General features: G+C 47.0%; 5 protein-coding genes across 13 annotated transcripts in view; 3 read left to right on the forward strand and 2 right to left on the reverse strand.

Annotated features, from left to right (window-relative positions):
- Nucleotides 1-178,955: 178,955 nt before the first annotated feature.
- On the forward strand, nucleotides 178,956-430,597 carry LOC147111064 (protein FAM107B-like). 3 transcript variants are annotated; one of them, XM_086001544.1, is made up of 5 exons: nucleotides 178,956-179,389; nucleotides 335,776-335,839; nucleotides 397,867-398,041; nucleotides 424,764-424,920; nucleotides 428,394-430,597. In XM_086001544.1, exons 1-5 carry the CDS (start codon nucleotides 179,366-179,368, stop codon nucleotides 428,505-428,507), a joined length of 534 nt encoding a protein of 177 aa, XP_085857670.1. In that variant the 5' UTR covers nucleotides 178,956-179,365; the 3' UTR covers nucleotides 428,508-430,597. The 3 variants fall into 3 exon arrangements, with proteins under 3 accessions (XP_085857670.1, XP_085857671.1, XP_085857672.1); XM_086001545.1 differs by lacking the exons at nucleotides 178,956-179,389; nucleotides 335,776-335,839 and adding an exon at nucleotides 361,640-362,084; XM_086001546.1 differs by lacking the exons at nucleotides 178,956-179,389; nucleotides 335,776-335,839 and adding an exon at nucleotides 382,281-382,381.
- A 16,392-nt stretch (nucleotides 430,598-446,989) lies between these two features.
- On the forward strand, nucleotides 446,990-528,175 carry LOC147111065 (peroxisomal acyl-coenzyme A oxidase 2-like). The gene is made up of 14 exons (XM_086001547.1): nucleotides 446,990-447,218; nucleotides 456,681-456,843; nucleotides 466,938-467,092; nucleotides 468,439-468,546; nucleotides 469,910-470,029; nucleotides 488,700-488,815; nucleotides 493,157-493,329; nucleotides 496,402-496,567; nucleotides 509,816-510,006; nucleotides 513,935-514,096; nucleotides 521,131-521,236; nucleotides 522,278-522,495; nucleotides 523,452-523,584; nucleotides 527,684-528,175. The coding sequence occupies exons 1-14, from the start codon at nucleotides 447,047-447,049 to the stop codon at nucleotides 527,744-527,746; spliced, it is 2,046 nt and encodes a 681-aa protein (XP_085857673.1). The 5' UTR covers nucleotides 446,990-447,046; the 3' UTR covers nucleotides 527,747-528,175.
- Nucleotides 528,176-528,746: 571 nt separating this feature from the next.
- On the reverse strand, nucleotides 528,747-531,018 carry LOC147111066 (BTB/POZ domain-containing protein KCTD6). 5 transcript variants are annotated; one of them, XM_086001548.1, is made up of 2 exons: nucleotides 530,847-531,018; nucleotides 528,747-529,786 (listed from the first exon to the last, which is right to left on the reverse strand). In XM_086001548.1, exons 1-2 carry the CDS (start codon nucleotides 530,871-530,873, stop codon nucleotides 529,100-529,102), a joined length of 714 nt encoding a protein of 237 aa, XP_085857674.1. In that variant the 5' UTR covers nucleotides 530,874-531,018; the 3' UTR covers nucleotides 528,747-529,099. The 5 variants fall into 5 exon arrangements, with proteins under 5 accessions (XP_085857674.1, XP_085857677.1, XP_085857678.1 ...); XM_086001551.1 differs by lacking the exon at nucleotides 530,847-531,018 and adding an exon at nucleotides 530,770-530,791; XM_086001552.1 differs by lacking the exon at nucleotides 530,847-531,018 and adding an exon at nucleotides 530,498-530,550 and having other exon boundaries at nucleotides 528,747-529,796.
- A 15,130-nt stretch (nucleotides 531,019-546,148) lies between these two features.
- Nucleotides 546,149-559,959, forward strand: pdhb (pyruvate dehydrogenase E1 subunit beta). Its single transcript, XM_086001555.1, has 10 exons — nucleotides 546,149-546,272; nucleotides 546,370-546,429; nucleotides 552,162-552,269; nucleotides 552,353-552,415; nucleotides 552,497-552,532; nucleotides 552,892-553,177; nucleotides 553,853-553,963; nucleotides 557,328-557,419; nucleotides 558,569-558,710; nucleotides 558,918-559,959. Exons 1-10 carry the CDS (start codon nucleotides 546,237-546,239, stop codon nucleotides 559,061-559,063), a joined length of 1,080 nt encoding a protein of 359 aa, XP_085857681.1. The 5' UTR covers nucleotides 546,149-546,236; the 3' UTR covers nucleotides 559,064-559,959.
- Nucleotides 559,960-561,067: 1,108 nt separating this feature from the next.
- pxk (PX domain containing serine/threonine kinase) overlaps nucleotides 561,068-576,716 on the reverse strand; it is a 71,403-nt gene continuing 55,754 nt past the window's right edge. For 2 of the 3 annotated variants that reach the window (XM_086001554.1, XM_086001553.1), the window contains exon 15: nucleotides 561,068-561,796. In XM_086001554.1, the coding sequence (XP_085857680.1) occupies nucleotides 561,627-561,796 (170 nt within the window). In that variant the 3' untranslated portion in view covers nucleotides 561,068-561,626. Of the gene's footprint in view, nucleotides 561,797-566,403; nucleotides 566,490-576,716 lie in introns of all 3 variants that reach the window. The other variant, XR_015080036.1, reaches the window with a different exon arrangement.

Below are 576,716 nucleotides of genomic sequence, written 5' to 3' on the forward strand. Positions count from 1 at the left end.
TATACCTCGCCCAACTTCCCCTTCCATTAACTTGAATGGAAAGGAACATAGGAACAGGAGTAGGCCATTCAGCCCCTTGAGCCTGTTCCGCCAGTCAATGAAATCATGGCTGATCTGCGACCTAACTCCATATTTTTTTAAATTTGTTTATGAGATGTGGGCGTCGCTGGCAAGGCCAGCATTTATTGCTCATTCCTAATTGCTCTTGAGAAGGTGGTGGTGAGCCACCTTCTTGAACTGCTGCAGTCCGTGTGGTGAAGGTACTCCCACAGTGCTGTGAGGGAGGGTGTTCCAGGATTTTGACCCAGCAATGATGAAGGATCGGCGATATACTTCTAAGTCAGGATGGTGTGTAACTTGGAGGTGGTGGTGTTCCCATGTGCCCGCTGCCCTTGTCCTTCTAGGTGGTAGAGGTCGCGGGTTTGGGAGGTGCTGCCGAAGAAGCCTTGGCGAGTTGCTGCAGTGCATCTTATAGATGGTACACACTGCAGCCACGGTACGCCGGTGGTGGAGGGAGTGAATGCTTAAGGTGGTGGATGGGGTGCCAATCAAGCGGGCTGCTTTGTCCTAGATGGTGTCGAGCTTCTTGAGTGTTGTTGGAGCTGCACTCATCCAGGCAAGTGGAGAATATTCCATCACACTCCTGACTTGTGCCTTGTAGATGGTGGAAAGGCTTTGGGGAGTCAGGAGGTGAGACACTCGCCACAGAATACCCAGCCTCTGACCTGTGCTTGTTGCCACAGTATTTATGTGGCTGGTCCAGTTAAGTTTCTGGTCAATGGTGACCCCCAGGATGTTGATGGTGGGGGATTCGGTGATGGTAATACCGTTGAATGTCAAGGGGAGGTGGTTAGACTCTCGCTTGTTGGAGATAGTCATTGCCTGGCACTTCTGTGACGCAAATGTTACCTGCCACTTATCAGCCCAAGCTTGAACGTCGTCCTGGTCTTGTTGCACGTGGGCATGGACTGCTTCATTATCTGAGGAGTTGTGAATGGTGCTGAACACTGTGCAGTCATCAGCAAACATCCCCATTTCTGACCTTATGTTGGAGGGAAGGTCATTGATGAAGGAGCTGAAGATGGTTGGGCCTAGGACACTGCCCTGAGGAACTGCTGCAGCGCTGTCCTGGGGCTGTGATGATTGACCTTCAACCACCACAATCATCTTCCTTTGTGCTAGGTATGACTCCAGCCAGTGGAGAGTTTTCCCCTTGATTCCCATTGACTTCAGTTTTACTAGGGCTCCTTGATGCCACACTCAGCCAAATGCTGCCTTGATATATAACTGCCTTTGGCCCATATCCCTTAATACCTTTGGTTAGCAAAAAGCTAACAATCTCCAATTTATAAAATTAGCAATTGATCCAGCATCAATTGCCATTTGTGGAAGAGAGTTCCAAACTTCTACCACCCTTTGTGTGTAGATGTTCGCAACCGTGGTGTCATATTTGACCCTGAAATGAACTTCTGACCACATATCCGCAGCATAACTAAGAATGCCTATTTCCACCACTGTAACATCGCCCGTCTCCGCCCTTGTCTCAGCTCATCCGCTGCTGAAACCCTCATCCATGCCTTTGTTACCTCTGGACGTGACTATTCCAACGCACTCCTGGCCGGCCTCCCACATTCTACCCTACGTAAACTTGAGGTAATCCAAACCTCTGCTGCCCGTGTCCTAACTCGCACCAAGTCCCATTCACCCATCACCCCTCTGCTCGCTGACCTACATTGGCTCCCAGTTAAGCAACACCTCGATTTCAAAATTCTCATTGGCCTAGAAATTCCGTTCCCTATGGGTGTGTACGCGCTGTGTACTCACCCGTAGGGCCAACGGAGGTGCCGGTTTCACGCATGCACAGCGCATGCACTGGAAACCAGAACTTCCGTTCTTTGAAGAAAGGGCTTCACAGGCCAAACGCCTGCGTCGGATAGGTAGCGCGTACGGCTGAAACTTCCGTTTTTTTCCACAGTTGCTTCAGTCCAGGTAAGTCTGGAAAAGCAGGCGCAAGGCAGGCAGCTCCTCGGCACAAGGCCTGCTTTTACCAGGCTAAGAGGTAAAGAAAGTAAAAAATAAAAAAAAATTCCACTGATTTATCATTTTAAAATACTTTAAAGAAAGGTAAGTTTATTTTTAGCCCCGTTAAAAACTTTAATTATTTTTTTCAAAAATTTAAAATTTTGTTTAAAATAGTTAATTTATGTAAGTTATAGTCATTTTAAAAATGTGATGGTTTTTTAAAAAATTTATTTGAAGTTTTACTTATGTTTTTGGGGCTGATCTCTATTTATAGATTTGACAGGTCTTCCTGTCGAATCTATGAATGGAGATTCCCTGCTCTGATTGGCTCCCCATGGCCCACGTGATCCCAGGGACGCGGCGAACCGCCTGCGCCCCTGGGATATGCATGCCTTGCACACCGGCAGTTTGAAGAGGCACAGCAACGGAATTCTGCGCCTCCCGGGATCCCTCCGGTCCAGGCGCAGATTTTTCAGGATCGCAGCCCTCCGCCCGCGGGAGGGCTGTGAACGGAATTTCTAGGCCATTATGTTTACAAATCCCTCTATGGCCTCGCCCCTCCCTATCTCCTTCAGCCACACAACCCCCCCCCCCCCACTCAAGATATCTGTGCTCCTCTAATTCTGCCCTCTTGAGCATCCCTGATTATAATCACTCAACCATTGGTGGCCGTGCCTTCTGTTGCCTAGGCCCTAAGCTCTGGAATTCCCTGCCTAAAACTCTCCGCCCCTCTACCTCTCTTTCCTCCTTTAAGACGCTCCTTAAAACCTTTCTCTTTGACCAAGCTTTTGGTCACCTGCCCTAAATTCTCCTTATGTGGCTCAGTGTCAAATTTGTTGTCTTGTAATACCCCTGTAAAGCACCTTGGGACATTTTACTACATTAAAGGCGCTATATAAATACAAGTTGTTGTTGTTGTTGAAGTGTTTCCTAATTTCACTCCTGAAAGGTGTTTTTGAACGATGCCCCCGAGTCCCAGAGTCCTCAACCAGCGGAAATAGTTTCACTCCATAAGAACATAAGACGTAGGAGCAGCCCCTCGAGCCTGCTCCACCATTCAATGAGATCATGGTTGATCTGATCTTGGCCTCAACTCCACTTCCCTGCCTGCTCCCCATAACCCTTCACTCCCTTACTATTCAAAAATCTGTCTATCTCCACCTTAAATATATTCAATGACCCAGCCTCCACAGCTCTCTGGGGAAGAGAATTCCGAAGATTCACGACCCTCTGAGAGAAGAAATTCCTCCTCATTTCCGTTTTAAATGGGCGACCCCTTACTCTGAAACTGTGCCCCCTAGATCTAGATTCCCCCACGAGGGGAAACATCCTCTCTGCATCGATCCTGTCAAGCCCCTTCAGAATCTTATATGTTTCAATAAACTCTTCTAAACTCCAATGAGTATAGGCCCAACCTGCTCAACCTTTCTTCATAAGACAACCCCTTCATCACTGGAATCAACCTCCTGAACCTTCTCTGAACTGCCTTCAATGCAAGTATATCCTTCCTTAAATAAGGAGATCAAAACTGTACGCAGTACTCCAGGTGTGGTCTCACCAACGCCCTGTGCAGTTGTAACAGCACTTTCCTACTTCTATACTCCATTCCCTTCACAATAATGGCCAACACTCCATTTGCCTTCCTAATTACTTGCTGTACCTGCATGCTAACTTTTTGTGATTTATGTACAAGGACCCCCAGATCCCTCTGTACCTCGGCATTTTGTAATCTCTCCCCATTTAAATAATTTTCTTTTTTCTTTTTTCTACCAAAGTGGATAACCTCGCATTTTCCCACATTATACTCCATCTGCCAGATTTTTGCCCACTCATTTAGCCTATCTATATCCCATTGGAGATTCTTTGCATCCTCCACACAATTTGCTTTCCCACCTATCTTTGTATCATCAGCAAATTTGGCTACATTACACTCGGTCCCTTCATCCAAGACATTAATATAGATTGTAAATATTTGAGGCCCCAGCACTGATCCCTGCGGAGTCCCACTAGTTCGTTTGCCAACCTGAAAATGACCCATTTATCCCGACTCTCTGTTTTCTGTTAGTTAGCCAATCCTCTATCCATGAAAATATATTACCCCCAACCCTGTGAGCTCTTATTTTGTGCAGTCACCTTTTATGTGGCACCTTATTGAATGCCTTCTGGAAATCCAAATACATGACATCTACTGGTTCCCCTTTATCCACCCTACTCGTTACATCCTCAAAGAACTCTAGTAAATTTGTCAAACATGATTTCCCTTTCATAACACCATGCTGACTCTGCATGACTATATTATGATTTTCTAAATGTCCTGCTACCACTTCCTTTATGATGGACTCCAGCATTTTCCCAATGACAGATGTTAGGCTAACTGATCTATAGTTGCCTGCTTTCTGTCTCCCTCCTTTCTTAAATAGGGGCGTTACATTTGCGGTTTTCCAGTTCCCTGGAACCTCTCCAGAATCCAGGGAATTTTGGTAGATTACAACCAATGCATATATTATCTCTGCAGCCACCTCTTTTAAGACCCTAGGATGCAGGCCATCGGGTCCAGGGGACTTGTCCACCTTTAGTCCCATTAGTTTTCCTAGTACTTTTTCTCTAGTGATAGTGATTGTTTTAAACCCCCCCCCCTGACCTCACTAGCCCCTTGATTATCCATTATTGGGATGCTTTTAATGTCTTCTACCGTGAAAACCGATACAAAATATTTATTCAAAGTCTCAGCCATTTCCCTGTTTCCCATTATTAATTCCCCAGACTCATCCTCTAGGGGAGCAACATTTACTTTAGCTACTCTCTTCCTTTTTGTATACCTGTAGAAGCTCTTACTATCTGTTTTTATATTTCTTGCTAGCTTACTCTCATAAGCTATCTTCTCACTCTTAATCATTTTATTAGTTGTCCTTTGCTGGTTTATAAAAATTTCATAATCCTCTGGCCTTTCACTATTCTTCGCAACATTGTATGCCTTTGTTTTCAATTTGATACCATCCTTTACTTCCTTAGTTAGCCACGAATGGTTCATCCTTCTCTTAGAGCCTTTCTTTCTCACTGGAATATATCTTTGCTGAGAGTTATGAAATATCTCCTTAAATGTTTGCCACTACTTTTCTACAGTATAGCCTGCCTTCATACCTTTGTAATTACCTTTATTTAAGTTCAGGACACTAGTTTGAGACCTAGCTTTCTCACCCTCAAACTGAATTTGAAATTCTACCATGCTATGATCACTCTTCCCAAGAGGAACCTTCACTTTGAGAGCATTAATTAATCCAGCCTCGTTACACATTACCAGATCTAAAATAGTCTGCTCCCTGGTTGGTTCCACAATATATTGTTCCAAGAAACCATCCCGCATACACTCTAAGAACTCTTCCTCAAGTCTACCTTTGCCAATTTGCTTTGTCCAATCAATATGAAGATTAAAATCTCCCATGATTATAGCATACCTTTCTTACAAGCCTCTATTATTTCTTGATTTATACTCTGTCCTACAGTGTGGCTACTGTTTGGGGGCCTGTAGACCACTCCCACCAGTGAATTCTTACCCTTATTATTTCTTATCTCCACCCAAACTGATTATACGTCTTGATCTTCTGAGCCAATATCATTTCTCACTACTGCACTGATTAACAGAGCTACACCACCTCCTTTTCCTTTCTGACTATCCTGACAAAATGGCAAATACCCCTGAATATTCGGTTCCCAGCTTTGGTCACCTTGCAACCATGTCTCTGTAATGGCTATCAGATCATACCCATTTATTTCTATTTGTGCTGTCAACTCATCTATCTTGTTACGAATGCTGCATGCAATCAGATATAGAACTTTTAATTTTGTCTTTTTACCATTTCTCCCTACTCTGACCCCTCTTTCTGATGCATTCTTATGTGTATATGCTCTGTCCCTTCTGTCACACTCTGGTTATCATTACCCCATTGCTAACCCTGCACTTTTGCCTTCTCATTTTTCTTTGACTTTTAAAATTTCCGCTCAGCGTTGTAAGTTTTGCAAAATTCAGGCAGTCCCCCCAACCCCCGAAGATTATTTAATTAAAAGAGACCCTGGTTGGACTGATTTTAAAAATCCAGGGGCACACAAAATGGCTGTGGTCAACCTCGTGACCAAAAGCCTGTAAGTCCCAATTGTGGACTCTGTGACAAGCTAACAGCTTGGGTATTTTTGATGTCTGTGAGATCACGAAAACAGACAGAACTTTTTTCATTTATGTATTGGGAGCAAACTCAGTTACATTCAGGCCCCCGTTTACAGGCCATCAAGCTTGTTTACTCAAATGATCCAAATGATCAGCGGAGCCATCCAGGTTAGGCTGGCCCCATCGAGGAATCTGTTGAACAAAGAAGAGCAGTTATGGGACCGTTAGAAGCTATTACCGGCCATCTAAGTCGATGGGCCAAGATCAACATCTTTTGTTCAATTCCAACCCGCTCAAATCAGACAAAGGATGAGCTGATTTAGCGCGTGAGATAAAGGCTACCGAGAGGAGTATAACTATAGCCCCTCAGGAAGCCATGCTCTCTCTCTCCTCACCTCCCACGCCCTGCCTGCCCCCACCCCAGGAAGAGGACCTACGAAGAAGAGCCCGTCCCGAGAGGTGAAATACCCTGCCAGAGACTATTTTATTACTGGGGTATTTTCACCTGGACGGTACCCTGTGCAGCATTGAAACCACGTGGCATCGAAAGGCAGCAGGGCAAAGAAGCAAGATTCTCATCTGTTTAAACGACTCGGACTGGTGAGCATGGAATTCTGACCCCTCATAAGATAGCCCAGCGAGGTTTAGAGGGTGGGAGTTAAGGGGATTGCTAAAATTGTCATTTTAGTCATTTTCCCTCGATGTGCCGTTTATTTCCCATCCCTGTTAAGTGTTAGTGTACTGCATCCATATTATCCTTTGTATAGAATCGTTCTCTGGAAATAAAATCTTGGTTTTTCTTTGCACCAAACCACTGGTCTGCTCATTTTCTATATCGCTACCTGCAAATAAGTCCGGTGGTCAGAACTCAAAAAGGGGCGAGCGATTCGAGCCACTCAAAGGGGGTAGTCAGAGACATAACTGACGAACCCAAGACGCCCACACAGTAAAACCCCTTACAGCGTATCCCTCTCCCCCAGTATTTAGTTTAAAGCCCTATCTACAGCCCCTAGTTATTCAATTTGCCAGGACACTGGTCCCAGCCTGGTTCAAATGAAGCCCGTCCCGACGGAACAACTCCCTCTTACCCCAGTACTGGTGCCAGTGCCCCAAGAATCAAAACCCATTTCTCCCACACCAATCTTTGAGGCACGCATTCATCTCTCTGATCTTATTTACCCAATGCCAATTTGCACATGACTCAGGTACTAATCCAGAGATTATTACCTTTGTGGTTCTGCTTTTTAATTTAGCCCTTAGCTGCTCATACTCCCTCAGCAGAACTTCTTTCTTTGTCCTACCTATGTCGTTGGTACCCACATGGACCACGACAATTGGATCTTTCCCCTCCCACTCTAAGTTCCTCTCCAGCCTGGAGGAGATGTCCTTTACCCTGGCACTGGGCAGGCAACACAGCCTTCGGGACTCACGCTCTTGGCTGCAGAGAACAGTGTCTATCCCGCTAAGTATACTGTCCCCTACCACTACCACATTTCTTTTTGCTCCCCCCACTTGAATGGCCCCCTGTACCACGGTGCTGTGGTCAGTTTGCTCATCCTCACTGCAGTCCCTGCTCTCGCCCACACAGAGAGTAAGAACCTTGTAACTGTTGGACATGAGCAAGGGCTGAGGCTCCTCCACCACTACCTCCTGGGTCCCCATACCTGCCTCGCTTGTAGTCACACCCAGCTGTCCCTGACCACGGACCAAATTTGAATTAATTAATCTAAGTGGTGTGACTGCCTCCTGGAACACAGCGTCCAGGTAACTCACCCCCTCCCTCATGTGTCGCAGTGTTTGAAGCTCAGACTCCAGCTCATCAACACGGAGCCGAAGTTCCTCACGCAGCCAAAACTAACTGCAAATGTGGTCGCCGTGGACCTCAATGGTGTCCACCAGCTCCCATATGTTGCAGCAGTGATACATCGCCTGCTCTGCCATCTCTAATGTAGTGAATTAATAAAGTGTTTAACTTTTGAATGTTTAGTTTTTAATCCCGGCTATTAATTCAAACCAACGCCCAAGAAAAACAGAGAAATACTGACCAACCATTGGCTTCCCTGCTTTCCTGTGACGTCACACTTTGAACCTTTCTACTTCTTACCCTCCCAGGTCGGTTGGTGCTGCTCCAGGCTCGCTCTCTAGCCATCCCGCTGGTCGGCTCAGTGGAGCTCTTTTATCTCCGGCCCGATCTCTTGCTCTCACGCTCCCTTGTTTACTCAGCAAATCTCCCGCTCTGTTTACTCACAGAATCTCCCGCTCCGTTAACTCAGCGAATCTCCTGCTCTGTTTACTCACAGAATCTCCTGCTCTGTTTACTCACAGAATCTCCCGCTCTGTTTACCACAGAGTCTCCCGCTCCGTTTACTCATAGAATCTCCCGCTCATTATACTCCCAGAATCTCCCACTCTGTTTACTCACAGAATCTCCTGCTCTGTTTACTCATAGAATCTCCCGCTCTGTTTACTCACAGAATCTCCCACTCTGTTTACTCACAGAATCTCCCGCTCTGTTTACTCCCAGAATCTCCCGCTCTGTTTACTCATAGAATCTCCCGCTCTGTTTACTCCCAGAATCTCCCGCTCTGTTTTCTCACAGAATCTCCCGCTCTGTTTACTCACAGAATTTCCTGCTCTGTTTCCTCACAGAATCTCCCGCTCTGTTTACTCACAGAATCTCCCGCTCTGTTTACTCACAGAATCTCCCGCCCTGTTTACTCACAGAATCTCCCGCTCTGTTTACTCACAGAATCTCCCGCTCTGTTTACTCACAGAATTTCCTGCTCTGTTTCCTCACAGAATCTCCCGCTCTGTTTACTCACAGAATCTCCCGCTCTGTTTACTCACAGAATCTCCCGCCCTGTTTACTCACAGAATCTCCCGCTCTGTTTACTCACAGAATCTCCCGCTCTGTTTACTCACAGAATCTCCCGCTCTGTTTACTCACAGAATCTCCCGCTCTGTTTACTCACAGAATCTCCCGCTCTGTTTACTCACAGAATCTCCTGCTCTGTTTACTCACAGAATCTCCCGCTCTGTTTACTCAGAGAATCTCCGGCTCTGTTTACTCACAGAATCCCCCGCTCTGTTTACTCACAGAATCTCCCGCTCTGTTTACTCACAGAATCTCCCGCTCTGTTTACTCACAGAATCTCCCGCTCTGTTTACTCACAGAATCTCCCGCTCTGTTTACTCACAGAATCTCCCGCTCTGTTTACTCACAGAATCTCCAGCTCTGTTTACTCACAGAATCTCCCGCTCTGTTTACTCACAGAATCTCCCGCTCTGTTTACTCACAGAATCTCCCGTTCTGTTTACTCACAGAGTCTCCCGCTCTGTTTACTCACAGAATCTCCCGCTCTGTTTACTCACAGAATCTCCCGCTCTGTTTACTCACAGAATCTCCCGCTCTGTTTACTCACAGAATCTCCCGCTCTGTTTACTCACAGAATCTCCCGCTCTGTTTACTCACAGAATCTCCCGCTCTGTTTACTCACAGAATCTCCAGCTCTGTTTACTCACAGAATCTCCCGCTCTGTTTACTCACAGAATCTCCCGCTCTGTTACTCCCAGAATCTCCCGCTCTGTTTACTCACAGAATCTCCGGCTCTGTTTACTCACAGAATCTCCCGCTCTGTTTACTCACAGAATCTCCCGCTCTGTTTACTCCCAGAATCTCCCGCTCTGTTTACGCACAGAATCTCCGGCTCTGTTTACTCACAGAATCTCCCGCTCTGTTTACTCGCTGAATCTCCGGCTCTGTTTACTCACAGAATCTCCCGCTCTTTATACACACAGAATCTCCTGCTCTGTTTACTCACAGAACCTCCCGCTCTGTTTACTCACAGAATCTCCGGCTCTGTTTACTCACAGAATCTCCCGCTCTGTTTACTCACAGAATCTCCAGCTCTGTTTACTCACAGAATCTCCCGCTCTGTTTACTCACAGAAGCTCCCGCTCTGTTTACTCACAGAATCTCCCGCTCTGTTTACTCACAGAATCTCCCGCTCTGTTTACTCACAGAATCTCCCGCTCTGTTTACTCACAGAATCTCCCGCTCTGTTTACTCACAGAATCTCCCGCTCTGTTGACTCACAGAATCTCCCGCTCTGTTTACTCACAGAATCTCCCGCTCTGTTTACTCACAGAATCTCCCGCTCTGTTTACTCACAGAATCTCCAGCTCTGTTTACTCACAGAATCTCCCGCTCTGTTTACTCACAGAATCTCCCGCTCTGTTACTCCCAGAATCTCCCGCTCTGTTTACTCACAGAATCTCCGGCTCTGTTTACTCACAGAATCTCCCGCTCTGTTTACTCACAGAATCTCCCGCTCTGTTTACTCCCAGAATCTCCCGCTCTGTTTACGCACAGAATCTCCGGCTCTGTTTACTCACAGAATCTCCCGCTCTGTTTACTCACAGAATCTCCCGCTCTGTTTACTCGCTGAATCTCCGGCTCTGTTTACTCACAGAATCTCCCGCTCTTTATACACACAGAATCTCCTGCTCTGTTTACTCACAGAACCTCCCGCTCTGTTTACTCACAGAATCTCCAGCTCTGTTTACTCACAGAATCTCCCGCTCTGTTTACTCACAGAATCCCCCGCTCTGTTTACTCACTGAATCTCCGGCTCTGTTTACTCACAGAATCTCCCGCTCTGTTTACTCAGTGAATCTCTCGCTCTGTTTTCTCACAGAACCTCCCGCTCTGTTTACTCACAGAATCTCCCGCTCTGTTTACTCACAGAATCTCCCGCTCTGTTTACTCACAGAATCTCCCGCACTGTTTACTCACAGAATCTCCCTGTGATGAAATATGCCATTCATCAGGCACTGTATTCCCTGTGTTTAGTTTAGTTTCAGTTTCATTTCCTTACCTGTATTGTATTGTGTGTAGGGCTCCGCCCATACCTGGCCCCTACTTAAGCAAGCCCCAGCGTGTCTCACAGTAGTACAGCAGATCTCTGGATGAGAGACACTTCTCCAATGTGTATTACTTTCCGAGTTAATAAAAGCCTTGCTTTGCTCCGTTAACGTCGAGTCTCGGATTCATTGAGGCACATCAATTTTATTAACTCATTTTCAACGCAATGGACCAACTCTTGAAACCCGAATGTTTGGATTTGGACCCGCATGCTTCGGACGCATCGGCACAGAGCTGGAGATTCAGTGAGTAAACAGAGCGGGAGATTCTGTGAGTAAACAGGGCGGGAGATTCTGTGAGTAAACAGAGCCAGAGATTCAGTGAGTAAACAGAGCCGGAGATTCTGTGAGTAAACAGAGTGGGAGATTCTGGGAGTATAAAGAGCGGGAGATTCTGTGAGTAAACAGAGCGGGAGTGATGTGCCTCAATGAAGCCGAGACTCGACGTTAACGGAGCAAAGCAAGGCTTTTATTAACTCAGAAAGTAATACACATTGGAGAAGTGTCTCTCATCCAGAGATCTGCTGTACTGCTGTGAGACACGCTGGGGCTTGCTTAAGTAGGGGCCAGGTATGGGCGGAGCCCTACACACAATACAATACAGGTAAGGAAATGAAACTGAAACTAAACTAAACACAGGGAATACAGTGCCTGATGAATGGCATATTTCATCACATTCACCCCTTCTACAGATTTAGTCTGTTCAGGGGTTTGATAGTCCTCTGTGACCGACGTAGCTGTTGTGGTGCCGCGGGTGTCGGCTGGGTGTCCCCGGTGGCCTCCTGGGTCTCTGCCGGGGGCGCCGCCGGGGTTGTTGAAGGGGTAGTTGGTGGGAGCACCATTGGTCGATGTTCTTCCGGGGGTGGTGAAAGGATAGTGGGTGGGTAAGAATTGCTGTGATCGTTGTTGCTGTTGTTGTCGTGGTTGTTGTCGTTACCGGCTGGGGCGACGTCTTTTATGGACACGGTGTCCTCCCTTCCATCGGCGTGCCGGACATACGCGTATTGGGGGTTGGCGTGGAGTAGGTGCACTGACTCCACGAGGGGGTCCGTCTTGTGGCCCCTCACATGCCTTCGTACAAATACCGGACCTGGGGTGGAGAGCCATGACGGCATGGATATGCCTGAGGTGCATTTCCGGGGAAAGACAAACGTTCGTTCATGAGGCGTGGCATTAGTGGCAGTACACAATAGTGACCGTATCGAATGGAGCACATCTGGGAGGACTTCCTGCCAGCGGGAGATAGGGAGGCCCTTGGTCCTTAGAGCTAGAGTGACTGCTTTCCATACTGTCCCGTTCTCTCGCTCCACCTGGCCGTTACCCTGGGGGTTGTAGCTGGTGGTACGGCTCGTGGCGATCCCCCTGGACAGCATGTACTGGCGTAGCTCTTCACTCATGAAGGATGCCCCCCTATCTGTATGGGTGTAGCTCGGCATACCGAACAGGCAGAACAGGCTGTTGAGGCATTTAATGATCGTGGCGCTGGTCATGTCTGGGCAGGGGAAGGCGAATGAGAAACGGGAGTATTCGTCCACAATGTTCAGGAAGTAAACATTGCGGTCGACGGACGGGAGGGGGCCCTTGAAATCTAAGCTAAGCCGCTCAAAGAGCCGTGTAGCTTTGATTAGGTGGGCTCTATCAGGGCGGTAGAACCGAGGCTTGCACTCAGCGCAAGTGCGGCAGTTCCTGGTCAGAGACCGAACTTCCTCAATCGAGTAGGGTAAGTTGCGGGACTTTATGAAGTGGAACAGCCGTGTGACCCCTGGGTGGCAGAGGTCGTTGTGGAGGGTCTGTAGCCGATCCCCGGTGGCGTTGGCACACATCCCTCGTGAGAGGGCGTCGGGGGATTCGTTAAGGGCCCCCGGCCGGTATATGATGTCGTACTCGAAGGTGGAGAGCTCGATCCGCCACCTAAGAATCTTATCATTTTTAATCTTCCCCCTCTGTTTATTATTGAACATAAACGCTACCGACCGCTGGTCGGTAAGTAGGGTGAAGCGTTTGCCGGCTAGGTAGTGCCGCCAGTGGCGCACTGCCTCCACGATGGCTTGGTCCTCCTTTTCCACGGAGGAGTGTCTGATCTCGGGCCCCTGGAGGGTCCTCGAGAAGAAAGCTACGGGCCGCCCCGCCTGGTTGAGGGTGGCTGCCAAGGCAAAGTCAGACGCATCACTTTCCACTTGAAAGGGAGTGTTCTCGTCCACTGCCTGTAGCGTGGCCCGCTCAATATCCTGCTTAATGCTTTTGAAGGCAGCATGGGCCTCAGCAGAGAGCGGGAAAGAGGATGCTTTCAAGAAGGGGGGGGCTTTATTGGAGTAGTTAGGGACCCATTGGGCATAATACGAGAATAACCCCAGGCACCTTTTCAGGGCTTTGGGAGTGTTGGGCAGGGGCAGCTCCCGTAGGGGGCGCAATCGGTCGGGGTCTGGTCCGATTTCCCCATTCTCCACCACGCTGCCTAGTATGCAGAGGCGCGTGGTGTTGAAAATGCACTTGTCCTCGTTGTAAGTGAGGTTGAGTTTTTGTGCGGTTTTCAGAAACCTCGCGAGGTTTGAGTCGTGGTCCAGTTGGTTGTGGCCGCAGATGGTGACGTTGTCGAGATAGGGGAAGGTTGCCTGCAAGTGGTGGTCATCGACCATGCGGTCCATCTCCCTCTGAAAGACCGAGACCCCATTCGTCACCCCAAAGGGGACTCTGAGGAACTGGTAGAGGCGTCCGTTTGCCTCGAAGGCGGTGTACGAACGGTCCTCTGGTCTGATAGGGAGCTGCTGGTACGCTGACTTGAGGTCGATAGTGGAGAACACCCGGTATTGGGCAATTTGGTTCACCATCTCGGATATGCGGGGTAGCGGGTAGGCGTCTAGTTGGGTATAGATGTTGACTGTTTGACTACAGTCAATCACCATCCGCTTCTTCTCGCTACCCCTCACCACCACCACTTGGGCGCGCCACGGGCTGTTGCTGCGTTCAATGATGCGCTCCCTCAGGAGCCTGTCTACCTCGGTCGCGATAAACCGCCTGTCCTCCCAGCTGTACCTCCTGCTTTTGGTCGCTATTGGCCGGCAGTTAGGGGTAAGGTTTGCGAATAGCGAAGGCGGCTTTACCTTCAGGGTAGCCAGACCGCACACTGTGAGGGGCGGCTGGGTCCCACTGAAATTGAGCGTGATGCTTTGGTGGTGGCACTGAAAATCCAGGCCCAAGATCACGCTCACACATAAATCCTTCATAATTAACAGTTTAAAATTATTATATACTATGGCCTAGAATTTCGCTATCGCCGCACCAGGTCTTTAGCGCCCGAAATTTAGCGCTCGCCCGGATTCCCGTAGTGCCCACCTGAAATTCAGTTGCAGCGCCCCAAGGCGGAGGCGGGCGCTATTGTAGGGTTTGGCCGCCTCGCTTGGGGCGCTGAAAGTCAATTTCAGGCGTCCAGCTGCCGCTGCGCCACCCGATGCGGTGCGGCAGGCTGGGGTACTGCAGGCCTCCTCCTTCTCTTAAGGAGGAGCTGCCTGCAGCCGTGAGATCGCCGCTGGATTCCCCCGGCAAATGAGCCCGGCACCACGGAGAAGTGCCGGGCTCGCGGGGGTCAGAGACCAATGCCGCGGGGGGGTGGTGTGGGAGTCCGGGGAGGAAGGAGCGGCCAAGCGGCCGCCGGGAAAGCGGCCGGCCGCTCCTCCACCTTTACGTCCCGGCCTCTCGGAGCTGCAAGGCCCCGTTTTACAAACGCTCCTTGTGCCCGCTACGGGTGAGGCGGCGGCAAGTGAATTTGGGCGTTGGGCCGGCATCGCGTTGGAACCGGGGCGCTGCGCACACCGATGACGTCATCGGTGCCAGCGCAGCGCTACCGGCTAACGCCACCATTTGCGCTACACTGAATTCCAGGCTACCAACAGCGCCGGCGCTAAAGACCTCTTTAGGCGCTAAGTGGGCGCTAACACCACTGAATTTCTAGGCCAGTGCCTTTAGTGGACAATCGTACCGCGCAGTAACCCGCAATAGTCGATATCTGGGTTTTGTCGGCCATAGAGATCGTGCCCTGAGTAGGGACTATAGTTAGAGAGAGTCGTTGTACCAGACCAGGGTGAATGAAGCTCTCCGTGCTCCCGCTGTCAATTAAACATTTAACCTTGCACCCGTTTACCTCGATGTCCACCATCGATTTGGATAGTGGGTGCGGTCTGGACTGGTCCACTGTGATCGACGCCACTGTAGGGCCCTGATCGGGACAAGATGGTGGGCCACACGAGGCCGGGTAAGATGGCATCCACGATGTCTGCTCGCGAGATGGCGGACCCCACGAGGTCGGACAAGATGGCGTCCAAGATGGCCGCTCCCACGGCGTGCACGCGGCGGTGGCGGGTTTGCCTGCGGGGTTCCCTCTGCACACCTTCCCAAAGTGCCCCTTCTTACCGCACTTACAGCAGGTGGTGCCTTTCGCCGGGCACAGGTTCCTGGTGTGCTTCGGCTGCCCGCAGAAGTAGCATTTGGGGCCCCGATGTGTCGCGGCGGTCGTAGGGCTTCTGGGGGGAGAGCAGGGCCCTGACGGTGTTGGGCTACCGGGCGGGGAAGATGTCTTCCAACATGGCGGCGCCCTTGGTGCGTACGAGGCGGCGTGGGCCGCGCGGCCTGAAGAGTAGGAGTCAGAGTTCTTCTGAGCCACATCCAGCGATCGCGCTGTGTCCATAGCCTGTGTCAGATCTAGGCCCGTTTTCTCTAGCAGTCTCTGCCGGATGTAATTAGAACTAAGGCCTGCGATAAAGGCATCCCGAATAAGCTCGTCTGTGTATACCGTGGCTTTCACGTCTTTGCATTTGCAGTCTTTGTCAAGCACTTTTAGGGTGACTAGAAAGTCCTCTAGCGACTCTCCGGGTCGCTGTGTGCAGGTAGCAAGCTGATGCCTGGCGTACACCTCGTTGGTAGGCCGCTGATAGTAGGCCTTTAGAATGTTGCAGGCATCCAGGTAGGTGGCGGCATCTTGGATGAGTGGAGAAACCCGGTGGCTTACCCGATTCTGCAGGATCCCGAGTTTCACATCTCCAGTGGCTCTAGAGGCTGTGACGGCTTTGGAGTTGGCCATAAAAAATTCCAAGCACTGGAACCAGTGTCCAAACTGTGCCGATGCATCCGAAGCATGTGGGTCCAAATCCAAGCGTTCCGGCTTCAAAAGTTGATCCATCGTTGAAAGTTTGCTAATAAAATTGACGCGCCTCAATAACTTCAAGGCTCAAAGTTAACTGGATAAAACTAGGCTTTTATTAGCAAAGAAAGATGCCTGTGTCTTCACCTAGCATTCTGCTGTTCTGCTGCAAGACAAGCCTGGGCTTGTCTTAAGTAGGGCCAGGTATGGGCGGAGCTGACACACCCAATGAGGAGAAAGGGGGCGGTGCACTATATACAATACAAGGTAAAAACACAGGAGCAGGCAATACAATATATGTAGTTAAATACAGAGTCTGATGAATGACATATTTCATGACAGTTTACTCACAGAATCTCCCGCTCTGTTTACTCACAGAATCTCCCGCTCTGTTTACTCACAGAATCTCCCGCTCTGTTTACTCACAGAATCTCCCGCTCTGTTTACTCAGTGAATCTCCTGCTCTGTTTACTCACAGAATCTCCCGCTCTGTTTACTCACAGAATCTCCCGCTCTGTTTACTCACAGAATCTCCCGCTCTGTTTACTCACAGAATCTCCAGCTCTTTATTCTCGTAGAATCTCCCGCTCTGTTTACTCACAGAATCTCTCGCTCTGTTTACTCACAGAATCTCCCGCTCTGTTTACTCAGTGAATCTCCTGCTCTGTTTACTCACAGAATCTCCGGCTCGGTTTACTCACAGAATCTCCCGCTCTGTTTACTCACAGAATCTCCCGCTGTGTTTACTCAGTGAATCTCCCGCTCTGTTTACTCACAGAATCTCCCGCTCTTTTTACTCACAGAATCTCCCGCTCTGTTTACTCACAGAATCTCCCGCTCTGTTTACTCACAGAATCTCCCGCTCTGTTTACTCACAGAATCTCCCGCTCTGTTTACTCACAGAATCTCCCGCTCTGTTTACTCACAGAATCTCCCGTTCTGTTTACTCACAGAATCTCCTGCTCTGTTTACTCACAGAATCTCCCGCTCTGTTTAATCACCGAATCTCCCGCTCTTTATACTCACAGAATCTCCCGCTCTTTATACTCACAGAATCTCCCGCTCTGTTTACTCACAGAATCTCCCGCTCTGTTTACTCACAGAATCTCCCTGTGATGAAATATTCCATTCATCACTGCCTGTGACTGTGGTCGGTTTCAGTTTAATTTCCCTTCCCCCAGTTCCGTTTCCTCACCATTGTATTGTATATTGGAATGTGTTGTGTGTAGGGCTCCGCCCATACCTGGCCCCTATGTAAGCAAGCTCAGTCTGGCCTCATATCCAGTACAGCAGCCCTCCGGATGGAAGATACCTCTCTCCACTACGTGTTACCTTCTAAGTTAATAAAAGCCTTGTTTTGTTTGGCTAACACCGAGTCTCGGAATTATTGAGGCACATCAATCCCGCTCTGTTTACTCACAGAATCTCCCGCTCTGTTTACTCACAGAATCTCCCGCTCTGTTTACTCACAGAATCTTTCGCTCTGTTTACTCACAGAATCTCCCTGTGATGAAATATTCCATTCATCACTGCCTGTGACTGTGGTCGGTTTCAGTTTAATTTCCCTTCCCCCAGTTCCGTTTCCTCACCATTGTATTGTATATTGGAATGTGTTGTGTGTAGGGCTCCGCCCATACCTGGCCCCTATGTAAGCAAGCTCAGTCTGGCCTCATATCCAGTACAGCAGCCCTCCGGATGGAAGATACCTCTCTCCACTACGTGTTACCTTCTAAGTTAATAAAAGCCTTGTTTTGTTTCGCTAACACCGAGTCTCGGAATTATTGAGGCACATCAATTTTATTAACTTATTTTTCAACACAATGGATCAACTCCTGAAACCCGAACGTTTGGATTTGGATCAGCATGCTCCGGACGCATCAGCACGCTTCGGACACTGGTTTATGTGTATGGAATTCTTCCTGGACAATTCCGCAGCCGTCAAAGACGCTACGGACGCTGCGAGTATGAAACTCGGAATTCTGCGGAATTGGGTAAGCCACCGGGTTAACCCCCTCATCCAAGACGCCGACACGTACCTGGCCGCCTGCGACATCTTAAAGGCGCATCACCAGCAGCCTACGAATGAGGTGTATGCTAGGCATCTGCTCGCTACTCGCGCACAGCGACCTGGGGAATCGGTGGAGGAGTTCCTAGGCACCCTGAAAATGCTTGGCAAAGACTGCAAGTGCCGAGATGTAAAAGCCGCAGTGTACACTGACGAGCTTGTTCGCGATGCCTTTATCACAGGCCTCAGCTCCACTTACATCCGGCAAAGACTGCTGGAAAAAACGGGATTGGACCTGAAACAGGCTGCGGACACCGCACAATCCCTGGATGTGGCCCAGAGAAACTCGGACGCCTAGCCCACGCCGTCCACGCCGCCACGTGTGCACCAAGGGCGCCGCCATCTTGGAAGGCATCTTCCCCGCCCGGCAGCCCGACACCGTCGGGGCCCCGCTCTCCCCCCAGAAGCCCTACGACAGCCGCGACTCGTCGGGGACCCAACTGCTACCTCTGCGGGCAGCCAAAGCACACCAGAAACCTGTGCCCGGCGAAAGGCACCACCTGCCTTAAGTGCGGTAAGAAGGGGCACTTCGGGAAGGTGTGCAGAGGGAACCCCGCCGGAAAACCAACCGCCGGAAAACCCCCCACCGCCGCGTGCGCGCCGTGGGAGCAGCCATCTTGGACGCCATCTTGCCCGACCTCGTGGGGTCCGCCATCTTATGAGCAGACAGCGTGGGCGCCATCTTGTCTCGATCAGGGCCCTACAGTGGCATCGGTCACAGTGGACCAGACCAGGCCGCACCCGCTATCCAAATCAATGGTGGACATCGAGGTAAACGGGTGCAGGGTTAAATGTTTAATTGACAGTGGAAGCACGGAGAGTTTTATCCACCCTGAACTGGCACAACAACTCTCCCTAAAGGTGGTCCCTACTCAGGGTACCATCTCTATGGCTGATAAAACCCAGACATTGACCATTCTGGGTCACTGCACGGTACAATTGTCCGTTAACGGAACTGTATATGATAATTTTAAAGTATTAATCATGAAGAATCTATGTGCAAGCGTGATCTTGGGCCTGGATTTCCAGTGCAACCACCAAAGCATCACGCTCAAGTACGGTGGGTCCCAGCCGCCCCTCACAGTGTGCGGTCTGGCTACCCTGAAGGTAAAGCCGCCTTCGCTATTCGCGAACCTTACCCCTAACTGCCGGCCAATAGCGACCAAAAGCAGGAGGTACAGCTGGGAGGACAGGCGGTTTATCGCGACCGAGGTAGACAGGCTCCTGAAAGAGAGCATTATTGAACGCAGCAACAGCCCGTGGTGCGCCCAAGTGGTAGTGGTAAGGGGTAGCGAGAAGAAACGGATGGTGATCGACTATAGCCAAACGATCAACAGGTACACCCAACTAGACGCCTACCCGCTACCCCGCATATCAGAAATGGTGAACCAAATCACCCAATACCGGGTGTTCTCCACCATCGACCTTAAGTCAGCGTACCACCAGCTCCCTATCAGACCAGAGGACCGCCCGTACACCACCTTCGAGGCGAACGGACGCCTCTACCAATTCCTCAGAGTCCCCTTTGGGGTGACGAATGGGGTCTCGGTCTTCCAGAGGGAGATGGACCGCATGGTCGATGACCACCACTTGCAGGCAACCTTCCCCTACCTCGACAACGTCACCATCTGCGGTCACAACCAGCAGGATCACGACTCGAACCTCGAGAGGTTCCTGGAAACCGCACAAAAACTCAACCTCACCTACAACGAGGACAAGTGCGTTTTCAACACCACGCGCCTCTGCATACTGGGCAGCGTGGTGGAGAATGGGGAAATCAGACCAGACCCCGACCGATTGCGCCCCCTACGGGAGCTGCCCCTGCCCAACACTCCCAAAGCCCTGAAAAGGTGCCTGGGGTTATTTTCTTATTATTCCCAATGGGTCCCCAACTACTCCGACAAAGCCCGCCCCCTCTTGAAAGCATCCTCTTTTCCGCTCTCTGCTGAAGCCCACGCCGCCTTCAAAAGCTTTAAGCAGGATATTGAGCGGGCCACGCTACAGGCAGTGGACGAGAACACTCCATTTCAAGTGGAAAGTGATGCGTCTGACTTCGCCTTGGCGGCCACCCTCAACCAGGCGGGGCGGCCCGTAGCTTTCTTCTCGAGGACCCTCCAAGGGCCCGAGATCAGACACTCTTCCGTGGAAAAGGAGGCCCAAGCCATCGTGGAGGCAGTGCGCCACTGGCGCCACTACCTAGCCGGCAAACGCTTCACCCTACTTACCGACCAGCGGTCGGTAGCGTTTATGTTCAATAATAAACAGAGGGGGAAGATTAAAAATGATAAGATTCTTAGGTGGCGAATCGAGCTCTCCACCTTCGAGTATGACATCATTTACCGGCCGGGGCCCTTAACGAATCCCCTGACGCCCTCTCACGAGGGACGTGTGCCAGCGCCACCGGGGATCGGCTACAGACCCTCCACAACGACCTCTGCCACCCAGGGGTCACGCGGCTGTCCCACTTCATAAAGTCCCGTAACTTACCCTACTCGATTGAGGAAGTTCGGTCTCTGACCAGGAACTGCCGCACTTGCGCTGAGTGCAAGCCTCGGTTCTACCGCCCAGATAGAGCCCACTTAATCAAAGCTACACGGCCCTTTGAGCGGCTCAGCTTAGATTTCAAGGGCCCCCTCCCGTCCGTCGACCGCAATGTTTACTTCCTGAACATTGTGGACGAATACTCCCGGTTCCCATACGCCTTCCCCTGCCCAGACATGACCAGCGCCACGGTCATTAAATGCCTCAACAGCCTGTCTGCCTGTTCGGTATGCCGAGCTACATCCATACGGATAGGGGGGCGTCCTTCATGAGTGAAGAGCTACGCCAGTACATGCTGTCCAGGGGGATCGCCACGAGCCGTACCACCAGCTACAACCCCCGGGGTAACGGCCAAGTGGAGCGAGAGAACGGGACAGTATGGAAAGCAGTCACTCTAGCTCTAAGGACCAAGGGCCTCCCTATCTCCCGCTGGCAGGAAGTCCTCTCGGATGTGCTCCATTCGATACGGTCGCTATTGTGTACTGCCGCTAATGCCACGCCTCATGAACGAATGTTTGTCTTTCCTCGGAAATCCACCTCAGGCGTATCCATGCCGTCATGGCTCTCCACCCCAGGTCCGGTATTCGTGCGAAGGCATGTGAGGGGCCACAAGACGGACCCTCTCGTGGAGCCAGTGTACCTACTCCACGCCAACCCCCAATACGCATTGTCCGGCACGCCGACGGAAGGGAGGACACCGTGTCCATAAAAGACGTCGCCCCAGCCGGTAACGACAACAACCACGGCGATAGCAGCGACAACGATCGCAGCAACTCTTACCCACCCACTACTCTTTCATCACCCCCGGAAGAACATCGACCAACGGCACCCCCACCAACTACCCCTTCAACAACCCTGGCGGCACCCCCGGCAGAGACCCAGGAGGCTACCGGGGACACCCAGCCGACACCCGCGGCACCGCAACAGCCACGTCGGTCGCAGAGGACTATCAAATCCCCGAACAGACTAAATCTATAGAAGGGGTGAATGTGATGAAATATTCCATTCATCACTGCCTGTGACTGTGGTCGGTTTCAGTTTCATTTCCCTTCCCCCAGTTCCGTTTCCTCACCATTGTATTGTATATTGGAATGTGTTGTGTGTAGGGCTCCGCCCATACCTGGCCCCTATGTAAGCAAGCTCAGTCTGGCCTCATATCCAGTACTGCAGCCCTCCGGATGGAAGATACCTCTCTCCACTACGTGTTACCTTCTAAGTTAATAAAAGCCTTGTTTTGTTTGGCTAACACCGAGTCTCGGAATTATTGAGGCACATCAATCCCGCTCTGTTTACTCACAGAATCTCCCGCTCTGTTTACTCACAGAATCTCCCGCTCTGTTTACTCACAGAATCTCCCGCTCTGTTTACTCACAGAATCTCCCGCTCTGTTTACTCACAGAATCTCCCGCTCTGTTTACTCACAGAATCTCCCGCTCTGTTTACTCACAGAATCTCCCGCTCTGTTTACTCACAGAATCTCTCGCTCTGTTTACTCACAGAATCTCCCGCTCTGTTTACTCACAGAATCTCCCGCTCTGTTTACTCACAGAATCTCCCGCTCTGTTTACTCACAGAATCTCCCGCTGTGTTTACTCACAGAATCTCTCGCTCTGTTTACTCACAGAATCTCCCACTCTGTTTACTCACAGAATCTCTCACTCAGTTTACTCACAGAATCTCCCGCTTTTTATACTCACAGAATCTCCCGCTCTGTTTACTCACAGAATCTCCCGCTCTTTTTACTCACAGAATCTCCCGCTTTGTTTACTCACAGAATCTCCCGCTCTGTTTACTCTCAGAATCTCCCGCTCTGTTTACTCACAGAATCTCCCGCTCTGTTTACTCACAGAATCTCCCGCTCTGTTTACTCACAGAATCTCCTGCTCTGTTTACTCACAGAATCTTTCGCTCTGTTTACTCACAGAATCTCCCGATCTGTTTACTCACAGAATCTCCCGCTCTGTTTACTCACAGAATCTCCTGCTCTGTTTACTCACAGAATCTTTCGCTCTGTTTACTCACAGAATCGCCCGCTCTGTTTACTCAGTTAATCTCCCGCTCTGTTTACTCACAGAATCTCCCGCTCTTTATTCTCGTAGAATCTCCCGCTCTGTTTACTCACAGAATCTCCCGCTCTTTATTCTCGTAGAATCTCCCGCTCTGTTTACTCACAGAATCTCCCGCTCTGTTTACTCACAGAATCTCCCCCTCTTTATACTCACAGAATCTCCCATTCTGTTTACTCACAGAATCTCCCTCTCTGTTTACTCACAGAATCTCCTGCTCTGTTTACTCATAGAATCTCCCGCTCTTTATACTCACAGCATCTCCCACTCTTTATACTCACAGAATCTCCCGCTGTGTTTACTCACAGAATCTCCCGCTCTGTTTACTCACAGAATCTCCCGCTCTGTTTACTCACAGAATCTCCTGCTCTTTATATTCACAGAATCTCCCGCTCTGTTTACTCACAGAATCTCCCGCTCTGTTTACTCACAGAATCTCCTCCTCTTTATACTCACAGAATCTCCCGCTCTGTTTACTCACAGAATCTCCCATTCTGTTTACTCACAGAATCTCCCTCTCTGTTTACTCACAGAATCTCCTGCTCTGTTTACTCATAGAATCTCCCGCTCTTTATACTCACAGCATCTCCCACTCTTTATACTCACAGAATCTCCCGCTGTGTTTACTCACAGAATCTCCCGCTCTGTTTACTCACAGAATCTCCCGCTCTGTTTACTCACAGAATCTCCTGCTCTTTATATTCACAGAATCTCCCGCTCTGTTTACTCACAGAATCTCCCGCTCTGTTTACTCACAGAATCTCCCGCTCTGTTTACTCACAGAATCTCCCGCTCTGTTTACTCACAGAATCTCCCGCTCTGTTTACTCACAGAATCTCCTGCTCTTTATATTCACAGAATCTCCCGCTCTGTTTACTCACAGAATCTCCCGCTCTGTTTACTCACAGAATCTCCCGCTCTGTTTACTCACAGAATCTCCCGCTCTGTTTACTCACAGAATCTCCCGCTCTGTTTACTCACAGAATCTCCCGCTCTTTATATTCACAGAATCTCCCACTCTGTTTACTCACAGAATCTCCTGCTCTTTATACTCACAGAATCTCCCGCTCTGTTTACTCACAGAATCTCCCGCTCTTTATACTCACAGAATCTCCCGCTCTGTTTACTCACAGAATCTCCCGCCCTATCTACTCTATCTGTTCCCCTTAATATCTTGAAAACTTCGATCAGATCACCCCTCAACCATCTAGATTCTAGGGAATACAACCCTAATTTGTGTAATCTCTCCTTGTAACTTAACCCTTGGAGTCCGGGAATCATTCTGGTAAACCTACGCTGCTCTCCCTCCAAGGCCAATATATCCTTCCTCAGGTGAGGTGCCCAGAACTGCTCACAGTACTCCAGGTGTGGTCTAACCAGGGTTTTGTATAGTTGCAGCATAACTTCTGCCCCCTTGTATTCTAGTCCTCTAGATATAAAGGCCAGCATTCCATTAGCCTTTTTGATTATTTTCTGTACCTGTCATGACATTTTAATGATCTATGTACCTGGACCCCCCCCAAGTCTCTTTGGACCTCCACTGTTTTTAGCTTTTCACCATTTAGAAAGTATCTTGTTCTATCCCTTTTAGGTCTAAAGTGGATGACCTGACATTTGCTTACATTGAAATCCATTTGCCACAGTTTTGTCCATTCACTTAATCTATCAATATCCCCATGTAATTTTATGCTTTCATCTACACTGCCAACAATGCCACCTATATTTGAGTCATCAGCAAATTTGGATGTATGACTTTCTATGCAATCATCGAAGTAGTTAATAAATATTGTGAATAGTTGAGGTCCCAACACAGATCCCTGCGGGACACCACTATTCACATTGTGCCAATATGAGTACCTGCCCATTATCCCTATAGCCTGTCTCCTGCCGCTCAGCCAATTTCCTAATCAGGTCAATAATTTGCCCTCAATTCTGTGGGCTTCTCCCTTAGTTAATAGTCTCTTATGTGGATCTTTATTAAATGCCTTCTAGAAGTCCATATAAATAACATCCATAGACATTTCCCTGTCTACTACTTTAGTCACCTCTTCAAAAAATTCAATCCTCCTCTTCTACTGTAAATACTGATGCAAAATCAGGCGAGGTGTACAATGGGCGACCAATTAGTTATCAGCTGTTTTACACACAGTTAAAGTTACCGCCAATGACTGTTAGAAACCTCTTTAAAAAATAATTTTGCAGAATTTTTAACTGTTCTTTATTATAAAAATGTATTTTGGCGTAAGGACAGTTTAAATACTTGGACATGAAAGGAAACTAACAAAGCCCACACATAAAAGATAAGAAAAACAACCCAGAATGTTTAACTAAGGAATAAGTTGGTGTCAAAATCTCTGTGAAACTCCTTGAATGTCACTAGCTACATGTATTTCCTTCAGTGAAGTATTAAGAGTACAAAATCATCTCGGCCTATTTTCAGGCCCAAAATCGGCGCTGCGCAGGCAGTGCACGTCCAATCACATGGCACAACTAGGAACCAAAACTGGTTAAGGACCCGCTATCATTAAATAGGCGATCTGCCAGTGCCACTAATGCTATTGATTGACAGCTCGTCTAATGGGGGGGTGGGAATGTCGGGCACCCTGACGCTATTTAAAGGCAGCTTGCACCTCTTAAAGGGGAGGCGCACTTTGGCTGTAGGCAACTGTCACTGAAGGTTACTCAAAATGGCAGCCAAAAAGGAAGCTGCAAAGGCCCCCTGGTTCTCGGATGTTGCTTTGGGGGTATTGGTGGAAGAGGCTGGCAGGAGGATGTCCTCTTCCCACCAAGCGGCAGGAAGGTCTCCAAACACGACAGCAGCAGCGAGCTGAGGTGACAGAGCGGGTCAGTGCAAGGAGCATCCTGCCTCGGACTTGCATACAGTGAAAACTTCCCAAACCCTGCCAAAACAGCCCAGCAGCCTCAAACAACTGTCCAGAGACATGCCCTGATGAAGGTGAGGATCCATTTAAGCTGCTGCCTGCTTCCTGAGTGTTCCCACTATGTTTTGCTGGGCAGTCTTAAGAATGATCCAATTAAATGCTCCCAGGCACCAATTTTCCAAAAATACAAGCGCAGGACCCCTATTTAAATATTTTATTGAGCTCAGCATTCATTTAAGGCAACTGCCAGAGACGCCTAAGAATGCCTCAACCAATATGGTGGCCGCCGAATTTCATGCCCACTCCTAGCGTGGGTCATCCAAATTATATCGAACGGCCTGAAGGGATATTTACTCATTCTAGCCCCTTTAGGGCTACCCCAGATCAGGTGTATTTCTCAGAGTTCACTTTCAACTAAAGTTTGAGGTAGCTGAATCCTAAAGACGCTTAATTGGGTTTAAAGGTCCAGGCTATCTCTCCCTAAAGGAAAGGAACAACCAGAGAATGTTACTGTCCTCCAGATAGCGCTTTTAATAAGTTTAGCTAGACTGTAATGTCCCGGATATTATGAGTGTAGTGTATGTAACCGTTCTACCTTTAAGAGAACTATTGTATGTAACCGTCCACCTTTAAGAGAACTATTTTAGGTGTTGCACTACTTTATCTTGGCTGCGGTATACTGTAATACCGGTGGTGACCACACCGGTATATAAGTGCTGTGTAATGAGTGATTGGGCAGATTCGCCCTGACCTTCGAATAGTAAAGTCCTGTTAAAGTTTACTCTTGTAGTCTGTGTAATAATTTGCAATATAACACACAGATTTTACAGTGGCGACGAGTTCGATCTTACCCTGCGGCAGCGATACATCCGAAGCAGTTAACGAGCGTCGAGAAGAGGCATCCGCCCTCGTCGTTCTGCTGAGAGAAGACTCAAGTCTGCAGAGCAAGGAAGAAGGAAGAATTCAGACACGAAGCCTTCCATCAGCAACAGGCAGTGATCGTCCCTTCTGTCACGGTGGTGAGTGAGCTGATCAGCCACGAGAAGCGAGTCGGCCACGTTGACTGTGAGTAGGGGGGAAATAAAAAGAAACGGAGGATAAGGGCGGTGAACTCGACCACGGTCGGGGGAAAGGAGCCGGACAGAAGTTGGGGCCAGAGACGCTGAGACTGGGGCAGCGTAGGGCATGGAAGCCGCGGTACAAGCGGGAACGCAGCTGGTGTGAGAGACCGGGCTACAAGCGGGAACGCAGCCGGTGTGAGAGACCGGGCTACAAGCAGGCTGGGAGACGCAACAGCATCGGGAGACAGCTCGACCGCGACCGGCGAAAAAGGCCGGGCAGCTACCGAGGCCGCGAGGCGCTGCGACCGGGATCGTAAGGCGCGGGAAGAAATAAATAAATAAAACCGCGGAGAACTCAGCCGCAGCCGGGGGAGGAAAGGACCGGACTGCGAGAGGGCTGGGAGGCGCGATTGGAAGCCGCTGAGGGAGAGACAGAGCCCGAGCGAGCGGGAGAGACAGAGCCCGAGCGAGGGGGAACGGGACCGAACGAGGGAGACCGAGCGAGATTCCGCCCAGTGGCTGGAACTGTTCGCCGCCAACGGGTTGTCCCCAGCGCCGGTTGCCCTGCCGAGAAAAGGGAACAAGGAACGCACTGAAGCCGGCGCGCAGGCTGCGAACCCCGAAAGCCAGCGGTCGTCGCCCGAGAGCAAAGCTTACCCCTCCCGCCAGGGGAAGAAACGCGGGAAGCCGCCAGTAGGCGGGGAAGAAGACAGGAGCGGGAAACCACCATTTTGAAAGTGGGCGGGGAAGAAGACAAGCGCGGGAAACCGCCATTTTTGGAAAAAAAAAGTAACGAACAAATTCGTTGTTGTTTCTCAGAAAGATAGTGAAGATGCCTAAGCATGGTAACATCAACGACTTCGATTCCGAGGTGGAAGATTGGGCCACGTATGTAGAACGCATCGAGATATATTGTGAGGCCAATAAAATAGCAGATGATGATAAAGCTCTAACCTTACTAAACTCAATGGGGGCGAAGACATACGGGCTATTGAAGCATCTTCTATCACCAGCTAAACCGGCGGATCAGACTTTCGCTAATATTGTTGCTGTCCTGAAGGATCATTTGAACCCCACACCGCTGATGTTGGCGGAACGATTCAAATTTTATGCGAGAACGCAACGGAAAGAGGAAAGCAACGCGGAATACTTGGTTGAACTGCGTAGATTAGCGAAATACTGTTAGTTTGGGGAAAATCTGACAGAGGCATTGAGAGACAAGTTCGTGTGCGGGTTGTCGAAGGAAGGAACACAAAAGCGACTGCTAGAAGTGTAAAGTCTGTGGGTTATATGGTGAATTAATACACAGACTACAAGAGTAACTTTAACAGGACTTTACTATTCGAAGGTCAGGGCGAATCTGCCCAATCAATCCTTACACAGCACTTATATACCGGTGTGGTCACCACCGGTATTACAGTATACCACAGCCAAGACAAAGTAGTGCAACCCTTAAAATAGTTCTCTTAAAGGTGGAACGTTACATACACTACAATCCTTCCTTTTTAGGTTAACAATATATACATATTCCCATTAATATAACATCTTAACATATATACAACTTTATGTGAAACAGTTCACAGATTCAGTCTCTCTGGAGGCTTCCGGACTCTGTCCGGATAACGCCTCGGTGGTGTAGTCATTTTCGGTGGTGTAGTAGGTTCTTCTGGCAAGGTCGATTTGGCTTGAAGGACCGTTTCAGGTTCATCGGATTCCAGTATTACCGGATCGGAGGTAGATGCTCTGGGTATCTCTGCTTCAACATTAGACATATAGAGTTGTGGAGTAGGTTGGGCCTTTGTGGATGATTCTATGATCTGGTCAACATGGTGCCTTATTATGCTTTCACCAATGTCCACGGTATACATCAACGGTCCTAGCCTTTTTCCAATAGTTCCAGGCTGCCATTTCTCGGTACGGTAGTCCCGGGCCAAAACTTGTTGACCTATCTGAAAGGATCTAGTTGGCCTTTCATTCATGCCTTGAAATTGTCGGTTCTCTACGTCCCTTCTGACGTTTGGCTTAATCAAATCCAGCCGGCATCTTATTCTTCTATTGAAAAACATCATGGCGGGAGTTTGGTTTGTGACCGCATGTGTTGCATTCCTGTACGCCAACAAGAAGTTATCTACCTTATGTTGTAGATTTATGTCTTCATTACCCATGGCCTTTATGGCCTTCTTGAAGGTCTGGACAAACCTTTCAGCTAATCCATTGGTGGCGGGATGGTATGGGGCGGACGTATAGTGCTTAACCCCATTGCTTTTTAAGAACTTCCTGAATTCTTCGGACACAAATTGCGGTCCATTATCAGAACAGATCTGTTCCGGCAGCCCATTCCTGGCAAATATGGTCCTTAATACTGTGATGGTTTTTTCCGTGGTGGTGGAGGACATTTTTATTACCTCCGGCCACTTGGAGTGTGCATCCACCGCGATTAAAAACATTGAGTCCATAAATGGACCAGCAAAGTCGATATGTACCCTTTGCCATGGAGATGAGGGCCACTCCCATGGATGCAGAGGAGCTTGTGGTGGCGCGTTTTGGACCTTCTGGCATCCTAGACAGCTCTTGGTTATTTCTTCGATGTCTCCATCAATACCTGGCCACCACACAAACGCTCTGGCTAGGTTCTTCATTTTCACTCCACCCAGATGCCCCTCGTGAAGCTCCTTTAGTACTTTCTGCTGGAGTTTGGGTGGAATCACCACTCTAGATCCACACATCAAGGTTCCTCGGCACACTGACAGCTGTTCTCTTCTGTGCGAAAATGCTGGCAGCATTGGTTCGCCATGTACTGGCCATCCCTCCACCGTTAAATCGTAGACTCGTGAGAGAGTCGGGTCATTTCTTGTTTCCTTTTCGATCATGGAATTTGTTACTGGTAGACATTCCATTATGGTTGAGTGGAACATCTCCACTGGGTCCACTGTAGTCGCCTCTTCTTCCACTGGCAACGGTAGGCGCGATAACCCATCAGCATTTCCATGCTGTTTGGACCTTTTGTATTCGATGTCATATTGGTGTGCCCCTAGTAGAATGGACCACCTCTGTAGCCTTTGTGCTGTCATAGTGGAAACGGCCTTGTTAGGGTTGAATATGGACACCAACGGCTGGTGGTCTGTCAGCAATGTAAACTTCTTGCCCTGCAGGTAATGATTGAATTTCTTTACTCCCCACACAAGGCTGAGAGCCTCCCTATCTATCTGAGCGTAATTTCGCTCAGCGGAGGTCAATGATCGGGACGCAAATGCGACTGGCCTTTCCGAGCCATTTGGTAACTTGTGTGAGAGTACAGCTCCAATACCATAAGGGGAAGCATCACAAGCTAGACGAAGAGGTAGCGTTGGGTTGAAGTGAGCCAACACTTCCTCAGAGGTAATCAACGCCTTGCTTCTGTGAAAGGCCTTCTTACAGTCCTCGCTCCACTTCCATGGTACTTCTTTCCGCAACAGAGCATTCAGCGGATGCAGCACCATGGATAGATTTGGCAGAAACTTATGGTAATAATTAATCAACCCCAGAAACGACCTCAACTGTGATACATTTTCCGGAGCGGGGGCCTTCACGACCGCTTCGATCTTGTCAGGTGACTTGTGCAGCCCCTCTTGGTCAATGACATGACCGCAGTACGAGATCCGTTTCTGGAAGAACTCACATTTCTGGCGATTAACTCGAAGGCCATATTCCTTCAACCTGGTGAGCACCAGTTTCAAATTTGTGAGGTGTTCCTCCTCGTCTTCTCCCGTAATCAGGATATCGTCCAAGTAACACTGAGTGTTTGGAATACCCTGTAAGACCTGCTCCATGGCCCTCTGCCAAATTGCTGGAGCCGAAGCTACTCCAAAAACCAGTCTATTATATCGATACAAGCCTCTGTGCGTGTTGATTGTGAGATACTGGCGTGACTCTTCCTCGACCTCCATCTGTAAATATGCTTGTGCCAGGTCTATCTTGGTGAAGTGTTTCCCGCCAGACAATGAAGCAAAGATATCCTCAATCCGCGGAAGCGGGTATTGTACCGTGTGAAGCACCGGATTAACTGTGATCTTGAAGTCTCCGCAGATGCGGACCTTCCCCGGTCCCCCTGGCTTGTTACTTGATGAAGACTTCATGACGGGAACAATGGGCGTGGCCCACTCACTCCAGTCCACCTTCGACAGTACCCCTGCACGTTCAAGCTCCTCCAGTTCTGCCTCCACAGCAGGTCGTATCACGTAAGGTACCGATCTGGCTTTGAAAAATTTTGGGCTTGCATGTTCTGCAATCTTGATTTTTGCCTTAATTCCTCTCAGTGTTCCCAGTCCCTGCTGGAATACCTCTTTAGCCTCGTCCAATATTCTGGACAACCGTTCAGGTTTGACATCTTTCTTTCCGAAATCTACCGTCATTGTGTTTAGTGAGTGCCAGTCTATCTTTATTTTCCTGATCCACTCCCGTCCCAGAAGTGGTGGACCTCCCTCGGGTAGTACATATAAGTCCATTCCTTGGTGATCTTTGCCCTTGTGTCTCACCTTGACTTTTATCTTTCCGATGGGGTATACTTTATGCCCCGTGTATGTCTGCAATACTATCTCCGTATCCCGTAGGGGAATATGTTTGAATAACTTTTTGTAATCTTGTTTATTCATGACCGTCAACGCCGATCCGGTGTCCACTTCCATCTTCACTTGGACTTTTGCAATCTGCAGTGTGACCCAGATAGTTTGTCGGTCAGCTTCTTTACTCACATTGTGAATCCTCAGACTACCCAGTTCCTTGCTGTTGGGGTCTGAATCCGAATTCAGTTCATCTGGACTCTTCACAGTCACCTTATGTACCTTTCTGTACTTCTTCTGCGGTGACTTATTGTTGCTGGTCTTCTTTCCTGACCGGCATACTTTAGCTATGTGACCAAGTTTGCCACATTTTCTACATTCCTGGTTTTTAAACCAGCATTGGTTCTGGTCGTGTGTTGTCTTCCCACAACGGTAACATTTTGTTGTACCCGAAGTCATTTGATCCACACTGAGTACCGCTGTCTTCAGCTGCATTTCCGCCGTGCCTCTCGCTGCGGCTTCGTGCGATGCTGCAATAAGGACAGCCTTATCAAGTGTAAGATCGTTCTCTTCGAGCAGTCGCTTTTGTGTTCCTTCCTTCGACATCCCGCACACGAACTTGTCTCTCAGTGCCTCTGTCAGATTTACCCCAAACTGACAGTATTTTGCTAGCCTACGCAGTTCAACCAGGTACTCCGCGTTGCTTTCCTCCTTTAGTTGCGTTCTCCCGTAAAATTTAGCTCGTTCCGCTAACATCAGCAGTGTGGGGTTCACATGATCCTTCAGGACAGCAACAATATTAGCGAAAGACTGATCCGCCGGTTTAGCTGGTGATAGAAGATGCTTCAATAACCCGTATGTCTTCGCACCCATTGAGTTTAGTAAGGTTAGAGCTTTATCATAATTTGCTATCTTATTGACCTTACAATGTATCTCGATGCGTTCTACATATGTGGTCCAATCTTCCACATCAGAATCGAATTCGTTGATGTTGCCACGCTTAGGCATCTTCACAATCTTCCTGAGAAACAACAACGAAACTTTTCTTTAACTTTTTTTTTCCAAAAATGGCGGTTTCCCGTGCTTGTCTTCTTCCCCGCCCACTTTCAAAATGGCGGTTTCCCGCTCCTGTCTTCTTCTCCGCCTACTGGTGGGAGGGGTAAGCTTTTCCCTTGGGCGACGACCGCTGGCTTTCGGGGTTCGCAGCCTGCGCGCCGGCTTCAGTGCGTTCTTTGTTCCCTTTTCTCGGCAGGGCAACCGGCGCTGGGGACAACCCGTTGACGGCGAACAGTTCCAGCCGCTGGCTGAATCTCCTTGGTCTCCCTCGCTCGGCTCTGTCTCTCCCGCTCGCTCGGGCTCTGTCTCTCCCTCAGCGGCTTCCAATCGCGCCTCCCAGCCCTCTCGCAGTCCGGTCCATTCCTCCCCCGGCTGCAGCTGAGTTCTCCGCGGTTTCTTATTTTTATTTCTTCCCGCGCCTTACGATCCCGGTCGCAGCGCCTCGCGGCCTCGGTAGCTGCCCGGCCTTTCGCCGGTCGCGGTCGAGCTGTCTCACGACGCTGTTGCGTCTCCCAGCCCGCTTGTAGCCCGGTCTCTCACACCGGCTGCGTTCCCGCTGGTAGCCCGGTCTCTCACACCGGCTGCGTTCCCGCTTGCACCGTGGCTTCCGTGCCCCACGCTGCCCCAGTCTCAGCGCATCTGGGCCCGACTTCTGTCCGGCTCCTTTCCCCCCCGACCGTGGTCGAGTTCACCGCCCTTCCTCCGTTCTTTTTTTTAATTTTCCCCCTACTCACAGTCAACGTGGCCGACTTGCTTCTTGTGGCTGATCGGCTCACTCACCACCGTGGCAGAAGGGACGATCACTGCCTGTTGCTGATGGAAGGCTTCGTGTCTGAATTCTTCCTTCTTCCTTGCTCTGCAGACTCAAGTCTTCTCTCAGCAGAATGACGAGGGCGGGTGCCTCCTCTCGACGCTCGTTAACTGCTTCGGATGTATCGCTGCCGCAGGGTAAGATCGAACTCGTCGCCACTGTAAAGTCTGTGGGTTATATGGTGAATTAATACACAGACTACAAGAGTAACTTTAACAGGACTTTACTATTCGAAGGTCAGGGCGAATCTGCCCAATCAATCCTTACACAGCACTTATATACCGGTGTGGTCACCACCGGTATTACAGTATACAGTAGCCAAGACAAAGTAGTGCAACCCTTAAAATAGTTCTCTTAAAGGTGGAACGTTACATACACTGCAAGAAGAGAACGATCTTACACTTGATAAGGCTGTCCTTATTGCAGCATCGCACGAAGCCGCAGCGAGAGGCACTGCAGAAATGCAGCTGAAGGCAGCGGTACTCAGCGTGGATCAAATGACTTCGGGTACAACGAAATGTTATCGTTGTGGGAAGACAACACACGACCAGAACCAATGCTGGTTTAAAAACCAGGAATGTAGAAAATGTGGCAAGCTTGGTCACATAGCTAAAGTATGCCGGTCAGGAAAGAAGACCAGCAACAAAAAAAAGTCACCGCAGGAAAAGTACAGCAAGTTACACAAGGTGGCTGAGAAGAGTTTGGATGAACAGAATTCGGATTCAGACCCAAACGGCCAGAAACTGGGTAGTCTGAGAATTCACAATGTGAGTAAGGAAGCTGACCTACAAACTATCTGGGTCATGCTAAAAATAGCCGGAGTCCAAGTAAAAATGGAATTGGACACAGGATCAGCCCTATCAGTCATAAATCGAAGGGATTACAACCAGCTATTCTCACATATACCCTTGAGAGATACCAAGATCGTATTGCAGACATACACGGGGCATAAAGTATACCCCATCGGAAAGATAAAAGTCAAGGTGAGAGACAAGGGCAAAGAACACCAAGGAATGGACTTATATGTACTACCTGAGGGAGGTCCACCACTTCTGGGATGGGAGTGGATCAGGGAAATAAACATGGAATGGCACTACCTAAAAGCAATAACGAGTGAGAACTCGGTGAAGACAATCAGCTCAGACTCTGAAACTGATGACGATAAGACCAGCCCAGGTGCGAAAGACAAGTCTAAAATGGACTTGCTGACTAAGGTTGGAAAAACGAAGGAGTGCATAAATGCTTATGCTTCAGAGGAGAACAAAGTTTCAGAACAGAATTCCACTGAACAACAACAACATAGTTTGACAGAGAATTCTGAGTCTGTCCAGTGTACAGACATGCACAATTCTGAGGAACACCGGGCTCGAACTCAACTCCATTTCAAATTACAACAGCAATTAGAACAATTGAGTTGCCGTCTTGAGCAAGAGATGAAAGCAATGAAAAAGTTCTTTGACACAGAGTGGGAGAATCTGGAAAGACAACAGAAGCAGCTGATGGAGAAAAGGGAGCAGGAGCACACAAACCGTCTGTGCGAGGAGGCCAAACGAATCAAAGCTGATTCGGTTTCTGAAGGTGCGTGCTCTAATCTGGTGGAGCAAGATGTTCAGCAACTGAAGGCGCTTGTTAGCAGGTTGCAGGCAGAAAAGGCTGATTTGGTCGCCATGAATTCCGAGCTCCTACTGAAGTTGGGTGCAGCATCACCGGACGATTCATTTGTGGAAATTCGAATGGTGGAGGCTGCGGATGATGGCGAAGTAGAAACAGCAAAGGAGCCCCAGGGCAAGGTTATAAACATCCCTGCAGCTACTGGGAAACGGATGATGTCAGAAGAGTTAACGGTCAGCCAACTCCTTCATATGCTGAGGGACAAGACTCTGAAATGGGAACAATTTGAACATGAGCTTAAATCTTCAAAGGAGAGGGGTTTGGAGCTCTCAAAAGTTATTGAAATAGCTGAGGTTGCAACACAGACTGAGAAGATGGCAGCAGAGCAACCCTTGGATGCCAAAAGTACGCTGACTCACGTCAATGTTGAACAACAGAATGCTGAAACAACTGCTCCAGTAGAGGGATTGAATAATACGATCAATCAATCTCCGAATGAAGTTGAAGTATTGAAATCACGAATGAGGTCATTAGTAAAAGACTTGCAGGAAGCCCAGAAAAAGCTGGAGGAAGCTGAACACATGAAGAAGTCTCTTCAGGAGAGATGTCTGGAATTGGAACAAAAGCTGACTAACGTCCAGCTGGGCATGGAGGAAATAAAAAACCCTCTCGCTGGCCTAGCTCAGGACGACACCGATTATTACCACGTCCTGTTGAACGACACCGAATATAACGATGACCTGTTCTGCCCAGCTTGTGGGGAAATCTTCCGAAGTGCAAAAACCCTGAAGAATCACAAAAAGTCTAAGAAACACTGGGAGATGGTGGCACTGCTAAGGCAACAGGAGAAAGAGGAGGAGGAACTGTGCATGCGGCTGGCAGCAGAGCACAGAGAGTCTCCAAGAAGCAGGAAAGGAAAAGACGAAACAGAAGAAGATGACCCATCTGAACCATTATCACCCCTACCAGATCACGCACGTGGTCCCTCCGAACGGAACCAAATCAGTTTGGAAGTAGAAAAACTTCCCAAGGTACTCAAGCTTTTAGAAGTCAGCAATGCTGGTTCAGAAGTGACGGAAGTTCAAGCTGTTAAGTCCAGTGAAGGACTATTGGATGAGTCACCCCAGCAAAGTGAACCGACTACACCACAGGGAACTGCTACACCACCGAGGCGTTGTCCAGACCGAGTCAAGAAGCACAGGAGGCGCCTCCACAGAGACTGAATCTGTGAACTGTTTTCCACAGAGACTGAATCTGTGAACTGTTTTCCGCAGAGACTGAATCTGTGAACTGTTTTCCGCAGAGACTACATCTGTGAACTGTTTTTACATGAAGTTGGATATATGTTATGATGTTATGTTTAATGGGGAATAAGTATGTTGTAAGCTAAAAAGGGAGGATTGTAGTGTATGTAACCGTTCTACCTTTAAGAGAACTATTGTATGTAACCGTCCACCTTTAAGAGAACTATTTTAGGTGTTGCACTACTTTATCTTGGCTGCGGTATACTGTAATACCGGTGGTGACCACACCGGTATATAAGTGCTGTGTAATGAGTGATTGGGCAGATTCGCCCTGACCTTCGAATAGTAAAGTCCTGTTAAAGTTTACTCTTGTAGTCTGTGTAATAATTTGCAATATAACACACAGATTTTACAATGAGGGTCCGGAAAACTCCCTCAGAATTCTGCAACTCCTCGCCAAAGAGTGTACAGAGATTGAGTTTGCGAGTTTTTGATACAGAAGACTTATGCGAGACAATTCTAAAAATATATAGAGATTTATTAAAGAACCGACATGCAATTTACAGTTGGTGAATCAGTCAATCGCAACTTTAGCAGTTCTAAAAAGGGAAAAATTACAATCTTATTATCAGAGAATCTTACTTTTAAATCTTAACTTCGCTACAATATTATAGTTCTTAAAGTTCTGTTATACAGGATATCCATCAATATCAAATACCTTTGATCCCCGAGGTACAATGAGTGGTAGACTACAGAGCCACCTCTGAAGCTGAGAATCGCTTTGCCTGATTAAAGCGAGTCTAATATCCCATTTGAGAGTTCAATATTTATACCCTTTTCCAGTGGTATTTCCTTTAAGGTTTTCTGCTGATACAAGTTAATTATCCCTAGTTATTTTTCTGCCAACATCTGCAACTCTTACTGCCACATCAGCTGGTAGCATTACAGAATCTTGTCTCATCTCCAGGGGTTCTGGGTTGACCATATAAAAATGGTGTGACGGCAGGTGTTCCTTACTTAATGTCATCTTTACGAGGGCAGATGTTCCTTATCTTATGTGCCATCTTTACGAAGTTTAAATTAGAACACGTTATCCAGGGTGAACCATTGTTTTGTTCCCAAAAGTTCAGCCTGTCGGAGCCGTGCACCTAGATTTCCAAACCCAGTTTGTCATGTTTTAATAAGGCCAGAATTCTTTCATAAGATGGTGTATTTTTCTGAATAGGTTATGATGTAAGAAAACTACTAGGTACTTGGTCTAAGTGTTAAACAAAGCTTTAATCAACTGTTTTTCAACATGGAGATCTAGTTGTGTCCTTCACTAGTTCCTGTTAAAGAATGTCCTGAGCAAGCTGGGCCCATGCCCGAGTATTTATACTCTCCCTGGACAGCGCCACCAGCAGGCCACCCAGTATTATTTCATAAGTCATTTCCACATGAATGACAAGATTCATGTCAGGTTATATAGCTTATTCATTCACAGGCCATTGGCGCCCCAAAACTGGGCGTAACTATATTGAATTTCTACCCCATACTTGAATTCCTTTTGATTCTCAAGTTCCACGGTGAGAGGAATCTGTCTTTCAACATTGTTTATTTATCTTAGAATTCTAAGAAACTCTTTCTTTCTAATGGCTACATCCAGTATTAGGAATGTACAGAAAGTAATTGTTGCACATGTTACCAGATAAAAAGCAAGTGGCTTTTGAAGTGGCTATGTTTAATGCTTGAAGATTAAAGCATAATGGTCATTATAGAAACTTACCAGAATTCTGACCTTGAATCAGATTTTTTATTTTTACCCACACAATTTGTAAAAACCCTACACTGAAAACCAGCACACATTTAGAAGGCTAACATTGTCTAACACTTCAATTTTTCAGCCTATTAGCTGTGTCAGTACTTCTCGTCCTACTTACTTTGCTGTTGAAATACTGTTACTGAACCTCGTGCTCTTCTTGTACTAACCTACTGCCGTGAGTGAGAATTGTTGAGCAAGGTAACTTTAGTCTTGCTCATTAGGTTCTGCTGCCTACTCGCATTTGGGCCTGGATTTTAACTGTCAGCGGGTCTCCCTGGGAATTGGCGCTGGTCAGTTCATTTCCGGTCCATCCACAGCAGAGAGAGACCGGGACGATTTTAACGGACGGGCCTCATTTAAATACCGCTGGCCACCCTCCCACCTGTTCCGGGCGGGAAGCGGTGGAAAATCGCACAGCCCGGAGGCCGACAGCCAGTAAATGGTGGGATCAGCTGACAGGGGTCCCATGATCAGGAATGGAGGGGAGTGCTGGTGGGTGGGGGGGGGAGCAATATCACAGCGGGAGAGCTTTCCTTGTAGGGCCCAGATGACCACTTCTGCTGGTGCCGGCTGCCTCAGGGCAAACCAAACTCGCAGTGGGGGGGGCCTCAAACAGGCATTCGGCCCCTTACTGGATGCTCCACTTACTAATATTTGTGAACAATTTTGTATTGGTGTAACCCATGATGCTGACTTTGTTGCAAATGGAGGAAATATATATATTTTCTGCCACCAGATGGTGCAGTTCCTTTCTAGTTGCATTTCTGATCCATGTTCCAGAATATCGCCTTTCTTGTCTTTGTCAGGGTCTCTGAGCCACTGAGTGACTGGGATCAGTGGTGGGAGGAGGTTCCTATACCAGGTTTGTACTCTATCCAGATTATTTTTTCTTTAGTAAATTTAAAAGCTATGTCAGTTTTTGTTTTATTCGTGCTTGTGAAGTTGCATTTCTTGAGCTATCTTGCAGATATGCTGGTTGGTTTGTCATAGATTCACCCATTATATTCCATCACAACTTGTGCTTGCAATTTAATGAAAGTATTTATTGTCATAGTGTACGTGTCACTTATCTGATTTTGTTGACGTTATCCTGCCATCAGGTTTATCATATAAAGAAAGACTTGCATTTCTATAATGCCTTTCACGACCACCGGACGTCTCAAAGCACTTTACAGCCAATGAAGTACTTTTGGAGTGTAGTCACTGTTAGATTAGACAGTTGAACTTTAGACTGGGCTGTCCAGAAATAGTTGAAAACTTCTGTAGAATACAGTAAGATGGCTGGCAATCTGGATTGGACAGTTCTCGAGAGTTAGCATTGGCACAGATACAATTTTAGTGCATGGCTTCCTTCTGTGCTGTAAATGTTATTATGATTATAAAATGGAAGCTGGACATTAAATTCCCTATTTTAAAGCATAAATCTGTTTCTTCACTTCTTCCACATTTTATATGATATGATTAGTTAATTTTCAACATCGGTGAAGCAAACATGAGAGGGTAGAGTTGTGCTGGTTATTTCGATGTCATTCGCCCGAAAACAGCTTCTTGCGCACAAAAGGTCGCGTAATTTTAAGCGCAAATTACTTTCAGCGCACATCGAGTTTCCGTGAACTTTTGCGCTAGTTTAAAAATCATCGCGCTAGAAGACAGCCCCGCCCCCAAAACTGGCCACGCTCCCAGGGTGAATTAATCACCATTGGGAGTTTCCTCTAATTGTGCTCGTTTGCAGATCTTCGAGGAGGCTCTTAAAATTAAGCTGGTTCTTTTGGGCAAGGACACTAGTTTAAAAGCTTTTGAATGTAATTTTTTTAAATTTACTAAGAAACTGTCTACTGTACCCCAATATAACTAGCAAATGTTTCTGTATATTTTTTTAAGTCATTTAAAATCAGGTTACTCACAGGTGGTAAATTCACTGTGATTAAAAATGCTTATTTTTTGTGATAAACCCATTTTCAGCTGTACTAATCAAACTGCCACAAGATACCACTTAACTATATCAAGGAATTGTAGAATTCGCAAAATTAATATTGTATTATAAGGGTCCTCTGGCAGAAGAGGCCATGATTTTAAAAGACTGTTTTAAAAGAAGCCCAGAAAAGGGGCACACAAAATGGCCACCAGACCCCGTGACTGACTTATTGGGACACTTTAAAATGGTTCCTGCAGTCCCCAGACAGCCTTTGTGGATTCAACCCACAGTAAGTTCTGGAAGCCATTTCTGAGAGAACGAAACGAGACGCATACACATACATATAGATTGGATGCAGATCCAGTCAGATCGGCCTGTAGATAAAGGCCATCTAAATGTTTACCCAGACAAAGGGAACAGTTTCATATTCATGAGGAAAGCATCAAGGACCTGTTTAAGACATCAAGAAGACATTAAAACATTACCAGGTCATTCCAGACCAGTACGATAGCAAAATACTGCAGATGTTGGACCCAAAACGTCAACTCAAATTTCTCTCCACGGATGTTGCCTGACTTGCTGAGTTTTTCCAGCATTTTCTGTTGTCATTCCAGACCAGAGATGGCCATCACCGGCCAACCCGAAAGCAGTTTAAATATAATAACTACCCCGCTGTGCTATAAGCCCGCCAAAAGTTAAACAAAGACTAACCTTGATTTGGCGGGAGATAGAAGCTTCTTCTGAGAAGTATAATTGGAGACACCCGGGGGTAGCAAGAGGGGGAGGTAGCCATCGGGACTATAGAATAGCCATCATAGCGAGTGGCCATCGTGGCGATTGGAGAAGAAGAAGACGGTTCGAGTCATCATCTCGCCCCGGGGTAGCCATCGGGAGATCGTCAACAAACCCCGGGCCGTTTGATGAGACAAAAACTACCGAAGAAACCTTTATGAAAGCCGGCTAGAGGCTTCCAACCATGGTCAAGCAGATGGTCTCTGTCCTGTCGACATCCAGGCCCGCTGAGATCCAGCCTGTCCATGACCTTCACCTCGAGGAAGAGAAGGCATATCGCAGCTCGCAGCCCGCAGCGCTGACCACGAGGAGACAGGACGCCTGAAAGGATCAAAACGCAGACTTGTTTCAAAACCTTGCAATTCCTAGTTGGATTGGTGAGCATGTTTTTGGCCCTTCATAATCGGATCTAGATAGGTTAAAGGGGGTGGTCATTTTGGGTATAATTAACATCAGTTGTTGTCCCTCGATGTTCTGTGTGTTTCCCCATTTCATGATGACTTTTGTAAAGCATAATATGCCTGTATCTATTTTAGCTAGTACTGTATTGTTATGATTTGTTTTTCCCTCCCATGTACCCCCACATTTGCTTGCATTTGATTTGTTTTCCATATGCAATAAAATTCCATTTCGATTCATTAAACTTGGTCTATAAGAGTCTTCTCTGCATTGTAGTTCCTGCACCTAAGTCCAGTGTCTAGAACCTAAGGGGCGAGTGGGTCGAACCACTCAAGGTTTTACTGTGCAAAAGAGAGAGAGGCCTCTGGCGAGAGAAACCTCTGCGATCTCAGAGAGAAAACCCCTTACAGAAAATGGCGACCACGGCAGGACACTGGCAGTAGGGTTGCAATGTATTAGACCCAAGTTTGAATGGTCGAAATGCAATGGATGAGAGGATAGCCGATTATGTCTTTGGTAAGGTAAATCTCACTAAGTAGTGGATTTCCGATCTCTTACTGGATGGGCGTCCGGTAGACGCAGCCATCAGGTGGACAGAGAGCAAAGAGCATAAGAAGTCAGTGGAAAAGGCAGTGTGGCTGATGTGTTACAAGAAACAAGTCCAGATTTTGGACAGAGTCGTTGCAGCACAGGCAGCCAGGATCACAACCCAGGCAGCAGAGATAGAGGAAAAGGCCATGGGTGGGGAAAAACTCATCACAGCGCTTCACGCGCTGAATCAGGAATGCCAAGTTGTAGCCAGCCAACATCAAGCGAGAATAGAGTACCTGGAATGCCAGGTTACTGAGGCAAAGATCAATGAAGCGAGAATACGGGAGAAAAACGCCCGCCTCGCACAACAGCTAAGAGCGCAGGAGGAGAGAGTAGTGGAAGTCAAGGCAGCTTACAAGCTGTCCCTTGAACATGGGTTCGAGAGCGCAGACCATGGCCCCTGCCAGAAGACCATAGAGGACCTAAGAACGGCCCTGGTTAAGGCAAAAGGCATGGTATGCCTCGTAAGCCCAAAAGCAAGTCAAATTGACTTTTTGCAGGAATCCAAACACCCGATTCCTTACGGAGTAGTTGCAGCACCAGCCACTGAACCCTCAGCCCCGCAGAGCTATAGTGAGGCTTGGCCCGAAAAAGAGGTAGTGGGAGAAAAGGTAGCCGAGGTGCAGCGGGAGGAAGAACAGCCACTGGTAGTAAAGCCGGAGCCGGCTCCAATGTGTCCTGCTCGGCACCAGAGGTTCGGTCCCAACGCCGACGATGGCACGGACGGACCCCACCTGAACCAGCTCGTGGTTCCCTACGGTGCCCAACAACTAAGATCCATGGTGAGCCACCTCCCAAGACTCACAGTAAAGGGAGATCCGTCAGTTCATTTCAGGGAGATAGAGGAGACAGCCGCCATCAATGATTGTGACGATCTTGAACAGGCAAAGATGCTGCTCTTCTCCCTGGATAGCACAGTCCTTCAGTGCCTCTCAGACGAGAGTAAGAGGGGAAGAAAAGGGTATACGGATCTCAGGGATGAGGTCTTGGAAGTTATGGGAGTAGACGACGGCAATCCATTCCAACGGGTGGAAGGGACTGTGCAGCTAACTGGAGAACCCCCATGGGTTTTCGCAGAAAGGCTGTGGCCAGTGTATTGATGCAGTTGTCCGGGCATGCCTGAACGGGTTGCAATGAACACCGAACAGTGGGTTCATTGGCTCCGTTGCTTGGTTGCCAACAGCTTGCCACAGATACAGGCCCGAGCCAAATCTTGGTTTGACCCCCAAGGTCCCGGTGTCACGGAGGAAACGGTGCTCCGCCAGCTCACCGTGGCATACAAGAATTGTAGAGGCCAGGAGACACCTCCCTCTAAGGGAAAAGTGCATGAGGCAAAACCCGCAGCCCCAAGCAAGAAGGAGTGGCGTCAGGAGGGGAACCGCCCTGCCCAAGCCAAGCTCAATTGCTACGGGTGTGGGAAGGATGGACATTGGCGCAAGGACTGTAAAAATCTGTGGAAGGATAATAAAGGGCAATCTCCCGCAGCCCAAACCCAAGCCCAGACCGCCGCCCCAGCACCAGCCCAAACACAAGCCGCAGCTCCTGTCCCAGCAAAGGGAGCCGGTGCGGCTATGGATCCCGCTGCGATATAATCAATTTTAGAGACAATGCGGTCTCTTATGATCGCGCAGGGGAAGATAGCCGTCACCACTGGTCTTGTCGTTCCCGAAACCCCGACTCCTGTGCCCAAATGACTAGAGCCGGCGCAACCCGTCTACCTGTGTGCGCTGCGATATGATGTATGGAGGAGACCCCTCGTGGAGATGGAGGTAGAGGAGGTCAAAGGGATCTATTTGTTGGATATGGGGGCATCGTGCACCGTGATCCACGCAGATAACCCCACCGCCTCGCTTCTGTCCACTGGGGTTCCATACCTTCTGTCGGGCTTCACGGGCGAAGAACAGGCTGGCGCACATTCCATTCCCCTCTCCATTCATTTAGGACCACTCTGCACCACGTGGAAGTGTACACTAATGAAGTGGGAGGTGGGGGATGGAATGGGAGTCCTTGGGTCTGATTTCTTGGTAGCACACGGGATCCTCGTGGACCTGAGAAATCACTGTCTCTGGGGAACGGGTACGAGTGTGAAAGGGATAGAGGATGCCAAGGTCCACCCAATGAAAGCACGGGTCGGCCGGCGGGAAGTAAAATTCTTGGGTCTGACCCTCCGCGCTGGCGAGAGAGACACAGACCAGGATAGACAGGAATCGGTGCAAGATCCACCGGTCTCCGCCAGTCGCGTAGCGAAGGTACCCCGACGCAATAAATGGTTTCGCATCAAGCAGTGCAAACTGTTTAAACCGGGTGCAAAAGAGCCAACCACTGAGGTCAGGTCTGAAGGTGAAAATCCTCAGCCTGAGGCGTGCAATAAGTCACAGACCACACAGGCTGGAACCGCAGCCTGCTTGGAGGGAGAAGCTGTCCCGCCCACCTGGGAGGTTTCCCCACTGACCTGGGACTCGGGCGAGGGGGAGCCCGAACAGCAAGGCCCCGCCCTCGATACGATTCGGGAGGAGGTGGAGTCGGAGGACGGAGATCCCGCCCTCGACTCAAGCGTAGGGGAGGTAGAAATTGGGGGCGGAGATCCTCCACCTGCAGAGACAGGTGAGGAGGAGTCATCTGCCACAGACCCAAATCCCAAAGGGGCGGAGCCTGAGGGAAGGGAGCCGAAGCCGGCCGCCGTGGAGGTGCCATGGGCTGTGAGGGCTAAAGTCCCAACCGAAGGTCCGCTCGCTAAGGGAGCCACGCCCAAAGTAACTCTTCGCAGGTCGGCTCGAATGCCTCAGCCGGTAAAACCTTGGCCCGATTCCCCCGATTTTAATAGACGCCGACTGGAGAAATCCCTGGCAAAACGCAGTCCCCGAGTAACAGCAAAAGGCTGCGGGGAACCCAAGCCACAGGTCAGTGCAGCCCCGCCACAAGGAGCGGCAAACTGCAGTCCAATCAGGGACTAGGTAAGCCGCCCGGGGACAGGCGGCGCTGTACATAAGTTAGTTAAATTTAATTAAGTTTAAGATGTGTAAATATTAAAGTGATTAGTGTTATAAGTAGTTTTGGAATCCGCCCAGTATGTGTGTTGTTTTGGATCGAGGTCGAAAGATCCGATCATGCCTTCACCTAAGCCAGAATCTCTCGGGAGCCTGGCTATATCGTTTAATTTTGTTACAGGAACCAAAAAGATGACGAGAGGGATTCTCGTCGCGGTCACGGTGATCGGGTGTAGCTGGGCCTATCGGGGCCACACCAAGGACTCCACGATCTACGGGTGCTCGGGGAACACAGCCCCCATCACGACCGATGGGTCGGGCGCACGAGGCGTTGAGGAGACAGTCACTTATTTCCACGAAGGGAGGTGGCCAGGATGGCTGGGATCGAACTCTACGGAATACTCCAACCAGTCCGGGTTTGCGTACCGAGAGACTTCTTTAATGTGCCCCCGAGTGAGAGTCATCGCACCCAGAGTCAGCGTCACCATTGGGAAAAGGATTTGCTTGAACTGTGTGGGACATGTTCCTTTGGATCGCTGGTGGTGGCTTCGGAAGCTGAGTAAGACCATGAAGAACTCCATGGTCGAGTGGGAGAGACTGGGTAACAGTACCCATCGGACTATTACGGGGACTCAGGGGGGGTTGAGCGTCTGTTGGGACAAATGGTGGGAACCAGATGAAGGGATCTACATCTGTATGTGGGGTTCAGAACCCGCCTGCCCCACAGGCGTCTCCATCTTTTTCCAAAGGCAGTGGCAGGATGCTGGGAAGGGAATGAGGTGGGACGTCAGCACACGGGCGTGTGGAGTCCCATACTCCCAGATCCCAGTAAACGCCACTGAGCTCATCACCCTCCCCCGCAAGCCCCTGCCCCTGCAAGCCCCTGCCCACGATTCCGGTAGCCAAAGCCCACAAGGAAGGGTGCCCCACCACTACCAAGAGACCCGGGAACGGATTCGTATTAGTGCCCACAAGTCAGGTGCTGTACCAAGGGGTGCATTACGCGGTGGCCTCGGTGATTTTAAACTTCACCGAGGTGCGATTGCCAGAGTGGTGCCCCAAGGAAACGGAGCAATTGTACCAGGTCCTGTTAAGAAACATGTTCAGGCAGTTTTATGAATTCGACTTTGCTGATGTAGACAAAGCTGAATTGTACACCACACCACATGAAGTCTTGGACAGGGTAGGGAGACAAAGAAGGGGTACAGTAAATGATATTTTCACAGCTTTTAACACAGGGACTTCCATCATCAACACTCTGGATGACGTGGAGCTGCAGACCCAGATCAATGGTTTGAAAACACAATTAAGAAAGATACTAACTGACGAGAATAAGGTAGTGGGTTCTGAGTTACATGAGGACCAGGCCATGACACTACACTTAAAAGAAATCATTGCTGAGCTGGAGAAACACGCTAAAACGGTAAATGCTCTCATCAGGGAGGATCGGAATGCGTCAGATCAGGCTGCGCAAAACGAGGCGTGCGTGCTGTATGGGGCGTGGTTACTGGGCGAGGGCCGCAGTAACCTGGAGGATTTAAAACAAGGTTTGGTCCCCTCCTGGATCAGTAACAAGCACCTCGCAGCCCTCCACCCTTTTGAGAATGCATTGAGTCTGTGCCAGCTCAGACTAGCTTCAGAGGCCTACCCAGTCCCAGTGGACTGTGGACGGTCTAATCATACCATTATAGGTATAGTGATAAGAATGCCGGTGATGGGAAAGACAGCTAAACCCGCCCCGGTATACAGGGTGGAGAGCATTGGAGTCATTCAGGGGGGTGCACACATTCGCTACACAGCGGTCCCACCGTACGTCATTCGATGGGAGCATGCAATGACAGGTACCGACCTCTCGGGGTGCCGGAGCCGGAGAGCACACATCATCCTGTGTCCCCAGCACTTGAATGCCTATTCAAAACCACAGAGCGGGTTCAGAACTGCCGGCGCGAAGCCTATAAATTGCACCATGGAGGCAATGGCACAAGGCCATGTGCCCCCGCAGGTGGCATGTATAGGAGGTGGGACATACTGTGTCACCACTGCAGCGCCCCACTACCAACATGGACAGCACGGCTGGTGTCTGGTGAGTGACAGCAGTTTCTGCTTCAAGCCCAAGGCAGAAGTTCAAGTGGCCCAAGAGCAAATTGTCCCCATTCCTGAACCTTCCACTGTTCACATCACTGTTAAAGAGAATTTCACCGATCTGCAACGATTCGTTGCACATTTTGGATATATCATTCCCCCTCTCCCTGAACACCTCATCAAGATATTAAAAGCCGTTGTCGTTTCACAGAAATATTTCTACACACTGGAGCAGAAGACTTTAGAGATAGGGGCAAACATATTAGATATAGTAACCCTACTGTGGTGGGATCTGTTCACTAATATAGAAGTCCCTTCTTGGATTAGGATAGCCTCTCACATCCTTGTAGTGTGTCAGGTTTTTATTGTGATTTATTTACTGTTTGTACACTGTAAAAAGGTCAGACATTCGCAGAAGTATGAGAACAGAGGAGAATGGAGAGAGCATTATGTGTGGGTAGAAGAAGAGTCACCCGTTTAGATTTTTGCTGCTATGTATAATGTTAAAGTTTCCCTCTCTCCTCTATGTTTATGTTTGTTCATGAGTATTCTTTGCGTGTACTTTATTTTTATTATTGAAGTTTACTAAGCGAGTTGGTATTAATAAAGATAATATGTACGAACCAGGTGGTGATGGGGTACTAGGTCCCCCTCCACGCCTGGAAATGAATGTGTCAGATTTTAAATCCAATGTATTGCCATCTATAGATGCTTAATGTACACTGTAGGTTTTCTGAAATGGGAAATACATGTGTCGTGGGGTCATAGATAGATAATTACAGGGGATGGTTTAATTATGGAAAGTCAGAAAATTTTGCTCACCCAGAATTATGATACTTCAAGCAAGTTATAGTATCATCAGGGAAGACTGTAGAATTTGCAAAATTAATATTGTATTATAAGGGTCCTCTGGCAGAAGAGGCCATGATTTTAAAAGACTGTTTTAAAAGAAGCCCAGAAAAGGGGCACACAAAATGGCCGCCAGACCCCGTGACTGACTTATTGGGACACTTTAAAATGGTTCCTGCAGTCCCCAGACAGCCTTTGTGGATTCAACCCACAGTAAGTTCTGGAAGCCGTTTCTGAGAGAACGAAACGAGACGCATACACATACATATAGATTGGATGCAGATCCAGTCAGGTCGGCCTGTAGATAGAGGCCATCGAAATGTTTACCCAGACAAAGGGAACAGTTTCATATTCATGAGGAAAGCATCAAGGACCCGTTTAAGACATCAAGAAGACATTAAAACATTACCAGGTCATTCCAGACCAGAGATGGCCATCACCGGCCAACCCGAAAGCAGTTTAAATATAATAACTACCCCGCTGTGCTATAAGCCCGCCAAAAGTTAAACAAAGACTAACCTTGATTTGGCGGGAGATAGAAGCTTCTTCTGAGAAGTATAATTGGAGACACCCGGGGGTAGCAAGAGGGGGAGGTAGCCATCGGGACTATAGAATAGCCATCGTAGCGAGTGGCCATCGTGGCGATTGGAGAAGTAGAAGACGGTTCGAGTCGACATCTCGCCCCGTGGTAACCATCGGGAGATCGTCGACAAACCCCGGGCCGTTTGATGAGACAAAAACTACCGAAGAAACCTTTATGAAAGCCGGCTAGAGGCTTCCAACTGTGGTCAAGCAGATGGTCTCTGTCCCGTCGACATCCAGACCCGCTGAGATCCAGCCTGTCCGTGACCTTCACCTCGAGGAAGAGAAGGCGTGTCGCAGCTTGCAGCCCGCAGCGCTGACCACGAGGAGACAGGACCCCTGAAAGGATCAAAACGCAGACCTGTTTCAAAACCTTGCAATTCCTAGTTGGATTGGTGAGCATGTTTCTGGCCCTTCGTAATCGGATCTATATAGGTTAAAGGGGGTGGTCATTTTGGGTATAATTAACATGAGTTGTTGTCCCTTGATGTTCCGTGTGTTTCCCCATTTCATGATGACTTTTGTAAAGCATAATATGCCTGTATCTATTTTAGCTAGTACTGTATTGTTATGATTTGTTTTTCCCTCCCATGTACCCCCTCATTTGCTTGCATTTGATTTGTTTTCCATATGCAATAAAATTCCATTTCGATTCATTAAACTTGGTCTATAAGAGTCTTCTCTGCATTGTAGTTCCTGCACCTAAGACCAGTGTCTAGAACCTAAGGGGCGAGTGGGTCGAACCACTCAAGGTTTTACTGTGCAAAAGAGAGAGAGAGGCCTCTGGTGAGAGAAACCTTTGCGATCTCGGACAGAAAACCCCTTACAGAATATCTTTGAAAGTACATTTTTTTGAAAAAAATTTACATCTTTAAACGCTGCCCGATTGCGTTGGTTCATGGCAGATTTTGCATTTGGCTATATGTAGATGAGTTTGAGCGGAAACGCAAGGGGAAAAAAAACACTTCTCAAAACAGGCACAGTTTTGGGCGCAATTTGCACCCAGATCACAAATTGCACCCAAAGTGGAAACTCTCCCCCCAGAAGTCAAGTCATCATTCTTCCCCACCTTATCCTGCCCCCTTTTGGTTTTGGACTTGGTAAGACGTGACGACGCCACATGTAGCATTCCCTCATCAATTTTATTGATTCCATCTATGTAGCATCTACCCTGTGTTATTCCATTTACCTTGTGTTTGATGAGATTAATGGACAGTTTGTTGCTCATCAACACCAGTTACATTAGCTCTTCAGGCAATATCATGAAGCGTTACGGTCCAACAGTATTATACATATGTGCGAAGCTGTATTGAAATTCTTTAAAGATATTTTTAACTCACTGTTTTGGGCTTCAGGCTTTTGCTGGTTTTCAATGAAACTGTTAAGTGGGCTGTGAGGGTCATTAGCCGTTCACAGAAGGAAACACATTGTTCAGATCTGGAAGCGCTGAGCATCACTTCCATCATTGTGACTTGACATGACCATGACAGGTTTTCCGTGATGCGATGTTTTAGAGATCTAAATTATATTTTTACAATGCAACTGACTCACTTGCATCCTATGTTGATGAACAAAGCTCACAAAAATTTCCACTAACTCTACAGAGGGGATGGTGACCTTCATCTTCCACCATGCAATACATTCTGATGCACAGTTTGGCTTCCTGCTTCATTGCAGACACGATCCAGGTTATGTTCCCAGACTCAGCAATGAGAATTGGTTTTGTACAAGTTTCTTAGATGCCTGTGGCCACTGATTTTAAATTAGCTTTTCATTGTTCTTTTGATAGCACATCTGTGGACTAACATTAACAGCTATCTCCTTGGGTATTTCAGTATATTATCAGTGGAACATGATTAGTTTTATTAAGTGGATTCATTCCTCAAACCTCATCATTTCACAGTTTGGAGGGCTTTCTTTATTTGTTTCCCTAATTTGAAATATGCACTCTCTACACTTTCAGGTTCAAACATACATGCCTCTTTAAATATATAGGGGGTTAAATTGAATAACTGGGGCATTCCTGAGGCAGTGGCCACTAGTGGGGCTGGAGGGATCAATGATGAGGGTATCTGCATATCTAATCCACCTTCTCTCATCCCACTACTCCCTCATCCCACAATCTTTTCTGACACACAAGCTGCAGATGGTGTAAGCATGCACTTCTGACTTTCTCCTCTCCCCTCACCACAGTCCAACCCTTGTCCCTTTTTTCATTTCAGATACCCAAGAGCTGGACCCTTCTCAGTTGTAGGAGGAAGAGGATGGTAGACAGTGAAGATGAAGAAACACGATCTTGCACTCACAGCCACCAGCTCAGACACTGACACTGTGCGTAATTTAGAGGCTAGGATAGAGGAGGGATTTGCACGTGGTGAACCACCCAGCACAAGTGTGCAGGAGCCGGGTCAGGGAGAAAGTATAGCACAGGTGCCAGCTCGCCAGAGGGTGAGGTCGCACACTAGTTCTGCTGTAGAGGAGTCAGATGAAGCTTCCATGGGCCGGGCTACAGAAGAATGCTTGGAATGCACTGGAAAGCTTCCCAGAAAGTCTGCGCACAATGTGAACAAGCACGGAGGAGTCCAGCATCAACTTGGCACAGGGATTTGCACAGAGATTGGAGCCCATCCTTGCCAACATGGTCACTTCCATCAGCACACCTGTGGAACCCAGCATGATGCAGCGTCTGATGGCCGATGTCACAGCTTCCGTTGCAGCACAAGCAGCTTCCACCAGTAGCCTGAGTGCTGCAGCGAAAGCTCAGTCTGCTGCTTTGCAAGCTCAGACTGCTGCCATCGTGGCTCTGGATACCACAGTTTAAAAGGACTTCCAGGTGTTACATCCGTGTGTAATTGAGACACGGACTGCAGGAGTTGGTTACAACAGGTGTTTACTGAGTGGAGACAAAACTGGAACTACTATGCAAAGTTACTACACAGGCTTATATACAGGGGTGGTCACTACTGGTACTGCAGTATACAGGGGCTGCAGAATATAGTTCCTTCTGCAAAGTACATACACTACACCAGGGTGTCGCAGCAGTCCATTAATCTGTTCTCTAACAGATCAGTGGGGTTGCTGAGGTGCTGCCCCGGGAGAGTGACAGTGGCTCCATGGAACCACGAGCCTGCTGTCCTCTCTCGGGACGACAGTATTTCTACTTCCACCCCTGCCACTCCACCAGTGTCCCTGCTGTTGCCTGTCAGCCAGCCAGCCCAAAGTGCTGCAGCCCAGGCTGAGATGGTGCAATCTGAAGCCGGGCCTTCTAGGCCCAGAGCTGCTCTAGGTCGCCCTCCAAGGCCATCTGCAGTCTCCTCAATTGAAGGTCAGCAGCCTTCCACCTCCCATGCTGCAGCCATTGGGAAGCCACCTCGTAGGAGCACCAGGACAAGTAAAGGCACACGGAAAAGGTACTAAGGGAATGCACAAGAGTGATTAGTTTAATTTTGTATGCATTATGTAATGAGTGAATTTATAAAATTGGATTGGAATGTGCATTTTCTGGTGGTTTTTATTTTTGTGCTGTTGGGAAGAAGACGATGTGATGGTACTTGATAGAGGAAAGGTAAGGAGTGTGTGACTGTTGATGATTGGGGAGGTGTGGTATTGCTCATAAATAATTTGATCACGTAGAGCCTGGGCAGAAAGGGGCTATCTACATTGCAGCCTCCCTTCCTCTTCCTATTCCTTCACTTCCTGTTGCATTTCCTCCACTTCCTCCCCTTCCTCGTGCTCCTGCTCCTCAGCTTCTCACCTGATAGGTGGTGTCAAGGGCTGTTCCCTCATAATGGCCAGGTTGTGCAACATACAACTGCAAATCTTGAGACCCACTCATCTGCGAGTTACAGGGCTCCTACAGAGCGAACCAGGCAGCGGAAGCATTGCTTGTCGACCTCAGTGGTATACTCGATAATGTTCCTTGTGGCAGCATGGCTCTCATTGTAGGCCTGCTGTGCACGTGTGTGTGGGTTCCAGACTGGAGTCATGAGCCAAGGGTGGATAACCCTTGTCGCCCAGTAGCCAGCATTTAACTTGCCGTAGTGGGTCAAATACAGCTGGAACAGAGGACTGCCACAGAATTTAGGAATCCTGACTGCTGCTAGGATAACGGGCATTCACCTGCATGAACTAGGGGGCATAGTCTCAGGATAAGGGGTAGGCCATTTAAGACTGAGATGAGGAGGAATTTCTTCACTCAGAGTATTGTGAATCTCTGGAATTCTCTGCCCCAGAGGGCTGTGAATGCTGAGTCTTTGAGTATATTCAAGGCTGAGATAGATAGATTTTTGGACTCTAGGGGAATCAAGGGATATGGAGATCGGGCGGGAAAGTGGAGTTGAGGTCGATGATCAGCCATGATCATATTGAATGGCGAAGCAGGCTTGAGGGGCCGTATGGCCTGCTCCTGCTCTTATTTCTTATGTTCTTATGATGCGCTGCATGTGGTCGCACACTATCTGTACATTGAGTGAGTGAAATCCCTTTCAGTTCATGAAAATGGCCCAGTTCACATGAGGCACACGCAAGGCAATGTGCAGTCAATGGAACCCTGCTACATGGGGAAACCCGCAATCCATGCAAACCCTTGTGCTCAGTCCGCCTCCTTATTTCTAGCAAGAGTGAATGAGATGAAACTGTCTCTCTGTGTATATAGAGTTTCAGTGACCTCCCTTATGCAGCAGTGCACTGCAAAACTGTGAGATGTTGCTTTTATCTCTAGCAGCAGCCTGGAAGGAGCCAGATGCATAAAAATTAAGAGCCACAGCAACATAGAAGATAGGAGCAGGAGTAGGCCACTTGACCCCTTGAGCTTGCTCCGCCATTCAATGAGATCATGGCTTATCATCCAAACTCAGTACCGTATCCCTGCCTTCTCCCCATATCCCTTGATCCCTTTAGCCTTAAGAAATACATCTAACTCCTTCTTGAATATATTTAATGAATTGGCCTCAACTGCCTTCTGTGGTAGAGAATTCCACAGGTTCACCACTCTCTGGATGAAGAAATTCCTCCTCATCTCTGTCCTAAATGCCCTTATCTTTAGACTGTGACCACTGGTTCTGGACTCCCACGCCATTGGGAACATCCTTCCTGCATCCAATCTGTCTAGTCCTGTTAGAATTTTATAAGTTTCAATGAGATCCCCTCTCATTCTTCTAAACTCCAGCGAGTAAATGCCCAATCGACCCAATCTCTCCTCATACGTCATTCCTGTCATCCCAGGTATCAGTCTGATGAATCTTCGCTGCACTCCCTCCATGGCAAGAACATCCTTCCTCAGATAAGGTGACCAAAACTGCACACAATACTCAAGATGTGGTCTCACCAAGGCCCTGTACAACTGCAGCAAGACATCCTTGTTCCTGTACTCGAATCCTCTCGCTACGAAGGCCAACATACCATTTGCCTTCTTAACCGGCTGCTGCACCTACATGCTTACCTTCAGCGACTGGTGCACAAGGACACCCAGGTCTCGTTGCACTTCCCCTTCTCCCAATCTATTGCCATTCAGATAATAATCTGCCTTCCTGTTTTTGCCACCAAAGTGGATAACCTCGCATTTATCCACATTGGGCAGATGCATGGCAGATGCAGTATAATCAGCCAACCTGTCCAAATCATACTGGAGTTTCTCGGCATCCTCCTCACAGCACACACGCCCACCCAGCTTTGTGTCGTCTGCAACCTTGGAGATATTACATCTAGTTCCCTCGTCTAGATCATTAATATATATTGTGAATAGCTGGGGTCCTAGCACCGATCCCTGCGGTACCCCACTAGTCACTGCCTGCCACTCGGAAAAAGACCTGTTTATTCCAACTCTTTGCTTCCTGTCTGCCAACCAGTTCTCTATCCAAGTCAGTACCTTGCCCCCAATCCCTTGTGCTTTAACTTTACACGCTAATCTCTTATGCGGGACCTTATCAAAAGCCTTCTGAAAGTCCAAATACACCACATCCACTGGTTCTCCCTTATCTATTCTACTAGTTACATCCTCAAAAAAATCCAGTAGATTAGTCAAGCACGATTTACCTTTTGTAAATCCATGTTGACTTTGTCCAATCCTGTCACTGTTTTCCAAGTGCTCTGCTATTACATCTTTTATAATGGACTCTAGCATTTTCCCCACTACCAATGTCAGGCTTACCGGTCTATAATTCCCCATTTTCTCTCTACCACCTTTTTTGAATAGTGGGGTAACATTAGCTACCCTCCAATCCATGGGAACTGTTCCAGAGCCTATAGAGTCACGGTCACCTTGACAGCCACAGGCAATGCGGTCCTTGCCCTGCTTTGAGATTACAGTTGTGGCTGCAGCAGTCATGACCTCTTTTTGTGAAGTGAAGACATCTGATGCATTGGTCCTCACTGATGTTAAGGTAAGAGACTTGCTCCCCAAAGACCCTCTGCAGATATAACCTCCAGCTGAGAGTTCTTCTGCCCCCTCCCCCCTTCTAGCAGCTTGTCCTGCTCTGTGTGGCCTCTCGTCATTCTCCCAGTCATGTTCAATTCCCAGCGGAAGCCCTACCAGGCCACCAACATCTGGAAGCAATGCGCTTCAGCACAATATTTTAAATGACCAAAAAACTACTTCAACAGCAGCCAGACAATTCCCTGTAGATTATTCAAACTTTAGCCAAGTATAGGAAAGGTCCAAAAGCATGTACAATTACACGAGCAGCCAAAAGATATAATCCAGCAACTAATCCGTAAGTACTTCATGATCCCTTCATATAGCATAGACTCATAGAGTTATACAGCACAGAAAGAGGCCCTTCAGCCCATCGTGTCCGCGCTGGCCATCAAGTCCTATCTATTCTAATCCCATTTTCAAGCACTTGGTCCGTAGCCTTGTATGCTATGGCATTTCAAGTGCTCATCTAAATGCTTATTGAATGTTGTGAGGGTTCCTGCCTCTACCACCCTTTCAGGCAGTGAGTTCCAGATTCCAACCACCCTCTGGGTGTAAAAGTTTTTCCTCAAATCCCCTCTAAACCTCCTGCCCCTTGCCTTGAAACTATGCCCCCTGGTTATTGACCCCTCTACTAAGGGGAAAAGTTCCTTACTATCTACCCTAACTATGCCCCTCATAATTTTGTGCACCTCAATCAGGTCCCCCCTCAGCCTTCTCTGCTCTAAGGAAAACAGCCCCAGCCTGTCCAGTCTCTCTTCATAACTGAAGTGCTCCAGCCCAGGTAACGTCCTGGTGAATCTCCTCTGCACCCTCTCCAACGCAATCACATCCTTCCTATAGTGTGGCGACCAGAACTGCACGTAGTATTCCAGCTGTGGCCTAACTAACGTTTTGTATAGCTCCATCATAAACTCCCTGCTCTTGCCTTCATTAGCCGAGGCATAGAATATAAGTATCCCATATACCTTTTTAACCACCTTATCTACCTGTCCTGCTGCCTTCAGGGATCTATGTACATGCACACCAAGGTCCCCCTGATCCTCTAGCATTCCTAGGGCCTTACCATTCATTGTGTATTCCCTTGCCTTGTTTGTCCTCCCAAAATTCATCACCTCACACTTTTCAGGGTTAAATTCCATTTGCCACTGTTCTGCCCATCTGACCAACCCTTCTATATCATCCTAATTTTCGTGTCGTCTGCGAACTTACTGATCATACCTCCTACATTCATACCTAAATCATTAATGTACACTACAAACAGCAAAGGACCCAGCACCAATCCCTGCGGTACACCACTGGACACAGGCTTCCAGTCACAAAAACAACCTTTGACCATCACCCTCTGCCTCCTGCCACTAAGCCAATTTTGAACCCAATGTGCCAAATTGCCCTGGATCTCATGGGCTCTTACGTTCTTGACCAATCTCCCATGCCGGACTTTGTCAAAAGCCTTACTGAAGTCCATGTAGACTACATCAACTGCACTACCCTCATCCACACACCTAGTCACCCCCTTGAAAAATTCAATCAAATTGGTTAGACATGATCTCCCCCTGACAAAGCCATGCTGACTATCCTTGATTAATCCTTGCCCCTCCAAGTGGAGACTAATTCTGTCCCTCAGAATTTTTTCCAATAATTTCTCTACTACTGACGTTAGGTTCACTGGCCTGTAATTCCCTGGTTTATCCCTACTACCCTTCTTGAATAATGGTACTACGTTAGCTGTCCTCCAGTCCTCTGGCACCTCCCCTGTGGTCAGAGAGGGTCTGAAAATTTGTGTCAGAACCCATGCAATCTCCTCCCTTACCTCATACAGCAGCCTGGGATACAGCTCGTCTGGGCCTGGGGAGTTATCCACGTTTAAGCCTGCTAAAACCGTTAGTACCTCCTCCCTCTCAATACCAATTTGTTCAAGTATATCACAATCCCCCTGCCTGATTTCTATGCCTGCATCATCCTTCTCCACAGTGAACACAGATGCAAAATATTCATTTAAACCTCACCTACATCTTCCGGCTCTACACACAGATTGCCACTTTGGTCCCTAATGTGCCCTACTCTTTCCCTGGTTATCCTCTTGCCCTTAATATACTTATAAAACATCTTGGGATTTTCCTTTATTTTGCCCGCCAGTGTTTTTCATGCCCCCTCTTCGCTCTCCTAATTTCTTTTTTAAGTACCCCACTGCACTTTCTATATGCCTCTAGGGCTTCCACTGTTTTTAGTCCTTTGTATCTGCCAAAAGCCTCCCTTTTTTTCCTAATCCATTCTTGTATACCCCTTGACATCCAGGGTTCCCTGGACTTGTTGGTCCCACCCTTGACCTTTACGGGATCATGTTGGATATGTACTCTCTCTATTTCCTTTCTGAAAGACTCCCACTGCTCTGATGTGGATTTTCCTATTTAGCTGATCCCAGTCCACTTTGGCCAGATCCTGCCTCATTATATTAAAATCAGCCTTCCCCCAATTTAGAGCCTTTATTTCCGGTCCATCTTTGTCCGTTTCCATGACTACCTTAAATCTCACCAAATTATGGTCACTGTCACCAAAATGCTCTCCTACTGACACTTCTACCGCTTGGCCGGCCACATTCCCTAGAATTAGGTCCAGTACCACCCCCTCTCTTGTAGGACTTTCTACATGCTGGCTCAAAAAGCTCTCCTGGATGCACTTTAAGAATTCCGCACTCTCTAAGCCTTTCACACTCTGACTATCCCAGTTAATATTGGGGAAGTTGAAATCCCCTACTATTATTACCCTATTATTTCTACAGTTCTCTGAGATTTGCCTACATATCTGTTCCTCTATCTCCCCCTGACTGTTTGGGGGCCTATAGTACACTCCCAGCAAAGTGCTTGTCCCCTTTTTGTTTTTAAGTTCTACCCATATGGCCTTATTGGAGGAACCTGCTAAGATATCATCCCTCCTTACAGCAGTAATTGACTCCTTGATTAATATTGCGACTCCCCCTCCTCTTTTACACCCCCCTCTGTCTCGTCTGAAGATTCTATACCCCGGAATATTGAGCTGCCAGTCCTGCCCCTCCCTCAACCATGTCTCTGTGATAGCAACAATATCATACTCCCATGTGTTCATCAACACCTTCAATTCATCTGCCTTACTCGCAAAACTCCTTGCATTAAAATAAATGCCATTCAGCCTTGCCATACTCCCTTGTGCCGTTACATATTTGCTCTGCCTTCCTTTATATTTGGCTGTGCATCACCCCCTACTATAGATCCACACCGTATCCCATCCCCCTGCCAAGTTAGTTTAACTCCACCACCCCCCCCCAACAGTACTAGCAAACCTCCCCGCAAGGATGTTGGTCCCGTTCCGGTTCAGGTGCAACCTGTCCAACTTGTACAAGTCCCACCTTCCCCAGAAGCAGACCCAGTGATCCAGGAAACTAAAGCCCTCCCTCCTGCACCAACTCTTTAGCCATGCATTCATCTGCTCTATCCTCCTATTCCTATACTCACTAGCATGTGGCACTGGGAGTAAGCCAGAGATTACAACCTTTGAGCTCCTGCTTTTTAATCTGCTACCTAGCTCCCTAAATTCTTGCTGTCGGACCTCATCCCTCTTTCTACCTATGTTGTTGGTGCCAATGTGAACCACGACCTCTGACTGTTCGCCCTCCCCCTTCAGAATGCCCTGCAGCCGTTCAGTGACATCCTTGACCCTGGCAGCAGGAAGGCAACATGCCATCCTGGAGTCATGTCTGCGGCCACAGAAACGTCTATCTGTTCCCCTTATGATAGAATCCCCTATCACTATTGCTCTCCCACTCTTTTTCCTCCCCTCCTGTGCAGCTGAGCCACTCGTAGTGCCACGGACTTGGCTCTTGCTGCATTCTCCTGAGAAACCATCTCCCCCAGCAGTATCCAAAATTGAAAATCTGTTGGAGAGGGAGATGGACCCAGAGGACTCCTACACTACCTTCCTAGTTCTATTACTCTGTCTGGCGGTCACCCATTTCCTGTCTGCCTATGCACTCTTTAGCTGCGGTGTGACCACCTCATTAAACGTGCTATCCACGAAGATCTCAGCTTCGCGGATGCTCCACAGTGACTCCAGCCGCAGCTCCAGCTCCGAAATGCGGATTTTGAGCAGCTGCAGCTGGAGACACTTCCTGCACATGTGTTCGCCCTGGACACCGAAAGTGTCCCTGACTTCCCACATAGCACAGGAGGAGCACTCCACGCTGCCAAGCTGCTCTGCCATGTTTTACCCTTAATTTACTCCCTTTACTTCCTTTAAATGAATGAATATTAAATACACGAGGGACCTTACTTCCCTTTAAACACTACTTACTCTAAACTAGGGACCTTACTTTTACTTTAACGACTGGACTGTAGAAATACTCACCAGGTCCAACTTACCTATCAGCTCCTTCCCTGGTTGTGACGTCACTTTAGCGGTTTCGCAATTGTTGTTGTTTGACTGCTCCCGCTCTCGGACTCTTTCCTGCAGTCCTGTGACGTCACTCCTTGATTTTGCTGTTCTTTTGGAATTCGCCGGATTGGTATCTGCCTCCCACTGTAGTTATGCCTCCTCGCTGCTGCCGACTCCTCGCAGGTCCGCTGGTGGGGTGTTCCTTCATTCCATTTAACGTTGTGTTCAGCTATGTGAAGTTAAGACAAGGTGTTGGCTGATGTGTGGAGTTTGAAAATGGCAGCGCTGGCCTCAAATCAGCGTTGCACACTGAATTGCATCATCATCTCGCTGCTCTACCTGCTGCCGGCGGTTGCTAGGTGCGCGCATGCGTGAAAAACACCTTTACCAAGATGGCGTCCTGTGCACTTCCCGTCGGAAGTATGTGTGTGTATTTCAGGCCCCATTTTCAATCCTTATGTAGCCGCATAGTACCTTAAAAAAAAGGCAAATTCAATCCCATAATGTTCTTTTGGCATGAGCATTTCTATTATCCAACAAATGGTGACTTGAGTAGTCATTCTCTGCAGAAAGAGCCCTCGGTATTTCTTTTAAACATTCTAATTTAAGAGTTTTATACAATGTACTCTTCATTCCAGCATATAAATGTTCTCCTTAGAGCAGAGAAGGTTAAGGGGAGTGCTAATAGAGGTGTTCAAAATTATGAGGGGTTTTGGTAAAGCAAGTAGGGAGAAACTGTTGCCTCTGGCAAGTGGTCAGTAACCAGAGGTCATAAATTTAAAGAAAAAAAGGAAAGACTTGCATTTATATAGAGCCTTACATGAACACCATGTTGTAATGTAGGAAACACAGCAGCCAATTTGCATAAAGCAAGCTCCCATGAATAGCGATGTGATAATGACCAGATAATCTGTTTTAGTGATGTTGGTTGAGGGATAAATATTGGCCAGGACACCAGGGTTAACTCCCCTGCTCCATCCACCTGAGAGGGCAGATGGGACCTTGGTTTAACATCTCATCTGAAAGACGATACCTTCAACAGTGCAGTACTCCCTCAGTACTGAGGGAGTACTGGCACTGGAGTTTCAGTCTAGATTTTTGTGCTCAAGTCTCTGACATGGGACTGTGAACCCACAACCTTCTGACTCAGAGGCGAGGGTGCTACCAACTGAGCCACGGCTAAGAACTAGAGGTGAAATGAGGATATATTTCTTCACACAGAGGGTTGTTAAGATCTGGAACCACTGCCTGAAAGGGTGGTGTAAGCAGATTCCATAGAAACTTTCAAAAGACAATTGGACATGTCCTTAAAGAGGACTATTTTGTAGGGTTATGGGGAATAATCTTGGGTGTGGGACAAATTGCATAGCTCTTTCAAAGAGCTGGCACAAGCACAATGGGCCAAATAGCCACCTTCTGTGTTGTAAGGTTCTATAGAGGAGAAATTTATGTGGCTTGCGCCACACGTTAGTGCCATTAAGAGCTTTAACGCCACCTGATGCCGGTTCCAGCGCCTCACGCCATATCGGTGCAGCCGTTGAACGCGATCACCGGGGACCTCGCCATCATGGAGATTGTGACATCAGTGAGTGTGCAACGCTCACTTGACACTTGACACCCGATATCCCAACTTCGTTACACCTAATGAACTTACCGGCTGGAGAAAACAATGACAGGTTGTGGTGAAGTGCAACAGCAGGAGGGAGTGAAGGCAGCGAGACAATCGGCCTCCATGACCGGCTCATCAGACTCCGATTTGCATGAATGAAACCCCAGATCCCCGTAGCTCACTACATCCCCATCAAATAATCCCTGTCTCATGGCGTATCACAGCATACACCTGGGCACAAAGGTGAAATGAGAGAGACCACAAAATAGTCCAAACACAATTAATACATTTATCTATAAACATATCACACATATCACATGAATTCTAATAACTAATGACCCTTGTGCCTGCCACAGTTGAATAGCTGTCATTGTGTGCAAGGTGTGAGATGTGGGTGTGAGTGTTGCTAGATAGAGATTGTTGGTGGGTGAGTGCTGGGTGTGTGGTGCATTGAGCAGTGTGTGAAGCTTGTGGTACAGATGGTGGTATGTAGCATTTGTTGAAGCCTTCACTCACCCTGACCACCCATGTGAGCTCGTTAAACTTCTTCCTGCACTGTGTGTGGGTCCTGGGGACAACAGTGCTGCCCGTGACATGGTGTGCCACCTCCCTCCACATATTCTAGCAGACTTGTGGTGAGGGCCTCCTGCCAGTTGATGGGTATAGGACAGCCAGCCTTCTCTCCACCGCTAAAACCAATGCCTCCAAAACTTCATCGGAAAACCTCCGGGCTCTCTCCCTGGGGCGGCGATCTGCCATCAGGATTTGTAAATAAGTGCGCCTTCTCCTTGACCACCTTCTTATGGTTGTTGAGGCAGCTGCACACCCAACAATGCTAAGAATGAAGTGCTGCAGCATCAATGAACCTCCCCTTTAAGTAGTGAAAAAAGCCTGTGGCAATCATTACTTGTATTTAGACTGCCACCGATATTGGTCCATCTTTTCAGTGTAACGCCAATGAGCTTGATCTTTTAGATTAGAATCATGACTGCAATCATTTTAATGAGGAGTGAGGATAAATTTTGCGTGCAACCTCGATGGTTTTCAACTGGCACGATTTAACCATTTTTAGTCTAAACACTGCCCATTTCTTAGCTATAACTAATTTCTAGCCCTATGATTCTATGAATCAATGCAAAAATCAACAGTGTTTTTGTAGGTCACATAAACAATAAGTAAAAGTGGGCGTTAACCAACTACAACACTGATAAAACATGATATAGATTCAGACAATCTACTTCCTCGACGATTAAATCAAAATCAAGTGTTAAAGCAATATCCAAGAGAAAGAATGACCAAGCCAAATAAAGGTCTGTCATACACCTATGTCACAGGTTGACACCTTAAAGGTAAAAGTCCATACAACTTCATTCCTGGCAGCAGAAGTGGGGAGGTGGGCAAAGTTGTAATCTAGTGAAGTGAGCCCAGGAAATCATCAATGGAAAGGTGTGGGAATAGGGTGGAAATGAAAAGTAGTTCCCAGCACATTAGACTTTTCAATTCTCCCTGCCATAGCCATTCCATGAACCATACCCACAGGACACCTATAGAGTAAAGCTCGCAAAAGAGGGAGGAGGGGGACAATGCACAGCTGGCCATACCCACAGTGGGTCTTCAGGGAGCACTTCTACCTGAACTTCTCTGAGGAGCAATGGATGAGGCATCTGCACTTCACAAAGAAAGATGTCACCGAGCTATTCGATATAGCCACAATTCAAGCCTCGTACTAGGAAATAGACAGCACTGCCTGTGGCTGTCAAGGTCACTGTGGCCCTTAATGTTTACGCAGGTGATATCTCCCAGTTTGCAGCACACCGCTGTAACAGGGAGGCCACCAAGGCTCTCTACTCCTAGAGGAACAATGACATCACTTTCCTCATGGACAGACTGAAGCAGGACGAGCATTCTAGGTTTCCCAAGGTGCAAGGTGCCATAGACTGCACCACATTGCCTTGTGTGCTCCCCATCACCAGCCTGGCAACTTTCTGAATAGCAAGAGATTCCACTCCCTGAAAGGCCAGTTTGTTTGTGACCACAGCCATCATATCATGCCAGCCTGTGCCCGGTGTCCTGGCTGCAGTCACGATTTATTTATCCTGCACAAGTCCTTTGTGTAGCTTTGGCTCGAACCCGGCTGTTGGGTTACAGGTTGGCTATTGGGCAACAAGAGGGTGAAAAAGGGAAACGTGTCTTTGTCCTGTATCCATAAGAAGCCAGGAAAACAACCAATCCTGTATGCCAGGCCTTCCTGAAGAAAGAGCCAGCATGTTTACAAAGGAGTAAAACAAAAGCAAAATACTGCGGATGCTGGAAATCTGAACTAAAAACAGGAAATGCTGGGAATACTCAGCAGGTCAGGCCGAGTATTTCCAGCATTTCCTGTTTTTATTTTGTTTGCAAAGGAGTGTTCACCTACCTTGACACATGCCACTGTACATTTCCTCATTTGAATCACTTTTAACGCCAAATATCCTCCCTTTAAGTGCAGTTGGTTGGCCTAATGTTTAAATTGGAAGCCAGTCAGCTTGCCAGCCCTACTCCCTGTGCACATTTTCCATGGACAAGGGACCTAGGCAAATAAGGGGGCAGGCCCACTATCTCAAAATTGAGACATACCATGGGCACAGCTCATCCCCCTGCTATGGGCCGGCTCACTCCATGCCGCGAACATGCGCATGGTCAATTTTTCAATATGGCTGATTTAGGGTACAGTTTCAGATGGAACATTTGTATTACCAAGTTCAGAAATGTAACTTTGTAAGCACAGTTGGATGCCTGCTGGTAACATCATGTACTGTGCATGACACAGAAGTATCTACTTGATTTGCAAGAAATGGAGCCGCCTGACTTTTGTTGAGATGGCATGCAGCATGATATTCCTGCAGCTTGGCCTGTGGTCTGCACCGTAACTTCTTTTCTTGCACCGCAATAAGCTGCTATTTGTACTACCACGATGTGGTAAAGGTGTATCCAGTTGGGTTTTTTTTGGTGGTGGCTGGGTGGGAGGGGGGATCTATTCACCAGCTGGATTAGAGAGGCCTCTATGGCAGACTGTGGATAGATCTTCTTCAGACTTCACCTGTACCTGATTTTTTGGGCCTCAAATAGCAAAGCTCCAATACTATCAACAGGTGCATGGAATTATAAGAAGATGCGCAAACCCATACTGATACCAGAGTTTGCTGTACATTGATGTCAACGCATACCGTGTGCGCATTTAAAGGATTGATCTGGATTCTTAAAAAATGGCAATCTCAGAAATAAGACTGATATTCCCTAAAAGCAATGTTTTGTCAAAATGCTGCTGGGAGGGAGGAAGGATATTTGTCAGATACTTTGTGGCTCTCCCTCTATATTTATGTTGTGAAAGCCTTGCAGTAATTATAGCATTTCACTGTGCTGTAGGATTCGCAAAAATCCAGGAAAATACAGTCTACATTGTAAAACCCCTGAAATGGCCACATTTTATGAACACAAGATGGAGTTGGCAGATCACATGACTCATTTCAGAAGGACATACCACTGCAGTATCTTAAAGAAACCTGAGTCGCCACCGATTAGAAGATTCCAACTGACTGCAATTGATATGGTAAAATGGTTACAGTAGTAACGAAGTCAAAACAAAAGTATTTACACCTCAAGGTGTGTTAATTGCTAGCAAAACGCAAATCCATCTCTGAAATCGCAGAGCACAGACAAAACCTATTATCTGTACCTAACTCAGAGGGACACAGGACAGATCCCATTAGTTTCATTTACAAGACATTAAATTAAAGTACCCGCTTTTGTCAAAGCAGCCTGTCCATTACTTTAACAAAAGAAACCCCTGATTTGGCGCCAAGATAAGAGCAAGAAAACAGTATAACTGTTGGGGGAAAAGAGACAAAAACACAGTTTCACACAGACACAAGATCAAAAGGCAGAGCGAGTGGAGAGGTTCGATTACGGTTCGAGGAGCACGGAGGGCCTACAAGTTCGAGCAGGAGAGCAGGTTCAGGAGCTGGTCCCATAAGGAAGATTGGAGATCCCGGACGATACAGGAGCACCAAGGTCAAGGACAGTTTTTTTAAACCCTGGTGAGCATAAAGGCCCAACTCCACCTAGCTGATCTAGTTGAGGTATACTTTAGACGGGAGGGTTTTTAATATTAAGGGCTTTGTAATTCGGGAGTGTTATTCATCCTTCGTTGTGCCGTGCGCTTTCTCCACCCCCGTTTTATTATATCACTGATCTAGAATTGATGTATTATGATAGTCAAAGTAACTCTTGTGTGTTAAATTTTAGTTCCCATTGAGAGGCGTGTTCATGATTTTTGTCTGCATTGTTTCTTCATTCTCTATGTTTTATTCTCCTTAAAAATAAAGATACCTTTGATTTAAAACTTACCTTGTCTCACCTGATCCATTTGTCTTCCGAGTCACAAGTTGGGCCAACACATCAAGGTGGTCTGGCAATAAGCCCAGTGTCTAGAACCAGTGAGGGGGGAGTGCTTCGGAACCGCTCACGAGCAGTGTGAAATCAAAAACCGATCTCGCACACCACAAGCTCATTAAAACGACCCCTTACAGAATGGCGACCCAGATGGGACACTGGCTACAGAACCCTTGTGTGGTGGACAAAGACTCGGGTGAGACAGATGTTATGGAGGACAGGTTATCCTCCCACGTGTGTGGCAAAGTAAATGTAGCAAAAAAATGGGTATATGACCTGTTAGGAGCCGAGCATCCCCTAAAGGCAGCCGCCCAGTGGACGGCTAGTAAAGAGCACCGCAAGGGCATTGAAAAAGCGGTGTGGCTTATGTGCTATAAAAAGCAGGTTCTGGTACTGGACCACGCGGTGGCCAGTAAGGAAACCAAAATTAAGCATTTGACCCGGGAGCTGCAGGAAAAGGTTGCAGCGGAAGGGAAGGTGCTAGTGGCTCTGGAGGCCATAAGCCAAGAGAGGGCAGCGATGGTCCGGGACCATCGGGGGAAGGTAGAAAGGCTGGAGGGCAAGATAGCTGAGCTGGAGGGGAGCGCTAGGTTCAGGGTAGAACACGTAGAGTATCAGGCAAGAGAATCCAGGGAGAAAGAGAGGAGATTAAAAACGGAGATTAGCCGCCTTACAGGGGAACTGAAGGCACAGGAGGAAAAGGTAAGCGAAGTAAAAGCAGCCTATAAGCTGGCCTGCACTCAAGGGTTTGAGGAGGCAGACCACGGCCCCTGTAGGCAGGAAATAGAAAGCCTGAATCTGGCATTGGCCAGGGCTAGGGGATGGTATGCCTCATTAGCCCCAAGGTCGGCCAAGCTGAGTTCAACGGTAACCCAAGCAGGGAAGTCCCGCAGGCAGCCCCCAGAACAAAACGGGCTAGGGAACTAGAGATTTCACAGCCACCACCCCTAGCCCCTAGTTTTCCAGAGGTCTGGGATCAGGAGGGGGTGGAGGATGAAGAATCCAAGGTAGACCAGGGTAGCCCGAGAGAGAATCAGGGACCGGGACCGGTGTACCCCGTGACACAACGGAGGTACGGACCACCCGGTGACGACAGGGAACCTGGGGACCTCCAGAACCAATTCCTGGTGCCACACGGTGTGCAACAATTGCGCTCCATGGTGAGCTACATCTCCAAGCTCACCATGAAGGGGGACCCTTCTCTTCACTTTAGGGAGATAGAGCAGGCGGCCTGTGTTAACAACTGCGACGAGGCAGAGAAGGCCAAGATGATGTTGTTCTCCCTGGGTAGCGATCTCCTCCAGACGCTACCCGATGGGTGTAAGAGGGGTCAGGAAAATTATGGCAGGCTGAAGGACGAGATCCTGGAGGCCATGGGGATGAACGAGGGGAGTCCATTCACCCGGGTGGAGAAAACAGTCCAGCTCCCCGGGGAATTCCCGCAGGCGTTCGCGGACAGGCTGTGGCCAGTCTACCAGGGTGCGTGCCCGGGAATGCCGGCGCGAGCGAACCTGGACGGGGACCAGTTAGCCCACTGGCTCAGGTGCCTGATGAATAACTCCCTGCCCCGCGTTCGAACGCAGGCAATGGCCTGGTTCGACCCCCGAAACCCTCTGACCACGGAGGCGACGGTGATCCGCCAACTCACCGTCACCTTTAGAAATGGGAGGGATAGTGAGACACCCCAGCAAAACGGGAAGGTTTGTGAGGTCAGGCCTGGTGACCAGCCCCGTAAAGAGTGGTGCCAGGAAGGGAGCCGTCCCAACCAAAGCCGACAAACATGCTACGGTTGCGGGAAGGAGGGGCATTGGCGCAGGGACTGTAAGAATCCCTGGAAGGACACAAGGGAAAAGGTCCCCACAGCCCCAGCCCAAGCCCCGGCCGCACCCCCGACCTCTGCCCCAGAGAGAGAGACGGAGCCAACTGCCCCTCCAGAGCTGCTGGACGTGCTGCTGGCTTCAGTGAGGTCATTGTTCCTCACTAAGGGTAAGATAGCAGCCACCACTGGTCCAGCGGTTCCCCCAACCCCTTCCCAAAGTGGCCCGCAATGACTGGAGCCTGCGCAGCCTGTCTATCTATGTGCGCTCCAGTACGACGGATGGAAGAGACCGCTCGTGCAGATGGAGGTAGAGAAGGAAACGGGGACTTATCTGTTGGATATGGGAGCTTCATGCACCGTGATCCATACGGAGAATCCCACCACCTCACCTCTGTCTAACGGGGTTCCATACGTCCTATCGGGGTTCACAGGGGTGGAGCAGACGGGTGCGTTCTCCAGGCCGCTCTCGATCCGCCTGGGCACACTCCAGACAAAGTGGACATGTGTCCTGGTGAGATGGGATGCGGAGGGAGGGAAGGGGATCCTAGGGGCCGACTTCATCGTGGGCCATGGGATCCTCGTGGACCTCAGGAACCATTGCCTTTGGGGGGCCAACACCGGAAAGGAAAGTGGAGTGGTAGTAATCCCGGGAAAGGATGGGAAGGGAACCCTGTGTACCATGAAGCTGAAAGGGAGTTACGACCTCGGTGAAATGATGGAGGGTATCCCAGAAGTATTTAGAGCCGAGGTGCAGGCTCAGTTAGGTGCGTTCACGACACACAAACACGACTGTGGGAGGGTTGCTAGCTTTGAGGTTAGGGTAGATGGGGATCCCATGGCTCGGCCCCAAAGGCAGTACATCTTCCCAAAGGAAGCAGAGGCTGATATGGAGGTGGCCATATCAGCGCTGGTACAGCAGGGGGTGCTGAGGCCTATAGCCACCCATGTGAACTCTCCGCTTTGGCCGGTTAAGAAACTGGACAATTCCTGGAGAGCCACGGTGGACTATCGGGTGTTGAACAGCAACATCCCCGCATGTGCCCCCACAGTGGCAGCAGTGGCCGACCTCATTGGGAGTATCCCCGCATCCGCGACCACGTTCACGGTGCTGGATGTTTCCAATGGGTTCTGGTCGATCCCTGTGCGGAGGGAGGACCAGTATAAATTTGCCTTTACTTTCAAAGGGCAACAGTATACCTGGAATTGCTTGCCACAAGGCTTCCACAATAGTCCCAGCATTTTCCACCAATGCATGGCGGACAGCCTGAAGGAGTTCAGTCAGCCCCTTCAGTTAGTACAGTACGTGGACGACCTGCTCCTGTTTACCGACACGGTCGGGGAGCACGGCCCACTGCTGGCTGAACTGTTGGAACTACTGACCAGAAGGGGGTTCAAAGTCAACCCAAAGAAAGCGCAGATCGGTCAAAAGGAAGTCAAGTTCCTGGGGCTGACCATCCGCGCCGGAGAAAGGGCCATCGATAGGGCTAGGAGGGAGGCGGTACAGGAGTTACCGGTCCCCGTCACCATAAAGGGTGTGAGGTCGTTTCTAGGGCTAACCGGGTACTGCCGAGACTTCATGGAGGACTATGCGGCCATGGCAGCCCCACTACTCCGACTCCTGCACAAGGGAGTGGAGTGGTCATGGGATGAAGGAAGCCAGGCCACGTTCGAGCTCCTAAAAAGGAAGCTGCAGACCGCACCGGCCCTGGGAGCGATAGGTGGGGGAAGGGAGTTCTTCCTGGAGGTGGCGGCCAGCGGGGACAGTCTCAGTGCTGTGTTGCTCCAGGAGCGACATGGCAAGCTGAGACCCGTGGTTTACTCCTCCAGGGTGCTCACCGACGTGGAGAGGAGCTACTCGGTCTGTGAGCGGCACCTCTTGGCCACACACTGGGCTGTGAAAAGATCCGCCATCTTCACAGGCACCTCCCCCATTACCCTCCTCACACACCACACGCCCACCAAGATGCTTTTGGATGGGAGGATTAAGGATGGGACAGTAAGCAGTGCCCGCATTGCGCACTGGACCCTACTCCTCTCACAAATGGATCTGCGGGTACGAGGCCTGTGCGAGCCCAGATTAGCTGCCAACCTGGCTTACCCTGGGACAGCCCATCAATGTTCCGTTGAAGGGGTATGGGAGGTCGACGTTGGTCTCCGGGCTGGGATACATCCCACCGGCCGTGAGATTTACGTGGATGGTTCCAGCACAGTATCCGCTGGAAAGCGGCTCACGGGGTTCGGAGTGTATGACCCAACGGCTGACATTGCGTTGGCGATTAAACTCCCCAGTGCCATGAGCACCCAGCAGGCAGAACTGTCTGCTGTGGCGTATGTGGTTACCCATCCCAAAGTTTTCCCTACCCCGTACACGATTTGCTCAGACAGCATGTTTACATGCAATTCGTGTACCGAATACCTGGCCATCTGGTCCCGTCGCGGATTCACTTCCGCGGATGGGAGACCCTTGGTGGTAAAGCCCCTGCTGGAGAAGATCCTGGCAGCCGTGGGGGAGAAGGGTGAGGTCTTCATCCACAAGGTTAAGGCTCACTCCTCCACAGAACCTCGCGGTCAGGGGAACCAGCGAGCTGACGCACTGGCAAGAGAGGTTGCCCAGACCGGCATTTTCTGGGACCCCTACGGGTCCGGACCAGTGGCAGCTGTAAAAGGCAGGGATGGGATCCAGAAGAGTGTAGGGGTAGCGCTAGCCCCGGACCTAAAATCGGTCCAATCTCAGGACCCTGCCCTGAGAGGGGTATTTAACGCGGTTAGCGAGGGGAAGAAAATGGAAGGCTCGTATGGTGCAGCATCCCTGTCCATAAGAGAGGGGATGCTGTTTAAAGAAGAGCAGTGGGTGGTGCCTCAGCAGCACCGGAGGGAATTCCTTCAACTGGCCCATGAGGGACCAGGAGCAGTGTTAAGTCTGTGTGTTCCAGTTGTATTAAGATTAATTACTGACACAGACTACAAGAATAAAGTTCAACAGGTCTTTACTAGTTGGAGGTCAGGACTATACTAAATACAATATCACTACACAGTACTTATATACCGGTGGTCACCACCGGTATTATGTATACAGCAGCCAGAGAAAGTAGTACATCTCTTAAGGTGGAACAGGCTTAAGTTCTCTTAAGGTGGAACAGGTTACATACACCACAATCCTCCCTTTTTAGCTTAATAGTCATATCCCCATTTAACATAACATCATAACATATATACATATATAACTTCAGGTATAAACAGTTCAAAGGTTCAGTCTCTCAGGAGGCCTTCTGATTCGGTTTGGATAACGCCTTTCAGTGGTCTCTGATTCTTGTTGCTGAGGTGACTCTTCTTGTTGGTTTCCTATGTATTGGACGTCATCATCAGGTACAGTCCCTGCCGAGGTAGATGCTTCAGGTTCATTAACATCTTCCACAGTTGTCTCTGTCGCAACCATGGGTTCGACCCTTGCTCTTGATTCTACCAGTTGATCCGCATGACGCCTTATCACATTGTTACCAATATCTACTGTGTACATCAGAGGTCCTTGTCTGGCCCGAATTGTCCCGGACTGCCATTTTTCGTTTCCATAGCCCCTTGCCAACACTGGTTGTCCTACGTCGAAACTTCGAGTGGACTTGTTATTAATATGCCGGAACTGTTTGTTTTCCACTTCCCTCCGCACATTTGGTTTTAACAAGTCCAACCTGGACCGCAACCTCCTGTTATAAAACATCATGGCAGGACTTTGGTTAGTCACTGCATGAGCGGCGTTTCGATATGCCATTAGGAAATTGTCCACCTTGTGTTGTAACGGAATCTGATCATCGTTCATGGCCTTTATTGCCTTTTTGAATGTTTGGACAAATCTCTCGGCCAACCCGTTTGTCGCCGGATGATATGGGGCAGAGGTATAATGTTTCACCCCATTCTTCTTTAAGAATTTTTGGAATTCTTCCGACACGAACTGTGGTCCGTTGTCCGAACATATCTGTTCTGGCAATCCGTTCCTTGCGAATGTTGTTCTTAACACCGCAATTGTCTTTTCTGAAGTAGTGGTATTCATCTTGATCACTTCTGGCCATTTGGAATGTGCGTCCACCGCAATTAAGAACATGGAATCCATGAATGGACCAGCAAAGTCAATATGTACGCGTTACCATGGGGCTGAAGGCCATTCCCATGGGTGTAGCGGTGCGATCGGAGGTGCATTTTGCACTTTTTGGCACCCAGCGCAGCTTTTTGTCAACTCCTCTATCTGTTGGTCAATGCCCGGCCACCATACATAAGCCCTAGCAAGACTTTTCATCTTAACTCCCCCCAGATGACCTTCATGCAGTTCCTTTAGAGCTCTTTCCCGTAACGTGGGAGGAATAATCACTCTTGTCCCGTACATCAAAGTACCATGGCAGACGGACAGCTGGTCTCGCCTTGCTGAGAATGCCGGTAACAGAGGATCACCATGTGTTGGCCATCCCTCCACTGTCACCTCGTAAACTCGGGACAGTGTCGGGTCGTTCCTGGTTTCTCTTTCAATACTTGCATTGGTGACTGGTAAACACTCGATGATGGTCGAATGAAATAACTCAACAGGGTCAACTTTCGTCGTCTCTTCTGCTTCAGGTAGTGGCAGGCGCGACAGCCCATCAGCATTGCCATGCTGCTTTGTACCTTTGAATTCTATTTGATATTGATGTGCCCCTAGGAGAAGGGACCATCTCTGGAGTCGCTGTGCTGTCATCACCGAAACACCCTTCTTAGGGTTAAAAATGGATACCAACGGCTGATGGTCTGTCAGAAGTGTGAATTTCTGGCCCTGCAGGTAATGATTAAACTTCTTCACTCCCCATACAAGGCTGAGAGCCTCCCTGTCGATCTGCGCATGGTTGCGCTCAGCGGAGGCCAATGATCTGGATGCAAACGCTGTGGTGTATGTAACCTGTTCCACCTTAAGAGAACTTAAGCCTGTTCCATCTTAAGAGATGTACTACTTTCTCTGGCTGCTGTATACGTAATACCGGTGGTGACCACACCGGTATATAAGCACTGTGTAGTAATATTGTATTCAGTATAGTCCCTACCTCCAACCAGTAAAGACCTGTTGAATTTACTCTTGTAGTCTGTGTAGTAATTATCACTATAACACACAGACTTAACAGTGGCGACGAGTCCGATTCTTACCCTGCGGCAGTTATTTCCACGGCGGCTTCGTCCACAGACAGGACGTTGAAGAGAGGTTTCCACCTCATCACCCTACTGGAAGACACGTCGAGCGGCAGGCATCGAGAAACCGGAGTGCAGAAGACATCCTGACCTCGAAGCCTCCATCAGCGACTGTCAGCTTCTTCTTTCTACCTCGGTGGTGGGTAAGCCGGGCAGCGACGCGACAGAAAGTCAACCGCGTTGGCTGTACAGACGGGGCTGGGAAGACCGAGGAATAAGGGCGGTGAGATCGATCGCGACCGGAGATAAGGGCCGGGCCGCTTTCGAGCGAGAGGCGCAGCGCGGGGACATCGATCGCGACCGGAGATAAGGGCCGCATTCGGGCTAAAAGGCGCAGCATCTGGGGAAACTGAAGGCGCGAGAGCCGCGGTGAAGCGGAGACAGCGTCGGGGGACGGTTGAAGACCGCCAAGCGCGGGAAAACCACCATTTTGTGGGCGGAGGACGACGACAAAAGTGGGAAGCCGCCATCTTGGATAACATAAAAATACAATAAATTGCAACGATGCCTAAACATGGGAACATTAATACCTCTGATAGTGACATCGAAGATTGGGCCATGTATGTAGAACGCATACAAAATTATTGTAAGGCAAATAAAATTCCTGATGCAGATAAAGCACTAACATTATTAAATTTAATGGGTGCGAAGACATACGGGCAATTGAAACACCTTGTATCACCAGATGAACCGGCGGATAAGACGTTCGAGGAGATTGTTACTGTCCTGAAAAATCATCTAAACCCCACGCCGCTGATGCTAGCGGAACGATTTAAATTTTACAACAGAAGGCAGCTGCAGAATGAAAGCAATGCTGAATATTTGATGGAATTACGTAAGCTAGCTAAATATTGTCAGTTTGGAACGGGACTGACAGAGGCACTACGAGATAAATTTGTGTGTGGTTTATTTAAACAGGATACACAAAAGCGACTGCTCGAGGAGAATGAGCTGACGCTTGAGAAGGCGGTCACTATGGCAGCAGCACATGAAGCCGCAGCGAGAGGCATGGCAGTAATGCAGCTACGGTCACCGGAACTCGGTACAAACAAATTGGGTTTGAGTTCTGTCAAATGTTATCGTTGTGGAAAGACAACGCACGATCAGAACCAGTATTGGTTTAAAAACCAAGAATGCAGAACGTGTGGCAGGCTTGGCCACATAGCTAAAGTATGCCGGTCAGGAAAGAAGACCAGCAACAAAAAGTCACCGCAAGGAAAATACGCAAAGGTACACAAGGTGACAAAGAACAGTTTGACCGAACAGAAGTCAGATTCAGACGCGAGCAGTAATGAACTGGATAGCTTAAGAGTACACAACGTTGGTAAGGATACAGATCTCCAGACAATTTGGGTCACTCTTCAGATAGCAGGAGTCCAAGTAAAAATGGAATTGGACACTGGATCGGCATTGACGGTCATGAATAAGAAAGATTACAGAAGGTTATTCCAACATATTCCCCTACAGGATACGGAGATTATATTGAAAACATACACGGGGCAAAGAGTGTAGCCCATCGGAAAAATAGAGGTAGAAGTGGTCCACAAGGGCGAAGAAAGCCAAGTAATGGACTTATATGTGCTACCTGAAGGAGGTCCACCACTACTAGGATGGGAGTGGATTAGGAAAATGAATATGGACTGGCACTCCTTGAAGGCACTAACGGTAGATTCCGGGGAAACAGATGTCAAACCTAAACGATTGTCCAGAATATTGGATGATGCTAAAGAGGTGTTCCAGCAGGGACTGGGAACACTGAGAGGAATTACGGCAAACATCAAGATTGATGAACATGCACAACCAAAATTTTTTAAAGCCAGACCGGTACCCTATGCAATACGACCTACTGTTGAAGCGGAACTGGAAGCACTAGAACGTTCAGGTGTACTGTCTAAGGTAGATTGGAGTGAGTGGGCTACGCCCATTGTTCCCGTTATGAAACGTCCTGCGAGCAACAAGCCAGGAGATCCAGGGAAGGTTCGCATCTGTGGAGATTTCAAAATCACCGTTAATCCGGTGCTTCACACGGTGCAGTATCCGCTTCCACGGATTGAGGATATTTTCGCTTCATTGTCTGGCGGGAAACACTTCACCAAGATAGACCTGGCGCAGGCGTACTTGCAGATGGAGGTTGAGGAAGAGTCACGCCAATACCTCATGATCAACACGCATCGAGGGTTGTACCGGTACAATAGGCTGGTTTTTGGAGTGGCATCGGCTCCAGCAATTTGGCAGAGGGCCATGGAGCAGGTATTACAGGGAATTCCAGGCACACAATGTTACCTGGGCAATATTCTGATCACAGGTGATGGTGATGAACAACATCTCGCAAACTTGGAACTGGTGCTCAACAGACTGAAAGAGTATGGACTTAGAGTAAATTGGCAGAAATGTGAGTTCTTCCAGAAGCGGATCTCGTACTGTGGCCATGTCATTGACCGGGAGGGGCTTCATAAGTCTCCTGACAAGATTGAGGCAGTTGTAAAGGCTCCCGCTCCGGAGAATGCCTCTCAGTTGAGGTCGTTTCTAGGATTAATTAACTATTACCATAAATTTCCGCCAAATCTATCCACGGTACTGCACCCGTTAAATGCTCTTTTACAGAAAGGGGTACCATGGGAATGGGGCGAAAACTGTAAGAAGGCATTTCGCAAAAGCAAAGAATTGACCACCTCAGAGGAAGTGTTGGCTCACTTCAACCCGACACTGCCTATTCGGTTGGCTTGTGATGCTTCTCCATATGGTATTGGGGCAGTACTCTCACACAAGTTGCCAAATGGCACGGAAAGGCCAGTCGCGTTTGCATCCAGATCATTGACCTCCGCTGAGCGCAACTATGCGCAGATCGATAGGGAGGCTCTTAGCCTTGTATGGGGAGTGAAGAAGTTTAATCATTACCTGCAGGGCCAAAAATTCACACTTCTGACAGACCATCAACCGTTGGTATCCATTTTTAACCCTAAGAAGGGTGTTTCGGTGATGACAGCGCAGCGTCTCCAGAGATGGTCTCTTTTCCTAGGGGCACATCAATATCAAATAGAATTCAAAGGTACGAAACAGCATGGCAATGCTGATGGGCTGTCGCGCCTGCCACTACCTGAAGAAGAAGACACGACGAAAGTTGACCCTGTTGAGTTATTTCATTCGACCATCATCGAGTGTTTACCAGTCACCAATGCAAGTATTGAAAGAGAAACCAGGAACGACCCGACACTGTCCAGAGTCTACGAGGTGACAGTGAAAGGATGGCCAACACGGGGTGATCCTCTGTTACCGGCATTTTCGGCAAGGCGAGACCAGCTGTCCATCTGCCATGGTACCTTGATGTACGGGACAAGAGTGATTATTCCTCCCAAGTTAAGGGAAAGAGTTTTAAACGAACTGCATGAAGGTCATCTGGGGGGAGTTAAAATGAAAAGTCTTGCTAGGGCTTATGTATGGTGGCCGGGTATTGACCAACAGATTGAGGAGTTAACGAAAAGCTGCGCTGGGTGCCAAAAAGTGCAAAATGCACCTCCGATAGCACCGCTACACCCATGGGAATGGCCTTCAGCCCCATGGCAACGCGTACACATTGACTTTGCCGGTCCATTCATGGACTCCATGTTCCTAATCGCGGTGGACGCACATTCCAAATGGCCAGAAGTCATCAAGATGAATACCACTACTTCAGAAAAGACAATTGCGGTGTTAAGAACAATATTCGCAAGGAACGGATTGCCAGAACAGATCTGTTCGGACAACGGACCACAGTTTGTATCGGAAGAATTCCGACAATTCTTAAAGAAGAATGGAGTAAAACATTATACCTCTGCCCCATATCATCCGGCGACAAACGGGTTGGCTGAAAGATTTGTCCAGACATTCAAAAAGGCAATTAAGGCCATGAACGATGATCAGATTCCGCTGCAACACAAGGTCGACAAGTTCCTGATGTCATATCGAAACGCCGATCATGCAGTGACTAACCAAAGTCCTGCAATGATGTTTTATAACAGGAGGTTGCGGTTCAAGTTGGACTTGTTAAAACCAAATGTGCGGAGGGAAGTGGAAAACAAACAGTTTCGGCATATTAACAACAAGACCACTCGAATTTTTGACGTAGGACAACCAGTGTTGGCAAGGGGCTATGGAAATGAAAAATGGCAGTCCGGAACAATTCGGGCCAGACAAGGACCTCTGATGTACACAGTAGATATTGGTCATAATGTGATAAGGCGTCATGCGGATCAACTGGTAGAGTCGAGAGCAAGGGTCGAACCCATGGTTGTGACAGAGACAACTGTGGAAGACGTTAATGAACCTGAAGCATCTACCTCGGCAGGGAATGCACTTGATGATGATGACACCCAATACATTGGAAACCAAATAGAGGAGGCACCTCAACAACAAGAATCAGAGACTACTGAGAGGCGTTATCCAAGCCGCATCAGAAAGCCTCCTGAGAGACTGAACCTTTGAACTGTTATACCTGAAGTTATATATGTATATATGTTATTATGTTATGTTTAATGGGGATATGACTGTTAAGCTAAAAAGGGAGGATTGTGGTGTATGTAACCTGTTCCACCTTAAGAGAACTTAAGCCTGTTCCACCTTAAGAGATGTACTACTTTCTCTGGCTGCTGTATACGTAATACCGGTGGTGACCACACCGGTATATAAGCACTTTGTCGTAATATTGTATTCAGTATAGTCCCTACCTCCAACCAGTAAAGACCTGTTGAATTTACTCTTGTAGTCTGTGTAGTAATTATCACTATAACACACAGACTTAACAAACGCGACTGGCCTTTCCGTGCCATTTGGCAACTTGTGTGAGAGTACTGCCCCAATACCATATGGAGAAGCATCACAAGCCAACCGAATAGGCAGTGTCGGGTTGAAGTGAGCCAACACTTCCTCTGAGGTGATCAATTCTTTGCTTTTGCGAAATGCCTTCTTACAGTTTTCGCTCCATTCCCATGGTACCCCCTTCTGTAAAAGAGCGTTCAGCGGGTGCAGTACCGTGGATAGATTCGGTAGAAACTTATGGTAATAGTTAATCAATCCCAGAAACGACCTCAACTGAGAGACATTATCCGGAGCAGGAGCCTTTACAACTGCCTCTACTATCTTGTCAGGAGACTTATGAAGCCCCTCCCGGTCAATGACATGACCACAGTACGAGATCCGCTTCTGAAAGAACTCACATTTCTGCCGATTAACTCTAAGTCCATACTCTTTCAGTCTGTTGAGCACCAGTTCCAAGTTTGCGAGGTGTTCTTCATCACCATCACCTGTAATCAGAATATCATCCAGGTAACATTGTGTGCCTGGAATTCCCTGTAATACCTGCTCCATGGCCCTCTGCCAAATTGCCGGAGCCGATGCCACTCCAAAAACCAGCCTATTATACCGGTACAAACCTCTATGCGTGTTGATCGTGAGGTACTAGCGTGACTCTTCATCAACCTCCATCTGCAAGTACGCCTGCGCCAGGTCTATCTTGGTGAAGTGTTTCCCGCCAGACAACGAAGCAAAAATATCCTCAATCCGCGGAAGCGGATACTGCACCGTGTGAAGCACCGGATTAACGGTGATCTTGAAATCTCCACAGGTGCGAACCTTCCCTGGTTCGCCAGGCTTGTTGCTCGAAGGACGTTTCATAATGGGAACAATGGGCGTAGCCCACTCACTCCAATCTACCTTAGACAGTACACCTGAACGTTCTAGCGCTTCCAGTTCCGCTTCTACAGTAGGTCGTATTGCATAGGGTACCGGTCTGGCTTTGAAAAATTTTGGTTGTGCATGTTCATCAATCTTGATGTTTGCCATAATTCCTTTCAGTGTTCCCAGTCCTTGCTGGAACACCTCTTTAGCATCATCCAATATTTTGGACAACCGTTTAGCTTTGACATCTGTTTCCCCGGAATCTACCGTTAGTGCTTTTAAGGAGTGCCAGTCCATATTCATTTTCCTAATCCACTCCCGTCCCAGTAGTGGTGGACCTCCTTCAGGTAGCACATATAAGTCCATTACTTGGCTTTCTTCGCCCTTGTGGACCACTTTTACCTCTATCTTTCCAATGGGGTACACTCTTTGCCCCGTGTATGTTTTCAATATAATCTCCGTATCCCGTAGGGGAATATGTTGGAATAACCTTTTGTAATCTTTCTTATTCATGACCGTCAATGCCGATCCAGTGTCCAATTCCATCTTTACTTGGACTCCTGCTATCTGAAGAGTGACCCAAATTGTCTGGAGATCTGCATCCTTACCAACGTTGTGTACTCTTAAGCTACCCAGTTCATTACTGCTAGCGTCTGAATCTGACTTCTGTTCATTCGAACTGGTCTTTGTCACCTTGTGCACCTTTATGTATTTTCCTTGCGGTGACTTTTTGTTGCTGGTCTTCTTTCCTGACTGGCATACTTTAGTTATGTGGCTAAGCCTGCCACACGTTCTGCATTCTTGGTTTTTAAACCAACACTGTTTCTGATCGTGCGTTGTCTTTCCACAACGATAACATTTTACAGTACTCAAACCCAATTTATTTGTACTGTGTTCCGGTGACCGTAGCTGCATTACTGCCGTGCCTCTTGCTGCGGCTTCGTGTGATGCTGCCATAGTGACCGCTTTCTCAAGCGTCAGCTCATTCTCCTCGAGCAGTCGCTTTTGTGTATCTTCTTTTAATAATCCACACACAAATTTATCTCTTAGCGCGTCTGTCAGTCCCGTTCCAAACTGACAGTACTTTGCCAGCTTACGCAATTCCATTAAATATTCAGCATTGCTTTCATCCTTCAGCTGCCTTCTGCTGTAAAATTTAAATCGTTCCGCTAGCATCAGCGGCGTGGGGTTTGGATGATTTTTCAGGACAGTAACAATCTCCTCGAACGTCTTATCCGCCGGTTCATCTGGTGATAAAAGGTGTTTCAATTGCCCGTATGTCTTCGCACCCATTAAGTTCAATAACGTTAGTGCTTTCTCTGCATCTGGGATTTTATTTGCTTTACAATAATTTTGTATGCGTTCTACATACATGGCCCAATCTTCGATGTCGCCATCAAAGGTATCAATGTTCCCATGTTTAGGCATCGTTGCAATTTATTTTATCCCAAGATGGCGGCTTCCCGCTCTTACCTTCGTCCTCCGCCTACAAAATGGCGGTTTTCCCACGCTTGGCGGTCTTCACCCACTGGCTGCAATGGCGTTTGGCGTGCCGCTGCTGCTCCCCTTTCCCAGCGGTTAGTAACTCCCCCGACGCTGTCTCCGCTTCACCGCGGCTCCCTCGGGCACTCGCGCTTCCCCGATGTCGCGCCTCACAGCCCTTCTTGCAGCCCGGTTATTAGCACCGGCTGCGTTCGCCTTCACCGCGGCTCTCGCGCCTTCAGTCGCCCAGACGCTGCGCCTTTTTGGCCCGAAAGCAGCCCTTATCACCAGCCGCGATCGATGTCCCCGCGCTGCGCCTTTCGGCCCGAATGCGGCCCGGCCCTTATCCCCGGTCGCGATCGATCTCAACGCCCTTATTCCTCCGTCTTCCTCCCCCCGTCTGTACAGCCAACGCGGCCGACTTTCTGCTCGCGTCGCTGACCGGCTTACCCAACACCGAGGTAGAAAGAAGATAGCTGACTGCCGCTGATGGAGGCTTCGAGTTCAGGATGTCTTCTGCACTCCGGGTTCTCGATGCCTGCCGCGCGACGTGTCTTCCAGCAGGGTGATGAGGGTGGATGCTTCTCTTCGACGCCCGTTCTGTGGACGAAGCCGCCGTGGATATAAACTGCCGCAGGGTAAGAATCGGACTCGTCGCCACTGTTAAGTCTGTGTGTTCCAGTTGTATTAAGATTAATTACTGACACAGACTACAAGAATAAAGTTCAACAGGTCTTTACTAGTTGGAGGTCAGGACTATACTAAATACAATATCACTACACAGTACTTATATACCGGTGGTCACCACCGGTATTACGTATACAGCAGCCAGAGAAAGTAGTACATCTCTTAAGGTGGAACAGGCTTAAGTTCTCTTAAGGTGGAACAGGTTACATACACCACAAGCAGGGCACCCCGGGCCTGAGGTCACCTGGCAGCAGGTGGAACAAGCAGGATGGTGGCCAGAACTCCGGGAGGACATCCGGGAGTTTTGCGCGAACTGTCTTGTGTGCGCGGCAAATAACCCCGATCCTCACAGGAGGAAGGTGCCGATGGGACACGTTAGGAGGGTAGAGGGACCATGGCAGTCAATCCAAATTGACTATATCGGACCCTTACCCGCCACCCAGGGAGGCTATAAGTACTGCCTCGTTCTGGTGGACATGTTCTCTAAATGGGTTGAAGCCTTGCCCTGCCGAACAGCCACAGCGTTAGGGACTGCGAGAATCTTGGTGCGGGAGGTGTTCTCGAGATGGGGACTGCCCCAGTTCGTGGAATGCGATCAGGGAAGCCAGTTTACCGGCCAAGTAATGCAGAACACCCTGATGCTGCTGGGCATTCAGGGGAAATGGCATGTAGCCTACAATCCACAGTCATCGGGGATTGTGGAGCGGATGAACCGCACCTTAAAAGAAAAAATGAGGAAAGAGATAATGGGTTCGCCCCAAAGCTGGGCAGAAGTCCTGCCTCTTGTCCTCATGGGGATCCACTCCAGCCAGTCGAAGAGTACGGGGTACTCTCCGCATGAGCTCATGACCGGGAGGGTCATGAGAACTCCCACCCATGTCCTGGCCCCAGTCCTAACAGAGGGGCAGCTAAGGGAGGTGAATCGGGAAAAAGTCGCCCGCACGCTCCTTGAACGCCTCCAAAGGATCTATGAGGGGGCCGCAGGGAACATGGGGAGGCAGCACCAGGGAAATAGGATGCTGCTCGAGCCCAGTAACACCCATCGCTGGGAGGTAGGGGATCTAGTGATGGTAAGGAACTTCGCCTGTGTGGGGAGTTTTGAGCCACTTTACATGGGTCCCTACAGCATCGTAGATCAGGCCAGCCCCATGGTGTATGCTGTGAAACTGCCCCGGCGCACAAAATGGTTTCACATCAATCAATGTAAGCTGTTTAAGCCGGAGGCAGGGAAGCAGGCAGCGGGGGCTGAAAAAGGCAGCAAAGAATTAAAACCTGCAGGGGAGCTGCAGCCGCAGGTCACACAGGCTGGACGAGCAGCCTGCGTGAGGGGAGGAGTTGTCCCGTCCACACGGGAGACTCCCCCATTGTTCTGGGACCCAGAAGGGGAGGAGCCGGAGGTCCTAGGTCCTGTCCCTGATCACCCAGAAGGGGAGGAGCCGGAGGTCCTAGGTCCTGTCCCTGGTCACAAGGAAGCCGAGTCGGCGGACGAAGGTCCCGCCCCCGACTGCGGTGAATGGGGGGAGCCGGAGGTCTTAGGTCTTGCCCCTGAGTGCAGCATTAGAGAGGTGGCGTCTGGGGGCGGAGACTCTCAACCTGGAGTCCCAGGTAGCGGGGGGGTGCCTGCCGCTGACCCAGAGCCTAGGGAGGCGGAGCCTGCGGGAGGAAGCCCACAGCCGGCAGTCGTGGGGAAGCCACGGACTGCAGCCAGGGCCAAAACTCCAGCCAAGGGTCCGACCTACGAGGAAGCCTCATATGTGGTGACCCTTAGACGGTCAAATAGAAAACCGCAACCGAAGAAGGTTTGGTCGCTGGTTTTCACAAGAGGGACCCCCCGGAAGAAAGCTGCGAGAAGTTTAAATGGTCCACAGCCAGCAGCCACAGGCTGCCAGGGACCAGCAGCTGAGACCGATGTGGGAACACAGCAGGGGGAGGCCTGCAACGGTCCCCGCAGACTATAAGCTGGCTGTCCGGAGACGGGTGGCAGATGTACATATTTACATAGTTTTGGGTAATAAGGTTTAGTTTATTGTAATTTTAGAAAATAAGTAATGTGGTCTTCTGGAAGTATGGTAGCACTTTGGAGCGGTAGAATGTGGCAAGTTTTAAGTGAGCTAGGGTCGCGGGACCCACTCACCCCGCACCCAAGCCGAGGAGCCCAGGGAGCCTGGCTCGAAACTTTTTTTTTATCTCTCCGCCAGATCATAACAAGATGATGCCAGTCGGAGGCATCATCCTCGCGGCCCTGGTGGGCCTCAACATCGCCTGGAGAGGAGAAACGGAGGATCACCATATCTTTGGATGCTCCGGGGAAACTGCGCCTCTGGCCCACGACGGGCAGGGCCTGCGCGAAGCAGAGGAAGTCGCTGGGTACACCCACGAGGGTAACTGGCCCGGATGGCTGGGCTCGAACGCCACGAAATATTCAAGCGAAACTGGCTTCACATACGGGGAGGTCTCTTTGTCATGTCCTCGGATCAAGATCCAGGCCATGCGGATCAGTGTGACTGTGGGGAAACGTATTTGCCTAACCTGCAGGGCTTACGTCCCCCTGGATAGGTGGTGGTGGCTCAGGAAACTGAGCAGGGACATGGGGAACCCCAGAGGAAAGTGGGAAAGGTTAGGGAACAACACTCACCAGACTATCACAGGGACCCAGGGAGGGTTGACAGTGTGCTGGGATAAATGGTGGGAACCTGATCAGGGGATTTATGTGTGTATGTGGGGTTCAGAGAAAGTCTGCCCCGCAGGCATTTCCATCATTTTCCACAGCCAGTGGCAAGATAACGGGAGGGGGATGGACTGGGAATCGCGCTTGGACGCATGCGCGGTCCCCTACTCCCCAATCGCGGTTAATGCCACTGAGCTAGTGACCCGCCCTCGACAGCCCCTGCCCACGACCCAGACACCATGGACGGTAGCAGAGGGATGCCCCACCACCACCAAGGGACCAGGGAACGGTTTAGTATTAGTTCCCACTGACCAAATGGCCTATCAGGGGGTCCATTACGCGGTGGCCTCGGTCATCCTCAACCTGACCGAGGTGCACCTGCCGGAATGGTGCCCTGCAGAAACGGCAAGGCTGTATCAGGCCCTGCTGAAAGAGACCCTGCAGAAGTTTTTCGAATTTGACTTCGCGGGGGTCAATAGAACCGAACTCTATACCGAGGGCTACGAGGAATGGGAGCAATTGGGGAGACAAAGAAGGGGCGCCGTGAACGACTGGTTCACAGGGTTTAACACTGGGCCATCCATCATAAATAGTATGGACGACATCGAATTGCAACGGCAGGTCAACGGGTTAAAGACCCAGTTGAAGGGGATCCTCACGGACGAAAATCGGGTGGTGGGTTCGGAGCTCCATGAGGACCAGGCTATGACTCTCCATTTAAAAGAAATCATAGCAGAGCTGGAGAAGCAGGCTCGGACGGTCAACGCTCTCATTAGGGAGGACAGGAACGCCTCAGATCAGGCTGCCCAGAATGAGGTGTGCGTACTGTACGGGGCATGGTTGCTGGGTGAGGGCCGCAGCAATCTGGAGGACTTAAAACAGGGTTTGATCCCCTCCTGGATCAGTAACAAACACCCCGCAGCCCTCCACCCCTTTGAGAATGCGTTGAGTCCGTGCCAGCTCCGGCTCGCTTCTGAGGCCTACCCAGTCCCGGTGGACTGTGGTCGCTCCAACCACACCATCATGGGGGTCATCGTGCGGATCCCAGTAATGAGTAGGGCGGCCTGACCTGCGCTGGTGTATAGGGTGGTGAACATTGGAGTCATTCGGGGGGGAGCACACGTCCGTTTCACAGAGGTCCCACCCTACGTCATTAAGTGGGAGCAGGCTATGACGGGGACTGACATCTCGGGGTGCCGTAGCTGGGGAGCACACATAATCCTGTGTCCCCAGCACTTGAATGCCTATTCAACACCACAGTGCGGGTTCAGTTCTGCTGACGCTAAGCCTATCAATTGCACCATGGAAGCCATGGCACAGGGCCATGTTCCCCCACAGGTGGCATACATAGGTGGTGGGACATATTGTGTCGCCACCGCAGCGTCTCACTACCAGCATGGACAGCACGGCTGGTGCGCGGTCAGTGAAAGCAGCTTCTGTTTCAAACCCGAGGCAGTAGTTCAAGTGGCACAGCTGCAGATTATCCCGATTCCTGAACCATCCACTGTTCACCTCACTGTCAAGGAGAACTTCATCGATCTCCAGAAGTACGTGGCCCACTTTGGTTTCACAATTCCCCCTCTCCCAGAACATTTAACCGAACTGCTGAAAGCAGTTACTGTCTCTCAGAAGCACTTCTTTGCTTTAGAGCAGAAAACCACCGACATAGGGGCAAAAATCCAAGACATAGAAACATAGAAACATAGAGATAGGAACAGGAGTAGGCCATTCGGCCCTTCGAGCCTGCTCCGCCATTCAATGAGATCATGGCTGATCTTCGTCTGAGATCATAGCTGATCTTACCAGTTCAGTACCCCGTCCCCGCCTTTTCTCCGTAACCCTTAATCCCCTTAGCCTTCAGAAATATATCCAATTCTCTCTTGAAAATATTTATTGAATTAGCCTTCGCAGCCCTCTGTGGCAGGGAATTCCACAGGCTCACCACTCTTTGAGTGAAGAAATTCTTCCTCATCTCTGTTTTAAATGATTTGCCCGCTATTTTTAGACTGTGGCCCCTGGTTCTGTGCTCCCCGGCCATTGGAAACATTCTCTCTGAATTCAGCCTGTCCAGGCCTGCCATAATTTTATATGTTTCGATGAGATCCCCTCTCAATCTTCTAAACTCCAGTGAGTACAAGCCCAAACTATTTAATCTCTCTTCGTAGGTCATTCCCGCCATTCCAGGTATCAGCCTGGTGAATCGCCGTTGCACTCTTTCCATGGCAAGAACATCCTTCCGCAGATGGGGCGACCAAAACTGTACACAATACTCCAGATGCGGTCTCACCAGCACCCTGTACAGCTGTAGTAAGGTATCCCTATTCCTATACTCGAACCCCCTTGATATGAAGGCCAACATACCATTTGCCTTCTTAATCGCCTGTTGCACCTGCATGCTCTCCTTCAGTGACTGGTGCACAAGAACACCCAGGTCCCTCTGCACTTCCCCATCTCCCAATCTATTGCCATTTAGATAATAATCTACCCTCCTGTTTTTACCCCCAAAGTGGATAACCTCGCATTTATCCACATTATAGTGCATCTGCCACGTATCCGCCCATTCCCCCAACCTGTCCAAATCGCACTGTAGCCTCCTGACATCCTCATCAGAGCCCACCCCTCCTCCTAGTTTAGTGTCGTCAGCGAATTTGGAAATATTGCATCCAATTCCCTGATCCAGATCATTTATATATATTGTGAACAGCTGGGGTCCCAGGACAGATCCTTGCGGCACCCCGCTGGTCACTGCCTGCCACTCCGAAAACGAGCCGTTTATTCCAACTCTCTGTTTTCTATCCGCCAGCCAGTTCTCTATCCACGTTAATACTTTGCCCCCAATCCCATGAGCCTTAATTTTGCATGATAATCTTTTGTGTGGAACCTTATCGAAGGCTTTCTGGAAGTCAAGGTACACCACATCCACTGGCTCTCCCCCATCTATTTTACCAGTTACTTCCTCAAAAAATTCCAGCAGATTAGTCAAACACGATTTACCCTTTGTAAATCCATGTTGACTCTGTCCGATCCTTTCCCCATTTGTCAAGTGCTCCGCTATTTTATCCTTAATAATGGACTCTAGCATTCTGCCCACAACCGATGTAAGGCTTACTGGTCTATAATTCCCTGCTTTCTCTCTACCCCCCTTTTTAAATATTGGGGTAACATTAGCTACCCTCCAATCCACGGGTACTGTTCCCGAGTCAATGGAGTTCCGGAAGATGATCCTTAGAGCATCTGCTATCTCCAGGGCCACCTCCTTAAGTACCCTAGGATGTAGTTTATCAGGCCCCGGGGATTTGTCGGCCTTCAGTCCCCTCAACTTACCCAGCACCATATCCCTAGAGATACTAATTTCTGTCAGCTCCTCCCTCTCATTAGTCCCTATGTTTGCCGATATTCCTGGGAGGTTATTTGTGTCCTCCTTTGTGAATACAGAACCAAAGTATGAGTTTAATTGGTCTGCCATTTCCTTATTCTCCATTATATATTCTCCCGAATCGGACTGCAAGGGACCGACTTGGGATTTTACCAGTCTTTTCCTCCTGATATACCGATAAAAGCTTTTGCAGTCTGTCTTTATGTTTGCTGCAAGTTTACTTTCGTATTCTATTTTCCCCTTCCTGATTAATCCCTTTGTCCTCTTTTGCTGTATCTTGTACTGCCCCCAATCTTCCGGTCTGGTGCTTTTTTTTGCCAGTTGATATGCCCTTTTTTTTTATTTTATGCTGTCCCTAATTTCCCTCGTTATCCACGGTTGAGTCACCTTTTTAGGTTTATTTTTGTGCCAAACCGGTATAAACATGTTCTGGAATTCTTCCATTCTATCTTTGAATGCTTGCCATTGTCTATCCACTGTCAATCCCCCCAGAAACACCACCCAATCAATCTTACCCAATTCCCGTCTCATACCCTCGTAATTCCCTTTATTTAAGTTCTGGACCTTAGTCTCTGATTCAATTTCCTCACTCTCCATCTCGACTGAGAGCTCGATCATATTATGATCGCTCTGACCCAAGGGGCCTCGTACAAGAAGATTGCTGATAAGTCCCTTCTCATTGCACAATACCCAGTCTAAAATGGCCTGATCTCGAGTCGGCTCCTCGACATATTGGTCCAGATAACCGTCCCGAAAACATTCCAGGAATTCCTCCTCCTCAGAATTTTTACTAGTTTGGGTAGTCCAATCAATATGTAAATTAAAGTCACCCATGATGACAGCTGTGCTCTTATCGCACGCTTCTCTAATTTCCCTTTTTATGCCTTCCCTCACCTCCATATTACTATTTGGAGGCCTATATATCACACCCACTAACGTTTTCCTCCCCTTGCTATTTCTCATTTCTACCCATACAGATTCCGTTTCATCCGAGTTAATATCCTTCCTTTCCATTGCATTAATCCCCTCCTTTACCAGCAATGCTACCCCACCTCCCCTACCTTTTTGCCGATCCTTCCTAAATATTGTATATCCCTGGATGTTAAGTTCCCAGCCTTGCCCACCCTGCAGCCACGTTTCTGTAATCCCAATCAAATCATACTTGTTTACCTCTATTTCCACAACTAATTCATCCACCTTGTTCCTAATGCTTCTAGCATTAAGATACAAAGCCTTCAGGCTTGCTTTTTTCACACTCTCATTATGAATTAGTTTGGCCCTTTGTGTTTCTCTCCTTTGCTTATTGCTTCTCACCTTTCTACCATCTATTTCTGACTTCATATGACTTCCCTCTTTTCCACTACCTAGGTTCCCATCCCCCTGCCAAATTAGTTTAAATCCTCCCGAACCGCCCTAGAAAATATTACCCCGAGGACATCGGCTCCCTCACAGTTCAGGTGTAGACCGTCCCCTTGGTACAGGTCACTCCTCCCCAAGAACTGGTTCCAATGCCTCAAGAATTTAAATCCCTCTCCCTTGCACCACTGCTCAAGCCACGTATTTAGCTTATCTATCTTACTCTCTCTAAACTTATTAGCTCGTGGCACTGGTAGCAATCCAGAGATTACTACCTTTGAGGTCCTACTTTTCAATTTAGCTCCTAACTCCCTAAATTCAGCTTGTAGGACCTCCTCCCTCTTTTTACCTACATCGTTGGTACCTACATGTACCACGACAACTGGCTGATCCCCCTCCCCCTTCAGAATGCTCTGCACCCGCTCCGAGACATCCTTGACCCTTGCACCAGGGAGGCAACATACCATCTTGGAGTCTCGGTCTCGGCCACAGAAACTCCTGTCTATCCCCCTTACAATTGAATCCCCTATCACTATAGCCCTATCCCTCTTTTTCCCGCCCTTCTGTGCAGCAGAGCCAGTCATGGTGCCCTGAACCTGGCTGCTGGTGCCTTCCCCTGATAAGTCATCTCCCCCAACAGTACCCAAAACGGTAAACCTGTTTTGGAGGGAGATGACCGCAGGTGACTCCTGCACTACCTTCCTGCCTTTACCCTGCCTTTTGGTCACCCATTTACTGTCTGAGCTAGCCTTTACCTGCGGTGTGACCAACTCACTGAATGTGCTATCCACAAGATCCTCAGCATCGCGTATGCTCCAGAGTGAGTCCATTCGCAGCTCCAGCGCCGCCATGCGGTCCGCTAGGAGCTGCAGCTGGACACACTTCCTGCACACATAGTTGTCAGGGACAGTGTCCCTGATTTCCCACATGGCACAGGAGGAGCATGACACGGGTCTGAGCTGCCCTTCCATGACTTAACCCTTACAAGACCCTTTTATTTACGACATAGTGGTTCCACCATGGTGGGACCTTTTTGATAATATAGAGATCCCATCATGGGTCAGACTGGCTTCCCACGTCTTAGTGGTGTGCCAGGTAGGGATCATTCTGTACCTGGTCTGTGTCCAGTGTAGGAGGAAGGGACACGACAGGAAGTTCTCTAGTCAGCAGAATTGGCGGGGCCACTATGTCAGCATAAACGGGGACTCGCCCGTGTAGCTAAATGTTTTTATTCCATCTGTTTTTGGTGTATTATAACAAAGATTGTGTTGCGTCGGGTTACGACTCTAAGGTGAGTCTGCACATAGCATAAATGTTTCTCCGGTAGGGGATATCTACTCAACTCCGTTTTCGGGATGAGGAAAGTGCGTGTGCGAGGTACACTCCATAGTCAGGTAAACTACGGGGAAGGTCACTTGGGGGGGGGAACGGATTTATGCTCACCCTAAAACATTCATGATACAAAAGACGATTTGAAATGTCCATTGTATCACAGGATTCGCAAAAATCCAGGAAAATACAGTCAACATTGTAAAACCCCTGAAATGGCCACATTTTATGAACACAAGATGGAGTTGGCAGATCACATGACTCATTTCAGAAGGACATACCACTGCAGTATCTTAAAGAAACCTGAGTCGCCACCGATTAGAAGATTCCAACTGACTGCAATTGATATGGTAAAATGGTTACAGTAGTAACGAAGTCAAAACAAAAGTATTTACACCTCAAGGTGTGTTAATTGCTAGCAAAACGCAAACCCATCTCTGAAATCACAGAGCACAGACAAAACCTATTATCTATACCTAACTCAGAGGGACACAGGACAGATCCCATTAGTTTCATTTGCAAGACATTAAATTAAAGTACCCGCTTTTGTCAAAGCAGCCTGCCCATTACTTTAACAAAAGAAACCCCTGATTTGGCGCCAAGATAAGAGCAAGAAAACAGTATAACTGTTGGGGGAAAAGAGACAAAAACACAGTTTCACACAGACACGAGGTCAAAAGGCAGAGCGAGTGGAGAGGTTCGATTATGGTTCGAGGAGCACAGAGGGCCTACAAGTTCGAGCAGGAGAGCAGGTTCAGGAGCCGGTCCCATAAGGAAGATTGGAGATCTCGGACGATACAGGAGCACCAAGGTCAAGGACAGTTTTTTTAAACCCTGGTGAGCATAAAGGCCCAACTCCACCTAGCTGATCTAGTTGAGGTATACTTTAGATGGGAGGGTTTTTAATATTAAGGGCTTTGTAATTCGGGCGTGTTATTCATCCTTCGTTGTGCCGTGCGCTTTCTCCACCCCTGTTTTATTATATCACTGATCTAGAATTGATGTATTATGATAGTCAAAGTAACTCTTGTGTGTTAAATTTTAGTTCCCATTGAGAGGCGTGTTCATGATTTTTGTCTGCATTGTTTCTTCATTCTCTATGTTTTATTCTCCTTAAAAATAAAGATACCTTTGATTTAAAACTTACCTTGTCTCACCTGATCTATTTGTCTTCCGAGTCACAAGTTGGGCCAACACATCAAGGTGGTCTGGCAATAAGCCCAGTGTCTAGAACCGGTGAGGGGGGAGCGCTTCGGAACCGCTCACGAGCAGTGTGAAATCAAAAACCGATCTCGCACACCACAAGCTTGTTAAAACGACCCCTTACAGTGCTGTTACATAGTTCTATTTATTCATTCACGGGATGTCCTTATACAGGAAACACAGAAAGTTAGCAAGCAGGTACAGCAAGCAATTAGAAAGGAAATGGCATGTTGGCCTTTATTGCAAGAGGGCTCGAGTACAAGGGGGTTGGAGCACAAGAGTAAGGAATTCTCATTACGACTATACAGGGCTTTGATGAGACCACACCTGGAGTACTGTGCACAGTTTTGGTCTTCTTATCTGAGAAAGGATATACTTGCCTTAGCGACGCTGCAGTGAAGGTTCACTAGATTTGTTGTGTATGTACCTTTAAGAGTAGAACTGATTTTATACTGCAGTACCGGCAGTGACCACCCCTGTATAAAAGGCCCTAGCAGGCTTCTGTACTTCAGTCTGACGTTACCCTCTGTGCAGTAAAATACCTGTTTAATTGTTCTCCCAAAGTCTGTGTATTATTGAGGCGCGGACTGTACAGTGGCGACGAGCAAGTTCAAACTCACCTGCGGTACTGCATCACCTCACGGGGACCTTTCCCTGAGAAGAAGTTTCTTGGAGGTCGAAGTCAGAGCAACGGGCGTCGACCGCGGGCAACCACCCAAGGATCCATCGGTGTTCGGAGAATTGCGGGAGAGGCTGTGGAGAACTGAGCTTGGCTCCCCAGTCAAGGTGTTCCAGCAAATCGTGCTGGTAGCAGGTAGTGCGCTGACCCTTCCGGACTGCGGCGGGCTCGAGCTCGATCGAGCGACTCTGCAAAAGGGGCCGCGTAGCGTCGCCGGGAGGAAAGAGAGAGAGAGAGGGTGGAGCGCACAGGGCGCGGTCGGTGCTCAAGAACCGGGCAGCGGAGAGAAAATAAATGAGGGGAAGGAAAAGTGAGACGCGCCGAAGCCGCGGGTTGCCGCCATTACCCTGTAGAACGCTAGGAGCAGTGTGGCAGCAAGGGGAAGAAGGAAACGCGCGGGAGGCGCCATTTTATTCCATTGGGGAAGAAGGAAAAGCGTGGGAGGCTGTGAGGGTGCCAGTCAGTTCCTTTTTGTAACCTCTAGATGGCACCTTCACTTGTCAGTCTCCTGTGTTAATTGTTCCTAGTCTCTGGTGTTAATTGTTCCTAACCCTGTGTTAGTTTTTAATCAGCCTGTTAGCTGTTTATGGGTGGCACCTGGTTTTCTTGGTATATAAGTTCTGTTGTTGTTTCACTCAGTGCTCAGTCCTCACTAGGGTGAACCAGGGAGTTAGTCTTGACAATAGTTCTTGTCTTGGCTAGGTTCTCTGTGACTAGCCTTTCCTCTATGGCAGCTTGCCTTCACAAGCTGGCTGCCATAGTTCTCTTGAGCTATGTATCTAAGTCTGTGTTCTAGTTCTCTCGAGTTATGTATCTAAATCTGTGTTCTAGTTCTCTCGAGCTATGTATCTAAGTCTGTGTTCTTGTCTCTGGATTTAAGATGTATTTAAGTCTTGTTCTGTTGAGCTGCTTGTCTTGGTAAGGTGCTGTTTGGACTAACGTGTTGCTATGTGGGAGCCGTTGGGATCTTGTCTTGAGCTTTGCATTAGTAAGCCGATTACCCTTGGGGTAGCTTGTCTGGAGTTGTGCCTCGGCAAGCCGGTTGCCCCTTGTGGTAGCTTGTCGCAAGCTCAGTATAGACAAGTGGGCTTCCTCATGGAAGCTGTCCTGAGTTCCTATCTTGACTTGCTGTCTTGTAACTTGTCTCTAGTTCTCTTGTCTCTAGTTCTTATGTATATTGCTGTGTCCCTTGTGTTAATCTGGTTATGTGTGAATTTAGTAAAGTTCAAACAAAGTACTGTATATTTGTCTCTTGTCTGGTTTCTGCACTTGGGTCCAGAACCTACCTCGCCCGGAGAGCACGGCCTCGTATTTATACGGCCCCGTGGCTCCCCAACCCTGACAGGAGGCGCCATTTTATTCCATTGGGGAAGAAGAAAAAGCTCAGGAGGCGCGATTTTAAATCACCCAAGATGCCAAAAAGTGGCAGTATCACTGCTTTCGATAACGAGGTAGAAGACTGGACTATGTATGTGGAAAGAATTGAAGTGTACTGCAAGGCAAATGAGGTGGCCGATGGAAAGAAGGTGTCGGTATTATTAAATTTGATGGGCGCGAGAACGTACGGCCTATTGCAGAATTTAATTACCTCAGCTAATCCAATGGAGAAAAGTTTTGAGGAGATTGTTAATATCTTACAGGAACACATAAACCCTACACCACTGCTGATAGCAGAAAGATTCAAGTTCCATAAAAGAAACCACCACAAAGATGAGAGCAATGCTGACGATCTTACGGAACTACGCAAGTTATCGAAGCACTGCCAGTTCGGAACAGGACTGGCAGACACTTTACGGGATAAGTTTGTCTGCAGGCTCCAGAGTGAAGGAACCCAGGAATGACTACTTTCGGAAAAGGACCTGACGCTAGAACAGGCTTTCAGCGTGGCAGTATCCTACGAAGCAGCAGCACGGGGAGCTGCGGAAATACAACAGAAACCACAAGAATACAGCGCTAACGAAATGGCGTATGGAGCAGAAAAGTGCTATTGCTGCGGCAGAACAACCCATGATCAGAAGGACTGCTGGGTTAAGGACAAAGTATGCAGGCAATGCGGGAAAATGGGACATATAGCAAGAGTCTGCAGGTCGGGAAAGAAAACCAACACTACAAGAACTACTAAGGAAAAGAACAAGAAAGAAAAAAAAATGACAGACAGTAGTTCGGAAGATCAGGAGAGTGATAACGACTCCGGGAGCAGGAGATTAAGTTGTCTAAAGTTACACAACGTGATCGCAAAGGAGGATCACCGAACCATTTGGGTCACCCTCATGATAGCAGGGTCCCAAGTAAAGATGGAATTGGATACAGGATCAGCCCTAATTGTCATGAATCGACGAGACTATGAGCAGCTATTCTCACACATACCCTTAAAGGACACGTCCATTGTATTGAAGACATACACGGGGCAAAAAGTCTACCCCAGAGGAAAAATAAGGGTGCCAGTTAAATATAACGGCAAGGAAACACAGAAACTGTATCTATATATACTACAAGATGGAGGACCACCATTATTGGGACGTGAATGGATCCGAAAAATACAATTGGATTGGCATTCCATTCAGGCGCTAACTGTGACTGACAAAAAGGATGATGACGTCGCACCTGGATGTCTGTCACAAATTCTAACTGACGCAAAAGAGGTGTTCCAACAAGGACTTGGGACTCTAAAAGGTGTAAAGGCAATGATAAAAATCGAAGATAGCGCAAACCCAAAAAATTTTAAGGCCAGACCGGTGCCGTACGCAATCCGCCCAGCCGTCGAAGCAGAACTGGAGAGTCTGGAGCGTTCGGGTGTGCTATCCAAGGTGGACTGGAGCGAGTGGGCCACACCCATCGTTCCTGTAATGAAGAAATCATTGAGCAGCACGCCTGGGGATCCAAAGAAGGTTCGCATCTGTGGGGACTTCAAGGTAACTGTGAACCCAGTCCTGCACACAGTACAATATCCATTTCCACGGATAGAAGATATTTTCGCCTCACTATCTGGAGGGAAACGCTTTAGGAAGATTGATCTGGCCCAAGCGTATCTACAAATGGAGGTGGAAGAAGCATCTAGGAAATACCTCACGATAAACACTCACAAAGGTCTTTACCAGTACAATCGACTGGTATTAGGGGTAGCATCAGCCCCGGCTATTTGGCAGAGGGCAATGGAACAAGTCCTGCAAGGGATCCCAGGGACCCAGTGTTATTTGGATGACATCCTGGTGACGGGCGAAAATGACAGTGAACACCTTGCCAACCTGGAGCAGGTGCTCACTAGATTGCAGGAATATGGGCTACGAGCCAACCGCCCCAAATGCGAGTTCTTCAGGAGACAAATCTCGTATTGTGGCCACATGATTGATGAGGAAGGGTTGCATAAGTCGCCAGACAAGATTGAGGCTGTAGTCAAGGCTCCAGCACCGGAAAATGTGTCGCAACTGAGGTCGTTTCTCGGGCTGGTGAACTACTACCATAAGCTCTTGCCGAATTTATCTACAATTCTGCACCCACTGAACGCCCTGCTGCAAACTGGAGTAACATGGAAATGGAGTGATGAGTGTAAGCGTGCCTTTCAGGAATATAAATGCCTAATCACTTCAAAAGAAGTATTGGCCCACTACAACCCAACACTACCGATTCAGTTGGCATGTGATGCGTCTCCCTACGGCATTGGAGTGGTGCTGTCACACAAATTCCTTGACGGTTCAGAGAGGCCAATAGCCTTTGCGTCACGCTCGTTAACCTCAGCCGAGCGTAATTACGCCCAGATTGACAGGGAGGCCCTCAGCCTGGTGTGGGGGGTGAAGAAGTTTAATCACTATCTGCACGGGCAGAAATTCACCCTACTGACTGATCATCAGCCCCTGGTCTCCATTTTTAGCCCAAAGAAGGGCGTTCCGGTGATGACGGCGCAACGGCTGCAAAGATGGTCACTTTTTCTAGGGGCACATCAGTACGACATAGAATACAAGGGTACGAAGCAGCATGGAAATGCTGATGGGCTGTCGCACCTACCGTTGCCTACGGTAGAGGAAGCACCTGCAGTGGATCCTATTGAGATATTCCATGCGACCATAGTCGAAAGTCTGCCTGTTACAAACTCAAGTATAGAGAAGGAAACCCGAAATGAACCGACACTCTCTCGGGTCTATGATTTGACGGTGAAGGGATGGCCAGCACATGGCGACTCACTGTTGCCAGCATTCTCACCAAGGAGAGAACAGCTGTCAGTGTGCCGGGGGACCTTGATGAGTGGATCCCGAGTGGTAATTCCACCCAAGCTGAGAGACAGAGTGCTCAATGAGCTTCATGAAGGTCATCTGGGAGGGGTAAAAATGAAAAGCCGAGCCAGGGCTTATGTGTGGTGGCCGGGAATCAAGAAAACACATCGAGGACCTGACCAAAAGCTGCTCAGGATGCCAGAAAGTCCAAAATGCACCACCACAGGCCCCTCTACACCCATGGGAGTGGCCCTCATCTCCATGGCAACGGGTACACATTGATTTTGCTGGCCCATTTATGGACTCAATGTTTCTAATCGCCGTGGACGCCCATTCGAAATGGCCAGAGGTCATCAAAATGTCCTCCACCACCACGGAGAAAACTATTGCAGTCCTACGGACCATCTTCACCAGGAATGGCTTGCCAGAACAGATTTGTTCCGACAATGGGCCACAGTTTGTGTCCGAGGATTTCCGGAGGTTTCTGAGGAATAATGGGGTGAAACATTACACATCTGCCCCAAATCATCCAGCCACAAATGGATTGGCTGAAAGGTTTGTTCAGACCTTTAAAAAGGCAATAAAGGCGATGTATAACGACGACATACCACTACAACACAAGGTAGATAATTTCTTGTTTGCTTACCGGAATGCGACACATGCAGTCACCAACCAAGCTCCAGCCATAATGTTCTTCAACCGAAGGCTAAGATGTCGCCTGGATTTGCTCAAACCAAACATAAGACGAGATGTTGAGGATAAGCAATTCCAGCACATCAACGAGAAGCCAACCAGGAGCTTCAAGATAGGACAACCAGTCTTGGCCCGCGACTACCGAACAGGAAAATGGCAGCCAGGAACGATATGCACACAGCAGGGACCACTAATGTACACAGTGGATGTTGGAGAGAGCATCGTGAGATGCCATGCTGACCAGATTCTAGAGTCACAGGAACAAGCCAAACCTATACCACGAGCATGTGCACCTGGTAATGAGCCCGAAGTACAGATTGCGTCTACCTCAGAAGCAGTGGTATTGGAAGCTGATGAACCAACCAATGACAATGAGCCAGAATCGACTCCACCACAAGAACAGGATACTCGAGAAAGGTGCTATCCAGTCAGGATTAGGAAGCCTCCTCAAAGACTGAACTTATAAATGATTATTTCAGTTGATGTATATAGCACCGAGAAAATTGTAATTGTAATTAGTTATTATTTAGTTGTTAAATGAATGTTATGTACTGTTTATCTAAAAGGGGAGGAATTGTTGTGTATGTACCTTTAAGAGAAGAACTGTTTTATACTGCAGTACCGGCAGTGACCACCCCGGTATAAAAGGCCCTAGCAGGCTTCTGTACTTCAGTCTGACGTTACCCTCTGTTAGACCTTATTCTCAGCATTGCTGGCTGTGCAGCAGCACACAAGGAGAAGGAGCAGCCAGACCAGGAGTGTGGAGAGTGGGAAGTGGTGGTCACCTGACCAGGAGGAGGAGGAGAACGATAGGCCACCACCACCACCTTCACCATCATCATCACATCAACAGAGGTGCCTGGAGAGAGAGGACAGAGGAGGAGGAGGAGAAAGGAGGCCAGTAACAACATCAACCAGGGGAGAGGCCTTTCCTATCTCTGCCTCCCCAAATTGGCCTCCACATCAGGAGAGGGAGAGAGGGGAGAGAAACAACCAACAACCACCAACTGATCGGAAGGAGGGAAGGATAACATCTTTCAGAACATCTGCAGGTGGGTGTTATTTGGGGCACTCTCCCAAAGACTTTGTTTTTTAGGTGGGGGGAGAAAAGAAGAAACAAGGCCGGAACATTAAGGGGTGTCTGTGTGTGTGTGTGGCTCTTGCTAAAAACTAGGCCACACACACCACTAATAAGCACCCCTTCTATTGCCTGACCTGGGACAGCTGGAGCTGCCTAGGTGAAGCCCAATTCACATAATACATCGTTAAGACCTGGTGTGGGACTGAGCCTGGGGCATCTCCAGCTTTCCCAGGTGAAGACATCTTCTCCCCCTGCCAGAAGACCACCACCATCAAAGACTTTAAATTTCCATCAGGAGAGTGCACCCCTGCCAACACCCACCCACCCACCATCCTGAGTGGCAACCCTGCCCTTGCGGCCTCCCTCCTTCCCACCCCCCCCTCTCTCTCTCTCTCTCTCTCTTTGTCTCTCTCTGCCTCTTTCTCTCAAGAGGCACCTCTGTTAATCTTTTTTTTTGATTGCCACTTGAGCAGAGGGGAGAGGGCCCCTCTGCCAATTCCAATCAATAGGGGGAGAGGTGTGCCTTCAATTTAACAGCTCCCTCTGCTCAAGGAAGGACTTTATAATAACCCGAGGCCATTTAAGACCTTCAGGCCTGTGACTTGGGGTGAGTGTAGCTCTTTTTTTTAAAAACCACCCCATAATGGCGTCTGCTTCATCGCCGGTGGCGGGGCCAGCTAGGTCATATGCGGCGGTCGCAGCCACAGCCACGGCTGCTCCCACTGCTTCTGCCGCCCCGTCAGCTTTCTCATTAATAACCAAAAAGCTTGGGGCGAAGAGCTACACCCACCCCACAATGACAATTGAGGCATGTGTAAAGGCTATGGCTGGGGTTGTCGGCCCTTCAGTCATCCTCGCCGCCTCAAAAATGTACGGGAAGGCTGTGTTCTTCCTGGGGTCGAAGCGGGCGGTGTCCCTGGCCATCGCCAAGGGGCTCACCATGGGCGGGACCTTCCTGCCGGTGGACCCCCTCGAGGCCACCACGCAGAGGGTGGTTATTTCTAACGTCCCGCCCTTTGTTCCTGGTGAGCTCCTCCTCCCCCACTTACGCCAAGTCGGGGAGGTGAGGTCGGGGATTACGCCCATCTCGCTCGGCTTCCGGGAAGCCAGCCTTCGCCACGTCTTCTCCTTCCGGCGCCAGCTCTTTATTCAGCTGGCACGGGAGGAGGACACCGACGGGGCTTTCGTCGTCCTCCACGAGGGGACCGCCTAACGCGTCTTCTGGACGTCGGACGGTGTGCGGTGCCACGCCTGCAAGGAGGTGGGGCACATCAGAAAAAGCTGCCCCGCCTCCAAGGCCGCCAGATCGTCTGGCGTAGCCGAGGCTGGCGCCGCCGCCGCTCCACCCCCCGGTTCTGTCCGCGCGTCGGGATCCACTGATGCGCGGTCGGAGGCCGATGCCATCAGGGCCTCTGGCAGGGGGGAGGGAGCGCGTCCGGGTGGAAGGAAGGCGCGGCGTAAATCGAAACACCTCAGGGCGGGACCCCCCGTGGAGGGCCAGCCCCTAAACTTAGAACCCCTGACACCCGCGCTCCTCGCGGAGTTGGTCGGGGCAGACGTGGGCGGGAGGGGCCTTGTGCCTGAGCCTGTGGCCGCAACCACCGTAGCGGAAACGCCAATACCTGCGGCCGGGCTCGGGCCCGAGGACCCCGACAAACCTGCTCCGCCAGAGGGAGCGGACGAGGAGGCCCCTGCAGACATGGAGGTCTCCCTCGCTCCCTCCGCGCTGAAAAGAAGGCACGACCCCCTGGAAGAGGAAGAGGACCGGGAGGAGGAAGGTCCCTCCGAGTAGGGGGAGTCGTCGCCCGCCGCGGGTACTGCGACCCCCCGCTGTCGTCATCATCAGCGATCGGCAGGGGTCGCCTGTCCCTCGGGAGGCTGAGGCAGATGTGTCTGTCCAGCACGTGCCTCCCGGGGATGGGGACGAGACCCTGCCCGTGGTGGGGGTCGCGGAACAACCCGCGGCGGTAATTGATATTTTATCAGTGCCGTTACCCCTCGCCGGGTCGGGCGGTCTGGGGTCCGGGTCGGGCGAGTTTGAAGAAAATGAGCTCGCCCAATGTGACCCGGACATCTCCCAGGGGCTGCTCGACCTGGTCGAGGTTTTTATTCAAGACACCCCACCCGCTGGGTCGGAGTTTGGTGGCGGGGAGGAGGATGGTCCCCTGGCTGCGTCTCTGGTGCCGGACGTACTGGAGGAGCTGGGAATTGTTCTCTCCCCGGTTTCTCCGGTCGTTCTGGCGTCTGAGGCGGGGGGGGACTCTGAACCGCCGCTGTCTTCTGGCCCGGTGCCCCCGGTGGAGCCCAGGGAGGAATCCTCTGCCGCCGATCCTGGGGGTGGGATCTGGGCAGAGGCGGGGCCAGCTGGTGCGGCCGAGCGGTTCGCTGCGCACTGCGCGGCGGACGGGTTGGCCGCTGGTGACGGCCCCCTGGAGGAGGATGGGGACTCCGTGATGGGCACGGAGGACGATTTGGATTCCATCGCCGACGAGGTGCTGGATGACCTCGTGCCCTTCGCCGAGTCTCCCCTCATTTCCGCAAGGGAACTCCGGGACTTTATGGCCACATGCCTGGGTCGGCGCAATAAGGTCCGGCTGGCCCTCGACAGGTGGTCAGAGCTGGCGCTGCTCATCGTGTCCGTCTGCGCCGCCGTTAAGATCATGGGCGCGGACGAGGGCGTGAACCCGCTCGAGCTGCGTCCGCTCAGAACGTTCCTCACTGGGCTGCTGAGGAAGTGGCGGCTGACCAGCGGCTGCGCTACCTCCCCCCCTTAGGTGTAGGTAGAGGTTGCACTATGCTTCTGACATGAAGATAACCATAGCCAGCCTCAACATCAACGGCAGCAGGGAGGCGCGCCGCAAATTCAATAACTTCTCAGTTCTTCGGGACGGGAAGTATGCAGTGTGCTTCCTGCAAAAAACCCACACTGTTCCGGGAGACGAAGGCACGTGGCTCCTGGAGTGGCAAGGAGGGGTCAGCATGAGTCACCTCTCCAACAATTCCAGCGGGGTGGCTATCTTGCTGGTCCCGCATTTTCAGCCGGAGATCTTGGGGGTCAAGGAACACATGCCGGGCCGCTTGCTCCAGGTCACTGTTCGCCTGGGGGGTGTGCCGCTCCATCTAGTGAATGTGTATACCCCTCAGACCGGTGCGCAGCAAGTGCGCTTCTTCGAAGAAGTGTCCGCTCTTTTGGGCTCCGTCGACGTGGGCGAGTGCGTCATCCTCGGGGGGGGATTTTAACTGCACCCTCGAGGCGAGGGACCGTTCGGGTCCCCCGCGAAGCCCGGCGGCGATGGAGAAGTTGAGGGACCTGGTCGGGTCCTTCGACTTGGTGGACGTCTGGCGAAATCTCCACCCCGACTCCAGTGCCTTCACTAGCGTGAGGTCTGGGGGAGGAAGGTCCAGAATCGACTGCCTCTACATTTCCTGGGCGTACGTCTCCTGCATTCCGGCGGCTTCCATGTGGCCGGTGCCGTGCTCGGACCACCACCTGGTGTGGGTGGAGTTCGCTGGCATTTTAACAACCTGCTGCTGGAGGACGCGCGGTTCCGGGATCCATTTCGTCGGTTCTGGGCCGACTGGAGAAGGAAGCGGGGGGGCTTCCCCTCCTTGAGGCTATGGTGGGACATGGGCAAGGCTCACGTCCATCTCTTCTGTCAGGAGTACGCGAAGGGGTTGACCAAGAGGCGGGAGGTCTGGGTTGGGCGGTTGGAGAAGGAGGTGCTCAACCTGGAGTCCCGTCTCAGGCAGTTCGTCGAGGATCCGGCCCCGCGGAAGGTGTACGAAGAGAAGCAGGGCGCGCTAAAGGACCTGCAGCTCATCGGGTCCCGAGGCGCGTACGTGAGGTTGCGGATCCAGCTCCTGCGGGACCTGGACCGCGGCTCCCCCTTCTTCTACTCACTGGATAAAAGATGAGGGGTCCGTAAGCAGCTCTTGGGGCTGCTGGCCAACGACGGATCTCTGGTCTCGGATCCGGAGGGAATCAGCGCGGAGACCCGTGCCTATTACGGGGCTCTGTTCTCTCCAGGTCCATCCAGTGAGGATGCGCGCAGAGTTTTGTGGGAGGACCTGCCGAAGGTCAGCCCGGAGGGCGCCGAAAAATTGGGCGCTCTGCTAAGCCTGGCGGAGCTGACCGGCGCCCTCCGCCAGCTCTCTAGGGGAAAGTCCCCGGGGCTGGATGGGCTGACCGTGGAGTTCCACAGGGCATTCTGGGATGTCTTGGGGGCGACTACGCGGGGGTCCTGGGGGAAAGTTTGGCGACCGGGGAGATGCCCCTCTCTTGGCACAGGGCGGTCATTGTCCTGCTGCCTAAGAAGGGCGATCTCCGCCTCCTTAAGAACTGGCGCCAGTCTCCCTCCTCAGCACGGACTATAAAATTTTTGCCAGGGCCATGTCTGCTCGCCTTGGCACAGTGCTGGCCCACATGACCCACCCCGACCAGTCCTACACGGTCCCGGGCCGGACCATCCACGATAACATCCATCTGGTCCGGGACCTGGTCCACCACTCCCAGAGGGCTGGCCTGTCGGTCGCCTTCCTTTCCCTGGATCAGGAGAAGGCGTTCGACAGGGTGGATCACGAGTATCTCTTCAGGACTCTGCGCGCATTCGGGTTCGCGACGCATTTCGTCACCCGGATCCGACTTCTGTACGCCGCCGCGGAGTGTCTGATTAAAGTTAACGGGTCCTTGACGGCGCCCCTTCGCTTCGTGAGGGGGGTGCGTCAGGGATGCCCCATGTCCGGTCAGTTATACGCCATTTGTGTGGAGCCTTTCCTGCGCCTCTTGCGGAAGAGGTTGACGGGACTGGCTCTGCAAGGGCCGGGCGTGGAGGTGGTCCTCTCGGCTTATGCCGATGACGTGCTCCTCACGGTCACGGATCCCGCTGACTTGCGGAGGATGCGGGAATGCCAGCAGATTTACTCGGACGCATCCTCCGCCAAGATCAACTGGGAGAAATGTTCCGGACTCCTGGTGGGTCAGTGGCGGGTGGACTCCCTGCCGGAGGAGTTCAGGCCTTTCGCCTGGAGCACCACGCACCTCCTCTATTTGGGAGTCTACCTTAGCCCTGCCGAGGACGCCTGGCCGGCGAACTGGCAAGAGCTGGAGGCCAAAGTCACCGCTCGCCTAGGACGCTGGACAGGACTGCTCCGAGTGTTGTCCTACAGGGGTCGAGCGCTGGTCATAAACCAGCTGGTGGCCGCCATGTTGTGGTACCGGTTGGTCACTTTGATCCCTCCCCCTGCGTTTGTCGCCAAGATGCAGAAGAAGCTCATCGACTTCTTCTGGGACAAAAGGAAGCACTGGGTCTCTGCTGCGGTTCTGTGTCTCCCGCTTAGGGAGGGCGGTCAGGTGCTGGTGTGCCTTCGCACCCAGGCTGCGACTTTCCATCTTCAGATGCTGCAGAGATACCTGTACGTCGAGAATCCTCCGAGATGGTGTGCGCTGGCGACGTATTTCTTCCGCCAGCTGCACGGCCTCAATTACGACACGCAGCTCCTGTTTGTGAAAGTGGGCGGCAGACGTGCCGGCCTGCGGGAGCTGCCTGTCTTCTACCAGGAACTACTATGGGTTTGGAACTACGTCGCTTCCAGGCGGAGCTCTCCCCCATCAGGAGCGGCGGCTCTCCTTCGGGAGCCGCTGCTCAGGAATCCGCACCTCCACGACCGCGGGTTCGGGCGGCTGGCAGAGGGCAGGGCTATGCCTGGCAAGGTGACCAGAGTCGAGGGCCTGCTCGATGGCGGAGGAGCGGGCTGGATGGCGCCGGAGGAGCTGGCGCGGCGCCTGTCCTGGGCCAACGTCCGGCTTGCGGTCGAAGCCATCGAATCGGTGAAAGTGGCACTGGGCCCCGATTCCACTAGGTGTATCGAGGCGGCTCAAGCACGCGGGGCGATCCCGTCTGAACTTACCCCCATTCGGACAGAATTCCTCATCGGCGCCCGGCCCCGAAACTCCACTCGGGAACCGGCGCCTCACAACTTAAGCCGTCTCGAGGAAATACCCTCTGTGCCTTTTCATTCCGCGCGGAGGGGTTTCCTGTGCGGGCTGCTCCTGCACACTCTCCACTTTGCCATCTTCGTCTACCGTCCGGACACGCCTTGGCGTGGCGTCTTGCCGACCGGCGGAGGCGGAGGTCCCCAATGGAGGGCTCTCTACGCGGGAGTCCTCCCTTGTTCCATCGGGGACTTGGCCTGGAGCGTGTTGCACGGAGTGGTCCCGTGCAATAAGGTTTTAAGTAGGTTCACGGACTCCCATGCCGCCTGCATTTTTTGCGGCCTGGAGGAGTCCGTGTTTCACGTTTATATGGAGTGTGAGAGGTTGCAGCCCCTCTTTCACTACTTGAAGGGGCTGCTCCTCGATTTTTGGTTGCACTTCAGTCCCACGCTCTTGATCTACGGTCACCCAGTGCGGAGGGGAGCGGGCAGGTTGGAGGACCTCCTTGTGGGCCTGCTCCTGGGCCTGGCTAAAAAAGCCATCAATTGGTCCAGGCAGCGGGCGGTTGAGGGGGTCGTCCAGCCGGACTGCCTGCCTCTCTTCCGCGGCCATGTTCGCGCCCGGGTGGACCTGGAGATGGAGCACGCGGTGTCCGCCGGCGCGCTTGAGTATTTCCGCGACCGATGGGCGCCGCGGGGACTGGAGTGCATTATCAACCCGGAAAACCAAATTTTAATTTGATTTGTTAAGTTTTAGTTGAACTTCTGTTTATTTACAGTCCAATTGGGGGTTTTTTTGGGTCCAAACGAAAAGAGTACCCTCTGTTAGGCCTTATTCTCAGCATTGCTGGCTGTGCAGCAGCACACAAGGAGAAGGAGCAGCCAGACCAGGAGAGTGGAGAGTGGAAAGTGGTGATCTCCTGACCAGGAAGAGGAGCAGCGAAAGACCACCACCTCCACCTCCACCATCATCACAGCAACTGAGGTGCCTGGAGAGAGAGGACGGAGGAGGCGAAGAAGAAAGGAGGCCTGCAATAACATCAACCAGGGGAGAGGCCTTTCCCATTGCTGCCTCCCCAAATTGGCCTCCACTTCAGGAGAGGGAGAGAGGGGAGAGAAACCACCATCAACCAACACCAACTGTTCGGAAGGAGGGAGGAATATCATCCTTCAGAATATCTACAGGTGGGTGTTATTTGGGGCACTCTCCCAAAGACTTTGTATTTTAGGTGGGGGGAGAAAAGAAGAAACAAGGCCGGAACATCAAGGGGTGCCTGTGTGTGTGTGTGGCTCTTGCTAAAAACTAGGCCACACACACCACTAATAATCACCCCTTCTATTGCCTGACCTGGGACAGCTGGAGCTGCCTAGGTGAAGCCCATTTCACATAATACATCGTTAAGACCTGGTGTGGGACCGAGCCTGGGGCATCTCCAGCTTTCCCAGGTGAAGACATCTTCTCCCCCTGCCAGAAGACCACCACTATCAAAGACTTTAAATTTCCATCAGGAGAGTGCACCCCTGCCAACACCCACCCACCCACCATCCTGAGTGGTAACCCTGCCCTTGCGGCCTCCCTCCTTCCCACCACTCCCTCCCTCTCTCTTTGTCTCTCTCTGCCTCTTTCTCTAAGGCAGCTCAATTTACTCTATTAATTAATTGCCTATTGAGCAGAGGGGAGAGGGCCCCTCTCCCAATTCCAATCAATAGGGGGAGAGGTGTGCCTTCAATTTAACAGCTCCCTCTGCTCAAGGGAGGACTTTATAATAACCCGAGGCCATTTAACACCTTCAGGCCTGTGACTTGGGGTGAGTGTAGCTCTTTTTTAAAAAAACACCCCATAATGGCATCTGCTTCATCGCCGGTGGTGGGGTCAGCTAGGTCATATGCGGTGGTGGCAGCCACAGCCACGGCTGCTCCCGCTGCTTCTGCCGCCCCGTCACCTTTCTCATTAATAACCAAAAAGCTTGGGGTGAAGAGCTACACCCACCCCACAATGACAATTGAGGCGTGTGTAAAGGCTATGGCTGGGGTTGTCGGCCCTGTTCTTGACCAGTGGACTTTTTACATGCAGTGAACATTTTCTGTGTGCAGATAGCACCTTCTGGTGGTGGTTATTGTGTTAACAGTTTGTATGCTGGAAAGGTCATCTGATCTTTCTTCCTGCGTGTGGTCATTTGACCTTTGTTCCTTTCTTCCTGTGTAACACAGGAAGTAGAATTCCAGGAAGAACCTGGCAGTAATGGAGGATTCCATAAAGGTTTTACAATCCAATGTAATCTGATTTCATATGTTAGGCCAAGTGCAATATCTGTGAGTATCTTTGTTCCTTAGCATAATAGCAATGTTGTCAGAGTAATATTTTGATAACACTATGTTTATAAAAGGTTAATATTTGATAGTTATAGAAGTTAGTCCAAATGTTAGTTAGTTATACAATTAGTCTATTCTACTGTTGTAAATATGTTTATATCTTATGTAATATCGAATGTATAGTGCTCAGTTATGTACAAAACATACTTTGTCTTTGTTTACAGTTTCACAAATTTGTTCAAGTAAAGCTTCAAAACAGCAACCGGCTTCACGAAGAATTATTTTTGTATAAGTGTTTAACTTGCTGGATAACTAGATAGGAGCACGTCTAGCGCGGCCAGTACAGTGAAAAGATAGCAATACGGCTAGCTGTGAAGAGCGGAGCAGGAGGAACCCAGTGTAAGCCTTAACCTCGTAGAGCACATCTACCTCACATCAACATGTCAGAAGATAATAACGAAAATGCTTTGCAGCAAGTAGAAGACCTTAAACAGGCAGACGAAACTGTAGAACGTGACAATCGGTCTATAAGCTCCGGTTACTACAGATCGCAAGTTGGTTCACGGTCATCGGGTGGTTCTAGAGTAAGCATAGCCATCGCCAAAGCACGGGCTAAGCTAGCCAGAGCTGCGCATGCGGACAGTGAAATAGAAATAAAAGTAAGACAGGCCCGTCTCCAAGCTGAATCACAAGCCGAACAGGCCCGATCCCAAGCCGAACAGGCCCGTCTCCAAGCTGAATCACAAGCCGAACAGGCCCGATCCCAAGCCGAACAGGCCCGACACCAAGCTGACCTGGCCAGTCACCAGGTTGAACGACAAGCTGAACAGGCCCGTCTCCAAGCCACATTAGACGCTCTGCAGCAACAAAAAGAGATAGATGCTGCATTAGCCGAGACACAAGTATTTGAGGCAATTTTGGAGGGAGCTGTTCCCGAGACAGCTTACAAACCTTTAATTCCCGTTCTGTGGCAGAGTCCACGACAGCGCACCGTAGATTACGTGAGCGACCATGCCGACATACAGTTTACAGGAGAAAGGGATGGAGGCCCACACATCTCTACAGACGCAAGCACTTCGTATAACATGCCACAAGTTACCAACCAAGGTCAAAGCAGACGGCGTGCCTCAAGCCGCAGAGTCTCCCCCAGCAGAACGGAAGACACAGTGCAGAGGAATAGGACGCCGAACAGAGAAAGTCAGAGGCAAATCCCCTCTCAGTTCCTTGAGACCCCCAACAGAGCCCCCAGCCAAGGCAACCCTGGCACAGGTCCCAGCACCTACGACCTCGCCAAATACCTTGCACGCACCCAGCTGGTGACTTCGGGGTTAATCAAGTTTGATGACAGGCCGGAGAATTATCGGGCTTGGAAGTCTTGCTTCCACGATGCCATATCGGGCTTAGACCTGTCGGCAGGAGAAGAGCTCGGCCTCCTTATCAAATGGCTCGGCCCAGAGTCCGCCGGACAGGCCTGCAGGATAAAAGCGGCCAATGTGGGACAGCTGCCAGAGGGGTTGAAGAAGGCTTGGGTGAGGCTGGAAGAAAGCTACGGCTCGCCCGAAGCCATTGAAAGGGCTCTCTTTGACAGGTTGGAGAACTTTCCAAGGTTGACGAGTAAGGAACCCCAGAAGCTCCGCGGCCTTGGAGATCTGCTGTCGGAACTCGAAGCCGCAAAGCAGGACGGCTACCTACCTGGTCTATCATACTTAGACACTTCCAGAGGGGTAAGTCCCATCATTGAGAAGCTTCCATTTAACCTGCAGGAGAAGTGGATAACGTTTGGATCAAAGTTCAAGCTAAAGCACAACGTGGCGTTCCCACCATTCTCTGCGTTCGTTAAATTCATCCGTAAAGAAGCCAAAGCCAGGAACGACCCCAGCTTCAACTTCTTCTCCTCCCACCCAGCACTTGCCAGAAGAGACAAGTTCGACAGACATGGAAAGACACCAATATCTGTCCACAGAATGCAAGTGTCCTCAACTGAGCACACAAAGATTCAGAAGAAACCTGAGGATATGAGCAAACAATGCCCTGTCCACAACAAGCCCCATCCTTTAAAGAAGTGCAGAGGCTTCAGGGAGATGTCCCTGGAAGATCGGAAACAATATCTTAAAGAGAACTCTATATGTTTCAGGTGCTGCTCGTCCACGAGCCATCTCGCCAAGAACTGCAAGGTGGATGCAAAATGCACTGAATTTGAAAGTGATCGGCACGTTTCAGCACTACACCCAGGCCCAGCTCCTTGGAAGTCAGAGATGCCTCCTCCCGCATCAGAGCACGGCGGGGAGAGAGAGGGAGCTGCTGGTATGGAGATTACATCCAGGTGCACCGAGGTGTGTGGAGAAGGAGTGAGCGCAAGAGCGTGCTCCAAGATATGCCTCGTTAATGTGTACCCTGCAGGATGTCGCCAGGAATCTGAAAAGATGTATGCCATACTAGATGAACAAAGCAATCGTTCGCTAGCAAGATCCGAGTTCTTCAACATCTTCAAGGTCAAAGGAAGTCAGTCGCCTTACACGCTGAAGACGTGTGCTGGACTTTCAGAAACAGCTGGCAGGAGGGCCTGCAGTTACGTTGTTGAGTCAGCCGACGGCAAGATTAGTCTCCCCCTTCCTACACTCATCGAATGTAATCAAGTCTCCGACAACCGTTCTGAGATTCCCACTCTGCATGCAGCTCGTCAACACCGTCATCTGAGACGCATTGCAGACGAGATCCCACCTCTTGATCCAGATGCAAGCATACTTCTGTTGTTGGGAAGAGACATCCTGAGGGTACATAAGATAAGGGAGCAGATCAACGGTCCACATGACGCCCATTTCGCCCAAAGGCTAGACCTCGGCTGGGTCGTTGTTGGAGATGTGTGCCTCAAGGGCGCTCACAAGCCATCTCAGGTGAGCACACTCAAGACTTCCATCTTGGAGAATGGTCGTCCAAGCTACCTTACCCCATGCAGTAGTTAGATCCGAGTGACAGAGAAATTCAGTCATACGGCTCCGCCTCAGAAAACCCCAGCACTGATCTCCGCAGACAGCACACAGATGATGCTCACTGGAGAGAATCCGGGTCAGTCAGTCTTCTGTCGCACCGCCAACGACCACAAACTTGCTCCATCGCTCGATGACATGAGGTTCCTCCAGATTATGGACAATGAGGTCTCTCATGACAGCTCTAACAGCTGGGTTGCCCCCTTACCCTTCCGGAACCCCAGACGACGGCTGCCGAACAACAGGGGGTATGCCTATAATCGTCTTAACTCACTCCGTCGCACACTAGAGAAGAAGCCAGAGATGAAAGCACACTTCCTAGAATTTGTCAAGAAAATGCTGGTCAACGATCATGCAGAGATAGCTCCTCCACTCCAGGAAGGCCAAGATTGTTGGTACCTCCCTTCCTTCGGAGTCTATCACCCCAAAAAGCCGGAACAGATCCGCGTGGTGTTTGACTCCAGTGCACCATATCAGGGCGTCTCTCTCAACGACGCACTCCTCACAGGGCCCGATCTTAACAACAGCCTCTTGGGAGTGCTCATGAAATTCAGGAAAGAGCCCGTCGCCATCACTGCCGATATCCAGCACATGTTTCATTGCTTTGTGGTGAGAGAAGACCACAGAGACTTCCTCCGCTTCCTGTGGTATCGGGGCAATGACCCCAATAGAGACATTGTGGACTACAGAATGCGTGTCCATGTCTTTGGGAATAGCCCATCCCCTGCTGTCACCATATGCGGACTAAGGAGGGCTGCCAAGGAAGAAGACGACGACTTTGGCAGTGATGTGAGAGGGTTCATGGAACGAGAGTTCCATGTCGACGATGCACTGAAGTCATTCCCGACCAAAGCAGAGGCCATCAGTACCCTCGAACGAGTTCAGGAACTACTTGCACTATCCAACCTCAGGCTACACAAGATAGCCTCTAACAGACCAGCAGTGATGGAGGCATTCCCCCCTGAAGATCGTGCTAAGGACGTCAAGGACCTAGACCTCTTCACTGATGACCTCCCCCTACAGCGTAGCCTAGGAGTGTCTTGGAACATAGCAACAGACACGTTCACGTTCCAAGTCCTAGACGCCAAGAAACCCTTCACACGTAGAGGAGTGCTCTCTACAGTCAACAGCCTATACGACCCTCTCGGCTTCTTAGCCCCTGTCACCATACAAGGCAGGCTGCTCCTCAGGGAACTCTCCACACGCACTGAAGAGTGGGATTCACCTCTCCCTGAAGAGATGGAAGCAGAGTGGGACAGATGGAGAGACTCACTCCAAGACTTACAGGAGATCCGAATACCTCGCTGCTATTCGTCTTTCTCTCCCTTAAATGCCCAATTCAAAGAGCTTTGTGTCTTTGCAGACGCATCCGCTAAGGCCATTGCAAGTGTGGCTTATCTGAAGTTCACCACTCAAGATGGACAAAGCAAAATCGGCTTCGTCTTTGGTAAGGCCAAGTTGGCGCCCCAGCCAGACCTCACCATACCCAGATTGGAACTGTGCGCAGCAGTATTAGCAGTTGAGATTGCAGAGTTCATAGAAGACGAGATTGATCTGAAGTTCGACAGCATCACATATTATATAGACAGCAAAGTGGTGCTAGGATACATCCATAACCAAAGTAGACGGTTCTACGTATACGTGAACAATAGAGTCCAACGTATTCGACAGTCCACGTCCCCCGACCAGTGGAAGTATGTCCCTACAGACCTGAACCTAGCTGACCATGGGTCTAGATCTGTAACAGCGTCCCTACTCAGTAGCACGACTTGGCTGTCAGGACCTGCTTTTCTTCAGGATCCGTTCCCACACTTCTCCGAAATCAACGAGTCATTCGACCTACTCAACCCTGTTTCTGACTGCAAGATACGCCCACAAGTAACAGCGAACGTTACTCAAATCTGTAAGGACCTGATGAGCACCAAATGCTTCGAGCGTTTCTCCAAATGGAACACTCTCATAAAGACGACAGCATGCCTAACCCATATAGCTCATACCTTCTCCCAGCCTACGCAAGGGAGTAACTGCCATGGGTGGCACATCTGTCGGAAGAGTCCCTCTGAAGAGGAGCTCAAGAGAGCCACAATCCTTGTGATAAAGAGTGTCCAGCACGAGTGTTATTCAGAAGAGTTGAAGTGCATAGCAGCAGAACACAACCTACACCCTCACAGCAGTCTACGGAAGCTGCATCCCATCGTCGACACCGACGGCCTTCTCAGTGTTGGGGGATGCATATCGCAGTCTCAACTAGGAACGAGTGCAACCAACCCCATCCTCATTCCAGGTCGTCATCATATGGCCATTCTGCTTGTGCGTTACCATCATGAGGCCGTGAAGCACCAGGGCAGACATTTCACCGAAGGTGCCATCAGAGCAGACGGCCTCTGGTTGGTTGGAGCTAAGAGATGTGTCAGCGGCACGCTTTTCAAATGTGTCACCTGCAAGAAACTCCATGGAAAGACGGAGCACCAACAGATGGCAGAACTGCCAGCCGAGCGGCTACAAGTAGCAGCACCTTTCACCTACGTAGGCGTCGATGTCTTCGGACCATCCGACGTGGTCTCATGCCGCACTAGAGGAGGGCACGCCAACAGCAAGAGGTGGGCGGTGATGTTCTCATGTATGTCCACAAGAGCTGTACACATCGAAGTCATAGAAACAATGAGCGCCTCCAGCTTCATAAACGCTCTGAGAAGGTTTTTCTCAATTAGAGGCCCGGCAAAGCAAATACGCTCAGATTGCGGCACAAACTTTGTTGGCGCTTGCAGAGAGCTGAAGATGGATGGATCTAGTTCCAGCTCTCAGAGGGTGGAGAAGTATCTCCAAGAGCAGAAATGCACCTGGGTATTCAACCCACTGCACTCATCCCACATGGGCGGTGCATGGGAGCGTATGATCGGCATTGCCCGCCGTATCCTCGACTGCATGCTTCTCCAAGGTAGATCGTCGTGCCTCACACATGAGGTCTTGACCACACTGATGGCTGAGGTCACCGCCGTGATGAATGCAAGGCCCCTCATTCCTGTATCTTCAGACCCAGAATCGCCCCTCATCCTCACTCCGGCCATGCTTTTGACCCAGAAGACAGGTGTTCCCCCTTGTCCTCCAGGAGAGCTTGGGGAAAGAGAACTCTTCAAGGAAGAATGGAAACGAGTCCAGAGTCTGGCAGACACGTTTTGGAACAGGTGGCGAAGGGAGTACCTCAACACACTACAGAGCCGAAGCAAGTGGCAGGACAAGAGGCCGGATCTCAAAGAAGGAGATGTTGTCTTGATGAGGGACAATCAGGTAAAAAGGAATGAGTGGCCTATGGCTATCATCGTGAACTCCCATCCCAGCCAGGACGGGAGAGTGAGAAAGGTGGACTTGTGAGTCATCAAAGAAGGAACAGCGAAGGTCTTCTCTCGGCCCGCCTCTGAGGTGCTTCTTCTTTTGTCGCCAGAGGACTCCAGTGACAAGTAGAGTTCGGACTATGTGGCGTCGTTAACGACCCCAGACGGGGAGTGTTCTGGACCAATGGACTTTTTACATGCAGTGAACATTTAATGTGTGCAGATAGCACCCTCTGGTGGTGGTTATTGTGTTAACAGTTTGTATGCTGGAAAGGTCATCTGATCTTTCTTCCTGTGTGAGGTCATTTGACCTTTGTTCCTTTCTTCCTGTGTAACACAGGAAGTAGAATTCCAGGAAGAACCTGGCAGTAATGGAGGATTCCATAAGGGTTTTACAATCCAATGTAATCTGATTTCATATGTTAGGCCAAGCGCAATTTCTGTGAGTATCTTTGTTCCTTAGCATAATAGCAACATTGTCAGAGTAATATTTTGATAACACTATGTTTATAAAAGGTTAATATTTGATAGTTATAGAAGTTAGTCCAAATGTTAGTTAGCTATACAATTAGTCTATTCTACATAGTGGTTAGCACTGTTGCCTCACAGCGCCAGGGACCCGGGTTCGAATCCGACCTTGGGCGACTGTCTGTGTGGAGTTTGCACATTCTCCCCGTGTCTGCGTGGGTTTCCTCTGGGTGCTCCGGTTTCCTCCCACAGTCCAAAGATGTGCGGGTTAGGTTGATTGGCTGTGATAAATTAACCCTTAGTGTTAGGGGGATTAAATACGTGGGGTTACAGGGATAGGGTGGGATATGTGTTGGTGTAGGGGTTACGGGGATCGGGTGGGATATGAGTCGGTGCAGGCTCGATAGGCCGAAATGGCCTCTATCTGCACTGTGGGGTTTCTGTGATTCTGTGATTCTGTGATACTGTTGTAAATATGTTTATATCTTATGTAATATCAAATGTATAGGACTCAGTTATGTACAAAACATACTTTGTCTTTGTTTACAGTTTCACAAATTTGTTCAAGTAAAGCTTCAAAACAGCAACCGGCTTCACGAAGAATTATTTTTGAATAAGTGTTTAACTTGCTGGATAACTAGATAGGAGCACGTCTAGCGCGGCCAGTACAGGCCCTTCAGCCATCCTCGCCGCCTCAAAAATGTACGGGAAGGCTGTGTTCTTCCTGGGGTCGGAGTGGGCGGTGTCCCTGGCCGTCGCCAAGGGGCTCACCGTGGGCGGGACCTTCCTGCCGGTGGACCCCCTCAAGGCCACCGCGCAGAGGGTGGTTATTTCTAACGTCCTGCCCTTTGTTCCTGGTGAGCTCCTCCTCCCCCACTTACGCCAACTCGGGAGGTGAGGTCGGGGATTACGCCCATCCCGCTCGGCTTCTGGGAAGCCAGCCTTCGCCACGTCTTCTCCTTCCGGCGCCAGCTCTTTATTCAGCTGGCGCGGGAGGAGGACACCGACGGGGCTTTCATCATCCTCCACGAGGGGACCGCCTATCGTGTCTTCTGGACGTCGGACGGTGTGCGGTGCCACGCCTGCAATGGGGGGGGGGCACATCAGAAAAAGCTGCCCCGCCTCCAAGGCCGCCAGATCGTCTACTGCGGCCGAGGCTGGCGCCGCTCCTCCCCCCGGTTCAGTCCGCGCGTCGGGAGCCACAGATGCGCGGTCGACGTCGGGGGCCGATGCCATCAAGGCCTCCGGCGGGGGGGAGGGAGCGCGTCCAGCCGGAAAGAAGGCGCGGCGAAAAACTAAACACCTTAGGGCGGGTCCCCCCGTGGAGGGCCAGCCCCTAAACTTAGAACCCCTGACACCCGCGCTCCTTGCAGAGTTGGTCGGGGCAGACGAGGGCGGGAGGGGCCTCGTGCCCGAGCCTGTGGTCGCAAACGCTGTTGCAGAAACGCCATTACCTGCGGCCGGGCTCGGGCCCGAGGAACCCAACAAACCTGCTCCACCGGAGGGAGCAGAGGAGGAGGCCTCTGCAGACATGGAGGTCTCCCTCGCTCCTTCCATGCTAAAAAGAAGGCGCGACCCCCTGGAAGAGGAGGAGGACCGGGAGGAGGAAGGACCCTCCTAGCAGGGGGAGTCGTCGCCCGCCACGGGTACTGCGTCCCCCCCCCCCCCCGCTGTCCTCATCACCAGCGATCGGCAGGGGTCGCCTGTCCCTCGAGAGGCTGAGGCAGATGTGTCTGTCCGACGCGTGCCTCCCGGGGATGGGGACGAGACCCTGCCCGTGGGGGGGGTCGCGGAACAACCCGCAGCAGAAACTGACATTTTATCGGTGCTGTTACCCCTCGCCGGGTCAGGCGGCCTGGGGTCTGGGTCAGGCGAGTTTGAAGAAAATGAGCTCGCCCAATGCGACCCGGACATCTCCCAGGGGCTGCTCGACCTGGTCGAGGTTTTAATTCAAAACACCCCATCCGCTGGGTCGGAGGTTGGTGGTGGGGAGGAGGATGGCCCCCTGGCTGTGTCTCTGGTGCCGGACGTACTGGAGGAGCTGGGAATTGTTCTCTCCCCAGTTTCTCCGGTCGTTCCGGCGTCTGGGATGGAGGGGAGCTCTGAACCGCCGCCGTCTTCTGGCCCAGCGCCCCTAGAGGAGCCCAGGGAGGAATCCTCTGCCGCCGATCTTGTGGGTGGGATCCGGGCGGAGGCGGGGCTGGCTGGTGCGGCCGAGCCGTTCGCTGCGCACTGCGCGACGGACGGGTCGGCCGCTGGTGACGACCCCCTGGAGGAGGATGGGGACTCGGTGATGGGCACGGAGGACGGTTCGGACTCCAGCGCCGACGAGGCGATGGATGACCTCGTGCCCCTTGCCGAGTCTCCCCTCATTCCCGTAAGGAAGTACAGAAGCCTGCTAGAGCCTTTTATACTGGGGTGGTCACTGCCGGTACTGCAGTATAAAACCAGTTCTTCTCTTAAAGGTACATACACAATAATTCCTCCCCTTTTACATAAACAGTACATAACATTCATTTAACAACTAAATAATAACTAATTACAATTACAATTTTCTCGGTGCTATATACATCAACTGAAATAATCATTTATAAGTTCAGTCTTTGAGGAGGCTTCCTAATCCTGACTGGATAGCGCCTTTCTCAAGTATCCTGTTCTTGCGGTGGAGTCGATTCTGGCTCATTGTCATTGGTTGGTTCGTCAGCTTCCAATACCACTGCTTCTGAGGTAGACGCAATCTGTACTTCGGGTTGATTACCAGGTGCACCTGCTCGTGGTATAGGTTTGGCTTGTTCCTGTAACTCTAGAATCTGGTCAGCATGGCGTCTCACGATGCTCTCTCCAACGTCCACTGTGTACATTAGTGGTCCCTGCTGTGTGCATATCGTTCCTGGCTGCCATTTTCCTGTTCGGTAGTCGCGGGCCAAGACTGGTTGTCCTATCTTGAAGCTCCTGGTTGGCTTCTCGTTGATGTGCTGGAATTGCTTATCCTCAACATCTCGTCTTATGTTTGGTTTGAGCAAATCCAGGCGACATCTTAGCCTTCGGTTGAAGAACATTATGGCTGGAGCTTGGTTGGTGACTGCATGTGTCGCATTCCGGTAAGCAAACAAGAATGATCTACCTTGTGTTGTAGTGGTATGTCGTTGTTATACATCACCTTTATTGCCTTTTTAAAGGTCTGAACAAACCTTTCAGCCAATCCATTTGTGGCTGGATGATATGGGGCAGATGTGTAATGTTTCACTCCATTATTCCTCAGAAACCTCCGGAAATCCTCGGACACAAACTGTGGCCCATTGTCGGAGCAAATCTGTTCTGGCAAGCCATTCCTGGCGAAGATGGTCCGTAGGACTGCAATAGTTTTCTCCGTGGTGGTAGAGGACATTTTGATGACCTCTGGCCATTTCGAATGGGCGTCCACGGCGATTAGAAACATTGAGTCCATAAATGGACCAGCAAAATCAATGTGTACCCATTGCCATGGAGATGAGGGCCACTCCCATGGGTGTAGAGGGGCCTGTTTCGGGCCTCATTCTCGGCATTGCTGGCTGTGCAGCTGCCTCAGTCAGCAGGAGGAGAAGGAGCAGCCAAACCAGGAGAGTGGAGAGTGGAAAGTGGTGGTCTCCTGACCAGGAAGAGGAGGACAACGATAGGCCACCACCACCACCACCTCCACCATCATCATCACATCAACAGAGGTGCCTGGAGAGAGAGGACAGAGGAGGAGAAGGAGAAAGGGGGCCAGCAACAACATCAACCAGGGGAGAGGCCTTTCCTATCACTGCCTCCCCAAATTGGCCTCCACTTCAGGAGAGAGGGGAGAGAAACCACCATCAACAGAAAACAACCAACTGTTTGGAAGGAGGGAAGGAGAACATCTTTCTGAACATCTACAGGTGGGTGTTATTTGAGGCACTCTCCCAAAGACTTTGTATTTTAGGTGGGGGGAGAAAAGAAGAAACAAGGCCGGATCATCAAGGGGTGTCTGTGTGTGTGTGTGGCTCTTGTTAAAAACTAGGCCACACACACCACTAATAAGCACCCCTTCTATTGGCTGACCTGGGACAGCTGGAGCTGCCTAGGTGAAGTCCAATTTCATTTATTACATTGTTAAGACCTGGTGTGGGACTGAGCCTGGGGCATCTCCAGCTTTCCCAGGTGAAGACATCTTCTCCCCCTGCCAGAAGACCACCACCATCAAAGACTTTTAATTCCCATCGGAGAGTGCACACCTGCCAACACCCACCCACCCACCATCCTGAGTGGCAACCCTGCCCTTGCGGCCTCCCTCCTTCCCACCACCCCCTCTCTCTCTCTTTGTCTCTCTCTGCCTCTTTCTCTAAGCACTTCAATTTCATTTCATCTTTATTGATTAATTGCCTATTGAGCAGAGGGGAGAAGGCCCCTCTCCCAATTTCAATCAATAGGGGGAGAGGTGTGCCTTCTTTTTAAACAGCGCCCTCTGCTCAATAGAGGACCAAAAAGTACCTGAGGCCATTAACACCTTCAGGCCTGTGACTTGGGGTGAGTGTAACCCTTATAAAAACACCCCATAATGGCGACTGCATCTTCGCCGGTGGCGGGGCCAGCCAGGACTTATGCGGGAGTGGCAGCCACAGCCACAGCTGCTCCCGCTGCTTCTGCTGCCCCGTCACCCTTTAAACTTATAACAAAAAAGCTTGGGGTGAAGAGCTACACTTACCCCACTATGACCATTGAGGCCTGCGTTAAAGCCATGGCTGGGGTTGTTGGGGCCCTCAGCCATCGTCGCGGCCTCAAAAATGTATGGGAAGGCTGTGTTCTTCCTGGGGTCGGAGCGGGCGGTGTCCCTGGCCGTCGCCAAGGGGCTCACCGTGGGCGGGACCTTCCTGCCGGTGGATCCTCTCGAGGCCACCGCGCAGAGGATCGTCATTTCTAACGTCCCGCCCTATGTTCCTGGTGAGCTCCTCCTCCCCCATCTACGCCAACTTGGGGAGGTGAGGTCGGGGATCACAGCCATCCCGCTCGGCTTCCGGGAGGCCAGCCTTCGCCATGTCTTCTCCTTCCGGCGCCAGCTGTTTATCCAGCTGGCGCGGGAGGAGGACACCGACAGGGCGTTCGTCATACTCCATGAGGGGACCGCCTAACGCGTCTTCTGGACGTCGGACGGTGTGCGGTGCCACGCCTGCAAGGAGGTGGGGCACATCAGGAAAAATTGCCCCGCCTCCAAGGCCGCCAGATCGTCTAGTGCGGCCGAGGCTGGCGCCGCCGCCGCTCCTCCCCTCGGGTCTGCCCGCGCATCCCGAGTAAGCGATGCGCGGTCGACGCCGGAGGCCGATGCCACCAAGGCCTCCGGCGGGGGGGAGGGAGCGCGTCTGGCCGGAAAGAGGGCGTGGAATAAATCTAAACACCTTAGGGCGGGTCCCCTCGCAGAGGGCCAACCCTTGCCCCTTGAGCCCCTTACACCCGTGCTCCTCGCGGAGTTGATCGGGGCAGGCGCGAGTGGGAGGGGCCTCGTGCCCGAGCCTGTGGCCGCAACCGCCGTAGCGGAAACGCCAATACCTGTGGCCGGGCTCGGGCCCGAGGAACCCAACAAACCTGCTCCGCTGGAGGGAGCGGAAAAGGAGGCCCCTGCAGACATGGAGGTCTCCCTCGCTCCCTCCGTGTTAAAAAGGCGCGACCCCCTGGAAGAGGAGGAGGACCGGGAGGAGGAAGGTCCCTCTGAGCAGGGGGAGTCGTCGCCCGCCGCGGGTACTGCGGCCCCCCCGCCCCCCCCCCCCCCGCTGTCATCATCATCAGCGATCGGCAGGGGTCGCCTGTCCCTCGGGAGGCTGAGGCAGATATGTCTGTCCGGCACGTGCCTCCTGGGGATGGGGACGAGACCCTACCCGTGGGGGGGGTCGCGGATCAACCCGCGGCAATTGACATTTTATCTGTGCCGTTACCCCTCGCCGGGTCGGGCGGCCTGGGGTCCGGGTCGGGCGAGTTTGAAGAAAATGAGCTCGCCCAATGCGACCCGGACATCTCCCAGGGGCTGCTCGACCTGGTCGAGGTTTTAATTCAAGACACCCCACCCGCTGGGTCGGAGGTTGGTGGCGGGGAGGAGGATGGCCCCCTGGCTGCGTCTCTGGTGCCGGACGTACTGGAGGAGCTGGGAATTGTTCTCTCCCCGGTTTCTCCGGTCGTTCCGGCATCTGGGGCGGAGGGGCGCTCTGAACCGCCGCCGTCTTCTGGCCCGGCGCCCCTAGAGGAGCCCAGGGAGGAATCCTCTGCCGCCGATCCTGGGGGTGGGATCCAGGCGGAGGCAGGGCTGGCTGGTGCAGCCGAGCCGTTCGCTGCGCACTGTGTGACGGACGGGTCGGCCGCTGGTGACGACCCACTGGAGGAGGATGGGGACTCGGCGATGGGCACGGAGGACGATTTGGACTCCAGCGCCGACGAGGCGATGGATGACCTCGTGCCCCTCGCCAAGTCGCCCCTCATTCCCGTAAGGGAACTCCGGGACTTTATGGCCACGTGCCTGGGTCGGCACAATAAGATCCGGCTGGCCCTCGACAGGTGGTCAGAGTTGGCGCTGCTCATCGTGTCCGTTCGCGCCGCCGTTAAGATCATGGGCGCGGACGAGGGCGTGAGCCCGCTCGAGTTGCGTCGGCTTAGAACGTTCCTCACTGGGCTGCTGAGGAAGTGGCGGCTGACCAGCGGCTGCGCTCCCTCCCCCCGTTAGGTGTAGGTAGAGGTTGCACTATGCTTCTGACATGAAGATAACCATAGCCAGCCTCAACATCAACGGCAGCAGGGAGGCGCGCCGCAGATTCAATAACTTCTCGGTCCTTCGGGACGGGAAGTATGCGGTGTGCTTCCTGCAAGAAACCCACACCGTCCCGGGAGACGAAGCCACGTGGCTCCTGGAGTGGCAAGGAGGGGTCAGCATGAGTCACCTCTCCAACAATTCCAGCGGGGTGGCTATCTTGCTGGCCCCGCATTTCAGCCGGAGATCTTGGGGGTCAAGGAGCACGTGCTGGGCCGCTGGCTCTGGGTCACTGTTCACCTGGGGGTGTGCCGCTCCATCTAGTGAACGTGTACGCCCCTCAGCAAGTGAGCTTCTTCGAAGAAGTGTCCGCTCTTTTGGGCTCCGTCGACGTGGGCGAGTGCGTCATGCTCGGGGGGGATTTTAACTGCACCCTCGAGGCGAGGGACCGTTCGGGTCCCCCGCGAAACCCGGCGGCGATGGAGAAGTTGAGGGACCTGGTCGGGTCCTTCGACTTGGTGGACGTCTGGCAAAATCTCCACCCCGACTCCAGCGCCTTCACTAGCGTGAGGTCTGGGGGAGGAAGGTCCAGAATCGACCGCCTCTACATTTCCCGGGCATACGTCTCCTGCGTTCCGGCGGCTTCCATGCGGCCGGTGCCGTGCACGGACCACCACCTGGTGTGGGCGGAGCTCGCTCCGCTGCGCACGCGGGGGGGTCCGCGTACTGGCATTTTAACAACCTGCTGCTGGAGGACGCGCGGTTCCGGGATTCATTTCGTCGGTTCTGGGCTGACTGGAGAAGGAAGCGGGGGGGCTTCCCCTCCTTGAGGCTATGGTGGGACGTGGGCAAGGCTCACGTCCGTCTCTTCTGTCAGGAGTACGCAAAGGGGTCGACCAAGAGGCGGGAGGCCCGGGTCGGGCGGTTGGAGAAGGAGGTGCTCGACCTAGAGTCCCGTCTCGGTCAGGTCGTCGAGGACCCGGCCCTGCGGAAGGTGTATGAAGAGAAGAAGGGCACACTGAAGGACCTGCAGCTCGTCGGGTCCCGAGGCACGTACGTGAGGTCGCGGATCCAACTCCTGCGGGACCTGGACCGCGGCTCCCCCTTCTTCTACTCGCTGGAAAAAAGACGGGGGGTCCGTAAGCAGCTCTTGGGGCTGCTGGCCGATGACGGATCTCTGGTCTCGGATCCAGAGGGAATCAGCGCGGAGACCCGCGCCTATTATGGGGCTCTGTTCTCTCCAGATCCATCCAGCGAGGATGCGCGTAGAGTTTTGTGGGAGGACCTGCCAAAGGTCAGCCCGGAGGGCGCCGAAAAATTGGACGCTCCGCTAAGCCTGGCGGAGCTGACCGGCGCCCTCCGCCAGCTCTCTAGGGGAAAGTCCCCGGGGCTGGACGGGCTGACCGTGGAGTTCCACAGGGTGTTCTGGGACGTCTTGGGGGGCGACTACGCGGGGGTCCTGGGGGAAAGTTTGGCGACCGGGGTGATGCCCCTCTCTTGGCACAGGGCGGTCATTGTCCTGCTGCCTAAGAAGGGCGATCTCCGCCTCCTTAAGAACTGGCGCCCGGTCTCCCTCCTCAGCACGGACTATAAAATCTTTGCCAGGGCCATTTCTGCTCGCTTTGGCACCGTGCTGGCCCACATGATCCACCCCGACCAGTCCTACGCGGTCCCGGGCCGGACCATCCACGATAGCATCTATCTGGTCCGGGACCTGGTCCACCACTCCCAGAGGGCTGGTCTGTCAGTCGCCTTCCTTTCCCTGGATCAGGAGAAGGCGTTCGACAGGGTGGATCACGAGTATCTCTTCGGGACTCTGCGCGCATTCGGGTTCACGACGCATTTCGTCGCCCGGATCCGACTTCTGTACGCCGCCGCGGAGTGTCTGATTAAAGTTAACGGGTCCTTGACGGCGCCCCTTTGCTTCGGGAGGGGGGTGCGTCAGGGATGCCCCATGTCCGGTCAGTTATACGCCGTTTGCGTGGAGCCTTTCCTGCACCTCTTGCGGAAGAGGTTGACGGGACTGGCTCTGCAAGGGCCGGGCATGGAGGTGGTCCTCTCGGCTTACGCCGATGACGTGCTCCTCACGGTCACGGATCCCGCTGACTTGCAGAGGATGCGGGAATGCCAGCAGATTTACTCGGACGCATCCTCCGCCAAGATCAACTGGGAGAAATGTTCCGGACTCCTGGTGGGTCAGTGGCGGGTGGACTCCCTGCCGGAGGAGTTCAGGCCTTTCACCTGGAGCACCACGCACCTCCTCTATTTGGGAGTCTGCCTTAGCCCTGCCGAGGACGCCTGGCCGGCGAACTGGCAAGAGCTGGAGGCCAAAGTCACCGCTCGCCTAGGACGCTGGACAGGACTGCTCCGAGTGTTGTCCTACAGGGGTCGAGCACTGGTCATAAACCAGCTGGTGGCCGCCATGTTGTGGTACCGGTTGGTCACTTTGATCCCTCCCCCTGCGTTTGTCGCCAAGATGCAGAAGAAGCTCATCGACTTCTTCTGGGACAAAAGGAAGCACTGGGTCTCTGCCGCGGTTCTGTGCCTCCCGCTTAGGGAGGGCGGTCAGGCGCTGGTGTGCCTTCGCACCCAGGCTGTGACTTTCCGTCTTCAGACGCTGCAGAGATACCTGTACGTCAAGAATCCTCCGAGATGGTGTGCGCTGGCGACGTATTTCTTCCGCCAGCTGCACAGCCTCAATTGCGACACGCAGCTCCTGTTTGTGAAAGTGGGCGGCAGGCGTGCCGGCCTGAAGGGAGCTGCCTGTCTTCTACCAGGAACTGCTATGGGTTTGGAACTATGTCGCTTCCAGGCGGAGTTCTCCCCTGTCAGGAGCGGCGGCTCTTCTTCGGGAGCCGCTGCTCAGGAATCCGCACCTCCACGACCGCGGGTTCGGGTGGCTGGCGGAGGGCAGGGCTGTGCCTGGCAAGGTGACCAGAGTCGGGGACCTGCTCGATGGCGGAGGAGCGGGCTGGATGGCGCCGGAGGAGCTGGCGCGGCGCCTGTCCTGGGCCAACGTCCGGCTCGCGGTCGAAGCCATCGAGTCGGTGAAAGTGGCACTGGGCCCCGACTCCACTAGATGTATCAAGGCGGCTCAAGCACGTGGGGCGATCCCGTCCGAGCTTACCCCCGTTTGGACGGAATTCCTCATCACTGGCAAAGCCGGCATTTATTACCAATCCCTAATTGCCCTGAGAAGGTGGTGGTAATCCACTTTCTGTTTGATACAACTGAGTGGCTTGCTAGGCCACTTCAGAGTGCAGATAAAATTCAACCAACAATCCAAGCAAATGGAATCTGCATCAGGAAAGGATTAGAGATGTTTGCATGCACCATAACTGTTTTGTGACTAAATCATTAGAGACTCGGCACAAACCTTATCTGAGGAAGGATGTTCTTGCCATGGAGAGAGTGCAGCGAAGATTCACCAGACTGATACCTGGGATGGCAGGAATGACGTATGAGGAGAGATTGGGTCGATTGGGCTTATACTCGCTGGAGTTTAGAAGAATGAGAGGGGATCTCATTGAAACTTATAAAATTCTAACAGGACTAGACAGACTAGATGCAGAAAGGATGTTCCTGATGGCCGGGGAGTCCAGAACCATGGGTCACAGTCTAAGGATAAGGGGTAAGTCATTTAGGACTGAGATGAGAAGGAATTTCTTCACCCAGAGAGTGGTGAACCTGTAGAATTCTCTGTCACACAGGACAGTTGAGGCCAATTCATTAAATATATTCAAGAAGGAGTTGGATATATTTCTTGAGGCTAAAGGGATCAAGGGATATGGGGAGAAAGCAGGGACAGGGTACTGAATTTGGATGATCAGCCATGATCTCATTAAATGGTGGAGCGGGCTCGACGGGCCTACTCCTGCTCCTATCTTCTATGTTTCTATGTAACCAGGGATCAGTGTCTTTACCCAGTAAACCTGCAGAGGGAGACTCAGTTTTAAAAAAGGGACAACTCCTGTTGAATTTGTGAGCCTTTTTATATGGAGTGCTTCAGTGTTTGGTGAGGTTATCTATTCAGTGAAGTTCTGCACCTCTGAGCTGATAGTTGGTTTATTAGATATTGTAACATTTTATTGTAACATTTAAGGTACAGTGTTTAACAAATTTAAATCCATCCAATGTTAAATCCATCCTGCCTCAGCCCAACGGCTGCTGAAACCTTCACCCGTGCCTTTGTCACCTCCAGACTTCACTATTCCAACGCAGGCAGGCCTCCCATTCTCCACCAAAAACATCAGCTCATCAAAGCCTCTGCTGCCCACATCCTATTGCGCATCAAATTCCGTTCACCTATCACTGAAGTACATTTGGCACCCGGTCCTCCAATGCCTCAAATTTAAAGTTTTATCCTTGTGGTTATATCCATTCATGGACTCACCCATCCCTATCTCTGTAAATTGCCCCAGCCCTACAATCCCCGTTCTGGCCTCTTGTGCAACCCTTTCTCCCTTTGCTGCACCTTGGTGGCAAAGGCTCCGTGCTCTGGAATTCCTTCCATAACCTCTCTGCCTCTCCGTCTCTCTATCCTCTTTTAAGACCCTCCTTAAAACTTCACTTCTTTGACCAGGCTTTTAGTCACCCCTCCAATATCTCCACTTCTGACTCGACATTTGTTTTTTCTTCATGCCTCTATGAAGTGTCTTCAGATATTGTTTCTATGTTAAGGGCGCCATATAAATGGAAGTTGTTATTGTTATTGATGGAGAATGGCAGAGACTGGCAATGAGAATATGCAGCAGGTTATAAATTGCATTGTGTCTTTGATTACTTATTACCATGTGACATGAATCTTGTCATTCATGTGGAAATGACTTATGAAGTAATACTGGGCAGCCTGCTGGTGGCGCTGTCCAGGGAGAGTATAAATACTCGGGCATGGACCCAGCTTGCTCAGGACATTCTTTAACGGGAACTAGTGAAGGACACAACTAGATCTCCATGTTGAAAAACAGTTGATTAAAGCCTTGTTTAATACTCAGACCAAGTGCCTAGTAGTTTTCTTACGTCACCTTGTATAAACAGTGAGGGTGAGCTTCCTCAGTCTTGGTTACCACGGCCTTGATCATTTTAACACAGCATTTATGCACTACATGTGTACTGCAGAAAATCATCTCTATTTCTGCACATTACATACAAATTGTACACATAATTCAGGCTGAGTTTATTGAGTCCTTGTTAAAAAGCCATTGAAGGCTCCCTTGTCCAATTTGAAGTCTTGCATTGCCCCCAAGTCATGAAGTAATCATGCCTGATAAAAGTAATGTTGGAGCCACAGAAAGAGTGGTTTAGCCATTAGAGATAATTGGGTAGAAATTCATTTGCTGGCCACTAGGCCAGCGTGAACTGTGCACAGAGAACAATCCCAGTGCTTGAACAGAAAACCCCGATGCCAGATCAAAATTGGGCTTTGGCTTCCTCTGAATAATCAGGGTGAGCTGATGGTGCCCATCGGGCCACTAGAAGCAGCTCTGCCCTGTGGCCTGATCCATTCTGGGATGCTTGCCTATCAGCGGCGGCCCTAAGTGAAGCCCTGGAAGGGGAGGGGAGGGAAGGAGAACGGAAGAGGGAGTGCTGTGGAGCCAGGAGAAACACTCGTGCTCCTCCCGGATCCACATTAAAGTAATTTGCTGGCTCCCGCTGGCTAGGCCACAGTAAACTCCTGAAGGCCTGAACGGAACAGGCTATGTCAGCATTGACGGATTTCTTAAGTAGCCTCAGGCCCCTCATTAATATATTCAATGGTCCTAATGTCTGTTTAACGAGGACGCCCAATGTATTTCAGCTGTCTATGGAGCGCCGGACATAGCTCCATGAAATTGGTCCTTTTTGTCCTTATTGTCTGCCTGGAAAACAGGCCCAACGAGGACCAATTTCTACCCCAATGACTACATCTTTACCACTTGTAATGGTGATTGCATTTAGAAATTCATAGCCAGCAAAAAATCCTTGATTCAGGAGACCAGCTGGGCCTGAAAGCTGTCACAAATCTGTATAACCCTAGAAAGCATTTGTGTATTTGCTTGAACGTAGGCTCCCAGGGTAACAGCAGAAATTATTTTTAGATGTAGCTAACAAAGGTTCATTTAATTATGCAATACGTCCCTATCTAAAAAATTTTGTGAAAAAGTTTAATATAGAAATATTATACAGGGTGGAGCTCTGTTTCTGTCACAGTGCTGTTCCCTTGTGCTTGTCAACTAGCACATTGTTCTCTAAGTTGTTTGCTTCCTCGAACTGAAGGAGCAGGTATTCTGGTTATCCTTGAGGCGGCCTTGGCAGCTCCTGGTTCACTGCTATTGATCAAGATGGCTATGCATCTGTGTCAGGCTGTTCTGTGATGTACTCCATGTGGGAGCTGCTGATGGTGCCTGGATTTTTTATTATCTCCAAGGGGGTTTAAGACAGCCATTATTTTGCCATAAATCATTGAAACCTCAGTGTTTCAACAGTATCCGTAGGAATATTCAAGCAGGATGCTCTTGCTCTGCGTTCTTTCCTGGCACTGTGGTCTGCAATGGTTGCCAAGTGGTCAATGGCAAAGTTCTGGGCAGACAACTGCTCTATCAGGGCTAACCATGTTGCTGGTGGCTGCAGAAATGGACTCAGATTCCAGTCATTGAGTACTGGGTAACACTGCCAAGGATACCCAAATGTGTGCTGATTATTTTTTACTTCATTTTCCATGAGGTTGTTATTGAGTGTCAGCTGTGGCTCAGTTGGTAGCACTCTCTAGGTGGGAGGGGCTAGGAGTGAGCCAGGTGTGACTGGTTGCCTAATTGCAGCTGGGTGTTGGAGGGAGTTTTGTAAAAAGTTGGTGGAGGGTTTTGGGGTGTTGTTTTCAGGTTTTAGGGCCTTTTTGGCCCACAAAAAACAGCCAGATGGCTGCTGAGGGGTCCGGAGTGCCGGGCCCCTCAGAGGACAATGGCCCAGTAATTCCTCTCTGAACGCGTGAGTACGGTCGGGGTACTCACGCGTCTGGCCGGAGGAAATGCCCGTGTTCAGCATGCACAGTGCATGCGGAGAAAACCGGCATTTCCAGTCCTCTGAACGAAGGGGTTCAGAGGCACAGCGCGTGCGACTGCACAGGCAGCGCTTGCGCAGTGAACTTCGTCGATTTCATTCATGGATTCAGTGAGGGTAAGTCCTTACAAGTTACACTTGAAAAAAGCATGTGTAAAGTTGCTCCAAGGCTGCGGAGGAAGATATATTTTATCGTGGAGCTTCTGAAAGGCAAATATTTTTGTTTGGGAAAGGGAGGAAAGTTATTTTAAGAAATGCTGAGGTAAGTTTTAAAGTTTAATTTTTTTTTTTTAAACGGGTTTTCAGTACGGTAGGTAGAAGGAGCAATTGTGGCTGTGTGAATTGAATGTGAGAATGAGTGTTCTAAAATGAGTAATGTAACATTTCCAACACTTTTAAGAAAGAAACTTTTCATCAGTAATAAGTAATTATGTATGTATGTCCGCATATATTCCTTTACGTATATGTATGTATGTTTTATATTCCTTTACTAATGTGTATGAATGTATGTTTTTAATTATGATTTTCCAATAAGTTACTTTCTCTGAAAGTCATAATTAAATACATACATTCATACACATAAGTAAAGGAATATATACATACACGCAAAGGAATATATACAGACATACATACATAATTACTTAAAAGAATATATTACTGATGAAAAGTTTCTTTCTTAAAAATGTTGGAGTCATTTTCACATTTAATAAACACAGCAAATTCAATTCACATAGCCACAATTGATCCTTCTACCTACAGTACTGAAAACCTGTTTTAAAAAACAAAAATAAACTTTAAAACTTACCTCAGCATTTCTTAAAATAACTTTCCTCCCTTTCCCAAACAAAAATATTGCCTTTCAGAAGCTCCACGATAAGAAATATCTTCCTCCGCAGCCTCTGGAGCAATTGTACTCATGCTTTTTTCATGTGTAAGTTGTAAGGACTTGACCTCACTGAAAGCATGAATGAAAGCGGCGAATTTTACTGCGCACGCGCTGCCTGTACAGTCGCACGCGTTCTGCCTCTGAACCCCTTCGTTCAGAGGACAGGAAATGCCGGTTTTCCCCACATGCACTGTGCATGCTGAAAACCGGCATTTCCTCCGGCCAGACGCGTAAGTACCCCGACCGTACTCGCGCGTTTGGAAGGGAATTACTGGGCCAACATTTTACATGTCAATAAAATGAAAAATTTAACAATTGCACGATTTGGCCCCTCGCATCTGCGACTGAGGGTCCAAGGAGGTGCATTGCGCAAGAGGTCATCGTCGTACGTATCCTCACACTGTTCCCTTTTGGGAACTGTATGAAGTGGTGGAAGGATTTCTGGCCACGTTAACACTCCTTCCGTGACCATAACCATCTTCATACCAGCCATTAGGGTGGTTAGTCCTATGGCGTGAGGGTTTTACGGGCTCCCACAACCCATCGGAGGGGGGGGGCCACCCACACCCGCGGACGCAAGTATCCCGCTGGATGTCCACCCAGAATTTATAGTTGGAGCTCCGACTCCACTTGCCGGGACTGTCTGGAGCGGGGTTCGAAACCCTACTCCTTCTCGCCCAGCGGCGGGGATGCTTACCGCTACGCAAAAGGCCCACTCCGCGCAAAAGGTGACACCCATACGTTTCCTGTGCCTTTTCCCTCCCCGTGACTGGAGCCCTATGCTGCAACTTGAAAGACCAAGCTATCATCTGTCCTTTTTGCGGCGCCTTTGACTTCTCATTACCAATGATGAGCAGGCGCTGCGCCTCCACCTCATTGAGGAGATTGCTGAGGTCATCATCAGTTCAATTGTGAGTTCTTTTAATGCCGTGAATTGTGCTCATTCCAGCCATTTCACGTTGCTAATCGGATTGGGCCTTTGGCGTAGCAGTAGGATCCCGCCGCTGGGCCAGACGGGGTAGGGTTTCGTAACCCCGCTCCAGACAGTCCCGGCAAGTGGAGTCGGAGCTCCGGCTCTAAATTCTGGGTTGACATCCAGTGGGATATTTGCGTCCGTGGGTGTGGGTGGCCCCCCCTCCTTGTATTGCTTGTGGGAGCCCGTAAAACCCTCCCACCATAGGACTAACCGCCCTAATGGCTGGTTCAAAGATGGTTACAGTCACGGAATGAGCGTTAATCACGGCCATAAATCCTTCCACCACTTCATACAGTTCCCCAAAGGGAACAGTGTGAAGACACGTATGACGACGACATTGCTAAATAAATAAATGGAATAAAAAAAATTCTTTTAGGGCTTTTAAAAGTCTTTAAATTGCTTTAATTCTGTTTAAAACTACTTCAGATTCTTCAAAATAATGTAAATGTTTTTAAAAGTTTATAAAAGTTACCAAAAGCTTCATAAAAATACCAAAAACCTATTTAAAATGCTGCTTTGCATGTAAAAATGCTTAGCAGCTTGTGAGAAACATTGGGGGCGTGTCCTATTAAACTGAGACCTCAAGGGGCGTGTCTCAGTTGCACAGCGCGCTACAGGCTTCGCGCTGGCTGCACTCCTGGGCGGCGTGACGTCAGACGCTGCCCGGGAGTCAACATTTTAAAACAGCAATTCCAGGCGTCCCTGAAGTTCAACGGCCGGCGCGTCGGGTAAGTGCATATCGGGGGCTTGCACGCGCGGCAAGCCCCCAACCCGAATTTCTGGGCCATTATTCCCGAGAGGAATTTTATTAGGGAAGAAACTGTGGTGGGAAGGGGAAAAAGAAGGCCCAAAGATTTGGGCCGTGACCTCAGGAGGTTTGGTAAAGAAAATACGGTGGTGGTGCAATGTGAAGATAAGAAGATTCGAGCCTGGGATATAATTCAGGCGGTTCATGAGGACTGTGGTGAGGGAAGCTGTTTTGCCTGCCGACCAAAACCAAATGTGGGATTTGAGGTGACGGTCAGTGGCCGTGAGGAGGTGGAAAAACTGCTGCTCAGTCTGAAAGTTGGGGAGAAATTCTTGGAGGTGACTCTGCTATATTCAGAGGAGGTGGTGGTTGTAATGTCCGTGTGTAATTGAGACACGGACTGCAGAAGTTGGTTATAGCAGGTGTTTACTGAATGGAGACAAAACTGGAACTACTATACAAAGTTACTTCACAGGTTTATATACAGGGGTGGTCACTACTGGTACTGCAGTATACAGGGGCTGCAAAATATAATTCCTTCTTCAAGGTACATACACTACAATTCCTCCCCTTTTAGCTAAACAGTACATAACATTCGATTAATAATTAAATAAAATATTTACAATTACAGTTGCTATATACATTAGCTGAAGTTAATCAATTATAAATTCAGTCTTTGAGGAGGCTTCCTGATTCTGTCCGGATAACGCCTCTTTGGGGTATCAGGTTCTTCTGGCAAAGTTGATTCGGGATCAACGTCGTTGTTTGGTTCGTCTGCTTCCAATATCACCGATTCTGAGGTAGATGCAATTGGTACTTCGGTTTCATCACCAGGTGTATAGGATCGTGGTGTAGATTTGACGTTTTCCAGTGACTCTAGAATCTGGTCAGCATGGCGTCTTACAATGCTCTCTCCAACGTCCACGGTATACATTAGAGGTCCTTGCCTGTGCAGATCGTTCCTGGCTGCCATTTCTCTGTGCGGTAGTCCCGGGCCAAAACTGGTTGACCTATCTTGAAACTCCTGGTTGGCCTTTCATTCATATTCTGAAACTGCCTGTTCTCCACATCTCTTCTGATGTTTGGCTTAACCAAATCCAAGCGGCATCGTAGTCTTCGATTGAAGAACATCATGGCTGGAGTTTGGTTGGTAACCGCATGTGTCGCATTCCGGTAGGCAAACAAGAAGTTATCCACCTTGTGTTGTAGGGGTATGTCTTCATTACACATTGCCTTGATAGCCTTCTTGAATGTTTGAACGAACCTCTCAGCCAATCCATTGGTGGCTGGATGATATGGGGCGGATGTGTAATGCTTAACACCATTGTTCCTTAAGAACCTCCGGAACTCTTCAGACACAAACTGTGGTCCATTGTTGGAGCAAATCTGTTCAGGCAGCCCATTTCTGGCGAATATGGTTCGTAAGACTGTGATAGTTTTTTCTGTGGTGGTTGAGGACATTTTTATTACCTCTGGCCACTTTGAATGTGCATCCACCGCAATTAAAAACATCGAGTCCATAAATGGACCAGCAAAATCAATGTGTACCCTTTGCCATGGAGATGAGGGCCACTCCCATGGATGTAGAGGGGCTTGTGGTGGGGTGTTTTGGGCCTCCTGGCATCCTGTACAGCTCTTGGTCATCTCTTCGATTTCTCTATCGATTCCCGGCCACCACACAAACGCTCTGGCTAAGTTCTTCATTTTTACCCCTCCCAGATGACCCTCATGAAGCTCATTGAGCACTCTATCCTTCAATTTGGGTGGAATTACTACTCTGGATCCACACATCAAAGTTCCTCGGCACACTGACAGCTGTTCTCTTCTCGGTGAGAATGCTGGCAACAGTGGTTCGCCATGTGCTGGCCATCCCTTCACTGTTAAATCATAGAACCTGGAGAGTGTCGGGTCATTTCGTGTTTCCTTTTCTATGTTTGCATTCGTCACAGGTAGACATTCGACTATGGCCGAGTGGAATATCTCCACAGGATCCACTGCAGGTGCTTCTTCCACCGTCGGCAATGGTAGGCGCGACAATCCATCAGCATTCCCATGCTGTTTAGTTCCTTTGTACTCGATGTCATATTGGTGTGCCCCTAGGAAAAGGGACCACCTCTGTAGCCGTTGTGCTGTCATTATCGGGACGCCCTTCTTAGGGTTGAAAATGGAGACAAGAGGTTGATGATCAGTTAGTAGAGTAAATTTCTGTCCGTGCAGGTAGTGATTGAACTTCTTCACCCCCCACACCAGGCTGAGGGCCTCTCTGTCAATCTGGGCGTAGTTACGCTCGGCTGCAGTTAACGAGCGTGACGCAAAAGCTATCGGCCTCTCTGAACCATCAAGGGATTTATGTGACAGTACCGCTCCAACGCCGTAGGGAAACGCATCACACGCCAGTCTTATCAGTAGTGATGGGTTGTAGTGAGCCAATACTTCTCTTGAAGTGATCAGGCCTTTACACTTCTGAAAGGCCCGCTTACATTCATCGCTCCATTTCCATGCTACTCCAGTTTGTAGCAGGGCGTTCAGTGGGTGCAGAATTGTGGACAAATTCGGCAAAAACTTATGGTAGTAATTCACCAATCCGCGGAATGACCTCAGTTGCGACACATTTTCAGGCGCTGGAGCCTTAACTACCGCTTCAATTTTGTCAGGGGACTTATGTAACCCCTCTTCATCAATCACGTGGCCACAATACAATATTTGTTTCTTAAAAAACTCGCACTTGGGGCGATTGGCTCGTAGCCCATGTTCTCTTAGTCTAGTGAGCACCTGCTCTAGGTTGGCAAGGTGTTCACTGTCATTTTCACCTGTCACTAGGATGTCGTCCAAGTAACACTGAGTCCCCGGAATCCCTTACAGGACTTGTTCCATCGCTCTTTGCCATATAGCCGGAGCTGATGCAACTCCGAATACCAGTCGATTATACTGGTAAAGACCTTTGTGAGTGTTTATCGTGAGATATTTCCTAGAGGATTCTTCAACCTCCATCTGCAAATATGCTTGCGCTAGGTCAATTTTTGTAAAACGTTTCCCTCCAGATAGTGAGGCGAAAATATCTTCTATCCTCGGAAGAGGATACTGTGCTGTGTGAAGGACTGGATTCACAGTCACCTTGAAGTCCCCACAGATGCGAACCTTCCTTGGCTCCTCAGACTTATTGTTTAACGTTTTCTTCATGACAGGAACGATGGGTGTCGCCCACTCGCTCCAGTCTACCTTAGTTAACACACCTGCATTCTCCAGATTCTCCAGCTCTGCCTCGACGGCTAGGCGAATTGCATACGGTACCGGTCTTGCTTTGAAAAACTTGGGAATTGCATTCTCTTCTATTTTTATCGAGGCGGTTACGCCTTTAAGAGTTCCCAGTTCTTGTTGAAATACCTCTTTAGCGTTAGCCAAGATTTTTGACAATCCTCCAGGTGTGACGTCGTCATCCTTTTTACCAGCCACAGTCAGTGCCTGAATGGAGTGCCAGTCTAAACTTATCTTTCTGATCCATTCACGTCCCAATAACGGTGGTCCACCATCTTGCAGTATGTACAGATACAATTTCTGTATTTCCTTGCCGTTGTATTCGACAGGCACCCTTATTTTCCCTCTGGGGTATACTTTCTGCCCCGTATATGTCTTCAAGACAATGGATGTGTCTTTCAAGGGTATGTGTGAGAATAGCCGCTCGTAGTCTCGTCGATTCATGATGGTCAGGGCTGATCCTGTATCCATTTTGACTTGGGACCCTGCTATCGTGAGGGTGACCCAAATGGTTCTGTGATCCTCTTTTGTGATTACGTTGTGTAGTTTGAGACAGCTTAGTCTCTTGTTCCCGGATTCACTATTGCTCTTCTGGTCATTGGAACTACTGTCCGTCATCTTTTGTACTTTCCTGTACTTTTCCTTAGTGGTCTTTTTGTTGTCGTTAGTCTTCTTCCCGGACCTGCAAACTCGTGCAATGTGTCCCATCTTTCCGCATTGCCTGCATGTTTTGTCCTTGGACCAGCAGTCCTTCTGGTCATGGGTTGTTCTGCTGCAGCGATAACATTTTTCAAATCCCCGTGTCATTTCATGGGTGCCGTATCCCTGTGGCTTTTGCTGTATTTCCGCAGCTCCCCTTGCTGCTGCTTCATACGATGCTGCCACGCTGAAAGCATTATCTAGCGTCAGCTCTTTCTCTGAGAGTAACCTCTTCTGGGTTCCTTCACTCAGGAGTCCACAGAAAAATTTGTCCCGTAGGGTATCTGCCAGTCCTGCTCCAAACTGGCAGTGCTTTGATAGCTTGCGTAGTTCCGTAAGGTAATCAGCATTGCTCTCATCTTTATGCTGATTTCTCTTGTGGAATTTAAATCTTTCTGCTATCAGCAGCAGTGTAGGATTTAGGTGTTCCTGTAGGATATCAACAATTTCGTTAAAACTCTTCTCCATCGGTTTGACTGGAGTGATCAGGTTCCGCAATAGGCCGTACGTTCTTGCGCCCATTAAGTTTAGTAGTACCGATGCCTTTTTCTCATCGGCTACTTCATTTGCCTTGCAATATACTTCGACTCTTTCCACATACTTGGTCCAGTCTTCTATTGCATTATCGAAGGCAGTGATATTGCCAGTCTTCGGCATCTTGGAGATCTAAGATGGCGCCTTCTTCCCCGATTGAACAACATGGCGCCTCCCATGCTTTGCCTTCTTCCCCGCTGGATTAAGATGGCGCCTCCCACGCTTTCTGCCTTTTTCGCTGCTGCCAGCGCTGTTGCTGGCGTTTTTATGCCTTGATGGCGACGCCCTATGGTCTTCGCGCACTTCCCCCCGCGCTGCTGACAACGCCGCTCTCCGCGGTCCCCGTGGCAAACTGCAGCTCCTCGCGGCTTTCTGCGCTTCTAATTTCTTTTCTTTTAATTACTGTTCCCGTCGTCAGAGCAAACCCTACGGGACACTTTCCTCCCTCTTCTCGGGTCTGTACGCTGTCCGGCTTCGTAGCACCGGCCGCGCCCTGTGTGCTCCACCCTCTCTCTCTCTCTCTCCTCTTCCCGACAACGCTGCTCGGCCCCGTTGAAAGGCCACCCGATCGAGCTCTAGCCCGCCGCAGCCCAGGAAGGATCAGTGTACTACCTGCCACCAGCCTGATTAGCTGGAACACCATAGACTGGATAACCAAGCCCCGCTCTCGACAGCCTCTCCTGCAAATCTTCGAATTCGATGAATCAGAGGGCGGTTGCCCACGGTCGACGCCTGTTTCTTCTGTTTGTTTTTTTTTCTTTTTGGATATCTTCCTTCTGGCCTCGACCTCGAACAACTTCGCTTCAGGGATGGATCCCCGTGAGGTGGTGCAGAACTGTAGGTAAGTTCGGATCTGTTCGTCGCCAATGTAACGTCCGTGTGTAATTGAGACACGGACTGCAGAAGTTGGTTATAACAGGCGTTTACTGAATGGAGACAAAACTGGAACTACTATACAAATTTACTACACAGGCTTATATACAGGGGTGGTCACTACTGGTACTGCAGTATACAGGGGCTGCAGAATATAGTTCCTTCTTCAAGGTACATACACTACAGTGGTTTCATTTTTGAACTTGCCTGTGTACATCGAGGACGAAGTGCTGAGCAAAAAGTTGGAGTCGTTGGACATTAAAATCTGTTCCGAAATAAAGAGGAGGTACTATCCGGGAACACGGGTAGCAGACGGAACCCGGCATGTAAAGGTGCGGTTCCCAGAGGGGTTGAGGTCTTTGCCGTACAGTATGAAGTTCGTGACACTGGAAGGAGTGCAGTACTTTCGGGTGCTGCACGATAACCAAGTAAAGGTGTGTTACTATTGTCTGGGACATGACCATCTCGTAAGAAACTGTCCTGATTTGTATTGTTACAATTGCGGTGAGTCGGGACATATCGCGCGGAGCTGCAAGGCGGGGAGCTGTGGGGTGTGTCGTAAAGGCCCCACCCGCTGTGAGTGTGTGGCAGAAGGGAGCGAAATGAGTGATGAGGAGATGGGAGAAGGAGCAGCAGAGGAGTGTGGAACGGCCGGAGGTGCGGTGCAGTCGGAGGACACAGCCGGTAAAATGAAGGAAAAAGGAGCACAGGAAGAGGCAGAGGATGGCGGAGCAGAGATCGAGATGGAGATGGCGGAAAACACGGCGAGGGCTGTGGAGGGGAACAAAGACAGCAGCGGGCAGCGAGGGTCGAGTGCAGACTTGAGCCTTAGTGCAGTTCGGCTCCCCCTGGGGAGTCTGGTGTCTGCGGGGGGAGAGGAGGCAGGAGCGGGATGTGTGGTGGAGATGAGTGCTCCGGGGAGAGGCGGGGAGTCGGATATTTTGGTGAGCAGGAGGGGGCAGGGCGGGGAGAGGGTGCAAGAGGCAGGAGCCTTAAAGGGACAGCAGGTTGGGATCGGCGAGATAGAGACGTCAGAACTGAACAATTTAGGTGCGCCCTTGTCCCATGGAGTGAGGGAACAAGGTGCAAGGGTCAGAAGTAGAGACGTGGTCGAAGGGGTCGGCACAGTGGAAGAAACTGCGATAGCAGGAAGACTCTCTATGGGAGATGAAGTATCTGACGGGGAGCAGGATTATGTATCTGACGAGGAGCAGGCACAGGGGGTTGCAGAAGAGCTTGAGTGTGAGGAATTAGAGGGGGACAGAGACATGGAAGTCGGGGATGGGGTGGCACCATGTGGAAAGGGAAAGGTTAGTGAGGAGCAGAAGGAGGGAGAAAGGACAGCTCCTGGGTCCAAACTTAAGGCAAGGAAGAGGCTGAAACAGCAGGGAGGGGTCAAACAGGAGGTGAAAAAGAGCCGGAGGCTGCAGGAAAAAGCAACAGCTGCCCGAAAAGTTGAGAAGGAGCATGAGAGGAGGGAAGAGCCAGAGATTAAATGATGGGGAGATTATTGGGCATACTTCCCTTCTTTGGAGCCATGATTACATTGGTCTTGATTAATGTGAACGGACTGAGGGGTGAGAAGAAATTGCAGCAGTTGTTGCAGGGTTTTAAAGGCACAGACTTGTTGTGTCTGCAAGAAACCTTTTGGGATGAGGATATTCTAGAAAGAGTTCAGAAGGTTTGGATGGGAGAGGTGTTTGCAAGTTGTGCAAACAATAACCGTAGAGGGGTGGCTGTTTTGGTGAGTCCGCCCATAGAAGAGAACGTTGCCTTGGTGGACAAGGACACTGAGGGGAGATTTTTACGGCTAAGGGTAAAATTGGAGGGATTTAATTGTGATCTCTTTAATATCTATGCACCGAACGACCATTACAAGCGTCCCGAGTTTTTTCGGGGGTTATTCACTGAAGTGGCAGAGGTGGAAAATCCTTGTATAGTGGGGGATTTTAATGTATTTTTATCTTGGATGGACATTTCAGCCCAGATGACCTTTAAAGATGATAACTCCAGAGGGATGATTGTAAAAATGATGGCAAATTTAAATTTGAGAGACTTATGGAGGGACCGGAACCCCATAAAAAGGGAGTTCTCCAGAGCAGGTTGGGTGGGTGATGTTTTAAAACAGAGCCGAATAGATTTTGTGTTAATGCGGGAAGGGTTAAGTTCAGAGGTGATGGAGATTTATTATAAAAAAGTATTTTTTAGTGATCACTCGGCTTTGGTTCTTAGAATTAGGAACAGCAGAGTTAAGATCGGTTCAGGGGTGTGGGTTTTAAACAATCAATACCTGAAAGAAAGTGCTTATAAAGAAGGGATTATAAATATAATAAAGAATGCTAGGAAGGAACTTTTGTTCTTGAAAGAAAGAAGAGTTTGGTGGGACAATTTCAAATATGAGGTAAAAGTTTTTTCGGTACGTTATGGGGAAAAAGAGGGCGGCAGCTAACCAGCATCGAGAAGAGAATATAAACAAAAGGTTTACGGATGTCTGTAAAGCAGTTGACGGAGGGGATAAGGGAGCTGAGACTAAGTTCCGGGTGCTAAAGGAAGAGTGGGAATTATTGCAAGCTGAAAAATGCAAGGGGGCCATTCTCCGTGCAAAGGCTAGAGATGCATTGGAGGGCGAAAGATGCACTAGATATTTTCTGGAGCAAGAGAAGCTGCGACAGAGATTATCGTTAATTGAAGAGTTGAAGGTTGGGGAGAAGATCATTCATGAAAGTGAGGAGATTTTGGAGGCGGCTAGCAGCTTTTATCAAGAGCTATATATAAAAGAAGACATTTCCAATTTGGAGATGGAGAAGGTTACAGCTTTTATTGAAAATGGTTTAAAGGAGGATGAGAGAAGCATGTGTGATAAAGAAGTAGGATTAGCGGAAATAAAAATAGCAATAAGTGGAATGAAGGGGGGGAAAAGCCCAGGGTCCGATGGACTAAGTGCAGAATTTTATAAGGAATTTTTCGAGATTTTAAGTCCATTGCTCTTAGAAGTTTTTAAGGAAATTAATATTGAGGGAAGCCTGGCCCCATCATAAGCTTAGTTTATAAAAATAAAGGGGATAGATGGGATCTGAAGAATTGGAGGCCCATCACACTATTAAATGTGGATTATAAGATCTTGGCGAGGGTTATGGCAAATCGTTTGAAGGAGGTGTTACCGGAGATAGTTTGGCCCTCTCAGTCCTATGGAGTCATAGGCCGGGACATCGCAGACTCTGTGGTCTCAATCCGAGATGCGATAGAGCTCATGGAAGAGAGTGGGAGGGAGGCTTATGTATTAAAGATAGATCAAGAGAAAGCCTTTGATAGGGTCTCTCATGAGTTTTTATTGAAGGTTTTGGAAATCTCCAAAGGAAGTAAAATGCGTCCTGCTTTTCCAAGCTTTGTACTGGAGAAAGGGGGAGAGTTGGTCCAATTTGACAACTGTAATACTCGAGATTTCTATGAGGTATTCAGCGAATGGAGATTCAAGACACCTGCTGGTCAGGAGTTTTGGCAGAGTATATACCCACAGCTGGACTTCAACAGGATTTGGAAGGGAGTGTGGGCGAATTTTAAATGCCCAGAATGGATTGAACTGGATTTCAAATTGGCTCATAACCGGATTTTTACCATGACGGTCTTGTGCAAGATTGGACGAGTGGAGGCGGCAACTTGTCCAATGTGTGGGACACAGGATGAGACTCTGTCCCATTTACTGGTGTTATGTCCGCAGTTAAATGACTTTAAGTACTATGTTCGACAGTTGTGTGAAGCTTTTTTGCTGGGTGGGGACCGAAGAGCGAGAATGGGAATTCTGTGGGACTCAATTTTGAGATGGGGATTGCAGGAGAGTCTGCCAGAGTCTAGCGGAGCGGCAATTAATTTAATGTTCAGTTTGGCTAGATTCGTGATTGTGCAAAGAAGGAATGCTCTATTTTTTAAGGGGAGGAGAATCAATCTAAAAAAGTATTTTAAATATAAGCTAAAAGATCATTATAAGGCTCTGTGGATGTTTTATTCAGAAAGGAATTTAAGGACAGTATTTTACAACCAATTTTTAAAGTACAATCGATTAATATATGTTGCAGGTGACAAATTAAACTTCAGGTTTTGATGTTAAAAGGTGGTGGCGGAATGGCTGTGCAGAGCGGTGGAATTGATTTGTATCATACAATGTAATAATCACGATGTTGTAAATGTTCTTAATGTTCAATAAAGTATAATATTTTAAAAAAAGTTGGTAGCACTTTCGCCTCTAAGTCAGAAGGTTGTGGGTTCAAGTCCCACTCATAGAGACTTGAGCACAAAAATCTAGGCTGACACTTTAGTGCAGTCTTCTTCTTAGGCAGTCCCTTGGAACTGAGGATGACTTGCTCTCCAGTGCAATACTGAGTGAGTGGTGCACATGTTAAACTGAAGCCTCAGGTGCACGTAAACGATCCTATGGCACTATTTTGAAGAAGAGCAGGGGAGTTATCCCCGGTGTCCTGGCCAATATTTATCCCTCAATCAACATAACTAAAAAACAGATCATTTGGTCATTCATCACATTGCTGTTTGTGGGAGCTTGCTGTGCGCAAATTAGCTGTCACGTTTCCTACATTACAACAGTGACTCCACTTCAAAAGTACCATTGGAGACAACCGGTGGTCATGAAAGGTGCTATATAAATGCAAGTCTTTCTTCTTTTATTAAAGTGTAGGGAATGGTAGTGTAGTGGTAATGTCACGGGGCTAGTAATCCAGAGCCTGGAGTATTGATCCACAGTTCAAATCCCCCCAAGGCAGCTCAGGAATTTAAATTCAGTTAATTAAATAAATCTGGAACACAAAGCTAGTATCAGTAATGGTAACCATGAAACTATGGGATTGTTGTAAAAACCTGGTTCAATAATGTCCTTTAGGAAAGGAAATCTGCTGGTCTATATGTGACTCCAGACCCACAGCAACGTGGTTGACTCTTAACTGCCACTCAGTTGTAACAAACTGCTACGAAATGCAATAATAACAATGAAACCGGACGGATCACCCGGCATCGAACTTGGCACTGGCTATGGACACGGCAACGGCACACCCAGCCCAAAGTCCTCCTTGCCAAAATTGGGAGAGCTGTCCCACAGACTAGTCAAGCCTGACATTGTCATACTCAGAATCATACCTTTCAGCCAAGGTCCCAAACTCTTTCATCACCATCCCTGGGTATGATCCACCAGGGGTGGAGGCACAGTGGTATACAGTCGGGAACGAGTGGTCCTGGGAGTCCTCAACATTAACTCCGGACCCCATGAAGCCTCAGCTTCAGGTCAAGCATGGGCAAGGAAACCTCCTGCTGATTACCACCTACCACCTTCATTCAGCTGATGAATCAGTGCTGCTCCATGTTGAACAACACTTGGAAGAAGCACTGAGAGTAGCAAGGGCACTCTGGGTGGGGGACTTCAATGTCCAAGAGTGGCTTGGTAATGCCACTACTGACCGAGCTGGCCTCTGAAGGACATAGTGGCCGGTGAGAGAACCAACACGAAAGAAAAACCTACTTGACCCCAATCTACCTGTCCATGACAGTATTGGTAGCAGTGACCACCACCCAGTCATTGTGGAGACAATGTCCTGTCTTCACACTGAGGACACCCTCCATCGTGTTGTGTGGCACTACCACCGTGCCAAATGGAATAAATTCAGAACAGATCTAGCAGCTCAAAACTGGGCATCCATGAGCGCTGTGGGCCATCAGCAGCAGAATTGTATTCCAACACAATCTGTAACCTCATGGCCCAGCATACCCCTCACTCTACCATTATCATCAAGACAGGGGACCAACCCTGGCTCAATAAGGAGTGTAGAAGAGCATGCCAGGAGCAGCACCAGGCGTACCTAAAAATGAGGTGCCAACCTGGGGAAGCTGCAACACAGGACTACATGCATGTTAAAAAGCAGAAGCAGCATGATATAGACAGGGCTAAGCGATCCCTCAATCAACGGATCAGATCAAAGCTCTGAAGTCCTGCCACATCCATTCGTGAATGGTGGTGGGTCATTAAACAACTAATGGGAGGAGGCTCCATGAATATCCCCATCCTCAATGATGGTGGAGCCCAGCACGTGAGTGCAAAAGACAAGGCTGAAGCGTTTGCAACCATCTTCAGCCAGAAGTGCCGAGTGGATGATCCATATTGGCCTACTCCTGAGGTCCCCACCATCACAGAAGCCAGTCTTCAGCTAATTCGATTCACTCCATGTGATATCAAGAAACGGCTGAGCGCACTGGATACAGAAAAGGCTATGGGCCCCAACAACATCCCAGCTATCGTGCTGAAGGCTTGTGTTCCAGAACTAGCCGCACCTCTAGCCAAGCTGTTCCAGTACAGCTACAACACTGGCATCTATCCGACAATGTGGAAAACTACCCAGGTATGTCCTGTCCACAAAAAGCAGGACAAATACAACCCGGCCAATTACCACCCCATCAGTCTACTCTCAATCATCAGCAAAGTGATGGAAGGTGTCATCGACAGTGCTATCAAGCGGCACTTACTCACCAAAAACCTGTTCACTGATGCCCAGTTTGGGTTCCGCCAAGACCACTTGGCTCCAGACCTCATTACAGCCTTGGTCCAAACATGGACAAAGGAGCTGAATTTCAGAGGTGAGGTGAGAGTGACTGCCCTTGACATCAAGGCAGCATTTGACCGAGTCTGGCATCAAGGAGCCCTAGTAAAACTGAAGTCAATGGGAATCGGGGGGAAAACTCTCCACTGGCTGGAGTCATACCTAGCACAAAGGAAGATGGTTGTGGTGGTTGAAGGTCAATCATCACAGCCCCAGGACATTGCTGCAGGAGTTCCTCAGGGCAGTGTCCTAGGCCCAACCATCTTCAGCTGCTTCATCAATAACCTTCCCTCCATCATAAGAAATGGGGATGTTCGCTGGTGACTACAAGTGTTCAACGCCATTCACACCTCCACAGATAATGAAGCAGTCCATGCCCGCATGCAACAAGACCTGGACGACTTTCAGGCTTGGGCTGATAAGTGGCAGGTAACATTCGCGCCACAGAAGTGCCAGGCAATGACTATCTCCAACAAGCGAGAGTCTAACCACGACCCCTTGACATTCAACGGTATTACCATCGTCAAATCCCCCACTATCAACATCCTGGGGGTCACCATTGACCAGAAATTTAACTGGACTAGCCACATTAATACTGTGTCAACAAGAGCTGGTCAGAAGCTGGGTATTCTGCGGCGAGTGTCTCACCTCCTGACTCCCCAAAGCCTTTCCACCATCTACAAGGCACAAGTAAGGAGTGTGATGGAATACTCTCCACTTGCTTGGATGAGTGCAGCTCCAACAACACTCAAGAAGCTCGACACCATCCAGGACAAAGCAACCTGCTTGATTGGCACCCCATCCACCACCTTAAACATTCACTCTCTTTACCGCCGGGGTACCGTGGCTGCAGTATGTACCATCTAAAAGATGCACTGCAGCAACTCGCCAAGGCTTCTTCAGCAGCACCTCCCAAACCCGCGACCTCTTCCACCTAGAAGGACAAGGGCAGCAGGCGTATGGGAGCACCACCACCTCCAAGTTCCCCTCCAAGTCACCCACCATCCTGACTTAGAAGTATATCGCCGATCCTTCATCGTCGCTGGGTCAAAATCCTGGAACTCCCTCCCTAACAGCACTGTGGGAGTACCTTCACCACACGGACTGCAGCGGTTCAAGGCGGCAGCTCACCACCTTCTCAAGGGCAACTAGGGATGGGCAATAAATGCTGGCCTTGTCAGCGACGCCCACATCCAATAAACAATTTTTTTTTTAAATAATGCGTTTGTCATGTGTAGGCACGGTTGGTATGAACATCTAACAGTGCGCAGGGGGACAGAAAACTGAAATGTATTCCATGGGTTAAACCAATCCTTTTGGAAAGATAACTGATTCGAGAAGATCAGGTGCTAGGTTGGAATGCCTTTTGCCATCTCATAATGAAAAATTTAGGTAGAATATTCCCTTCAGGTCAGCAACCAGCAACTGTCACCTAAATGAGGGCGAGTGACTCATGGAGGTCACCTGTCCCAAACCCATACAGGAACAAAAAGTAAGTTCTGTTAAGCACCGAGAAATTAAAGCAGGACAGACTAAAGGCAGTCAGAATCTGACTGAAAATTGTCTGCTAACCAATACCCACACACGTGGAATTTCAAACTCAAACCCTTTGAGACTTTCAAGGAAACTCCGTCTCCATACTAAGGGTAAGTTTGATGGGTTGCATAGACTACATGGACGATTTTAGCCCTGTCTGCCCGGCAGAAAGCAGGCAGGCGTGCTGCTAAAATGGCCTGTGGGACTTGCCCACTGCCTTCCTGCGGGTTCCGACATTAACCTGCTCTTTTGAGCTGGCGAAAGGGGCACACGCCAAAAGCTAACGGGGCTTTATCTAAATATACAGATCAGGCTCCGATGTGGTCAATGGGGCCAGACTGCCATTATAACCAGTTTGTATGGCAGCTGTCTGAACTTGCATCAAAGCTGTAAACACTGGTGACACAGATGTCTGCTGAGGTGTCCTGACTGCAGTTTCCCTGGAGGTGACTGTTATGTATTGTGTGTTCTATTGTGTGTTCTCCTCCCACCTGTGGTGGCGCTGTCACAGGAGATAAATGGTTGGGTATTCTCTCGGTTAAGTTTAGCTCTCTTTGTTCGGAACTTGCCAGAACTTCCTTTCCTTCCAATAAAGCACTTCATGTTTGAATCTCTGAGTTCTGAGTCCTAAATTGTGTCTAGGTAGAAAGGTACCGACACAACAAGTGGCAACGAGGAGCGGATGAATCTGCGTACATTACGGGTGCAGTGAGTAAACAGAAAATTTAATTTGAAACATCAGATGGCTACTATATTAGGAAACATCGGTGATTTTGATGAAAATGTGGAGCAATGGAGCGAATATACGGAACGTTTTGACTATTTTGTATTGGCGAATGCGGTGGCAAATGAAAAGGTCGTGCCTACCTTTTTGAGTGTAATCGGGCCGAAGACTTTCAATTTACTTCGCAGCCTCGTGCAGCCAGATAAGCCAGGAACTAAAACATATAAGCAACTAGTGGAAATTCTTGGAGCACATTTTTCACCAAAACCTCTGGATTTTGCTGAGAGATTTAGATTTCACAAACGGAATCAAGAGGAGGGGGAATCAGTGATGATGTTTATTGCTGCTTTAAAAAGGCTGTCGGAACACTGCCAGTTCAAGGAGGTGCTGAATGACACCATTAGAGACAGACTTGTGTGTGGTCTGCAAAATGCAGCCACACTGAAGCGCCTTCTTACTGAGGACAACCTTACTCTTGAAAAGGCCATTGAAGTTAGTGTCTCCATGGAGATGGTGGAAAAGGAGGCTCACCAGTTGAGTTCAACATGGAGAGTTCACAAGGTGCCGTCTGAGCCTAAAGGTGCGCGGAACGGCACATGTTACCGTTGTGGGAAAACGGGCCATCACTCTAATGACTGCTGGTGTACGGAGCTGGAATGCCGAAATTGTGGCAAAAAGGGTCACATTGAACGCGCCTGTAGAGGTAAAAAAAGAACAGACAGAGCTGGGAAGCATGGAAGCAAAATGTGTGTATTTGGACAAGAGAAGAAAAAGAGTGTTCATTCAGGGCAGTATGATGGAACAAGCAAAACAGAGGGGAGCGACACCTCTGAGGAGGAAGAGGTGCATATACTGACGGTTGCAGGTGGTTCAAATGGCTACTGGGTGTCACCACTGGTGGAGGGACAATCAGTGCGGATGGAGGTGGACACAGGCCCGGCTGTGTCCCTTGTTTCAGACACTGTCTACAACAAAATGCTAAAGCATCTTACCCTTCAGCCAACAAACATTGTGCTAAAGACGTATACCGGCGAACCTGTGGCCATGAGAGGCGTCATTGAGGTGACAGTTAAATTGAACGGACAGACTGCAAAACTGCCACTATATGTGGTAAAGGGAAATTACCCATCGCTACTGGGACGTGCGTAGCTAGAGAAAATCACGCTGGACTGGCCTGCAGTCCGTATGATGTCAAAAGGGGAGTCAGGTCTGACTGCAGTGTTAAACAAACATGCAGAACTCTTCAGTGGGGAACTTGGGAGCATGAAAAAGATCAGCGTGAGGCTGGACATTAAACCTGACAGCAAGCCGAAGTTTCACAAAGCCCGACCTGTACCCTATGCAATTAGGCCAAAAGTTGAGGCTAACTTGGAGGCCTTAGTCGAGAATGGAGTCCTGGAGCCTGTGAGCGTGAGCAAATGGGCCACACCCATTGTTCCTGTCCTGAAAAAGGATGGATCTGTTCGAATCTGCGGGGATTTTAAAGTGACCATTAACCCGGTGCTGTCTGCGGAACAGTACCCTCTTCCCCTCATTGATGATCTTTTTACGGGCCTGGCCGGAGGGCAAAAGTTCAGCAAAATAGACTTATGCCAGGCTTATCCACAAATGCATGTCGATGACAAATCAAAGGAGCTGCTGACAATTGTGACACACAAGGGGCTATACAGGTACTGCCGCCTTCCGTTTGGAATTATGTCGGCCCCTGCTCTATTCCAAAGGGCAATGGATCAGATTTTGAGTGGACTGCCAGGAGTCCAGTGCTACCTGGACGACATCCTTGTCACTGGGACAAATGAGGAGGATCATCTTCTGAACTTGGATGCGACACTACAACGACTGAAAGAGTACGGACTCAGAGTTCGTAAAGACAAATATGAATTCTTTCAGTCTTCAGTTGAGTACCTGGGGCATGTGATTGACGCTACTGGCCTGCATAAGGCGCTGCCAAAGGTCAAGGCAATTGTGGAGGCCCCAGCACCCCAGAATGTGAGCCAGTTACGTTCATTTCTGGGGCTACTTAACTACTATGGGAAGTTTATTCCAGACTTAGCAACATTGCTGAAGCCGTTACATCAGTTGCTATGTCAAGGCAAAAACATGGAAATGGACTGAACTGTGCAACGAAGCTTTCGCCCAAGCAAAGAAAGCATTGCTGAATTCGGAGGTCCTGACACACTTCGACCCAAAGCTACCCGTGCAGCTAGCATGTGATGCATCACCATATGGTATGGGAGCAGTCATATCCCACATCATGCCTTCGGGTGAAGAGAAACCTATCGCCTTCGCATCACGCACCTTGAACAAGGCCGAGAGTAACTATGCGCAGATTGAGTGCGAGGCCTTGGGAATCGTTTTTGGAATTCGAAAATTTCATCAGTGCCTGTTTGGGAGAAGGTTCACACTCCTGACAGACCACCGTCCATTGACTTCAATCTTCGGGCCCCACACCGGAATTCCGTCTCTCGCTGCAAGCAGAATGCAAAGGTGGGCTTTACTGTTGTCAGGACACACATACGACATCAAATATCGCAAATCAGACTTGCACGGCAACGCAGACGGTCTCTCGAGGCTACCCTTGCCTGTTACTCCCCCAGAGCCTCGTCAGATAGACATCTTCTACTTTAGACAAGTGGAGGGAGCACCTGTCACTGCAGTTCAGGTGCGAAGGTACACCCGCATCGATCCAGTCCTGTCTGAGGTAATGGACGATGTCATTCGAGGGAGAGCGATAGGAGATTCTCCTAGTTTGAAACCTTACGTTTCAAAAAGAAATGAGCTCTCCGTCCAGGCAGGTTGTCTTCTTTGGGGACGCCGTGTCATCATTCCGCCACCTCTGAGGGAACCTATACTGCAACAACTTCATACAGGCCACAGTGGGATGGTTCGGATGAAGGAAATGGCAAGAAGCTACTTCTGGTGGGCAGGTCTCGATGGGAATATTGAGGAGAAAGCCAAAACATGTTCCCCATGTCAAAGGGTCCGGAATGTTCCACAGCTGGCAACCCTACACCCCTGGGATTGGCCTGCAGAAGTGTGGCAGCGAGTACATGTGGACTTCGCCGGTCCTTTCGAAGGGAAGATGTTTATGGTGGTTGTGGACGCTCGTAGCAAGTGGCCGGAGGTCGCTGTGATGAGGTCTACCACGGCAGAGAAAACAATTGAGAAACTTGGTGAGATGTTCAGCCGTTATGGCTCACCAGAACAACTCGTAAGTGACAACGGTCCACAATTTGTATCACAGGAGTTTGCAACCTTCCTGCATGTGAATGGTGTCTAACACATCAGGTCTGCGCCCTATCATCCCTCTACTAACGGCCAGGCAGAAAGGTTCGTGCAAACTTTGAAGCACGCCTTGAAGGCATCGCAAGGTCAGGGCTCAATCCACCAACGTCTGAACAGCTTCCTGTTGTCCTACAGGAACGAGCCGCATGCCACAACCAAAACTTCCCCCGCTTCGCTCATGATGAAGAGGCAGTTGCGGACAAGTTTTGACTTACTCAAACCTCCAAGGGCAGAGCAGGTTGTCCATCGTCAACAACAAGCTCAAGTTGAAAAGAGAGAGAAAAGAGCCAAGGAGAGACGGTTTCATCCGGGAGAGCACTGGACCGAAATGGGTTCCTGCTACGGTGATCGCGCAGACGGGCCCTGTGTCTTACACGGGTGAGACTGCCGAGGACATCGTCTGGAGAAGACACACAGATCAACTGTTGCTAGGAGCAGAGACAGCCACAGAGGCTCCAACGGCTGGTTGGCCTGAACTGTTTCCGAATGATACCGCAAACCAGCATCCTTTGCCACAGTGCTCTTCTCCAACACAGGAAGTCAAAGAGACTGTTCCACCTTTGCAAGCTCCTGACTTTCAACTGACACAGGCACCTTCTCCATCCAGGCCTGTGTCAATGCCTACTGCTGTGGAAGCCAGCGATGACCGCCGGTATCCTGTCAGAGAGCGGCGGCCTCCAAGACGCTTGGATCTGTAGGCTTAGTGACTTACCCACAAGACTGGGGCAGAATAAACCCCAGGGTAAAGTCAGGGTTTGAGGCAGTCTACCTCTTCCCTAGGTTAGTTGAGTGTATTGAAAGTAACTTACCTATTGAGGAATAATGTGGACCTTCCATTTAAGAGGGGAGGAAATGTTATGTATTGTGTGTTCTATTGTGTGTTCTCCTCCCACCTGTGGTGGCGCTGTCACAGGAGATAAATGGTTGGGTATTCTCTTGGTTAAGTTTAGCTCTCTTTGTTCGGAACTTGCCAGAACTTCCTTTCCTTCCAATAAAGCACTTCATGTTTGAATCTCTGAGTTCTGAATCCTAAATTGTGTCTAGGTAGAAAGGTACTGACACAACAGTGACCACATGGTACAGGGTAGACTGCAGAGTGGAAATACACTGCGACAGCATCTCGCACATGCAGGAAGTGGACTCCTTCATCCTTCCCGCGTAAGTGATGATAATATTTGGCAGCCTTGCCAATGCCTCATACATTTGCTGGGGTGCCTCAAACATTTTGTTTTCCATGGGTGGGCCCCAGAGACCCATAGCTCTATTTACTGAGTAGAGATAGGAGAGGACAGTACCCTCCAGCACGTTGTCTCCTAGGCTGTCTCTGCCACCACTATCTGCTCCTGCTCACTTATGCTGCGTGACTCACCAGATGCTATCATCCCACACTGAGTGCCAATCTCTGCGTTGGTGCCTGGGAGGGATGTAGCGCATGACAATGGATTCTCAGGAGGGATGTCTTCTTCCGAGGCGCCTACTTCTGCAAGAGGCAGTGATTCTTCTTGGTGATGGGAAGGACCTACAGGGAAGAAGAAATGGATAAGAGTTAGGATAGCAATGAGTAGCTGGATAGGAGCACATAAAAGGCTTGACCATAATGGTTGAGGTCTTTGGGTTGGCTGAAAGTGCAATTGCTTGTGGTAGATGAAGGGATACAAGTGAGAAAGAGTCACCTTGCTCAGCAAAACCACCAACCTCCCCATCTCCAATGCTAGCAATGTTGCATGGCCCACTAATCTCTAGTGCTGCTTCCTCTGCCTGGGTATGGTTTACAAACTGGCGTGGTCCTGTCCCTCTCCCTATTATTGTGCACTCTCTTCTCCTGCAAAAGGGGAAGAAGATAGTTATGAGTGGCTAGTGAAGATAGGAGGTGCTTCTGGATGTAGTGTATAAGGTGAGAATGGAAAGAAGGAAGTAATGAGAGTGGGGACATCATGAGTGTGCAGTAAGTGGCTTGAGTGTGTATTGAGAAGGAGTGATTGAGAGAAAGTGCAGGTTGAGCAATTGAGAGCAGATGAGAAGAAGCAGCAGTGATGGGAGGAAGTAGGAGATAGGTGAGTGCATATTAGGAGTGAGGATCAAAGGTGGTAAAGAGATGGTACAGTGTGACCTTGTGATTGGTGACAAGGGAAGTGATGTATGGTTGAGGATTGGTGTGTATTGTAAGTTTTTTATTTCGACTGGCACTAAATTGACAGCAAGACCAATTCTTTTGAAACAATTTGGAATAAGTTTATTAAACACACAAACTCATGCAAGTTTATTAAACACACACACTCATGCACATCAAAACAATAGCCTACTGGTATCCTATGACTCTACTCGATTACAACTCGTAAGGTAATGGGTTAGATTTACACAGACTAGTACTTCCCTGAGTTAGGCAATGCACGCGGCCTTTTTCCTTGCTTCTTGATCTGGTCTGTAGAGGGAGAGCTTCTTGTTCTTCCGCGTGATCGACCAGAGAGAGAGAGAGCCTTTGGTTCCTTGTTTTTATATCTTTTTAAAGTCCATTGTCTTCTAGTTTAAATTCTTAAGACGCCACGATTGGGTCTTAGATTCCGGCAGTTCTTGATTGGCTTTCCTTTGAACATGTGTCTGTCTGCAGTGGCTGGTGCCATTTCTTGCTTAAGTTAATTGTTTGTTGACACCTTTTAGTGGCTCTTGAGTTTCGATGGTGAGTTTCGATGTTGTCTCTGTGGGGGGTTATCCTGTTATGCAGGTTTCCTTTGTCAAGTTTCGCGCCATTGCCTTACCCAGGGGAGATCTAAACACATCAAATTTATCTTTATCTTATATTATCTTATATTAATAGTCTCGAGTCCTTCACACATACAAAACATATATTTTTATTCTTACAGTATGGTGGAGGAGGGAGGAGAGGGACTGTGAGCAGGTGCACTGAAAGAGATGGATAAAGCTGTACTCACCTTTCCTGACTTAGGGAGGTCATTGAATCTTTTCCAGCACTGGATCCAGGTCCTCTGCTCACTTCTTGCGCCCCCTCCAGCCATGCTTTCTTGGTGAGAGTGTTAGGCTTCTTGCCACTTCTTGAGGAATAGGATATCCCTCCTGGCCCTCACAGCAGCACCTCCAGGGAGGTATCTGAGAAACTGGGGGCCACCTTCCCTCTCTCGTCAGCCATCCTGAAACATTTGCAGCTTCTATGTAGCAACTTCCACCGGTATTTCCCTTCAGTGAATGCAGCCTCCCTTTAAGAGGTGCATTCAGGCTTTAAGTACTGGCCGGGCTCCCACTGGAAATTGCAGCGTGTGGGCAGGTGGCTTACATCTGACGACATGGGCTGGCCAGCCCCCCAATCTAATGGAAATGAGGCCCGAGTGTTAAAATCAGTTCTCGTGTCATTAACCAGTCATAAAATCAAAGAGTCCTTTCATTGGCTTTTTAGAGAGGGGGGTTGCAGTGGACATCTTGTTTTTATTTTTTTTTAAAGCTGGACAGAACATAGTTTGACTTTTGTTATTTAGGTTTTAAAAAATATACAAAACCGTAGGAGGTGCACTGAAAGAGATAGATAAAGCTGTACTCCAAGGCAGACAAAAGAAGTCCAGCACCAGCACAAAGCTGTTCCCAGAAGACAGAATTCACTTGTGGAACAGAGAAAATAGCCAAAAAGAAGGCCCAGAAGTTAACCAGCAGCACATGATTTCTACCCTGGAATGGCTGAGCTGCCAGACCCAGTCGTGATGTGCCTGCAGCTCACCCACTGTATATTAATTAGGCTGAACCTGGAAATTCAGCTGGGTTCAGTGATCATGGACTTGGGTAGGTCCGATTCACGCTCCAGCTCCCCCCACCCCCGCCACTAATCCCCCCTTAGCATGTTCCAATGCTGGATGCAAAAAATCCATCCTTACATGTTTGGGTTGCCCTGCTGAATGCCCATCTGTGTCAATGTGCTATTATTTTTGTTAAACTATCCCACTAAAAGTACCCCTACCATTATTGTTGGTGATGGAAAGTCATTGTCATGTATCAAGAACCACGGTTACAAAGTTAAGTTAATTAAAAAAAACACTATTGCACACAGCCATCAATATGTGCAAATGGAATATCCGAATCCTGAAGGAACTAGCGAAGTATGTCTGATTCTTAATTCTACGTGTTGTGATCTGGTTTACCAACCTTCAAATCCTCCCACCCCCCCAAACAATACCAGTTATTGTCTCTTTTTTTAGCTCTGTTTATTTTTTTTGCCTATTTCCCCCCACCCGCCATCCATCTCCTGATATTTCCATGGTAACAGCAGCCCTCTGGTACCTTGCCCAAGCAGTCTGCCTTCATGTGTAACTCTAGCTGGTAAGCAGGCTCTTGAACTATGGAGGACACCACAGCTGAGCACAGTCCTGCTCCCACCTGACAACCACATGCATGCACTTTCTGAGTGATGAATAACGGAAATCCTGGCTGATTTAGTTCCACCTCCCTAACCCCTCCCTGCTGAGCCCAACCTTAGCTCCCTGGCGCACCCCCAGCTGAGATCAGCTACCTTTTGGACTCTAGGGGAATCAAGGGATATGGAGATCGGGTGGGAAAGTGGAGTTGAGGTCGATGATCAGCCAGGATCTTATTGAATGGCGGAGCAGGCAGGAGGGGCCGTATGGCCTACTCCTGCTCCTATTTCTTATGTTCTTAGCTTCATACAGGGTTTCAGAAAGGGGAACTTCTAGTCTGTATGGCTTAGTGCTATTTAAGTAGTACCTCTATCCACTGGGATCGATTTTAAGTGCTGGCCAATCGCTGCACTTGTAATGAAGAAGTGACAGTGATTTCGAGCCACAGCCTTAATAACATCGTGCTGGCAAGCTGTGGGGCACCAAACTGGCATCCTCACGCAGCACGCCAGATTGAGGTCTACTAATATCGGGCTGCCTCGGTCAGCAGAAAGGTAAATGTGAGGATCGCAATCACAGGGGTGCGTTCTGAGGTGGCAACAGCTTCAACCATTTCCAACCTAAAATGGCAATCGAGGTTCTAGGACCCTGATTTTATATTTAAAAGAAAAACATTTCTATTCACTTATGGGATCTGGGCGTCGCTGACAAGGCCAGCATTTATTGCCCATCCCTAGTTGCCCTTGAGAAGGTGGTGGTGAACCACCTTCTTCAACTGCTGCAGTCCATGTGGTGAAGGTACTTGCACAGTGCTGTTAGTGAGGGAGTTCCAGGATTTTGACCCAGCAACGATGAAGGATCAGCGATATACTTCTAATTCAGGATGGTGTGTGACTTGGAGGGGAACTTGGAGGTGGCAGGTGTTCCCATGCGCTTGCTGGCCTTGTCCTTCTAGGTGGTAGAGGCCGTGGGTTTGGGAGGTGCTGCCGAAGAAGCCTTGGTGAGTTGCTGCAGTGCATCTTGTAAATGGTACACACTGCAGCCACAGTACGCCGGTAGTGGAGGGAGTGAATGTTTAAGGTGGTTCATGGGGTGCCAATCAAACGGGCTGCTTTGTCCTGGATGGTGTCAAGCTTCTTGAGTGTTGTTGCAGCTGCACTCATCCAGGCAAGTGGAGAGTTTTCCATCACTCTCCTGACTTGTGCCTTGTAGATGGTGGAAAGGCTTTGGAGAGTCAGGAGGTGAGACACTCGCCACAGAATACCTAGTCTCTGATCTGTTCTTGTTGCCACAGTATTTATGTGGCTGGTCCAGTTAAGTTTCTGGTCAATGGTGACCCCCAGGATGTTGATGGTGGGGGATTCAGCGATGGTAATGCTGTTGAATGTCAAGGGGAGGTGGTTAGGCTCTCGCTTGTTGGAGATAGTCATTGCCTGGCACTTCTGTGGTGCAAATGTGACCTGCCACTTATCAGCCCAAGCCTGAACGTCTTCCAGGTCTTGTTGCATGCGGGCATGAACTGCTTCATTATCTGAGGAGTTGTGAATTGCACTAAACACTGTGCAGTCATCAGCGAACATCCCCATTTCTGACTTTATGTTGGAGGGAAGGTCATTGATGAAGCAGCTGAAGATGATTGGGCCTAGGATACTGTCCTGAGGAACTCCTGCAGCAATGTCCTGGGGCTGTGATGATTGACCTTCAATCACCACAACCATCTTCCTTTGTGCTAGGTATGACTCCAGCCAGTGGAGCGTTTTCACCCTGATTCCCATTGACTTCAGTTTTACTAGGACTCCTTGATGCCACACTCGGCCAAATGCTGCCTTGATGTCAAGGGCAGTCACTCTCACCTCACCTCTGGAATTCAGCTCCTTTGTCCATGTTTGGACCAAGGCTGTAATGAGGTCGGGAGCGGAGTGGTCTTGGCGGAGCCCAAACTGGGCATCAGTGAGCAGGTTATTGGTGAGTAAGTGTCGCTTGAAAGCACTGTCGATGACACCTTCCATCACTTTGCTGATGATTGAGAGTAGACTGATTGGGCGGTAATTGGCCGGGTTGTATTTGTCCAGCTTTTTGAGGACAGGACATAACCTGGGCAGTTTTCCACATTGTTGGATAGATGCCAGTGTTGTAGCTGTACTGGAACAGCTTGGCTAGAGGCACGGCTAGTTCTGGAGCACAAGTCTTCAGCACAATAGCCGGGATGTTGTCGGGGCCCATAGCCTTTGCTGTAACCAGTGCGCTCAGCCGTTTATTGATATCACGTGGAGTGAATCATATTGGCTGAAGACTGGCTTCTGTGATGGTGGGGACCTCGGGAGTAGGCCAATATGGATCATCCACTCGGCACTTCTGGCTGAAGATGGTTGCAAACGCTTCAGCCTTGTCTTTTGCACTCACATGCTGGGCTCCACCATCATCGAAATGGGCTTGCCACCTGAAACAGGCGGACGTTTCAGGCAACCAATGATAGGCCTCTGTCAAAATGGTACTGACTGCATTATTAGGGTTAATGGGGCGATAAGGCTAGCAACCCCATCACTACCCTGTTAACGCCAGGTGATTCAAGTGGAAAGTGACCCCGCTAAGTTATAAAAGAAGGAAAGAAAAATGATATCCCTGGTATTCTAATAGGAAGGCGAAGGCATGCAACCTCATCACAGAAATCACAGAAACCCCACAGTGCAGATAGAGGCCATTTCGGCCCATCGAGCCTGCACCGACGCATATCCCACCCGATCCCCGTACCCCCTACACCAACACATATCCCACCCAATCCCCGTAACCCCACGTATTTAATCCCCCTAACACTAAGGGTCAATTAGCCAATCAACCTAACCCGCACATCTTTGGACTGTGGGAGGAAACCGGAGCACCCGGAGGAAACCCACGCAAACACGGGGAGAATGTGCAAACTCCACACAGACAGTCGCCCGAGGCCGGATTCGAACCCGGGTCCCTGGCGCTGTGAGGCAACAGTGCTAACCACTATGCCATCGTGCTGCTCATTGTGAGTAAGAATCTGCTACCTGGTATTCTTTTGGGCTGGAGATACGTGGCTGGTTTGTGGTGATGTCAATATTCAGAACTTAATAGTGTGGTGGCAAAATACTGCGGATGCTGGAAATCTGAAATAAAAACAGAAAATGCTGGAAATACTCAGCAGATCAGGTAGCAGCTGTGGAGAGAGAAACAGAGTTAGCATTTCAGGTCGACTTCTGACGAAAATTTCGTTGACCTGAAACGTTAACTCTGTTTCTCTCTCCACGGACCTGCTGAGTATTTCCAGCATTTTCTGTTTCTTTTATTGCTGTAGTGGGTAGGTTGTCATGGTGATTTATCCTGCTCATTAAAGCTGGTGAAATTATTCTAATAAAGCTCTTTTCCATGTTCTATGGAACCCAGCCTACATAAGTTAAATTAGAACCTCTGCTCATTAGTAAGGGTGAAACGGCCCTATTAATATCATGGAACAAGTTAACCAATCCCTCTTGTAGTAAGAACTGGTGTCATTTTGACATACCATGGGCTAGCAAGTTTGGATTTTCTCCCTGGATTTAAACAACTTGAGTTTTGCACTGCAAAAACAGTATTGAAACCAAAAAGCTAGGTTAAGCTGTAAGCTCTCACTGTTGACAAGAAATGGTGACTTAATAGATAATAGGCAACTACATTTGGAAATAAGATGGAGTTTTACATGTGTAGCCTGTAAGCTGTGATCTTTTATTTGTAAACATCCCACACAACTCTTTGGAACTTGCCAATCAGTGAAGTGTAATGATTCCCAAATGAATGGTTTAAATAATCTAAATTAGACATAATTTCCTGACATTTAATTTGTAATGTCCCTGGCTTGACAAGAAAATTACACATCTTGTGAATACAGATTGTGACAAATTGATGTAAACAATGGGCAATAGATGGGAGTTGCCGAGATAAAGGCAACATTACCAGATCTAAACTGGCTGCTGAATTACAGTAAAGAATGGACATTCATCTGCAACATATTATCTCCTGACCTTTATGTGTACATGTAGCACACAATGTATGACACAAATGCAGGCAAGATTAGGGTTCTGTGGGGGAATTGGAAATATCCAGGGCCAAGTTTCCATTTTATTAACTGGGATGCATATTGTTTTATATTTCACTGTTTAATGAGTGTATGTGAAAGCATGTGTAGCTACACATTTTTGACACTTTTGGAATTCATCAGTTGTTGTGGTGAAGTTGTGTATAGCTAGCTGGCTCGAAAAGTGAGATGTGTAGCAACAACAATAACATCTTGCATTTATATAGCGCCTTTAATGTGGTGAAATATCCCAAGTCGCTTCACAAGTGCGTTATCAAACAACATTTGATACCGAGCCACAAAAGGAGCCATTGGGACAGATGACCAAAAGCTTGGTCAAAGAGGTAGGTTTTAAGGAGCGTCTTGAGAGCGAAGCAGAGAGGTTTAGGGAGGGAATTCCAGAGTTTAGCAAGCTCCACAGTGTCAGCTAGGACATAGGCTGTGGATTAGGAGGAGGAAATGTGAGATGGGGTACAAACTATAAGTCTTCATTCCACATATCAGGTTTGAAAAGGATCCATTGTTCTTTTATTGGCTTCAAAACAGCACTTTTAAATTGAAGGATCTGTGTCAAGTAAATTGAAAATGTAATACCATGAATATCTTTATGAAATATACTTAATGTAAATGACTGAATGACTTAATGTCAATTATTAAAATTAAATAAAATCAAAGGCTTTGCCAATATAATTTGTGAAAGTAAAACTTAATTTGTAAATTCCTCTGAACTTTGATATCATATGATAGCTTTGCAACATGCAATCCAAGCCAACTATTCTTGTTGCCGTCGATATAATCTTCCATTTTGCTGTTGGGGTGCATTCCTTCACTCCACAATCATGTTTCCACTCTATGTTTTATTGGGTGGGTTAAGATCTTTCTTGGGCAATGCAGGATCACATAAATAGTTGGATGAGCAAGGCAAAGTTATTTTTGTGGTCTTTTATCACAATGTTCACTCTCCTCTTTTATTTCAAATGTAATGGGGGGGTTGTGGGGACATGGTCTATCATTATTATCATTGGAGAGAGTCAGTGATGATCAATGAGAATAATTCTAGGACTAAAATGCTGTTATGAGTATTGGATGACTGAATTGGAACTAGCTTTCAATAGGGGGGGGGGGAAGGATTGAGAGCAGATTATGACCCATGTTTTAAAATGCTGAAAGGCATAGCTAGTGTGGATATAAGATAAACTAACTGAAAGTGTGATTGCAGAGCTTGAGCTGAATACAAAGTTAATATGCCTGAAGTGAGGCTAGTGAATGATGCATATTTTTCCATAGAGTAGTTATGTGAAGTTGGCTCCCCTCATAATTAAGTTAATATTATACAGATTCTTTAAGATACCAGATTAATATTTGGTTATGAAAAGGATTGAAAGTTTTACAGATCTGCACAGAGAACTGATCAAACACCCCATGAAGCACCACAGAACCAAGTATATTGGGCAATGGGAATATCAGCTGAATAACATTGACATGTAGTGTTATATTGATGTGCTGGAATGTTTTGTTCAGTTGCTGTTATGATTGCAGGTTTTTTAAAGTATCATTCTCCTTCAGTTGTTCCGATTTGAGATTTTTAAAGTATCATATTCTTGAGCTGTGAGCAGCCAACTGAGTGTAACAGTGATGGTGAGTTTTTGCTGAAAGAAGGTGGGGAGTAAGTTTGGCCTAAACAGGCATTGGGGGCTGAGACACAGTGGGCAGGATTTTCATTAGGCTGTGGAGGTGGGATTGGAGGCGTGTGGGGGGTTAAAATCCTGAAATCGGGGGGCACAAACCCATCCTGCCCCCAACCCGCCTCCATGCCAGTTTCAAAGGAGGCGGATACCCGACCCGCACTGGGACCCGCCTCCCCGAGGCGGGAAGGGGATTAGTGCCAATTAACTGCCTGTTAACAGATAGTTAACAGGCAGTTTTTAGCCTAATCTCTATTTTCATTGGTGAAATGTGGGATTCTCGACGGCTCCAAACCACGCCAAGTTAACGGGGCGGGCCGCCGGGATGAAGGGCTTGGAGGGGTCGAGATGTCCGGTGTTCAGGTGAGTGATGGGTGCATGAGTGCAGAGGTAAGTGTGTTTGGTGTGTTTAAAGAAGTTTTACTTACCTTTACAGCCTTCCTTCAGGTCTCGGGAGTTCCTCATCTCACCGGCAGAGAAAGCAGAATGGCCGCGATCTGTCAAAAATTGCAGCATTCAGCTTTCTGTTCCGGAGAGATCTCTAAATTGTCCTGAGAGGAAGGAATTAACTTGGAGTACAGATTGTCAGTGTTTGACAGCTTCAAGCAGCTGTCGAACGCTGATATTTCATCTGTCAAAAGGTCTTGACAGATTAAATATCAATCTGAGACGTCACCTGTTGCCGGGTGGCCCTTAATTGGCCTGCTGAGCCCACTGGGCGGGCTCAACAAGGTCAATCAAGTCAAAATCATTTGGGTTGGCTAGAACTCGATGGAGGCGGACTACAACCCCGAACGTTGTAGTCCCGCCTCCTACCCGCCTCCTCAATGAAAATCGAGCCCAGTGGGTCTGAATTTGCAGTTAAGCAACAATTAGTTCTTCTAAATTAAGTTAGAGTAGCACAGAAATGAGGAGCATATAAAATGGAATGATCAGAAGTTAGGCTCGTGATGTGATTGATGTGCACGATGGGGGATATCTTGGATCTGCTCCTCTTCTTTGACCACCACCTTGCTATTGTAATACTGAGAGAATATTTTACCATTATGTTTTGCCTGTGCAACTATACTTTTTTTCTTGGTCTCTCTCTCTGTCTCTCTGATCATCCTTTTGATATGTTTCCGCATGAGCCCATATTTATCCCAGGGAACTCCTTCTCCTTTTTCTCAGCAGGATTTGTAGTAGTCATTTCCCCTCTTTATCTCCTTTTAAATTAATTTGTTAATCCACTTAGGGTCATATTTGTTTAATCTGAGCTCCTTGATCTTGTCCAGTATTATTCTTTTAAAGGTGTTCCATTTGTCTTCAACTGAAATGTTGATGAACCCTTCCTCCAATCTACAGGAAACTCTTTGGTATCTGGCACCGACGGGACCGGCGTGTTGCCGGTTGATCAAAAATTCCGGATGACAGAGAGGGTTATCTACCGAGGCTATTTTTAAAAAAGTAAAAGAAAAAATCAAGAAATGTGCAGTATACAGTAATTGGGTACTCACTGACAGAATGTTGTGTTAAATGGATGGTGGCAGATGCTTGATTAAGTACAGTACTGCCAGTTGAGGGTAATGCAATGCAGTGACTACCAGCAGCGTGGGAGACACACAGTATCCCTGTAAAATGGCGGACCAGAAGTGTTAAGTCCGTGAATGATTGAGACACGGACTAGCAGGAGTGAAAACAAACAGATCTTTACTGGTGGAAGGCAATAACGAAACTAAACAGAGGCTCTCTAGCGCCTTTTATACAGGGGTGGTCACTGCCGGTACTGCAGTCTGAGACCAGTTATTCTCTTAAAGGTACATACACAACAATTCCTCCCCTTTTAGATAAACAGTACATAACATTCATTTAACAACTAAATGATAACGAATTACAATCACAATTACTGTTACTAGATACAGTGGTTAAGTTTAAGCAATTATAAGTTCAGTCTTTGAGGAGGCTTCCTGATTCTGTCTGGATAACGCCTCTTTGGGGTAACAGGTTCTCCTGGCAATGTTGAGTCAGAATCAATGTCGTTGTTTGGTTCATCTGCTTCCAATATTACCAGTTCTGCAGTAGCTGCAATTGGAACGTCGATTTCATTACCAGGTATATCAGATCGTGGTGTGGAGTTGACGTTTTCCAGTGACTCTAGAATCTGGTCAGCATGGCGTCTTACAATGCTCTCCCCAACGTCCACGGTATACATGAGAGGTCCTTGTCGTGTACAAATCGTTCCTGGCTGCCATTTCTCAGTGTGGTAGTCCCGGGCCAAAACTGGTTGACCTATCTTAAAACTCCTGGTCGGCCTTTCATTCATATTCTGAAACTGCCTGTTCTCCACATCTCTTCGGACGTTTGGCTTAACCAAATCCAAGCGGCATCGTAGTCTTCGATTGAAGAACATCATGGCTGGAGTTTGCTTGTTAACCGCATGTGTCGCATTCCGGTAGGCAAACAAGAAGTTGTCCACCTTGTGTTGTAGGGGTATATCTTCATTACATATTGCCTTGATAGCCTTCTTGAATGTTTGGACAAACCTCTCGGCCAATCCATTAGTGGCTGGATGATATGGGGCAGATGTGTAATGCTTAACACCATTGTTCTTTAAGAACCTCCGGAACTCTTCAGACACAAACTGTGGTCCATTGTCAGAGCAAATCTGTTCAGGCAGCCCATTCCTGGTGAATATGGTTCGTAAAACTGTGATAGTTTTTTCCGTGGTGGTTGAGGACATTTTTATTACCTCTGGCCACTTTGAATGTGCATCCACCGCAATTAAAAACATCGAGTCCATGAAGGGACCAGCAAAATCAATGTGCACCCTTTGCCATGGAGATGAGGGTCCCTCCCATGGATGCAGAGGAGCTTGTGGTGGGGCGTTTTGGACCTTCTGGCATCCTGCACAGCTCTTGGTCATCTCTTCGACTTCTCTATCGATTCCCGGCCACCACACAAACGCTCTGTCTAAGCTCTTCATTTTTACCCCACCCAGATGATCCTCATGAAGCTCATTGAGCACTCTATCCATCAACTTAGGTGGAATTACTACTCTGGATCCACACATCAAGGTTCCTCTGCACACCGACAGCTGTTCTCTTCTCGGCGAGAATGCTGGCAGCAGTGGTTCGCCATGTGCTGGCCATCCCTTCACCGTTAAATCATAGACCCGTGATAGTGTCGGGTCATTCCATGTTTCCTTTTCTATGTTTGCATTCGTCACAGGGAGACATTCGACTATGGTCGAGTGGAATAACTCCATTGGATCCACTGCAAGGTCTTCTTCTTCCACCGTCGGCAACAGTAGACGTGACATTCCATCAGCATTTCCATGCTGTTTAGTTCCTTTGTACTCGATGTCATATTGGTGTGCCCCTAGGAAAAGGGACCATCTCTGCAGCCGTTGTGCTGTCATTATCGGTACGCCCTTCTGAGGGTTGAAAATGGAGACAAGAGGTTGATGATTGGTTAGTAGAGTAAATTTTTGACCGTGCAGATAGTGATTGAACTTCTTCACCCCCCACACTAGGCTGAGGGCCTCTCTGTCAATCTGGGCGTAGTTACGCTCGGCAGAAGTTAACGAGCGTGACGCAAAAGCTATCGGCCTCTCCAAACCATCAAGGAATTTATGTGACAGTACCGCCCCAATGCCGTAGGGAGACGCATCACACGCCAACCTGATTGGCAGTGCTGGGTTGTAGTGAGCCAATACTTCCTTTGAAGTGATTAAGTCCTTACTCTTCTGAAAAGCACGTTTACAATCATCGCTCCATTTCCATGCTACCCCCGTTCGTAGCAGGGCGTTCAGTGGGTGCAGAATTGTCGACAAATTCGGCAAAAACTTATGATAGTAATTCACCAACCCGAGGAATGACCTCAATTGCGACACATTTTCAGGCACTGGGGCCTTAACAACCGCTTCAATTTTGTCAGGGGACTTATGTAACCCCTCTTCATCAATCACGTGGCCACAATACGATATCTGTTTCTTAAAAAATTCGCACTTGGGGCGGTTGGCTCGCAGCCCATGTTCCCGTAGTCTAGTGAGCACCTGTTCTAGGTTGTTAAGGTGTTCACTGTCATCTTCACCTGTTACAAGGATGTCGTCCAAGTAACACTGAGTCCCCGGAATCCCTTGCAGGACTTGTTCCATCGCTCTTTGCCATATCGCCGGAGCCGATGCTACTCCGAATACCAATCGATGATACTGGTAAAGACCTTTGTGAGTGTTTATCGTGAGATACTTCCTAGAGGACTCTTCAACCTCCATCTGCAAATATGCTTGTGCTAGGTCAATTTTTGTAAAACGCTTCCCTCCAGACAGTGAGGCGAAGATGTCTTCTATCCTTGGAAGAGGATATTGTACTGTGTGAAGGACAGGGTTCACCGTCACCTTGAAATCCCCACAGATGCGAATCTTCCTTGGCTCTCCGGACTTATTGCTTAACGTTTTCTTCATGACAGGAATGATGGGTGTCGCCCACTCACTCCAGTCGACCTTAGACAACACGCCCGCCTTCTCCAGATTCTCCAGCTCTGCCTCGACGGCTAGGCGAATTGCATATGGTACCGGTCTCGCTTTGAAAAACTTGGGAACTGCATTCTCTTCTATTTTTAACGAGGCGGTTATGCCTTTAAGCATGCCCAGCTCTTGTTGAAATACCTCTTTGGCGTTAGCTAAGATTGTTGACAATCGTCCAGGAGTGACGTCTTCATCTTTTTTACCGTCCACCGTCATTGCATGAATGGAATGCCAATCTAAGTTTATCTTCCTGATCCATTCCCGTCCCAATAACGGTGGTCCACCATTTGGCAGTATGTAGAGATACAATTTCCGTATTTTCTTGCCATTGTATTCGACAGGCACCCTTATTTTTCCTCTGGGGTATACTTTTTGCCCCGTATACGTCGTCAAGACGATGGATGTCTCTCTCAAGGGTATGTGTGAAAATAGCCGCTCGTAGTCTCGTCGATTCATGACGGTTAGCGCTGATCCTGTATCCAATTCCATTTTAACTTGGGACCCTGCTATCGTGAGAGTGACCCAAATGGTTCGGTGATCCTCTTTTGCGATTACATTGTGAAGTTTGAGACAGCTTAGTCTCCTGTTTCCGGATTCACTATCGCTCATCTGGTCTTCGGAACTACTGTCCGTCATCTTTTGTACTTTCTTTTACGGTTCCTTAGTAGCCTTTTTGTTGTCGCTGGTCTTCTTCCCAGACCTACAAACTCGTGCAATGTGTCCAATCTTCCCGCATTGTCTGCATATTTTGTCTTTGGACCAGCAGTCCTTCTGGTCATGGTTAGTTCTGCCGCAGCGATAACATTTTGCAAATCCCCGTGTCATTTCGTGGGTGCCGTATTCCTGTGGTTTTTGTTGAATTTCTGCAGCTCCCCTGGCTGCTGCTTCATACGATACCGCCACGCTGAAAGCCTTATCTAGCGTCAGCTCTTTTTCTGAGAGTAACTTCTTCTGTGTTCCTTCACTCAGGAGTCCACAGACAAATTTGTCCCGTAGGGTATCTGCCAGTCCTGCTCCGAACTGGCAGTGCTTTGATAGCTTGCGTAGTTCCGTAAGATACTCAGCATTGCTCTCATCTTTGTGCTGAGTTCTCCTGTGGAATTTAAATCTTTCTGCTATCAACAGCGGTGCAGGGTTTAAGTGTTCCTGTAGGACAGCAGCAATTTCGTTAAAACTCTTTGCCTTCGGTTTGGCTGGAGTAATCAGGTCCCGCAATAGGCCGTACGTTCTAGCGCCCATTAAGTTTAGCAATATAGATGCCTTTTTCCCCTCCGCTATATCGTTTGCCTCGAAATATACCTCGACTCTTTCCACATACGTGGTCCAGTCCTCTAATGTATTATCAAAAGCAGTGATACAGCCAGTCTTCGGCATCTTGCAAATCTAAAATGGCGCCTCCCGCACTTTGCCTTCTTCCCCGCTGTTGTTAGCGCTGCTTTCCACGGTTTCTTGCGCGTATTCTTTTTCTTTTATTATTTTCCCGTCGTGGAGCGGACCCTCTGGGACACTTCCCTCCCTCTTCTTAGGTCCGAACGCTGCCCGGCTTCGAAGCACCGGCCGCGCCCTGTATGCTCCACCCTCTCTCTCTCTTTGCTTCCCGACTCGCTGCCCGGCCCCGTTGAAAGGCCACCCGATCGAGCTTCAGCCCGCCGCAGCCCAGGAAGGATCAGAGCACTACCTGCCACCAACCCGATTAGCTGGGAAACCACGGACCGAGGAACCCAGCCTGGCTCTGGAAAGTCGCTCCTGCAAGTTTTTAACCCGATGATTGACGGTCGACGCCCGTTTCTTGAGTTTTAATGGACTATATATATATTTTTTTCTGGCTCCGACCTTCAACAACGTCGTCGGAGCTGCTGCCGAGTTGCAGGTAAGTACGTTTCTTACTCGTCGCCAGTGTTAAGTCCGTGAATGATTGAGACACGGACTAGCAGGCGTGAAAACAAACAGATCTTTACTGGTGGAAGGCAATAACGAAACTAAACAGAGGCTCTCTAGCGCCTTTTATACAGGGGTGGTCACTGCCGGTACTGCAGTCTGAGACCCGTTATTCTCTTAAAGGTACATACACAACAAGAAGAGACTACCGGCAGCGCGGGAGAGTCAGACCCCTGTTACAGGGGTATTGAGGTGTTCCGACTTCCGACAGTGCCAAGAAGCCGAGTAGTGGCAGTTTGGAGAACTACCCCCACTGACTAACTCGGCCACCGCGGGAGACTCGGACTCGGCAACATTGCCGGTTATTGAGGTGTTGTTTTTGGAGTGAGAATTTTGCCGGTTAATAGAGAATACCAGATATTTAGGTGCCGTTTGAACAAGAGTTTCCTGTATTTGTTTTAATCCTTCTGAATTTAGTCCTTTTAAAGTTATAAACTTGGCTTCAGATCTTTGATATAGCTGATTCCCAGATCATGAAGGTTAAGAATTTTGTGGTCACTGTGTTGTAAAAATTAATAATAATTTACCTTAGAAATTGGATGATATTGTTTGCAGTTGTCTCTTTGTGAAATTTGCTTTTTGCCTCTACTTTTACTGGTTTTGCATTTGCCCTTGTCTTGTATATGTTATAATATTGTATCAATAAATACTGTATACAGTTATTTTTGTTCAGTCACATCAACAATGAATCATCAGTGCCTTAACTCCCACACCTTCATTACCTAGGACTACACTGTTAGAGCTGAAGGAGCAAATTGGAAACCTCCTCTGCAGGTTAAAGAACAAGAATGTTGTGTTCTGATGAAGCTGCTAGCACTAAACCAGCTTGTTAAAGGATGCATGCGTAAGTGCACTTCAGTTATGTTTTAGGCATGTTTACTTGGCAACCAGGAATATGCAGATTGATAAACTGGACAGGAAATCTGTTAATTAATATGATCCTCTGGCATTTAAAAAAAAAGTCTTTAATCTCTTTCACCTTAAGGACTTTAAGTGTCACAGAAGGGTTACATCAAAGGTTTCCATCAACTTGAAATTCAAACAAATTTACATATATTTTACCATTTCCTTAAAGATGCTTCTGTGAAATCTAGCATAGGTTTCCTTCATCATTTCTTTTCCTGAAAACACTAAGTCATGTTGGGTACAGTTTCAGGGGTACAAGCAGCTCTACATCCAAATGGCTCCTGGTCATAGATGAGCCGAGATGGCGAGTGTCAGCTGGCTATTCAACAATAAGAACATAAGAGCATAAGAAATAGGAGCAGTAGTAGATCGGTTCGTGTAGATCGCCACTAAATAAGAGAGTTTGACTTCGACGAACTATTAACAAGTTGTTTATTTACAGGAACAGACTAATTACATCAGGTAAGATGGCAGGTAAGATGGCTGACTGTAGGAGCACTGTGGTGTAGGTCTTGTCCCAGCGGGGACTCCACGAGGACTAACTAGAAGTTTCCCAGCTCAACTGCCAGCAGGTTCCGAGCTCAACTGCCAGCAGGTTCCGAGCTCAACTACCAGCAGGTTCCGAGCTCTACTGTTGAAAGGTTCCGAGCTCTGATGTCATGACGCCAGAGTACAGGAGAGAAGCCTGAGTATAGTAATAGACACATACAGTAAGGTAAGTTAAAGGGAATTATGTATCTCAATGTAAGGGACAACCAGTGGTACCGCCACATAGGCCCCCCCAGAATTCGCTTTAACGAAAGTCCAAGGATGAGATGGTCTGACGAGCTGGTGGTCTCGGTGGTCGTGCTGTCTCGGCTTGGCGAGCGAGTTCCGAAGATGCTGCTCTTGAGGGGATCCGTACGCACTTCATGGCGAATAAAACGTATCCGTCAGGCGAAGGACCATAGAGACGTGCGAAACAGCAGGCCTTATCAGAGTGACGGGCAGATTGGGCGGACGCGGGCGATGTCTCCGTTGACTGGTGAGCGAAACCTTCAGGAGGCTGGAACGCACGAAACAGTGCGTGCCATAATGCTACGACATGAACAGAACGGAGGGTGAAAAGTTGCTGTGTTGATCTGTGATCAGAGCAACTTCCACGTGTTGATCGCGGCCGCAGGATGCCCGTTAGACCCGTCCTTGATGTATACAGCTTCAATAGACATTTGCATTTGTTAAAAGGGAAAAACTGGAGAAAGGGCGGCAACGGTCCAGGTTGTTGTTGCTTTCAGGAGGGGTTAACTCTGCCTGGAGGGCGGCAACACTTGTAACAGTTGTAGATTTAGGAGAAAACAGCCGGGAGGGCGGTACGCTTTTGTTCACGCCGAATCGTGTAGTAGGTAACACAACCAGCAGGCTGACGGGCTGGTGCGTCGTCGGCGGGGAACGAGTCTTCGTGTTTCATGAGGGCAGGGTCCTCGTGGTTCGCGAGGGATGGATCCTCGTGGTTCGCGAGGTGGTGAGTCCTCGTGGTATCCCCGCAGGGCACGCTCCGATTTTGTGGGCCCGAACATGCTGTACCCTGCGCTTGGAGAGATGTATACTTGCTGTTGCTTTGGACGTAGAGGCGGGCGATCCATGTGACGGTAGGAAAGACGAGTACGGGGACCGTAAGCAAGTGCGTGGTCGGGGCCGCATCGATGTTCTCGTCGAACGGGGCTTCTACCTTTATAAAGCACGAGGGAGACTGTGGCTCCCTGGATTGCGGTAGCGACAGCAAAACGGCTGGTGCTTCCATGGCGTGCTTCTTTTGTGAAAATTGACCGATCCGAACCTAGACTCATGTCCAAATTCCTGCCAGCTCCCCGTAACCCTTAATTCCCTTTACTTCTAGGAAACTGTCTATTTCTGTTTTAAATTTATGTAATGATGTAGCTTCTACAGCTTTTTGGGGCAGCATATTCCATGGACCTACAACCCTCTGAGTGAAGTAGTTCCTCCTCATCTCAGTTTTGAAAGAGCAGCCCCTTATTCTAAGACTATGCCCCCTAGTTCTAGTTTCACCCATCATCGGGAACATCCTCCCCGCATCCACCCGATCCAACCCCTTCACAATCTTATATGTTTCTAGAAGATTGCCTCTCATTCTTCTGAACTCCAATGAGTAGAGTCCCAATCTACTCAACCTCTCCTCATATGTCCATCCCCTCATCCCCGGGATTAACCGAGTGAACCTTCTTTGTACTGACTCGAGAGCAAGTATGTCCTTTCTTAAGTATGGACACCAAAACTGTATGCAGTATTCCAGGTGCGGTCTCACCAATACCTTGTACAACTGAAGCAATACCTCCCTATTTTTATATTCTATCTCCCGAGCAATGAAAGCCAACATTCCATTGGCCTTCTTAATCACTTGCTGCACCTGCATACTAACCTTTTGAGTTTCGTGCACCAGGACCCCCAGATCCCTTTGTACTTCAGTACTTTCCAGTTTCTTGCCATTAAGATAATAACTTGCTCTACGATTTTTCCTGCCAAAGTGCATAATCTCACACTTTCCAGTATTGTATTCCATCTGCCAAATCTCTGCCCGCTTACTTAGCCTGTCTATGTCCCCTTGCAGGTTTTTTATGTCCTCCTCACTCACTACTTTCCCTCCCATCTTAGTATCATCTGCAAACTTTGATATGTTACACTCGGTCCCCTCCTCCAAATCGTTAATATAGATTGTAAAGAGTTGGGGACCCAGCACTGACCCCTGCGGAACACCACTAGTTACTGATTGCCAGTCTGAGAATGAACCATTTATCCCAACTCTCTGCCTTCTGTTAGATAGCCAATCCTCTATCCATGTCAGAATATTACCCCCAATCCCGTGATTTTTTTATCTTAAGCAATAATCTTTTGTGTGGCACCTTGTCAAATGCCTTTTGGAAGTCTAAATACACTACGTCCACTGGTTCCCCTTTATCCACCCTATATGTTACTTCCTCAAAGAACTCCAGCAAATTTGTCAAACATGACTTCCCCTTCATAAAACCATGCTGACTTTGTCCTATTAAATTATGATTGTCCAAATGTCCTGTTACTGTCTCCTTAATAATGGACTCCAAAATTTTACCTACCACAGATGTTAGGCTAACCGATCTATAGTTTCCAGCCTTCTGTCTACTGCCCTTTTTAAATAAGGGTGTTACATTCGCAGTTTTCCAGTCTGCCGGGACCTTTGCCGAGTCCAGGGAGTTTTGGAAAATTATTACCAATGCATCCACAATCCCTACCGCCACTTCCCTCAAGACCCTAGGATGAAAGCCATCAGGTCCAGGTGATTTATTCGCCTTGGGTCCCATTATTTTACCGTGTACCACTTCCTTCGTGATTTTGATCGTGTTTAGCTCCTCCCCCCCTTTAGCCCCCTGTTTGTCCAGTGTTGGGATATTCTTAGTGTTTTCTACTGTAAAGACTGATACAAAATATTCATTCAGCGTTTTTGCCATCTACATATTTCCCACCATTAATTTCCCGGTCTCATCCTCTAAGGGACCAACATTTACTTTAGCCACCCTTTTTCTTTTTATATAACTATAAAAACTCTTACTATCTGTTTTTATATTTTTTGCTAATTTACTTTCATAATCTATCTTCCCTTTCTTAATCAATCTTTTTGTTATTTTTTGCTGTCTTTTAAAGTTTTCCCAATCCTCTATCCTCCCACTAGATTTAGCTACCTTATATGCCCTTGTTTTTAGTCGAATACTATCCTTAATTTCTTTACTTAGCCACAGATGGCTGTCTTTTCTTAGACACCCTTTTCTTCTCAGTGGAATATATTTTTTTTGGAAGTTGTAAAATAACTCCTTAAATGTACACCACTGATCATGTAACGTCTTACCCTTTAATCTATTTTCCCAATCCACTCTCCTCAATTCCGCTCTCATACCTTCATAGTCTCCTTTATTCAAGCTTAGCACGCTTGTTTGAGATCCAACCTTCTCACCCTCTAATTGAATATGGAATTCAACCATGTTATGGTCACTCATTCCAAGGGGATCCTTTACTAGGACATTTTTAATTAATCCTGTCTCGTTACACAGGACCAGATCTAAGGTTGCTTGCCCCCTGGTCGGTTCAGTTACATACTGCTCAAGAAACCCATCCCTAATACACTCAATGAACTCATCCTCAAGGCAGCCCTGCCCAATTTGATTTGTCCAATTAATATGATAGTTAAAATCCCCCATAATTATAGATGTTCCCTTATTACAAGCCTCAACTATTTCCTGATTGATACTCCGTCCAACAGAGTTGCAACTGTTCAGAGGCCTATAGACTATGCCCACTAGTGTTTTTTTCCCCTTATTATTCCTTACCTCCACCCAAACTGTTTCATTATCCTGATCTTTTGACCCAATATCATTTCTCTGTATTACAGTGATTCCTTCCTTTATTAACATAGCCACCCCACCTCCCCTTCCTTCCTGCCTGTCCTTCCTGATCGTTAAATAACCTGGTATGTTTAATTCCCAGGCATTGTCACCCTGCAGCCATGTTTCTGTAATGGCCACAAGATCATACCCATATGTAGTTATTTGTGCCATTAACTCATCTATTTTGTTACGAATGCTACGTGCATTCAGATAGAGAACTTTCAAATATGTTTTGTGACACTTAGTTCCTGCTTTTGCCCTTTTTATTACTTTACCTTTTACTCACACGCTCTGGTTTTTAATTTCCCCACTGCTACCTAAGTCTATGACCTTCTCTGTTGTCATTTTTATTATTTGCTCTCTAGGAACCTCCCCCCCACTAGTTAGTTTAAAGCCCTCTCTACAGCCCTAGTTATATGATCCGCCAGGACTCTAGGCCCAGCACTGCCCAATGGAGGACATCACATCTAAAGTTCACACACCTGCACTTTTCAGTAAGGTGCACTGGATAGGGATGAGGAGTGGAAACCCTAGTGTCATAAATCATGCCATTCATGTAGAAATGACTTATGAAATATACTGGGCGGCCTGCTGGTGGCGCTGTCCAAGGGGAGTATAAATACTCGGGCACGGACCCAGCTTGCTCAGGGAAATTTTGTAAACAGGAACTAGTGAAGGATAACTAGACTTTCATGTTGTGAAACAGTCGATTAAAGCCTTGTTTAATACTCTGACCAAGTGCCTAGTAGTTTTCTTACATCACTTTGTGTTTTTTTTCTCCACTCACCAGCACCAGAGCACTGAGGACAATGATAGCACCATCAGTTTTGCTCTGGCAGAGATCAGTCAATTTAACATAGGCCAAGGATTGAATTTGGTATGATAGTATGAGCTATTATCAGGCTGGGAAGTTGTCTTCGCCCCCCCTGCCCCTCACTATCCAAAACACAGACAGAGTGGACAGTTGACCTTCTCCCAGACATCTACCAATGCCACACGGAACTTGGCCAATAGGAAATACAAATGAAAAATAATCGTCCTGGGGATCATTATTACTCTGATCTTCTCCCTGTCCTATGATTTCCCGATGTGATTGGTCTTACGAATTAATTATTGTGGTAAGCCACTGTTTGTATTCCACTGTGTACATGTCTGTACATGCCTCGGCTGACTCCTCCCACGAGTCCAGGTATAAAGGTGACTGCTCCACAGTCCCTCTGTATTCTGGACTGGTCGACCACTCGAGGCACACCTTCATTCTCTTGTTAATAAAAGCCTGTTAGTTACTCGCTTAACCTCAGTCTTTTGAGTGATTGATAGCGCATCAATTTTATTAACAAGATTTTTTTATAATGGAGAAGATCCTCATACCAGCATGCCTAGACTTAGACCATCGGGAGGCGGACGCATCCACCAAGTTTGCTCACTGGCTTAGGTGCTTTGAAAAATTCCTGATCGCCTCCGCTGCAACGGTCAAATCGGATGAGGACAAACTGGATGTCCTGACCTCCAAAGTGAACCACTGAGCGTACTCGGTCATCCAGGACGCGACCTCGTACACGGCTGCTATCAAGCTCCTCAAGGACCAGTACACGTGCCCAGTGAATGAGGTGTACGCCAGGCACCTCCTGGGGAGCCGTAAACAACAACCTAGGGAATCGACCGAGGAATACCTTCAGGCACTGTCTGTGCTTGGCCTGGCCTGTGGTTGTAAGGATGTAAAGGCCGCCATGTACACAGAGGAACTTATCCGGGACGCTTTTGTAACGGGCCACAGGTCCAATTACACCCGACAGCGACTGTTGGAGCAGAGTGACCTCGACCTCAACAAGGCCTCTGAACTCGCACTATCATTGGACGCAGCCTACCGGGGCATTGATGCCTACTCCTCTGCACCGTGGATGCCGCGGGGAACGACAGCCTGGGACACGGTAGGACCGTCTCATAGCGCCGTGCCACCCCAGCCACATCCCAGCGACGGCCCAACTACCGCAGCAGTGTCCCAAGGCCAGAAATGCTACTTCTGTGGCCAGGCCAAACACCCCAGAGCGCGCTGCCCGGCAAAAAATGCGATCTGCTCGGGCTGCGGGAAGAAGGGACACTACGCCAGTGCCTGCAGGGCCAAAGCCACCCCGAACCCCAGCAGCGCCGCGTGTGGGCCGTGCGGGCCGCCATCTTGGCCCTCCCCAGCCATGTGCGAACCACCGGAACAGCAGCCATTTTGGACGCCTCCAGCCACATGGGGATCATGGACGCCGCCATCTTGGACGCCAGCCGCCATCTTGGCCCCCAACACCGCCTCATCTGATACCCGCAATGACACACCGACCCCTACGCTGGCCTCCGTTACGCTGGACCAAGCGAGACCGCACCAACTGGCCCGGTCCACAATGGACATTAAGGTAAATGGTCACGAAACAATCTGCCTTTTTGACTCTGGGAGCACGGAGAGCTTCATCCACCCTGACACGGTGCGGCGTTGCTCTCTCCCAGTCCTGCCTGCACACCAGCGGATTTCTATGGCCTCCGAGTCCCAGTCGGCGGACATTGGCGGCTACTGCGTGGTGACACTTTTAGTAGACGGGACTGTGTACGATAATTTTAAACTTCTGGTCCTGCCCCACCTCTGCGCTGCTGTTCTACTGGGGTTAGATTTTCAGTGCCACCTTAAAAGTGTTACGATGGCGTACGGTGGACCCCTCCCCCCACTCACAGTCCGCAGCCAGCAGCTTCCAAATTGCCCGCCGCGCACCAGGTGCAACCTCTCCACACTCAGAGTCACCCCCCCCCACTGTTTGCTAACCTCACCCCCGACTGTAAGCCCATCGCCACAAAGAGCAGGCGATACAGCGCCGGGGACAGGGTTTTCATTAAAACCGAAGTGGAGCGGCTCCTGAAGGAGGGGATTATTGAGGGCAGCACCAGCCCCTGGCGAGCCCAGGTTGTGGTTGTTAAGACCGGCGAGAAGCAGCGCCTGGTCATCGACTACAGCCAGACAATAAATCGCTACACCCTGCTGGACGCTTACCCACTCCCCCGCATAGCTGATATGGTCAACCAGATCGCGCAGTACCACGTCTTCTCGACCATTGACCTGAAATCAGCGTACCACCAGCTCCCTATCCGCCCTGAGGATCGCCAGTATACTGCCTTTGAGGCAAACGGCCGCCTCTATCACTTCCTTAGGGTTCCCTTTGGCGTCACCAACGGGGTCTCCGTCTTCCAAAGGGAGATGGACCGGATGGTCGATCAAAATGCGTTGCAGGCCACTTTCCCATACCTGGACAATGTGACCATCTGCGGCCATGACTTGCAGGACCATGACGCAAACTTCGAAAAATTCCTCTGTACCGCCCAACTCCTGAACCTGACGTATAACAAGGAGAAGTGCATATTCCGCACAACCCGCCTCGCCATCCTTGGCTGTGTTGTGGAACACGGAGTCATCGGTCCTGACCCCGACCGGATGCGTCCTCTTATGGAACTCCCACTGCCCCACTGCCTCAAGGCCCTGAAGAGGTGCCTAGGGTTTTTCTCCTATTACGCCCAGTGGGTCCCCTACTATGCGGACAAGGCCCGTCCGCTGATCAAGTCCACCTCTTTTCCCCTGATGGCAGAGGCCCGCTTAGCCTTCCACCGTATCAAGGAAGACATTGCCAAAGCCACCATGCACGCAGTGGACGAATCCATCCCCTTCCAGGTGGAAAGCGACGCGTCCGACTTTGCCCTGGCCGCTACCCTTAATCAGGCGGGGAGACCCGTGGCCTTCTTTTCACGAGCCCTCCAGGGCCCGGAGACCAGACACTCCGCTGTTGAGAAGGAGGCCCAGGCGATTGTGGAGGCTGTGCGCCATTGGAGGCACTACCTGGCCAGAAAACGATTTACCCTGCTCACTGACCAGCGTTCAGTTGCTTTTATGTTTAACAACAAGCAGAGGGGCAAAATCAAAAACGACAAGATCTTGAGGTGGAGAATCGAACTTTCCACCTACAATTACGAGATCTTGTACCGGCCCAGGAAGCTCAATGAACCCCCGGATGCTCTATCGCGTGGCACCTGCGCCAGCGCGCAGATCGATAGACTGCGGGCCCTCCACAATGACCTCTGCCACCCGGGGGTCACCAGGTTCTTCCACTTCATCAAGGCCCACAACCTGCCTTACTCCATTGAGGAGGTCAGGACCATGACCAGGAACTGCCAAGTCTGCGCTGAGTGCAAACCGCACTTTTATAGACCAGACAGGGCTCAGCTGATAAAAGCCACTTGCCCCTTCGAGCGCCTGAGCGTTGATTTTAAAGGGCCTCTCCCCTCCTCCGACCGCAATGTGTACTTCCTCAACATTATTGATGAGTACTCCCGTTTCCCGTTCGCCATCCCCTGCCCGGACATGACCAGTGCCACGGTCATTAAATGTCTGAACGACCTCTTCACCCTGTTCGGTTTCCCCAGCTATATCCATAGCGACCGGGGCTCATCGTTTATGAGCGACGAACTCCGCCAGTACCTGCTCGCTAGGGGTATTGCCACAAGCAGGACCACCAGTTACAACCCCCGGGGGAACGGACAGGTGGAAAGAGAGAATGCGACAGTTTGGAAGGCCGCCCTGCTAGCCTTAAAGTCTAGGGGCCTTCCGACCTCCCGCTGGCAGGATGTGCTCCCCGATGCACTCCACTCTATTCGGTCACTGCTCTGCACTGCCACTAACACCACCCCTCATGAGAAAATGTTTGTCTTCCCAAGGAAGTCCACATCAGGGACATCGCTACCGCCATGGCTGACGTCCCCAGGGTCGGTCCTACTGAGAAGACACGTGAGGACCCATAAAATGGACCCCCTGGTCGAGAGGGTCGACCTCCTCCACGCCAACCCCCAGTATGCTTACATTGCGTACCCGGACGGGCAGGAGGACACAGACTCCATACGAGACCTCGCACCCTCGGGGGCCCCAGTAACCCACCACCCACTGCCACCCCCCCCCCACGATCCAATACCCAACCCCAGCAGACGGCACGCCTGGGCCCCGCGACCCGCTCGACACCCACGAGGACTACACACCAGTGCCCCAGCCTACGCGGGACTCGACGCCGGAAGCTTCACTACCCCTGCCGTCGCCACGTCGATCACAGCGGCAGACAAGACCTCCGGAGAGATTCCAATACACAAACTTTTAATACACTTCACCCCGCTGGACTCATTTTTAAACAAGGGGTGAATGTGGTAAACCACTGTTTGTATTCCACTGTGTACATGTCTGTACATGCCTCGGCTGACTCCTCCCACGAGTCCAGGTATAAAGGTGACTGCTCCACAGTCCCTCTGTATTCTGGACTGGTCGACCACTCAAGGCACACCTTCATTCTCTTGTTAATAAAAGCCTGTTAGTTACTCGCTTAACCTCAGTCTTTTGAGTAATTGATAGCGCATCAATTATACAGAATTCAAACGGGCTAGTTTAACTTATAATCCTTGGCATGCATCCCAGTATATGATTCGCTTTGTTTAGAACATTATTATATTGACCAGAAACTTTCAGTGAATGGCCAGTCATCACAGTCAAAGGCTTTTCCTTAACCACTTTTGCTAATAGAATTCCAAAACAGTATCTATGGAGAAAATGGAGGGGAGCAGTGCTAGGTTTGCGTTATCTGAGGTTAATGCTTAAAGGGAACATTTCTTTTGCTTGGCTGAATCAAAGTAAAGTACATATTACAGTTTACAGGCTGGGGTCTCCTTATGCAAAATCATCAGGAGAAAAGCCTCAGAAATATTTTGCCATCTATGCAGGAAAGATTGCTGAATCAATTTTTCTTTAAAAGTAAAATTTGTCTCCAAATGTTTTCATTTTGTGTTAAATCATTTAAGTAAGTTAAGTGGTCCTGTGTTCCTGAGAAGAGCCACGTTTGAGATGAACATGGATTGGAGTTGGAGTTGGCGCTGGAGCACGATAGCCCCAATTCTCTGGTCCAGCTCTGTTCAGGTAGTGCTGCCAGCTGAGAGTGCTCAATTTGCTCTCATAATATATCAGAAAACCTTCGAGCATAAAACTTATGACTCACAGGGATTCATTTTCAACTCTACCACCTGGGTGGGTGGAGACGATTGCCCGCCCATTGTAGACCCCACCCAGTTTTCATCCCATTGATTTCAATGGGCAGGTTCGACAACAGGCAGGTTGATTCACCTTCCCAGATCACCGGCCTGGCAGCAGAGTTGAAAATAACACTGGTTCAGATAGACGGGACACATTTGTGATAATCAAAGTGGAATTGGTGTAGTTCTAGAAGACAACTTACATATTCATATAAAAATCCTGAATAGTTGTCATATCACAACAACCAAATAGAATGAAGCTTTGATCTTCACTCTGTTTACAATGTGAACGAGGGTGAGGATATTATGGGGAGGAAGATTTTTGAGACTGCTTACATCGGTAGTCGTTTCTCTCTTAGCTTTGCTCAGAATATCAGAATGACCGGCGAGACCTAGCATAAGTCATGGGTCTATTTTATAAAACCAGATCAGCCCTGTGAGAACTCTTAACAGCCAGAAATTACCTTTTTGTGCCCTTGAAAGGATATCCAATGACTAAAATGAGCAGGTGGTAAGAAATGTTGATCATAGCTGGTTTTGAACACTTTATTTACAAAGTCGGCAATGATAAAAATAGATGCAAGAGGGAGTTGACTTAATCCCATTAGGCATTACAGAAAAAGAAATTGTTAGCTGACACACTCTGGGGTAAAATATGAGGATTCGGTTTTGTGAAATGCAAGCTAGGGATCCTTGCAAGATTTTATACTGTATTTTGATTATCTAAATCAATGGTTCAAATGTGTAAAGATGTGTATATTATCATGGTGTTGTTGGAATTAACAAATTCCAACAAATAACGGAGATCGACACGAGAACAATTAAACAGGTCTTTACTCAACGGAGATGCCACGAGGACTCCCTGGGCAGCCCCGTGGTTTGCGACGTGACGTCATCGCGTTTGCCCGCGTTTTCCCACGCTCTTAAAGGGGCCACGCCCCGTACATACAAACTCTATACAAAAAACAGTGATGCCTAACACAATGGTACAGGTTTAGGCTGGTGTTAGAACATCGTTAAAGAGAATTATATACAGTTAGCCAGAGTAATTCAGTGGTTCTGCCACATGCGCCCCCCCAGAATTCGCTTTAACAGACAAAGTCAAACGGTGAGGGGATCTGACGAGCCTGTCAGAACGACTCCTGTACTCTCGAGGCGGCGGCTGCTGGGCAGCTGGCAGTCTGGCGGGCGGTCGAACTTGGTCTGCCGTAACGACGATGGGTGGCCGACCCCGTCTCGGCAGTTGTGCTGTCTCGACGGGGCGGTCGAGGTCCAAATGTGCTGGCTTTAAACGGTCGACCGAAATGTGGTCCGGCTTACCACCGATATCGACCGTGAAGGTTTTGTCCCCTGCTTCCAACATGCGGAAGGGGCCGGTATATGGGGCCTTGAGTGGATCCCTATGTGCGTCAAGGTGAATAAAAACGTATTCCGCCTTGTGAAGCTTCGTGGGAACGTGTGACCTCTGCAGCCCATGGAGCAAAGTGGGCACCGGTGCGAAACATCTGGCTGCCTCTTGGTGACTAGCAAGCTGGGCAAATGCGGACCATGGCTCCGTCGATGTTGGTAGGAAGTCCCCTGGGACTCACAGCGGCTGACCATACACAAGCTCCGCTGATGAAGAGTGAAGGTCTTCTTTGGGGGCTGTGCGAAGGCCCAACAGGACCCACGGTAGCTTGTCTGCCCATCCAACGTCCTGGAGGCTGGCCCTCAGGGCGGCTTTCATTGACCGGTGGAAGCGTTCGCAGAGGCCATTTGCCTGTGGGTGGTAGGCTGTGGTGCGATGTAATTTGACACCGAGCCCTTGGGCCACTGCATTCCAGAGTTCGGAGGAAAACTGCGGTCCCCTGTCTGACGAAATATCTGCGGGCACTCCGAAACGGGCGATCCAGGAGGAAATGAACGCTCTGGCCACGTCCGCTGAAGTAGTGGATGACAGGGGAACCGCCTCCGGCCATCTGGTGGTGCGGTCAACCATGGTCAGGATGTGTGAAAAACCATGGGAGGGTGGGAGTGGTCCTACCAGGTCCACGGTGACATGGTCAAAACGGCGCTCCGGAACTGTGAAGGTGGCTAACAGAGCTTTGATGTGGCGCTGTACCTTGGCCTTTTGGCAGACCACACTGGTATTGGCCCAGTTGCGGACATCTTTATGCATGCCATGCCATACAAATTTTGCTGACATCAGTTTCTGAGAGGCCTTCATTCCTGGGTGTGACAACCCATGTATGGCGTTGAACACTTTGCGGCGCCAGACGACTGGCACGACAGGGCGAGGATCCTGTACGGAGACGTCACACAACAGCATGGTACCTGCCGAATGGAAGTTGACGTCGGCCAACTGGAGGCCAGTGATGGCCATTCTGTAAGCTTGGACCTCCGGGTCTGGGGCTTGGTCTGCTGCCATGAGGGCGTAGTCGATGCCCAAATGAACCGTATTGACGATCGCGCGGGAGAGGCAGTCTGCCACCAGATTGTCCTTACCGGCTACGTGCTGTATATCCGTGGTGAATTCGGATATGTAGGTCAGTTGACGCTGCTGTCGGGCTGACCACGGTTCGGCGGTCTTGGCCATTGCAAAGGTTAGCGGCTTATGGTCCACAAAGGCGGTGAAAGGACGTCCTTCCAGAAGAAACCAAAAATGGCGGATGGCCAGAAAAAGGGCGAGCAACCCCCGGTCGAACGCGCTGTATGCTCTCTCGTTCTGCCGTAGTTGACGGCTGAAGAATGCCAATGGCTGCCACGTCCCGTTCACCCACTGCTGTTGCACGGCACCGACTACGTAGTCCAACGCATCGGTGGTGAGGGCGATGGTGGCTCCTGGCAGCGGGTGCGCCAGCATAGTCGCATTGGCTAAGGCGCTTTGGGTGTCGGCGAACGCTCGGGCCATGTCTTCTGTCCAGTCAACCAGGTTCTTGCCAGTCTTGCCCTTGAGGGCCTCGTACAGGGGCTGCATGAGTAGTGCCGCCTTAGGCACGAAACGGTGGTAAAAGTTTACCATGCCTAGGAATTCCTGCAGGGCCTTTATGTTCTGCGGGCGTGGAAAGGATGTCACCGCCTCTACCTTCGAAGGTAAAGGAACCGCTCCCTCTGAGGTGATGCGATGCTCCAGGAAGTCAATTTGGTGCAGGCCAAACTGACACCAGACGCCAAACTGATAATCAGGCCGTGTTGGCTGAGGCGTCGAAAAAGGGTGCGTAGGTGCCAGGTATGTTCTTCCTTAGTAGGACTGGCAATTAGGATATCATCCAGATAGACGAAGAGGAACTTGAGGTCTGGCAGCACGGAGTCCATCAGGCGTTGGAAAGCCTGGGCGGCGTTCTTTAACCCAAACGGCATTCGCAAAAACTCGAAGAGGCCGAATGGGGTGATGACTGCGGTCTTCTGGACGTCTTGTGGATGAACTGGGACCTGGTGGTAGCCCCGGACGAGGTCAACTTTTGAAAACAGTGTTCCCTGCCAAATGGGCAAAGAAATCCTGGATATGGGGGATCGGGTACCGATCAGGAGTGGTGGCGTCGTTTAGGCATTGATAGTCGCCGCATGGCCGCCATCTGCCGCCAGGCTTCGGGACGATATGGAGGGGTGAAGACCAGGGACTATTCGACCGGCGAATAATCCCTAACCACTCCATGGTTGCGAACTCCGTCTTTGCGACCGCCAGCTTGCCAGGTTCCAGGCGCCGGGCCTGCGCGTAGACCGGGGGGCCGTTGGTGGTGATGTGGTGTTCCACACCGTGTTTCGTGGCTGTGGAGGAGAACGTGGGTCTTGTCAGGTCGGGGAATTCGCCGAGCAGGCGAGCGAACTCATCAGGAGTCAGGAACGCACAGGAGACGGTGCATGATGTAGTGTTACTGCGGTAACACGGAAGAGAATTAAAAGTTGCTGCGTTGATCAGCCGCCGGTTCCTAACGTCGACCAGGAGGCTGTTGGCGCACAGGAAATCCGCGCCAAGGAGGGGCTAGGAAACCTTGGCAGTAACAAACTCCCAGTGAAAACGTTGCCCCACAAGGCACAACTCTACTCGCCGTCTGCCGAAGGTCCGAATTGTTCTGCCATTGGCCGCTTCAAGGGCGGGGCCGTGATTCCCCGTCTGCACATCGAGGGCGGACGCGGGTAAAATGCTGCACTGCGCTCCGGTGTCGCACAGAAAACGACGACCAGAGAGAGTATCAGTGATGAACAGCAATTTTCCCACGTTGCCGATTGCCATCGCGGCCGCGGGGTGCCCGTTAGACCCATTCCTCGGTGGTCGCAGTGTTAGTTGTTGTTTTTGTGGGGAAAAACTGCAGGGAGGGCGGCAACGCTTTGCCTTCGCGCCGAACTGCGTGTGGTAGAAACACAGCCCAGCAGGCTGATGAGCTGGGGCGGCGTCCACGGGGGATGGGTGCCTCGTGGCGGCGCAGTACTGCCGAGTTACAGCGAAAATTTTGTCAGCCTCCGCAGCGAGTGTTGCGCAGTCTTCAGTTTCAGATCTGGCCAAGGCAGCTTGTACCTGTTCGGGCAGTTGGCTGAGGAAAATCTCGTGGAATAGAAAACATTCCCGTTCTGAACCCAGGAGTGTGATCAACTCTGAAGGCTTGGAGTCCCCGAGCCCGGGCATAGCGAGTAATCGACGGGCGCGCTCCGATTTTGTGAGCCCGAAAACCTGCAGTAACCGCGCTTTGAGGGTTTCATACTTGCGCTCCGTTGGGGGGTTTTCGAGGAGGCTGACGATCCGAGAGGCGATAGAGCTGCCGAGTGCGGAGACCACGTAAAGATACTTGGTCTGATCCGCATCGATGTTCCTCAGGGCGAACTGGGCCTCGACCTGAATAAACCACGAGGGCGCTTGCTGCTCCCAGAACTGCGGTAGCTTTAGATAAACGGCGTTAGCTTCCATGCTGTGCTCTTCTTTTGTGAAAACGTTCACAAAAACGGGGTCACCAATGTTGGAATTAACGAATTCCAACGAATAACGGAGATCGACACAAGAGAACAATTAAACAGGTCTTTACTCAACGGAGATGCCACGAGGACTCCCTGGGCAGCCCCGTGGTTTGCGATGTGACGTCATTGCGTTTGCCCACGTTTTCCCGCGCTCTTAAAGGGGCCACGCCCCGTACATGCAAACTCTATATACAAAACACAGTAATGCCTAACACAATGGTACAGGTTTAGGCTGGTGTTAGAACATCGTTAAAGAGAATTATATACAGTTAGCCAGAGTCATTCAGTGGTTCTGCCACAGTGTAATTTCTGGGCCCATCTGTTAGTCCACCTTAAATTTTGCCACTCAGACATTCAGACTCATTTAATAAAAAAGCCTGCTTCAAGTAAAGGAATGAGAACTTTGCAGTGCACTCGTGTAAGCGTATTGTAACTCAACTGTTGATCAACTGTAGACTAAGAGGATTTTGAGCTAATGCGATGCCATAACTGGTGCTAGCACCACCAGCAGTTGTTCCACAGAATTTACCAGGGCGCATGGATCTATGTGAAGGACCAAAATGGTTGGCATTACTGCCAAGAAGAAATCCATATGCATATGTGGGAAGACCCAGGCCCAGATGCAGCAGGACCACCTTCTGTGCGGTAAAATACAGGCGTCTCAGGGCTGTCACATTCTATGTAAATCCATCCATGTGCTCTGTGCATCATCACGTTGTGTCATGAGCAATTAATGTAATCTTTATTCTGTGCTAAAGCTTCACAGGGTACACACTACAGCTTGTGTACAGGCTGTGGACTTTAGAGAGAAATACATTTGTTGATCAGTAGTGTATTTGCAGTGATTTTTTTTTTGTTCATTTTTATTTTGCCAATTGATTGAACTCCTAAAAAATACTTTTCGGATTCTCCTTCCCAGGTCTTTGCCATTCTGCTGATTTAGTAAAGCCCCGGTTCTGTGGAAGAAACCAGAGTTGTCAAGGTGCCAGAGCTGCGTGTTTTCACATCGCCTGCCTGCCTGCTGCAGTCTGTGCCTCCTCGCAGATTGTGCAGGCAGCTCCTCTTGCAGAAAGAGAACAGCACGGGGCGCCCAGACTGAAAAGGATATTGTTCAGGGGGAACTGCAGCAGATCCTGAAGAGGGGTGAGGAGAAGCAACAGCATGGGAGCAGCACATGGCAAAAAGGTACAGACTATTTTGTTCTTCATCTGGATTTAACAGTTTGCGTGATGAAAGAGGGGTCGGAGCTGCTGGCAGCTCATAAAGCCTCAGCAACTTAGTCCCATGTTCTCTACGCTGAGTGTGAATAATTGCCTGTATTAAAGTTAAGTGCCACCTGCTAAGAAGAACTGTCATGTACAAAACTGATTGATTACTGTCTGAAAAAAGAGAAATAAGTTGTGGAATACATTGCTTTAAGTGCATTCTGTGAAATGACAAAGGAATATGAAGTACAGATTTTATTTTTGTTTACCAATCAAAATGTTAATTTTTTTCCCTGATCTATTTATTTTCTTGTACTTTCTCTCATTCCCTGTAATGACAAAATGGTATTGCCCAATGTGACAGCTTTGTACGGTTATATGAAACAGTAAAGATTGTGGGTATCGGAACCCTTTGGTTAGAATATTGATGATCTAACACTGGATCTGTACTTGCAACTCTGATCTTACTGGTATTGGTCTCGCTACAGTAGAGCTCCCCCAATGGCATGGCTGTTTAAGGCAGTGATGTTGCTGAGCCATACAGACAGGAAGATCTTGCTGAGATAGCTGTTCTCAGCTGGGCCAGTGGTAAAGATGTTACAGTTGGCCACAGGGTGGGGAAAATCGGCCAAGGTTTCTGCTTACACTCACAGTCCGTTGACCCTTGCTGGAACTCTGATGATGTTGGCTGAGCACAGGATCAAATACCCCAGGGCACGCACTGCCTAGGAGTGGATGGTTGGGAAAGGTACTAAAGAGTGGCTCGTGCATGTGAAATCGTACCCCAACAAGGAATTAATGCCTTCAGGGGAGGAGGCAGAAAAAATGTCTTGCTACCTTCTTTCTCTCCTTAACGTACCGACTCTTGTTATAAAGAGTACTGGATGCTCTCTGATACCTTTTCTAAATGGCTGTTCTTCATGTGTTATGGTAGACAGTTAGTCTTGCAAGGTAATTAAACCATAGTGGAGCATTGCAGCCAAGTTTGGTCTTGTCCTTGCCTGAGGTCAACTTTCCAGCAAGGATCACTAGATAATAATTAGGAGTGGGAACCCTTGGTTTTTTCACTTCCCTAGCCCAGGGGCCTGGGGCTGGTTCTAATGGCCCTATCATCACCCTAGCTGAGATCAACGAACTCAGCACACACTTAGATTGAACATTTGACCTTCTTATGAGGTTATACCTATCAGAAAAAATTGAACAGAATGGGACTCTTTTCTCTAGAAAATAAAAGGCTGAGGGGTGACCTGATAGAGGTCTTTAAGATTATGAAAGGGTTTGATAGGGTAGACCTGGAGAAGATGTTTCCACTTGTGGGGGAGGCCAAAACTAGGGGCCATAAATATAAGAAAGTCACTCATGAATCTAATGGGGAATTCAGGAGAAACTTCTTTACCCATTGAGTGGTTAGAATGTGGAACCTGCTACCACAGGGAGTAGTTGAGGCAAATAGCATAGATGCATTTAAGGGGAAGCTAGATAAGCACATGAGGGAGAAAGGAATAGAAGGTTATGCTGATAGGGTTAGATGAAGAGGGGTAGGAGGAGGCGCGTGTGGAGCATAAACACTGGCATGCACCAGATGGGCCGAATGACCTGTTTCTTTGCTGTACATGCTATGTACAGGAAACTTTGGTTTATCCGGAGGTTGTATGTCCGGAATACTCGATCTAACGGCAAAAATCAGGAGCCATTTTCTCTAAGTTTTTTTAGATCTCGTTCTTTTTTATTCCCAGTCAGCCACTGCAAGGTCTGTAGCTATAGCAACAGCTTCAGCTGGAGACGCTTGCAGCTGCAGCCGACTCTTTAGAAGCTGTTGCTAAGCAACAGTGTTTGTTGTCAGATACGGAGATGAAAACCTCCGTATGCTTCAACATTAACTTTGTATGTCCGGCAGTTTTGATAGATCGGCAACACGCCGGTCCCGTCGGTGCCGGATATCACAAAGTTTCCTGTAATGCATAGTTGCCCAACTCTGGCCCTGCCTTAGCTCACCTGCTGCTCAAGCTCTTGTCCATGCCTTTGTTACCTCTAGCCTTGACTATTCCAGTGCACTCCTGGCTGGCCTCCGATCTTCCACCCTACATAAACTTATGCTCATCCAAAACTCTGCTGCCCGTATCATAGCTCACCCCAAGCCTCATTCACCCCTGTGCTCGCTGACCTAAACTGACTCTCGGTCTGACAATGGCTCAATTTAAAAATCCTCGTCATTGTTTTCAAATCCCTCCACGGCCTTGCCCCTCCCTATCTCTGTAACATCCTCCAGCCCTACAAGCCTTGGCGATCTCTGCGCTCCTCCAATCCTGGCCTGTTGCGCATCCCCGATTTTAATCACGCCACCATTGGCGGCCATGTTTTCAGCTGCCTTGGTCCTAAGCTCTGGAACTCCGTCCCTAAACCTCTCTGCCTCTCTATCTCTCTCTACTCCTTTAAGATGCTCCTTAAAACCTACCTCTTTGACCAAGCTTTTGGTCACCTGTCCTGATATCTCCTTCTGTAGCTCAGTGTCAAAAATGTTTTTATTGATAACGCTCTTGTGAAGCGCCTTGGGACATTTTGCTACAATACAGGTGCTATATAAATGCAAGTGGTGGTGGCGGTTGGTTCAGTTCTGCACAGACTCTTCACCAACCCAGCTATCAGAGACAATAATTGCCTTCAGTTGTATATTTCTCATATATCTGCATAGTGCTGATTTCTTGTTATGTGTACAGACTACACTTATTTGCTTCATTTCTATAGTGTAAAGTGAAAATGTGTCTGCTGCAGATGAAAGTGTAATGTAACAGTAGTAATTGCTTCCAGTTTTTGGAAGCATTTTCCTTTGGAGATCCTAGGACTCAGTATTCATGTGTCACAGATTCCAATAAACATGTAACCACCACACACTGAACATCACCTACTGAATGCCCTACACCAGAATATCAGTAATTGTCTATTTATAGTAAAAGTTTTGCATCATCTTCCTGTAAACGTCACACTTGCTTCCTGTCGCACTAAGGCTATCACACAGATCAAAGTGACACAGCAGCAAATCAGTGACCCTGATAACACATTGTACATCCAGGACCTAACACTCCTTTGGCTATGAATTCAGCATATCCTCGGACTCACTGTGAGCAGTTCCATGGTTATCAGCCAGTACATAAAAAATGCGCTGAGATTCCTCTGTCACCATTTTGCTAGAATCTGGACATGCTTCTTTGTAAGGCCACCATGTATGATTTTTAAAAGACAAAAGCAGAGTAGAGTCGCTGGTGGCGCACTGGCTTAGAACACTGTCTTTTCACCTCTGGGATTCTGGTTTAAATCAAGCTCAAAGCTATCTATAAAAGCTTCCTTTCTCAGCCGACTGTAGGGCAGCCTAAGTGCAATGAGTTTGGGCAGTTTCATTCCAGTTTCTAGTGGGCATGATTCCACAACGTGAAACCAACTATAGCTTGCCAAATTGGTGTCCTAATTCAGAGAGGCCTCCAGGATGGCGGCTGTGAGAAACTGAGGCATCACACTAATGCAATCTGAGGCTGGGATTAAAGAACTTGCTATGGCTCGTAGAAGAAGTTTTGCTCTGCACATGTGCCAGTCTGCCCCTGACTTGCGAATGTTTGATTCTGACCCTTGGTGCCATCCGGGAAACTGGTGTTTTATTAGCTAAACCGATATTCCTCATTTTGATGATCACAAGCATTAAGCAAAAATATTTATTTGTTTTTTAATATAAGCCAAATTGCACACTGTTATTACAGTGCTTCCTCCACAAATACCAAACACTCGATATAGCACTGGCTCAGTCGGTACTTTCCCCCTCTTTCTGATTGTGCCTCTGTGAAGCATCTTGAGACATTTCTCTACGTTCAAGGTGTTATATAAATGTACGTTGTTGTGCGTGCATGTTATCTTTATAATGGTACAGACGCACACAACTCCAAAATGATCAAAATTTGGTGAATTAAACCCAAGAGTTGAATTAACCCCCAACGCCCGATGAGAACATTAAAATGGAGACAGCTTCCTGCCCTACGGTTTAATGGCGCACTCACCAAGGCCAATATTTTAACGTCCAGGTCTTGGGAGGCCCACAGGCAGGCGAGGGCCTTATTAAAATGTAAAATTCAGGGTCTGATGATGTAATTTGGACCCCCACACCATTTTAGCAGCAGTCGCACATTCGGTGCCTGATGCCTGCCTCGCCAGGAACACCAGTGATTCTCCAGGCCCCATAAGGAAACCTAGGGCCTCCCTTATCCTGGGCTTCCCTTACCCTTGCCATCGCCTCCAGAACCCCCCTCCTCAGACTTACCTTTGCTGGGGACCATTCCTGTGGGCCCCCGGCAGCAGCCTCCTGCCACACTCGCCCGCTCCCACCCACCGCCGCCACGTCCTGGACAGCGGGTCAAGGTGGAAGCCAGGCCTAACTTATTCAAATAAGGTCTGGGAATTAAAATGGCCGGAGAATTACCTCAGTGAGCCAGGGTGAGCTAGACACTCGCCTGCTGGCCCCATACTTTCCCCTCGCCTTCAGATGAATTTGGGACTCAAAATTCTGATATTTGGCAAAATAGCCCAAAGTAACCCAATTAATAATTCTTTGGAATCTTTATTTGCTATTGAATAAATCCAGAAAGGAAAAATTTGCAGGGCTATGGGGAAAGAGCAGAGCAGTGGAGTGGGCCTAATTGGACAGCTCTTTCAAAGAGCTGGCACAGACACGATGAGCCAAATGGTCTCCTTCTGTCCATAAAGGGGACCTCGAGCTCCTGGTGGCTTGTCACTTTAATTCACTGCTCCATTCCCACTCAGACCTCACCGTCCTCGGCCTCTTGCATTGTTCCACGGAGGCTCAGCGTAAGCTCGAGGAACAGCACCTCATCTTTCGATTAGGCACTCTACAGCCCTCTGGACTCAACATAGAGTTCAACAATTTCAGAACATAACCTCGGCCCCTATCACATATATATATACATTTTTTAATTATTTTTTTATCCACACTTTTGTTTGGCCTTTTTTCCCCCTCCCACATGGCAACTGTCCTTCATTCTGCCAGCGCAATTCACAGCTCATCTATAGCCATCCTTTGTTCCTTAACCTGTCCCATTACCACCTCCTCTTGCCTTGAATATCTCTTAATGTCTCTCAATGTCTCTTAATCTCTCCTGCTTTCCATCCTATCACTGACCTTCCCTTTTGTTCTTTCATTCCCTCCCCCTTTTCCCAGCCCCTAACTTGCTTCACAATCTATTCCTTTTCCTGCTTTTTTCCAGTTCTGACGAAAGGTCATTGACCTGAAACGTTAACTCTGTTTCTCTCTCCACGGATCCAGCGTTTTCTGTTGTTATTTTGGTCTCCTTCTGTGCTGTATGATTCTATGATTCTACGTATCTTTATTGCAAAATAAAAGGGATATTCATCCAGTACACAATTACTTGTAACATGTAGTCACTGATATAATTCAGAACTCTTTCCAAATGTTTTCCACGGCACCGCTCAAGGCAAGTAAGCCCTTGAGTATTTCCTGAGTCATGTATCAGTCCTGGTCAAGAGATGACAGATGTTCCCAGGCTTCCTGTGAAGCTGGTTGCTGAGAGGCGCGTGAAAGTGGTCCAGTTTGATTCTCCCTGTTTATTTTGCCGCTGCGGCAAGCGCTTGGCTCCTCCCATATTGCAAGGACAAAAATCAGTAACTCTGAGTGGGAAACACAGGCATGGCCTGTATTTCGACTCCAATTCAAGAATGAGCACTGAAAACCTTAAACTGGAAAGTAAAATGCTATTTGTTTATACAGTGCAATTAAAGTGAATTGGATGGCTAAGAGGGAGTTAAAGGAAGAAATGGAATTAGAGGTCAGATGGTGTCTGTAAATTACTCGAAGATTTGTTCCTGTGCTTTGAGGTAATCCAAACCCCATGATTGCGTTGCTGCTTTTGGCTTCCTCCTACTTATCCATCTTTTACTGAAAGGCACAAATCCAGTGAGACTATGAACTGCACGATAGAAAAGAGGGTAAAATTAAAAACAACATTGAAAGTATTTTTTTTATCTAGAAACAATAGTTTAAGGAACATTTGTGCCATGGAACCATTAGCATTTTTGCTTTCATCACCATTTTGTTAGCCTGTCTTCCCACTGTAGTAGTTTAAAAATGTTTCATGTTCTCCGGTAATTTGTCTGGTACAAATGAATCATTTGTGAAAGTATATTAGCACACTTACCCCATACTATTACTGCAGTATTGCTTCTGACTCATTACTTAAGCTCCCCAGGTTATCAAATCAGTGCATGAGATCAATCTTGTAAATGTTTTCATGAGTGATGCATCTTCTAATTTTTAATCAACATCAAAATGTGAAGTGGTTTTTATTCTCCAATGTTTTTCCTGTAACTAGGTAACAGATCGCCCCTGCCTCGTTCAGATTACTCCTGCTCCCTCCACCTCACCAGCAGCTCACTCGCTCCCTCCACCTCACCAACACCTCACTCCGCCCCCTCCAACAGCTCACTCCGCCCCCTCCAACAGCTCACTCCGCCCCCTCCACCTCACCAGCAGCTCACTCCGCCCCCTCCAAGAGCTCACTCCGCCCCCTCCAACAGCTCACTCCAACAGCTCACTCCGCCCCCTCCAACACCTCACTCCGCCCCCTCCACCTCACCAGCAGCTCACTCCGCCCCCTCCAACAGCTAACTCCGCCCCCTCCAACAGCTCACTCCGCCCCTCCACCTCACCAACAGCTCACTCCGCCCCCTCCAACAGCTCACTCCGTCCCTTCACCTCAACAACAGCTCACTCCGCCACCGCCAACAGCTCACTCTGCCCCTCCAACAGCTCACTCTGCCCCTCCACCTCACCAACACCAAACTCCGCCCCCTCCGCCTCACCAGCAGCTCACTCCACCCCCTCCACCTCACCAGCAGCTCACTCCACCCCCTCCACCTCACCAGCAGCTCACTCCGCCCCCTCCAACAGCTAACTCCGCCCCCTCCAACAGCTCACTCCGCCCCTCCACCTCACCAACAGCTCACTCCGCCCCCTCCAACAGCTCACTCCGTCCCTTCACCTCACCAACAGCTCACTCCGCCACCGCCAACAGCTCACTCTGCCCCTCCAACAGCTCACTCTGCCCCTCCACCTCACCAACACCAAACTCCGCCCCCTCCACCTCACCAGCAGCTCACTCCGCCCCCTCCACCTCACCAGCAGCTCACTCCGCCCCTCCACCTCACCAGCAGCTCACTCCGCCCCTCCACCTCACCAGCAGCTCACTCCGCCCCCTCCACATCACCAACAGCTCACTCCACCCCCTCCACCTCACCAGCAGCTCACTCCACCCCCTCCACCTCACCAGCAGCTTACTCCGTCCCCTCCACCTCACCAACAGCTCACTCTGCCCCCTCCACATCACCAACAGCTCACTCCACCCCCTCCACCTCACCAGCAGCTCACTCCACCCCCTCCACCTCACCAGCAGCTTACTCCGTCCCCTCCACCTCACCAGCAGCTCACTCCGCCCCCTCCACATCACCAACAGCTCACTCCACCCCCTCCACCTCACCAGCAGCTCACTCCACCCCCTCCACCTCACCAGCAGCTTACTCCATCCCCTCCACCTCACCAACAGCTCACTCCACCCCTCCAACAGCTCACTCTGTCCCCTCCACCTCAGCAGCAACTCACTCCGCCCCTCCACCTCACCAGCAGCTTACTCCGCCCCCTCCACCTCACCAACAGCTCACTCCGCCTCCTCCAACAGCTCACTCTGCCCCCTCCACCTCACCAGCAGCTCACTCCGCCCCCGCCACCTCACCAGCAGCTCACGCCACCCCCTCCACCTCACCAACACCTCACTCCGCCCCCTCCACCTCACCAACAGCTCACTCTGCCCCCTCCACATCACCAACAGCTAACTCCGCCCCCTCCACCTCACCAGCAGCTCATTCCGCCCCCTCCACCTCACCAGCAGCTCACTCCGCCCCCTCCACCTCACCAGCAGCTCACTCCGTCCCCTCCACCTCACCAACAGCTCACTCCGCCCCCTCCACATCACCAACAGCTCACTCCGCCCCTCCACATCACCAACAGCTCACTCCACCCCCTCCACATCAGCAACAGCTCACTCCACCCCCTCCACATCACCAACAGCTCACTCCACCCCCTCCACATCACCAACAGCTCACTCCGCCCCTCCACATCACCAACAGCTCACCCCAACCCCCTCCACCTCACCAACAGCTCACTCCACCCCCTCCACATCACCAATCTTATGTTCATTAATAAATAGACATTCTTATTATGAACACAGCTAGCTTTTGCTAGACACTTTATTGAGCACATGTGGACTAGGTACAGTATCTGTAGAGGCATCCATCTTGACTGCTGCCTTGTGGGTAGCCTAGTGCCTCATGGGTAATGTAGTCTTAATATATATACAGCTGGGTAGTGTAGTCTTATATACATACAGCTATATACAGCTCTACACAGCTCTACGGCTCCACCTAGTGTCCACTATAGAATGACATGTTATTGATCATTACAACCAACAGCTCACTCTGCCCCCTCCACATCACCAACAGCTCACCCCGTCCCCTCCACATCACCAACAGCTCACTCCGCCCCCTCCAACAGCTCACTCCGCCCCTCCACATCACCAGCAGCTCACTCTGCCCCTCCAACAGCTCACTCCGCCCCTCCACATCACCAGCAGCTCACTCCGCCCCCTCCAACAGCTCACTCTGCCCCTCCACATCACCAGTAGCTCACTCTGCCCCTCCAACAGCTCACTCCACCCCTCCACATCACCAGCAGCTCACTCTGCCCCTCCAACAGCTCACTCCGCCCCTCCACATCACCAGCAGCTCACTCTGCCCCTCCACCTCACCAGCAGCTCGCCCCTGCTCCTCCATCTCACCAACAGATCACCCCTGCCCCTCCACATCACCAGCAGCTCACCCCACCCCCTCCACCTCACCAGCAGCTCAACCCAGCCCCCTCCACATCACCAGCAGATCATCAGTGCCCCTCCACCTCACCAGCAGCTCACCCCACCCCATCCACCTCACCAGCAGATCACCTCGCCATTCCACCTCACCAGCAGCTCAACCCAGCCCCCTCCACCTCACCAGCAGATTACCCCGCCCCTCCACCTCACCAGCAGCCCAACCCTGCCCCTCCATCTCACCAAAATATCACCCCTACCCCTCCACATCACCAGCAGATCACCCCTCCCCCTCCACATCACCAGCAGATCATCCCTGCCCCTTCCACCTTACCAGCAGATCATCCCTGCCCCTTCCACCTTACCAGCAGATCATCCCTGCCCCTTCCACCTTACCAGCAGATCATCCCTGCCCCTTCCACCTTACCAGCAGATCACCCTGCCCCTCCACATCACCAGCAGATCATCCCTGCCCCCTCCACATCACCAGCAGATCATCCCTGCCCATCCACATCACCAGCAGATCACCCCTGCCCCTCCACATCACCAGCAGATCATCCCTGCCCATCCACATCGCCAGCAGATCACCCCTGTCCCCTCCACATCACCAGCAGATCACCTCTGCCCCCTCCACATTACCAGCAGATCATCCCTGCCACCCCCCCCCCCCGCATCACCAGCAGATCACCCCTGCCACCTCCACTTTACCAGTTGTTCACACCTATTTCTATACATAGATATCAGTTACGTCACCTTTTGGAGGATTCTGAGTTTCACCGGCTTTGCTCTGAAATGTATTTTCAGAAGCTCTGATCATATGCTATTTTAATGTTCTTGTAATAGTAAGCTACTTTCAGGATTTATCATGCATTGATTTACCAGATCTACATATTCAGACTAAATCTGAATTCATAATTAATGCCAAAACAATTACATTCATAACTAAACAAATAAACACCCACTTTCACATCCTGAAGTAAATCAGATTAGTTGTCTAATCTCCACTCACCCCATGGGAGTGTCAGGTTTGTTACTTCATCTGGGCCATCACTGTTATTGTGCAAAAGGAAAGGAATTTGAAAGCGAGTTAATCAGTAGTGTTACTGTAATAAGAACTGTATCTGAATTTCAAGTGTAATTGGGCCTTTGGATGCAAGGCCCAATTGCCTATGTTTTAGTACCAGAATAGACTTAAGCCAATACCTGAGAAGATTCTTTGTTGAGCAATGTGAATATTTATAGCAAATACTCTGTCCGTGTTTTGCTGTACAGGTGGGTGTAGTATTTGTTCTTCCAACAGTAAAATGTAAACATTCATTCTGGCAAAATGAATACATAAGTTAAAAAATATGTTTGAATGGATAACACAGCTGGACCTTCACTAAAGAGTATTACTGTAGGATTTGATTTAATTGACATAAAAAAAATGTTGTCAAACATAAAATACTGAACACAAACCACATCTTACAAGTTAAGCCTATCCTGATACCACAGATTATTAATATTTTTCCACTGTAACAAAAAGAGAACTAGTAGCCTGTAATGTATACAACATTTAAGGGACTACTTTGTTTTGCGGATGTACATCCTTAGTTGCGAGCGTATATAACAGACGCGTATCGATTTGTGCAGTCAGTGCCGAAGTTCCAGTTAACCAGTAAATATCACTTGAAGTTACTCTCAGTCTCTGCTGCTTTATTATTTTATGTAGTTGTGTATAGCGGTACAAACACAACAAATTGGCGACGAGAATTATGAACCTACGTCTTCCTATTCTGGCATCGCATCCAGAGGACACCGAAATTCGGAAGAAAGGAGCGAGAAGGTAGAGAAAACGGAGCACGCTTGCTAAGCTAGGCAGGGGATATGTAAGTCAAGTGAAAAGTGCACAGGACTTGCATGACGCTAGCTAACTAGTAAAGAAAGAAAAATGGGTTTGGAAAAAAATGGCGATGATTGGCACGATTGCAGCATTTGATAGCAGCATTGAAGACTGGGCAACTTACATTGAAAGAGTGGAGTTGTACTGTGAGGCTAACGGAGTGGAGGTAGAAAAGAAAGCCACTGTTTTGCTGAGTGTTATGGGTGCAAAGACATACGGGCTGCTACGTAGTTTATTAACCCCTGAAAAGCCAGCAAACAAAACATTCAAACAAATAGTGGACACACTCCAAGACCATTTAAGCCCCAAACCACTGCTCATAGCTGAAAGATTTAAATTCCATAAACGGAACCAGAGCAAAAATGAAAGCATTTCTGAATATTTGGCAAAGTTGTGCAAATTATCAGAACATTGCCAATTTGGAGTGGGCTTATCAGACGCATTGAGAGACAGATTTGTGTGTGGCATGCAAAGTGAAAGCACACAAAAGAAGCTCCTGTCTGAAAAAGACCTCACATTGGAGAAGGCTCTGAGTATCGCAATATCAATGGAAGCAGCAGCACGTGGCGCTTTAGAAATTCAACAAAAATCCCTGGAATATTCAACTAATAAAATGTCACTGAAACAAGAAAATAAATGCTATCGCTGTGGCAAAATGTCACATGACCACAATGACTTGGTTTAAAGACAAAGATTGCAGACAATGTGGCAGACGAGGGCACATTGAAAGGGTCTGCAAAGCAAATATGAAGCAGAAAACTGATACAATACAGAGTAACGAAAAGGTACATCAAGTGACTGAAAACAAGAAACCTTTCAAAGATAGATACAAGAAGGTACACCACGTGACTGGAGACAGTTCAGATAAAGAAAAAAGTGACACAGACTCAGAGGAAGAGGATTTGGCTTGTCTAAAACTACACAGTGTGAAAGAGACAGGGGATCACAGAATAATATGGGTTACTCCAGAAGTGGCAGGAGTTAGGCTGAAAATGGAGTTGGACACAGGCTCAGCTTTAACAGTGATCTCTGTACATGACTGCAAACGACTGTTTTCACACATACCGCTAAGGCCAACTAAAGTACTGTTAAAGACATACACAGGACAAAGAGTGTGCCCCAAAGGTCAAATAAAAGTGACAGTGACATACAAAGAAAAAAAAATACCGCAATTGAACCTCTACGTAGTGGAAAATGGAGGACCACCATTACTGGGACGCGAATGGCTCAGGAAAATACAGTTGGATTGGCACACCATCCAAGCACTGTTTGTGTCAGCAAAGGAGGACAGCAACGCCACTCCTGAGAGACTGTCACAAATACTCTCTGACTCTCAGGAAGTGTTCAAGAAGGGAATAGGAACACTCAAGGGCATGAAAGCAAAAATTAAGATTGAGGAGAACGCAAATCCAAAGTTCCACAAGGCCAGACCAGTGCCTTATGCAATTCGCCCTTCAGTAGAAGCAGAGCTGGAGAACTTGGAGCAGTTAGGGGTCCTGTCCAAGGTGGATTGGAGTGAATGGGCCACACCTATAGTTCCAGTGATGAAGAAAACCTCCAGCACAAAACCAGGAAAGTCAAGAAAAGTGTGCATCTGTGGAGACTTTAAAGTGACTGTTAACCCAGTCCTCCACACAGTACAGTACCCATTGCCTCGCATTGAGGACATCTTTGCTTCCCTGTCAAGAGGGGAACGCTTCAGAAAGATTGACTTGGCCCAGGCCTATCTCCAAATGGAAATTGATGCTGCATCAAAGAAGTACCTGACAATAAATACGCACATAGGCCTTTACCAGTACAATCGGCTGGTATTCGGAATAGCATCAGCTCCTGCAATCTGGCAAAGGGCAATGGACCAAGTCCTGCAGGGGATCCCAGGTACTCAGTGTTATCTTGATGACATCATCATTACTGGCAAGAATGACAATGACCACCTTTCCAACCTCGAACAGGTGCTCATCAGGTTACAGGAGTATGGGCTCCGAGCGAACCGAGACAAGTGTGAGTTTTTAAAAAAGGAAATCTCATACTGTGGACATGTGATTGACAAGGACAGTTTACACAAGTCTCCAGACAAGATTGAAGCTGTGATTAATGCACCAACACCTGAAAATGTGTCTCAGTTGAGATCATATCTTGGACTGGTGAACTACTATCACAAGTTCTTGCCCAACCTATCCACAGTGTTACATCCACTAAATGCACTGCTACAGACAGGGTCACAATGGAAGTGGAGTGACAGCTGTGAACAAGCTTTTCAAGAGAGTAAAAGACTCATTACTTCAGAAGAGGTGCTAGCTCACTTTGACCCATCCTTACCTATTCGACTGGCATGTGATGCTTCACCCCATGGCATTGGTGCCGTGTTGTCACATAAGTTCCCAGACGGCTCAGAAAGACCAATAGCCTTTGCTTCAAGATCATTGACTACAGCTAACGCAATTATGCACAGATTGACCGAGAGGCCCTCAGCCTTGTGTGGGGAGTCAAGAAATTCAACCACTACTTGTATGGTCAACAGTTTACACAGTTAACCGACCACCAGCCTCTCATTTCAATCTTCAACCCAAGGAAGGGCGTTCCAGTGATGACGGCACAACGGCTACAGCGATGGTCACTCTTCCTAGGGGCTCACCTGTATGACATTGAATACAAGGGGACCAAGCAACATGGCAACGCCAATGGTTTGTCACGTTTACCACTGCCAACCTCCGAGAGAACTACAACAGTTGACTCAGCAGAGGTATTTCACACAACAATAGTTGAGCAGCTACCAGTGACAAACTCCCTCATTGAAAGAGAAACACGCAATGACCCTACATTGTCAAAAGTTTATGACATCACTGTGAAGGGATGGCCAGCGCATGGTGACTCATTGTTTCCAGCATTCTCAGCTAGGAGGGAGCAGTTATCAGTGTGTCGGGGAACACTGATGTGCGGCTCACGAGTTGTGATTCCTCCCAAGCTTCGTAACTGAGTGCTAGATGAACTGCATGAAGGCCACTTAGGTACGGTAAAGATGGAAAGCCTTGCTCGTGGATACGTGTGGTGGCTGGGAATTGACAAACAGATCGAGGACCTGACAAAGAGCTGCTCAGGATGTCAAAAGGCCCAGAACGCACCACCACAAGCCCCTCTCCGTCCATGGGAATGGCCCTCATCACCATGGCAACGTGTGCACATCAACTTTGCTGGACCGTTCATGGACTCCATGTTCTTGATTGCAGTCGATGCACATTCCAAATGGCCCGAGGTCATTAAAATGAAATTAACCACATCTGAAAAGACCATTTCAGTTCTGAGGACCATGTTCGCTAGAAATGGCCTACCAGAACAAATCTGCACAGACAATGGACGACAATTTGTCTCTGACGAATTCCAAGGTTTCATGAGGAAAAATGCAATCAAGCACTACACATCTGCCCCGTACCATCCAGCTACAAATGGCTTGGCAGAAAGATTCGTACAGACTTTCAAGAAGGCCATCAAAGCAATGTACAGCGAGAGTCTACCACTGCAACACAAGATAGACAATTTCCTCTTTGCTTATCGGAACGCAGTACACGCAGCCACTAATCAGACTCCAGCGATGATGTTTCTGAACAGGAACCTGAGATCTCACATGGACCTTCTTAAACCGAATGTACGTCGTGATGTAGAGAACAAACAGTTCAAACATTTGAATGCTAAGCCAACAAGAAGCTTCAGTGTGGGACAGTCAGTTCTTGCTCGTGATTTCCGGACGGAAAAGTGGCAACCAGGGATAATATCCACATAATATAAAAATTGGACCCAATTTTTTTCTCCTCCCATTTAAAGTATGATCAAATTGCATTGGTATCGGGACAGTTATATCTGTAGGCTAATTAATAAGATGGGATATAAATACTAAAATAAAATTACAATGGAATGTAATTTACATGAAAGGCCCAGAAATTTATAATCCACATCATGTACAATAGAAAGAATAAAGATTAATAAATGATGGGAAGATGCAATATTTGAACTTCAAAAATAAATGAATAAGCCTCTGTGTTCAAACATAATGGCCCAGAACTTGGTGTCGGGGGCTTGCCGCGCGTGCAAGCCCCCGATGTGCGCTCACCCTGCGCGCCGACATCTGAAACCTGGCCCGCAGTGGATTTCCTGTCAGTGGCCCGGTTCTGATGTCAGCGCGCTGTACTAACCTGACCCAGCGGCGTAGTTAGTGCGATGTGCCGGCTGGGATCAGGTGAGCACTGTTCAGCCAATCAGGGGAGGGGAAACTTCATTCATAAGTTTGAGAGTAAGAACTGTCAAACTCATGAGAAGTACTGCACCCCAAAACACTACTTAAACTTTAAATAAAATTTTAAAAAACATCCCAATCATTAAATTAAGTATAAATAAGTTAAAAAAATAATTTAAACAATAATTTTTTTTTTTTTTTTAATAAATTTTTAATAAAAAAGGTCTAAAACTAAACTTACCTTATTGTAGATTCTTTAAAATAATAAACCTGTGGGAAAAAAAATGCTAAATTGCACTAAAACACCACTTACCTGTAAAAATAAATACTTACGTGTGCTTTTTACAAGCGTAAAGACCGGAGGCCTTTACACATGCGCAAATCCCCCAAAACAGAGGAAATCCAAGACGCACGCGCTGCCCCCTACAGCGCATGCGCTAGCCTCTTCAACTCTTGGGTTAGAGGAGAGGAAATGCCGGTTTTCAGCGCATGCGCTGTGCATGCTGAAAACCGGCATTTCTTCTGGCCAGACGCGTGAGTACCCCTTCCGTACTCACATGTTTGGGGAGGAATTTCTGCCCCAATAATGACAAACATAATACACACGTATTGCATGACCAGATTACACATACTGGCACACAACAATATGATAGGCGAGGCCATGGTTAATGGATTGTATTCCTCTTTTTCAAGGGAGGTACATTGGTAAAATGAAGTTGTCTGAATAAGCTCCTGGTGTGACAATGACCTAGAAACTGTAAGTGGTTTTCTTGGGCGCACCGAAAACACACCTCTTACTACAAGCTCTGGACAATAGGGATTATATGGACAGGTCAGACTCGGACACCCGTTTGAGCTCAACCATAAAAAAAATGGCCCAGAAATTCAGGTCGGGGGCTTCCCGCGGGTGCAAGCCCCCGACCTGCACTTACCTTGCGCGCCGGCAGTTGAGCTGTAGGGCCCCATGGAATTCCGATCCGGGGCCTGGCCCAGCTGCCGGCGCACAGTGCTTGCGTGTCCCAGGGGCACAGTTAGTTCAATGCGTCCCCTGGGATCACGTGGGCCATGGGCAGCCAATCGGAGCAGGGAATGCTCCATTCATAAGTCTTGACAGGAAGTGCTATCAAGACTTATAAATACTACGGCCCCAAAATAGCAGTAAACCTTCAAATAATTTTTTTTTTAAATCACATTTTTAAAATAAACTATAAATTACATTAATAATTATTTTAAACAATAATTTAAATTTTTGGAAAAAAAAATTATATTCTAATGGGGCTAAAAATAAACTTACCTTGCTTTAAAGTATTTAAAAATAATAAACCTGTGGAAAAAATGTTTTAATTTTAAATAATTGACCACTTACCTTGTAAAAAGCAGGCCTTATGCCTGCTTTTTACATTTCTAAATTCTAAAGACTTACCCTCACGGAAAAACCTGTAAAAAAAACGTAAGTTTAAAGCGCACGCACAGACTCCCCCATGCACGTGTTTGACCTCTGAACCCCTGCTTTCAGAGGAACGGAAGTGCTGGATTCCCGCGCATGCGCAGTGCATGCAGGAAACCGGCACTTCCATCGGGCCTACGGGTGAGTACCCCGTGCATACTCACCCGTGGAGACCTGAATTTCTGGGCCATTAATAGGATTAACAAAACACTCGTAACCATACAAAACAATACAACCCTGGCTTGTCCAACAAGCCATACCGATCTAAATTACCACGGTTTAATAAAAGAACCCCCCCGTGAAATAAACTAACACGATCCCAGCACTAAACCCCACTAAGGTTTGGTTGGAACTTACAGTCACCCCCTCACACAGCTAAGTGATCTTGTGGATGTGTAGGCGCAGGCAATATGCTCACCCCGATTGCCCGTTGTCTTGCTTGCAGCTTCTTCCTGTACGTCTCGCTCCTGGTTCCATACCGCTGACGCAGTATCCAAGTTCCAGTTTAAGTCGAGGTCCATTGATGAGGGATGAAGAGTAGCACTCAGCTTCTGGTGGTGTTCCGTCGAGTCGAGCCCCACTCGGGAGACTCGCTGTAGATTGATGCCGAGGAGAAAAGAGAGAGAGAGCAGCCCCCGAACGGCTCCTTATAAACCCAAAATCTATCACCTTTTTCTCCCGCCAATACTGATCAATGTATTGACTCAGGTGGTCTGTCTGGACCCCCACTGTGGCCTGAAATCTTTGAGAAAAATTATATTCCATTTCCCCACTCCCAGGCCTGGCACCTGGAGAGACAATGCGTGCTGATTACTGGATGTCTGTCGTTTCATGAGTTGATGGCCCCCATTAGCAGGTAATGGGTTTCAATCTCAAACCAAACTTCCTTAGCTGGCTTATCTCCTGGAAGACAATGGCCTAGCCATCTACTGCCTTCCACCAGTTTCGGTCAGGACTGTGCTTTATTGATGTGAGGGCAACGTGTCTCTGAGTTACCTCTTGGGGTATTGTTCCCAGTAATCATGTTAGATGGTGATGATGTCAATCGGCCTGGGTTCCCTTCCACCCAGCCTGTCAGTGTGAGATGGCCGTTTGCATATGAATGCACCTTAGTCAGGTTAGCCTGGCTTGCAATCCTATTCCCTAAGCCACTCCCACAAGCTTGCCCAACAGTACAGTTCTCTCTTGGGGTTTTGGATATAAAATATGATTCATATAAAAATGGCCAGAAAGCTGGTGCTACAAAACTAAGAATTGATCTGGCATATCTGTGCAGACTTCGTTGTTGACCGGGCAGTGAGTCTGGTCCTGATATGTGGTGGACTTTCATTTGGCGAGTCTTTTATTCATTTCATGGATTTACATGGAAGGCATCAAGGCCTAGAAATTCGTGGCCTCAGGGCCACTCCACAGCGCCACTAAATGGCGCTAAAACGGCGGCCGCCACTCTTTTGCCAGCTGCTGGTGGTTCCCATGGCGGCCGCTGTTTTGGCCCTTACCTTTGAGCTACAGGTAACTGGCAGCGCCATGCTGGACAAAATGGTGGCGTGGTGACATAAATCAGCAAGCAACGCCAACTTAACGTCACCAATGCAAACTTTAACCTGGCGTGCAAGCAGGCTGACAGTGGCAATGTCTGCAGCTCTTAAAGGGACACACACATCATTCAGTTAAGTTTGAATTTAAGGGTTTGGACTTTTATTTTATTGAAGTGGTGGCTTGCTGCAATAGATGTGAAAAGCTTTTGAGCTGTGTAGGTAGTGCTGCTGGACGCTTGCAAGGGCTCGGATGGTAAATGAAGGCCTTTGAGAAGATTGAATATGCTGCAAATACTCAGCAGGTCACGTAACATCCGTGGAGAGAAAAAGAGAGTTCATGTCTCAGGTCAATATGCTGCCTGAGCAACTGAGTATTTCTAGCATTTTATGCTGTCATTTCACATTTACAGCATCTGCTTGGAGAGGGAAGAGGAAGAAGCCGCAGAGGAGGAATCAGATGGAAGGATACATCCCAGACAGCCCCTTTGTGGCCGGGATATCTGGGATGGAATCATCCGCCTGTGATCCCAGTGACCACAACCCCAATTCCCCTTTCAACATTCGTCCCACACCTTACCTTCCATATGTCACTGACCATCGCAGTATGCTCTTGGCCACAGTGCTGAAATAAAAGGCACCACAAAGCAGACTTTCCAAATCACCTATATATTTCTCTCCATCCAATGTGACATCAAGGAATCAACTCAACAATCATATGCATTCTCTTAGTGTCTGTCTTGTGTGCCTTTACCTTTCCTACTGATGTCACGCAGTGCTACTCCAGTGGCTGCAGCATGGCTGGTGGAAGGCTGCTGACTTTCAGCAGGGGACACTGCAAATGGCCTTGCTGGTTGACCTTGAGGAGCTGGTGGCTGGAAGTGTCAAATCATTCATCTTCTTCACTCTCCTCTCCCTCTTCTTGGTCACCCACTGGCTGGGCAGGCTGCATTTCTTTGGTGTGTGAAATGAGAAAGGCACAAGGATAGAGATATGCTGACAGGAGGGCGGGAAAGCAAGAGGTGTATGTCAGAAGGAGGATAACCTACGAGGATACCAGAATCTTGTAACCTTTCAGCACTGCCACTGGCCAAGGGCGCGGCCATGCCCCTGCCAAGAATGGCCTGCACCATCTCCTCTGAGGGTTGAGGTGAGGCTAGGAATGGGAGATGTGCCTGGTCATTGCTGCAGATTGTTGGTAGGTGAGTGATTGGGGGTCGTGCATTGAGCAGTTTGTGACACCAGTGGTGCAGTTGGTAGGAGACGGCTTTTGAAGATGCATTCACTGACCTTGACCAGTGATCTGAGGTCGTGAAGCTTCTTTGGACACTGGAGCCAGATGGTGGGGGGCACTGCTGGCAGTGACGGCCTCAGTGATGTACGTCCACATCCTTCTTTCTGGAGGGCCTCCTGGCCCTTATGGGTAGAGGGCCTGTCTTGCAGTGTTGAGCCCCTGCACAAAGCTGGAGTGCTGCGTGCAAGACCCTGGGTGCCTCTTCCCCGGCTTGCTGAGCCATTTGTGTTAGTGCTGAGGCAGTTTTCCCATTTGTTGAGGTTAGGAAGATAATTCAGCTTTAACAGCTGAATATTCACATTTGGAACTTCTTTTAAATGTTGAATATTTTTTAAAAGGCAGAAAGGGCTGAAAAATGTATTGATTCACTGCATTTTATTTTGTATTGCTTCAGTGTGCAGGGCCCCTTTAATTCTCAGACCTCTTCATTGCCCACAATTCCTTGCGAACTCCACAGCTTCGCTCCAGAGGCTGTGGGAAGCTGCAACGCCGGACCTGGACAGGGAATTCATCCCGGATCCCTCCAGCAATGCCACCAGGACAGTGTTGCATGGAAGATGAGTGCTGTGCCACCTATCTCCATGCCCCCCAGATCAATTTCACTCACTTAGCGTTGCAGCCATTTCCAGCAGCCGTTAACTGCAGCTTCCGGTCACATCAGCAACTTTGCTGGCGAACACACATGTTTCCTCCCAAATGTTTTGGAAGAGCTCCTTCTGAAGCTGTAGGCAGAATGCGATAAGTTCCAGCATTTTTTGATTGCTAATTTTTGCAATCCATCAAACTACTGATGTGGGAATATTGAATTATTGTGGCGACACGCCACCACTGGACATAATCCGCTCACGGCGGCACAGACAGTCTAAGCAGAAGCCCCCAGCCGGGGGCCCTTTCCTCCAGCAACTTGTTTCCCGCAGGGACAGGCTGCCGGGAGCACTTCCTGTCTGGGAAGTATTTAAGTGGATGCGCGGGCTTTTCTAGTTCCTGTTTGCCATGTGGTCAGAATAAAGAAGCTGTGTTTTCAATAGCTCTGTCTCGACTCCCACGTTTGCCGCGGTATCTCAACACTGGCGACCCCCGTACGACGGTCCGTACGAGGTACTACAAACCGGGGACAAGGTATTCAAGCTGCGACTCGGCGACAGGGTCGAGACAGTCTCCATCGACCGGCTCAAACCAGCACACACAGAACCAGGGGAACAGGTCCCCGTGGCCCAGCCTCCAGCCAGAGGCCGTCCCCCCGGCAAGCCAGCACAGCCGGCGGCGAACCGCCCGACCCAACCAACCAGACCGGCGACCACTCAGAGCCGCTGCGGCAGAACCATTAGCCCACCGTCACGACTCGTCCACTCCTCCTAAGCGGATTCTGGGGGGAGCTCTGTGGCGACACGCCACCACTGGACATAATCCGCTCACGGCGGCACAGACAGTCTAAGCAGAAGCCCCCAGCCGGGGGCCCTTTCCTCCAGCAACTTGTTTCCCGCAGGGACAGGCTGCCGGGAGCACTTCCTGTCTGGGAAGTATTTAAGTGGATGCGCGGGCTTTTCTAGTTCCTGTTTGCCATGTGGTCAGAATAAAGAAGCTGTGTTTTCAATAGCTCTGTCTCGACTCCCACGTTTGCCGCGGTATCTCAACATTATCATCATTTGTAGGACTGTCGATAGGTTCACAAGTTTATGGGAGGATTTCTATTCTAGCCCAAGATACTCCTGAACCTTTGAGCAACCCCTTGAGTGTGCCTCTGAACTTACCAAGCAACAGTAGTTACAAGGAAAATGAATCAGCCTACAATACGTGTAATATATAGGGCTAGATTCCCACCAATTCATAGTCAATAGGCATTAAATCTGATAACATTAATGTCGTGTAGTGAAATCACTGTTGACATCGATTGGGTGTCATCTATCCAGTAGGGAAAATGCTAGAATCTATTATTAATGACGTGGTAACAGGGCACTTGGAAAATCACAATATGATTAAGCAGACTCAATACAGTTTTATGAAAAGGAAAACGTGTTTGGCAAATCTATTAGAGATTTTTTTGAGGTTGTTATTAGCAGGGTAGATAACGGGCAACCAGTGGATGTAGTATATTTGGATTTTCAGAAGGCATTCGATAAGGTGCCACACAGGAGTTTGTTGCACAAGATTAGGGTTTGCGGGATTGGGTGTAGTATATTAGCATGGATTGAGGATTGGGTGACACAAAGAAAACAGAGAATAGGAATAAACGGGTTATTTTCGGGATGGCAGGGTGTTAGTAGTGGAGTGCCACAAGGATTAGTGCTTGGACCTCAGCTATTTACAATCTATATCAATGAATTAGATGAGGGGACTGAGTGCAATATATCCAAGTTTGCTGACAATACAAAGCTAGGTGGGAAAGTAAGCTGTGAGAAGGACGCAAAGAGGCTGCAATGGGATATAGACCGGTTAATTGATTGGGCAATAAGGTGGCAGATGGAGTATAATGTGGGGACTTGTGAAATTATCCACTTCAGTATGAAGAATGGAAAAATCAGAATATTTCTTAATTGGGAAATGTTGGTATTCAGAGGGATTTGGGTGTCCTTGTACACAAATCACAGAAAGTTAACATGCAGGTACAGCAAACAATTAGGAAAGCAAATGGTATGTTATGGTATGGATCGGGCGGGAAAGTCGAATTGATGTAAAGGTTCAGCCATGATCTTATTGAATGGGAGAGCAGGCTCGGTGGGATGTATGGCCTACTCCTGCTCCTATTTCATATGTTCTTATGGTTCTGTATCCTCCCAGGCCTCTGAGAGATTGTGCAGTGCATGCCATGCTACCATTACGATTATATTCTTGGGCTGAATAGTGATGGTATCACAGTCGAGAAACCAGAGGGTCAATAACACCTGTGGAATTGTGCTCTAATGTAAGTCATAGCCTTCACAGCCATAGGAGGAATGTGGGGGAATACTGGCAGAGATGGAAAGAAGCCTACAAGGTTGGAGAGGAAACATTGGCCTGGATTTTGTGATAAAAGTAGCAGTAAGGCTATCAGCGCTCACCGTTATTAAAGAGTAAATTAGACAACAACTTCCGGTGACCACACGTGCAGTTGAACGCGGAAATCTGGAAGCTGCCTCCCGAGTTGCCCTGCTCCTCCAGAAGCTTCGCTATAACAGTATCTCAGCATTGGAACACATGAAACACATGAAGTTGGGGTACTTACGTAATAGTTACCCATTAAACATGCCAGAAAAAGTTAGGGCTTGTCCATTTCAGTGCAAGTGGATTTTTAAGGGTGTGATAAGTCTTAATTACTGCCAAACAACCTCTATGGCACTGAACAAAAACGTTTACAAGTGTGGAGTCTCATTCCTGCAGATATTAATTACAGTTGGAGCATTTTTTTTAAATGTAAATTATTTTTTTACTTTTTCTTTCTGTCTCTTTTATCTCTCTCTCTTAATCCCATCTTTCCCTCTATTTAAATATCTGTACATGATTTGGCATTGAATTAGTTATTCTAACTTACACTTCGTGGTTCAGACTCTGCGGGGGGGAATGTTAATGTTCAGACGCGCTGGGAGCGGGTAGGCCTGGTAGTGCTCGGGAAACCTGGTCCGGGTTTCCCCGCACACTGTGGAGATTTAACTCCACAGCGTGCGTGTGACGTCACTCCAGTCGGGCGGGGAATGCTGGAGAAGAGGCCGCAGCCCCAGGTAAGTGCAAATCTCCGAGTCCGGGGGGTGGGTGGGGGGGGAATCCGACCCCTGACCCCGGGGGGTGGTCTGATCCCGAGGGGGGGTTTGCATGGGGAGGGTGGGGGCTGATGGTGGGGGAGCTTGAGGGGGCCAGGAGGAAGCACACCTGCTCCTCCCAGCCCACAAGGAGTGCTCCCCGAGGCTGTCCTCGCCTCGCTGCAGCTACCAGGAATCCCGAGGCCCGGGAACCCTGGCCGGCCACAGTTAAATCTGCGCAGCAGGTGAAATCCACCTCCTGGGAGCAGGTTGGCTGCTCGTTCCCCATCCCACCTCCATTAAAACCGGAAGTGGGCAGGTTGGGGTCGGGATTCAGCTTTTTAACACTTTAACCTCCTACCCGACCCAAACCCACCCGTTTCTTGGTGTTAAGTTCCCCCCTGCATGTCTCAGTAAGGATTCTTCAAACTGATCGATTAAGGAGACACATAGTTGTTTGCCCTGTTCATACAAGTCCCAGATCCCCTGTAGAGAGCACTGGGCTGAAATGGATTTCGAATCACCCCAAGTTCCAGCGCAAAAGCCCATAAAAAGCTTGTGGGCAAGTGTAAGTGTAATGAACAGCTGGGGCCATTCGTTCACCGCTGACCGCAAAATCCGGGCTGATCGTTACTTATATTGTTTTACATATAGGCTTGGTTTCTCACAGTAACAAGGGAGTCCAGGGCAGCACTCATGGGTTGGGTAGGACACCACTTTTTTTTAATTCAGTCATGGGATGTGGGCATCGCTGGCAAGGCCAGCATTTAATGCCCATCCCTAATTGCCCTCGAGAAGCTGGTGGTGAGCCGCCTTCTTGAACTGCTGCAGTCCATGAGGTGAAGGTACTCCCACAGTGCTGTTAGGGAGGGAGTTCCAGGATTTTGACCCAGCGACGATGAAGGAACGGCGATATAATTCCAAGTCTGGATGATGTAAGAACATAAGTACATAAGAAATAGGAGCAGGCGTAGGCCATTCGGGCCCACGAGCCTAATCCCCCATTCATTAAGATCATGGCTGATCTTTGACCTCAACTCCATCCTCCCGCACTATCTCCATGTCCTTTGATTTCCTCAATATCCAAAAATCTATCACTTTCTGTCTTGAATATACTCAATGATTGAGCATCCATAGCTCTCTGGGGTAGAGAATTCCAAAGATTCACAACCCTTTGAGTGAAGAAATTTCTCCTCATCTCAGTCCTAAATAGCCGACCTCTTATTCTGAGACTGTGACCCCTAGTTCTAGACTCCCCAGCCAGGGGGAAACATCCTCCCAGCATCTACCCTGTAAAAATTTTATGGGGGAAAAATTTGTGTTCCCCAGCAAAGGTGCAGTTAATGGCCGTTGGAAATGGCCGCAAAGCTAAGCAAGTGAAATTGGCCTGGGGGACATGGAGATAGGTGGCGCAGCGCTCACCTTCCATGCAACGCTGTCCTGGTGGTGTTGCTGGGGGGAACCGGGATGATGTTTCTGTCCAGCTCCAGCATTGCAGCTTCCCACAGCCTCTGGCAGCGAAGCTGTGGAGCTCGCAATGTATTGTGGGCAATGAAGAGGTCTGAGAATTAAAGGGGCCTTGCACACTGAAGCAATACAAAATAAAATGCAGTGAATCAATACATTTTTCAGCCCTTTCTGCCTTTTAAAAGATATTCCACATTTAAAAGAAGTTCCAAATGTGAATATTCAGCTGTTAAAGCTGATTTACCTTCCCAACCTCAACAAATGGGAAAACTGCCTCAGCACTAACACAAATGGCTCAGCAAGCCAGAGAAGGGGCACCCAGGGTCTCGCACACAGCACTCCAGCTTTGTGCAGGGTTTCCATACTGCAACACAGGCCCTCTACCCACAAGAGCCAGGAGGCCCTCCAGAAAGAAGGATGTGGAAGTACATCACTGAGGCCGTCACTGCCAGCAGTGTCACCCACCCCCCACCCACCATCTGGCTCCAGTGCCCAAAGAAGCTTCACGACCTCAGATCACTGGTCAAGGTCAGTGAATGCACCTTCAAAAGCCGTCTCCTACAACTGCACCACTCGCCTCACACACTGCTCAGTGCACAACCCCCAATCACTCACCTACCAACAATCTGCACCAATGACGAGGCACATCTTCCATTCCTAGCCTCACCCCACCCCCTTGGAGGAGATGGTGCAGGCCATTCTTGGCAGGGGCATGGCTGAGCCCTTGGCCAGCGGCGGTGCTGAAAGGTTACAAGATTCTGGTATCCTCGTAGGTTATCCTCCTTCTGGCATGCACCTCTTGCTTTCCCACCCTCCCATCAGCACATCTCCATCCATGTGCCTTCCTCATTTCACACACCCACAAAATGCAGCCTGCCCAGCCAGTGGGTGACCAAGAAAAGGGAGATGAGAGTGAAGAAGAAGACGAAGAACAGGGAAAGATTGATTTGACATTCCCAGCCACCAGCTCCTCAAGTTCAACCAGCAAGGCCATTTGTAGTGTCCCCCACTGAAAGTCAGCAGCCTTCCACCAGCCATGCTGCAGTCACTACGGTAGCACTGCGTGACATCAGTAGGATAGGTAAAGGCACACACAAGACAGTCACTAAGAGAATGCATACGGGTGTTGTGTTGATTCCTTGATGTCACATTGGATGGATAGACGTATGTAGGTGGATTGGAATGTTTGCTTTGTGGTGCCTTTTATTTCAGCATCGTGGCCAAGAGGATGTTGTGATGGTCAGTAACAGATGGAAGGTAAGTTGTGCGACTAATGTTGAAAGGGGAATTGGGGTTGTGGTCACTGGACCGTAGGCGGATGATTCCATCCCAGATATCCCAGCCACAAAGGGGCTGTCTGGGATGCATTCTTCCATCTGATTCTACCTCTTCTGCTTCCTCCTCTGCGGCTTCCTCCTCTTCCCTCTGCAAGCGGATGCTGTGAAATGACAGCGTAAAATGCTAGAAATACTCAGTTACTCAGGCAGCATGTCGACCTGAGACGTGAACTCTGTTTTTCTCTCCACGGATGTTGCACGACCTGCTGAGTATTCGCAGCATGTTCGGTCTTCTCAAAGGCCTTCATTTACTATCCGAGCCCTTGCAAGTATCCAGCAACACTCTCTACACAGTTCAAAAACTTTTCACATCTATTGCAGCAAGCCACCACTTCAATAAAATCAAAATAAAACAGTCCAAACCTTTAAATTCAAATTTACCTGAATGATGTGTGTGTCCCTTTAAGAACTGCAGACATCGCCACTGTCAGGCTGCTTGCACACCAGGTTAGCCTGGTGTGCTTAGGACCCAATTCAGTGCTGGGGTTGAAGTTCACGCTTATGACATAAAGTCGGCGTTGCCCACCAATTTAAGTCACATGCCACCATTTTGTCCAGCATGGCGCTGCCAGTTACTGGCAGCGCAAAGGTAAGGACCAAAATGACGGTCGCGCCACGGGAACTGACAGCAGCTGGCAAAAGAGTGGCAGCTGCCGCTTTAGCGCCATTTAATGGCGCTACAGAGTGGCGCTAAGGCCACGAATTTCTAGCCCATGTATGTTTCAATGGGATCACCTCTCATTCTTCTAAATTCTAGGGAATATAAGCCTAGTCTCCTCAATCTCTCCTCATTGGACAATACCTCCATCCCAGAAATCAGTCTGGTGAACCTTCGTTGCACTCTACAGTACTCCAGGTGTGGTCTCACCAAGGCCCTATATAATTGCAGTAAGACTTCTTTACTCTTATATTGCAATCCTTTTGTAAGTAAAGGCTAACATACCATTTGCTATCCTAATTGCTTGCTGTACCTGCATGTTAACTTTCAGTGATTTGTGTACAAGGACACCAAGGTAACTCTGAATACCAACATTTCTCAATCTCTCATCATTTAAAAAATATTCTGCTTTTCTATTTGTCCTACCAAAGTGGATAACTTCCCATTTCTCCACATTATTGTCCATCTGCCATGTTCTTGCCCATTCACTTAACCTATTCATATTCCTTTACAGCCTCTTTGCATCCTCCTCACAACTTACTTTCCCACCTAGCTTTGTATCGTCAGCAAACTTGGATACAATGGGCCAGAAATTCGTGAACGGGGCTTGCCGCGCGTGCAAGGTCCCGATTTGCACTTACTCGACGCGCCTGCCGATCACCTCCAGGGACGCCTGAAATTCCATTTTGAATCTGAAGAATCCCGGGCAGCGTTTGACGTCACGCCGCCCAGGAGTGCAGCCAGCGCGAAGCCTGGAGCGCGCTGTGCAACTGAGACACGCCCCTTGAGGTCTCAGTTTAACAGGACACGCCCCCAATGTTTCTGCCAAGCTGCTAAGCATTTTTACATGCAAAGCAGCAGTTTAAATAGGTTTTTGGAAGTTTTTTGAAGCTTTTGGTAACTTTTATAAACTTTTAAAAACGTTTACATTATTTTGAAGAATCTGAAGTAGTTTTAAACAGAATTAAAGCAATTTAAAGACTTTTAAAAGCCCTAAAAGAATTTTTTAAATTCCATTTATTTATTTAGCAATGTCGTCGTCATACATGTCTTCACACTGTTCCCTTTGGGGAACTGTATGAAGTGGTGGAAGGATTTATGGCCATGATTAACGCTCATTCCGTGACCGTAACCATCTTTGAACCAGCCATTAGGGCGGTTAGTCCTATGGCGGGAGGGTTTTACGGGCTCCCACAAGCTATACAAGGAGGGGGGGCCACCCACACCCACGGACGCAAATATCCCACTGGATGTCAACCCAGAATTTAGAGCCGGAGCTCCGACTCCACTTGCCGGGACTGTCTGGAGCGGGGTTCGAAACCCTACCCTGATCTGGCCCAGCGGCGGGGATCCTACCGCTATGCCAAAGGCCCAATCCGATTAGCAACGTGAAATGACTGGAATGAGCACAATTCACGGCATTAAAAGAACTCACAATTGAACTGATGATGACCTCAGCAATCTCCTCAAGGAGGTGGAGGCGCAGCGCCTGCTCATCATTGGTAATGAGAAGTCAAAGGCGCCGCAAAAAGGGCAGATGATAGCTTGGTCTTTCAAGTGGCAGCATAGGGCTCCAGTCACGGGGAGGGAAAAGGCGCAGGAAACGTATGGGTGTCACCTTTTGTGCGGAGTGGGCCTTTTGCGTAGCAGTAAGCATCCCCGCCGCTGGGCCAGAAGGAGTAGGGTTTCGAACCCCACTCCAGACAGTCCCGGCAAGTGGAGTCGGAGCTCCAACTATAAATTCTGGGTGGACATCCAGCGGGATACTTGCGTCCGTGGGTGTGGGTGGCCCCCCTCCCCCTCAGATGGGTTGTGGGAGCCCGTAAAACCCTCACGCCATAGGACTAACCACCCTAATGGCTGGTTCAAAGATGGTTACGGTCACGAAATGAGCGTTAATCACGGCCATAAATCCTTCCACCACTTCATACAGTTCCCGAAAGGGAACAGTGTGAGGATACGTACGACGATGACCTCTTGCGCAATGCACCTCCTTGGACCCTCAGTCGCAGATGCGAGGGGGCAAATCGTGCAATTGTTAAATTTTTCATTTTATTGACATGTAAAATGTTGGCCCAGTAATTCCCTTCCAAATGCGCGAGTTCGGTCGGGGTACTTACGCGTCTGGCCGGAGGAAATGCCGGTTTTCAGCATGCACAGTGCATGTGGGGAAAACCGGCATTTCCTGTCCTCTGAATGAAGGGGTTCAGAGGCAGAACGCGTGCGACTGCACAGGCAGCGCGTGCGCAGTAAAATTCGCCGCTTTCATTCATGTTTTCAGTGAGGTCAAGTCCTTACAACTTACACATGAAAAAAGCATGGGTACAGTTGCTCCAGAGGCTGCGGAGGAAGATATTTCTTATCGTGGAGCTTCTCAAAGTATGTATGTCTGTATATATTCCTTTGCATGTTATGTATATATTCCTTTACTTATGTGTATGAATGTATTATTTAATTATGACTTTCAGAGAAAGTAACTTATTGGAAAATCATAATTAAAAACATACATTCATACACATAAGTAAAGGAATATAAAACATACATACATATACGTAAAGGAATATATGCGGACATACATACATAATTACTGATTACTGATGAAAAGTTTCTTTCTTAAAAGTGCTGGAAATGTTACATTATTCATTTTAGAACACTCATTTTCACATTCAATTCACACAGCCACAATTGCTCCTTCTACCTACCGTTCTGAAAACCCGTTTAAAAAAAAAAATTTAAACTTTAAAACTTACTTAAAATTTCTTAAAATAACTTCCCTCCCTTTCCCAAACAAAAATATTGCCTTTCAGAAGCTCCACGATAAAATATATCTTCCTCCGCAGCCTTGGAACAACTTTACACATGCTTTTTTCAAGTGTAACTTGTAAGGACTTACCCTCACTGAATCCATGAATGAAATCTACGAAGTTCACTGCGCAAGCGCTGCCTGTGCAGTCGCACGCGCTGTGCCTATGAACCCCTTCGTTCCGAGGTCTGGAAATGCCGGCGTTCCCCGCATGCGCTGTGCATGCTGAACGCCGGCATTTCCAACGGCCAGATGCGTGAGTACCCAGACCGTACTCACGCATTTGGTCACGAATTTCTGGCCCATTACATACACTCAGTCTCCTCGTCTAAGTCATTGATAGTTCCCTGTTTTCTCTCTCCCTCCTTTCTTGAATAACAGGGTTACATTTGCTACCTTCCAGTCTGCAGGGACCACTCTAGAATCTAGGGAATTCTGGAAGATCAAAACCAATGCATCCACTATCTCTGTAGCCACCTCTTTTAAAACCCTCGGATGTAGGCCATCAGGTCCAGGGGATTTGTCGGCTTTTAGTCCCATTAATTTCTCCAGTACTATTTCTTTACTAATACTAATTTCTTTAAGTTCCTCATTATCACTAAACCCTTGGTTCTCCACTCTTCCTGGAATGTTTTTGTGTCTTCTTCCATGAAGAAAGATACAAAGGCCGGACTTTTCCCATTGCTGGGCGTGCGGGTTTGGAGATGGGTCGGCTGTAAAAGTTGCCAAAATTGTGAGCGCGTCGGGATCCTGCCACCTCACGCATTTAACCCGTGCGCGTTTCCTATCGCACCACAGGCCCGAACGGCAGAGGCGGGCGACCTAATAGAAGTATTTAAGTGCTTGTTGTGAGACCCTTAACAGGGTTTTTAACCAGAGCTTTTGATTTTTACTGGATGACCACAGGAATCACACAGCTCGGGAACCTAGTCTGTCAACGTGAGGCGAAAGTTCAGTAGCCATTGTGCAAGGTCATTAATGGAGAGCATTGAAACATATAAGATTCTGAGGGGGATTGACAGGGTAGATGCTGAGAGGTTGTTTCCCCTGGCTGGAGAGTCCAGAACTAGGGAGCGTAGTCTCAGAATAAGGGGTCGACCATTTAAGACTGAGATGAGGAGGAATTTCTTCACTCAGAGGGTTGTGAATCTTTGGAATTCTCTACCCCACAGGGCTGTGGAATCATTGAGTATATTCAAGGCAAAGATAGAGAGATTGTTGGGCTCAAGGAGAGTCAAGGGATAAGGGGATCGGGACGGGAAAGTGAAGCTGAGGTCTAAGATCAGCCATGATCTTATTGAATGGCAGAGCAGGCTCGAAGGGCCATGTGGCCTGCTCCTAATTCTTATGTTCTTATGTTCTTAATGGAACAAATTGCATGTATTCTTTCCATTCTTCATATGAAGAAAGTGAAAATAATTGAAAACTAAGCAGATTAATTGAGATAAGAAATTTCATGCACTGATCACATCAACAGCAATTGATTTCACTAAATGGATAATATAATAAAGAACAAATTATTTGCATCTTCAGCAGGCAAACAAAATAACTTACCCCCAAAGCCAGCTATTGAATCGAATTGAAATAAAAGTTAGAATTTTTTTTTCATTCACGGGATGTGGGCGTCACTGGCAAGGGCAGCATTTATTGCCCATCCCTAATTGCTCTTGAGAAGGTGATGGTGAGCCGCCATTTCAGAGGGCAGTAAAGAGTCAACCACATTGCTGTGGGTCTGGAGTCACACACAGGCCAGATCGGGTAAGGATGACAGATTTCCTTATGACTACGTCAGGCTGTTGCTTGATTAGTCTGTGGTACAGCTCTCTCAATTTTAGCACAAGATGTCAATGAAGAGGACTTTGCAGGGTCAACTGGGCTGGGTGTGCCTTAGTGCGCTGGGCGCCCTGTCCAGCTTTATTCTTAGCTGTACCAAACCACTACAAAAAGTTATACTGAGTGGCTTGCTAAGCCAGTCCAGAGAGCAGATAAGAGTCAATCACATTGCTGTGTGTCAGGTAAGGACAACAGATTTCCTTCCCTAAAGGACATTAGTGAAGCAAATGGGACAATCTGGCAGTTTTATGGTCACCATTACTAATACGAGCTTTTTTTTTAATGCCAGCCAGATTTATTTAATTTACTGAATTTAAATTCCCCAGCTGCCATGGTGGGATTATGAATTCATATCATTAGTCCAGGCCTCTGGATTACTAGTCCAGTAGCATAACCACTATGCTACCGTACCCCTAATGTAGGACAACAAAATTTTCAACATTCTGTATTACTAATGGGGCAGTAATTCCTCCCCAAACGTGTGAGTACGGAAGGGGTACTCACGCGTCTGGCCGGAGGAAATGCCGGTTTTCAGCATGCACAGCGCATGCGCTGAAAACCGGCATTTCCTCTCCTCTAACCCAAGAGTTGAAGAGGCTAGCGCGTGCGCTGTAGGGGGCAGCGCGTGCGTCTTGGATTTCCTCTGTTTTGGGGGATTTGCGCATGTGTAAAGGCCTCCGGTCTTTACGCTTGTAAAAAGCACACGTAAGTATTTATTTTTACAGGTAAGTGGTGTTTTAGTGCAATTTAGAAATTTTTTTTCCACAGGTTTATTATTTTAAAGAATCTACAATAAGGTAAGTTTAGTTTTAGACCCTTTTTATTAAAAATTTATTTAAAAAAAAAAAAATTATTGTTTAAATTATTTTTTAAACTTATTTATACTTAATTTAATGATTGGGATGTTTTTTAAAATTTTATTTAAAGTTTAAGTAGTGTTTTGGGGTGCAGTACTTCTCATGAGTTTGACAGTTCTTACTCTCAAACTTATGAATGAAGTTTCCCCTCCCCTGATTGGCTGAACAGTGCTCACCTGATCCCAGCCGGCACATCGCACTAACTACGCCGCTGGGTCAGGTTAGCACAGCGCGCCGACATCAGAACCTGGCCACTGACAGGAAATCCACTGCGGGCCAGGTTTCAGATGTCGGCGCGCAGGGTGAGTGCACATCGGGGGCTTGCAAGCGCGGCAAGCCCCCGACACCAAGTTCTGGGCCATTATTATTGCAGTCAATAATGGATATTGAAATCATGGAAAATGTACAACATAGATTGACTAGGATGAAATACTTTAAAAACTAGACTTTATTCACTGAATCAGAGAAAGGGGGGAATCCAAGAGATGTGTTCAAAATTCTGAAGGGGTTTCAGAGAGGAGCTAGTCCACTGGTCAATGAATAGGTAACAAGACAGCATAAACTTGGGGTTAGTACCAGAAGGAAAAAGGGAAAGGTGAGAAATATTCTTTTTGTACATCTTCTTAGAATATGGAATACATTATCACTAATGACTATTGAAGGTGAAATGCAATATTTAAGAAGGAATTAGAAAAACATGAAGAGAAATATCAAAGGTGCAGAGAAATGGGGTCACAGTAGATGGCTCTGATGTGGCGCATGCACTGGCATGGGCACAATGAGCAAAAAAACTTCCTTTTGTGTTGAAATTTCTGTGTGGGTGAGACACAGAACTGACTGAGAGAATGTCAAAGGAATTCTGTCACAATGCAGTATTTCAGAGAAACCTATGTCCATAGTAACAGAACATAGAAAATTACAAATCCAGCACAGCGGTAGATAATAGCATGAAAAACATCATTTCATTCAGACATTATGGTTATTATTTGCTCTGCAGTCTCATTAGTATGATTTGCTGCGGGAAATGATCACCTCAGGACACATAATGACCACAATGAGCTGCAAATAACGTAATCTCTGGGCTTTAGTTCTGAATAACGGTGTATTTATATGCAGTCAATAAGTTTGCAGTGAGTTTAAGTATCAAGGCTGTGGGGGAGAATTATTAATATTGAACATACAAATCAGTCCATCTTTGGGAGAAATGTACTGTACCTTTAATTGCAACTAGGATAATTATCATTAAAATCTATTTGAGGTTGATTGAAACTAATAGTCTGTTGCACCGAATTGTCTGAATACACTGCATCCTGGGGAATTACCACACAAGAAAAAACCTGTTAATACCATTCAAATAGAAAGAAAAAACTGCATATGCCAGGAATCTGAACGGAACACGCAAGAAGCTGGACACATATAGCAGGCCCATCTATGTTAGAAGACTGGTTCATGTTTCAGGTGTAACCTTTCGCATTTCAGTTCCAATTAAGGATTACACCCAAAACATTAACTTGTCGTTTCTCTTTATTGATGCTGGCCAATTTCCTATGTGTTTCTCATTAAGAATATAAAAATTAGGAGCAGGAGTAGGCCATACGGCCCTTCGAGCCTGCTTTGCCATTCAATAAGATCACGGCTGATCATCGACCTCAACTCCACTTTCCCGCCCGATCTCCATATCCCTTGATTCCCCTAGAGTACAAAAATCTATCTATCTCAGCCTAGAATATACTCAAAGACTCAGCATTCACAGCCCTTTGGGGCAGAGGGTTCCAAAGATTCACAACCCTCTGTGTGAAGAAATTCCTCCTCATCTCAGTCTTAAATGGAGTTCTTGACACTCCAGCCAGGGGAAACAACCTCTCAGCATCTACCCTGTCAATCCCTTTCAGAATCTTCTGTTTCAATGAGATCACCTCTCATTCTTCTAAACTCCAGAGAGTATAGGCCCATTCTACACAATCTCTCATCATAGGACAGCCCTCTCATCCCAGGAATCAATCTAGTGAACCTTCGTTGCACTGCCTCCAAGGCAAGTATATCCTTCCTTAGATAAGGAGACCAAAACTGTGCACAGTACTCCAGGTGTGGTCTCACCGAGGCCCTGTACAATTGTAGCAAGACTTCCTTACTCTTATACTCCAACCCCCTTGCAATAAAGGCCAACATGCCATTTGCCTTCCATATTGTTTGCTGCACCTGCATGCTAGCTTTCTGTGTTTCTTGCATGAGGACACTCAAATCTCTCTGAACACCAACATTTGAAAGTTTCTCGCCATTTAAAAAATATTCTGTTTTTCTATTCTTCCTGCCAAATGAATAACCTCACATTTCCCTACATTATACTCCATCTGCCACCTTACTGCCCACTCACTTAGTCTATCTATATCCCTTTGCAGACTCTTTGGGGTCGATTTTAGTTCGGGTGCGGGGAATTGGCGGGTTCCCCGAATTTAGTGATTCCGACACGATTGTAAATGGGTCTGTGAGATTGATGCAAATTTAACACAATTGGCCAATTGATTTCCAGCATGTGGGAAGCCTTGGCAATTGAGTATTTCCTGTCAGAAAGTCGCAGAATATGACGTCATCATTGCTGCCGCTCTTAAGGTCCACAGCAAGCCTTGCTTCCTCTGCAGGCTTCCAACCTTCAACATTAAGATGGCACAGGAGCCTGCAGGAGGAACGGCCAGCGGGAGGGCCAGATCTGCGCCCAAATTTGATGAGGCTTCACTACAGGCATTATTGGATGGTGCTAGGGCCCACAGGGAGGTTCTCTTCCCTTCTTCAGGGAGGAAGAGGCCTCCCAGCCAGACCAAGGCTGTGTGGCTAGAGGTGGCAGGTCAAGTCAACTCCTTGGGGCTAACATGAAGAACGTGGTTGCAGTGCAGGAAAAGATTCCATGACCTTCTTCGCACTGGAAAAGTAAGTACTGTATGATGTTTCCATCACCCTCAATCTGATCCCCATTGCCTTTCCTCACCAGCACTCAGCTTTAGCAATCTCTTCCTACACATCCCACTAGATACTCACATCCATGCACCCTTACCCATTCCCTCTCTCTCTATGCTTACATTCACAGAACTATTCCACCATGCAGTCCTCACACTCCCTCTCACTCTGATGCTTTGAACACAACTGACAACACACAGGGAGGGCCCTTGGTATTGCAACCTCACTCCATCTTTGTCTCCTTCTAAGTATCTATGCTATGCAATCTCTGCACTCACTCCTTCATTCTCACTCAACCTCCACTTGTCGCCCTCATTGCAGGAAAAGAGAGCTCACAACAGGAGAGAGCGAGCCATGACAGGAGGAGGGCTGCCCTCATTAGCCCAGCTCACCCCCTGGGAGGAAGGCGTCCTGGAGATTGCCGGGGCTGACCGAGATGTGGACGTTGGGGAAGGACAGGCAGGAGCATCCCCGCAAGCTGGTGACAGAAAAGTTTTCCCTCTCTCTCATTGGCATTGCATGAGTCGCTGGTAATGATTCTGAAGCTACATCATATGGACTTATGATCATCTGCAAAATGCAATGTGCATGTAACCTTGGCATCACATCTCTAACTTTTTCCTTGACTCCCCCACAGGACCATCGAGAGCCCCCATCCCCAGTGTGCAGGAGGAAGAGCCTGAGCAGCCAGACTCCTCAGAGGAATCTGCAACCTCTGAGGGCGCAGCGTCATCAGAAATAAGCGCACCCAGCACCAGCACAGACACTCACACCTCGGTGGGACCTTCGGCACATAGAGTAGAGTTGTCACCTGGTGTATCACAGCTCACAAGTGAGCATCAGCAGATTGTGGAGACAGGGACAGCAGTGGAGAGTCCTCGTCGGAGGGCGCAGGACTCTGCCAGCTCGGCTCAGCTGCATGTCGACCCTCTGCCTCTGGGTCCATCCGTAAGATCAGAGGTGATGGAACTCCAGGCACAGATGCAAAAGTCTCTGGCAGGTTTTGTCTCCAGGGTCGCTGCAAGTGGGGAGCGAATGGAGGAGTCCATTGCGAACATGACCAGAGCCTTTGTGGAGTCATTGGCGCATGAACGCATCAACATGGAGAGGATGGCTACCGACGTGGAAATGATTGCTGCCTCCGTGGTAAGGCTGGCTATGGTAGAGGAGAGGAGGGCTACGGCCATGGAGGAGGTTAGTCGCCAGGGTATGGAAAACATGGTGGCCTAGAAATTCGGTGGGCTGCGGCACCAGTTAGCGCCTAAAGAGGGCACTCAGTGGCTTTAGCGCCACTGGCCACGCCTCCCGCGATATTTAGCTGGGGCGCTAATGGCGGCATTAGCCTGTTGCGCTGCGCCACCACCGATGACGTCATCGGTGTGCGCAGCGCCCCGCTACCGCCCCAATCTCGATATTCGGTAGCGCCCGCCTCTGTAGCGCCGTTCGCAAATCGCGCCCGGTTCACGGGGCCTACCTGTGGCGGCAGTGGCGTGTAGTGTATGTACCTTTAAGAGAGAACTACTTTTACAGCTCCTGTATACTGTAGTACCGGCAGTGACCACACCTGTATATAAGCCTTGAGCATGCCTCTGTACCCCAGTCTTGAGATTACCCTACTCCAGTAAATACCTGTTGATTGTTCAGTTACAGCATCCGTGTGGTTATTGAAAAACATCATACTCTCAGAATCACGGATCTAACAGTGGCGACGAGTGTCGATTCGAATCTACCTGCAACTCTGCATTTCCCTTCGAGGATTCGCTCCGGGAGGGCGGTGGAAGAAAGTCGAGGCCAGAAGCACGGGTGTCGACCACGAGCAACCACCCAGTCGTCCGGCAGAGAGTGAACATCGCAGGGGAGGCTGTGGAGAGCCGGGCTTGGTTCCCCAGCCACGACGATCAGCAATAGACTGACGACAGGTACAGCGCAGACCCTTCCCGGACAGTGGCGGCTGGAGCCGACCGACGGCGGAGAGAAAGCCGAGCAGCGTCGACGGGGTAAGACAGAGGGTGAAGCGCACAGGGCGCAGCCGAGGGTTGAAAACCGAACGGCGTCGAGGAAAAACAAAATGGAGAGAGAGAGGGTAAAGCAACAGTTGGGTTCAGGACCGAGCGGCGGAAACGGGAAAGGCACACAAAAAAAAAAGAACACGCACAGCACAGCCAGGGATCAAGGGCTGAACAGTGTCCGCGGGGAGAAGAAGGGAGAGCGCGGGAGACGCCATTGAGCCGCGGAGAAGAAGGAAGACGCCATTTTTAGAAGCCGCAGCGGAGAAGAAGGGCGAGCGCGGGAAGGAAGGAAAGCGCGGGAGACGCCATTTTGTGCCAGCGGAGAAGAAGGGGAAGCGTGGGAGACGCCATTGGTGACAGTTAAATCACACCCAGGGATGCCGAAGAGTGGCAGTATCTCTACGTTCGACAATGAAGTCGAAGATTGGGCAACATATGTGGAACGTATTGAGGTGTACTGCAGGACGAATGAAGTGCCAGATGCTAGGAAAGCACTGGTTTTGTTAAATTCCATGGGTGCAAAAACTTATGGGTTACTGCGAAACCTAATAACCCCAGAAAAGCCTGTGAACAAGAATTTCGAACGCATAGTAGAAATCCTACAGGACCACTTAAACCCCACACCACTGCTGATAGCAGAATGATTTAAGTTCCATAAAAGGAACCAACACAAAGACGAAAGCAATGCTGAGTACCTAACGGAACTGCGCAAGCTACCGAAACACTGCCAGTTTGGAGCGGGACTAGCAGATATGTTAAGGGACAAGTTTGTGTGTGGGCTGCAAAGTGAAGGAACCCAGAAACGGCTTCTATCAGAAAAGGATCTTACGCTGGACAAGGCTTTCAGTATGGCAGTATCACACGAAGCAGCCACAAGGGGCGCTGCAGAGATACAACGGAGACCGCAAGAATATGGCACCAATGAAATGTCCTATGGAACAGGGAAGTGCTATCGCTGCGGCAGAACAACACATGACCAGAAGGATTGTTGGTTCAAGGACCAAGTGTGCAGACGGTGTGGAAAAGCAGGACACATAGCAAGAGTCTGCAGGTCTGGGAAGAAAACCAACAGTAAGAAATCTCCACAGGAGAAGTACAAAAAGGTACACAAGGTGATGGACAGTAGTTCAGACGAACAGAAAAGTGACACAGACTCCGGAAGCAAGGAGCTGGGTTGTCTGAAACTACATAAGGTAACCAAAATGGAGGATCACCAGACTATCTGGGTTACACTCAAGATAGACGGAGTCCAAGTGAAAATGGAATTGGACACAGGATCAGCCCTAACAGTCATAAACCAAAGGGACTACAAGCAGTTATTTTCACATATACCCTTGAAAGCTACAGAGATTGTCTTGAAGACGTAAACGGGGCAAAAAGTCTACCCCAAAGGAAAAATAAGGGTGAAAGTGATATATAAAGGCCAGGAAATACCTAAAATGGATATATATGTATTGCCAGATGGAGGACCACCACTGCTAGGACGTGAATGGATCCGGAAGATACAATTAGATTGGCATTCCATACAGGCACTGAAGGTTGAGGCCAAAAAGGATGACGACGTCACACCTGGACGACTGTCAAAAATGCTAACTGACGCAAAAGAAGTGTTCCAGGAGGGACTCGGAACACTAAAAGGCATAACAGCAACGATTAAAATAGAGGAAAATGCAAGCCCAAAGTTTCTGAAGGCCAGACCAGTGCCTTATGCGATCAGACCAGCTGTCGAAGCAGAGCTGGAAGGGTTGGAACGTTCAGGAATACTGTCCAAAGTAGACTGGAGCGAGTGGGCTACACCCATCGTTCCTGTAATGAAGAGGTCGTTGAGTAATACGCCTGGGGAACCAAAGGAGGTCCGCATCTGTGGGGATTTTAAGGTGACAGTGAACCCACTCCTTCACACGGTACAATATCCGCTTCCACGAATTGAGGATATTTTCGCCTTGCTATCTGGAGGTAAACGCTTCACCAAAATTGATCTAGCCCAGGCGTACTTGCAAATGGAGGTAGAAGAAGCCTCGAAACAATACCTTACGATTAACACTCATAAAGGTCTTTATCAATACAACCGGCTGGTGTTCGGGGTAGCATCGGCTCCGGCTATTTGGCAAAGGGCGATGGATCAAGTCCTGCAAGGGATTCCAGGGACCCAGTGTTATTTGGACGACATCCTGGTCACGGGCGAAAATGACAGTGATCACCTCGCCAACTTGGAGAAGGTGCTCACCAGATTAAAGGAATATGGGCTACGAGCTAATCGCCACAAGTGCGAGTTTTTCCAGAAGCAGATCTCGTATTGTGGCCACGTCATCGATGAAGAGGGGTTACATAAGTCCCCTGAAAAGATTGAGGCAGTAGTCAAGGCTCCAGCACCGGAAAATGTGTCACAACTGAGGTCGTTCCTCGGGCTGGTAAACTACTACCATAAGTTCTTACCAAATTTGTCCACAGTATTACACCCACTGAACACCCTACTGCAAACAGGGGTACCATGGAAGTGGAATGACGAACGTAGACGAGCTTTCCAGAAGTGTAAAGAATTGATCACATCAGAAGAGGTGTTGGCCCATTTCAACCCAGCACTATCAATTCGTTTGGCATGTGATGCATCACCCTATGGTATTGGAGCGGTGCTGTCGCACAAATTCCCAGACGGGTTGGAGAGGCCAGTAGCCTTTGCGTCTCGGTCACTAACCTCAGCCGAGCGCAACTACGCCCAGATTGACAGGGAGGCCCTCAGCCTAGTATGGGGAGTAAAAAAATTCAACCACTATCTGCATGGGCAGAAGTTCACCTTGCTGGATGACCACCAACCACTTGTCTCCATCTTTAATCCTAAGAAGGGCGTTCCAGTGATGACTGCACAACGGTTACAAAGGTGGTCCCTGTTTCTAGGGGCGAATCAATATGAAATAGAATATAAAGGCACGAAACAGCATGGAAACGCTGATGGGCTATCGCGCCTGCCACTGCCTACTGTGGAGGAAGCACCAGCAGTGGACCCTATTGAGATATTTTATTCGTCAATAATTGAACGATTGCCAGTAACAAACGCGGATATAGAGAAGGAGACCCGCAATGATCCGACGCTGTCTCGGGTATATGATTTGACGGTGAGGGGATGGCCAACACATGGTGACTCACTGTTGCCAGCATTCTCATCCAAAAGAGAACAGCTGTCAGTATGCCAGGGGACAGTGATGTGTGGATCCAGAGTGGTGATTCCACCCAAGTTAAGGGAGAGAGTGCTAAATGAGCTACATGAAGGTCATCTGGGGGGAGTGAAAATGAAAAGCCTTGCTAGGGCTTATGTGTGGTGGCCGGGAATCGATCAACAAATCGAAGACCTAACCAAGAGCTGCTCAGGATGCCAGAAGGTCCAAAATGCACCACCACATGCCCCTCTACACCCATGGGAGTGGCCCTCCTCTCCATGGCAACGGGTGCATATTGATTTTGCTGGCCCATTCATGGACTCAATGTTCTTAATAGCAGTGGATGCTCATTCGAAGTGGCCTGAGGTGATAAAAATGTCCTCAACCACTACAGAGAAAACGATTGCAGTCCTACGGACCATATTTGCCAGAAACGGCTTGCCAGAGCAGATTTGCTCTGATAATGGACCACAGTTTGTGTCCGAAGAGTTTTGAAAATTTATGAGAAGGAATGGGGTAAGGCATTACACATCCGCCCCAATCATCCAGCCACAAATGGATTGGCTGAGAGGTTCATACAAACCTTTAAGAAGGCGATAAAGGCCATGTGCGACGATGAAATTCCACTACAGCATAAGGTGGACAATTTCTTATTAGCCTACCGAAACGCGACACATGCAGTTACCAACCGGACCCCGGCCATGATGTTCTTTAACCGAAGGTTGCGATCTCGTCTGGACTTGCTTAGACCAAATGTGCGAAGAAATGTTGAGGATAAACAATTCCAGCACATCAATGAGAAGCCGACAAGGAGCTTCAATGTAGGACAACCAGTCTTGGCCCGTGACTACCGAACAAATAAATGGCAACCCGGAACGATATGCACACGGCAGGGGCCATTAATGTACACAGTGGATGTCGGGGAGAACATTGTGAGACGCCACGTTGATCAGATCTTAGCATCACAGGAACGAGTCAACCCCATGTCTTGCATACCTGGGGATGAACCCGACATACCGGTAGCATCTACCTCCGAACCAGTAACAGTGGAACCCGATGAACTAACCGATGAAAAGGGGCCAGAATCGCCTCCGCACCAAGAACAAGAACCTCAGGAAAGGCGCTATCCCGAAAGGATCAGGAAGCCGCCCCAAAGACTGAATCTATAAGTGGACTATTGTTGTTTAATGTACATGTTAAAGTGTTAATTGTTATTTGAATATTATGGGTACTACTAATCTAAAAGGGGAGGAATTGTAGTGTATGTACCTTTAAGAGAGAACTACTTTTACAGCTCCTGTATACTGTAGTACTGGCAGTGACCACACCTGTATATAAGCCTTGAGCATGCCTCTGTACCCCAGTCTTGAGATTACCCTACTCCAGTAAATACCTGTTGATTGTTCAGTTACAGCATCCGTGTGGTTATTGAAAAACATCATACTCTCAGAATCACGGATCTAACATGGCACAAATTAAGATGGAGGTGCGGGGTGGCTGTTTTTTGGCGGCCGCCTGCCAGCACCTCCGTCCCCGGCTTCCTGATCTCCCCCCACGGCAGTGCCGCCTGTTTTCTGAGAGCCCGGCACTTCTCCTCGGTGTCGGGCTCTTTTGCCGGCACTCGCGATCTCTGATCGCGCTGGTGCAGGCCCCACTTAAAAATGGGAGGAAGGCCTGCAGTACCGCAGTGCGCCGTGCCGCAGCGTGTGGGGCTGCGGCATGTTGTGCTGCGATATTCAGTTTCAGCGCCCTAAGAGGGACGCGGAGAGCCTCGCCCCGCGTCCCTCTTGGGGCGTTCAAGCTGAATTTCCGGCGGTCGCAACTGCTCCGATCGCTGCGCTAATTCCGGCGCCCAGGCGAGCTTGGCGCCCCGTTTGCGGCTCCACCGAATTTCTCTCCCGGTGAGTGCTCAGAATAGAATGACATCTCTTGATGAGCGATGGGCATCTATTGAACTGAGAAACCAGACCTTCATGGAAGTCCTTCTGAGTAGGACTGCCATTGCAGATGCGGGTCCCCATGGCCCCCCTGATGTGCAGCAAGCTGCTCTCAAACCACTTGCAGGCACTGAGGGGGACCTGACCCATGAGAGGGAGGTTGGTGGCAGACCTCAAGGAAGTGGGGGCTCCTCTCCAAGTACTCACACTTCCATGCCACTGCAGAGCCCTCGGTCAGAGCCCCGCCGGAGTACACACCCAACGGAGATAGAGGTCTCAACCTCTGCACAGCCGCAGGAGCAGCAGACTGCTGGCGAGCCCTCACAGGCTCGCCATCCCAGAGGACGCCCGCCAAAGGTGTCGAGGCAGGAGCAGCAGGAAAGTGAGCAAGGGGCCTCCACATCTGCTGAAGCCACAGGGGAACCACTATGTAGGAGCACACGTAAGAGGAAAATAAAGCACTAATAGTCACAAGGGTAGTCACTTGGGTGAAATGCTGTGTATTTTGTGGAAATGCCATCAGTTGTGTGTTTCTCATAAAAATTCTGATGGCAACTTCTGCAGTTGTGGCGTGTGTCATTTCGCAAATGGGGCTGGAGGTCCTCTAATGTCAAGAGGGGAAGGAAAAAAAGGCCTCCCATGCTTCTGGTAGGTGCCTCAGCTGAGGAAGCGCTGAGTGAGGGTGGTGAGAGGGGTCTCGCAGGAGGTCACACTGGAGATGGGTGTCAGGCTCCAAACTTCCACAGCTGTGGTTATGCCTACTAAAAGTTCCCCCAGACCTGAGACAACAAAGTCCTGCCACCTGCAAATGATGACTGATCAAATCTCTTCTTTAATGTTGGACCTGCAGCTGATAGTCAGCAAGCCAATAGTGTTCATGCCAGGTTTCACGTGCGTCATCCCCACCAGGCGTGTTTTACGTGGGAAAAGGGTTAAACAGGCAAGGGCCTGTTAAAATGGGATTATAAAGGCCAATCAGTGCTGTTTAAGGGCCCTAAAGACCAGTCCCTCCTGTTGCCGGCGGGAATGATTCGGGTCAATCAGACACACCTAGGTTAAAATGGCGTGGAGGCAGGAACAAGGCGAGGGGGGTCGTGACCCCTAAGTTTTGCGATTTTAACCCCCCGCACACCTAAAAGCCAACCTCACGGCCCAATGAAAATCGAGGCCTTTGTCTTCTCCTCACAGCTTACTGTCCCACTTAGCTTTGTATCATCAGCAAACTTGGACAAAGGGTTCACCCGAAACGTTGACTCTATTTTCTCTCCACGGATGTTGCCTGGCCTGCTGAGTTTTTCCAGCATTTTCTGTTGTTATTTTGGATACATTACACTCGGTTGCTTCATCTAGGTCATTAATATAGGTTGTAAATAGCTGAGGTCCCAACAATGATCCTTGTGGCACCCTACCAGTTACAGCCTGCCAACCTGAAAAAGATCCGTTTATCCCTACTCTCTGTTTTCCGTCCATTAGCCAATCCTCTATCCATGCTACTATATTACCCCTAACCCCATGAGCCCTAATCTTGTGTAATAGCCTTTTATGTGGCACCTTATCAAATGTCTTTTGGAAATCCAAATATATTACATCCACTGGTTCCCCTTTATCTACCCTGCTAGTTACATCCTCAAAAAACTCTAATAAATTTGTCAAACATGATTTCCCTTTCATGAAACCATGTTGACTCTGCCTAATCATGTTATGATTTTCTAAGTGCCCTGATACCACTTCTTTAACAATGGATTCCAGCATTTTCCCGACAACTGATGTCAGGCTAACTGACCTGTAGTTCCCTGTTTTTTCTCTCCCTCCTTTCTTGAATAGCAGTGTTACATTTGCAACCTTCTAATCCGCTGGGACCATTCTAGAATCATGGGAATTTTGGATGATCAAAACCAATGCATCCACTATCTCTTCAGCTAGCTCTTTCAGAACCCTAGGATATAGGCCATCAGGTCCAGGGGATTTGTCGGCTTTTAGTCCCATTAGTTTCGCTAGTACTTTTTCTCTACTTATATTAATTACATTAAGTTCCTCACCCTCATTAGACCCTTGGTTCCACAACATTTTTAGCATTGTGGCGACACGCCACCACTGGACATAATCCGCTCACGGCGGCACAGACAGTCTAAGCAGAAGCCCCCAGCCGGGGGCCCTTTCCTCCAGCAACTTGTTTCCCGCAGGGACAGGCTGCCGGGAGCACTTCCTGTCTGGGAAGTATTTAAGTGGATGCGCGGGCTTTTCTAGTTCCTGTTTGCCATGTGGTCAGAGTAAAGAAGCTGTGTTTTCAATAGCTCTGTCTCGACTCCCACGTTTGCCGCGATATCTCAACACTGGTGACCCCGACGCTCAGGACGAATCCTAAGCTAGCATGGCGGATACAAACGTAGTCACGGTTAAATTACCTGACTTTTGGGAGAACCTCGCCGAAGCCTGGTTCGTTCAAGCTGTGTCCAGATTCCGGCTGAAAGGCATTACAGTCGACGCCACGAAGTACGACTACCTCGTCGCCTCGCTCACCTACGCTACAGTCCCCAAGGTTTCGCCAGCGCTGCAGAATCCACCAACGGAGGGCAAGTACGAGCATCTGAAGGCTGCGCTACTTAAAAAATTTCAAACGTCCTCTTGCCAGCGCCACTGCCAACTCCTGGACCTCCCCGGCCTTGGTGACGCTTCACCATCAGACCTGCTTTCCCACATGCTGTCCCTCTCAGACGACAAAAATCCCGGCGCCCTTTTTCACACGCTTTTCATTCGGCAGCTCCCCGCCAGCATCCGCCCGCTCCTTGTGGAGTCTGACTCCACGGACCTGAATGAGATAGCCGAAAAGGCCGACCGGCTGCTCTCTGCACAGGCCGCTCGCGACGTCGCGCCCGACCTCACGGCAACGACCACGCGGTCTTCCCGGGCCGCTAGGCCCGACCGCCCTACCACTCCGGGTCACTGCTACTACCACACCCGTTTTGGCGCTAGGGCTCAACGCTGCACGCCACCGTGTTCCTTCAAACCCCCCCCCCGCACCGGCCCCCGCGATGGCCGCGGGGCAGAAGGAGCCCCTACTGTACGTCACTGATGACAGAACCAACCGCCGATTTCTGTGCGACACAGGGGCCCAGCACAGCATCACCCCCGCCTCCGCCCTCGAGATCCAACGCGGCACACGGGGTATCACACTGGCTGCAGCCAACGGCTCTGAAATCCGCACATATGGCACCCGCATGGTCACGCTCGACCTCGCGGGCCGCCGCTACCGCTGGGAGTTCCTGACAGCCAAGGTCCTCTGCCCACTCATCGGCGCCGACTTCCTACGCGCCCACGGCCTCCTTGTCGACATTCCGAGGCACCGCCTCGTCGACATCAACACTATGGCCCCCATCCCCGGCGCCTTTACCCCGGCCCGTTCGGCCGGCCCGACGACCTACTGCCTCGCCAGAGCCACGGACGACTACTCGGCACTCCTAGCTGAGTTTCCCGCCCTCACTAACCCGACCTTTTCGGCCAAAGCCGCCAAGCACGGTGTGGAACACTATATTCCCACCACCGGCCCCCCAGTTTCTGCCCACGCCCGCAGACTCAACCCGGCCAAGCTGGAAATCGCGCGGGCCGAGTTTACCAACATGGAACAACTCGGCATCATCCGCCGCTCCAGCAGCCCTTGGGCCTCGCCCCTCCACATCGACCCCAAGCCCGGCGGAGGCTGGCGCCCTTGCGGGGACTACCGCCGCCTCAACGACGCCACCACCCCCGATCGGTACCCGGTGCCACACATCCAGGACTTCTCGGCCCGACTGGCCGGACGAACCGTCTTTTCCAAAGTCGACCTGGTGCGCAGTTACCACCAAGTCCCCGTACACCCCGCGGACATCCCCAAAACGGCCGTCAACACCCCATTCGGCCTGTTCGAGTTCCTGAGGATGCCCTTCGGCCTCAAGAATGCAGCACAGGCTTTCCAGCGCCTTATGGACTCAGTCCTCCGGGACCTGAATTTCCTATTCGTCTATCTGGACGACATTCTCGTGGCCAGCTCCTCCAAACAGGAACACCTCGAACACCTTCGCATCCTGTTCGGGCGCCTAGCCCAACAGGGGCTCATCCTCAGCCCGGCGAAGTGCCAATTCGGCCTAACCGAGATCGATTTTCTCGGTCACCACATCACCCCTGCCGGGGCCGTCCCCCTGCCCAACAAGGTGCAGGCCGTCCAGCAATTCCCCCGCCCCACAACCATCAAGGGCCTCCAGGAGTTCCTCGGGATGGTGAACTTCTACAACAGGTTCATCCCCAGAGCCGCAGCCCTTATGAAGCCCCTATACGACTCCCTCCGAGGGAAATCCGGCAAGATGGACGTAGCCTGGACCACTGACACGGCAGCCGCCTTCGACGCCACCAAAAACGCGCTCGCCGACGCCACTCTGCTCGCGCACCCGAGGACCACGCGGTCGGGGCTGTGTTCGAGCAGTGGGTCAATGGCGCGTGGCAGCCACTTGCCTTCTACAGCCGCCAACTGCGCCCCCCGGAGGTCAAATACTCCACTTTCGACTGCGAGCTTCTCGCACTCCACCTGTCGGTCCGCCATTTCAGGTTCCTCCTGGAAGGCCGCCCCTTCACCGCGTATGTGGACCACAAGCCACATACGCGATGGCCAAGCACACCGAACCCTGGTCCGCTAGGCAGCAACGCCAGCTCGCGGCCGTCTCCGAGTTTACTACGGACATTCAGCACGTCTCCGGTAGAGACAACGTGGTCGCCGACTGCCTTTCCCGTCCCGCCGTCTGTGCGAATCACCTCGCGGTCGACTACGCACAACTAGCAGCGGCCCAGCTCACGGACCCAGACCTCCTCTCGGCGGCTACCAGCCTGCCAGGGCTACGCCTAGCCAAGGTCGCACACGGGCCCGAAGCCACGGCAGTCACGTGCGACGTCTCACTCGGCCAACCCAGGCCGGTCGTCCCTGAGACCTGGCGCCGCCGCGTCTTCGACGCGCTCCACGGGCTCTCTCACCCGGGTTCCCGCGCATCCGTCAAACTCCTCTCCAAGCGCTTCGTCTGGCGCGGCCTTAGCAGAGATGTTCAGACTTGGGCCACCTCCTGCCTCGCCTGCCAACGGGCTAAGGTACAGCTGCACACCAAAGCACCCCTGGGAGACTTCGAGGTACCCAGCCGCCGCTTCGACCACGTACACGTCGACATCGTCGGTCCCCTGCCGCCATCGCAAGGCCAAACTTATCTCCTCACGATGGTCGACCGCTACACACGCTGGCCTGAGGCAGTGCCGCTGACCTCCACCACCACAGCCGACATCGCCAGGGCGTTCGTTAACACCTGGGTTGCGAGGTTCGGCGTACCGGCCGACATAACCTCCGACAGAGGCGCCCAGTTCACCTCCGAACTCTGGACGGCCACAGCACGCAACCTCGGGGTGACGCTCCACCGCACCACGGCGTACCACCCGCAGGCCAACGGACTTTGTGAACGCTTCCACAGGTCACTCAAGGCCTCACTCCGCGCCGGCCTGCAGGACAGTACCTGGACTGACCGCCTACCGTGGGTGCTACTCGGCCTACGCACCGCGGTCAAGGAAGACCTCCAGTCCTCGGCAGCGGAGTTAGTCTACGGACAACCGCTGCGCGTCCCAAGCGAATTCCTTCCGGAGCCTACCAAGCCTTGGTCGGCCGAACAGCAGCGGCTCGACTCTTTCTCTTCCGCTCAGCAGTTCGCCCCACTTCCGGTCAACCGACACGGCGAACTCGCACCTCACGTCCCGCCAAATTTACAGCAGGCGCGCTTCGTCTTCGTGCGACACGACGCGCACCACGGGCCCCTGCAACCCCCGTACGACGGTCCGTACGAGGTACTACAAACCGGGGACAAGGTATTCAAGCTGCGACTCGGCAACAGGGTCGAGACAGTCTCCATCGACCAGCTCAAACCAGCACACACAGAACCAGGGGAACAGGTCCCCGTGGCCCAGCCTCCAGCCAGAGGCCGTCCCCCCGGCAAGCCAGCACAGCCGGCGGCGAACCGCCCGACCCAACCAACCAGACCGGCGACCACTCAGAGCCGCTGCGGCAGAACCATTAGACCACCGTCACGACTCGTCCACTCCTCCTAAGCGGATTCTGGGGGGAGCTCTGTGGCGACACGCCACCACTGGACATAATCCGCTCACGGCGGCACAGACAGTCTAAGCAGAAGCCCCCAGCCGGGGGCCCTTTCCTCCAGCAACTTGTTTCCTGCAGGGACAGGCTGCCGGGAGCACTTCCTGTCTGGGAAGTATTTAAGTGGATGCGCGGGCTTTTCTAGTTCCTGTTTGCCATGTGGTCAGAATAAAGAAGCTGTGTTTTCAATAGCTCTGTCTCGACTCCCACGTTTGCCGCGGTATCTCAACAGCATGCTTTTTGTCTTCTACTATGAAGGCAGATACAAAATATTTGTTTAACGTTTCTGCCATTTCCTTATTCCCCATAATAATTTCTCCTGTCTCAGCTGCTAAGGGACCAACGTTTACTTTTGCTACTCTCTTCCTTTTTACATACTTGTAGAAGCTCTTACAATCTGCTTTTAAATTTCTTGCTAGTTTTCCCTCATTCTATTTTTTCCCTTTTAATCAATTTTTGGTCATCCTTTGCTGGTTTCTGAAACTCTCCCAATCCTCAGGCTTACTACTATTCTTTGCAACATTATAAGCTTCTTCTTTCAATCTAATGCTATCCTTAACTTCTTTAGTTAGCCATGGTTGGATCACTTTTCCCGTGGAGTTTTTGTTTCTCAATGGTATGTATTTTTGTTGAGAATTAAGAAATATTTCTTTAAATGCTAACCACTGCTTATCTACTGCCATACCTTTTAATCTATTTTTCCAATCTACCTGAGCCAACTCAGCTTTATTTAAGTTTAAGACTCTAGTTTCAAACTTAGACAAGTCACTCTCAAAATTAATGTGAAATTCTATCATATTATTATCACTCTGCCCCAGAGAATCCTTTACTATGAGATTGCTAATTAACCCTGTCTCATTACACAATACACGATCTAAAATAACCTGTTCCCTGGTTGGTTCCATGATGTATTGTTCTAGGAAACTGTCCTGAATGCATTCCATGAACTCGTCCTCCAGACTACCTTTGCTAATTTGATTTGTCCAATCTATATGAAGATTAAAGTCCCCCATGATTATTGCATTACATTTGTTACAAGCTCCTACTATTTCTTGATTAATATTCTGTCCAACGGTATAGCTACTGTTAGGGGGCCTATATACTACTCCTACCAGTGTTTTCTGCCCCTTGTTATTCTACTTTCTACTCTCTACTGTCCTTATGTCATCCTTTATTATCAGGGCTACTCCCCTTCCTTTTCCATTCTGCCTGTCTTTTCGAAACGTCAAGTACCCTGGAACATTTAGTTCCCAACCTTGGTCACCTTGTAACCATGTCTCTGTAATGGCTATTAGATCAAACCCATTTATCTCTATTTGTGCCACTAGTTCATCTATCTTGTTACGAATGCTTTGTGCATTCAGATAAAGAGCCTTTAATTGAAATTTTTTACCATTATTTCCTGCTTTGACCTTATTTTCTGCTGCACTGCTACTGTTAAGCTTTCTGTCCCTTCCTGTCACACTCTTCTTATTTTTACCCAAATCGCTACACCGCTCTATTGCCTTGACCTTTCTCTTTAGATTTCTAAATTTCCTCTCACCTGACCGCCTCCGCCCCCCCCGCCGCCTTTTTTAGATTAAAGCCCCATCTATAGCCCTAGTTATTCAATTCGCCAGGACGCTGGTCCCAGCCCGGTTTAAGTGGAACCAGTCCCGACGGAACAGCTCCCTTTTTCTCCAGTACTGGTGCCAGTGCCCCATGAATTGAAACCCCTTCTTTCCACACCACTCTTTGAGCCACACATTTAACTCTCTGATCTGCTTGACCCTATGCCAATTTGCTCATGGCTCAGGTAGTAATCCAGAGATCGTTACCTTTGAGGTTCTGCTTATTAATTTAGACCCTAGCTCCTCAAACTCTCTCAGCAAAACCTCATTCTTAGTTCTACCTATGTTGTTGGTTCCTACATGGACCATGACAACTGGATCCTCCCCCTCCCACTCCAAGTTCTTCTCCAGCCGTGAGGAGATATCGTTAACCCTGGCACCAGGCAGGCAACACAGCCTTCTGGACTCTCTTTCACGGCTGCAGAAAACAGTATCTATCCCCCTGACTATACTGTCCCCTACCACTACCACATTCCTTCCCTCTCCCCCCACTTGGCTGGCCCCCTGTACCATCCTCCCTGCAGTCCTTTTCCTCATCCATACAGGCAGCAAGTACCTCTTACCTGTTGGACAAGGTCCAGGGCTGAGGCTCCTCCATCACTACATTCTGGGTCACCTGTCCTTGACCACTGATGGACTTTAAAGTACTACTTAACCTAAAGGGTATGACTGCCTCCTGGAACAAAGTGTCCGTGTAACTCTCCCCCTCCCTGATACATCACAATGTCTGCAGCTCGTACTCCAGCTCAACAATTCTGAGCCAAAGTTCCTTGAGTTGTAGACACTTAGGCCGTGATTTTGTAAATAGATGCGGGTTGGGAGCGGGTCAGGTGGTTTCCGGCTTCCAGTCCCTCCCCCAACTACATCCGCCGCACGGACATGATTTTACGTTGATTGACCTTGTTAAGCCCGCCCTGCAAGCTTGCCGGCCAATTAAGAGGAAGCCAGTCAGATGACGTCATTTGATGACGCCTCATCTGCCGGTTTTCTTAAAGGGACCACACACAAAAAATGTTGACAGCTCATTTCTCAGTGTTTGACAGCATTGAGGTGCTGCAAACACTGACAATCACTGTTTGCAGGTGAGCTCTTGCACCCAGGCTCTCCAGTGACTCCCTCCATAAGCTGGAATAGATGGCAGCTACAGGTGAGGTTACAGAAGCGATCTGTCACTGGTGAGAGAGGTTCTCCCAATGAGGAGGGACTAGACATTGATTTCAAAACTTTTTGCCTACAGAAAAGTGTAAAAGCATTAAAAATGATTTTCCCAACATTTCCTTACCTCTGAAACTCACCAGTGCACCATTGGATCCTTCACCCCACTTCTGCAGCTGTCATCAATGCAGAAACACTACAGCAGACTCACAATACGCCACACTTACCTGGCATGGTGTCCGGACGTTGGGAACCCCGAGGCAGAAGCAGCAAAATTGAAAAAGAGCCTGTTAACTACTATCAAGTACCTGTTAACAGGCAGGTAAGTGGCTTTAATCCTCTTCCCACCACTAGGTGTCGGGTCCATGCGCAAATCGGGGACCCGACACTTGGGAAAATTGTTTGGAGGTGGGTTGATGGCGGGATCGAAACCCGCCATCAATCAAAACGATTTTGACCCTTGACCCGCCTCCAAACCCACCCACTCAGTGCCGATAAAATCGCGGCCTTACTGCAGATGTGGTTGCTCAGGATCACGATGCTCTCCACAGACTCCCACATGCTGCAGTTACGACACACCACCTGCCCTGTCATCTCGGACCTTGTTTTATTTATTAATTAATTAGTTAAAGCTTTTACTCAATCGATACTTTAGTTTTATTGCTTGATTATTTTATCTCATTTAAGTTATTAATTTAATAAGTACTAGCAAGTTACAGTTTCTCAGCTCTTAATTTAACCCCCTTCCCTAACTTAGAGAGCAAAAAAAACTGTAATACTCACCAACCAATCACCTACCTGCTTTCCTGTCACGTCATTCTGATTATTTTGTTGTTTCTGAATCGGCGCCTCGCGCTGTCGCTGCTTTAATTCAGGTCCGCTCTCGGGCCGCTCTTTATCCTCTCCCCGCTGCCGCTGCTTTAATTCAGGTCCACTCTCGGGCCGCTCTTTATCCTCTCCCCGCTGCTGCTGCTTTAATTCAGGTCCACTCTCGGGCCGCTCTTTATCCTCTCCCCGCTGCCGCTGCTTTAATTCAGGTCCGCTCTCGGGCCGCTCTTTATCCTCTCCCCGCTGCCGCTGCTTTAATTCAGGTCCGCTCTCGGGCCGCTCTTTATCCTCTGGCCGCTGCTGCTGCTTTAATTCAGGTCCGCTCTCGAGCCGCTCTTTATCCTCTCCCCGCTGCCGCTGCTTTAATTCAGGTCCGCTCTTGGGCCGCTCTGTATCCTCTCACCGCTGCCGCTGCTTTAATTCAGGCCCACTCTCGGGCCGCTCTTTATCCTCTCCCCGCTGCCGCTGCTTTAATTCAGGTCCACTCTCGGGCCGCTCTTTATCCTCTCACCGCTGCCGCTGCTTTAATTCAGGTCCGCTCTTGGGCCGCTCTTTATCCTCTCCCCGCTGCCGCTGCTTTAATTCAGGTCCACTCTCGGGCCGCTCTGTATCCTCTCACCGCTGCCGCAGCTTTAATTCAGGTCCACTCTCGGGCCGCTCTTTATCCTCTCACCGCTGCCGCTGCTTTAATTCAGGTCCACTCTCGGGCCGTTCTTTATCCTCTCGCCGCTGCTGCTGCTTTAATTCAGGTCCACTCTCGGGCCGCTCTTTATCCTCTCCCCGCTGTCACTGCTTTAGTTCAGGTCCGCTCTCGGGCCGTCTTTATCCTCTCCCCGCTGTCGCTGTTTTAATTCAGGTCCACTCTCGGGCCGTCTTTCTCCTCTCCCCGCTGTCGCTGTTTTAATTCAGGTCCACTTTCGGGCCGTCTTTATCCTCTCCCCGCTGTCGCTGTTTTAATTCAGGTCCACTCTCGGGCCGTCTTTATCCTCTCCCCGCTGTTGCTGTTTTAATTCAGGTCCACTCTCGGGCCGTCTTTACCCTCTCCCCGCTGTCGCTGCTTTAATTCAGGTCCGCTCTCGGGCCGCTCTTTATCCTCTCCCCGCTGCCGCTGCTTTAATTCAGGTCTGCTCTCGGGCCGTTCTTTATCCTCTCGCCGCTGCTGCTGCTTTAATTCAGGTCCACTCTCAGGCCGCTCTTTATCCTCTCCCCGCTGTCACTGCTTTAGTTCAGGTCCGCTCTCGGGCCGTCTTTATCCTCTCCCCGCTGTCGCCGTTTTAATTCAGGTCCACTCTCGGGCCGTCTTTATCCTCTCCCCGCTGTCGCTGTTTTAATTCAGGTCCACTCTCGGGCCGCTCTTAATCCTCTCCCCGCTGTCGCTGTTTTAATTCAGGTCCACTCTCGGGCCGTCTTTATCCCCTCCCCGCTGTTGCTGTTTTAATTCAGGTCCACTCTCGGGCCGTCTTTATCCTCTCCCCGCTGTTGCTGTTTTAATTCAGGTCCACTCTCGGGCCGCTCTTTATCCTCTCCCCGCTGTCGCTGTTTTAATTCAGGTCCACTCTCGAGCCGCTCTTTATCCTCTCACCACTGCCGCTGCTTTAATTCAGGTCCACTCTCGGGCCCCTCTTTATCCTCTCACTGCTGCCGCTAATACCACTCACTTGTCAATGTAGTAAAACATTCGTCTACTTTTGTGAACATTCTGCATCAATGGCATCACTGTGCATGCTGATAGCTACCACTGACACAAAGAAGAACAAAAAGGAAATAAAACCATGTTAAATACCATTTAAGCAGCTGCAGAATGTGATGGCAGACAGTTGAAGAAAGCAAGACAGAAAAGGAGGTGGAAAAGGGGTTAATTCAGAACATTTTAAAGTGCTAAATATGTATGTGTGAGAGTTCAATACCAATCTAACCATGGGGTTTAACTAATGTTCATGAACCTCACAATTAGAGTTCAGCTTTATAACTCTTACTGCAGACAGGAAATCAGGAGGATCACTTTCTTCTTGAGCTCTGGCAGTCCTTTAACAGGTGTAAACTCAAAGTTTGTACATGATGACAGTCTTTTTCATGAACTATTGCAATGTCTTCAACTCATTATTGCGACTGAGGTAGTGGAGACTCTCCTGTGTGTGTGCTTTGAAAAGGCAAGAATGGCTTTACATAGAAACATAGAAGATAGGAGCAGGAGTAGGCCATTCGGCCCCTCGAGCCTGCTCCGCCATTCAATGCGATCATGGCTGATCATCCAAATTCAGTACCCGGTCCCTGCTTTCTCCCCATACCCCTTGATCCCTTTAGCCTTAAGAAATATATCCAACTCCTTCTTGAATATATTTAAAGAACTGGCCTCCACCGCCTTCTGTGGTAGAGAGTTCCACAAGTTCACGACTCTCTGGGTGAAGAAATTCCTCCTCATTTCAGTCCTAAATGGCCTACCCTTTATCCTTAGACTGTGTCCCCTGGTTCTGGACTCCCCGACCATCGGCAACATCCTTCCTGCATCTAGTCTGTCCAGTCCTGTCAGAATTTTATAAGTTTCAATGAGATCACCTCTCATTCTTCTAAACTCCAGCATGTAAAAGCCCAATCGACCCAATCTCTCCTCATACGTCATCCCTGCCATCCCAGGTATCAGCCTGGTGAATCTTCGCTGAACTCCTTCCGTGGCAAGAACATCCTTCCTCAGATAAGGCGACCAAAACTGCACACAATACTCAAGATGTGGTCTCACCAAGGCCCTGTACAACTGCAGCAAGACATCCTTGTTCCTGTACTCAAACCCTCTCGCTACGAAGACCAACATACCATTTGCCTTCTTAACCGCCTGCTGCACCTGCATGCTTACCTTCAGCGACTGGTGCACAAGGACACCCAGGTCTCGTTGCACTTCCCCTTCTCCCAATCTATTGCCATTTAGATAATAATCTGCCTTCCTGTTTTTGCCACCAAAGTGAACAACCTCACATTTATTCACGTTATATTGCATCTGCCATGTTTCTGCCCAATCACCCAACACGTCCAAATCATCCTGGAATGTCTCGACATCCTCCTCACAGCACGCACATCCACCTAGCTTTGTGTCTGTAGCGTATGGACCTTGAAGAAGGAACTATATTCTGCAGCCCCTGCATACTGCAGTACCAGTAGTGACCACCCCTGTATATAAGCCTGTGTAGTAACTTTCTATAGTAGTTCCAGTTTTGTCTCCATTCAGTAAACACCTGTTATAACCAACTCCTGCAGTCCGTGTCTCAATTACACACGGACGTTACACTGGCGACGAACAGATCCGAACTTACCTACAGTTCTGCACCACCTCACAGGGATCCATCCCTGAAGCAAAGTTGTTAGAGGTCGAGGCCAGAAGGAAGAAATCCAAAAAGAAAAAAAAAACAAACAGAAGAAACGGGCATCGACCGTGGGCAACCGCCCTCTGATTCATCGAATTCGAAGATTTGCAGGGGAGGCTGTCGAGAGCTGGGCTTGGTTATCCAGTCTATAGTGTTCCAGCTAATCGGGCTGGTGGCAGGTAGTACACTGATCCTTCCTGGGCTGCGGCGGGCTAGAGCTCGAGCGGGTGGCTTTTCAACGGGGCCGAGCAGCGATGTCGGGAAGAGGAGAGAGAGAGAGAGGGTGGAGCACACAGGGCGCGGCCGGTGCTACGAAGCCGGGCAGCGTACAGACCCGAGAAGAGGGAGGAAAGTGTCCCATAGGGTCTGCTCTGACGACGGGAACAGTAATTAAAATAAAAGAAATTTGAAGCGCAGAAAGCCGCAAGGAGCTGCAGTTTGCCACGGGGACCGTGGAGAGCGGCGTTGGCAGCAGCGCGGGGGAAAGTGCGCGAAGACCATAGGGCGTCGCCATCAAGGCATAAAAACACCAGCAACAGTGCTAGCAGCAGCGGAAAAGACAGAAAGCGCAGGAGGCGCCATCTTAATCCAGCGGGGAAGAAGGCAAAGCGCGGGAGGCGCCATTTTGTTCAATCGGGGAAGAAGGCAAAGCGCGGGAGGCGCCATCTTAGATCTCCAAGATGCCGAAGACTGGCAATATCACTGCCTTCGATAATGCAATAGAAGACTGGACCACGTATGTGGAAAGAGTCGAAGTATATTGCAAGGCAAATGAAGTAGCCGATGAGAAAAAAGCATCGGTAATACTAAACTTAATGGGCGCAAGAACGTATGGCCTATTGCGGAACCTGATCACTCCAGTCAAACCGATGGCGAAGAGTTTTAACGAAATTGTTGATATCCTACAGGAACACCTAAATCCTACACCGCTGCTGATAGCAGAAAGATTTAAATTCCACAAGAGAAATCAGCATAAAGATGAGAGCAATGCTGATTACCTTACGGAACTACGCAAGCTATCAAAGCACTGCCAGTTCAGAGCAGGACTGGCAGATACCCTATGGGACAAATTTGTCTGTGGACTCCTGAGTGAAGGAACCCAGAAGAGGTTACTCTCAGAGAAAGAGCTGACGCTAGATAAGGCTTTCAGCGTGGCAGTATCGTACAAAGCAGCAGCAAGGGGAGCTGCGGAAATACAGCAAAAGCCACAGGATTATGGCACCCATGAAATGACACGGGGATTTGAAAAATGTTATCGCTGCGGCAGAACAACCCATGACCAGAAGGACTGCTGGTCCAAGGACAAAACATGCAGGCAATGCAGAAAGATGGGACACATTGCACGAGTTTGCACGTCTGGGAAGAAGACTAACGACAACAAAAAGACTACAAAGGAAAAGTACAGGAAAGTACAAAAGATGACGGACAGTAGTTCCGAAGACCAGAAGAGCGATAGCGAATCCGGGACCAAAAGACTAAGCTGTCTCAAACTACACAACATAATCACAAAAGAGGATCACCGAACCATTTGGGTCACCCTCATGATAGCAGGGTCCCAAGTCAAAATGGAATTGGATACAGGATCAGCCCTGACCGTCATGAATCGACGAGACTACGAGCGGCTATTCTCACACATACCCTTGAAAGACACATCCATTGTCTTGAAGACATATACGGGGCAGAAAGTATACCCCAGAGGGAAAATAAGGGTGCCTGTCGAATACAACGGCAAGGATATACAGAAATTGTATCTGTACATACTGCAAGATGGTGGACCACCGTTATTGGGACGTGAATGGATCAGAAAGATAAGTTTAGACTGGCACTCCATTCAGGCACTGACGGTGGCTGGTAAAAAGGATGACGACGTCACACCTGGACGATTGTCAAAAATCTTGGCTAACGCTAAAGAGGTATTTCAACAAGAACTGGGAACTCTTAAAGGCGTAACCGCCTCGATAAAAATAGAAGAGAATGCAATTCCCAAGTTTTTCAAAGCAAGACCGGTACCGTATGCAATTCGCCCAGCCGTCGAGGCAGAGCTGGAGAATCTGGAGAATGCAGGCGTGTTATCTAAGGTAGACTGGAGCGAGTGGGTGACACCCATCGTTCCTGTCATGAAGAAAACGTTAAACAATAAGTCTGAGGAGCCAAGGAAGGTTCGCATTTGTGGGGACTTCAAGGTGACTGTGAACCCAGACCTGAAAAGTTAACCCTGTTTCTCTCTCCACGGATGCTGCCTGGCCTGCTGAGTCCTTCCAGCATTTTCTGTTGTTATTTAAGATTCCATACCTGATAACAGTGATTTGTTACTGTTTGGTTCAAATTCCGTATTCTTCAATCAACTGCAAATGTAATGCATACACTGCATAGCAATTGTGACACCCAAGGTGATAACCTGAAGCATGATAAACGCAGGAGTGCGCTAGAAGCAAGACTATCCTTCTAAAGTGTAGAGCTCCTCGGAATTACAGCTAAAAGTGACAATGTTGGAAGTAAAATCATTCCATCAAGTGCCAGATGGATGGATGCCACTCTTACTGTCAATCGTGTGTAATGAACTTTTCAACTGACGCACGCTCCCAATTTGAAGCTTCAGAAAGTTTTGAACGAAGAACTCCCAATAATTGTTTGAGAAGAGACCATATTTAGGATAAAGAAAGAAAGAACTTGTATTTATATAGTGCCTTTCATGTTCTCAGGGTGTTCCAAAGCACTTTGCAGCTAATGAATTACTTTTGGAAGTGTAGTCACTGTTGTTACGTGGGCAAACGTAGCAGCCAATTTGCACTCAACAGGGTTCCACAAACAGCAACGATATAAATGACCAGATAATCTATTTTAGTGGTGTTGGTTGAGGGATAAATGTTTGTCAGGCCACCGAGCGAACTCAGCTGCTTTTCTTTGAATAGTGCCATAGGATCTTTTACGTCCACTTGAATAGACGGACAGTGGGCCTCGGTTTATAATCTCATTCGATAATGCAGACCTTCCCTCAGTACGACACTGAAGTGTCAGCCTAGAATATGTGCTCAAATCCTGTAGTGGGGCTTGAAGCCGTAAACTTCTGATTTGAAGATGAGAGTGCTACCACTTAGCCAAGCTGACGCTCAATTTTATTTCTAAGTTATGAAGTCATACATATAAGACCTTTGCATCAGCTGTATCTCTTCCAATATTATAAAACAGACCTATGAGTATGAGGGACCAGTCACAGCAGCCATTTAGTCCAGAGGTTGAAGTAGAGCTCCTGAAAAAATCGGCCTACACAAGGATGGCTGTTGTTGCTTCCTCCATCACCACATTAGTATTTTCAGCTCTACTAACATTTTTCTGGTCTGAGTTCTGAAATCAGGTGAAATGTACAATTATAGGCTTCCTCTGAAGACGTTCATCCAGTTTCCAGCAAAAACCTATTCTGCTGTCATCAAAATATTCACATGCTGGCAAACTGTGTGTGTGTGTATCTGTCAGTCTGTGTGTATATACTATTATCCAAATCTGAGAAAATGGGCTGGAACCATTTCAGTGAATATCTAAAGCAAAGGTAGCTACTATATACATCTGACACGTGATGGAATGATTTTACTTCCAACATGGTCACTTTTAGCTGTAATTCTGAGGAGCTCTACATTTTAGAAGGATAGTCTTGCTTCTAGTGCTCGCCTGTGTTTATCACACTTCAGGTTATCGCCTTGGGTGTCGCAATTGCTATGCAGTGTATGCATTACATTTGCAGGTGATTGAAGAATACGGAATTTGAACCAAACAACAACAAATCACAATCAAACAGGTATGGAATCTTACTACCTTAAGCGGGTAAATAAGCTTCCAAAGCAAAACTGCTAATAGTATGAAAACAGCCAATCAATACTGAGCACTCAGCAAAAGCAACCAATAAAATAAGAAGGATAGTCAATGAAGTCACTCAATATTTTTTTGAAAATTCTTTCAGGGGCCATTTTGGGCTCTCACTAAACTGAGTAACTTAATCGTGAAAGGAGGTTTGTAACTGATGGGCCTTCAATAACCACAAAACTAGAAGTTATAGACTTAAACAAGTTGGCTTTTAATCACTAAGATCAGAGCTAACATCTCAACAAGCCGACTGGTTCACAGGAATTAGTCATACAGATCCTGGGATCTTTATGTAAGAGAAGTCAGGGGCGGAGCCAAGAGCCAAGACCTGGAACCTCCCAGGTTAGTCGGGAAAGAGGAAGTGAAACTATACACAGTGGGGGAGGGTAATATACATGAGTGCAAAACGAATACAGGATCAAGACAAACAGATTTCATTACATTTACCCCTTCTATAGATTTAGTCCATCGGGGTGATGTTTCTTAAAAGTTGGTATAAGTGAGTCTGTCAGGAGGTTTTGCAGTTCTCAGTGATCGGCGCAAAGCCGGTTGGGGTGCCTCTAGGGGAGTGGATTCTGGTTCCTCCGCTGTCCGGGCCTCCGCAGTGTCTTCCAGGTTATCTGCAGTGTGCTCCAGGTTAAAGTTGGGTATTGATACCTCTGGGCGTCCTGTCTCTTTGTAGTGTAGGTCTTCATCGGGTAGTCTCCCATCGTTCTCTCCGCTCCCCGAGGGAGCGAGGTCTTTTATGGAAACAGTGTCCTCTCGCCCGTCAGAGTATTCGATATAGGCGTACTGAGGGTTTGCATGGAGGAGCTGTACCTTTTCCACAAGGGGGTCCGTTTTATGGCCTCTCACGTGCTTCCGCAATAGTACTGTCCCCGGAGATGTCAGCCACGCGGGTAGAGATATGCCCGAGGTGGATTTCCGGGGGAAAACGAACATCTTTTCGTGAGGGGTAGCATTAGTGGCAGTACATAACAGAGACCTTATGGAGTGGAGCACGTCTGGGAGGACTTCCTGCCAGCGGGAGGTCGGAAGGCCTTTTGACTTTAAGGCTAACGTGACAGCCTTCCAAACAGTAGCATTCTCCCTTTCCACTTGCCCATTACCCCGGGGGTTGTAGCTAGTGGTTCTGCTAGTGGCTATCCCCTTCGAGAGCAAGAACTGGCGCAGCTCGTCACTCATGAATGGCGTCCCCCTATCACTGTGTATGTAGTTCGTCATGCCAAACATGCAGAATAGATTACAGAGACACTTGATGACCGTGGCACTGGTCATGTCTGGGCAGGGAATGGTGAAGGGGAAGCGGGAATATTCATCAATGATATTGAGGAAGTATACGTTACGGTCGGCAGAGGGAAGGGGTCCCTCGAAGTCCAGATTTAGGCGCTCGAATGGCCGTGTGGCTTTGATAAGGTGTGCACGGTCAGGCCTGTAGAAACGAGGCTTGCATTCCGCACAGATGCGGCAGGCTCTGGTCATTGCCCTGACCTCCTCGATGGAGTGGGGCAGATTGCGGGACTTTATAAAATGGTATAGTCGGGTGACCCCTGGGTGACAGAGGTCGTTGTGGAGACCCTGTAATTTGTCCGTATGAATGCTGGCACACATTCCCCGCGATAGGGCGTCTGGGGGTTCATTAAGGGCTCCCGGCCTGTACATAATATCATAGTCGAACGTGGATAGTTCGATCCTCCACCTGAGTATTTTGTCATTCTTGATTTTCCCCCTTTGTTTGTTATTAAACATGAAAGCCACCGACCGCTGGTCGGTGAGCAGGGTGAAACGTTTGCCGGCTAGGTAGTGTCTCCAGTGCCGCACTGCCTCCACTATAGCCTGTGCCTCCTTCTCGACAGAAGAGTGCCTGATTTCAGGTCCCTGAAGGGTTCGGGAGAAGAAGGCCACAGGTCTCCCAGCCTGATTGAAGGTCGCAGCTAAGGCAAAGTCTGACGCATCGCTTTCGACTTGAAAGGGAATGCATTCGTCCACTGCACACACTGCAGCCCTTTCAATGTCCTGTTTAATACTGGTGAAAGCCTCCCGAGCTTCAGCTGATAGTGGGAAGGACGTCGATTTAATGAGAGGTCGGGCGTTATCAGAGTAATTGGGCACCCATTGGGCATAATACGAAAAAAATCCCAGGCACCTTTTTAAAGCTTTGGGATTGTGTGGCAGGGGCAGTTCCTTTAGGGGGCGTAATTGGTCAGGGTCCGGTCCAATTACCCCATCTTCCACCACACAGCCGAGGATACAGAGACGGGTTGTGTTGAAGACACATTTGTCTTCGTTGTAGGTTAGATTCAGCTTTAGGGCAGTTTTTAAAAATCTCGCAAGATTTAGATCGTGGTCTTGCTGGTTGTGCCCGCAGATAGTGACATTGTCCAGATAGGGGTAGGTAGCTTGTAGTTTATTCTCGTCAACCATGTGGTCCATCTCACGTTGGAAGACCGAGACCCCATTTGTTACTCCGAAGGGCACTCTGAGAAAATGGTAGAGGCGCCCGTTCGGGCGGTCCTCCGTTCTAATGGGGAGCTGGTGATACGCGGATTTGAGGTCGATAGTCAAGAAGACTCGGTATTGCGCAATCTGGTTAACCATTTCTGATATGCGGGGTAAAGGGTAGGCGTCCAGCTGGGTATAAATATTAACAGTCTGGCTGTAGTCAATTACCATCCGTTTCTTTTCGCTATTTTTAACTATGACTACTTGGGCACGCCACGGGCTGGTACTGCATTCAATAATGCCTTCCCGCAGGAGTCTGTCCACTTCCGCCTTGATAAAGTGTCTGTCTTCCAGACTGTACCGTCTACTTTTGGTCGCTATGGGCCTACAGTTCGGAGCGAGATTAGCGAATAAAGAGGGCGGGCTGATTTTTAAGGTTGATAGGCCACAGACTGTGAGTGGCGGCTGGGACCCGCCATATGCTAGCGTGACACTTTCGTGGTGGCACTGGAAGTCCAGGCCCAAGATTACATTAACACAGAGTTCTGGCATCACGAGGAGTTTAAAATCCTTGTAGTCCGTGCCTTTTACAGTCAGTGTTACCACACAGTAGCCCAAAATGTCCGAAGTGTGGGGCTTAGCAGCCATAGCAATTCTGCTCCGTGTAGGGGTTACCGTTAATGAGTGCCGCCGTACCAGGCTAGGGTGGATAAAACTCTCGGTACTCCCACAGTCAATTAAACATTTCGTTAAATTCCCGTTTACCTGTATGTCCATCATGGATTTTGTCAACGGGTGTGGCCTGGATTGATCCACCGTGATCGAAGGGCCCTGGGCGGCCGTTGAGTCGGGAAAAGATGGCGGATCCCAAGATGGCGGCCCGCACGGCACGCATGAGGCGGTGACAGAGTTGGAAATCGGATTCCCCCTGCAGACTTTGCTAAAATGCCCCTTTTTCTTACATTTGAAGCATGTAGCGTCCTTCGCTGGGCATCGTTGTCTGGGGTGCTTGGCCTGGCCGCAGAAGTAGCATTTCAGGCCTCGAGACATTGCCGCTGTAGTAGGACTCCTGGGTGAACTTCTGTGTGGGGACTCCGGCGGCGTAGAGCTGGTCTGAGACCTGGATGGGGAAGATGGCTGATTCCAAGATGGCGGCCCCCTCGGCGCGCACGAGGCGGTGAGGGCCGCATGGCCGGAAGAATAAGAGTCAGAGTTTTTCTGGGCCACGTCCAGTGATCGCGCAGTGGCCACTGCCTTTTTTAAGTCCAGGACCTCCTTCTCCAGCAGTCTCTGCCGGATATAATTCGATTTGAGGCCCATGATGAAGGAATCGCGGACCAATTCGTCAGAGTACGCGTTGGCCGTCACGGCCTTGCAGTTACAGTCCCAGACCAGGTCCTTTAGGCCCTGTAAGAAATCGTCCATTGATTCCCCTGGTCACTGCCTGCGTGTAGCCAGCAGATGTTTGGCGTACACTTCGTTTACCGGCCTCTGGTATTGGGCCTGCAGGATAGTGATGGCCTCCGTGTAAGAGGTGGCGTCCCGGATGAACGAATAAATCCGATGACTTACGCGAGTAGTCAGTAGACTCAGTTTATCTACCTCGCTAGCGGATGAGGCCCCCGCGAAGAGTTCGAAGCATTTGAGCCAGTGTCCAAATTGATTTGATGCTTCAGCAGAATGTGGATCCAAGTCCAGACGCTCTGGTTTTAGGAGTCGATCCATCCTAGTATTCTTTAGTGATTAAAATTGATGGGCCTTCAATAACCACAAAACTAGAAGTTATAGACTTAAACAAGTTGGCTTTTAATCACTAAGATCAGAGCTAACATCTCAACACGCCGACTGGTTCACAGGAATGAGTCATACAGATCCTGGGATCTTTATGTAAGAGAAGTCAGGGGCGGAGCCAAGAGCCAAGACCTGGAACCTCCCAGGTTAGTCGGGAAAGAGGAAGTGAAACTATACACAGTGGGGGAGGGTAATATACATAGTGCAAAATGAATACAGGATCAAGACAAACAGATTTGGATGAGCACTTGAAATGCCATTGCATACAAGGCTATGGACCAAATGCTGGAAAATGGGATTAGACTGGACAGGGAGGGATGGGCGGCGCAGACACGATGGGCCGAAGGGCCTCTTTCTGTGCTGAAAAACTCTATGACTCTATGACTCTATGAGATTTCATTACAGTAACATAATGGCCCAGTAATTCCTGTCGGGGGCTTGCCGCGCGTGCAAGCCCCCGATGTGCACTTACCTGGCGCGTCGACATCTGAAACCTGGTCCGCAGTGGATTTCCTGTAAGTGGCCCGGTTCTGATCTCGGCGCACTGTGCTAACCTGACCCAGCGGCGTAGTTAGTGCGATGTGCCGGCTGGGGTCAGGTGAGCAGTGTTCAGCCAATCAGGGGAGGGGAAACTTCATTCATAAGTTTGATAGTAAAGACTGTCAAACTCATGAAAAGTACGGCACCCCAAAACACTACTTAAACTTTAAATAAAATTTTAAAAAGCATCCCAATAATTAAATTAACTATGAATAACTTTTAAAAAAACTATTTTAAACAATTAATCAAATTTTTGAAAAAAATAAATTTTTTAAAAATAGGGTCTAAAACTAAACTTACCTTACTGTAGATTCTTTAAAAATAATAAACCTGTGGGAAAAAAAAATCTAAATTGTACTAAAAGACCACTTACCTGTAAAACTAAGTACTTACGTGTGGTTTTTCAATGCGTAAAAACCGGAGCCCTTTACACATGCGCAAATCTGTAAAAATACAGGAAATCCAAGTCGCACGCGCTGCCCAATACCGCGCATGCGTTCAGCCTCTTAACCCCTTGGGTCAGAGGACAGGAAATGCCGGTTTTCAGCGCATGCGCTGTGCATGCTGAAAACCGGCAATTCCTCCTGGCACACGCGTGAGTACCCTGTCCGTACTCACGCGTTGTGACAGGAATTACTGGGCCAATAAAGCCATAATTTACAAAATATAAAAGAAGATTAAACTTACCTATACAATAGCATTCTGTGTGTTTGAAATTTCCCAAACAATGTTTTCCATCAGAAAATTGACTTTCTCTCTCTCAAGTTTGATGCTTGAGTTCATGGGGCTTCCCTAAACTATCAGTTGAAGAGACTGTACAAGGTAGCAGGCTACAATTCTCAGGATGGATATGTGCCTGTATGGCAAGGCAAATCCATGAAATGATTTGTAAATGAAGGTGGGAGTTTTGAATTGAACAATTGGGGGACAAGGAGCCAGTGGAGGTCAGTGAGGACAGTGATGGTATGTGAGCGAGTCTTGGTGCAGAGCAGCATATGCTCAGTGGAATTTTGGATGAGTTGGAGTTTATGCATAATGCAGCTCAGGAGACCCGCAAGGAGAGCATTGATCAAATCAAATCTAGATTTCCCATTAAATAGGGATGGGGGTCAAACTAGACTGATAAAATCCAAAATGTCTTGATTTTGAATCACGTTAAGTTTTTTTTCCAAATATTTATTCCTCATAGCACTGTGTTTTTTTTAATGGAATCATGTAAGCCTAATGGGGAGGTGGCTTTCTGATGGATAATTAACCAAATCTAGAGAGTCTTTTCTGAAATAAAAACAGAAAATGCTGGAAATGCTCAGCAGGTCAGGCAGCATCTGTGGAGAGAGAAACAGAGTTAACGTTTCAGGTCGATTACCTTTCATCAGAACTGCAAGAAGTTATAGATGTAACAGTTTTTACGATCAAGGTAAAAGAGACAAACGGCAATCCTGTCGGAGAGAATAGCAGAACTTCTTCAAGGTAGGCATTCCTGGAAAAGGGCGATGTGATCTCCTGGTGGTAAAGCAACTGTCTGAATTATTGTAACCTGGTGGGTTTTTCAGATGGACATGTACCTGTCCAGTGGTGTACAGGTGACAGTGTTATTATATTCCTGTTCTTTTACATAGCAGTTTTGTACAATCCTGCCAATCAAAAAAGTAGACAGTCCAATTTTAACCATAAAATATTTTACGCTCAATAGTGAAGCTGCTGGATAAATAAGGGATAATCCTACTAAAGTAAAGCGCTGTTAGTTGCATTTCACGCGCTAAAAATACCTCTAACTAAATGGTTCTTCAAGTGATGTGTACAGAAATTAATGATTTTGCAAGAAGCAGGGACTTAGCGGAGCTCCTCTACTCCTTTTTAAAATTTTACAATTTAGTTTGTAATCTCTCTTTATTTTTCCTCCTGATCCAACAGTCCCGCCATTCTAATAGCTACTGTCCTCACAATCACCCTCTGATTGCCCTCCCTCAGTCCAGCCTCATGAGCCCTGGCTTCAGTTCTCCACAAATATTAACACCAACACCAAATTCAGAACAAAAAACTGTACTTCAACAACTTGGTACAATATTACTGGCTGAAATATGAATCACCTTTCTGCAAACGCTTAGTGCCTGTCTTCTGTAGTCGTTTACCTATCTGAGTGCTCCCACAAAGTGTATCCCCAGGGGCTGGAGCGTGGGCGGTGGAAGGCTGCTGAGCTTTCACTGAGGACACTTTAGATGGCAGTGGTGGGCAACATCAAGCAGCTCTGGGCCTTGACAGCTGGGCTACAAACTGCAGCCTCTTGGCGTGGACCAGGGCAATCTGGGCAATCTGGGCCAGCTGGCTGTGTGGCACTGATGGGGGCACTAGCAGAGTAGGTGGTGGGGAGCTGGCATGCTGTCATCCTGAGAGGACAGCAGGTGCGTCAACCATGGAGCCAAGGCCACTCTCCTGGGGCTGGGCCTCAGCACCTTGATGGCTCTGCGCAAGGACAGAGCACAGGAGTGATGTGACACTTTGGAAGCCCCTGTCGACTTTGGCCCCCAGGGTCAAGATGGCAGAAAATTCTACTTCCTTCACTCAATCAATCCCACATCTCTCCTTGAAAAATGATAAGCCACGTGCCTTCTCCCCTTGGTGGGCTGACTTGTTTTTGGCATGAGCTTTCTTTCCAGATAACTTCTAACTGCAAAAACTGATAGCCTACGTTTTAGTTTCCAGCTTGGGACCATAGCTCTTTAACTTGAAGTTTCTTGTTTCAAATCTGACTGTCCAGGTTTCTATATTCTGAGTATTCACAGGAGCTGGAAAGGCAGGAGCTCTGACTCCTTCCCCATTCAGGGATTTGTCAGTAGTCCTGTCGAGCAAACCAACTACCCATCTCTTCCAAGAGTATATTGTCAGCTGACACCTTATGCTGGGTTGATGCGAATAGAATTATCCCCACCATAATAGGTGTGGTTGCTTAATGTTGCTTAATGTTCCCAATCATAGAAATTTACGGCACAGAAGGCCATTCGACCCATCAGGCTGGATTTTGTCAATGGGGAGCTTTTGGAGGCGGGACTCCCACTTGTCGGGTTTTAGTCCCGCCTCCATAGACTTGTGGCCAACCCATGCTATTTTCCCTTGATTGACCTTGTTAAGCCCACCCAGCGGGCTTAGCAGGCCAATTAAGGGAAAGCCAGTTACAGGTGACGTCAGCGAGTGCCGTTTCATCTGTCAAGAGTTTTTGACAGATGAAATGTCATCGTTTGACAGCTCTGTGAAGCGGTCAAACACTAACAATCTGTCTTCTAAGTTGTGTCTTTACTCAAGGCTCAATTAGAAAGCCTTCCTGACCAGAAAGCAGAAGGCTGCAGCTTTTGACAGTTCAGCGGCCATTCTGCTTTCTGTGCCAGTGAGCTGAGGGAGGAAGCCTGCAGGAAGAAGTAAAGGTAAGTAAAACTTATTAAAACACTTTACACACACCTCACACACTTACCTCTGCACACATGCACCCATTACTCACCTGCACACCGGACATCTCGGCCCCTCCGACCCCCGCAGATCGACGGCCCTCCTCACTGACCCTGGCGAGGTTCGGAGCCGTCGGGAAGCCCACACTTCAGGGCTCAAAATAGGGATTAGCCAAAAAACTGCCTGTTAACAGGCAGTTAATTGGCATTAATCCCCTTCCCACCTCGAGGAGGCGGGACCCGGTGCGGGTCGGCTACCCGCCTCCTGGCAAGAAGGTATGGAGGCGGGTTGGGCACCCGCCCCCAAGTTCTGCCATTTTCCCGGCAGTCCCGCCTCCAAACCCGCCTCCCCAGGGCTGGCAAAATCCAGCCCATCGTGTCTATGCCAAACAACAATCGGGATAGTTGGTTCATTAATGCAACAAAGCCCCCTGTGTCTCAAAGCTGACGAAGGAGCAGCGCTCCGTAAGCTTGTGATTTCAAATAAAACTGTTGGACTATAACCTGGTGTTGTGTGACTTCTTACATTTGTCCACCCCAGTCGCATCTCCACATCAAAGCTGCAGCCTGCGATTGGCTTTTTAGACCTGTGTAAAGTTACTTTGTTTTAAAACACAACCGTGAACATATCTCATTCCTAAATCGTCACAGTGTAAAAAAAATCAAAAATTCAAAAACATGACTGGCCATTTAAAATAAATAGATCTGCACCTTTGTTAAAATAACAGAGAGGAATTGCATATGAACGCAATAAGCATTCGTGCACAAGCATGCTACAGCGCAATTCAGAGCATTATCTTTTCTGTCTGAGGTAATGTGCCACATATCAACTGGACAACCAATCCAACACTAATATCGTTTCTTAAGAAAAAGATCAATATGTGTAATCAGGATTTGTTAAAGCTTTAGGGCCTAGAAATTGGCCTCCTTAGCACCTCCTGTTATCGCCTCTAGGGGGCGATAACGGGGCACTAACGACTTACTGACTGGGCGCGGCGAAATGAACGACTCCCGCTAAATTGGCCGAGAGGCTGGCGGTGGCATTAAGACATTGCGCCACATCATTGTCCTGTGCATCGCTCCGGTAGCACCCTGGACCCGAACTTCGGTTCCGCCCCCTGCAGCATCGCCGGGTGACAACACAGACAGCTGCAGGAGGCGTTGTTCAGAAGGCCGGGTGCTTCAGGGGCACAAGTTAAAGGGGATGTTGGCACGGTAAGTATAAAAATTGTTGCAATACATTATTTCAATTTTTTTCCATTTTTCTTTGGCTGCGATCGATCAGCCCGGCACTCTGCTGGAGTGCGTGGGGCTGATCGGGCCGGATCGTGGCTGCCGTCGGGGACCAGCTAACTGATCCCAATGCAGAGTCTGTAGCGATGGCCCTTCCCTTTAAGGGAGGGAAGGAGCCTCGGATCTTGGCAGCGCTGCACCACTACCGCCCCGCCTGCGTCCTTTAGCGCTCCAGGAAGGAAGTGGTAGCGCTTGATTTGTTGCTCCACTTCCTTCCTGAATTTAGAGAAAGCTGAAAATCATTAGCGCCTGGCGCTAATTTTTCCAGCTTTCAAAAGTTTGCGCCCCCAACAGGGCGCTCCTGAATTTCTCCCCCTAGGTATATTAGGCTAATTTGTTATTCGTGATCCTCTTCAATTACTGTATTTGGGATTGGACTTCAGGATTCAACTCCAGATAGATTTGAGTCATCAAAATCTGGATCTTCGATTTCCAACTTGGAAGCTGAATTTGTCCAAACTGGCTCAGTACAGACCTGATTGTGTAGCCAACTCCTTGTTAATTGCCGTGTCCACATTGCCATGAATTTATTAGCAGTTCTGTGCTGATGTGATTGTAATTCTAATTGATTTCTCGAATGGGAACCCTGCTCTATGATTTTGTCTTAAATGAAGGTTTTACCACAATTGGGATAAACAACTTGAAAAGAAAACTTAACTTGTTTATTACTTAAGCACAATGTGGCTACTGAAAAATCCTTTGGTTGTTGCCAGAAATAGTCGGCATGGATTTCCTGCCAGCAATTTTAATAGAGCATCTGAATTTCCCACTGTTTACTGGATGCTTTAATTGACTAATAAAGTGCACAAATAGTAGTTTTTTTTGCAGTAATCCAATTCTATCCTGTCACACAACATTAGTTTGATCTATGTCAAAGAAGATTCCAGCATGCACTAGGGTGACATTTCATTCTCTGTGCTAACAGACCGGCAGCCAGCACTGGCTTTAACTATTTTGAGATGAGCTGTCTTCAGTAGGCATAAAAGATTGTAATATGGTACTTAGTTAATCAAAGTGCAACCAACTCTGATTTCCTCCAGACTTGTAGAACTGAGAGTTGCCAGTTTTTCTCCCTTCCTCTCTTGAAGTCATCGATTCCTTTCTGACATATGGTCCCATAGATATTGGCAATCCTCTGGCATCTCTTCCAAGTGGTCATTATTCATGTGTGAGCCTTGCCAGTGACTGTTGGCAGGCTATTTAACCGCAGGGGAGCATCAGAGTTGCCCCTGATTCTTCCCTCACCTGACTCACAGGCACTTGTAGTTCGAGAAAGGATCACTGAATAAAGATTGGAACCTGGAATCCTGGCCCATTCTCGCACCAATTGTAGCTCTAATACCAGCAACCAGTGTGAGATCTGGCAACTCAGACCCAGGGATCAATTCTGGGACTTGCCTGGTCTGTGTGGCTCAGATACTCGCTGGATAAACACACTGAGCTATCGGGCAATGTCATGACCAGTCCATGCCCTATGATCTCACAGCAGCCTTTTGAAGAAGATGGTGGCACTTCAAAGACCCGGGGTTGAACATTCGTAGCCTCCTGGTTTTGTGCTCAAAGGCAGCAATGCAGCCGCAACACGTGCCCAAACCAGGAGGCCAGAGGCCGACCTGAAATTGGGCTGTGGGCCTCATGTCAATAATGTGGGAAAGCTGCCGGTACCTGGCCCGCCTCCGCAGGCAGCTCGCCCTTCTCCTGGTTCCAATCTTCCTCTCCTAGCAACCACAATATATACCTGAGGCTGCTCTGTAATGTCTTGATTTTGAGCAACAGTTGAAATGCTTCATTTCCATCACTTGTGTTTGTAGGTTCGACGCATAGAGGCGATGTATTCCCTTCTATCTGTACTTTTCAGTCTCATTGCTATGCCTCGGTACCTCGATCGACTGTCTGACTTCCAGCTAAGATTGAAGGGTTAATTACAAGTCCTAGCCCTGTTCGGGCTACCCCAGATCAGGCATATTCCCCAGACGTTTACCTTCAACCAAAGTTAGAGATAGTTGAATTCTATAAGACGCTTAAATGGGCCTAAAGGTTCAGGCTATCTCTCCCTAAAGGAAAGGACAAATGTAAGAAGTCACACAACACCAGGTTATAGTCCAACAGTTTTATTTGAAATCACAAACTTTCGGAGCGCTGCTCCTTCATCAGGTGAAGTGGAGAGATGCCTATAGACACAGATTATATAGTCAGAGAATAATGCCAGATGATTACAGGTAATCTTTCTAACTGCCATTTATCACACCTCGGCAGAGAGATAATCACAGCAATCAAAGGTGTGAATGGTGTCCAAACAGGTCAGTCAGGAAAACATTACATCAAAGAACAATGAAGTGGGGTCACAAGGGGTAAAATGTTGCAGATGCTGGGGTCTGTATGAAAAACAAAAAACAGACAAAAACATTTTCTTTGCTGGAAATCACAGCAGGTCCGGCCGCATCTGTGTAGAGAGAACAAGCCAACGATGACTCGAGTCTGGATGACCCTATGTCAGGTGGGGTTATATGTAACGTGACATGAACCCAAGATCCCGGTTGAGGCCGTCCTCATGAATGCGGAACTTGGCTATCAGTTTCTGCACTACGATTTTGCGTTGTCGTGTGTCGCGAAGGCCGCCTTGGAGAATGCTTACCCAAAGATCGGAGGCTGAATGTCCTTGACTGCTGAAGTGTTCCCCAACTGGGAGGGAACACTCCTGCCTGGCGATTGTTGCGCGGTGTCCGTTCATCCGTTGTCACAGTGTCTGCATGGTCTCGCCGATGTACCATGCTCCGGGGCATCCTTTCCTGCAACGTATGAGGTAGACAACGTTGGCCGAGTCACATGAGTATGTACCATGTACCTGAGAGACTCTGCCGTCGTACCTCTCGCACACTCCTCAACCATCTCGTACACCGGCTCTACAGCAGACGCCGCAACCTCGAAACTGAGATAGAATCCATGTTCTCAGCCTGTGCTCAGGACACAGCAGACCAGCTATGAGACACCGCCAAACAGACGAGGCAACGGAACTACACTGCCTACATGCACACCAAGAACAGGAAGCTTGAGAAACTCGGCATCACCACCAGCAGCAACCAAGCCTCCCCCGGTACCACGGTTGAAACCACAGGGAAGTCCATCGTCAACTTGTCCGACCACACCCTTCAACCAGACAAAATTGAAGTTCTCAGCCGAGGACTCAATTTCTGCCCCACCATCAAAATGGACCCCATCGGTCTCGCGGCAGACACAGAGGAATTCATCAGGAGAATGAGGCTCCGGGAATTCTTCCACAAATCCCAAGATGTCAGCAGCGAACCCAATGAGACAACCAATGATCCGGAACAGCAGACAGAGGGATCCGCAGTGCAGCAACCGAAGAAGCAAGAGTCAAATTGGACCCCTCTGGAGGGTCGCTGCCCTAAGCTTGACATGTATGCTCTAGCTGTCAGGAGATGCATCAATGCCAGATTCATCAGCTGCACTCACAAGACAGTCCAGAATGTCACCCGAGCACAACGCAACGCCATCCACGCTCTCAAAACCAACCGCAACATCGTCATCAAACCAGCAGACAAAGGAGGAGCCATCGTCATACAGAACAGAACGGACTATTGCAAAGAAGCATACCGACAACTGGACAACCAGGAACACTACAGACAGTTACCTGCAGATCCGACCAAAGAATACACCCGCCAACTCAACAGACTGATCAAGACCTTCGATCCAGACCTTCAAAGCATCCTACGCACTCTCATCCCACGTACTCCCCACGTGGGAGGCTTCTACTGCCTCCCAAAGATACACAAAGCCAACACACCCGGACATCCTATCGTATCAGGCAATGGAACCCTGTGTGAGAACCTCTCTGGATACATCAAGGGCATCCTGAAACCCATCGTACAGGGAACCCCCAGCTTCTGTCACGACACTGCAGACTTCTTACAGAAACTCAGCACCCACGGACCAGTTGAACCAGGAACACTCCTCACCACGAAGGACATCTCGGCACTCTACACCAGTATCCCCCATGATGACGGCATCGCTGCGACAGCTTCAGTACTCAACACCAACAACAGCCAATCTCCAGACGCCATCCTACAACTCATCTGCTTCATCCTTGACCACAATGTCTTCACCTTCGACAACCAGTTCTTTACCCAAACACACGGAACAGCCATGGGGACCAAATTCGCACCCCAATACGCCAATATCTTCATGCACAAGTTCGAGCAAGACTTCTTTGCAGCACAGGATCTCCTACCAATGCTATACACCAGATACATCGATGACATTTTCTTCCTATGGACCCACGGCAAAGAATCACTGAAAAGACTACATGATAACATCAACAAGTTCCATCCCACCATCAAACTCACCATGGACTACTCCTCAGAATCGGTTTCATTCTTGGACACACGAATCTCCATCAAAGATGGACACCTCAGCACTTCACTCTATCGCAAGCCCACAGACAACCTCAGGATGCTCCACTTCTCCAGCTTCCACCCTAACCACGTTAAAGAAGCCATCCCCTATGGACAAGCCCTGCGAATACACAGGATCTGCTCAGACGAGGAGGAACGCGATGGACACCTACAGACGCTGAAAGACGCCCTCGTAAGAACGGGATATGACGCTCGACTCGTCGATCGACAGTTCCGACGGGCCACAGCAAAAAATCGCATAGACCTCCTCAGAAGACAAACACGGGACACAACCAACAGAGTACCCTTCGTCGTCCAGTACTTCTCCGGAGCGGAGAAACTACGCCATGTTCTTCGCAGCCTTCAACATGTCATCGATGATGACGAACACCTCGCTAAGGCCATCCCCACGCCTCCACTACTCGTCTTCAAACAGCCGCCTAACCTCAAACAGACCATCGTTCGCAGCAAATTACCCAGCTTTCAGGAGAACAGCGACCACGACACCACACAGCTAATTGTCTTATTCATTCTCTCTTTTGAATGCTTTCTATTCTTACTGTCAGTTCAACTGCTGCATGCATAATTATGTCTCTACCTTTAGGTGTTTCAAAAACTATCATAAAAACAATATGACAGCAATGGTTTCTGTTTGATGCCATTCTTATTAAAGATTTTCCATTTAATTCTTAATATTGGCTTTACTGGTTTTAGCAGACGTTGAGTCTCCTAACTGCTCCAATTTCAATACAAAAACCATGTGATTGCTTGGTGTCATCTATTGAAGTCATATTTTCAAAGCCTTCTGTCGGTATCATATTTACAATATGTAAATCAAAACCACTTTAACTGAGTGTTTACTTGTTTTCTAGCTATCTCAATTGGTTGCATATTTAATCGTGTTTCCTGTCTTCCAAGTTTAACATAAAAACTATTTGACCAGCAGGTGTTTCTGTTACTTGATCTCATCTTTTCAAAGGCACATGTCTCTTTTAATGTTTGTGTTTCTGTTCAACGTGTTGGTTTCCAACACCTCACTTGGGTCTTTTCATTGTGTTTTTCCCAACTCCAGACCCTCTGGAATCGCCAAACTGCCATTTCAATAGGGTCATTGTTTTAGTATATTTAACTAATTCCCATTTCAAAGCTTGTATGTTTACAACTTTGTTAATCTTTATCTCAGAAGCCTGTATTTCTGTTTGCAGCCTGTGTCTCCGAGGCTTTAGATTTTTAAACCCAGTATATCATGTAATTAATAAATATCAGAATTCTGTCCATATTATGGTGTATCTTTCTGAAATATGGCTTATTCCTTCACAAGATTCGCCAATGGGAGCCATCAGAATCCCTTTCAAAATTATACAGTTATAAAGAACTGTTTTTGCCTTCCAGTTGATGCATCATGAATTTTATATTATACATTTTCTGATTATTTTTAAAATGTTCTTTCCCATTCCATTCTCGTACAAAGAATTCTCCTGCCCTATGGCTTGGCCATCCTCCCTGCGAGAAGTGCTGAACAAAAGCCAAATGCATGCTTGCAACAAGCAAATGCTAGGTAGGGAAACCACAGGTGGAAATCTGCTTTGTGGCGCTTCACTTGTGTTGTTAAAGGTGCTATTAAAGATACTTGGTGTGGGAAAGGCAAATGTCCTTCTGGTGCTAAAAGGAAGGAATATCGTTAAGGCACTGTTGAAGGAGTTTTTTCATCTAACCCATACTGTATCGAACCTGAAATGCTTTAGGAACAGAGGAACGGGAGTAGGCCATTCAGCCCCTCGAGCCTCTTCTGCCAAATGCTGACACCAAGTGATGCAAGTTGAAAAAAATCATTTTTCAGTACAGACATCTATCACCTTGATGAACATTTTTTTTTAAACTTTCTTTCCACCCAGCTCTTCTCCCCTTCCCCTTCCCAGAAAATTTGTAACCAGAAACTTTTGAAGGTTGAATGATCATTCCAGATACACTCACTTTGATGGTCTTGCGCTAGCTTTAGATCACGGAAAGAAATAACAAAAAAATTGTCATATTGACAGTTCAATCCGGAAAGGCAGAGTCTAATTATGCCCAAATGTACAGTGTGGATCATTCCCCCACAGGGCCCATTAACCACTAAAACAAAATCTCAGTACCATAACATGCTGCAATTATGTCTAATGTTTTATGACTACAGCTGCAGATCTAAAAATAACATATTACAGGACGTGCCTGTTCAACAAAACATAATTGTGCAAAAGTAACAAAATTATGTTTTATGGATCTCAGTTGAATAATGTTTATATGGAATTATATAACAGATAATGTAGGCAGTGGTGAATTGGGTAACTTTCAACAATGAATGTATCTTTTTAAAGGTCATGGGTTCTGCACAAAACTAGATTAGGATATTTTCACATATAAAAGTCTTAATGTTACAAATCTAGTTCTACATTGCACAACACAGAACAACGCAAATGGGATCAGAGAACTCTCAATTGTAATATGAATGCTAAAAGATCACTTGAATTTTAGTAAAGGTCTGACATTCATTCTCCCATATTTATGTCTGCACTGTTTATTCCAGGATCTTGCCAAGAACTGTTATTTCCTTCATAAAAGGTTCTTCTGTACAGTTGCCTAGATCTTTTCTCAGATTACAGCTCCTTAAAGAAGGTAATTGGAGCCATACTGTATTGATTGAAAACAACAGGAAGCTCTGTGTATTGTAATTGCTTTTCTCCAAGTGGCCTGAAAACCCGTCTTTCATGTGAAGGCTGTGTAGTATTGCTTTATATGATGTATCCTTTCATTTAGTGAAGAAGGCATCTGCTAAGTTAAAGTACCTTTTTTTAACTGTTGTCTGCCTTCCTGCCGCTGAATTTTGTTTTAGACAGGTCAGGACTCCAACTGCAGCAAAATACTGCGGATGCTGGAAATCTGAAATAAAAACAGAAAATGCTGGAAACTCTCAGCAGGTCAGGCGGCATCTGTGGAGAGAGAAGCAGAACTTCTTCAAGGTGAGCGTTCCTGGAAGAGAAGTGGCAGTGAATTCAACAATAAAAGAAAAGCACAGATGCTGCCTGACCTGCTGAGTGTTTTCAGCAGTTTCTGTTTTTATTTCAGGACTCCAACTGGGTAGATTCTGAGCAATTCAGGGAAAATTAGATTTTTTTTTTAAATGTTTATTTACTGGTGAGGCAAGTCTCACTGGTTCTCCTGTGCACAGAAAAGAAATTTAAACTATTCAAACTGGCCAGCATTGAACACTACTTGTGGTAGAGGCAGTGACTCCCTTCCACTGGGAGACTTTGGAACATTTGATTGGGATGATTTCCTAAAATGAATTTGGCATTTGGATTTGGACCCATCAAACTACATTTTTTAAAGTTTTAAACTCATGTGCAAAACCATTGCCAGTATGCAAGAATTATGATCCCTCACAGGATCTATAGGAAAGTCTCACACATAGCAGCTCTACAGGAAATTGAACACCCAACCCAATGATACCAATAGTAAATCAAACATTAACTCATTAAATTGGCAGAGTTTGAAGACTTACACTAGTCTTACACTTTTTTGATGAAGTAACAGAGAGGATTGACGAAGGGAATGCAATGGATGTTGTATACATGGATTTTCGGAAGGCGTTTGACAAAGTACCATATAGAAGGCTGGTTAACAAAATTGAGGCTCATGGAATAGGTGGGTCAGTGGCAGCTTGGATAAGAAATTGGCTTAAGGACAGAAAACAGTGAGTTGTGGTAAATGGCTGTTTTTCAGACTGGAAGATGGTAGACAGTGGTGTTTCCCAAGGGTCGGTGCTGGGACCACTGCTTTTTTTGATATATATAAATGACCTGGATATTGGAATACAGAGTAGAATTTCTAAATTTGCCGATGACACCAAACTTGGGGGTGTGGCAAACAGTGAAGATGATACCAATCGACTGCAACAGGACATAGAAAGGCTAGCAGAATGGGCAGACAAGTGACAGATGGAATTTAATACAGAGAAGTGTGAGGTGATGCATTTTGGCAGAAGGAACAGGGAGAGGCAATATACACTTAATGGCACCGTTTTAAAGATTGTGCAGGGACAGAGGGACCTGGGAGTTAATGTGCATAGGTCCCTGAAGGTGGCGGGACATATTGAGAGAGTTGTTAACAAAGCATTTGGGATCTTGGGCTTCATAAATAGAGGTATTGAATACAAAAGTAGAGAAGTTATGCTGAACCTTTATAAAGCGCTGGTTAAGCCACAACTGGAGTATTGTGTCCAGTTCTGGTCACCACACTTTAGGAAGAATGTGAAGGCCCTTGAGAGGGTGCAGAGGAGATTTAGCAGAATGGTTCCGTGGATGGGGGATCTTAGCTACAAGGACAGGTTGGAGAAGCTGGATTTGTTTTCATTAGAGCAAAGGAGGTTGAGGGGTGATTTGATAGAGGTGTACAAGATTATGACGGGCTTGGATATGCTAGACGGGGAAAGGCTGTTCCCACTAGTTAATGGTACACGGACTAGGGGACACAGATTTAAGGTTTTGGGCAAGAGATACAGGGGGGATGAGAGGGAAAACTTTTTATGCAGCGAGTGGTGATGACCTGGAATTCGCTGCTGACGGAAGTGGTGGAAGCAGAGACACTCAATGGTTTTCAAGGGGAGACTGGATAAGTACTTGAGGGAAATAAACTTGCAGGGCTACGGGAATACAGCGGGGGAATGGGAATGACAGGATTGCTCTACAGAGAGCTGGCACAGACTCGGTGGGCCGAATGGCCTGCTTCTGTGCCATTATGACTCTATGGGGGAGAAATTCAGTTGTTAGCGTCACCCGTTAGCGCCTTAAGAGGGCGATAAGTGGGGCGCTAGCCAACTAGCGCCTGGATGCGGCGATACCTGCGCCTCTCGCGGAATTGAGTGGACATTTAGCGGCGGCGCTAAACCATACCACCCGCTCTCCTGCGCACGCAGATCTTGACGTCATTCCAGAGTGCAACGCCCTTGGGGCGCCCCGGACCGGAAATTCAGTGGCGCCCCCTTCCTTTCCGCCTGTTGCTACCAACGACAGGTTGACTGGAATGCTTCCCAGTCGCTGTGGGGCTGGCGGGGCGCTATTTAAAGGGGGCCTCTTCCTGTCTTCTGTGTGGTAACCATTTTTGGACCATTCGTTCTGAGAGAAAGAGAGAGAAATTTGCAGAGAGACAAAGGGTGAAAGAGAGACTTCTGCATTGAGTCAACGCTGTCTGAGGTAGTTTTGGCTTCTGACCATAACTTTGTAGTTGCTTTGCTTTTTCACCGGCATAACTTTGATTGCCCACATATTATGGGGGCTGCAATGGATGGGAACGTCGTGCTTCTCCATCACATTGAGAGGGCACAGAGACGCAGAGAGAGAGTGGCAATCATGGCCAGACGAAGGAGGGCCAACAGGCATCGGTACAGGAGACCTTACCCTCCCAGGGTTTTTCGACAACAGTTCTCATACATCAATATGTCTGAGGAGCAGTGTTTGCGAAGGCTGCGATTCAGCAAGGAGGTGGTCACTGAGCTCTGCCACCTGCTTCAGCCAGATCTGCAGCCTCAACTGAGGAGCAGGACGTCTCTGTCGGCGGCAATGAAGATAACAGTGGCTCTCAACTTTTATGTCACCGGCTCCTTTCAATCTGCTACTGGGGACATTGCCAATATCTCCCAATTCGCAGTGCATTGCTGCATCCGTCAAATCACAAATGCCCTCTTTAAAAGGAGACGAGAGTACATCTCTTTCCCTATGACCCCGGACAAGCAGCAAGAGCGCGCAGTGGGCTTTGCAAGAATAGCGGCCTTCCCCATGGTGCAGGGCGCCATTGACTGCACCCATGTGGCTTTGTGGGCGCCACAAGAGAATGCCGAGGATTTCCGCAACCGGAAGGGGTTCCATTCCTTGAACGTCCAGCTGGTCTGTGACCACAGACAGCTGATACTCGCTGTCAATGCCCACTTTCCAGGCAGCAGCCACGATGCCTTCATCCTGCGCCAGACTTCTGTGGCAGACCTTTTCGAGGCCCCGCTTCACCCAGGAGGCTGGCTTCTCGGGGACAAGGGCTATCCTCTGTGCACCTGGCTGATGACCCTGCTCCATTCGCCCAGTACCCCGGCAGAAGAACGATACAACGAGAGCCATCAAGCTACCAGGAACATCGTTGAGCACACAATCGGCATGCTCAAGCAATGGTTCTGCTGTCTGGACCACTCTGGAGGAGCCCTGCAGTACTCGCCTGAGCGAGTCTCCCACTTCGTTGTTGTGTGCTGCATGCTGCATAACCTGGCAATCCTCAGGACCCAGCCAATGCCACCGGGCCTTGGAACACCAGCAGAGGAGGAGGAGGAGGAGGAGGAGGAGGAGCAGCAGCACCAAGACGGGAGGGAGGCACAAAGTGCAAGGGCCGTCCGTCAAAGGCTTATAGCAAGTCGCTTCTAGGCCCCCTCTGAGGGAATGGCTTCTGCCATTCAAAGAACCTGAATGGAACCATGCTGCAACCCCAAAGCCGGTCAAGGCAACAATGAGTGCAAAGAGCAAACATGCACATTTTACCAAACTGTGTATCCTTCCCGCATGACAAAGTAATAGAAAGAAACACACAAAAAAACAGTCAATCACATAACTGGCTCTCACAACCTGGAGACAATGTCCAAAACAGTAACAAAAATATGACCACAATCCTCGGCCTTCAATAAAACAATGAACAACATTTTGCCACACATTCTACTTTTTGCCCTTCGAGGGCGATCTGCTTCCCTTGCGAAATTGCCCCCTTCCCACCCTGCAGCTCCTCCGCACTGGGATCCCAGTGGCTGCAGCAAGGCTGGGGGAAGGCTGCTGAGTGTCAGAAACTGAGACTGCAGATGCCCTTGAGGGACGGCCTGGACCAGCTCTGGGCCTGGAGGGCCTGGCTGTTGACTGCTCCAACTCTGCATGGGCGGCAGCAGTCTGTCCTACAGGTGGTGGCAACTGCAGTGGAGAAGTGACAGTGCTGGCAGCAGGAATGCTGTCATCCTGAGAGAGGACAGCAACTCCCCGCTCGACCGACACACTGGCACTCCCACGGGGCAGCACTTCAGCATGCGGAGCAATCTGCGGGAGCACAGATTGCTGGCCTGCTGCGGCGTGGGGAGGGCCCCGGGGAAACCTGCCCGATCCAGCGAGGGTGACATCAGTTAGTGCTCGCGTGGCCTCAATCTGTGTCTGCATGAGACCAGCCACTGACTGCATTGCAACACTTAGCATTTGCGTGGCAGACGCCTGTGCTGCACCGAAGTCCTGGACACTCCTTGCCAATGACTCAATGGATTCGGGCATCCTTGCCACTGCAGCCATGAGCTCAGTGTGCCTTTGCTCCGCCTGGGCGCTCATTTCAGCGAGGAGCCGCACCTCTTCTGCGCTCACTGTAGCAGGACTCGACCATACTCTCCCTCCGGGGAGAAAGCCCCAAGCTCCCCCACCCCCCTCACGTTGCTGCAGCCTGCTGGGTCCTGGAGCTTCACCCTCATCAGACCATTCCCCCCCGCTCCCCTCCAGGGAAGGCGTGTTCCCAGTATGGCATGGGCTGCCTCGGCAGAGGGTTGCGCTGATGGTCCGGCTTCCTCTTCCTCCTCGCCTTCAGATTCACTCCCAGTGGCAGCTTGAGGGCCTGCCTCCTCACCTGGTGAATCAGCATCTGAAAGCAGGGAGGTACAAGTGTGGCTTTAGCGTGAGGACAGGGTGGCAGCAAGGGAGGCATGAGTGCAGCGACGTACTGATTTGGATCGAGAGTTTCAAAGGATGCTGTTGTGAGGAACAAGTGGAAGGAGAGAGGTCAAAAAGGTGATGACCTTACCATTGCTGGCCAGAACGAAGTCAGCATCTCCAGTGGCAACGGGGCCAAGCATCCGGCTTGCCACAATCCGGTGGACTCGCTGCTCCAGATCGGTCAGGGCTTGAAGGTGAGGCCGGCCTCCCCCAGTCCGTTGCTGCTGTCTCCTATTATGCGTCAGCCTGCCCTGCAAGAAAAAGGACGGGGTCTGAGTAAAGATGCAGCCATGATCTTGGCTGAAATGCCTCCCGTGGTCAAATAGCCCTTACTGTGTGCAGCCATGCTCTTGGCTGAAATGCCTCCCATGGTCGAATAGCCCTTACTGTGTGCAGCCATGCTCTTGGCTGAAATGCCTCCCATGGTCGAATAGCCCTTACTGTGTGCAGCCATGCTCTTGGCTGAAATGCCCCCCATGGCCAAATAGCCCTTACTGTGTGCAGCCATGCTCTTGGCTGAAATGCCTCCCATGGTCGAATAGCCCTTACTGTGTGCAGCCATGATCTTGGCTGAAATGCCTCCCATGGTCGAATAGCCCTTACTGTGTGCAGCCATGCTCTTGGCTGAAATGCCTCCCATGGTCGAATAACCCTTACTGTGTGCAGCCATGCTCTTGGCTGAAATGCCTCCCATGGTCGAATAGCCCTTACTGTGTGCAGCCATGATCTTGGCTGAAATGCCTCCCATGGTCGAATAGCCCTTACTGTGTGCAGCCATGCTCTTGGCTGAAATGCCTCCCATGGTCGAATAACCCTTACTGTATGCAAAGTGCTGAATGTGCGTGTGAGTTTCCTGAAAGGGCCATAGGTGTTGGAGGAGTGCTGGGCATTGGGGCTTTCAAGACCCTTTGGCCATAAAGCGAGGTCGAGATGGAGGGATGAAGAGGTTTCTGAAAAAGGCACTCACCCTGACGACCCGAGTGAGGTCGTTGAACTTCTTCCTGCATTGCACAGGGGTCCTAGGCACCATGCTGCTGGAGGTCATTCTGTGAGCCACCTCCCTCCAAGCTTTTCGGTACACGCTGGGCAGAGGCCTCCTGCCACTCTCCGGGTACAGGAGAGATCGCCTGCGCTCCACCGTGCCAACCAGAGCCTCCAAAGCCCCCTCGCTGAAACGCTGCGCTCGCTCCCTGGCCCTCTCCATGGTCCTTGGCTGCAGGATTTGGCAACAGGTCTGTCCAGGCCGAGATTCAGGGCTCCGATGCGCAGGGTGCAGCTGCAAATCAAGATCGACCCTTCTCTTTAAGAGCTGACTGGCGCCAGCGTGTCTGTGTGCAATCGGTAAATGACAGCACCTGCGCTGCGCCCGCCCTTTGAGTTAGCGCCTCGCTCCTCCGGCTTAGCGCCTTAAAAGAGTCGTGCAGCGCCTGATTTAGCGCTGCAATCAGCTCCAGGGCGAAACAGACCAATTTAGCAGTAGGCGGTGATAATTTGCATCGGGTGCTAAACTTTGCACCCGGCCGATAATTGCGCCTGAAATGGGGCGATACCGAATTTCTCCCCCTATGACTCTATGGGCTGGATTTTGTCATGGGGGCGGGCTGGGGCGTGTCAGGTGGTCGGTGTGTCAGGACCTCGCCTCCGATGTGAGGCAGGACAAATGAGCGATTTTGCCCTAATTCGCCACTTGATTTCCAGCGTGTGGGAACCCTTGGCCCAATGAGTATTTTGATGCTGAAACTCGCCTCCGATGATGTCATCTATGCAGCTGCATTTAAGGCCTGCAAGCAGCCTTGGTTCTTTTTCAGCCTTTCAACTTTAGTATCATACTTCTGAGGATTTCCTGCTGCAACCATGTCCAGCACCAGACCAAAGTGTGCACCCCGATTCATTGAGGACTCCCTCCAAGCTCTGGTGGAGGGAGCAAGAGCAAATAAGGAAGTGCTGTTTCCTTCTTCAGGGAGGAAAAAGCCTCCACAACAGACCAAAGCTGTGTGGCTGCAAGTAGCACAGGAGGTGAATGACATTTCAATGTGCAGCAGAACCTGGCTGCAGTGCAGAAAGAGGTTTCATGACTGCACAGGAAAAGTGAGTATTCCATCCCCATGACCCTCAATCTGATCCCCATCGCCTCTCATTGCCAGCACTCTGCTTTGTCAACCTCCTCCTCCACATCCCACTTGACTCTTACATCCCTGCACCCTTAACCATTCCCACTCTCTGTATGTTCACATTCACTTAACTATTCGACTATGCAGCCCTCACACTCCCTATCGCTGTGATGCAATGACAACAACTTACAACACACAGGAAGGGCCCTTGGTCTTGGCACCTCACTCCAATCTTTGTGTCCTTCTAAGCATCTATGCTATGGATTCCCTACACTCACTCCTTCATTCTCACTCAAACTCCACTTGTCCCCCTCATTGTAGGAAAAGAGAGACCACAATAAGAGGGAGAAGGTGAGGACAGGAGGAGGGCCACCCTCAATAGCCCAGCTCACCACTGCAGAGGAGGCAGCCCTGGAGATCGTGGGAGTAGAGGAGGATGCGCAAGTGGGGGACGGACAGACGGGCGCATCAGAGCAAGCTGGTGACAGAATAGTTTTTCCTCCCTCTCATTGACATTGCATGAGTGACTGATATTGATTCTGATGCTCTAACAGATTGGCTTATGATCATCTGCACAATTCAATCTCCATGCAACATTTATCTCACATGTCTAACTCTTTCCTTTACTCCCCCATAGGACCATCGACAGCCCCCCTCCCCACTGTCCAGGAGGAACAGCCTGAGCCCCCAGACTCCTCAGAGGAAGCTGCAACCTCTGAGGGCGCAGCGTCAACAGAATTAAGTGCACCCAGCACCAGCGCAGACACTCACACCTCAGTGGGACCTTCAGGAGATAGGGTAGTGTTGTCCCCTGGTGTATCACAGCTCACAAGTGAGCATCAGCAGATGGTGGAGACAGGGACAGCAGTGGAGAGTCCTCGTCGGAGGGCACAGGACTCTCCCAGCTCGGCTCTGCTGCATGTCGACCCTGTGCCTCCGGGTCCATCCAGAAGGAGAGCAGTGTTGGAACTCCAGGAACAGGTGCAGGAGTCTCTGGCAAGTTTTGTCTCCAGGGTCGCTGCGAGTGTGGAGCGAATGGAGGAGTCCATCGCTAACATGAGCAGGACCTTTGTGGAGGCATTGGCTCATGAACACATCACCACGGGAAGGATGGCAACATCCATGGAAAGGATGGCTACCTCCATGGTAAGGCTGGCTACCATAGAGGAGAGGATGGCTACGGTAGAGGGGAGGATGGCTACGGCCATGGAGGAGCTTAGCCGCCAGGGTCTTGAAAACATGGTCATTGTTCAGAATAGACTGACATCTCTTAAGTAGCGATGGTCAGCTATTGAGCAAAGAAACCAGACCTTCATGGAAGTCCTCTGGAGTAGGACTGCCAGTGCAGAAATGTGTCCTCATGGCCCCCCTGAAGTGCAGCAAGGTGCTGTCAAGCCACTTGCTAGCTCAGAAGTGGGGCTGACCCATGAGAGGGATATTGATGGCAGAGAACAAGGAAGTGGGGGCTCTTCTCCAAGTGCTCACACGACCATGCCACTGCAGAGCCCTCGGTCAGAGCCCCACCAGAGTCCTCACCCAACTGAGATCGGCGTCTCAGCCCCTGCATAGCCGCAGGAGCAGCAGACTGTTACTGAGCCCTCACAGGCTCGCAACCCCAGAGGACGCCCGCCAAAGGTGTCGAGGCAGGAGCAGCAAGAAAGTGAGCAAGAGGCCTCCACATCTTCTGAAGCCACAGGGGAAGCATCACGTAGGAGCACGCGTAAGAGGAAGATAAAGCACAAGTAGTCACAAGGGTAGTCATTTGGGTGTTCTGTTATATTTATTTTTGAAAAGCCATCCGTGAATTGGTGTGATAAAAAAATTTGATGGCAAACTGTTGAAGTTGTGGCCTGTGTCATTTCGCAACTGGGACTTCCACATTGAGGGCTTAGGGCGACTTGCAATTGTTAGTCTGGTGGTCAGAGTGGTAGGAATCCGTAGGTTCTTGGCCATTGTCAATGCTCTGGTAAGAAGGTGCGAGGCAAAAGTGTTTGATTGTGCAGGCTAAGCAAATCTGGCCAAGATGAGTGCGTCCCTTGCATCCCGGGCAGCAATGTGCTCGCGTGCTGCTGCCACTGGTTGATGCGCCTCCGCAAGCTGTTCGTTGTCGCTCTCCTCCTCCTCCTCCTCCTCATCCTCATCTGAGGAGGCTATGCGATGAGCCACTTGTACCTCATGCAGCTGCAAGCCACGACGCTGTGCCATGTTGTGAAGTGCACAGCAGACCACGATGATTCTGGAGACCCTAGCTGCTGAGTACTGCAGGGCTCCACCTGATCTATCAAAGCATCTGCATCGCAGTTTCAGCAAGCCGATGGTTTGCTCGATTATGGATCTGGTGGAAATGTGGCTGGAGTTGTAGCGCTCCTCAGCTTCATTGGATGGGCTCCTCAATGGCATCATTAGCCACGAGGTTATCCACTTCGGTGGCAAAAACAGGAAGACAGATTATTATCTGAACGGCAATAGATTGGGAAAAGGGGAAGTGCAACGAGACTTGGGTGTCCTTTTGCACCAGTCGCTGAAGGTAAGCATGCAGGTGCAGCAGGCGATTAAGAAGACAAATGGTATGTTGGCTTTCATGGCGAGAGGATTTGAGTACAGGAGCAAAGATGTCTTGCTGCAGTTGTACAGAGCCTTGGTGAGACCACACCTTGAGTATTGTGTACAGTTTTGGTCACCTTATCTGAGGAAGGATGTTCTTGCCATGGAAGGAGTGCAGCGAAGATTCACCAGACTGATACCTGGGATGGCAGGAATGATGAATGAGGAGAGATTGGGTCGATTAGGCTTATATTCGCTAGAGTTTTGAAGAATGAGAGGGTATCTCATTGAAACTTATAAAATCCTAACAGGACTAGACAGACTAGATGCAGGAAGGATGTTCCCGATGGTGGGGAGTCCAGAACCAGGGACCACAGTCTAAGGATAAGGACTGAGATGAGGAGGAATTTCTTCACCCAGAGAGTGGTGAACCTGTGGAATTCTCTACCACACAAGGCAGTTGAGGCCAATTCATTAAATATATTCAAGAAGGAGTTAGATATATTTCTTAAGGCTAAAGGGATCAAGGGATATGGGGAGAAAGCAGGGACAGGGTACCGAATTTGGATGATCAACCATGATCTCATTAAATGGCAGAACAGGCTCAAGGGGCCGAATGGCCTACTCCTGCTCCTATCTTCTATGTTTATTTGTCTTCAGAGGATAGCCCTTGTCTCTAAGTAGCCATCCGAAAAGCTGGTCTGGCAGACTGAAGAGTGGAGGCACACTAGACTGGCACAGGATGATGGAGTCATGGCAACTGCCAGGGTACTTGACGCAAACATGCAAAATTTCCTTCTTATGGTCACACACTAGCTGCACGTTGAGGGAGTGGAAGCCCTTGCGGTTGACAAAAGTACCTGGATTGTGATAGGGTGCCTTAAGGGCCACATGTGTGCAGTCAACGACGCCCTGCACCCTTGGAAAGTCTGCCAGATTAGCAAATCCAACTGCACGCACTGTTACACTTGCTTGATCCATGGAGAAGTTGATATAATTGTGCGCGATAGCAAAGAGGGCATCGGTTACTTGCGTGATGCAAGTGTGTGCTGCCGCCTGGGAGACGCCGCTGATGTCTGCTGTTGATCCCTGGAATGAGCCTGAAGCAAAAAAGTTGAGTGTGGTGGTGACTTTGATGGCCACTGGTAAGGGGTGTCCACCCATTCCTCTGGGCTCCAGGTCTTGCTGCAGCATTGCGCAGATGTCACCCACTACCTCTCACAAAAGTCTGAGCCTCCTTTGGCACTGCTGCTCAGTCATGTTGAGGTAGCTCATTCTCTGTCTGTAAACCCTGTTTTGGGGGTATCTCCTGCGGCGACGTGCTTCCATGCGCTGGCACCTTCTGGCCTGTGCAGCTTCAGGTGGGTGAGCAGCAGCTTGGCGCTCCTGCTGTTGGTGCTGCTGTCGTTCAGGGTTCTGCTGCTGCCGCAACTGGTCTTCATCCGAATCTGATGTCCAGGAGGAAAGGAAATAAATGGTTTCCATGCTTCTGGTATATACCTCAGTTGAGGAAGCGCTCAGTCAAGGTGGGGAGAGGGGTTTCCCAGGAGGTCATACTGGAGATGGGTCTCAGGCTCTAAACTTCCACAACAATGGGTATGCCTGTTAAAAGTTCCCCCAGACCTGAGACAACAAAGTTCTGCCACCTGCAAATGATGATTGCTGAAAACTCCTTTTTAATGGTGAAGCTGCAGCTGTTAGTAAGCCATCCACTTGTGAGCCCGCCAGGATTAACTGGCGTGTTCCAGAGGCGACGTGCAGCACGGGGGAAATGTGTTAAATTCAGAAAGGCCTCTCAAAATGGGATTATAGAGGCACTTAACTGGTTGTTAAGGGATTTAAGGGCCTATCCCGCCTCTTGGAGGTAGGATGGAAACGGGGTCTGAAACCCCAATTTTGGGAAAATTGCTCAGAGGCGGGCTGGAGGCGGGATCGGATCCACCCGCCATTTTTTGCGATTTTAACACCTCACACGCCTCCAAACCCGCCTCCTCGGGCCTGGCAAAATCGAGCCCATAGACTACGAACTTATGTATAGGGAAGTCATTAGACTGACATGGAACATATAGTAAGAGTATTATAATTACAAAGTATTTACAGCACAGAAGCAGGCCATTCAGCCCAACAGGTCCATGCTGGTGTTTATGCTCCACACAGGCCTCCTCCCATCCCTCGACATCTAACCCTGTCAACATATCCTTCTAGTCCTTTCTCCCTCATGTGTTTATCTAGCTTCCCCTTAAATGCCTCTATACTATTCACCTCAACTACTCCTTGTGGTAGCGTGTTCGAATTTCTAACCATTAAGAAGTTTCTCCTGAATTCTATCTTGTATTTATAGCCCCTAGTTCTGGTCTCGCCCACAAGTGGAAACATCTTCTCTATGTCTACCCTATCAAACCCTTTCATAATCTTAAAAACATCTATCAGGTCACTCCCTCAGTCTTCTCTTTACTAGAGTAGAAAAATACTTAGAAATCAAGGTGAGAGGACTTTCCTAAGTTACATTCATCTGCCTTTTTAAGGGTCGCTGCCTTGCAGCTGCTAACTTCAACTGTGAACACAGATGTGATAATCTTACAAAATGCCATGATACATCTGTAAAGGGAACTAAATTGCTTAAATGCCATTTTACAAAGGGGACAGCTGCATTTGGATTTAACTGGTCTGACTTGCACCTGAAATTCAGTTTTTGTGAAATCTGCATCACGGCTCAATTTGAACCGTAATGGATTTGGTGCTCCTTCCTAGTCATTTCTACCTTGTTTTATTCTCTATTTCTTAACTTTCTCAACTTCCCTCGCCTCCCACGAAGGCAGCAATTGATACTGGGATAGAATTCCATGGATGTAGATTGTCTTTCAGTACCTTGCCAAAGTGACCATTGCTTGTATATGGGACTGGACAAAGTGGCCGTTGATTATGGCTGATAGTGACTGTTTTTTCTACACACAGACAGACACAGAGACACACTCTCTTCCATCAAGGGTTCCTGGATAATGATCAGAAGTAGGAATTATGGCTTTTTCTTGGTTCTTTCTACACTTGCAGCATCCCCACTGCTACGTAGCTGAAATCACCTACCAGAGCTCAAACTTCGAGCGTGTGCCTTTTAAGGTTCATCTGGTTCGTTTGGCTTATTTTCTTTGTTGACTTGTTGATGAGCAGCTGTTCTTCCTGTGGCTGAAGTCAGGTGAGGATTTGCGCAATATCCAGTTTTGGACAGTTGTGTATTCAGATGCAAGGATCTCTTTTCAAAGGAAGTCACTGTGGATTTCCACCTGTGCACAGGCAGTATGCCAGGTGGTCTAGTGACAGATATACACCCGCTTTCACTGTTGATCTTGCAGGGGGCCATCCATGTTTCATTCTGGTTTGACTCAAATATGAACTGATTATTCAGCTTTGTTAAGATGAGTTTTATAGTTTCTAAATCCAAAACCTGAAAAGATATGCTTCTTCCTAATGTAGAGTTTGTTCATTGTCTAGATCTTGTCTGTGTATTGGGAAGGGTGGTTGAGTATGCAGATGTTATTTCTTACCATGCTTTTATAGATACGTGCTTTCTCCTGACCAAGTCACACATTCCTCAAAGTTACTCATTTTCCATAGGATGTTGGGGTTTTTAAATTCTTACGGTATGGGTTTGAATGATTAGCTCAACAAATGACTCCCTTCCTATTATAACACAAGTAACAATAGATTTCTCTGCTGTAGTGTATCATATTCCAAAGCTTTCCACAGTGTTGAATTTTCTAGTGTTAGCATGTATAGGCAAACACGTTATCATAGATTCATGGAATCATACAGCACAGAAGGAGGCCATTCGGCCCATCATACCTGAGCAGGCTCTTTGAAAGAGCTGTCCAATTAGTCCCAGATCCCTGCCGTTTCCTCAGAGTGCTACAATTTTTTTCCACTTCAAGTATTTATCCAATTCTCTTTTGAAGTTATGTAAGAATAGATTCACGGAGCTAAATTAGCAGATGAGTTGAGATCTGTGCCCCAGATTATCTTGGATAGTCCCCTTGTATAATTTATTTTTATCATTTCCTGGTTGTCATTCAACACCTTGCTACTTGTAAATTGCTACATCTGCCATGCTGTTCCCCATTTCAAATAGATATTATTAGTACCAAAGTATGATGTTTAAAGCAGATGGTATTTATTTTCTATGCAGACAACGTGCTAATTAAACTTATCAGTGGGGCCGTTTTCAGTATTGGGACACTAATCCAGCACATTTGTGGATTCAGCTAACGGGCTGCATTATTAACCACATTTACATTTCCTCAGTAATGATGCTGACCTTTTTAATGTCTTGCCTCCTTTACTGAGTTCTGTTCAAATCAAATGAGTGAGAGATTTCTAAAAATATGTGTAATAGATAACACATACAATTATTGGAGATGTTATTTTAAGTAGTAATAGGTGAGCTAGATTTGCAGACTTGTTTCACATTTGCAAGCAACATTAGCAAGGTGAATGTTTATCTAATCAAAGAGTGAAATAACGAAATAAATTCCCTGAGATCCAAAACTGCTGGGAGACTGCAAAAATGAAGTAAAACAACATTTATAGACCTCCTTTCCTTCTTCCCCCTTCCCTCCCCCACAGGTGTGCACACATGCACGCACACACTATTGTTCCCTGTAAGCCGCGCTTTGTTCTGCGCTTTGTTTTGATGTGCGGTCCCTTTAAATTTCTGCGCATGCCCGGTTTTTACAATGGAAAAGCTGGTGAGCGGCCTGCGCGGGACCTTTCCCATTACACACACACGCACACACGCACACTCCTACCATATATCACAGACCATAACAACAGAGAAGCAGGTGGTTTTATTCTGCTAAGATAACGGAATCTTCCACCAGTTTGAGTTTGTGAAGGTGGAAATTTGATTGCCTGACATGGTCTCATGATCCTTGACTTTGTTGTCTGTGTTGTGTTTGTAAAGGTTCTTTAAGTATTAGGGCCTACAGGCAGTTGGTCAAATGGGAATAGAGCAGATTCTGGAAGATTTACTTGCCTTAGAGGGAGTGCAACGAAGGTTCACGAGATTGATTCCTGGGATGGCGGGACTGTCGTATGAGAAGAGATTGAGTAAACTAGGCCTGTATTCTCTTGAATTCAGAAGAATGAGAGGGGATCTCATTGAAGCATACAAAATTATTACAGGGCTTGATAGGATGGATGCTGGGAGAATGTTTCCCTTGGCTGGGGAGTCTAGAACCAGGGGCCACAGCCTCAAGATAAAGGGTAGGCCATTCAGGACTGAGATGAGAATAAATTTCTTCACACAGAGGGTGGTGAATCTTTGGAATTCTGTACCCCAGAGGGCTGTGGAGGCTTAGTCGTTGGGTATATTCAAAACAGAAATCGATAGATTTCTGACTAGGAAGGGCATCAAGGTATATGGCGATAGGGCCGGTGAATGGAGTTGAGGCAGAAGATCAGCCATGATCTCATTGAATGGCGGAGCAGGCTCGAAGGGCCGAATGGCCTACTCCTGCTCCTATTTCTGATGTTCTTATGTTCTGGAGTGTCTACAGGCCTCGACATTGAATTCAGGCACCTAAGCTTGTTCCTGTCCTACTTTTTCAGTTCCACGTCAATCAACCTATTACCCTGTACCAGAAAAATGGTTAGCAGCAAGTGCAATGGTCTTGCATTAGTAACTGGCAAAATAATTAGGGACTATAAAAATCAGCTTTTACCAAAGGAGGAGAAAGGGGACAGTGGGTTATAGAGCAATGGAGCGAGTTGGATGGTTGTCGAAAGGAGGGGGAATGGGAGAAGCTGAGTTTGACTAAACAATTAAAATTATATTTTATATATATATGCATTTGATGGTTAAGAATGTCTAGCGCTTGAATTACTGTGTGCAATGATGCGAAAGAACAAATTTGCATTTATATATATCCTTGGTACATTCCAAAGCACATTACAGCCGATGAGTTACTTTTGAAGCACAGTCAGTGTTATGTGGGAAAAGATAAATCAGAACTTACTGAAATCTGAACCCTTTTAATATGACCTGGGAGATTGGTGCCAAGATCTTACCCGTCAGTGAAATAAGTTGACTTCTATTAGTTCTGTAGTATGTTTGCCCCTGAAGGCCTTTACATTCTGAATATAGAATGGACTGTTGTCATGGTGAAATAACAACAGAAAATGCTGGAAAAACTCAGCAGGTCAGGCAACATCCGTGGAGAGAAATTTGAGTTGACGTTTCGGGTCGAACCCTTCTTCAAAACTGGAAAGAAAAGAAACAAGATCGAAGGCAGGGCTGCGATCGGACAAAAGAATAAAAGAAACAAAAGAAGTAAAAGAGATTAGAAGCTAGACAAGATGGTAATAGGCTCCCAAATCTCCCTAATATCAGCTGTCTGCCTCTCTACCTCTCCTTCCTGTAAGACAATCCTTAAAACCTATCTCTTTGACTGAGCTTTTGGTCACCTGTCCTAATGTATCCGCATGTGGCTCAGTGTTAAATATTGTCTGATAACGCTCCTGTGAAGCACCTTGGGATGTTTTACTATGTTAAAGATGCTATATAAATGCAAGTTGTTGCTGTTTGTTGTCAATAGACCTCAAAAATGGAGACTTCTGACTCGGGCTGAATTCTGTATAACCGTCTGGATCTTTGGATCTTTTTAAAGTGTAATAATATTTATATTGGCAGCTGGGGTTGGGATGGGGGAGGGGCGGAGAGGCAGACCAAGGCTGGAAGTGTGAAATGGGGGGGAAGCAAGACCCGGCCTCAGCGGTGTTTGGGGGAAGGGTAACAACTCATAGCCAGAAGCAGAAGACGGCAACAGCCCTGAAGGTGTCGGGGACAACCGTTAGAGAGAGCAATGGCGGTGGCTATAAGCGTAGCTGTGGCCCGGGGAGCGGGGGTTGAAAGTGAGACTAAGGCTTGAGTTTGGGGAAGGATACCAGATAGCCAGTGGGGCTCAGGAGATAGGGAGGAAATGGTGAATAGCCAGCCCAGGGCCACAAGCGGGGAGGCTGAAAAGCAGGGTGGGGAGCATCAGTGGCCGACAACAGGCTGGGAGCCCACATGAGTGCAGACCAGCAGTGGTCGAAAAGTAGGTCTTTTCATAGTGAAACAGCTCGCAAGTCTATGTCCTTTAATTCTGGTAATGTTGTCTCAGTAATATTACGCCATTGTATATAAACTGATAAATTAGAGAAATTGCATCGATTTCCTTATTTGGGTAACAGTGAAATTAACTGTTGAAGGTAGTAATTTAGGTCTTGGCTGGTTTGGAAGTTCCTGGAGTGAGAAATATTAAGTTTATGTCTTCTGGTTAAAATATGTTACTGGAGAGGCTGGGTTGTGACTGCAAAGTTCAAACAATGTTGAATTATTCAGGCAGAGCTCTGGACACTGCAGTGTGGATAAGCAGTTAGAGGAGGATGCTTATTGCAGAACCGATTCTCCAGGGGAGGAGGTGCCGGAAGCTATACATGAAAATAAAGTTTTGTAGTGTAGGGATCTGAAGGGTGAAATGGAGACCAGGGCTGTATTGTCAGACAATGCTGTTTAGAGGTTGGGGGTGCTGCAGTGGATTTCTGGGTACCTGGCTTAGAATTTTCCTTATGGAATCATGGGTAGGCAACAGAAGATGATGATTAAGAAGGCAGGACTTTTTGCTGCAATTAGATCTGCATTGATTCGGCATCAATTTAGCTTGGGAGGGTCACAAATCCATACCTTCCAATCATGTGATAAGGTTGTCACAGAACTACCAGTTTGCAATGTCCTTGGCTTCATGGGCCAAAGCCTCTGTAATAAGTAGCACCCAGCTGATCTCTTCTGGGAAGGGAACTATCATGAGCTGTTGAAGTATCTCTGCAGTGAAATACTAATCAGTTTTGCCTAATGGGCCAGAATAAAGCTTTTAAGGATGCTGACTGTAAATATGATCGATCAACTTCTGAAATATAAATGATTTCAAATATCTCTTCTGCATTAAAAATGTCTGGAACATGATTATGAATATTAAACAGTTCCAACAGTTCCAACAACAAAAATGTGTATTTATATGGAGAGTTGATTCGGGGGGTGGCATTGTAGGGCTGGAGAACGGTATAGAGACCGGGAGCAGCACGGCTAGGAAACACAAGAGGCTGGATTTTGCCAATGGGGAGCTTTTGGAGGCGGGACTCCCACTTGTCGGGCTTCAGTCCGGCCTCCATCAACTTCTGGCCAACCCATGCTATTTTCCCTTGATTGACCTTGTTAAGCCCGCCCAGTGGGCTTAGCAGGCCAATGAAGGGAAAGCTGGTTACAGAGTACGTCAACGTGTGACGTTTCATCTAAATTTTTGACAGATGAATTGTCATCGTTTGACAGCTCTGTGAAGCTGTCAAACACTGACATTCTCTGTAGTTTGATGAGTTCTTGAATTCAAGACCTCATCAAACCACTTTCTTTTGCAGAAATTAGATGGTTGTTGCACTGGAGAATGCAATGGCCATCTGTCATCTCTGCCGCAGAGGTGCGAGACTCTCCGCATAGAGTCATAGTCATAGAGTCATAGAGTTATACAGCACAGAAAGAGGCCCTTCGGCCCATCGTGTCTGCACCGGCCATCAAGCCCTGCCTATTCTAATCCCATTTTCCAGCACTTGGTCGGTAGCCTTGTATGCTATGGCGTTTCAAGTGCACATCTCCAACTCTTGAAGCCTGCAGGAAGAAACAAAGGTAAGTAAACTTTTTCTAACACTTTCCACTTACCTCACATACTCACCTCTCCACACTTGCACCCATCACTTACCTTCACAGCGCACTTTTGCACCCTCCGACCCCCACAGACCCACTACTCGTCTTGGTGATCCTGGCGGGGTTCGAAGCCTTCAGGAAGCCCGCACTTGTGTGGGCAAAATGGGGATAATAACAGGTAGTTAACAGGTAGTTAAGTGGCACTAATCCCCTTCCCGCCTCCAAGGAGATGGGACCCAGCGCAGGTCGGCTACCCACCTCCTGGCAAAATAGCACGGAGGCAGGTTGGGCATCCGCCCCCAAATTCTGCCATTTTCCTGGCAGTCCTGGCTCCATGCCCACCCCCCCAGGGCTGGCAAGATCGCGCCCATAGATAACAATTTTAAATTTGAGATGTTGAAGGACCTGGAGCCAATGTAGGTCAGTGAGGTTGGGGTGATGAGCGAGCAGATTTGGTGTGGGATAGGATACATTAAGCAATGTTTTGGATGAGCTTGTGGAAGGAAGGTGGAGGATAGAAGGCCAACTAAGAGAGCCTTGGAATAGTTGAATCTGGAGGTAACAGATGCATGGATGAGGGTGTCATAAGCTGATGGACTGAGTAGGGGCAGAGGTGAGTGATGTTATGACAAATTATTTTATTAAACTGTTTATCCCAACAAAAAAATATCTTTACACAAAGGAAAATATATCCCACAGTCATTAACCTATGTTGCAGGCAACTCTGACTTGTCTTTATGTTATAGATGTTTAGTTGAATCACCAACATGGCCCCTTGAGGGAGAGGGTTTGATCTTTATTAAGTATAAATTGTCCCTTCTTGAATGACCTTGCTTGATAATTTCACAAGTTCAAGCTTAACCAGCTAGAAATTGCTTTCAAGTCTATTTTAAAAAAATGAGTGCTTACAGTTTGTTAGTAAAGGGCTATTACAGTTCCAATAGTGTTGGTAATAACAACAACAACAACTTGCATTGATATAGCTCCTTTAACATAGTAACACGTCCCAAGGTGCTCCACAGGAGCGTTATCAAATAAAATGTGTCACCGAGCCATGTAAGGAGATATTAGGACAGATGACCAAAAGCTAGGTCAAACACGTAGTTCCAGTAGTGTCGTAAAGGAGGAGATAGAGGTATAGAGGTGGAGAAGTTTAGGGAGGGAATTGCTGAGCTTAGAGCCAAGGCAGCTGTAAGCATGGCCACCAATGATCGATCGATTTAAATCAGGGATGTGCAAGAGGCCACAAGTGTAGGAGCGCAATGATCTCGGAGAGTTTTAGTGCTGCAGTGTTAGTCAAGGAATATTACAATTCCAGCAGTATTGGTAAAGGAATATTACAGTTCGAATAATGTTGCAACTGAGATGAGAGCTTCCTGGGAATGGTTTCCCATGTCGCTGATTGAGCTCTCTTTTGGCATTGTATAAGGAGGACAGGATGAGTGTATTGTGCGCCTCTATGGTCTGTGAAAGCTGTACTGTGAGAGTAAAACTTGGCCTGTGAGCCTAAACTCAGCAGTCCTGTCACAAAGAACAGATGAAAATTAAAAATGATAGAAAATACTGTCAACCCTTGGCATTGAATATTTTCCGTGCATTGCAAGAACGAAGCATGTGATTACTATTGGATCAAAGACAACTAAATAAAATCAGCTAAGTAATTGGCATCAAATGCAAAAATGGGAAAAAGATGTTCCACATTTCTAGCAATATCTTGCCTTGCTCTAAGCTTCAAAACCTTAAAGTATTCTCCTGACCAGTCAAATCTGACTGACACATTCACTGTCTGTTTTATGTAGCAAACAGTTCTGTTCACTGAGTCTACTTCCTGGCCGCTGACCTACATACTTGTCACATTTCAGGATTTTTTCACCATTTTTCCACAGAAAGAATTTGGGGAAAAAAAAGTTACTTTTAAAGCAAAGTGTATTCTCCCAAGTTTAAGGGCACTCAGGCTAATTCTAATATCCTCAGTGCTACCTTAGCTAAAATCAACTGCTCAATACACAACATCCTAGTCTGTAAGGCTCAATACCACTCAGCCATCAGCGGAGCAAAAGATGATGGCCTGGATTTTATGGGGCCTATGACGGCGTACGCACCGCGATGCGCATGCGTGAAAAACCAGAACTTGCGATCTGTCAAGATTCGCCTTGATCGTATGCATCCGCTACAAAATCACTTTCGCTGCTGCAGATTTGGGCTATTTGCCCAACTGCTGCCCAGCGAATACCCACAAAACCCTTACGCCTGGTAAAAGCAGGTGTAAGGCCTTCTTTTACCAGCGTAAGGGTTAAAATGAATGTTAAAATATTTTTTTTTAATGATTTAAGCATTCACTTACATTTAAAATTAGCTTAGGTCAATTTTGTCCCAGTTAAAAATGTATAAATTTATTTTTCAAAAAATTAAATTTTTATTTTAAATGTTTAATTAAAGGGTATTTTAATTAATTTTGAACCTGTGATTATTTATTTTTATTTCAGTGTTGTGAAATTTTATTTATTAGGTGATTTCTATTATGCTTATGGGGATTCCGTACATAAATAGAATCCCCATAAGCATAATAGGAATCCCCCTTTGTCATTGGTTGGGCCAGCCCACGTGATCCCAGGGACACTTGCAAACTGCATGCGCCCCTAGGATGCGTGGGCCTTTACTCAGGCGTACACCTGTAGGCCCAGGGCAGCAAGAGTCCGAAGCTCCGGAGACAGCAGGTAAGTGCAGAATTTTCTTGCGGTTTGGAGGCGTACACGGGCGGCAAGCCTCCGACCGCAATTTCCAAATGAATAGCAATTATTTCTGTTGTGGGAACAGTTAGAAACTTGAACTGACGAAAACTTCCCCTTTTACGATGGAATATCGCTGTTCAAAAAACTCTAAAATGTTAAGCCTTGTTGAAAAAGGTGTAACTGGGTTTTTAATTGTGTACTAACTATTCTGGCCCTGAAAAACTAATTTTATATTTGTGGATTGTCAAATTTTCCCATTAATATGATTAAGAATTGTAAGTTTTTCATATAATATTTTTTTAAGTTAGTTTATGATATTTTAGCTCCTACCTTAATCCTATGTGTATGTCCCAATCTTTATTTTGCTCTCTGTAAAATTTATTAAATCTAAATTACAATCTGTGCACTTTACTTCCTGGTTTGCCGTCTGTGAGAATTCTTCAATATGTTTGGCTGCTTAGCCAGTTTGATGACATCAATGTTGCTGGACGCTGATGATTCGCTTGATTTGGCCCCAGATTCAAACTAAGGTCAGAACAGCTTAAATTGATGCCACAGAGATCGCTAGATCTTTGTGTGGCAGTTTTCTTTGATGTCAGCAGCCATCACCGTCACTTCACTGCTGACTGCAAACTGCAAATTCTGGGCTATTGTGTATCAAGACTCCCCAGACACAACAAAGGTCCACCAAAAAAGCCTGATCCTACAGAACAACAGTTCCTAAAGTGTGCAAGTGAACTTTTGTCTTCTAAAATCCTGAAACGTTTGTCAAAAATGAAGAACTGCAAGACTACACAGCATTTTAAAAACTCCATTTCCCCACCCTCGCCACTCTAAGCTGGGGAAAGTCAAAATAGCATGCAGATGGAAAATGTCACAAGATTGATTTGTGACAATGATGGAAATAGCCTTGCAGAATTTCAAATTAATTTTAAATGGCTTCAATTTATACAGATGTCGTAGATAGGCTGAAATTTTGTGCAATAATGCAAACTTACAATTCCCTCTGTGGAGTCTTTTCTTATTTGCAGCACCTGATATTCACTTCCAATGGAACTGAATATCAGACACTGCATAAAACGGGTAGCCAATCTGATAGCGCCCGGTTTGCTCCACTGCCCGAGATGAATTTCTAGGCTAATGTCATTTTATTTGCTTATGGGAAATCTTTTCACATAATTCGTTAGAAGTAGCTACAGCATCCAAATAGTAAATGACAAATCCTTTAAGTCTCAGTGTGGTTATACATATATTCAGATCTTGATCCAGTGAGCAATTTACTCTTGAGGTTCTTTAAATTGCACAATCAGGGCATGTCAGTCTGGCTTACCTTAAACCTAACCATGTAGAGATAGTGATAGATATGGAAAATAGCTTATGCATCCGCTCTGTTGACAGTTTGTGTTTCAGCAAGCATTGGACCAAGGAGATATAGCTGCGTGGTCAGAAGTTGGGTTGGCAGGGGGTTGAGGGCACAGGAAGTGCATTTCTATAGGAGGTGATCATGCAAGAGTCGGGGGAGATGAGAGAGAAGCTACAGAGTGATACAAGGTCAACATTGGGATGTGGGGAGGATTTGCGGGGGTTAGGAGGGGGACAAGGCAGAGGCAGATGAGTGGATGCTCTTGTTATTCAAGATGAAAAGATCCATGAGCCCCTCGCATTTGAGGCAAGACATTACTCATGCATGCATCATGGCATTGTTTAATGACCAGTTCAGAAATAACTGAGTTCATATCAGTCTGGTATGGAAATATATAAATTGCAATTTGATACAGTTTGATACATAAACTAGTTCAGGAGTAAAGTGCAAACGAATAGTGGGAGAAGCTCAAATTCAGTTCTACCTGGGGTTATTTAAATTAACCCTTTCCTACCATGAATTTTTGAATGAGAACTCATAACTGTTCAACCACATTTAGTAGAAGTTTTAAATTATTTGTGTAAAGTCTTGCTGCCACCACTCTGCCCAGTCTCCTCCGTTGTTGCTGTTGTTGCTTCATAACGTTGTCTTTCCATCTGGTTTTCCAGTTGCCCACTAATATCACTGTCCTGATAAGTTGCTGTATTTAAAGGTTTATGGGTGATCAAGTTTTATGATTGCACTTTGGGTCCAACGTTTGAGAGCAAGTAAACATTCGGTGAAGGTAAACATTCTACCTGCGGATTTTAATTTGTATAGAGTAAAATGCTCTCCTCTTCATCAGAAGGTACGAAAATAGAATTTGGATCATCGTAATCCTTCAAAACCTCAAATAATTCTTACTAATCAGATTAACGTGTCTCTAAGTCATGCATGAAAGAGTTTCTTAGTATGCACATTGTGCTGCCTACTTGCCCCATTAGTCTGAGAAAATGTTTCAATGTCTTTAGTTTTCTTACTACTGTCCTGCTAGTTAGTTGCATGCTGCCAGATACGATATGTCTCCATGTTCTGTAATTACAGGCTGGAGTTCACAGACTGTTGCACCATTTATTCTGTGCCAAAACCGTCAATTCAAATAAATTTCCTAAGAATCGTATAGGCAATGTACTTTTTTTGAAAACAAAACGGGCTGCACGATTTGCATCTTAATGGATGCTCTTGAGCAATGAAACTAACGAAAAGTGCTCCAAAACTGTGATCAGGTTTCTCTGGAATGTAGATGACACTTGACCACACAGCAATTGTAATTGAATGGTGGGATGGTACTGAACCAAGAAAGAATAATGCGTTCTTGCAGACAGATCTCAAAATAATAAATAGCCAACTTCTAAGCGGCGCCAACTCCGATCTTGGATTATTTTCTTGACAAAGTTTTATTCCTCCTCCAGCTTTCCAGTGTTTCCAAGCAGGATGTTGCCGTCGTGAACTTTTACACCTGATCATCCAGAGAAAAAGAAACTGGTGAGATGAGGGATGATAGGTGGTAAAATAGTTAGTCCAAATTAACAAAAATAAGGATTGGAACACCAGTGTCTTCTGCTACTATCCCTTTACTTTCAATTTCTTTTGACTCTCCAGTTCTTTTGTTAAAATGATTTTCCATCTATAATTTTACATACTTTGGATCGTGGCTGTTAACTATATTCATTTTGATTTTTTTTTAAGATTTGGAATTTTCTTCCCTTTGGGAGAGGACAGAAATAGTTGGTGCTTTGGATTATCTCTGAATCTTCTCATCATTAGGCTCTCAATTCTAGTCCATCCTAGATTGATGGAGTCATGCTTTCTCATGACTGTAAGAGTTCCAAGTGAATTGATTTTGACTGGTCTCAACCTACAGCACAGATTTCTCCCAATTTAAGTCTAATACGGCAATAATGGCAACATCAGTGAGAGACACAAGGGAGGCTGGTGCACAAACTGGAAATGTCATATGATGGTACAGTAGAGTGTTCTCCTTAGGATACTGGAATTAACGCCCAGTGCTGCCACCTTGCAGGGCAATCTTTTACCCTCTATCTGTTCCATGCCTACAAAGATGAGTGGAATGTCACGTCTGATCTTCAGATATTGAGACTGCTCTGCAGACCAGGAGACCGGTTTCCCTACACTGCCAGGATTTTCGGATTTTCTGTGGAGTGCGAGGATTGGGCGCATAACCTAATTTCCCCACTGGATCACTAATTATGCCAAAACCACAGCACGGTGGCATAGTGGTTAGCACTGTTGCCTCACAGCGCCAGGGACCCGGGTTCGAATCCGGCCTCGGGTGACTGTCTGTGTGGAGTTTGCACATTCTCCCCGTGTTTGCGTGGGTTTCCTCCGGGTGCTCCGGTTTCCTCCCACAGTCCAAAGATGTGCGGGTTAGGTTGATTGGCTATGATAAATTGACTCTTAGTGTTAGGGGGATTAAATATGTGGGGTTATGGGGATAGGGTGGGATATGTGTTGGTCTAGGGGTTACGGGGATCGGGTGGGATATGTGTCGGTGCAGGCTCGATGGGCCGAAATGGCCTCTATCTGCACTGTGGGGTTTCTGTGATTCTGTGTGATTTGGAAGTGCACATTTCAGAGAAACCTCTACCGTAGTTTATTGTGAGCTGACTAAATTATTATAAATGTTGATGAGCACTTTTGAAATAACTATAAAAATAGACAGATGACTGAACTTCAATGACAAATGTAAAAATCAAATATTTAAATAAAATGTATAGGGTTTTATATGGGTTGCTGATAGGGTTTGGTGAAGAGGGGTGGGAGGAAGTTCATGTGGAGCATAAACGCCGGCATAGACCAGTTTGGCCGAATGGCCTGTTTCTGTGGTGTAGACTCTGTGGCCCCAGTATTTATTGGGGTGGGATTTCCAAGTGGGGAGGGAGGAGTTCTGGTCAGCAAACCTGAAAGTCCGGTTTTCCCCAAACGCTGTGTTTTAACTCCACAGCGCGTGTGCTTTTTTTTAACAGGTTCCCCGCCCAGAAGCCAGCCTGATTGACAGGCTTGGCTCCCTGTTGGGCAGGGAACGCTCCAGAAGAGGCTGCAGCCAGCAGCAGGTAGGTTTCCTGCTGCTCAGGGTAAAGATTGCAAGGCGGGGTGGGCACGGCGTGGTTTGGAGGGTCGGGGGGGGCGATCACAGGGGGTCGGCGAGAGATTGGGGAGGTAGGTGAGCATGGGGGGGGATCTGATCATGGAGGGGGGGTTCGTTCATGGGGTGGAGTCTGATCGCGGGGGGGAGTCCAATCACGGGGGGTGGGGGGGGTCCGATCATGTGGCGCGAAGCAGGTTTAGCTTGGGGGCTGGGAGGAAGCATTCCTGCTCCTGCTGACCCACAACCAGTGCTGGAAAAGCACTTCACTTAACTCTTCCATGCAGCAGTCTTTGCCTCCCTTTGGCTGCCAGGTTTCTCAAGGCCTGGGAAACCCAGCCGGCCAGCGTTAAAACTGGAACAGAGATAAAATCTGAGGCACGCAGCCTCATTAAAATATTGAAATGAGCGACCCACCTCCTGGGAGGAGCTTGGTGGCCCGCCCCCCCATCCCGCCTCCGTTAAAATTGTAAGTGGGCGGGTTCAAGGTGGGTTGCGTTCGGGTTTGAGATTTGTAACATTTTGACATCCCACTCGACCCAAACCCATCTAATATTGGGGGTTAAAATTCCCCCTAACTGTGCGACTTAGTGAAGCTTTGTTGCTGTTGTTCATCCTGCAGTTGTTGCATGATGAATGGAAATGTTGAAAACGATGCAGAAAATGGCCGTATACATCCAAAGGGTGATGTGTTTTAAAGTGACAGGATGAGCAGCTTTGATCAGTTCCACTTGGTGCCTGATGTTCATCCTTGGTTATTAGTTTGTATTTACACAAAACTTCTGTGGTCAAACTTCTTTGAGTGCTAGATTTTCTTGCATTGAAATTTAGGGAATGTTGAAAATACCTGGACTGGTAAAGCATGTGGTTAATTGATCACATTATGGTCCTGTGTACAAGTTGGAGTTTGAACTGTGACCGAGATGTGGCCAGAATTTCCCCATTGGAGAGCGCGCGGGTTTGGGAGCAGGTTTGGGGGCAGGTTTTGGGGCGGGTTTGGGGGCGGGTTTGGGGGCGGGGCGGCAATTGACAGCGCGTCGGGAACCCGCCGTCATCCCGCCAAGTTCCACATTTAGCTCAGGCACAATTCAAGGCGCGCCACGGACCCACTCGGGAGAGGTGGGCGACCACATTGAGGTACTTAACTGCTCGTTGAGAGACCCTTAACTGCAATTTTAACCTCAGGTTTGGGCTTTAACTTGTTGAGCGCAAGTTACATAGAATTACATAGGATATACAGCACAGAAACAGGCCATTCGGCCCAACCAGTCCATGCCGCCGTTTATGCTCCACATGAACCTCCTCCCATTTTTCCTCATCTAAATCTATCAACATAACCCTCTATTCCCTTTTCCCTCATATGCTCATCTAACCTCCCCTTAAATGTATCTATACTATTTGCTTCAACCACTCCCTGTGGTAGCGAGTTCCACATTCTCACCACTCTTTGGGTAAAGAATTTTCTTCTGAATTCCCTATTGGATTTCTTGGTGACTATCTTATATTAAAGGCTTCTATACTTATGCTCTTCCCCACAAGTGGAAACATTCTCTCTGTATCCACTTTATCAAAATTTTTCATAATTTTAAAGACCTCTATTAGGTCACCTCTCAGAACTTCTTTTTTCAAGAGAAAAGAGACCCCGCCTGTTCATCTGTTCCTGATAAGTATACCCTCGCCTTTCTGGTATCATCCTTGTAAATCTTCTCTGCACCCTCTCCAGTGCCTCTATATCCTTTTTATAATATGGTGACCAGAACTGTATGCAGTACTCTAAGTGTGGTCTAACCAAGGTTCGATACAGGTTTAGCATAACTTCCCTACTTTTCAATTCTATCCCTCTAGAAATAAACCCTAGTGCTTGGTTTGCTTTTTTTATGGTCTTGCTAACCTGTGTCGTAACTTTTAGTGATTTGTGTATTTGTACACCTAAATCTCTTTGTTCCTCTACCCCGCCTAGACTCGTACCCTTCAAGTGATAAGTGACCTCCCTATTCTTCCTACCATTTATTTGTGTTGAACTTCATGTGCCAATTATATGCCCATTCTGCAAGTTTATTAATATCCTCATAGAATAATAGAATCATAGAAAGTTACAGCACGGAAGGAGGCCATTTCAGCCCATCGTGTCCGCGCCGGCCAACAACGAGCTATCCAGCCTAATCCCACTTCCCAGCTCTTGGTCCGTAGCCCTGCAGGTTACAGCATCCCAAGTGTACATCCAAGTACTTTTTAAATGTGGTTAGGGTTCCTGCCTCTACCACCCTTTCAGGCAGTGAGTTCCAGACCCCCACAACCCTCTGGGTGAAGACATTTCCCGTCAAATCCCCTCTAAACCTTCCACCAATTACATTACATCTGTGCCCCCTGGTTTTTGACCCCTCTGCTAAGGGAAATAGGTCCTTTCTAACCACTTTATCTATGCCCCTCATTATTTTATACACCTCAATAAGGTCTCCCCTCAGCCTCCTCTGTTCCAAGGAAAACAGGCCCACCCTATCCAGTCTTTCCTCATAGCTAAGATTCTCTACTCCCAGCAGCATCCTTGTAAATCTCCTCTGTACCCTCTCTAGTGCAATCACATCTTTCCTGTAATGTGGTGACCAGAACTGCATGCAGTATTCTAGCTGAGGCCTAACTAGTGTTTTACACAGATAAAGCTTAATCCCCCTGCTCTTGTATTCTATGCCACAGCTAATAAAGGCAAGCATTCCGTATGCCTTCTTAACCACCTTATCTACCTGGCCTGCTACCTTCAGGGATCTGTGGACATGTACTCCAAGGTCCCTCTGTTCCTCTACGCTACTCAGTGTCCTACCATTTAATGTGTATTCCCTTTCCTTGTTAGCCCTCCCCAAGTGCATTACCTCACACTTCTCTGGATTAAATTCCATTTGCCACTATTCTGCCCACCTGACCAATTTATTGATATCTTCCTGCAGTCTACAGCTTCCTTCTTCAGTATCAGCCACACAGCCGATTTTAGTATCATCTGCAAACTTCTTAATCATACCCCTATATTCAAGTCTAGATCATTGATATATACCACAAGAAGCAAGGGACCTAGTACTGAACTCTGCGGAATCCCACTGGAAACAGCCTTCCAGTCACAAAAACACCCATCAACCATTACCCTCTGCTTCCTGTCTCTGAGCCAGTTTTGAATCCAACTTGACACTTTTCCCTGGATCCCATGGGCTTTTAACTTCATGACCAGTCTGCCATGTGGAACCTTATCAAAAGCCTTGCTAAAGTCCATATACACTACATCAAACACACTACCCTCATCTACCCTCCTTGTTACCTCCTCAAAAAATTCAATCAAGTTTGTCAGACACGACCTTCCCTTAACAAATCTGTGCTGACTATCCCTGATTAGTCCGTGTCTTTCTAAATGAAGATTTATCCTGGCCATCAGAATTCTTTCCAATAATTTTCCCACCACCGAGGTTAGGCTGACTGGCCTGTAATTACTCGGTATATCCTTTTCTCTCTTTTTAAACAAGGGAACCACATTAGCAGTACTCCAGTCCTCCGGCACCACACCTGAGGCCAGAGAGGATTCAAAAATGATGGTCAGGACCTCTGCAATTTGCTCTTTTGCTTCGCTTAACAGCCTGGGATACATTCCATCCGGGCCTGGGGATTTATCCACTTTTAAATCTGCTAAACCCCTTAATACTTCCTCTCTCACTATGTTTATTTCATCTAATATTTCACACTCCTCCCCCCTAATAGCAATGTCTGCTTCACCCCTCTCCTTTGTGAAAACAGACACAAAAGGCTCGATTTTGCCAGGCCCGAGGAGGTGGGATTGGAGGCGTGTGAGGTGGTAAAATCACAAAAAATGGTGGGTGGGCCCAATCCCGTCTCCATCCCGCCTCCGAGTATTTTTCCCAAATGCGTGTTTTCTGACCCCGTTTCCATCCCGCCTCCAAGAGGTGGGATAGGCCCTTAAGACCCTTAACAACCACTTAATTGCCTCTATAATCCCATTTTGAGAAGCCTTTCTGATTTTACCACTTTTCCCAAGTTCTGTACGTCTCCTCTGGAACATGCCAGTGAATCCTGGCGGCCTCACAAGTGGACTGCTTACTAACAGCAGCAGCTCCACCATTAAAAAGGAGTTTTCAGCAATCATCATTTGCAGGTGGCAGAACTTTGTTGTCTCAGGTCTGGGGGAACTTTTAGCAGGCATACCCATTGTTGTGGAAGTTTGGAGCCTGACACCCATCTCCAGTGTGACCTCCTGGGAAACCCCTCTCGCCACCTTGACTGAGCACTTCCTCAACTGAGACATATACCAGAAGCATGTGAACAATTTATTTCCTTTCCTCCTGGACATCAGATTCAGACGAAGACCAGCCGCGGCAGCAACAGAACCATGAACAATAGCACCACCAACAGCAGCAGCAACAATAGGAGCACCAAGCTGCTGCTCACCCACCTGAAGCTGCACAGACCAGAAGGCGCCAGCGTGTGACCACATTGCTGCCCGGGATGCAAGGGACGCATTCATCTTAGCCAGATTTGCTTAGCCTGCACAATCAAACACTTTTGCCTCGCACCTTCTTATCAGACCATCGACAATGGCCAAGAACCTAGAGATTCCTATCACTCTGACCACCATACTGACAATTGCAAGTCACCCTAAGCCCTCAATGTGGATGTCCCATTAGCGAAATGACACACGCCACAACTACTACAGTTTCCCATCAGAATTTTTTATGACAATAAGCAACTGATGGCTTTTCAAAATTAAACACAACATTACACCCAAGTGACTACTCTCGTGACTACTTGTGCATTATCTTCCTCTTATGCGTGCTCCTACGTGGTGCTTCCCCTGTGGCTTCAGCAGATGTGGAGGCCCCTTGCTCACTTTCTTGCTGCTCCTGTCTCGACACCTTTGGCGGGCGGGCGTCCTCTGGGGTTGCAAAACTGTGAGGGCTCGGCAACAGTCTGCTGCTCCTACGGCTGTACAGGGGCTGAGATGCCGATCTCAGTTGGGTGGGGAATCTGGTGGGGCTCTGACCGAGGGCTCTGCAGTGGCATGGTCGTGTGAGGGCTTGGAGAGGAGCCCCCACTTCCTTGTTGTATGCCACCAACATCCCTCTCATGGGTCAGCCCCACTTCTGAGCTAGCAAGTGGCTTGACAGCACCTTGCTGCACTTCAGGGGGGCCATGAGGACCCGTTTCTGCACTGGAAGTCCTACTCCAGAGGACTTCCATGAAGGTCTGGTTTCTCTGCTCAATAGCTGATCATCGCTCCTCAAGAGATGTCAGTCTATTCTGAACAATGACCATGTTTTCAAGACCCTGGCGACTAAGCTCCTCCATGGCCGTAGCCATCCTCTCCTCTACCGTAGCCATCCTCTCCTCTACGGTAGCCAGCCTTACCATGGAAGTAGCCATCCTTTCCACGGATGTTACCATCCTTCCCATGGTGATGCGTTCATGACGCAACGCCTCCACAAAGGCCCTGTTCATGTTAGCGATGGACTCCTCCATTCGCTCCACACTCGCAGCGACCCTGGAGACAAAACCTGCCAGAGACTCCTGCACCTGTTCCTGTAGTTCCAACACTGCTCTCCTTCTGGATGGACCCAGAGGCACAGGGTCGACATGCAGCAGAGCCGAGCTGGGAGAGTCCTGCGCCATCCGACGAGGACTCTTCACTGCTGTCTCTGTCTCCACCATCTGCTGATGCTCACTTGTGAGCTGTGATACACCAGGTGACAACTCTACTCTATGTCCCGAAGGTCCCACCGAGGCATGAGTGTCTGCGCTGGTGCAGGGTGTTTTTTTTTTTTTTCATTCATTGATGGGATGTGGGTGTCGCTGACTGGCTAGGCCTGCATTTAGTGCCCATCCCTAATTGCCCTTGAGAAGATGGTGGTGAGCCACCTTCTTGAACCGCTGCAGTCCATATGGTGTAGGTACACCCACAATGCTGTTAGGAAGGGAGTTCCAGGATTTTGGCCCAGCGACAGTGAAGGAACGGCGATACAGGTCCAAGTCAGGATGGTGTGTGGCTTGGAGGGGAACTTGTAGGTGGTGATGTTCCCATGCGTCTGCTGCCCTTGTCCTTCTAAGTGGTAGAGGTCGCGGGTTTGGAAGGTGCTGTTGAAGGAGCTTTGGCGAGTTGCTGCAGTGCATCTTGTAGATGGTACACACTGCGGCCACAGTGCACCGGTGGTGGAGGGAGTGAATGTTGAAGGTGGTGGATGGAGTGCCAATCAAGCGGGCTGCTTTATCCTGAATGGTGTCGAGCTTCTTGAGTGTTGTTGGAGCTGCACTCATCCAGGCAAGTGGAGAGTATTTCATCACACTCCTGACTTGTGCCTTGTAGATGGTGGAAAGGCTTTGGGGAGTCAGGAGGTGAGACACTCGCTGCAGAATTCCCAGCCTCTGGCCTGCTCTTGTAGCCACAGTATTTATATGGCTGGTCCAGTTCAGTTTCTGATCAATGGTAACCCCCCAGGATGTTGATAGTGGGGGATTCAGTGATGGTAATGCCATTGAATGTCAAGGGGAGATGGTTAGAGTCTCACTTGTTGGAGATGGTCATTGCCTGGCACTTGTGTGGTGCGAATGTTACTTGCCACTTGTCAGCCCAAGTCTGAATGTTGTCCAGGTCTTGCTGCATATGGACACGGACTGCGTCAGTATCTGACGAGTCTCGAATGGTGCTGAACAGTGTGCAATCATCAGCGAACATCCCCACTTCTGACCTTATGATGGAGGGAAGGTCATTGATGAAACAGCTGAAGATGGTTGGGCCTAGGACACTGCCCTGAGGAACTCCTGCAGTGATGTCATGTGATTGAGATGAATGACCTCCAACAACCACAGCCAACTTCCTTTGTGCTAGGTATGATTCCAGCCAATGGAGAGTTTTCCCCTTGATTCCCATTGACTTCAGTTTTGCTAGGGGTCCTTGATGCCACACTCGATCAAATGCTGCCTTGATGTCAAGGGCAGTCACTCTCACCTCACCTCTTGAGTTCAGCTCTTTTGTCCATGTTTGGACCAAGGCTGTAATGAGGTCAGGAGCTGAGTGGCCCTGGCGGAACCCAAACTGGGCGTCAGTTAGCAGGTTATTGCTGAGTAAGTGCTTGATAGCACTGTCGACGACACCTTCCATCACTTTGCTGATGATTGAGAGTAGACTGATGGGACGGTAATTGGCCGGGTCGGATTTGTCCTGCTTTTTGTAGACAGGACATACTTGGGCAATTTTCCACATTGCCGGGTAGATGCCAGTGTTGTAGCTGTACTGGAACAGCTTGGCTAGGGGCACAGCTAGTTCTGGAGCACAAGTCTTCAGTACTATTGCCGGAATGTTGTCAGGGCCCATAGCCTTTGCAGTATCCAGTGTCTTCAGCCGTTTCTTGACATCACGTGGAGTGAATTGAATGGGCTGAAGACTGGCATCTGTGATGCTGGGGACCTCAGGAGGAGGCCGAGATGGATCATCCATGTTGTGTATGTACCTTTAAGAGAGAACTGCTTTTATACTGTAGTACCGGCAGTGACCACACCTGTATATAAAGCCGTAGCAGGCTTCTGTACTTTCAGTTCCAGCATACCCTCTGTTCAGTAAACACCTGTTATTACCGTTCCCCTGCAGTCCGTGTGTTATTGATACGCGGACACTACACTGGCGACGAGCAGGTTCGAACTCACCTGCAGTACTGCATCACCTCACGGTGATCCATCCCTGAAAAGAAGCTGCTTGGAGGTCGAAGTCAGAGCAACAGGCATCGACCGCGGGCAACCGCCCAGTGATCCATTGGAGTGCAGAGAATCGCAGGGGAGGCTGTGGAGAGCTGGGCTTGGCTCCCCAGTCAAGGTGTTCCAGCAAATCGTGCTGGTAGCAGGTAGTACGCTGACCCTTCCGGACTGCGGCGGGCTTGAGCTCGATCAAGCGGCTCTGCAAAAGGGGCCATGCAGCGTCGTCGGGAAGGAAAAGAGAGAGAGAGGGTGGAGCGCATAGGGCGCAGTCGGTGCTCAAGAGCCGGGCAGCGTTAGAGAAAATAAAACGAGGGGAAGGAAAAGAGACGCGCAGTGGACAGCGTCGAAGAAGAATAAAACGAAGGAATTTAACTAACAAAAGAGAGACGCGCCGAAGCCGTGGGGCACTGCCATTACTATTTAGAACACTAGGAGCAGCATTGGCAGCAAGGGGAAGAAGGAAAAGCGCGGGAGGCGCCATTTTAATCCATTGGGGAAGAAGGAAAAGCGCGGGAGGCGCCATTTTAAACCACCCAAGATGCCGAAGAGTGGCAGTATCACTGCTATCGACAACGAAATAGAAGACTGGACCACGTATGTGGAAAGAATTGAAGTGTACTGCAAGGCAAATGAGGTGGCCGATGGAAAGAAGGCGTCGGTATTATTAAATTTGATGGGCGCGAGAACGTACGGCCTATTGCGGAATTTAATTACCCCAGCTAAACCAATGGCGAAAAGCTTTGAAGAGATTGTCAATATCTTACAGGAACATCTAAACCCTACACCGCTGCTGATAGCAGAAAGATTCAAGTTCCATAAAAGAAACCAGCAAAAAGATGAGAGCAATGCTGACTATCTTACGGAACTACGCAAGTTATCGAAGCACTGCCAGTTCGGAGCAGGACTGGCAGACACCTTAAGGGATAAGTTTGTCTGTGGGTTCCAGAGTGAAGGAACCCAGAAACGACTACTTTCGGAAAAGGACCTGACGCTAGAAAAGGCTTTCAGCATGCCAGTATCCTACAAAGCAGCAGCACGGGGAGCTGCGGAAATACAACAGAAACCGCAAGAATATAGCACCAACAAAATGGCATATGGAGCAGAAAAGTGCTATCGCTGCGGCAGAACAACCCATGACCAGAAGGACTGCTGGTTTAAGGACAAAGTATGCAGGCAATGTGGAAAAGTGGGACACATAGCAAGAGCCTGCAGGTCGGGAAAGAAAGCCAACACTAAAAGAACTACTAAGGAAAAGTACAAGAAAGTAAAAAAAATGACAGACAGTAGTTCAGAAGATCAGGAGAGTGATAATGACTCCGGGAGCAGGAGATTAAGTTGTCTAAAGTTACACAACGTGATCGCAAAGGAGGATCACCGAACCATTTGGGTCCCCCTCATGATAGCAGGGTCCCAAGTAAAGATGGAATTGGACACAGGATCAGCCCTAACTGTCATGAATCGACGAGACTATGAGCGGCTGTTCTCACACATACCCTTGAAGGACACGTCCATTGTATTGAAGACATATACGGGGCAAAAAGTCTACCCCAGAGGAAAAATAAGGGTGCCCGTTAAATACAACGGCAAGGAAACACAGAAACTGTATCTATATATACTACAAGATGGAGGACCACCATTATTGGGACGTGAATGGATCCAAAAAATACAATTTGATTGGCATTCCATTCAGGCGCTAACTGTGGCTGACAAAAAGGATGACGACATCACACCTGGACGACTGTCAAAAATTCTAACTGACGCGAAAGAGGTGTTCCAACAAGGACTTGGGACTCTAAAAGGAGTAATGGCAACAATAAAAATCGAAGATAACGTAAACCCAAAATTTTTCAAGGCCGGACCGGTACCGTACGCGATCCGCCCAGCCGTCGAAGCAGAGCTGGAGAGTCTGGAGCGTTCGGGTGTGCTGTCCAAGGTGGACTGGAGCGAGTGGGCCACACCCATCATTCCTGTAATGAACAAATCATTGAGCAGCACGCCTGGGGAGCCGAAGAAGGGTCGCATCTCTGGGGGTTTTAAGGTAACTGTGAACCCAGTCCTGCACACAGTACAATATCCACTTCCACGGATGGAAGATCTTTTCGCCTCACTATCTGGAGGGAAACACTTTACGAAGATTGATCTGGCCCAAGTGTGAGAGTTCTTTAATTGTTATTTCTCTTTAAATCATTCTTGATAAGATTACTTAAGCAGTTTAAGTAAAGGGGAAAAGTTAAGTATTTGGGATTCTGTTGGTTTAAGAAGAGTAAAACAAGGTTACACTGCAGTAGGAGTAAATTGGCACAGCAGGCAGTGGAAACCAGTTTTCTAACCAATCAGCAGGGGTGACTCATTTGGCTGTAAACAAACAAACAGTATAAAAAGACCATTGCTAGTGTGAGCAAGCACTGAGTGCGAGGTCAGCAGAGAGTGCTGTGAGTTTGGGTAAGTGTGAGTTAGGGTAAGTGGGGTGTTAGGTGCTCTTTTCAAACTTTAACTCTGTGGGTTGCAGTTAATAAGGCCTTTCTGGTGCAGAGTGACTGTTGGTGAACCATTTAACTGGTGTAATTAGAGGGATTGATTTAATTTAAATCCAATAAATTAAAGGGGATACTAGCATCTATAATCGGGCAGAGGGTGTCCATAACTAACAATAAAAAAATTAATTAATTACATAGAATGGAGCAGGTGATGTGTTACTGTTGCGAGATGTGGGAGCCGGTGAACCCCATTGAGGCTCACGGTGATTACGTCTGTGACAAGTGTCTGCTGCTATAGGAACTCCAGCTCCGTGTTGATGAGCTGGAGTCTGAGCTTCAGACACTGCGACACATCAGGGAGGGGGAGAAGTACCTGGACTCTGTGTTTCAGGAGATGGTCACACCTATGAAGTTAATTAATTCAGATGTAGCCCATGGTCAGGGACAGGACGGTGTGACTATGAGTGAGGCAGGTACGGGGATCCAGGAGGTAGTGTTGGAGGAGCCGCCGCCCTTGCTCTTGTCCAACAGGTTCGAGGTTCTTACTTCCTGTGGGGACAGGAGCAGGGACTGCAGGGAGGATGAGCAACCTGGCCACAGCACCGTGGACCAGGGGGCTATTCAAGAGGGGGGAGTAAATAGAAATGTTGTAGTGGTAGGGGATAGTATTATTAGGGGGATAGATAGAGTTCTCTGCAGCCGAGAGCGAGAGTCCCATAGGCTGTGTTGCCTACCCGGTGCCAGGGTTAAGGACATCTCCTCTGGGCTGGAAAGAAACTTGCAGTGGGAGGGGGTGGATCCAGTTGTCGTGGTCCATGTTGGTACAAACGACATAGATAGGACTAGGAAGCCGGTTCTGTTAAAGGAGTATGAGCAGCTAGGGGTCAAATTAAAAGACAGAAACTCAAGGGTAATAATCTCTGGATTATTACCTGAGCCACGAGCGAATTTGGCTAGGACAAATAAAATTAGAGAGTTAAATGCGTGGCTCAAAGACTGGTGTGGGAGAAATGGGTTTTGCTTCCTGGGACACTGGCACCAGTACTGGGGCAGGAGGGAGCTGTTCCGTTGGGACGGGCTTCACTTGGCCAGTGCTGGGGCTAGAGTCCTGGTGGATCATATAACTAGGGCTGTAGAGAGGGCTTTAAACTAACTAGTGGGGGGGAGGTTCCTAGAGAGCAAATAATAAAAATGACAACAGAGAAGGTCATAGACTTAGGTAGCAGTGGGGAAATTAAAAACCAGAGCGTGTCAGGAAGCGGCAGAAGGTATGGAGTAAAAGGTAAAGTAATAAAAAGGGCAAAAGCAGGAACTAAGTGTCACAAAACATATTTGAAAGTTCTCTATCTGAATGCACGTAGCATTCGTAACAAAATAGACAAGTTAATGGCACAAATAACTACATATGGGTATGATCTTGTGGCCGTTACAGAAACATGGCTGCAGGGTGACAATGCCTGGGAATTAAACATACCAGGTTATTTAACGATCAGGAAGGACAGGCAGGAAGGAAGGGGAGGTGGGGTGGCTATGTTAATAAAGGAAGGAATCACTGTAATACAGAGAAATGATATTGGGTCAAAAGATCAGGATAATGAAACAGTTTGGGTGGAGATGAGGAATAATAAGGGGAAAAATACACTAGTGGGCGTAGTCTATAGGCCCCCGAACAGTTGCAACTCTGTTGGACGGAGTATCAATCAGGAAATAGTTGAGGCTTGTAATAAGGGAACATCTATAATTATGGGGGATTTTAACGATCATATTAATTGGACAAATCAAATTGGGCAGGGCTGCCTTGAGGATGAGTTCATTGAGTGTATTAGGGATGGGTTTCTTGAGCAGTATGTAACTGAACCGACCAGGTGGCAAGCAACCTTAGATCTGGTCCTGTGTAACGAGACAGGATTAATTAAAAATGTCCTAGTAAAGGATCCCCTTGGAATGAGTGACCATAACATGGTTGAATTCCATATTCAATTAGAGGGTGAGAGGGTTGGATCTCAAACAAGCGTGCTAAGCTTGAATAAAGGAGACTATGAAGGTATGAGAGCGGAATTGAGTAGAGTGGATTGGGAAAATAGATTAATGGGTAAGACGATACATGATCAGTGGTGTACATTTAAGGAGTTATTTTACAACTTCCAAAAAAATATATATTCCACTGAGAAGAAAAGGGTGTAAAAGAAAAGACAGCCATCCGTGGCTAAGTAAAGAAATTAAGGATAGTATTCGACTAAAAACAAGGGCATATAAGGTAGCCAAATCTAGTGGGAGGATAGAGGATTGGGAAAACTTTAAAAGACAGCAAAAGATAACAAAAAGATTGATTAAGAAAGGGAAGATAGATTATGAAAGTAAATTAGCAAAAAATATAAAAACAGATAGTAAGAGTTTTTATAGTTATATAAAAAGAAAAAGGGTGGCTAAAGTAAATGTTGGTCCCTTAGAGGATGAGACCGGGAAATTAATGGTGGGAAATATGGAGATGGCAAAAACACTGAATGAATATTTTGTATCAGTCTTTACAGTAGAGGACACTAAGAATATCCCAACACTGGACAAACAGGGGGCTAAAGGGGGGGAGGAGCTAAACACAATCAAAATCACTAAGGAAGTGGTACTCGGTAAAATAATGGGACTCAAGGCGGATAAATCACCTGGACCGGATGGCTTACATCCTAGGGTCTTGAGGGAAGTGGCGGTAGGGATTGTGGATGCATTGGTAATAATTTTCCAAAACTCCCTGGACTCGGCAAAGGTCCCGGCAGACTGGAAAACTGCTAATGTAACACCCTTATTTAAAAAGGGCAGTAGACAGAAGGCTGGAAACTATAGACCGGTTAGCCTAACATCTGTGGTAGGTAAAATTTTGGAGTCCATTATTAAGGAGACAGTAACAGGACATTTAGATAATCATAATTTAACAGGACAAAGTCAGCATGGTTTTATGAAGGGGAAGTCATGTTTGACAAATTTGCTGGAGTTCTTTGAGGAAGTAACATATAGGGTGGATAAAGGGGAACCAGTGGATGTAGTGTATTTAGACTTCCAAAAGGCATTTGACAAGGTGCCACACAAAAGATTATTGCTTAAGATAAAAAATCACGGGATTGGGGGTAATATTCTGGCATGGATAGAGGATTGGCTATCTAACAGAAGGCAGAGAGTTGGGATAAATGGTTCATTCTCAGACTGGCAATCAGTAACTAGTGGTGTTCCGCAGGGGTCGGTGCTGGGTCCCCAACTCTTTACAATCTATATTAACGATTTGGAGGAGGGGACCGAGTGTAACATATCAAAGTTTGCAGATGATACTAAGATGGGGGGGAAAGTAGTGAGTGAGGAGGACATAAAAAACCTGCAAGGGGACATAGACAGGCTAAGTAAGTGGGCAGAGATTTGGCAGATGGAATACAATACTGGAAAATGTGAGGTTATGCACTTTGGCAGGAAAAATCGTAGAGCAAGTTATTATCTTAATGGCAAGAAACTGGAAAGTACTGAAGTACAAAGGGATCTGGGGGTCCTGGTGCACGAAACTCAAAAGGTTAGTATGCAGGTGCAGCAAGTGATTAAGAAGGCCAATGGAATGTTGGCTTTCATTGCTAGGGGGATAGAATATAAAAATAGGGAGGTATTGCTTCAGTTGTACAAGGTATTGGTGAGACCGCACCTGGAATACTGCATACAGTTTTGGTGTCCATACTTAAGGAAAGACATACTTGCTCTCGAGTCAGTACAAAGAAGGTTCACTCGGTTAATCCCGGGGATGAGGGGATGGACATATGAGGAGAGGTTGAGTAGATTGGGACTCTACTCATTGGAGTTCAGAAGAATGAGAGGCGATCTTATTGAAACATATAAGATTGTGAAGGGGTTGGATCGGGTGGATGCGGGGAGAATGTTCCCGATGATGGGTGAAACTAGAACTAGGGGGCATAGTCTTAGAATAAGGGGCTGCTCTTTCAAAACTGAGAGGAGGAGGAACTACTTCACTCAGAGGGTGGTAGGTCCATGGAATATGCTGCCCCAAAAAGCTGTAGAAGCTACATCATTACATAAATTTAAAACAGAAATAGACAGTTTCCTAGAAGTAAAGGGAATTAAGGGTTACGGGGAGTGGGCAGGAATTTGGACATGAGTCTAGGTTTGGATCGGTCATGGCCCTGTGGGTAGCGGAGTGGGCCCAGGGGCCGTGTAGCCTGATCCTGCTCCTATTTCATGCGTCTAATTCTGTTAGATTCAGGAGAAGGTTCTGTGATAGTAGATTGGCGGTTAGGATCAGATCAGCCATGATCTTATTGAATGGCGGAGCAGGCTCGAGGGGCCGATTGGCCTACTCCTGCTCCTATTTCTTATGTTCTTATGTTCTTATGTAAGTGTATCTACAAATGGAGGTAGAAGATGCATCAAGGAAATACCTCACGATAAACACTCACAAAGGTCTTTACCAGTACAACCGACTGGTATTCGGGGTAGCATCAGCTCCGGCTATTTGGCAGAGGGCGATGGAACAAGTCCTGCAAGGGATCCCGGGGACCCAGTGTTATTTGGATGACATCCTGGTTACGGGCGAAAATGACAGTGAACACCTTGCCAACCTGGAGCAGGTGCTCACCAGATTACAAGAATATGGGCTACGAGCCAACCGCCCCAAATGCGAGTTTTTAAGGAAACAAATCTCATATTGTGGCCACATGATTGATGAGGAGGGGTTACATAAGTCCCCAGACAAGATTGAGGCAGTAGTCAAGGCTCCAGCACCGGAGAATGTGTCGCAACTGAGGTCGTTCCTCGGGTTGGTGAACTACTACCATTAGTTCTTGCCGAATTTATCTACAATTCTGCACCCACTGAACGCCCTGCTGCAAACTGGAGTAGCATGGAAATGGAGTGATGAGTGTAAGCGTGCCTTTCAGAAATGTAAATGCCTAATCACTTCAAAAGAAGTATTGGCCCACTACAATCCAACACTACTGATTCGTTTGGCATGTGATGCGTCTCCCTACGGCATTGGAGTGGTGCTGTCACACAAATTCCTTGACGGTTCAGAGAGGCCAATAGCCTTTGCGTCGCGCTCGTTAACCTCAGCTGAGCGTAACTACGCCCAGATTGACAGGGAGGCACTCAGCCTGGTGTGGGGGGTGAAGAAGTTCAATCACTATCTGCACGGGCAGAAATTCACCCTACTGACTGATCATCAGCCTCTGGTCTCCATTTTTAACCCAAAGAAGGACGTTCCGGCTGCAAAGATGGTCCCTTTTTCTAGGGGCACATCAATACGACATAGAGTACAAGGGTACGAAACAGCATGGAAACGCTGATGGGCTGTCGCGCCTACCGTTGCCTACAGTGGAGGAAGCACCTGCAGTGGACACTGTTGAGATATTCCATGCGACCATAGTCGAATGTCTACCTGTTACAAACTCAAGTATAGAGAAGGAAACCCGAAAAGACACGACACTCTCTCGGGTCTATGATTTGACGGTGAAGGGATGGCCAGCACATGGCGACTCACTGTTGCCAGCATTCTCGCCAAGGAGAGAACAGCTGTCAGTGTGCCGGGGGACCTTGATGTGTGGATCCCGAGTGGTAATTCCACCCAAGTTGAGAGATAGAGTGCTCAATGAGCTTCATGAGGGTCATCTTGGAGGGGTAAAAATGAAGAGCCTAGCCAGGGCGTTTGTGTGGTGGCCGGGAATCGATAAATAAATCGAGGATATGACCAAGAGATGCACAGGATGCCAGAAAGTCCAAAACACCCCACCACAGGCCCCGCTACACCCATAGGAGTGGCCCTCATCTCCATGGCAATGGGTACACATTGATTTTGCTGGTCCATTTATGGACTCAATGTTTTTAATCGCCGTGGATGCACATTCGAAATGGCCAGAGGTCATCAAAATGTCCTCCACCACCACGGAGAAAATTATTGCAGTCCTACGGACCATCTTCGCCAGGAATGGCTTGCCAGAACAGATTTGTTTCGACAATGGACCACAGTTTGTGTCCGAGGATTTCCGGAGGTTTTTGAGGAATAATAGGGTAAAACATTACACATCTGCCCCATATCATCCAGCCACAAATGGATTGGCTGAGAGGTTTGTTCAGACCTTTAAAAAAGCAATAAAAGCGGTGAATAACGACGACATACCACTACAACACAAGGTGGATAATTTCTTGTTTGCTTACCGGAATGCGACACATGCAGTCACCAACCAAGCTCCAGCTATAATGTTCTTTAACCGAAGGTTAAGATGTCGCCTGGATTTGGCAAACCAAACATAAGACGAGATGTTGAGGATAAGCAATTCCAGCACATCAATGAGAAGTGTTACATCCGTGTGTAATTGAGACACGGACTGCAGGAGTTGGTTATAACAGGTGTTTACTGAGTGGAGACAAAACTGGAACTACTATACAAGGTTACTACACAGGCTTATATACAGGGGTGGTCACTACTGGTACTGCAGTATACAGGGGCTGCAGAATATAGTTCCTTCTTCAAAATACATACACGACAATTCCTCCCCTTTTAGCTAAACAGTACATAACATTCGATTAATAATTAAATAACATATTTACAATTACAGTTGCTATACACAATAGCTGAAGTTAAGCAATTATAAATTCAGTCTTTGAGGAGGCTTCCTGATTCTGTCTGGATAGCGCCTCTTTGGGGTATCAGGTTCTTCTGGCAAAGTTGATTCGGGATCAACGTCGTTGTTTGGTTCGTCTGCTTCCAATATCACCGATTCTGAGGTAGATGCAATTGGTACTTCGGTTTCATCACCAGGTGTATCGGATCGTGGTGTGGATTTGACGTTTTCCAGTGACTCTAGAATCTGGTCAGCATGGCGTCTTACAATGCTCTCTCCAACATCCACGGTATACATTAGAGGTCCTTGCCGTGTGCAGATCATTCCTGGCTGCCATTTCTCTGTGCGGTAGTCCCGGGCCAAAACTGGTTGACCTATCTTAAAACTCCTGGTCGGCCTTTCATTCATATTCTGAAACTGCCTGTTCTCCACATCTCTTCTGATGTTTGGCTTAACCAAATCCAAGCGGCATCGTAGTCTTCGATTGAAGAACATCATGGCTGGAGTTTGGTTGGTAACCGCATGTGTCGCATTCTGGTAGGCAAACAAGAAGTTATCCACCTTGTGTTGTAGGGGTATGTCTTTATTACCCATTGCCTTGATAGCCTTCTTGAATGTTTGAACGAACCTCTCAGCCAATCCATTGGTGGCTGGATGATATGGGGCGGATGTGTAATGCTTAACACCATTGTTCTTTAAGAACCTCTGGAACTCTTCAGACACAAACTCTGGTCCATTGTCGGAGCAAATCTGTTCAGGCAGCCCATTTCTGGCGAATATGGTTCGTAAGACTGTGATAGTTTTTTCTGTGGTGGTTGAGGACATTTTTATTACCTCTGGCCACTTTGAATGTGCATCCACCGCAATTAAAAACGTCGAGTCCATAAATGGACCAGCAAAATCAATGTGCACCCTTTGCCATGGAGATGAGGGCCACTCCCATGGATGTAGAGGGGCTTGTGGTGGGGCGTTTTGGACCTTCTGGCATCCTGTACAGCTCTTGGTCATCTCTTCGATTTCTCTATCGATTCCCGGCCACCACACAAACGCTCTGGCTAAGTTCTTCATTTTTACCCCTCCCAGATGACCCTCATGAAGCTCATTGAGCACTCTATCCTTCAATTTGGGTGGAATTACTACTCTGGATCCACACATCAAGGTTCCTCGGCACACTGACAGCTGTTCTCTTCTCGGCGAGAATGCTGGCAACAGTGGTTCGCCATGTACTGGCCATCCCTTCACCGTTAAATCATAGACCCTGGAGAATGTCGGGTCATTTCGTGTTTCCTTTTCTATGTTTGCATTTGTCACAGGTAGACATTCGACTATGGTCGAGTGGAATATCTCCACAGGATCCACTGCAGGTGCTTCTTCCACCATCAGCAACGGTAGGCGCGACAATCCATCAGCATTCCCATGCTGTTTAGTTCCTTTGTACTCGATGTCATATTGGTGTGCCCCTAGGAAAAGGGACCACCTCTGTAGCCGTTGTGCTGTCATTAGCGGGACGCCCTTCTGAGGGTTGAAAATGGAGACAAGAGGTTGATGATCAGTTAGTAGAGTAAATTTCTGACCGTGCAGGTAGTGATTGAACTTCTTCACCCCCCACACCAGGCTGAGGGCCTCTCTGTCCATCTGGGCGTAGTTACGCTCGGCTGAAGTTAACGAGCGTGACGCAAAAGCTATCAGCCTCTCTGAACCATCAAGGAATTTATGTGACAGTACCGCTCCAATGCCGTAGGGAGACGCCTCACACGCCAGTCTTATCGATAGTGATGGGTTGTAGTGAGCCAATACTTCTCTTGAAGTGATTAGGTCTTTACTCTTCTGAAAGGCCCGCTTACATTCATCGCTCCATTTCCATGCTACTCCAGTTTGTAGTAGGGCGTTCAGTGGGTGCAGAATTGTCGACAAATTCGGCAAAAACTTATGGTAGTAATTCACCAATCCGAGGAATGACCTCAGTTGCAACACATTTTCAGGCGCTGGAGCCTTAACTACTGCTTCAATTTTGTCAGGGGACTTATGTAACCCCTCTTCATCAATCACGTGGCCACAATACGATATCTGTTTCTTAAAAAACTCGCACTTGGGGCGATTGGCTCATAGCCCATGTTCTCTTAGTCTAGTGAGCACCTGCTCTAGGTTGGCAAGGCGTTCACTGTCATTTTCACCTGTCACTAGGATGTCGTCCAAGTAACACTGAGTCCCCGGAATCCCTTGCAGGACTTGTTCCATCGCTCTTTGCCATATCGCCGGAGCTGATACTACTCCGAATACCAGTCGATTATACTGGTAAAGACCTTTGTGAGTGTTTATCGTGAGATACTTCCTAGAGGATTCTTCAACCTCCATCTGCAAATATGCTTGTGCTAGGTCAATTTTTGTAAAACGCTTCCCTCCAGATAGTGAGGCGAAAATATCTTCTATCCTCGGGAGAGGATACTGTACTGTGTGAAGGACTGGGTTCACCGTCACCTTGAAGTCCCCACAGATGCGAACCTTCCTTGGCTCCTCAGACTTATTGTTTAACGTTTTCTTCATGACAGGAACGATGGGTGTCACCCACTCGCTCCAGTCTACCTTAGATAACATGCCTGCATTCTCCAGATTCTCCAGCTCTGCCTCGACGGCTGGGCGAATTGCATACGGTACCGGTCTTGCTTTGAAAAACTTGGGAATTTCATTCTCTTCTATTTTTATCGAGACGGTTACGCCTTTAAGAGTTCCCAGTTCTTGTTGAAATACCTCATTAGCATTAGCTAAGATTTTTGACAATCGTCCAGGTGTGACGTCATCATCCTTTTTACCAGTCACAGTCAGTGCCTGAATGGAGTGCCAGTCTAAACTTATCTTTCTGATCCATTCACGTCCCAATAACGGTGGTCCACCATCTTGCAGTATGTACAGATAAAATTTCTGTATATCCTTGCCGTTGTATTCGACAGGCACCCTTATTTTCCCACTGGGGTATACTTTCTGCCCCGTATACGTCTTCAAGACAATGGATGTGTCTTCCAAGGGTATGTGTGAGAATAGCCACTCATAGTCTCGTCGATTCATGACGGTCAGGGCTGATCCTGTATCCAATTCCATTTTGACTTGGTACCCTGCTATCGTGAGGGTGACCCAAATGGTTCGGTGATCCTGTTTTGCGATTACGTTGTGAAGTTTGAGACAGCTTAGTCTCTTGTTCCCGGATTCATTATCGCTCTTCTGGTCTTCGGAACTACTGTCCGTCATCTTTTGTACTTTCCTGTACTGTTCCTTAGTAGCCTTTTTGTTGTCGTTAGTCTTCTTCCCGGACCTGCAAACTCGTGCAATGTGTCCCATCTTTCCGCATTGCCTGCATATTTTGTCCTTGGACCAGCAGTCCTTCTGGTCATGGGTTGATCTGCCGCAGCGATAACATTTTTCAAATCCCCGTTTCATTTCATGGGTGCCATTTTCCTGTGGCTTTTGCTGTATTTCCACAGCTCCCCTTGCTGCTGCTTTGTATGATACTGCCACGCTGAAAGCCTTATCTAGCGTCAGCTCTTTCACTGAGAGTAACCTCTTCTGGGTTCCTTCACTCAGGAGTCCACAGACAAATTTGTCCCGTAGGGTATCTGCCAGTCCTGCTCCGAACTGGCAGTGCTTTGATAGCTTGCGTAGTTCCGTAAGGTAATCAGCATTGCTCTCATCTTTATGCTGATTTCTCTTGTGGAATTTAAATCTTTCTGCTATCAGCAGCGGTGTAGGATTTAGGTGTTCCTGTAGGATATCAACAATTTTGTTAAAACTCTTCGCCATCGGTTTGGCTGGAGTGATCAGGTTCCGCAATAGGCCGTACGTTCTTGCACCCATTAAGTTTAGTAGTACCGATGCCTTTTTCTCATCGGCTACTTCATTTGCCTTGCAATATACTTCGACTCTTTCCACATACGTGGTCCAGTCTTCTATTGCATTATCGAAGGCAGTGATATTGCCAGTCTTTGGCATCTTGGAGATCTAAGATGGCGCCTCCCGCGCTTTGCCTTCTTCCCCGATTGAACAAAATGGCGCCTCCCGCGCTTTGCCTTCTTCCCCGCTGGATTAAGATGGCGCCTCCCGCACTTTCTGTCTTATCCGCTGCTGCTAGCGCTGTTGCTGGCGTTTTAATGCCTTGATGGCGACGCCCTATGGTCTTTGCGCACTTCCCCCCCCGCGCTGCTGCTAACGCCGCTCTCCGCGGTCCCCGTGGCAAACTGCAGCTCCTCGCGGCTTTCTGCGCTTCTAATTTCTTTTATTTTAATTACTGTTCCCGTCGTCAGAGCAAACCCTACGGGACACTTTCCTCCCTCTTCTCGGGTCTGTACGCTGTCCAGCTTCGTAGCACCGGCTGCGCCCTGTGTGCTCCACCCTCTCTCTCTCTCTCCTCTTCCCGACAACGCTGCTCGGCCCCATTGAAAAGCCACCCGATCGAGCTCTAGCCCGCCGCAGCCCAGGAAGGATCAGTGTACTACCTGCCACCAGCCCGATTAGCTGGAACACCACAGACAGGATAACCAAGCCCCGCTCTCGACAGCCTCTCCTGCAAATCTTCGAATTCGATGAATCAGAGGCGGTTGCCCACGGTTGACGCCTGTTTCTTCTGTTTGTTTTTTTTTTTGCTTTTCTTCCTTCTGGCCTCGACCTCTAACAACTTCGCTTCAATGATGGATCCCCATGAGGTGGTGCAGAACTGTAGGTAAGTTCGGATCTGTTCATCGCCAGTGTTACATCCGTGTGTAATTGAGACACGGACTGCAGGAGTTGGTTATAACAGGTGTTTACTGAGTGGAGACAAAACTGGAACTACTATACAAAGTTACTACACAGGCTTAAATACAGGGGTGGTCACTACTGGTACTGCAGTATACAGGGGCTGCAGAATATAGTTCCTTCTTCAAAGTACATACACTACAAGAAGCCAACCAGGAGCTTCAGGATAGGGCAACCAGTCTTGGCCCGCGACTACCGAACAGAAAAATGGCAGCCAGGAACGATATGCACACAGCAGGGACCACTAATGTACACAGTGGACGTTGGAGAGAGCATCGTGAGACGCCATGCTGACCAGATTCTAGAGTCACAGGAACAAGTCAAACCCATACCACGAGCATGCGCACCTGGTGATGAACCCGAAGTACAGATTGCGTCTACCTCAGAATCAGTGGTATTGGAAGCTGACGAACCAACCAATGACAATGAGCCAGAATCGACTCCGCCACAAGAACAGGATACTCGAGAAAGGCGCTATCCAGACAGGATCAGGAAGCCTCCTCAAAGACTGAATTTATAAATAATTACTTCAGTTGATGTATATAGTACAGAGAAAATTGTAATTGTAATTAGTTATTATTTAATTGTTAAATGAATGTTATGTACTGTTTATCTAAAAGGGGAGGAATTGTTGTGTATGTACCTTTAAGAGAGAACTGCTTTTATACTGTAGTACCAGCAGTGACCACACCTGTATATAAAGCCGTAGCAGGCTTCTGTACTTTCAGTTCCAGCATACCCTCTGTTCAGTAAACACCTGTTATTACCGTTCCCCTGCAGTCCGTGTGTTATTGATACGCGGACACTACAATCTACTCGGCACTTCTGGCTGAAGATAGTTGCAAATGCTTCAGCCTTGTCTTTTGCACTCACATGCTGGACTCCACCATCATTGAGGATGGGATATTTTTGGAGCCTCCTCCTCCTGTTAACTGTTTAGTTGTCCACCACCACTCACGACTGGATGTGGCAGGACTGCAGAGTTTTGATTTGATCCGATGGTTGTGAGATCGCTTAGCTCTGTCTATCGCATGTTGCTTCCGTTGTTTGGCATGCAAGTAGTCCTGTGTTGTAGCCTCACCAGGTTGACACCTCATTTTTCGATATGCCTGGTGCTGTTCACGGCATGCTCTCCTGCACTCTTCGTTAAACCAGTGTTAAACCAGGGTGCGCTTAATTCTGCTGACGGAGCGCCCTCAGAGGTTGCAGCTTCCTCTGAGGAGTCTGGAAGCTCAGGCTCTTCCTCCTGGACAGTGGGGACGGGGGCTCTCGATGGTCCTGTGGGGGAGTAAAGGAAAGAGTTAGAGATGTGAAGTAAAGGTTGCATGCACAGCCGACTCGAGATCAGGCCATTTTAGACTGGGTATTGTGCAATGAGAAGGGACTTATCAGCAATCTTCTTGTACGAGGCCCCTTGGGTCAGAGCGATCATAATATGATCGAGCTCTCAGTCGAGATGGAGAGTGAGGAAATTGAATCAGAGACTAAGGTCCAGAACTTAAATAAAGGGAATTACGAGGGTATGAGACGGGAATTGGGTAAGATTGATTGGGTGGTGTTTCTGGGGGGATTGACAGTGGAGAGACAATGGCAAGCATTCAAAGATAGAATGGAAGAATTCCAGAACATGTTTATACCGGTTTGGCATAAAAATAAACCTAAAAAGGTGACTCAACCGTGGATAACGAGGGAAATTAGGGACAGCATAAAATCAAAAAAAAGGGCATATCAACTGGCAAAAAAAAGCACCAGACCGGAAGATTGGGGGCAGTACAAGATACAGCAAAAGAGGACAAAGGGATTAATCAGGAAGGGGAAAATAGAATACGAAAGTAAACTTGCAGCAAACATAAAGACAGACTGCAAAAGCTTTTATCGGTATATCAGGAGGAAAAGACTGGTAAAATCCCAAGTCGGTCCCTTGCAGTCCGATTCGGGAGAATATATAATGGAGAATAAGGAAATGGCAGACCAATTAAACTCATACTTTGGTTCTGTATTCACAAAGGAGGACACAAATAACCTCCCAGGAATATCGGCAAACATAGGGACTAATGAGAGGGAGGAGCTGACAGAAATTAGTATCTCTAGGGATATGGTGTTGGGTAAGTTGAGGGGACTGAAGGCCGACAAATCCCCGGGGCCTGATAAACTACATCCTAGGGTACTTAAGGAGGTGGCCCTGGAGATAGCAGATGCTCTAAGGATCATCTTCCGGAACTCCATTGACTCGGGAACAGTACCCGTGGATTGGAGGGTAGCTAATGTTACCCCAATATTTAAAAAGGGGGGTAGAGAGAAAGCAGGGAATTATAGACCAGTAAGCCTTACATCGGTTGTGGGCAAAATGCTAGAGTCCATTATTAAGGATAAAATAGCGGAGCACTTGACAAATGGGGAAAGGATCGGACAGAGTCAACATGGATTTACAAAGGGTAAATCGTGTTTGACTAATCTGCTGGAATTTTTTGAGGAAGTAACTGGTAAAATAGATGGGGGAGAGCCAGTGGATGTGGTGTACCTTGACTTCCAGAAAGCCTTCGATAAGGTTCCACACAAAAGATTATCATGCAAAATTAAGGCTCATGGGATTGGGGGCAAAGTATTAACGTGGATAGAGAACTGGCTGGCGGATAGAAAACAGAGAGTTGGAATAAACGGCTCGTTTTCGGAGTGGCAGGCAGTGACCAGCGGGGTGCCGCAAGGATCTGTCCTGGGACCCCAGCTGTTCACAATATATATAAATGATCTGGATCAGGGAATTGGATGCAATATTTCCAAATTCGCTGACGACACTAAACTAGGAGGAGGGGTGGGCTCTGATGAGGATGTCAGGAGGCTACAGTGCGATTTGGACAGGTTGGGGGAATGGGCGGATACGTGGCAGATGCACTATAATGTGGATAAATGCGAGGTTATCCACTTTGGGGGTAAAAACAGGAGGGTAGATTATTATCTAAATGGCAATAGATTGGGAGATGGGGAAGTGCAGAGGGACCTGGGTGTTCTTGTGCACCAGTCACTGAAGGAGAGCATGCAGGTGCAACAGGCGATCAAGAAGGCAAATGGTATGTTGGCCTTCATATCAAGGGGGTTCGAGTATAGGAATAGGGATACCTTACTACAGCTGTACAAGGTGCTGGTGAGACCGCATCTGGAGTATTGTGTACAGTTTTGGTCGCCCCATCTGCGGAAGGATGTTCTTGCCATGGAAAGAGTGCAACGGCGATTCACCAGGCTGATACCTGGAATGGCGGGAATGACCTACGAAGAGAGATTAAATAGTTTGGGCTTGTACTCACTGGAGTTTAGAAGATTGAGAGGGGATCTCATCGAAACATATAAAATTATGGCAGGCCTGGACAGGCTGAATTCAGAGAGAATGTTTCCAATGGCCGGGGAGCACAGAACCAGGGGCCACAGTCTAAAAATAGCGGGCAAATCATTTAAAACAGAGATGAGGAAGAATTTCTTCACTCAAAGAGTGGTGAGCCTGTGGAATTCCCTGCCACAGAGGGCTGTGAAGGCTAATTCAATAAATATTTTCAAGAGAGAATTGGATATATTTATGAAGGCTAAGGGGATTAAGGGTTACGGAGAAAAGGCGGGGACGGGGTACTGAACTGGTAAGATCAGCTATGATCTCAGACGAAGATCAGCCATGATCTCATTGAATGGCGGAGCAGGCTCGAAGGGCCGAATGGCCTACTCCTGTTCCTATCTCTATGTTTCTATGTTTCTATGAATTGTGCAGATGATCATAAGTCAAACTGTTAGAGCATTAGATTCATGCATTAGAGTCACTCATGCAATGTCAATGAGAGCGATGTCAAACTATTCTGTCACCAGCTTGCTGTGATGTGCCCGCCTGTCTGTCCCCCACTTGGGAATCCTCCTCGATCCCGGCAATTTCCAGGGCCGCTGTTGTATCCGTGTGTTAATGAAGACACGGAATGCAGGAGTTGCTTTACAGGTGTTTACTGGACAAAGTCTGGAGGTGAACTAACAGATACAAGACATTATACAGGCTTATATAGCCCGAGTGGCCACTACCGGCATTACAGTACACAGGGGCTCTTAAAGGCAGATACACCACAATTCCTCCCCTTTTAGATAACCAGTACATAACATTTTAAGTAATTGTTATTAACATGTGTACAAGAACAATAATCTAAACATTTGCTGCAGTTAATCAATTATAAGTCAGTCTCTCTGGAGGCTTCCTGACTCGGTCCGGATAACGCCTCGGTGGTGTAGTAGTTTTCGGGGGTGTAGTAGTTTTCGGTGGTGTAGTAGGTTCTTTTGGCAAGGTCGATTCGGCTTGAATGCCAGTGTCGTGTTCATCTGGTTCCAGTATCACCGGATCGGAGGTAGATACTATGGGTATCTCTACTTCATCATTAGGCGTATAGAGTGGTGGTGTAGGTTGTCCCTTTTCGGATGACTCTATGATCTGGTCAGCATGGCGCCTTATTATGCTTTCTCCAATGTCCACGGTATACATCAGTGGTCCTAGTCGTGTGCAAATAGTGCCAGGCTGCCATTTCTCGGTACGGTAGTCCCGGGCCAAAACTTGTTGACCTATCTGGAAGGTTCTAGTTGGCCTTTCATTCATGCCTTGAAATTGCCGGTTCTCTACGTCCCTTCTGATGTTTGGCTTGATCAAATCCAGCCGGCATCTTAGTCTTCTATTGAAAAACATCATGGCGGGAGTTTGGTTTGTAACCATATGTGTTGCATTCCTGTAGGCAAACAAGAAGTTATCCACCTTATGCTGTAGATTAATGCCTTCATTACCCATAGCTTTTATGGCCTTCTTGAAGGTCTGGACAAACCTTTCAGCCAATCCATTGGTGGCAGGATGGTATGGGGCGGATGTATAGTGCTTAACCCCATTGTTTTTTAAGAACTTTCTGAATTCTTCGGATACAAATTGTGGTCCATTATCAGAACAGATCTGTTCAGGCAGCCCATTCCTGGCAAATATGGTCCTTAATACTGTGATGGTTTTTTCCGTGGTGGTGGAGGACATCTTTATTACCTCCGGCCACTTGGAGTGTGCATCAACCGCGATTAAGAACATTGAGTCCATAAATGGACCAGCAAAGTCGATGTGTACCCTTTGCCATGGAGATGAGGGCCACTCCCATGGATGTAGAGGGGCTTGTGGTGGGGCGTTTTGGACCTTCTGGCATCCTAGACAGCTCTTGGTCATTTCTTCGATGTCTCCATCAATACCTGGCCACCACACAAATGCTCTGGCTAGGTTCTTCATTTTCACTCCACCCAGATGCCCCTCGTGAAGCTCCTTTAGCACTTTATCCTGGAGTTTGGGTGGAATCACCACTCTGGATCCACACATCCTCGGCACACTGACAGCTGTTCTCTTCTTTGCGAGAATGCTGGCAACAGTGGTTCGCCATGTGCTGGCCATCCCTTCACCGTTAAATCGTAGACTCGAGAGAGAGAGAGAGTCGGGTCATTTCTCGTTTCCATTTCAATGGTAGAATTTGTTACTGGTAGACATTCCACTATGGTTGAGTGGAACATCTCCACTGGGTCCACTGTAGGTGCCTCTTCTACCGTTGGCAACGGTAGGCGCGATAAACCGTCAGCATTTCCATGCTGTTTTGATCCTTTGTATTCTATGTCATATCGGTGTGCCCCTAGGAAAAGGGACCACCTCTGTAGCCTTTCTGCTGTCATAATGGGAACGCCCTTTTTAGGGTTGAATATGGAGACGAGGGGTTGATGGTCAGTCAACAAGGTAAATTTTTGCCCGTGTAGGTAATGGTTGAATTTCTTCACTCCCCATACCAGGCTGAGTGCTTCCCTGTCGATCTGGGCATAGTTATGCTCAGCTGAGTTCAATGAGCGTGAAGCAAAAGCTATCGGCCGCTCCGAGCCATCAGGGAATCTATGCGATAATACCGCTCCTATGCCGTAAGGGGATGCATCGCACGCCAGTCTGATTGGCAGTGATGGGTTGTAATGAGCCAAAACTTCCTTGGACGTGATCAAGCCTTTACATTTATGGAAGGCACATTTACAGTCCTCGCTCCATTCTCAAATTACTCCCGTTTGTAGCAGTTCGTTAAGAGGGTGCAGAACAGTTGACAAGTTCGGTAAAAATTTATGATAGTAATTTATTAATCCCAGGAACGACCTTAATTGTGAGACATTTTCAGGTGCTGGGGCTTTTATGACCGCTTCAATTTTTTCAGGGGACTTATGCAACCCTTCTTCGTTAATTATGTGGCCACAATATGATATTTGTTTCTGGAAAAATTCACACTTGGGGCGGTTTGCTCGTAGGCCCCGTTCTCTCAGCCTAGTGAGCACCTGCTCCAAATTGGCAAGGTGCTCGTTGTCGTTTTCTCCTGTTACAAGGATGTCATCTAGGTAGCATTGAGTCCCCGGAATCCCTTGCAGGACTTGTTCCATAGCTCTTTGCCAGATAGCTGGAGCTGATGCTACTCCGAAAACCAGTCGATTGTACTGGTACAGGCCTTTGTGTGTGTTTATTGTGAGATACTTTTTAGAGGTCTCCTCAACCTCCATCTGTAGATATGCCTGTGCCAAGTCAATTTTTGTGAAACGTTTCCCTCCGGATAGTGAGGCGAAAATATCTTCTATCCTTGGAAGAGGATACTGTACCGTGTGAAGGACCGGGTTTACCGTCACCTTGAAGTCCCCACAGATGCGAATTTTTCTCTGTTCTTCAGATTTATCATTATTCAAAGTTTTCTTCATGACCGGGACGATGGGTGTTGCCCACTCGCTCCAATCTATCTTGGATAACACGCCTGTCCTTTCCAAATTCTCCAGCTCTGCCTCGACTGCTGGACGAATTGCGTATGGCACCGGCCTTGCCTTAAAAAACTTGGGAATTGCCGCATCTTCCACCTTTATTGAGGCGGTGACGCCTTTCAAGGTTCCTAGTTCCTGTTGGAACACTTCTTTGGCGTTGGCCAAGATGTCTTTCAATCGTTCAGGTATGACATCATCATCATTTTTTTTCTTACTGGTCACCGTCAGTGCCTGAATGGAGTGCCAGTCTAAACGTATCTTTCTGATCCATTCACGTCCCAACAGCGGTGGACCACCATTTTGCAGAACGTATAAATACAACTTCTGTATTTCCTTGCCGTTGTATACAACAGGCACCCTTATTTTCCCTCTGGGGTATACTTTCTGCCCCGTATATGTTTTTAAGATAATGGATGTGTCTTTCAAGGGTATATGCGGAAATAGCCGCTCGTAATCCTGTCGACTTATGACGGTCAGAGCTGATCCTGTATCTAGCTCCATTTTAACTGGGGACCCTGCTATCGTGAGGGTAACCCAAATGGTCTGGTAATCTTCTTTGGCAATTACATTATGTAATTTGAGACAGCTTAGTCTCTTGTTTCCGGAGTCGCTATCGCTCTTCTGGTCTTCGGAGCTACTGTCCGTCATCATTTGTACCTTTTTGTACTTTTCTTTATTGATTTTTTTTTTGTCAGTGGATTTTTTGTTTCCAGAACGGCATACACGTGCAATGTGTCCCATCTTTCCGCATTGCCTGCATGCTTTGTCCTTGAACCAGCAGTCCCTTTTGTCATGGGTGGATCTGCCGCACCGATAACATCTCTCGAAACCCTGTGTCATTTCATGGGTGCCGAAATCCTGTGGCTTTTGCTGTATCTCTGCAGCTCCTCTCGCTGCTGCTTCGTATGATACAGCCATACTGAAAGCCTTGTCCAGTGTTAAATCTTTCTCAGAAAGTAGCCTTTTCTGTGTTCCTTCACTTAGGAGACCGCAGACGAATTTGTCTCGAAGAGAATCTGCCAGTCCTGCTCCGAATTGGCAGTGCTTTGATAGCTTCCTTAATTCGGTGAGGTAATCAGCGTTACTTTCACTCTTGTGCTGATTCCTCTTGAAGAATTTGAACCGTTCCGCTATCAGCAGCGGTGTTGGGTTTAAGTGTTCCTGTAGGGTATCAACAATTTCCTTAAAATTCTTGTCCATCGATTTGGCTGGAGTGATTAAGTTTCGTAACAGCCCGTATGTCTTTGCGCCCATTAAATTTAGGAGTATCGATGCCTTTTTATCATCCTCTATTTCATTTGCTGTGCAATATACCTCCACTCTTTCCACATATGTGGTCCAATCCTCTACATCATTATCGAAAGCAGTAATATTGCCAGCCTTAGGCATCCTGAAAAAAAAATGGCGTCTCCCACGCTTTCCTTTCTTCCTTGCTGAAAAAAATGGCGCCTCCCGCGCTTTCCCGCCGCTGTTGCTGCTGACAACGCTGTTCTCCGCGGTTTTTATGTATACAAATATTTTTAATAGTCGGAGACTTGTTCCCGCCGGACTCTCTGGGACTTTCCCCGCCCTCTGCGTGGTCCGAACACGGACCTGCTTTGCAGGGCTGGCCGTCTCCCGAGTGCTCCGCCCTTCGTCTTTGTTTGCCTGCGCCTTCACTGCTTGGCCCCGCTGTAGAGCCAGCCGATCAAGCCCCAGCCCGCCGCCCAGGAAGGATTATTGCAGTACCTGCCACCAGCCCGGCTAGCTGGTGAAACCACAGTATTTTTCTTTTTTTTCTTCTTCCTTCGTCTGAGGAATCGATCTCCTTGAGGTGCTGCCGAATTGCAGGTAAGTCCGTTTCCAATTCGTCGCCACTGTTGTATCCGTGTGTTAATGAAGACACGGAATGCAGGAGTTGGTTTACAGGTGTTTACTGGACAAAGTCTGGAGGTGAACTAACAGATACAAGACAATATACAGGCTTATATAGCCCGAGTGGCCACTACCGGCATTACAGTACACAGGGGCTCTTAAAGGCACATACACCACAGCCGCCTCCTTCGAGGTGGTGAGCTGGGCTACTGAGGGTGGCCCTCCTCCTGTCCTCGCTCTTTCCCTCTTATTGTGGGCTCTCTTTTCCTGCAATGAGGGACACAAGTGGGGTTTGAGTGAGAATGAAGGAGTGAGTGTAGAGAATCCATAGCATAGATGCTTAGAAGGAGACAAAGGGCCCTCCCTGTGTGTTGTAAGTTGTTGTCATTGCGTCACAGTGATAGGAAGTGTGAGGGCTGCATGGTCGAATAGTTAAGTGAATGTGACCATAGAGAGAGAGGGAATGGGTAAGGGATGTCAGTGTCAAGTGGGATGTGGAGGAAGAGGTTGGCAAAGCAAAGTGCTGGTGAGGAGAGGCGATGGGGATGAGATTGAGGGTGATGAGAAAGTCATACTCACTTTTCCTGTGCGGAGAAGGTCATGAAACCTCTTCCTGCACTGCAGCCAGGTTTTGCGGCACATAGAGATGGCATTGACCTCCTGGGCCACTTGCAGCCACACAGCTTTAGTCTGTTGTGGTGGGTTTTTTCTCCCTGAGGAAGGGAACAGCACCTCCTTATTAGATCTTGCTCCCTGCACCAGAGCTTGGAGGGAGTGCTCATCAAAGCGAGGTGCACACTTTTGCTTGCTGGTGGACATGGTCGGTAAATGAAGTCCTTCATACAATGTGCAAAGTGTTTCCAGTCTCCAGAAGAAGCAAGGCTGCTTGCAGGCCTTAAATCCAGCAGCACTGATGACATCATTAGAGGCGACTTTCAGGATGGAAAGTCTAATTGGGCCAGGGGTTCCCACACGCTGGAAATCAAGTGCCCAATTAGGGGAAAATCGCACTTTTTTCCCACTTCACATTGGAGTCGGGGTCCTGACACGAAAACCACCTGACACGCCCCAGCCCGACCCCAATGGCAAAATCGAGCCCAAAGAACCCTACCGACATCTCCCGCCCCCACACACAGATTACCCTCATGATCTCTAATAGGCCCTACCTTTTCTTTAGTTATCCTCTTACTCTTAATATATTTATAAAACATCTTTGGGTTTTCCTTGATTTTACTTGCCAAGAATATTTCATGCTCTCTCTTTGCTTTCCTAATATCCTTTTTAATTGCACTTTCTGTACTCCTCTAAAGATTCTAGAGTATTTAGCCCTCGGTATCTGTCATACGCCTCCTGTCCTCCTGTAACTTGTTGCAGTCCTCCTCAGTAGTGACTAGCCCCCCCAATTTGGTGTCATCCGCAAATTTAGAAATTGTGTTTTTGATTCCTAAGTCTAAATTATTAATATAAATTGTGAACAGTGTTGTCCCAGCACTGATCCTTGTGGAACACCTCTACCCACCTTCTGCCACTGTGAATAGTTCATTAAGTGACAGCTGCAAAAAACACATAAATACTCAGACCTTACACCTGCTTCCTTGCCTAAGGGAAAGGCTCCTGCTGACGCCATTTTGTGCAGAGATTTAGCTATCAGGAATTTGCAGGTGATTTCTGCAACCTCGGAAGCCACTCTCACCGCATTGCTAGTCACTCTCACAACATTGGAGGATTGTGCCTCTGATCTCCACTTTACCTGCCATCTATTAAATCAGCATGGGTACTGCTTATGCTGTCTCACCTTGGAGCTCAGATTCGGACCAAGATGAGCCCCAGCACCAACAACACCAGCCACACCACCAGCAGCAGCAACAACACCAGCCTTCTCCTCAATGACCTGATGCTCCACAGGAGAGAGGGAGGTCAGCACAGGGCTGCACTGTGCCAGAGGCGATACCCACAACAACAGGGTATATACAGGCAGAGGATGAGCTTCCTGGACATGACTGAGCAGCAGTGCTTCAGGAGGCTCAGGCTATCGCGCCAGGTCGTCGCAGACATTTGTAGCTTGCTGGAAGAAGACCTGCTGCCCACAGGACCTGGTGGACATGCTTTACCATTGGCTGTCAAAGTCACCACCACCCTCAACTTCTTCACCTCAGGCTCCTTCCAGGGATCTGCAGCAGACATTTCCAGGATCTCGCAGTCGGCCGCCCACAGATGTATCACCCAGGTGGCCGATGCCATGTTTCACAAGTCAGCCAACTATGTAAACTTTGCCACTGATGAAGCCAGTGTTACTGAGTGGGTGCTCAGTTTTGTGGCCCTGGCTGGCTTCCCACAGGTGCAGGGCATCATCGTCTGCACACATGTGGCCATCAAGGCACCCCATATCACCCAGGAGTGTTTGTGAACCACAAGGGCTTCCACTCCCTCAATGTGCAGCTCGTCTGTAACCATCAAAAGATCATCATGCATGTGTGTGCCAGATTCCCTGGCAACTGCCATGATTCTTTCATGCTGCGCCAGCCCACCTTCTCTCAGCTCTTTGCATCTCCAAACAAACTTACCGCTGGCTGCTTGGAGACAAGGACTAGCCACTGAAGACGTGGTTGATGACACCATTGAGAAGGCCAAGCAATGAGGCCAAGGAGCATTATAATGACAGGCACATGTTCACCAGATGTCTCATAGAGCAAACAATCGGCATGATGAAGATGCGCTTCAGATACCTTGACAGATCTGGAGGAACCCTTTAGTACACACCAGCCAGGGTCTCCAGAATCATGGTTGTATGCTGCGCGCTGCACAACATAGGGCAGCAGCGAGGATTGGAGCTGCAGGAGGACCAAGGCGCAGAGAGCACAGCCTCTTCGGAGAATGAGGAGGAACAGGTGGAACACAAGGAGGAGGAGGAGGTGGAACCTGAGGTGGAGATGGCACCCGCAGCGGTGCACATTGCTGCCCGGGTTGGCCTCATAATGGACTGATTTACTTAACTTGCACCAGTGCACCCATATGGCTCCCAGATGCTGTACCAACTTCCCGCCCCCCTCCCAACAACATCACAAAACAGTCCTACAATGACTAAGCCATTCCTGTCACCCAAACCCCCATTACTCGAGGTTAAGTAATGTCTCACCATTCACTCCAAATGACAAAGCCACTTCCCAGATAGCAGGCAAAAATAGACAAGACGGGAAAGTTTTGCAAAGAAATAAATTTATGTGCGTCATAAATACAAGTGAAACTTAACATTAACATTTTGTCAAACACCCATGTGCATACCCTTGTGCATCTAGGATTGTGTCCTTTTTCTTTTCAAAGTGCTTCTACGAGGTGCAACCCCTGTGGCTTCAGCAGAGGTAGAGGCAGGCTGCTCACTTCCCTGCTGCGACTGCTTTGACACTTTTGCCGGACGTCCTCTGGGTTTTGGAGCCTGTGAGGGCCCCGCCAAAGACTGCTCCTCCTGCAACTGTGCAGGGGCAGACTCGGCCATCAGAATCCAAAGCAGCATGTGGGGCTCTGACTGAGGGGGAGGCAACGGGGGAGAAGTGGCAGCGCTTTGAGAAGAGTCCCCACTTCCATGTTCACTCACACCATCATCTGTCTCACGGGCCACCCGCGCTTCCCTGCTAGCAAGGAGTTGGAGAACACCCTGCTGCACAGCAGTGGGGTGATGAATGCCCAAGTCTACGTTAGTATCCCTCCTCAAGATGAGGTCAATGAGTGTCTGCAATCTGTTGTTCACAGCAAGCTTGTTCTCGTTGGACTGGCGCATTTGCTGCTCTATGCAGGTGGCCATCCTTTCCATGGAACAGCACATCGTCACCATCGCCTGTGAGATGGTGGTGCTCATGTTGGAGCTGGACTCCTCCATTCTTTGTACAGGCACACACATCGCACCTGCAAAAGCTGCCAGAGCCTCGCGCAATTGTTGCTGCTCCTCCAAGATCGTCATCTTTCTCGATGGCCCCCGAGTTTATGTGTCTGCATGCAGCTGAGTAGAACTTGGAGCATCCTGCGCTCTCGGGTGAGGACTCTCCATTGCTGTCCCTGTCTCCACCATCTGCTCTTGCTCACTTGTGATCTGTGAGACACAAGGTGACAACGCTACTCTATCTCTCACAGGACCCACCGAGGTGCGCGTATCTGCGCTGGTGCTGGGTGCGCATGGGTCTGTTGATAGTATACCCTCAGAGAGTGGAACTTCCTCTGAGGAGTCATCTTCCTCGGCTGGAGAGTTGGGGAGGGGGGGGCACTTGATGGAGCTGTGGGAGAGTAAAGAGATGAATTAGAAGTCTTATGATAAGAATGTGTAACGTTACCATTATGCACATGATGACATTTCACTGGCTGCTGACATCAAGTCACCATGAGTGACTGTTGTATGCCATGTGGCTGAATGAGATTTAATTCTGTCATCAAGTTGCTGGGAGGTCCCCCTCTCTCCGATTCCCACTGCCAGCAGCTCTGCAACTCCACAGATTCCAAGCACCTCCTCCTCTGCTGGAGTCAAGTTTGTGAATATTGGATGGCCACCTCTCGCTGCCTCTCTCTCTTGCTCTGGGCTCTCTTCTCCTGCAAGGAGGGAAAGAAGAGAACTTTGAATGAGAATGATGGAATGAGTGTAAGGAATGAATGGGCTACATCTGTAGAGGGTGACTATGAGGGAGTGCCGTGACATTACCAAATGGCCTCCTTCTGTGGTGTTACTTGCTGTGATTGCATTAAAATGAGGGTGAGTGTCAGTGGTAGTTAGTCAGATGGGGATGTGAGTAGGTGCATAGACAGCGAGGGATGGGTGCACCTGCAAGCTAGGTTGGTGTGAGGAGTGATGTACAGGAGTAGGCTTGGGAAGGCAGAGTGATGGGGTTGGGGTGACACGCACATCAGGCTGAAGGTGAATGTGGCATTGCACTCACCTTTCCTGACCTCATGAGATCTTTAAATCTTTTGTGGCACTAGATCCACATCCGCCTCATGACATCCCTGCTGCTGACGTCCTCCCCGATCTCCAGTCATGCCCCTTGGTGTCTCTGGTTGGTCTTTTGCGGCCATCCACAGGGAAGAGGACCTCCCTGCATGCTCTGACTCCCTGGACCAGCACTTCCAGGGAGGCATCAGGGAATCTTGGTGCAGCCTTCTGTCTGTGTGACTCCATGACCCACACAAATATCAAATTGTAGCTTTCCCAAACACTATCTCTCCTACAACAATCTTCAACTGGGGTGTGTGATAGGCTGCTTTAAATATCCACACTGAGTCATTGATGACATCAGCAGACCCGTTCCATTTAAGTGGGCCAGGAAACCCGCACGACTGTTTCAATCGATGTAATTGAGTTAAATGCGCAGCGCAGAACGCACTGTTGATAAGTTTGGGGTGGTGAACTGCTACGCGGCCCACATGCACCGACCCCAACGATCAGGTAAAGATTCCAGCCGCGATATCTGCTGTCCTTCTTTTGGATGACTTTGTCCATTATCGCTTGGCTTCCATACAGAAACTCACCTCCAGTTATGGAATAGTAATGACGGGCCCTGTAGAGAGATTTGGGTTAAACCATGCCACGCTCTCAGGATATGTGATGGGAAAAGATGCCAAAACCTAAAACAGGAGAACTGTTTTAAAAGAATTGTCTGTGCTTTTTCTGCCTCTTAAGATGCATAATTCATAATCCGGCCAATTACCGCCCCACCAGCCTACTCTCAATCATCAGCAAAGCGATGGAAGGTGTCATCGACAGTGCTATTAAGCGGCACTTACTCACCAATAACCTGCTCACTGATGGGTTCCGCCAGGACCACTCGGTTCCAGGCCACATTACAGCCTTGGTCCAAACATGGGCAAAAGAGCTGATTTCTAGAGGTGAGGTGAGAGTGACTGCCCTTGACGTTAAGGCAACATTTGACCGAGTGTGGCATCAAGGAGCCCTAGTAAAATTGAAATCAATGGGAATCATGGGGAAAATGCTCCACTGGCTAGAGTCATACCTAGCACAAAGGAAGATGGTTGTGGTTATTGGAGGCCAATCATCTCAGCCCCAGGACATCGCTGCAGGAGTTTCTCAGGGCAGTGTCCTAGGCCCAACCATCTTCAACTGCTTCATCAATGATGTTTCCTCCATCATAAAGTCAGAGGTGGGGATGTTTATAGATGATTGCACAGTGTTCAGTTTCATTCGCAACTCCTCAGATAATGAAGCAGTCCATACCGCATGAAGCAAGACCTGGACAACATTAAAGCTTAGGCTGATAAATGGCAAGTAACATTCGTGCCACACAAATGCCAGGCAATGACTATCTCCAACATGAGAAAGTCTAAGCACCTCCACTTGACATTCAATGGCATTACTATCGTGGAATCCTCCACCATCAACATCCTGAGGGTCACCATTGACTAGAAACTAAACTGGACCAGCCACATAAATACAGTGGCTACAAGAGCTGGCCAGAGACTGGGTATTCTGCAGCGAGTGTCTCACCTCCTGACTCCCCAAAGCTTTTCCACCACCTACAAGGCACAAATCAGGAGTGTGATGGAATACTCTCCACTTGCCTGGATGAGTGCAGATCCAACAACACTCAAGAAGCGCGACACCATCCAGGACAAAGCAGCCCACTTGCTTGGCACCCCATCTACCACCTTCAACATTCACTCCCTCCACCACCGGCGTACAGTGTGTACCATCTGCAAGATGCACTGGAACAACTCGCCAAGGCTTCTTCGACAGCACCTCCCAAACCCACGACCTCTTCCACCTAGAAGGACAAGGGGAGCAGGTGCATGGGAACACCACCACCTCCAAGTTCTTCTCCAAGTCACACAGCATCCTGACTTGGAAATATATCGCCGATCCTTCATTGTCGCTGGGTCAAAATCCTGGAGCTCCCTCCCTAACAGCACTGTGGGAGTACCTTCACCTCACGGACTGCAGCAGTTCAAGAAGGCGGCTCACCACCTTCTCAAGGGCAACTGGGGATGGGCAATAAATGCTGGCCTTGCCAGTGACGCCCACATCCCATGAAAAAAATAGAAAATTGTGGTGTACAATAAATATTTCATGCAGGAATCTTGAAAGGATTATATCTGGCCTAGGTACAGTGAGCTAAGATAAAACTTATAGCACAGCTAGGATAGGTTTGGATTCACATATTGCTGTCAACTCTGAGACAATAAGACCACTCGAGCAGCATACATAGCTCCTGACAATATTCTGAAATATTTAAATTATCAAGTCTCAATTTTTCTTCTTGCATAATCAGTAATTGCTTATTCAGTCATGCCATGTTCAAATCTGATTATGTGCATGGTATTGACCATTCTTACTGGTTGCCTACAATGAAATTCTTATGTGTGTTGCTGTTCATAACAGCCCACCAGCAGGGGGAAGTGTTTGTAAAGCTAAAAGCTGAAATCAATTCTGGGTTTGATAATGATTCAGTGGGAGTTTTCTTTTATCCTTCTCAAAAATCCAATAAAAGTCTCCAAATTTGCTGAGTAATTAACACTGAAAGACTGTGCTAACATCCGTGTGGGCAACTCAAATGCATGTAAATCCCTGTTGGATACAGCGGCTCTGAATTTCCAAGGGTCCTGCGTTCTTTTGTGACTCTGGGAGGATTGAATTTAAGCAGAGTTATAGCAGGAGGTTCTAGACCTCGGCATAAACCATTTGAGTCAAGCGGCCTGTTTCTGTGCCTTAGATTCTATATAATTTTATGTAAGTTATACTTTGGAATACTGTCAGTGTTACAATGTAGGTGGACACTGCAGCCATTTATGCACAGCAAGGTACTGAAAACAGCAATGAGATAAGTTATCTATTTTTTGGTGCTGTGGAGAGAACAATATTAACTAGGACACTCAGATAACCCCACCTGAACTGGCAGATGGGGTCGCAGTTAAACATCCCATTCTAAAATGACACCCCTGACAATGCAGCATTCCCTCAGTACTGCACTAAAGTGTCAACTCAGGTCAAACACTTGGCAAAACAACTTAATTCAACTTTAAGTTGTAATGCAGCCTGTTAGTGAGAGCTTTAGCAACCAATCAAAATTCAGAGTTGAGTGAATTTTGACCATTTTAGTTGTGACAAACACAGAAATTTCAGTTTGAGCCTTTTGTTTTTTATACAAGTGAGACATCAGAAAACTCCTGACATTTCAGTATCTTGGAGACCTGTCTGTGGCCGAAGAGATTCAAGTGTCTGTCCCAAGGGGCTTTCATTTCCTCCTCCTCTCCAACAGCATGGTTTTTGTCCAGTCAGGTGGAATTAATTTCTTGTATAAAATGGTAATACGAGAATAGCCTAGTAATAGGATATTTCAGAATGCCTAAATTTACAGGCCTGAGTGTTCAAAATGTATTAAGCCTTTTATGTCTTTGTCACACTGACGATGGGGAAAAAAATGATTGACCGAAAGGTTAATGAGATGATACAAAATGATACTAGCTTGAAAGTACTGGTGTGTGAAATATGTGAGATTCACAAGATCATAGGATTATGAAAGAAATTCTAAACCAGATACTGGAGATTCAGGCAGCTCTTAATGTATTACGCACCACCGTATTCTATTGTACAGCATAATTACCATTATGTTTACAGAAAATTAGAAAAGATAATTTAATTAATTAGTATATTATTCAACTGTTGAAAATTGAATTCTATACAGCTTAAGTTCAGCAATATTATTGGATAGATCAATGCTTTCTAAACCAAGGATGCTGCCTCCTGATGGGCCAGTTGTGCGTGTAGCAAAGCTGGACATATTTGAAAAATTAACTTTTTTCTCTTTGACTTCCATTTAATCTGTTGCGTGAGCTGGACTGATGGGAGACTTTACTTAATAAACCGGATTTATTTTCCATTGCCTGAGATACACAGTAATTTGACCTCCTATCAGAGAGAATCTGAGTGTGAGGTGGCTTGCACTATATCCAGTGATTTTTATCTGCAATATAAGGGGCGTATTGTTCATCCCAAGGACACTACCTCCCAGATTATTTTGCACATAAGGTCATGTTTCAGCTGATAGGAAGAAACATAGAAACATAGAAACATAGAAGATAGGAGCAGGAGTAGGCCATTCGGCCCTTCGAGCCTGCTCCGCCATTCAATGAGATCATGGCTGATCATCCAAATTCAGTACCCTGTCCCTGCCTTCTCCCCATATCCCTTGATCCCTTTAGCCTTAAGAAATATATCCAACTCTTTCTTGAATATATTTAATGAACTGGCCTCCACCGCCCTCTGTGGCAGAGAATTCCACAGGTTCACCACTCTCTGGGTGAAGAAATTCCTCCTCATTTCAGTCCTAAGTGGCTTACCCCTTATCCTTAGACTGTGACCCCTGGTTCTGGACTCCCCGGCACAGACTTGACTGTAGAGGTGCCAGTTGTACTCGGTCTGAGACGTTGTGTTGGGGGGAGCTTGAATTGTAACAGACACCCAATGTAAGCATTATAGTAGATTGAAACCACCGTGAAACACTAAGCCACAGCACAGCTACAGACACATCTCTGAAGATTGATGAACAATTGCCAAGCTCACACACCTACTCCAATAACAACTTGCATCAATGTAGCGCCTTTAATATGGTAAGAACATCCCAAGGTGCTTCATAGGAGTGTTATCAGACACAATTTGACACCGAGCCACATCATGAGATATTAGGACAGGTGACTAAAAGCTTGGTCAAAGAGGTAGGTTTTAAGGAGCATCTTAAAGGAAGTGAGGTAGAGAGGTTCAGAGGTTTAGGGAGGGAATTTCAGTGCTTGAGGCCTTGGCAGCTGAAGGCAAGACCGCCAATGGTGGGGCAAAGGAAATCAGGGCTGCACAAGCGGCCAGATTTGGAGGAACGCAGATATCTTGGACAGTTGTAAAGCTGGAGGAAGTTACAAAAATAGGGAGGGGCAAGGACATGAAGGGATTTGAACACAAGGATGAGAATTTTAAATTCGAGGCATTGCTGGACCGGGAGCCAATGTAGGTCAGTGAGTGAACGGGACTTGGTGCAAGTTAGGATACAGGCAGCAGAGTTACACCGACGCTATCTTTCGTGCTGAAATCTTCACCTGTCCACCACTGCCCGCCTCCCGTTTCCTGCCTCGACCCCAGTCTTGTCCTACAAAATTCCAAACTTTCAAACTCACACGAGGAAGTGCCAACTCCAAATCCTGCAGCACACAGAGCTGAAGTGGCTGACACGATAAATCCCTGTCACTAACACACACAGATCCTGTGTCTTGGAAGCTTCAGACCCAATCCATTCACCTGCAAGACAACCGATGGATGCTGCAAAGGAACACTCACAGCCTCAGATAAAACCCCACAAAAACAGAACATTTCAAACTCACATGAGCAGCCAGTGTAATAGGCATATAGCCACATAACCATGTATACACATTAACCCCCACAACTATGACAGAATTAGTATAATCAGGATGAGACCAGTGGCTGAAGGTAGTGACAGCCAGGACTTGCTAATAGTCTGAATGAAGTGATGGGAAGGAATGTTAACGAATGGCCAAGTCGTCTGATATTGGAAAGGGTGTGAAAAGCATGAATAGAGCTAGCTGTGGAATATATCAGGAAGAGATGAGAAAAAGATGGCTATGTCTGACGGGCGGGGTTACTCATATAAAAAGAACAATGAACAGAGATCGATGGTATTGTACAGATGCGCTGAGGGAACATCACTCGACATGGTGATGTCATAGGCAGAATATGTTCACATTTATTAGATGTAGATAGGACACAATGATGTAATGACATCACGATAAGGAAATGTAATTATTCCCTGTAAAGATATGATGCAGCTAGATTCCTGAGGGACTTCTACTCGTCTTGTTCAGGTTAGCGTGAGCAGTCAAGACAACACAGTTACGATATCCGATGAGTTATTCACACATGAATTACTTTGGGTACCAGTCTCATGGACACTGTGTATAATTGGTTGCATCAAAGAATTGATGAATAAAGAATATTAATCAGATGTCTCAATATTTCCGAGTCCTCAAACCTATTAAGGGTAATGATGAAGGTTCCTATAAACCCAAAAGCCGGCAGCTTCAATTCCGATTACACACTCGCAATAGCCGACACCCAAAATCCTTTTCACCAAATCTCATCGGCTGCGGTGCATCACAACAGATCACAGTCGGCCTCACAGAAATAACCCATGAGCAAGTACGCAATAGCAACATTGCATACACACATATGGACAGGTGCTTGCTGGCATGAGCTCTACCAAATTACCCAAAAAAAAACACACCACAATTCTTTCAAGGTAGCTTTTAATTTAAACACACCTTCATTTTCCTTTTCTCATGAGAACTTCGAGCCAAGTTACATGGCAAAACTTCTCCCATGCTTCATTTCTACAATAGAACTTCACTATTCAATTAAACACACAATCACTCATCAAAATCCATTTAAAGCGCACTACTTCGCTACCAGCACCATAGCCAGTATTCAAGGAGCACAATCTGGAGCGATCACAGTTGCCAAGTCCCTGATGCCAGCCTCAGTTGCTGAGACACACATTTATCCTATTTCTCCAAACATCACACTTGCCTCATTTGCCTCCCCCACGCACCCTCTCCATCATTAACATCGCTTGCAATCACTCACATCAACTCCACAACCAGCTCAAGCCTCTAACTCACTTCACCCTCCACAAAATTTATCAAAACCTCAACCAAAGTTGTTAGATCCGTGGTTCAGTGGATAAATAATCACACGGATGCTGTACATTAACAAATAACAGGTCTTTACTGGAGGAGGGTAATCTCTAGACTGGGGTACAGAGGCATGCGCACAGCTTATATACCTGCGTGGTCACTGCCGATGCTACAGTATACAGGAGCTGTAAAAAGTAGTTCTGACTTAAAGGCACATACACTACAATTTCTCCCTTTTTAGATTAATAATACCCCCTTAATATTCAAATAACAATTACATTTTTACATGTACATTCAATAACAAAAGTCCATTTATAGATTCAGTCTTTGGGGCGGCTTCCTGACCCTTTCTGGATAGCACCTTTCCAGAGGTTCTTGTTCTTGGTGCAGAGGCGATTCTGACCCCTTTTCATCGGGTAGTTCATCGGGTTCCACTGCTACTGGGTCTGAAGTAGATGCTACCGGTATGTCGGGTTCATCCCCAGGTACTCGAGACATGGGGTTGACGCATTCCTGTGATGCTAAGATCTGATCGATGTGGCGTCTCACAATGTTTTCCCCGACATCCACTGTGTACATTAATGGCCCCTGCTTTGTACATATCGTTCCGGGTTGCCACTTCTCTGTTCGATAGTCCCGGGCCAAGACTGGTTGCCCGACATTGAAGCTCCTTGTCGGCTTCACGTTGATGTGCTGAAATTGTTTGTCCTCAACATTTCTTCACACATTTGGTCTGAGCAAGTCCAGACGAGATCTCAACCTTCGGTTAAAGAACATCATGGCCGGGGTCTGGTTGGTAACTGCATGTGTCGCGTTTCGGTAGGCTAATAAGAAATTGTCCAGCTTATGCTGTAGTGGAATTTCCTCATCGCACATGGCCTTTATCGCCTTCTTAAAGGTTTGTACGAACCTCTCAGCCAATCCATTGGTGGCTGGATGATATGGGGCGGATGTGTAATGCCTTACCCCATTCCTTTTCATGAATTTTTGGAACTCGTCGGACACAAACTGTGGTTCATTATCAGAGCAGATCTGCTCTGGCAAACCGTTTCTGGCAAATATGGTCCGTAGGACTGCAATCGTTTTCTCTGTAGTGGTTGGAGACATCTTTATCACCTGAGGCCACTTTGAATGAGCATCCACTGCTATTAAGAACATTGAGTCCATGAATGGACCAGCGAAATCAATGTGCACCCGTTGCCATGGAGAGGAGGGCCACTCCCATGGGTGTAGAGGGGCATGTGGTGGTGCATTTTGGATCTTCTGGCATCCTAAGCAGCTCTTAGTTAGGTCTTCGATTTTTAGGTCTTCGATTTGTTGATCGATTCCCGGCCACCACACATAAGCCCTAGCAAGGCTTTTCATTTTCACTCCCCCCAGATGACCTTCATGTAGCTCATTTAGCACTCTCTCCCTTAACTTGGGTGGAATCACCACTCTGGATCCACACATCACTGTCCCCTGGCATACTGACAGCTGTTCTCTTCTGGATGAGAATGCTGGCAACAGTGAGTCGCCATGTGTTGGCCATCCCCTCACCGTCAATTCATATACCCGTGACAGCGTCAGAACATTGTGGGTCTCCTTCTCTATGTCCGCGTTTGTTACTGGCAATTGTTCAATTATCGACGAATAAAATATCTCGATAGGGTCCACTGCTGGTGCTTCCTCCACCGTAGGCAGTGGCAGGCGCGATAGCCCATCAGCGTTCCCATGCTGTTTCGTGCCTTTATATTCTATTTCATATTGATTCGCCCCTAGAAACAGGGACCATCTTTGTAACCGCTGTGCAGTCATTACTGGCATGCCCTTCTTAGGATTAAAGATGGAGACAAGTGGTTGGTGGTCAGTCAGCAAGGTGAACTTCTGCCCATGCAGATAATGGTTGAATTTTTTTACTCCCCATACTAGGCTGAGGGCCTCCCTGTCAATCTGGGCGTAGTTGCACTCGGCTGAGGTTAGTGACCGAGAGCAAAGGCTACTGGCCTCTCCAACCCGTCTGGGAATTTGTGCGACAGCACTGCTCCAATGCCATAGGGTGATGCATCACATGCCAAACGAATTCGTAGTGCTGGGTTGAAATGGGCCAACACCTCTTTTGATGTGATCAATTCTTTACACTTCTGGAAAGCTCATCTACGTTCATCATCCCACTTCCATGGTACCCCTGTTTGCAGTAGGGTGTTCAGCGGGTGTAATACCGTAGACAAATTTGGTAAGAACTTGTGGTAATAGTTTACCAGCCCAAGGAACGACCTCAGTTGTGACACATTTTCCGGTGCTGGAGCCTTGACTACTGCCTCAATCTTGTCAGGGGACTTATGTAACCCCTCTTCATCAATGACGTGGCCGCAATACGAGGTCTGTTTCTGGAAAAACTCGCACTTGTGGCGATTAGCTTGTAGCCCATATTCCTTTAATCTGGGGAGCACCTTCTCCAAGTTAGTGAGGTGATCACCGTCATTTTCGCCCGTGACCAAGATGTCGTCCAAATAACACTGGGTCCCTGGAATCCCTTGCAGGACCTGATCCATCGCCCTTTGCCAGATAGCCGGAGCCGAGGCTGCTCCAAACACCAGCCGGTTGTATTGATAGAGACCTTTATGGGTGTTGATCGTAAGGTAATGTTTCGAAGCTTCTTCTACCTCCATTTGCAAGTACGCCTGGGCTAGATCAATTTTGGTGAAGCGTTTACCACCAGATAGCGAGGCGAAAATATCCTCAATTCGTGGAAGCGGATATTGCACCGTGTGAAGGACTGGGTTCACTGTCACCTTAAAATCCCCACAGATGCGGACCTTCTTTGGTTCCCCAGGCGTATTACTCAATGACCTCTTCATTACAGGAACGATGGGTGTAGCCCACTCGCTCCAGTCCACTTTGGACTGTACTCCTGAACGTTCCAACCCTTCCAGCTCTGCTTCAACCGCTGGTCTGATCGCATAAGGCACTGGTCTGGCCTTCAGAAACTTTGGGCTTGCATTTTCCTCTAGTTTAATCATTGCTGTTATTCCTTTTAGTGTTCCTAGTCCCTCCTGGAACACTTCTTTTGCGTCAGTTAGCATTTTTGACAGTCGTCCAGGTGTGACGTCATCATCCTTTTTGGCCTCAGCCTTCAGTGCCTGTATGGAATGCCAATCTAATTGTATCTTTCGGATCCATTCACGTCCTAGCAGTGGTGGTCCTCCATTTGGCAATGCATATATATCCATTTTAGGTATTTCCTGACCTTTATATGTCACTTTCACCCTTATTTTCCCTTTGGGGTAGACTTTTTGCCCCGTATACGTCTTCAAGACAATCTCTGTAGCTTTCAAGGGTATGTGTGAAAATAGCCGCTTGTAGTCTCTTTGATTTATGACTGTTAGAGCTGACCCTGTGTCCAATTCCATTTCCACTTGGACTCCATCTATCTTGAGTGTAACCCAGATAGTCTGGTGATCCTCCATTTCAGTTACATTATGTAGTTTCAGACAACCCAGCTCCTTGCTTCCGGAGTCTGTGTCACTTTTCTGTTCGTCTGAACCACTGTCCATCACCTTGTGTACCTTTTTATACTTCTCCTGTGGAGATTTCTTACTGTTGGTTTTCTTCCCAGACCTGCAGACTCTTGCTATGTGTCCTGCTTTCCCACACTGTCTGCACACTTGGTCCTTGAACCAACAATCTTTCTGGTCATGTGTTGTTCTGCTGCAGCGAAAGCACTTCCCTGTTCCATAGGCCATTTCATTGGTGCCATATTCTTGCGGTCTCCGTTGTATCTCTGCAGCGCCCCTTGCGGCTGCTTCATGTGATACTGCCATACTGAAAGCTTTGTCCAGCGTAAGGTCCTTTTCTGATAGAAGCCATTTCTGGGTTCCTTCACTTTGTAGCCCACACACAAACTTGTCCCTTAACGTGTCTGCTAGTCCCGCTCCAAACTGGCAGTATTTCGATAGCTTGCGCAGTTCCGTTAGGTACTCAGCATTGCTTTCGTCTTTGTGTTGGTTCCTTTTATGGAACTTAAATCGTTCTGCTATCAGCAGCGGTGTGGGGTTTAAGTGGTCCTGTAGGATTTCTACTATGCTTTCAAAATTCTTGTTTACCGGCTTCTCTGGGGTTATTAGATTTCGCAGTAACCCATAAGTTTTTGCACCCATGGAATTTAACAGAACCAGTGCTTTATTAGCATCTGGCACTTCATTCGCCCTGCAGTACACCTCAATACGTTCCACATATGTCGCCCAATCTTCGACTTCATTGTCGAACGTAGAGATACTGCCACTCTTCGGCATCCTTGGTTGTGCGTTAACTATCACCAATGGCGCCTCCCGCGCTGCCTCTTCTTCTCCGCTGGCACAAAATGGCGTCTCCCGCGCTTTCCTTCCTTCCCGCGCTCACCCGTCTTCTCCGCTGCGGCTTCGCAAAATGGCGTCTCCCGCGCTCTTTCTTCTTCTCCGCAGCTCAATGGCGCCTCCCGCGCTCTCCCTGCTTCTCCGCGGCTCAATGGCGTCTCCCGCGCTCTCCCTGCTTCTCCGCGGCTCAATGCGTCTCCCCTTGCTTCGCCCCGCGGACCCTGATCAGCCCGTGATCCCTGGCTGTGCTCTGCGCGTTCTTCTCTTGATATTTGTCGACGCCGCTCAGTCTAGAACCCGGCTGTTTCTTACCCTCTCTCTCTCCGGTTTGCAGTATTTTTCCTCGATGCTGCTCGGTGATCAACCCCCGGCTGCGCCCTGCTCTCTTCACCCTCTTTCTTACCCCGTTGATGCTGCTCGGCTCTCTCTCTGCCGTTGGTCGGCTCCAGCCGCCGCTGCTCGGGAAGGGTCTGCTCTGGACCTGTCGTCGGTCTCTTACTGCTCGTTGTGGCTGGGGAACCAAGCCCGGCTCTCCACAGCCTCCCCAGCGAAGTTGGATCTCTGCCTGACTGCTGGGCGGTTGCTCGCGGTCGACGCCCATGTTCCTGGACTCGACTATTTTTTAAATTTTTTTTTATGTTGCAGGTAGATTCGAATCGACACTCGTCGCCACTGTTAGATCCGTGGTTCAGTGGATAAATAATCACACGGATGCTGTACGTTAACAAATAACAGGTCTTTACTGGAGGAGGGTAATCTCTAGACTGGGGTACAGAGGCATGCGCACAGCTTATATACCGGTGTGGTCACTGCCGGTACTACAGTATACAGGAGCTGTAAAAAGTAGTTCTGACTTAAAGGCACATACACTACAAAAGTGGAGTCAGCAACACCAATATTTCCACAGATGCCACTCTTTGAAGGTGGCAGGACAAGTTGATAAGGCTGTTTTTAAAAAAGCATACGGAATCCTCGGCTTTAAAATTAAGAGGCATGGGGGAAAAATTCAGTTGATTCGCGCCTCCCGTTAGCGCCCTAAGAGAGCACTAACGGGGCGCAAAGCAACTAACGTCCGGGCGCGGCTATGTCTGCGCCGCTCGTGAAATTGACCAGATATTTTGCGGTGGCGCTAAACACTACCGCCACAATCTCCTGCGCCCACAGATCGTGACGTCAGTCGAGCGTGCAACTCCCCGGTAGTGCCCCGGACCGGATATTGAGTGGCGCCCCCTGCCTTTCTGCCTGCTGCTAGCAAGGACAGGTTGAGGGGAGCGTTTTGCAGTCAGGAAGGGACTGGGGGAGCGCTATTTAAAGGCAGCCGCTTCCTGCTTTTTTTTGTCAGTGACATTTTTGCACCACACATTCTGAGAGAGAGAGACTTCTGGAGAGATTCAATGCTGTGTGAAAGAGTTTTGGGTACTGAGCAGCACTTTGCAGGTTCATTTTGATTTGACCTTCCTTGCATCGATTTAGAAGAGACTATGGGGGCTGCATTCTGGGCTCTTTCCCTGGGCATCTCCATTGTTCTTTCTAGCAGAATTGATGTACAGGTCTCTCCAGGCTGAGATTCAAGGCTGCAATGAGCAGGGTTTGGATGGAGAGCAAGATTGACCCTCCCCTTTAAGAACTGGCTGGCACCAGTGTGTCTGTGTTCCATTGCTGACTGACATCACATGAGCTTCACCAACACTCTGAGGTAGCGCCTCGCTCCTCGGCATTAGTGCCTTAAGACAGGTGTGTAGCGCCTGATTTAGCACTCAAATCACTTCCAGGGGTGATAAAAGCCAAGTTTGCAGTCGGAGGCGATAATTATCGCCAGGCGCTAAACTTTGCGCCCGGCCGATAATTGCGCCCCAAACAGGGTGATACCGAATTTCTCCCCCATAGAGTACAAAAGCAAGGAAGTTATGCTAAACCTTTATAAATCACTGGTTAGACCTCAGTTGGAATATTGTGGCCAATTCAGGGCACTACACTTTAGGAAGGAGGTTAAGGCCTTTGAGAGAGTGCAGAGTAGAATGGTGCCAGGGATGAGAGACACCAGTTATGTAGAGCGACTAGAGAAGCTGGGATTGTTCTCCTTAGAGCAGAGAAAGATAAGGGAAGATTTAATAGAGGTGTTTAAAATGATGAAGTTTTGCCATGTAACTTGGCTCAAAGTTCTCATGAGAGTAGATCGGGAGAAACTGTTTCCACTGGCAGGAGGGTCGGTAACCAGAGGACACAGGTTTAAGATAATTGGCAAAAGAACCAGAGGGAGATGAGCAGTTCGGGGGAATTTGTTGGAATTAGAAACAGACATATGGGCATGCTTGCCGGCATGAGCTGTTTCAGATTACCAAGAATCGGTGCTCTCTGAAGAGGCCACATTTTACTTTTGGGGAAGCGATCACACTGCAGTAAATGAAATGTGACTTTTTCTAAGACATTCAGTGAAAATTAGTTTTTTTTTAGAATTGTGACATATTAGTGTACATGTGTTTACAAACGGAGTGAGCAATTTTCATTAGACTTTCCTTGATTCACCAGCTCATTGTGAGCCATGCCTTGCTACTACCATGAATGTGTTTAATTTTGTCTTTTGACATGTGCACAATAGGTTACCACAGACAGCTATTTCTGTGCACTATTTTATTTCATGTGTGTTAATAATTGATCACTTTTTTTCCTATAATAAGCAAATGTATTTTTTAGTCAAGACACTAACACTATAGTATTAAATGTCCTTTTGTATTTTCTTTATTATCTGACATCAATTCAGAGAAATGATAGTCTTCAAAATTCTAGCATGGCTTTATTTGCATGAAAGTGTAATCTTTGCAATTAATCTGCTGTAGCATTACTGGCTTCTGCAATCAGACTGTGGAAGGGTTTGTTCTGGTCACTTTACACCTGATGTGGGATTTGTACTTTGATCCAGTTATACTGGTCTTAGTATAATTAATACATGTAAATCATTCCAGAATCCATTGAGGAACATTAGCCTAGAAATTCGGACACCTCTGAAAATGGGTGGGCAGGGGTCGGGTCGGGCCGCACGCTGCACACGTCTGTTCATGTGGTCCCAGACAGCATGTTAAATTTGTGCTGGGACTCATTAAAATGATTCTGGTGTGCAGCCAGCGCTACCCTGTTCCTTGGCTGCATGCCTGTTTGGGGGGGCCCTGATAACGAGTGACTCTGACACCACTTAAAGGCAGCAAGTGCCTCTTAAAGGGGAGGTGCACTCTGGCTACAGCCAAGAGGAAACGATGGTAAGGTGAGAAACGGCTGCAAGACCTGCAGATTGGGCGGCCCAGGTTCATCATTAATGCTTTGGTTCAGGCAGTGGACAGGAGGAGGGAGATCCTGTTCCCCGCACACACACCCACCCACACACACCCAACGCCGCCCCCCCCACCCCCCGCAGAGGGCAGAAAGCCCTCCAAGCAATACCTCCGCCACAAGTGGGAAGAGGTTGCAGAGGAGGTCAATGCCAGGAGCTTAGCTCTCAGTACATGGCTGGACGCCTACAGAGCAGTCCGATCCAATATACTGGGGGACGTATTTCCGGCTTGTAATGAGCCGGAAGTCATATTGGATGCTTAGGCGCCAGTTTTTGCACCTCAGAAATGGGCACGGCACAGTGGAATTTCTAGGCCGTCATCTCTATGCAAGGTTGGTCGTGCACCTGGAAGACAAACGAGTTTACGTGGTGATTATACTGAATAAAATCTGTTATGAAATTTGTGATTACTAATCATTTGGTGATTCACTTACTGGTCTATGTCGCAGGCAGCGCTCAGGATTAGTTTAAAAGCCAAATAAAACTTGCACATGTAGATGAATACCATTATGGGTGATGTTACATTATTGGTGCGCTTTTATTAATGAGACTGACCCTCATAACTCACTGATGCTTCTGGCCTCTGTAAATAATGGGTCCTGTGCCATCATAAAAAGAGAAACTATAGTACAATGTTACCGTTCTGTGAGCTTGTAGATTTTCTTCTCCTTGGAGAAACTATGTCAGCAGGCACTTCCTCAGTGTGTTTATTGGAGTGAACTAAATACAAAAGATGAGTTTTATTGCTGCAATAATATCACTCATTATATCACTCAGTTCTGATGAAGGTTTCATTTGAAGCATTAACCTGCCTTTTCACTTCACAGAAGCTGATGGACCTGCTGTGCATTTTCTGTTTTTGTTTCAGATTTCTAGTCATAGAAAAACCTAGAATCAGTAACGTGATCTTAAATTATATTCCTCATTCTAATATTTATTATATCTGATTTACACTCTGCTGCAGCACAAACCATCTCATTCAATTGCTAAGCGAGGTGGAAGAGTAATGGTGACAGTCTTATCATGGTATCTGTTAGATGAAAAACAAGCATTAGTGCCAATAATTTTAAGAGAGCTAGAGACAGGGAAATGCCTTGTGAAAGGGAGCAGTGTCTGAGTAAGTATTGCCTAGCAACCATTGGAGTTGACACAATAACCTCCCATAGAAAAATGGACGATACAAAAGCTCTTTTGTTTCTCTAGTTCAAGTTTTGCAGTGTCGCTATGAATTACGTAGCAATTCTTTAAAAGTAAAGCAACTTTTTTTTTCAACTCTGCATTTGTATTGGCTATCTTACTGCTTTCTTGATCCCAGAAATAGTTTAGCCTGCCTTAGGCTACTACCAATAGCAACAGCGTCTATGTGACGTCCACTCCATTGCTAGAATGACAGGCATGCAGGAATGGCTGGACTGGTGCGGCAACTTGTCCAAACATTTTTATTCAGTGAAGTTGGAACTCTGACAATACAGATACCTTTAGAGTTGAATAATTTAATTTCATCAGTTGCAAAATGTGGAGGTTACAATAATTCACCCTCCCCAATCAGTAGCTCCTCAAAGAGGATCACACAGTCGTTCTACCAAAGGAGCACTGAGCTCTCAACCTGAGACAATGGGGTAGAGTTTCCGCTAGGTTGGGCTGGTTTAGCCAGCGTAATTCACCTGAAATCGGACAAACCAAGTGTTATAAATCTCATCATCAAGAAACTACTTATGAAATAACGCTGGACGGCCAGCTGGTGGCGCCGTCCAAGGAGTATAAATACTCGGGCGTGGGCCCCAGCTACCAGGGACATTTTGTAAGACAAGGAACTAGTGAAGTACAACTAGACCTCCATGTTCTGAAACAAGTTGATTAAAGCCTTGCTTTATACTCAAACCAAGTGCGTAGTGAGTTTTATTACGTCACCAAGCACAAAAGATCAAGGAATTTCAAGCGCAAATTACGCCCAACACAAATCAAGTTTCCGCGATAAATTGTACTGCTTTAAGAAACATCGCGCTGGAAGCTGGCCCCGTCCACAAAACTGGCCACATCCCCAGACCGAATTAATCACCATGGCGAGTTTCCGCTAATTGCGCCCGTTTGCGGGCCTTCGAGGAGGCTCTTAAAATGAAGCTTATTTTTTTAGGTGCCATTGCAATAATAGGCACCTTTTAAAAGCTTTTAAATATTAAATATTTTAATTTACTAACAACAACTTATATTTATATAGCACCTTTAACGTAGTAAAATATCCCAAGGCGCTTCTTAGGAGCGTTATAAAACAAAATTTGACACTGAGCCACGTAAGGAGATATTAGGACAGATGGTCAAAGAAGTAGGTTTTAATTAACCTCTTAAAGGAGGAAAGAGAGGCGGAGAGGTTTAGGGAGGGAATTTCAGAGCTTAGGGCCTAGGCAGCTGAAGGCACAGCCGCCAATGGTGGAACGATTGAAATCGGGGATGCTCAAGAGGCCAGAATTAGAGGAGCACACTCCACAGGGTATCCTGAGATTGAAATGTTGATGTCCATGGTATAAGGTTTTAAACCGTGAAAGTGTTTAGGATCTACAAATAAAATTCTAATCAAAGGAAATATGAGGGGACCAAAGCAGCATAGATAAAGTTAGAAGTTGACGGATCATAGAAATTGCAGGATAGCAGTTGGACATTCAGTTACTTGTGTTCATCCTAAACTAGAGCCACCTCCTCTAATCCCGTTTCTCTGCATTGTTTTATGGTTCTGCTATTTGGATACCAATCCAATTGCATTTTAAGTGATGCTATTGTCTCTGTTTCAATAGCCACTTGTGGTAAAAGCTTCTGGATTCCAAGACATAACTCAAATGAATGCAATCCCTATGCTTATCCCAGAGATGGTAACAAACTCATTTGAAATTAGGTGTGAATGATTTCCAAGCGCTTACATATTCAATTAAGATTAATCATGGTCAGGTTCGAATGCTTTAAGCAATTTTTATGACATTAAAGAGCTCTGGGATAAAACTGAATAATTTATTTGCTTGCCAATTTTCTCTCCTCCTGAAGGTATTGGTTTGTTGATTGGATTTAGTTCCATGGGATATCTTGCCTAACTGACTGTTATTTATGTGTCAGCCCTAACAGTTGGTATCAGGAGCCTATTCGCTCATGCGGGTCATCACAAGCAAATCAGCACAAATTTCTTAGTTGGATTCCTAAAATGTGCTGCTGTCTGACTCCTACATTCAGGAAGTATTTTGTGCTTAGATAAGGATTTCTGTTCAGTCAAAGTGAATGGCAAGTGATTTGGTTCATTAGAATTCTGTAAAATATAGGTAAAGGGGAAATAGAATGGTTCATTTGATCAGGATGGTGCATGAATTTTTCATGAGATAAATATTACCTCAAAGATGTTTACCCTTTAAAAGAAAAGCCAAATCAAACTACAGTTATATCCTTGTTTAAACAATAAATCAAGCTTCTTAATCTGATGTTGAAGATTTTCTGTTGGCATCCATCGTGAAGGTGATGCCCTGGTTTGCTCTGGCAAGGACGACATTGGTGACCTGCTTGATGCAGCTGTGCACTGCAGACTGGGAGATGTCTCCTGTAGCAATCTGGAAGGAGCCTGGGGCAAAAAAGTTGCTAATTTGTCGGCCACTGGCACAGCATGGCCCCCTGGTTCAGCAGGCAGCAAGTCCTGCTGCAATAGTCTACCTGATGAAACACAGCCTCCTGATGCACTGCTCCTCAGAGGTAGCAAACAAATTGACTCTTGGCCTATCGACACTGTGAGCTGGGTAAGGTCTTCTATGAGCAGCACCCCTCACTGCTGTCTTTTAACGGGCCCTCCTGCTGCTTGTCTTGGCTGTTGGTTACTCCCTGCATTGACTAAAACTGCCTCCTTTAATCAGTTGGCATATTGATGCACCCACACTTCTGTGAACCCAGGATGCTATTGGCTCCCAGGCATACAGTCAATGTACTATGACCACCAAGGACAGAGAAACACCCGTGCGCCACACATCAGCTGCATTCCTATAATATAACAGTGCCTCAGTACTAACATTGAACCTGTCTTAGCCCTCACTATATTCAAAAGAATGAGAAATCGCTACTCATACATTTAGTTTGTGTGGGTTACTCACTTTTCTTTGTGTTAATACCGATTTTATTAAAACTGTTTCTTTGCATTTTATTATTTAAGGTATGGGTTTCAATCTTACCTGATTTTCATGAATGAAAGCAATGAGATTTTCTTTGCTAGCTCATAGAGTCATAGAGTTATACAACACAGAACGAGGCCCTTCGGCCCATTGCGTTCGCGCCGGCCATCAAGCCCTGTCTAATCTAATCCCATTTTCCAGCATTTGGTCCATAGCCTTGTATGCCTCTCACTTCCCTTCCTATTTGCTAAACCTTATTTAGAACCAATGATCAGTGATCACAACCAGATAATTTTGATCTTCACTTGCATGTTTAAGGCCACAGTTTAGTTACTTTTACCATATTTTTCAAAACAATAACTAAGTACAATCGTCTAAAACTCTCTTCTTCCAAGGCAAATCCGCCAGTATTACTATGTGCAACTTACAAACACACAATGTTAGTAAGAAAATAACCCCAATCATTTTAGGAGGAAGATCTAGTGGAATGTTAATTATTTGCTTTTCTATTGAAGTGTGTGGCGATTTAAGCTATCCTTAAAAGCGTAGAATACAACTAACTGGACCAATCCTGCCCCTGTCTACCTAGGACAAAATATTAAGTCAACTTGTACAACAACGATTTTCTTAAAGCAGCAAAACAGGCAACCCAGAGCAGGTGTCTGTAATTGTTAACACTTGTACTGGTAGTAATTCTGCCAGCAATAGCACTGTTAACAAATGTGCTCTATTCAGCAGTACAACTGCAAAGAATATTTAAATCTGATTGACGTAGACTCTCTGCATGTCACCAAAAGCTATTCTAATATATGCGCCAGGAAGGATTGAATAACACAACTTAAGGAAAGGCTACAGTTGCTCCCTCTTACCTTTTCCATATTTTGGTGGGTGTAATCACAATGGACGCACAAAGTGAAAAATTGTCGTCATCTCTATATTGTTAATTGTGATGAAGAAAATCCTGATGCTGTTTCTTGTCATAGTCATAAGATGCGTGGGGTCATTTTCCAAGCTTGCACTTCTGCAGGTAACCTGGCCCACTGGCAGTGCATTATCGGAAAATCACGGGCGCATTTCATCACCACAATACTTCAGGGTAGTCATTCTAGATTTGCACACAAGGTGAAGGATTCTCATAACAAAAACAGAAAATGCTGGAAATACGGCCAATTTGGCTGAATTTGTGGAGGGAACAGACAAGTTAACATTTTCAGGTGCAGACCCCTTTTTGGGGAAAAAATTATTTAATTTCTTGCACAAAATCAACTTGGCCAAGGAGAAAAGACAACAATTTATGTGCATTTCCATCAATATTTTTCACTTTTCTTTTCTTGCAGAAAGAATATTCTTTGCAATCCAAGTCACACAGTGAAAATAGAAAACATATACTGAATGGCTCGGGTAAGCTCTCATTCTAAGTTATACGCTCTAAGTCAAGCCAGACAAAACCATGCACATGCAAATTTCAAGTTGACTTCAGGTCCAGATTAGAAAATGTAACCAAATTAGATTAAGTTTAATGAAACATATCCAGATTAAAACACACTAGAGCTAAACCGATTGGCTGAAGGGTACACTTACTAAGATCCATTGAGGGTCCCATGAAGTCAATAATGTATCTTTATTGTAGTGTATTAAACCATCAATAATCGGGAGGCTGTATGACTAACAATTGGTATGCAAGTTAAAAATAGTATGAAATACACAAGTAAAAAGCAAATACTACATTTAGGCATGGAATTTGCTTGGAGGTGCTCCTGCTTGGCAGTCGTAACTTCACTAGAAATGCAGTGGAAATGTAGTTTACCCGCATAATGGGGGCCTGCTCCACACTTCCGCCAAAGTTGTGGTGGTGGGGAGGATGCAGCTCTGAGGGAATTCCAGGCCTAAAATAGATTTTACATGAAATTTCAATCTGTACTCAATTTACTCAAGACTGGGAGCCTTAATCTTGTCTTATGTTCAAACATGCAGGAAGGGCCTCTGTTAATGCTTGAGCAAACAGTGATGTTAGAAACTTTGAGTACGTAATGCCAGCTTTATATTGCCCCTGAAATTGCGGTCAGCGGCATAGCTAAGGAGTAAATCTGCTCTTACCTGGTGCGAGGCCCCCTTCGAAAACGTGCGTTGTTTCGCTGCTGAGTTGTGCGCAGTGTAGTGGCCCACTGATCCCAGAGGTGCACCATGTGCGTAAGTGTACCAGGGATCACGTGGAGCAGTGCGCCAATCAGGAAACCGAAATCTCCGATGTCCATTCATGATTTCATAATGCTTAATTTTAGCAGAGGCGATGTAAATATCCTGCTTGTTTGTCGAGGTTTCTTGTGTGCAAAAGTTTCACTGCAGGGAAATTGCATTTTATTAATAGTTTGTTAAATTAGTTCAAATCATGAAAGCATCAGGGAATAGTCAGCTATGTCATCGGCATTACAAACAGTTAACCGAAAACATTGGTCTTTTCCTTTTTTTCTGTGGATGAACAAGTCTTGTGAAATGCATTGCAGCTACTGTACAAGGGGTTTATTTTATGAACAGAAACATTCTTGTAATCTTGCCCTGAAATGAAAAGGATGTCGGTGCTGTGGTAGTTTGTTTTCGCCCTTTTGTCTCCGCGAGTTGTTTTGGGATCAGTTGTCATCATTAGAAAGAGGAGATAGTAGTTAGGTAGATATAGATATTTATGTTGAAGATAATTTTTAATTACATTTTATCATTATGAAAATAACTGATGTCTATTGCATATCCTCCCTCCCCTTAAGCTGTGCAAACAGGCTCCTGTGCTTGTTTGCACCAGACGTAAAATTTTCCTGCGTAATTGCTGGGCAGTTGGTGGGCAATTAGCTCAACTCTGCGCCAGCAATGAGTATTTCACAGTCGCAGCAGACGATCTGTCAAGTCGGAACTTGACAGATCGCAAGTTCAGGATTTAGCACATGCGGAAATCCCGAACTTGCGGTCAATTTCAAAGGGGGTACGACAGCGTACTCTCAGAGTACACCATCATACTGACCGCAAGTTCTGCCCCATTGTATCTTTGGTACTGATGTCTTGCCCTTTCCAAAGGCTGGTGCTTGACCAATTTTTGAAAGTGGTGTCAGGAAAAAAGCCACCTCCACAGGTGCTGTACAGTTAGGGCAGTATTGCTGGAGCCATCACCAATCTCTGCTAGTATTCAACCCCCTTCATTAACATCATCATATCAATGCAGCTGTGCAGTGATGTTATAACATTCCTCAGTGTACATGCATACCTGGAACTCCAAGGACCACAACATTCACCCTCCCACATTAGTGTAGGCTCTTGTACCATCCTGAGGCTAGCCATGCCTAACTATATCTTACATAACTTTGTTTGTATTGGTTGAGCTATTTCTTCTTTCCTAATACTATGGAGAACCAGAAAATTGACCAAAATATTGAAATTGCTGGGATTAATATACAATAACACTTTCTATTACAATTTGTGGACAGGAAATTTAGAACATTTTGTCTATTGTTTTACATGATGACCAGTAATATTTTGCATTTTTGACAGCAGCTTTCAAAGCTTGTGTAATTCTGAAGTCGTTTTTGGAAGCTCAGAAATCTGAAAGTAGTCCACTGTGCCACTGTTTACAGCATAGTCCTTCTCTGAGAAAATGAATAACCAAAGCATAAGGTATGGTCAGTCCTGCATGGAATCATAGAAGCTTACAGCGCAAGATGCTATTCGGCCCATCAGGTCTATCTAAAACTAATCTCATTGCTCTGCTCTCTCCCCAATGTATCTACTTCTGCTTATCTCTGTAATCTCCTCCAACCCCACAACCCCCCGAGATATCTGCGCTTCTCTAATTCTGCCCTCTTGAGGATCCCTGATTATAATCGCTCAACCATTGGTGGCCGTGCCTTTTGTTGCCTAGGCCCTAAGCTCTGGAATTCCCTCCCTAAACCTCTCCACCTCTCTACCTCTCTTTCCTCCTTTAAGATGCTCCTTAAAACCTACCTCTTTGATCAAGCTTTTGGTCATCTGCCCTAATTTCTCCTTATGTGGCTCGGTGTCAAATCATTTGACTTATAACACTCCTGTGAAGCGTCTTGGGACGTTTTACTACATTAAAAGTGCTATATAAATACAAGTTGTTGTTGTTTAACTAGGAATATTCATTATGTCTCTCCATTATATTCATCATCAATGTCATACAATATGATACCATCTCATGGATTGCTACAGTCATTGTATTTCCAAAGAGCAGTTTCTGTTGTAGACAGTCACATAAATATGGCTTCTGGCACTGGCTCATGCATCCACATTCCACAAGCACAATAAGAGCTTTAAGTGCTGCAAATTCAAGGTGCTTTACAGCTATAGGCTTTTCCTGAATTTTCCCACTGTCTTGCTGCAGTGCTGGTGTGAGCTGTGTGTGGGCATGCAACATGCCTTCTAAAATACACATATATATTTAGTCAGCTGTGGCTCAGTGGGTAGCACACTCGCCTCTGAGTCAGAAGGTTGTGGCTTCAAGTCACACGCCAGGGACTTGAGCACATAAATCTAGCCTTACACTCCAGTGCAGTGCTGAGGAGGTGCTGCACTGTCGGAGGTGCTGTCTTTCAGATGAGACGTTAAACTGAGGTCCTGTCTGCTCTCTCAGGTGGATGTAAAAGATGCCATGGCACTATTTCAAAAAAGAGCAGGGAAGTTATCCCCGGTGTCCTGGCCAATATTTATCCCTCAATCAACATAACAAAAAAAAACAGATTATCTGGTCATTTGCTGTTTGTGGGAGCTTACTGTGCGCAAATTGGCTGCCGCGTTTCCCACATTACAACAGTGACTACACTTCCAAAAGTGTTTCATTGGCTGTAAAGCGCTTTGAGACGTCCGGTGGTCGTGAAAGGCGCTATATAAATGTAAGTCTTTTTTCTTTTTTCACTGTAGCGACATGTGATAGCAGAGTACCAAGTGTTGGTGGTAGTTTCTTGTGTACAGCTTTTTCTTGAAAAATTCCTACTTCTGGTACTTCGCTATCCTTGCTACAAATTTCTGTGAGTATACCTTGCTTAAAAATTTCTGAGGAGCATTTTAAACTTGTTCTTGTGACTTTCAATTGGATTTGTCCAAAGATGTGAATGCATCTAAAATTTAACTGTCAACTTTCCTGAGAAGGTGGTGGTGGGACTTCTTAAATTGACACAGCCCTTGTGATGAAAGTGCCTCCATAATGCTGTTAGGTCAGAAGATCCAGGATTTTGACCCAGCAACGATAAAGGAATGCCGATATATGTCCAAGTCAGGGTGCTGTGAGACTTGGAGGGAAACATGGAACATGATGCCATTCCCATGCATCTGCTGCCTTTGTCCTTCTAGGTGGTGGAGGTCTCATGTTTGGGAGGTGCTGCTGAAGCAGCCTTGGCAAGTTGCTGTGGTATATGTGATGAAATATTCCATTCATCACTCATCAGTATTTCTCTGCCTGTGACTGTGGTTGGTTTCAGTTTCATTTCCATTGTATTGTACTGTGTGTAGGGCTCCACCCATACCTGGCTCCTATGTAAGCTGGCCCAGCCTGCAGCACATCCAGTACGGCAGACCTCTGGATGGAAGATACATTCTCCTCTGTGTGTTACCTTCTAAGTCAATAAAAGCCTTGTTTTGTTTCGCTAACATCGAGTCTCGGATTTATTGAGGCACATCAGTATATCCTATAAATAGTATACACTGCACCCACAGTACACCGGTGGTGGAGGGGATGGATATTTAAGCTAGTTGATGAGGTTCCGATCACACAGGCTGCCTTGTCCTAGATGGCGTCGAGCTTCTTAAGTAATGTTGCAGCTGAACCCATCCAGGCAAGTGGAGAGTATTCCATCACATTTCTGACTTGTGCCTTGTAGGTGTCAGGAGGTGAGTCACTCGCCACAGAATATCCAGCCTCTGACCTGCTCTATTGGCCACAGCGTTTATGTGGCTGGTCCAGTTAAGTTTCTGAGAGAACCCAGCAAATCTGCCACCCCAGTCTGAGGCTATAGGCAAAGTGTCAGTATTCTTATCTTGTTCATTTTCATGAGGTCAGGAAATGCCATTTTCACCTGTTCTCACCTACTCCATGACGTATGGCTGTGGGAAACTCACTTGACTATTTCCACCTAGGCATTTCAAACTCTACTCTGGATTGCAGGGTGCCCTCTGTTCCAGACCAGGAATCCTTCTTTGCTGCACCTCCTGGAATTACATCTCCAGAGTAGCATCCTGAAAAGGAAATGTCCTACTCCTGTCCTTCCTTGCTGCAAACCCTGAACTATCAGCAAAGCCTTCAATTTAGCAATGTGCAGCTGTGTTTAAAGTGTGAGCAGCGACTCTTTAAGAACCACTGACTTGCTGGATATCCCACCCTGTGTATTCCAATCTGTTCATTATTAAAATGACTGCAGCTTTCCATGCTACTTATACACCAGGATGCACAGTGTTTGCACTGGTACTGTGATAGCACCCCATAATCGGCCCCGTCATTTCCTGAGTTAAGGTTTATGAAAACTAAAAGCCTCAGTTTTCATGATGTATTTCCATATAATCCCAAAAGTTAGGCCAAGCAAGACTTTGTGGCTAGTTTCCAAGTTTTATAAATAACAATATTGATAAGTTTAGGTTACTGAAAATGTTTCTTTTCTAATTTGCCTAGTAGCCATAAGTAAATAACTAATTAAAATAAATAACTTGTATCTCACAGCAGAGTGACCATAATTTCCAACTTTAGAAACAATGGGGCTTTTTGAGTTACTGAGGAAAGTTTATTTTCAAATTAAACACATTTTAAGATGTAAATGAAATAATTAGCTTTAGTCATTTAAAAAAAAGAACCAAACAACATAAGTGATATCTTCTGAATTTAGTAAAGGCAGTAGCATTTTTTTTAAATAAGTTAAGAAAATATTAAAAAGTTTCCAAAGCAATGTCAACATGAATGAAAGAAGTGTGCGCACCAAATAACCTGTTGGGTACAACTGGCTTAGGAACACTTGTAAGATCCTTTTATATGGGTTCTGACGTATGTTTATTTCCATGTACATAGGGTTGTAGGTATGTTGTCCCAGGGCTTACACGGAGTTGAACTTTTTGAATTGATCTGGCAGTACAAATATGAAAGCAATAATACTAACAGCAGGTGCATGGGAGCATGCAGTCTATAAATCCATCATTTACATTGCCCTGATCAGAATTATATTAACTATTTAGTAATCCAAGGTATTTTTGTCTTTAAAAAAACATACATCTGCATTCTGTTATTCGTCTGCCCTCTGTAGGTTTTCCCACAGCATAAGGGGTGAGCAGGTGACCTACTCCCAATTAACCATGAGGTGACACACAACAGTGGCCCTGGATGACTTGCCTTCAGCTTTGCCTGCTGCCCTGTCCAGAAGGTCCCATTCCACTCACTACCATCACCTTTATGGCCTGGCTGAGATTGGCAGTTCAAATGTGGGGATTGTTAAAATATTTATTTACGGATTGCCATCAATAAAGTACTGCATTTTTTTCAGGTTGGTGGTGAATTGGTTAAAAAAAAATCCTCCCGAATCTAACCTGAAATGATCCAAATTTCACCTGGTCTTTGTGGGTCCTGGGATGCATGCACATCATGTCAGTGATGCCATCGCGCACATTTGTATGATATGCATGCTGCATGTCTCATACATTTGTTGTCATACAACATACATGATGACATCACTAACGTGCTTTGTGTGCATGTTGGGATGACCTGGAAGTGAATTCTGCAGTTAGAGCAGATTCAAGTTCAATTGATCACACTTGGATGAATCAACTCTCAGATGCTTTACCGTATATCTTTATTCAGAGTTTGTAGGAAAATACTGATGGATCCAATACATAAGCACACTGATCGTTCTTTGTGTGCTGCCAAATGTTAAAGCATAATGTAAAATGCATGTGCAGAACAATAGAATAGTTGGCAACATCCAAGATTCCTGGAGAACAAACCGTGCCAAACATAGTTTAATGCAACTGCTGCAAGCATAGACTTGCCAGAATTGCCACTAAAGCCCATAAGAGTCGTACTATGAACTGTGTATGTAATGGTGGATTGTCATTTAGTTTACCTGTGCCTTTTTGTTAGTCACTTTCTTGTTTTCTTGCATTTTGATGATGTCCCAAATTTACACAGGTTTTTTTTGGTTTCCAATTGTTCCCTCCTGATTTTCTCTCTGTTTTTGATGCCAAATGGGGAACCTGAAAAACAAAAAAATATCTGGGTTTGTAAATATAAAAAAACGTTAACGATCCTTGACTATGTCTGACTTGGGAGTGCTAGATACTGACCGTGGATGCCTGATGAGCACAGAAAATGTTTTTAAAAACTGACAAAACTTGTGAGTTAATGCTAGCATGGGAGGTGCTTTTTTTTTATTTGTTCATGAGATGTGGGTGTCGCTGGCAAGGCCAGCATTTATTGCTCATCCCTAGTTGCCCTTGAGAAGGTGGCGGTGAGCCGCCTTCTTGAACCGCTGCAGTCCGTGTGGTGAAGGTACTCCCACAGTGCTGTTAGGGAGGGAGTTCTGGGATATTGACTCAGCGACGATGAAGGATTGGCGATATATTTCCAAGTCAGGTTGGTGTGTGACTTGGAGGGGAACTTGGAGGTGGTGGTGTTCCCATGCGCCTGCTGCCCTTGTCCTTCTAGGTGGTAGAGGTCGTGGGTTTGGGAGCTGCTGCCAAAGAAGCCTTGGTGAGTTTCTGCAGTGCATCTTGTAGATGGTACACACTGCAGCCATGGTACACCGGTGGTGGAGGGAGTGAATGTTTAAGGTGGTGGATGGGGTGCCAATCAAGCGGGCTGCTTTGTCTTGGATGGTGTCTGTTGTGTTTTGAGTTTTGCTTCAATGAAGTTTGTCCCAGTTCCCGGGTGTTACCTGAAGGGGGTGCTGGGGGGCTCAGTTTTACTTTGTCTTTCACTTTCAGTTTCGGGTTCTGCCATGCAGACAATGTGCTGTAATGTCCACCCACTTACTCAGTAAATAGTAAAAGGTTCATTCCGTCTCCTCTATTCATTACTGTTCGGTCAAGATGCAATACTGGCGACGAGGCGGCTGTTGAACTCTCTAGAAGGACGGAGATAGACATGCGAACCTACAGCCGTGATATTGGAAATTGCGACGAGCGGGCCACTCAGCTAGCAACATCAACGGCATTTTGATAGTTGGCTAGCTGCGACGTAGACTGCGGACAGAGTATTGTGCGGGCCAGGCAACTACCATGAGTGTAGCTACCGTAACTCTGGCCGGAGGAGAAAAAGAATTTTTTAAAAAAAGAAAAAAGTCCGTGGATCTTAAAGGGACAGTGCACATTAAAACTATGACGACCTTGGGATGTATTGAAGAGTTCTCTGGGGATAAGGACAGTTCATGGGAGGAATACGCAGAAAGACTGGGGTGTTTCTTTGAGGCCAATAATATTGACAAAGAAGAGAAGAAGCGCTCAGTGTTGCTAAGTGTATGCGGAGCTGCTACTTACTCCGTCCTGCGTTCATTGGTGGCTCCTCGTAAACCTAGTGAGGTGGATTATGCTGATTTGATTGAGAAGCTGCAGAAACATTTTAACCCAAAACCCTCAGAGATTGTGCAGCGTTTCCATTTTTACAATTGTAAACAACAGCCTAGACAATCTATTTCAAGTTACATTGCTGAGTTGAGGAAACACTCATTACATTGTAATTTTGGTGACCATTTAGACAATATGCTCCGTGATCGGATTGTGTGTGGAGTGCTGGACTCGGCATTGCAGAGACAGCTGTTAGTGGAGAAGGCCCTGACATTCCGACTGGCCAAGGAGAAGGCTTTAGCAGCAGAGGCTGCATCGATGAACACACGTATGCTCCGTACAGAGGCAGCACCATCTCAGGCCGCCAAGGAGGTGCACAAGACCACACACGCAGCTGCTGCTGCGAGAGACATGGAGGCAACTAAAGAGACAGGAAGAAAATGTTTCCGCTGTGGGGCTCTCCATGGTTCCACTACATGCAAATTTGTGTCAGCGGTATGTCATTTCTGTAAGAAAAGAGGACACATAGCTCATGTCTGCATGAAGAAAGCTCAGGCTGCTGCAGCAGAGCCAACACAAGCATCGCAGACACACACCCTGACACTGGAGGACAATGATGAGTACACAGTGTATATCACGGAAGCTGAGCAGCTACCCCACAGACGGTGGGGATACACGGCAAATGTGATCATGAATGGGGCACCACTCTGCATGGAGGTGGATTCAGGCTCAGCGTGTTCGTTGATAAGTGAAGAGACTTACAATAGGCTGTGGCCAAGTGAACCCCCGGCGATGGCTCAGGTCAGTGGCGTGCTATGGCAGTGGTCCCAAGGTATGATTCATGTGGAAGTTAAGTATCAGGCAGTCAAGGAAACACTTCCACTTTATGTGGTGGCGGGGCAGGGCACAAGCCTGCTGGGCAGAGATTGGTTTGAACCCCTCGGTATTGAAGTGACAGGAGTACACACGGTACAGCGACAGCCCATAATGCCTATGTTGGAGAACTATGAAGAGGTTTTTGGTGAGTTCGGGGCCTGTCGGGGACCGCCAGTCTCAATCGAAGTGGACCCAGGGGTAGCGCCTAAGTTCTTCAAGGCGCGACCAGTTCCTTTTGCGTTGCGCAAGAAGGTGGATGAGGCCCTGGATAAGTTGGTGAACCAAGGGGTTCTCTTGCCAGTGAAGAACTCCCGTTGGGCCACCCCTATCATGCCCATTGCAAAGAAGGATGGGGGCCTGCGAATCTGTGGAGATTACAGATGTACGGTTAATACTGCTGTGTTACCAGATGTGTATCCCTTACCAACAGTTACAGAGCTGTTTTCAACACTGGCTGGAGGCACTCTGTTCACCAAGCTGGATCTCAAGCAAGCATACCAGCAACTGGTCCTGGATGAAGAGTCAGCCGAGCTGTTGACAATCAACACCCACAGAGGACTTTTCCGAGCCACAAGGCTGCAGTTTGGGGTGTCTACGGCTGTGGCAATCTTTCAGAGGTTCATGGACACCCTGTTGGCTGGTGTTCCGGGAGTTCAGCCTTACTTGGATGACATACTGTTTACAGGCAAGACACAGGAAGCCCATGATGAGCGGCTGCAGGAAGTACTACGCCAGCTGGCTGAGGTAGGACTACGCCTTCAGAAGGAGAAATGTGTGTTCGCTGCCAATGGGGTGGAGTTCTTGGGATTCCGAGTGGACAAAGACGGTGTGCATCCGATTACGGAGAAGGTGGAGGCTATCAGGAGCGCTCCCACCCCCAAGAACAAGACTGAACTGCAGGCATTCCTCGGACTGTTAAACTTCTACAGTTGTTTTCTCAAGGGCAAAGCCACAATCTTAGAGCCACTGCACAGGCTGTTAGACCAAGCAACAGTGTGGAACTGGACCTCAGCTCATGAAACAGCCTACAGACAGGCAAAGGAACTGCTACAAGCAGATAAGGTTCTGGCACACTATGATGAAAACAAGCCATTGGTGTTGGTGTGTGATGCCTCACCATACGGGCTGGGAGCTCTGTTGGGTCACATAGAGCCAGATGGCCGGGAAGCGCCTATCAGTTTTGCCTCAAGAACACTCTCAACCACAGAACGTAATTACGCCCAGATTGACAAGGAGGCCCTAGCCATCATATTTGAGGTAAAGAAGTTCAGCCAGTACCTGTTAGGGAGACAGTTCATCATCTACACAGACCACAAGCCACTCTTGGGGCTCCTGCATCACTCCAAGCCCATGCCCCAAATCATATCATCGCGTATGCTTCGGTGGAGTCTGATGTTGGGGGCCTACAGTTATGAACTTTGCTACAGGCCTAGGAAGATGCTGGCTAATGCTGATGCTCTGAGTCGCTTGCCTTTGAACCGGTCGATGGCTGAGACGCCACCACCCCTGGAGGTGCTGCTACTGGAGGAGGTTCCGGAGGCCCCACTCCATGCCCAGCGGATTGGCAGCCTCACACAGAAAGATCCAGTCTTATCACGGGTGCTACGCTGGCTGCTGCATGGCTGGCCCTCCGAGGTCCAGGAGGAGCATTTCAAGCCCTTCGTTCAGAGGCGCCATGAAATGTCTGCACACAAGAACTGCGTGCTCTGGGGAAGCCGTGTGGTGGTTCCTGCCGCCGCAAGAGAGGAGGTGCTGAAAATGCTGCATGACTCACACCCTGGGATTGTGCACATGAAGGCGTTGGCGAGAAGCTACGTCTGGTGGCCGTGGTTGGACCGAGATGTGGAGGAGGTGGTAAAGAGCTGTGAGACATGTCAGCTGACTCGCCATAGCCCATCCAAGGCTCCCCTTCACCCCTGGGAGTGGACCACTCGTAAATGGTCAAGACTCCACATTGACTTTGCAGGGCCATTTCAGGGGAAGGTCTTCTTGATAGTGGTGGATTCTCATTCGAAATGGCTGGAGGTGGCTATCATGAGCTCCATGACATCCAGTGCAGTGATCAACGCGTTGCGTTTGCTGTTTGCCACACATGGGGTCCCCGACGTGCTGGTTTCGGACAATGGAGCAGCCTTCACGTCAGCGGAGTTCAAGGCTTTTGCAGGCAGAAACTGGATCCGCCACGTGACCACAGCGCCCTTTCACCCCTCCTCTAACGGGCAGGCAGAGAGGATGGTGCAAACCACAAAAGAGGCACTGGTGAGGATATCGGTGGGGGACTGGCAAACCAGATTGGCCAGGTTCCTGTTATCACAGCATACCACACCAAACTCAGCAACGGGGAAGAGTCCTGCCGAGATGCTGATGGGTCGCCGGCTGGCAACTGCACTGGACCGGCTACACCCGGACTACAGGGATGAGATGCACACAAAGCAAGAGGAGCTGGCTAAGAAGCACCAGGGCACCGCCAGGCAGTTCGAGCCATCAGAGACTGTGTTTGCCCGTTGCTATGCAGGAGGAGACAAATGGATGCCTGCCGTGGTGGAGCAGGCCACGGGTCCCCTGTCATACAGCATCCGTACACCTGATGGCCAGCTACACAGACGCCACGTAGACCAGCTACGGGGTCGTACTCTGGGGAGAGTAACAGAGACGTCACAGGCTAGGCCATTGTCTCCGCCACCTCTGCCAAGCAGTGACGGCCTGCTTCCTGCAACAACGACAGAAGCCACATCGACAGAAGGTGTCACGGAGTCATCAGCCACAGAGGAAGGTTTTCCTGCAGCTAGCAGTGGCACCCCGACTATGCCTGTCCAGCGGCGCTCAAGTCGGGTTAGATTCCATCCCAGACGCCTGGGTTTTATCTGGGGGAAAGGAATGTTGTGTTTTGAGTTTTGCTTCAATGAAGTTTGTCCCAGTTCCCGGGTGTTACCTGAAGGGGGTGCTGGGGGGCTCGGTTTTACTTTGTCTGCATGGCAGAACCCGAAACTGAAAGTGAAAGACAATGTGCTGTAATGTCCACCCACTTACTCAGTAAATAATAAAAGGTTCATTCCGTCTCCTCTATTCATTACTGTTCGGTCAAGATGCAATAGTGTCGAGCTTCTTTTAACGTTGTTGGAGCTGCACTCATCCAGGCAGGTGGAGAGTATTCCCTCACACACTGGGGAGTCAGGTGGTGAGACACTCGCCGCAGAATACCCAGCCTCTGACCTGCTCTTGTTGCCACAGTATTTACGTGGCTGGTCCAGTTAAGTTTCTGGTCAATGGTGTCCCCCAGGATATTGATGGTGGGTGATTCAGCGATGGTAATGCCGTTGAATGTCAAGGGGCGGTGATTAGACGCTCACTTGTTGGAGATAGTCATTGCCTGGCACGTGTGTGGCACGAATGTTACCTGCCACTTATCAGCCCCAGCCTGAATGTCGTCCAGGTCTTGCTGCGTGCGGGCATGGACTGCTTCATTATCTGAGGAGTTGCGAATGGCACTGAACACTGTGCAGTCATCAGCGAACATCCCCACTTCTGACCTTATGATGGAGGGAAGGTCATTGATGAAGCAGCTGAAGATGGTTGGGCCTAGGACACTGCCCTGAGGAACTCCTGCAGCGATGTCCTGGGGCTGTGATTAATGACCTCCAACCCCCACCACAACCATCTCCCTTTGTGCTACATATGACTCCAGCCAGTGGAGAGTTTTCCTCCCAACTCCCATTGACCTCAGTCTTACTAGGGCTCTTTGATGACACACTAAGTCAAATGCTGCCTTGATGTGAAGGGCAGTCACTCTCACCTCACCTCTGAAATTCAATTCTTTTGTCCATGTTTGGACCAAGGCTGTAATGAGGTCTGGAACTGAGTGGTCCTGGCGGAACCCAAATTGGGCATCAGTGAACAGGTTATTGGTGAGTAAGTTTGATAGCACTGTCGATGACACCTTCCATCACTTTGCTGCTGATTGAGAGTAGGCTGATGGGGCGGTAATTGGCCGGATTGGTTTTATCCTGCTTTTTGTGGACAGGACATACCTGGGCAGTTTTCCACATTGTCGGATAGATGCCAGTGTTATAGCTGTACAGGTACTCCTTGGCTAAAGGTGCAGCTAGTTCCAGAGCACAAGTCTTCAGCACGACAGTCGGGATGTCGTCAGGGTCCACAGCTTTTGCTGTACCCAGTGCACTCAGCTGTTTCTTGATATCACGTGGAGTGAATCGAATTGGCTAAAGACTTGCTTCTGTGGTAGTGGGGACCACAGGAGGAGGCCAATATGGATCATTCACTCGGCACTTCTGGCTGAAGATGGTTGCAAATGCGTCAGCTTTGTCTTTTGCACTCACGTGCTTGGCACCACCATCATTGAGGATGAGGATATTCATGACGCCTCCTCCTCCTGTTAGTTGTTTAATGGTCCACCACCATTCATGACTGGATGTGGCAGGACTGCAGAGCTTTGATCTGGTCCGTTGATTGTGGGATCACTTAGCTCTGTCTATAGCATGCTGCTTTCATCTTTTAGCATGCATGTAGTCCTGTGTTGCAGCTTCCCCAGGTTGGCACTGCATTTTTAGGTACTCCTGGCATGCTCTTCTACACTCCTTATTGAACCAGAGTTGGTCACCTGGCTTGATGATAATGGTAGAGTGAGGGATATACCGGGCCATGAGGTTACAAATTGTGGTGGAATACAATTCTGCTGCTGCTGATTGCCCACAGCGCCTCATGGATGCCCAGTTTTGCGCTGCTAGATCTGTTCTGAATCTAAACCCATTTAGCATGGTGATAGTGCCACACAACACGATGGAGGGTGTCCTCAGTGTGAAGACGGGACTTCGTCTCCACAATGACTGTGCGGTGGTCACTGCTACCAATGCTGTCATGGACAGATGCATCTGCGACAGGTAGATTGGTGAGGACGAGGTCAAGTAGGTTTTTCCCTCATGTTGGTTCTCTCACCACCTGTCGCAGGCCCAGACTGGCAGCTTTGTTCTTCAGGTCAGTCTTGGTGATGGACATTGAAGTCCCCCACCCAGAGTACAAACCTGCGCCCGTGCTACTCTCAGTGCTTCTTCCAAGTGGTGTTCAACATGGAGTAGTACTGATTCATCAGCTGAGGGAGGGCAGTAGGTGGTAATCAGCAGGAGGTTTCACTGCCCATGCTTGACCTGAAGCCATGAGACTTCATGGGGTCTGGAGTCAATGTTGAGGACTCCCAGGGCCATTCCTTCCTGACTTTATACCACTGTGCTGCCGCCCCTGGTGGGTCTGTCCTGCTGGTGAGACAGGACATACCCAGGGTGATGGAGGAGTTTGGGACATTGGCTGAAAGGTATGATTCTGTGAGTATGACTGTCAGGCTGTTGCTTGACTAGTCTGTGGGACAGCTCTCCCAATTTTGGCACAAGTCCCCAGATGTTGGTGAGGAGGATTGTGCAGGTTCGACTGGGCTGGCTGTGCCGTTGTCGTGTCTGTAGCCGGTGCCGAGGTCGATGCTGGGTGGTCCATCTGGTTTTATTCTTCTTGTTTTTTGTAGTGGTTTTTTACAGCTGAGTGGCTTGCTAGGCCATTTCAGAGGGTAGTTAAGAGTCAACCACATTGCTGTGGGTCTGGAGTCACATATAGGCCAGACCAGGTAAGGATGGCAGATTTCCTTCCTTAAAGGACATTAGTTTGTGCTTCAAATACTCCCTTAAATTCATCATAATGATTGTTCTATCACTCTGCTGCTTACACAATGCATAGCAGAAGAGTCATCTGGCTCATCTCCATGCTCGTAAAAGCAAAGCCCCCGTCAGTCGAATTTGAACATGAGAAAATATCTAATTCCCTCATGCTCTCTCAGAGAGCATCACATACTTCCACAGTCCGAGTTGTTTTATGGGCAGATTCCAATCTTTGAATCTGCTGTTCCAACTAAGCTTGGGCCACAAGACTTCTGCTTCTTATTAGAAGCAAAAGCAGGGTTCCTCCCATAACAGACTGCCTTAGCCATCTCCCATAGGATCTCATAGCAATGCAGTTAAATTCTAAAAAAGAATTCCTGAATCATCTCCAGAAACTGCAGATCTAAATAAGGAGGATTTTAAAATTGCCATCCAACACCCACAGAATACGTGTCCCCAGCACATGGTCAGTGAATTATCCAATATCAATCACTTGTATTTATATAGAGCCTCTAATATAGAAAATTCCTACCGTGCATAATGAAGGAATGGGGAGAGAAAAATATAGATCACTGGAGATAAGGACACAAAGCCATAGTGGCAGAATTAGGCGAGATAATCAAAAACTTGGTTGAAAAGATAGGTTTTGAGAAAGTTTTTAAAGGTGGAGAGAGAAGTGGCAAGGTGCAGGGGTTTAGGAATAGAGCCCCAGAGTTCAGGGGTAAAGACTCTGCCACTAAGGGTAGAGTGGGCAGATAAGAGGATGCACAGTATGCCAAAGTTGAAAGAGCAGAGGGTGTGAGCTTGGACATAGAGCTGCAAGAGTTTGCAGTGCTGGGTGAGGCTGTTGGGGAAATTTACAATAGGAATTGAATTTATCACACAAATAATAAGCAAACAATGTACCAGTGACGTAATACTGTTCATATCCCAGAAAAGAGTTACTGTGACATTGTGGGTTTTGTATGTCTGACCTCTCAAATTCAAAAAGGCATTCATTTAATTTCCTCACCATCTCATCGTGTTGCATTTTATTTACACCACTACCTCCCAATTTTACAAATATATTGGCCTTAACAATACATTCTACTTCCGAAACCTGTCCGTAGCAGTAAGGAAGTGGCTGATTGGGTGAATCTGATTTAAGCCGATGGCAAAGAGCAGCAAGTCTGTCCTTGTCCAAGTGTGACTGCAGCAGCTCAGCTCCATTCATTTTCTGCCACTGATCAACACAGCACATGGCCAGGTCAATTTCATGCCATGGTCCAGCCAACACAGCACTCTGAATGGACGAAACATTTAATGGACGTTCCCATTGGAACATTGCCAGAGACAATGTGCAAATTTTTGTTGGCCATTTTGATTGTTAATCGTGTGCACACAGATGTGTCCCACCTCATATCATGTTATTTACACTCTCTACAATATTCAATGACTTGTCAATTGCATTGACTTATATTGCTACATTTCACTTGTTTTAAATGAAGCAACAGAGACCTGTATATACTGATGAAACATCCAAACAATGCAAGATTATTTTGTGGTGAATTCCGGGCTATTGAATTTAAATAGTAATGCATATTTCATCAGGTAATTTGTTATTTTTTTGAATCTTAAGTAGAATACAGTCAATGTGTGTGCATTCAACTGTTACACAAAGCATTTCCTTTTACTACAGTGCTTTTTGAGAAGAACTATTTCATAGAATAGAGTCATAGGGCTGAATTTTACCGGCCCTGAGAAGGCAGGTTTGGAGGCGGGACTGCTGGCAAAATCAAAAAGAATGGGAGCGGGTCCCGAACCCACTCCCAACCCGCCTCCAAACAATCTTCCCAGGAGTCAGGTCCCCGATTTGCGTAGGGACCCAACTCCTACGGCGGGAAGAGGATTATAGCCACTTAACTGCCTGTTAACAGGTAGTTAACAGGCAGTTAAGAGCTTTTTCCCATTTTAAGACTTCTGCTGCGGGCTTCCCGACATTGGGGAACCCCGTCAGGGTGAGGCGTGCTGTGGGTCTGTTGTAATGTTTGTGTATAAGTGACAGCTGCAGAAGTGGTGTGAAGGATGCAATGGGATACTGGTGAGTATCAGAGGTAAGGTCATCTTGGGAAAGTCATTTTTAATGTGTTTAGATTTTTCTGTATGTGACAAGCTTTGAAGTGTTTGTGTGGCCTCACCTCATTGGGAGAAGTGACATATCGCTTCTGTAACCTCACCTGCAGCTGCCATCTGTTTTATCCTAAGGAGAGAGTCATTGGAGAGCCAGGGTGCAAGGGCTCACCTTTGTACAGTGATTGTCAGTGTTTGACAGCACCTCAAATGGTACACGTCCCTTTAAGAAAACCAGCAGATGCAGTCAACTGACGTCATCTGACACCGGCTTTCCCTTAATTGGCCGGCAAGCCAACAGGGTGGGCTTATCAAGGCCAATCAGAGGAAAATAGCGTCTGTGCGTCGGACGTCGCTGGGGGCGGGACTAGAACCCGGAAGGCAGCAGTCCCGCCCCCAACTCGTCTCCGCAGGTAAAATCCAGCCCGTAGAATCTTACAGCACAGAAGGATTTGTCAGTATTTACAGTAGAGGAAGAGAGTAGAGGATGCCAGAAATCTCAAGGAAATTAATACTAAATCAGGGACAGGGACTCAATAAAATTAATGTTGTAAAATAACAGTAATCAAGAAAATAATGGCACTAAAGAGTGACAAATCCCCAGGACCAGATGGTTTCCATCCCAGTGTTTTAAAGGAAGCAGGTGAGCACATTGTAGATACCCTAACTATAATCTTCCAAAGTTCTCTCGATTCAGGAACCATCCCTTTAGATTGGAAAATTGCGCATGTCACTCTGCTATTTAAAATTGGTGAGCGAGGGAATCCAGGGAATTATAGACCAGTTAGCTTAACATCTGTTGCCACGAAATTGCTAGAGCCTATAATTAAGGATAGGGTGACTGAACACCTCGAAAATTTTCATTTGGTCAGAGAGAGTCAACTTGGATTTGTGAAAGGTAGGTCATGCCTGACAAACCTAATTTAATTTTTTGAGGAGGTGACTAAAGTAGTGGACAGGGGAATGTCTATGGATGTTATTTATATGGACTTCCAGAAGACATTTGATAAAGTCCCATATAAGAGATTGTTAAGTAAGGTAGAAGCCCATGGAATTAAGGGCAAATTATTGACCTAGTTAGGAAATTGGCTGAACGGTAGGAGACAGGCAGTAAGGATAATGGGTAGGTACTCAAATTGGCAGGAGGTGACTAGTGATGTCCCACAGGGATCTGTGTTGGGGCCGCAACTATTCACAGTATTTATTAATGACTTAGATGATGGCATAGAAAGTAATCTTTCCAGATTTGCCAATGACACAAAGATAGGGGGCATTGTAGGCAGTGTAGATGGAAGCATAAAATTACAGAGGGATATCGACAGATTAAGTGAATGGGCAAAACTGGGGCAAAATGTAGGCAAACGTGAGGTCATCCACTTTGGACCTAAAAAGGATAAAACAGGGTACTTTCTAAATGGTGAAAGGTTAAAAACAGTGGAGGTCCAAAGAGACTTGGGGGGTCCAGGTACATAGATCATTAAAATGTCATAAACAGGTACACAAAATATTCAAAAAGGCTAATGGGATGCTGGCCTTTATCTTTTCTTCTTCTCTTCTTAGGCAGTCCCTCGGAACCGAGGATGACTTGCTTCCACATTAAAAATTAGTTCTCAGGTGACCGATGAGTCCAATGCAGGACCTACAGTCTCTGTCACAGGTGGGGCAGACGGTGGTTGAAGGGGCGGGTGGGTGGGGTGCTTGGGTTGACGTGCACTCCTTGCGCTGCCTGTGCTTGGCTTCCGCTTGCTCGCGGCGAAGAGACTCGAGGTGTTCAGCGCCTTCCCGGATGCTTCTCCTCCACTTTGTACGGTCTTGGGCCAGGGATTCCCAGATGTCGGTGGGGATGTTACACTTTTTCAAGGAAGCTTTGAGGGTGTCCTTGAAGCATTTCCTCTGCCCACCTGGGGCTCTCTTGCCGTGCCGGAGCTCCGAGTAGAGCGCTTGTTTTGGGAGTCTCGTATCGGGCATGCGGACAATGTGACCAGTCCACGGAGCTGATCGAGCGTGGTCAAAGCTTCGATGCTGGGGATGTTGGCCTGAGCAAGAACACTGATGTTGGTGCGCCTATCCTGCCAATGGATTTGCAGGATGTTGCGGAGGCAGCGTTGGTGGTACCTCTCCAGTGCTTTGAGGTGCCTGCTGTACATAGTCCATGTCTCTGAGGCATACAGGAAACATAGAAACATAGAAACATTGAAACTAGGAGCAGGAGTAGGCCATTTGGCCCTTCGAGCCTGCTCTGCCATTCAACGAGATCATGGCTGATCATCCAAACCCTAGCACCCGGTCCCTACACTGACAGCCATCCCACCCAAGCCCTATCCCCGTAACCCCGTAACCCCATGTATTTAATCCCCCCTAACACTAAGGGCCAATTTTTATCATGGCCAATCAACCTAACCCGCACATCTTTTGGACTGTGGGAGGAAACCGGAGCACCCGGAGGAAACCCACGCAAACACGGGGAGAATGTGCAAACTCCACACAGTGGGCGGGTATCACTGCTGCTCTGTAGACCCTGAGCTTAGTGCTGGGTTTGAGGTCCTGGTCTTCAAACACTCTCTTCCTCAGGCGACCAAAGGCTGCACTGTCACACTGAAGGCGGTGTTGGACTTTGTCGTCGATGTCTGCCCTCGTTGACAGTAGGCTCCTGAGGTATGGAAAGTGGTCCATGTTGTCCAAGGCCTTGTCATGGATTTTGATAATCGGGGGGCAGTACTGTGTGGCGGGGGCAGGTTAGTAGAGGACCTTTGTCTTACGGAAATTTAGTGTAAGGCCCATGCTCTCGTATGCTTCGGTGAAGGTGTTGACGATGGTTTGGAGTTCGACCTCCGAGTGAGCGCAGACGCAAGCGTCGTCTGCATACTGTAATTCAACGACAGAGGATGGGACGACCTTGATCTGAACTGGAGGCGACGGAGGTTGAACAGTTTCCCGTTTGTTCTGTAAATTAGCTCCACTCCAGTGGGGAGCTTACTGAGGGTGAGATGGAGCGTTGCAGCAAGGAAGATCGAGAAGAGCGTTAGTGCGATGACACAGCCTTGCTTGACCCCGGTTCATACGTGAATTGGGTCTGTGGTGGAACCGATGGTCAGGATCACAGCTTGCATATCGTCGTGAAACAGGCGGAGGATGGTGACAAACTTTTGAGGGCAGCCGAATTTGAGGAGGACACTCCATAATCCCTCATGGTTGACAGTGTCGAAGGCCTTTGTGAGATCAAAGAAGGCCATGTACAGCGGTTGGTGCTGTTCCCTGCATTTCTCTTGAAGATCATGTCCATTGTGCCCCTTAGTGGGTGGAATCCGCATTGCGACTCTGGGAGGAGCTCTTCGACCACTGGGAGAAGGCGATTGAGGAGGATTCTTGCGATGACTTTCCCTGTGGCAGACAGCAGGGAAACTCCTCTGTAATTACCACAATCGGACTTGTCACCTTTCTTGAAGATGGTCACAATTACGGCGTCTCTGAGATCCCCTGGCATGCTTCCCTCCTTCCAGATAAGAGAGATGAGTTCATGAATTTGCACCAGTAGTGCTTCTCCGCCATGCTTTAGTGCCTCGGCGGGGATTCCATCTGCTCCTGAGGCCTTGTTGTTCTTCAGTTGTCAGATGGCCTTTTTAACCTCATGCCGGGCTGGGGTTGTGCCGAGATGGTGGCGAGTAGCATGCTGCGGGATGGAGTTGAGGACACTCATGTCGAAGATAGAGTCGCGGTTAAGGAGATCTTTGAAGTGCTCCTTCCAGTGGGCACTGACTGCCTCTCTGTCCTTGATGAGTACCTCTCCATTCTTGGCCCGCAGAGGGGTAGGGCCTTGGGTGCTTGGGCCGTAGATGGTCTTGACTGTGCTAAAGAATCCACACACGTTGTGGCCTTTATATCTAGAGAACTAGAGTACAAGGGGGTAGAAGTTATGCTGCAGCTATACAAAACCCTGGTTAGACCACACCTGGAGTACTGTGAGTAGTTCTGGGCACCACACCTTAGGAAGGATATATTGGCCTTGGATGGTGTGCAGCGTAGGTTTACCAGAATGATACCCGGACTCCAAGGGTTAAGTTATGAAGAAAGATTACACAAATTAGGATTGTATTCCCTAGAATTTAGAAGGTTAAGGGGTGATCTGATTAAAGTTTTCAAGATATTAAGGGGAACAGATAGGGTAGATAGAGAGAAACTATTTCTGCTGGTTGGGGATTCTAGGACTAGGGGGCATAGTTTAAAAATTGGAGCCAGACCTTTCAGGAGTGAAATTAGGAAACACTTTTACACACAAAGGGTGGTAGAAGTTTGGAACTCTCTTCTGCAAACGGCAATTGATGCTAGATCAATTGTTAATTTTAAATCAGAGATTGATAGCTTTCGGTTAACCAAAGGTATTAAGGGATACGGGCCAAAGGCGGATATATGGAGTTAGGTCGCAGATCAGCCATGATCTCATTGAATGGCGGAGCAGGCTCAAGGGGCTGAATGGTCTACTCCTGTTCTTATGTTCCTAAGCAGGCTGTTCGGCCCATCATGCCTGTGCTGGCTCTTTGAAAGAGCTGTCCAATTTAGTCCCATACCTCAGCCTTTTCCCCATAACCCTGCAAATTAGAACTCTTCAAGTACATGTCCAATTGCCTTTTAAAAGTTCTCATGGAATCTGATTCCACCATCTTATCAGGTAGTGCATTCTAGATCGTAAGAACCCTCTGTGTGAAAACATTTCTCCTTGGTTCCCCTCTAGTTCTTTTGACAATTATTTTAAATCTTTGACCTTTGGTTACCGACCCGTTTGCCAGAGGAAATAGGTTCTCCCTACTTGCTCTGTCAAAACCCTTCATAATTTTGAATACCTCTATTAAGTCTCCCCTTAACCTTCTCTGCTCTAAGGAAAACAATCACAGCTTCTCCAATCTCTCCACATAACTGGCCTCCCTTATCCCTGATATCACCCTGGTAAACCTCCTCTGTACCCTCTCCAGGGCCTTGACATCCTTCCTAAAGTGTGGTGCCCAGAATTGGACACAATACTCCAGGTGAGGCCTAACCAGAGATTTGTGAAGGTTTAGCATGACTTCCTTGTTTTTGTATTTAATACCCCTATTTACAAAGCCAAGTATCCCATATGCTTTCTTAACATGCCCTGCCACCTTCAAAGATTTGTGAATATGCACCCCCGGGTCCCTCTGCTCTTGCACCCCCTCAAAATAGTACCATTTAGATTATACTGCCTCTCCATGTTGTTCTCCCAAAGTGCATCACTTCACACTTATCCGCATTAAATTGCATCTGCCACGTGCCTGCCCATTTCACCAGTCTGTCTATGTCCTCCTGAAGTCTGTTACTATCATGCTCACTATTTACCACTATGCCAAGTTTTGTATCATCCGCAAACTTCAAAACTGTACTCCCTAAACCCAAGTCCAAGTCATTTATAGATAACAAGAAAAGCATTGGTCCTAATACCGATCCCTGCACGACATACTTCTCTCCAGTCAGAAAAACATCCATTCACCACTACTCTCTGCCTCCTATCCCTTAGTAAATTTCGTTCCCAAGTTACCACCGTCCCTTTAGTACCGTGTACTTCTATTTTCCAAATATTTCTGTTATGAGGTACTTTATCAAATGCCTTTTGAAAGTCCATATATAAAACATCTACTGCACAACCATTATCAACCCTCTCTGTTATTTCATCAAAGAACTCAATCAGGTTAGTCAGACACGATTTGCCTTTAACAAATCCATGCTAGCTGTCCCTTATTAACCCACGCTTCTCCAAGTGAGAATTAATTTTGTCCTTGACAATTGTTTCTAGTAGTTTTCCCACCACTGAGAATAGACTGATTGGCCTGATGTTACCAGGTTTATCCCTCTCCCCTTTTTTGAACAAGGGTATAACATTTGCAATTCTCCAGTCCTTTGGCACCACTCCAATACCCAAGGAAGATTGTGGTTAGAGCTTCTTCTGTCGCCACCCTAGCTTCCTTCAGCAACCTAGGATACATCCCATCTGGATAAGTGACTTGTTAACTTTGAGTGGTGCCAACCTATTTAGCATCTCCTTTGTATCTATTTTTATCCTATCCAATACCTCTACTCCCCCCCTCCTCTACTCCGACATTAACTTCATCCTCTTCTTTTGTGAAGACAGATGCAAAGTACTCATTCAGTACCTCAGTCATGCCCTCTGCCTCCAAAAGAAGATTTCTTTTTTGGCCTTAATCAGCCCCACCATTCCTTTAACTATCCTTCTACTTTTTAAATGTTTGTAAAAGATTTTATTTTTTTAATGTTATCTGCTAACCTTTTCTCATACTCTCTCTTTGCCTTTCTTATATCCTTTTTCAATTTCCCCCTGCACTCTCTGTATTCTGCCTGGTTTTCGATTCTATTCTGTACCTGATATCCATTGGCTGCACCACTTCTGAGTCGTGTTATGTTTGCTGCAGCGTTTTTGAATTATTTTTGCCGCACATTGTGGTGTAAATTTGCCACGGGTTGATCGGTCTAACTTGTGGCGTTCATCGCCAATATCCCCATTGCTGCAAGTAACAACAAACTTTGTAATATTGTATCAGGATAGCCTAGTACAAGATTCTGGTTTAGCTGTTAAACTTCCTAAGCACAATGACCAAGTTTTAAAGAGACAACCACTAAATCGAAGCTTAAACAAAAATACATCACTGTTGTCACAGAAACTGAAAACAGAGTTTCTCTTGTTCCCTGAAAGAAAGCAATAGCAGCATGTTGCCTCTTTAAGAGGCTGGAGAATGAAGGCTCTTTACATAGAACCATAGAATGATACAGCACAGAGGGAGGCCATTCGGCCCATTGTGCCTGGGCCAGCTCTTTGAAAGAGCTATCCAATTAGTCCCACTCCCCTGCTCTTTCCCCATAGCCCTGCAAATATTTCCCCTTCAAGTAGTTATCCAATTCCCTTTTGAAAAGTTATTATTGAATCTGCATCAATAGAAAGTTAAAGTGACAAACCCATCATAAGTCATAATATAAAAAATAGGAGTGGAGAAGAAATATAATCCATCGTGCTCAGCAAAACCTGAGCAGGTTCTAATAAAGAAGACAGATGTACAGGTCTGGCCTGCCCTATAGTTCTGAAAAGATAACTAGCCAATGAATTATAAGACATAAGGATATGACGAACCCAATGAGTTTCTACTGGCAAAGAACACCCTAAAAGATTACGAAATATTAAACAAGTACAACATAAGGTAAATAGCAAATGTTAAGTGTAAAATTTACATAATAAACAGAACACTCCTGATACCCTCCCCCAAACACTACCCGAACAAAGAAAACTTTTCAAAAAATGCAAAGTCAGCCAACCATTGACGGGCCCGCTGTGCATCCAAACAGAGAGGTCCAAGGCCATCTCAAAACTGGGCCTCGGGCATCGTCTACATATTCAGGGTGAGCTGCCAGTGCCTGCTTCGCCTCCGCAAGCAGTTCGCCCCAAAAGAAACAAGAATCTCAGTCCGCCGGCAGCGGCCAGCAGGTAAGTTCTTGTCAGGTTGGATCGGGTGGTGGTGGCGTGCAATTGCCACGACTGTGGAGTCAACAGGAGCAATCCAGTCTCTTCTGGCACACAGAAAATTTAATTTAAAAAAAATATATAAAACTAGCATTTACCTTTTGTTGGTGGCTGCGGGGGCTGCTGAAGAATCCTGAGCAGATCTGGCCCATGCTTGCTCCAGTCAACGGATCAAGTTTTACACAGAGGTCCTTCAACAGGCATTAGGCCATTCATTAACATATTTACGGGTTAAGCGTGTACCCGGGATGCCAAAAAATGGCCCCCATAAATTTAGCAGTGGGATCAATGCCTACGCAGATTGGGCACAGGCCATCCCACTGCTAAATCAGTATGCTTTGTGCCCAAAAATGGGCATAGCACATACCACTTTCTATCCTATTGTGTTCATCTAGCTCAATGAAATCTGTTTAGTAGCCATTAAATACTGGCAATCGTCAGTCTGCAAGTAAGAAATGCCAAATGACTATCCACAATGGAGAAGCAAAAATAAAAATTGACAAGCTGATGTTAGCATTCATTTATGAACACACGAAAATTAGAGAGAGTACATATTCCTGCCACTTGTCCTTGATTACATTCAATCTTACCTTCGCAATAGCAGGCAAGAGGTGTGCAGCTGAAACCGAAGCCCCGTTTGCAGCCAACAGCAGAGGAACCTGAGGTCATTAGCAGGGTGTCTGAACTCTCAACTGTCAAATGAGCAGATATAGATTTTCATTTTTCAAATGAACCATATAATCAAATATTGCAATTCAGATAAACTAGTGTGTTTGGGAAAAATCAATCCATAAAACAGCTGTGAGAATGGGCAGTAACAACCGAGGTGGGCAGCAGCACTATCATTCTGCAAAGAACCAAAATTGCCTGGTGTTTGTCATACGTTTTTCACTCTCTCCTTTTTTTCCCTCCTCTCAACTGCTATCCCAGTACTGCTTTTGCTTCTTCTTTGCATCCTGTCATTTTTTTCCTCTCTTCCTACTGTATGTTATTTAACCTCTTTCTCCTGCTTATCTGTCTTGTGACCTCGTGCTCCTTTTTTATTTTCTCTCCTGTTTGTATCTAACTTCTTCAGCGATTTGAAGAGTGAGTGTCCCAAAGAAGGAGGTGGCTGAATGATGCCCCCTCTGCCCTCAGTAATACGTGCTGGAGTTCAGACTGCTGCAGTGCAATTTCTCAGTCTTATGGGGAGAAATGTGCGGTTGACCTTCTGGGTCTCCAGAGAGAAAGAAGAAAACAATTTCTTCCAAGATGCTGGCAGTAATCCAGTAGAGACCAAATCCAGAGGCCAAGTTTTAAAATGATGGAAGGTTACAGATTCAGTAACACTAATGTGTCTGTAACATCACAGGAAGCTCCAAACATCTCTCTTTAAAGTCATATGTTTTAAATATTTTCTTATTTGTTTCAAATTACTTTCACGAGTGACAGAACATCTGAAGGAAAATACGTTAGTTAAAGAAAGGGGGACAGGCTGCCCCCGTGGGTTAACACATTAACCTTCAGGAAAGTAAACCTGGTTCTTCAACTATCATAGTGCTTCCTTTTACAAAAGATATTCTTTCTGAAATTAAATGCTGCAAGCTTTCACTCCCATTGCTATCAGTATTACGAAATCCTAAAGAAACAGTCTCCTTTGGGCTGCCTGGAGCTGACAACAGGGGAGGCCGGAGCTATGCAGTAACATGAGTCACGTGACTGATTATTCCAGTTCTGCCTGAACACTTGAAAAGACTTAAGCATTGGAAAGAGGGCTGAGTGAGTCCATGCGAGCGGAGAATCACAAAGCATGTAGCTTCTCAGATTAATAGGTTTGAGGAGAGGAACGGAGCAGATTATCCAGCAAAAAAACACTGCTCAAAGTCACAGAAAATGTGGAACCAGACGAGGGCTTCAGCTGGATTGCCCCGGGGAGTGTTGGTTAAATCAGGTAAGTGTATACATATATGCGTATGTAGGTGAGGATTTGATAGTGTAAGTTTGTCTTAAATAATAAGAATGTGCCAGGCTTCACTGAATATTACTTTTCTTCCCGATCCAGTTTTTGAAAATAAGCATTTAAATATTCTTTGACTGAATTTTAAGTAATTGTCTGAACTTTAAGGTTCAAGAATAGAACACAAATATTTGTTAAGAAAGTAACTGGTTTAACCTGTACTACGGAATGCCATTTTTATGGTCAAATTACTTTGCAGTAATTTATATTTTAAAAAATGGTTTGGATGTTTGTAAGGTGAAAATCCACAGAGTTTTGAGTGTTTACTTCTAGACATGAAAGGGGAAACTTGTCTTTTTGTTGCCTTGTTAAGCTTCAGATGAAAGCGACTGCACTCATTCCTACTCCCCAGTGGATACTAAGAACAGAAGTTGCTGCTGGCAGAGCTCTAAGTCAAGGCAACACCTTACAGTTAGTGTTTGTTTGCTCTGAGGCTGAATTACAAGGGAAACAAGTCCTAACATTGATTTGTGCCTGTGCAAGGGGCAGCTTCTGCTGTACTTGTTGGGGAGACTGTGTGCATAAAGTATCAAGCTGTTCTTCAGTAACCATGGCAACCCCTTGTTACATAAATGAGGACATAAGCATTTTTAGGAAAAAATGCACTAATAAGGAATTGAAATGTGTGTCTTTTTGTTTATGGCAACCAGATTTTCTTTTCTGAATAAAATATTATTGAATTATTAATAATGTTTAAACTTATTGGAAATATTTTAATGCAACTATGAGCATTTTATAAACTCAATGATCATGTGACACTTAGAGAAAAGGCTCAACTTTACAAAGTTTAATTTTTGTGTTAACACAGCAACTGAATAATACTGAATTAAAGAATGCATATTCATGAGGTGTAATCTGCTTTTAATTTCATTGAAGTGGAAAGGTTCACATGGTGACCTGTATTATCCCCTATAGTTTTTCTGAGCCAAACATTGAGTGTACTTTGATGGGGAGCATCATTGAATGAAAAGGTAAATTAAGCTTGGGAAGAGACAATATTTAGTATTTTCACTTTTTGTGCAGCTAACATGAGTTTAGTTAACGGTTGTCTCCAATTTGTTCTACGTTTTGACAAGTTGTAAGTATTCTGGGATAAGAGAGAGCCCGTCAGATTTTCTTAAATACTCACCTCTTTGCTCAAGAGATCCTTGGCAATAACCGGAATCTATGGCGAAAGCCAGCTAGTTGCTATGGTAATCTGTGTTTTTTTTCTCCTAGACTAAAATCCCTTTCAGCTGTCATATATGTGTAATGTCAATTCAACCACATGACTGATTTTGGTTTGAAAAGTTAGAGGTTGTGGCCTGGAATTTCCTGAGGGGGCGCAACCCGGAAGTTTCATTCGAAATTCCGTTCATTCCCAAGCCTATCTGCCGATGTCAAATTACACTCAAATTTCCTGCAAATCTCATTAGCGTGTGCCCGAACATAAAAAATGGGCATAAATCAGTGTAAACAATCAGGGAAAGCACCAAACTCTCACTATATATTCCTTATGTATGAAGATATTAAAGTTTCAACTTATTCAACCATCTTTCATGCGCCTTAGGCACAGCATGTTTAGGAGCCTGCAATCGCGGAAGCTTTTCATTTTTTATGTGACTTTTACACTGCCATAAAAGTGCATTCAAAGAAACAGAAAATAAGAACAGGTCTCAGTGAGGATAATTTTTTTTAAATGGTCAAAAAATTGCAATAAAACACCAGAAAAATGAGTTTGTTTCCCGCGGTGCCTGAAAATCTGGTCAAAGTTTTAGGAGAGCCTCTGAGCAAGTGCAATTTCAGAAACTGATATATGAGGCTTTGTAACTTGGGGGCAGGGCCATCACTATGGGTGGAGATGCATTTGGGCAGAGGGATCGATAGACAATTGTAAAAGTTTGAGGAGTTTTGGGCATATTGCTCTTGCGCGCATAATTCACTTATGCCCAAAATTCCACGATTGTTTAGTCCATGCAATTGCTTTGTCCCCAATTGCGCATGTCTCTGACCAGAAAATAGCAGGTCGAAATCCTGGTGCCCACAGAATTTGGATAATTTTGCAAAATGAAGAAACATTGCTGTGAGCAGTTAAAGTAAGATAACATCCATCAAAAAGTTAGTGTATCTGGAAATAAGTGAATAAGCTTGATGCTGCCACAAAATAGTGGCATACACATAGCTGCCAAGTCTTCAGTTTCCAGCTGGACATTGCAGATATTAAACTTAAACCCTGATCAAAGAACGAAATCTTCAGCTAAACTATCCTCAACCTGCACAATGCCAGCCTGAGTTCACACCTTAGAGAACTACTGGAAGAAGAAAGTGTCCCTTCACACCCTTAGAATCGCCTTGCCGGCACTGCTGCATTTTCGGTGCCGTGTCATCCTCCTCCATGTCTTCACAGAAAACCTTAGACTCCTGAAGGATGAGACCTGGGTGAATTGGGTGAGGCATGAAAGCTCTCAACATTGGCATGCGGCAGTATGTGGAATCTTCAATGCATACTGAGGTATCAAACTTACTGCACCCAGCACAGGCTTTGTAAATGACACTCATCCCTCTCAGTTGGAACGGTTGTGGCCTTAGGATTTCACAGGGTTTCTGCTTCTGTCCACACCTGTATCCCATTGTATGGGAATCCTGGAGACTACAATGGTCTAGATAGGATTGTCAGTCTCACAGGAGCTGTTTTTTTTGCTTGCTTAGCTTTCTTCCCATGGACACAGAAGCATGCACGGTGGCATAGTGGTTAGCAGTGTTGGCTCACAGCGCCAGGGACCTGGGTTCAAATCCAGCCTCGGGTGACTGTGTGGAGTTTGCACATTCTCCCCGTGTTTGCGTGGGTTTCCTCCGGGTGCTCCGGTTTCCTCCCACAGTCCAAAGATGTGCGGGTTAGGTTGATTGGCCATGATAAAAATTGGCCCTTAGTGTTAGGGGGGATTAAATATGTGGGGTTACGGGGTTATGGGGATAGGGCTTGGGTGGGATGGCTGTCGGTGTAGGGACCGGGTGCTAGGGTTTGGATGATCAGCCATGATCTCATTGAATGGCGGAGCAGGCTCGAAGGGCCGAATGGCCTACTCCTGCTCCTAGTTTCTATGTTTCTATGTTTCTATGAATCCCTGCAGTGCCTAAGCTAGTGTCGTTCTCATTTAATTGCAGCAATCACATGCATAGTCTCCTACACATGCAACCACACACACCCCCTCAAAGTCTCCCACGTCCTCCACACACCACTACAATTGTCTGCTGATGTATTTCTTGTCCCTAATGATCAATGGTGTCCAAAATTTAGTTTTTGTGCTTTGTCGGCTTTTACTCTACATCTGCACAAAGAATCACTTTTGACTAGCACAGCATTGAGGTACAGTTGGGGCTCTGAATAACACATTAACATATTAATATTAAGGCATTTGATCATGTTCCACATGTGAGGGTTTTAAAAATGAAGGATTATGGAATTAATGACAAGGTAACTAGCTGGATTGAAATGTGGTTTGGTAATTGAAAGTAGAAGGTGATGATAAGTGGAAAAGCTCTGTGAATGGCAATGTCTAAGTCCCTATTGTTCATAAACAGTATAAGGGAGGACGATTCCCTGAATAATACAAAATTTGCTGATTACTCTAAGCTATATATCTAGGTAGCAGGTTTAAGGGGGTTTGGTAGCATTTAATGGGGTGAGTGAATAGAATCAAAATGACAGACCGTTTCTAATGTTAACAACAGCAACTTGTATTTATATAGTGCCTTTAACATAGTAAAATGTCCATATGCGCTTCACTGGAGTGTTATCAGATTTTTAAAAATTGTCACCGAGCCACAGAAGGAGAAATTAAGACAGTGAACTATACAGACCAGGAGAATTCCAGCTTCAATTCAAACTGGAAGTTCACATATGTGGACATAGTGAGAACAGTATTGCGTTCTTAACTGTGATACACGTTATAGTGGAATAGCTTGACAACACTCACTGTCTAGGCTAACACACAAATAATGGCCACTTTGGGTGAGGTACTGAAGATTGCCTGGCACTCATGAAATCATACTTTAGCTAGAAAATTTAAAGGGGGAATAATCAAGGCTTTAAAAATATTGAGAAGCACACACTAGTTAACTTGGACTGTGCATACAGAAATAGAGAGGGGCAATCACAAAATTACCAAGTCTCAAGCAAGGCTGGAGGTTAGAAGAAAATCTTTCTCTCTCTCCTACAGAGCACTGCATATGTGGGACCGAGCCCTAGTCCTTACTGTGTCAACCAGTTCCTGCAAAAGAAAAGTAGATAAAGATCTGAAAACCTGCAGACTGTTGATCCTGGCATAAATGCCAGGATCTGCCCACCAATGAGCTGTGGGACTGATCCCGTTAACGTTCATGGGGTCTGGAGGAGCTCACTAATTTAAATAAACCAGACAGGCACCTGTGTCACTTGAACACTCGCCTGTCCAAAGAGGCCGGGCATGCTGGCAGAGGGGTATCGGAATTTTATTGGCAATTAAATCCTTACTTTGCTTTTAAACTGTTCAAAACACAACTGAGTGGAGGGGCTTTGTAAATCCCAAAATGACGATTTGATGCTGATGAGTTGGAGGTGCACTAAAGCAGGGTGGTTCTATTTGAGGCTTGTAAAGGCATAGGTGTCAGCTGCAGGAAAGGAGGTTGCCAAACAAGTCAATGCTGCCACCCAGTTCCATCCAAGCTGGCTGATAATGAGGTGATAGTGTGCTGGTATCAGGAGCAAAGCAAAATCTTTGGCCTCCTCTTCCTCAAGTGTCCACGGCTTCAGCACATGAAATGAAACAAGGGTTAGCTTTTAGTGTAAAGGGAGAGCAGAGAGAGCGAGAAATGGCTGGTGAAATCATCCGCAGCTGGTCATGCAGAGTGTGCAGGGTGAGTCACCGCGGCCAGGACTCTGCCCCTGTGTCGTGATAGCCAGTACGCTTCCTGCGAGGTGGGGAGAGGGTGTGTAGGCGGGCTTGGCCTCCTCCGCTGACAGTGTGCTGGCTGGTTGTGGGCGACCTTCTCCTGCAAGATAGAAAGGAGTGTGTTAGCGACAGTCTTGTGAGGTGTTTAGTGGTTGTCCCTGTCATGGTCAAATAGCTGGTATGCAGTGTGTCAGATGTGAGGTGTGGGGAAGTGAGGGTTGGAATAGTGGTGAGTGTATGAGTCTGAGGAGCAGAAGGTATAGTGAAGTGTGGTTCAGTGATTGTAGGAGAGTGGAAGGAAGAGGGAGAGGGGAGTCTTGTGACTAGTGAGGCTGCGGTGGTGGAGGTGCGAGCAGAGAGTAAGAGAGCAGTATTGTTACCTTGACACCTCTGGTGAGGGCTTTGAACTTTCGGCATTGCAGCCATGTCCTGGGAGCTAAGATCCTGGCATTGACCTCCTCTGTGGTGTCTTCCCATAGGCAGTGGAGATGATGCCTAGAGGGCTTTCTGCCCCCTGGAGGTAAGAGGATGTTTCTCCTCCTGTCCACTGCCTGCATCAAGGCCTCCAAGGCGCCATCGGAAAACCTTGGTGCCCTTTCAGTACTTGATGCAGCAATTTCGGTGTACAGACTCTGCAGCCTCTCCCTTTTAAGAGGTGCTGGCTGCCTTCAAGTGGTGTCAGAGATGCTGATATCAGGCCCACAAACAGGCGTGCAGGTAGCGCTGGCTGCTCGCCTGACTCATGATCATGAGCAGGCAGCACGAATATTACATGCTGATGGGACGACACTAACGGGCACATGCCGTGTGTGCCCATTTCCAGGCTCGATCACATTTCTTGGCCAGTGAGTTTTTAAACGGATGTTCATGAAAAAGCTTTGGCATAAGAACATAAGAAATAGGAGCAGGAGTAGGCCAATCGGCCCCTCGAGCCTGCTCCACCATTCAATAAGATCATGGCTGATCTGATCCTAACCTCAAATCTGCTATCACTCTACATCCCACCCAAGCCCATGTGATCTCCCGGAAGAGGCGAAAAACCAGATAAAAAACCCAATGGCCAATTTGGGAGAGAAAATCTGGGAAATTCCTCTCCGACCCATCTAGGCGATCGAAGCTCTTCCAGGAGATCACTCTGTCCCTATATTTTCTACAGTACTTACCTTCTGTAAAGGCGATCTCCACCCCAGCCAGGAACAGGAATAAAACCATCTCCTGAAATCTAACACAGAATTAGAACACAAGAAGTAGGAGCAGAACCAGGCTACATGGCCCCTGGGCCCGCTCCACTACCCACAGGGCCATGACCATTCCGAACCTAGACTCATGTCCAATTTCCTGCCCGCTCCCCGTAACCCTTAATTCCCTTTACTTCTAGGAAACTATCTATTTCTGTTTTAAATTTATTTAATGATGTAGCTTCCACAGCTTTCTGGGGCAGCAAATTCCACAAACCTACCACCCTCTGAGTGAAGAAGTTTCTCCTCATCTCAGTTTTGAAAGAGCAGCCCCTTATTTTAAGATTATGCCCCCTAGTTCTAGTTTCACCCATCATTGGGAACATCCTCACCGCATCCACCCGATCAAGCCCCTTCACAATCTTATATGTTTCAATAAGATCGCCTCTCATTCTTCTGAACTCCAATGAGTAGAGTCCCAATCTACTCAACCTCTCCTCATATGACCACCCCCTCATCCCCGGGATTAACCGAGTGAACCTTCTTTGTACTGACTCGAGAGCAAGTATGTCTTTTCTTAAGTATGGACACCAAAACTGTATGCAGTATTCCAGGTGCGGTCTCACCAATACCTTGTATAACTGCAGCAATACCTCCCTGTTTTTATATTCTATCCCCCTAGCAATAAAAGCCAACATTCCATTGGCCTTCTTGATCACTTGCTGCACCTGCATACTAACCTTTTGAGTTTCGTGCACCAGGACCCCCAGATCCCTTTGTACTACAGTACTTTCCAGTTTCTTGCCATTAAGATAGTAACTTGCTCTATGAATTTTCCTGCCAAAGTGCATAACCTCACACTTTCCAGTATCGTATTCCATCTGCCAAATCTCTGCCCACTTACTTAGCCTGTCTATGTCACTTTGCAGGTTTTTTATGTTCTCCTCACTCACTACTTTCCCTCCCATCTTTGTATCATCTGCAAACTTTGATATGTTACACTCGGTCCCCTCCTCCAAATCGTTAATATAGATTGTAAAGAGTTGGGGACCCAGCACTGACCCCTGCGGAACACCACTAGTTACTGATTGCCAGTCTGAGAATGAACCATTTATCCCAACTCTCTGCTTTCTGTTAGAGAGCCAATCCTCCACCCACGCCAGAATATTACCCCCAATCCCGTGATTTTTTATCTTGAGCAATAATCTTTTGTGTGGCACCTTGTCAAATGCCTTTTGGAAGTCTAAATACGCTACGTCCACTGGTTCTCCTTTATCCACCCTGTATGTTACTTCCTCAAAGAACTCAAGCAAATTTGTCAAACATGACTTCCCCTTCATGAAACCATGCTGAGTTTGTCCTATTAAATTATGTTTATCCAAATGTCCCGTTACTGTCTCCTTAATAATGGACTCTAACATTTTACCAACCACAGATGTTAGGCTAACAGGTCTATAGTTTCCAGCCTTCTGCCTACTACCCTTTTTAAATAAGGGTGTTACATTCGCAGTTTTCCAATCTGCTGGGACCTTTGCTGAGTCCAGGGAGTTTTGGAAAATTATTACCAATGCATCCACAATCCCTACCGCCACTTCCCTCAAGACCCTAGGGTGTAAGCCATTAGGTCCAGGGGATTTATCCGGCTTGAGTCCCATTATTTTACCAAGTACCACTTCCTTAGTGATTTTAATCATATTTAGCTCCTCTCCCCCTAGAGCCCCGTTTGTCCAGTGTTGGGATATTCTTAGTGTCCTCTACCGTAAAGACTGATACAAAATATTTGTTCAGCGTTTTTGCCATCTCCACGTTTCCCACCATTAATTTCCCGGTCTCATCCTCTAAGGGACCAACATTTACTTTAGCCACCCTTTTTCTTTTTATATAACTATAGAAACTTTTGCTATCTGTTTTTATATTTTTTGCTAATTTACTTTCATAATCTATCTTCCCTTTCTTAATCAATCTTTTCGTTATTTTTTGCTGTCTTTTAAAGACTTCCCAATCTTCTATCCTCCCACTAGATTTGGCTACCTTATATGCCCTTGTTTTTAGTCAGATACTATCCTTAATTACTTTACTTTTTCATATTGGTGTAAAATAAAATGTTATCAGAAAGCAGCTTCAGCTGATTTTCCTGAACTACAGAAAGTGACAAAACTTCACTCAAATGATTTTTTTCCATTGAAAGTGTACTGAAGTTGCTATAATTGGAATATATAATTGCTATCATGAGCCGCAGTGGGATGTGATATAAACACCTGTCCTTGTGAGGCTTCACCATTCATAAGTATTTCACTCACTTCATATTTCACTGCTGGCTATGACACATCCTCCATGCACTAAAGACTGAGCAGTTAAAGTAATTAAAGGGGTACTGTCTCAATGAAAATGTGTTTGGTAGACTTTATTGCTCGTTTACAAACATATACCACAATGCTATAAATTGTATTGCAACACACCATTGTGTTACTTGCACAAGAAATCACCCTGATGAAAATGATACATGACTCTTAGATAGTTCTTCTCCCTCCCTCCCAAAAACGTTTGCTAATGCTTTTCTATCACCCCTTTAAAAGCAGCTCTCAGTAACTCAGTCTGATCATAGAGTTGTGTGCATGTGCGAGAGTAAATGCAATGGTTTGTAATTATTCAGCTGTCCGCTGGATAACGTCCTAATCAATCAACTATTTGAGAGTCAATTACCCTGTAGTAGCTGCACAGATTAAGGCCACTACATTGTTTTGTTTGGCTGCTTTGCTGATTGAAAGATATGTAACAAAGGTGGGGTTTAGGACTGATTATTTCCACCTAATCCACGTGGATTATTTTGTTTCTGAAGCCTATATATGATTAGCTGCAACAACACCCAAGAAGCTAGACACCATCCAGGACAAAGCAGTCTGCTTTCTCGGCAGCCCGCTTGATCGGCAGCCCATCTAATACATCCACCGTGGCTGCAGTGTGTACTATTTACAGGATGCACTGCAGAAAGTCACCAAGGCTTCTTCGATGAAGGAATGTTAATATATGTCTTGATTGGAATGGTGTGTGACTTGGAGGAGAACTTGGAGACGATGGTGCTCCCATGCACCTGCTACCCTTGTCCTTCTATGTGGTGGAGGTCGCAGGTTTGGGAAGTGCTGCCATAGAGTGTACATTTGAGCTTTTAAAATGAGAGTTTGATTTAACTTAGACTTGCCAGGGCTGTATTGTTTTCTATCTCCTGTTAAGAGGTGCAAAGCTTCTTCTAAGTGAGCACAAGGCTGCAACTTGGTCAAAGGTGAACATGAATGTCCTTAAAAGGCACGTTGAGGATTTCTGTGCAAACCCGTCAAGTATTGGTATATATCACCTTGAAAAACTAGATTGGCTACAGAGGAAAGATGTAAATACAGGTTTAATATTACCACTTTAAAGAAAGATTAGCATTACTGGCACAGAAAAGTTGAGAAAGAGCAAAACAGATTCTGATAACAAGAATGTTTTGATACAACAGAAAAAAGGTTTTAAAATTGTATAAAATTCTAAAGATTTCAAAGGAACAAATACATTTTCAAGAATAAAGGTGTTCAATTCATACAACCAAAAATCCTCCTTAAAAGCATCTATAAGTTGCTTGTGCTTTAAAAATTAATAGTACTACACCTGCTTCTTTCTTATGAGGAGCCTGCAAGTGTGGAACACTGATTTGACCTCCCACTTTTCTCCTCTTTCCTACCACCCCTCCCCCCCCGCCCGCCCGCCCTACACGCACACACAAAACTTGAGGAGTATTGAACATAGGAACAGGAGTAGGCCATTCCGCCCCTCTAGCCTGTTCCGCCAATCAGTGAGATCATGGCTGATCTGCATCCTAACTCCAGCCACCCGCCTTCTCTCCATATCCTTGTATACCCTTGGCTAGCAAAAATCTAGCGATTTTAAATTATTAATTGAGCTGGCATCTGCTGCTTTTTTGTGGGCGAGAGTTCCACACTTCTACCACCCTTAGTGTGAAGCAATATTTCCTAACTTCTCTCCTGAATGGACTGGTTCTGATTTTAAGGTTACGTGCCCATGTCCTAGACTCTCCCAACAACAGAAAAGGTTTCTCTCTATCTACCTTATCAATTCCTCAATCAAATCGCCCTTAACATTCCAGGAAATACAAGCCTGGTTTATATGATCACTCCTCATAATTTAACCCTTGCAGCCCTGGTAACATTCTGGTGAATGTGCACTGCACTCCTTCCAAGGCCAGTATAGGTGCGGTGCCCAGAACCGTACACAGTACTCCAGATGTGGTCTAAACAGGGAATTGTATAGCTGTAGCAAAAATTCTTCCCCTTTATATTCTTGCCCTCTATCTAGATATAAGGGCTAACATTACATTGGTCTTTTTGATTATTTTTGGTACCTGACCACTACATTTTAATGATCAGTGTACACGGACCCCTAATTCTCTTTGGACCTCCACTGTTCCTAGCTTTTCACCATTTAAAAAATACTTGAATCTATCCTTTTATGGTCCAAAATGGATGAGTTTATCAAATCCCTGATGATTTCCAGGTCTCTTGAGGGTGCAGAACCAAAATGAGTTAGATTAAAATAAAAACTGTTATGTCCGTGTATCTTAATGTTGTGTCCTTCAATAATCAGACAACAGACTGCAGGGAACGATTCAACAGGTGTTTACTGAACTAACTCTACAGATCACTACTCAGGGTTTATATACAGGTGTGGTCACTGCCGGTACTACAGTATACAGGAGCTGTAAATACATCACATACATTACAAAAACAGTCTTCTGTCTATAATGTTTAATAATCTGGTGTAAATATGCAAACAGTAAGTTCAGACCACTGCACCAGCAAGGATATATTAAGTTCCCTGCTGATGATCACACCTGTCGCTCACAAACCTGGCAGGTACCCAGAACACTGGTTCCAGCTAATCCATTACAAGAGTGAAAGCACAATAGTAATACTGTCAATAATATCATACTCTAACAAGACAGCCTGACAGACATTTTATCGAGTCTTACTAATTTGTAGGGCTGTAGGTTTTTAACAGCTGCATGGGTTAAATCAGGTAGTCCCTGTTAATGTTATCAATTAATTTTAAAGTGTTTACCTTTGATTTAAGAGCCCATTGATAAACTTCATGGACTCTCCCTGACAACACCTGACTTCAAAGACCCTGCAGACCGTGAAGACTGTACAACCATACTCACAGCGCCAGGGACCCGGGTTCGAATCCGGCCTCGGGTGACTGTCTGTGTGGAGTTTGCACATTCTCCCCGTGTTTGCGTGGGTTTCCTCCGGGTGCTCCGGTTTCCTCCCACAGTCCAAAGATGTGCAGGTTAGGTTGATTGGCCATGATAAATTGACCCTTAGTGTTAGGGGGATTAAAATATGTGGGGTTATAGGGTGGGATATGTGTTGGTGTAGGGGTTACGGGGATCGGGTGGGATATGTGTCGGTGCAGGCTCGATGGGCCGAAATGGCCTCTATCTGCACTGTGGGGTTTCTGTGTGATTCTGTGTGATACTCATTTGGTACGAGACTCACTTATTTAGGTTTAAAAATGTAACCACATTCCTAAACAAAAATAGGTCTATTTATTGAACTGGACTTGCAATCAATCGCACTTTGACTCTAAATCATTGTCCTAATATTTCCCCTGATGGCAGCACTGTTCCTCGGCTGAATTGATGCTGCTCTTCCCGGCGGCAGATTGTACCACCCATTCTTCATCAAATAAACAGAACATTGTTAAAGGGTTCGGTATGACTAACACTAACTAATCACAGAAGTGCAAAACCTCAAGTCACATTGTACTTTTGAAAGGTGTAGTGCCAGGTTAACCTGTTGCAGGATACATTAATTATATTAGTGACTCATCTTTCCAAGAAGTGGTAATTCCAGTTTTCGGTTAAGTAAATTGGGCAGTGAAATTATTTACTTCCAACAATACACTGAACTGATCTACAGGTTTGGAAACTTATAGTTACAAAAAATGAGGCTTTAGCCTATTCCGAATATTCCTACAACTGTCTCTTTCACTCAGTCTTACTGACTCGCACTTTTTCCCCTCTCTCCCTCTCTACCTCTTATCTCTATCGACAGATTTTTGGATATTAAGGGAATCAAGGGATATGGGGATAGTGCGGGAAAGTGGAGTTGAGGTAGAAGATCAGCCATGATCTTATTGAACGGTGGAGCAGGCTCGAAGGGCCGAATGGCCGACTCCTGCTCCTATTTCTTAGGTTCATATGTTCTTACACACTTTTTGTCACTCAGTATCTGGTTCGCATCCAACTCTTTTTTTTCTCACTCACTCTCTCATTATGTAAGTCTCTCCTTGTCTCTGTTTCATCACTTCTGTGCTTCTTATCTCATACAGTTTTTCTCCCTCTTTTTATATATCTTTTGCAGACACTCTTTTTTTTCTTTATGTTTTATGTTTTATACTCTGCCCTGTTTCACTTGTGTAGCTCGACGACCTGGAGGCTATTCAGGGCTCCAATCCTCTGACAGGCACAGAAATAACCTTGCTTATCTTTAGGAGTGTGAGGGCTGAGATATTTGTTATCTTGTAATTGTACAAACGTGACTGGGGCCAGGCCTGGTTTTGAGGGGGTCAGGAATTTGGAGTCTGGATCTCAGATAGGGAAGGATTGCGCCGGAGGGTAAGGTTGCACCTCTGGCTGCATTAATTGATATTATTGCTGTGTTGCCTGTATTTATTATTATTGGGTTACCATTTTGGTCTGATTTTTTTATATATAAATGTACTCTGACTATATTATAATTAATATTATCCTAGGGTTTTGAAAGAGGTGGCTATAGAGATAGTGGTTGCATTGGTTGTCATTTTCCAAAATTCCATAGATTCTAGAATGGTTCCCGTGGATTGGAAGGTAGCAAATGTAACCCCACCATTTAAGAAAGGAGGGAGAGAGAAAACGGGGAACTACAGACCAGTTAGCCTGACATCAGTAGTAGGGAAAATGCTAGAATCTATTATTAAGGACGTGGTAACAGGGCACTTAGAAAATAATAATAGGATTGGGCAGAGTCAACACGGATTTATGAACGGGAAATCGTGTTTGACAAATCTGTTAAGAGTTTTTTGAGGTTGTAACTAGCAGAATAGATAAGGGGGAACCAGTGGATGTGCTGTATTTGGATTTTCAGAAGGCATTCGATAAGGTGCCACACAAGAGGTTATTAAACAAAATTAGGGCTCATGGGATTAGGGGTAATATACTAGCATGGATTGAGGATTGGTTAACGGACAGAAAACAGAGAGTAGGAATAAACGGGTCATTTTCGGGTTGGCAGGCTGTAACTAGTGGGGTACCGCAAGGATCAGTGCTTGGGCCTCAGCTATTCACAATCTATATCAATGATTTGGATGAGGGGACAAAATGTAATATATCCAAGTTTGCTGATAATGCAAAGCTGGGTGGGAATATAAGTTGTGAGGAGGATTCAAAGAGGCTTCAAGGGGATATAGACAAACTAAGTAAGTGGGCAAGAACATGGCAAATGGAATATAATGTGGAGAAATGTGAAGTTCTCCACTTTGGTAGGAAATATAGAAAAGCAGAGTATTTTTTAAATGATGAGAGATTGGGAAATGTTGGTGTTCAGAGGGACCTGGGTGTCCTTGTACACGAATCATTGAAAGTTAACATGCAGGTACAGCAAGCAATTAGGAAAGCAAATGGTATGTTGGCCTTTATTACAAGAGGATTTGAGTACAAGAGTAAAGACGTCTTACTGCAATTATATAGGGCCCTGGTGAGACCACACCTGGAGTATTGTGTACAGTTTTGGTCTCCTTACCTAAGGAAGGATATACTTGCCATAGAGGGAGTGCAACGAAGGTTCACTAGACTGGTTCCTGGAATGGGGGGATTGTCCTTTGAGGAGAGATTGAGCAGAATAGGTCTATATTCTGTAGAGTTTAGAAGAATGAGAGGTGGTCTCACTGAAACATACAAAATTCTTACAGGGCTTGACAGGGTAGATGCAGGGAGGATGTTTCCCCTGGCTGGGGAGTCTAGAACCAGGGGTCACAGTCTCAGAATAAGGGGTCGGCCATTTAGGACTGAGATGAGGAGAAATTTCTTCACTGAGGGTAATGAATCTTTGGAATTCTCTACCCCAGAGGGCTGTGGAGGCTCAGTCATTGAGTATATTCAAGACAGAGATCGATAGATTTTTGGATATTAAGGGAATCAAGGGATATGGGGATAGTGCAGGAAAGTGGAGTTGAGGAAGAAGATCAGCCATGATCTTATTGAATGGCGGAGCAGGCTCAAGGGGCCGAATGGCCTACTCCTGCTCCTATTTCTTATGTTCAGTGTTCTTATAATACCGTTTTACTTGTATTTATTATTATTGTGGACTGCCTGCATTATAATTATGTAAAATATTATCATTGTAGCTCAGAAGGCACAAATCTGAGACCTGGGTTAAGGCTTAATGGGTCAAGGGATTTGTAAACTGGGAGCCTGTAACATTGAGCTGTGGCAGAAAGGTAGGAAGATTACTGATTAAATAAATAGTCGGGAGCGGTCACAGGTTTGGGAGGTGCTGTCAAAGAAGCCTTGGTGAGTTGCTGCAGTGCATCTTGTAGATGGTATACACTGCAGCCACAATGGCCAGTGTTGTAGCTGAACTGGAACAGCTTGGCTAGAGGCATGGCTAGTTCTGGAACACAAGTCTTCAGCACTACAGCCAGGTTGTCGTCGGGGCCCATAGTCTTTGCTGTATCCAGTGCATTCTGCCGTTTCTTGATATCACACGGAGTGAATCGAATTGGCTGAAGACTTGCATCTGTGATGGTGGAGACCTCAGGGGGAGGCCGAGATGGATCATGCACTCGACACTTCTAACTGAAGATGGTTGTGAATGCTTCAGCCTTGTGTTTTGCACTCACGTGCTGAGCTCCGCCATCATTGAGGATGGGGATGTTCATGGAGCCTCCTCCTCCCTTTAGTTGTTTAATTGTCCACCACCATTCACGACTGGATGTGGCAGGACTGCAGAGCTTTGATCTGATCCATTGGTTGTGGGATTGCTTGGCCCTGTCTACAGCATGCTGCTATATACAGATTGTTGTAATACTTTTATTAAACAATATTATTATTGTTTTAATACTATGAGGGGGGAAAATTTGTTGATTAGCGCCTCCTGTTTGCGCCCTAAGAGGGCGCTAACGGGGCGCAAAGCAACTAGCGCCCGGGCGTGGCGATGTTTATGCTGCTCGCAAAATTGACCAGCGTTTTTGCGGCGGCGCTAAACTCTACCGCCACAATCTCCTGCGCCCACAGATCGTGACGTCAGTCGAGCTTGTAGTGCCCCGGACTGAATATTGAGTGGCGCCCCCTTCCTTTCTGCCTACCGCTAGCAACGACAGGAAGAGGCTGGGGGAGCGCTGTTTAAAGGCGGCCTCTCCCTGCTTTTTTTTGTCAGAGACATTTGTGCACCACGCATTCTGAGAGAGAGAGAGAGAGAGACTTCTGGAGAGATTCAACGCTGTGTGAAGTAGTTTTGGCTACTGAGCAGCACTTTGCAGGTTCTTTTTGATTTCACCTTCATTGCATCGATTGTCAAGAGACTCTGGGGGCTGCACTGATTCGGGATGTCGTCCTGCACCTGCAGAGTCGAAGGCATCGGAGACGCAGAGAGAGAGTGGCAAACATGGCCAGAGGGAGGAGGGCCAACAGGCCTGTGCACAGGAGACCTTACCCTCACAGGGTATTCCGGGAACAATTCTCCTACATTCATTTGTCTGAGGAGCAGTGTTTGCGCGGGCTGCGCTTCAGCAAGGAGGTGGTCACTGAGCTCTGCCACCTGCTGCAACCAGATCTGCAGCCTCAACTGAGGAGCAGGACATCTCTGTCGGTGGCAGTGAAGGTGACAGTGGCTCTGAATTTTTATGCCACCGGCTCTTTCAAGCAGCTACTGGGGACATTGCCAATATCTCCCAGTTCGCGGTCCATTGCTGTATCCGGAAGGTGACAATTGCCTCTATAAAAGGAGACGCCAGTACATCTCTTTCCTCATGACCCAGGCCAAACAGCATGAATGCGCATTGGGCTTTGCGAGGATAGCGGGCTGCACGCATGTGGCATTGCGGGCACCGCATGAAAATGCAGAGGTTTTCCGAAACCGCAAGGGATTCCACTCATTAAATGTCCAGTTGGTCTGTGACCACAGACAGCTGATACTCGCTGTCAATGCCCGCTATCCTGGCAGCAGCCACGATGCTTTCATCCTGCGCCAGACTGATGTGCCAGAGCTTTTCCAGACACCGCATCAGCCAAGTGGTTGGCTCCTCGGTGACGAGAGTTATCCACTCTGCACCTGGCTTATGACACCACTCCGTAACACCAACACCCCTGCCAAGCTGCGATATAATGAGAGCCATCTCGCTACCAGAAACATAATTGAGCAGACGATCGGCGTGCTCATGCAACAGTTCCGCTGTCTGGACCACTCAGGAGGAGCCCTGCAGTCTCCTGAGCGAGTCACCCTCTTCATAGTTGTGTGCTGCATGCTTCACAACCTGGCAATCCTGAGGACCCAGCCAATGCCACCAGGGATTTGTGCACCACCAGAGGAGGAGGAGGAAGTGGAGGAGGAAGAGGAGGATGATCAGCAGCAGCACCAATGTGGGAGGGAGGCCCACAATGTTGAAAGTGCAAGGGCCGTCCGTCAATGGCTGATAACAAACCGTTTCTGGGCCCCTACTCAGAAGGTGGCTTCTGACATGGAGAACAACATGATGGAAAGCAACCCACAACCCCTATAGCCGGCCAAAGCAGCAATGAATCCAAAGGCCAAACATGTACATTTTGAATACAACAACTTTTTTATTTAACAAACTCTGTGTGTGTCATTTATTCATGGCAAACTAATAGAAACAAACACAACAAATCATTAATTAACAGAACTGGTTCTCATAAGCTAGAGATAAAGGCCAAAACACTAAACAAATGTTATCAGATGAACATCGACTTTTAGTACAAACATTCCCACCTTTTCTTGAGACCTCCTACTTTTTGCCATTCGAGGGTGATCTCCATCCCTTGCACACTTCCCCCCTTCCCACCCTACTGCTCCTCTGTAATGGGGCCCCAGTGGCTGCAGCAACGCTAGTGGAAGGCTGATGAATGTCAGATCCTGAGACTACAGATGCCCTTGAAGGAAGCCCTCGACCAGCTCTGGGACTGGAGGGCTCGGCTGCAGACTGCACCAACTCTGCATGGGCGGCAGCAGTCTGGGCTGGCTGTGTTGCAAGTGGTGGCAAGTACAATGGGGAAGTGCCAGTGGTGGGAGCAGGAATACTGTCACCTTGAGAGAGGACAGCACCTCCCTGCTCGACTGACACACTGCACTGCCACGAGGCAGCACCCCAGCATCCGGAGCAATCTGCTGGAGCACAAATTGCTGGCCTGCTGCAACGCCAAGAACGCCTCAGGGCAATGTGGCCGAACCAGCGACGATGGCAGCAGTCAGTGCTTGCGTTGCCTCAATCTGAGACTGCATGAGAGCAGTCTGAGATTGGATCACAGCAGCCAGTGACTGAATTGCAGCACTAACCCGTTGCGTTGCGTCGGCCTGTGCTGCAGCGGCGTGCTTCACGCTCCTTGCCGGTCCATCAGTGCTTTCGGGCACCCTTCCCATTGCACCCATGAGCTGAGTGTGCATGTTCACTGCCTGGGTGTTCATCATCTGTGTCCAGTGCAGCAGGACTCACTGGCCTACTCTCCCTCCGGGGATCACAGGAAATCACAGGAACCCCACAGTGCAGATAGAGGCCATTTCAGCCCATCGAGCCTGCACCGACACATATCCCACCCAATCCCCGTAACCCCTGCACCGACACATATCCCACCCTATCCCCGTAACCCCACGTATTTAATCCCCCTAACACTAAGGGTCAATTTATCATAGCCAATCAACCTAACCCGCACATCTTTGGACTGTGGGAGGAAACCGGAGCACCCGGAGGAAACCCACGCAAACACGGGGAGAATGTGCAAACTCCACACAGACAGTCGCCCGAGGCCGGATTCGAACCCGGGTCCCTGGCGCTGTGAGGCAACAGTGCTAACCACTATGCCACCGTGCTGCCCTATGGCCCCCGAGCTTCCCTATCCCCATCACGTTGCTGCAGCCCGCTGGGTCCCAGAGCTTCACCCTCATCAGACCCTTCCCCCTGCTCCCCTCCAGGGAAGACGTGGTCCCAGTGTGGGCATGGGCTTCCTCGGGAGAGGGTGGCGCTGAGGCTCCGGCTTCCTCTTCCTCCTTGCCTGCGGCTTCGCTCCCACTGGTTGGTTGCAGGCCAGGCTGCTCAGCTGATGGTTCACAATCTGAAAGAGTGGCTTTAGCGACAGGACAGGGGGTCAGTAAGGGAGCAAGGATTGGAGAGATTTAGTAAGTTGGATTGAAAGTGTAAAAGGCTGGTGTTGTGAGGGGCAAGTGGAATGAGAGAGGGGAGAAAGCTGATGAACTTACCATTGCTGTCCCCAAGGGGGTCGACCTCTCCAGTGGCCACGGGACCGATCACCTGGCTGGCAACGATCCTGTGCAGGCGCGCCCCCAAATCGCTGAGGGTCTGCAACTCAGCCGGCCCTCCATCCGCCCGTTGCTGCTGCCTCCTGTTGTGAGATAGCTTGGCCTGCAAGAAAAAGGACGGTGTCTGAGTAAATGTGCAGCCATGTGCTTGCCTGATGTGCCTCCCATAGTTGAATAGCCCTTAATGTATGCAGTCATGTGCTTGCCTGATGTGCCTCCCATAGTTCAACAGCCCGTAATGTATGCAAGGTGTGGAATGTGCGTGTGTGTTTTATGAGATGGCCATAGGTCTTGGATGAGTGTTGCGCATTTGGGGTTTTTACACCCTCTGGGCACAGAGTGAAGTTGAGATGGAGGGTATGTAGAGGTATTGAAAGGCAGCCACTCACCCTGACCACCCGAGTGACGTTGTTGAACTTCTTCTGAAATTGTGTGTAGGTCCTGGGCACCATGCTCCTGGAGGAGACGTGCTGAGCCACCTCCCTCCACACTCTTCTATAGTTGCGGGGCAGTGGCCTCCTGCCACTCTGTGGGTAGAGTATTAATCTTCGGCGCTCCACTGCGCCAACCAGAGCCACCAAGGCCCAGTCGCTGAAGCGCTGAGCTCGTTCCCTGGGTCTCTCCGTTGTTCTTTGCAGCAGATTTGAAGTTGAGGTCTGTCCAGGCCGAGTTTCAAGGCTGCAATGAGCAGGGTGTGGATGGAGAGCAAGATCGACCCTCCCCTTTAAGAACTGGCCGGCGCCAGTGTGTCTGTGTTCCATTGCTGACTGACATCACATGAGCTTCGCCAGCGCTCTGAGGTAGCGCCTCGCTCCTCGGCGTTTGCACCTTAAGAGAGGTGTGTAGCGCCTGATTTAGCGCTCCAATCACCTCCAGGGGCGATAGAAGCCAAGTTTGCAGTCGGAGGCGATAATTTGCTCCAGGCGCTAAACTTGGCGCCCGGTCAATAATTGCGCCCCAAACGGTGCGATACCGCATTTCTCCCCCTGAATGTTTTAATACAATTAAGTAGAACTTTAAGAAGGAAAAGTGTAACAATGAAATTGAGTAAATAAAGAAATTAGGTGATGGAGCTCTATTACTGACATAAAAAGCCTCTGAAAAGACGGATATTTGTTTTGATTGTACTTTGGTTTGTAACGTTTAAAGTGAAACTTTGTGGTTACGGCATCATAATGATAGAGCTCACCATTGCAGTGCAAGTGATTTGTGTTGTTAGGAAACACATTCATTAAATCCAAGGCACAGTTCTCCTTGTGCAGGTAGAAGCACTCTTGGCACAGCCAGCACTAAAGAACAGTAATGAGAATGTTGAAACATTAGCTGGGGAAGGGAGGCAGGTCTGTGTTCTATGTGAGAACTAATAATATAACTTAAATAAGTAAACACCATCATAGTGCTTGTGAAATCCAATGCGGAGTTGTACTTTAAACTGTTGACATTCAAGAGATACACAGCGCCACAGGTTTGATCTGTGAGACTGTGCTCCTGATCCTGACAAAGCACAGATGCAAAGGAAACTTCAATGGCTGCAAAATGTAAAGTATTAGTTTAAGAGTTTGAAGGTAAGTGAGTGCAATAACCACATCGAAACTGCTGTTCTTTTCCATCTTAACTGGGTTCCCAAGTTTGCTTCACAGAATCACGCATTTATTTACATAAGTAAAGTATTGCATATTGTAATCAAATGGAAGGCAGGATCTAGGTTCCAGGTACAGAATTGCTTCTCTCTGCGTGTAGCCGTGTCCATTGTCAGAGAATTATCAGTGAGTCGAAAATCAGAGGTTCAAATTGTAGAAGAACTGCATAATTTTGAGAGCAAAGAAAAGGGTTTCTATTTATTGTGTTGTGATTGGTATCTGCTTCACGTTCTGTTTATTAAAAGAACTGTGCAAACAAATCATTTTATGCTATTTTCCTTCAGTATGAAATCTATTTGTACCACACAAGCTATTTCCAAAGCCACATAAACCCCTCTCCGAGCCGAACCCCTAGACTGTGGACCTGTGCTGTCCCCGTCGCAAATTTGTGCAGAATGCAGCAGACAATCACAGTCCAGGAGAGACTCTGTGGGCTGTACTGCAGGAAGCCCCAAGACCTGTCTAGGCAGCAAAAGCATTGATTAAGCAGTCTTCTGCTCGACAATCGCTCTAGTGGTCCCATCGCTCTACTTGTATCTTCTTGCCAGTTGTAAAGAGGATAGCCCTTGTCTGCAAGCAGTCAGCTTCTGACTTGCTGAGCTGGGTCAAAGAGTGGTTGGGGTCGGGTGGGGGCGGGGGGGCAGTGGGGGGATAGTGGGATAGTGGACTAGCGCAGTATTTAGGCATCATGACCTCTACCATGATGGTAGAAAACAGGCACAGACCTATATGATGCACTGGTGGTGATCTCTCACCAACTGAACTTTAATGGAGTGGAAGTATTTCAGATACAGGTATCCCCATTCATTCACACCCACTTATTGTTCTCCTGTAAATGGGATGCGTGCTTGGGGGGAGAAGGGTGTACTAACAAACTTTCGAAAGCAACCAAAGCTTCTTTCTGATACTTTTTGCGCATTAATATTCCAGCTACAAAGCAGCGACAGAGTTTTACAAGCCAACGTTAGTTAATGTAATAAGAATCAGCAAAGACTTAACAGACACAGGGAGGGGCGGGGGGATTTTAAACCTGCCCGTCGGTAGAAACCAACTGCGTGGGCAGTTAAAATACTCCGGGTTACTTACTCACCGGAAAGCCACCTGGATCCTGCCATTTTGGATTTTAACCGTCTGCCCAAAGCCGGCGGGGTCCTAATTCACATATGTAAACCAGGTTGTGATGACGTTATCGGGGCCCCAACAGCGATTTGACCTGAGCAGAGCAGCGCCACGACTTTCCTGCCAGGTGAAAGCCTGCGTGCGGAGGATCAGGAAGCTGAAGAGACCCTCTACTGTTCCCATTGGCGGAAGGGTCGAGAACCAGAGGACACAGATTTAAGGTGATTGGCAGAAGGTCCAAAGGCAACATGAGGAAAAACTTTTTTACGCAGCGAGTGGTTATGATCTGGAATGCACTGCCTGAGAGGGTGGAGGAGGCAGATTCAGTCGTGGCTTTCAAAACAGAATTGGATAAGTACCTGAAAGAAAAAAATTGCAGGGCTACGGGGAAAGGGCAGGGAGTGGGACTAGCTGAAGTGCTGAAGTGATGGGCTCGACAGGCCGAATGGCCTTCTACTGTGCTGTAACCATTCTATGATTCCAGTAAAGTTTTTTACTATCCTTTTGTGGGGCCAAAGGATTGCTCCTCCTGGTCCCACTAGGAAAGTTGAGGCCTTCCCTTCCCCGTCTCTTTCCCCCTCTTCCACACTTGACTATGCCGGCAGGCGACCAACGGCTGCCTGATTTTCCAGAGGCCGACAGCCATTTCCCACCCACCTCTTACCCTTTTGGGCGGGTGGTGGACTGATGGCATTGTAATGAGGCCCAATGGTTAAAATGGCCATGGCCTCCTGCTGTCATGGTTAGGCAGGAAACTAACTGAAACCTGCATTTTCCTGTTGGAAACCAGCTGCCAGCTAAAATTACCCCCCCCTCCCCCCACAATAATTTTGTAAAAATGAAAATGAACATTTATGCTCATGACTTAGGAGATAATTAGCAGCACTAACTATTGAACTGGAGAAGGGGACCTGGCTGTTATTATCTCAATACATGTTCAGTTAATTGTTGATGTCTCTTTAATGGAGCCGAGCTTTGATTACCTTAAATAAGCTCTTGCTGATGTCCAAGCAAGACATAAATAAAGCTTCCTCGCATCCTTGTTGAAGAATGTCTATATATAATGAGCCATTTGAAGTAAGTAAATATTTAATATCAACTGAATGAATTGAAAGTTACCTGAAGGAACTGTTTTCTGCAGTAAAACAAAAAGATGGTATTTAACCTGCGTGTGTGTATGTGTAGATAGATTTAGATAACTATCTATCTGTATGCACAGATATATATATATATATGATATATAGTTAAGATGTTTTGAAGAGGGCAACAAAAGTGTGAGTCAAAATCAGATTTTTTCCCCTTTGCTCACCCCATGACTTAACCCAGAACTGTCAATTCTCAATTTAAACTACTAAGTACTGAGCTGTGAATAGATTGTCGTCATTGCTTGGTTACCAAGAGCAGTATTGATTTATTGAATGTTCTTCAGATGAAGTGCTGTCTCTGGAAAAACAATAGCTCCCCCTGTGAAAGTGCTGGGTCTACAAGAAAGTATTACGTATTGCAGACATTAGACGCTGAAGCTAAACTTCTTTCAGTTTAATTATGAAACATGTTATACTGGAAGAAATTTGGCTTTTTTTTTCTCGGGAATGGATCAAATCGTTCTGTATCCATTCTGTATGATTTCCTGTAACAATCCAGACATGAGACATCCTCAGTATAGTTAGCAAATCAATGTTGATCTTTCTCTGTATATCCTGATTGGTCTTTGGATTTATTGGCTTAGATTTTCAGCTCGAGTTACGTTGGCTCGCAGGTGGACTTTGGTGGTAATTGCGACTTGAGTCGCTCCACCAGCTCCCCATTCACCCCTCTGCTACTTCCAGGATTTCACACCGGAAATGATGGAGCACGTATTATATTTCCGCCCATATGTTGGCAGGGTTAGTGTAATAATATGCAAATGACAGAATGACATCATCTGATTTATTTCCTGTCACTTGTGACATAGCAACACCGGATAGCAGGGAGGCCTACTCATCCTTGGCATCCAGTGTTGCTATGATGGCAAAGAGTCCTTTCAAAATTTAAATTTCCCAAAAAACTATGTAATTGATCGCTAAGTGGTTGATTGTATAGGCTTAGGAGACTCTTTTTTAAAAATCTTTTGGATTTACACCAGCAGTACTGAGGCTGCTGGTAACATTACGCTGTGCTGGGCCACCGAGGCCTGCTGCCAGTCTAACTCCCATTGCAGGGGGACTACTCAGCAGAGGCCAGGGAGCCTGCCTAAATTATGTGAATGACCTGGAGGCCAGAGGATTGTCCAGAGTCATGGGCGCACCGATACCGAAGATGGGACCCAAGTTTGCAAAGTGGAATATCTCGGCTATTCAGACTGATGAGAACTGTATTACACTTCAACAAGGACAAGAACAGCAACTGAATTGGGGAAAGGGCTTGGATTATTCCTGTGCTGCACTCATAGAGTCCTAGAGTCACAGAAGGAAGCCATTTGGCCCATCAAGTCCGTGCCGGCTCTCTGTAGAGCAATCCAGTCAGTCCCATTCCCCCGCTCTATCCCCATAGCCCTGCAAGTTTATTTCCCTCAAGTGCCTATCCAGTCTCCCCTTGAAAACATTGAGGCCTAGAAATTGGGTTGGGGCACCAAAGTGGCGCAAAAGTCGCCTGAGCGCAGGATTTAGTGCAGCGTTCGAGGCTTTAGCGATCGTCAGATATTCAGTTCCATTGCCCCTAGAGGGAGACGGGGCGAGGCTCGAGGCGCTCCGCGTTCCTCTTAGGGCGCTGAAACTGAATATCGCAGCGCAACATTCCGCAGCGCCACACGCTGCGGCACGGCACGCTGCGGTACTGCAGGCCTTCCTCCCATTGTTAAGGGGGAGGGGCCTGCAACAGCGCGATCCCTGCTCGTGAGTGCCAGCAAACGAGCCCGGCACCAAGGAGAAGTGCCGGGCTCTCGGGGAAACAGTCGGCAATGCCGCGGGGGGGGGTCAGGAGGCCGGGGACGGAAGTGCTGGCAGGTGGCCGCCGAAAAAGGCGGCCGCCCCGCACCTCCACCTTAACTTGCACCGCTGCCGGCACAGTAAGGCCCCATGAACCGGGCGCGGGTAGCGAACGGCGCAACCAAATATCGCGAACGGGGCGCGAATGGGGCGCTGCGCACACCGATGACATCATCGGTGGCAGCGCAACGCAAATGTCTAACGCCACCATTAGCGCCCCTGCTGAATATCGCGGGAGGCGCAGCCAGTGGCGCTACAGCCACTGACTGCCTCTTTAGGCGCTAACAGGTGGCACTACTCACCCAATTTTTCCCCGAGTGTCTCCGCTTCCACCACTTCCGTCGGCAGCGAGTTCCAGGTCCTCACCACTCGCTGCGTAAAAAAGTTTTTCCTCACATCCCCCCTGTATCTCTTGCCCAAAACCTTAAATCTGTGTCCCCTAGTCCTTGTACCATCAACTAGTGGGAACAGCCTTTCCCCATCTAGCCTATCCAAACCCGTCATAATCTTGTACACCTCTATCAAATCACCCCTCAACCTCCTTTACTCTAATGAAAACTAATCCAGCTTCTCCAACCTGTCTTTGTAGCTAAGATCCCCCATCCCTGGAACCATTCTGGTAAGTCTCCTCTGCACCCTCTCAAGGGCCTTCACATCCTTCCTAAAGTGTGGTGACCAGAACTGGACGCAATACTCCAGCTGTGGCCTAACCAGCGCTTTTAAATCATGCCATGAGTGGCATTATTTGGAGCCTGCTGTTATTAGAAACATCTTGGTCCATTACTGGCTGCATTTGATTGTCTGCCCAAACAGTTGGCAAGGTGGCAACATGTGTTCCAGATCCTGTATTTTCAGAAATACTGTACAAATGATTAATGTTTCTGTGTGCCAAAAACAAAAGCAAGTGTGTTTTCCTCATGGTATAAATTATAAAAAGGTAGCAGTGTATAAACTTAGGAAATCTGTTTGTTTTTGTAAATACTCCTGATCTCCCTCCACAATACTAGCAGGCTTCTTTGCTTTAGTAAATGGCGTGTCCCTGCTTTCAGAAATAGACTTCGAAGCCACGTGAGTAGAGCCTGATTCTTGCACAGACCTCATTGGCAGCTTGATCACTCCCCGTTCCTGTACTTGCAACTGCTGCTAGAGGGCCCTTCCTCAGCAGCCATACTCACCTACTGGAGGGCAAAAGAATGCACATCTTGAAGGCTCCACAATCCTTAAAGGACCTATGTCAGGATCCCTTCTTTAATGGATTCCATGCTGTGAGCTACTTCAGTGCCCATTGCAGTCAACGATAGCAAATTCTATTGTCGGAAAACCATTTGGTCATCAGCACACCATCTTTTTAAACTGACCATCAGCTTTACAAGAAAAATCAGCATTTTTATCTGGCTTTGGAAAATTCTAAATCATCACTGCTGCTAACTATGCTTATGTGTACTGCAATAAAAAGAAAGACAGACTTGCATTTATATAGCGCCCTTCACAACCACCGGACGTCGCAAAGCGCTTTACAGCCAATGTAGTACTTTTTCTTTGAAGTGTACTCACTGTTGTAATGTAGGAAACGTGGCAGCCAATTTGCGCACAGCAAGCTCCCACAAACAACAATGCGATAATATTCTCCCTGCATCCCAAAAGAGGCTGGTTGAATACTTAGTGTGGATCAATCTCTTGACATGATGCCTCAGGTAGAGGACATGATGTATACATGCCAACCTCGAACTAGCAAAAGCTGGCCAACAAAAATGGAAACATTTGTTGACTGTCATCTGCACCCACCCCTTCTACACCTTTTTCAAGGCTGTGTTGTACAATAGTGCTTCTTCTTGCCACTCCATGTCCACAACTCCTAAGATGCTAGTATAGGGGTTAGCACTTAGTGCAAGTGCAGGTGGTGATGCTGGGTGCTCTGGGTGTTATGTGCTGCTGTGGTTCTGGCTGCATCCCACTGCTTTCTGTCCCATCATCTGTAAACAGAGCAGACGTACGCCTATGAGTGCTTTAGTACACTTTGCCAATTCACCTTTGCCTTTGTATGTAATGAAGTAGAAGACTGATTGAGTAATTAACTGGATATTAAGAGAAGACAGCATGAACTTGGCACATGCCAGCTGGTACGCAGCTCTGCCACAGAATTATGTTCTCTGTCCCCATATCAATGTGGACCAGCATGCACTGTTCAGAGGTTATCAGGGGCTTCATTGTGTTGCTGCTCACCAATGCCACCACATTTCTCTGTCAAAATGACATGAATAAACATTACATTAATATACTGTTACATTATACACAGTACAAATGTAATGAGATCTCTTTTAAATTTAAAAAAAACCTTCACTGTGATATCTTTACGCAATTATCTGTGTCAGTGCAGGCTAAGTGCACCTTAGATTAAGGTACTGCAAACATAATTATATCAGATTGACATATGTGAATGCTTCTGAGGTCCACATACGGGAGTGGCCGGTGATACTGAACATGAGGGACTGTCTACTGCAGACCTGTGAATTTGCAACATCATTATTAGTGGTATACATCTGGTCTGTATTCTGTGTATAGTGGTTTTAACATTACCCACGTTACTTCCCGTGCCATTTCCTTCTAATGGTGCTGTCCAATCCACTTTCCTGAGCTCACTCCTTATTTCCTCAAAATCTGCCTCGTCAAAGCTAAATATTGTTGTTTCTCGTAGGGTAAATTGCTGTCAGTTTAACACTTGTTTACCTGCCATGCTTTTTCTGTCACGCTTTACTCTCTAACCCTTTTTTCGACTTAGTTCTGATTGTCTAATTTTTCCTGCCACATTTATTAATTTATGCTAAACAATTTAGAATTTATCAAAACTTTCTGCAGGTGATATATAAATGCTCCTATCGCAAGCAAATTTCTCCCTTTTTTAAAAATTCATTTTTATGGGATGTGGGTGTTGCTGGCAAGGCCAGCATTTATTGCCCATCCCAAGTTGCCCTCGAGAAGGTGGTGGTGAGCCGCCTTCTTGAACCGCTGCAGTCCGTGTGGTGTAGGTACTCCCACAGTGCTGTTAGTTAGGGTGTTCCAGGTGACCCAGCAACGATGAAGGAACAGCGATATACTTCTAAGTCAGGATGATGTGTGACTTAGAGGGGAACTTGGAGGTGGTGGTGTTCCCATGTGTTTGCTGCCCTTGTCCTTCTAGGTGGAAGAGGTCGTGGGTTTGGGAGGTGCTGCCGAAGAAGCCTTGGCAAGTTGCTGCAGTGCATCTTGTAGATGATACACACTGCGGTCACGGTACACCGGTGGTGGAGGGCGTGAATGTTTAAGGTGGTGGATGGGGTGCCAATCAAGCAGGCTGCTTTGTCCTGGATGGTGTAGAGTTTCTTGAGTGTTGTTGGAGCTGCACTCATCCAGGCAAGTGGAGAGTAATCCATCACACTCCTGACTTAACAGAATCACAGAAACCCCACAGTGCAGATAGAGGCCATTTCGGCCCATCGAGCCTGCACCGACACATATCCCACCCGATCCCCGTAACCCCTGCACCAACACATATCCCACCCTATCCCCGTAACACTAAGGGTCAATTTATCATAGCCAATCAACCTAACCTGCACATCTTTGGACTGTGGGAGGAAACCGGAGCACCCGGAGGAAACCCACGCAAACACGGGGAGAATGTGCAAACTCCACACAGACAGTCACCCGAGGCCGGATTCGAACCCGGGTCCCTGGCGCTGTGAGGCAACAGTGCTAACCACTATGCCACCGTGGACTTGTGCCTCTAATGGGTGGCACGCAAATTTATTGATTGTAATTCACTCATATATTCACTTATTAGAAGAGCAGAAGGCTGACCAAACTAACCAATCAGATCACTTAAAAATATTTGCTTTTTGTCCAACACTTTTTCTCAATAAAATTTCTGATGTCCAAATATAAGGTTTTAAACAAAATCAATAATTACACATTTCACAATAACATGATTGAATTTACCACAGATCTGCAGTTTAGTAACAGTTTTATTTCAAGGTCTCGCCCTCTCTCTCAATCCTGGGATTGCAGTTGGTATTTTTCTCTCCACCAGAAACCTTTTTGCCCCCATTTCCCTGGATGCAGCAGTCTGAGCATGTGCAGGGTGAAGAATTTCCCAGCATACAAGAATTTGATTCAGTATCGCCACGTTTGGGGCGCTACAGCCGGGCGTTCGCTAAATTTAGTGCCGGGCGCAACTTAGCACCACCTTCGCCGAAATTGAGTTGCATCGCCCCAAGAGGTTGCTGCTGCGCTAAAGCAGGCGTAGCATGACTATCATAAGGCGCTAAGCCGGCGAGCCGAGGCGCTACCAGCGAGGGCGGGCGCAGCGCAGGTGCGGCGAGTTATAGATTGCAGGCAGACACGCTGGTGCCGGTCAGCTCTTAAAGGGGGAGGGTCGATTTGTTTTGCTGCCACGCCCTGCACACTGCAGCCCTGAATCTAGGCCTAGACAGACCTGCTTCAACAACTCAACGCCCACGACCATGGAGAAGGCCAGGGAGCGAGCGCAGCGCTTTAGTGAGGGTGCCCTGAAGGTTCTGGTTGGCGCAGTGGAGCGTCGGCGACCTGTCCTCTTCCCTGACAGTGGCAGGAGGCCGCTGCCCAGCGAGTACAGGAAAGCTTGGAGGGAGGTGGCAAACAGAGTGACCTCCAGCAGCATGGTCCCCAGGACACCCACGCAATGCAGAAAGAAGTTCAACGACCTCACTCGGGTTGTCATGGTGAGTACCCTTTCCAGTATCCTCTTCATCACCGCATGTGCACCTCACTTTATGGCCAAAGGGTCCTGAAAGCCCCAATACCCAGCCCTCATCCAACACCTATGGGACTCTCATGAAAATCACATGCACAGTCACCACTTTACACACTGTCAGGGCTATTCGACCATGGGAGGCAGTGCAGACAAGATGAGGGCTTGACACTGTCAGGGCTATTCCACCATGGGAGGCAGTGCAGGCAAGATCAGGGCTTGACACTGTCAGGGCTATTCCACCATGGGAGGCAGTGCAGGCAAGATCAGGGCTTGACACTGTCAGGGCTATTCCACCATGGGAGGCAGTGCAGGCAAGATCAGGGCTTGACACTGTACTCAGAGCCCGTCCTTTCTCTTGCAGGGCAAGCTAGCCCACAATCGCAGGCAGCAGCTACGGACCGGGGGAGGCCGTCCTGAACTTAAAGACCTCAGCGACCTAGAGCAGCGAGTGGAGCGGATTATGGGAGGCCGGCTGATTGGCCCCGTCGCCACTGGAGATGCCGACCCCGTTCTGGACAGCAATGGTAAGGTCATCACCTTTTTGACCTCTCTCTTTCCACCTGTGCCTCACAGCAGCATCCTTTGCCACTCTCAAACCAATGCAGTGCATTGCAACACTCATGCCTCCCTCGCTGCCGCCCTGTCCTCACTCTAAAGCAACTCTTGTGCCTCCCTGCTTTCAGATGCTGAATCGCCAGGTGAGGAGGCGGGCCCTCAAGCTGGCACTGTGAGTGAATCGGAAGGCGAGGAGGAGGCAGAGGAAGCCGGACCATCAGTGCCACCCTCAGCCGAGGCAGCCCATGGCCATGATGGGGACACGTCTTCCCTGGAGGGGAGCAGGGCGGAAGGGTCTGATGACGGTGAAGCTCCGGGGCCCAGCGGGCTGCAGCAACGCGGGAGGGGTGGGGAAGCTCGGCGGCCATCTCCCCGGAGGGTGAGTTCGGCCTCTAGTCCTGCTACAGTGAGCGCAGAGGAGGTGCGGCTCCTTGGTGAAATGGGCGCAGGCACATTGAGCTCATGGCTGCAGTGGCAAGGATGCCTGACTGCATAGAGTCACTGGCAAGGAGTGTGCAGGAATTTGGGGCAGCACAGGCCAGGAGTCTGCAGGAATTCGGGGCAGCACAGGCCAGGAGTCTGCAGGAGGTCGCTGCATCACAGGCCAGGAGTCAGCAGGAGGTCGCTGCATCACAGGCCAGGAGTCAGCAGGAGGTCGCTGCATCACTGGCCAGGAGTCAGCAGGACGTCGCTGCATCACATGCCAGGAGTCAGCAGGACGTCGCTGCATCACATGCGGCTTCCAGCCAAGTGCTTAGTCGTGCCATGCATTCACTGGCTGGTCTGATGCAGACACAGATCAGGGCCACACAGGCACTAACTGCTGCCACCCTCGCTGGATCGGCCAAGAATCGGCGGGGCCCTCGCCGCGCCGCGCCGCAGCAGCCCAGCAGTCTGTGCTTCAGCAGATTGCTGCGCATGCTTCAGTGCTGGCCCGTGTGAGTGCCAGTGTCTCGGCCGCCCAGGGAGTGCCTGTGCTCTGTCAGGTTGGCAGCATTCCTGTCACTCCTCCACTGCAGCTGCCACCACCCGTAGGACAGACTGCTGCTGCCCAAGCAGAGTTGGAGCAGTCAGCAGCCGGGCCCTCCAGGCCCAGAGCTGGTCCAGGCCGTCCCCCAAGGGCATCTGCCGATTCACTATCTGACCCTCAGCAGCCTTCCCCCAGCCTTGCTGCAGCCACTGAGGTCCCATTGAGGAGGAGCTGCAGGGCGGGAAGGGGCCAATCGCGCAAGCGAGGCGGATCACCCTCGCAGGCCAAAAAGTAGGAGATGTGGCAAAATGTTGAGTTTTTTATGAAGGCCGAGGATGTTGTGTTAGTTTTTTATGAAGGCCGAGAATGTTGTGTTACTTTTTTACGAAGGCCGAGGATGTTGTGTTAGTTTTTTATGAAGGCCGAGAATGTTGTGTTACTTTTTTACGAAGGCCGAGGATCATGGTAATTTTTGTTTCACTGTTTTGTTCATTTTCTCCAGGTTGTGAGAGCCAGTTATGTGTCTGACTGTTTTTTGGGGGGTTTCTCTGTATTTGTTTGTCATGCGGGAAGGGCACAGAGTTTGTTAAATAAAGAATTGTCTTTATTCAGATTGTCCATGTTTGCACTTTGAACTATTTGTTGCCTTGACCGCCTCAGGGTTTGCGGAGCAGCTCCATTCATGTTCTTTCAATGGCACAAGCCATTCCCTGAGAGGGGGCCTAGAACCGACTTGCAATAAGCCGCTGACGGACGGCCCTTGCGCTTTGTGCCTCCCTCCCGTCTTGGTGCTCCTCCTCCTCCTCCTCCTCCTCCTCTGGTGGTCCTCCAATGTCTGCTGGCAGTGGCTGAGTCCTGAGGATAGCCAGGTTGTGCAGCATGCAGCACACTACAACGAAATGGGAGACTCGCTCAGGCGAGTACTGTAGGGTTCCCCCGGAATGGTCCAGACAGCGGAACCGTTGCTTCAGCACGCCGATTGTGTGCTCAATGATGTTCCTGGTCGCTTGATGGCTGTCATTGTATCGTTCTTCAGCAGGGGTGGTGGGCACACGGAGTGGGGTCATCAGCCAGGTGCACAAAGGATAGCCCTTGTCCCCGAGAAGCCAGCCTCCTGGGTGAGCCGGGGCTTCAAAAATGTCTGGCGCAGGATGAAGGCGTCGTGGCTGCTGCCTGGAAAGCGGGCATTCACAGCTAGTATGAGCTGCCTGTGGTCACAAACCAACTGCACGTTCAGCGAATGGTAGCCCTTCCAGTTGCGGTAATCCTCGGCATTCTCTAGAGGCACCCGCAAAGCCACATGCGTGCAGTCAATGGCACCCTGGACCATGGGGAAGCCCGCTATTCTTGCAAATCCCATTGCACGCTCTTGTTGCTTGTCCGGGGTCATGGGGAAGGAAATGTACTGACGTCTCCTTCTGAAGAGGGCATTCATGACCTGGCGGATGCAGCAATGCACTGCAAACTGGGAGATATTGGCAATGTCCCCAGTAGCGGATTGGAAGGAGCGGTGGCATAGAAGTTGAGAGCCACTGTCACCTTCACCGCCACCGACAGAGACATCCTGCTCCTCAGCTGAGGCTGCAGATCTCTCTGAAGCAGGTGGCAGATCTCTGTGACCACCTCCCTTCTGAATTGAAGCCTCCGAATGCACTGCTCCTCAGACATGTTGAGGTAGGAGAAGTGCTGGTGGTATACCCTGGGAGGGTAAGGCCTCCTGTGCCGACGCCTGTTGGCCCTTCTCCATCTGGCCATGATTGGCACTCTCTCTCGGCGTCTCTGAGCCCTTTCAATGCAATGCAGAAACCCAATGTTTCCACCCATTGCAGCCCCCATTATATGTGGCCACTCAAGGCTATGGCACTGAGAAATAAATCCAACTGCAAAGCTCTGGCCTGAAGTCAGAATTACCTGTGCGAGCGATGAGTCAAAGCAGAAAGCTCTCTCCCTTTGTCTCTCTCCAAATCTCTCTCTCTCGCACAGAAGGAGTGGAACAAAATGGCTGCCACAAAGAATGCAGGAAGAGTCCCCTTTAAATAGCGCCCCCCCCAGCCCCACAGCGACTGGGAACCGTTCCACTCAACCAGTCGCTGGGAGTGCCAGGCGCAAAGAAGGGGGGCGCCACTGAAGTTCCGGTTCGGGGCGCACCAAGAGCGTTGCACCATGAAATGACGTCAGGATCTGCGCGCGCAGCTGAGCGGGCGCTGCGGTTTTGCGCCGCCGCTAGTTCTTGACTCAAGTTCGCGAGAGGCACAGATCGCGCCGCGCCCGGGCGCTAGCCGCTTCGCGCCCCACTTCGCGCCCTCTTAAGGCGCTAGCGGCTGGCGCTAACAACTGAATTTCTAGGCCATAGAGTTATACAGCACAGAAAGAGGCCCTTTGGCCCATCGTGTCTGCACCGGCCATCAAATCCTATCTATTCGAATCCCATTTTCCAGCACTTGGTCCGTAGCCTTGTATGCTATGGCGTTTCAAGTGCTCATCTAAATGCTTCTTGAATGTTGTGAGGGTTCCTGCCTCTACCACCCTTTCAGGCAGTGAGTTCCAGATTCCAACCACCCTCTGGGTGAAATTTTTTTTCCTCAAATCCCCTCTAAACCTCCTGCCCCTTACCTTGAAACTATGCCCCCTGGTTATTGACCCCTCTACTAAGGGGAAAAGTTCCTTTCTATCTACCCTATCTATGCCCCTCATAATTTTGTACACCTCATTCAGGTCCCCCCTCAGCCTTCTCTGCTCTGAGGAAAACAACCCCAGCCTGTCCAGTCTCTCTTCATAGCTGAAACACTCCAGCCCAGGTAACATCCTGGTGAATCTCCTCTGCATCCTCTCTAATGCAATCACATCCTTCCTATAGTGTGGCGACCAGAACTGCACACAGTATTCCAGCTGTGGCCTAACTAGCGTTTTGTACAGCTCCATCATAACTTCCCTGCTCTTATATTCTACGCCTCGGCTAATGAAGGCAAGTATCCCATATGCCTTCTTAACCACCTTATCTACCTGTCCTGCTGCCTTCAGGGATCTATGTACATGCACACCAAGGTCCCTCTGATCCTCTGTCCTTCCTAGGGTCCTACCATTCATTGTGTATTCCCTTGCCTTTCTTCGTGTACAACTTGAAAACAATCTCTCCTTCAGCAGGAACAGGAATTTCTTTTTCTAGATTATTTGAAAACCAGCTGGATAATGAATTTAAAAGTTTTATTCAGATAAAGTTTCACATTCAAACTATTGTCAACTATTTTATTATTTTTATTTCAGAGAAACCGCCTCTGTGCTCGCACCTACTGCTCTTTGCAGTTGAGTGGAAATGCACAACGTAATAAATGCTAAAAGCAGAAAATGCTGGAACTACTCAGCAGGTCAGGCAGCATCTGTGGAGAGCGAAACAGAGTTAACGTTTCAGGTCGATGACCCTTTGTTAGAAGTCGACCTGAAACATTAACTGTTTCTCTCTTCTCAGATGCTGAGTATTTCCAGCATTTTCTGTTTTGATTTCAGATTTCCAGCATCCACAGTATTTTGCTTTTGCCAAAGTAATTTCCTTATTTTTCTATAAAAATCTGACATAAAGCATTAATTTGAGGAATTTTATCTGTGGAATAATTTGGATAATTGACAGCTAGATGGGCCATTCAGAGGATGCCAGAAACGAGCTGCAAAATTAATTTTAGAAGGTGTAAGGGAATGATTGTGCCAACTATATTTTTGTTTATATTTAGAACTTGTAAATAATTATTGTTTACAGAAAATCTATTTTAGATTGCTCATTACAATATGTAGGCCTGATTTTCACCCACCACGCCCAGCAGGAACGGTGTAAGCGGAGGGTTAAGATGGCGTGTGGGTTTACACTGCATTCCCAACTCACTCCCACCCCCGACCTTTACTTGTCTGATTTTAGGCGCAGGAATTCGGACTGCCCTGGAGGAGCAAGGGCATAATTTCAATGTCAAAGTCGCGTCCCGGCGACATCCTTGGGACGCGCACGCCATTTTAACTGCGGGCCCAACTAAGGACTGCACAGTCTCAAACATGCCAACAAAAGCAGGCAGGAAGCTGTGGGAGATTTTCTTGTTGTATTATAGAAAAACTTTGCATATGCACACATTTCTGTCTGTCACACTTTATTGGGTGATCATGCAAAATGGGCACTATCGATTCCAGCCGCCTGTTATACAACGCTCCCGATTTTCATTTCCATTAACTTCAATTATTAAATTGCTCCCTAGTTGTCTATCAGACATCACACTGTCTAATGCAAAGTGAACATTAGACTTGAGGGGGGAAAGTACAAAGGAATGCATTTGGAATGTACAGATAAACTCTCCAGCAACAGAAAATACAAAGGCTATTCCACTCGCCCAGATATTCCACAAATGCAGACCTGGGCCACCCCTTCAGTGTACAGGACTTCCGCCCACCAGAAAGATCGCAGCCAATTAGTATAATTATGGTGGGCCTCTGCCTGTGCTGAGAGATCTGCCTGGAGGGCGTTTGGAGCATTGCTGCAGCAGGCCTCGATGGGCTACCACAGCATTCCATTGCCAGTGGTTACTGTCGTGACAGAAAATGTTTAAAAAAAATGTTTTTCAAGTAAGCACAAAGTGCACTCAAGCGCCCCTGGCCTTCAGCTTTGTTTTGGTGCAAATGACGGAATGTACTTCGGATAATGTGTTTTTGTCATTTGCATATTGTTTCAATATGCCTGCCCATATATGGGAGAATTGAACATCATCTGTCGCTTCTGGCAGAAAATCTGAGGAACATCAAAATGGGCCAGAACTTTCATGAGAACTTTCATCGTAACTTGCACCAATTAATTGGTGCCTTCCAACTGTTATTAAATGGGTCATTATCTCCAATAAACTATTGTGCAGGAAAGGCCAAATGGAATTTACAATTTACAATTGTAAGCACTGTAAAGATGTACAGTGGTCCCTTCATTTCTAAGCATATGTACATTTGGAAGATTGGTGAATTGACAGTTTTTTTGCTGACAATATTAACATAACCACCTTCTCTTCTTTAGCCTCCATGTACTCTGAAAGACGCAGCAGTCCCTCGGAGTTCAGCAGTCTCATGGCGGAGCCTGATTATTTTGATAACAACCCTGATCTCATCAGGCCCAAGAAGCTCCTTAATCCAGTCAAAGCCTCCAGAAGTCACCAAGAACTACATAGAGAACTCCTCATGAACCAGAAGCGGTAAGGAAACTGTCACTCACATTACCTTCTTGTGGCTTCGCACTGCATTTATTAAATGATATTCAAATGATGAGTCTAACATAACACCATGTAGACTTACAGATGTAATGGGACATAGGTTAGACAATTGCACTGGATGTGGCCAGGACTGGAAAACTTTAGCTATGAGGAAAGAATGGATAGGCTGGGGTTGTTTTCCTTGGAACAGAGGAGGCTGAGGGGAGATTTAATTGAGATGTATAATTTATGAGGGGCCTAGATAGAGTGGATAGGAAGGACCTATTTCCCTCAGCAGAGAGGTCAAGAACCAGGTGGCATAGATTTAAAGTAATTGGTAGAAGGATTAGAGGGGAGATGAGGAAAAAAAAATTCACCCAGAGGGTGGCAGGGGTCTGGAACTCACTGCCTGAAAGGGTGGTAGAAGCAGAAACCCTCATCACATTTAAAAAGTACTTGGATGTACACTTGAAGAGCCGTAACCTACAGGGCTACGGACCAAGTGCCGGAAGGTGGGATTAGGCTGGGTAGCTCTTTTCCAACTGGCATGGATACGATGGGCCAAATGGCCTCTTTCTGTGTAGTAATTTTTCTATGATTCTATGAATTTATTGTTTGGAATCAAAATTCCTCTTTTTCTTTTAGACAACCAATCCGAATTGTAGAGCTGCTCAGGGAGATGTGTAATTCCATTGCAATCCATGCAATAAAAAGGTTACTAAAGATTTTATGTGGAGTCTGAGCTTTATAACTTGCCAAGTCAGTGTTTAAAGTGAAGAGAAAGTGCTCGTTAACCTTGGCCTCTCTTAACCTTTGACCTCTCATTTATTTCATATTTCTTAAAATAGAATCTGAAAAATATATATTCAAAAAAACAAGAACAGAATATCCTGATATTTTCCGACAACAAAGTTAATGTTGAAAGAATTGCAAGTCGTACAATGAAAATAAATTCTAATTTACCTAATACCAGAAGGGAATTGTGGAGAATAATTAAAATATTTGTTTTTGCCTTTCCTAAGTTTCTGATTGTTGTGTGGTATATATACGCCTAGAAATTCAGTTGCGTAGCACCCGTTGTTTGGGCACTATGGGTGGTGAATTGGAACCAAAATTGGGTCCGAGCAGCACACGTACAATTACGGTGCGGGCCGTACCGGACGCCATCTTGCTGAGGGCGGCAGAGCGGTCATTAAGAGCGTGCGCTGGAAGTAAGGTAAATAGGCAGATTGTATCGTCAATCAGCCTGCAATGCTGATTTAATGCCAGTACGATAATTTTCGTCGTCATTGCTGGAGCTAATGCCCTCTCTTAACCTCGCACAGCTGAACATGCGTTCAGCAGCAGGAAGGACCCCCTACCAGCGATATTTAAACTTTCAGGTAACTTGCTTTTTGATTTCTACTGACTCTGCGTAAGCTTGTGGAAGTGTTTGGAGCTTTCTAGAGTTGTTTAAAGTTGGTGAGGTGACAGGGAGCGGTGCTGCAAGTGGAGAAGGCCCCGCTTCTGACTTCAAGGGTTCTGGTCAGGCCACTTGCTCCCAGTCATGGGTGCTCTAGTTGTCATTCGCCTTGGCCAACAGCACGACACGGAGATGGAGCAGAGGCAACAAAGAGGACAAGCTACTCGCAGAGGGAGGAGGGGGAGAAGGGCTCTCAGCAGGAGGCCTTACCCACCAAGGGTCTTCCGAGAGCAATTCTCTTGCCTCAGCCTGAGCCAGGAGCAGTGTGTGAGGTGTCTGCACTTTACGAAGGAGGTGCTCACATAACCCTACCACCTCTCGCAACCAGACCTGCAGCCTCACACCAGGGCAAGGACGGCGCTGCCAGTGGCTGTGAAGGTGACCGTGGCCCTGAATTTCTTCGCATCGGAATCCTTCCAGGCTGGAGCAGGCGACATCTGTAACATCTCCCAGTTCGCTGCCCACTGCTGCATAAGAGAGGTGGCAGACGCTCTTTATGCCAGAAGAGGGGACTTCATTGTCTTCCCTCTGACCAGAGAAAAACAGGTGGAGTGTGTACATGGCATTGCCAGGATAGCGGACTTCCCCATGGTGCAGGTTGCCATCGACTGCACGCACGTGGCTTTGCGAGCACCGTATCTAAATGCTGAGATGTACCGTAACCACAAAGGTTATCACTTGCTGAATGTGCAGTTGGTGTGTGACCATGTTCAGCACATCTTGATGGTGAATGCCCAGTACCCTGGCACCAGTCATGATGCTTTTATTCTGCGCCAGTCTGCTGTTCCCTCCATCTTTGAGCCACCAAGACAAACCACAGGGTGGCTACTGGGCGACAAGGGCTATCCCTTGGCCACCTGGCTCACGACGCCGCTCCGCAAACCAACCACACGTGGCCAGCAAGCGTACGAGAGCCATGCTGCCACACGAAACATCATAGAGCAACGGTTCCACTGCCTGGACCGCTCTGGAGGAGCCCTCCAGTACTCGCCAGAACGGGCAACAGCAAGGGCACTGGCGGAGTGCAGTGGTGGGAGGACGAAATGCAGGATCCACTGCCACTGTCCCAGGGCAGCGCCTCAGCAATCCTAGTAATCTAATGGAGTACAGACTGCTGGACTACTGTGACACCCTACAAGCCCCTTTCAACACTGGTAAAGCCAGCCACGATGGCAGCAGTCTGTGCTTGTGTGGCACCAAGCTGAGCTTGCATGACTTCAGTCTGAGCTTCCAGTGCAGCACTCAGACGTCGGGTTGCTTGTGTTTGTGCTGCAATGGAAGCGGGGACTTCGGCCATCAGACACTGCATGATGGTTGGGTCCACAAGTGCATTAATAGATCTGCCCGCCCCCTCATGCTGGAAAGGATGGGCTTCAAGCTCTGCCCAAAGCCCTGTGCAAGGCTGGAGCTGGACTCCTCCATGCTCCTTGGGATTGCATTCAGGCTTTCTGGCAGGCCTGCCAATACAACAAGCATTTCATTGTGCATTCTTTTGTAGGCCACCCCATTGAAATCTTCATCTGAGTCCTGTGCAGCAGAACTCGTGTGTGGCCTCGCCCTCCGGGGAGCTGGCACTTGAGCTACACTTTCCCCCTGCCCTGGCTGCAGGACGCTCATGCCCTGTGACTCACCGCACACAGGTCCCACCTCTAAGTTCACCTCTAAAGTCTATGCAGTTCCAGTGCCTGAGCTGGTGGCGAAGAGTGTGAAATCGAGTGACGGTGTTTCTTCTTCTTCTTCACTCTCCTCTCCCTCTTCATGTTGACCCACTGGCTGGGCAGGCTGGATTTCTTGGGTGTCTGAAATGGGAAAGGCAGAAGGGTAGGGCTGTGGTGAGGGGAAGGGGTGGGCGGCAAAATAAAGAGGGTGCATGTTTACACCATGTGCAGATTGTAAATCAGAAGAGATTCTGGGATGAGGAGCAAGTGGGATGTGTGAAGGAGAATAACATACGAGGATACTGGCATTTTCTATTCTTTCAGTCCTGCCACTGGCCACAGGCTCTGCCATGCCCCTGCCAATAATGGCCAGCACCCCCTCTTCCAAGGGGGTGAGGTGATGCAGGCGAGCCTGTCCCCGCCAGTTAAGATCTGCTGGTGCCGGTTTTACGCCACCTTTTCCTGTAAGAGAAAGGGAAGTGTGTCAGTGAGTGTGATGCAATGTGTTTGGGCGATGTACCTGTCAGGATTGAATAGCTGACAGTTTGTACAAGTTTTGAGATGTGGGTGTGCGGCTAGCAGCAGTGGTAAGTATGTGCAGGTGAACAAGACCATGGACTATAAGAACCTTTTGAATATGGAAAAGTCATTCGTGCTGAGACATCTCTGGTAAATTGACAATGACGTTAATTCTAGCTGGCAGGGTGGGGTTGAATGCTTGTTACTAAAAATCCTTTTAGAACTGAAAATTACTGCATTCTTAATATGAGAGATTTTTTGCTGCAAACTACAAGTGGATGTTTTCAATAGAAATAGACATTCTAAGTAAGTTTTGTTTGGCAGATTAGGAAGATTAGACTCCCAACAGATCAAGACTGAGATGGGAAGTGGAACCAGATCGAGATGGATGGCATAGATGGTTTGGGATATGGAGCCAAGGCAGGTTGATGGAGTTAAGATACAGATCAGCCATGATCTGATTGAATGGCGGAACAGGCTCAAGGGGTTGAATGGCCTACTCCTGTTCTTCTGTTACTATGTTCTACTGCCCTTATGATCCGATAATTGATTTATTTTCAGTTTAATTTCTCTGCCCTCTCTTCCTATTCTGGATGTCAACGTAGACTAATACAGGTGTATGGTTCAATGCATGCTGAGTGCTGTCTGGTACATTGCCCATGGCTATTCTTCATGTTCAAGCAGATAGTAAGTGTTAGTCATGGAGACATCATGGCCTATTCCTATCCTGTCTGGTGAGGCTGACATTTTGGTAAAGTAGGATTGACTGCTACACTGCTTTCAGCTCCAACATTTCAGTATCTCGGCAGCAGTATTCCCCTGAAGCACCAGCTCACTGCACCTGCTGGGTCCAACTTTCGCCAAGGCACTAAGTCATAAACCTCAGCAGTGTCACTTCAGGGGGCAGTTTGCAGAAGTGAGGCACCTCTCTAGAAGAAGGTGGAAAATTAGAAAGAGGGACATTGCCACGCCAACCCACACTTCATAGCTGGTCTCCACCTTAGTCACAGTTAATGTGTAGCTTGGAGAGACGAGGCCAGAAAAGTGCCAAGAAAACTGAGGAATTTTCCCTCAAATAAGAAAAATGAATCAATATCCCAGCATCAACGAGCCAGAGAGATGTATCAGTTCTTGCTCATTTTCCAGAGAATTCACTGGCCCTACAGCTAAGATCCGTACATATCAATATACAGACTTTTTTTTATATGATCATATTTATTCTGTTTAATTGCAAGTCTGCTTGATATACAGACTTGTTCTCATTTACTTCCGACCACTAATACAAAGCCTGCTTTGTGGTTGGATTCATTCAGCCAGAGAGTGGCTGAGTTTTTAAGATGAAGTGATCTATGAGTGGAGTTCATCGTGTGCCCCACTGCTCCAATGTCTAGACCATGGCACTATCAAAATTCTGTAAGATAAGAAAAAAAATCTGCCTCCCTCGTCTGGAGAGTTAGACAGTGAAATCGCAGAATGCTTAAGTGTCTGAGTTGCTAACACAGCCCTTGTCTGATTTAGGACTCTGCTTCATTGTGTGCCAAAACCATTAACATCCAAAATAAACACAGCCCATCTCATTAATTACTGATATAGTCTGTAATCTCTGAGTTGGTTGTATGGAGACCACATATATACTCTATATATATATATATATATATATATATATATATATATATATATATAAACAAAACACAAGGGTATGTGGAGTCTTCAGAGCCAAGTGGAGATAAGATTGGCAGATCCTTAAATAAAGATTAATGAGAAAAACAGTTCAAAGTGACTCATAGATTGAACATTCAAAGTTTATTTTGGATCAGGTTGCCACAAAGTTATTTGTTTCCCACTATTTTAAGGAGCGAAAGGAGTTTGAAAGTTTTTTTAATTGTTTTTAAAATCCTGGCAGTGGTCATTATTAAAATGTGATTTTATTTTTGCTGGAATGTGTGCTTTGTATCTTCACCTTGCTGATCCTTCCCTTTTACCTTTGAGTTTTGACTCTGTGTTTAACAGGAACCCAGGGAAAAGAGTAAAGTTGCACAAGCACTTGTGTTTGTCAAGTCTACCTGTGCAGAATTAACTTCAGTAGCTCAACAGATGGTGGGAGGGAAATCTTATTTTTAACAGTCAGATTCTTCAACTCCTAACAAAACATCAGGAAAAATTAACCTTGTAAATAGCACAGGTCACTGCATTTTAGACGTCTTGGTAGAACACCTGGTACACTGGTAATACAGTACACCTTAGACTGTCACTAAATACTGCTAAGGAGCTTTGTCAAACGTTTATCAACCTGACATGAATTGTGTGTTAGCAAGCGCTGCCAGGTGAAAAACATTCAGATAAACCTGTGTAACCGTGAGTAGGCTAATGAGGAGGGAGGGGGGAAAACCATCTCAGCATTGAGTTCAGTTTGTTCAGCCTTGTTTTTCCTTGGCATTTCTAATTGCTACTCTCAGCATACCACTAAATCCCCCAAGGCAGGTCAGTTAAGGTATCCTCTGCCACTCCCCACACAAGAATGCTACTGATCTTTCCACTTCTGTCGCAGCTGACTATAGATAGCCGTTCCCTCTCGCAGACTCCTGGATAGGCACTGTCAACACGGTGTAAATGCAAAGGTGTTAAATACATAAACATGGTTAAAAATTCAGACCTGTTTGTTCTTTAATCCAACTCCACTGTCCTATTGCTGCAGATGTGGCTGCTGCATGTTTTACCATCTGATTGCTTAATCTATCAGCAATCACACTGAGAAGGATCAACATTGGAATATAGAACCAGCCAGTGCAAAGTCCTGCCAAGTAGAGTAAGCATTCAAATTTAAGAACAAACCCTGGGATTACTCAGTGAGTTTAGCCATTCAGTAACTCTGCCACAGAGACCAGGAAAGTTCCACGTTTAATGCTTGGTCTGTGCTGAGTTAGTTGATCTCTGGCCGGGTCCGAGTGGGTATGTTACAATTAGTCTCTCTGCCTCTGATTAGAGGGGGAAATTGGGCCAGTTTCTGGCTCCTGGATGCAATCCAGTGATCCCCCTACCCGAAATGCTTTGTGCGCATTGGATGAGGACAGGATTGGACACCACTGTGATGCCCATGCAGTCGGATAGCCTACCAATGTTTATTGCCGCAGTTTATATGACAAGTGAAACTTTGCATTTGAAATGTTATATTGTTTGTTTATTTTGTGATATATTCTGCATGGTTGCGGTGATTTAATCCCTTTTCTTTATTTGTCTGAGTGAGAACACAAAAACAAAGACAAGCGCAGAAAGGGTTAACTTAGAGAAAGGAAAACTAGGAAGGATTATACCATCATGGTCAAAAAATGCCAGATGAAATTTAATGCGGACAAGCGTGAAATACTGCACATTGGGAGATAAAATGGGTGGCGCACATACTCCATGAATGGAACTGAAATAGCTATGGATGAGGCTGAAAGAGACCCAAGAACCATAGCAGACTCGATGTTCAAATGTCCAACCAATCCAGAGCATTCAACCAATCAACCAAGCCAATAGGTTGTTGAACTATAAAGGTCAAACAGTAGAATGCAAGTCAGAGGAAGCATGATCAAACGGTACAGAGCTCTCATCAGCCCACACCTTGAGTACTGTGCCCAGTACTGGATACCAAGAGAGACATTCAAGCACTGGACACGCGGCTGATCCCTAGTGTCAGAGGTCTAAGCTATTAGGAAGACTGGAAAAATTAGTGCTTTTCAGCCTTGATAGAAAGTGTCAGAGATGTGATTCCATGGAAGTACGTAAGATATTACACGATATGGAAATCCAGAAAATTAGTTAAATTAAATTGCGAGAGGAGAACATGGGTGCTTGGGTTCAAACTGGTAAATGACAAATTTTGGACTGATATCAGAAAGTTCTTCACACAAAGAGTGATCAATACATGGACTGGACTCCTGATAGAGTACTGTTGGCAAAAACCCTGGATTAATTTAAGAAACAATTGGATGCTGCAGTGGAAAGACTTCAGGGTGTTTTGGGTGGATGGACTGAATGGCCTTCCTCATCCATTTATATCTTAAGACCAAGTGATCATATGAGTAAGAGGGGGAGGTTTAACTAGCAAATAGTTAATTTAGACATGGTGTATTATACAAGGAGATCTTTAGTAGCAATAAGTCCTGTTTCAGAGATGTTTAGTGAAAGATGAAATTTAATTCCATTTTAGCATAAGTTTGGAGTCTTTGCTACTCAATATAAAAATCCACCCTCAAGGCCAATGGAACAGACTGCTTATTTGAGAGCCGACTAGATTGACTTTCTCTGAATGATACAATAATTTGCATTAATTTTGTACAGAATACTGTAGTGTTTATCTCTAAATATGCAGGAAGGATTTGTGAGACAGATTTTTAATATCTGTGAACTTTGGTTTGCTGAGAAAATTTGCCAATTTTCTTAAGTCTACTTATTCAATAATTATAATGTGGCCTACTCAGTGAGATCACTTCAGTCGTGAATAACAATTGTTTTTTAATTATACTTATCAGATTCCTATGACAAATTGTGTGTGTGTGTGTGTGTGTGTGTGTGTGTGTGTGTGTGTGAGAGAGAGAGAGAGCAGGGCTGTCCAGCCCAAGGCCCAGGCCCCACACAGCCCCTGAACACAGCCCTCAAACCACTTCTAACTTAGTGGTTTGGATTTTCTAGGCCTGGAGGTTTTGAAAGGGCTGTTTTTAGAACTACTGGGAGATAAATGAAAACACCAAGATCTGTTGGTATCAACAGCTTGGGATGTAGGCAAATAATGACAACATTGATTTATACTTTAGTTGTGGCCCCTGAAGCTCCATGTTACAATCTATACAGCCATAAAGTCAAAAAGCTTGGCGACCCTTTGCATAGAGGAAGGAATGGTAACAAGTGCAGTAGCACAACATAGAGCATCCATATGAATAACAGCCACTTCGGCAAGTTACTGGAGAGTGTTCTGCATCCATGGAGCAGTACCGCTATAAAGAGTCGATATCTACAGGATGGAGAGGAGGGAAAAGAAAGCTGATGAGAAGAGGAATGAAAATAAACTTTGGCACCTAACCATTCACATTTTCGTAATTGTCAGTTGTTTTTGATGATTAAAATCATACTGATGATGGAAGGACAGTGAGCAGTGTTCTCTGCTGCATTTGAGTGGAGCCTGCCTTTCCTAACTCCACAGCAAAGAATCGAGCAATTCAATAGAAGCAATACAGCATCTTTCAGTGCTACATAAACATGCTGTGGATATTTTGTGTCTCCTCTTTCTATCCTTTTCAAATGTAACTAGCTCCCCTAAACCGAAGCTGACCCTCTCAGTTCACTGTTTTCCTCCAGCTCTAAACTCGATGGTCTTAGTAAGGAACCACTCTCCATTGAACCGTTTTGGTCAACCATTATGATCAACATCATTATCCCCCCCAGTTCTTTGAATTCTCTGTTTTCCGAAGTCAAATAACACATAATGATATTCCTGCCATTATCCTTGAGGTTTGTGCCTGCAAACTTTTACAATGCAAATTTGAGATGCACAACACTTCAAGAAAATAATCTGCTTAAAAGATGAAGTTATTGGTGCCTTTCTGTTTCCACTACATCCTGTCACTTCCTCAATAAACAAAGTGTGGAGATGACGGAGTTGGACTGGGGTGGACAAATGTAAGAAGTCACACAACACCAGGTTATAGTCCAACAGCTTTATTTGAAATCACAAGCTTTCGGAGCGCTGCTCCTTCGTCAGGTGAAGTGGAGAAATGCGCTCCGAAAGCTTGTGATTTCAAATAAAGCTGTTGGACTATAACGTGGTGTTGTGTGACTTCTTACATCAATAAACAAATACAGCTGCAGTACTATCCATGTCCTGGTGGTGGCAGCACTGAGCTACATACTGTATATCAGTTTTCAGCAGCACCATCATAGGAAATTGGTTACAGTATAAAGAATCAAAAAAGTTACAGCAAAGAAGGAGAGTACTCGGCCCATCGCACTTGTGCTGGAGCTATCTACTCTAATTCCATTTCCTTTCCCTTTTCTTGTATTCTTTTATGTTTATCGTTCTCTACCGCCCACCCAAGTACCTTAAAAATGTTATTGTCGAGATATCTTCACTGCTCTCCTCCCTCAGTGATTTCAACCTCCATCTCAATTCATCATGCTCTCTCTCCTCTGAGTTCGCTGCCCTCCTATCCTCCCTTAATCTTTCCCTCCGTGTAAACTGCTCAACCCATATTCACGCTTCTACCTCCTTCCCAAGATCCACAAACAGGACTGCCCTGGTAGACCCATCGTTTCAACCTGTTCTTGCCCCACGGAACTTATCTCTTCCTATCGCGACTCTATTTTTTCTCCCCTTGTCCAGTCTCTTCCCACCTACATTCGCGACTCTTCCGACGCCTTCCGTCACTTTAACAGTTTCCAGTTTCCTGGCCCCAACCGTCTCCTTTTCACCTTGGACGTCCAATCCCTCTACACCTCCATCCCCCACCAGGACGGCCTTCGGGTGCTCCGTTTCTTCCTTGAACAGAGGCCCAACCAGTCCCCATCCACCACCACCCTCCTCCGCCTGGCTGAACTTGTTCTCACTTTGAACAACTTCTCCTTTGACTCCACTCACTTCCTCCAAATTAAAGGTGTTGCTATGGGAACCCGCATGGGCCCTAGCTATGCCTGCCTGTTCATGGGATATGTGTAACATTCTTTGTTCCAGTCCTACTCAGGTCCCCTCCCTCACCTCTTTTTCCGGTACATCGATGACTGTATTGGTGCCGTTTCCTGCTCTCGCCCTGAACTAGATAAGTTCATTCACTTTACTTCCAATTTCCACCCTTCCCTCACCTTCACATGGTCCATCTCCGACTCTTCCTTTCCCTTCCTTGGCTTCTCCGTCTCCATTTCTGGTGATCGGCTTTCAACAAACATCCACTACAAGCCCACCGACTCCCACAGCTACCTGGACTACACTTCCCCCCACCCCGCTTCCTGTAAGGACTCTCTTCCATTCTCCCAGTTTCTCCATCTCGGCCGCGTCTGTTCTATCAATGCCACCTTCCATACTAGTGCTTCCGACATGTCTTCCTTTTTCCTCAACCGAGGATTCCCCTCTACCGTGGTTGACACGGCCCTTGACCGTGTCCGTTCTATTTCCCGCACTTCTGCCCTCACCCCTGCCCCTCCCTCCCGGAACCACGATAGAGTTCCCCTTGTCCTCACCTTTCACCCCACCAGCCTCCACATTCAACGGATCATCCTCCACCATTTCTGCCACCTCCAACGTGATCCCACCACCAAACACATCTTCCCCTCACCTCCCCTTTCAGCATTCCGAAGGGACCGCTCCCTCCGCGACACCCTGGTCCACTCCTCAATCACCCCCAACAGCCCTTCTCCTTCACCTGGCACCTTCCCGTGCAAGCACAGGAGATGCAACACATGCCCTTTTACCTCCTCCCTTCCCACTGTCCAGGGCCCCAAACACCCCTTCCAGGTGAAACAGCGATTTACGTGTACTTCTTGCAATTTAGTATACTGTATTCGCTGCTCACGATGCGGTCTCCTCTACATTGGGGAGACCAAACGCAGATTGGGCGACCGCTTTGTGGAACATCTCCGTTCAGTCCGTAAGGGTGACCCTGAGCTTCCGGTCGCCTGTCACTTTAATTCACCGCTTCACTCCCACTCTGATCTCTCTGTCCTCGGCCTATTGCATTGTTCCAATGAAGCTCAACGTAAGCTCGAGGAACAGCACCTCATCTTTCGATTGGGCACTTTGCAGCCTGCCGGACTCAACATTGTGTTTAACAATTTCAGATAATTATCCCTGCCCCCATTTTTCATGCAGTATGATTTTTGCCATTCCCATTTGCAACATTTTATCTTTCCTGCCTCTTACAAAAGCACAGGATGTTCTTTCTATTCCTTCCTCCCCTCCTAACCCCCCCGCCCCCCCCCCCCCACTGTCTCTGCACCTGCTTAATATCTGTTACATCTCCAGCTTTTTCCAGTTCTGATGAAGGGTCCCAGACCTGAAACGTTAACTCTGTTTCTCTCTCCACGGATGCTGCCTGGCCTGCTGAGTATTTCCAGCATTTTCTGTTGTTATTTCAGATTTCCAGCATCCGCAGTATTTTGCTATACCATATTCACGGCCATCCCCTCAACCTTGCCATCTTTCGTGGCCTCGCTACTCCCATTGCGTCAATCACAGATAAGGCCATCTCTGACCACTTCCTCGTATCGCTCTCCACCCACATCCCCCCCGCCACCTCCCAACCATACTTCCCTCTGTGTCCACCCCTGGAAATAACTCTCTCCCAACTCTCTTACAACTGCACCTTTGATGCCCTAGTCCCTATTAAAACAATTACTCTCTCACCCTGGCCGTTCCCCCGGTACGGTCCTCATGTTCACTCCCTTAAGTTCAAAGGACGCAGACTTGAACAGATATGGCGGACAATTGGTTTAACCATTCATCGCCAGATCTGGCTGGACCACATGAAGCATTATTGGGTCCTGCTCTCGTCTGCCAAAATTGTTCATTATTCCAGAATCATTCCGGAATGCAAAGATAACTCCCGGCTCCTATTCTCTACTGCTAACCGTCTTCTTAAACCCCTCTCCCCTGTCTCCTCCATCCTCATCTCCAACAACACGTGCAAGGAGCTCATGGACCTCTTTGTCTCTAAGATTGAGACCATCCAATCAGCTGCCTCTGCCACTTCCCTTCCTTCCCCTAACCCACCGGGCCAAACTTCCTCTAAGGTTCCCCCCTGCCCAGCCCTGAACTCACATCTTTCTCCAGTTTCTCTCCGATCTCCCCTCTTGACCTCTCCGTGCTCATCTTGTCCATGAGACCCACTTCCTGGTCCCTCGACCCTATTCCCACCAAACTGCTGACCACCAAACTTTCTTTTCTGGCTCCCATGTTAACTGACATCGTTAGTGGTTCGCTTTCCTCGGGTGCTGTCCCCCTCTCCCTCAAATCTGCCATCATCACCCCCTCCTCAAAAAACAACCTTTGACCCCTCCGTCCTTGCAAACTACCTCCCCATCTCCAACCTCCTTTTCTTCTCCAATGTCCTTGAATGTGTTGTTGCCTCCCAAATCCATGCCCATCTTTCCTGCAATTACATGTTTGAATCCCTCCAATCAGATTTCCACAGTACTGAAACGGCTCTCGTCAAAGTCACAAATGACATCCTTTGTGACTGTGACAAAGGTAACCTATCTATCCCTCCTTGTCCTTCTTGACTTGTCTGCAGCCTTTGACACGGTTGACCACTCCATCCTTCTCCAACGCCTCTCCACCGTCGTCCAGCTGGGTGGGACTGCACTCGCCTGGTTCCATTCTTATCTATCTAATCGTAGCCAGAGAATCACCTACAATGGCTTCTCTTCCTGCTCTCACATCATTACCTCTGGTGTCCCCCAAGCATCTATCCTTGGCCCCTCCTATTTCTCATCTACATGTTGCCCCTTGGCGACATCATCCGAAAACACAGCACCAGTTTCCACATGTACGCTGACGAGACGCAGCTCTACCTCACCACCTCTTCTCTCGACCCCTCCACGGTCTCTAAATTGTCAGACTGCTTGTCCGACATCCAGTTCTGGATGAGCAGAAATTTTCTCTAGTTAAATATTGGGAAGACCAAAGCCATTGTTTTGGTCCCCGCCACAAACTCCATTCCCTAGCCACTGACTCCATCCCGCTCCCTAACATCTGTCTGAGGCTGAACCACACTGTTCACAACCTTGGTGTCATATTTGACCCTGAAGTGAGCCTCCGACCACATATACACAGCATAACTAAGACCGCCTATTTCCACTTCCGTAACATTGCCTGTCTCCACCCCTGCCTCAGCTCATCTGCTGCTGAAACCCTCACCATGCCTTTGTTACCTCTAGACTTGACTATTCCAACGCACTCCTGTCTGGGCTCCCACATTCTACGTAAACCTGAGGTAATCCAAAACTCGGCTGCCCGTATCCTAACTCGCACCAAGTCCCGTTCGCCCATCACCCCTGTGCTCGCTGACCTACATTGGCTCCCAGTTAAGCAATCCCTCAATTTAAAAATTCTCATCCTTGTTTTCCAATCCCTCCATGGCCTCACCCCTCCCTATCTCTGTAATCTCCTTCAGCCCCACAAACCCCCGAGATATCTGCGCTCCTCTAATTCTGCACTCTTGAGCATCCCTGATTATAATCGCTCAACCATTGGTGGCCGTGCCTTCTGTTGCCTTGGCCCTAAGCTTCGGAATTCCCTGCCTAAACCTCTCCACCTCTCGACCTCTCTTTCCTCCTTTAAGACGCTCCTTAAAACCTATCTCTTTGGCCAAGCTTTTGGTCACCTGCCCTAATTTCTCCTTATGTGGCTCGGTGTCAAATTTTTTGTCTTATAATACTCCTGTGAAGCGCCTTGGGATGTTTTACTATGTTAAAGGCACTATATAAATACAAAAACATCCCTGCCCGTGGTGACCTACATTGGCTCCCTGCCTACCAACAACTCCTACTTAAACTTCTAATTTGTGTGTTTAAATCCTTTTATGGCCTCACCCCTTCCTATTTCTCTAATCTCCTCCAAGCCTGCAACCCAGTCCTCCCACAAATTCTCAGTCCCCCTCCCTCTGACCCGCCATTGGTGGCCGTGCCTTCAGCTGTCGAGGCCCCATGTTCTGGAGTTCCCTCCCTCCCTAAACCTTTCTTCACCTCTTTTAAGACCCTCCTTAAAACCCATTTCTTTGACCAAGCTTTTAGTCACCTCTCCTAATATCTCCTTCTTTGCTTCAATGTCTATTTTTTCTTATTACACCTCTGTGAAGTGTCTTGGGACATTTCTCTACGTTAAAGGTGCTATATAAAAACTTACATTGTTTATTTTGTACCGGTTCATCTCGCCTGGCATTGCTTGTGAACAATTTTTCTTTTTACAAGTAAACTGCCTCTGGCTTTTTTCTCCCTCCCTCCACAGTTCATAGTCTTCCCCTCTTTATCTCTCCGCCTCTCACACACGTCAAATGTAATTTCAGTATCTGCCTGCCTCTAACTTGTTTCCTCACTCATTTACTCTCTCTCGTTCTGTAAATCTCTCTTTCTCTCTGTCTCTCCTTAACGTCTGTCTCACACAGTGTATATTTTTCTCGCATGTTCCCCTTACTGATTTATTCAGTTGTTATCTTTTACCTCTCCAAAGAATGCAGCAGGAAGTGGGGCCTGGTATGGACTTCACTGTATCTCCATCCTGACCCAAATAGTCTTTGTGTGGCTTCAGAACCCTGAACTCAACCATTTCTGGTCTGGGACTGGACCTCGGGGGTAAAAGGGGCTTGTATGTAATTATCCAGACACAAGAGGGGGAACTCGGAGTGTTTTTTTTTGTCGGATCAAAGATTGTGGTGATTGTGTCATGTAACAACAAGCACTTTTCCTGCAATAAATACTCAGTGTTTAGGAAGACAAACCTGACTGAGCTCAGGCGAGGAGGGAGCTGGTGCTGGGAGCCTGGGCCTGAGGCTGTGGCTGAGGAAGCCCAGCCGTGGCCCGCCAACAATAAACTGACCTTTGCTGCCATCTACTGAACAAAACAAACCCAACAGCGCCTGCTGTAACAAAAATGAAGCATTTTTCAATCAATGATAGATCTGAACTTGGCCTCTTTCTTTCTCTAACTATGGGGTTAAAAGCCGGATTAAAATGATCCGGCTTGTTTTGATATAGTGGCCCCAGAATATTGCCAGTGGCCTGGACTTTTTGTGCGGCTGCTCCATCGGAGCGTGTCTCTACTGGCTCAGTGTTTCCCCCCCACCCCAGAGCTGTGCCCCGACCCCAGCCAGAGGGACACTGTGATAGGTCAGCAACAAAACACCAGGTAACAGTTAATATTCAGGGACCTTGTGGCCAGTCCAGTTTACCTTTCAGTTTACTGAGTGGCGTGATAGTTAAGCCCGTCACTGCTGTAAATCTACAGTATGTCATTGCTCCTGCTCACTTATCTATTTACTGGCTAATAAATCACAAATCTCGGGAAGGTTGATGCCCAAGTCGGGGTGAAGAGTTCAGCCATTGTGCTGTTGATAAACTCAATGAAATAGGAGCGTCGGATCTCTCTGCTGGCAGATAAACAACACTCTGGCAGACCATTTACCTCGGGCTACAAACTATGAATCAAGTTTATTTTAAAAAAAATTAGCAGGTGCAAACTTCAAATAACATCAGAAAAATAAATAGTGGCCTAACTTAACTTACAAAATCTGTATCAAAAATAACAAATGTTTCAAAACTTCTCTGAACTTGAAGTAACGTCTTCAGAAGAAAAGCTTGTACGTAAAATCGGACAATGTTTCCATTTGCCTCCGCTTGTCAGCTGTGTGACAAAGCAGGTACTCACTAAACAAGCATTGATAGGGGAACTTTAATAATCCTTGCTCATGGCCAGTCTAGGACAGAGGCGGATCTAATACGATGGGCAGGATTTTCATTAAGCCGTGGAGGCGGGATTGGAGGCGTGTGGGGGGTTAAAATCTTGAAATCGGGGGGCACGAACCCATCCCGCCCCCAACCCGCCTCCATGCCAGTTTCAAAGGAGGCGGATACCCGACCTTTGCTGGGAGCCGCCTCCCCGAGGCGGGAAGGGGATTAGTGCCAATTAACTGCCAGTTTTTAGCCTAATCCCTATTTTTATTGGTGAAGTGTGGGATTCCCAACGGCTCCAAACCACGCCAAGTTAGCAAGACAGGCCATCGGGATGAAGGGCTTGGAGGGTCGAGATGTCCGGTGTTCAGGTGAGTGATGGGTGCATGAGTGCAGAGGTAAGTGTGTTTGGTCTGTGTAAAGTGTTTAAAGAAGTTTTACATATCTTTACTTACCTTTACAGCCTTCCTTCCTTCAGGTCTCGGGTGTCCGTCATCCCACCAGCACAGAAAGCAGAATGGCCGCAATCTGTCAAAATCTGCAGCATTCAGCTTTCTGTCCCGGAGATATCTCTAAATCATCCTGAGAGGAAGGAATTAACTTAGAGTACAGATTGTCAGTGTTTAACAGCTTCAAACAGCTGTGAAACACTGATATTTCATCTGTCAAAAGCTTTTGACAGATGAAATGTCAATTGGTGACGTCACTTGTTGCTGGGTGGCCCTTAATTGGCCTGCTGAGCCCGCTGGGCGGGCTCAACAAGGTCAATCAAGTGAAAATCGCGTGGGTTGGCCACAACTCGATGGAGGCGGGACAACAACCCCAAAAGTTGTAGTCACGCCTCCTCAATGAAAATTCGGCCCCATATCTTCGCAATAGACAAAGTAGCAATCAACACAGAAACTATACTGCAACACATGGGAGATCCTTTTGGGAAGCGTATAATTTACTTTCAACAAAGGCAAAATATTGCAGATGCTAGAAATCTTAAATAAAAACAGAAAATGCAGGAAATACTCAGCAGCAATGTTCCCTTTAAGCTGAGTGGCCGCACAGCTCTCGGGACCTCCTGCTCAGCCGGCTCGCCGGCTTTTCAATGCGAAAAACTGCGCACGCACGATATTTTGAATGGTCTGAGGGGCAGTGTTTGTGCAGGCTGCACTTCAGCAAGGAGGTGGTCACTGAGCTCTGCCACCTGCTGCAGCCAGATCTGCAGCCTCAACTGAGGAGCAGGACGTCTCTGTCGGTGACAGTGAAGGTCACAGTGGCTCTGAATTTTTATGCCAGCGGCTCCTTTCAAGCAGCTACTGGGAACATCGCCAATATCTCCCAGTTTGCAGTCCATTGTTCTATCCAGGAGGTGACAAATGCTCTCTATAAAAGGAGATGCCAGTACATCTCTTTCCCCAAGACCCGGGCCAAACAGCATGAACGCGCATTGAGCTTTGTGAGGATAGCGGGCTTCCCCATGGTGCAGGGCGCCATTGACTGCACGCATGTGGCATTGCGGGCACCGCATGAGAATGCAGAGGTTTTCCGAAACCGCAAGGGGTTCCACTCTTTAAATGTGCAGTTGGTCTGTGACCACAGACAGCTGCTACTCGCTGTCAATGCCCGCTATCCTGGCAGCAGCCACGATGCTTTCATCCTACGCCAGACTGGTGTGCCAGACCCTTTCCAGGCACCGCATCAGCCAAGTGGTGGCTCCTCGGGGACAAGGGTTATCCACTCTGCACCTGGCTGATGACACCGCTCCATAACCCCAACACCCCTGCCGAGCTGCAGTATAATGAGAGCCATATCACCACCAGGAACAATGATTGAGCAGACGATCGGCATGCTCAAGCAAAGGTTCTGCTGTCTGGGCCACTCAGGAGGAGCCCTGCAGTACTCTCCTGAGCGAGTCACCCTCTTCATAGTTGTGTGCTGCATGCTTCACAACCTGGCAATCCTCAGGACCCAGCCGATGCCACCAAGCCTGGGTGCACTACCGGAGGAGGAGGAAGAGGAGGAGGATGATCAGCAGCAGCACCAAGGTAGGAGGGAGGCCCACAATGTTGCCACTGCAAGGGCCGTCCGTCAAAGGCTGCTAACAAGCCGCTTCTAGGCCCCTACTCAGGAGACGGCTTCTGACATGGAGAACAATGTAATGTATGTACCTTTAAGGGGGGAACTACTTTTTACAGCTCATGTATACTGTAGTACCGGCAGTGACCACACCTGTATATAACGCTGAGTAGTAATCTGTACAGATCAGTTGCAGTCTGAGCCACGTTGAGTAAACACCTATTGTACTGTTCTCCGCAGTCTGTGTCTTCTTATACACGGACGTAACATTGGCGACGAGGCAGGTTCGAACCTACCTGCAACTCTGCATCTCCTCCCGGGGATTCGTTCCTGGAGATCAGTGGATCGGAGGTCAAGGCCAGAGATTCGGGCGTCGACCACGGGCAACCGCCCAGTCATCCAGCAGAGACTCGAGAATTGCGGGGGAGGCTGTCGAGAGCCAGGCTTGGCTTTCCAGTCGAGGTGGTCCAGCGAAACGGGCTGGCAACAGGTAGTGCGCAGCCCCTTCCCAGACAGCGGCGGGCTAGAGCCCGACCGAGCGGCACAGCAAAGGGCCGAGCAGCGTCGATGGGGGAGAGAGAGAGAGGGCAGAGCGCACAGGGCGCAGCCGGTGTTCAGGGGCCGAGCAGCGTCGGAGAGAGGGAGAGAGAGATGCGCAGAAACCCGCGAGGCGCCGCCATTGCCATGAGGACCGGCGAGAGCGGCGTTGGCAGCAGCGCAGGAGAAGCGCGCGAAACCTACAGGGCGCTGCCATTGCCACGAGAACCGCCGGGAGTGGCGTCGGCAGCAGCGGGGGAGGAAGGAAAGCGCGGGAGACGCCATTTTAAGCCATTGGGAGACACCATTTTAAACCACACCCAAAATGCCGAAGAGTGGCAGTATCGCCGCATTTGACAATGAAGTCGAAGATTGGACTACATATGTCGAACGAATAGAGGTGTACTGCAAGGCAAATGGGGTGTCAGATGACAAGGAAGCGTCGGTATTGTTAAATTTAATGGGTGCAAAGACGTATGGTTTATTACGAAATCTAGTAACCCCAACGAAGCCAATGGAAAAGAGTTTTGAAGACATAGTAACGATACTAAAGGAACATTTAAACCCCACACCGCTGCTGATAGCAGAAAGATTCAAGTTTCACAGACGGAACCAGCATAAGGATGAAAGCAATGCTGATTATTTAACAGAACTGCGCAAACTATCGAAACACTGCCAGTTTGGAGTGGGACTGGCAGATACCTTAAGGGACAAGTTTGTGTGTGGGCTTCAAAGTGAAGGAACCCAGAAACGGCTTTTATCTGAAAAGGACCTTACGCTGGAAAAGGCTTTCAGCATTGCGGTATCATATGAAGCAGCAGCACGGGGCGCTGCAGAGATACAACAGAGACCGCAAGAATATGGCACAAACGAAATGTCATATGGAACAGAGAAGTGCTATTGCTGCGGCAGAACAACACACGACCAGAATGATTGCTGGTTCAAAGACAAAGTGTGCAGACAGTGTGGAAAAGTAGGACACATAGCACGAGTCTGCAGGTCGGGAAAGAAAACCAGCAATAAGAAACCTACCAAAGGAAAGTACAAGAAGGTACATAAAATGACGGAGAATAGTTCAGATGAACAAAAGAGTGATAACGACTCTGAAAGCAGGGAACTGAGTTGTCTGAAACTACATAATGTGATCACAACGGAGGATCACCGAACCATTTGGGTCACTCTCAAGATTGCAGGAGTCCAGGTAAAGATGGAATTGGACACAGGATCAGCCCTAACAGTCATAAACCGATGGGACTATGAGCGGCTATTCTCACACATACCCTTGAGAGACACAAAAATTATTTTGAAGACGTACACGGGGCAAAAAGTCTACGCCAAAGGAAAAATAAGGGTGACCGTTATACATAACGGTAAGGAAACACCAAAACTAGACCTGTATGTATTGCAAGATGGAGGACCACCATTACTGGGACGTGAATGGATCCGGAAAATACAACTGGATTGGCATTCCATACAGGCACTGACTGTGGCTGACAAAAAGGATGACGACGTCACACCTGGGCGACTGTCAAAGATCCTAACTGACGTGAAAGAAGTGTTCCAGCAAGGACTCGGAACACTAAAAGGCATGACAGCGATGATTAAAATTGAAGAAAACGCAAGCCCAAAATTTTTTAAGGCCAGACCGGTACCTTATGCGATCCACCCAGCCGTCGAAGCAGAGCTGGAGAGTCTGGAACGTTCAGGTGTACTGTCCAAGGTAGACTGGAGCGAGTGGGCTACACCCATCGTCCCTGTGATGAAAAAGTCATTGAGCAGCACGCCTGGGGAACCAAAGAAGGTTCGCATCTGTGGGGACTTTAAGGTAACAGTGAACCCGGTCCTTCACACCGTACAATATCCACTTCCGCGGATTGAAGATATTTTCGCCTCGCTATCTGGAGGGAAACGCTTCACTAAGATTGATCTGGCCCAGGCATATCTGCAAATGGAGGTAGAAGAAGCATCAAAAAAATACCTCACAATCAACACCCATAAAGGTCTCTACCAATACAACCGGCTGGTATTCGGGGTAGCATCAGCTCCAGCTATTTGGCAGAGGGCAATGGAACAAGTCCTGCAAGGGATCCCAGGGACCCAGTGTTATTTGGACGACATCCTGGTCACGGGCAAAAATGACAGTGATCACCTTGCCAACCTGGAGCAGGTGCTCACTAGATTGCAGGAATATGGGCTCCGAGCTAACCGCCCCAAATGCGAGTTTTTTAGAAAACAGATCTCGTATTGTGGCCACGTTATCGATAAAGAGGGGTTACCTAAGTCCCCAGAGAAGATTGAGGCAGTAGTCAAGGCTCCAGCACCGGAAAATGTGTCACAACTGAGGTCGTTCCTCGGGCTGGTAAACTACTACCATAAGTTCTTGCCAAATTTGTCTACAATACTACACCCACTTAACACCCTACTGCAAACTGGGGTGCCATGGAAGTGGAGTGACGAATGTAGACGAGCTTTCCAGAAGAGCAAAACACTAATCACATCGAAAGAGGTATTGGCCCATTACAACCCAGCATTACCAATTCGGTTGGCATGTGATGCGTCACCCTACGGCATTGGAGCGGTGCTGTCGCACAAATTCTCGGTCGGCTCAGAGAGGCCAATAGCCTTTGCGTCACGATCACTAACCTCAGCCGAGCGTAACTACGCCCAGATTGACAGGGAGGCCCTCAGCCTAGTGTGGGGAGTGAAAAAGTTCAATCACTATCTGCACGGGCAGAAATTCACCTTGCTGACTGATCACCAGCCTCTTGTCTCCATTTTTAATCCGAAGAAGGGCGTTCCGGTGATGACTGCGCAACGACTACAAAGATGGTCACTTTTTCTAGGGGCGCACCACTATGAGATTGAATATAAGGGCACGAAACAGCATGGAAATGCTGATGGGCTATCACGCCTGCCACTGCCTACTGCGGAGGAAGCACCAGCAGTGGATCCTGTCGAAATATTCCATTCGACTATAGTTGAATACCTACCGGTAACTAACGCTTGTATCGAAAAGGAAACCCGAAATGACCCGACACTGTCTCGGGTATATGATTTGACGGTGAAGGGATGGCCAGCGCATGGCGACTCACTGTTGCCAGCATTCTCGACAAGGAGAGAACAGCTGTCAGTGTGCCGGGGGACCTTGATGTGTGGATCCCGAGTGGTAATTCCACCCAAGTTAAGGGATAGAGTGCTCAATGAGCTTCATGAGGGTCATCTGGGAGGGGTAAAAATGAAAAGCCTAGCCAGGGCTTATGTGTGGTGGCCGGAAATCGATAAACAAATCGAGGACCTGACCAAGAGCTGCTCAGGATGCCAGAAAGTCCAAAATGCACCACCACAGGCCCCTCTACACCCATGGGAGGGGCCCTCATCTCCATGGCAACGGGTGCATATTGATTTTGCTGGTCCATTCATGGACTCAATGTTTTTAATAGCCGTGGATGCGCACTCGAAATGGCCTGAGGTCATCAAAATGTCCTCCACCACCACGGAGAAAACTATTGCAGTCCTACGGACCATTTTTGCCAGGAATGGCTTGCCGGAACAGATTTGCTCCGACAACGGACCACAGTTTGTGTCCGAAGAGTTCCGGAGGTTCTTGAAAAAGAATGGGGTAAGGCATTACACATCCGCCCCGTATCATCCAGCCACAAATGGATTGGCTGAGAGGTTCGTACAAACCTTTAAGAAGGCAATAAAGGCTATGTACAATGACAACATTCCGCTGCAGCACAAGGTGGACAATTTCCTGTTCGCCTACTGGAATGCGACACATGCAGTCACCAACCAGGCCCCAGCCATGATGTTCTTTAACCGAAGGTTAAGATCTCGCCTGGATTTGCTCAGACCAAACGTACGAAGAGATGTTGAGAGTAAGCAATTCCAGCACATCCATGAGAAGCCAACAAGGAGCTTCAATGTAGGGCAACCAGTCTTGGCCTGCGACTACCGAACAGAAAAATGGCAGCCAGGAACGATATGCACACGGCAGGGCCCACTAATGTACACAGTGGATGTTGGGGAGAGCATTGTGAGACACCATGCTGACCAGATCCTAGAGTCACAGGAACGAGTCAACCCCATGCTTCGCTCATACGTACCTGGTGATGAACCCGACGTACAGGTAGCATCTACCCCAGAAACAGTAGCATTGGAAGCTGATGAACCAACCGACGACAGGGGGCCAGAATCGCCTCCGTACCAAGAGCAAGACACTCGGGAAAGGCGCTATCCAGAAAGGATCAGGAAGCCTCCCCAAAGACTGAATTTATAAATAGACTATTTTCAGCTAATGTTGCATGTTAAAAGTGTTAATTGTAATTAGTTTGATATTTAATTGTTAAATGAGTGTTATGGTACTATTCATCTAAAAGGGGAGGAATTGTAATGTATGTACCTTTAAGGGGGGGAACTACTTTTTACAGCTCATGTATACTGTAGTACCGGCAGTGACCACACCTGTATATAACGCTGAGTAGTAATCTGTACAGATCAGTTGCAGTCTGAGCCACGTTGAGTAAACACCTATTGTACCGTTCTCCGCAGTCTGTGTCTTCTTATACACAGACGTAACAAACAACATCATGGAAAGCAACCTGCAACCCCTATAGCCAGCCAAAGCATCAATGATTCCAAAGGCCAAACATGTACATTTCGAATACAACAACTTTTATATTTAACAAACTCTGTGTGTGTCATTTATTCAGAACAAACTAATAGAAACAAACACAACAAATCATTAATTAACAGAACTGGTTCACACAAGCTGGAGAAAAACACCAAAACAGTAAACAAATGTTATCAGACGAACCTCGACCTTTAGTATAAACATTCCCACCTTTTCTTGAGACCTACTACTTTTTGCCCTTCGAGGGTGATCTCCATGCCTTGCGCACTTCCCCCCTTCTCACCCCAATGCTCCTCCATAATGGAGCCCCAGTGGCTGCAGCAAGGCTGGTGGAAGGCTGCTGAATGTCAGATCCTGAGACTACAGATGCCCTTGAAGGACGGCCTCGACCAGCTCTGGGCCTGGAGGCCCCGGCTGCAGACTGCACCAACTCTGCATGGTAGGCAACAGTCTGGGCTACTGGCGGTGTCAAGTGCAATGGGGAAGCGACAGTGGTGGGAGCAGGAATGCTGTCATCCTGAGCAAGGACAGCACCTTCCTGCTCGACCGACACACTGGCACTCCCACGGGGTAGCACCTCAGCATCCGGAGCAATCTGCTCGAGCACAGATTGCTGGCCTGCTGCGACGCCGAGAGAGCTCCGGATCAATGTGGCTGAACCAGCGACGATGGCAGCAGTCAGTGCTTGCGTTGCATCAATCTGAGACTGCATGAGGCAGTCTGAAATTGGATGGCAGCAGCCAGTGACTGAATTGCAGCACTAAGCCGTTGCGTCCACCTGTGCTGCAGCGGAGCGCTCCACACTCCTTGCCAGTCCATCAATGCTTTTGGGCACCCTTCCCATTACACTCATGAGCTGAGTGTGCATGTCCACCGCCTGGGTGTTCATTTCAGTGATGAGCCGCTCCTCCTCTGCATCCAGTGCAGCAGGACTCACTGGCCTACTCTCCCTCCGGGGATATGGCCCCCAAGCTTCCCTACCCCCATCGCGTTGCTGCAGCCCACTGGGTCCAGGAGCTTCACCCTCATCAGACCCTTCCCCCCTGCTCCCCTCCAGGGAAGACGTGGTCCCAATGTGGGCATGGCTCCCTTGGGAGACACAGGCGCTGAGGCTCCGGCTTCCTCTTCCTCCTCGCCTGGGCTATCGCTCCCACTGCTTGGTTGAGGGACAGGCTGCTCAGCTGGTGGTTCACTATGTGAAAGCAGGGAGGTATAAGTGTGGCTTTAGCGACAGGACAGGAGGTCAGTAAGGGAGCAAGGACTGGAGAGATTTAGTAAGTTGGATTGAAAGTGTCAAAGGCTGGTGTTGTGAGGGCCAAGTGGAATGAGAGAGGAGAGAAAGCTGATGAACTTACCATTGCTGTCCCCAAGGGGGTTGACCTCTCCAGCGGCCACGGGACCGATCACCTGGCTGGCAACGATCCTGTGCAGGCGCGCCTCCAAATCACTGAGGGTCTGCAGCTCAGCCAGCCCTCCACCCATCCGTTGCTGCTGCGTCCTGTTGTGAGATAGTTTGGCCTGCAAGAAAAAGGACGGCGTCTGAGTAAATGTGCAGCCATGTGCTTGCCTGATGTGCCTCCCATAGTTGAATAGCCCTTAATGTATGCAAGGTGTGGAATGTGCATGTGTGTTTTATGAGATGGCCATAGGTCTTGGATGAGTGTTGGGCATTTGGGGTTTTTAAACCCTCTGGGCACAGAGTGAGGTTGAGATGGAGGGATGTAGAGGTATTGAAAGGCAGCCATTCACCCTGACTACCCGAGTGAAGTCATTGAACTTCTTCCGACTTTGGGTGTGGGTCCTGGGGACCATGCTCCTGGAGGAGACGTGCTGAGCCACCTCCCTCCAGACTCTTCTATAATCGCATGACAATGGCCTCCTGCCCCTCTGTGGGTAGAGTACTGACCTTCGGCGCTCCACTGTGCCAACCAGAGCCACCAAAGCCCAGCCGCTGAAGCGCTAAGCTCGTTCCCTGGGCCTCTCCATTGTTCTTTGCAGCAGATTTGAAGTTCAGGTCTGTCCAGGCCGAGATTCAAGGCTGCAATGAGCAGGGTGTGGCTGGGGAGCAAGATCGACCCTCCCCTTTAAGAACTGGCTAGCGCCAGTGTGTCTGTGTTCCACCGCTAACTGACAGCACCTGAGCTTTGCCAGCGCTCTGAGTTAGCACCTCGCTCCTCGGCGTTAGCGCCTTAAGAGAGGTGTGTAGTGCCTGATTTAGCGCTCCAATCACCTCCGGGGCGATAGAAGACAAGTTTACAGTCGGAGGTGATAATTAGCGCCAGGCGCTAAACTTTGCGCCCGGTCGATAATTGCGCCCCAAATGGGGCAATACTGAATTTCTCCCCCCAAGATCTGTAAGACTCCTATTAAAATTATCAGCTGTGATTTCTCTGCTGGTATAATAGCCTATCAACAGTTATTGTCTAGCTCATACATGGGGGAAGACCACTTGAGCAAAACAATATAAGGAGGCCTGCATCCGTGGAATAATAATTCAGTAACAATTTAATGCCTTCAAAAGGGACGGGGCAATTGGAAAAATGTATTGGGCGGAAAAATTATGTCCAGCCATTTCTCTGATACTCGTGGTGAAAACAGAGAGAGTTGTTTTTTTATGTGTACTGCAGAGGATCAATCATGGTGCCACATGATATTTGGTGATAGGAATGTGTCACTCAAATTTTAGATATCCTTTGTTTAAGGTGCATGCATCAAAACCAATTATGTCAACAAACCTCATAATTATAATGATTCCATGTAACACAAAATACATATTTAAATCAAAGTGGGTGCAAGACAATTAGAAATCAGCAATGTATGTGGCATCAAAATATGGCATGCTGTGACTCCAAACTCCTAAATATTAATTCCTTTATATTTGATTATTTCAATACCAAGCTTTATGTTCCAGTTACACAGACTAAGTTGCTAGTTAACTGCTATTATAGGGAGTTATGAGTTACCACAGTCTCCCAGAGATTTGCTCGAATGTCTTAATGAGTCAGTTCGGATTTCTCCAGAGTTTTTCCAGAAGTGCCGCAGTTTTTTAGCTCTGTATTTTTACACCTCCATAGTATGGGGATGGCTCAGTGGTGTATGTGGTTGCACTGTTTCTGGATGGGGCCAGCTGATGGTCTTTTCCTGCGCTTTCTTTCTTTCATATATTTGTAATCCAGGTGTGAAGTATTTATAATTTAAGCATTAATGTTACTATGTATGTTGTGTACTTCTTATTTGGGCATCACCATTCTGTGACTCACAGTCACGCCTGCAACTGTGCACTTCTACACTAGTGGAGTGCCATGAGCTTCAGATTCTCATACCTGTATCTACAGCATCACTGATACACTGTGAGGGAACGTTGCTTTGACTTGCCATGGGCAGAGCCAGAGGAGATCCATGAGTTAAAATTAATATTTGTTTGTACTTTTCTTGCAGAGGCGTGGGTACTGAAAACAAGCCAGAGTTACAGCGGGTGCTGGAATATAGGCGGCGAGATCAGCTGATTCGACAAAGAAAGGAGGAAGAAGAGGCACGGCAAATGAAGTCTCCTTTCGAACTTCAACTCCAGAAAAGACAACAAAGACTAGAGCAGGTTTGAATGAGCAAATGTTCTGGGGCACTCTTCACGGTTCTTTTTATTAATATTTATTAATCAGTATAAGCAAGGAGTGAGAGTTTTACTGGCAGAGGGGCAACCAGCAGGGGCCAGGGAACACATTGCTGATTGGCTGCAAGCAATGACAGCCAGGATGGTGCACAGGCACAAACCATGCATACCAGGATCCTTTCTCCGGGGTCACCGACAGCAGAACCCGGGAGACCGGTCACCCATTCCAGGAGGGTAGGCAACCCCAGATTAGTCAGTTACAATAGCAGATTCAATCACACATACTGAGGTGCAGCTTTCGCAGTTTAAATGTTTGTTTGAAAGAAAACTTATAAAGTAAATCAAAAAATTGCTGATATTTTTGGCAGCTAGCCAAAAGTAGAAAATACAACAGACATATTGATAAGGATGCTCATTGCCACCATTTCCATTATTAAATTCAATTTAAAATATCCAAATTCAGAAAAGATGTGAATCTCCTACAGAATGTTCAGATGCAAAATAATGGCTGGCTGATTTAGACTGCTTCTCAAGTTGTTTGGCCTCTGTTAAGGGAGTACCAGTACAGTTATTCAACTGGTTCTTAATCAACTACAATTTCAGTTTCTGCCCTTTCAATATGATATCCCATAAACATGGTAGTGGCCTAGGGCAATGCTTTTTTAACTGCTTAAAAATCAAAAGAACTTGCATTTATATACTGTAGTGCATTTCACAACCACAGAATGTCCCAAAGTGCTTTATCCCCAATGCATTACTTTTGAAGTGTAATCACTGTTGTAATGTAGAGAAATGCAGTAATGTGCACACAGCAAGGTTTCACAAACAGATAACCTGTTTTAGTGATGTTGGTTGAGGAATAAATGTTGGTGAGGACACTGAGAGAACTTCTCTACTCTTCTTCAAATTGTTCCGTGCAATCTTTTGCATCCACCTGAGAGGTGGGCGGGGTCTCGGTTTAACATCTCATCCAAAAGATGGCAACTCCACCTACTCTCACCTCTCCCCTGGCATTCAGCTTTTGCGTCCATGTCTGGATTAAGACTGTGACAAGGTCTGGAACTAAGTAGTTCTGATGGAACCTGAACTGAGCGTCGGTAAGCAAACTACTGATGGCACTTGATGGCACTATTGATAACTCCGTCCACCATTCTGCTGATGATTGGAGGCTGATAAGGCAATAATTAGCCAAGTTAGATTTATCTTTTTTTTGGATAGGATTTGAGAAATTTTCCACATTCTCAAGTAGATACTAGTGTCTTAGCTGAGCTGGAATAACTTGACTCAGGGTCAGCTTGTTCTGACACTACAGTCAGAGTGTTGTCAGGAACCACAGCGCTTTTTAATGTTGCATGAATTTTAATAATGGCTGAACATTGGCAACACTGATAGATGGGATATTTGGAGGAGGCCAAGTCGGATCATGCACTTGTTGCATGTGAATGAAGACGTTTGCAAATAATTCAGCCTTGTTTCTTCCACTGACTTGCTGGGCTCCATCATGGTTGTGGATGGGAATGTTCATGGAGCCTTCTCCTCCAATTAGTTGCCCTGATTTATCCGCCACCATTCCCGACTGCATGTGTTAGTGTACAGAGCTTTGATCCATTATTGTGGGAGTGCTTACTTCTGTCTGTAACATGCTGTATTTGGTGTTCGGTGTGCAGGTAGCACTGTGTATTAGCTTCACCAGGCTGGTGCCTCATCCTAAGGTATGCTTGCTGCTGCTCTTGGCATTCCCTTCTACACTCCCTATTCAACCAGGGTTATCTTCCAGTATAATGCAGATGGAGGAGTGAGTGATGTGCTGGGCCATGAGGTTGCAGATTGTGGTGGTATACAATTCTGCTCTTGATTATGATCAGTACCTCATGGATTCCCAGTTTTGGGCTGCTATATCTGTCCTTAGCCTGCTCCACTTAGCACGATGGTAATGCCACACAATGGAGGGTCTCCTCACGGTGAAGATGAAACTGTCTTTACAAGGACATATGCATTGGTTACTCCTACTATGAAATGATGTGTCTGTGACAGATAGTTTGCTGAGGACGAGGTCAAGCAGGTTATTCCCTCATGTTGGTTCCCTCACCACCTGATGCAGGTTCAGTAGGGCAGCTGTGTCGTTCATGATTCAGCCAGCTCCATCAGTGGTGGCACTAGCAAGCCAATCTTGGTGCTGGACATTGAAGTATTCCCCACCCCGACTACCTTTTGTGCCCTTGCTTCCCTCAATGATTCCTCGAAGTGATGTTCAACATGGGGAGTACTGATTTAACAGGAGTACTGATTTATTGAGGTGGGAGGGAGGTGGTAATCTGCACAAGGTTCCTTGACCTTGTTCAGCCTGAAGCCAGAATTTGTGGGTTCCAGAATCAATATTGAGGATTCTCAGAGCAACTCCTACCCGACTGTGTACCACTGTGACCCCCACCTCTGGCGGGTCTATCCTACGGTGGAACAGGGCATACCCAGGGATTGTGATGGAAGAGTCTGGAGTACACCCATGTCAGGCTGTTGCTTGATAAGTCTGTGGGACAGCTCTCCCAACTCGACCACCAGTCCCCAGATGTTGTTGAAGACTTTCCATTGTCAACTGGACTGAGATTGCTTGAGTCTTGATCGGATCCAGTGCCTGGGGTATAACTGATAGGTCTGTCTATTTCTCTTATTGTTCTGTTTTATAGCATTTGTTTTACATCCTCAGGTCGTGAAAGGTGCTATATGAATGCAAGTTCTTTTCTTTTACAACTAAATGGCTTACTAGGCCACTTCAGAGAGCGTTAAGAGGTAACTACTTAATGTGGGACCAGAATCACATGCAGACCAATTGCAGTGGCATCTGAAAGATATTAGTGAACCAGTTGGGTTTCATGGTCATTTTTCTACTGCTAGCCCACACATTACTAGGTTTATTGAATTCAGTTTCACAATTTACCATGGTAGGATTCAAACTCACAATTCAAACTCCTCATACACATACCTGGAAAAATAATAAAAACTGATCGACCATTTGAAAAATACTAACAACCTCCCTGAAATAACTGGCTAAAGTGTAAAAACACCTAAAGTGTGGTGAAAATTACAAAATTTGTTATAACTAAAACTGCCAAGTATATCCAACATTTTTCACTTTTATTACAGGGAAAAAATAAATTTCGCAGTAGTTTTAGAATCTAGGGGCGGGGCAGGGCAGGGTGGTCTGGGAAAATTTGCAATATTCCCAATAGCACTGGGATAATAATGTCAGCAAATCCTTGACAATCAGATTTTTACCAAATTCCAGTTAGTTCCTGATTTAATACTGACGCAGTCATTAATCTAATCTGCAACTTCTGTACCTGACCTATTGTACATAACACTTCACAATATTTTGTGGTTTACTTACAGCAAGTGCAAGTCAAAACCAGGGCAGAAAGCCTTTACAATATTGACATATTGTACTAAATGTTGTCTTTCAGTTGGAAAGAGAACAGGAGAGGAGTGGAGAGGAACAAGAAAATGCTCCTGAATTCATCAAAGTCAAAGAAAACTTACGGCGAACATCTTTCAGTACAGAAAAGAAGGCTGGGTAGTCCTGAGCCCTTCTGTCTCAACTGGATTTAACTGGTTGGTTAAGCTCAGCACCAGTTCTATTTGACTGATTTCCTATGCCATCACTATAGAGTTCATTTAATGTTCTTGTCTTACTTCAGAGAATAATGAAATACGAAAGGTTTATTCTGCTGGAAATGGATGGCCAGTCTTTTCCAGACATAAAGGAATGGTTTTTTTTTAATGGGCACGCACCAAACCTGGTCATTTGGTGAAAATGAAAAAGTGCTATTTTATGGTGAAGAAGTTTGGATAAAGGCGGAGATGATAGGAATCCAATGAATCGGGATGACACTGGAAGGTGACTTACTAATAGCAGAGAGAAAGTGACCTATCAATACACTGTAAATTCATTACTTCCTGCTAAAACTGATAATGTGAGTTGCATTGAGCTAATTGTATTCTCGCAAACATTGCATGTGATGATGCAATGCATTTAAACAATGTTTCATCATAAGAGTTTTGTGCAAAGATTCTTCCACTTAAATAACATCAACTGAGTTGCTGCAGTAGTGATACTTAACTATTTAATGAGAACACAACAGAATGTTCCCTTTGACAGGGTGGGATGGTGAGGGTCATCTTCATGTTACATGGTTGGCTTTTATTTCATCAAAACGAGCCTTTTGCCCATATTGCAGTTTGGCCAGACTTTATGACTCATGTGTTTCGTTTCTTGCTGCAACTGTATTTGAATTAAAAATGTTGCTAATGGAAGATTACGTCATTGTAAATGCTGCATAGATAGTTTAATATTAATCTTAAGCTCCAGATCAAAACAGTAAAATAAATGCCACATGGTAGTATTTTATGGATATATCATTGTATGGACACACATACAGCCAGCAGTTGAATTAGCCAGAATCTGCCGGGAAGATTTTGAGCTGTGGACTGCTGATTTTTAGGGATTGAATTTAGATAGCATAACACCTTGCATTCTGGAGAACTATACCATGATTCTCAATACAGTATATATATATATCATGTATATGGGATGAAGTAATGAATAGGGTCTGCACAATTATAATTTTTACAGTAAACAGAGATACAACTGACCTAAACCCTTCAAGAAATATAAGTGTTCTGTCTTCCTGACGACATATTTAATTTTAGACTAATTTTATTAAGCAATTACTACAAATAATTATTAATTCCATACATTTCTTGAATGTTACATTACCATATTCAGCCATAGAAAATCACAGAAATGAGCCTTACAGAACATATACAAAAGCAAGATACTGCGGATGCCATACAGAATGTATAGTCTGTTAAGACAAGAATTCCATGGAGTTAGCACAAGAAATACAATGACTACTGCTTTAAAGGTCAAAGTTATTTTTAAAAAATCAGAACTCAAGTGGTTAATTGGTGCAGCATTTTTATGTTCATTCTGTCACTATATTATATATTTCACAATTCTGACATCATTTTTGGTATTAGGTAGTGTCAGGTCATGGAGACTATGCTTACTGTAAAAATACTTATTAGTTGGTTATGAATGTAACTCTGAAAATCTTTTAAATGTGTTTGAAGAGTTTGGGTCCCTCTTAGCTTTGCTCTCTGTGTATCAGATTCACTGGGTAATAGAATGAAAGGGTTTCTTATATTTTACTTGAACAGAGTTGTGAAAAGAATTCAACTGAGCTAACACTGTTAAAAATGACAATTCACGTTGTTTATAATGGGAACAGCTAGCTGTATATGTTTTGGAAATGTTGCCTTTGAAATGTTGCTGAATAGGTATTGACTGTTGGGTAAGTTATACCTATCACATCACCACAGTAAACATTGTTACATACGTCTGATAGAATGTGTCTCACAGCATTAATCCTGAAATGGAGTTTATTTTCTCTCACGGTTACTTCTTTTTGGGGAATTGTTACTTTTCTATGTGTATAAAACATGCACAAAAAAGTCAAGGTCCAGTCTGTGAATGTCTGTGATTATAGTTACTCAGTTTAATTATTAATAACAGGAGAAGGGGGTTCTATATTCAGCTGTACGGTTGCCATCTATAGGTTTGTGTCATTGTAACTTATAACTTTGAAATAAAAAATATGCAAATGTTCCTCTGTGGAAACTTCTGGTACATAAATATTGTTTAGGTTTTGCATATTCTGTTTCAAATATTACAATTACCATAATACAGGAAACTTTCGTTTAACCGGAGGTTAAATGTCCGGAAAGCTCTACCGGCAAAATTCAGGAGCCGTTTCCTATAAGTTTTTTTACTTCTCGTTGCTTTTTTTTTTCCAGTCAGGCTCTGCAAGGTCTAGCTGAAGCTGTTGCTTAGCTACAGAGACGCTTTAAAGCTGCGGCTGACTGTTTTGAAGCTGTTGCTAAGCAACAGGGTTTGTTGATTCACACGGAGCTCAAAAGCTCCGTATGTTTTAACATTAGCGCTGGTTTCTACCGCAGTTTTGATGGTACGGCACCAGCTCGGTCCCGTCAGTGCCGGATACCAGAAAGTTTCCTGTATTTGTGCAGGTTGATACATTCCAAACAAATTGCTGTTTTTGTTTACATTCATCGAATGGGATAACTACAACTGATTTTGCAAAACTCAGCAGGTGAGGAAGCTTTTCCATCATATAACACCTAATCATGCCCTTGGAGCAGCCAAAACGACTTTACAGCCAATGAATTATATTCTGAAGTGTAATCACCGTTGTTAATGCAGTAGCCATTATGCACACAGCAAAGTCCAGCAAATGACCAATGAATCTGCTTTTGTTTAAATAGCATTGTTGGCTGTGATACCAGAAGAGTTCAGTTCCACAAACAGTGCCAACTAAACAGGCAGACAGTGCATCGATTTAATGTCTTAACTGAAAGAAGGCACTCCCCCAGGACTGCACTGAAGTGTCAACTGAGATTATGTGCTCAAGTCCTGGAGAGGAGTTTGAACCCACAGCCTTCTAACTGACACTTGTTTGTATATTTTAAAACAACATGTAGGCAAACTGGGCACTGACCTGTACACATCGGCCTGGATTTTGCAATAGAATAACAGTGAGGCTATCAGCACTCACCTTTATTATGGAGTAAATTGCACAGCAACTTGCAGTGTCACACATGCACATGGAAATCAGGAAGTTGCTGTCCGATTTGCCCTGCTCCTCCACAAGCTTTGCTACACTGGTACCGCGCCGATAGATTCAGCATTAAAATACATGAAGGGCATGATGTTGTGGCACTTACCTACTATTTACCCACTAAACAGGCCAGAAAAAGTTAGGGCTGGTGCATTCAGGTGCAAGTGAATTTTTAATGGCATGATTTGTCTTAATTACTGCCAAACAACCTCTCTAGCCTCAAAAATGTAATTTTACAAGCGTGAGGTCTCATTCCTTCAGAATTTAATTACTTTTGGAGATTAAAAAAAAATTAAAATACATTTTATTTTTACTTATTAATAAGAACATATGAATTAGGTGCAGGAGTAGGCCATATGGCCCTTTGAGCCTGCTCTGTCATTCAATAAGATCATGGTTGATCTTCGACCTCAAATCCACTTTCCCGCCTGATCCCCATAAAGTCCAAAAATCTATCTATTTCAGTCTTCAATATACTCAGTGACTCAACATCCATAGCCTTTTGGGGTAGCGAATTACAAAGATTCACAACCCTCTAAAGAAATTCCTCCTCATCTCAGTCTTAAATGGCCTATCCCTTATCTTGAGACTATGCCCCCTAGTTCTAGACACTCCAGCCAGGGGAAACAACCTCTCAGCATCTACCCTGTCAGTCCCCTTCAGATTCTTGTATGTTTCAAAGAGATCACCTCTCATTCTTCTAAACTCCAGAGGGTATAGGACCAATCTACCCAATCTCTCCTCATAGGACAACCCTCTCATCCCAGGGATCAATCTAGTGAACCTTCGCTGCACCACCTCTAAAGTATGTCCTTTCTCTGATAAGGAGACCAAAACTGTGTATAATACTCCAGATGTGGTCTCACCAAAGCCCTGTACAATTGTAGTAAGACTTCCTTACTTTTGTACTCCAATCCCCTTGTACTCTAACCCCCTTGCAGTAAAGGCCAACAAGCTATTTGCCTTCCTAATTGCTTTCTGTACCTGCATGCTAACTTTCTGTGTTTCTTGTATGAGGACACCTAAATCTCTCTGAACACCAACATTTAATAGTTTCTCACCATTTAAAAAATATTGTTTTACTATTAATCCTACCAAAGTGAATAACCTCATATTTCCCCACATTATACTCCATCTACCACCTTATTGCCCACTCACTTAACCTGTCTATATCCCTTTGCAGGCTCTTTCTGTCCTCCTCACAGCTTACTTTCCCACCTCGGTTTGTATCATCAGCAAACTTGGATACATTGCACTAGGTCCCTTCATCCTAGTCATTGATATAGATTGTAAATAGCTGAGGCCACAGCACTGATCCTTGCGGCACTCCACTAGTTACAGCCTGCCAACCAGAAAATGACCCGCTTATCCCTATTCTCTGTTTTCAATTCGTTGACCAATCCTCTATCCGTGCTAATATATTACCCCCAACCCCTTGAGCCCTTATCTTGCGTAGCAACCTTTTATGTGGCACCTTATCGAATGCCTTTTGGAAATCCAAATGTACTACATCCACTGGTTCCCCTTTATCTACCCTACTAGTTACATCCTCAAAAAAAGCTAATAAATTTGTTAAACATGATTTCCCTTTCTTAAAACCATGTTGACTCTGCCTAATCATATTATGATTTTCTAAGTGCCCTGTTATCACTTCCTTAATCATGGATTCCAGCATTTTCCCGACAACTGATGTCAGGCTAACTGGCCTGTAGTTCCTTGTTTTCTCTCTCCCTCCTTTTCTTTCTCTCCCTCTTTTCTTTGTTTCTTTTATCTCTCTTAATCCCATTTTTCTTTCTTTCTTTCCTTCCCTCACTTTATTTCAATTTCTGCACATGATTGAATTAAATATTCTAATTCATACTTCCTAGTTCAGACTCTTCGGGCTGGATTTTCATTGAGGAAGCGTGTCGGAGGCGGGTCTACAACTGTCGGGGTTGTAGTCCCGCTTCCATCGAGTTGTGGCCAATCCACGCGATTTTCACTTGATTGACCTTGTTGAGCCTGCCCAGTGGGCTCAGCAGGCCAATTAAGGGCCACCCGGCAACAGGTGATGTCACAGACTGAAATTTCATCTGTCAAAAGCTTTTGACAGATGAAATATCAGCGTTTGACAGCTGTTTAAAGCTGTCAAACACTGACAATCTGTACTCCAAGGTAATTCCTTCCTCTCAGGCTGATTTAGAGATCTCTCCAGAACAGAAAGCTGAATGCTGCAACTTTTGACAGCTCACAGCCATTCTGCTTTCTGTGCTGGTGAGATGAGGGACTCCCGAGACCTGATGGAAGGAAGGCTGTAAAGGTAAATAAATGTAAGTAAAACTTCTTTAAACACTTTACACACACCAAACACACTTACCTCTGCACTCATGCACCCATCACTCACCTGAACACCGGACATCTCAAACCCTCCAAGCCCTTCAGCCCGACGGTCCGCCTTGCTAACTTGGCGTGCTTTGGAGCCGTCGGGAATCCCACACTTCACCAATAAAAATAGGGATTAGGCTAAAAACTGCCTGTTAACTACCTGTTAACAGGCAGTTAATTGGCACTAATCCCCTTCCCGCCTCGGGGAGGCGGGTCCCAGCACAGGTCGGGTATCCGCCTCCTTTGAAACTGGCATGGAGGCGGGTTGTGGGTGGGATGGGTTTGTGCCCCCCCCCCGATTTCGAGATTTTAACCCCCCCTACGCCTCCAATCCCAACTCCACGGCCCAATGAAAATCCTGCCCTTCATGTCTCAGTGGAGATTCTTCGATCTGATTGGTTGAAGAAACACACTGTTGCTTGTCCCGCTCACACACGTCACAGATCTGTAGAGGGCGCCGCACTGTAAAGGATCACAAGTAGCTGTAAGTTGCTGCTCAAAAGCCCATGAAAAGTCTGTGGGCAGCTGTGAACGTAATGAACGGCGATCCGTTCCTTTGCTGCTGACCACAAAATCCGGGCCATCAAGATCCCACAAACAATAATGAGGTGACTGACCAGATAATCTGGTTTTAAAGGCTTTTGCGAGGAGACCAGGAGAACTACCTATCCTTCTTCGCACAGTATAGTAGGATCTTTAACATCCACCTAAGTAGGGAGACACAAGCTCTGTTTAATGTCTACTCCAAAGGATGGTATTTCCAATTGTGCAGTTTTCTTCAGTCTGCAATGGAGTGTTGACTTAGATTATGAGCTGCAAATCCTCAAGTGGGGCTCTTTTGACCTAGAGAAAAGTGTTACCAGCTGAGTCAAGCTTTCACACATTCGTGTTTGCTCACCCTCACTAACACAGAAACAACACCGTGCTGAATGGCTTAACTTTTATTGAAAGGAACTGATCAATGCAACTTAATGGATATATACCTGAGGCAGTGCTATATACTGAGTGCAGTGGGCACAGAGTGAACAACTTGGAGTTTGGTAAGTGTGGGAGTTTTATGGGTTAATCTCTGTGATGAAATATATTCCATTCATCACTGCCTGTTTTCTGTGTCTTGTAACTGCCTGCTTTCTGTGTCTTTTCCCTTCCCCCAGTCCTCATGTATTATGTATTGGAATGTGCTGGAACTGGTTGTGTGCAGGGCTCCGCCCATACCTGGCTCCTTTGTAATCTAACTTCAGTCGGGTTCAGCCTCCTGAAGGTAGACATCTCTCTATTTTACGTGTTATGTTCTGAGTTAATAAAAGCCTTACTTTTGTTCTGCTAACTTCGAGTCTCGGAATAATTGAGGCACATCAATTTTATTAACTCAATTTTCAACACTATGGATCAACTCCTGAAACCCGAACGTTTGGATTTGGATCAACATGCTCCGGACGCATCAGCACGCTTCGGACACTGGTTTGACTGTATGGAATTCTTCCTGGACAATTCCGCAGCCGTCAAAGACGCTACGGACACTGCGAAGATGAGACTCGGAATGCTACGGAATTGGGTAAGCCACCGGGTTTACCCCCTCATCCAAGACGCCGATACGTACCTGGCCGCCTGCAACACCTTAAAGGCACATTACCAGCAGCCTACGAATGAGGTGTATGCTAGGCATCTACTCGCTACTCGCGCACAGCGACCTGGGGAATCGGTGGAGGAGTTCCTAAGCATCCTGAAAAAGCTTGGCAAGGACTGTAAGTGCCGAGATGTAAAAGCCGCAGTGTACACCGACGAGCTTGTTCGCGATGCCTTTATCACAGGCCTCAGCTCCACTCACATCCGGCAAAGACTGCTGGAAAAAACGGAGTTGGACCTGAAACAGGCTGCGGACACCGCGCGGTCCCTGGAGATGGCCCAGAGAAACTCGGACGCCTACTCTTCAGCCCGCGCCGCCCACGCCGCCACGTGTGCACCGCCATCTTGGAAGGCATCTTCCCCGCCCGGCAGCCCGAAACCGGCGGGGCCCAGCTCTCCCCCCAGAAGCCCTACGACAGCCGCGACGCGTCAAGGACCCAACTGCTACTTCTGCGGGCAGCCAAAGCACACCAGAAACCTGTGCCCGACGAAAGGCACCACCTGCTTTAAGTGCGGTAAGAAGGGGCACTTCGGGAAGGTGTGCAGAGGGAACCCCGCCGGAAAACCAACCGCCGGAAAACCCGCCACCGCCGCGTGTGCGCCGTGGGAGCGGCCATCTTGGACGCCATCTTGCCCGACCTCGTGGGGTCCGCCATCTTATGAGCAGACAGCGTGGACGCCATCTTGTCTCGATCAGGGCCCTACAGTAGCATCGGTCACAGTGGACCAGACCAGGCCGCATCCGCTATCCAAATCAATGGTGGACATCGAGGTAAACGGGTGCCGGGTTAAATGCTTAATTGACAGTGAAAGCACGGAGAGTTTTATCCACCCTGAACTGGCACAACAACTCTCCCTAAAGGTGGTCCCTGCTCAGGGTACCATCTCTATGGCCGATAAAACCCAGACATCGACCATTCTGGGTTACTGCACGGTACAATTGTGCGTTAACGGAACTGTGTATGATAATTTTAAAGTATTAATCATGAAGAATCTATGTGCGAGCGTGATCTTGGGTTTGGATTTCCAGTGCAACCACCAAAGCATCACGCTCAAGTACGGTGGGTCCCAGCCGCCCCTCACAGTGTGCGGTCTGGCTACCCTGAAGGTAAAGCCGCCTTCGCTATTCGCGAACCTTACCCCTAACTGCCGGCCAATAGCGACCAAAAGCAGGAGGTACAGCTGGGAGGACAGGCGGTTTATCGCGACCGAGGTAGACAGGCTCCTGAAAGAGCGCATTATTGAACACAGCAGCAGCCCGTGGCGCGCCCAAGTGGTAGTGGTAAGGGGTAGCGAGAAGAAACGGATGGTGATCGACTATAGTCAAACGATCAACAGGTACACCCTACTAGACGCCTACCCGCTACCCCGCATATCAGAAATGGTGAACCAAATCGCCCAATACCTGGTGTTCTCCACCATCGACCTCAAGTCAGCGTACCACCAGCTCCCTATCAGACCAGAGGACCGCCCGTACACCGCCTTCGAGGCGAACGGACGCCTCTACCAATTCCTCAGAGTCCCCTTTGGGGTGACGAACGGGGTCTCGGTCTTTCAGAGGGAGATGGATCGCATGGTCGATGACCACCACTTGCAGGCAACCTTCCCCTACCTCGACAACGTCACCATCTGCGGTCACAACCAGCAGGATCACGACTCGAACCTCGAGAGGTTCCTGAAAACCGCACAAAAACTCAACCTCACCTATAACGAGGACAAGTGCGTTTTCAACACCACGCGCCTCTGCATACTGGGCAGCGTGGTGGAGAATGGGGAAATCGGACCAGACCCCGACCGATTGCGCCCCCTACGGGAGCTGCCCCTGCCCAACACTCCCAAAGCCCTGAAAAGCTGCCTGGGGTTATTTTCTTACTATTCCCAATGGGTCCCCAACTACTCCGACAAAGCCCGCCCCCTCTTGAAAGCATCCTCTTTTCCGCTCTCTGCTGAGGCCCACGCCGCCTTCAAAAGCATTAAGCAGGATATTGAGCGGGCCACGCTACAGGCAGTGGACGAGAACACTCCATTTCAAGTGGAAAGTGATGCGTCCGACTTCGCCTTGGCGGCCACCCTCAACCAGGCGGGGCGGCCCGTAGCTTTCTTCTCGAGGACCTTCCAAGGCCCCGAGATCAGACACTCCTCCGTGGAAAAGGAGGCCCAAGCCATCGTGGAGGCAGTGCGCCACTGGCGCCACTACCTAGCCGGCAAACGCTTCACCCTACTTACCGACCAGCGATCGGTAGCGTTTACGTTCAACAATAAACAGAGGGGGAAGATTAAAAATGATAAGATTCTTAGGTGGCGGATCGAGCTCTCCACTTTCGAGTACGACATCATTTACCGGCCAGGGGCCCTTAACGAATCCCCTGACGCCCTCTCACGAGGGATGTGTGCCAGCGCCACCGAGGATCGGCTACAGACCCTCCACAACGACCTCTGCCACCCAGGGGTCACGCGGCTGTTCCACTTCATAAAGTCCCGTAACTTACCCTACTCGATTGAGGAAGTTCGGTCTCTGACCAGGAACTGCCGCACTTGCGCTGAGTGCAAGCCTCGGTTCTACCGCCCAGATAGAGCCCACTTAATCAAAGCTACACGGCCCTTCGAGCGGCTCAGCTTAGATTTCAAGGGCCCCCTCCCGTCCGTCGACCGCAATGTTTACTTCCTGAACATTGTGGACGAATACTCCCGTTTCCCATTCGCCTTCCCCTGCCCAGACATGACCAGCGCCACGGTCATTAAATGCCTCAACAGCCTGTTCTGCCTGTTCGGTATGCCGAGCTATATCCACACGGATAGGGGGGCGTCCTTCATGAGTGAAGAGCTATGCCAGTACATGCTGTCCAAGGGGATCGCCACGAGCCGTACCACCAGCTACAACCCCCGGGGTAACGGCCAGGTGGAGCGAGAGAACGGGACAGTGTGGAAAGCAGTCACTCTAGCTCTAAGGACCAAGGGCCTCCCTATCTCCCGCTGGCAGGAAGTCCTCTCGGATGTGCTCCATTCGATAAGGTCGCTATTGTGTACGGCCACTAATGCCACGCCTCATGAACGAATGTTTGTCTTTCCTCGGAAATCCACCTCAGGCGTATCCATGCCGTCATGGCTCTCCACCCCAGGTCCGGTACTCGTGTGAAGGCATGTGAGGGGCCACAAGACGGACCCTCTCGTGGAGCCAGTACACCTACTCCACGCCAACCCCCAATACGCATATGTCCGGCACGCCGACGGAAGGGAGGACACCGTGTCCATAAAAGACGTCGCCCCAGCCGGCATCGACAACAACCACGGCAATAGCAGCGACGACGATCACAGCAACCCTTACCCACCCACTATTCTTTCATCACCCCCGGAAGAACATCGACCAACGGCACCCCCACCAACTACCCCTTCAACAACCCCGGTGGCACCCCCGGCAGAGACCCAGGAGGCTACCGGGGACACCCAGCCGACACCCGCGGCACCACAACAGCCACGTCGGTCGCAGAGGACTATCAAACCCCCGAACAGACTAAATCTATAGAAGGGGTGAATGTGATGAAATATATTCCATTCATCACTGCCTGTTTTCTGTGTCTTGTAACTGCCTGCTTTCTGTGTCTTTTCCCTTCCCCCAGTCCTCATGTATTATGTATTGGAATGTGCTGGAATTGGTTGTGTGCAGGGCTCCGCCCATACCTGGCTCCTTTGTAATCTAACTTCAGTCAGGTTCAGCCTCCTGAAGGTAGACATCTCTCTATTTTACGTGTTATGTTCTGAGTTAATAAAAGCCTTACTTTTGTTCTGCTAACATCGAGTCTCGGAATAATTGAGGCACATCAATCTCTTTTAAAATCTAGTGTTAATTGCTAGTAGCTCTTAAGTAAGATAAACTGATTAAGTTAAATTTTAAGCTTTGAATTTTTAAGTTTCTTTCAGGCTTAAGCAGAGACATACAAGCAAGCTCTCCTACTGGAGAGCAGTTGTAGTTAGTTAATTAGCTAGCTAGATTAAACTGGTTCCTGAAACAATAGCAGAGCAGTGCTGACTCACCTGAGTTACAAACAGTATAAATACAGGGGCCTGTAAGTGCAACCGGCATAGCATGAACAACTTGGAGTTTGGTAACGTTGGGTTGGGTTGGGTTGGGTTGGGTTGGGTTGGGTTGGGTTGTGTCACAGGTAAGGCAGGTAAGTGATTGGTAGTGACTGTGGGCGAAGTTTTAAGTTAACATATAGCATATAACTAAATTTTAAAAACTAAACTTAATTTAATAAACTAAATTAGGTAAATAATTTGATTAACACTAAACTAATTAATTAAATAAATAAAATATTGGGAGAACAGGAGATGTGTTGCTGCTGCAATATGTGGGAGCTTGTGGACATTTTTGTTCAGGGTGACTACATCTGCAGTAAGTGTCTGCAGCTTGAGGAACTTCAGCTCTGAGTTGAGGAGCTGGAGTCCGAGCTGCAGACATTGTGAGACATTGGGGAGGGAGAAAGTTACCTGGACCTTTTTGCTCCAGGAGGCAGCCACACCCCTTAGATTAAATACTTTAGAATTGACATGTGGTCAGGGACAGAAGAGTGTAACTGCGAGTGAGGCAAGTACGGGGATCCAGGAGGTAGTATTGCAGGAGCCTCAGTCCCTGCACTTGTCCAATAGATTTGAGGTTGTTGCAACCCTTGTGGACAAGTGCGGGGACGACAAGCAAACTGACCACGGCACCATGGTACAGGAAGCCGTTCAAGTGGTGGGAGTAAAAAGGAAGGTGGTTGTAGTAAGTGACAGTATAGTTAGGGGGATAGACACTGTTCTCTACAGCCAGGAGCATGAGTCCCGAAGGCTATGTTGTCTACCTGGTGCCAGGGTAAAGGATATCTCCTCCGGGCTGGAGAAGAACTTGGAGTGGGAGGGGAAGGATCCAGTTGCCGTGGTCCACGTAGGTACCAACGACATAGGTAGGACAAAGAAAGAGGTTCTGCTGAGAGAGTTTGAGCAGCAAGGGACTAAATTAAAAAGCAGAACCACAAAGGTAATAATCTCTCGCTTATTACCTGAGCTACAAGCAAATTGGCATAGGGTCAATAGGATCAGAGAGTTGAATGCGTGGCTCAAAGATTGGTATGGGAGAAGTGGGTTTCAATTTGTGGGGCACGAGCACCAGTACTGGGGAAAGAGAACTGTTCTGTTGGGATGGACTACATCTGAACCATGCTGGGACCAGAGTTCTAGCGAATTGAATAACTAGGGAGGTAGATAGGGCTTTAAACTAAATAAGGAGGTGGAGGGTCCCGGTGGAGAGAAATCTAGAATGCTGAAGAGAAACGACAAGGAAGCAGTGCAGGAAAGTGATTGGGGTAAGGATAACCAGATTGTGTCAGGAAGGGACACAGTGTACAAACAAAAGAGTCCGGGTAAGAAAAAATGGTAATAAGACAAATAGGACCATAGTACAAAAAAATGTTAAGAAGTCTAAAAATGTTAAAAAGACAAATCTAAAGGCACTGTGCTGGATTTTGTGAATGGAGGCGGGACTGCTGCTTGTCGTGTCAATGTCCCGCCTCCATCCTCACCTGACCAACCAGAGGGATTTCCCCCTAATTGACCTTGTTAAGCCCGCCCTGCGGGCTCAGCAGGCCAATTAGGGAGGAAGTCACTGACAGATAGCACATCTGACGTTGATGTGTTCTGTCAAGACTTCTTGAAAGAAGAAATGTCAGCGTTTGACAGCTCTGTGAAGCTATCAAACAGACATTCTCCTTAGTTTGATGAGTCCTTGTGTTCAGGACTCATCAAACCTTTTAAATTTGTAAATTTCACATGGCTGTTGGTTCGGAGGTTCCAATAGCCAGTCTGTGAAATTGACAAAAAGGATGTCGGCTCTCCTGATCGACTGCAGCTGAAGGCTGTAGGAAGAAAACAAGGTAAGCGAACACTTTTTAAAAACTTATCACTCAGCTTACATACTTACCATGCCACACATGCACCCACCTCTACACCTTACTTCCAGGTGCCTCCGAGCGCCGCAGATCTCCTCCACGTCTCCTCCAACCTGGTGGGGTTTTCCAAGGTCGGGAAGCCTTCACCTGTGAAGGTAAAATGGCACTAATCCTTTTTCTGCCTGTTAACTACCTGATTAAACTAAGGATTAAATGCCTTTCCCGCTTCCAGGAGATGGGACCCGAAGCTGCACATCTCCTGGCAAAAGGGCACGGAGGCGGGATGGGGGCGGGTTTGCCATTCGCCTCCATTTTCTCCGAATTTACCGGCTGTCCCGCCTCCATGCCCGCCTCCTCAGGGCTTGGAAAATCCAGCCCACGGTATCTGAATGCACGAAGCATTCGTAATAAGGTAGACGAAAATGGTTTTTGAAAAAGTTACACAGAAGAGATTAAATGAAATAATTTCAGTGATAACATAGAAACATAGAAAAATAGGAGCAGGAGTCGGCCATCCGGCCCTTCGAGCCTGCTCCGCCATTCAATATGATCATGGCTGATCCTCTATCTCAATACCATATTCCCGCTCTCTCCCCATAATGCCAATGTAACTTGTAGAACAGTCTAATCAGAATATGGACAAGAATTATTTTCTAGCTGAAGCTGTACTTGCCTAACAGCTGTTTCATGTTAAAGGTGCTTTTATGTCATGGCACCGGTTTTGGAAGAGCACCTTATCAGTTCCTTATTATCAGTTCTCCCATTTCCATCTGGGGCTGTCCCTCATCAAACCCTTGGCAGAAGCAAATCACGCAGCAGCTCATAAGGCTCAGAAAATAGCACTAAAGAACTCTGTGCTTTCTGGCAGCAGCAGTTTCATAATCTAAAAACACCTTAAGATAATTAGCAACAGGGAGAGATTGTCTATCAGATAGATATCATGGTGTGGAGATGCCGGAGTTGGACTGGGGTGGACAAATGTAAGAAGTCACACAACACCAGGTTATAGTCCAACAGCTTTATTTGAAATCACAAGCTTTCGGAGCGCTGCTCCTTCTTCAGGTGAAGTGGGAGCAGCGCTCCGAAAGCTTGTGATTTCAAATAAAGCTGTTGGACTATAACCTGGTGTTGTGTGACTTCTTACATAGATAGATATCAGGTATAGATAGAATATAGTTTGTGTCTGAGGGAAGAGAGAAATGTTGGCCTCTAAACAAATTCACAAAAACCCTGATTTTTGCAATCATGCAAAGATGGGGCTGTGCTGCCCCATGGCAGAGGCTCACCTGCCGGTAGCTCAGGGGAATGGTGCTGGATTTTGCAATGAGTCCTCCCACCTACTTTGAATAGGCTACTGGCACAGGAAAAGCTTACCCGGATAGCTTGGCCAATAGCACATTTTACAAGAGAGCACAAGATCCATCAAGGTAGAAGCTCCTAAAGGACTGCAAGTCACCATAAAAGGGGATGTTATGGTGGCAGACAAATGGACTAATTGGTCATAATGGCACAGTGGAGACACGTGGGTGACACTGCACCATTTGATGCTGAAGAGTTTTAGGAGGTGCACCAAAGTAGGGTGGTTCTATCTGGGACTGAAGTAAAAGCACAGATGCCAGCTGCATGAAGAGATGTCACCAAAGTAATTAATGAGGTCATCCAACTCTCTTGTACCTAGCTGAAAATGAGGACAAAGTGTGCTGAGGAACAAGGCGAAGGTGATTGATCTCACTTTCGCACATATATCTTCTGCAGTCTATCAAGTATTGGACAAAAAATGAGTGAAAAACTGAGGCACCCTCTGGGATTTAATTCACTTCAAAATTCATAATTTCAAATAATTAAAATTACAACTGTCTTCAGCTTTTTGCATCGTTCACGTGTTAAACTTGGTTCATTTCTGATCTTTGAAAGTTTAATTCTCCCTGCCATCAATTTTCTTCTCCTTGTTTGAGGTACTGACTCTTGTTGGAGTATGGTTCCACCAATGCTGTCCATCCACTGGTACCATGGCCAGGGCTTCACACATGAGCTTGGCATTGAGTGCTGGTAGAATATTCAACTGTGGGCAAGCCTGATCCTGTTCACACATGCACACTTTGCAGCAAGGGTCACTGGATTATAAACAAAAGCAGGAGCTGATTTTTCATTCCCTCCCCTCTCCAGCCACATTGAGATACATTGGACCATCCCCCTGCCCCCTCCTTCTAAACCAGCTCAACCAACACAGTACAGTATATTGAACCTGGTAACTTCCTGTTCTCTATGTTGGATGGTGAACTGGGGAGCTGACCTATGAAAGTTTTAAAAGTGCAGCCTACACTATCCACAAGTACACACTTCACTTCCAGCAGGGATTGCAGAATAGCAATCAGAGTGGCAACCCTAGCTGATTTTATTCTCCCTTCTCAGGACACTGACGGCAATTATAGCTCTCCCTACCACTCCTAGGGCTGCAATCAGCTAACTCAACACAAACTAATTCCTAATCTGTATACTCTTTGTCTGAACCACCTGAGTCATGGACATTTTGAACAGTTTCAACCATGTAATCTATATTGGACCTTAGAAACTTTGCCCCTTTGAATTTCAATCTAGCAAAATTAAAATTCCAGGGGAATTAAATACCTTAAAGAGAATTGTCATCATATAGGAAGAAAAGTTAGGAGAGCGACCATGATTTCTGTCAAAATGCCATCACACAGAAGTAATAAGTTACAGTTTTACAATAGAATGATGCATTTTGATGTGGTTTACACTAATGGATGTGTGTTTAGCAAACAAATATGTTTTTCTGAACTTTTTTTCCATGAACATGATGGGAAAGTAATTATGTAGAACAACCACAGCTGAAGTATGCTTTGTGTTGATTTCAACAGGAATTGAAGCACGCAGACCTGAATCCAGTGGTGAGCTGCAACCAAAGAGCTAGTATCTGTAATAGCTAAACTTTTCTATAAAAAGATTTTGCTTGAATTATTTACAGGCTAAACAGAAATGTATATTGCACCTAACATGTACAACACTACCAATGTATTTGCCAACACATTCAATGTGCTCATGTAAGATATAGATGCACAAAGCATTGTATGCACACAATGTTAAGGGGATTAAATACATGGGGTTACGGGGATAGAGTGGGATATGTGTTGGTGTAGGGGTTACGGGGATCGGGTGGGATATGTGTCGGTGCAGGCTCGATGGGCCGAATGGCCTCTATCTGCACTGTGGGGTTTCTGTGATTCTGTCTGTGAATGTAAACTGATACTTAAACACATGACAAAGTTTGAAAAATAAAAATAAATCACTTAGGTCTTTATCATTAAAGAGGGAAAAAAGAAAGAAAAGTGATGCAGTTTGTTAAAAATAAACAGCGGTAATTATATTCTGGGTGGGAGCAGGCTCAGTGCTGTGGAAGAGCAGAGGGATTTGGGGGTACAGGTTCATAGCACATTAAAGGCAGCACCTCAGGTTGATCAGGCTGTGAAAAAAGCTGCAAAATTCCATGATATATCACAAGAGTTATAAAATATAAAAAGGCAAAAGGATGATTGTATATGAAATCTTATTAAGACTTCAGTTCGAGTACTCATAGAATCACAGATTCTTACAGCACAGAAGGAGGCCATTCGGCCCATCATGCCTGCGCCGGCTTTCTGAAAGCGCTCTCCAATTTAGTCCCACACCCCAGCTTTTCCCCATAAGCCTGCAAATTCGTCCTCTTCAAGTACCTGTCCTTTTTGAAAGTTCCTATGGAATCTGCTTCCACCAAACTTTCAGGTAGTGTGTTCTAGATCTTAACAACCTTCTATGTGAAAACAATTCATTCCCCCTCTCGTTCTTTTGCCAAATCTACGTCCTTTGGTTACTGACCCACTTGCCAGAGGAAACAGTTTCTCCCTATTTGCTCTATCAAAACCCCTCATTATTTTGAATGCCTCTATTAGGTCTCCCTTAGCCTTCTCTGCTCTAAGGAGAACCATCCCAGCTTCTCCAATCTCTCCTCATCCCTGGTATCATTCTGGTAAACCTCCTCTGTACCCTCGCCAAGGCCTTGACATCCTTCTTAAAGAGTGGTGCCCAGAATTGCACATAATACTCCAGCTGAGGACTAACCAGTGATTTGTAATGACTTCCTTATTTTTGTATTCAATGACCCTATTTACAAAGCCAAGTATCTCATACGCTTTTGTATCATCCACAAACTTCAAAATTGTACTCCATATACCCAAATCCAGGTTATTTATATATAACAAGTAAAGCAATGATACTAATAACCCCTGGGGGACCCAGCTGCATACTTCTCTCCAGTCAAAAAAACATCCATTCACCACTGCTCTCTGCCTCCTAATCCTTAGCCAATTACATACCCAAGTTACCAACGGCCCTTTAATACTATGTGCTTCTATTTTCCGAGTAAGTCTTTTATGCTTCATCAAATACCTTTTGAAAGTCCATATGTACATCTACTGCACAACCTTCTCTGTTACTTCATCAAAGAACTCAATCAGGTTAATCATAGACAATTTGTCAATAACAAATCTATGCTGGCTGGTCCCTTATTCCTCCAAATGGAAATTAATTTTGTCCTTGACAATGCGCTCTAGTTTTCCTCCCACTGACGTTAGACTGACTGGCCTGTACTTACCAGGTTTATCCCTCTCCCCTATTTTGAATAGGGGTGTAACATTTGCAATCCTCCAGCCCTCTGAGACCACTCCCATATCCAGGGAGGATTGAAAGCAATGTGTTCAGTATTGGGTTCCACACTATAGGAAGAATATTTAAGCTTTAGAGAGGGTACAACGAGGGTTGTCAACCCTTCAGGATTGTCTGAAAGTCTCAAGGAATGGAAAATTAATTTCCCAGGCACTGTTGCTAGTAACCCGGAAGAAAAGTTCACAATTCGCAGTCGTAGCTCACATTTGCAGTTTGCACCTGTGTACTTTGTTCGCCTGCTCGTGGGCGGCCTCCTGGTTCTCGGAAACCGTGAGCAAAGATGCTCAACTACAGGGGACCCAACCTTTATAAAGTAAAATGCAGCAACATTTGCGAGCAAGTGCCACATGATCAAACCTCCGAGACCAGTGGTTCTCAAACTGGGGTCGTTGTGAACAGGACGGTTGCGCGGGTCGGGCACAACAGTTTGAGAATCACTGTCCTAGACTACCTCACCTCCCACCAGAGTTGGCAAGACGACGCTACAGAATCATGTGATTTGCACAAATATCTGGCCCCACTCGTATTCGCTTTATTTTCATGGCTATGGCATTATTGTAACTTTTTAAATGAAAAAAAAATATTTCGATCATTTAAAATTGCTACGGAAACATGTTCTGTTTTGCTCACACACTGGATCACAGTTCAGAGTCTGGGAGTTGGCAATGAGTAGAGTCACAGCCGGTCTAAAGTGATTGGTTAAGGACGGTAAGAATGAGAGGGCCGCGCCAATCGGAGCGCTGTGGGTGGGAGAGCTGGAATCCCCGTGTTGAAGGCTCGCACATTGTAATGTGGGGTAAAGGTTCCAACAGAATGTCGCGGCGAGATTCGCCTAACTCGGTGTATGGACCTATCAATCCGGACATTGACAGCGAGAGGAAAGCCCCGTCCTTCGATGTGGAGAAGCTGGTGAACTTGTTGGACGGAGGCGCGGACCGTACCCGCACCAGGAGGTCTGTCGGTGAGTCCCGCCTCCCGTCCCCAGGGTGCGGGTGCGTCCGCCTCCTGTCCACTGCAGTCTGTGTACGCGGGCCCAGTCTGTTCACTCGGACACTTCGGCTAACAAACTACTTTGCAACTTCTCTAGAGCCATCCTTTGTTTCTTAACCTGTCCCATTACCATCTCCTTTTGCCTTTTAATATCTCTTGATGTCTCTTAACCTCTCTTGCCTTCTATCCTATCACAGACCTTCCCTTTTGTTCTTTCATCCCCTCCCCCCCCCTTTCCCAGCCCCTATATTGGCTTAAAAATCTGTTCCATTTCCTGCTTTTTTCCAGTTCTGACGAAAGGTCATCGACCTGAAATGTTAACTCTGTTTCTTTCTTCACAGATGCTGCCTGACCTGAGTATCTCCAGCATTTTCTGTTTTTATTTCAGATTTCCAGCATCTGCAGTATTTTCTTTTTGTAGAGCTAATTATCTGCCTGTTAACAGGTAGTTAACAGGCAGTTAAGAGGCTTTTCCCCATTTTCAGCCTGCTTCTGCGGACTTCCCGATGGCGGAAAACCCCACCAGGGTCAGCGAGGTGAGCTATGGGTCTGCTGCAGTGTAAGTGTGCAAATGACAGCTGCAGAGGTAGTGTGATGGGTGCAGTTGTGCACAGGTAAGTATGATAGGTGAGAGAATGTAGTGAGAAATATTTTTATTCTGTTTTATATGTATCTGCAGGTGACAAGATTTGATGTTTCTGTGAAGCCTCCTCTGATCGGGAGAATTGACAGATGGCTTCTGCAATCTCGCATGCAGCTGCCATCTGTTTTCTCCTAAGGAGAGAGTAATTGGTGAGGCTGGGTGCAAGGGCTCACCTTTGGACAGTGATTGTCAGTGTTTGATAGCACCTCAAACACTGACAATTCATCTGTCAAAAAATTATGGGGCCTGTCCCTTTTTAAGAAAACCGGCAGATGAATTCAAGAAGCATTTAGATGAGCACTTGAAACGCCATAGCATACAAGGATACAGACCAAGTGCGGACACGATGGGCCGAAGGGCCTCTATGGGGTAGATTTTCCCGAACCTGTCGGGAAGAAGGCGGGACTACAACTTTCGGGTTTTTGACCCGCCTACATTGACGTCCGGCCAATCCGCGCGATTTTCCCTTGATTGACCTTGTTGAGCCCGCCCAGCGGGCTCAGCAGGCCAATTAAGGGCCACCCGGCAACAGGTGACGTCACAGACTGCAATTTCATCTGTCAAGAGTTCTTGACAGATGAAATATCAGTGTCTCACAGCTGTTTGAAGCTGTGAAACACTGACAGTCTGAGTTCTAACATGAGTCCTTCTGCACAGACTCAGTTAGAACTCTCAGCAGCACTCAAAGCTGAAGGCTGTCACTTTTCACAGATCGCAGCCATTCAGCTTTAAGTGCTGGCTGAGTGATGGGCTCCCGATGCCTGCAGGAAGAAAGGCTAAGGTAAGTACAGGTAAGTAAAAGTTCTTTACACACTTTAGACACACCTAACACACTTACCTTTGCACTCATGCACCCATGCACCCATCACTCACCTGAACACCGACATCGCGACCCCTCCAACTCCTTCAACCCGATAGCCCGCCTGCTCTAACCTGGCGTGGTTAGGAGCCGTCGGGAAACCCAGACGAAACCCCTCAAAATAGGGATTAGGCTAAAAACTGCCTGTTAACTACCTGTTAACAGGCAGTTAATTGACACTAATCCCTTCCCGCCTGGTTTCGGCGGGTCCCAGTGTGGGGCGGGTACCCGCCGCCCCTGAAACTTGCGTGGGTGGGGTTTTGGGCGGGATGGTGTCGGGACCCCCAAATTCGGGATCCCCCCCTGAAACCCCACCTGACGGCTCCAGGAAAATCTAGCCCTATGACTCTGTGACTATGAAGCGTCATGCACTGACGTCATCTGACACTGGCTTTCCCTTAATTGGCCGGGCTTAACGAGGCCAATCAAGGGAAAATAGCGTCTGTTCGTCAGACGTCATTGGGGGCGGGACTAAAACCCGGAAACCATCAGTCCCGCCCCCAACTCGTCTCAGCTGGCAAAATCCAGCCCAAAGAGTCTGCAAAGGGATATAGATAGACTAAGTGAGTGGGCAGTAAGGTAGCAGATAGAGTATAATGTAGGGAAATGTGAGGTTATTCACTTTGGTAGGAAGAATAGAAAAACAGAATATTTTTTAAATGGTGAGAAACTTTTAAATGTTGGTGTTTAGAGAGATATGGGTGTCCTCGTGCACGAAACACAGAAAGCTAGCATGCAGGTACAGCAAACAATAAGGAAGGCAAATGGCATGTTGGCCTTTATTGCAAGAGGGTTGGAGTATAAGAGTAAGGAAGTCTTGCTACAATTGTACAGGGTCTTAGTGAGACCACACCTGGAGTACTGTGCACAGTTTATATACTTGCCTTGGAGACGGTGCAACAAAGGTTCACTAGACTGATTCCTGGGATGAGAGGGCTGTCCCATGATGAGAGATTGTGTAGAATGGGCCTATAATCCCTGGAGTTTAGAAGAATGAGAGGTGATCTCATTGAAACATACAAGATTCTGAAGGGGACTGACAGGGTAGATGCTGAGAGGTTGTTTCCCCTGGCTGGATTGTCTAGAACTAGGGGGCATAGTCTCAGGATAAGGGGTAGGCCATTTAAGCTTCAGATGAGGAGTAATTTCTTCACTCAGAGATTGTGAATCTTTGGAATTCTCTGCCCTAGAGGGCTATGAATGCTGAGTCTTTGAGTATATTCAAGGCTGAGATAGATTTTTGGACTCCAAAGGAATCAAGGGCTATGGGGATAGGGCAGGAAAGTGGAGTTGAGGTCGCTGATCAGCCATGATCTTATTGAATGGCAGAGCAGACTCGAGGGGCCGTATGGCCTACTCCTGCTCTTATTTCTTATGTTCTTGTATAGCGCCTTTCACGACCACCGGACATCCCAAAGCGCTTTACAGCCAATGAAGTACTTTTCTTTCCAGTGTAGTCACTGTAATGTAGGAAACTTGGCAGCCAATTGCGCACAGCAAGCTCCCACAAACAGCAACGTGATAATGACCAGAAAATCTGTTTTAGTGATGTTGATTGAGGGATAAATATTGGCCAGGGCAGGACAAACAAGCTGGAAATACTCAACAGTACCAGTGAACTTCTGTCGAAGGAACAGAGCGTTACAGGTGTAAATCCTTCATCAGAACAGTTGGGATGAGGCGCCTACACCTGTGCTGATAAGCTCATGTTGAATTTCCTCCGTACTTGTGCCCAGAGACGCGCGTACGAAGGGTGCAAATCAATCGTGACCTAAAAATTGGAGAAATTTTGCCATCCATAAAACAGGAAATTGGGTGCTGTGCAGTTCCATTATTTCTCCAGATACTGTGTAGTTTTGAGTGGCACTCTTTCTCCATCTCCCCTGCACCCCCCCCCCCCCCCCCAAGATTTTAGAATTTTGGCCCTCCCATTTGGCCTTTTTAATGGGCCAGGTTCATTTAAGTTTCAGCTACACTGATTTTCTGGTCTCCCCGTTAAGGTAGCACGCTGCGTTAAACCAGAGCTACACTGGGAACTATGAATAATTATGGAAATAAACTGAATTGCGTGGAATCAGGACACTACATGTCTAGCTAGGTTTGCGCTAGTACTTAGCCATTCTAGATTGAACTTCCCCAGCATCTGAAAATCTACAGTTTTTAATTTTGGAATACATGGTTTTTGACAGCATGAGAAGTGATCGGTAATCACCAGCATGTTCAAATTGGCAAAAGAACCAGAGGCGACATGAGGGAAAAAAATTTGCGCAGCTAGTTATGATCTGCAATGCACTGCCTGAAGTGGTGGTGGAAACATTCAATAATAACTTTCAAAAGGGATTTCGAGAAACAAGTGGGGAAATTTGCATGGCAATGGGGAAAGGGCAAGGGAATGTGATTCATTGGCTAGGTCTTTAAAAGAGCCAGCACAGACACAATAGGCCGAATGGCCTCCTGTACTGTATCATTCTATGAAAGTATGTGTGGAAATGTACTGAAAATAAAAGGCCGAAATCTGCATTGAATTTATCAACTCGCGTCTCCACCTTTCCAAATATACACTTAACTGTTCTCCATCATATGACAAGTGAGGGATGATATAATTGAATATTCTCCCTCACGTCCCACTGTGAAACTGCGTATCCTCTGCTCACTGCTTCCTGTAGTAGATTCAGCCAAAATCATCCTGTGGAGCCTCAGAGGTGGAAACCTTCGTCCTGCTGCGTGTACTGTCGAGCCTTTGAAACAGTTTGATAACTTTAGTAACACAAGTAACTAGATAAACAGCTTGTTCTTTGGAACAGATTTTAGTAACTGACACATTCTTCTGTATTTATTCTGATTCCCAGAGCACTCGTTGCCCTCCAGTAAAAGTGCAATTGCCAGTCAGAACGCCATTCTTCCAGTTGATTTTGGAGACATCTACCAATCTGACCGTTTCTATACAATACTGGACACTTTTCTGCTCCTACCCAACTATCAAAATGACCATAATACCCAGGCTGAACTATATTTTTCAATTGATTACTCTGGTGGTGCAGGCACATTGGTTTAGGAAGATTAGGCAAGTAATCTTGAACTTCCTTTGGGAGGGGAAGGCTGCAAAATTAAGCTTATCCAGAATACAAAGGGCCAAGACTGCATGTGGACCGCCAGATCCAAAATAACATGACGACGCATTCAGACTGCAATACCTGGTACAGTAGGTTTGCCCCGGCAGTGAATGCGAGCTGGCTGGGGCGCCAGAGGGAATGTGTGTTCTTTAAGAACTTTACACTCTTTCCATAGGCTTGAAGTCTCAAAATAAAATAATTTCCAATATAATGGCGAGGCTAATAGCACTCACCGTTATTTATGTGCGATTGCTATAGCAACTTCTGCTGAGGGCAGATGGGCGATTAAATGGGGAAATCTAAAAGTTGCTGTCCGAGATGTGTCCCTCCGCTGTTAGCTTAGTGAAAACGGCATCTCGCTGATTGGCTCACCACTGCAATTCATTGAGCGGCATGAAGTTGCTGTACTTGCACAGTAGATATGAACTAAACTTGCCACAGAAAGTTAGAGCTGGCCTGAAGTGACTCAAGGAGCCTGTTTTGGAGCAATTTAAGGTCCACACATATTTAATTAAGCCTGGATTAGCTGTCAGAGATTCTATTAACGATGTGCTAATTGTTAATTACTGCCAATGATCCTCTCTGACACCAAAAAATAACTATTGGAAGTGTACAGTCTCATTCCTTCAGGTTTTAATTGTTGGGTATTTTAAAAATGAGAAATTTAAAATAATGTGTGTTTTACTTTCCCTTTGTCTCTTTTTTTCACTCTTAAGTCAATCATTCTTTCCCTCTTTATTTCCCTTCCTGATTTGGCATTGAATTCAACCACTCTAATTTACACTACTCAGTCATTGCACTGTTTATTTCACAATCCTTCAATTGGTTAAGGAGACGCACAGTTGCTTGCCCTGTTCACTCAGGGCCCAGATTCCCTCGCTGCGATAATATCAGCCCGCACTTCCAGCAACTTGCGGCGCAAAATATCGTTGTAAGTAAACATACAAGTGCAAGTCTAACTAACGACAGACGCAGTTAGACTCCTACGGCAAATTATGGCCCAATATGCTCTTGTAAATGTCTACTTGGCTATAATCTCTGGTATAAAAGTGAATTGTCACATTCTATGTTCGCTAACTTAGGAACGAATCCTCATTTTATTTGCGACCATAACCCAATAATGTACCATGACTGGACTGGTAAGTACAATAAATAGGTCAGTTTTAAGCACCATTCCAAAAGGCATCTGTTGGCCTGAGACAGTACCCAGCAGGACTGAAGCTGCAAATATGAGGCTGAGTCTGGCATCTTGAGCTGAGGCTAGAGTCAGGGTTGAGGGGAAGCTGCAGGTAGCAAGGCATGTCAGATTGAAAGACCAAATCGCTAGGAGTGAAAATATGCATAATGTCACGTCTTTGTGTGTGAGTTCCCCATCCCTTTTAGCTTTTGTACAAGTGAAAATCATATCCAGGTATCTCTTCCTATCCTGTTAGTGGAGTGGATTATTACCTCTTATAGTTACATTATATTGATAATTCTTCAGTCAGGAACAAATTGTGACTTCTTTTCTGCTTTTTTTTCTTTCAAGGAGAGTGATGTTAAAGAGCCTCAGCTGTTGAAATGTTTAGATGTGCATTAGTTCAATAAAAATCTATTTTTGATGTTCATATTGAGCTTTTTTTGTTTGTCAATTTAAAAACCAGCTTTAAATGTTTCTCACTAGTACCATGTGGCAGTGTAGCCGAGATGCCATTGTATTCGCCTGCAGCATTGTGTGTGTGTGTTTCTGAGAGAGATCGAGGGAAGGGGAAACATAGAAACATAGAAGATAGGAGCAGGAGTAGGCCATTCGGCCCCTCGAGCCTGCTCCGCCATTCAGTGCGATCATGGCTGATCATCCAAGTTCAGTACCCGGTCCCTGCTTTCTCCCCATACCCCTTGATCCCTTTAGCCTTAAAAAAATATATGCAACTCCTTCTTGAATATATTTAATGAATTGGCCTCTACTGCCTTCTGTGGTAGAGAATTGCACAGGTTCACCACTCTGGGTGAAGAAATTCCTCCTCATTTCTGTCCTAAAAGGCTTACCCCTTATCCTTAGACTGTGACCCCTGGTTCTGGATTCCCCGACCATCGAGAACATCCTCCCTGCATCTAGTCTGTCCAGTCCTGCCAGAATTTTATAAGTTTCAATGAGATCCCCTCTCATTCTTCTAAACAGCAAGTACAAGCCCAATCGACCCAATCTCTCCCCATACGTCATTCCTGCAATCCCAGGTATCAGCCTGGTGAATCTTCGCTGAACTCCTTCCATGGCAAGAATATCCTTCCTCAGATAAGGTGACCAAAACTGCACACAATACTCAAGATGTGGTCTCACCAAGGCCCTGTACAACTGCAGCAAGACATCCTTGTTCCTGTACTCAAACCCTCTCGCTATGAAGGCCAACATACCATTTGCCTTCTTAACCGCCTGCTGCACCTGCATGCTTACCTTCAGCGACTGGTGCACAAGGACACCCAGGTCGTGTTGCACTTCCCCTTCTCCCAATCTATTGCCATTCAGATAATAATCTGCCTTCCTGTTTTTGACACCAAAGTGGATAACCTCGCATTTATCCACGTTTATATTGCATCTGCCATGCTTCTGCCCAATCACCCAACCTGTCCAAATCATCCTGTAGTTTCTCGGCATCCTCCTCACAGCACACATGCCCACCCAGTTTTGTGTCGTCTGCAAATTTGGAGATATTACATCTAGTTCCCTTGTCTAGATCATTAATATATATTGTGAATAGCTGGGGTCCAAGGACCGATCCCTGCGGTACCCCACTAGTCACTGCCTGCCACTCGGAAAAAGACCCGTTTATTCCAACTCTTTGCTTTCTATCTGCCAGCCAGTTCTCTGTCCAAGCCAATACCTTGCCCCCAATCCCATGTGCCTTAACTTTACACGCTAATCTCTTATGTGGGACCTTATCGAAAGCCTTCTGAAAGTCCAAATACACCACATCCACATCTATTCTACCAGTTACATCCTCAAAAAATTCCAGTAGATTAGTCAAGCACGATTTACCTTTTGTAAATCCATGTTGACTTTGTCCGATCCTGTCACTGTTTTCCAAGTGCCCTGCTATTACATCTTTTATAATGGACTCTAGCATTTTCCCCACTACCGATGTCAGGCTTACCGGTCTGTAATTCCCCGTTTTCTCACTACCACCTTTTTTGAATAGTGGGGTAACATTAGCTACCCTCCAATCCATGGGTACTGTTCCAGATTCCATCGAATGTTGGAAGATGATCAGCAATGCATCTACTATTTCTAGGGCCACTTCCTTAAGTACCCTAGGATGTAGATTATCAGGCCCTGGGGATTTATCAGCCTTCAATCCCATCAATTTCCCTGACACCATTTCCCTACAAATACTGATTTCTTTCAGTTCCTCCCTTTCATTAGACCCTATGTTCCCTGACATTTCTGGGAGGTTATTTGTGTCCTCCTTTGTGAAGACAGAACCAAAATATGTATTTAATTGGTCTGCCATTTCTTTGTTCCCCATTATAAATTCCCCTGATTCTGACTGCAAGGGACCTACGCTTGACTTCACCAATCTTTTTCTCTTCACAATATCTATAAAAGCTTTTACAGTCAGTTTTTATGTTCCCTGCAAGCTTACTCTCATATTCTATTTTCCCTTTCTTAATTAATCCCTTTGTCCTCCTTTGTTGAATCCTAAACTGCTCCCAATCCTCTGGATTACTGCTTTTTCTGGCCAAATTATATGTCCTCTCCTTGGATCTTATGCTATCCCTAATTTCCCTCGTTAGCCACGGTTGAGTCACCTTTTTTGTTTTATTTTTATGCCAAACTGGGATGAACAAATTCTGTAGTTCATCCATGCGGTCTTTGAATGTTTGCCATTGCCTATCCACCGTTAACCCTTTGAGTGACATTCCCCAATCAATCCTACCCAATTTGTGCCTCAGACCATAGTAGTTTCCTTTATTTAAATTCAGGACCCTAGTCTCTGAGTCAACTACTTCATTCTCCATCTTAATGAAGAATTCGATCATATTATGATCGCTCCGACCCAAGGGGCCTCGTACAACAAGATTGCTAATTAATCCTTTCTCGTTACATAATACCCAGTCTAAGGTGGCCTAATCTCTGATTGGTTCCTCGACATATTGGTCCAGGAAACCATCCCGTAAACACTCCATGAATTCCTCCTCCACAGTATTGTTACTAATTTGGTTAGCCCAATCTATATGTAGATTAAAGTCACCCATGATGACTGCTGTGCCCTTTTTGCACGCTTCTCTAATTTCCCTTTTAATGCCATCCCCAACCTCCGCACTACTGTTTGGAGGTCTATATACCACTCCCACTAACGTTTTCTGCCCCTTGGTATTTCTCAGTTCTACCCATACAGATTCCACATCATCAGAGCTAATATCCTTCCTTGGGTAAAAGGAGCATAGCACACAATTACAAAATGACTTCACAGGTGATTTCCAAAGTTCAGCTTCATCATCTGCTGGTTGGAAACTATTACACAACAATATGCTTTTGCCTGTTGAAACATGGAACGCTATTATGGATGAGAAAAATAGCTTGTTTTATAAATTTTATAAAATAGTTATTCAGAAAAATAGGTGGTTTCAATTTTTGGGGCATGCAAAACAGCTTGAACTAAACACCTCCCGGAGTAGTGAGGTGGGGGTGCAGAAGAAATAAGCAAATTAAGATATTTTCCACATTTTTAGTACAATTGAGTAATTCATCAATAGTTGTGAACTTTACAAGAATTGGTATTTTCTAATTAAGTAAAATAGAGTATTTAAATTCTACAATATTTTCTTTGTTTTAATCAGAGCATGCCATTAACAGTGATGCTGTTTTCAGTCAAGAAAATCAGTATTTCTTGACGCAGCCGGAGCGGTATGAAGCAGCTGTGAAACGAGCCATGCATCTGCGACAGAAGATGAAGCAATTGGGCTGGATTGAAGATGGGCCAGAGATGCAGTTTACTTATAGGTACATTTTAGAAAGAAAAGACTTCCATTTATATAGTGCCTTTCACGACCACCAGACGTCCCAAAGCGCTTTGCAGCCAATGAAGTACTTCTTTGAAGTGTAGTTACTATTGTAATGTAGGAAACTTGGCAGCCAATTTGCGCATAGCAAGCTCCCACAAACAGCAATGTGATAATGGCCAGATAATCTGTTTTAGTGATGTTGATTGAAGGATAAATATTGGCCAGGGCACCTGCTCTTGTTCAAAATAGTGCCATGGGATCTTTTATGTCCTCCTGAGAGAGCAGACAGGGCCTTGGTTTAACATTTCATCCGAAAGATGGCACCTCCGACAGTGCAGCATTCCCTCAGTACTGCACTGGAGTGTCAGCCTAGATTTATGCTCAAGTCCCTGGAGTGGGACTTGAACCCACTGTATGAGATTAGCTTATCTCTGGTTCTTTCAGATAATCAGGGTCGACTGCAACCAATATGGTGGATATGTTGTGTTTAAGACAGATATAACACACTAGTTATACAGCAAAAACATATGACCGTGGCAAGTAGTGGATACTGGTCCAAGTCGGACAGAATGGCTGGCGTGCACAAACAGCTCCTCTTCTCTCTCTTTTTGAACTAACCAAGAGTGTTAGACCAGAGTCAGCATAGATCCACCCTCGGGAGCTCTCCACTCCACCGTCTGTACTGGGGCCTTTTCGGGTCTTTTATACTCTTTTTAGGGGTGGACCTGGGGTAGAATATGGACAAGACCATTTAACCTATAGAGGTTCCCCTTAAAACAAGGTGCCCAATGGTATGTCGAGTTCTTTCTTTAAGCCATGGAAAAAAGGCCGACCCTCATGTTATCTCCCACCTGTCAGGGGTCCTCATAGCCTTTACACATGGGTTATGTACTTAACCAATTGTGGCCTTACAGCAGGTTGAGGACTGTTTTTCCCTTATCTCATCCGGCCCTGTCCTTCCAAAGCTAGGTCTCTTATCTCATCCTGTCTTGTCTTCCCCAGCCTGGAGTTAGCAATTCAGATATACCAGGCTGGCCTTCAGATTTCTCCAGTCAGAGGCCCCTTTGTTCAGAGCTATTCATGCGACCAGCTGTGTAACTAACTATTTCAGTTCATTATCAGACTATTGTACCATGAAATGAATCATTAAATTCCCAAAGATAGCCTCTATTCTATTCTCACACACTGGTTAACTTACGCATTTCAGCAAGCAATTTTGTTAAACAAAGTCAAAATCCTAAAATGGCATCATAATAAGGTTATTTGCAATAATGAAAGAAACAGGTGTTGGGCCTTAGTTGGCCAAATTAAAGATACATTTAGCAGCCTTGCCTTCCTAGCACACAAACAGCAGACAGCTAGCCTGGGAAGCAAGGTCATATGTGACTGCCACTCTGTGGAATGTTATAACACCCGCAGGAAGTTAAAAACATTGGCAAATTTTAGGCATCTATCCAGCTACTCTCATACTAGTCTGAAGACACTTTGGCCTAGAAATTCGGTTGGTTGCGCCAGCGATTAGCGCCTAAAGAGCCCGAGAATTGGGGCGTTACCCAATGTTTGGACGGGCGCAATGAAGATAGCGACACCTCCCATATTGACTATACATTTAACGCCTGCGCTAAGTGTTAGCGCGCGCCCGCGTGCGCAGGCAGATCATGACGTCATTTCAGCGTGCAACGCCTTTTAGGCGCCCCTGACCGGATATTCGGTGGCGCCCGGAACCTTTGCGCCTAGCGCTATTAGTGACAGTTCGATGGAACGTTACCAGGCCCTTCTCGGAGTCGGGGGGCGCTATTTAAAGGGGACAGCTCTAGTATAAAAGCTGCAGCCACTTGGCCTGGTCATTGTGATCGTTGCTGGAGAGAGTTGGTGAGCTACTGTGGAGCAGATTTTTTTGAATTTAGCCTTAGAATACTTGGGACCTTCAGACCTGTCCGGAGCGTTTTGACCGACTGGCATCGGAATGGGAGCTGCTTTGGAGGGCCACGTCCTCATGGCCGGACACTGAAGGGGCAGAGAGACGGCGGGAGAGAGGGCCGGGATTGGCCAGAAGGAGGAGGGGCAATGGAGGTCGGCCAATCCGAGGGTACGCTGCGAGGGTATTCAGGCAGCAGGTGTCATACCTTGACATGTCGGAGGAGCAGTGTGTGCGCGAAGGCTCCGATTCGGTAAGAAGGTTGTAACTGAGCTGTGCCACCTGCTTGCTGAGGATCTGCAGCCGCGTCTACGGTGCAGGACCTCTCTGTCGGTGGCCGTTAAAGTGACTGTTGCCCTCAATTTCTATGCCAGCGGATCCTTTCAGTCAGCCACTGGGGACATTGCGAATATCTCTCAGTTTGCAGTCCATTGTTGCATCCGGCAAGTGACAGCTGCCCTTTATAGAAGAAGGCGTCAATTCATCACCTTCCCTCTGACCCTGGAGAAGCAGGCGGAGCGCGCGCAGGGCTTCGCTGCCATTGCGGACTTCCCCATGGTGCAGGGGGCGATTGATTGCACACACGTGGCTTTGCGGGCGCCATTACTGAATGCTGAGGACTTCCGCAACCGCAAGGGGTTCCACTCCCTCAATGTGCAGCTGGTCTGTGACCACCGCCAAATGATCATGGCAGTCAACGCCCAATTCCCAGGGAGCAGCCACGATGCCTTCATCCTGCGACAGACCTCAGTTTGTGACCTTTTTGAGGGGCCGGCTCGCCCACGAGGCTGGCTTCTTGGGGACAAGGGCTATCCTCTCTGCCCATGGCTCATGACACCACTCCGTTTGGCCGCCACCCCAGCAGAAGAGCTGTACAACAGCAGCCATCAGGCGACCAGGAACATTGTGGAGCACACTATTGATGTGCTCAAACAGCGTTTCTGCTGTCTAGACCATTTGGGGGGAGCCCTGCAGTACTTGCCGGAGCAAGTGGGTCACATCGTCGTCATCTGCTGCATGCTCCACAACTTGGCGATTCGACGCACCCAGCCAATGCCAGCTGTCCCTCAAAGTCCAGCAGAGCAGGTGGACGAGGAGGAGAAGGACGAGCAGGCGGACGAGGAGGAGGAGGAGCATGCGGACGAGGAGGAGGAGGAGGAAGAAGATGGGAGGGCTCCTGAAAGTGGAAGGGCCATCCGTCAGAGGCTCATCAGGACTCGGTTCGAGGCCCCTCTGGCGGAATGATGGGTGTCATTCGTCCTGCGCACTTCGGATCTTTCAAAGCCTCTGAAGGCCAGCATGACTGTAAATAGTAACGTGTACCATTGCAAATTAAAACTTTTCTTTATTGTCAAAAAAAGTCCTTCCTTCCAGCATAACAATGTCATGTCAACAGAAACCATAACTAACAAAATAACAGTTAACTCTTCGGCAAAGCCGCAAAACTAAACAAACCATTTCCAACAATCACAACAGGTGAGGGAGTCCTTGAATTTGGCCAAAGAAACGTCTCAGCACCTCCCTCTACTGCTGGCCCCTTGATGGAGAACGACTTCTCTTTCGCGGTCGGCCCCTTCCCTCCCTGCTGCTCCTACGTAATTGAACCCCAGTGGCGGGGTCAAGGCTGGGGGACGCCTGCTGACTGTGTGGAAGCGCAGAAGCCCCTGAGGGACGGCCTGGACGACCTCTGGTCTTGGAGGGTGTGGACGCAGGCTGCTTGATCTGAGCATGGCTGGAAGCAGTGTGCCCTGCAGGTGGTGGCAGCTGCACTGCAGATGTACCAGCGGTGGCATAAGCAATTGTCACCTGCCGAGAGAGGACACCTGCACCATGGTCGGATGACACACTGGCTCTCTGAGGGGACCGGTTCGGCTCATCCGCCACAATCGACTGCTCCACTGATTCCTGGCCTTGTATGGGACTGGAAGGGCCCGGGGTGATCCTAGCTGATGCAGATAGGGTGGCTGCAGTGAGAGTTTGCGTTGCCTCAATCTGGGTGTGGACGAGGCCAGCAAGTGACTGCGTGGCAGCAGTGAGGACCTGTGTGGCAGGTGCCAGTGCTTCGGAGAAGCCCTGGACAGTTCTTTCCATTGCTTCGGACAAGGCCGGAGCACTCCGTTCCACTGCCTTGGACAAGCCCTGGACAGACCTTTCCAGGGATTGTCCGAAGCTCTGAACAGTCCTTTCCATAGCAGCCTCGAAGCCCTGGACAGTCCTCTCCATTGCTGCCCCGAAGCCCTGGACAGTCCTCTCCATTGCTGCTCCAAAGTCCAACACACTCTTTGCCAGTGTTTCTATCGACTGAGGCATCTTCCCCACTGCAGCCATCAGCTCAGTGTGCCTGAGCCGGGCCTGGGTGCTCATTTCAGCCAGGCTACGCACCTCCTCTGCACTCTGTGCAGCAGTCATCACTCCCTGCCTTGCCCTCCGGGGAGCCGGTGGCCGAACTTGCCTACCCCCCTTGCGTTGCTGCAGGCTGCTTGTTCCGGCAACTGGCTCATCATCAGAGCCCCCCCCCCCCCCTCCCCTCCAGGGAACTACTATCCCCAGTCTGCAGATGTGTAGGCTCCCCTGAGGTTGGAACGGATGCTCCGGCTTCCTCCTGGTCCTCGCCTCCGGAGGCACTGGCACTGGCAGCTTCAGGACGCAGATCCCGAGTTGGTGATGCAGCATCTGAAAGCAGGGAGGTGGAAGAGTGGCTTTAGCAAAAGGACAGGTTGGCGGCAAGGCATGCCAGATTACGGCAAGGCTCTGACATGGCTGCACACTGAGAAAGCATGCTGGCGGGGGGACCAAGTGGAAGGAGACAGCTGAAAAAGGTGAGAGCCTTACCCTCGCTGTCGACAATGGGGTCGGCAGCTGCAGTGGTAACAGGACCACTCGGACGTCCTCCAAGAATCTGGTGCACTCTTTCCTCGAGATCCGTGAGAGTGACCACTTGTGGAGGTCCGCCACCGGTTCGACGCTGGTCCTTGCGGATCGTCGCCAGCTTGGACTGCAGGGGAAAGAAGGGGAAGTTCTGTTACATGATGCCTTGAGAGATCATCTCATGCCCCCCATGGTGCAAGAGCCCTTACATGATGCCTTGAGAGATCATCTCATGCCCCCCATGGTGCAAGAGCCCTTACATGATGCCTTGAAAGATCATCTCATGCCCCCCATGGTGCAAGAGCCCTTACATGATGCCTTGAGTCAAATGTCCATGTGTGTGCCCAGAAAGGGCCATGGGTGCTTGCTGCCAGATAGCCATTGGGGCATCATGGCAACAGGGTGCGCGAAGTCAGGTGCAGATGGAGGGAATCAGAAGTTTGCATAAACAACACTCACCCTAACGACCCGAGTGAGGTCGTTGAATTTCTTCCTGCACTGAACAGGGCTCCTGGTTGCCATGTTGCTGGAGTTGACCCTCTGAGAAACATCCTTCCAAGCTCGGCGGTACTCCTTTTGATTCGGCCTCCTGCCATTGTCAGGATACAGAACATCTCGACGGCGCTCCACTGCGGACACCAATTGGTCCAGAGCCTGAGTGCTGAAGCGCTCTGCTCTCTGTCTCTCCTTCTCCATCCTGACCAAGTTTTTTGCGCCAGAGAAGGGTGAGCGCCGATTCTGAGGCCTACAGGGCGTTGAGTGTGGAAGCTGAGGCTGACTGACCCACCCCTTTAAGAGCCGGCCGGCGCCTGGAAGTCTCGTGGTTATCGGTAATTGAGATCACCTGCGCTGCGCCCGTCCGTGCCGATATTGGGTAGCGCCGGAAGTTTTGTGCCTTAGGAGGCCCATGCAACGTCTGAATTCGCGCCTCAATCCCCTTTGGGGGCGATGCAACCCAATATCGCGCCAGGCGGCGATAAGTTTCGTCTGGCTATAAACTTTGCGCAGCGCCAGTTCTAACGCCTCAAGCGGGGCTATACCCAATTTCTAGGCCTTTATCTTAAACTCTAATATAATAATCTAAACACAGTATTATTCGCGTCACAATTTCATTCACATAACCATATACATTTTAGGCACCCCTAATTTCTAACACCATAACCTTCTGACTCAGAGGTGAGGGTGCTACCAACTGAGCCACTGCTGACACTGCAAAACAACAAAGAGTGGTACTGTGTTTTTTGTAAGAGTGGGAGTCTTTTTACAGAAATTGTACTTTTCCCCTTCCCCCAGTGCACTATCCACAATAAGAGACCGGGGCGGGCGGGGGTGGCTATTGCTTGATCTAACTTTCCTTTCCATATCGACCAGCTGATTGGGAATAAACTAGTTGTTGAGGATTTCGAGCGCTACTTAGAGGTATATCACCTTTTACTGTTCACTTGCTGCTGGGGGTTTGAAGAGGACTTTTGAAACACATCGGGAGACTTTCTGGGACACTTTGTCAAGACTTCAACAACACTATCAACATTTATTCCAGAAATTCTCTGAGCACTTTACCTAAAAGGAGTGAGTGCTGTGCTACTTTACCTTTCTGGACACCTTCTAGGAGTCCCCAGGAGAAAGGGAATGCTTACGAACGTAGCATAAGAATTAGGAGCAGGAGTACGCCATAATGCCCCTCGAGCCTGCTCCACCATTCAGTAAGATCATGGCTGATCTTCAACCTCAACTCCACTTTCCTGCCCGATCCCCATATCCCTCGATTCTCCTAGAGTCCAAAAATCTGTCTATCTTAGCCTTGAGTATACGCAATGATTCAACATCCACAGTCCTTTGGGGTCACGAATTCCAAAGATTCACAACCCTCTAAGTGAAGAAATTCCTCCTCATCTCAGTCTTAAATGGCCGACCCCTTAGCCTGAGACTATGCCCCCTAGTTCTAGACTCCAGCCAGGAGAAACAACCCCTCAGAATCTTGTGTTTCAATGAGATCACCTCTCATTCTTCTAAACTCCAGAGAGTATAGGCACAATCTCTCCTCAGGACAGCCCTCTCATCCCAGGGATTACTCTAGTGAACCTTCATTGCACTGCCTCTGAGGCAAGTATATCCTTCCTCAGATAAGGAGACCAAAACTGCACAGTACTCCAGGTGTGGTCTCAGCAAGGCCCTGTACATTTATAGTAAGACTTCCTTACTCTTGTACACCAACCACCTTGCAATAAAGACCAACGTGCCATTTGCCTTCCTAATTGTTTGCTGTACCTGCGTGCTAACTCTGTGTTTCCTGTACGAGGACACCTACATCTCTCTGAACACCAACGTTTAATAGTTTCTCACCATTTAAAAAAAAAACTGTTTTTCTACTCTTCCTACCAAAGTGAATAACCTCACATTTCCCCACATTATACCCCATCTGCCACCTCATTGTCCACTCACTTAACCTGTCTATATCCCTTTGTAGGCTTTTTGTATCCTCCTCCACCTAGCTTTGTATTGTCAGCAAACTTGGATACATTATACTTGGTCCCTTTATCTAAGTCATTAATATAGATTGTAAAAGCTGAGGCCCAAGCACTGATCCTTGCAGCACCCCACTAGTTACAGCCTGCCAACTGGAAAATGACCCGTTTATCTCTACTCTGTTTTCTGTCCATTAACCAATCCTCTATCCACGCTAATATATTACCCCCAACCCCATGAGCCCTTATCTTGTGTAGCAACCTTTTATGTGGCACCTTATTGAATGCTCTTTGGAAATCCAAATATACTACATCCACTGGTTCCCCTTTATCTACCCTACTAGTTACATCCTTAAAAAAACTCTACTAAATTTGTCTTAACATGATTTCCCTTTCATAAAATCATGTTGACTCTGCCTAATCATATTATAATTTTCTTAGTGCTCTGTTATCACTTAATAATGGATTCCACCATTTTCCTGAGGACTGATGTCAGGCTAACTGGCCTGTAGTTCCCTGCTTTCTCTCTCCCTTCTTTCTTGAATAGCGGGGTTACAATTGCAACCTTCCAATTTGCGGGACCCTTCTAGAATCTAGGGAATTTTGGAAGATCACAACCAATGCATCCACTATCTCTGCAGCAACCTCTTTTAGAACCCTGGGATGTAAGCCATCAGGTCCAGGGGATTTGTCAACTTTTAGTCCCATTAGTTTCTCAAGTACTTTTTCTCTACTGATCTTAATTACTTTTAAGTTCCTCGCTCTCATTAGCTCCTTGGTTCCCCACTATTTTTGGTATGCTTTTTGTATCTTCTACTGTGAAGACAAATACAAAATATTTGTTTAAAGTCTGACATTTCATTATTTCCCATTATAATTTCTCCTGTCTCAGCCTCTAAGGAACCAATGCTTACTTTTGCTACTTTCTTCCTTTTTACATACTTGTAGAAACTCATACAATCTATTTTTATATTTATTGCTAGTTGACTCTAACATTCTATTTTCTCAATTTTTTTGGTCATTCTTTGCTGGTTTCTAAAGCTCTCCCAATCAAAAAATACTATTATTCTTCACAACATTACAAGGCTTTTTTAATCTAATGCTATGCTTAACTTCTTTAGTTAGCCACGGATGGATCAATTTTCCAGTGGAGATTTATTTCTCAATGGAATGTGTATTCGTTGAGAATTTTGGAACATTTCTTTAAATGTTTGCCACTGCTTATCTACCATCATACCTTTTAATCTGATTTCCCAATCTACCTTAGCCAACTCCCCACCTCATACCTATGTAATTGGCTTTATTTCAGTTTAAAACTCTCATTTCGGTCTTAAGTATGTCACTCTCAAACTCAATGTGAAATTCTATCATGTTATGATCACTGTTTCCCAGAGGATCCTTTACTATGAGATTACTAATTAACCCTGTCTCATTACACAATACAAGATCTAAAACAGCCTGTTCCCTGATTGGTTCCATAATGTATTGTTCTAGGAAACTGTCTCAAATGCACTTCATGAACTCGTCCTCCAGTGATAATGGGGGACTTCAATTATCCTAATATAGACTGGGATTGTAAGAGTGTAAAGGACAAAGAGTGGGAGGAATTCCTGAAATGTGTACAAGAGAACTTTATCAGTATTTCCAACCCAATGAGGAAGGAAGCAGTACTGGATCTAGTTCTGGGGAATGAAGTGGGACAAGTGGGAGAGTATTTGGGGAACAGTGATCATAATATCATCAGCCTTAGAATAGTAATGGAAAAGGACATGGTACAATCAAGCATAAAAATACTTAACTGGAGGAGGGCTAACCTCAGTGACTTGCAAAAAGGATCTCGCCTAGGTGGTTTGGAAGCAAAAATTGGTAAGCAAAACAGTAATTCAACAGTGGGAGGTCTTCAAAGAAGAGATGGTTTGGGTACAGAGTAGACACATTCCGATGAGGGGGAAAGGAAGGGAATTCAAACCTAGAGCGCCTGATGACAAAGGTAGGGGTTAAAATGAGAGAGAAAGGAGCCATATTAGGCATTTGATAAGAGCAGCGAGGTTATGATAGCACTGTATAAAACACTAGTTGGGCCACAGCTAGAGTACTGTGTACAGCTCTGGTCACATTACAGGAAAGATGTGATTGCACTAGAGAGGGTACAGAGGAGATTCATGAGGATGTTGCCAGGACTGAAGAATTTTAGCTATGAGGAAAGATTGGATAGTCTGAGGTTGTTTTCTTTGGAACAGAGGAGGCTGAGGGGTGACTTAATTGAGGTGTATAAAATTATGAGGGGCTTAGATAGAGTGGATAGGAAGGACCTATTTCCATTAGCAGAGAGGTCAATAACCAGGGGGCATAGATTTAAATTAATTGGTAGAAGGATTAGAGGGGAGTTGAGAATTGTTTTCACCCAGAGGGTGGTGGGAGTCTGGAACTCGGCCTGAAAGTTTTGCTTACCAATTTTTGCTTCCAAACCACCTAGGCGAGATCCTTTTTGTAAGTCATTGGTAGAGGCAGAAACCCACATCGCATTTAAAAAGTACTTGGATGTGCATTTGAAGTGCTGTAATCTACAGGGCTACGGACAAAGAGCTGGAAAGTGGGATTAGTCTGGATAGCTCTTTTTCAGCCGGCACAGACATGATGGGCCGAGTGGCTTTCTTCTGTGCTGTAAATTTCTTTGATTCTATGATCATTGGTAATGTCAGAATATAAGGTGTTCTAATAAACTCCAGTCAGCTGTATGAGATCAAACCAGCATGATCTATTTGTGTTTCACACTAGAAAAGGTAAATCAAAACTTAGTCATTAACAGTGAACAATAACTGTTCTTCTACCTGGTTTTAGGGCTCTGGCAGGAGAGCTGGCTTTTGGAGTCCATAATGCAGTCTTTATACCGACCATCACAAAACTGGGAACAGATGCACAGATTGCTAAGTGGGTTCCACTGGCTAAGGATTACCAAATTATTGGAACATATGCACAAACGGAGCTAGGCCATGGTAATAATAATAATAATCAACTTTATTGTCATTGTTAGTGCACAAGTGCAGTACAACGAAATGTAGGCTTGCGGCTCCCGAGATTGTACATTTAGATTAAGACATTTAAACATTCAATATACATTTGGCTTGTAATACATTAACATAAACATAACCATAATAAAGTGCATTGGCAGATGTGCAGGCTTTAGAGTTTATTTGTGGAGTTCAGTAGGATGACAGCCCTGGGAAAGAAGCTGTTCCTAAATCTGGTCGTACGGGTGTGAATGCATCTGTAGCGTCTCCCAGATGGCAGGAGAGCGAACAGACTGTGGCTGGGGTGGGTAGGGTCTTTGATCATGGACCGTGACCTCCGTAAACAGCGTTTCTGGTATATGTGCTCTATGGTCGGTAGCCGGGTGCCGGTAATGCGTTGGGCAGTTTTGACTACCCACTGCAGGGCTTTCCGGTCATAGTAGCTACAGCTGCCATACCATACTGTGATACAGTTCGTCAGGATGCTCTCTATTGTGCAGCGGTAAAAGTTAGAGAGGATCAGGGGTGACAGGTTACATCCCTTCAGCCTCCTTAGGAAATATAGGCGCTGCTGGGCCTTCTTCACCAGAGAGGAGGTATTGAGGGACCAGGAGAGGTCTTCCGTGATGTGGACAATGGACAATTTAATATTCTAATAATTGAACAGTATGGTTTCCAGCACAATTATATTGTACCATTTGGTTTATGCTTTATAATTTTATAAAATCAAACTCCAGGGCACACTGCTGTTAAATGGGCTTTTAGTTTAAAAAAATAGCTTCTAAGTGGAGCATTGGTGCTCCAATATACTGTAGCCCAAATCAGAGATAGCAGTTTCTATTGAGTCCCTCTCAGTGAATTCTGATCTTGGTTGTGCAGTCATCCAATTAAATTCACCTTGTTAATTAATAATTTTCAGAAAGAGGCCAATCAATTTGAGAACTGCTTACAGACTAATTTAATAGTAGTCTGCACCAGTAGCTGATATCTGGCTGATTAACAGACGTTCATTATAATTGAAGTAGTCGGATAGTTATTCTGCTCCAATTGGGTAAACGTAGCTTTTAGTTCAGAATCTTTGTATGGTCAGAACCTCTGTTGGGCAGTGTAATATACTTTCCCACTAACTGAACTCGACAATGGTACTAAAGCCTGGGACAAGCACATTAGCTAAACCTGCAGTAAGATGTGCAATTTGTCTATATAAGTGACAACAACCAAAAAGAACAGTTGTCATTTGGCAACATCAGTCAATTTTTTGTTTCTGACTAATCGCTTGAACTTTCCGCCTTCTCCCTGTTTGAATGAGTGTACCTGCTGTTCATTTTAAGGCACAAATCTTCGAGGACTGGAGACGACTGCAACCTTTGACACTTCCAGCCAGGGCTTTATCCTCAACACACCAGAAGCGTCCTCAATGAAGTGGTGGCCTGGTGACCGTAAGCCTTCAAAATAGCCCACCCACTAGATTTGCAAGTTACTTGATTGTTGAATTTGACCATAGAACTATTTTGAGCAGAAAATAGATTTCTAACTCAAGAAAATTAACATGCATTATACAGGAAACTCTTTTTTATCCAGCATGGTGCCGGTTTATCAAAAAGTCCGGATTACAGAGAGGTATAATTAAAAGGTACGAGAGCTCCGTACACAGCAACAAATCCAGGCTTCCCTGTTGCTTAGCAACAGGTGCAGGAACTCCAACCACAGACCAAGCGTCCCTGTTGCAAGTGTAGGAACCCCAGTTACACGGCCACAGATCCAGGAACGGCCACTTATATGAAGTAAAACTTAGCTGAACGTACTCCTGAATTTTGCCGGTTAACAAAGATGTCCGGTTATTTAGATGCCGGTAAATCAAGAGTTTCCTGTACTCCAAAAGTTCATTACTGTAACCATTGGGACTTGGGATGTTTTACTACATTAAAGGCGCTATCTAAATGTAAGTTGTTGATGTTGTATAATGGGCTGGAGTTTGCTGGAGTGGGGCATCTCACGGCGCATGCTGTTAGTTACTGTTTTCTGCACGCTTCCAAAAAAAAATTGTCGTTAACTTGCTGGAAGTGCAAGCTGATAATGGCGTGGCGAGGGCAATGAGGCATCTGGGACCTCAGTTCACGGTGGGACCGACAAATCGCTGGAAATACTCAGCGGGTCAGGCAGCATCTGTGGAGAGAAAAACAGAGTTAATGTTTCAGGTTGATGTCTTTTGTCAGAACTGGAAAAAGTTAGAGATGTAACAGATTTTAAGCAAGTGCAGGGAAAGGGGGGAGGGGAGGAAAGAACAAAAGGGAAGGTCTGTGATCGGGTGGAAGGCAGGAGTTTTTGTCATTTAACCCCTCCTGCCTCCCACCCTATCACAGCTTACAAAATTGTAATTTTTATCATAATGGAGAATTTTGACACTCCACAAATATAAAAATTAGCTTTTCAGGGCCAGAACATTTGTTTACCAGTCAATATGCTGTTAAAACCCCAGTTACACCTATTTCAGCAAGGCTTAACATTTAATGGAGTATTTTACGACGATATTACTGCAGAAAAGCTCAAGTTTTCACCAATTTCACAGAGTTCCAGCTATTGGCGGGGGGGGGGTAGCACAGCGCAGCCAGCGTCGGAGCAGTGAATGACTGTCCGCAAGTTCAGGATTTGCGCATATAGTAAATCCTGAAGTTGCGGTCAGTTTCAGAGGGGTAATGACGCCGAATGCTGACCGTTCGCTGTCATTACCCACCGCAAATTCCGGCCCAATCTGTTAAATTGATTAGAAAAGTCTTCATACAATGTGTTTCCTGTTCTCAGTGGGTAGGTCAGCAAATCACGCCGTGGTCTTGGCTCAGCTGTATACGCAGGGGACGTGCCATGGAATGCATGCCTTTATTGTTCAGATCCGCAGCTTGGTGGACCATTCCATTTTGCCAGGTAACACACTGCTTATTTTCATTTCCTGATGCTTTGAAAGGTTTTTCAGCACAATGAAGCTTGCCTTGTTTTGTTCTGGGAAGGGTGGGTGGGTGATAAAGCACTATTGCCATTGTTTTATACTGATAAAATTAGGATGTGCTGGACCATGTAGCACACATTATGCCACATGGGAGCTGTAAACGTAGGGCACACAGCCACAAAGTAGTGGTGATACATACACCTGTGCAAATTAGGGTCTCTCTTTTTGTTTCATCCCCCCCGCCCCCTGTACTGCAGTTGATGTTTTTTGGATTGGACAAGTGCATTGCTGCATCTTGATTCTAGTAGGAAATGCCTACTGGACCACTTGAGGCCATTTTCTCCCCAGCACGGCAACATATTTATGCTGCATGTTTCAGTGCAAACAAAATGAATTTTAATACTTTAATATTTAGTTGGTGATGACAAACATTATTCTAGGTCTATGACTAAAGTAGCACTTGAAGAGCACATGGTGACTCAACATGGCCAAAATGTATAAATCTGTCCTGTGTTACTGCGAAAATTGCCCTAGAGTGACATGCAGCAGTCATTTATTACATAGAATATACAGCACAGAAACAGGTCATTCGGCCCAACCAGTCCATGATGGCGTTTATGCTCTACTCGAGCCTTCTCCCATCCTTTCTCATCTAGCTCTCGGCATAACCCTCTATTCCCTTCACCTTCAAATGCTTATATAGCTTCCCCTTAAATGCATCTATACTATTCACCTCAACCACTCCCTGTGGTAGTGAGTGCCATATTCTCACCACTCTCTGGGTAAAGAAGTTTCTTCTGAATTCCCTATTTGATTTCTTGGTGACTGTCTTATATTGATGGCCTCTAGTTTTGCTCTTCCCCACAAGTGGTAATACTTTCTGTGTCTACTCTATCAAAGCCTTTCATAATTTTAAAGACCCCTATTAACTCACCTAGCAGCCTTCTCTTTTCAAGGGAAAAGAGCCCCAGCCTGTTCATCCTGTCCTGATAGGTATAACCTCAGTTCTGGTATCATCCTTGTAAATGTTTTGCACCCTCTCCAGTGCCTTTATATCCCTTTGATAATATGGTGACCAGAACTGTACATAGTATTCTAATTGTGGTCTAACCAAGGTTCTATACAAGTTTAGCATAAGTTCTCTACTTTTCAATTCTATCCCTCTAGAAATAAACTCCAGTGCGTGGTGGTCTTTTTAACCTGCGTCATACTTGTAGTGATTTGTGCATTTGTACTCCCAAATCCCTTTGCTCTTCTACCCCATTCAGATTCTCATTTTCCAAGTAACATGTGACCTCCTTATTTTTCTTATCAAAATGTAATACCTCACACTTATTTATGTTGAAATTCATTTGCCAATTATATGCCCATTCTGCAAGTTTATTAATGTCTTCCTGTAATTTGTTGCAGCCCTCCTCAGTATTGACTATTCCGCCCCAATTTGGTGTCATCTGCAAATTTAGAAATTGTGTTTTTAATTCCAAAGTCCAAATCGTTAATATAGATTGTGAACAACAGTGATCCTAGCACTGATCCTTGTGGGACCCCACATCCCACGTTCTGCCACTCTGAATAACTACCTTTTACCCCTACTCTCTGCTTTCTGTCTTGAAGCCAGTTAGCTATCCATTCTGCTACTTGTCCCCTGATTCCGTAGGCTCTGACCTTATTCATTAGTCTATTATGTGGTACCTTATCGAAGGCCTTTTGGAAATCTAGATATATTACATCTACTGCATTACCCATGTCTACTCTCTCTGTTACCTCTTCAAACAATTCAATGAGGTTAGCCAAGCAAGACTTTCCCTTTTGAAATCCATGCTGACTATTATTTATTATATTTTTGGTTCCTTTAATAAAGATTCCATTATCTTTCCTACCACTGATGTTAAGCTGACTGATCTATAGTTCCCTGCAAATGTTTTATCTCACTTCTTAAATATAGGTATAATAACATTAGCTATCCGCCAGTCCTCTGGCACTACACTATTTATTGCTGGAGGATCTTGATGATAAATATTATTCCAATTTTACTAGAACATTGTGATACAGGTCACAAAGGTGAAACTTTCTCTACATTTCAGGGTTTCACAAATTGTTTAGGTCCAACCTATTGATCAGCCTGGTTGCACTGGTTTTTATAGTGTTCATTATTATTATTACTAGTCGATTTCCTGTGGCACACGGGGAGTAAAGAGTCATAGAGTAATACAGCACGGATAGAGGCCCATCGTGTCCGCGCCGGCCATCAAGCCCTGCCTAATCTAATCCCATATTCCAGCATTTGGCCCGTAGCCTTGTATGCTATGGCATTTCAAGTGCACATCCAAATGCTTCTTAAATGTTGTGAGGGTTTCTGCCTCCACAACCCTTTCAGGCAGTGAGTTCCAGACTCCAACCACCCTCTGGGTGAAAAAGTTCTTTCTCAAATCCCCTCTAAACCTCCCGCCCTTTACCTTGAATCTATGCCCCCTAGTTATTGACCCCTCTACTAAGGGAAAAAGCTCCTCAGCATCCACCCTATCTATGCCCCTCATAATTTTGTACACCTCAATCATGTCCCCCCTCAGCCTCCTCTGCTCCAAGGAAAACAAACCCAATCTGCCCAGTCTCTCTTCATAGCCGAAGCGCTCCAGCCCTGGTAACATCCTGGTGAACCTCCTCTGCACCCTCTCTAACGCGATCACATCCTTCCTGTAGTGTGGCGACCAGAACTGCACACAGTATTCCAGCTGTGGCCTAACCAGTGTTTTATACAGCTCCATCATAACCTCCTTGCTCTTATATTCAATGCCTCGGCTAATGAAGGCAAGTATCCCATATGCCTTTTTTACCACCTTATCCACCTGTTCCGCCGCCTTCAGGGATCTGTGTACTTGCACACCCAGATCCCTCTGACCCTCCGTCTTGCCTAGGGTCTTTCCATTCATTGTGTATTCCTTTGCCTTGTTAGTCCCCCCAAAGTGCATCACCTCGCACTTTTCCGGGTTAAATTCCATTTGCCACTGTTCCGCCCATCTGACCAACCCATCTATATCGTCCTGCAGACTGAGGCTACCCTCCTCGCTATTTACCACCCTACCAATTTTTGTATCATCCGCGAACTTACTGATCATACCCTTTACATTCATATCCAAGTCATTAATGTAGACCACAAACAGCAAGGGACCCAGCACCGATCCCTGTGGTACCCCACTGGCCACAGGCTTCCAGTCACAAAAACAACCTTCGACCATCACCCTCTGCCTTCTGCCACTAAGCCAGTTTTGTATCCAATGTGCCAAGGCACCCTGGATTCCATGGGCTCTTACCTTCTTGACCAGTCTCCTGTGCGGGACTTTATCGAAGGCCTTACTGAAATCCATGTATACCACATCCACTGCGTTACCCTCATCCACACACCTAGTCACCCCCTCAAAAAATTCAATCAAATTAGTCAGACATGATCTTCCCTTGACAAAGCCATGTTGACTATCCCTGATTAATCCTTGCCTCTCCAAGTGGAGACACATTTTGTCCCTCAGGATTTTTTCCAATAATTTTCCTACCACTGATGTTAGGCTCACTGGCCTGTAGTTCCCCGGTTTTTCCCTACTACCCTTCTTGAATAATGGTACTACATTAGCGGTTCTCCAGTCCTCTGGCACATCCCCTGTGGCCAGAGAGGTCCTGAATATATGTGTTAGAGCCCCCGCAATCTCCTCCTTTGCCTCACACAGCAGCCTGGGATACATTTCATCCGGGCCTGGGGATTTATCCATTTTTAGGCCAGCTAAAACCGCCAATACCTCCCCCCGCTCGATGTTAATATGTTCGAGCATATCACAGTCCCCCCGCCCTATTTCTATGTCTACATCGTCCTTCTCCATAGTGAAAACAGACGCAAAAAATTCATTCAGAACCCCTCCTACATCTTCCGGCTCCACACACAGATTGCCACTTTTGTCCCTAATGGGCCCTATTTTTTCCCTAGTTATCCTCTTACCCTTAATATACTTATAAAACATCTTCGGATTTTCCTTTATTTTGCTTGCCAGTGTTATTTCATGGCCCCTCCTTGATCTCCTAATTTCTTTTTTAAGTATCCCCCTGCACTTTTTGTACTCCTCTAGGGCTTCCTCCGTCTTTAGCCTTTTGTATCTACCAAAAGCCCTCCTTTTTTTCCTAATCCATTCCCGTATATCCCCTGACATCCAAGGTTCCCTGTGGTTTTTGGAACCACCCTTGACCTTTACGGGAACATGTTGCCATTGTATGTTCTCAATCTCCCTTCTGAAAGCCTCCCATTGCTCCGATGCGGATTTTCCTACAAGTAGCTGATCCCAGTCCATTTTGGCCAGATCCTGCCTTATCCTATTAAAATCGGCCTTCCCCCAATTTAGAACCTTTATTTCCGGCCCATCCCTGTCCTTTTCCATGGCCACCTTAAATCTTACCATATTATGGTCACTATCACCAAAGTGCTCACCTACTAGCACTTTTTCCACTTGGCCGGCCACATTCCCGAGAATTAGGTCCAGTACCGCCCCCTCTCTTGTAGGACTTTCTACATGCTGGCTCAAAAAGCTCTCCTGGATGCACTTTAAGAATTCTACACCCTCTGAGCCTTTCACACTCTGACTATCCCAGTTAATATTGGGGAAGTTGAAATCCCCCATTATTATTACCCTATTATTTGCACATTTCTCTGAGATTTGCCTACATATCTGTTCCTCTATCTCCCCCTGACTGTTTGGAGGCCTATAGTACACTCCCAGCAAAGTGCTTGCCCCCTTTTTGTTTTTAAGCTCCACCCATATGGCCTCATTAGAGGACCCTGCTAATATATCATCCCTCCTTACTGCAGTAATTGACTCCTTAATTAATATTGCGACACCCCCTCCTCTTATACCTCCCCCTCTGTCTCGCCTGAAGATTCTGTACCCCGGCCTGGATCAAGGCCTGGAGTTTCTGCTAGGTTGCGCTCGTTTTTTAGCGCAATTTGCCCAAAATCAGCCAAACCAGCACAAAAGAGCAAGAAATTTCAAGTGCAAATTGCATCCAGCATAAATTGAGTTTCAGTGATCTTTTGTGCTGGTTTAAAAAATATCGCACTGGAAGCCGGCCATGCACTCGGATTGAATTAATCACCACTGTGAGTTTCCGCTAATTGCGCCCGTTTGCAGGCCTTCGAGGAGGCTCTTAAAATTGAGCTTTATCTTTAGATGCATGGACACTAATAGGCACCTTTTTAAAAAGCTTTTATATTTGAAAGAAACTGACTACTGTACACCAATGAAACTAGTAACTGGTCTGTATAATTTTTTTAAGTCATTTTTAGTTATTTAAAATTGGGCTGATTACAGGTGGTGGACTAGACACTCTGATTAAAAATGCTTATTTTTTGTGATCAACCCATTTTCAGCTGTATTAATAAAACTGCGCCACATTACCACTCTTAAATATATCAAGAAATAATTTTTAATGCAAAAACAATGGCCCAGAAATTCGGGTCGAGGGCTTCCCGCGGGTGCAAGCCCCCGACCTGCACTTACCTTGCGTATCACGGGCGCAGTTAGTTCGATGCGTCCCCTGGGATCACGTGGGCCATGGGGAGCCAATCGGAGCAGGGAATGCTTCATTCATAAGTTTGACAGGAAGGGCTGTCAAACTTATAAATACTATAAGCCCCAAAACATCAGTAAATCTTCAAGTAAATTTTTAAAAAAATCATATTTTTTAAATAAACTATAAATTACATGAAATAACTATTGTAAACAATTTAAATTTTTGAAAAAAATAATTTTATTTTCTAACGGGGCTAAAAATAAACTTACCTTTCTTTAAAGTATTTAAAAATAATAAACCTGTGGAAATTTTTTTTAAATTTTAATTAATTCACCACTTACCTTGTAAAAAGCTTTTTATATGTGTAACTTCTGGAGACTTAGCTTCCCGGGAAAACCTGGGTATTCTGTCCTCCTCATGACCATGATTCGACAGATAGCTAAACCCTCATCATCAAACAGGAGGCGTTGATTGTTATAATCCAATTTAATAATACAGGGTGAAACTACAGAGGAAATAAGAAATAAGAAATTATAACATCAAACAAGGCCGATTTATATCACAAATATCAATAAATGGTGGCATAGATCGAACATAAAGAACATGTGATAAAAGCTACTCACAGATTATGCCAACTAAGGGGGAAACCGAGAAGGTAAGCATCAGATACAGTAAACATCCCCAGACATGTAGTTTCCATGAGGCTGCTCCCTTTTTACTGGCTTTCTGATTCAAATTCAAACTCAACTGTCAGTGCACAAGCACACTGCAACAAAACGTCACATGACACAAATGAACAATAGGGAGGTATATAGTCGAACACTAGGGGGAGACAAAAACACAATCCCAAAGTCTATTAGGAGACGTAACACTCCCCGTCTGGTATCTCTAAGATTCCACATAATAAAGAAAATACAACTTATCAGAACGCAACCGTCTGGTCTTCCTTGGAGAGAAGAAGCACGATCTCTGTGATTGGCCTGTAGAAGAGCTTTGTCCCATCACTGCTTGGGATCTTGACCTCTACCTTCCGAACTCTACCATCTTTGCTGGGGAAAACCTTTGAGATGATCCCCATCGGCCATTCGCTTCTTTTGTTCTGACTGTCTTTCATTAGAACTATGTTCCCTGTTTGGACGTTGGTCTTTGATGACTGCCATTTGCTACGTACTTGGAGAGTTGACAGGTACTCGTGTCGCCAACGGCTCCAGAAGGTGTTGGCCAGACTCTGTACTTGCTTCCACTGACGTCTGTAGAGGTCCTTGCTGCCGAACTCTCCTGGAGGTGTAGGAATGACTTCTCCTTTTTGAGTGAGGAGGGTGGCAGGCGTCAGGATGAATGGGAACTCTGCATCCGATGCCGGAGGGACGAGTGGTCTTGCATTGATGATATTTTATGTAGCTTCAGGTTGGAACAGGCAAGCATCTTTTGAGTCCTTTTGAGCAGGCTGATGGCGGCTTCTGCAGTGGGTAATGACCTCAATCCGTCGTCAACGTAGAAGTCTCTTTCCACAAATCGTCTTGCATCAGTGCCGTAATCCTGTTCTCCTTCCTGAGCTGCACGTCGGAGGCCGTAGGTAGCAACTGCTGGAGACGGACTGTTCCCGAAGACGTGTACTTTCATCCTGTACTCCACAATCTCTTTGTCAAGGTCATTATCTTTGTACCAGAGGAACCTGAGGAAGTTCCTGTCACTCTCTCTGACAACGAAACATTTGCTGGATGTCGGCTGTGATGGCAACGGATTCTCTCCTGAAACGCATGAGGACCCCAAGCAGACTGTTGTTAAGGTCTGGTCCTGACAGAAGGACATCATTGAGAGAGACATCATCATGTTTCGCACTTGAGTCAAAGACGACTCTGATCTGACCGGGCTTCTTAGGATGGTACACTCCAAATATAGGTAAGTACCAGCATTATTCACCTTTTTAAGGGCAGAGCTACTTCTGCGTGCCCATTGTCAAACACTTTCTGCATGAATGAGATGAAGTGGTCCTTTGTATCCAGCTTTCTTTCCAGCGTGCGGTGGAGAGAGATGAGTCGATTGAGTGCTTGTCCTCGGTTGTTAGGCAGCCGTCGTCTTGGAGTTCTGAACGGGAGAGGAGCGACTCAGCTATTGCTACTGTCCATGAAGACCTCTTCATCCATGTTCTTTATAAAGAGTTTGTCCTCAATGGAAGGAGCTAACTTGTCATCGTCACTCGTCCTTTTGAAGACCGCCTGACCAAGACGATCCCCTTGCTTTCCGTGTTCTGGTCGCTCAGTAGGATCATCACAGAGAGAGCTTGGAACCTGTATGTCGTATCTTTCTTTCACTTGAAAGCTGTTGGGGCACGGATCAAAGAGTGAGGGGCGACCATTCTTCAGCACATTTGTATGGAATGTGTTCACTTTGGCAGGTCTGTGGGCGTTTCCCAGACAAACATCACCGATGATGACCCACCCTAGGTCAAGTCTCTGAGCATAAGGTGAGTCGTGTGGACCATTTATCTGTTCACGTACCTTGTGGATTCTCAATATGTCTCTGCCTAGTAGAAGTAGGATGGGAGCTTGAGGGTCCAACGGTAGAATCTGGTAAGCCACTGGTTTGAGATGAGCATGATGAAGCGCTGCTTCAGGTGTAGGGATCTCTGACCTGTTATCAGGCACCTGGTTACACTCTATTAGTGTGGGCAGAGGCAGACTCGTCTTTCCATCAAGGGTCTCCACTACGAAACCACTGGCCCTCCTTCCTGATGTCTCCACTAGGCCGGCACAAGTTTTCAGTGACTATGGGGAGCTGTTTCCTTCTATGTTGAAGTGGTCGAAGAACTGAGACTTGGCGAGTGATCTGTTACTCTGATCATCCAGCATGGCGTATATCTTTATGGCTTTCTCTTGCTGTCCTTCAGGGTAGACCGTCACAAGACAGATTTTGGAACAGGATTTGCCGCTGATGTGTGCTCCGCAGACCTTGGTGCAATGTGAGGTTACTTCAGGTGTCAGAATGTTTTCCTCTTCCTCCCCGCCGTGCTCTGCTGCGGCGGTCGAGGCCGTTGAGACCCAGGGGGCTGGACCTGGGTGGAGTGCTGTGTCGTGGCCTTTGCTCTTGCATTCTGCGCATTTGACGGCCGTGTTACAGTCCCGTGCCAGGTGAGTTGAAGAGGAACAGCATTTATAACAGATGCCACGTTCCTTTAAGAAGGATTTGCGATCCTCCAAAGTCCGTTCTCTGAAGCTCCGACACCTCCTGAGCGGGTGCGGCTTGTTGTGGATGGGGCATTGCTTGACGGGGTCGTCCATTTTCCCATCTGCGTCATCACTGGAGGAGGCGCTGGACAGTGACATTTCAGTTTTATGAACTGACACTGGAGTTCTCTGGCTGTACCTTGTAGCAGACTGTGCTGTCTTCGGTGGCCCAGGGCTTTGAGTGGAGAAGAAGAAGCTTGGGTTGTTTCTTATTTTAGCCTGCTGGCAGATAAACTTGGCAAAAAAGGAGAAAGGTGGGAAGGGAACGTTGTGATCTCCCTTATACTTTGATCCCTGAGTTACCCATTTTTCCTGCAAGTTGAATGGTAACTTTTCAACAATGGGATTTATTCCGTGTGCCGTGTCAAGGTACAGAAGACCTGGCAGACTTCCCTCAGTTTTTGCTGAGTCAATTTCCATTAGGACGTCACCTAACTCTCTGAGCTTCAGGTGGTCTCGATTGAGGATCTTGGGAAAGTTCTCCAGCTTCTTAAACAGTGCATTCTCAACCACCTCCGGGGAGCCATAGCTCTCGTCCAGACGATCCCATATCATCTTCAACCCCCTTTCCGGGAGGTTAATGTGCACAGCTCAAATTCTCTTGGCATGCTCAGAGGATTCCTTACCCAGCCATTTAGCAAGGAGGTCGATTTCTTCGCTTGCTGACAGGTCTAACCCTCTTGTGGTGTTCCGAAAAGTAGACCTCCATGCTCTGTAGTCTTCAGGTTGGTCGTTGAACTGTAGCAGCCCGGTGGTGACGAGTTCACGACGTGCGAAGAACCTCACGAAATCTGACATGCCTTGGGTCTGTTCGCGGTGGAGTAGAGCAGCTGGACTGTGATAGGTCTCCAGATGTTGTGAACGATAATGATGGGTTAGCTTTTGGTCTTCTGGTTGGAACTTGTGTTCGTCGTCTTCCACAGTGTTTTTGTTGGGCTCGCAACGACGCTGAGATGCATGGCCAGACTCTTCCTGTTCGTGTATTAACTCTGGAACAGGCTCCATGTCAGGCATTGAAGGGTTAACAGCGTGTGACCTGGAGTGGCTTTGTATGTATTCTGTGGTGCGTTGCACTGGATCTTGATGAGGGAGATGAAGGTTAAGGTTGCTGCCTGTTGCTTCACCTTCAGCAGCTGCTTCAAGGACTTCTGCCTCCGCTAGAGCTGCTGCTGCCTCTTTTTCTATATCCAATACGGCTAATGTTGCTTCAATACGTGCCTTTTCCATTTTTATGTCCATTTCCTTTTGAGCAAAGGACATCTTTGCTTTGGCTGCTTCGGCCTTGGCTCTGGCCATCGCTGCTGCTGCACCAGTAGCAGACATACTTGAATGCCTGGAGGAGCCAGAACAGTGAGATCTGGTCTCCTCTGCTCGTTTCAATGGTGACTGTTCCTCCATTCCAGCTTGTGGGACAGGGGTGGTCTGGAATGTGTGGCTTCGGAGATGCATTGATTCGTGTTGGTGTTGAGTATGTACCCAGGATGATGACGTAGAGTATCTGTACCTTTAGCAGATTCGCCCATGGGAAGGTAATCTTTTCACTATTCTGTCCTCCTCATGACCATGATTCGACAGATAGCTAAACCCTCATCACCAAACAGGAGGCGTTGATTGTTATAACCCAATTTAATAATACAGGGTGAAACTACAGAGGAAATAAGAAATTATAACATCAAACAAGGCCGATTTGTATCACAAATATCAATAAATGGTGGCATAGATCGAACATAAAGAACATGTGATAAAAGCTACTCACAGATTATGCCAACTAAGGGGGAAACCGAGAAGGTAAGCATCAGATACCGTAAACATCCCCAGACATGGAGTTTCCATGAGGCTGCTCCCTTTTTACTGGCTTTCCGATTCAAATTCAAACTCAACTGTCAGTGCACAAGCACACTGCAACAAAACGTCACATGACACAAATGAACAATAGGGAGGTATATAGTCGAACACTAGGGGGAGACAAAAACACAATCCCAAAGTCTATTAGGAGACGTAACACTGGGGGGAAAAAAATGTAAGTTCGATGCGCACTCGCAGCCTCTCCTGTGCACGCGTTCGACCTTTCGACCCCTTTCAGGGAAACGGAAGTGCCGGTTTCCCACGCATGCGCAGTGCATGCAGGAAACTGGCACTTCCATTGGGCCTACGGGTGAGTACCCCGTGCGTACTCACCCGTGGAGACCCAAATTTCTGGGCCATTGACGTTCTAAAACGCTGCCTGATTGCGCTGGTTCATGGAAGATTTTATGTTCGATGATATGCAATTGAATTTGAATGGCAAATGTGTAATGTGTAAAACGAGCACAATTTTGAGCGCAGTTTGGGCTTTTGGAGATGTATACTATATCTACACTACTGACTTAAATTTTTACCTCCAGGTTAGGTTAAGAGCTGATCCTGTCTCAGCTATTGGCCCCTCTTTTTAACTGCGGGGCAGAGTGTGGGGGGAGTTGTGATGAGACTAATTTTCCTGCAGGCCCAAAGAGAAAGGGGGCCGGGCGGGGGGAAGATTTCTGAACTTTCCCACTACCTGCAGAAAATCAAGCATAGAGAAATAGACGCTGCTGGCGTGCTAATATTTCACTGATCTGGGTGCAGCATAAAATATTCCCTCTGTAAACTTTCCTGCCTCTCCTCCTTTAAGCCCTCCTTAAAACTCACTTCTTCATTCAAGCTTTTGGTCACCCTCTTTTTGTCGTCTTCAGCTCAGTGTTCATATTTTCCTTGCTATTCTGTGAAGCACTGTGGAACATTTTTTACTACATTAAGGGCGTTATATTAATGAAAGTCGTAGTTTTGTGCTTCACAAGATAATTACAGATGAGGAAGGCTGTTTGGCCCATTTTATTTTGTTTGTGCTGAGATCCTAACGTCCTCCCACTTTAGCATCCAGTTGTTTCTTAAGTGATTCCAGGGTTTTTGTCTCCACTACTCGTATCTGAATGTTTATTCCACATATTGGTCATTCGTTGTATGAAGAAGAATTGCCTAATACAGAGTTGCCAACTCTCGCGATTTAATTGCAAGACACACGATTTTTAATGAAAATACACATCATCTCGCGATTTAACTCCAAAAAAAAAAGTCATGATTTTTTTTCGACTTCAGGGGGTCCGCCAAAAATACACTGTACCGTACACTGCCACTTTCACCATCCAAACAGCAATTTGTCCTCCACTTCCAGTGCCGCCGCTGGTAAAATCCAACTGTTCGCTTGTTTTTTTTTTTTGCCCTCTTTCGGCCACTGCCTCCTCGGCCTGGCAGTGCATGTGTAGTGGTAAATGCAGCAGCCCAGCTGATGTTTATCCGCTTTCATGGCCTGTATGCACCGTGTGGAAGCATGTTGGTAGTGCCTGAGCCAGACAGTAGCCCTTGAAGGAGCAAGTAACGCAAGCGAGGTAGGCCTCCGCAGGGCTTGAGCGAAACGGTTCAGCGCTATGCTTAAGTTTGGGACGGGAGGACGGCGTGCTCCTCGGTGCCCCCGGTATCCGGCACTTTGAACCGCAGGCGGTTGGGCCATGGTCGCGGCAGGGAACAAAAGGTTAGAAAGGATTCGGAGGCAATGGCGGGCGTCAGGTTTATCATCAAGGAGTGAGGTGGAGTGCAGCCCTTCTCAGTACGTGAAGCGCTGTTTAATCATCAGTGGCATCCACAGTAAGTCACATATTTAAACCAACAGTGACTCACTCCTAATGCATGAGATTCACAGGTCTCTTAGTTTCATCATTTTATAACTTTATCCCCCTTCCACAATGTAGATGTTGCTTTTTTGATTTCCATCTGTAAAGTTCCCATGTATAACCTTTCTTGGGAGGGATGGGGTGTTGAGGGATTACTGTGTTTTTAAGATCCCACGTATAAGCAGGTATATACAAGCAAACAAAATACTGCGGATGCTGGAAATATGAAATTAAAAACAGAAAATGTTGGAAAAAACTCAGCAGGTGGAGAGAGAAACAGGTCGATGACCAGTTCCGATGAACGGTCATCGACCTGAAACGTTAACTCTGTTTCTCTCGCCCCACAGATGCTGCCTGACCTGCTGAGTGTTTCCAGCTTTAGAATAGAGAATAATTGCTCAGCACCAGCAACAAGTTTCACATTTATTAAGTGCAACAAAAATAATAATATATATGCTTCATTTATAACTAATTTTTAGACAGAAAAAATACATTGTGTTACAGGGGTCCCCGAATATTTTTATAACATGGGAGGGGGCGGGGTGGCCTCGGAAGCAAGAGTCTATCGATCCTCAGGCCACATCTGCATACTCAGGGCAAGCTGCTGACATGTCACGACTCCTGTCTCCACAGGAAGATGTTTTTGATTTTTTCCCCCCAAAAGTTACCTTTGGTTGGCAGCTGCAGGGACTGCATTGTGTGGTGATTGCGTTGGACACCAGGTGAAGGGTGGTGATAACGGGTAGGATTTTTAAGAAGTTTCTTGTAAGGCATTTTCAGATGCAGTAATATACTTTTTGTAAATAGCTGTGACCTATTGGAGATTAAATAAAGCCACTAATGAGGTGTTTATAAATGAACTGTCAATCTATATTGGTTTATGTTTGGGGGAAAAAAAATAGCAAGTCATGATTTCTTACCAAATCTCATGATTTTTAAGAGTTTGTCTCATGATTTATGAGACAGTAGGGTTGGCATTACTGCTGATACAAGTCCTAAAATTAGCATTTGCTAGTTTAAACCTGTGTCTCCTTGTTCTACTCCCACAATTTATTTAAAGTAGTATTGTGAGTAATGTTGTAATCTAGGGAAATGCAACAGCCAATTTGCGCACAGCAAGATCCAACAAATGGCACTGAACTAAACGACCAGATAATTTTTTTTTTTAGCGATGCTGGCTGAGCAATAAATGTTGGCCAGGACACCGGGAGAATAGTGCAGTAGGATCTTCTACATCCACCTGAGAGGGAAGACTGAGCCTTGGTTTAATGTCTTACCCGGAATGCCGCACCTCTAACAGTGCAGTGCTCCCTCAGTACTGCAGTTAAGTGTCAGCCTAGGTTATCTGCTGAAATCTCTGGAATGAATACTCATAACCTTTTGATTCAGAGACAAAAGTGCTACTACTGAGCCAAGGCTGAGTCCTGAGCACTTACAGTTTGATCATGCCTCCTCTGTCTCATGTTCTACTGTTTTGGCTATATAGTGCAACATCCTGTTGACTTTGTTGATTGCTGCTCAGCATTGGTTGGACGTATTTAGCGTTGGACCTATTAAGACTCCTAGGACTCTTTCAACTTCATCCTTGGCCATTTCAATATTTTTTATGGAGTATGCATGTTGTCTATTTTTCCTTCCATGTTTAGCACTTTACACATATCTGCATTACATTGTTTTGCCCACTTGCTTCTTTTGTCCAACTCAGTCTGTAACTTCTGAGCTGCCTCCTCCGATTCCACTGCCCCTCCTAGTTTGGTATCATCTGCAAATTTGACGACTTTGCATTGAGTTTTGAAATTCAGGTCATTGATCTAAATTAGAAAAAAGTGATCTCAGCATTGAGCTCTGAGGCACCCAACTAGGTACTTCCCCTTCTCCACTCTGACATAACTCCTCTAAAGAGGACTCTGTTTCCTTTTTTTTTCCTGCAGTCCTTGTGGTGAAGGTACTCCCACAGTGCTGTTAGGGAGGGAGTTCCAGGATTTTGACCAAGCGACTATGAAGGAACGGCGATATATTTCTAAGTCAGGATGGTGTGTGACTTGGAGGGGAACTTCGAGGTGGTGGTGCTCCCATGCGCCTGCTGCCCTTGTCCTTCTAGGTGGAAGAGGTCGCGGGTTTGGGAGGTGCTGTCGAAGAAGCCTTGGCGAGTTGCTGCAGTGCATCTTGTAGATGGTACACACTGCAGCCACGGTACGCCGGTGGTGGAGGGAGTGAATGTTTAAGGTGGTGAATGGAGTGCCAATCAAGCGGGTTGCTTTGTCCTGGATGGTGTCGAGCTTCTTGAGTGTTGTTGGAGCTGCAAGTGGAGAGTATTCCGTCACACTCCTGACTTGTGCCTTGTAGATGGTGGAAACGATTTGGGGAGTCAGGAGGTGAGACATGTGCCGCAGAATACCCAATCTCTGACCCGCTTTTGTTGCCACAGTATTTATGTGGCTGGTCCAGTTAAGTTTCTGGTCAATGGTGACCTCCAGGATGCTGATGGTGGGGGATTCGGCGATGGTAATGCCGTTGAATGTCGTAGGGAGGTGGTTAGACTCTCACTTGTTGGAGATAGTCATTGCCTGGCACTTGTGTGGCACGAATGTTACTTGCCACTTATCAGCCCAAGCCTGAATGTCGTCCAGGTCTTGCTGCATGTGGGCATGGACTGCTTTATTATCTGTGGAGTTGCGAATTGAACTGAACACTGTGCAATCATCAACAAACATCCCCACTTCTGACCTTATGATGGAGGGAAGGTCATTGATGAAGCAGCTGAAGATGATTGAGCCTAGGTCACTGCCCTGAGGAACTCTTGCAGTGATATCCTGGGGCTGAGATGATTGACCTCCAACAACCACAACCATCTTCCTTTGTGCTAGGTATGACTCCAGCCAGTGGAGAGTTTTCCTCCGATTCCCATTGACTTCAATTTTATTAGGGCTCCTTGATGCCACACTTGGTCAAATGCTGCCTTGATGTCAAGGGCAGTCACTGTCACCTCACCTCTGGAATTCAGCTCTTTTGTCCATGTTTGGACCAAGGCTGCAATGAGGTCTGAACCCAAACTGAGTATCGGTGAGCAGGTTATTGGTGAGTAAGTGCCGCTTGGTAGCACTGTCGACGACGCCTTCCATCACTTTGCTGATGATTGAGAGTAGACTGATGGGACGATAATTGGCCGGATTGGATTTGTCCTTTTTGTGGACAGGACATACCTGGGCAGTTTTGCATATTGAGAACCAGCATGGATATGTGAAAGGTAGGTCATGCCTGACAAACCTGATTGAATTTTTTGAAGAGGTGACTAAAGTAGTGGATAGAGAAATGTCTGTGGATGTTATTTATATGGACTTCCAGAAGACATTTGATAAAGTCCCATATAAGAGACTGTTATCTAAGGTAGAAGCCCATACAGTTGAGGGCAATTATTGACCTGGTTAGGAAAGTGGCTGAGCGGCTGGAGACAGAGAGTAGGGATAATGGGTAGGTACTCAAATTGGCAGGATGTGACTAGTGGTGTCCCGCAGGGATCTGTGTTGGGCCCTCAACTATTCACAATATTTATTAACGACTTAGATGATGGCATAGAAAAGTCATATATCCAAGTTTGCCAATGACACAAAGATAGGCGGCATTGTAGGTAGTGTAGCTGAAAGCATAAAATTACAAACGGATATTGATAGTTGAAGTGAATGAAATCCATTTGCCACAGTTTTGCCCAATGTAAGTAAATGTGAGGTCATCCACTTTGAACCTAAAAAGGATAGAACAGGCTACTTTCTAAATGGTAAAAAGCTAAAAACAGTGGATGTCCAAAGAAACTTGGGGGTTCTGGTACATCGTGACATTTTAATGATCTAACAGGTAAAGAAAATAATCAAAAAGGCTAATGGAATGCTGGCCTTTATATCTAGAGGACTAGACTACAAGGGGGTAGAAGTTATGCCGCAGCTATACAAAACCCTGGTTAGACCACACCTGGAGTACTGTGAGCTGTTCTGGGTGATATACCTAGCAATTCATTCCATGAAAAGCGACGAGTTAAGATAGTAACTATAGGTTTTTATTGGCTAAATAACAGAGCCCACCCTCGTGGGTGATCGGTTCCAACAAGGAAGAATACTAGCCAAGCGGTCACCTTTATACCTGGGCAAGCAGGCGGAGCCATGGGCGGAGTCAGCTGAGGTATGCCTAGGTATAACAGCGTGCGTGGCAAGAGGTAACCTTGTGTAGTGATAACAACAGTGATAACAACAGTGTAACAATAGTGAACGGTTGTGAACGGTAACAGTGGTTTACCACACTGGGCACCACACCTTAGGAAGGATATATTGGCCTTGGAGCGAGTGCAGCGTAGGTTTACCAGAATGATACCTGGACTCCCAAGGGTTAAGTTACGAGGAGAGATTACACAAATTAGGGTTGTATTCCCTAGAATTTAGACGGTTAAGGGGTGATCCGATTGAAGTTTTCAAGATATTAAGGGGAACAGATAGGGTAGATGGAGAGGAACTATTTCCACTGGTTGGGGATTCTACGACTAGGGGGCAGAGTCTAAAAATTAGAGCCAGACCTTTCAGGAGTGAAATTAGGAAACACTTTTACACACAAAGGGTGGTAGAAGTTTGGAACTCTCTTCCACAATCGGCAATTGATGCTAGATCAGTTGTTAAATTTAATTTGGAGATTGGTAGCTTTTTGTTAACCAAAGGTATTAAGGGATATAGGGCAAAGTCGGTTATATGGAGTTAGATCACAGATCAGCCATGATCTCATTGAATGGCGGAACAGGCTCAAGGGGCTGAATGGCCTATTCTGGTTCCTGTGTTGGGTCGATGCCAGTGTTGTAGCTGTACTGGAACAGCGCGGCTAGTTCTGGAGCACAAGTCTTCAGCACGACAGCCGAGATGTTGTCGGCACCCATAGCCTTTGCTGTATCCAGTGCACTCAGCCGTTTTTTGATATCACGTGGAATGAATCGAATTGGCTGAAGACTGACATCTGTGATGGTGGAGACCTCCGGAGGAGGTCGATACATCCACTCGGCACTGCTAGCTGAAGATGGTTGCAAACGCTTCAGCCTTGTATTTTGCACTCGCGTGCTGGGCTCCGCCACCATTGAGGATGGGGATATTCATGGAGCATCCTCCTCCCGTTAGTTGTTTCATTGTGAACCACCATTCACGACTGGATGTGGCAGGACTGCAGAGCTTTGATCTGATCCGTTGATTGTGGGATCGCTTAGCTCTGTCTATAGCATGTGCTTCCGGTGTTTAGCATGCATGTAGTTCTGTGTTGCAGTTTCCCCAGGACTGAACATTCATCTGTCAGTTTCTTATCCATTCCCAGGTTTTACCCTGAATCTCTACAACTTTGAGTTTAGTTAATAGCCTTTTGTGTGAAACTTTATCTCAAGCCTTTTGGAAGTCAAGCAAACCACATCATAGGGTTCACCACACCACTTGGGTTGCTTTTTCCCACAAAGAAGTTGAGGAGGATTCTAACTCCATGCAAACTGCTATTAATTAGGTAATTGTTGTACAGATGATCCTCAAACTTACTTTTGATAATTGACTTCCTTATTTTACATGGAACAGAAGTAAGATTAATGGGTCTGTAGTTGATTTGTCATTTTTATCACCTTTTTGAATGCGTGTCTATAATGTATATACCTTTAAGTGGGGAACTATCTTTTACAGCTCATGTATACTGTAGTACCAGCAGTGACCACACCTGTATATAGCCCTGAGTAGTAATCTGTACAGATCAGTTCCACTGTGAGCCACGTTGAGTAAACACCTGTTGTACCGTTCTCCGCAGTCTGTGTCTTATACACGGACACAACAGTGTCCAAACCCACTCATAATAAGGGAGTCGGTGGGTGTCCACTGACTCCCTCATCATAATGGTCAGTGCCTCACAGATCTCCCTAATCTGTCTCTGCACTCTGGAATAAGTACCATCTATCCCTGGGGATTTATTTGTTTTTAGCCCATTTAACCTGTCAAAACTTTCCCAGTTTCTCTGCCTTCCAAGTTGCTGTAAGTTTTGCTAATTAACTATAAATCATCAATTTGTCAAGACTGTTATTGGATAAATGTTTATTTTAAGTAACCTAGCCTTTGCAGTCAACACAGGAGCCCTTTATTGCATCATATTCTCCAGATGCATTGCTAATGTATTTTTTAATGTGTTTCCAGGTATCGATATTGGAGATATTGGTCCAAAGATGGCCCTTGAACATGTTGATAATGGATATTTAATAATGCAAAATGTTCACGTTCCCAGGGAAAATATGCTAAGTAGATACAATGAGGTAAATCATTAAATTTCTTGGCATAATTCTTAACTGGAGTTTTTCAATAATCTTCTTGCTTAAAAATCCACTTTGTTAATTATTTTTCTAAGAACAAAATTGTGTAATATATACCTGTAAGCACAGAGAGTATTCTGCAATTATATATTTCTCAAAGCTGAAAAGTAAAAGGAACAATTTATACCTTTACAAAATGGAATACAGTCTATATAGGTAGAAGGAGAAGCCATGAATGTAGAAAATCTCCAAATAAAATTGGAAAATACTTGAAATGCATAGCTGGTCTGTTAGAATGATTTTTTTTTAAACTTTAGATTCTGAGACATGGGCATCGCTGGCAAGGCCAGCATTTATTGCCCGTCCCTAGTTGCCCTTGAGAAGGTGGTGGTGGGCCGCCTTCTTGAACCGCTGCAATCTGTGGTGAAGGTGCTCCCACAGTGCTATTAGGTAGGGAGTTCCACGATTTTGACCCAGCGACAATGAAGGAACGGCGAGATATGTCCAAGTCAGGATGGTGTGTGACTTGGAGGGGACCTTGGAGATGATGGTGTTCCCATGAGCCTGCTGCCCTTTACCTCCTCGGTGGTAGAGGTTACCCATTTGGGAGGTGCTGTCGAAGAAACCTTGGCAAGTTGCTGCAGTGCACCCCGTCCGGGTCGGTGGTGGAGGGAGCGGATGTTTAAGGTGGTGGATGGACTGCTGATCAAGTGGGACTGCTTTGTTCTGGATAGTGTTGAGCTTCTTGGGTGTTATTGCAGCTGTATCTATCCAATCAAGTCCTGACTTGTGCCCTGCAGCTGATGGAGAGGCTTTGGGTTGTCAGGAAGTGAGCCACTTGCCTCAGAATACCCAGCCTCTGACTGCTCATGGAATTTATGTGGCTGATCCAATTGAGTTTTGAGTCAATGATGCACCCCAGAAAGAAAGAATAACTTGCATTTATATAGTGTCTTTCACAACAACAACCTGTATTTATATAGCACCTTTAACGTGGTAAAACATCCCAAGCCGCTGCACAGGAGTATTTTAAGACAAAAAATGTTGACGCCAAGCCACATAAGGATAAATTAGGGCAGGTGACCAAAAGCTTGGTCAAAGAGGTAGGTTTTAAAGAGCGTCTTAAAGGAGGAAAGAGAGGAGGAGAGGTTTAGGCAGGGAATTCCAGAGCTTAGGGCCTAGACAACAGAAGGCATGGCCACCAAAGGTTGAGCGATTATAATCAGGGATGCTCCAAAGAGCAGAATCAGAGGAGCGCAGATATCTCGGGGGTGGGGGTTGTGGGGCTGAAGGAAATTACAGAGATAGGAAGGGGCGAGGCCATGGAGGGATTTGAAAACGAGGATGAGAATTTTGAAATCGAGGCGCTGCTTAACCAGGAGCCAACGTAGGTCAGCGAGCACAGGGATGATGGGTGAACGGGACTTGGTGCGAGTTAGGACACGGGCAGCCGAGTTTTGGATGACCTCAAGTTTACGTAGGGTGGAATGTGGGAGGCCAGCCAGGAGTGCGTTGAAATAGTCAAGTCTAGAGGTAACAAAGGCATGGATGAGGGTTTCAGCAGCAGATAAGCTGAGGCAAGGGCAGAGATGGGCGATGTTACGGAGGTGGAAGTAGGCGGTCTTAGTTATGCTGCGGATATGTGGTCGGAAGCTCATTTCAGGGTCAAATGTGGCACCCAGGTTGCGAACAGTGTGGTTCAGCCTCAGACAGATGTTAGGGAGAGGGATGGAGTCAGTGGCTAGGGAACGGAGTTTGTGGTGGGGACCGAAAACAATGGCTTCGGTCTTCCCAATATTTAATTGGAGAAAATTTTTGCTCATCCAGAACTTTGTCGGAGAAGCAGTCTGACAATTTAGAGACCGTGGAGGGATCGAGAGAAGAGGTAGTGAGGTAGAGCTGGGTGTCGTCAGCGTACATGTGGAAACTGACACTCTGTTTTCTGATGATGTCGCCAAGGGGCAACATGTAGATGAGAAATAGGAGGGGGCCAAGGATAGATCCTTGGGGGACACCAGAGGTAACAACCTCAGGACTTCCCAAAGCACCTTACAGCTAATGAAGTACTTTTGAATTGTAGTCACTGTTATAAGGTAGGAAACACAGTAGGCAATTTGCGCACAGCAAGTCCCCACAAACAGCAAAGTGATGATCGGGTAGTCTGTTTTTTAGAATGTTGATGGTGGGGGACTCAGCGATGGTAATGCTATTGAATGTCATCGGGAGCTGGTTAAACATTCTCTTGTGAAAAGTGAAAGATAAGATAATGTTTTGGGTGTTCTTCTGAACCTATACAGATGGTGAGCACAGCAACTAGTAAAATTCTATAGACTCTGGAACAGTTCCCATGGATTGGAGGGTAACTAATGTTATCCCACTGTTCAAAAAAGGTGGTAGAGAGAAAACGGGGAATTATAGACCGGTAAGCCTGACATCGGTAGTGAGGAAAATGCTAGAGTCCATTATAAAAGATGTACAGGAAACTTTGGTTTATCCGGAGGTTGTATGTCCGGAAACCTCGATCTAACGGCAGAAATCAGCAGCCGTTTTGTTAGGTTTTTTTTCTTCTCTTCTCTTAGGATTTTTTTAAACAGTCAGTCTCTGGAAAGCCTCTCTGAAGCTGTTGCTAAGCTACAGAGACGCTTCCAAGGTACGGGCCAACTGTTTACAAGCTGTTGCTAAGCAACAGTGTTTGTTGTCAGATACGGAGATGAAAACCTCCCTTTCCTTCAACATTAGCGCTGGTCTGTCCGGAAGTTTTCATAGATCGGCATCACGCCGGTCCCGTCGGTGCCGGATATCGCGAAGTTTCCTGTAATAGCAGAGCACTTGGAAAACAGTGACAGGATCGGACAAAGTCAACATGGATTTACAAAAGGTAAATCGTGCTTGACTAATCTACTGGAACTTTTTGAGGATGTAACTGGTAGAATAGATAAGGGAGAACCAGTGGTTGTGGTGTATTTGGACTTTCAGAAGGCTTTCGATAAGGTCCCGCATAAGAGATTAGTGTGTAAAGTTAAGGCACATGGGATTGGGGGCAAGGTACTGACTTGGATAGAGAACTGGTTGGCAGACAGGAAGCAAAGAGTTGGAATAAACGGCTCTTTTTCCGAGTGGCAGGCAGTGACTAGTGGGGTACTGCAGGGATCGGTCCTAGGACCCCAGCGATTCACAATATACTGTATATTAATGATCTAGACAAGGGAACTAGATGTAATATCTCCAAGTTTGCAGACGACACAAAGCTGGGTGGGCGTGTGTGCTGTGAGGAGGATGCTGAGAAACTCCAGTATGATTTGGACAGGTTGGGTGATATGGCAGATGCAGTATAATGTGGATAAATGTGAGGTTATCCACTTTGGTGGCAAAAACAGGAAGGCAGATTATTATCTGAACGGCAATAGATTGGGAGAAGAGGAAGTGCAACAAGACCTGGGTGTCCTTGTGCACCAGTCGCTGAAGGTAAGCATGCAGGTGCAGCAGGCGGTTAAGGCAAATGGTATGTTGGCCTTCGTAACGAGAGGGTTTGAGTACAGGAACAAGGATGTCTTGCTGCAGTTGTACAGGGCCTTGGTGAGACCACACCTTGAGTATTGTGTGCATTTTGGTCGCCTTATCTGAGGAAGGATGTACTTGCAATGGAGGGAGTGCAGCGAAGATTCACCAGACTGATACCTGGGATGGCAGGAATGATGTATGAGGAGAGATTGGGTCGATTGGGCTTATACTCGCTGGAGTTTAGAAGAGTGAGAGGGGATCTCATTGAAACTTATAAAATTCTAACAGGACTAGACAGACTAGATGCAGGAAGGATGTTCCCGATGGCGGGGGAGTCCAGAACCAGGGGTCACAGTCTAAGGATAAGGGGGTAAGCCATTTAGGACAGAGATGAGGAGGAATTTCTTCACCCAGAGAGTGGTGAACCTGTGGAATTCTCTACCACAGAAGGCAGTTGAGGCCAAGTCATTAAATATATTCAAGAAGGAGTTGGATATATTTCTTAAGGCTAAAGGGATCAAGGGATATGGGGAGAAGGCAGGGACAGGGTACTGAGTTTGGATGATCAGCCATGATCTCATTGAATGGCGGAGCAGGCTCGAGGGGCTCCTATCTTCTATGTTTCTATGCACGTGTTAAAAGCAGCCTTGCCAAGTTTCACTTCTACATTCTCTTCCAAATACTGGTACTCTGATGATATGCCAGTTCTGTCTTGTAGAATGTAAGTAACATATGCATTTCATCTCAATACAATGTTCTGTATTTCAGCCTGTTGATAGTTCCTTGTTACACTTTACTGAATTAGAATTCCAGGTTTTGCATTAATCCCTGTTGCCATTCCAGGTTACTTCAGATGGCAGCTATACTAAACAAGGATCTGACAGAATCAATTACATCTCTATGGTGTTTACTCGTGTGAGGGTAATATCTAGAGAAATTGTGTCTGCTCTTTCTAAAGCCTGTGTTATCGCTATTCGATATTCTGTGGTGAGACGTCAGTCAGAATTAAAGCCTAGGTATGTCCAAAGACTGAGTTCAACGTGATTTAATAAATATTGGGGGAAGCAAGTGTGTTTGCTTACTTATTGACTGCTCTTTAAAGTGTTTTTATTGTTGCTACAGGCTTTATTTCCAAATGAAAGTAACCCAACTGTAGGAACTTCGTCAGATTTTTGATCTAAAAGCTGTTTTGATGAAAGTACAGGGAAAGTCTCTTAACAGGATGGCCGCGATTTTCCCTACCTCGGCAAGTCCGTGGCAGGCGACGTCTGCCAGGTCCTGGCCCCACTCCTGTCTCCATCCCGGCCTCTGACGTGACTTTCCCCTGATTGGGCTTGTTAAGCCCGCCCAGCGTGTTTCCCAGCCAATTGAAGGAAGCGGGTCTGATGACGTCACTTGACTGATACCTGGGATGGCAGGAATGACGTATGAGGAGAGATCGGGTCGATTGGCCGGTTTCCTTAGAGGGACCGTGCGCAAATTTATTTTGACATTTGTGCTGTCAGTGTTCTACAGCATTGAGGTGCTGTAAACACTGACAAGCACTGCACAAGGTACACTGCTGCACCCAGGCTCTCCCATGACTCCCTCCATATGCTTATGGAGGGAGTCACAGCACACAGGGAGGTTCTTTTCCCTTCCAATGGGCAGAAGAGACCTCCCCAGGACACCAACGCAGCCTGGTTGCGCATTGCACAGGGGGCACAAGCAGGGATGTGGTCAGGAGGACCTGGCTGCAGTGGCACAAACCTTTCAATGATCTCAGCAGATCACGAAACGTTACTGCAAAGCCACACTCAACCTCATCCTGCTGTGCCACTCATCACATCCCCATCACTCTGCCTTCCCTACCCTACTCCTGCACATCCTTACTCACACCAACTTACCTTGGACCTCCACCCATCCCTCTCTATCTACATTATCACTTCCCCATCTCACTAGCCACCCCTCACGCTCACCCCCATCCTAATCCAATCATACCAACTAACAACACACAAGGGTAGGCACTTGGGTGTTTTATGCAATGTTCATGTGAAGTTTCTGTTAATGTGCTGTCAAACATTGAAATCTTTATTTTCAACACTTTGCATTCTTGGACAGATTTGTGTGCACCTTTGGAAGTGGCTTAGTGAGTTGCAGTGAATGGTGAGACATAACGGTACCCCCCGCAATGGTGATGAGTGTGAAAGGAATGGCTTGGGCATTGTAGGGATGCTTTATGGTATTGGTGTAGTGTGGTGCCAACCTGGCGCATCATATGACAGCCAGGGTGTACAACGTCAAGTGAAGTAAATCTGGCCATGGTGAGGCCATCCCTGGCCTCCGAGGCAGTGAAGTGGTCGGGTGCTGATGCCCTCTATCCTGTGCAGCATCTGTTGATTGCGGAGAAGGTTGGTGCTGCTGGTGTGCCTGGTGATGCAGGTGTTCGGGCTGATCGTGGTGGGATTCTGAGGACCAAGGTGAGACAGTATAAATTGCTCCCATGCTGATGGAATAGATGGCAGGTGAAGCAGAGATGACGGAAGCGATCTGTCAATGGGAGAGAGGTAATGAAGTCAAACTGGATGGAGACTTGTGTAAAGACTTGCAACATTCTGAATCTGTCGTGGAAATGCAGTTTAGAGAAGCTAGTAGCTAAGGGAACAGCTGGGAGCTTTGACTTGACTTTGATTCAGCTGATGAGTTGACAGCTTCCAATGTCCACTGACCTCCTACCTCAGCTTCACAGACGAGGTCTAGGCACAGCAGGAAACTGGTAGGCAATCTGTCAAATTCAAAAAGCTGGGAAAAAAGCATTGTGAAGTGGCTGTAAACAAGCCACTAATTATTTTAATTACCTCCTTCGCCGCTGCCTATTGGATCTGCTCAGCGCTGACAGACCCAACATCGGGAAAGTCTAATGTGCGCATTTTGACAGCGGGTTCTCGACCTGCTGTCAATCATTTTAAATTTAAAAGCGGATCTGCCACCTATCTTGTCTGCTGAGCGCCGGCAAAATTCTAGCTGATGTTTCACATCATAATATAAGAATTTTTAAGAACAGAAAAGGTCATGAGGTCCAATAAACTCGCTGTTTGGCTGATGGATCAAGCTTACATGCTTTCTCGCCATATCCCTTGATCCCTTTTCTTTTCTGAAATGTATCTAATTGTCTTGACACCAGCTATACGGTCTGCTTAAAAGCTTTTCTCTGGTACCTTGTGACTTGAATCTTGCCATTCATGTAGAAATGACTTATGAAATAATACTGGGTGGCCTGCTGGTGGCGCTGTCTAGGGAGACACTCGCCCAGCTTGCTCAGGACATTTTGTAAACAGGAACTAGTGAAGGACCTCCATGTTGAAGAACAGTTGATTAAAGCCTCGTTTAATACTCAAACCAAGTGCCTAGTAGTTTTCTTACGTCACCTTGTTCTACAAGTTTATTACCCACTGAGTGAAAAAGTTCTTCCTGGCTGCCTTTCTTACTCCTAACTTCTTAATTTTTAACTATGTGCCTTTGTATTTGAATCCTTAACCAGACTGAACACTGGTTTGATCAGTTTCAACAGTTATCTCCATAATATGGAGCGCTTCAATTATGTCACCACAAAATCTCTTTTCCAAAGAAAATAAGCCCAATTTCGTAATCTTTCCTAATATCTTATATTCCTAATACCCAGAATCATATTGGTTGCCCACTTTTGTATTCTTTCAAAGGCAATAAAATCCTTCTCGCAATCAGATGATAACTGGACACAGTACACCAGATGGGGTCTGACCAACATCTTGTACAGTAACAGTGCAACCTGTTTACATTGTACTCTATCCCTCTGAATGCTTAAATTCTGTTTTCACTGCAGCCAAGTTCTTATTTCATAGTTTTAAATAATTTTACCATTAGCAATGTATCCATTAACTGAGTTGTCACAAAATAATGCTTTTTATTGAGAAGCGGGAACTAGTTCCTGTAGGGGAAACCGCTAACAAAAATAAAGCTATATCAAAGGTGAGCCAGCTAAAAGGACAAATAATATCTGGACTGATTCAACATGTGTATTAACATTCAGCATTGTGATTAATGATTTTGAAGTTATGGTCTGCCCTCAGTGAAATGGAGGCAAAAATTCTAGACTACCAGACCCAGCAAGAGAAGCTTCTTCCCCAACTAGCAGCAACTTTTGCTTTTCATTTCATGGCCTTATCCTTGGAAGCCTTTTGCAACCAAGTGAACGTACAGATCAAAACCAAGGGCGACGTCTCATCTCTGCCCGAGGTAAGATAATTCATCTTCATGCTACCAGACAATTTTAGGATTGTACAGGCACAACAACATGTTCCCTTAATAGTAATGAGGACTGAAACAATTGCATCTGCGTGACTGTCCTTTAAAAGAATTGATAGAAAAAGTACAAGCAGTGCCACAGGTGATCTGTTACAGTAACACTACGCTAGGAAGTTTGTGTTATTTAAAGTGCACAATGCACTTATACTGCAAAGTAACCTGTGCTTTAAATAAGTAAAACCATGCTGAATGCTGGGAAAGCCCTATAGCTGTGTTCCTGGACATAGCCTGGGAGCTGGCTTTAACTTATTTAACTGATTGCTTGCTCATAGTAAGATGGCCCTGATGCTCTCTTACTAAAACGGTGGAGGAGCAGTAACTTCAATCCAGTGCCTAGCTATGAAGTTTTTCTCTGCTGTGGGGAGGAGGAAATGGCACAGGTGCAGGTGTATTTTAGAAGCCTCAGGTGGGTGCCGCTATGGAGAATAACACCATTTACCTTGGAGATGGAGCTGGAAGGATTCACTTAGAGTTAAGTATAATAAATAGATGAGTTTTTAAGCATGACAGATAGTTATGATTTTTTTAAACAGCATGGCAGAAATAGCATAACAAAGTAAATGTTACATTATATATTTATGTATTTGAAAGAAAGAACTTGCATTTATATATCGCCTTGCACAGATGTCCCAAAGCACTTCACAGCCAATTAATTACTTTTGACATGTATTCACTGTTGTTATGTTGGCAAACATGGCAGCCAATTTGCACACAATAATGTCTTACAAATAGCAATAAGATAAATGGCCAGTCATTCTATTTTTGTGGTGTTGATGGAGGGGTAATTATTGGTAATTGTTATTTTTCAAATAGTGCCACGGGATCTTGTACATAAACCTGAGCATGAGGCCTTGTTTTAACGTGTCAACCGAAGATGGCACCACTGGCAGTACAGCACTCTCTCAGTACTGCACTGAAGTGTCAACCTGGATTATGTGCTCAAGTCCTGGATTGGAGCTTGAAACCAATGACCTTCTGACTCAGGCGAAACTACTGCCACTGAGTCAAGCTGACATTAGCTTTAAAAGCATTAGAAAGTATCTGAAAAGAGTGCATAGAATGTTCATTTTTGGCATATTAAACAGCAGCATTTTTGGGTAAAGCAGACTTAAATTTGCAGTGACATATCGACTAGTTTAATTCTGCTGGTTAGAGAAGAAAAATTATTAGATTTTTAAAATGTTAATATGATTGAAGGAACTTTACAAAGTTGAAATCATTAAATTTATGCACTCAGGCCGAGTTCCCTAAAGAAGACGTTGTTGACCACACTTTGCAACCTTATCTTGGAAAAGATGAGAGAATAGTGTCTGAAAGTGCTTAATAAGTATCAGTTTTCATCTCCCAGTGTGATGGACAGAATGTGGAGACTGACTGATTAAATGATTCCTTTTGTGCAGTTAATATGAAATTCTGTAGGTAATTTAATAAATAAACTAGCAGTATTATTAAAATCAAGATCTGGAAAGATCACCAGTAAATTTAATTTCAGAATGTTATGGTGTAGGGATCTAATCCGGCTCATTTTTATTTCTTCAACTTCAGCACAGATTCTCATTCCCTGAGACCTGACAAAATTACGTTTTGAGTATTTTAACAGAATTCTTGGACCTGCTTTTTTCTATGATTTTAGCTGTGTTGTACACTAAACAACATGGCCAGTACCCCTCCTATATGGTGAAATCTGTTGATGACGTTTAGTTCAGTGTCAGAATTTGAATCATCTGTTTCTATGAATACTATTAGCATTTGCCTAATTTGCTGCATCCCAGACTGAGCTGCTACTCTCATGGACTTAAGATGACCATTTATAAAAGAATTGGATCGTAAGTGCAACAAAAAAAAATCCTAGATTATGCACAACTTATATGGAAAATACAGAATGGTATCTTTCATATGAACTCATTTATAGCATTTAAGATGGCAACTGCAGCAGTGGATTTAGCAGTGGATTTCTGAAAGATATCAGTAATGAGAGAAAAGCTTTAGTGGCCATTTCCTATTTAAATTCAGGAAAAATGCTAGCTATGACAGTAGTTGTGATTCCATTGGCACATGTGTCAGTAAATCCACCATGACTCACCCTTGAGAGCGTTACACTGCAGGAAATCTGAGGTCATTTACAGAAAAAGCTGTCTGTATGCAAAACCAGTGCTCCAAGTAAGGAGGATCCTAAACTTTTAGTAACAAACTGTGTTCTGTCAGACGAGGGTGTTGAGTGATGTCCTGCTCATATGTTGGTTCTGCTCTACAAAAATGACCTGGATGCAGAAACCAGTTATAAATGTGTCAAAATTACAACCAACACCAAAATATGCGAATCATAGAAACATAGAAGATAGGAGCAGGAGTAGGCCATTCAGCTCCTCGAGCCTGCTCCGCCATTCAATGCGATCATGGCTGATCATCCAAGTTCAGTACCCGGTCCCTGCTTTCTCCCCATACCCCTTGATCCCTTTAGCCTTAAGAAATATATCCAACTCCTTCTTGAATATATTTAATGTATTGGCCTCTACTGCCTTCTGTGGTAGAGAATTCCACAGGTTCACCACTCTCTGGATGAAGAACTTCCTCCTCATTTCTGTCCTAAAAGGCCTACCCCTTATCCTTAGACTGTGACCCCTGGTTCTGGACTCCCCGACCATCGGGAACATCTTCCCTGCATCTAGCCTGTCCAGTCCTGTCAGAACATAGCTGCCAGACTGGGTCTGCGACAGGTGGTGAGGGAACCAACAAGAGGGAAAAACCTACTTGATCTCGTCCTCACCAATCTACCTGTTGCAGATGCATCTGTCCATGACAGCATTGGTGGAAGTGACCACCGCACAGTCCTTGTGGAGACGAAGTCCCATCTTCATGTTGAGGATACCCTCCACCGTGTTGTGTGGCACTACCACCGTGCTAAATGGGACAGATTTCGAACAGATCTGGCAACTCAAAACTGGGCATCCATCAGGCGCTGTGGGCCATCAGCAGCAGCAGAATTGTATTCAACCACAATCTGTAACCTCATGGCCCGGCATATCCCTCACTCTACCATTACCATCAAGCTGGGAGATCAACCCTGGTTTAACGAAGAGTGCAGGAGAGCATGCCGGGAACAGCACCAGGCATACCGAAAAATGAGGTGTCAACCTGGTGAGGCTACAACACAGGACTACTTGCATGCCAAACAACGGAAGCAACATGCGATAGACAGAGCTAAGCGATCTCACAACCATCGGATCAAATCAAAGCTCTGCAGTCCTGCCACATCCAGTCGTGAGTGGTGGTGGACAATTAAACAGTTAACAGGAGGAGGAGGCTCCAAAAATATCCCCATCCTCAATGATGGTGGAGCCCAGCACGTGAGTGCAAAAGACAAGGCTGAAGCATTTGCAACTATCTTCAGCCAGAAGTGCCGAGTGGATGATCCATCTCGGCCTCCTCCTGAGGTCCCCAGTATCACCGATGCCAGTCTTCAGCCCATTCAATTCACGCCACGTGATGTCAAGAAACGGCTGAAGACACTGGATACTGCAAAGGCTATGGGCCCTGACAACATTCTGGCAATAGTACTGAAGATTTGTGCTCCAGAACTAGCTGCGCCCCTAGCCAAGCTGTTCCAGTACAGCTACAACACTGGTGTTGTGTCCGTGTGTTGATAGAGACACTGAAGACAGCAGTTGGTTTCACAGGTGTTTACTGAACAAAGTCTGGAGGGGAACTAACTGATACAACACAATATACAGGCTTATATAGCCCGAGTGGCCATTACCGGCATTACAGTACACATGGGGCTCTTAAAGGCACATACACTACAATTCCTCCCCTTTTAGCCAACCAGTACATAATATTTTAAGTAATCATTAATTACATGTTACAAGAAAAATAATCTACACATTGCTGCAGTTAATCAATTATAAGTCAGTCTCTCTGGAGGCTTCCTGACTCGGTCCGGATAACGCCTCGGTGGTGTAGTAGTTTCTGGTGGTGTAGTAGGTTCTTTTGACAAGGCTGATTCGGCTTGAATGCCAGTGTCGGGTTAATCGGGTTCCAGTATCACCGGATCGGAGGTAGATACTATGGGTATCTCTACTTCATCATTAGGCGTATAGAGTTGTGGTGTAGGTTGTCCCTTTTCGGATGAGTCTATGATTTGGTCAGCATGGTGCCTTATTATGCTTTCTCCGATGTCCACGGTATACATCAGCGGTCCTAGTCGTGTGCAGGTAGTTCCAGGCTGCCATTTCTCAGTATGGTAGTCCCGGGCCAAAACTTGTTGACCTATCTGGAAAGTTCTAGTTGGCTTTCATTCATGCCTTGAAATTGCCGGTTCTCCACGTCCCTTCTGATGTTTGGCTTGATCAAATCCAGCCGGCATCTTAGGCTTCTATTGAAGAACATCATGGCGGGAGTTTGGTTTGTAACCATATGTGTTTGCATACAGGAATGCAAACAAGAAGTTATCCACCTTATGCTGAAGTTTTATGTCTTCATTACCCATGGCCTTTATGGCTTTCTTGAAGGTCTGGACAAACCTTTCAGCCAATCCATTGGTGGCGGGATGGTATGGGGCGGACGTGTAGTGCTTAACCCCATTGTTTTTTTAAGAACTTCCTGAATTCTTCGGACACAAATTGCGGTCCATTATCAGAACAGATCTGTTCAGGCAGCCCATTCCTGGCAAATATGGTCCTTAATACTGTGATGGTTTTTTCCGTGGTGGTGGAGGACATCTTTATTACCTCCGGCCACTTGGAGTGTGCATCAACCGCGATTAAGAACATTGAGTCCATAAATGGACCAGCAAAGTCGATGTGTACCTTTTGGCATGGAGATGAGGGCCACTCCCATGGATGTAGAGGGGCTTGTGGTGGAGCGTTTTGGACCTTCTGGCATCCTAGGCAGCTCTTGGTCATTTCTTCGATGTCTCCATCGATACCTGGCCACCATACAAACACCCTGGCCAAGTTCTTCCTTTTCACTCCACCCAGATGCCCCTCGTGAAGCTCCTTTAGAACTTTATCCTGGAGTTTGGGTGGAATCACCACTCTGGATCCACACATCAAGGTTCCTCAGCACACTGACAGCTGTTCTCTTCTTTGCGAGAATGCTGGCAACAGTGGTTCGCCATGTGCTGGCCATCCCTTCACTGTTAAATCGTAGACTCGTGAGAGAGTCGGGTCATTTCTAGTTTCCCTTTCAATGGCAGGATTTGTTACTGGTAGAGTGGAAAATCTCCACTGGGTCTACGGTAGGTGCCTCTTCTACCGTTGGCGACGGTAGGCGCGATAAACCGCCAGCATTCCCATGCTGTTTTGATCCTTTGTATTCTCTGTTATATTGGTGTGCCCCTAGAAAAAGGGACCACCTCTGTAGCCTTTGCGCTGTCATAATGGGAGCACCCTTTTTAGGGTTGAATATGGAGATGAGGGGTTGATGGTCAGTCAACAAGGTAAATTTTTGTCTGTGTAGGTAATGGTTGAATTTCTTCACTCCCCATACCAGGCTGAGTGCTTCCCTGTCGATTTGGGCATAGTTACGCTCAGCTGAGTTCAATGAGCGTGACGCAAAAGCTATCGGCCGTTCCGAGCCATCAGGGAATTTATGCGATAATACCGCTCCTACGCCGTAAGGGGATGCATCGCACGCCAGTCTGATTGGCAGTGATGGGTTGTAATGAGCCAAAACTTCTTTGGACGTGATTAAGTCTTTGCATTTATGGAAGGCACGTTTACAGTCTTCGCTCCATTTCCAAATTACTCCTGTTTGTAGCAGTTCATTAAGAGGGTGCAGAAGAGTTGATAAGTTCGGTAAAAATTTATGATAGTAATTTATTAATCCCAGGAACGACCTTAATTGTGAAACATTTTCAGGTGCTGGGGCTTTTATGACCGCTTCAATTTTTTCAGGTGACTTATGCAACCCTTCCTTATTAATTATGTGGCCACAATATATTTGATTCTGGAAAAATTCGCACTTGGGGCGATTTGCTCGTAGGCCCCGTTCTCTCAGCCTAGTGAGCACCTGTTCCAAATTGGCAAGGTGATCATTGTCGTTTTCTCCTGTTACAAGGATGTCGTCTAGGTAGCATTGAGTCTCCGGAATCCCTTGGAGGACGTGCTCCATAGCTCTTTGCCAGATAGCTGGAGCGGATGCTACTCCGAAAACCAGTCGATTGTACTGGTACAGGCCTTTGTGTGTATTTATCGTGAGATACTTTTTAGAGGCCTCTTCAACCTCCATCTGTAGATATGCCTATGCCAAGTCAATTTTGGTGAAACGTTTCCCTCCGGATAGTGAGGCGAAAATATCTTCTATCCTCGGAAGAGGATACTGTACTGTGTGAAGGACCGGGTTTACCGTCACCTTGAAGTCTCCACAGATGCAAATTTTTCTCTGTTCTTCAGATTTATCATTATTCAACGTTTTCTTCATGACTGGGACGATGGGTGTTGCCCACTCGCTCCAATCTATTTTGGATAATACGCCTGCCTTTTCCAAATTCTCCAGCTCTGCCTCGACTGCTGGACGAATTGCGTATGGCACCGGTCTTGCCTTAAAAATCTTGGGAATTGCCGTATCTTACACTTTTATTGAGGCGGTGATGCCTTTCAAGGTTCCTAGTTTCTCTTGAAACACTTCTTTGGCGTTGGCCAAGATGTCTTTTAATCGTTCAGGTATGACGTCATCATCATTTTTTTCCTTACTGGTCACCGTCAGTGCCTGAATGGAGTGCCAGTCTAAACGTATTTTCCTGACCCATTCACGTCCCAACAGCGGTGGACCACCATCTTGTAGAACGTATAAATACAACTTTTGTATTTCCTTGCCGTTGTATACAACAGGCACCCTTATTTTTCCTTTGGGGTATACTTTCTGCCCCGTATATGTTTTCAAGACAATGGATGTGTCTTTTAAAGGTATATGCGGAAATAGCCGCTTGTAATCCCGTCCATTTATGATGGTCAGAGCTGATCCTGTATCTAGCTCCATTTTAACTGGGGACCCTGCTATCGTGAGGGTAACCCAAATGGTCTGGTAATCTTCTTTGGCAATTACATTATGTAATTTGGGATAGCTTAGTCTCTTGTTTTCGGAGTCGCTATCGCTCTTCTGGTCTTCGGAGCTACTGTCCGTCATCATTTGTACCTTTCTGTACTTTATTGATTTTTTTTTTTCCTGTCCGTGGATTTTTTTTGTCCAGATCGGCATACCCGTGCAATGTGTCCAATCTTTCCGCATTGCCTGCATGCTTTGTCCTTGAACCAGCAGTCCCTCTGGTCATGGGTGGATCTGCCGCAGCGATAACATCTCTCGAAACCCTGTGTCAATTCATGGGTGCCGAAGTCCTGTGTCTTTTGTTGTATCTCTGCAGCTCCTCTTGCGGCTGCTTCGTATGATGCAGCCATACTGAAAGCCTTGTCCAGTGTTAAATCTTTCTCAGAAAGCAGCCTTTTCTGTGTTCCTTCACTTAGGAGACCGCAGACAAATTTGTCTCGAAGATAATCTGCTAGTCCTGCCCCGAATTGGCAGTGCTTTGATAGCTTTCTTAATTCAGTGAGGTAATCAGCGTTACTTTCATTCTTGTGTTGATTCCTCTTGAAGAATTTGAATCGTTCCGCTATCAGCAGCGGTGTTGGGTTTAAGTGCTCCTGTAGGGTATCAACAATTTCTTTAAAATTCTTGTCCTTTGGTTTGGCTGGAGTGATTAAATTTCGTAACAGCCCGTATGTCTTTGCGCCCATTAGATTTAGAAGTACTGACGCTTTTTTATCATTTTCTATTCCATTTGCGGTGCAATATACCTCCACACTTTCCACATATGTGGTCCAATCCTCTATATCGTTATCAAAAGCATCAATATTGCCAGCCTTAGGCATCTTGGAAAAAAAATGGTGCTTCCCGCGCTTTTCTTTCTTTTCTGCAGAAAAGACATGGCGCTTCCCCGCCGCTGCTGCCGATGACAACGCTGTTTTCCGCGTTTTTTTTAAATTTTTTATTTATTTACAGGTGGAGACTCGTTCCCGCCGGACTCTCTCTGCTAGGTCTGAACGCCGACCTGCTTGCAGCGCCGGCCATCTCCCGAGTGCTCCCTCCCCGTCTGTTACTGCTTGCCTTCACTGCTTGGCCTCGCTGCAGACCCAGCCGCTGGAGCCCCAGCCCGACGCCCAGGAAGGATTATTGCAGTACCTGCCACCAGCTCGGCTAGCTGGTGAAACCACAGCTTTTTGTTTTTCTTGCTTTTCTTCGAATTTGGACGTCAGAGGAATCGATGTCCTTGAGGTGCTGCCGAATTGCAGGTAAGTCCGTTTCCAATTCGTCGCCACTGTTGTGTCCGTGTGTTGATAGAGACACTGAAGACAGGAGTTGGTTTCACCAGGTGTTTACTGAACAAAGTCTGGAGGGGAACTAACTGATACAACACAATATACAGGCTTATATAGCCCGAGTGGCCATTACCGGCATTACAGTACACAGGGGGCTCTTAAAGGCACATACACTACAACTGGCATCTACCCGGCAATGTGGAAAATTGCCCAAGTATGTCCTGTCTACAAAAAGCAGGACAAATCCGACCCGGCCAATTACCGTCCCATCAGTCTACTCTCAATCATCAGCAAAGTGATTGAAGGTGTCGTCGACAGTGCTATCAAGCGGCACTTACTCGGCAATAACCTGCTAACTGACGCCCAGTTTGGGTTCCGCCAGGGCCACTCGGCTCCTGACCTCATTACAGCCTTGGTCCAAACATGGACAAAAGAGGTGAGGTGAGAGTGACTGCCCTTGACATCAAGGCAGCATTTGATTGAGTGTGGCATCAAGGAGCCCTAGCAAAACTGAAGTCAATGGGAATCAAGGGGAAAACTCTCCATTGGTTGGAATCATACCTAGCACAAAGGAAGTTGGCTGTGGTTGTTGGAGGTCATTCATCTCAATCACATGACATCACTGCAGGAGTTCCTCAGGGCAGTGTCCTAGGCCCAACCATCTTCAGCTGTTTCATCAATGACCTTCCCTCCATCATAAAGGTCAGAAGTGGGGATGTTCGCTGATGATTGCACACTGTTCAGCACCATTCGAGACTCGTCAGATACTGACACAGTCCGTGTCCATATGCAGCAAGACCTGGACAACATTCAGACTTGGGCTGACAAGTGGCAAGTAACATTCGCACCACACAAGTGCCAGGCAATGACCATCTCCAACAAGCGAGACTCTAACCATCTCCCCTTGACATTCAATGGCATTACCATCGCTGAATCCCCCACTATCAACATCCTGGGGGTTACCATTGATCAGAAACTGAACTAGACCAGCCATATAAATACTGTGGCTACAAGAGCAGGCCCGAGGCTGGGAATTCTGCGGCGAGTGTCTCACCTCCTGACTCCCCAAAGCCTTTCCACCATCTACAAGGCACAAGTCAGGAGTGTGATGGAATACTCTCCACTTGCCTGGATGAGTGCAGCTCCGACAACACTCAAGAAGCTCGACACCATTCAGGATAAAGCAGCCCGCTTGATTGGCACTCCATCCACCACCTTCAACATTCACTCCCTCCACCACCGGCGCACTGTGGCTGCAGTGTGTACCATCTACAAGATGCACTGCAGCAACTCGGCAAAGCTCCTTCAACAGCACCTTCCAAACCCGCGACCTCTACCACTTAGAAGGACAAGGGCAGCAGATGCATGGGAACATCACCACCTACAAGCTCCCCTCCAAGCCACACACCATCCTGACTTGGACCTGTATCGCCGTTCCTTCACTGTCACTGGGCCAAAATCCTGGAACTCCCTTCCTAACAGCATTGTGGGTGTACCTACACCATATGGACTGCAGCGGTTCAAGAAGGCGGCTCACCACCATCTTCTCAAGGGCAATTAGGGATGGGCACTAAATGCAGGCCTAGCCAGCGATGCCCACAGCCCATCAATTAATAAAAAATAAATTATAAGTTTCAATGAGATCCCCTCTCATTCTTCTAAACTCCAGCGAGTACAAGCCCAATTGTCCCAATCTCTCCTCATATGTCATTCCTGCCATCCCAGGTATCAGCCTGGTGCATCTTCGCTGAACTCCTTCCATGGCAAGAATATCCTTCCTCAGATAAGGCGACCAAAACTGCACACAATACTCAAGATGTGGTCTCACCAAGGCCCTGTACAACTGCAGCAAGACATCCTTGTTCCTGTACTCAAACCCTCTCGCTATGAAGGCCAACATACCATTTGCCTTCTTAACCACCTGCTGCACCTGCATGCTTACCTTCAGCTACTGGTGCACAAGGACACCCAGGTCTCGTTGCACTTCCCCTTCTCCCAATCTATTGCCATTCAGATAATAATCTGCCTTCCTGTTTTTGACACCAAAGTGGATAACCTCACATTTATCCACATTATATTGCATCTGCCATGCTTCTGCCCAATCACCCAACCTGTCCAAATCATCCAGTAGTTTCTCGGCATCCTCCTCACAGCACACACGCCCACCCAGCTTTGTGTCGTCTGCAAATTTGGAGATATTACATCTAGTTCCCTTGTCTAGATCATTAATGTATATTGTGAATAGCTGGGGTCCAAGGACCGATCCCTGCGGTACCCCACTAGCCACTGCCTGCCACTCGGAAAAAGACCCGTTTATTCCCACTCTTTGCTTTCTATCTGCCAACCAGTTCTCTATCCAAGTCAGTACCTTGCCCCCAATCCCATGTGCCTTAACTTTACATGCTAATCTCTATGCAGGACCTTATCGAAAGCCTTCTGAAAGTCCAAATACACCACATTGACTGGTTCTCCCTTATCTATTTTACTAGTTACATCCTCAAAAAATTCCAGTAGATTAGTCAAGCACGATTTGCCTTTTGTAAATCCATGTTGACTTTGTCCGATCCTGTCACTGTTTTCCAAGTGCTCTGCTATTACGTCTTTTATAATGGACTCTAGCATTTTCCCCACTACCGATGTCAGGCTTACCGGTCTGTAATTCCCCGCTTTCTCTCTACCACCTTTTTTGAATCGTGGGGTAACATTAGCTACCCTCCAATCCATGGGTACTGTTCCAGATTCCATTGAATGTTGGAAGATGATCAGCAATGCATCTACTATTTCTAGGGCCACTTCCTTAAGTACCCTAGGATGTAGATTATCAGACCCTGAGGATTTATCGGCCTTCAATCCCATCAATTTCCCTAACACCATTTCCCTACAAATGCTGATTTCTTTCACTTCCTCCCTTTCATCAATGGAGTCAGAGGATGCAGTTAAATATTTTCAGAAGAACTTGGGTCAGTTATGCGATTGGGCAGACAAATGGCAAATTAAATTTAATACTGTAACATAAAAAGTCTTGCACACTAAGGGGAAAGGGTGCAATATAAATATAAAGAAATTGAAATAAAATTAGGAGAGGGAGATTTAGAAAATTATCTAGGAGTAATAATAGATTGATCACTTCTAATTTGGCAAAGTTATTAAAAACTGAATGCTGGGATATATAGCTAGAACAGGGGAGTACATGACTACAAAGTTTACGATGAGGCACTGGTCAGACTGCACAGTTCCATTCTAGTCACCATGCTACAAAAAGGATATACACCATTTGGAGAGGATGCAGAGACGCACAAGAATAACCCCAAACGTGAAGGTGATTAAAGAAGATTAGAGAAACTCTAACTTTACGGTTTAGAAACAAGAAGGTTAACAGGAACCTCATCAAGATGTATATAAACTAATAAATGGCAAGGATAAAATACACCTGGAATGTTATTTCAAAGTAAATCAGAGTCATAGGCAATGTTCCCTGTAAGGTGCGCTTTGTTTCTACGTGGCCTGTTTCTTTTAATGCACGGCTCCATTAAATGTGCAGTATTTGCAATGGAAAAGCCGGTGAGTGGCCTGCGCGGGATCTTGCAGATAGAGGGAACATTAGTTATAGGACAGAAATTGAATTCAGTGAAAAGTAAATTTCGAGGAATAAAGTAAATTAGGAACAACTTCTTAAATCAGGTGATTACCATCTGGAATAAACTGTTTGTCAGTACAGATGTTGGGGGCCATTACAATTTGGGCTTGCGCTCAAATAAAAAGGCAGTTTCCATATGAAGACCAAGCCTTCTACGAAATTAAACCTGTGTCCTTATATGTACCATGAGATTAACAGATACCCCTTAGTTATAACACTGCAGCAGAGATACTCAAGGCATTACTTTGAAAGACAGAAAATACCATGTCATTAGACCAATGTGTACTCGCAGCTAATCAGATTTATTTGCTGGTAGAATCATACACAAAAGCAGTGAGACACAGCAAGACACAGAATAGTAACAAAAGCAACTTGCATTTATATAGCATCTTTAACATGGAAAAATATCCCAAAGAAGTAAATATTAGAAGGGGTGATGGGAAGCATGGTCAAAGAGGTGGATTTTTAAGGAGGGTTTTAAAGGAATGGAGGAGGGTGGAGAGGTTGAAGGAGAATTCCAGAGCATAGAGCCTAGACTGCTGAAGATACCGCTGCCAAAGGTGGGCAAAGGGAGGGAGGATGCACAGAGACCAGTCGGATGAACGCCGAGTTCCAGGAGCATTGTAGGCTTGGAGGAGGTTAGGGAGGGGCGATGCCCTATCGAGATTTAGACACAAGGATGAAAATTATAAACTGGAGCCAATCGGGGACCATGAGCCAATGTAGTTCAGCAAGGACAGAGTTATGGGTGACCGGGACTTGGTACGGGATAGGATATGGGCAGCAGAGTTTTGGATGAGCAGAAGTTTATAGAGTGGAGAATGGTAGGCCAGCCAGGGGAGCATTGGAATAGTTGAGTCTGGAGGGGGATAAAGGAAATGGGTGAGGGTTTCAGCAGCATATGGGCTGTGGCGGGGCAGAGGTGGGCGAAGTTACAGAGCTGGAAGTTGGCTGCCTTCCTGACTAATATTTATCTCTCAACCAACATCACTCAAACAAATTATTTGGTCATTAATCTTGTTGCTGTTAGTGGGACCTTGCTTTACACAAATTGGCTGCTGCGTTTCCCTGCATCACTATACTTGAAAAGTAGTTAATTGCCTGTGAACTGTCGGTTAAGGGATAAATATTGGCCAATAAAGTACTTTCTTGAGAAAAGCGAACTGACAACTGTTGGATATTTTTAAATATAGAATCCACAGGCACTTGTCCAACTCTATTTTTCTACAGCTCCATGCCTTGTCAGCAGGCCTGAAAGCTATGATATCGGATTCCTGCAGTGCTGGAGTCGAAGTGTGTCGCAGGGCTTGTGGTGGCCATGGTTACTCACTGCTCAGTGGTTTACCTACTCTTTACACTCGGGTGGTAGCCTCCTGTACCTATGAAGGAGAAAACACCGTAATGCAATTGCAGACTGCAAGGTATGACTGGAAACCAACTTTAAATATTGAGATTGCTCTATAAAGTCTGTTTCAAATCTACTATCTATTTGTGTTGTTCTTCATGTGTGCCTATAGGCTGATAAATCTATAGTAAAATATATTAAATGTTCAACAAACAGCACAGCTATTGTAATTGTTACGGTTAGTTGCTTTTGTAGGTACAGTGAATTGGAGTCCCAATGTGCAGTACCACAGTTGGATAGGCAAGGGTGTATCTACATCACCCCACGAACTCCCACCTGCGGGAATAAAGTTATGTCAGCCCTTCGGGACCTCATTCCCCGAGATCTGGGCCAGGTGATTCTGCAGTTGCAACACCAGTCCATCCTCAAGACCCCCTGCTAGCTTCTGCCTCAGACTGGCAACCAGGCTGCCCTTCACTTCCCAGGATCTGCACTCCCAACAATGGTCCCAGCTATTCACACCCCAATCTCAGCCCTAGCTCCTGGATCAGTGCCTTCAGTCCAACCTCAGCAGTCTGCTCAGCTTGCACACCCGGCCGGAGTCAAACTTTTGAGTCTGACTTGGCCCCCACAGAAACCAGTGGAAGTTATAGGAAACGGTAGACTTTCCAAATTGCTGTCTAGTAATGCTCAATTGCCAGTGGTGTAAACCTTTATGGTGACAGCAATTTCTAGGCTATAATGAATCAAACACTGTCTCAGTGGTAGTGTAGTGTTTATTCCCCCCCCCCTCCCCCCTCCGAGTGGCTGAGGGCTCCTATTGAACAGACTTATAAAGTAGAATTTGCATGTTACCTGCTTTATATATCTCAGCTGTGTGATGCAGATGCTTTACTGTTGTTCAAAAAATCTTGTGCAACTGCCAGAGTATTTAAGTCTTATTTACATTCCTATGTTGGACCATAAAGAACTTCCACTGCAGTCCTAAGAAAGGCTTGGACACCAGAGATAAGTTAACTTTAGAGCATATACATGATTACAAGCAAATAAATATGTCCTATTATACTCACAAGTAGGATACCCATTGGGGCTAAGAGCTACTCCCATCCAAGACAGTTCATAGCTTTGAGTAACAAAGAATGTACAACTCCATCCCATATTTATATATTTCATTAAAACACACCTATTTTGGTCACAGGATATGAGGTAATCGTAGCACCATGTGGTATCTTTTTGTCTCAACCTGACCAATCAGCTCGCTCTAGTTCTGCTGTATATCACATGACCTATTTTTGGTGTAAGATTGTTTTATCATGCTCTAGTTCTTCTTAGTTTATCTAGTCTCAGTAGTTTTCCATCAAACAGCTATTTTAATCCTAACTACTCTAATCTCTTCTAGTCATTTTGCAAGCTTTTCAGTTAATCACATATGCTAACTATCCCGTGGTACTCTTTAGCTAGGTCAAGTTGTCAACTTATTATGTTTTACATTTTCTTACACCCTGGTGATAGGGCACAGGTTCACAATGGCAGGTTGATGGAGAAGTGCTGAGTAAGGGTCAGGAACATCCCTACAAGGAAGAAGACAAATCAGCTGAGTCAGCACCTTTTTAGTAGCTGGTTACAGGGCAAAGAAAGAAAAAGAAAGACTTGCATCTATATAGCGCCTTTCGCGACCACCAGACATCCCAAAGCGCTTTACAGCCAATGAAGTACTTTTTGAAGTGTAGTCACTGTTGTAATGCAGGAAATGCGGCAACCAATTTGCACACAGCAAGCTCCCACAAACAGCAATGTGATAATGACCAGATAATCTGTTTTAGTGATGTTGATTAAGGGATCAATATTGGCCAGGACACCAGGGATACTCCCCTGCTCTTCTTTGAAATAGTGCCATAGGATCTTCTACGCCCACCTGAGAGAGTGTACGAGACCTCGGTTTAATGTTTCATCCGAAAGATGGCACCTCCAACAGTGCAGCACGGCACTGGAGTGTGAGCCTAGATTTTTGTGCTCAAGTCTCTGGAGTCTTGAACCCACAATCTTCTGACTCAGAGGCGAGAGTGCTACCAACTGAGCCATAACTGTCACTAAGGGCTGGATTTTGTGAATGGAGGCGGGGACAGCTGCTTGCCGTGTCAATGTCCCGCCTCCATCCTCACCTGACCAACCAGAGGGATTTTCCCCTGATTGAGCTTGTTAAGCTCGCCCTGCGGGCTCAGCAGGCCAATTAGGAAGGAAGTCACTGACGGATCACGTCTACGTCAGACGTGCTATCTGTCAAGACTTCTTGAAAGAAGAAATGACAGCGTTTGACAGCTCTGTGAAGCTGTCAAACACTGACATTCTCTTTAGTTTGATGAGTCCTTGTGTTGAGGACTTATCAAACCTTTCAAATTTATACATTTCACATGTCTGTAGGAACGGAGGTTCCAACAGCCATTCTGTGAAATTGACAAGCAGGATGTTGGCTCTCCTGATCCAGCGCGGCTAAAGGCTGTAGGAAGAAAACAAGGTAAGTACACACATTTTTAAACTTATCACTCACCTTGCATACTTACCACTCCACACTTGCACCCATCACTCACCTCTACACCTTACTTCCAGGTGCCTTCGACCGCCGCAGACCTCCTCCACGTCTCCTCCAACCCGGCGGGGTTCTCCGAGGTCGGAAAGCCTTCACCTGTGAAGGTAAAATGGCACTAATCCTTTTTTCTGCCTGTTAACTACCTGTTAACAGGCAGTTAAAAGGATTAAATGCCTTTCCTGCTTCCAGGAGACGGGACCTGAAGCTGCACATTTTCCCGCCTCCTAGCAAAAGGGCACAGAGGTGGGATGGAGGCGGCTTTGCCATCCGCCCCTTTACCAGCTGTCCCGCCTCCACGCCCGCCTCCTTGGGGCTTGGAAAATCCAGTCCTAAGTGTGGCACTTTGGAGGCCTAGAAGTTTTACCTGTCCAACCTCTCAGCCATAGAATGGTGACCAGAAGGAGGTACAGTGGAATATAAAAAGGGTATAAACAAAAGAGGCTATGTGCTTTTTCGTAATAGAATACTGAAGTACAATGGCCCGGGATTTGCAGTCAGCGATGGCGATCGCCGCTGACCACAAAGAAAGCTGCCCACAAAGATCTCGCGATCTCTGTGGCGAAAAGTTGAATTGATTGTAGCGCAGTCAAAAGGATCCTCAGCGCGATGCAGCCGTGGGGTCATCAAGCTGTCTAAGCAGCTACTCACATTGAAGAATTCTCCCAGACAGTAAACCAGGAAATAAAAAGCACTGATTCAAGTCACTTTTTAAAAATTTTACAGAGAGCGAACTAAAGATTGGGACATACATATGGGATTAAAGTAGAAGCTGAAATATAAACAAACTTACAAATTTAAATTATTATTTAAAAAATTTACAGTAGTAATTTTCTATCATTATGGAGAAATTTGACATTCCACAAATGTAAAACTAGTTATTCAGTGCCAGAACGATTGTTCAGCAGTCAAGATGCCATTAAAACCCCAGTTATACCTATTCCAGCAAGGCTTAACTTTTAATTGGGTGTTTAGCAGCATTATTAAATCGGAAAAGCTTAAGTTTTCATCATCAACTGATTTCACTGCTTGCTGGCTATGGGGAGCTCCACAGCGCAACCTGTGGCAGAGCAGGGAATAATTTCTGCATTTATCTGTGCATTCGCTAAATCCTGAAGTTACGGTCAGTTTCAGAGGAGTAATGACGACAAACGCTGACAGTTTTGCCGTCATTACCATCGCAAAATCTGGGCCAATATGTTAAATAAGGGAAGATACTGCTGCAGTTTAGTAAAATAGTAACTTGGGAAATCTGGGTTAAATAGCTCCTCTGTCAGTTTTCTCTGGGTAAATTTACAAGTTCCATGCAGTCACTGGGTGAGGCTCCCCTCTGCCAGCCTGGACTTATAAAATTACCCCCTCTATGCAAGCATGATTTTTGACGTGCTAGAACTGATGTCATTTTCTTTTTCCATTTTAGGTTTCTAATGAAGTGCCTTACTAAAGTAGATTGTGGTCTGCCTTTGCCCCAGTCTGTCTCTTACCTGTCTGAACCCCTCTCTCTTCATTGTTCTGCAAAGGAGAAAACTGATTTCCTCAAGCCATTCATATATACAGAGGCATACAAGCACAGGGCACACAGGTCAGTAACAATGCTGTTGTGGGATTGAAATTCATCAATGAAATAGACCAAGATTGAGCAGAGCAGAAAGTGGACCCAGGGAACAGGAACCTCAGCCAATCCAGGAAATAGTGACATAAGCTTTATAAATGTATTTTTTGAACGTGTTATATTTTTTAAGATGGATCCAGAAATTACCCAAATGTTATAAGCCTAGAAATTCTTGTTCCATATATTATCAGACAAAAGCTTAAAGTGCTCATATGGCATTCCTTTGTCCAATATTTTAGTCTGTTTATTTCCCAATTTCTTGGGGTAGGTTCTAATTAAACATGCAGGTAAACTCCTGGTCCACATTAGAAGGCAGGCAGTTGTGCACACCCAAAATCCTGACGAGCTTCAGGGAAAATTTAAAGGGATGTGGCCAGTGTTCCCGCTAAGCCGCGCGGCCGCATAGCGGCCTGGAGGTCCCGTGCAGACCGCTCACCGGCTTTTATGTGGGAGAAACCGTGCATGCACGAAAACTTGAATGGGCTGCACAGCCAGGGACCACGCACCAAAATAATAAGAGGGAAGATTGGATGTGACTGTTTGTTTAATGGTAATTGACTGCATATGGGGTCAAACATTACATTGTTGGCTTTTTCAAAGATTTTTTGGGCAAAAGTGATTAGAAAAACCCAATGACTGGCACAATAAATGTGGAGGCAAGAAATTGGGTCTGTGGCCAAATGGATGGAGTGGCATAACACCCAAACCTTATGTTTGATGACAACTACATAAGGTGGGTGCAAGGAAGGCTGCCTGTTTGCCACTCCAGGACACCCTCCAAGGCAAAAAAGCAGTGTAGTTTACTTGTAGGAGACGGTGACAAAAAAGGAAGAGATGATATTGATACTTTGGTGCAGAAGAGTTGTAGGTGTCCTTGCAGTAGATGCCACAGATCTGCAATTGTCTTGTGCTGATACAGCCTGCAGAGCCAGATCCTCATGGTCATTGCCAAGTGGGTGTTTTGGAGTGTATGGCAGATGCAACTAGTCTGGCTCTTGTGCCTGTAGATTTATCGGGCAGTTCTTATTTCATCTTGTGCTACTTTAACCATGAAATTGGGCACTTCAAAACCAATCCTCATCACTAATATGGACTTGACTTGCTGATCAGTAGGAACTTTTCACTAGGATGGGATACAGAGGGGAGCTGAAATAGGGGGGGATGTGCTGCCAATTATAGAGAAAAAAACAAGTCAGCTTGGTAGACAGGGCAAATATATAAGGGCAAGGCTGGATGGCATCTATTTTAATGCAAGGAGTCTTGCGAATAAGGTGGATGAACTGAAGGTGTTGATAAACACATGGGAGTATGATATTGTTGCTATCACGGAGACATGGTTGAGGGAAGGGCAAGACTGGCAGCTCAATATTCCGGGGTACAGAATCTTCAGGCGAGACAGAGGGGGAGGTATAAGAGGAGGGGGTGTCGCAATATTAATTAAGGAGTCAATTACTGCAGTAAGGAGGGATGATATATTAGCAGGGTCCTCTAATGAGGCCATATGGGTGGAGCTTAAAAACAAAAAGGGGGCAAGCACTTTGCTGGGAGTGTACTATAGGCCTCCAAACAGTCAGGGGGAGATAGAGGAACAGATATGTAGGCAAATCTCAGAGAAATGTGCAAATAATAGGGTAATAATAATGGGGGATTTCAACTTCCCCAATATTAACTGGGATAGTCAGAGTGTGAAAGGCTCAGAGGGTGTAGAATTCTTAAAGTGCATCCAGGAGAGCTTTTTGAGCCAGCATGTAGAAAGTCCTACAAGAGAGGGGGCGGTACTGGACCTAATTCTCGGGAATGTGGCCGGCCAAGTGGAAAAAGTGCTAGTAGGTGAGCACTTTGGTGATAGTGACCATAATATGGTAAGATTTAAGGTGGCCATGGAAAAGGACAGGGATGGGCCGGAAATAAAGGTTCTAAATTGGGGGAAGGCCGATTTTAATAGGATAAGGCAGGATCTGGCCAAAATGGACTGGGATCAGCTACTTGTAGGAAAATCCGCATCGGAGCAATGGGAGGCTTTCAGAAGGGAGATTGAGAACATACAATGGCAACATGTTCCCGTAAAGGTCAAGGGTGGTTCCAAAAACCACAGGGAACCTTGGATGTCAGGGGATATACGGGAATGGATTAGGAAAAAAAGGAGGGCTTTTGGTAGATACAAAAGGCTAAAGACGGAGGAAGCCCTAGAGGAGTACAAAAAGTGCAGGGGGATACTTAAAAAAGAAATTAGGAGATCAAGGAGGGGCCATGAAATAACACTGGCAAGCAAAATAAAGGAAAATCCGAAGATGTTTTATAAGTATATTAAGGGTAAGAGGATAACTAGGGAAAAAATAGGGCCCATTAGGGACAAAAGTGGCAATCTGTGTGTGGAGCCGGAAGATGTAGGAGGGGTTCTGAATGAATTTTTTGCGTCTGTTTTCACTATGGAGAAGGACGATGTAGACATAGAAATAGGGCGGGGGGACTGTGATATGCTCGAACATATTAACATCGAGCGGGGGGAGGTATTGGCGGTTTTAGCTGGCCTAAAAATGGATAAATCCCCAGGCCCGGATGAAATGTATCCCAGGCTGCTGTGTGAGGCAAAGGAGGAGATTGCGGGGGCTCTAACACATATATTCAGGACCTCTCTGGCCACAGGGGATGTGCCAGAGGACTGGAGAACCGCTAATGTAGTACCATTATTCAAGAAGGGTAGTAGGGAAAAACCGGGGAACTACAGGCCAGTGAGCCTAACATCAGTGGTAGGAAAATTATTGGAAAAAATCCTGAGGGACAAAATGTGTCTCCACTTGGAGAGGCAAGGATTAATCAGGGATAGTCAACATGGCTTTGTCAAGGGAAGATCATGTCTGACTAATTTGATTGAATTTTTTGAGGGGGTGACTAGGTGTGTGGATGAGGGTAACGCAGTGGATGTGGTATACATGGATTTCAGTAAGGCCTTCGATAAAGTCCCGCACAGGAGACTGGTCAAGAAGGTAAGAGCCCATGGAATCCAGGGTGCCTTGGCACATTGGATACAAAACTGGCTTAGTGGCAGAAGGCAGAGGGTGATGGTCGAAGGTTGTTTTTGTGACTGGAAGCCTGTGGCCAGTGGGGTACCACAGGGATCGGTGCTGGGTCCCTTGCTGTTTGTGGTCTACATTAATGACTTGGATATGAATGTAAAGGGTATGATCAGTAAGTTCGCGGATGATACAAAAATTGGTAGGGTGGTAAATAGCGAGGAGGGTAGCCTCAGTCTGCAGGACGATATAGATGGGTTGGTCAGATGGGCGGAACAGTGGCAAATGGAATTTAACCCGGAAAAGTGCGAGGTGATGCACTTTGGGGGGACTAACAAGGCAAAGGAATACACAATGAATGGAAAGACCCTAGGCAAGACGGAGGGTCAGAGGGATCTGGGTGTGCAAGTACACAGATCCCTGAAGGCGGCGGAACAGGTGGATAAGGTGGTAAAAAAGGCATATGGGATACTTGCCTTCATTAGCCGAGGCATTGAATATAAGAGCAAGGAGGTTATGATGGAGCTGTATAAAACACTGGTTAGGCCACAGCTGGAATACTGTGTGCAGTTCTGGTCGCCACACTACAGGAAGGATGTGATCGCGTTAGAGAGGGTGCAGAGGAGGTTCACCAGGATGTTACCAGGGCTGGAGCGCTTCAGCTATGAAGAGAGACTGGGCAGGTTGGGTTTGATTTCCTTGGAGCTGAGGAGGCTGAGGGGGGACATGATTGAGGTGTACAAAATTATGAGGGGCATAGATAGGATGGATGCTGAGGAGCTTTTTCCCTTAGTAGAGGGGTCGATAACTAGGGGGCATAGATTCAAGGTAAAGGGCGGGAGGTTTAGAGGGGATTTGAGAAAGAACTTTTTCACCCAGAGGGTGGTTGGAGTCTGGAACTCACTGCCTGAAAGGGTTGTGGAGGCAGAAACCCTCACAACATTTAAGAAGCATTTGGATGTGCACTTGAAATGCCATAGCATACAAGGCTACGGGCCAAATGCTGGAATATGGGATTAGATTAGACAGGGCTTGATGGCCGGCGCGGACACGATGGGCCGAAGGGCCTCTATCCGTGCTGTATTACTCTATGACTCTATGACTCTAGGTGCCTTATAGTATACTGAGCACCTGTGAAAGCTTGGATTGTGAAAGCTTGGATTGTAAGAGCTCCTTGTTCATGTCCTTTTTTCAGCTGTTGCAGTTTTGTTAAAGTATTTTAAATGCTTCAATTAAAGTCTTTCTTTCTGAATTAGCAGATAATCAGCTAATTTGCATTCACAAACATGCTTTTAGGGAAATGAAAAAAATTCAAAATGATGAAATATGTTTCATAAACATAATAAGTAACGAAAAGCCTATATTAAAATATACTTAAAATCAACAAAAAAAACCCTTAAAAGCTATGACCCTTTAAGAGCTCCATCATTCATAGAGCTTCCCTCAGGCCTATGCCAAATGGAATAAAAGAGATTCAAGTTCAATCCTGGTCTAGCCAGGTGCAAAATGGTGTGAGGCAATCATTTAGATGCATTATAATATTTAAATAAAATTATGACTCATTTTTGACCAGACCACTTTAGGTGGATCTAAAAGGCCTTGGGGTAAACCACAATTGGAACAGATATGAATCTTAGTCATAATTTTTTAGTCTCCCAATGTCTGTTTTAGTCCTATACCACTGGCCTTTAGGCCTGAAAAAACGACCTATGTGAAATGTAGAGGGCCATTGGTAACAAACAAATAACTGAAAACACATATGGGGATTGACATAGGATTCCACAAAAATTGCATCATCGTGGTGCCTTTATGTGGATGAAGTGTGAAGATGTATGAGAACGTAAAGGGAAGAATAATTCAGTTGGAACAGGAAGCGAGAAGGCCGAGCTGCATCAAGGAGAATGAGAATCTGGTGGACCAATCAGAGTCAAAATGGGAAGAGAAACAAAATAGTGGTAGTGATTGGACAGTGAGTAACAGAAAACAAACTAGTCCACAATGGTAGAGCACAGGTCTGTTGCCATGGATAGTGAAAGCAGATACACAGTGCTGAGGGACGATGATGCCAATTTGCTAATGATCCATTAGATCATTCCAGTGACCTAATCAAGGTGTCTTCTGAGATCTACAAAATCTAATGGCTTATGGGAAATATTCATAATTAGACACAAAATCACTTGTCCCAGTTAATGTAACCTCATGGTCAGGACCAGACATCATCATCACCTGAAGTGTCTATAATCTAAATACAGTACTTGCTCTATTGTTATTGCAAAATTATCAAATTTGCAGCCACCCTGAAAAAGCCAGATTATTCTATGTAAATTGGTCAAATTCACAGATGATAAACTAGAAGATCAACATTTGATAAAGCAGCTAAGTAATTCCAAAAGGTCTTGTGTAACATTTTCCATTGGGCAGAACTATGGCTGATAAAATTGAAAACATATAAATGTAAGGTATGGCACATTTGAGTAGATTTTCTACTTCAGTTCTCCCAGTTCAAATTGGGAAATGTTGCACCCCCTGTTCATGATATTCCATCCAATAAAATAATGGAAATTGAAAATCTCCTTAAGCTTAATGAATGGTGTTGAACTAACCAGGAAAGAGCCCGAGAGAGATCAGGCAGTGATATTAGGCTCAAGTACTGGTGACATCCAATTATTGCAAAGCAGTGATCATCAAAGTAAACAGAACACTAAATTATATTGCCAAATCAGTAGAATACAAGTCTGAGGCAAACCGTCCAGGGCTCCTGTCAGACCATACCTTGAATAATGTATTCCGCTCTGATCACCAGGGCACAAGATAAACTCTCAAGCCTGGAAGTGGTGCAAAGAACGGTCAGAAAAGTTTTGCGCAACATGAAGATCCCACCTACCCAATTTTTGCAATTTATTTATTATTATTACTACTGTTATATAGCGGTTTTAATTTTTACTGAGTGTTGCTTTCCAATGAGAAAGATAAAAGAAAGACTTGTATTTATAAAGCGTCTTTCACAACCTCCGGACGTCCTAAAGCGATTTATAGCCAATGAAGTACTTTTGAAGTGTAGTCACTGTTGTAATGTAGGAAAAGCGGCAGCCAGTTTGCGCACAGCAAGGTCCCACAAACTGCAATGTGATAATGACCAGATAATCTGTTTTAGTGATGTTAGTGGAGGGATAAATATTGGCCAGGGAGAACTCACCTGCTCTTCTGTCATGGGATCTTTTACGTCAACCTGAGAGGGCAGATGGGGCCTCGGTTTTAACATCTCATCCAAAAGACAGCACCTCCAACATTGCAGCACTCCCTCAGTACTGCATTGGACTGTCAGCCTAGAATATGTGCTCAAAGTCTCTGGAGTGGGACCCATGACCTTCTGATTCAGAGGTGAGAGTGCTACTGACTGAGCCACAGCTAACATTGACGTGATTTTCCAGTTATGGACATGATTGATCGTGAGGACACTCCCTGTTAATACATTATGATCCCCTTACTAAACAATTATAATTAATGTTAATGGAATTTAGTCTTCAGTAGGCTAATAAGAAATAATACTAATCTCCATATTTTAAGATAATGTGAAGAGAACATGATTGGAATTTCTTTTGCTAAAGAAACTCCACTTTGAGGTACTATATTGGCATAATTAAACAAGCAGTTAGTTTTTATTGTAGAGTGTGCACCATTCTGTGTTTTTTCATCTACCTAAAATCTTGTATTTCACTTGTTTAATTATGATTATTGGATCCAATAAGACGTATCTATTTAGTATTATTCAGTGTGCTAGCCACTCAGATTGCTTCCTTAAATAATTTAAATAAATGCAAAAACTTAAATGTCAATATAGTATAATTTAGTAGTGCAGAATAATCTTTTTGATGTAATAATGCCATACCCTCTACAATACACTTTAAGTAATAACTCAGTTGAAGAGCCATTTTGAATGTGATTAAGCTGTCTTTTAAGCTTATTTATGTGATGTTCTATCTCCTTCAGGCTGATTAAGGACGCTGGGATCAAGTTGCAGTCTCTGCTTCAGTCTGGAGTCGAGCAGTATATTGCCTGGAATAACACTTCTGTGCAGCTTGCAAGGGCTGCCAGTGTAAGATTATAGTTTACAGGTTCTCATTTCCTTGTTCATGTAATAAACATCAATTCATCCATTTCCTCTGAATCACCAAATTTTCTCGCATTTATGATTGATAACCAACTACAGCTAGGAACAGCTTTACCTATGACGGTTGTATCACAGATTGATTCCACCCTGAGAGAACAAGAAGACTTGAAAAATTGTATTGGGGTATGAGAGGGAAAGTCACAGATTTTCCAAAGCCTGAACACCACCTACAATAATTCATTCAGCAACTAGCAGTTAAATGTATATTTAGATTTCATGCAAGGGATGGGGTTCCAGGTGATGACACTGGAAGTGCGTTCCATAAGCAGATGACTTGCAGTGTGCAGTTTCAACACTGTATGTATGAATTCGGATTTCCAGCATCCGCAGTATTTTGCTATCGCACTGTATGTGTGAATGATTTACTTGCTGATAACACAGGTGGTGTTGATGTAGACTTTAGAAATCAATGCCATTTTGCCACACAGCAACATATTATGGTATCAGGCTCTATCATTATTTTCAAACATCAAACTCCACATCAGTGTCTCCTCATTTCTGTTTTTACATTTTGTATTGATTTGATATCAGTATGAGGAAGCTTTGAGGAAAAACATATGTAGGTAGGAACAAGAAAATTAATTCAGCTCATCTAACTTGTCTTGTACAAGCTCCGTTCATTCAAAGCATTTTCATCTGTTTCTGTCTTTGTGTCAAACCTTGTATCCCTTTCCTCTCTGTTGAATTGTGACTACATCCCCTGGATCTATGCAATGGTAAGAGAGTGAACAGTGATAGAACTAGCTCACCCAACATAATGCTTTGGCAATACTCCATTTCCGCTCCTTACTGACTCCACTATGCAGTAAATTAGATACAATCATAACATTAGTTCATTTAGTTTCATAACCTCAGCCAATATATTTGAGAAGAAACCTTTGCAGACAGGAGGTGTGCATTCCATTGACTTCTATTCGGTTCAAAGTTTCTGTTTGATCTTTAAGTGTTTTCTTTGATTTTTTTCAGGCTCACTGCCATTACATAGTTGTGAAGAACTTTGTTGAGACAGTAGAGGGTTTAAAGCTTGAGCCTGAAATCCAGCATGTGATCAAAATGTTGTGTGACCTTTATGCATTGACTGGCATTCTGGTCAATGCTGGGGATTTCTTATATGATGGCTATATGACTGGAAAGCAACTAGACTTGGTGACCGCTTCTCAACTGGATCTTCTAGTTCTTGTCCGGTAAAGTGATTATTTGTACACAAATGCAATGAAATGAGGAAAAATATTTGTACATGTCTTTTTTTTGTGAATCAAACTGGTGCATTTGTTCAGCTTCAGTTCATAACTGGATGAAGTAAAAAGCAGCGTGGAATTTTCTAATTATCATTAACTGAAAGCAATTACATGTTTTTGAATCCAAGATTGAGCAGATTTATTTTTCAAAACAGTATGCAGAATATACCTTTGCATCAGCTCCTGCCTTCGAACATGCTGATCGTGTTTGACTTTTGTTCATGCGTGGTTAGGACTACAACCTTTGCCAAGTACAGAACTAGTAGGACAGGAAATAGGATCAGTGATTTACTTCTGATGATTTGTTTACTTTTGATGACAATTCATTGAGAACTTTTAATGATTGATATCATAAGATGCAAAAATGAGAAATACTGACTTCTGTTATAAAAGCTGACCAATTTATAAGTTAGAAATTTCCAGACAGCCCGCTTGAAAACTGTTTGGTCCAAAGCCAAAATTAGTTGGAATCTTATTATAGTTGTATTAGTAAAGTTTACTTAAAAGCCAAAGATTTTAGCTGCAGTTGAACTTAATGTCAACTATAGAAAGTGATTTACTGACCTTCTAGGACACATCCCTAAATCAGAAAAGCAGAATGTCAGCAGACTCATTTCGGAAAGAAAAAATTAGAGCAAGTTGTTCAGTAAATTTTCTGCATTACAGCAATGGGTGAACTACTTCCATGGTAAGCATCAGAAACAAAACTCCAGGTCTCTGACTGTTGTGAGCAATACCACTTGACATCTACCAGTATTCCTAATAAATACTAGTATTTTCACTTAAAAATTTCAATTAAGTATATATAACTGCTTTTAAAAAAACTATTACGTGAATAAATAAGCTGAAAAACCTGAATCTAAATAAGCTTCATGAATAATATACTAATGTTACTGTTTTAGGAAAGATGCTGTCTCAATAGTGGATGCATTTGATTATCCTGACCAACAGCTGAATTCTGCTATTGGTAACTACGATGGCTATGCTTACCAACGCCTCTTCGAATGGGCTCAGAAAGCCCCCACAAATGCAAAGGTACCCTCAGCTTCATTTGTTGGATAACCATTGTACGTACAGCATTCCCAGTGATGTTGCCTGGGAAGATTTTGTTTGCGCACTAACTGTAGCGAAATCATTAATGTGTTCAGGTAGAACATGTTTACAATTTTGCTGCAAGCAGAGGAATCTGCTACTCTTTCCCCCACCCCCCTGCTGGTGCTTTGTACTTTCTGAAATATAACTATGGAGTGATGGTAATGGCCTGGATGTTGATGAAGGTGAAGTTTACCTTAATGCTGGAAATACTGAGTAGCACTTTTTATTGTCCTTTACCAAGCTTATTTTCAAACTTCTGAAATACTCATTTTTTCATTTCTTTTGGACAAAAGCAACAAACTTATCTTGTACTAATTTCATTTGTTCAAAACAGCATGCTGAAAAAGAACAAAAATACACCAGGGCCAGCTCTTGTCTTAACTCATTAACAATACATGTGAAATAACACATTCTCTGGTTAATATGCATTATGTGGCTATCACAGTGATGGCATGAAATGTTGTGGACGCATTTCAAGGAGTTGAAAGAGATTGAGGCCAAACATTGAAAGACATATTGTATTCAACCTTTACATAGTAATTGCCGACTTTAACGTCAGGGCCTGATCTGCATGCGAGGCCTCGGTTTCCCGCCCTCTGCCAGCCAGATTGAGAGGCTGGCTAAGGGCGGGTAGGCCTGCGGCAGTAGGCCGCAGAGGAGGGAGGGAGGGATCGAGCCGTTAAAATGATGGGTGGGGGAAGGGGGTTGTCAGCCAGGGACCGAGCCATGCCGGTAAAAGGATCTGGATTTTGGGGGGGGGGGGGGGGTCGCCAGGGATCGGGCCGGTAAAAGGATCGGGATGGGGGGTGGGGAGGGGGGGGGGGCGGTCGCTAGGGATCAGGCCGGTAAAAGGATTGGGGTGGGTGGGGGTCGCCAGGGATCGGGCTGGTAAAAGGATCGGGATTAGGGAGGGCGGGGGCGCATCAGTCAGGGATCGGGACGGTAAAAGGATCGGGATTGGGGGGGGCAGGGAGGGGTCGCGTCAGTCAGGGATCGGGCCGGTAAAAGGATCGGGATTGGGGTGGGCAGGGGTCGCGTCAGTCAGGGATCGGGCCAGTAAAAGGATCAGGATTGGGGTGGGCGGGGGCGCATCAGTCAGGGATCGGGCCAGTAAAAGGATCAGGATTGGGGTGGGCGGGGGCGCGTCAGTCAGGGATCGGGCTGTGCGTTAAAATAATCGGGGGGGGGGGGAGGAAAGAGCGGATCGGGGCCGGATAATCGGGTGGGTGAAGAGAAGATCGTGGCCGGCCTCCGCATCATCGGTGGTGGGAGGCCTGGGGGGCAGGTGGGGGTTAGGCAGGGAGCCTGTATCCAGGTGGTAGGTATAAAGGCACTTGCCTCCTGGATCCAGCAGTCCCTGTCTTGCTGTAATGCCAGGTTTTACAAATTGTGTAAAACCTGTCCACATGCAATTTAAAACAAAATGGAGATGAAAAAAGAGGCTTACAGTCTCATATAATATGTAAATTGATGTCCCGGCTATTGGGAGTGGGTTTGTCACCCACCCCACCTCCGTTAAAACCGGAATTGGCGGGTTCAGGTTGGGAATCCCATTTTTAACAATTTAACTACCCCCACACCCCCAACTCACTCTTTTAGGTTAAAATTCCCCATCATATTGGATCATTGTCCTTTAACCCTCTGAATTCTGGGTGTAGAAAATTGAAAATATCAGTTGGTGCAGTTACTGGAAGAGGGAACATCTGCAGTATTTTGCTATCGTACTAGTGTTTGGTTCACTGCCACACCTCTTCTAGGAATGCCTACCTTGAAGAAGTTCTGCTCTCCAGTTTTGAAGAAGGGTCAAACCCGAAACGTCAACTCAAATTTCTCTCCACGGATGTTGCCTGACTTGCTGAGTTTTTCCAGCATTTTCTGTTGTTATACTGGAAGAGGGAACCTTGTATCAGGAATGTGGTATACCTGATCTGGGATTTTTTTGGTGCAACCACTAGTGTAAAAATGGAAAATTGAAACCATAAGCCAATATTAACTTTAGTTGTGGAATATAAAAGTTAACTGCCAACTCCACCCCCCAAAAAGGGATAAAACCAAATCGGACTGAGCCACATCTGATGCACATTCTATTTTGAAAGTTTACATTGACTTGTTGAAACAATGACATTTACTTTCTGTTTTCCAGGCCCATGTTTGTATAAGTATGACATAAATTAAGCTAATTTTATTAATCTGTATGTCAGCAAGAAGCATTGCCCACCAACATAGCAAATCAAATATTTGGACACACACTGCCTGCAATTCCTACGTTTTTTGCAGCCAGTACACATCCAAACACCCAGTTTGTACTAGTGGTGGACTCAAATAATGACATCTAGTGCAGTATGGGAGTGTGAGTTGGTAAGTTTGAATGTACACCATCTAGTCCATTTCCCCCTCACCCCATCGTAGCATCCCTTGGACGCCAGCTCAGACAGCAACTTTGCAATCGACACTACGTGCCGATTCCTATTTTCCAAATCAGCATCAAAGAAAGAGAAAGAACTTGCATTTACATAGTGTCTTTCATGTGCTTGGGACGTCCTAAAGGTGCTTTACAGCCAATCAGTTACTTTTGAAGCGTAGTCCCTGTTTATTTCTAGGCATATGCAGCAGCCAACTTGTGCACAGCAAGGTCCCACAAACAGCCATGAGCATAAGAAATAGGAGCAGGAGTCGGCTCTTCGGCCCTTTGAGCCTGCTCCGTCATTCAGTGAGATCGTGGCTGACCTACCTCAACTTCATTTTCCTGCCCGATCCCCATATCACTTGATTTCCTTAGTGTCCAAAAATCTTACCAATCTCCGTCTTAAATATACTCAATGACTGAGCATCCACAGCTATCTGGGGTAGAGAATTCCAAAGATTCACAACCCTTTGAGTGAAAAAAATTTCTCATCTCAGTCCTAAGTGGCCGACCAGTGAATCTGTTGATTGGAGGTGTTTAAGGGATAGATGGTGGCTCGAACATTAGAACTCCCCAACTCTGAATAGTATTGTGGGATATTTTACATCCGCTGGGCATCAAATACAGCACCTCCAACAGTGCAGCACTTCCTCAGTATGGCCCTAGTGTCGGCGTAGATTATGTGTTCAAGCCTTTGGAGTCGAGCTTGCACCCATGACCTAACTCGGAGTTGGAGTGCTACCACCGAGCCAAGATGAACATTTATTAACATGAGAACTAGAGGAGGGAAATTTGCAGGGCTATAGGGAAAGAGCAGGTGAGTGGGACTACAGCAATTGGATAGCTCTTTCAAAGATCAGGCACAAATGACCGCCTCCTGTGTTGTATCAATCTGATTCTATAAAGTTTTGCTCCATGTCCCTATGACCAACTTCCACACTACTGATGAGACAATATTTTCTGAGGCTTCTTTCCCAAAATGTTTTCCTTCTGAAATTTTCTTGCATTCTCATCAGCCATGGCTAATTGATTTCATTTATACATGCAAATAAAATGTAAAGTAACAAATAATGTTTCAGGCTAGATAGGATCAAGAACAGATTGATCAGAATTTGTCTAACTTTGGGTTTGGAAAACTGTGTTTACAAAAAGAAAAGCAAATGCTCAGTCTCGAGGTATATTCTCCAGTCCTGTAACAAATGGAGTGATTTGGTAATCCAGCACTGCCAGCAAGGGGTGGTGCTCAAAGTGCATCTTAAATCGCAGGTGCACAGCCCACAATTTTCCAAGACATATGCAATACAAACACCAGGTCATAAAATCACCTTGAATGGATCAAACTGTGTTAAGCTTCACTGGTTCATGACGTTGTCGTTCATGTGTATACTGGAAATGTTTGTCATTGAGACTTAGATAAGAGTGGTATTGTCAAATCTGTAAGGTGTTCAGCCGCACTAATTGATTTTCATAAATGCAATCAATCATTACATAATCAGCTGTGTAAATAGGTTTCATGTTGATTTTGTTCCTTCAAATATGTATTTGAAAAAGTATTTACGTAGAGAAAGATGTAATTTTTGAATTTACTGTTGTCACCATTTGAAAGAATAGGTTACTGAGTTTTTGTTTCTATAGGTAAACCTTGCATATGAGAAATACCTGAAGACTCACTTTCAATCAGCGCAGTCCAAGCTGTGATGTGTTGTTCTGTGATTAAAGCTAACTTAACAGTGTTGGACACCAAATAATCATAAAAAAGCTGGCCACTGACAATTAACAGCCAGATTGATTCACAAAAAAATGCAAGTACGATGCAAAAAGTCAGTTGTTGAACTAAAGTTCAATTGAATTGACAATTTCTAATGCGTATAGATCTTGTAAAATTGTTTTCAAACTAAGTAAATGTACTAATTAAAACAGAATTTTAGACTTCAGTGCCTGGATTATTGTACCAATTTTTCTGTAAATTGACATGGATTTAATTGCATTCTCTTAACTTTGTGCTTACAACTATTATAAAACATCTTCTGCGTCTCAGTATTTTGCTGATGTCAGCCTTTTCAAACTTGTTTATTTAAATGTATCTGATGTTACCAGCTATTAAATGAACCCATTCATTTATTTTAACCACAGTATGTTTTTTTCTCCCATTGCCAGCAAAATCTTTTCTTTCTTTCCTCCCCTCCCTAGTGCAAGCAGGGACAAAGGACTCACTAAACCTCAACGCAGCAGTTTGGTCAACTACTGTTTAATAAAACCTCAAGTAACCATTTCTCTATATGGCTCTTGGCAAGACAATCACCCAAATAGAACTATAAAGAAACATTGCACAAAATTAAATGGCTAACTATTAGTACTATTACTAGACCACTAATGGCTCTTTTTTTTTTTAAATGACTATAATTTGATTTCCCATTGGAGCTAGAGCGAAGCTACTCATGCTGTCAAATTGAGGATTTTTGCAAAGATCATAAGTAAAATTAAACTTGCACGACAGTATCACAGGCAATCTCCCAGATTAAATCTGCACCATTAAAAAGTCAGCGCATGTGAAATACATGCACCAAGGTAGCCACAAGTACATTAGCAACCATATTACTCATCTGGACCCACACTTTACTGATTGATTTAAAACAAGTTGGGCAGGTAAGATTTATAGATTAAATCCTTCATTTATACAGCATGAAAAACACAGACAAGCTTTCAATAACTTTATTTCCCAAGTACATGGAGATAATAAACAAGTAAAAGATACATCAATTTCATGTATTTTCTTGAAGAAAATTTCAATCTAGCAGGTAGTGTTAAAAAGTTAATCAAAACTTAAATATTAAAGGAATATACATCTTACACATTATACCTCATTTCAACAGCATTTGGTTACAGTATGCATAGAAATTTTTACTATTGTACAAAAAGTAACTTTACAATAGAAGAGTTGTAGAATTTGCATCAGTACATGGTTACCTGGGTATTCAATTAAATTGTGCCAGATAGTGATCCATTACTGTTCATTTTGTGTGGTTACATCATTTAGAATTGTAAGGCTGGTCAGTCTTCAGTTTTCCGTGCCAATCTACAAAAGGTCCAGTTGTGTTCCACAGTGTTCTCATTTGCTCTCTCGCTCATGTGATGTACCCTCGTCATTCTGATAGTAAAGCCCTGCTTTGCGATGTACTCCATCAGGTGAACGCGAAGAGACACCTCCTGGTGATAATCACAGGGTCCAAATGTGAAGGACACCTGGAAGTCTCTGGTATCCATCATGTGTTTGTTCCATTTTGTGAAATGGTTTGAGATGCCCTCCAGCAATGAGTGCACTTTAGTAGTGATCGTCAGTTGTGTTATTATAACAGCTACTGGATTGGAATATTTGGAAAGTTTGCGGGTGCTAGACAGTTCCACCACCTCCTCGAAGGTATCTAATGGGTAAAGGGGCTTGGGGTCATTCAGGCAGTGAATCAAAGGCTCTATCTGATAAAAATCTGCCTCTTTTCTAAGGAGGTCAATTTCTTTGAAGCCATGAGGTAGTGTTAGATCTGCTGTCCTTAAAAAATTCAAGATGTATCTAAAGAGAGGTCCATCTCTATCAATGAAGTAGTTTCCTTGGGAGTCTTTGGCAGTGGGGAAATCTCCCCTGAACATTACTCCCAACATGGAGTCTGGGTATCTAGTTAGTGTGGAGATTGATGTTGAATACAAGTGTCCTCCCACATTAAGAGTAACTGGATCAGCCATCTGAAATAAAAAAAACTAGAACATGAATGGTGATCACAAAATGCTTTGTCCGTATTACCACATTGTGACAGTAAAGTTTAATTATCTTTACCTAATTTATGTAAGACTGAAATCTTGCTGAATGTGTTTCATGTATTCAATCCCTAATAGTGATATACTGGAATAAAAATCTCGCATCCACGCCAATTAGGAGTAATGGTGTGCAAACCTACATCCCAAGAACAAAGAAAACGACTCCTGTTGAAGCCCCGTAACCATGGGGCGCACCAAATTCAAATAAATTACTCATTCTCTAGATTCAACCGCTGAATAGAATTTCATGTTTTAAAGTTTATTTTTCACACCTAAGCTTAAATAGAGCTCGCGAAGTAGTAAATAGTAATGTCCGGCTTATCTAGCTCGCCAAACTTATTACTGAAACCAGTGCAATGTCCTGTATTTGCTTAACTACCATACATGAAATTGGATTATGCAAAACCAAGTACCAGGGCACATCAATGTTCCGGTAAATACATCAAAACAAATCATGCGCCCTACTTGTTAAATTTCTTTAAACGAGGCTCCGAAAGGAGAGTGGGTGGGGAAGACGTGCAATGGACGCGGAAGCCACATGAACATTGGGACACGATGCAAAGCAATACAGAATTAATTCTTGTATTTGCCACAAAAAAACTCTCTGGTTTAGGTGGAGGGTCGTTGAGAAATATAAAGCGTTTTCCAATATGCGCTCCCGCCTGATGTCTTGACATTGGCTGAAACACAAGACGTGGCGGAAAACCAACAGCAGAAAGCCGCTCGAGTCGGCGGCCAGGTCCACTCGGTCACCCTTCACCCCCGGGGGCGGTGCGGCTCAGAAGAGCGCGGAGGCAGGCGGGGGGGGGAAAGGTCGCCGAGTGCCCCGCTCGCCCGGCCGCCACGCAGCAACTCCGACTGAACCATTAAACGAACCCTCCCGCCTGCGAGTCGCCGCGACCCGGGCGCACCTTCAAACAAGGCGAGCTTCAAAAAGCTCAGGCGCAGGACTCAGACTAACGGCAACGCTGCCACCCGCGCTCCTTACCGTCTGGCCCCAGTCTCCATTATCCATTTGCTCCCGGGAGCTGGTTTATCTTTCAGCACAGCCGCAGATCCAGTGCTACCGCTCTGCGCCTGCGCTGTCCTTTCACACACTCGGTGTGCCTGGCGTGACCGTCAGGCGGGCGGCTGGGCAAGACGCTGTTGCCAATTTGAACTGGGCACCGCCATCTTTCATAAAGGCAGTCTGGTTCCTGGCTGCAGTCCTCAGGATCTGATTAACAGGTGAATTGTGGAATAACAACAGAAAATGCTGGAAAAACTCAGCAGGTCAGGCAACATCCGTGGAGAGAAATTTGAGTTCGGTGGCATAGTGGTTAGCACTGTTGCCTCACAGCGCCAGGGACCCGGGTGACTGTGTGGAGTTTGCACATTCTCCCCGTGTTTGCGTGGGTTTTCTCCGGGTGCTCCAGTTTCCTCCCACAGTCCAAAGATGTGCAGGTTAGGTTGATTGGCTATGATAAAAATTGACCCTTAGTGATAGGGGGATTAAATACGGGGATAGGGTGGGATATGTGTTGGTGTAGGGGCTACAGGGATCGGGTGGGATATGTGTTGGTGCAGGCTCGATGGGCCGAAATGGCCTCTATCTGTACTGTGAGGTTTCTGTGATTCTGTGATTGATGTTTCGGGTCGAACCCTTCCTCAAAACTGGAAAGAAAAGAAATTAGATCGAAGGCAGGGCTGCGATCGGACAAAAGAAGTGAAAGAAACAAAAGAGCTAGATGAGATGGTAATAGGCTGAGATTAGGTGTAAAGTGTACTGGCAGGGCAAGAGATAGCTGCCAGGTGTGAGAGAGAAACAAAAGGAAAGGGGAGGGGGGGGAAAGGAGTGGAAAAATTACAAGAAAAAATGTGTAATGGGGCCGAGGTTATGATCTGAAATTGTTGAACTCGATATTGAGTCTGGAAGGCTGCAGAGTGCCTAATCGGAAGATGAGGTGCTGTTCCTCGAGTTTACGTTGAGCTTCCGTGGAACAATACAAGAGGCCAAGGGCGGTGAGGTCCGAGTGGGAATGGAGCGGTGAATTAAAATGACAGGCGACCGGAAGCTCGGGGTCACCCTTACGGACTGAACGGAGGTGTTCCGCAAAGCAGTCACCCAATCTGCGTTTGGTCTCCCCAATGTAGAGGACTCTCGCTCACAACTGACGAGAAAAACCCTATTCAACATATCGCCAGAGGTTAATTTTACGGAGGTGTTAAAGGAAGAGCGGGAGGTGGAGAGGTTTCAGGAGGGAAATCCCGATATATTCAAGGGAATTTCAGATTTTAAAATGCATTTTTTTGACACCTAAGCTTAAATACTGCCCCCGAAGCAGTATTGCCAGGCTTAAATGGCAAACAAGACTTCCAAACACATCACTCAGATCAATGCAGTGTCCCAATAAGATAAATGAAAAAGTAATTCGGCTCAATAAAGCCTTTGAAAACTGACTAAAAGCTGGTCATACAAGTGTAGCAGATGGCGTATCTCTTCCGGGCAAACTGCAACAATGGCCCAGAAATTAGGGTCGGGGGCTTGCCGCGGGTGCAAGCCCCTGATGTGCACTTACCTGGCGCGCGTGGAATTCCGTTCTCGTGAGGAGCACTCCCGGGCAGCGTCTGACATCACGCCACCCAGGAGTGCAGCCGGCACGGAGTGTAAGTGAGACACGCCCTGTGAGGTCGCATTAGCATAGGACACGCCCCCAATCTTTCTCACAAGCTCCAAAGCCTTTGGTACATGCAGAAGCAGCATGGTAAGTAGGTTCTTTGTATTTTTATGAATCTTTTGGTAACTTTTATAAACTTTTAAATACTTTTACATGAATTGGAAGAATCTTAAATAGTTTTAAAGAGATTTGAAGCAATTTAAAGAGTTTTAAAAGCCCTGAAAGCATTTTTTTCATTCATTTTACTGAACTAGTTTTAAAAAGCTATTCAATGCATGTAGTATAGTCAAGTGACTTCTTGGTCCAGTCACCTGAGGTTGCAATAAAATATTATGGCTTTGGGGCCAGCTCAGGGTCATCTATTGTGCTCTTATCTTGATTCCACTGGTTTGAGCTGTAAAAATTCAATCAGTGAGTCTTCAAAGCATTTGGTGTCCCTGTCTCAAATGCAGGTGGGTGCTTCATATTTTCTGCTTTCATTTTAGAGTAAAAGTGCTCACAACGCCAGAGAACGTGCACTGACAGGCGGTGGTGTTGTCATGCTAAGGGATTTAACCGAACATGAGGAAAGGGCCCAGCAGCTGTTTGGATTTACTAGCGATCGCCCCTCGGCTGATTTTCAATCAGAGATTGTTACACCTGAACGTGAGTTGCGCTGGCCAGCTATATGTTTAAAAATGTTAGGTGTGTGTTGAATATCTGTGATGTGGCAGATCATGCTTTACCTTTGCAAATGTTTACTGTTTCCTTTCCACAGTTGGACAGCATACCTCTCACACGGGATGAGCAGTGCGTTGAGTCTGCGGCCGCAGAGGGCATTGGGGAAGGGGTTGCTGATGCAATGGGAGCAGTAAGTGAGGTGGTGGAGGAGCAGGAGCAACTTGTGCTATGTCAGCTAGTGCACGGTGGCATAGTGGTTAGCACTGTTGCCTCACAGCGCCAGAGACCCGGGTTCGAATCCGGCCTCGGGCGACTGTCTGTGTGGAGTTTGCACATTCTCCCCGTGTTTGCGTGGGTTTTCTCCGGGTGCTCCGGTTTCCTCCCACAGTCCAAAGATGTGCGGGTTAGGTTGATTGGCTATGATAAATTGACCCTTAGTGTTAGGGGGATTAAATACATGGGGTTACAAGGATAGGGTGGGATATGTGTTGGTGTAGGGGTTACGGAGATCGGGTGGGATATGTGTCGGTGCAGGCTCGATGGGCCGAAATGGCCTCTATCTGCACTGTGGGGTTTCTGTGATTCTGTGAAGAGGAGTGTATGGACCCTGCGTTGCTGCACAGTATCTCACCAGCTCCTGGGCCCTCTGGCTCTGTGCGAGTCACTGATGACTGTAGCCCCACAGACAGACACCAGCTTGATACTGCAGCGCAGGTGGGAGGAGCAGAAAGACATTTACTAGAACAGCACTTACAAGCTGAGGTGCAACAGATTGAAGGTTTCAGTCAATTGATGAGTTCTCTTACTGAGAAGGATGTTGACTCTAGAGCCTCTATCAAGCAGGCAATCGATAATCTTGGCATTACACTTGTTGTATCCTGAAAAGTGGACCTGTTATGTTTAGGTCGACACTTAACCCTTTCCCCCTCAGAGCGGACTAAGTGATATACACAGTCGACACTTATCTTTGGTACAGATGACAGACTTCGAGTGAAGGATGGTTCAAAACGGTCTTTATTTACAGTACTGGGGAGAACCTTCTGAGTCTCTCCTCAGATCCGATCCACCGATTCCCTAGCAACAATCACAGTTATACAAAAATCAAACTCCCCTCCCTAGGGGCGGGGATAAAGCTTATCAGCATATACAGAGTTATAGCTAAATGGCAATTATAAACAGTGACATTACATCTTCTTGCGCTTACCATCCCACATTTCTGTTATCGGTTAGTCCTGTCACCTCCGGCCTATGGGCCCCCATCTTTATTACTTTACAACCCCCATTTGCCCATTAGCCAGGTGGTTTTGCTTGTTGAATGTTTTCTTAAGATAGCAGACTTCGTTAAGGGTGCGAGGCCCATACATTCGGCCTCGTCTCGGGTGACTTTCTGCAAAGCAAGCATATCCTAATTAGACTTTGAAGACTGGAACCTTATTGTGTGATTTACTATCAGCCGGTTTTAAGTGGCGTTATCTGCATATGTGTTTGCTCGCCTGAATACCCAACTCCTCCCTCATCTTCCCTCTGCAATCTAATCTTTCAGCCTTGAAGTCATTTAATCACGTTTAAACCTTTAGCTGAATAAAGGAAATACAGACCTCTATATCGTTTAACTCAGGGTAGGGATTAACCCATTATCTCCACCTTGTACATCGGTTTTGCATTATACATATTCTAACATTAAAACTAATTATGCCTTTGGGTAACATACAAACTAAGGTATAATGGTAATTTGGCTACTTCAGCACTTAATCAGATAGCATTGCAGTTGGTGGCGCTTAATGAGAATATCATTACACTATTTAATTTGCATGAACCACATTCTGCTGCCATTACTTTGACTCCTGCAGAAGCGCCCTTACCTGCTCACAGTGCAGAAACAGTGCGGGCCCAGGAGCCAGCTGTTCCGCCAGTCATGATGCAAGCAAACGTTGACTTGCAGCAGCAGCAACCCTGTCATGAGACAATTGCTGAAGGGCAAGAGACGGCACACAGGGGCCTTTCAAGTGGCAGCAGAGGGCTCCAGTCACGGGGAGGGAAAAGGCGCAGGAAACGTTAGGGTGTCACCTTTTGCGCAATGCACCTCCTTGGACCCTCAGTCACAGATGCGAGGGGGCAAATTGTTCAATTGTTTAATTTTTCATTTTATTTACATGTTAAATGTTGTCTTTGCTTTTTTCATTGAAATGTATATTTGTGACTGAAAGGATATGTAACCTTTTCGTTTAAAAAGTACAGCCTGTAATCACTTTGAAAAAAAAATTCAACTTTTATTTTAGCAAAAATATTTTTACAACTGTTTGAAAATTAGAAAATAGCTAGTTTCCATCTTGAATGTCTTTACTGCACTAAGAAACCAAAAAAAGTTACTTTAAACTGTTTACAAAGTTTTTCCAAACTATTTATGTTTGCGAATGTTTGAAAAGTTGAAAATAGGTAGTTAACATCTTCAATGTTTTAATTGCATTAAGAAACCAAAAAAAGTTACTTTAAACTGTTTACAAATTTCTTTCTGAACTATTTATGTTTACAAATGTTTGAAAAGTAGAAAATAGCTAGTTAACATTTAAAAGTTATAAACTATCTACATCAAAACTGAACCTGAAAACTCTTGATGCTGCAATAAAAATTCACTGTTTCACTTTAAATTGTGTCTGCTCCTTTCTTTGCCTTGCGGGGGGAGGGGTAGGTACAAGGCAACACTACCTCGTGAAGGAGTTGGCTACTAGCAGTTCCCGAGCAGCCTTACTTTCAGCAGCACTTGGCTCCTCCCCATGAGGCCTGGCCACAGGCACATTGGCATCGTCTATGTCCTCCATTTCAGCAGGGAGCTCTTCTGCAGTGTTAAGGGTCAGTCCTTCCTGCAGGGCAAAGTTATGCAAAGCACAACAGGCCATCACAATCCTTGCCACTTTCTGGTGAGAATACTGCAAGGTCCCCCCTGACCTATCCAGGCACCGGAATCGTGATTTCAGAACTCCGATTGTCCTCTCCACCACTTGACGTGTGGACACGTGTGCCTGGTTGTATCTCTCCTGAGCCTCATTATTGGTCTTGCGGTAGGGAGTCATCAGCAATGGTCTTAGCGGGTAGCCCTTGTCGCCCAATATCCATGCTAATCCTGGAGGCAATTTGCTGAGGGCATCATATAAGTTAGAGTTACGGAGGACGAAGGAGTCATGATTACTTCCCCGGTGCGCTGCATTCACGTTTAGGAGCCTGAGATGCGCATCACATACTATCATTACATTCAATGAATGATACCCCTTCCTGTTGATGTATGTCACAGGTGCATCCAGTGGTGCCTTCAATGCAATATGGGTTCCATCGACGGCCCCAATCACTTTGGGGAATCCAGCAATGCGATGAAATGCAAGGGCCATCTCCTTTTGATGTCGAGTGGACAAGTCATACTTAATGAACTCTGAAAGCCTACGGAAAATGGCATCTGTGACCTGGTGAATGCAGACCCTCGCAGCATTCTTGGAGATGTTGCTTATGTCACCGGTGCCTGCTTGAAATGACCCACTTGCAAAGATGTTCAATGCTGTGGTTACCTTCATGTTCACTGACACGGCAGTGCGGGTCTTCGAGCATGTTTGAAGGTCCTCCTTCAACATGTCACATAGTCGGCCGATTGCCTCTTTACTGAAGCGCAGCCTCCTCACACACAACTCCTCTGACAGCATCTCAAATGATCACCTCTCCCTGTACACTCTCTGGGGTGGGTAGTAGTTCCTTCTGATCAGGAGACGGTTATGGTTCCTCACTCTTCTATGTTGTTCCCTGGCGTTTCGAATTCTTTGAAGCAAAATCACACAGAGCATCAGGGCACCATTTCTAGAGGGCATGTTCCTCGCTCACAGGCCTCCTCTTTACACAGACGTCCTTGTAAGGAAAAAATGGAAAGAGTTGTTAAAGTAATTTTAATAAAGTGAGTGGCTAGAAAATCACCTCGGGCTATGGCAGGAAACATGCGTTATCGGCTTGAGAACACGTCATACTCGCCTGATGAATATCACAGCCCGAGATGATTTTCCAATAACTAACATTTTCTGAAAGTCATAATTACATACATACATTCATACACATACTGAAAGGAATATATACATACATACTTACTTAAAAGAATATATATTACTGATGAAAAGTTTCTTTCTTAAAAATTTTGTAAATGTTAAATTATTCATTTTTAAACAGTCATTTTCACATTTAATAAAAATATCAAATTCAATTAGGCCTTGCACACAGCAAGAGTTGCTCCTTGTACCTACATTACTCAAAACCCGTTTAAAAAAAAAATTAAAGTTGGAAACTTACCTCAGATTTTCTTAAAATAACTTTGCTCCCTTTCACAACCAAAAATGTGCCGTTCAGAAGCACCACTGCTGAGAGTTCTTCCTCCTGAGCGTTACGGAGCTTCTGGGGGGCTTTACTCCTGCTTTTTAAATGTGTAAATGCTGGGGACTTACCCTCACTGCACCAATTCAGAAAAACGCCGAAGTTCAATGCGCACGCGCTGCCTCATACGTCGCACACGTTCTACCTCTGAACCCCTGCTTTCAAGGGAACGGAAGTGCCGGTTTCCCGCGCACGCGCTGTGCATGCAGAAAACCGGCGCTTCCATCGGGCCCACGCGTGAGTACCCCGTGCGTACTCACCTGTGGAGACCCGAATTTCTGGGCCAATATGGTTTTCAGATATATTACATTTTACTCCAAGTTAAAAAAAACTGTAACTTTGCAACAGTGTAATAAGGCCCGAATTAATGGCTGTGTCTGAAACCACATTGAGAAGTCTACATCACTGGAGTGTGAAACTAATAGTTCTGATGAAGGGTCCCAGACCTGAAACGTTAACTCTGTTTCTCTCTCCACGGATGCTGCCTGGGCTGGAGTTTTTCCAGCGTTTTCTGTTGTTATTTCAGATTTCCAGCATCCGCAGTATTTTGCTATTAAACTAATAGTAGTTATTTACAACTGCCAATAACGTGTCTTCTAAAATCTTTGTATTTATATTCATATTTCCAAGCTAAAATAAAATAATCTAAATTAGAGTATTTACAATTAAAATTAGACCAGGTTATAGAAAGAACAGATGAGTGACGACAACTGAAACTGTAATGTCATTGCAGTTGTGACTGATATCAGACCAACAGCTGGCAAGAGTGCACAGTATATCAGTTTCATGCAATGTACCCAATGACTTCCTCTCTGTTCTTTGGTAATCCTCTCATCAAAATGAGCAGCCAACTCAAGTGCTTCTAAACCTGTATAAATGATAAAGTGTTATTTACTATAGCTTCAAACCCAGGCATGTAATTTAGAAACCAGATAGAGAGTATTAAGAAGTGCAATTAAATGTAATTGTAAATCATGATTTCCAGAATAAATTTGAATATATTACTGTTGTAACCCTAGTGATTCGAGATTCAACATCAAATTTAAGGTTTTCTGTCACCTTTTTAAAATTAATATAAACACTTGGAAAGGGTGCAGAGGAGATTTAATAGAATGTCGACAACCAAATCTGGAAAAGCTGCTGGTCCAGATGGTGTTTACCCAGAATTCCTAAAAGCACCGGGACCCAAAGCGAAGAGATGGTTGACCTCCTTCTTCTCTGAGGTACTGGCAACTGGTAAAATTCCACCTATTTGGAGGGAGACTAAAATAATTGCCCTCCTGAAGCGGGGGAAGAATGCTTGTGAAGCCTCCAGCTTCACAAGCTCCTTACTTTGCACTTGTTATAAAGTGTGACATGACTGCTGCCAACAAACCGGAAGCGGTTGATAGTGCCACAAGTTGACCAATTTTCTGTGCAACCAAACTGATAACCAGGATCCTGCTGCGATTTGAGTTTTTGCAATTCTGATTCAGTATAGTTTCAGGAATTTTTATATGAAAACAACAACAACCTGTATTTATACAGCATCTTTAACGTAGTAAAACATCCCAAGGCACTTTATAGGAGTGTTAGAAAACAAATTTTGACACTGAGCCACATAAGGAGACATTAGGGCAGATGAACATAGGAACAGGAGTAGGCCATTCAGCCCTGTGAGCCTGTTCCACCATTCAATGAGATCATGGCTGATCTGCGAACTGACTCCACATACCCGCCTTTGGCCCCTATCCCCAATACCTTTGGTTAACAAAAATCTATCAATTTCAGATTTAAAATTAACAATTGATCTAGCATCAATTGCCTTTTGCGGAAGAGAGTTCCAAACTTCTTCCACCATTTGTGTGTAGAAGTGTTTCCTAATATCACTCCTGAAAGGTCTGGCTCTTATTTTTAGACTCTGCCCCCTAGTCCTAGAATCCCCAGCCAGCGGAAATAGTTTCTCTCTATCTACTCTATCTGTTCCCCTTAATATCTTGAAAACTTCGATCAGATCATCCCTTAACCTTCTAAATTTAAGGGAATACAACCCCAATTTGTGTAATCTCTCCTCGTAACTTAACCCTTGGAGTCCAGGTATCATTCTGGTAAACCTATGCTGCACTCCCTCCAAGGCCAATATATCCTTCCTAAGGTGTGGTGCCCAGAACTGCTCACAGTACTCCAGGTGTGGTCTAACCAGGGTTTTGTACAACTACTTGAGCTAGATAAGTTAGGGAGGTCCAAGGGACATAAGTTATAAAAGCCTAGAACTAGAGGAGATGCTCCAAGGTACTTCTTTTTGTAGAGTCGCCAACTGAATTAGAATAAGTTTCTGGCAAAAGCCGTGAGTTTCTGCAAGCATTCAAAAGGGAGCTGGACAGGTTCCTGAGAGTGGCAAACATTATCTACATAAATAAGGTATGTTGGTAATTGTGGGTTGTACCATCCAATCACCGTAATTTCCTAGAGCTTGTTTGTCAGAAAGGAATTTTTTTTTATTCGTTCCTGGGATGTGGGCATCGTTGGCAAGGCCAGCATTTATTGCTCATCCCTAATTGCCCTTGAGAAGGTGGCAGTGAACTGCCTTCTTGAACCACTGCAGTCCGTGTGGTGAAGGTACTCCCATAGTGCTGTTAGGGAGGGAGTTCCAGGATTTTGACCCAGCGATGATGATGGAACGGTGATATATTTCCAAGTCAGGATGGTGTGTGACTTGGAGGGGAACTTGAAGATGATGGTGTTCCCATGCACCTGCTGCCCTTGTCCTTCTAGCTGGTGGAGGTCTCAGATTTGGGAGGTGCTGCCGAAGACGCCTTGACGACCTGCTGCAGTGCATCCTGTAGATGGTACACACTGCAGCCATGGAAGTGGGGGGAGTGGATGTTTAATCCAGTGGATGGGATGCTGGTCAAGCGGGCTGCTTTGTCCTGGATAGTGTTGAGCTTCTTTACTGTTGTTAGAGCTGCACCCATCCAGACAAGTGGAGAATATTCCATCGCACTCCTGACTTATGCCTTGTAGGTGTTAGAGAGGCTTTGGAGAGTCAGGAGGTGACCCACTCGCCACAGAATACCCAGCATTTGACCTGCTTTAATAGCCAAGGAATTTATCTGGCTGGTCCAGTTCAGTTTCTGGTCAATGGTGACCCTTGGGATGTTGATGGTGGGGGGACTCAGTGATGGTATTGCCATTGAATGTCATGGTGAGGTGGTCATTGCCTGACACTTGGGTGGCATTAATGTTAATTGCTACATATTAGCGCTAGCCTGGGTTGTCCAGGTCTTGCTGCATGCTGGCATGGACTGCATCATTATCTGAGGAATTGCGAATGTAACTAAACACTGCAATCACTAGCAATCAGTTCACAGCTCACAACTTTATGAAAGGGAAATCATGTTTGACAAATTTGCTGGAGCTCTTGGAGGATGTAACGAGCAGGGTGGATAAAGGGGAACCAGTAGATGTCATGCATTTGGATTCCCAGAAGGCATACGATAAGGTGCCACATAAAAGGTTACTACACAAGATAAGAGCTCACGGGTTTGGGGGTAATGTATTAGCATGGATAGAGGATTGGCTAACAAACAGAAAACAGTCGGGATAAATGGGTCATTTTCAGGTTGGCAAACTGTAACTAGTGGGGTGCCACAGGGATCAGTGCTGGGGCCTCAACTATTTACAATCTATATCAATGGCTTGGATGAAGGGACTGAGTATAATGTAGCCAAATTTGCTGATGATACAAAGATAGGTGGGAAAGCAAATTGTGTGGAGGACACAAAGAATCTCCAACGGGATATAGATAGGCTAAGTGAGTGGGCAAAAATCTGGCAGATGGAGTTTAAGGTGGGAAAATGCGAGGTTATCCACTTTGGTAGGAAAAATAAAAAAGCAAATTATTATTTAAATGGGGATTACAAAATGCTGAGGTACAGAGGGATCTGGGGGGTCCTTGTACATGAATCACAAAAGGTTAGCATGCAGGTACAGCAAGTAATCAGGAAGGCAAATGGAATGTTGGCCTTTATTGCAAAGGGAATGGAGTATAAAAGTAGGGAAGTCCTGTTACAACTGTACAGGGCGTTGGTGAGACTACACATGGAGAACTGCGTACAGTTTTGGTCTCCTTATTTAAGGAAGGATATACTTGCATTGGAGGCAGTTCAGAGAAGGTTCAGGAGGTTGATTCCGGAGATGAAGGGGTTGTCTTATGAAGAAAGGTTGGGCCTATACTCATTGGAGTTTAGAAGAATAAGAGGGGATCTTATTGAAATATATAGGGGGAAAAAATTCAGTTGATTTGCGCCTCCTGTTAGCGCCCTAAGAGGGCGCTAATGGGGCACAAAGCAACTAGCGCCTGGGCACGGGGCCGCTAACGCCGCCCGCGAAATTCAGCGGGAGGTTAGCGGCGGCGGTAACCGTTAGTGCCCCGTGGCACTGCGCCGCCAGCGATGACATCATCGGCGTGCACAGGGACCCGCTCGCGATCTTCGGTAGCGCCCCCTGACTTACCGCTGGACGCTATGTCTGACAGGGTCAGGGGGGCCTACCTGCGGCCAGGGCGGCGCAAATTAAAGGGGAGGTGCTGGGTGGCTATTTTTGTTGCTGGCCGCCTTCCAACACCTGCCCCCACTGCTGTCACCGGCCTCCTGTGCAGCCACCCCGCCGAGTGCCGGCTGCGCTCCATGAGCCCGGCACTTCTCTTGAGGGCCGGGCTCTTTTGCCTGCACTCTGATTCCTGGTGGCCCAGCTGGGCCCCGGGTCGCGCTGCGCGAGGCCCCTCCCCTTTAATAGGGCACATAGCGCTGTGATATTCACTCGCAGCGCCCCAAGAGGGAGGCGGGGCGCTTCCAGTAGTGCCCCGCTTCCCTCTTGGGGCGCTACCATTGAATTTCGGGAGTGGGGGCGCTAACTTTTTCGGGGCGCTACGGCGGAGTTAACACCCCAAAGGGGGCGCGACCCAATTTTTTCCCCATAAGATTCTGAAGAGGCTTGACAGGTTAGATGCAGAGAGGACGTTTCCCCCCGTGGGGGAATCTAGAACTAGGGGGCAGAATTTCAGAATAAGGGAAAACCCTTTTAAATTGGAAATGAGGAGGAATTTCTCCTCTCAGAGGGTCATGAATCTTTGGAATTCTCTTCCCCAGAGAGCTGTGGAGGCTGGGTCATTGAATATATTGAAGGTGGCGATAGACAAATTTTTGAATGATAAGGGAGTGAAGGGTTATGGGGAGCGGGCAGGGAAGTGGAGTTGAGGCCAAGATCAGATCAGCCATGATCCTTTTAAATGGCGGAGCAGGCCGAGGGCCCAAATGACCTACTCCTGCTCCTACGTCTTATGTTCTTATGACCTTATGATGGATGGAAGGATTGTCTGGGAATCTGCCGGAATTGAGGATTGATCTCCTGTGCACTGATGCTAGCAACCTAGATTGCATAATGTAATGATTTGCATAAAGTAAGAAACTAATTGTTACAAACAAAGTACAGGTTGAGCGTCCAAAATCCGGAGTTCTCCTGCTGATTACCACCAACCACCTTCCCTCAGCTGATGAATCAGTACTCCTCCATGTTGAACAACACTTGGAAGAAGCACTGAGAGTAGCAAGGGCACAGAATGTACTCTGGGTGGGGGACTTCAATGTCCATCACTAAGAGTGGCTCGGTAGCACCACTACTGACTGAGCTGGCCGAGTCCTGAAGGACATAACTGCCAGTCTGGACCTACAACAGGTGGTGAGAGAACCAACACGAGGGAAAAACCTACTTGACCTCGTCCTCACCAATCTACCTGTCGCAGATGCATCTGTCCATGACTGCATTGGTAGCAGTGACCACCGCACAGTCATTGTGGAGACGAAGTCCCATCTTCACACTGAGGATACCCTCCATCGTGTTGTGTGGCACTACCACCGTGCTAAATGGGATAGATTCAGAACAGATCTAGCAGCTCAAAACTGGGCATCCATGAGCGCTGTGGGCCATCAGCAGCAGCAGAATTGTATTCCACCACATGGCCTGGCATATCCCTCACTGTACCATTACCACCAAGCCAGGGGACCAACCCTGGTTCAATAAGGAGTGTAGAAGAGCATGCCAGGAGCAGCACCAGGCGTACCTAAAAATGAGGTGCCAACCTGGGAAAGCTGCAACACAGGACTACATGCATGCTAAAAAGCAGAAGCAGCATGCTATAGACGGGGCTAAGTGATCCCAAAATCAACGGATCAGATCAAAGCTCTGTAGTCCTGCCACATCCAGTCGTGAATGGTGGTGGACCATTAAACAACTAACAGGAGGAGGAGGCTCCATGAATATCCCCATCCTCAATGATGGTGGAGCCCAGCACGTGAGTGCAAAAGGCAAGGCTGAAGCGTTTGCAACCATCTTCAGCTAGAAGTGCCGAGTGGATGATCCATATTGGCCTCCTCCTGAGGTCCCCACCATCACAGAAGCCAGTCTTCAGCCAATTCGATTCACTCCACGTGATATCAAGAAACGGCTCAGCGCACTGGATACAGCAAAGGTTATGGGCTCTAACAACATCCCGGCTGTCGTGCTGAAGGCTTGTGCTCCAGAACTAGCCGTGCCTCTAGCCAAGCTGTTCCAGTACAGCTACAACACTGGCATCTATCCGACAATGTGGAAAACTGCCCAGGTATGTCCTGTCCACAAAAAGCAGGACAAATCCAATCTGGCCAATTACCGTCCCATCAATCTACTCTCAACCATCAGCAAAGTGATGGAAGGTGTCATCGACAGTGCTATCAAGCGGCACTTACTCACCAATAACCTGCTCACTGATGCCCAGTTTGGGTTCCGCCAGGACCACTCTGCTCCCGACCTCATTACAACCTTGGTCCAAACATGGACAAAGGAGCTGAATTCCAGAGGTGAGGTGAGAGTGACTGCCCTTGACATCAAGGCAGCATTTGACCAAGTGTGGCATGAAGGAGCCCTAGTAAAACTGAGGTCAATGGGAATCGAGGGGAAAACTCTCCACTGGCTGGAGTCATACCTAGCACAACGGAAGATGGTTGTGGTGGTTGAAGGTCAATCATCACAGCCCCAGGACATCGCTGCAGGAGTTCCTCAGGGCAGTGTCCTAGGCCCAACCATCTTCAGCTGCTTCATCAATGACCTTCACTCCAACATAAGGTCAGAAATGGGGATGTTCGCTGATGACTGCACAGTGTTCAGTGCCATTCACAACTCCTCAGATAATGAAGCAGTCCATGCCCGCATGCAACAAGACCTGGGCGACATTCAGGCTTGGGCTGATAAGTGGCAGGTAACATTCGCGTCACAGAAGTGCCAGGCAATGACTATCTCCAACAAGCGAGAGTCTAACCACTGCCCCTTGACATTCAATGGCATTACCATCGCCGAATCCCCCACCATCAACATCCTGGGGGTCACCATTGACCAGAAACTTAACTGGACCAGCCACATAAATAAACAACAAGAGCAGGTCAGAGGCTAGATATTCTGCAGCGAGTGTCTCATCTCCTGGCTCCCCAAGGCACAAGTAAGGAGTGTGATGGTATACTCTCCACTTGCCTGGATGAGTGCAGCTCCAACAATACTCAAGAAGCTCAACACCATACACGACAAAGCAGCCTGTTTCATTGGCACCCCATCCACCACCTTAAACATTCACTCCTTCCACCACCGGCGTACCGTGGCGGCAGTCTGTACCATCTACATGATGCATGGCAGCAACTCGCCATGGCTTCTTCGTCAGCACCTCCCAAACTCGCAACCTCTACCACCTAGAAGGACAAGGGCAGCAGGTGCATGGGAACACCACCACCTCCAAGTTCCCCTCCAAGTCACACACCATCCTGACTTGGAAATATATTGCCGTTCCTTCATTGTCGCCTGGTCAAAATCCTGGAACTCCCTAACTAACAGTACCTTCACCGCACAGACTGCAGATGTTCAAGAAGGCGGCTCACTACCACCTTCTCAAGGGCAATTAGGGATGGGCAATAAATGCTGGCTTAGCCAGCGACGCCCAGATCCCATAAACGAATTTAAAAAAATCTCCAAGCACACTGGATTTCCACTTTTCTTTGCATTTGTGTAAGCCTTTTCTTTTAACTTGATACTGTCCGCTTTCCACCACTGTAATTGTGGCGGAGAGGGAATCCCAATGCACCCAAGGCCTCTCTTCATGCCCAGCTGATATAATACGTCCAGAGTTGGCAACCCTAGTTTGATGCGTCTCTTTCTTCATTCTAATTCTTTAGTTACGGTGATAGTTTACACCACGGCCGCTCTTTGTCTTTGACCAGGGAGCCAGATACGCATGGCGGAAGGACTAATGCTGGCGTATGGGTTTTAACTTTGAATGTAAGCACCTCACTCTCCCCACCGCGGGGACACGCTCCTCGCGGGGCCTGGCGGGCGGGGGACGGGGCCTGGCGGCGAGGGGCGGGGCCTGGCGGTCGGGGGCAGGGTCTGGCGGTCGGGTCGGGGCGGGGCTTGGCGGCGAGGGGCGGGGCCTGGTCGTGCTCTATGTTCCCTCACGCCCCAATGACGACGGAGCAAGTACCGCCTCTGTAACGCGCACCACGATTGGCTAGAAATTAAGAACGACGGGTCACAAATAATGTCGTACCCGTCGATTGGCAAGGATTCGGCGTCCGTTGGTCTCCTTGAAGGGCGTTAAGAAAATGGCGGCGCTGAGGAGTTTGACTTGCCGTGGGAAGGTGCTGTGGAAATCCTCCTTATCGGGGGATATCTTATTAATTAATGACAGGGGGGTCATGTCGGTGCAGTAACACTGAGTTGTTTTTATTTACACAGAGTGCCTTCGGCTTGCTGTCACGGAGGGAGTTTCATGGGACGGCGCCGGCTGCCGTACAGGTACAATAGGGTCACCTTTGGTCGGCGGTTTATCGTCAGTGAGTGAGATGAACTCCTTTCATAGAAGATAGGAGCAGGAGTAGGCCATTCGGCCCTTCTAGCTTAGCTGATCATCCAAATTCAGTACCCTGTCCCTGCTTTCTCTCCATATCCCTTGATCCCTTTAGCCTTCTTGAATTTATTTAATGAATTGGCCTCTACTGCCTTCTGTGGTAGAGAATTCCACAGGCTCACCACTCTCTCTGGATGAAGAAATTCCTCCTCATCTCTCCTAAATGGCTTACCCGTTATCCTTGCACTGTGACCCCTGGTTCTGGACTCCCTGCCATCGGGAACATCCTTCCTGCATCTAGTCTCTCTAGTCCTGTTAGAATTTTATAAGTTTCAATGAGATCCCCTCTCATTCTTCTAAACTCCAGCAAGTATAAGCCCAATCGACCCAATCTCTCCTCATACGTCATTCCTGCCACCCCAGGTATCAGTCTGGTGAATCTTTGCTGCACTCCCTCCATGGCAAGAACATCCTTCCTCAAATAGGGCGACCAAAACTGCACACAATATTCAAGATGTGGTCTCACCAAGGCCCTGTACAACTGCAGCAAGACATCCTTGTTCCTGTACTCGAACCCTCTTGCTACGAAGGCCAACGTACCATTTGCCTTCTTAACCGCCTGCTGCACCTGCATGCTTACCTTCAGCGACTGGTGCACAAGGACACCCAGGTCTCGTTGCATTTCCCCTTCTCCCAATCTATTGCCGTTCAGATAATAATCTGCCTTCCTGTTTTTGCAACCAAAGTAGATAACGTCGCATTTATCCACATCATACTACATCTGCCCAATCACCCAACCTGTCCAAATCATACTGGAGTTTCTCGGCATCTTCCTCACAGCACACACGCCCACCCAGCTTTGCGTCATCTGCAAACTTGGAGATATTACATCTAGTTCCCTCGTCTAGATCATTAATATATATTGTGAATAGCTGGGGTCCTAGGACCGATCCCTGCGGTACCCCACTAGTCACTGCCTGCCACTCGGAAAAAGAGCCGTTTATTCCAACTCTTTGCTTCCTGTCTGCCAACCAGTTCTCTATCCAAGTCAGTACCTTGCCCCCAATCCCATGTACCTTAACTTTACACGCTAATCTCTTATGTGGGACCTTATCAAAAGCCTTCTGAAAGTCCAAATACACCACATCCACTGGTTCTCCCTTATCTATTCTACCAGTTACATCCTCAAAAAATTCCAGTAGATTAGTGAAGCACGATTTACCTTTTGTAAATCCATGTTGACTTTGTCCGATCCTGTCACTGTTTTCCAAGTGCTCTGCTATTACATCTTTTATAATGGACTCTAGCATTTTCCACACTACCGATGTCAGGCTTACCGGTCTATAATTCCCTGTTTTCTCTCTACCACCTTTTTTGAATAGTGGGCTAACATTAGCTACCCTCCAATCCATGGGTACTGTTCCAGATTCCATCGAATTTTAGAAGATGACCAACAATGCATCTACTATTTCTAGGGCCACTTCCTTAAGTACCCTAGGATGTAGATTATCAGGCCCTGGGGATTTATCGGCCTTCAATCCTGTCAATTTCCCTAACACCATTTCCCTACAAATACTGATTTCATTCAGTTCCTCCCTCTCATTAGGCTCTATGTTCCCTGACATCTCTGGGAGGTTATTTGTGTCCTCCTTTGTGAAGACAGAACCAAGTATGTATTTAATTGGTCTGCCATTTCTTTGTTCCCCATTACGGTGGCATAGTGGTTAGCACTGTTGCCTCACAGCGCCAGGGACCCGGGTTCGAATCCGGCCTCGGGTGACTGTCTGTGTGGAGTTTGCACATTCTCCCCGTGTTTGCGTGGGTTTTCTCCGGGTGCTCCGGTTTCCTCCCACAGTCCAAAGATGTGCGGGGTTAGGTTGATTGGCTATGATAAAAATTGACCCTTAGTGTTAGGGGGATTAAATACGTGGGGTTACGGGGATAGGGTGGGATATGCGTTGGTGTAGGGGTTACGGGGATCGGGTGGGATATGTGTCGGTGCAGGCTCGATGGGCCGAAATGGCCTCTATCTGTACTGTGAGGTTTCTGTGATTCTATGATTATAAATTCCCTGATTCTGACTGCAAGGGACCTATGCTTGACTTCACCAATCTTTTTCTCTTCACATATCTATAGAAGCTTTTACAGTCAGTTTTTATGTTCCCTGCAAGCTTACTCTCATACTCTATTTTCCCCCTCTTAATTAATCCCTTTGTCCTCCTTTGCTGAATCCTAAACTGCTCCCAATCCTCAAGTTTGCTGCTTTTTCTGGCCAATTTATATGTCCTCTCCTTGGATCTTATGCTATCCCTAATTTCCCTTGTTAGCCACGGTTGAGTCACTTTTTCTGTTTTATTTTTATGCCAAACGGGGATGAACAAATTCTGTAGTTCATCCATGCGATCTTTAAATGTTTGCCATTGCCTATCCACCGTCAACCCTTTGAGTAACATTCCCCAATCAATCCTACCCAACTCGTGCCTCATACCATCGTAGTTTCCTTTTATTTAAATTCAGGACCCTTGTCTCGGAGTCAAATCCTTCACACTCCATCTTAATGAAGAATTCGATCATATAATGATCGCTCCGCCCCAAGGGGCCTCGCACAACAAGATTGCTAATTATTCCTTTCTCATTACATAATACCCAGTCTAAGATGGCCCGATCTCTAGTTGGTTCCTCGACATATTGGTCCAGGAAACCATCCCGTAAACACTCCAGGAATTCCTCCTCCACAGTATTGTTACTAATTTGGTTAGCCCAATCTATATGTAGATTAAAGTCACCCATGATAACTGCTGTGCCCTTATTGCACGCGTCTCTAATTTCCCGTTTAATGCCATCCCCAACCTCCGCATTACTGTTTGGGGGTCTGTATACAACTCCCACGAACGTTTTCTGCCCCTTGGTATTTCTCAGTTCTACCCATACAGATTCCACATCATCAGAGCTAATATCCTTCCTTACAATTGTGTTCATCTCTTTAACCAGCAATGCTACCCCAGCTCCTTTTCCTTTTTGCCTATCTTTCCTGAATATTGAATACCCCTGGATGTTGAGTTCCCAGCCTTGGTCACCCTGGAGCCATGTTTCCATAATCCCATGTTTCACGGGCGCTGGTTGTTGAGTCTGTGTCCCCCAGTTATGTTTAGGATCAATCACTGGACACAGACAACAAGAATAACTTTTAACAGGTCTTTACTATTCGGAGGTCAGGGCTGAACTGCCCAGCAAATCCTTGCACAACACTTATATACCGGTGTGGTCACCACCGGTATTACAGTATACAGCAGCCAAGAGAAAGTAGTACACCTCAAGGTAGTTCTCTTAAGGTGGAACAGGTTACATACACCACACCGGTGTTCTCATGATCTTTGGAAAAGTCCTGCAATTCTTTACTATTCACACTGTTATAGCCGCTGTCGTAAATCGTTGCATTGCCGAATGCTGCCCCACCCCTGGAAAAATTGCAATTAAATCGAACATTTGCTGTAAATTTGTGGTTGTGGCTGTTCTTGTACTTTTTACTCGATGTGACCCAATTTGGGGCCGAGTCAAGAGTGTCATATAACCCGGGAACCCAGTACGAGAATCCTCTGGTAGGTAAGCAGGCTGGTGCTGCTGCTTTAGCTCTGCACCGAGTGTTAAGTGCACTCTTGGTCTCTACAAAAGTCACATCTGAGATGGGCATCTGTGGGATAATTACAAACATTGCCCAGGTCTGAGTGTTTTTTTGTGGGTGGGGATTACTCGTACGGACTCCTGTTTGAGGGCAATATAAAAATAGTTCCCTTTCTAGTAACTGTTTGAAATCTTGCATGTAAATGTTTGAAGTAAATTTGTGTCAACTGTGTGGTACAGCTCCTACACAGACACAGTCGCTGCTACATTGACCTAGGCGGCAATTAAAGAGACCACGACCGGTCCTGCACGGGCCTAGACAGCTCCTACACATAGCCAGTAAGCTCCTACACAGACAGAGGGAACAATGAAGAACCAATCTTGGGCTAGTTGATGTTGAAAACTGCAGGTTATTGCAATTATCCTTGATTTTGTTTAGGAATTATTTCCTGGGAAGGTTGCCGCCTTAGTGTGTTTTTAAAAAAATCTTGCCATTTTAGATTTTGTGAAGCTTTGTGTACATCAGAGCCCCTAGTTTTTTGACTTTGAAATTGATATTTAGCAGCTCTGCTTTAGTATAGATTGAATCATGACAATTACAGAATAGAAGTAGGCCATTTGGCCCAAATGGCCCATTGTATCTGCCAGTTCCGTTTTACTGCCTGCTTCCTGTATGATTTTAATATTCATTTTAAAATAATTATTCAATTCTGCTTTTAAATGGTGTTATTGGATGTTAACCACTAGTGTCTAAATATATTTCAAAATCTTTGTAAGTAGGAGTCTACATTGATCATTGCCTATTTCTCTCTTTGGATGAATGTTGCTGTCGAGCTGTCTGTATGTTGAGCAGGTGCTTATCCAAGAAGCAAGTTTGATAAAATGTATACTGATTTTACTAATTAAAATGCAACGTCCTGAAATTTCACTCAACAAAATTAACAAGAGCCCTGACTTTAGACTATTTCTAAAATATGAAAAAAAATTAACAAATGACTTGACTTTTTTGCAATATTGTAAAATTTAAATGTAAGCTTTGATGATGAAGTGGAACCTTTTAATCACTTTTGCACCTCTTAAATATTTTACTACTGATTGGATGACTTTTTTTTAATGGTGAAACATGTTTTTTTTAATCCTGCCCATTTGTGTTTTGTTAACCAAATTCTAAATGTTCATCGCCCTTCTCCCGCTGTTTCCAGCTTGGAGAGAGGACCTATGGTTGTCCAGTGCCATTGAACTGCATTTCAGCCTGAGCAGTTTCACAAAACTGTCCAAGGGTGACTTGCTGTTCAATTTGAGAGAACCTGACTTTATATACTCTTCAGAAAGCACATCATCTAATAAAGTTTGGAAATGAATTGGGAAGGTGGGGTGGGGTGGGGAGAGAGAGAAATGCATTTCCTCCTAAAATGCGAAAAATTCAACACATCAAGAAACATATTATTCAACAAGCTAAGCCAAACAACCCCAGATTTCAAGGAATTGGATGATCTGTCAAAATTGAGATTAGTCCTAGGAGAAGGAGACAGACCATACCTTGGGGCCAAATATGTAACAACATGTCACAACCTGAGGACTGTTTAAAATTAAGACTGTTTAAAATTAATATTGAACGTACCAAATGAAGTACAAAGACTGTTTAAAATTAATATTGTTTAAAAGTAATATTGTATGTACCCAACAAATGTCAAATCGATTGACACCTACAGAATGTTGGAAAACTGTACCTTTTTGCTATGTAAGCTTTGGCAATATGGTTCTCTGTAAACTTTCATGCCAATAAAGCATTTTAATTGGAATTGGAATTGGAAATTGGGTAACTGACTCAAAAACAAAATGAGCACTTTTCAAGATAAGTACTTGGTGCAAAATTTGGTCAGGTATGAGGGATATATTTCCTGGACACTGACACCAGGCAGATGAATTGTAGTTGTCTTTTCCAGTCCTATGTTTCTACAATTTTTAGGCTAGGTATTCTGCCCATTGATGATAAGCAGGTTAAAAATCTAGCCTCTTGTATAACAAGGTACAGTGATTGCTTTACATACTGTTCCAGTTGACCATTCGAGATGCCCTGACCCAGGCCATCGATGAGGAGATTGCGAGAGATGAAACAGTATTTCTGCTGGGAGAAGAGGTAGCACAGTATGATGGTGCGTACAAGGTGAGGCGTAGCTGACGAACTACAATTCTTCAAAGATTCAGTGTTGAAAGTAGCTGTAAACATCCATGGTTGTATTATTGCAGGTGAGTCGTGGATTATGGAAGAAATGGGGAGACAAGAGAATCATAGACACTCCTATCTCGGAGGTATGTTTCATAGGAAACCATTCCATGTCTAACTTGCGTTTAATAACTTCAAATGCTAAAATTATCATGCCTTTCTTCCAGATAGGTTTTGCAGGAATTGCAGTCGGTGCTGCCATGGTATGTAACTTTAATTTTTTTTTACATAACTTGTGTCAAGTGTATGGAATTAATATTTAGAACAGTGAATATCCTTGTAAAACAGGATTTTGTTTTTCATTAAAATTGCCACTCTTATCCTTGTAACACCAAGAAAGTTAACAAAACTCCATTATGACATTGATATATCATCAATAAAATAATTCTGTAGACTTAAAATATATATAAAATTATCACGAGTATCAGTACAAGATTAACAGTTCAAAATATTGTGTACTTTATAAATGCCAATGCTAGTGCGTGTGAACATGTCTTCTTGCAAATATGCCCTTGGAAAAATACGGTCAAATGCTTAACATTAACGCTCCACTATTTCTCAGGCTGGCCTGAGGCCCATCTGCGAATTCATGACCTTCAATTTCTCACTGCAAGCAATTGACCAAGTTATAAATTCTGCGGCCAAAACACACTACATGTCTGCAGGTGCAGTATCTGTTCCCATTGTCTTCAGAGGTCCAAATGGTTCTTCAGCTGGAGTGGCAGCTCAGCATTCCCAGTGCTTTGCAGCATGGTATAGCCACTGTCCTGGGCTAAAGGTAGTTAGTCCTTGGAGTGCTGAAGATGCCAAAGGCTTGTTGAAAGCTTCTATCCGAGATGATAATCCTGGTAAGTTTTTTTTAATTTTAAGAAAGTAACGATAGTTCATCATTACATCTGGTCCACTGTATACTGTTGACATGGATCAAAATACCTAGAAAAGTCATTCTGTTGGTCTATGAACAAAAAATGCTTCTATTGCAGCACTACTTAAAATTATTTTGTTGCCTTTATCTAGTGTTTTTAAGGAAACTAGATGCAAATACTTTGAATGTTGAAGGAAAAGATAATTATGGGGCAGAGCTTTGTGTCTTTTTTAAGCATGTTTCAAAAACTTTTAGTTATAACTGACCTAGCCAGATAAGCAACTCCAGAGGCCAGCATGATTTGGTATCCTTTACAGTCCTGAATGCTGATTATTCTAGGCTTGGATATTTTCTGATCAATACTAATTTAGTACACAACAGTACTCACTGTGGAACCACTTTTAATCCATGGAACCCTGCAAATAACTCATGGATGTGCTTTATATTTCAGTCGAGCCCATCGACTTTGTAACTTTGATCTTTTTTTCCAAATGTTATTGAATTCCCTGCCACCTCACCCCCCCCCCCCCCCAATGGAATTTGATGGATATGGCTATTATCTGTAATATGTAGCAAATAAGTTTAAGGCACATTACTTATTTTGTATATGTAAGCAAACACAATACTCAAGATACATTAACCACTTCTTATCCTGCAGTTGTTTTTCTGGAAAATGAACTGATGTATGGTGTGCCTTTTGAAGTTGCTGAGGAAGTCCAGTCAAAGGACTTTGTCCTCCCAATAGGAAAAGCCAAAGTAGAAAAAGCAGGTAAGAAATAAAAAAAGCTGTACTTTGAATTTTAACATTAATGTAAATTTGTTTTTTTATTTGCATTTTAAATCAATTCTATATAACTTCTTATTCTAATAGTGAATGCTTCCTCTCTCAGCAAAATAGGAATATGTCTTTTCCTTTATTAATAATAATAATAATAATAATAATCAACTTTATTGTTAGTGCACAAGTGCAGTACAACGAAATGTAAGCTTGCGGCTCCCGAGAGAGTACATTTTGATTAAGACATTTAACATACATTTGGCTTGTAACATAAACATAATAAAGTGCATTGACAGATGTGCAGGCTTTAGAGTTTATTAGCAGAGTTCAGTAGGATGACAGCCCTGGGAAAGAAGCTGTTCCTAAATCTGGTCGTGCGGGTGCGAATGCATCTGTAGCGTCTCCCAGATGGCAGGGGGGCGAACAAACTGTGGCTGGGGTGGGTAGGGTCTTTGATGATGGTCAGTGACCTCTGTAGACAGCGTTTCTGGTAGATGTTCTCAATGGTCGGTAGCCAGGTGCCGGTAATGCGTTGGGCAGTTTTGACTACCCGCTGCAGGGCATTCCGGTCATAGCGTGGTGTAGCAGCTGTACCTCCTGTGATACAGTTTGTCAGGATGCTCTCTATTGTGCAGTGGTAAAAGTTAGAGAGGATCCGGGGTGACAGGTTGCATCCTTTCAGCCTCCTTAGGAAATATAGGCGCTGCTGGGCCGCCTTCACCAAAGAGGAGGTATTGAGGGACCAGGAGAGGTCTTCCGTGATGTGGACTCCGAGGAACTTAAAGCTGCCCACCCTTTCCACCACAGCCCCTTGGATGTGGATGGGGGGGTGTCTTCCGCCTTTAGACTTCCTGAAGTCCACAATGATTTCCTTGATGTTAAGGGCCAGGTTGTTGTCGGCGCACCACTTCACGAGGTACTGGACCTCCTCCCTGTAGGCTGACTCATAGTTGTTGGTGATCTGGCCTACCACCGTGGTATCATCCATCATGTATCTGCACTCTGGAACTTCTAACTGTTTCTGGCTTAATACATTTCTCCCCACCTTCAAAATAATACTCCTAACAATGCTTTCAGTCACCTCCCCAATCCTCTCTACTCCTGCTTGGTGCCCATTTATATTACTGCTTCAACTGATTATGTTCCTGTAATATGAAAGTTTGTTATTGAATGGAAATATTGATTAACTTTTACAACAGCAACTTACGTTTATATAGCACTCCTTGTACCAAAAGAGCTCCAAGTGATTTATAATAAGCAAAGGGAAATGGTCAAAAATTTGAGGTGGTTTCTGTAAGCAGGGAGAGAATGAGGATTCTGAAGGGCAGGAACATAATGGCTGAATGAGCAACTACCACATGTAGCAGAGTGGTGAGATTGCAGTCTGGTATTAAAAGAAGTGGCGGGTGTGTGCAGGAATGTAAGACTGGAAGATCACTAGGGACAACGTCATGAAGAGATTTGGAAAAAATGAGGACTATTTTGAAATCGCTGCCACAGGAAGTGGTTGAGGTATTTAGCTTGGATGCTTTCAAAAGGAATCTAGGTGCATACATGAGAGAAAAGGGAATAGAAAGATATGCTGAAAGGCTGAGATGAGGTGGATGGAATGGGAGGAGACTTGTGTGGCGTATTAACACCAGCACAGTCCAGTTGGGTGCGATGTATATTCTATGTAGGAAGGGAAGACTCAACGAGTAGTTTGTCTCTTTTTTTTTTCTATTCCCTTCCTCTGTTCCGCTCAATTCAGGTGTTGGGAAACACTTCCGGGAGTGTTGGTTGCAGTGTTCCCTCTAATTGTGGGGGGGGGGTGGGTAAAGCTGCGCAGCCCATTTAAAATGACGCACATGTGTGGTGTTTCCATTTAAAAGCCGGTGAGCTGGCTGTGCGTGACCTCCAGAGTGCTGCGCAGCTTAAGGGAACATTGGCTGGCTGCCTTCCGGTGCCAAGCCAAGTGGCCATTCTTTGTGTGAGCCTAGGTGTTGTCAGGCTTTCTGACTGGGGTATCACAGCTGAGCCTGATCTTGTCCTCACCTGAATCTACACATTTTACTTTCCAGCGGTGGTCATTGGTTAGTAATTAGCAGCCATTTTATTTTTCTTTCCCTCTTCTTCCCCCTCCACTTTGCTAGCCCAGGGATGTTGAGATCAATTGTAGCACTTCTACTGCCACCCAGGTTGAGATAAACTAACTCGATCAGAAATCAAATTTGGGACCTCTTTGTCTGCATGGCTTGGTTATATGGTGCATTTACCAAATGAGTCATTTAAGATCTGCAGAATTCTGTAGTTTTGAGGTCCTGTAGTACAACATGAGTTCAGCATGGTGAGGTTCTAGGATGGAGTATTGGGAGCTTTTGGAGAGACCAGTGAAGAAAGTTCAGAGGAACAACAGTCATCATAGTTATAAAATAACAAAAAGTATCTGAGCTGGAGTATGCCAGATGCCTGCCATCTTAGTGCAAGTACAACAGGTGATAAGTTAGAAGTTTGTGTGACTGATTTTCTGTCAGCAGTCACATCCAGTATTTAAAACAAATACGAATGGAAGCCCTGAAAGATTGATTTTGAAACGGTAGCGGAGAATGCAGGTGATGAATACATGGCCTGTCTATAGTAATGGAGGTGATGCCTAAATATGGATTTCCTGGTACCCCAGTGATCTCACCTAAGTAGATCAGGATGCTGATATTTTGTTATCCCTCTTTAGTGGCTTTGCTATATTCCTTTATCACTGTAGTTTTAGCATGTTGGAAAAGAGATTGGAACAATGGAGATGCACATTATCAAAATGTGTAAAATTTCAGGGGATTGACATGTGAAGGACTCAATGGATTGTAGTGGGATACTGAAGTTAGTTTGAACAGTCATTTAATCTTTCCTGTCTTCCACCTTACCACAGACTTTCATTTTTGTTTTTTCCACTCCCCACTTTCCCTGCCTCTGTACTTGCTTAAAATCTTGTTACATCTCTCAACTTTTTACAGTTCTGATGAAAGATCATTGACCTGAAACGTTATGTTTCTAACTCCACAGATGCTGCCTGACCTGAGTATTTCCAGCATTTTCTGTTTTATTTGTTTGAACACACTTGAGTACATTAGTTATTTTTGATGAAACTGAGAAGCTTGTTTGTATCAACCCTTCATGAGATTAATATGATTAGCTGACTACAGAATCCATTAGATAAATCTGTGCATCAAGCTGCTTGCAGTGTCTACTAAGCATGTGTTTTTGGTTTCAAAGACTTCCTCTTTCTCTCTTCTATTTGACTTGTATCCTATTTATTGCACCTGAATTTGAAACTAAGTTTAAATTTTTTGTACAATAATCAAAGTTGACTTTGCTTTTGTAGGAACTAATATCACCTTGGTTGCACACTCTAAAAGTGTGGGGCATTGCATGGATGCAGCTGTTGCTCTTGCTAAGGAAGGCATTGATTGTGAGGTAGGTGACTGGGAAATAAGGCTAGTATACAACAGCTGAAATGGGAAAAGAAATATTTAAACCAAGTAGAGAATGTGAATGCAAATTAAGATGTTGGAGTAATCTTTCAAAAACTTTTTTCCAGCTGAGTTTTTTAAAGTACATTCCAATCTCGTCAATACAGTTAACATATCACTTATGCCAAGGCTAGTCTATATACAACTTTTTAAATTCCTCCCTCAAACAATTCTTGCACTCTGATTTTTTGCCAACTTACCTTGTATCCTAATTTATGTTTTGCACCTTCTATTGAGCTACACATCAGCCCCTAAACTCTGGTCACAGTTGTGGAGGAACAACAGTAAAAAAAAAATCTCTAAGTGCTTCAAATGATCTGAATACTAACTTTTTTTTCTGTAGATCAGATGGTGAACTGACTTTGGGAGTCTGTGTCTGGCAGTGTGAAGAGTTGCGATAGCACCGTTGCTGCAGCATCCTCATTTTAATGATTATTGATGATCAGCTCCCTCAAACTGTTGGCTTTGGTGTCACCAGTATTTAATCACCTTAACTTTGATTTACTGAATATTTGTACGCCTCACTTTTTTTAAAGGGAAGGAATACTGATTGTTCAGAAGAGGTTTCATCATCATAGTGAGGAAACTTGATCAAAAGTGCTGCCATGTAATTAAAAACAAACCCAGAACATTTCACAAGTGACCTGAGCAAATTAACTAAACAGGAGCTGGCATATTTTCTCTAGAAATTGCTGATTTAAAGCTGTTTGACTGGTGTTCTCGCCTAATAATACAGAAAACTGATTCCACGGTTTTGTTTTAAACAGTTTTGAGACTTGATTACTAGCAAGAATTAATCAGGTCAGCTACATGACAGGCAGCAGTTTGAGTAAATGGAACTACTATTGCTAAAGCCTTTGAGAGAATCTTATTTTGGTGCATTTCATTTCCTCTGAGAAGCTTGCTGCACCTTGCCAGTCTTTTATGTTAAACTGAATTGCCATAATCCCAATTTACAAAATTCACATGCAATCCTTTTTACCCAAGGCTGGTAATATGTTGCATTGTACACATGGTGCAATGATTACTTGTTGCATTCCAACAAGTGCTTTTGTTTTCAGAAGTTTTAGTGTAGCAATTTGTACTATTCCAGGTCATTAATATGCGTACCATCAGACCCTTGGATGTTGAAACAATCGAAGCTAGTGTGATGAAGACCAATCATCTGATAACAGTTGAGGGTGGTTGGCCACAGTTTGGGGTCGGTGCTGAAATCTGTGCCAGAATTATGGAAGGTAAACTGTTACAGATTAATATGAATGCGCAAGGTATTGGAATTAGTAAATTAAGTTGCAATTCTATCTACATTAATTTATTTTATTGCAGACTGTTAAAAGTTTAAATCTGTTAGTGAAGACAATTTACATATTAAAGTTCTCTGAATTATAAAAAGGTATAAAATACTTATTTGCAGTCTTTAAGTTTATAATATTTCTTTATAGGCCCAGCTTTTAACTACCTGGATGCCCCAGTTGTGCGGGTCACTGGTGCAGATATTCCTATGCCTTATGCAAAGATCTTGGAAGACAACTGCATACCTCAGGTTAAAGATATAATTTTTACAGTCAAGAAGATACTCCATGTGTAATTGCATCTGGTGCCGTCTCTCTCTCTTTACTTTCCTCACCCCCCCCCCGGTCTCCTTATCCTAATGGTTGCTATATCATCCTGGAGGAAGGGCAGAATAGACAATGTGTACTACCACCGAAGCTTTTGGAAAAGTACCATAATCCTCAAGTCAAAAGTATAATCTCAGTATGAAAGCTTCTCTTGAGTGGTAATTTCTCTTCTCCCCCAGTTGATGTATATTTGAAAAGCTGAATAGGTGACTGGTGACAAGTTCAAGTGTTAAAAATAACCTAGAGGCCACGAAGATATCCTCAAAGATTACATTATACTTTCATTCAAATCCTCTATTTAAAAAAGAAAAATCCAGCAGCCTCAAATCCATGTTTCTAGTCCAAATCAGCTGCACTTATAGGAATGTTTAGCTAGGAAAGCAAAAATTCTTAAACCTAGCACCTTTTTAAGCAATGTTGTGTCCATCACCTGAAGGGATTGATATAAAGGCCTTGGGAAGCTTCAAACATAAGTTAATTGATGCAAACAAAGCAGACTGGTGTTATTTAAATGTAAACCTTTTTTCTTTTGTTATATATTTGTGATGTTCAATTGACAGGCCCTACTGCTTTTTAAAACATCCAGATTTCTGTAACTAGTCACTTAGTTTTATAAAAATGTTACAGCATTATATGCTCTCTTCAAACTTCTTTTAAAAACGCACACCGGGTTAGTTTACAAATAGATTAACCTCTTGCCATGTTAGGAGTTGTACACCGCTGTCAATTACAAATATAGGAAAAGTTCTTTAGCTCCAGCTTTCTTCTACAGATTATGTACCAGTTTGTGATTGTACCTGGGCTGATTTTGTTTATGTATATAACTACAGTGAAACTAGTTGAAATTAAAGTTTAAACAGACCAAGTCTTGTGTTTTTTTTTGTAAAAAGGTCAAGTGACACTCCCAAAAACCTTTCTAGCAACTACTGTAAATGCTGTTTCTACTGAACACAATCCCTCTTGTCCAGTAGAGGACTTAAACTTCATTTACAAAAGATAAAACCAGTTGGAGTTGTCTGTACTATACAGTTGTAAATTAATGACTTCAAATTATGAAACATAGGTTTAAAGCAGTGATTATTTTATTGCCTAGTTATTATTGTCCCTTGTGATGTTCCAGATTAAGTTGCCTATTTTTAATTGGACAGGTAGAGGTGGCACTGGGTGAGATTATGGGCTCAAGTATCAGGAGTGGTGTTGAACCCATCAGCCACAGTTGACCTAGTGACAGTGCAGCTCCTGAGTTTCATCAAGGTGTCTTAGATACCAAGTCACTTGTATGTTTTAAAAGTGAAAAACATTTCAAATTAAGAGATTAAAGTATGGTGTGGCAGTTCAGAACCATAAATGCAAGTTTTAAACAAAACAATACTCTGACTTTGAAAATGGTTTTTAACTTTACCATTAAGACTTTTTCAGTCACTGCACAACTGGAATCAGGCTGGAGATTAATGAGTAATGACTACGGAAAGATTCCCATGTACCTCTTTACTGTATCACAGCATGAAACCCAGCAAATAGGTGTTTATCATTTCTTACTCTATCTAGGATTGTGATACTCTAGAGGAATAAACTGAATTTCTTTTCAAGCAGAAGTGGGAAGAACTAGTCAATTACTGTATGGGCATTTAAAACTTCTGTAATTTGACTGTTGCGTAAGTTCATTTTAACTTGCAAAGTAAATCTCAATGATAAAGTAGCTTCTTTGGGCATTATGTATTGAAATTAAGTGGCAATACAAAAGATTTTAAATGGCAAACTTGCCCTGAGTGACAAAATACATTTCTGAACAGACTCGGTCTTCCTACGTGGAAAAGCTCAAGGCTTCAACTCTCTATGCCACAGCTGAGACAGGAAACCGAAGTTACCCTGGCTCCTGCCCTTGCAATGTGCTTTGTCTTACACTGTGGTCAAGATATAAAGCTGTGTCCTAATTTACATTTTCACAGCAGAGTGACCCAAAAAATGGTGAATGACAGAAAACAATTATTTTAATAAAAATATTAAAACAGAATATCTAGTCATTGTTTACAAGAAAATTTGTACAGATATTACACCATGAAAATCTTTCTGCATAGAAACAGCTGTTTCTTTGTTTATAAGATAAAAATTATATCTTTAAAGTGCACTTTCTTCAGAATTTCAAGGTTATTAGGGGATTATGGTCAAACTACAGCTAGTTTTTTTAAGATACATTATTGCAAAACAGACTGGTGCCATTTTTGTACTACCTCATGTCAAATTATTGCAGAACATTGGCTCCACAGGTAAGTTTACTGACTAGTGCTTAATGAAAAAAATCTACTTTAGAAACATAGCCATGTCCACAAGGGGGCACAGCAAGTCCATAAGTAAATCATACCACATAGGCTGCAACACGTTTTTGAAAGGAATGATTGTCCTGTACAAGAGCTCCACAAAAAATGACAAAGGTCTTGCCCCAAACATATATACACAGATGGCACATTTGCTTTACTCATCGGTGTTTTGTGTTTGTTGATGGACAGTTTGGAATACCAAAGACATTTTGTATTATTTGATTGTAGGGATGCTGTGATCACTTGTCTCTGTAGGCTTCAAGTGCCCCTTTTTAAAGCTTTGAATTGAGCTGAGTAAGGCTCCTCTGCCTGCACCATTGGCAGTAGAAATGGATTGTGATGGAGGTGGCGGGGCAGCTGGTGGTGGAGGGACTGGTGAAACTCCTGTAGGTATGGAAGGAAAAAAAAGTAAATCAGTGAAAATAACTTGAATGAAAAAAAAAATGTTCTCTTTTCCCATTAACTTATACAACTTTAATAGAAAGAACTGGAAATACACGAGCTAGCATCTGTAAAGAGAAATAAGTTAACATTTTGGGTGTAACTCACAATTAAAAGTATAGCTGACATGTCAATTTTTCTTTGCAGGTGCTGACTTGTGTTCTTCCAGCATTCTATATTTTTATTTTTGGCAAAATACTTACAAACTTCACCAATGATCACAACATTTTTCTTTAAAAAGTAATTGCCCTTAGCTCAACCTGTTCAGCTGACCAGGAAAAGCATTTTTGCACACCTGATGTGGTTATTGATTTTTTTTTTCCTGTTCAGTATATAGTACACATACTAATTTTTAAACTTAAAATATAGTTGCTTTGTTATAACTTGAATTTGTCACGGCCACACTTGATGGGCATGCACAAGCTTATTAAATATTAAGTGCAATACTGCTCTCCAGTAGAGATGGAAGATAGCACGTGACTTGGTTTCTAACAACGCAGACATTAGACAATAAAATGAAGTGGAGCTAGGCGAGGGGTTCTTTTGCCTTAAAGAACGTGAATTCCTTGAAAGGACATTGCCCTTTGACCTCACGTGCAAGTACAGTATAAAACCATCTCTATTTTTGGCACCAATTTCAGTCAGAGGACATGGGTATGGCTAGTGCGAGAAATGGAATAATCAATAGTGCTGCAGGTTGCTCTTGAGGGGTTTGGCTTATGGCAAATTATTGGCAGTGTAGTGTGAATACTGACACAGGATGTAAACAGAAAAATGTTCCATTCCCTATTAATGGCATCTCAATTGAATGACAATTCAAGAAACAAAAAAAAGTTGCGTTTCCAGTTCTCTATTTGCTGTTAGTTTTTTTTTTATAATTGGTCCGTGTAGAAGTGAATTATCAGATGCACCCAGCAGCAGCTGTTGAAGAAACAGTCTGTAAGCCAATGTAAATCTTTGGTAGCAATCAGGAAAGGCAGAGTTTTGTATATGAGACACGGCTGTGTGTGTGCCTTAACAGCCATCATCATAAATCACAGTAACCAATCAATGAAAGATGGTCTAGAATGTTACAACCTGAAACAATTTCACATTAAAAAGTGTATGATCAGGTATTTATTTATGCACCATCGCTATACAGGGAAACAGATTTAGTGATCACAGCCTGACCAAGGTAAATAAGAAACTCAGCATCACCTTTAACAAGGAGTCTAAGATTGGATATAATTTTCCCCACCCCATTAACTATCAAAATTGTAACAAGCAGAAAGAGCTAACCTGAATAAGAACTAGCTTATGCTGTTATGCAGGTTACTTGTATGAAGTTGAAATAAAACTATCGTACAAGTCTGTGCTGTAGCAACATATCTCAAGGTCTCGTACAGAATTGTAAAGGAACTTGATTTTTAAAACCGCGATTTCACCCTACTCAATACGAAGAGACCATAGGGATATTTCTGAATGTATATTTACAATGTAACTAAACCTTGTTGAACCAAAATGGAATCTCAAGAAATAATCTTGATTAACAGCATTAGGTTTCACAAAGTTTCCATTAAAATTTAAAGTACATTTGATTTGTACAATAATCACAGCATTTTTAAAGTTTTTATTTTAAAAAATACAGATTATCCACAGCACAGAACAATAGTGGTGATATTTTCATGCTTTTATTTTGATGAGCAGTGTTACTATTTGCACAATGTTTAAATAGAAACATACCCATATTTGCAAAAATTAATATGAACAAAGATGCAAATAGATCACATTTCAACCTATAGCTATTGTAGAAACAGGTTGGTCAACAGTAAGACAGGGCTGTTAATACTAGGGTATGGAAATTTGAGCTCTTGAACAACACAGAAGCAACATTTCAAATTTGGTCCATTGCAAGGTGCACCACAGAACTCCTGATCCTGGTCAGAGAAGGGAGAAGCTTGGTGTTTCTCTTGGAGAGGGAGAAAGAAACTTTCCACAAATCACTCGTGTATTCTCCTATAATGTCCTAATAATTGATTACACAGGAGCTGTGTGTATGGGAATATGAAGACATCCAATTAGCAATATTACTAATGCTGCAGATTTTTAAATTTTTTTTTTTTTTTTTTTTTAAAACAGACACTTATCATCCATTGTGCAAACAATGTTTGAAGCATTTAAGGAAAAACAAAAAATGGAACTACACAGGAAGTAGCACCCCTCAGTTGGATGCCGTGATGGGGGAGGCAGTGTCTTTCCAGATGGTGTTTTCCTCATCTATCTTATAATGGATCAGTGGGTAAACATACCATATGTATTATTCAGTCATGTAGACCAAAGACCCATGTTTGAACTATGGTCTGTGTTGAATTAGCCACACAGGGTGTTACAATTGCCTCAACACCCCTGACTAGAGAAAGGAAAAAAATTAGCAGGACTTTTGATTTAATCAGTTTATCTCTCCTCCCTCAACTGTCACCCAGCCATGTTACTTTTAATTTTTCTTCTACCTAGTACTTTCTGGTGACTCGAGTCTTCTTCTCCATTCCCTTTGCCCTCTCTCCTCCAAATCATTGGTGTCCTGTCCTCCCTAAAATATCTCCTACCCATATTCACAGCCACCATCTTGAAGCTCACCATTGATCATGTTCTTTCAACTCCCGTGGTCTCGATCAACAAAGCCATATCAGATCACTTCCTTGTATCCCTCACCACACACATCTCCCACCCTATTTCAAACCTACTTCCTTGGCATCTGCTGCTGGAAAAAAAAATCTCCAAGTCACTTACAATTGCACTCAAACTCTCAACGGCTTTTGGCCCTCCATTCAGTACAATACTACTGCAGCTATTGATTTGTTCAACCACTTCCTCACCTCCACCTTCAATGTCCAAATCCCCAGAAAAACCTTCACTATCTCTCATCCCTGGTGTGCCCCCGGTATGGTCCTGATCTTCACTCACTTAAGTCCAAGAGCACACAACTAGCTTAACCATCCATCCCCAGATTGGTTGGACCACATTAATTTTTATCTGGCCTAGTTATTCTCTGCCAAAACCACACATTACTCAAGGATCATCCTGGATCACAAAGTTAACCCCAGGCTCCTTTTCTCTACTACCAACCACTTCCTTAAACTCCACTCTAAAGCCAAGTGCAAGGAGCTTGTGGATTTATTTGCCACCAGAACAGATCATCCGTTCAGCTGCTTTCCTGTTCCCCTTGCTCACTAAGCCAGCCTTCCCAATTGCCCCCAACTTAGTGTTGAACCCCATCTCTAGTTTTCTTCCCTCCTGCCTTCTCTAAGCTCATCTTGCGCATGGGACCCAGCTCCTGCTCCCTCAACCCCATTCCCATTAAACACCTGAAAATCCAACTTCCCTTCCTGGCCCTATGCTAGCTGACATTGTTAATAGTTCTCTCTTCCCCTTCGGCACTGTCCCCCAGCCTTTCAAAACTACTGTCATCACCACCTCTTTAAAACACAAACCTTCACTCTCTCTGTCCTTGCAAATAACCATCGCCAACCTTCCTTTCCTCTCAAATCCTTGAATGTGTTGTCACCATCTAGGCTGTGCTCATCCCTCGCACAACACCAAATCAGCCCTAACCAAAGTCACGAATGATACTGTGTGCTGTCCTGTTTGACCCCGAGCTGAGCTTCCGACCCCATATCCTCTTCATTGCAGCGATTTCTACCTCTAATATCAGCCACCTCTGCTCGTGTCTCACCCATCTACTGCTGAAGCCATCATGCAGGTCTTTGTGACCTCCAGACTCAATAAACCTAATGCTCTCCTGGCTAGATTCTCCCCCTCCACTCTATAAACTTTGGCGCATCCAAAGCTCTGCACATGTATCCTATTCCACACCAAGTCCTGCTTGCTCTTCACCTCTGCCCTCACTGATCAACATTGGCTCCCAATCCACCAATGCCTCAAACTTAAAATTCTCATCTCTGTGTTTAAATCTTTTCATGGGCTCACTTCCTATTTTTATAATCGCCTCCAGCCCCACAACCCCCTCCAAACACTCCATTCCTCTGACTCCAGCCTCCTACACATCTTCCTTCCCTTCACCTCACCATTGGTGGCTATGGATTCAGCCACCTAGGCATCACAGTTTGGAATTCCTTCCCTACACCCCATCCATTTCTCCACTTCCCTCACCCCATTTAAGGTCCTCCTTAAATCCCACCTCTTTCACCAAACTTTTGGTCACTCCTCCAAGCCTTCTTTGGTAAGGCATCCATTTTATACTTGCATGTCAAACACCCTGGGACTTTTTTCTGCATTAAAGCCACCATATAATTAACAGCAAGTTGCTGTTGTTGGTACTCACTGTACAAGCTCAAACAAAGAATTGCTTCTTGGGAAGAGGCACAGGAAGGCTACGGAGACTGTAGCTCAGCATCAAAGGAGTAAAGGGAGGAAAATCAAAGGAAAAATATAACAGACATACAAAGAACCTATTAACCAGGAGTTCAGTGACGAATACATAAATTATCTGCTTAAAAAATATCCCCCCCACCACCCAAGAGTGATTGTGATGCAAGAGCAAACTGATTCACCTTGATGACTGTGACCTCTTGCTGCAGCCTATAAATTTTAGGGTGGTCTACATTACCCCAAAGTCAGGCTCAAAATGGTGTGTGCTCTACAGCAAAGACAGCATAAAAAGAAAGAAGCAATAAGTCAATACCAAGAAAGAGGCATTCTGGACAATATACAAAATGCAAACAGTGACAGTTTCAGACAACTGATGGGTTACTGAAGACAAATCAAAGATAAATGTTACACAATTACTTATTACATAAAGTGTCATGCAGGTCTGTGACAGTTTCTGATGTCTCTTCCTATCACACTTTACCACAACATTAGAAACAATAAGTGCTCCTAAAGGCAGACAATATCAGTTTAAACAAGAAAAACAGAAAATACTGGAAACACTCAGCAGGTCAGGCAGCATCTGTGGAGAGAGAAACCGAGGTTGATGACCGTTCATCGTCATTGACCTGAAACGTTAACTCCGTTTCTCTGTCCACAGATGCTGCCTGACCGGCTGAATGTTTCCAATATAATTTAAAATATAATTTATGGGTTACTTGGGAAAGGACAGTTTCTAACTATAAACTAGCCATAACTAATTAATCATCAGCAACAATAGAGGGGAATCATTTATCAGTGCTTCCATGGAATTTACATAAGCCAGCCTCACATGTCTAATCTAGTAAAATAAATGGATACTGTTACCTTGAGTAGAGCCCTGTAATTACAATCAGGGAAAGCACACATCATTCCCTATCTTCACTTCTTGTACTAACTCCATACACAAGTGTCTGTTTAAGTAGAGTTTTCAGTTAAGTGTTTTCTGCCATGATTTTGGTCTCCCATACCTGTTCAATATGTTTGGCAATTGATTTAAGGAATAGACTACTAACCTGGATGGATCGGTGGGCAAATGCACTACATGGTGTGGCACTGAACCAAACCAGAAAAGTCCCAAATGCAATCCCTACGCTGGTCGATCTAATCTCACCAAGGCAGCAATGAGACAATATGACTATCCTCGGCACCCATGGACCAGTAATGGAAGGAGGGGGAAAAACCTGCTTGCGATTGCCACCGTGACCTATGCTGATGAACCCAATATACAAACAGGCCATTGAGACTCAGCTTTGGAATGGGCATGGCTGCTGTTGTTGGCAGACTTCTCAGCAAGTAATGCTGCCTTCAGGAAAGAAGAAAACCAGGAGAAAAAAAGACAAAGCAAAACTTAAACACACATACAAGCAAAGAGCAGAAGTCCTCATAATGAAGTAACTCCCAGTCATATACAATTCCCCACAGCACTACCGTAACCCCAGCTCTATAGCATCACTATTACCAGCCGAGAATATCCTCACTTCCCAGCTTAACAAAACTGCTCTCACCAGCCCAATGGCTCCAGGATCTGTGTGCTATGATCCTCCACCCAAAAAGGTGAAACTTCCATTCCCCCCTGCAAAAATCAACTGGATAATACAGTGTCACCAAGGTCTTCTGACTGCTTAATCTCTCCCAATACATTTTGAGATGATGGATATTGAAAATACTTCTCAAAACGCAGATTCATGGCATAAATCAGACAATAGGTTTGGTGAGGGTTTTATAGAACACATCGGCTACTATCAACCATTTGTTAGATTTGAGTTCAACGGTTGTATAAAAATTGCATCATCTAGAATCTAACCATGTGCCATTTACACAGTAGAGGATTAATGTATAATATGATGAGATTGCAGAAACAGTACAAACCGATGGGATGGAATGTGTCTCATTAATGACCTGCCTGATAACTCAAGAAAAATAAGTTGCACGGGAGTCTCATTAGATTATAGAACACTTTAGGTTTCTCATTTTTAATACTGCATGCAGAGATTCTTGGCAAGCCAAAGTGATAAACTAGCCATTAGAAAGGAAAAGCAATTAGAAGAGGGAAAAAAGGAAGCCATTATATTGTTTACAATTTGCTATGGTCAGATTTTCGGAAGTTATAGGTTTACTGAAAGCGTTGTGCCATTAGGATTACATGGTGCCAAATCTTATCTTTTGCCATTAAGAATGAAGGACAGAAAATGCAACTGCAGTAATTACAGTTATGGTGCATTTCAGCATGACGTTAAAAATTCTAGAAAACCCCAGGGACTACACTACTGCCTTAATAATAATATGGGTGTGTGACTATTAAATTTAACCGTTTGAGGCACCTAAACAACAGGACATCAAAATTGGCCTAGTATTCCTGAATGGCAGGCAGTATAAAATATTTCACTAATAGGCTACTTGGAAAATCTTCTAGCAAGCAATAACAAATTATCAGCAACAATGAAGGTAAGTAACTGATGAATTGTATTTTGAAAATACTGCAGGGCATTGTGGTGGGTTGGTGCTGTAACATGCTTTGTGAAGTGGTAGGACAGTGCATGAATTCACACCATTTACTACACACAACACATTCCCTAATCAAAGCTTTGTCATAAGGCAGACACTGAAGAGAGCCCAGATTACTCACCCTTGGCTATTCTCAACGGCAACTTTTATGTAGGACCTTTAACATAGAAAAACATCTCAAGGTGCTTCAAGGCGGCATAATCTGGGGGTCCTGGTGCACGAAACTCAAAAGGTTAGTATGCAGGTGCAGCAAGTGATTAAGAAGGCCAATGGAATGTTGGCTTTCATTGCTAGGGGGATAGAATATAAAAATAGGGAGGTATTGCTTCAGTTGTACAAGGTATTGGCGAGACCGCACCTGGAATACTGCGTACAGTTTTGGTGTCCATACTTAAGAAAGGACATACTTGCTCGAGTCAGTACAAAGAAGGTTCACTCGGTTAATCCCGGGGATGAGGGGATGGACATATGAGGAGAGGTTGAGTAGATTGGGACTCTACTCATTGGAGTTCAGAAGAATGAGAGGCGATCTTATTGAAACATATAAGATTGTGAAGGGGTTGGATCGGGTGGATGCGGGGAAGATGTTCCCGATGATGGGTGAAACTAGAACTAGGGGGCATAGTCTTAGAATAAGGGGCTGCTCTTTCAAAACTGAGATGAGGAGGAACTACTTCACTCAGAGGGTGGTAGGTCCATGGAATATGCTGCCCCAAAAAGCTGTAGAAGCTACATCATTACATAAATTTAAAACAGAAATAGACAGTTTCCTAGAAGTAAAGGGAATTAAGGGTTACAGGGAGCGGGCAGGAATTTGGACATGAGTCTAGGTTCGGATCGGTCATGGCCCTGTGGGTAGCGGAGCGGGCCCAGTAGCCTGATCCTGCTTCTATTTCATGTGTCTAATTCTGTTAGATTCAGGAGATGGTTCTGTGATAGTGGATTGGCGGTTAGGATCAGATCAGCCATGATCTTATTGAATGGCGGAGCAGGCTCGAGGGGCCGATTGGCCTACTCCTGCTCCTATTTCTTATGTTCTTATGTAATCACATAAAAATAGGCACCAAACCAGAGAACGAGGCATGTCAAAAGCTTGATCAAAAAGATAGGTTTTAAGGATGGTTTTAAAGAAGGTGGTGGTGGAGGTGTTCAAGGTTGAATCGGATGCTAAGGTTGTGAACAGTCTGGGCAGAGGGGTAGAATCAGTGGCAACGGTATCAGGGCACTTAGAAAATCATAACATGATTAGGCAGAGTCAACGTGGTTTTATGAAAGGGAAATCGTGTTTGACAAATTTATTAGAGTTTTTTGAGGATGGAAATAGCAGGGTAGATAAAGGGGAACCAGTGGATGTAGTATATTTGGATTTCCAAAAGGCATTCGATAAGGTGCCACATAAAAGGTTATTACACAAGATAAGGGCTCATGGGGTTGGGGGTAATATACTAGCATGGATAGAGGATTAGTTAATGGACAGAAAACAGAGAATAGGGATAAACGGGTCTTTTTCCGGTTGGCAGGCTTTAACTAGTGGGGTGCCGCAAGGATCGGCGCTGGGGCCTCAATCTATATTAATGACCGAGATGACAGGACCGAGTGTAATGTATCCAAGTTTGCTGACGATACAAAGCTAGGTGGGACAGTAAGCTGTGAGGAGAACACAGAGTCTGCAAAGGGATATAGATAGACTGAGTGAGCAGTAAGGTGGCAGATGGAGTATAATGTAGGGAAATGTGAGGTTATTCACTTTGGTAGGAAGAATAGAAAAACAGTATTTTTTAAATGGCGAGAAACTTTTAAATGTTGGTGTTCAGAGAGATTTGGGTGTCCTCGTGCAAGAAACACAGAAAGCTAGCATGCAAGTACAGCAAACAATAAGGAAGGTAAATGGCATGTTTGCCTTTATTGTAAGGGAGTTGGTGTATAAGAGTAAGAAAATCTTACTACAATTGTACAGGGCCTCGGTGAGACCACACCTGGAATACTGTGCACAGTTTTGGTCTCCTTATTTAAGAAAGGATATACTTGCCTTGGAGGCAGTGCAACAAAGGTTCACTAGATTGATTACTGGGATGAGAGGGCTGTCCTATGATGAGAGATTGTGTAGAATGGGCCTATACACTCTGGAGTTTAGAAGAATGAGAGGTGATCTCAGTGAAACATAAGATTCTGAAGGGGATTGACAGGGTAGATGCTGAGAGGTTGTTTCCCCTGGCTGGAGTGTCAAGAAATAGGGGGCATAGTCTCAGGTTAAGGGGTAGGCCATTTAAGACCGAAATGAGGAGGAATTTCTTCACTCATAGGGTTGTGAATCTTTAGAATTCTCTGCCCCAGAGGATTGTGAATGCTGAGTCTTTGAGTATATTCAAGGCTGAGATAGATAGATTGATTTTTGGACTCTAGGGGAATCAAGGGATAAGGAGATCAGACGGGAAAATGGAGTTGAGGTTGATGATCAGCCGTGATTTTATTGAATGGCGGAGCAGGCTCGAGGGGCAGCACGGCCTACTCCTGCTCCTATTTCTTATGTTCTTATGGTACAGTATTTGTGGCTGAATATGATGGCTTCGGTCTTCCCAATGTTTAACTGGACGAAATTGCAGCTCATCCAAGACTGGATGTCGGACAAGCAATCTGACAGCATAGAGGCAGTGGAGGGTCGAGAGTGGTGGTGGAAAGGTGTCGTCAGAATACATGTGGAAGCTGACCTTGTGTCTTCAGATGATGTCGTCAGGGTCAAAATGTCAATGAGGAAGAGAGAGGTCCAAGGATAGATCCATGGGGAATTCCAAAAGTAACAGTGATGGAAGTGGGATGAACAACCATTGCTGGAACTCTCTGGCTTTGATTGGATATGTAAGTGTGGAACTAAGCCATTCAATAAAGTCAGAGTCATTGTCAAGTTCCACACTCTATGGCCGGAATTTTGCCGGCACTCGGGGCGGGTCTGGAAGCGAGACATCCGGCAAAATCGCAAAGATTGACAGCGGGTCGGAAACCCGCCGTCAACCCGCTTCCAATCAATCTTCCCAAGTATCGGGTTCCTGATTTGCGCATGGACCCGACACCCAGTGGTGGGAAGAGGATTATAGCCACTTAACTGCTTGTTAACAGGTAGTTAACAGGGTTTTTTCCAATTTTGACACTTCTGCTGCGGGCTTACCGACATCCGGACACCACACCAGGTAAGTGTGGCGTGTTGAGAGTCTGCTGTAATGTTTATGCATTGATGACAGCTGCAGAAGTGGTGTGAAGGATCAAATGTTGCAATGGTGAGTTTCAGAGGTAAGAAAATGTTTGGAAATCCATTTTTAATCCATTTAGACTTTTCTGTAGGTAACAAGTTTTGAATTGTACGTGTAGTCCCACCTCATTGGGAGAACCTCTCACCAGTGACAGATCGCTTCTGTAACCTCACCTGCAGCTGCCATCTGTTCTAGTCTAAGGAGGGAGTCACTGGAGAGCCTGGGCGCAAAGCTCACCTCTGAACAGTGATTGTCAGTGTTTGCAGCACCTCAATGCTGTCAAATACTGAAAAATTAACTGTCAAAAAAAATTGTGCATGGTCCCTTTAAGAAAACCAGCAGATGACACATCATCAAATGACATCATCTGACACCGGCTTCCTCTTAATTGGCCGGCAAGCCCACAGGCGGGTATAACAAGGCCAATTGACATAAAATTACGTCTGTGGGCCGGATGTAGTTGGGGGCGGGACTGGAACCCAGAAGACAGCTGACCCACTCCCAAGTCGCCTTGAAGCATAAAATCGTGGCCTATGACTCCATGACTCAAACATAACAATGTGGGAAAGATGATTTGGGAGGCGCAACACATTCAAGGACTTGAGGAAAGGGAGCTTGGAGAAGCAGTTGTTGAGCTGCCTTAAAGATATTCTCATACATATATTTAAGTCAGCTCAAAACGGCAGTGGATATTACCTATCTGCCTGCTACTGTAATGGTATACGGTTTGCTATCAATGAAGTAGTTAGAATTTATTTTAAAATGCAGAGGTCATGGGATAGCCAAGAGAGTTTTTTTTATACATGGGATGGCCCAACAAGCAGGTACAGTTAGATTGCAAATGTAACAAAATTGACCTTGTGACTACTGAGAGCACAATGACTTGGAGAGTTTGTACTAGGTTGCCAACAGGCATACTGATCCTTTGTCATGGCAGAATCCATGTTGCAACAACTGTTTCAATGATCACTAGTTAACTCTGCATTAACTTCTGTGTACATGGGATAAAAGTTCCAGAGACAGGAGAAGCAGTGCAAAATGGTCTCCCCAGTACAGTAGCTTTTGTGTCCCTGACATAAACATGGGGGTCTGGCTTAATACGGCTGCCTACTGCAGTTAAGAAACAATTAGCAACGTATATAAGTCCAGGACCTCCAGCTGCCATTTACTAACACACATTAATATGGAGGTAATAAGTGGAAGCTTTTACCTCAGTTTGAAAAAAAAGCATAAGTTAATAAACATACAATACATTTTCAAACCTTGAAATTGCTACTTTGTGCATTTATCAAAGGGCTGCATTGTGAGCATTTGTTTTCCCAAGTATCTACATTATTTGTTTTACCTCATTTTACTTGTTTCAAAGTGCTTCCACAGTCTGAACAACTCTGGTTTAATTATTAAGAACTTGTCACAGAAAACCAATTACCCTGTTTTACTCAACTAAATTGAAAGTGCTCAAAAAAATCACAGTAAAAAACACCATGTCTGTACAACGTTATGCTTTGTTAGCACTGTAAAAAGCAAGGTTTAGAAATTAGCTGATAAGCACCACCAGATTACAAAGAGTAGATTGCAATTAAAATCTAGCTGTCCCAATCTTTATTGAGGACATAGGTGCCAATCTGTACAAAACATTGGGTGAGCAGAACGGAGAAGCAGCATACATGTTATCGTCATGGCCTAGCAATAAATAATCCTTCCAGGATGTTTGGTAAATAACCCGACTCCTTCTCTACCTCCCCCACCATTAGTATCCCTATCCTTTCACTGACAAAATGGCGGCGCGCACAGACGCAGCGGCTTTGTCTCTCCCGAGACTGAGCGTTTTCACCCTCTTCTTGAGTCTCTTCTGGACTCTGCTGATACGGGAATTGAGGGCAGACCTACTGTACAGCCGGCAGATGCTCCTCGACATCGGGGCCGACTGCGTGCGGCTCACACTCGGCGCCATCGATTTGCCTCCAGACATCGCCCGACCCCCGGGACCAGCGTGGCGTCCTTCCCCAGCCGGAAGTCGGCACAGACCGCGCAGGGAACGCAAGCAGAAGTGGGGTAAGAGGGCCGGAATCCAAAATAGGCTGAAGAGGGCCCCACACAAACCCTCCCTCCCAAGTATTTTCCTGGCCAACGTCAGGTCACTAGAAAACAAAATGGATGAGATCAAACTTGATCTCTCCTCACAGAAAAGGACAAAGGAATGCTGTGCCATGATCTTCACAGAGACCTGGTTGAACAACGGCATCCCTGACACCACCATCCAACTAGAAGGACGCACGGTCTTCTGCGCCGACAGAACTGCAGACTCCGGTAAGAGCAAGGGAGGCGGTTTGTGCATTTACACTAACAATGCCTGGTGCACTAACACGGATATAATCGATAGATCCTGCTCGGCTGATTTGGAATTCCTCATGGTAAGGTGCAGACCCTTCTACCTGCCTCGGGAATTCACGGCTGTTATCCTCACTGCGGTCTACATCCCACCACACGCTAATGCCAAACTAGCACTGAAGGACCTCTACAGGGCCATCAGCAAACAACAAACTGCGCACCCAGACGGAGCTTTTATCGTCGTGGGGGACTTCAATCACATAAACCTAAAAACTGTACTACCAAAATTCCACCAGAATGTTTCCTGCCCCACAAGAGGGGAGAACACACTGGATCAAGTCTACACAAGCATTGTAGACGCTTATAAGGCCATTCCCTGCCCCCACCTTGGGAAGTCTGACCACCTCTCCCTGTTTCTAGCCCCGGCATACAAACCGCTCATCAAAAGAGGGAGAACATCAGTGAAAGTATGGCCAGAGGGGGCAGTCTCGGAGCTTCAGGATTGCTTCGAACGCACTGATTGGGGCATGTTTGCCCATAAGGACATCGAGGAATACGCATCCACAGTGCTATTCTACATTAACAGTTGCGTCGAGGTAGTCACGACCCATAAAAATATCAGGACATATCCCAACCAGAAACCCTGGATGAACAGAGAGGTCCGCGCGCTGTTGAAAGCACGCGACACAGCATTTAAATCTGGTGACGTGGCGGCTTACAGTGCAGCTAGGACCAACCTAAAAAAGGGTATCAGGACTGCCAAAAGGAAACAGACACTGCGGATAGAGGATCATTTCCACAACAACTCGGACCCCCGGCGCATGTGGCAAGGCATCCAGTCCATCACTGACTACAAGATCAAAAACACCAGCTCCCCGGTTAGCGATGCCTCCCTTCCGGAGGAGCTTAACAACTTCTACGCTCGCTTCGACAGGGACCCGGCTACCAAAGCCTTGCCACCCCCGGAAGACCAGGTGCTCACTCTGTCGACCTCCGACGTAAGGGGTGTTCTACGCGGAGTGAACACACGAAAGGCTGCTGGACCGGATAGCATCCCTGGACGGGTACTCAAGGAATGTGCTGATCAGCTGGCTGATGTCTTCACCGCCATCTTCAATCTGTCATTGGCCCAGGCAGTAGTCCCTACATGGTTCAAGACCGCTACCATTATTCCTGTGCCAAAACAAACGGCTGTGACGTGCCTGAACGACTATTGACCTGTCGCGCACTCACCCATCATAATGAAGTGTTTCGAGAGACTGGTCCTGGCTCACATCAAAGCCAGTGTTCCCGCCTCTCTTGACCAACACCAGTTTGCCTATCGTGCAAACAGATCAACGGAGGACGCAATCACAACTGCTCTACACTCTGCACTGAATCACTTAGATGGTAAAGAGACCTACATCAGAATGCTGTTCATAGACTACAGCTCAGCATTCAACACTATCGTCCCCAACAAGCTGGTCACCAAACTCCACACTCTTGGCCTGAACACTTCCCTCTGCAACTGGACCCTGGACTTCCTAACAGACCCCAGTCTGTCAAATTAGGTAACCACACCTCACCCGCCCCCCCTTGACCCTGAACACGGGGGCCCCACAAGGATGTGTGCTGAGCCCCCTCCTCTACTCCCTCTTCACCCACGACTGTGTGGCTGTTCATGGTTCCAACACCATCAAGTTTGCGGATGATACCACGGTAGTAGGCCAGATCACCAACAACGATGAGTCAGCCTACAGGGAGGAGGTCCAGCATCTCGTGAAGTGGTGCGCCGATAACAACCTGGCCCTGAACATCAAGAAAACCAAAGAAATCATTGTGGACTTCAGGAAGTCTAAAGTCGGAAGTCACACCCCCATCCGCATCAAATGGGGCTGTGGTGGAAAGGGTGGGCAGCTTTAAGTTCCTCGGAGTCCACATCACGGAAGACCTCTCCTGGTCCCTCAATGCCTCCTCTCTGGTGAAGAAGGCCCAGCAGCGCCTATATTTCCTAAGGAGGCTGAAGGGATGTAACCTGTCAGCCCTGATCCTCTCTAACTTTTACCGCTGCACAATAGAGAGCATCCTGACGAACTGTATCACAGTATGGTATGGCAGCTGTAGCTACTATGACCGGAAAGCCCTGCAGCGGGTAGTCAAAACTGCCCAACGCATTACCGGCATCCGGCTACCGACCATAGAGCACATATACCAGAAACGCTGTTTATGGAGGTCACGGTCCATCATCAAAGACCCTACCCACCCCAGCCACAGTCTGTTCGCCCTCCTGCCATCTGGGAGACGCTACAGATGCATTCGCACCTGTACGACCAGATTTAGGAACAGCTTCTTTCCCAGGGCTGTCATCCTACTGAACTCCACAAATAAACTCTAAA

Source organism: Somniosus microcephalus, chromosome 11 (genome assembly GCF_052327205.1).
Source record: "Somniosus microcephalus isolate GS21.2 chromosome 11, FLI_Smic_1.0, whole genome shotgun sequence".
In the NCBI taxonomy this organism is placed as follows: domain Eukaryota; kingdom Metazoa; phylum Chordata; class Chondrichthyes; order Squaliformes; family Somniosidae; genus Somniosus; species Somniosus microcephalus.

What these genes read in the sequence shown, in the direction of transcription:
- pdhb (XM_086001555.1), top strand. Translation starts at nt 546,237, where the DNA reads ATGGCGGCGCTGAGGAGTTTGACTTGCCGTGGGAAG. An exon ending in TAGACACTCCTATCTCGGAG is followed by an intron (nt 552,416 to 552,496) that starts GTATGTTTCATA and finishes CCTTTCTTCCAG; the next exon opens with ATAGGTTTTGCAGGAATTGC. An exon ending in TATCCGAGATGATAATCCTG is followed by an intron (nt 553,178 to 553,852) that starts GTAAGTTTTTTT and finishes CTTATCCTGCAG; the next exon opens with TTGTTTTTCTGGAAAATGAA.
- LOC147111064 (XM_086001544.1), top strand. Translation starts at nt 179,366, where the DNA reads ATGGGAGCAGCACATGGCAAAAAG. An exon ending in CTCCTCATGAACCAGAAGCG is followed by an intron (nt 398,042 to 424,763) that starts GTAAGGAAACTG and finishes CTTTTCTTGCAG; the next exon opens with AGGCGTGGGTACTGAAAACA. An exon ending in GACAACAAAGACTAGAGCAG is followed by an intron (nt 424,921 to 428,393) that starts GTTTGAATGAGC and finishes GTTGTCTTTCAG; the next exon opens with TTGGAAAGAGAACAGGAGAG.
- LOC147111065 (XM_086001547.1), top strand. Translation starts at nt 447,047, where the DNA reads ATGTGGGGTAAAGGTTCCAACAGAATGTCGCGGCGAGATTCGCCTAAC. An exon ending in CAGTCAGAATTAAAGCCTAG is followed by an intron (nt 493,330 to 496,401) that starts GTATGTCCAAAG and finishes GTCTGCCCTCAG; the next exon opens with TGAAATGGAGGCAAAAATTC. An exon ending in TACAAGCACAGGGCACACAG is followed by an intron (nt 514,097 to 521,130) that starts GTCAGTAACAAT and finishes TATCTCCTTCAG; the next exon opens with GCTGATTAAGGACGCTGGGA.
- LOC147111066 (XM_086001552.1), bottom strand. Translation starts at nt 530,535, where the DNA reads ATGTCAAGACATCAGGCGGGAGCGCATATTGGAAAACG. An exon ending in GGAGCGCATATTGGAAAACG is followed by an intron (nt 529,797 to 530,497) that starts CTTTATATTTCT and finishes GTTCTAGTTTTT; the next exon opens with TTTATTTCAGATGGCTGATC.